Consider the following 576,716-nt stretch of genomic DNA (forward strand, 5'->3'; position numbering starts at 1 on the left):
CAATGAATCATCATTTGTACTATACAGTCCAAAGAAAAGCAATCAAAATTCACAGCAAGACAATGAAATTAATTATAACTGTTGAATTCTGTGGTGGTAATTCCTCCTCATGCAGGAAGATTAATTGCATTGCACTTTCCTTGCACTCCACTAAATGATCTGATGAATGTATAATCATTTACAGATTTCTCAAATGCTGAAAATTGATTACCTTTGATTAGCTCTGATCTGCACAAAGAGCTCTGACAGAGTATCAGTGAAACATTACAACATTACAGACAAAGTAACAAATGATTTAATTACCAGTGTGCTTATTAATGTTAGATTCCCTGCAGTGATCCTGGCAAATCAGGGGCCTGTAATAGACCTGTGGGTTTCACTGAATTCCATTAGGGTTTAAATAATATTTCTCACTATTTCTCAAATCCTTCTTTTCATGGCTCCTTAATAACTCTAATTAATTTTAATTTGCACCCCCAAAAAATCCACGGCATCTTTAGAAACTTTTAATTAGCTATAAAATAAAACTCTTCTCCCATGAAGACATATATGATCAGCTTTGGAGAAGACTCACAAATAAGTTTTCATTAAGGGTAGTTATCTCTCTGTAGATTATTAAATGAAAATCTAAAACAAATGGTGAATTGCACATGTGGTCCAACTCTCCTCTTCTAGCGGCAAACAAAATGAAATTTGTTTAACAGGAACCGAGTGAAAGAACAGTATGGTAAAATGTTTAGATAGTAGTACGCTAAGCATCATCATAATACTTTTTTTTTTTTTGGTCTCAAACGCATACTTTCAACCATTTTCTTAACTATAGTATAGAAAACACACTGATTAAGAAGCTTCAGTGTATGTTGAAAGAGGATTTGAAAACGCAAGAGCAAGAGAACCCTGGCCCAGTTAGACACAGAATGTGATGAATAATGTTGGCACAAACAAATCAAGCTTATCTAGGCTTGTACGCGGGAACATTCAGATCACTTTGGATTGGCAGCTTTTAGGGTTTTCCCCAATTTGATGCCATTATATATGACATTAAATTATTGTGAAGCAATGACAATGAAAACCCAGATGATCAGAGGAGTCAAACAGAGCAGCTTAAATTAAAATATGTGCCTGCAAGTGTTTCCAGGCAAAGAAAAATTAGAGGGTAGGCAATTAAAAGGTTGTTTAGCACAGAAATGCTGATATACAGACAACTTTATAATAATATTTTTGCACAGTGGCTCTGTGGTTCTGCAGAGACGAGGCAGTGCTGCAGGTGTTTCTGGGTGGCATTTCAAAGCCACTAGCTGTAAAACTTAAGACATGGGGATATGCAGCCCCCAGTGCTAATGAATACATTTATTATGTTCAGTGCTGTCAGCAGCTGAAAAGCTATCCATCACGTGAAAACAGTGCAGAGTCAGGAGTCTCTTTTTGTGGAGAAATATTGAAGTCAGATTGTTGATGTCAAAAGTCAAAGTCTAGTTCAGCTATCTGTTTTATGAATCTGACTGAGACACATTGTGCCTGAGCACAAACTGATATCTAGCAGAGCTCATTTTAGCAAATGTGTGATTTAGAAGTCAAAAAAACACTCCTACAACCAAACTCATAGCAGGCAGAGGCTGTGGCATGCATGCAGAGTTTTTACATTTTAATATGACACCGTTTGGTAGTGTTTATCATCTGAAATCCAAACCATATCAACTTTCTAGCTACGGTATTTAAGATCTGTGTACTTTCAAAAAAAACACACAGAATAAGAGAATGCATTAAAATACCACCACAATAGCAAAGTGATTGGCCTTCTGGGCTTGGTTTTGTTTTCATTTTTTTTCCCTACAAATCAAACCACGAATAAATAGTGAATTCACTTTATTCCCAATTAAAAATAGACAAATGGGGTCGAAATGAGATGAGTATTTAATGACAGCTAAATTGCAGACACTGTTCAAAGCCCCTTTTGGACATATGAACCTCATTATATCCTGGAACCTCTATTATACTATTACTTACAGTGTCTAACTATATATTTTATACATAACACACCAAACATCTCCAACAGCTAAATGTCACTGCATTCTTAGAAAACTGGAATAAAGCAGGGGGAAAAAAGAACAAATTTACTTTGCCCGGGACCTCTTCTTTATTTTGACTCTCAGCTCACCTTGTTTCAAAAGATATCCACCTTATTTCTTTTTTCAGTGGAAAAAATTTCAAATTAATTTACAATAAAAAGTGAATGAAACGAGATTGGTTTGGGTAGTGCATATTTAATCCTAATAGAATTTTTAAACTAACTTTAAAATAGATGACATAGCTTGGAAACTATAGTTTTATTTGAACAAACCTTGGGAATCAAAATGTACATTTTGTGTGTATTTCTTTAAAGGAGGGCTTTGTGCCTCTGATGTAGCATATGCTCAGAATGCTATTACACTTGCCAGCCTTCCTACGAATTTGTGGTGTTTAACAAAAAACAAGCACTTTTTTCCATTCAAGTCAGGAAGACTCTTTTATTTTTGCTGATTTCGCCTTCTTTTTTTCTTTTCTAGCACAACCCTCAGGGCGCATGATGTAATGGTCAGCACTTGCACATGGGAGCAAGAAAGCCTTTCGTGAACTGCAAACTTTATTCAATAAAAATATCCTGCCCAGCTCTCTTTTCCTCCCAAAGTGGGGAAAACATACAAATACCATGTAGAAAGCTTTTAGGAATTCTAAAGACCTCAGTAGGTCTTAGAAACATCAATTATTATTATTTTTCTAGAAAAAGGAAAAGAAGCAACACACACACACACAAATAGCAGAGATTATTTTTACCCTAACTTGGTTCAATGACACCAGAGGTAGAATAGGGGTCGATGGCTTGAAGGGTCACGAGTTTGAGTCAAAACTCAACTTCAAGTTAATTGGCTGGGTTTGGGGGCTGTGCAAATTGCAGAGAGAGGTATTTGTTTCTGATGGGGAAAGATGGGATTGCTAACCCAGAGCCTCTGAATCCCTTACTATCTTGCCAGGAACTCACTCATAAAACAGACACATTTCCTGATAATAAACTAAAACAAACAAACAAAAACACAATAAATGCAACCATGATAGATCCTGTTAGAGAGTAAAGGGAACAATGACAATAAAACCCACATAAATGAAGGGAGGAATTTATTCCTTCCAGATTCATATTTGAAAGCAGTGTTTGTTTGTTAACTCTGAATTTTGCCTATATTACCCAGAAAATCTGCTGATACCCATATGCATTTAAATAAAACCTGATATCATATCCTAATTTTAATATTTTGTAAGGTATGAAAGGCAAACACTGTAGTTGAATGGCCAGATTTTCTTGTGTCTTTTTTTTTAATCTTTTTTCTTTTTTTTAAATCAACTTCTTTGGAATACTAGGCAGGATTATTTCATTTTAAAACTCCTTCCAGATAGATAAATCAGAAACTGTTTGGAATATCGCTATATATCTGTCAGGGAATAAAGAAAATCAACAGAAGAGAAAGAGCCACCATATGGAATTCAGTAGACACTAAAGCTCTTGTCCACCCAAATTACACCAGTCCTCACATAATAAGAAGACACTGCAGAGGCAGTGCTGTGTGCCTTCCAGGCAGAGCTCCATAGCCAGCAATTAGTCTATATAGTCAGAGGCCAAAAAACCTTATTGTCTTACTTGCTGTATAATTATCTGTTATGATGAACTGTGATTCTAAGGACTATTGTCTTTATGCTTGGATCTGTGTGTGGAGTGGTTGTCTGGCTGAGACCCAAGAATGGACCTTCTTTTTAGTATCTCTGCCTGAGTGATTTCTCTGGTCTCTTCCTGGCTGGATAAAACAGAGACTGTTTCTGCATGATTTCTTGGGTTGATGAGAAGCAATTATGCCTTAAATGAAGTCATTCATGTCTGCCATTTTGTTTGCATATTTTCCAGTGTTCACCTGTTATTAAACCTGTCTTTAAACTGTAAGCTGGTTTCAAGTAGACTTTTGTGTCTAACACAGTTTGGTAATCAGAGGAAAACAAAATAGATAAAATGTTTTCTGCACAAATCACTCAAGCAAGAAATCTAATAAAGTGATTAAAATCTAAAATAGCATTTAAGAATTTCCTGGGCATTTTTATTTCTTTGAATTTCCCTCTCATTCCCTTAAAAATGGCAATTGTCTTCACCATCTTAGCATGAAAGTTAAAGCAACTTTGTCATCTGTTGGAGGAAAAGGAAAGGGCAGGGAAAGGAGAGGATGTTAAGAAACCTTTTTCTCGTTGTCAATAGTTATTGTTGTTCATTATAATATGAAAATAATATGCTGACACATGTAACTAAAAGGATATTAGAAATATTTGTTTAAAATTGATTGTACCTTGTAGGTAATGAGCTCATTAGAAAATATGAATTAAATATTTAAAGGATGTAATGTAACCAGACATAATTTTTAATTAAAATTGTATTCTAAGAACTTTAGATAACTAAAAGAATATTTTATGTGAAATCTTGTAAAAACAGCAATCCATTGTATACCTTCTGGTATTCAAATATATGAAAAGCAAATGCCCATAGTAGCTTATAGTACAAGATTAGATGGACTACAGTTCAACATCAAAATAGTCATAAAATAAAAATTGAGCTTACTATCAATTTATCGAAGTTAATGTATGTTCTATTAAACGAAGTTTTATTAAATGACTTTTTTCCCTTTTTGGAAAATTTTACATTGAGTCAGCTATTTATTAGTTATTCTTTGTTAATGGATATATTTTATATATTTAAAAATAAGGTACAGTGGATCAGAATGATTCACTGGATATTTTTCTAATAGTAAATACAAAATTGTTAAGATTGTTAAGCAAATTGGAAATACAATTGATGCTATTATTCCTTATATTATTTCCTATCATGCACATTCATTTTGGAAAACAATCATTTTTAAAGGATGTAAACTTGGAGAGTAATTTAATTTAAAAAAATTCACTTTGTCTAAGCTTAAAAAAAATCCAGCTAACCATATGTGTTTGATTTTTTAGTTGCAATGAAATAAGAGAAGACTTGCTGATGGTTTAAAAGTACTTAATTTATCACCACTGAACAGAAAGCATTTCCCCCCTGAAGAGGTTTGTACTAAGGTGACCTCTGCTGTTTAAAAAAAAGGCTTGCAAAAAGCAGCCCCTTTCCTAAAATATTCAGTAATTCTAAATTACAAGGATGGAAGTGGGTACTGCTGTGCTTGGAAGTATTTACTAAATTCATTCCTATTTCAATTATATATGTGATTTTAGCCTTTTCCTCCTCATAGCTGGGAAATTTCCTCTGTCATTTACTTCCTTGTATTTTACGTGTAAATTCTGACTGACTGGGATCCCTGCCATTGAATTTTCTTCTCACTGAAGGGTTTTCTCTGCTCCTGGTGGGGCAAAGTCATGACCCAGAAAAAAATTGATTCATGAATTCTCAGGGTACAAGTAAAGAAGAGAGGAAATATGCCTTGGCTGAGCTCCGACTAGTGACAATTTAAAACCTGTAATTAGTCTGAATTCAAGCTGCAAAAGGAATCTGAATTGAAAATTCATTAATTCAAACTGATATATTAACTTTAACAAACTAGATCCCTTATGGTAAATAATTGGTTTTTACAAGCTGCTGTGTTCATGGCTGGAACTTAAATTTTTAATAATTTTTAAATTACTTAAAAATGGCAGAAAGATCACCAAATTGAATTGCACTGTGCCTTTTCTCTACCTTGATAAACCTAACTTATATTGGATTTGCCTGGCATTAACACCTCAGACTTGGGGTTTTGTTTTTGTTTTTATTTATTTTTTCCACCTTAGCCCTAAATTTTGTGATTGTAAATCCCCATTGTCCCGTGGAGCACACGTTCTTTAGTTGCTTTCCCCCCTGATGTTTCCAAGACCCCAAGTCCCCTTTAGCCAAGTCCCTGACATTTCCATGAACCATACTGCTGAAATGTTATACAGTAATTAATGTTGATCTTCGTACGCACTCAGCCTCCAGTACAAATTAGGATAGAAAAGGTTATCATAATATTTTGCTAGTCTATTTGGTAGAGCTGAATTGCTCCCTGTGGGGGACAAACAAAAAAGAAAGGTGTTTTAAAGTTAGGCTTCAGAAGAAAGACCGTCCAGGTAGTAATGAGCCTTTGAAAATCACTCAGATTTTAAACTTTTCGTCTGAAAATAATTAATCGTCATGTGTCGACATACAGATTCTTAAGCTATAATCCCTATGGACTGATGCACAAGACTGTCAAGTGGGTTCGTAGGCACTGTCCATGGATGGGCTCTGGAATTCACACTAAAACTCTGTTATCATTGGGTGGAGTTCAAATCCAGGTACAACCAGCAGCTGGAGCTTCTCCAACTGTCAGTAGTGTCTGAAAAACACTAAGAGACTAAATAATTTAGATTATACATTATTGACCTGTATGATTGTTTAAATGAGTAAAGCAGCCACCAACTGAAAGAGGTCAACCATCTGTAGAGGAAACACCGAATTTGGTTTCATTTCCAAACAAACTTTTGAAGAGCAAATTGTTTTTTTTCTGTGGGGAGGTAGGGGAAAGTCAGAAGACAGATTAATGGCTTCTCCTGCTAAATAAAGGTTAAAGCTTCTGTCATTTATAGAATGCAACTTCAATAGCGAAGAAGTCAGAATGCATCTGGTCAAACCGCCACATAATCAGTGTAAATGGGCATTGTTTCGGGTGGGTTCAAAAGTAAGTGGCTTTGAGAAGGTAACATTATTTCATTATATGTCATCATCATTCATGAGGTGTACATGTGAGTACGCGTGTGTGTGAAGGGAAAAGACTCTGGAAAGACAATCCTGAAGTCAGAATAACCACATTTTTACAGATAATGGCAAAGTGTTTGTTTTAAATGCAACACTACCTAAACCCTTATCTCTCAAGTATGGAACGGCTGTAAATCAGGATTTGAGAGGGATACACTGCACACCAGTTTATTTTGAGGAAAAAAAGTGCCTATTTTAACTAAATTAATATATAACAGATCCAAACTCCTGGTATTTGGGCAACTCACGGTGAATTAAAGGCTGCAATAATTAAGTGCCCCTACCAACTTCTTCAGAGCCATGCCTTCCAACGGGCTGCTTGCCAGGCAGAGTGGTTTGGTTTTTGGATTTCTTCTGTGACCCTCTATTCTCCTGCCGTTGTACTTTAACAAGCTTCTCCAACCTCTTCATGGTAAACAAATGACAAAAGAAAACAATGGCAAAGAGGAAAGAGTTTAAGCCCTGTGTGCCCATGAGCTAACTATGAATTTGATGTCATGAATTAAAGAATAAAAACCTGTATTCCCATTGGTCTTTACTTGCTACATGCACACACGCACACACATTTCTTCTTACAGTGCTTGAGGTCATGTGTAGATGAATGTTTAGTAAACACTTTCCTCAAAAGCTTTTAGACGCATTGTCCATGCAGTTAACAAAAATATTTTTCAATATTCCTTACCGCATCATTAGTCATCTGTTCAGCAATAATAAAACTTTTATCATAATAATTAGTAATATTAAGAAGATACTTGTACTGCATATGTGAAATGCTGAGCTTTTTAAATGCTCCCTGGTTGTAGTAATACTCATCCAATTAATCTCTACACATTTGGGCAATATACACTTATTACTACTAAAATATAATTTTGGTTGCCATCAGTTGATAACAAATGCTAATTGGGAAACTCTTATTTAAAAAAAACATATTGGGACAGGCTACTGAGAGCTTGGTGCTGTGAATAATGCAGAAATAAATAAAATGTAAACACTATTAAAAATTTACTTATAATATGATGAAATGGAAAAATCCATTGACTCATCTCTAAGAAGTATGGCCAGAACACACAGCCGTAATGATACAAGTCCCTGTACCATGGTTTCAGTCTCTGACTTTCATGAGCAAGCACAGGTTCCTCCCTCCCACTCTTCCTCTCTCTCTTTAATACACACACACAGACCCCATAGGAAGCTTTACACATTTCTTATCTGAGCCAACTTAAATAAAAACAAGGAGAAGAAGTAGGACTTTACATGGTCTTTCTTGGCATTTATTTGTGAGTCCTGCACACCACCAATATTTCCCATTCCCACCTCCCTCTCTGTCCAGAAGTGAAGGTTATGAAAGGTTGTGATTAGCAAAAGGTGATCCAATTGATCAGTAGAAGCCACTGTAACAGGTATCTCCTTTGTGTAAAAGAAATACCAGGAAAAAGTGAAAAACTCAGTACTGGCTAAGGAAAGACAAGGTTCAAATATTGTGTTCACTTTTCCAACAGGATGTACCAGTTACATCGATACCTTGATATTTTAATGTCTATTTATCTACCTTTTGGACCAACCATTTTCATGTTATCTATCATAATATTTATCACAGAAATTGGAAATAGAAAACAAATATAATTCCAGGGGAGTATTCCTCAAACATTGTACTGAATTTCTAAATATTTTCTGGTCTGAAAACAAAACCGTGTTCTGTTTGAATACTGTTAATAAAGTATTGGATGATGACTGCAGCCATGAATTAAGATGATTGCTTCTTGGAAGGAAAGCTATGACAAACCTAGACAGCATATTAAAATATAGAGACATGACTTTGCCGAGAAAGGTCTATATAGTCAAAGCTATGGTCTTTTCTGTAGTCATGTACAGATGTGAGTGTTGGACTGTAAAGAAGGCTGAGCACTGAAGAATTGATGCTTTCGAATTGTGGTGCTGGAGACGAGAAGATTCTTGAGAGTCCTATGGACAGCAAGGAGATCAAACCAGTCAATCCTAAAGGAAATCAACCCCAAATATTCATTGGAAGGACTGATGCTGAAGCTGAAGCTCCAAAACTTTGGCCACCTGATGTGAAGCACTGACATATTGGAAAAGACTCTGATGCTTGGAAAGATTGAAGGCAAAAGGAGAAAAGGGAGGCAGAGGATGAGATGGTTGGCTAGCATCACCAATTCAATGGACATGAACTTGGGCGAACTCTTTGAAATGGTAAGGGACAGAGAACCCTGGTGTGCAATAGTCCATGGGGTTGCAAAGACTCAGACACAACTTGGCGACTGAACAACAACAACAACTGCTAATACAATTATTGTTTATTTCAATATATGTTAAGTCCTTACTTCATGCCAGACTCTTAACTGAATTCTGGAGATATATCACAGGAGAGCAACACTGGGCATACAGGAGTGAATAAACATGCAGTCTCTGTGCTCATGGAGCTTATGTACTAGTTGAAGTTATGAAAACTACTAAACTTCTCAGAGTGAGAAAAAGGTCATTTTTTTGGAAAAATAAAGAGCTTAGGTATCTAATCATCTAGCTCAACACTGTCAAATATGATAGCCATTAGCTACTTGTGGAAATAGGAGATTGCTAGAGGTATTGAGTAGATTCTGACCTGACTTTTTTCAAAGATCACTGTGGCTTCTCTGTTGAGAATAGACTAATCTTGGTTTATGCAAATTGTCTTGGGATGATTATTAATAGTGCCCTGTTTTAGTATCAAAGGTTTGGGGGACAAACGTATGGTCACTTGAGAGTCTGAGGCTATGGAGGCCAGCTAGTGAGACACTGGTCCAGGTAGCTTGGATAGGATGAAGTATCAGTGAAGTAAAGCATATTACACATGGGAAATTGCTATTTTTATTACATAACCCTATGTCTCCTTTTTTCTTTCTTTTTATTTTTCATCATGGCAAAATATACAGTCCCTAAAAATCTTCATTTTGCCCACTTTTAGGGATGCAGTTAAGTGACAGTAGGGCTTTCTTGGTGGCTCAAAGGGTAAAGCATCTGCCTGTAATGCTAGAGACCTGGGTTCAATCCCCAGGTCAGGAAGATCCCCTGGAGAAGGAAATGACAACCTACTCCAGTACTCTTGCCTGGAAAATTGCATTGACAGAGGAGCCTGGTAGGCTACAGTCCATGAGATCACAAAGAGTCACACACAACTGAGCAACTTCACTTCTAAGTGACAGTAAGTACACTCAGATATGCAGATGACACCACCCTTATGGCAGAAAGCAAAGAAGAACTAATGAGCCCTTGATGAAACTGAAAGAGGAGAATGAAAAAATTGGCTTAAAGCTCAACATTCAGAAAACTAAGATCATGGCATCCTGTCCCATCACTTCATAGGAAATAGATGGGGAAACAGTGGAGACAGTGGCTGACTTTATTTTTTGGGGCTCCAAAATCACTCCAGATGGTGATTGCAGCCATGACATTAAAAGATGCTTATTCCTTGGAAGGAAAGTTATGACCAAACTAGACAGCATATTAAAAAGCAGAGACATTACTTTACCAACAAAGGTCCGTCTAGTCAAGGCTATGGTTTTTCTAGTAGTCATGTATGAATGTGAGAGTTGGACTATAAAGAAAGCTGAGCACAGAAGAATTAATGCTTTTGAACTGTGGTGTTGGAGAAGACTGCAAGGAGATCCAACCAGTCCATCCTAAAGGAAATCCATCCTGGGTATTCTTTGGAAGGACTGATGTTGAAGCTGAAACTCCAATTTTTTGGCCACCTGCTGCAAAGATCTGACTCATTAGAAAAGACCCTGATGTTGGGAAAGATTGAAGGCAGGAGGAGAAGGGGACGACAGAGGATGAGATGGCCGGATGGCATCACTGACTTGATGGACATGAGTTCGAGTGAACTCCGGGAGTTGGTGATGATAGGGAGGCCTGGCGTGCAGCAATTCATGGGGTCACAAAGAGTCAGACACGACTGAGCGACTGAGCTGAGCTGAAGCACACTCACATGGTTGTGCAACCATCACCATCATCCAACTGCAGAACTCTTTTCATCATCAAAACTCAAACTTTGTCTCTATTAAACAATAACCCCCCATTTTCCCTCCCCTCAAACCCCTAGTAATCACCATTCTACTTTATGTTCTATGAATTTGACCTCATATAAATAAAATCATACGGTATTTATCCTTTTTTTGTGTGACTGGCTTATTTCACTTAGCATAATATCCTCAAGGTTCATTTCTATTGTAGCATGTGTCAGAATTTCCTTCCTTTTTAAGGCTAAATAATATTCCATTGTATGTATATACCACATTTTGTTTCTCCATTCAGCCATTGATAAGTACTTGAGTGCATCCACTTTTGGCTATTGTGAATAATGCTGCTGTGAATATGGGTGTACAAATAGATCTTCAATATTCTTTTGGGTATAAACTCTGCTTTCAGTTCTTTTGGGTATATACTCAAAAATAGAATTGCCAAGTCATATAGTAATTTCATTTTTAATATTTTGAGAAAGCACCATATTGTTTTCCACAGAGTCTGTAGCATTATATATTTCCACCAACCGTGCAAAAGTGTTCTAATTTCTTCATATCATTACCACCACATGTTATTTTCTGGGGTTTTCTGATAGTTGCCATCCTGATAGATGTATGGTAGAATCCTCTGTTTCTTAAAACTCAATTTGCATTTCCAGATTCAACACGGTGTTTTTCCCCAGAATGTCAAATTATTGCAAAGTATTGGATAAAACATATTTTTGTACTAATACAAAGAGATTTTGGGGAAATTGAATATATTCTGCATAAGAAGTTCTCATATGTATCTGTAAGATAAGTTTCAGCATGATATTTCAGTTCAAGCATGGTCCCTTTCTAGGTCTCCATGGAGTGCCAGTTCTTTCTTCTCTCTTATTTGAGGTTCTTGAGGAGAAGAGTTTGTGAAGCAGTGGGAAATTTGTTTTAATCCTCATCTCAGTTAATGTCAGCTAATATTTCAGTCTATAGTTGACCAAATGTGTGATATACCTGATACAACTTTCAGTCTTTTGACTAGAGGTAGGCGATGGCTGGAGAAGGCAATGGCACCCCCACTCCAGTACTTTTGCCTGAAAAATTCCATGGACGGAGGAGCCTGGTAGGCTGCAGTCCATGGGGTAGCAAAGAGTCGGACACGACTGAGCGACTTCACTTTCACTTTACACTTCCATGCATTGGAGAAGGAAATGGCAACCCACTCCAGTGTTCTTGCTTGGAGAATCCCAGGGACGGGGAAGCCTGGTGGGCTGCCATCTATGGGGTCGCACAGAGTCGGACACGACTGAAGCGACTTAGCACCAGCAGCAGCAGCAGCCGATGGCTGGAACACTAATTGCTAAGGACCTAGAAGATCCATCAATAATCTCAGTACTACAATTTTGCTAATCCTTACAGCCTAATACCTCCCCTATTTTTATTTGCCAGAGTAACTAGTAATTATTATTATATTCTAATTTTATTATTTTTTAATTGAGATGCATCATTATGAAGTAGTTAAAAGAATGACCTCTGAAAACAAACTGCCTAGATGTTAATTTTAGTTCAGTTACTTGCTAGCTGGGTGGTATGAGTGACTTCAAGCTACTTACTTCTCTATGACTTAGTTCCTTCACCTGTAAGATGTCAATATATGTAAAACACTTAGAGTAAGACTTCAACAAATGTTTGTTATTTTTATTAGTATTTTAGTTTAAATTGCATTTAAAAATATATACTTCAACCAAAAGAATAAATGTGTTTTTTCTGACTCATGAACTTTATTGTTCACTATGGTTATGAATGTGTACTATATCTACTAAGGGATCACTGTGTAAGTAAACAAAAATAAACATAACACAAATTCACATTTAAAAATCTCCAGGTTTATCAGTCAAAGGCTTTGACTTGATTAGAAAATTCACTTCAATTGGGTTGATTTAGCATTGCTAGAAATTATCTAGGATGAGAGAACATTTCATTTGATCCACCAGTTCTAAGTTACCACTGATATAAATCAACTGAAGTCCTTATTTCATCTAGAAATGTGCTACAACAGAATGGGAAAGACAAAAGATCTCTTCAAGAAAAACAGAGATATCAAGGGGACATTTCATGCAAGAAGGGGCACGATAAAGAACAGAAATGGTAAGGACCTAACAAAAGCAAAAGCAATTAATAAGAGGTGGCAAAAATACAAATAATTATACAAAAAAGGTCTTAAAAACCTGGATAACCACGATGGTGTGGTCCTTTACCTAGTGCCAGACATCCTGAAGTGTGAATTTAAGTGGGCCTTAGGAAGCATTACTACCACCAAAGCTAGTGGAGGTGATGGAATTCCAGTTGAGCTATTTCAAATCCCAAAAGATGATGCTGTTAAGTGCTACACTAAATATTTCACCAAATATGGAAAATGCAGCAGTGACCACAGGACTGGAAAAGGTCCATTTTCATTCCAATCCCAAAGAAGGGCAATGCCAAAAAATGTTCAAACTACCACATAATTAAACTCATTTCACATGCTAGCAAGTTTATGCTCAAAATCCTTCAAGCTTGGCTTCAGCACTATGGGAACCAAGAAATTCTGGATGTACAAGCTGGGTTTTGAAGAGGTAGAGGAAACAGAGATCAAATTGCCAACATTCATAGGATCATAGAGAAAATAAGGGAGTCCCAGAAAAATATCTACTTCTTTTTCATTGATTACACTAAAACCTTTGACTGTGTGGATCACAACGAACTGTGGCAAAGTCCTTATGAGATGGGAGTATCAGACCACTTTACCTGTTTCCTGAGAAACCAGTATGCAGGTCAAGAAACAGCAGTCAGAATCAGACATGGAACAACTGACTGGTTCCAAACTTGGAAAAGAGTATAACAATGCTATATGTTGTCACTCTGCTTATTTAACTTCTATGCAGAGTACATCATGTGAAATGCCAGGCTGGATGACTCACAAGCTGGCATCAAGATTGCTGGGAGAAAAATCAACAGCCTCAGATATGCAGATTATACCACTATAATGGCAGAAAGCCAAGAGGCACTAAAGGGTCTCTTGAAGATGGTAAAAAAGGAGAGTTAAAAAACTGGCTTGAAATTCAACTTTCAAAAAACTAATACCATGGCATCTGGTCCCATCACTTCATGGCAAACAGAAGGGGAAAAAGTGGAAGCAGTGATGGATTTTTATTGTCCAGGGCTCTAAAATCTGCAGATGGTGACAGCATCCATAAAATTTAGAGATGCTTGCTCCTTGGAGGGAGAGCTATGATAATCCCAGACAGCGTATTAAAAGTAGGGACATCACTTTGCCGATATAGGTCCATATAGTCAAAGCTGTGGTTTTTTCAGTAGTCATTTACGGATGTAAGAGTTGGACCATAAAGAAGGCTGAGCCTCAAAGAACTGATGCTTTTGAACTGTGGTGCTGGGAAAGACTCTTGAGAGGAGAGATCAAACCAGTCAATCCTAAAGGAAATCAACTCTGAATATTCATTGGAAGGACAATTTCTGAAGCGCCAATACTTTAACCACCTGAATCAAAGAGTCCACTCAGAAAAATCCTGATGCTGGGAAAGATTAAGGGCAGGAGAAGAAGGGGTGGCAGAGGATGAGATGGTTGGATGGCATCACTGACTCAATGGACATGAATTTGGGCAAACTCCAGGAGATAGTGAAACACAAGGAAGCCTGGCATGTTAATGGGGTCACAAAGAGTCAGACATGACTTAGGACTGAACAACAACATCATAGATATTTTACATTGCTGTATTCCATAGTAATCTATTAAAACAATCTGCAAATGCCTACTCCACTGCACTAACATCTGATGGGCAAAAGACATTTCAACTCTAAAGATTTCATATTTCCTGATGTATATGTCCAAAAGAGTCACTTACATTGGGCAGATAAATGGCTACAATAATTCAGTTCCCTATTGAAATGAAATAGTCCACAATAGCTACCTATCCATTGCTATAAAAGGACAATGCATCATTAGTATCAAAATATGTATTTGGGCATTAGAATGACTACATCTGAATTTAACTAAGAGTTTTTTTTAATGAGGTAAATATTGTTTTATACAGAGATGTATTTATTTTTTTGTTATTGAGTCTATAGTAGCCCTGAATATGCCCTTACCTGGAAAAAAATTTCAGTAGTGAAAAATGTAATTACAATAAAATCACCTTTCTGAAATTTAAAGATAAAAATAAAAACTTTAAGCATTATGTAGTTGTCTTTATGTGATTACATAGGAGGGTGAAAACCAAACTACAAAAAATGCATTAATACTATCTTCTGAAGAAGCATAATATTTAATATTTTAGTTGTGTTTTTTATCGAATTTGCTCTTAACCCATTATTAGTCAGTCAGACTAGGCTATGCTGCAGAAATATGTAAATCTTAAAGTCTTAATGATTTTAAACATGAAGTTCATTTCTCATTCATACAAGTTGCTCTGAGCACCCAGCAGTTTTGTAGAACAACTTCCTTTCACACTGGGATCTGACAATCCAATATGCTTACACTGTGTGGATTTACCATTTCAACAGGGGGATTCAAAGCTTACCACAGGTGGGAAACAAAGAGTATGGAAAACTTATGCCCTTTTTAAGTGCTTCAGACCATAACGGACACATATGACTTCTGCTAATAGCCTATTTTTTGTTGTCCTATTTTTGCTACTCACTATGTCATGTCTGATTCTTTGTGACCCCATGGACTCTAGCCTGCCAGGCTCCTCAGTCCATGAGATTTCCTGGACCAGAATACTGGAGTGAAGTTGCCATTTATTTCTCCAGGGGCTCTTCCCAGGGACTGAACCCTAGTCTCTTAGGCCTCCTGCACTGGCAAGCGGATCCCATATCACTAGCACCACCTGGGAAGCCCCTAGGTCCAGCTGCAATTATTAATAATCCATGACTAGTAAAGAGGTAACCTTGATCCAGAGAAATAATGGCTTTTTGTTTTATTATTAATATTAGTATCGGTCATCATAGGTGTTGCAACCTGTGACTTCAGGAAGGAGATAGGATATGTAAATTAAATGAAAATATACCAAGACTGCCCTGGTGCTTCAGTAGTTATGAATCCACCTTGCAGTGCGGGGGACACAGGTTGATTCCTGGTGGTGGAAACAAGATACTATATGCTGCAGAGCAGCTAAGCACAGATGCCACAACTATTGAGTCTGTGCATTCCAGAGCCCTGGAGTGCATTCCTGTGCCACAACTAGAGAACCCACATGCCATAATAAGAAGATCCCGTGTGCAGAAAGACCCAATGCACCCAAATAAATAAAGCAAACAAATTAAACTTTATATATGTATATATGCAAACCACACTTCTCAATCAAGAAGAAGTAAGGGTGGTCTACTACTTTTCATAATCATCTTCCACTGGACCTCAGGTAACCTTCAACCACACAGTTGGAGATGTGAGTGTTGCAGGGAAGCAGATCCAATGACAGAACTACACTAGAAATGCCTCACCACTCACTCTGATGTTGTGGAGACTGTCCCTATCCCATGAATTAAATTAAGAAGGGGAGGCCATGACTCATCTCAGAAAATGGTAATTTATAGATCTCTTTGTGAATGTATTTTTTGTTGTTCAGTCATTCAGCTGTGTCTAACTCTTTGCAATCCAATGGACTGCAGCATGCCAGGCTTCCCTGTCCTTCACTCTCTCTCAGAGTTTGCTAAAACTCATGTCCGTTGAATCGGTGATGCCATCCAATCATCCCATCCTCTGCTGTCCCCTCCTCCTCCTGCCTTCAATCTTTCCCAGCATCAGGGTCTTTTCCAATGAGTCAGCTCTTTGCATCAGAGGACCAAAGTATTGGAGCTTCAGATTCAGCATCAGTCCTTCCAATGTATATTCAGAGTCGATTTTCCTTTAGGATTGACTGGTTTGATCTCCCTGCTGTTCAAGGGACTCTCAAGAGTCTTCTACAGCACAACAGTTTGAAAGCATCATTCTTGAGCTATCAGTCTTCTTTATGGTCCAACTCTCACATCTGTATATGACTGCTGGAAAAACCATAGCTTTGACTAGATGGATCTTTGTTGGCAAAGCAAAGTCTCTGCTTTTTAATATGCTGTCTGGCTTTTCTTCCCTGAGAAGGCAATGGCACCCCACTCCAGTACTTTTGCCTAGAAAATCCTATGGACGGAGGAGCCTGGTAGGCTGCAGTCCATGGGGTCACTAGAGTCGGACATGACTGAGCGACTTCACTTTCACTTTTCACTTTCATACATTGGAGAAGGAAATGGCAACCCACTCCAGTGTTCTCGCCTGGAGAATCCCAGGGACGGGGAAGCCTGGTGGGCTGCCGGCTATGGGGTCGCACAGAGTCAGACACGACTGAAGCGACTTAGCAGCAGCTTTTCTTCCAAGAAGGGTCTTTTAATTTCATGGCTGCAGTCATTGTTCACAGTGATTTTGGAGCTCAAGAAAATAAAGGCTGTCAGTTTCCATTTTTTTTTTCCCTCATCGACTTGTAATGAAGTGATGGGACCAGATGCCATAATCGTAGTTTTGCAAATGTTGAGTTTTAAGCCAGCTTTATCACTATCTTCTTTCACCACCACTAAGAGGCTCTTTAGTTCTTTTTCACTTTCTGTCTTTAGGGTGGTGTCATCAGCATATCTGAGGTTATTGATATTTCTCCCAGCAATACTGAGCTTCATCCAGCCCAGCATTTCACATGACCTACTCTGCATATAAGTTAATAAGCAGGGTGACAGTATACAGCCTTGTCATATTATTTTCCCAATTTTGAACCAGTCCATTATTTCAAGTTTGGTTCTAACTGTTGCTTCTTGACCTGCATACAGGTTCCTCAGGAGGCAGGTGAGGTGGTCTGGTGTTCCCAGCTCTTTAAATATTTTCCACAGTTTGCTGTGATCCACACTGTCAGAGAATTCCGCATAGTCAGTGAAGGAGAAGTAGATGTTTTTCTGGAGTTTTCTAGCTTTTTCTATGATCCAACAGATGTTGGCAAATGGATCTCTGGTTCCTCTGCCTTTTCTAAATCCAGATTGTACATCCATAAGTTTTCCGTTCAGGTACTGTTGAAGTCTGTCTTAAAAGATTTTGAGCATTACCTTCCTAGCATTGGAATGAACACAATTGTGAGGCAGTTTGACTTTCTTTGGCATTGCCTTTCTTTGGGATTGGAATGAAAACTGACCTTTTCCATTCCAACACCCACTGCTGAGTTTCCCAAATTTACTGACATATTGATGCAGTGCTTTAACAACAACTATTTTAGGATTTGAAATAGCTCCACTGGAATTTCATCACTCCCCTAGCTTTGTTTGTAGTAATGCTTCCTAAGGCCCACTTGATTTCAAACCCCAGGATGTCTGGCTCTAGTTGAATGATCATTCTATCATGGTTATCCAGGTCATTAAGACCTTTTTTGTACAGTTCTTCTGTGTATTCTTGCCAGCTCTTCTTAATATCTTCTGCTTCTGTTAGGTCCATACTGTTTCTTTCCTTTATTGTGCCCATCTTTGCATGAAATGTTTCCTTGGTACCTCTAATTTTCTTGAAGAGATCTCTAGTCTTCTTCATTCCATTGCTTTTCTCTATGTCTTTGCATTGTTCACTTAAGTTCACTTATCTCTCCTTGCTAGATGCATGTATCTTTCCTTCTCTTCTTTGCCTTTCACTTCTCTTCTTTTCTCAGCTATTTGTAAGGCCTCCTCAGGCAACCATTTTACCTTTTTGCATTTCTTTTTTTGGGGGATGGTTTTGATCACTGCTTCCTGTACAATGTTATAAACATCCATCTCTAGTTCTTTAGGCACTCTGTCCCTCAGATCTAATTGAATCTATTTGTCACTTCCACTGTATAATCATAAGGGATTTGATTTGGGTCATACCTGAATGGCCTAGTGGTGTTTCCTACTTTCTTCAATTTAAGTCTGAATTTTGCAATAAGGAGTTCATGATCTGAGTTACAGTCAGTTCCTGGTCTTGTTTTTGCTGACTGTATAGAACTTCTCCATCTTCAGCTACAAAGACTATAATCAATCTGATTTTAGTATTGATCATCTGGTGATGTCTGCATATAGAGTTGTCTCTTGCATTGTTTTTAAAAGATTTAAAGATTTTAAAAATTTTATTTATTTCAACTGTTTTTTTCATAAACTAGTAAATTTTGTATTATAATATCTAATTCATGACTAATCTTAGAAAATGAAGCTAGATCTTGAACTGTGTCTGTCTAAATATGTCTTGGTATGTCTTTGTCTCTGGGTAATATTTTTGAGGTTAATTTGTAAATAAGCTCTATTTATTTGGCTTAAAAAAAGGTAAGCGCTTACAAATCAAATAATTCTAAATTAAACAATAAATTCCAGGTTCATGTGAACTGGGAAATATTCAGTATTAAATACCTGATATTAATGTTGACCTATCTAATATAGACATGTCTTAGAGTAATTAGACTGCGCTCATGACTTCCCTGGTGGCTCAGATGGTAAAGCATCTGTCTACAATGTGGGAGACCTTGGTTCGATCCCTGGTTGGGAAGTTCCCTGGAGAAGGAAATGGCAACCCACTCCAGTACTCTTGCCTAGAAAATCCCATGGATGGAGGAGCCTGGTGTCCATGGGGTCGCAAAGAGTTGGACACGACTGAGAGACTTCACTTCACTTGCATTGTTGGAAGAGGGTGTTTGTTATGGCCAATGTATTCTCTTGGCAAAACTATTAGCCTTTGCCCTGCTTCATTTTGTACTCCAAGGCCACACTTGTCTGTTTTCCAGATATCTCTTGACTTCCTACTTTTCCATTTCAGTTCCCTGTGATGAAAAGGACATCTTTTTTTTGGTGTTAGTTCTAGAAGGTCTTTTAGGCCTTCAGAGAACCGTTCAGCTTCCTGGGCATTAGTGGTTGGGGCATAGACTTGGATTACTGTGATGTTGAATGGTTTGCCTTGGAAATAAATCAAGATCATTCTACCGTTTTTGAGATTGCATCCAAGTACTGCATTTTAGACTCTTTTGTTGACTGTGAGGGCTACTCCATTTCTTCTAAGGGATTCTTACCCGCAGTAACAGATCTAATGGTCAACTGAATTAAATTTGCCCACTCCAGTCCATTTTAGTTCACTGATTCCTAAAATGTCAATGTTCATTCTTGCCACCTTCTATTTGACTACTTGCAATTTACCTTGATTTGTGGACCTAATATTCCAGGCTGTTATGCAATATTATTCTTTATGGCCTCACACTTTACTTTCACCACCAGACACAGCCACAGCTGGGCACTGTTTCTGCTTTGGCTCAGCTTCTTCATTCCTTCTGGAGCTATTTCTCCTCTCTTCTCCAGTAGCATGTTGGACACCTACCAACCTGGGGGGTGGGGGTTGGGGGGGTGTTCATCTTTCAGTGTCACATCCTTTTGCCTTTTCATACTGTTCATACTGTGTGCTTATATGAGTGTATTAAAGGACAAGCATAGATACTATCTTCAGATTAATGGTCCCTTTGGAAAAACAATTGAGAATTTAAATTCTTTGTACTTCTTGTACTTGCTTAAGAAACTATATTGATTGCTGTCAAATACTGTATGTTATCAATTTCTATGCAGGTCTTCTTAATAGTGATTGCTCTCTTTCCTTCCTCATTCCCTTCAGCCACCTCAGATTGGAATTTTCATGATTTTCTCTATACTATCACAATCTTTTGCTTGTGTCTCTATTTGTGAACACATCCATTTTTCCATCTAGGTTTCTCTAAGACCAAAATGTGTACCTTTGTATTTTCCCAGAATCTGAGTCTAAGCCTTTTACACAGTAATTCTGCAGTAAATGCAGATAACTGTTACTAGATTAGGAATACTGACAGAGGGATTTCATGGAGTGGATTACCCAATATAATTTTCCCCTACTTAATGTAAATGGTAAGGCTGGTATCATCCTTAAACTAGGAAATAAAGTACCAGCAGTCATTAAGAGCATTAGTTCTAGAGCTGGACTGTGTGTGTCTATAATCCTGGCTATTCACTTCCTCTCAAAATCCACATCTATAAAAGGTGATAAAGTTGGACATCCCTCACAGAGTGTCAAGACTATATAAATTAGCTAGTACATGCAGAGTCATTAGGGCTTACAAATTAAATTTCAGCAATGAAGATAAACAGGAAACAGAACTTTTCACTGGGAAATCAAGAAAGACATGGTTGTTAGAGTAATTTTTAAGTTAGAATTTGATACCTAGAATTTCATTAGTACTTTATAGGTCAATGAGCTATTATAATACATCATCATGGATTTTATAACTTCTCAGAAGCACTTCTATTATATGCAATATCACTAATATTGGAAAAAATCTTGTCTAATAATTTTATCAAAATAATTACTCTTATTTCACTAAGTATACAATTTTTGAAAATACTGTGTTATAAAAAATGAAAGTGTTAGTCACAGCCATGTCCAATTCTTTGCTGCCCCATGGACTGTAGCCTGCCAGGCTCCTCTGTCAAAGGACTTCTCCAGGCAAGAATACAGGAGTGAATAACCATTCCCTTCTCCAGGAGATCTTCCCAACCCAGAGATCAAACCTGGGTCTCCTGCACTTCAGGCAGATTCTTTGCTGTCTGAGCCTAGAAAAAAAAACAAAAAAACTTTTGTATCAGTTTTGTCTGTCCCATGAGATTTGTCCTAGAACACTTCTTAAAAAACTTTCATCCCCCAAATTTGGGCAAAAACAAGATTCTAGGGGTAATGAACTATCTTTATAACAGATCACAGAGCCTTTAGTGTCTCAGGTTGAATAACATATTTGTCTCATTTTTGTAAATCAAAATAAAACACACAGTTAATGAAATGAAACTGCTAATGAGTTGTTGCACAAATAAAAAGCACTCACTTAACCATCTGTCTAGTACATATTCTGATAATGCATTTAGAAGTTGTAATCAATAAAGTTTTACTCTACTGTCAAGAGCAGTCATAACTTAAATAAACTTGAAGCATCTAACCCTCTGTCTTTATGTTTGTATTTTGATCTTTGTACTTTCAAGTTTAAAGTAAACCTAAATAAAATTTTAAAAATTGAGGGAGAGGGTGGGATGATTTGGGAGAATGGCATTGAAATATGTATAATATCATATATGAAACGAGTCACCAGTCCAGGTTCGATGCACGATACTGGATGCTTGGGGCTGGTGCATTGGGACGACCCAGAGGGATGGTATGGGGAGGGAGGAGGGAGGAGGGTTCAGGATGGGGAACACATGTATACCTGTGGTGGATTCATTTTGATATATGGCAAAACCAATACAATATTGTAAAGTTAAATAAAATAAAATTTTAAAAGATAAAATAAAATATTAAAAATAAAAATAAAAAAATAAATAAAAATTGAGAACAAGTAAGAAAATATTTCCAAGATTCATTCTCCAAAATATTCCTTTGATTCTTCTTTATAAACTCTGTGCTTTATTAATCACCCAAACTTTTTTTATTAACTAAATATTAGTCATTTTTGAATCTTAGATTTTTTTAATATAGCCTTTGTAAAGTAAAAATAATTGTCCACTGATTATGAAAAAAAGAATTTCTAAGTTTGCTCTCTCACTGATCTGATCTAATAATCAAAGTCAATATAAATCTTGACTTAGAAACATGGAAATGAAACTTGAGTTATTGCTTTATGATCCTTTATATTTTTGTGTATCATAAAAATATTCAAGATATGCCAAAATATGGAAGCAGCCACTAGTTCAATAGCTAAAGAAGATGTGGTATATATACACACAATGGGATATTACTCAGCAATTTCACTTTTCACTTTCATGCATTGGAGAAGAAAATGGCAACCCACTTCAGTGTTCTTGCCTGGAGAATCCAGAGACAGAGGAGCCTGGTAGGCTGCTGTTTATGGGGTCGCACAGAGTTGGACACAACTGAAGTGACTTAGCAGCAGCAGCATAAATACCAGGCTCCTCTGTCCATGGAATTCTCCAGGGAAGAACACTGAGATGGGCTGCTATTTCCTTCTCCAGGGGCTCTTCCTGACCCAGGGATCGAACCTGAGTCTCCTGCACTGCAAGCAGATTCTTTTACCATCTGAATCACCAGGTAATTCTATAAAAAAGAATGAAATCGTGCCATTTGAGATACTGTGTATGGACTGAGGGGGTATTATGCTAAATGAAATGTCAGTCAGAAAAAGAGGAATATTGAATAATTTCATTTATAGGTGGAATCTAAAAACAAAACAAATTAGCAAACATAGCAAAACAGAAATCATTATAGATATGGAGACAAACAGGTGGAAGCCAGAAGGGGAGATGAGAGGAAAGAAATAGATGAGGGGGACTAAGAGGTACAGAATTACACTTGCAAAGAAAATGAATCACAGGTGTGGGATGTACAGGGTAGGGAATATAGTCAATAACAATGTAATATCATTGTGTGCTGACATATTGTATGTGGAAAGTCAAATCTACATTTGAAATTTCGGCTGTACATTACATATTGGCAACAGATGTTCCTGTATTTAAAATAATAGCAATAGAGCTGTGATTTCATTTAGTTTTTCTTAGTGATTGCGGAAGACACTACTTTGTGAGTTGGTATGAAATTAATGGGGCTTCCCAGGTGGTGCTAGTCATAAAGAACCTGCCTGCCAGTGCAGGAGATGTAAGAGACATGGGCTCAATCCCTGGGTCGGGAAGGCCCCTGTAGGAGGAAATGGCACCTCCCTCCAGTATTCTTGCCTGGAGAATCACACGGACAGAGAAGCATGGAGGGCTATAGTCCATAGAGTCACAAAGAGTTGGACATGGCTGAAGCAATTTAGCATGCACACATGGAATTAATGATAAGCTACCTTCATGTGTAATGTTTAACTAATGACTTAAAAGAACTAAAAAATTATTAGATATCAAGAGAATTTAAGAGATTGATTTTGAAACTCATTTAAATTAACAACAAATAGAAAGACTTTAAATAGACAAAGCAATCCTAAGATAGAAAAATGGAACTGGAGGAATCAGACAACCTGGCTTCAGACTATACTACAAAGCTACAGTAATCAAAACAGTACGGTATTGGGACAAAAATAGAAATATAAATCAATGGGACAGGATAGAAAGCCCAGAAATACACTCTCATACCTATGGTCAATTGATCTATAACAAAGGAGGCAAGAATATGCAATGGAGAAAAACAGTCTCTTCAATAAGTGGGGCTAGGAAACTGGATCAGCTACATGTAAAAAAATGAAATTGAACACTCTCTAGCACCATACACAACAATAAACTCAAAACAGATTAAAGACCTAAGTATAATACTGTACACTATAAAACTCTTAGAGGAAAACAGAGAGAGAAAATTATTTGACATAAATCACAGCAATATTTTTTATTCATCTCCTAGAGCAATGAAAATAAAAACAAAAACAAATAAATGGAACCTAATTAAATTTAAAATCTTCTACACAGCAAAGGAAATCATCAACAAAATGAAAAGACAACCACAGAATGGGAGAAAATATTTGCAAATGAAGCAACTGACAAGGGATTAATCTCCAAAATATACAGCAGCTCACGAAGTTCAATATCAGAAAAACAAATCAAAAATTGATCAGAGATCTAAACAGACATTTCTCCAAAGAAGATATACAGATGGCTAAGAGGCACATGAAAAGGTACTCAAGATAACTAATTATCAGAGAAATGCAAATCAAAACTACATACTAGTCAAAACTACATCACTTCACACTAGTCAGAATGACCATCATGATAGTGTACAAACAAATAATTGCTGGAGAGATTTCTCAGGTGTCCAGTGGCTAAGACTCCATGCTACCAATTTAGGGGGCCCAGGTTCGGCACCTCACTCCAGTACTCTTGCCTGGAAAATCCCATGGATGGAGGAGCCTGGAAGGCTGCAGTCCATGGGGTCGCTGAGGGTCGGACATGACTGAGTGACTTCACTTTCACTTTTCACTTTCCTGCATTGGAGAAGGAAATGGCAACCCACTCCAGTGTTCTTGCCTGGAGAATCCCAGGGATGGGGGAGCCTGGTGGGCTGCCATCACTGGGGTCGCACAGAGTCGGACACAACTGAAGTGACTTAGCAGCAGCAGGTTCGATCCCGGGTCAAGGAACGAGATCCCATATGTCAGAATTAAATAACCTGCATGCCACAAAGGAGACTGAAGATCCCATATGCTGCAACTAAGATCAGGACAGAAAAAATAAATTAATTAAATAGATAATATAAAAAATAATAATAAATGCTAGAGAGGGTGTGGAGAAAAGGGAACCCTCCTATACTGTTGGTAAGAATGTAAATTCCTAAATGTAAATGTATAACCACTATGGCAAACAGTATGAAGGTCCCTTAAAAAATGAAAAACAGAACTACCCAATGATACAACAATCCCATTCCTGGGCATATATTCAGAGAAAACCATAATTTCAAAAGATAACATGCATCCCAATGTTATTTGCAGCACTGTGTACAATAACCAAGACATGAAAACAACCTAAATGTCTATCGAGAAATGGATAAAGATGTGGTACATATGTACAATGGAATATTACTCAACCACATAAAAGAATGAAATAATGTCACTTGCAACAACAAGGGTGGACCTAGAGACTATCATGCTAAGTGAAGTCAGAGAAAGACAAATATATGATATCATTCATATATGGAATCTAATTTTTAAAGTAATTCAAATGAATTTATTCACAAAACAGAAACAGATTTCCAAATACAGGGGAAAAAAAAAAAAAAAATAGGTTTCCAAAGGGGAAATGTGAAGGGGAGGGATAAATCAAGAACTTAGAATAAACATACATGTACTACTATGTATAAGATAACCAACAAGAACCTACTGTATAGCACAGGGAACTCTACTCAATATTCTGTGATAACCTATATGAGAAAAAAATCTTAAAAAGATTTAATATATGCATTCAGTTCAGTTCAGTCGCTCAGTTGTGTCCGATGCTTTGCAACCCCATGAATCGCAGCACACCAGGCCTCCCTGTCCATCACCAACTCCTGGAGTTCACTCAGACTCACGTCCATCAAGTCAGTGATGCCATCCAGCCATCTCATCCTCTGTCGTCCCCTTCTCCTCCTGCCCCCCAATCCCTCTCAGTATCTGAGTCTTTTCCAATGAGTCAACTCTTCGCATGAGGTGGCCAAAGTACTGGAGTTTTAGCTTTAGCATCATTCCTTCCAAAGAAATCCCAGGGCTCATCTCCTTCAGAATGGACTGGTTGGATCTCCAAGGGACTCTCAGGAGTCTTCTCCAACACCACAGTTCAAAAGCATCAATTCTTCGGCTCTCAGCTTTCTTCACAGTCCAACTCTCACATCCATACATGACCACAGGAAAAACCATAGCCTTGACTAGACGGACCTTTGTTGGCAAAGCAATGTCTCTGCTTTTTAATAAGCTGTCTAGGTTGGTCAGAACTTTCCTTCCAAGGAGTAAGCATCTTTTGATTTCATGGCTGCAGTCACCATCTGCAATGATTTTGGAGCCCAGAAAAATAAAGTCTGATACTGTTTCCACTGTTTCCCCATCTATTTCTCATGAAGTGGTGGGACCGGATGCCATAATCTTCGTTTTCTGAATGTTGAGCTTTAAGCCAACTTTTTCACTCTCCACTATCACTTTCATCAAGAGGCTTTTGAGTTCCTCTTCACTTTCTGCCATAAGGGCGGTGTCATCTGCATATCTGAGGTGATTGATATTTCTCCCGGCAATCTTAATTCCAGCTTGTGTTTCCTCCAGTCCAGCGTTTCTCATGATGTACTCTGCATATATGTTAAATAAGCAGGGTGACAATACACAGCCTTGACGTACTCCTTTTCCTATTTGGAACAAGTATGTTGTTCCATGTCCAGTTCTAACTGTTGCTTCTTGACCTGCATACAAATTTCTCAGGAGGCAGGTCAGGTGGTCTGGTATTCCCATTTCTTTCAGAATTTTCCACAGTTTGTTGTGATCCGCACAGTCAAAGGCTTTGGCATAGTCAATAAAGCAGAAATAGATGTTTTTCTGGAACTCTCTTGCTTTTTCCATGATCCAGCGGATGTTGGCAATTTGATCTCTGGTTCCTCTGGTTCCTGAAACCAGCTTGAATGCATACATATAACTAAATCACTTTGCTGTACATGTGAAACTAACACAACACTGTAAATCAACCATAGTCCAATAATGTCAAAATTAAAACAACAATAAATATAAAGTTTTATTTTAAAATCTTTTTAATAGCAGACTGCTACTGAATGAACAGTAACAAACACAAAAAGAAGTTCATTTTTCATACTACTGTTAGAGATTAAAAACAGATGATACAGGAGTTCTAAAGCAGTGTGCTAATTTAGCTTTATAAAACATGAAGTGGACAAGCTTGATTATTGAATTGATTGGTTAATGCTTTAAATTCTTATTTCCTTCTCACAAATATGGTAAAGTTGTAAAAGAAGGCTAGAGACAATAAACTAGACATGTTTGAAGAGAGTGGCAATTTAAATGTGAATGAAGGTCCATCATTCAGTAACAAGGCAAATGACAATAACAAATACAATTAAAAATGCCAGTACTTCAGATATCCTGAGAATCTACTGTAGAGATATGTATTATTATGAAAATATACACCTGAGGAGACAATATGCCTATTTTTGAAAATAGTAAACATATTAAATACCTCCATATCAATTTGTAAAACCTTAAACACAATATTCAGTTCAGTTCAGTCACTCAGTTGTGTCCGACTCTTTGTGACCCCATGAATCACAGCACTCCAGGCCTCCCTGTCCATCGCCAACTCCCGGAATTTACTCAAACTCACATCCATCGAGTCGGTGATGCCATCCAGCCATCTCATCCTCTGTCGTCCCCTTCTCCTCCTGCCCCCAATCCCTCCCAGCATCAGAGTCTTTTCCAATGAGTCAACCCTTCACATGAGGTGGCCAAAGTACTGAAGTTTCAGTTTCAACATCAGTCCTTCCAATGAACACCCAGGACTGATCTCCTTTAGAATGGACTGGTTGGATCTCCTTGCAGCCAAGGGACTCTTGAGAGTCTCCTCCAACACCACAGTTCAAAAGCATCAATTCTTTGGTGCTCAGCTTTCTTCACAGTCCAACTCTCACATCCATACACGACCACAGGAAAAACCATAGCCTTGACTAGACGGACTTTTGTTGGCAAAGGAATGTCTCTGCTTTTGAATATGCTATCTAGGTTGGTCATAACTTTCCTTCCAAGGGGTAAGCGTCTTTTAACACAATATTAGATATCTTAAAAGTTTATCAAGAGTGAAAAAAATGAAAATCATATATTCTGAACTTATTTTTGTCTAGTGTGCTTCTACATTAAAATAGAGTTTTCATTTCCATGGGTAAGCAAATAGAACCACAGTGTTCAGATTGTGTTTATGCATACATCCAATATTCACAATCATAAAAGTACATGTAATACCATGTGTGATAACTTTGAAAAACTTCTGTACAATAAGAAATGCTATTCCCCAAATTGTAGGTAAATAACAACAGCCTGTGGTCATTTCTGATGTTGCAGTATTCCTATTTACTTAAGTATAAATACAATATTTACTTTAAACATTTGCCTTAAGCACTGCTTACAGTATTGTAGTATTCATTTACAATAAATATTCTTTTACTACCTGTCCTAATAGCTGTGAAATGTTCTGTATTCATATCCTCCTCTCCACAGAGCACCAGCTTTTAGGAAATAAAGCCTGGAACTTAAAAATCTGATTAGCTAGTCTAGGCTATTGTGGAGGTGAGGCTTTTGCTACCTTCCACCTGAAAACACAGCAAACTTCTAAATCTTGCAGACATTGACATACTCTATAATCCAGTGCACATTCTGAGTTGATGCTATGGATGATTATCTCTTTGGTCTTAGTAAGGAGTTAGATTGTATAATCAAGGCAGTGAAAAGCCATTAGATAGTACTAAGCAGGAGACAGTGAAATAACATTTTTGAAACACGCTGTCAGGGTTCTATATGGATTAGTGTGGAGAGATAAATATGAGGATGCGGCGTGAGGAAGTGGGGTTGGCAGTCCATAGGAGAGGTGATGGTGGGTTCACCAGAGGAGGTGGCAGCAAAGATGGTGCAGGATGGACAGATCTAGGATACACTGGAAACAGTTCTAAAGGACCTTTTGATGGATTACAAGTGGGGCTGGGGAATCAAGAATGAATACTAGGTTTTTTCACGTAATACTGCTGTGAGATAAGGAAGACTGAGGATGACAGGTGGATTTTTTCAAGAGCTGGGATTCAGACGTAACAAGTCGGAAGTATTTGTGACCCATTCCTGTGGAGATACAGGAGGGGACCAGAATCATGGATCTGGAGTTCACAAGGTGGGGAAGCCCAGCAGAAGGTTATCAACTAGTGCTTTGAGCTCAGAGTCATTCTGCAATTCATCTATCCAACAAATATCTACTGAGCATTTCTGATGAACAAGGTACTGTTTTATGTGGTAGGAAAACAACACTGGAAAAAAATCACATAAAAATTCTTGTCCTTGTGGGGCTAATATTCTATGAAGAGATCCTCTAGAAAGAAATGTAGAAGGCAAGAAGAGGATCCAGGACTGACCTCTGGGGCATCTTACCCTGATTGGATGACAGGACAAGTAGAAGCCCATAGAGAATAGAGTGAAAAACCTACCCAGAGAAGAAAATAAACCAGAAGACTGTGATGTCACAGAAGCCGTGAGAAAAAAGTGACTCACTCATTTAAATTCTTTTTTCAACAACAGTTCAATTTTGTAAATGTCTGCTGAGGTGTGGAGAAAGATTAGAAACAGAAAATGATTTTTAAATTAGGTGACAAGGACATTGTATCCTTAAGACTCAGTGAAATGGAAGATGGAATCTGTATTTAAGTGGACTGAGGCAAAAATTGAGGGGAAACTTACAAACTGGAAGCAGTAAGTGTGGACTTTTGTTAAGTTTTACTGTCCAGGAAAGTTGAGAAGTTGGCAAGTGACTGGAAGACAAAGAATTAGACTTAGATGTGGTGTCTGAAAGCCCTAACCAGAGTGTATGGTACATAGCTAATGCTCAGTAAACATGATACATTATTTTTGATGATAGGTGAGATTTAAATTTAATAGTTTGGATTAAAAAAATAATTTACTGACAAGGGCTGTCACAGAACCTGAGAGTTATCGATTTTCCACCAGAAGTCTTTTTTTTTTTTAATTGGAGGCTAATTGCTTTACAATATTGTAGTGGTTTTTGCCATACATTGACATGAATCAGCCATGGGTGTACATGTGTTCCCCATCCTGAACCCCCCTCTCCCCTCCCTCCCAATCCCATCCCTCTTGGTCATCCCAGTGCCTCCGCCCTGAGCACCCTGTCTCATGCATTGAACCTGGACTGGTGATCTGTTTTACACAGGATAATATACATGTTTCAACGCTATTATCTCAAATCATCCCACCCTCACCTTCTCCCACAGAGTCCAAAAGTTTGTTCTTTATATCTGTGTCTCTTTTGCTGTCTCACATATAGGGTCATGATTACCATCTTTCTAAATTCCATATATATGCGTTAATATACTATATTGGTGTTTTTCTTTCTGACTTACTTCACTCTGTATAACAGGCTCCAGTTTCATCTACCTCATTAGAACTGATTCAAATACATACTTTTTAATAGCTGTGCAATATTCCATTGTGTATATGTACCACGGCTTTCTTATCCATTTGCCTGTCGATGGGTATCTAGGTTGTTTCCATGTCCAAGCTATTGTAAACATCCACCAAAAGTCTTAAAATTAGTTTAGATAACATAAAGTCTGAATTCACAAATGAAAAAAAAAATAGCAATAAAGATACGTAGCATTTTTCATCTATTAAATTGGCCATTTTTTAAGTATAACATTCAGTGTTGATAAAGGTGCAAGGAAATGAATCTTCAACTGAATTTATAGGAATATAACCTTTCTGAAAAGTAAATTCATATATATTAAAAACCTTAAAATGTGCTTGCTTTTAGTTTTATTTTTTCCATGAATCTCATTTAGTGTATTTAACAGAAGAGAAATTATAAAATTTAAAAAACACAGAAGTCAGATATTTGTTTAAAACCTAGAAATACACATTTCCTTTAAGTAGCATCTGATGTGGGGCTGTTTGCATAAATGTGGTGAAATACCCATCCATTCAGTCTTTTTTTTTTTTTTCAAACCTCCAGGCTAATTGTTATAAAACTCTATACTTAATGCCAGCCTTCGAGACCACCCGGAGTTTTCTGCATGGATGCAGAATGTTCACCTTCTTAGTTGGATGAGCTTCTGGGAGCACAAATACCCAAGAGTCAGTCTCTGGGTTGGTTTTCCTTGTTTTTCTCTATTTTCGGAAATATCTGATGAATATGAACATTACTGTTCATATTCATCAGAGCCTTCAATGGTTAGGAATCTGTTTTTCCCAACAGTCCCTGTCTCTCTTTTAGAGCAACCCTGCTTTAAACTGAGCCCATGTGCCGCAACCACCAAAGCCAGAGTGCTCTAGAGCCAGTGCTCCGCAACAACAGAAACCTCCGCAACAGAGAAGCCTCCAAAACGAGAAGCCCCAGCACCGGAACTAGAGAAAGCCTGAAGCCGTAAGCCATAGTGAACCCCCGGCACAGCCAAAAACAAAAACAAAACAACAACGACAAAACAGTACAGTTCAAATCTGGGCTGCTTGTGTGGGGCTCAAATAGCCTTACCAAATAATTTTGATTTGTGTAAAATTTGGTGGCCCTGGAATACAGCTGGCACACTCAAAGGGAGAATTCCTTGAAGGACCACAAAACCAGTCCAGTGTCTTGGAATGAGTTGATTCTGACATGATGGGGATCACTGCTGATCTTATAAAACTAGAATCTTCAGACTTTTGCTGGCTAGAGACAGGGCGCATTTCACAATGCAGTGCTGTTATATTTTCTTCTTGAAACTGAGTTTTTTACACCAGCCCATAATATCTTATTTTTAGCACCTGACAAGGTTTGAAATGTTTTTATTATTTCATTTGCATTTTAGAGTAATGTGATCCCCCATTTGAGGTATTGAGAAACTCAGATTCAGAGACTGCATCCCCTATGCAATAATAAAACTGCTTCATAAGATTTCCTTAACCATTCTGAGCAAAAACCCCAATGCGGCACAATACGTGGCAGAAAGGCTACAAAGCATGAGTGGGTATGAGGGTGTTACACCAACTTACCTCTGCCCTTTAAAGGCCGCTGGGAATACTTGGGCAAGGCTATCTTTGCACTAGCTGCTTCTTACATATGGCCCAAAGCATGCTTCCGGCACCAGTGTCTTTGGAAGAGGTGTGAAAAAACTTCTCTCTGAGTCCAGGAGAGTGGGCTGTTCAAATCCTCCTGGAGACAAAAGAAAGAATTGGTTCCAGTGCCTTTTTCAATCCTAACAGCTTTCAGATGACACATCGGGAGTCATTTATACAGACTTGAATATACCCAAAAGCATTCCTCGCCAAGCCTTCCCACAGTCTACATGAGCCAATGCAGATCACTTTATTTAAAAAGGTTATATGTTATGTAAAACCCACACAACTAGCTGTCTTAGATTTTTCTCTACCCCTGCTTGGACTTCTGCGGGGTTTCCTCCATATTTTTCATCTTTAACTATAGACTGACTGATTTATAGTCACCCATAAAACAATGTTCATTTTAATAGCCCACCTTACAAAGGTCCTAACCATTGGAAGTTCAGCTCAGTTCATCAATAAACCTACTACTCAGTAGTCATTTCCCTGGCCAGTCAATAAGCAAATTGTAATTTAAAAGTGACACTCCTGGGGATCTTTTTTTATAGACTAGTAAATCAAACCAATATACAGTGCGGTTTATTCCTTAAAATGTTGCCTTTTTTTTTTTTTTTCTGATAGGAAACCCTCAGGGTCATCTTTGAATCCCTGCCTTGACCTGTGAGTCAACTGTATTTAACCTCCTGCTACAGGTGGATGCTTCAGCAAGATGTCTTTCCTACTAGTTCTTCTCAGCAACTAGAAATTCTGTCTTATATCTTTTTTAAAGGTAACGGCTCTAAGGAGTATATTCTAGCACCAAAAGGTACTATTTGAAGTGACATATTGGACTGGGGACACACTGCTGGCCATGTCTAGAGCAAACAGCCTACCTCGCTTAAAGGCCTTGGAGGGCACTCTTTCTTCCAACATATAAGTTGGAAAATAAAGTCTTATTCCTAAGTATCTGTTATTATAGCTACTGTTTTAAGAGTGATACCTATCATTCTGTTGTGGTAACGAATGGCTATTTTGTTTTTTGTTCATATTTACAACAAGCCATTAGATAGGTAGCTTTAAAAGAGATTTACATGGTTAATATTTTAGAGATGATAGGTATTATAATTCCCTACCATGCTACAGACCTGACCCATCTCATGAACAAATTTCACTGAAATAGCAACAAGGGGACACATGACAAAATATTTGCCAGTGGGCACTGGTCACCCATGATGTTTAGCTTCCTTTATTTTATCTGCCGTATGATATCATTTTTATTCTACCTTAATTAAGCCTATATGATTTTCATTAACATAAATTCTGGTTCAAATAATTCCAGGTTCAATTACTGTTATGTAATTTCTGGCTCTGCTTCTTGGTTGACCAGCAATTGAATGTTTCATATGAAAATACAGTTAAAATGCAATTTCCCTATTTTGAGAACATATAGCAAAACTAGGTCTTTATAAATATAAATATTTTAAAACTATTAAACAGAAATATAGATTCATAATTTTATTCATAGCTTGAGTATAAATTTATATTTTAAGGAGTATAATTTAAATTTTATGAATATAAACTAAATTTTATTTATAAATTAAGAGTTCAAGTTCATATATATGTGTGTGCATATTTTTTCTTAGATTTTTTAAATGCACACTTATGAAAATATGTATACATACTCAATTTCTAGATTTCATGTTGGAGTCTGCTGGTTAGTGCAATAAGCAATTTTTTCAAATCAGTTTTTTATTATTTATTTGCTAGAAATGAAAACAACATGAAATTATACTTTAATAGTGGATTGCCAATGCAATTATAAGTTATTTTCCCCAACCATCTCTATTTTTGGTAGATGATTAGTGCCCCGTGGGATCCAGAGACTTCTCTGATCGAGAGCTGTTTGTTTTCTGCATGCTGCAATTATATATTACACATACACCAATGATGAGTAGCCTCATGTGTTGGGATAAATATGTTATTATAAGTTCAAATGCTTAGATACTTTTTCGATGTTTATTTGAGCTGAGCAAAACATAGTGGTTTGAGTTCACAGGGGGCTTACATAAACCTTTTGGGGGAGAATTTCAGCTCACTGGGGTTTGTAAGCAGATGGCATATGCAAGCAATCACACTTCTCCTTGGTGGGAGGAATGGCATTCTCAGGGTAACAAAATAAGGGAGGGAGGTGCCATGACAAGTCTGTTCTCAGAGTCTCCACCTGGGCTTTCCCCACAAGGCAAAGGCACTAAGCAGAAGTTTGAGGGATAACATCGAATGAGAACGCAGTGAAGTGCTCCTCTCTCCACCTCCAGGCCGGCCCACCCCCACTCTCCCTCTGGGAGCCTCGGTAGCAAGTTGAACCATCCCACTGTTCAGAACTGAGGTGAAATTTTGCAGGAATTTGATGAGATTATGTTTAGGAAGGTTAGACCCCAGAACTACCTGTTACTTGCTCTCGCAGTGTGCCACGTGCGGTGCTACAAGCAAGAAATAGTTGCAAAATGGGAATCAAAGGACATTTAAAACAGTTGGACCAGCACTCAGTTCTCCAGTGAACAGAACTCTGGAAAACTTGGGTGGTAACACATGTAAGAAAAGCTCCCCCACCACTTCCAACCAGCTCTATCCATTCTCCATCTAGATCTTGGAAGGATCATGCTGTCCTTGGTTTCTACATCTGTAAACACAAAGCAGTGACTAATAAACTAAGGTAAAGAAAGAGGAGAAAAATCTGGCCCCAAGGAAAGCCCTAAACCAGTTTATTGAATGCATAAAATTGGGTTCACCCTGTTCACCCTGTTCTGGGGAGCAGAACAGGGGAAAGGGAAAGGAAAAAAGAGAAATAAGGGAAATAAAGGCAAGGGGGAAATTTTAACCCCCAGTGACCATACTCACTGGCAAATGCATCTCACTCAAAATCCTGCAACCTGGAAGAAACCATAGCATTGCTCCCTCTTAGAGGGGAAATGAAGAAAGAAATGGACACAGAAGATGTTTTTGTCCTCTCTTTCTCACCAAACCATTGTGCTTTAAAATAACCAGGGATATCTGACCAGACCTCAGCTCATTGTGGGACAGAACCTGGGAATCAGGTGCACTCTAACCAGGTCTACAACTTGACCACTGAACTCACACAAACACACCAAAGCTGACTCCTTAAATTTTGGTTAAACTGGAAAACACTTGTTTATTAAAGGTTAGGAAAGCAGAGAGTTGACTGACAAGACTTCATACTCTTACCTGCATGTCTACTCATAATAAATGCATATTTCAAAGGAATTCTTTTCCATCTAGATTAATATGGATCTACTCAGAATGACACAGAAGCCATATTGCTCCAAAGCAAAAACAAAAAGCACTACTATGTTCAAAGAATTTTACTCCAAGCTCACTTTATATATACTGAAACAATCCTGAAATACAACACCTAAATAGAAAGATCATTTCTCTGTGTCATACCATCTTCCTAGTGGCTGTTACTCTTGAATTATGACCTTAAACTTGTTCTAGTCTTTTGTATCGATTTCCTTCAAATCCACAAGTGTAACAACTGGCAATGCTGCTCATAGTTGAAGTTCCATCATTTCACTAGTATCTAGCTTATCTTATGATAATAAACAGTGTAAATGTGTACAAGTCATTCTATAAATGAAAATTCTATGCCAAATCCTGAAACTCTGGGAGGGGTCCTCGGTAAGTCAGTAGATTATATCTTGGAGGCTGCTAAAACAAACAACAACAAAAAGAAATACCAGTTCCAGTCATTCATGCCTACTGCTTATAACTTGCCTAAATTGTAATGCTGCTTAATAGGGAGCACTGTTGTTGTTCAGTCACTAAGACATGTCTGACTGTGACCCCGTGGACTGCAGCACACCAGACTCCTGTGTCCTTCACTATCTCCTGGAATTGGCTCAAACTCATGTCCACTGACTCAGTGACACCATCCAACCATCTCATTCTCTGTCACCTCCTTCTCCTCCTGCCTTCAGTCTGTCCCAACATTAGGGTCTTTTCCAGAGTCAGTTCTTCGTATCAGGTGGCCAAAGTATTGGAACTTCAGCATCAGTCCTTCCTATAAGTACTTGGGGTTGATTTCCTTTAGGACTGACTGCTTTGACCTTCAAACAAGTCAATCCTATAGAAAATCAATCCTGAATAGTGAGCATGAAGTGAAGTGAAGTCATTCAGTTATGTCTGACTCTTTGTGACCCCATGGACTGTAGCACACCTCTAAATGTGAAAGTTGTATCTGATTAGAACACAAAACACTATTCAGATATATACAGACTCATAGTGAGTTCTTCACACAGCAGAAACACACCAAGCTTCAAAAGAAAGAAGTTTGGTCTATTGTTACAATAGGATGGAAAAAGAAAAAAAACAAGGATAGGTAATTCCAAAGATGTTGCAAATGAAGAATGAAAAAGATCTGGTGATCTGGAAAGTGGGCAGGTAAAAATACGAATATCTTGAAAGTGTATTGAAGATCTGAAAATCATTTAATGTTAAAGTTTTATTATATTAAGAGTTGTTTAACTCTTCATGGACACTAGGAAAAACAAGCCATTTACAAGGAGAAGTTTTTAGGATTCTATTATTAGAAAGTAGGGCAGATGAGCTGGCTTCTACAATGAAAGGTAAACCAGAACCTACAAGGCTACTGTGGAAGTCCTGGTCTGTGCTTTCAGAAGATAATGGGTCAACTAGAAAAGGGCTCATGATGAAGTGGTTCAGTGAAGGCAGATGTGACAAGACAATAAATGTGTAGTATTTAAATTCCCCTGGGATAACAAAAATATTAGATGGGGAAATTGAATTTTAAAAATTGGGTTTCTAACAGTACATGTGTAGGTTATTGGACATTAGAGGAAAATATATTTTCCACATTTATGTTTTCCATATGGAACATCTAGAACTGAAAAGGGGGCTTTAGAGCAAAACTAATGAATGCCAGTGGAGTTTAGTCAATAGTAGTAGTAATAATAATAAAATATGATATTTAGATCGTAATAATGTATCAAAGTTGGCTCATGTAGTTGTGACAAATCTATCACAGTAATATAAGGTGTTAGCAACAGAGTAATATATTGGAATTCTCTGTACTCCCATTGAAAACTTTCTGTAAATCTAAAACTATTCTAAAATAAAATGTTTCCTTAAAATAAAAAAAAAAGTAAAAACCACTTGCTGGTACATGCAAGTTTAATCTAAACACATGCAACTTTGGCCCATGTGTTTAGATTAGTTCTTACATGTAGTAAATCCTCAATAAATTATAATTATTTTATGAGTAAATATAAGTAAATATACAATGTACAAACATTTAAGAGTTTAAGACTTTTACATAATTAAAAAGAAAGTTTTAGAAAACACTGATTTAGTGCCTTTTTGGTAGTTGGCTTGGATAAGGCAGTGAAAGTTATAGATATTGGGTGATTAATAAGAAAATTTTTACCTCTCTGTACCTTAGTTTCTACATCTGTAAAATGCTGAACTCAAGTTTGCCTTCCTCATAGGCTTTTTGTTAAGAGTGGGTTATTAATGTAAAGTTCTTAGAACAGTGTTTGACATTTAGAAAGAGTCCAATAAGTATTATTTATTACTACCATCATTTTTATTATCATTGTGTTATTATTATATTGAGAGTTGATGAAGAAAAGAATAATGATGGTACTGACAAAATGGGGGCGGCAGAGGTGGGGGGACAGTAATTTTTAAGACCAAAAATAATCAGCAAAGAAAAAAATATCTAGCAGAAATTGGGCAACATGAGATTAGAAAACTTTTTGCAGATGCAATGATTTAAATATGAAAATAAATAAAATCTCTGGGACCGTGGAGAAAGGAATGGGTCAAGATCTCAGATTTAGAAAAGTAATCACAGCTAAAGGGTAGAAAAAGGTAGAGAACCTCATGAAGGAAAAGAAGAAGAAGAAATAGAAATGAAGAATTGATCAGGCTATTGTAGTCTCAGAATGGAAGAGAAAAAAAAAAAAAAGAGGAGGTCAGCCATATGGAAGACCTCAGTTCAGTTCACTTCAGTTCAGTCGCTCAGTCGTGTCCGACTCTTTGCAACCCCATGAATTGCAGCACACCAGGCCTCCCTGTCCATCACAAACTCCCGGAGTTCACTCAGACTCACGTCCATCGAGTCAGTGATGCCATCCAGACATCTCATCCTCTGTCGTCCTCTTCTCCTCCTGCCCCCAATCCCTCCCAGCATCAGAGTCTTTTCCAATGAGTCAACTCTTCGCATGAGGTGGCCAAAGTACTGGAGTTTCAGCTTCAGCATCATTCTCTCCAAGGAAATCCCAGGGCTGATCTCCTTCAGAATGGACTGGTTGGATCTCCTTGCAGTCCAAGGAACTCTCAAGAGTCTTCTCCAACACCACACTTCAAAAGCATCAATTCTTCGGCACTCAGCTTTCTTCACAGTCCAACTCTCACATCCATACATGACCACTGGAAAAACCATAGCCTTGACTAGACGGACCTTTGTTGGCAAAGTAATGTCTCTGCTTTTTAATATGCTGTCTAGGTTGGTCATAACTTTTCTTCCAAGGAGTAAGCGTCTTTTAATTTCATGGCTGCAGTCATCATCTGCAGTGATTTTGGAGCCCCCCAAAAATGAAGTCTGACACTGTTTCCACTGTTTCCCCATCTATTTCCCATGAAGTGATGGGACCTGATACCATGATCTTAGTTTTCTGAATGTTGAGCTTTAAGCCAACTTTTTCACTCTCCACTATCACTTTCATCAAGAGGCTTTTTAGTTCCTCTTCACTTTCTGCCATAAGGGTGGTGTCATCTGCATATCTGAGGTTAGTGATATTTCTCCCGGCAATCTTAATTCCAGCTTGTGTTTCTTCCAGTCCAGCGTTTCTCATGATGTACTCTGCATATAAGTTAGATAAGCAGGGTGACAATATACAGCCTTGACGTACTCCTTTTCCTATTTGGAACCAGTCTGTTGTTCCATGTCCAGTTCTAACTGTTGCTTCCTGACCTGCATACAGATTTCTCAAGAGGCAGATCAGGTGGTCTGGTATTCCCATCTCTTTCAGAATTTTCCACAGTTTATTGTGATCCACACAGTCAAAGGCTTTGGCATAGTCAATAAGGCAGAAATAGATGTTTTTCTGGAACTCTCTTGCTTTTTCCATGATCCAGTGGATGTTGGCAATTTGATCTCTGGTTCCTCTGCCTTTTCTAAAACCAGCTTGAACATCAGGAAGTTCACGGTTCACATACTGCTGAAGCCTGGCTTGGAGAATTTTGAGCATTACTTTACTAGCATGTGAGATGAGTCAATTTTGCGGTAGTTTGAGCATTCTTTGGCATTGCCTTTCTTTGGGATTGGAATGAAAACTGACCTTTTCCAGTCCTGTGGCCACTGTTGAGTTTTCCAAATTTGCTGGCATAAGAAGTGCAGCACTTTCACAGCATCATCTTTCAGGATTTGGAATAGCTCAACTGGAATTCCATCACCTCCACTAGCTTTGTTCATAGTGATGCTTTCTAAGGCCCACTTGACTTCACATTCCAGGATGTCTGGCTCTAGGTGAGTGAGCACACCATTGTGATTATCTGGATCATGAAGATCTTTTTTGTACAGTTCTTCTGTGTATTCTTGCCACCTCTTCTTAATATCTTCTGCTTCTGTTAGGTCCATACCATTTCTGTCCTTTATCAAGCTCATCTTTGCATGATGTGTTCCCTTGGTACCTCTAATTTTCTTGAAGAGATCTCTGGTCTTTCCCATTCTGTTGTTTTCCTCTATTTCTTTGCATTGATCACTGAGGAAGGCTTCTTATCTCTTCTTGCTATTCTTTGGAACTCTGCATTCAGATGTTTATATTTTTCCTTTTCTCCTTTGCTTTTTGCTTCTCTTCTTTTCACAACTATTTGTAAGGCCTCCCCAGACAGCCATTTTGCTTTTCTGCATTTCTTTTCCATGGGGATGGTCTTGATCCCTGTCTCCTGTACAGTGTCACGAACCTCATTCCATAGTTCATCAGGCACTCCATCTATCAGATCTAGGCCCTTAAATCTATTTCTCACTTCCACTGTATAATCATAAGGGATTTGATTTAGGTCTTACCTGAATGGTCTAGTGGTTTTCTCTACTTTCTTCAATTTAAGTCTGAATTTGGTAGTAAGGAGTTCATGATCTGAGCCACAGTCAGCTCCCGGTCTTGTTTTTGTTGACTGTATAGAGCTTCTCCATCTTTGGCTGCAAAGAACATAATCAATCTGATTTCGGTGTTGACCATCTGGTGATGTCCATGTGTAGAGTCTTCTCCTGTGTTGTTTAAAGAGGGTGTTTTTTCTATGACCAGTGCATTTTCTTGGCAAAACTCTATTAGTCTTTGCCCTGCTTCATTCCATATTCCAAGGCCAAATTTGCCTTTTACTCCAGGTGTTCCTTGACTTCCTACTTTTGCATTCCAGTCCCCTATAATGAAAAGGACATCTTTTTTGGGTGTTAGTTCTAAAAGGTCTTGTAGGTCTTCATAGAACCATTCAACTTCAGCTTTTTCGGTGTTACTGGTTGGGGCATAGACTTGGATTACTGTGATATTGAATGGTTTGCCTTGGAAATGAACAGAGATCATTCTGTTGTTTTTGAGATTGCACCCAAGTACTGCATTTCGGACTCTTTTGTTGACCATGATGGCTACTCCATTTCTTCTGAAGGATTCCTGCCTGCAGTAGTAGATATAATGGTCATCTGAGTTAAATTCACCCATTCCAGTCCATTTGAGTTCGCCGATTCCTAGAATGTCGACATTCACTCTTGCCATCTCCTGTTTGACCACTTCCAAATTTGCCTTAATTCATGGACCTGACATTCCAGGTTCCTATGCAATATTGCTCTTTACAGCATCGGACCTTGCTTCTATCACCAGTCACATCCACAGCTGGGTATTCTTTTTGCTTTTGCTCTGTTAGGTAGGTAGAATAGGGAAAAGGAGTCTAAAATGGCGGTGGCTAAAAGACAAGGAAGGTCCGAGGACCAGAGTGAAGACTTCAGGCAGAACAAACAGCACTCCTGGCTAAGCCCAATTTGCATAGAGCAGGCCCAGGTGGAGGAAAAACATATAAAAGGAGGAGCCAAAGCGCTTTCTCATGGACTCTCTCCTGTGTGTGTGCGCTCTATCTCTGTCTTTCTGTCTCTCTCTCTCTCTCTCTCCTGCTATCTTCTAAATAAAATAGAGCTGTAAAACTGATTTGCCTAAGAGCAATAACACGGTTTGTCCAAGACCCAAGAGCTGTGACGTGCGGAGGGCTTTAATGTCTGTCGCTCCAAATCTTTGTTGTGACGAAACAAAGAACCGAGGAACATACACTCGTGTGACTGCTCCATCCCTTCATTCTTTCTGGAGTTATTTCTCCACTGATCTCCAGTAGCATATTGGGTACTTACTGACCTGGGGAGTTCCTCTTTCAGTATCCTATCATTTTGCCTTTTCATACTGTTCATGGGGTTCTCAAGGCAAGAATACTGAAGTGGTATGCCATTCCCTTCTCCAGTGGACCACATTCTGTCAGATCGCTGCACCATGACCCGCCCTTCTTGGGTTGCCCCACGGGCATGGCTTCATTTCATTGAGTTAGACAAGGCTGTGGTCCTAGTGTGATTAGATTGACTAGTTTTCTGTGAGTATGGTTTCAGTGTGTCTGCCCTCTGATGCCCTCTTGCAACACCTACCATCTTACCTAGGTTTCTCTTACCTTGGACGAGGGGTATCTCCTCACTGCCGCCCTTCCTGACCTTCAACATGGCATAGCGCCTCTAGGCTCTCCTGCGCCCGTGCAGCCACCACTTCTTGGACCTGGGGTTGGTTCTCCCGGCCTCCACCCCTGGCCTCCCACGTGGGGGCGTGGGGTGGCTCCTCCCGGCCGCCACCCCTGACCTCAGACACAGGGTAGCTCTTCTCTGCCGTTCCTGCACCATTGCAGCCTGGCACTCTTGGCCGCTGCCCCTGACCTCAGACGTGGGGTAACTCCTCTTGGCCACCGCCCTTCGGGCATGGGGTCCTCCAGGCTTCTGCCCTTGACCTCGGACGTGGGGTAGCTCCTCTCGGCCGTGCTTAGTGTGCCGGTCGCAGCTGCTATCACGCTTCTGAGGTCTGGAAGACCTCAGAAGACATCAAAGATTTAAGAAAAGCAGGAAGATTCACTCAGAACCTGAAGCAAATAGTTCAAGCCAATGAATGGTCTTATTCATTTGTAATCTATTTTTTCTTTCACCCCATGAATATTTTGTTTAATTTATTCATTGATGTTTGCCACACAGTAGGCATTCAATTGGAGAAGGCAATGGCACCCCACTCCAGTACTCTTGCCTGGAAAATCCCATGGACAGAGGAGCCTGGTAGGCTGCAGACCATGGGGTCGCAAAGAGTTGGACATGACTGAGCAACTTCACTTTCACTTTTCCCTTTCATGCATTGGAGAAGGAAATGGCAACCCACTCCAGTGTTCTTGCCTGGAGAATCCCAGGGACGGGGGGGCCTGGTGGGCTGCCGTCGATGGGGTCGCACAGAGTCAGACATGACTGAAGCGACTTAGCAGCAGCAGCAGGCATTCAATACTATGTGGTGGATTAAGGAATAAATAATTCACAAATCAGGTCAATAAATTTTAAAATAGTCTGTATTGTAATACAATTGGTGCATCAATGAGAAAGTATCTACTGTCAAAAATTACTTGACAGTACTATCTTTTACTGGGCTTCCCAGGTGGTGCTGGTGGTAAAGAATCCATAGACATAAGAGATGCATGCTTGATCCCTGGGTCGGGAAGATCCCCCTGAGGAGGGCATGGCAACCCACTCCAGTATTCTTGCCTGGAGAATCCCATGGACAGAGGAACCTGGCAGTCTACAGGCAACAATACTGGAGTGAGTTGCCATGCCCGTCTCCATAGCGTGGCACAGAGTCAGACACAATTGAAGCAACTTAGCATCACATATGCACTAAATTTTACTAAGAAAAAAATGGAACTTGGACTGTAGAATTTCAAATTGGCAATAACAGTGTTATTATTGCCAGGAAAAAAATTCCAATAATAAATAACAGCAAGTAAGTCTAGCATTAATTACATTTAGCTTTTTATATAGAGAAATGGATATCTTTTCTAACACCTCCAAGACTATAATTATCCTGGACAATCTTCTCACCTTTGGTGCTCATTGTAAAATAAACTTTTATGGCAATTTGGAAGTAAAATTTCTGATTTTTAGATAAATTTGGAGTCTGGAGTGGTAGACAACAAAAGAATGCCAAAGTCAGATCTTGTTTGAGGATTAGATTATCAATATTCTTTATGATAATAATTAAATATGAGGTCAAATATCTTACAGAAATAGAGGGGAAAAAGAAATAGGATGTAAAAATTTCCAAACCACTAGAGAAAGTCTAGTTTAAGTCTATTTTAAGGCAAAGTCAACATGATCATATAAGTCAAAAATTAAATGGATGCAAATAGCATAAAGAGAAAGCAAAACATAAGATGTTAGGAAAGATACATAAGAGGTCATAATAAATATGAATGGACTATAAAAAGTCCCTTTTAAAAGACCAAACATTCAGTCTGAATAAACAAAAAGGAAAATCTATAAATGCTATTTTTAGAGACATACTTAAAATAACACAGAAAGATTAAAACAAGAAAAGTAAAAAGATATCAGAAATGAAAATAAAGCAAGTTTGAAAATTAATAATATATCAGTAAGTGTCCTGGCAAAAATTATTTAGTACAGTCAGTTTGGAGTTTAAATAAAATAAAATTTGAGAAGAGAGCTTAATAAAAAGAAAGGATGGGCAGAGTTTAGGAAGACCAGAGCTATTTATAGCAAGAAATTCTTACACCCTCTATGTCTGCATGGGTAAAGGGAAGGAGCTATTATGGGAACACACAGGCTATAAGGAGAGGGCAGTCTGACAGGAGTGGTGACCCTTGGTCAATACTTTGAGTCACATGGCAACTCCATGAGGAAGGAGTCTGTGGAAGAGGCATCCCAACTTCCCTCACCTCCCTGCCTGAGATGTCTTGCCAGCAGTCCTTGTCAGCCTAACCCAACCAGAAACCAGGGGGCAGGGTCACTTCTTGATGCGAGTGGTCCATACAAGAGGCAGAGAAGAACAGAAAAGGGTGGCGTGTGGATCTGGGAGGAAAGTATACGATTTCCAGGAGAGATAGTCATAAAAAATGAGTAGAAATCAACTTAAAATCATTAAATGAAGAGAAATGGGGGTGGATATTTTATTAGTTTAAAATTTTCAAAAATACGTGGCCAGGAGCTTCTATGTACCAGTAAATGTATCACTGAAATATATAAGGCAAAAAGACATCAACAGTGTAAGAATAATCTGATGAAACTTTGATTGTGGAGAGACGTAGCTCAAAATTTGACATGACCAGAACTCAATGAATGATTGACAAATGTGCTTGGTAAACATATACAAAGAGCTTTGTACCTAACTGAGAAACATTTTTTTTTTCTAAAGACACATAAACAAATTAATCAACCACTAAGAAACAAAATAAGCCTCAGTAATTTCCAAAAGAATACATTTATAGAACACATTCTCTTACCACAATTCAATAATGACTGGAATTCACTAAGCACTAATTTTGCATTCTAATTTAATTCACATACTACTATAAGAGAGATGTTATTATCTTCATTTCAAAAATGAAGAAATTCTAAAACTGAAGGAAAAACCGTACTAAATTTCAAAGTGCTGTGGAGATAGTAAATGCATTTAAATATCAGCTATATATATTCTTACAGCAGAATGAAGTGACAAAGATAATGAGAAGAAGACAGCACCAGAAGATAATATATATAATATACACAGATTATATATGTATATGTGTGAAGATATATATATATATATATATATATATATATATATATATCTTTCAAGAAAAATAAAATGGAACAGAAGGAAGAGTCAAATAAAGAAAATTCTCTAAAGACTCAATTGTTCAAGATCAAAAAGCCCACTTAGTACCAAGCAAAATGAAAGGAGAAGCATGACTAAACATATCTTGCGAACTTTGTTTCTATTTCAAAGGCTGCTAACCTTACTAATCACAAGCCTGAAACTTTGAAAACCTAATAATCATAAATATGTTGAATATTTAAACATATGAGAAAGATCTTACCTGAAAAGAACACTTAAAAGTTCCCTTCTACTTATTCTCTGGGTACTTTCTCTTCTGGGCAAACTCACCCATGAGCTGAGATCATGGTTTGTTTTGAGGTCCCCTTTCAAACACTGCAGCTATTCACTTGAGGTCTATTACAATCCTCCTCGGCATCTTTATTAGGTATCTTTCAAAATGCATTGAAATATGCAATTCATGACTTGAATATTATTTTGAAATTTTTTTGTTTGGAAGCAAATTACAGAACAATGATTCTGTTTATGTTGAAAAGAAACTTATGCGTGTGTGTTTGTGTGTGTGTGTGTGTGTGTAAAGAAACAGAATGAAACCGAAAGGACACAAACATAAAGAGTGGTTACATGAAGGATATTCAAAACTTTGTGAGACCTAAACTACTGAGCTCAAGAATAGTCCCCATCTCATCCAGGATAGCAGGTATGGATCCCCCATCCTCAGCAATTAGCCAACATAATTAGGCTAAGTGAAAAAAATTCAAATATACAAGAACCTGTATTCAAGTCAGGGTAACTTTGTCTGAAGCTATTTCAATGCACAGACTAATTAAGTGGAAAATATTATTTAGAAAATCGCCATGACCTCTAGCCAAATTTCTTAGCTAAAGTTCACTGTAGTAGCTTCCGTGATACATAAATGCCTCTTTAAAAATTGAAAACTTTTGTTGCAACATTTTTGTCATGTCCATACATTTGTGGTTCAGTCAGCAGTAGCAATTGTGATTTCCTGTGGTTTCTTAAGATAGCCCACTGAGTTGAGAGAGTTGTTATTTCTGAGTTCCTGCAGGTCACATAGCTACCTAGAAAATGATACATGTAAACACTCACAAACACTCACATCTTATTCACTTCCAACCCATTCATTAAAACAAACAGCATTTGCCTGCTACATAGCCTACTTTTACAATCTTGTTTTTCAGTTTTGCTATCAATGAATTTACTGCTTTTGAATGTCTCAGTCACTGTTCATTAAATTCCTTGAGGATAAAGATCAAAATTTTTTCATTGTTCTGTCCTTCAGATCAGATCAGATCAGTTGCTCAGTCACGTCCGACTCTTTGCGACCCCATGAATTGCAGCATGCCAGGCCTCCCTGTCCATCACCAACTCCCGGAGTTCACTCAGACTCACGTCCATTGAGTCAGTGATGCCATCCAGCCATCTCATTCTCTGTCGTCCCCTTCTCTCCTTGCCCCCAATCCCTCCCAGCATCAGAGTCTTTTCCAATGAGTCAACTCTTCACATGAGGTGGCCAAAGTACTGGAGTTTCAGCTTTAGCATCATTCCTTCCAAAGAAATCCCAGGGCTGATCTCCTTCAGAATGGACTGGTTGGATCTCCTTGCAGTCCAAGGGACTCTCAAGAGTCTTCTCCAACACCATACTTCAAAAGCATCAATTTATCTATCTATGACTGGCATAGAAAATAGAAATAGAAAATAAATATTCTATTGGTGGATTAAATGATGGGTAGGTGAAATGAAGTATTGATGAATAGATAGATGGATGGATGGCTATATTCACTTACAACTTTCAGTTCTATTTCATCAGAGAGAACTTAATGTAAAGGATTTCTAGTCCTCTGGAGAAGAGCATGGCAACCCACTCCAGTATTCTTGCCTGGAGAATCCCACTGATAGAAGTGCCTGGCAGGCTACAGTCCATAGAGTCACAAAGAGTTGGACATGACTAAAGCAACTTAGCACAAACAAATGAATGAATTAGTAAACAGCCTTTGCTAACATTTAGGCATTGTCCTGACTTTACTGTGTTGATATGTTATAATAAGAATACAGTTTTTAAATTTCACCCTCCAAAAAGGTTAATCCAAGTGATTAACAAGTAACCTCATTTATAAGAAATTGAGTATATTTCCATCTTCTGGTCAATTATTTTCATTGGTTCTTTCAATTCCCCTTTTCTCATTTCTCTAAAAAATTATTTCTCAATTTCTAACAAGGGTCATCAAATAATGCTAAGATTTTATTTCCAAAGGTGTCCTAAAATATGTTTTTGAACTCCTCTAACCAACATTTCCATTAAGCCTGCCATAATGTGTCTGAATTCAAGATTGACAGTCTCCGTAAAGTGATAGAGAAAATCCTCCTCTTGAGCCTGTCACTCTCAAGAAGCCTTTGCCAAAAACCGAAAATCATTTTTACTTTATTTCTGTATTATCAGCCCAGCTGTAGGTTAATCATCCTATGACAGCTGTTGCTCACTGAATTAAACCAAAATGACACTAGTGAACAAAACTGAACAAGCTAACCATATATATCCCAGAATGGGAGAGAGTATTTTCATTGTGTTCTCAGTCTTAGCAGAAGAGGTGAGAGAAGAGCAGTTATATTAATACTTTGACATTAAAAAAAAAATCCACTTCTGGCTGTACTCCTGTTTTGTTAGAAATCACCATTAAAAATCAGTAAAGGAACAATAAGAAGGAAAATCAGAGTCTAAACTCAGATCTATGAAATTAGGCTCACTGTCTATTGAATACACCCTACACCTGTTACATTTTGCCACTGGAACAGGATAAGAATTGTAACTAAATGGATTATGGTGCATTTTACTAGAAACAAATTACCCAGTACTACTATTTATGAGTTAAGATTTCCTGTAAGAAAATAGTGCAGGAAAAAAAGAGGGATTATTTCATATCTTTGAAGGGTGTTTTATCACACTGTGCAATTGCATGCAATTTAACACCTAAACTGCTTAAAGTGCAAATGATATCAACTAGTCCACCCTAAGGGCCTGGTAATAGTCCTGCGTTTGTGCAGCTAGAGCTGGTTTTTGTCAGCACTTCCATTATAAGTCCGGTCTTTCAGGATTTTTTTCCATTCAACCATGAAAATTTGCTGTAGTTTACAACTTGGCATAGCAGTTTCAGCTTAACAGCTCCTATTTTTCTTCCAGCTATTTTGTCGCTAAAGAAGTCAGCTGGCCATCTCTTTGGTTTGTAAAAGAAAGAAGAAAAAGAAGAATTTGTGCTATAAATTATAGGAAATAAATTTCAAACTAGTAGTTAATTCATCAAAAATTTTATCTAATCTCATTGGTGCTAAGAGAGTTTTACCCTTACAGTCCCATATCTATGACAGCCTCCTAAAATATTCTAGGGAAAATAATTTCTCCTTTCCAAAGTAACCACTTGGCTGGCAAGTCTTCCTCAGTTCATATATTGGGCCAGAAAGTTCATTTGGATGTTTTCATAAGATGTTACAGAAAACCCCAAAACTTATTAGCCAACCCAGTACACAAGTGGGTAGCACCCAGTATTGGTGCTACAATAGAGAAATAAGGAATGTTTCATAAATGGTCAGAGAAATCTCAAAAGGATGATTCCAGAGAAATAGAAGCAGAAAACATTATAACTGCACTTGGTTAATTGCTTCCTAGAACCACACCCCACCACAGAAGAAACAGCTTAGAGCATTAGGTCATTGAAACCAGAGTGTCCAGTGTTCACACTTTTCTGATGTCTTTCTCTTCTCTTCTAGATAAAGACCATTCTCTTAAGTGCTTTTCTGGAAGATTCTTCCTGTTTTTTCAAAAGAAATAATTTTTCATCCCTATCTTTAATTTTCATGGTGGAAAACACACATTTAGCTCCTCTGTGTCTTATAGACAACCGAAAACACAACTTTACATACGGTAGTTCAACACTGGCTGCAAATGCAGAATCACCCTTCCTCACATACACATCAACGGTGTGATCGGTGTCACCATCCTTCGTGCCTTCTCAGCGACTTTATTCCTTTTAGCATTCTCTTACACGCCCGTGGTCCAAACCTCCTTTTTTCTGACTTCTTCCTATAAATTTATTAAATAAACTCCACCTTGAAAAAATGTAAAATTTCCCCTTATGCCTCTGTAATCTTAACAAAAAAGTTAATTATTTCAAATACTATAAGCAAACATATTTACACATTAATCCATCCAGAATTTTTAGTCAACTACGCAGTGAGACAGGGATCTATTTTAATTTTATTCTCAATGGTTGTTAATTTTTCCCAAACCATTCACTGAAAAGCCTTATTTTCCCTATATAACTGAAGTCCTACTGACCTATTTATTTAAGTAGACAGATTCATACATCTTTCAGTAAAGTTTTTGAGGTACACACATACACATGAATGTATTATGTGTATGCACACATACAAATCATTTTTACAAAACTAATTCCTATGCATTTTATAGTTATTAATGCAAATGTGATTGAAATCTTTCCTGACACCATATTTTCTAGCCAGTTTTCACTGGTATAAATAAAAAACTTATTGAGTTTTGCATATTTATTTTGTATCCTTCAACTTTATAAAATTGTTTTTGTAAAGTCTGTCACATTCTTTAAGTAAATTTTGTAACTATCAACTGAGGAAATTAGTATATTTTATTTTCTATTGTTAATTATTTCTGTTGGTAACTTTTTCCATTTTACTCACATTGCATTAGTTGGAACTCCCAGTAATGTTAAATAATAGTGAATATCCTATTTTGATACAGATTTAAGATGGAAAGTATTTAATATTCCAGCATTTAATATGATTCCATGTTTGATGTTTTGATATTTTTTTAAAAAATTATGTATTAAGTTGCTTCAGTCATGTCTGACTCTTTGCAACCCTATGGACTGTAGGCCGCCAGGCTCCTCTGTCGATGGGATTCTCCAGAAAAGAATACTGGAGTGGGTTGCCATTTCCTCCTCCAGGGGATCTTCCCAGGGATCAAACCCACGTCTCGTTGTCTCCTGTGTTAGCAAGTGGGTTCTTGATGTTTTTTATAATTTTTTTTTAAATGATTACTGTGTATCTATTATTCCTACTTTACCTATATGGAATTTATCAGAAATGACTGAATTTTGTCATGTACTCTTCAGGACCGTTATATATAATCATTTTTTTTGGCCATCATTTTATTAATAGCTACTGCTTTTGTAGTTCCATTATATGCCAGACATGAACATTTTATATTTATGAACTCATTGAGGTATGTCACCCCAACTTTAAAATGAAGAAGCTGATACATAAAGCGGTCACACAGCTTCAAGTGGAACAATCAGGATTCATACTCGGCAGTCTGGATTCATACCCAGAATGCACACTCATAACCTCTATAAATTATTCTTTTCTAATGTTGATCTATTTCCCAGAATTTTGCAGTCTTTGCATTCCTGGAATAAATGATATTTTATCGCTATGTATTGTTAACAAAAAAACCTTTTAATGTAACATAGACTACAACTGTGTAATTTATATTGTTAATTGTACATGAAAAAATGAGATTGGTCTGTAGAGTTTTGTATGGAAAGTAAATGTATGACATTTTATTATTACTAATATCTTACTTTTTCTAAAATGAACTGGGAAGATCTCTTTTTCTGTGCACAGAAATAGTTAAAACACCGTGGGATTACTGCTTCCTTAGAGATTAAATATAGTGTACACACAAAATTATTTTGAACTGTAACTTTACCTAGTGTTACATCTTTGACCATATTTTTTATATATTCCACAGTTACTGTTATAATTTATTGACATGTGCGTATATTTTCATATAATACTGGTAATATCGTATTTACATAATTATATCTATTTTCATTTATAATATAAATTTAAAATTATAAAATTATACATTTTTAGGCATGTGAGGCATTGTATACTTTATTCAACAGTTTGAAGTGAAAACTTGGGTTGACATTTTTTTCTATTTTACTGTTTAGCTGTTTTCTGTATAGAGGTGAGAGCACTTAACATGAGATTAACCCTTCTGATATACTTTTAACTGAAAATACAGTATTGCTAGCTATAGGTACACTGCTGTACAGCAGATCTCTCAAAACTTATTCATCTTTATCTACACTCATGTGCCTTGCTTTTTGTTGTTTTTCATCTTTTACTTTTTGTTCAATGCTCATTTAACAACAAACCATATAAGGCCATAGAGGCTAACTACAGCCTGCATTGTGTCATATGTTTTAATACATTCATATTTATTTTACTCAACTTCAAATCATTTGCTTCACTTTTGATTGGTTTTTAAGTCCATATGTTATTTAGAATAACTCTTTTTCTCTAAATTTTCTAATTTTTTGGTATATTTTTATTTTTAATTTCTTAATCATGTAGAGAAAATATTTCATAAAATGAACATTTTAAGAATGATAATTCAGGCTTTATTTGTAACCTTTTTTCCTAAGGAAAGTTTCTTTTACTTTCACAAATATTTTGTGAAAATTAAACCTCTGTATCCTCTGAAGGACACATACTCTCCCTTTTCCTCAGTATGTGTGCATGTGTGTACATGTGTGTATTTAGGGGTATAATTAATATTTTTATGTTTGTTACTCAAATCTTTTATTAGTATATTTTGTCTAGTTCATCTGTTAAATTGTTCTAAGGTAATATATTAAAATCTTAGACTGTGAATATATTACTATACACTCTTTTATTTCTAAGAAATTATAGATATTCTATTGTAAGATTGTTTGGAAGATGACGGTTAATGTTATTCTATTCTTCATTTAGTTTAATTTGTCCTTATGCATGTAAATTAGGTAAGTAATAAGCAAGGTATCTAAATGCATTTGTTAAAAATGTATGAAGGTAACCACTAGAAAACTAGATGGCATAGTAGAACTTCCAAATATCCATAAAAAAGAAAGAATTCCAAACACATCCTTATCAACTTAGCAAAAGCAAGAAACTGGATGAGAGGAAAGTAGAAAGTGAATTAAAAGAGTAGCAGAGAATATCATAAAATAGCAACAAAATAGAAAAGAAAAAGATGGTAGGACTAAAAGAAATTTAATTACCCAGAATAATATGAACTGATTCAATTCCTATATTCAAAACCAAATATTGCTGAATTAACTCAACATTCAAAAAACTAAGATCAAGTCATCCAGGCCCATCACTTCATGGCAAAGAGACAGGGAAAAGATGGAAACAATGATAGATTTTATTTTCTTGGCTTCAAAATCACTGCAGACAGTGACTGCAGCCATGAAATTAAAAGATGCTTGCTCCTTAGAAGAAAAGCTATGACCAAACTAGACAGCATATTAAAAAGCAGAGATATCACTTTGCCCACAAAGGTCTGTCTAGTCAAAGCTATCGTTTTTCCTGTGGTCATGTATGGATGTGAGAGTTGGACCATAAAGAAGACTGAGAGCTGAGAATTGATGCTTTTGAAGTATGGTGCAGACTCTTGAAAGTCCCTTGGACTGCAAGTAGATCAAACCAATCAATCCTAAAGGAAATCAACCCTGAATGCTGAAGCTAAAACTCCAATACTTTGGCCACCGATGCTAAAAGACAACTCACTGGAAAAGACCCTGATGCTGGGAAAGATTGAGGGCAAGAGAAGAGGGTGGCAGAGGATTACAGGGTTAGATAACATCACTGACTCAATGGACATGAGTTTGAGCAAACTCTGGGAGATAGTGAAGGACAGGGAAGCCTGACATGCTGCAGTTCATGAGGCTACAAAGAGTCAGCCAAGGCTTAGGGACCAAACAACAACAATTTAAACAACGTGGAGAGTTTTCTATACAAGAGCCACATCTGGAACAAAATGGCAAAAGGGTGTCTAATTAGGCTGCTTATCAACCTTTCCATTTGCAGTGGTCACCCTGTTCAGTCTTCCCCACTGAAATAGTCCACAATAGTCTTCCTCCATTCTGACTCTGACAAATATAATAGCTCCTTAAGTGGGCTCCATACCTCTAAATTTACTATCTCTAATCAATCCCTCCACATTATAGCTTGAATAATCCTTTTAAAGTTAGCTCTGAGTTTCTCCTATTTTTTCCAAGTTTCTCCTTAACTCTCCAAATTCATCCCCCAGTGCCGCCCTGAGAATCTCTTCCCTTAGTCACACCAAACCATGCTCCTCAAAGTTCTCTAAACGAACTGTACTATATCAAGCCTCTGAGTTTCAGTACTCAGTTAAAGCTCATAAGAGCAGAGTCTGTGTCTGTGTAGACTCTCAATGGATAGCAAGATGAAACCAGTCAATCTTAAAGGAAATCAACCCTGAATGCTCATTGGAAGGACTGCAGCTGAAGCTCCAGTGTTTTGGTCACCGATGCAAACAGCTGACTCATTGCAAAAGTCCCTGATTCTAGGAAAGATTGAGGGCAGAAGGAGAAGAGGGCATGAGAGGATGAGAGGGCTGGATGGCATCACCAATGCAATGGACATGAACTTGGGCAAACTCCAGGAGATGATGAGGGACAGGGAGGCCAGGCATGCTACAGTCCATGGGGTTGCAAAGAGTCAGACAGGACTGGGCAAATGGACGACAAAGGCTCTTGATAAATTTTTGTTCAGTGAGTGAATGAGTGTGTGGGTAAGTGAATGAATAAAAAATAAGGGAACTGGTAAATGGATGAATAAATTCCATTCCCTGTTTTTGGAGTTCCATCTTCATCAGATGGCCCAACTTCTATACTCATTTATCAAGGCTTCTCTGAGAAGTTTATGACAGTCTGATATAATGACCTATTTTGTGTGATTGTGCAGATATAATAACTTCTAAAGAATTCCACAGAAACTGGAAGTAACACTTGACATATTACCTAAAAATAGTGTCCTTCTATTAAATGACCTGGAATTCATGTTCATTTTTTTTTCCTTGCCTTTATTCCCTTGCTATTATTCATCTAATCATCCCAGTCCTTTTCTTATTTTTCCATTCAATTTAGGAGTTTTCTTTTCCTCAGTGACTAGTATTCTTCCCATCCTCTAATAAAGAAGTCATGAGTTCATCTTTCCAAGGCTCTGGATAATGAGTTAGAATCCCAGGAGATGTATCACAAAGAAAAAAGAGATCATCCTACTCATCTTCACCTACATTTTCTTTGAACTGACTCATAACTAAGAGAGAATGGCACACACAAAAAGATGGGCAGGGACAAACTCTCGTGGTCTATTTCTTCACATGTAAAATGAGGGTCTCTGATACAATAATCCTCACAATGCTGATACATGACCCAACCACTGCTCTGTACCAGTTCATCCCAGGTCTGCACTAGATAGAGAAAATTGAACAGTTCTTCCCCCTGCATAACTCTTTATTTGCAAGTCCTCCTAAATCTCAAGAAAGGAAGAGTCTAGTTTTAAAGGAAACTGGCCATGGCAATTAGGGTAATGAAGGAAGCTTTCAGTCTCATTCTAAATCCATTGACACCAAGACCTAATCCCTCTGTATGCACTTTCCCGGACAAAATAATTTTATGTTTCTCAGGCTGAAGGACTCTAATCTGGAGTCTAAAATCTGATCAGTTTCCATACATGTTAATTTGTTGTTCTCAGTCTTGAAATAGCTCAGTAATGTGGTATGCCTTGATGAATTGTGATAGACCTCAAGTAATTTGTTGCTAATAATAAACCACCACATTTTCCAAATAATTACTTTTTAAAACAAATTAGAGCAGACTCAAAGTTACTTCTATCTACATCATCACTCTTAGTCACAAAGAATCGGGCATGACTGGGCAACTGAACAATGATACCGCTGATACCGCTCCTCTGTGAACTGCTGTTTTGAGAAGTGCTCTTCACCATGCCACAAAAAGCACCAGATGATCATAACACATTAGAAACCCATTAATAACACAGTTTCTAAGACTAGTCTCCTGAAGATTTTGATTCAGGATATTTGGCATGGGATTGGGGAATTTTTCCTCTAACAGTTATCCTCCATGATTTCTCACCAGGCAAGCTTGAGGATCCCCGCCAAGAAGAGACCTCCGGCAGAAAGCAGAGAAGGACAAGATGGTGATGCCCCAGGTGATAGCACAGGACCGCTTCATGGTCGGAGCCAGTGGCAAGTTACCACGCGGCATCAGGCTGTTTCCATACGGCAGGTGTCAGGACGGATCTTAATCATCTGTGCACCATAATCTGCTCATGTTCCAGGCATAATCTGCTCTTCCTGAACTCTGCACGACTTTCTAACCATATTGGCCTCCCTTCTCTGTCTTGGCCCAGCCTGCTTAGCTCAGCTGATTTCTCTACCATTTATTCGACTTTTCTTATTCCTTTTCCCATCACATCTCTCTAATGGATGTATTATATCATCATAACCACTGTTTTCTTACCATAAACTCTCCATAGATGAAAGGAATCTAGCTTTCACCTACATTACTGTATGAAGCAAACTTTTGTACTGCTGCTGCTAAGTCGCTTCAGTCGTGTCTGACTCTGTGCGACCCCACAGATGGCAGCCCACCAGGCTCCGCTGTCCCTGGGATTCTCCAGGCAAGAACACTGGAGTGGGTTGCCATTTCCTTCTCCAATGCATGAAAGTGAAAAGTGAAAGTGAAGTCACTCAGTAAGTGTCCGACTCTTCATGACCCCATGGACTACAGCCTACCAGGCTCCTCCGTCCATGGGATTTTCTAAGCAAGAGTAACTGGAGTGGGTTGCCATTGCCTTCTCCAAACTTTTGTACAGTTTTTCTTATATTTGAGATATGTACCTCTTATAACAGAACCCTCTTCTAACATACTGGTGGTATTATTTGTATTTTTGTGCCACCTAAATGTGCACAAATGCGAATTCTATTTAAGCTCTAACTGTCATCAGTTATGATAATGTAACCATAAAAATGCAAATTAGATACAAACTGAAAAATCAATAAATTATAAATTTAAAATATAAATATAGTACATAGATGACATATTTCATTTAGAACTTAAAAGTACTTTAAAGTCATATTTAATTTTTTTTCAAAGTCAGTCAATGATTAGTCAGAGAAAAACATCTGGGTGAAGAACTTCTGGTTCCAAATATGTCTTAATGAATAGGATTTGAAATCTGGACCATAACATAAAACACAAAATAACGATGATATTTGGAAAGAGATGAAGACCAAAATGAACAGAAAGCTTTTTCCCCAGAAGACTATTTGATTTGATCAGAAGGACTTTATATTGAATATGGGTGGAAACAAACAAAAGATTTAAAAACCTTGAGATGTCAGTTTCAGTAGAGGAATTTATATCAAGTATATTTATACACAGGACCTTATTAAGGTGTTTTGTGATTCATAATATATAACTTAAGAAAGGACACATGACAGCTATGTATTCACTTGCAGTCTAGTCTTCTTGGCTGTGAAAAAAACTGACTTCATTGGACTTTAATATCCTTATTAATAAAATGAAGTGTTTGTATTAAATCAGATTATTAATTATGCTGCAGTTGATAATTTAACCCTAAATATCAGTGGTCTAACACACAAATGTAAAATCTTTCTCAATGTCCAACATTGGTCTGCAAAGATTCTGCTGCATTTAGTCACTCAGCAACCCAGCTGGCAGAGGTCTTTTTATGTTGAGACACCACCTGAATCGCAGGACCAGACTTCACAGGGCACCATGGTAAGGAAGGATGTTGGTGGAGGGGGCACATAGCTTTGAATTATCTCAGCCAGAAAGTGATGCACACAATTCCCATCACAGCCAATTGCCCAGAACTATTCTTATGGTCTAAAGATGTTGGAGAAATACAAAGGATCACATGGGATATTTTGTAATCATTTCTATATCTGCCATTTCAAATTTTTCAACAGAGGTTCTAAAATCTTTGACCATAAAGGCTGGCATTTACTGACTACCTTCCATTTATTAGGCAATTAAAACTTACTACCTGCAGAACTAAAATTTATAACTATATACCTTAGGCAATATTATCCAGTATTGTAGGCAATATTATCCAATCGTTATAGGTGAAAAAGTAGGCAATATTATCCAATCTTATAGATAAAAAACAGATTCAAGGTAAATAATTTTTCTGATAACTACTGGAGTTGAGCTCTAAATCCAGGACTATTAACTCAAATAAACAGTAAGACTGTTTCTCTGTACCTCACTGTCCTCCCTGAGTATGGAATAATAAAAATGGCTTTTGAAAACTTGTGCTTTGGCATAAGTAGAAAAACAAATCTGAAATTAGTTTTAATTATGTCAAAAATGCCTAAAGGAAATTGTATGTTTATCTGTAATATGACTGCAGGTTATCTAAAATGTCACATTTCTTTACTTTTGATTGAAACTATATAAAATCATACGATAACAAGGATTATATAATGCTTATTAAACATTCTTATAGCCCATTACAGGTCTTTGATGAATAAAAAGAAAACATTACAAAATATTTGATCAATTGGGTAAAAATTATAGTGATTCTTCAGGATATAAACTGGGTAATATTGGGATATGTTAGATGATCATGAAGATATTTATAGCTCTAGGATTCCCAGAGCTTATTATATACATTGTTGTTCCTGTATTTGCAACTTCTTTGTTCTTCCCAATTGAATATACACCAATCATCACATTAGCTCTCCTGATGTTTTGTTTATATGGCACCAACTCTGCAGTTATTTGGAAACCCCAGGTGATTGGATGAAGTTTTCCCTTTGTATTTGAAGGTTTGACATCAATTAATGCAACAAGAAAGTCATTAATTTAATTAATAATCACTGAAAATTCTCCCTAGCCCTGCCACTTCTAAATTTATCCTCAATTAAAGACATTCTTTTATTTATTCATTTAGCTCTATTCATTGAGTACCTACTGTATGCTCAGCACGATGCTGGGCTGGGATTACAAAGATGAAGATGTCAAAGAACTTGCTTTTAAAGAGCTTAAGATATCATGAGTAAAAATATTTTAACATTAGTTTCAAGTTTTTTTTCCTTAACTGGGGCCCCAAACACTCTTTCTAGCAATTCAGTTACGTATTTCCTAATGAAACCAAGCTTTTCATTATTTTATTAAGGCATTTGTGCTTGTACTGTCTAAATGGCACCTGTTTTCAAAATACTTGGGAATATTAATTAGCTTGTTTTTCAGCACAAAAGATAAAATCATGTTTTAAAAACATAATTACCTTTTATCAGTTGCAGTAATAGGATTTATTTTACATATTTGTTTTGTAATAGTATACAAACAAATGCTAGAAACAAAACATGCGTGGACTTTTTTTCTTTTAGTTAATACAAGGTTTTTAGGATCTCAATACTTTGGAGAAATGAATAGCATCTAACACTTTGAAAGTATATATTACATTTCATTTGATAGACACCTGAAAAAGAACAGCCAATTTCCTAGACTGGAATTAATATAAAATAAAAATTTTAGAGCCTTTATTTTGCTTTATTAATTAATTATTCTTAGTTTGCTTTTGGGATTTAGAAATGCATCTCAGTGTTTTCAAATATAGAAAAATGTACTGAGTTAATCCATAAATGCCCTCTTGTGACAGTCTCCAAAAATGCAACTGCCTTTTTCCCTATTTACTTTATTTTGTTTTTTTCTAAAGTAATTTAATACATCCAAGCTATAACTGTTATGACAAAAAGTAGTTTTGCATTTTATCTGATCAGATTAACATATCTCTTTTTCAATAAGCTATGATTATGTGATGTTTTGAAATTGAGGCAGAAAACTTGTGACTATACTATTCCCTGTATAAGGTAATTATTGGAAACACTTAGGAAAAATCTAATTCTACCATTATTGTATTCTGCTTTGATGTGCATAGTAAGAGAACTCTAGATATTATGAAAAGATCCTTTTTCAACCTTTTCTTGAGAATTTTTAGGGTCATAGCACCTTTCCCAATGTGATAGCTAAAAGATAATTAATATATCAAATTAGTTAGAACCATTCTTTCATAAATTATTTTTCATTTTTAACCAATTGTCTTTTATATTCATTGGTCAGCCTGAATATTCTAAAAGAAAATTTTACTATTCGTATTTGGAAATGAAACAATTCATGATCAAAGCAGTTAAATGACTTGCTCAGAGACAAAAGTGAGTGCATCGCTGTACGCCCAGTGGGTCAACACGTGACTTCCATTGGCTTCACTTATACATATATTTGAAAGTCACATATCAGCAAAAGCTTTTCAAATAGCAAGCTATGGGTACTTCTTAAAATTTATTTCTAAAACTTTGTTTTGGACCAAGAATACTTAACATAATTTAAAAACACAAAAAGAATGTTGAAAAGTGTTTTCTAAGATTCATTCTACAAAGGTTTTCAATAAAGATATAAACATGAAATTTCTTAAGAATATGACCTGACATAAAACCTTGAAATAAGACAGTCCTGTGTCTGGGGAAATTACTTGATTTAAAAAAAATTCAGTTTCTTATTCTGAAATATGGGACTAAGAATAACCTACTTCATAGGGTTTTAGTAAGATTTACATGAGATTAATTTCCTTGCCCTTAGCTGAAGCTTAAAAATTATAGAGACTCTTGAGAATCCCTTGGACAGCAAGGAGATCAAATCAGTCAATCCTAAAGGAAATCAACCCTGAATATTCCCTAGAAGGACTGAAACTCCAATACTTTGGCCACCTGATGTGAAGAACTGACTCATTGGAAAAGATCCTGATGCTAGGAAAGATTGAGGGTTGGGGAGAAGGGGACAAAAGAAGATAAGATGGTTGGTTGGCATCACTGACTCGATGGACATGAGTTGGAACAACCTCCAGGAAATAGTGAAGGACAGGGAATACTGGCTTGCTGTAGCCCATGGAGTCACAAAGAGTCAGACTTGACTTAGTGAGTGAACAATAATTATTAGATAAAAAGCTTAAATGTGTGTTGTGGACTCAAAAGAAATCACATTTACCATTATTGAGTGGCTTTATTTCGATGGCCACATTTCAATACCTGCTAATTCCTTATCCTTTAAATTTAAAAATTGTATAATTTTATATGGCATGCTTAATGTTCATAACAAATGAGAATAAGAAAATTCAATAATGTGAATTCTATTTATACTTTTTTCAACTTAAATACTTTAAATTATATTATCTTGACAGTAAAATTGGATAATAAGTAGCCAAGAGCCTTTTTTTTTTTCCTTGAAGCTGATACAACCCTGAACTTATATAGTCTTACCATAACCAAATGGGGACCACTTGTAAAGAATAAAAGTCAATAATCTATGATGGAATTTAGGGGCATCCTGAACAATGGAATGTAAGAGGAATAAGCAGGGAACAGGGATGCTTGTAATTCTCACCTTTAGGAAAGGAACCTTAGGAGCAATAGAACACCCAGTCACTCAGAGTTCGGAGAAGGACATGATTGCAGAGCTACCAATACAGTGTGATTTTCTATTTAGGGATGTCTTGCAAATAATCACATTTTTAAATTTTACAATCATGTATGAATTCCATACCAGACTGCAAGATAATGTGAAAAAATAATTGTTAGTTATGGTATCTGAAAAGGTCCCTCATCCCCAAAGTAGCTTTTGACATTCCTTTTCCTCCTCACTTCCCATACCCAATGTAATGCCATTCTTGTAAATTTTACCTTCTAAGTATATCTTGAATCTTGCCTTTCTTCTCCACCTTTACCATTATCACCCTACTTGAAGACACCATCATCTTTCTTCTCAGTTACTCCAAGAGCCTCCAAAGTAGTTTTCCTAATTACACTCTGTTCCCCCATTACCACCCCTTGTACCTCTCACCAAATGCAGGCTCCAAATTCTTTCTCCAGATCACAGGGTGATTTTTTGAAACCACCAATATGATAAAGCAATGCATTAGTTTGGAACTTTCAACCATTTTTCCATGATACATAAAACCCTAAAATTGCATAAAACCTCTACTGATCCTCCTTGTCCACTTCTCCAATCTCATGTTTAATCATTCCTCTCAGCAAATTCTAGACCACACTGGCCTCTGTCTAGTACCCCAAATACATTAATTTCTTTCCTGTTTTAGGGTTCTCCTGAAATTTTTTATTCTACCATCTTTTGCCTAATTTTGTTCATGTCTCTTCTGCTTCCAGTTCAGCTTGAACATTCTTTCCATGGAGAAGTAACACCACCGCCAGGACAAGTATAGTATTTGTATTATAAACACACTCCTAAGTCACTTCCTCCAAACAACTTACCACTCATTATACTTAAATGCTTACTTGGTGATGTGTTGATAAGTACTGGTTATTGACCTCAACAGACTATAAACTCCCATGAGGCCATGTCTATCTGCTCACCAGTAAATTCCAAAGCCTGTAGCAATAGTTGGCATCTAGTTGGTGGTTCAATGATTATTTGTTAAATAAATTACATTGCCTGCTTTTCTTTCAACTGGAGAAACCATTTTGTGTTTAATCTGTCTTCAGGACAAATATGTGTCTCTGCAATAGTTTCAGTCTTTTCCTCTTCTTTCCAGTTCCAACCTGATCAGCTACACTTGCCAAAACACACAACTGTCTCAATCCATTGGTGCCACCTGTTGGCCCTTATCTGCCTCATGCATTTCTGTCCATCTCCTTCCTCCTTTAAGGGGAATGAGACCCTTAGAGTGTTCTTGCCTCTCATCCTTCTCTCTGATTTTAAACTCATAACGTAACTTACCTTTAGTTAATCTCTTTCTCTCTCTCACACACACACATCTTTTTAAATTTTCTTTTTTCTATTCCCACTTTTGTTTAGTAATTTAGAAAAATTTCCTCTAAGAATGTTTCCCCACATCTACTCTTTTTTCTCATTCTCCCTTTTCCTTCCTCCTTCACCCCTCTTTCTCCTTCCTCCTCTATAGGCTTCTTCCTCTTCCTTTTTAGTTATTATAATATTATACATGTAGAAAAAGATATTGAAATTCCAGAGATCCGCTTTCTAAATTTTAGCTTGTAACTATTTGTAAGATAGGACTCTCTAAAATACCTTTGACTTATAAAATCAAGATGGGAAGTATTTGACCCATTAGCATCCTGATAAAGCCTAAAATTCTAAAAATTTTTATAGCAATACTGTGTTTTAAGGGCAAACATATAAATACCTTTAGAAAATATATAATCTCAATGAATTACTGTGTTAGTAAGTCATGATTGACTTGTACCTATGTGGTGCTATATTCAGTGAAAATTTATTGTGGTCTTAATAACCAGAAGGGGCTTCTCTGATAGCTCAGTTGGTAAAGAATCTGCCTGCAACACAGGAGACCCTGGTTCAAGTTCTGGCTTGGAAAGATCTGTTGGAGAAGGGAAGAGCTACCCACTCTAGTATTCTGGCCTTAAACATTAAGCAGAGTGAGAGGGAAATAAGTCTGTTTTAAAATTTTCTGTGTAGATTTATTTACTTCTTAACCCCAACCACATTGTACTTAATGCTACCAGTTTACAATTATAAATTTCTAATTAGCTGTATCTAGAAACAATCTAAACTAGCAAAAGTTTTGTATTTCCAGTAGTATTTAAGTTCTAATCATGAATAAATAATGCAATCTTTCTGTAATTACATATGAAACTCAACAACTAGATGTTAAATTGAGTGGAAACTTCCCTATGTAATTGGATAGGTTATAAGTATATATTGAGCAACATTGATAACAAATATATATATATAAGAATTCTTGATTGGCAAAGTTAATTTCATGAAAAATATTTGATATGAGCATTGATTGCTTACCTACTCTAGCATGAGGTATTATGACATCTGTATTTCTTTAAACTTTTCACATACAATCAACTGGATATTATTTACACTTTTACAGAGGCTGACAATTCACTAAAACAATTATGGCCAAAATTACTCATATATTTAGGACATGACAACCAAGAAGGGGAATTACACTTTGTCTAGGTCTAGCTTATGAAGTAGCTGGACTTCAAATTTCCCCAAGCCAGGCTTCAGCAATACGTGAACCGTGAACTTCGAGATGTTCAAGCTGGTTTTAGAAAAGGCAGAGGAACCAAAGATCAAATTGCCAACATCCACTGGATCATGGAAAAAGCAAGAGAGTTCCAGAAAAACATCTATTTCTGCTTTATTGACTATACCAAAGCCTTTGACTGTGTGGATCACAATAAACTGTGGAAAATTCTGAAAGAGATGGAAATACTAGAACACCTGACCTGCCTCTTGAGAAACCTATATGCAGGTCAGGAAGCAACAGTTAGAACTGGACATGAAACAACAGACTGGTTCCAAATAGGACAAGGAGTACGTCAAGGCTGTATATTGTCACCCTGCTTATTTAACTTATATGCAGAGTACATCTTGAGAAACACTGGGCTGGAAGAGCACAAGCTGGAATCAAGATTGCCGGGAGAAATATCAATCACCTCAGATATGCAGATGACACCACCCTTATGGCAGAAAGTGAAGAGGAACTCAAAAGCCTCTTGATGAAAGTGAAAGAGGAGAGTGAAAAAGTTGGCTTAAAGCTTAACATTCAGAAAACAAAGATCATGGCATCTGGTCCCATCACTTCATGGGAAATAGATGGGGAAATAGTGGAAACAGTGTCAGACTTTATTTTCTGGGACTCCAAAATCACTGCAGATGGCGATTGCAGCCATGAAATTAAAAGATGCTTACTCCTTGGAAGAAAATTTATGACCAACCTAGATAGCATATTGAAAAGCAGAGACATTACTTTGCCAACAAAAGTCCATCTAGTCAAGGCTATGGTTTTTCCAGTGGTCATATATGGATGTGCGAGTTGGACTGTGAAGAAAGCTGAGCACTGAAGAATTGATGCTTTTGAACTGTGGTGTTGGAGAAGACTCTTGAGAGTCCCTTGGACTGCAAGAAGTTACAACCAGTCCATCCTAAAGGAGATCAGTCCTGCATGTTCATTGGAAGTACTGATGCTAAAGCTGAAACTCTAGTACTTTGGCCACTTCATAGGAAGAGCTGACTCATTGGAAAGACCCTGATGCTGGGAGGGATTGGGGGCAGGAGGAGAAGGGGACAACAGAGGATGAGATGGCTGGATGCCATCACCGACTCGATGAACATGAATTTGAGTAAACTCTGGGAGTTGGTGATGGACAGGGAGGCCTGGTGTGCTGAGATTCATGGGGTTGCAAAGAGTTGGACACGACTGAGCAACTGAACCGAACTGAGCTTATGAAGTTAATTATTTCTCTAAATTTAGTAAATATTTTACTACAAGGTGCAACATCATCTCTTTTAAGTAGACAAACTCACCTATCACAGGGTTTCAGTTCATGTTGTCAAACGTTTAGTGAGCAGTGACTTAGTGCTATGAAGAATACAGAGATGAAGACAAAATTCCCACCCTCTTGGAGCATGAGTGAACTGAGCAAAAGAACTGGAGATCTGCTTTTCAAGCAAAAAGAAAATGAAGAAAAAGTTATTTACTTTATGAATAGTAATCTTTCACAAATCAGAGAACCCACCTTTCAAGTCTTTATGATTAACTCTTCAGTGAGGTCATGGGTCTAGCATTCTTCATACACCAAATCTAAAATAACTACATATTGGTTTGGGTGGCATCATATTTGCAAAAAAGAAAAAAAAATCAGCATGAGTGTTATAACCAAAGGTTTGTATATGACCAATAAAGTAGCCTTCAGAGGACTTAGACTGGGATTTATAAAAAAATTTATATTGCCCTTTATTAACATAAGAGAGTCCTGAATATTCATTGGAAGGACTGATGATAATGCTGAAACTCCAGTACTTTGGCCACCTGATGCGAAAAACTGACTCATTTGAAAAGACCCTGATGCTGGGAAAGATTGACTGCAAGAGGAGGACAACAACATCCTCTGTTGTCCCCTTCTCCTCCTGCATGGTATCACCTCCTTGGATGGTATCACTGACTCAATGGACATGAGTTTGAGTGAACTCTGGGAGTTGGTGATGGACACGGAGGCCTGGCGTGCTGCAGTCCATGGGGTCACGAAGAGTCAGACATGACTGAGCACCTGAACTGAACATAAGAGAAAAGTTTATCATGGTGAAAGTTCTGAAGTAGCATTTGTCTAATAAAGATGAAAAGGTCCAGTTCTGACATGAGTGTTTCAGTATACACTCTTTGTTTATGACAATATTCTTTGATTTTATTCTTTGATTTTATAAAATAAGGTGAAGTTTATGAGCACATAGGTTTGATTAGTGGTTTTATGTATAAATGCCTAAATTTTATTTTCTAGAAAATAGTTCAAATTTGAATTGTATATTTTTCTTTGCTACAATTTTTCCTATAAGAATCTTCTTTAGACATATGATTCTTTTATCTAGATAAAAGAGGAAAAAACAAAACAATCAAGCAAAAGAAAATATTTTACTGGACTGGCTAGAACTTAAGATTCTAAGAGTCAAAAGTCCTATCTTCAGAGATGATTATGCTTCCATATTACACTGCTATGAAGCTGGGCGGCTTATCAATTTGACCAAGAGTTAAATAGGAGACAAAACAAAAAAATGTCAATGTTTAAACTGTCTTTACATCAACTTTGAAAAATTTCTATCTACAACATGTTCTTTTAAAGTCAACTTAACTAAATATATGAGATAACTATCTAGCATGCCAAAATTCTAAATCAAGCCTTTGGAAAGCCTTTCTATATGTTTTATCGTAAACATATAGCACATGTGACATGTGGGTCGCATGTGCTATAATGTATCCTCCTATACCATATACCTTAGAAAACAATATCTCAGGACTAGATTCTTTAAAATGGCCTAATCACTGGAAGCTAATAGCCAGTAATTATTAGTGTATTAATTAATGGAACAATGCTACATATATCTACTAAAATATTACAGTGTATATATTAATTTTAATTTCTCACTTGATTAGGAAATATTATTTATATAAGTAGATAATAAACCAGCCAAAACAGGGGTCTTGATTTTCTCAGAAAACAACAAAACCCAAATCTTGTCATTATCATTATGTTGACATATTTCTGTCTTTATTCCCATAATGCATCAGACCAATTTTTTTCTATATTCAACTATTCAAAGCTTAATATTTGTATCATATTACATATTTTGTGTTAAGTTATGACAATAACAAATTATAACTCAGATTAAAATTCTTTGCTATTAAACTTTACATTATTATTCCATTTTAATTTTACAATAATTTGTAACGTGTACATTTTCCACACTTTGTATAAAATATCATATAAATGTGCTAATCTACTTAACTCAGGAATAATACATATTCTGACATGTATTTTAAATGATTTGTCTCTTGGGAAAATTGAGTTTTTACTACATTGTTAATCTGAGTTCATCTGAAACTACTGACCAACTAGTTTGTTGAACTATATGTCAAACAAAAGTAAAGATATTGTAAAGGCATAAATGTGCAGCTGATATTATTTAATCCTTCTCCAAATAATGGCAAGGTTATCTGTTCAAACCTTAAAATTCTTAAGAATTTGCGAGGTCATTAATTATTTCCCCTTCTTCACTACTTAGCAAATTCACATTGAATGAAACTAGACTGAAACATTATTCTGTAAAAGATTAGATCCAAAGGCTAAGCCTGATTAGTTACTGCTCAGTTTTAAATACTTTCAGCACTCTTATAATCAAAATGGTCCACCAATAAAGTTATATGATAAATGTATCATATATGTGACTAAGAAGGTTTATATAAATGCAAGTATATTTATATTTTTTATGTTCATTCATTTATTGAATAAATATTAATGAAGCATTTATTATTTGACATGAGTTTTTAAATATTTTAATGTTGGGATTTTTATATATATTTACTATTTCATTTCCTGCTGCAGTCCATGGGATCGGAAAGAGTCAGACACGACTGAGCGACTGAACAGTTTTTAAAGTACTCCAAAAAGCTGAAAAAAATCTACTTTTATTTGATACGTATTGATTGTATTTCATGTATATTTTAAAGTAGTGATTATAATACATATTATTTATAGATCAAATATTATATCATTTCATAATATTGTAAGCAGTTATGAAGCAACATAATAATTTAATATTACCCGAATTGAACTCCTTAGAGTCAGATATATTAACAAAAGTATACATAAAACTGACCTTGAGCAAAATTGACTTTAACAGTTGTCGTTCTGTATTATTCATATTTCTGTGTGGAAACAAAGTGAACAAAACTGATAGTTCCAGTGAGGAAAGGATAGTTAACGTGATTACAGGTTATAATATATGTAAACATAATAATTTTTTGCTGCATTTTTATCTTTGTTATGGTCAGGCAGATACAACAATAGCTTTACTTGCTCTTAATATTGTATGTGGATGTTGGAAATAATCATGAGAAAAATGATAAGAGAATTCACTAGGGTCATACAGATATAAAATATGTGATTTATCAAAAGAACATAATATAAGGAATAGTATAAAAGTATGTGTATAAATATAAATACACTTATATATGTATATTTTCTAGTTCATAACCTTAATCTCTATCTTTACATTAGTTATCAAATTAAAGAGGGGGATAAGCAACAAACTTAAAAAAAAATTAAAGGAATTTAAAACTTGAGGTGTTATCAACCACAAGATAATTTTTTTATTTAACCAAAATCATAGTAATATCTATCACATTATTTATAGTAAGTCTAATCAGTGAATCTTATTATAAAGCTACCCATAATTTAGTGTACTTAGAGCATAAATGTGGTGCCATTTAACTGCTGACAATCCAGTTTTATTGATAGAAATAGCTTGAGTTGAAAGAAGGATCTTGAAAAGTTTTCAGCTTCATTTTTTCAAGCACCACAAACTAATAAGTAAAAACATATGAATTAGATAAAATACTTCATTAAGTTACTTTTATTGGGTGAGTCAATGTGATATGATTACATTTCAGAGATATTTAATTCCCCATCATATAAAATCACATTGATGTTTGGTTATATTTTCTCTTCTCATGATGTAGCCATTCAAAGTATTTTACTCATATCAAAGCAGAGATTATTATGAAGTTAAAGCTAAAGTCATTTTCATCAAAGCTAATCATAAATTTTATTTTCTAAAGTGTTTCCCAGAGTAATCACATTGCAGGTCTGTAAGGGAGACTCTCAAAAGTCCTCTTGGGTCTTGGGTTCTAATTAGAAAGAATCCCATCAAGCTTGGAGAATTGCTGTGAATATAGTTGAGAGAACAAAAACAGAAACACCCACGTATGGTTCATGAAGCTTTGGATGAACCCAAACTGAACACTGATATTTTAGGAAGGTATTTCTTAATGTTGAAAGTATAATTGGCCATTCATTATGTAGATGCCCAGCTCTGCGGTGCTTTGCACCCATTTGTATGAGTTATGTAAATGTATAAATGCTTCCTTTGAAATGAGATAAAACTTGATCATTACATAAACTAGTAAATGATAGTTGCTCACTATATTGTATACAGGTCCCTTTTTATTGGTTAAAGAAGGTAGGTGAACATCACAGATGCAAACTGTTTGTTGTTAAGAATGTGTGTTTACAGGTGTGGAATACCCTAAGGATGGATAGAACTGATATCCTGCTGCAGGTGCAGACTTTAATAAATAGGAACTTGTCTTTCCTCTAATCACTTCTCTCCTTTATCATGCTTTTGGATTATTTCAATTCACATTAAGTATCACTTGTGCATAAAGCATATACAGTGTACTATATTTATTTAGATATACATGTGACTAGATTTTCTGTGAATAAAACCCAAAATGCATTCACATGAGAAAATGGAGTGGCTTAATTTAAATATTTTAGGAGTGCTAGAATACTAATAAACATCTGGAAGAACAGATAAAACTAGATAAATGTTTAGCCTTGTTATGAGTAACACACTAGCATACGATTAGGTTTATAATGGTTGTAATTTAACAAAACTGTTGTATGAAATATTTTGTTTAGCATTCATTAAAAACTGTTAATGCACTTGTGTTTTTCATGGACTAAATTTTTTTGCAGCAGACGCACATTATTAGTATAATACAAATATGCTAAAAAGCAAACAGTTTGGTGTTAAAATGCTTTAAGTAGAATTGTGAAAGGAAATTTTACACCAATCTTTATTTTTTTTTCATTTTTACAGGGAAAATTTTACCACAAATTCCGTATTTTAATGATATTATACCAACTCTATTTTTTAAACTCATTTTGTCACTGTTTTGTAACAGAAACACTGTAAATATTATAGATGTGGTAAACTATTATACTTGTTTTCTTATAAATGAAATGATCTGTGCCAACACTGACAAAATGAATTAATGTGTTACTAAGGCAACAGCCACATTACATGCTTCTCTTTCACAGTAGGCAGCAGAGCATATGGTTTTCTCTTAATGGAACGCTAGCTTCTCATTAACATACCAGTAGCAGTGTCAGAACTTACAAACCAGCATAACAGGGAGATGGAAAAACTTATAAATTAGACCCTTTCAGTACTATTGAGAAGGAAATGACTGATGTTCTAAGGTACAATATTTAGCTAATACTGTGCCCTTTTCTGCACCTTCTTTCCACCGAAAAAAAAAAAAAAAAACAACAAAAACTTTTTTCTTATCATAAATAAAAATATAAATATTGAAGTGTAAGTAATTTTTACCCTGCTTCTAAGAGTGATTGGCACCCTGATTATGATAACTCTTCTTAAAAATAATATTTCCTTTTTCCACACAGTATGTTTCAAACAGCTGTATTTTCACCAGCCTGTTTCAATACAGTAAAGCAGTTGAAATGTAAAGCTAATTTTCATGTCTCCCTAAAAGACTAAAGCCATCAGATAAACAAAAAATGAGGATGAGAAGGAAACCCTTTATTTTTCTGGAGGCAAAAGATGACCATTCCAGTAATAGAAGCAAAGCCACCAAGAGGTTATAATTGGTAGTGAAGGAAAAGAATTATTTTATAAGTCCCATCATAGGCTTATACTACGTATGTAGTATAAACCATATGTAGCAGGCTCATAGTAATTATGGTGATTCGAATTTTTCATCCATTTTTTTAAATTTCAAAATTCTTCTCACAGAGAATTCAGCTATATTTGTAGATGAAATTTATCAATGCTGTGTCTTAAGAGACATTTCAAAATTTAAACCTATAAATATGGCATGGCAATTATACTTATATATGGATAACTATGATATGACCTCATATTGCAGGAATCCCATAAACTGAAGTTATTTTTGTCATTTATGCTTCAAAAATGTTGATAGCATTTACCTATAATTAAAAGGTTGAGAACAATTAAAAAGTAAAATATTAATATAAAGCCCTGTGGAAATAGCCTACATGTTCTGAGTTGCTGTCGAGTAAAGTCCAGAAAGAAAGCAAATATACTAATCTTCTGATAACTAAAACTCTAGAGAGAGAACAGTGAACTGATGGTTCTTTTCAAGACTTTAATATCTACACTAGTTCAATTCGCTGAAAGGAAAATTTTACTCCTCAGAGTCTACCCATTTACTAGGCTCTTTCTGTATGTTTGTATTAATAGCTGCATCCCTTAAATCTGCAGGTCATCATAAATGACAAGAACCTCTTTTAAGGGATTTCCCTGATGGTCCAGTGGTTAAGAATCTGCCTGCCAATTTAGGGGACATGGGTTTTATCCCTGGTCTGGGAACTAAGATTTCACATTCTGCAGGGCAACTAAGTCTGGGAACTACAACCACTGAGCCCACACACTCTAGAGCCCCAGCCACAAGGAAAAGCCCACCCACTGCAACTAAGAGAAGCACCTGCTCACAGCAACAAGAGATAGTCCAGGCGCAGCAGCAAATACCCAGCATAGCCGAAAATAATAAACAAATAAAATTATAAAAAAGAACTTTGTTTAAAAGAATGTCAGGAATACATTGATAATACCAAAATTATTTGAATCTTAACCATAAAAATAACAAGCTTTCTAAACATCATTATTCTGAATAAGTAATCCATTGATATTTGTAGCTTTTTAAACTGATTGTTTTCTCTTTGGTGAAGTTCAAAATTTTACCAAATTTTTAGAACTACCTAAAGTTAGAATATATGTGACTTCAGTCATTTTCTACCAATATCTGAAGAATTGTCCAAAGGGCTAGAAATCAATAATATAGTTATCTGTAATGAGAAGGTAGCCAAGTAACTTTGTTCCCAGATGTTATCATAAGCCTGGTCATACAGAGTTAACTTCAGTATTTAAAACTTTAGAACTTATGTCTTTTCCTTTTGCAAAATGAAATATACTAATTCTATTCACAGAAAGACCTTTCTGTCTCCCATCTATACTATAGGACGTGACTGGATGGGTAGTCATTCTCTTCTTCCCCCCTGCCTCAAAGTTTGCCGTTATCCCCAAACAAGATCCCAATGCTTTGAAAACTAAATTAATAATTATTAATGATTCAAACTCAGTGTTATTAATGAAAACTATTAATTTAAGGGTGTTTGCATACTGTCTGAATAGGAAGCAACCAGATAACCATGGCCCATGTTGCAAATTTACTTTGTGAGTCAACGCATCTAGATTTTTCCATTCGGTGAGCAAACTTTTTTCATTTTACCAGTATCCAAGGGAGCCACAGGGAATAACTGGCTGCTTGGCATAAACCCTGTCCTATCCTATAGACCATTTCCTTGTAACTCTAGAAAAGGCGTGTGAAAAGTTGCTCCCTCTCAGTGTGTTTTTCAACACCACGGAATCAGGAACATCTCTGCATACAGGTGTTAAAAGAAGCTTCCACCTCATGTCTAGCATTAAAACTTAACCTGACGGTTGTTATTCAGCTGAAGACAGTATCAGTGTAAAGTGTCACTGATCTGGTCACTATCTCTGGGAGGCTGCCAGCGCTTCTGCATTGGCATCACGGTGTCGTCTGTGAAGGAAGCCAATTAAGATCACATGATAGTGGCTGGTAATAATAAACTTCTAATGATGTTCCTAACTAAAAAGAGGTAATTAAAATGTGTATATGGATGACCCCAGCTTCTGTCAGCTCAGTGTAGCTGTTACGCCTACAATGTCCATGTTTTGTTTGGGAAGAGGAGTTCGTGTTGTCGAACAACAATAAGAGAAGCAATTTAATAATATGGAAAGGATTGCCTTGGAAATGCACACCGGTTCCAATGTTGTTGCATCCCTGATAGAATTCAGTTGACTGCTGTCTCCTGACTGGTCAATAGTTTTGTTGTTCTGCTTATTGACTAAGTTTAAGTCTCTCTCCTTCCCTCTTCATCCTTCCATCACCTGCCTCAAATTTCAATATGAGTTTTGGGTTTGCTTGTAGTATTTCACTAGGACTAGGTCTTATCTCTTTCAGATGCTTCTCAAAATCAAAGACTGTGTTTTGAAAAGAAAGACAATTAATTAGATAGCAAAGGAAGCCTGTGCTCTTATCACTCGATCTGGTCATGGACATAAGTGTTTCACACTTTTCCAATCCCCTAACCCTGCAGCCCAAAGCTTTCTTGTACACCTGCTCAGCTCAGCTCATCAATTTTCTGTGAGCCAGTTAAGTTCCTTTAAGCCTGTCCACTGAGAGGTGGTGATAGCTCTCTGAGAAAAAGAAGAAAAGGAGAAACAGAATGCTGCTGCAGGCCCTTATCTTGATCACACTGTTTGTTTTCGCATTGATGTCTGTAATGAAACAAAGAGGATTTAATCGTGTTAAACAAAAGCCTGTTGGTACCCAGAGGAAACTCATTTAACTCTACTCTCAAGTCTCAGAGTTTCAGGTTTCCCGTCTTCCTTTTTGCCCATCCACCAGGCTGAGTTTCTTACCTGGGGCTTAAAATTGTGAGGTGTGAAACTCTTCTTTTGTTTTGACAGGTGCTCTTTGCTAAACATCAGCCTAGCCTTGATGGTGATAATACACAGAAGGAGAAAAAAAAAAAAAAACTTCAGAGACGCTAATGACTGTAGTTACCCAACTTCTGCCTTTCATGGTTTTTATTCGCTTCCCTCAGTGGAGTACTTGAGGATAAAGTGGGAAACAAGTTGGGCTGATGGGAGGTGAGTTGTGAAAGATAGTCGCTAAGAAGAAGACCCAGAAACCATCCCCATCTTGGCATCCCAAGAAGGAAAGAAAAGTGAAGAAAATAGGCCTAAGATTGCTCTTTATTGATCCAGGAGTTACCTGCCAGGACTGGAAGCGTTGTGTTATTTGGTGGAGGAATTGACTCACAAGTGACGCCGGTAACTCGATATTTGGCCAAGGAGTCCCCAGACATGATTTTCACTTTAGAATGCTAGAAGAGTTGTCAAGAGACTTGACTGATAGTCCTTTTCTCTTATGCAGAGAAAACAGCCTCTCCGTGTGGAGGGTGAAATCCTGACTTCACTGACTTGTGACCATCCTGATACGTTTCCTGACTGACCCTTCCTTTCCAGTGACTCTAAAATGGCGTTCCTGCGTTTGTCTAAAGCACCAGTTTCCTTTACTCAGTTTCCCACCTGCTGTCACATTCCTCTCTGTGCCTCCCACCGTCTCTCAGAGCACGCTTACCTTGACATTACTCTTGAGGAGCAGAAACTCTCCCCTTCGGCAGACGCTGACGGTGGATCTGCTCTGCTGACCAGGCACCCTGGGGCAGGTCCAGCTAAACCACACTTCCCAATAGTGAAAACACCTAGACGTGTTGAGCTTTGTTATCAAACCAGAATGTTCCACCATCCCCAAATTAAGAAGAAGCACCTTCTCTTTTGGCTGTATAAAACCCCCATCTTTTCCATCTTTATTTAGACAGTGGTGATAGGAGTAGGAGATAGACTTCTTCCAGAATAAATTCAGTACTCACAAAAGATTCATAGACAGTTATTGGCAAGGTGGTAGGTATTAGTAGTTAAAAGTAGACTCAGATCACCTGGGTGATTTTGGGTAAAACTGTTTGTGCTGCAGATTCATTGGCTTTAAAATATAAGTACAATAGCACCAAGAACATAGATTATTTAATTAATTATTTAATTTAATTAATTTATTTATTTAATTTAAACAATTATTTAATTAATCCATCAATTAATCTAAAATATTTACTGAAAAGAATCCTGAGGTCATAGTTTGCATTCAATAAATGTTAACAATTATTATCTGCTGCTGAATGATCTTCTCAAGTCAGGTTGTTAATTCACTGAGCTTCATTTTCTTCAAAGTGTATTTTGTCTTCCAAGTGCTGGCTTCAGGTGTTTGCCAAGGTTTTGGTAGAAGTGAGCTGCTTCTTTCACTTAGGAGGGTTTTGCCTCCAGTAACCATTCCTTCTTCTCAATAAGCAAATCCTGATTTCTTCCCACACACTCCTATCCCAAAAATAATTAATTGGGCTATCTAGCCTTTCTGTCTTCTCAGTCAAGATCTTAAAGAGGATGGAATTAAGTATTTAATTTCAGTCCTTCTCTTGAGCAAGACCTTGAGGCAGAGAAGCAGTGAAGAATCTTCCGTTCTTCTTTCAGCTCCTTGCTGATCTTCACAAACTGATCACATCTTCTTGTGTCAGCTCAGAAGTCAGCCCTACACAACCCTCCATGTCCTTCTTCCTTCTTTGCAGCAGTGCTCAAGGGAGGTGGATGGATCCTGTTTGTAGAATGCGGCCGCCTCAGACCTGGTGTTTTCATCTTAGAGAGAGAGCTGCTCTTAGATCCGGTGAATCTTTTTATGCCAAAGTTTGCTTCCTTTGTTACCTTGCAAATTAATTATCAACTGATATCTTTATAGAGGAAAGAATTATTTGGTGGGAAACTGAGGCATGTGAGAAGGCTTAGTAAAAAGGCTAGTAGCATATGTCATTACTCTTCTCAGAGACAAGTAAATGATAGGCAAATTATAAATGTGGTTGATTTCTTAGCTCAAATACCTGGAATTAAGCAAAAGGATAAGTAGAGGAATAAGAAAGGAAGAGTAGTAAGCCTGATGCCTTTCAAAACAAGAAGATACTCATCACTGATACATGTTTTTATTGTGATCTTTACACAATATCATGATAAAGGCATCTTTACATAATATCCCTGCATTTGCTTTCAAAATAACAGTTAACACATGAAGAGCAGAGAGGGCTTTCAGACACCAGTTACCTAACTGGAACAATTCAACTAAATAGGCCTGATGTTGAAATGGATATTGTGGTGAAATGTTTCTGTGTAGACTTCTCTTTAAATTATTCTCATTTAAACTGCAAAGCCGGAGAAGGCAATGGCACCCCACTCCAGTACTCTTGCCTGGAAAATCCTATGGACAGAGGAGCCTGGTAGGCTGCAGTCCATGTTAAGGGTCGGACATGACTGAGCGACTTCACTTTCACTTTTCACTTTCATGCATTGGAGAAGGCAATGGCACCCCACTCCAGTGTTCTTGCCTGGAGAATCCCAGGGACAGGGGAGCCTGGTGGGTTGCCGTCTATGGGATCGCACAGAGTCGGACACAACTGAAGCGACTTAGCAGCAGCAGCAAGCTGCAAAGCCAAACAAAATTCTAGTGTCACCTTTGACAGTAAGAGACAGTGATGTATAGAACAGTCTTTTGGACTCTGTGGGAGAGGGAGAGGTGGGATGATTTGGGAGAATGGCATTGAAACATGTATAATATCATGTATGAAACAAGTCGCCAGTCCAGGTTCAATGCACAACACTGGATGCCTGGGGCTGGTGCACTGGGATGACCTGGAGGGATGGTATGAGGCGGGAGGAGGGAGGAGGGTTCAGGATGGGGAACACATGTATACCTGTGGCAGATTCATTTTGATGTATGGCAAAACCAATACAATATTGTAAAGATAAAAAATAAAATAAAAAAAGAAAAGAAAAAAAGATTAAAAAAAACAATATTTGGTTCTGCAAATTTTGGGGGCGATGGGGCTGGAAAATAAATATATCAGTCCATTTTATTCCTTTCAGTGTAATCACAGTACCTATGATAGTAAGGTTTTTAATACAAATTTATAGAGGGTTTCCTACAATAATGATTCAAACTACCTAAGTAGTCAGAAAATAAAGAATGATAAGAAAAATGTTCTTTCTGCCATTTTCCTCTCAAAATAAGAGTTGTCTGACTTTAAAAGATCAAGTTTTATCTTTGGTTTTTCTTTCTTACCCTCATGTCCAGATCCAGTGAACCTAGGATTTGTGTATAAGACTAAAAAGTTCACCTATGGCACACAAATTATTTTGTTAGGGTGCCATCTGCTGGTGTCAAACAATCAAAGACTTTTTTTAAAAGATAAATGTTATGCATGAATTAAAACTAAAGGCTTAGAAGTTATTCAATTCAAATTATATATAGATATAATATAGACTATTTTCAAATGGTTGTCTAGTGCATAATTTTTAAACACTTTTAATATGGCAAGATAAAAAGTGACTTTATTCTAAAATGAAGAAAGTGGAGGCATCAGACATTGCCTTGACTCCCTGGTTCCTGATCTGCTTGGATTCAACCTTCATTTTTCAGTTTCCATGGCTCCCCTGACTTTAAAAAATTCTGTTAAATTTTCCCTTAGAAAAGCAATTTAATTGCTGTGTTTGCGATTACATCGGTTTCAACAGATAAAATCTTAATTTACCCATTCACTGGGCTTGTTCTCTAAGCCATGGTATAAGACGCATGCAAAATGTGTTGCCTCTCTCTAAAGCAAGCTTATCAGTGTAGCCCTTATTATGCATGTACAATATCGATGCCCAGCCTACCTTCATAAGACGTAAGGAAAAGCAACTGCTTTACTCCCTCCCTTCTTAAAAATCTTTACCACTTATCTATGTGACATTGAGCAAAACATTTAACTTCCCTTTACTTCTTCCTTATCTGTAAATTTCAGATATAATTAGTAATTATCTAGTTATTTTGATTGCTAAAAAATATCACATCTATAAGTTTCTTAAAATACTGCCTGTATCATAGTAAAAACACAATAATATTAGCGGCTTTACCATAGTTGTTATTTAAATAAAGAATACGGGTTAGGATCAACTAGAAAACCATTGCTTTACATAATTTGGGGGACCCTTAACGTCCTTCCAATCAGGAGATATAAAATGTCTATTTGTGTTCATACTTTGGAGAATATGGAAAGAATAATCATTTCCTTACCTTTTTTTTTCCTCCCTTTTCTATGAGCACGTAACTGATTTGAAGCCTCAGCTTCCTTAAATCTTATATAAAGCCTTTCAAGGTCTGACCTATGTACTTCTCCGTCCCCATTTCTCACTCTGTTCCAGCCATAATGAACCTCTTCCAGTTGCCTGAGTGAGCCATGTTTTCACTCTCCACAGGTTTGTGCAGACTCCCTGTGCCTGGAACATCTTCGCCCCCTGCCCTGCCCCCATCATCTTATCTCTTAGCTCTCCTGTTAAGAAGCCTTTAAGGCATGACTAAGCAACTTGCCTGGAAAATCCCATGGACAGAGGAGCCTGGTAGGCTGCAGTCCATGGGGTCGCTAAGAGTTAGACACGATTGAGTGTCTTCACTTTGACTTTTCACTTTCATGCATTGGAGAAGGAAATGGCATTCCAGTGTTCTTGCCTGGAGAATCCCAGGGACGGGGGAGCCTGGTGGGCTGCCGTCTATGGGGTCGCACAGAGTCGTACACGACTGAAGCAACGCAGAAGCAGCAGCAGCAAGCAACTAACCTACATACACACAAGGCAAGGATCAGATAATCCTTTCCTAGACTCCCATAATGCTCAGTACTCATCTATACCACCATTCAGTTCAGTTCAGTTCAGTTGCTCAGTCCTGTCCGACTCTTTGCAACCCCATGAATTGCAGCATGCCAGGTCTCCCTGTCTCTCACCAACACCCGGAGTTCACTCAGACTCACATCCAGTGATGCCATCCAGCCATCTCATCCTCTGTCGTCCCCTTCTCCTCCTGCCCCCAATCCCTCCCAGCATCAGAGTCTTTTCCAATGAGTCAGCTCTTCGCATGAAGTGGCCAAAGTACTGGAGTTTCAGCTTCAGCATCATTCCTTCCAAAGAACACCCAGGGCTGATCTCCTTTAGAATGGACTGGTTGGATCTCCTTGCAGTCCAAGGGACTCTCAGGAATCTTCTCCAACATCACAACTCAAAAGCATCAATTCTTCGGTGCTCAGCTTTCTTCACAGTCCAACTCTCACATCCATACACGACCACTGGAAAAACCATAGACTTGACTAGACGGACCTTTGTTGGCAAAGTAATGTCTCTGCTCTTCAATACGCTATCTTAGGTAAGTTTATTCCTATATATTTAATTCTTTTTGTTGCAATGGTGAATGGGATTGATTCTTTAATTTCTCTTTCTGATTTTTCATTGTTAGTATATAGAAATGCAAGTGATTTCTATGTATTGATTTTGTATCCTGCAACTTTGCTAATTTCATTGATTAGCTGTAGTAATTTTCTGATACTATCTTTAGGGTTTTCTATGTACAAAATTATGTCATCTGCAAACAGTGAGAGCTTTACTTCTTCTTTAATGATCTGGATTCCTTTTATTTCTTTTTCTTCTCATTGCTGTAGCTAGGACTTCCAGAACTATGTTGAATAATAGTGGTGAAAGTGGACACCCTTCTCTTGTTTCTGATCTTAGGGGGAATTCTTTCATTTTTTTACTACTGAGAATAATGTTTGCTGTAGGCTTATCATATATGGCCTTTACTATGTTGAGGTAGGTTCATTCCATGCCCATTTTTTGAAGAGTTTTAATCATAAATGGGTGCTGAATTTTGTCAAAGGATTTTTTTGCATCTATTGAGATGATCATATGGTTTATCTTTCAATTTGTTAATATTATGTATCACATTGATTATTTGCATATATTGAGTAATAGTTACATTCCTGGAATAAACCCAACTTGATGGTGTATGAGCTTTTTGATGTGTTGCTGAATTCTCTTTGCTAAAATTTTGTTGAGGATTTTTGCATCTATGTTCATCAGTAATATTGGCTTATAGTTTTCTTTTTGTGTGTTGTCTTTGTCTGGTTTTGGTATCAGGGTGATGGTGGCCTCATAGAATGAGTTTGGAAGTGTTCCTTCCTCTGCAATTTTTGAGAGTTTTAGAAGGGCATTAGGTCATCTCTAAATGTTTGCTAGAATTCTCCTGTGAAGCCATCTAGTCCTGGGCTTTTGTTTTCTGGGAGATTTTTGATCACAGCCTCAATTTCTTTTAATTGGGTTGTTGATAATTTCTATTTCTTCCTGGTTCGATCTTAGAAGCCTGAACTTTTCTAAGAATATCCATTTCTTCCAGGTTATCCATTTTATTGTCATATAGTCGTTCATAATAGTCTCTTAATGATCATTTGTATTTCTGCATTGTCTGTCGTAACCTCTCCTTTTTCATTTCAAATTTTGTTGCTTTGATTCTTGTTCTTGATGAGTCTGGCTAAAGGTTTGTCACTTTTGTTTATCTTCTCAAAGAACCAGCTTTTAGCTTTATTAATCTTTACTACTGTTTCTTTCATATCTTTTTCATTTATTTCTGCTTGGATCTTCAGGATTTGTTTCCTTCTACTAATTTTGGGGTTTTTTGTTTTTCTTTTTCCAGTTGTTTTAGGTGTAAAGTTAGTTTGTCTATTCGATGTTTTTCTTCTTTCTTGATGTAGGACTGTTTTGCTATAAACTTCCCACTTAGAACTGTTTTTACTGTATCCCATAGGTTTTGAGTTGTCATGTTTTCACTGTCATTTGTTTCCAGAAATTTTTTGATTTCCCTTTTGATTTCTTCAGTAACCTGTTGGCTATTTAGAAATATGTTGTTTAATCTCCATGTGTTTGTGTTTCCTACAGGTTTTTTTTGTTGTTGTTTGTAATTGATATCTAGTTTCATAGTGTTGTGGTCAGAGAAGATGCTTGATATGGTTTCAGTTTTCTTAAATTTACTGAGGTTTGATTTGTGACCCAAGATGTGGTCTATCCTGGAGAATGTTCTACGTGCACTTGAGAAGAAGACTCTTTGTGACCCCATGGATTGCAGCATGCCAGGCCTCTCTGTCCATCACCAACTCCCGGAGTTTACTCAAACTCATGTCCACTGATTCAGTGATACCATCCAACCTTTTCAGCCTCTGTTGTTCCCTTCTCCTCCAGTACTCAATCTTTCCCAGTATCAGGGTCTTATCAAATGAGTCAGTTCTTCGCATCAGGTGGCCAAAGTATTGGAGCTTCAGCTTCAACATTAGTCCTTCCAATGAATATTCAGGACTGATCTCCCTTAGGATGGACTGGTTGAATCTCCTTGCAGTCCAAGGGACTCTCAAGAGTCTTCTCCAACCCCATAGTTCAAAAGCATCAATTCTTCGGCGCTCAGCTTTCTTTATAGTCCAACTCTCACATCCATACATGACTACTGGAAAAACCATAGCTTTGACTAGATGGACCTTTGTTGGAAAGGTAATATCTCTGCTTTTTAATATGCTGTCTAGGTTGGTCATAGCTTTTCTTCCAAGGAGCAAGTGTCTTTTAGTTTCATGGCTGCAGTCACCATCTGCAGTGATTTTGGAGCCCTCCAAAATAAAGTCTGTCACAGTTTCCACTGTTTCCCTATTTGCCAAGAAGTGATGGGACCAGATGCTATGATCTTAGTTTTCTGAATGTTGAGTTTTAAACCAACGTTTTGATTCTCCTCTTTCACTTTCATCAATTGGCCCTTTAGTTCTTCTTCTTTGCTTTCTGCCGTAAGTGTGGTGTCATCTGCATATCTGAGGATATTGATATTTCTCCTGGCAATCTTGATTCCAGCTTGTGCTTTATCCAGTCTGGCATTTCTCATGATACACTCTGCATATAAGTTAAATAGGCAGGGTGACAATATACAGCCTTGACGTACTCCTTTCCCGATTTGGAACTAGTCTGTAGTTCCATGTCCAGTTCTAACTGTTGCTTCTTGACCTGCATACAGATTTCTCAGGAGGCAGGTCAGCTGGTCTGATATTCCCATCTCGTTCAGAATTTTCCACAGTTTGTTGTGATCCACACAGTCAAAGGCTTTGGCATAGTCAATAAAGTAGAAACAGATGTTTTTCTGCAACTCTCTTGCTTTTTTGATGATCCAATGAATGTGGGCAATTTGATCTCTGTTTCCTCTCCCTTTTCTAAATCCAGCTTGGAAATCTGGAAGTTCATGGTTCACATATTGGCTTGGAGAATTGAAGCCTGGCTTGGAGAGTTCTGAGCATTACTTTGCTAGTGTTTGAGATGACTGTAATTTTGTGGTAGTTTGAGCATTCTTTGGCATTGCCTTGGTGCATATATATTTACAATTTTTATGTCTTCCTGTTGGATTGATCCCTTGATCATTATGTAGTAGCCTTCCTTATCTCTTGCAATATTCTTTATTTTAAGGTATATTTTGCCTGATATGAGGATTGCTACTCCAGCTTTCTTTTGCTTCCCATTTGCATTAAAAATATTTTTCCATCCTCTCACTTTCAGTCTATATGTGTCTTTAGGTCTGTAGTGGGTTTCTTATAGACAGAATATATATGGCTCTTGTTTTTATATACATTCAGCCAGTCTGTGTCTTTTGGTTGGAGCATTTAACCCATTTATATATAAACTAATTATTGATATATATGTTCTTGTTTTCATTTTGTTAATTGTTTGGGGTTGATTTTGTAGATCTTTTTTTCTTCTCTTGTATTATATAAGTCCCTTTAACATTTGTTGTAAACCTGGTTTGGTGGTACTGAATTCTCTGAACTTTTGCTTGTCTGAAAAGCTTTTTACTTCTCCATCAATTTTGAATGAGATCCTTGCCAGGTACAGTAAATTTGGTTGTAGATTTTTCCCTTTCAGTATCCTGCCATTCCCTTCTGGCCTGCAGAGTTTCTGCTGAAAGATCAGCTGTTAAGTAACATACAAGGGAAACCCCATACAAGCATTCCGTTATATGCTTCGCCCTTGCTGCTTTTAATGTTCTTTCTTTGTTTTTAGTCTTTTTTAGTTTGATTAGTATGTGTCTTGGTGTATTTATCCTGTATGGCACTCTTGGTGCCTCTTGGACTTGATTGACCATTTCCTTTCCCATGTTGGGGAAATTTCCAACTGTAATCTCTTAAAAAATTTGATACTCCCTAGGGTTTGTTCTCTGGTAGTCTAGGGTATTGGAGTCATTGCTCCCACTGCAAAGGCTCAGGGCTTGATCTCTGGTCAGGAACTAAGATTCCACAAGTGGTTTTTTATGGCATTAAGTGAGATTAAAACAAATATCTGAAAACAAAAAAAAAACAAAGATGAACCCCAGACAAATGGCAGTTACAAAATCAGGCAAATAATTAAAATAATGGACTATACACATATACACCCATGAGCAAATTCAAAACAGCCCAACAAAAATACAGTAGATTGACCTGGCAAACAAAGGAAATAAAAAATTATAGTTACCAGTTAAGAACAAAACTAACTAAAGCATAAACTGGAAAACAAAACTAAAGCAAAGTGCCAAGTGGGGAATAAAGCAATGAAAATAAAGCTAACAAAATGTTGAGACGAAAGGAAAGAAAGAAAAGAAAAGAAAGAATAGATATGCAAATTAGAGGTAGATGAAGATTTATATAAAGATTAACTGAAAGGGGATTTATATACATATAAATACATTATATGTATATGTATATTATATACATTATGTATATTATATAATGTATTTATATGTATGTAAATCCCCTTTCAGTTAACCTTTAATGTACATAAATATATACACATATATTTAATATATACACATATATATGTGTGTATATATATTTACACATATAGGAAACTAAAGCACAAACTGGAAAGCAAAACTAAAGCAAGGTACCAAGTGGGGAAGAAAGCAATGAAAATAAAACTAACATATGTTGAGAGGAAAGGAAAGAAAGTAAAGAAAGATAGATTAGATATGCAAAGTTAAATAGAGGTAGATAAAGAAGATTTTGGATGGCATCACGACTCAGTGGACATGAGTTTGAGTAAACTCCAGGAATTGGTGATGGACAGGGAGGTCTGGCATCCTGCAGTCCATGGGGTCGCAGAGTCAGACATGACTGAGTGACTGAACTGAACTGAAAGAAGATTTATATATATTAAAGATTAACCACAAGGGGAAAAGAACAGTAGGAAAAGCAAACAAAGGAATAAATGTAGAAAAAGTAATAATACGTTTAAAAAATTAAAATTAGAAGGAAAAAAAAAAGAGGAAAACTCCACAGAACTGCAAAAGCCCAACGTAGAGACAGAGGTTTATAACAACAATTTAAAAATGTGACTGAGGGGAAAAAAAAAGCTCAAAAGCTTAATTAGATTTAAGAGTGTCAAAGGCGGGGAGGGGGTGGGGAGGAAAAAGGAAAAATAAAAAATCCAAAAGAATCTACAGAACAAGTCAAAAGAGAAGAATAATAAATGTTTTTCTTCAGTCACTGCTGTCAGAGTCCTTTCCTCATTGGGAGTCACAGTCCACCTCACCTCCCTAGGATGCCCTCCAACACCGTGCTGATCTTTGGACCTGATGCGGGGGCATCTCAGCTTCTAATCTGGTTCTACTCTTATGTGTTCTTGCCTCCAATGTCCACAGTTATCGGAACTAGTAAGGTTTTTTTTTGTGGACACTCTCAATGACCTTTTATGTATTCCATTAACACAGAGTCTGCCTAGTTGATCATGTGGGTTTAATATGCAGTTTGTACAACTGGTGGGAAGGTTTGGGGTCTTCTTCCTTAGCCACACTGCCCCTGGGTTTCGATTGTGGTTTTATTTCCACCTCTGCATGTGGGTTGCCCACTGGGATTTCCTCCTGAGGCTGCCCTGGAGGGCTTGGGTTTGCCCCTGTGAGGGCCAGTTGTGGAGGTAATGCAGCTGCTTGGGTCACAGGGGTTCTGGCAGCACCAGGTACTCAGGGGAGTTGGCAGCTAGGGCAGCAGGAAATACAGTGCTGTAGAAGGCTATGTACTCTTGCCTGGAAAATCCCATGGACAGAGGGGCCTGGTAGGCTGCAGTCCATGGGGTCGCTAAGAGTCAGACACGACTGAGTGACTTCACTTTTCACTTTCATGCATTGGAGAAGGAAATGGCAACCCACTCCAGTGTTCTTGCCTGGAGAATCCCAGGGACAGGGGAGCCTGATGGGCTGCCGTCTCTGGGGTCACACAGAGTTGGACACAACTGAAGCGACTTAGCAGCAGCAGCAGCAGAAGGCTATGGCAACCTGTATTGGCCAATACGCACCAGTATTCTTGCCTAGAGAACCCCCCTCCCTGACACAGAAGCCTGGCAGACCACAGTCTACAGGTTGCAAAGATTTGGATACTACTGAAGTGACCCTGCACGCATAGACTCAAGACATTTTTTACCTGAGGCAGCTCTGCCCCGGTGAGAGTTGAGTATGAAGGTGGCACAGCTGCTTGGCTTGTGGGGACCTTGGCGGCGCCAAGTGTGCAGGGACATGGACTGCTTCTGCTACAGGAGTTATGGCCCCATCAGTCTTTCTTTGAGCCTCTTGTAGCTGGTGATCAGAAGGCTTCTTTGGCCAGTCTTTCTCTGTAGCTCCGCCCATTCAGGCACTCAGAGGGTTCCCTTGCCTGGGGTCCTTCTCTGTTGTTTGGGTTCGGCGCTTCAGGCATATAGAGGGGCCCCCCTGGCTGGGTTCCTACTCTGTAGATTGGCGCATCAGGCACTTAAAGGGGCACCCTGGGTGGAATCCTACTCTGCAGTTCAGTGCATCAGGCATTTGATGGGCCAGCCTCTCTATTGTTCAGCTGCTAATGCTGGTGGGGGGAGAGAGGCTATGGTGATGGCCCCACCCACTACACGTGACTCAGCAGTATCGCCTTGCTTCCATGGCTGCCTGGCTTTCCTCCACAGGCATTTCACCTCCCCTTGATCTCTCTCTCTACAGTCAACAGCAGCCCTCGTCCTGGGATTGCCCCACAATCCCTAAACTCCAACCCCCATGCTGTGCCTTCCAGGGGACCTGTATCCAGGGTATGTATGGCTGTGGCAAGGACTGTCTGATTCTCATTCCATTTAGGCTGCCACAGATCAGCTGTTTCACTGTCAGCCTTTAATGTTTCTCCTCTTATTCAGACAATTACCCCGCTGTGGGGATCAGAGCCCTGCTTCAGTTCCCCCACCCACCAAGGGCAGGTCCAGTCCTACTTACACTCCTGTTTTCCCCCTAGTTCCTTCGTCCTACCGAGTTTTGCGTGGTTCTATATATTCTTTTCCTCTAGTCTGGTACTCCTTTCTGCTTTCAGCTGGTGTTCTGCATGCACTCCTGTGTCTGAAGGTGCATTCCTGATGTATCCATAGGGAGAGATGTATTCCACGTCCACCGACTCCTCCACTATCTTGTTCTCAGTACTTAATTATTTTTTACAAAAAATAAGCTGCTTTGACTGTTTAACCATTATTTTCACCGTCCTGGTGGCAGAAATATATGCCATGTCTTGTTTGTCTATACATCTCTATAGCCATGCTTAATCTACAGTGAAACATCTACCTTAGCATTAAAAATTGGCAAAGATGATTTTTAAAAAATCAGTCTTATTTCTCCTGAGTCCTTTGGGTATTTATTCATAAGAGTTTTGATTTAGGGTTTCCAAATAGCCACAGATTTCTGTAACATAATAAGAGGTGATGCTATTTTCTATAATTTTCTAAAATAAAGTGTTTGTTTTGTACTATTTATAATAGCTACCTGATTTGAAGTGAGATCAGAGAAAGAAAACAAATGTGTGCAGTGTAATTTGTTTTGAACTGGAACATAGAATTTATTGAATGCTACAGTTTGATTTACTGCATATACAAACATCATTAGGAAACAATGATAAGCTGTATACACTACTTTGTCACAGAAAATTAAGGTATAACATGGGAAGCCATGGAGATATGTTCCAGATTGAATGACTCTTTCCATCACCACCCAACTCTTCTGGCAAGTTCTACAAGCAGGGGTTTTCACCCTCTGAATCAGAACACATTGTTTCATGGTCTTGGGGTAAAGTTGGATCACAAGTAATCTTTTGCCAATAATTAGGTATGCATGCATGCATGCAAAATCACTTCAGTTGTGTTCAACTCTCTGCAATGCTATGGACTACAGCAGGCTCCTTTGTCCATGGCATTTCCCAACCAAGTATACTGGAGTGGGTTGCCATGCCCTCCTCCATGGGATCTTCCTGACCCAGGAATCAAACCTGCATCTCTTATGTCTCCTGCATTGGCAGGCAGGTTCTTTACCACTAGTGCCATTTGGGAAGCCCCGTCAGTAATTATAGAAATGTGTAATTGCTGTGCATTTTAAGGAAATTAGAGCAGATTTAAGTATATACCTATAGTGTCATTCTTGTGCCCAATTTGCATGCTTTTCTTGCATAGAAGGGAAATGGGTGGAGTCTTCAAAGGAGAAGGAAACTGTATTTATTGAAAACCTGTGCTCATTAAAAATTATATGAAAATGCATTTGTAGAAAAGTTCAACAAGATAATGAAATATTGAAAGGACAATGGCATTATGTTTAATGTATATTTTTTCTTTATGTGCATCTGTACTCTCTAATTTTCCAATAAAAATACCATATTTATGGTAGAGCTTGTCAGGTTTTGCAATATATCCACGTTTATATGCAATTCTTAGCTCCCACGCATTTACATAAGATCACGTGACTATCTCTCAGCAATCAAATAGGAGAAGTGCTATGTCACTTTCCATCTTGGACAGCAAAAATTGGTTGAGTTTCTATTATGTGCTCTGTCCCGTTTGTGCTGCTAGAAACTGCTTGAAAAGGAATCTCACCAGATTTGCATCAGACTGTAACATGAGTAAGAAATAAACATTCTTTTTTTGTTAAGTTATGGAGACTTGGGGGTTTATTTCTTACCACAGCATAGTCTATGCTATCCTGACTCATATATTTGTGCAATTTTCAATATTTTTTCTATTTAATGTTTATGAGTTCACTTGAGGCAAATATAATCATTTTTATATTACACAGGAGAAAGCTGAGACTTGGAGACATCTAAGAAAGTGAAGTCACTCAGTCATGTCCGACTCTTTGGGACCTTGTGGACTGTAGCCCACCAGGCTCCTCTGTCCATGGGATTCTCCAGGCAAGAATACTGGAGTGGGTTGCCATTTCCTTCTCCAGGGGGATCTTCCCAACCCAGGGATCAAACCCAGGTCTCCTGCATTGCAGGCAGACGCTTTAACCTCTGAACCACCAGGGAAGCCGGAGACATTTAAGTACTTGCCTAAAAAGGAAATGGCTGAGCTGGAATATGAATCGAGCTTTCCTTTGAACTGAATTTTTTTTCACTTAACCTATTCTTTATTATATTACATATAATGTGACTTACATGTGAATTGAGCTACTATTTTTGCATCCAATCTTCTTGGTATGTGAACAAAAGCAATTCCTTTCATCCCTTATTATTCTTATGTTTTTCAGTGTATTCCTGCTTTGACCATCCTCACAGCAGAAGCCTCCTACTCTGTGAGACAAGACCCAACCTCTTTAACTGAGTTGAAGAAGATACAATTTGTTTCCAATTAACAGAGAATAACAACCCACAAGCATATAATAGTCTATCAGAAATCTCCCTCCTCATTCCAGTTAAAGCTGATGAGTAACTGAGGAAAACACATGTGGCAGAAGCCTGTGTGCCCTGGCTGCTTGCTGGAGGGCCTTGTCCCTGTTGGACACACAAGCCAAAATGATTCTTGAGAGCCCATGATGGAGGAGAGCCATTGTGGACCTAACATCAAGAGCATCTATAATTTGGGTTGGTTTTCTAGTAACAGAATGATAGTCATTTCTCTCCATACTTTCTCTTGTAGTCAAGGCTATGTGTTTTGTACAGGGATCCCTACACGTATAATTTTGAAAAAGTCCCTTTTGTTAAATAACATGGTTAGATATGCAGCCTATCAACTCTTATCACCAAAGCTTAAATGAGTCAAAAGTGTATAGATTTAAGGGAAAAACATTTTTTTTAATTTAGCCAAACCATTCAGCTTACTATATTTAAACAATACCTCCAGTATTCTGAAATAAAATACAGCTTAAGAATGACTATGCCTATGAAACTTGTTTAACAGTCAGTTTATTGCCTCAAGATACAGAGAACTAGTGACTTGAAATACAAAAAATGTCTGTTTATGCCAAGGCAATGGCACCCCACTCCAGTACTCTTGCCTGGAAAATCCCATGGACGGAGGAGCCTGGTAGGCTGCAGTCCATGGGATTGCTAAGAGTCGGACACGACTGAGCGACTTCACTTTCACTTTTCACTTTCATGCATTGGAGAAGGAAATGGCAACCCACTCCAGTGTTCTTGCCTGGAGAATCCCAGGGACAGGGGAGCCTGGTGGGCTGCCGTCTATGGGGTCGCGCAGAGTTGGACACGACTGAAGCGACGCAGCAGCATGCTAAAGAAAGAACAGTAAAACTACGATGATTCTCTGAGTTGCTTTGAAAACAAATGTTTGAATACTTTGTAGATTTACAAACATAGGAAAATCAAATCTCATATTAAAAGCAATCAGAAAGTTAAACAATATAATGAAATATACAGTCATTATTATCTTGCAGGTAACCCAAACCTCTTAAAAATGTATCTGTACCACATTAGTTATCTGGCAATAGCTACTGAACCTTTAGAAACATCTTAAAATTTCATTTCATCAGCACATTTATTTCTTATACATTAAACTAGAGTTTGGCCTCAAGGTTCATGGATGCTTTGGTTTGAGTTTCATAGAAGGCTGTCATTTATTCACATGCTGGCTCTATATACGATGTCTTGAGTTTTCTGTTTAAAACTTCAGTGAAATACAAAAAAGAGAGATTATGCCAATATTCACACTGTCAAGGGTAATAACCCTTTTCTTATTTTTATTAATATTTGTTGTTTCAAAATAACTACTGTAGCAACATGCAGAAAAATACATTGAAGAAAGGCCCAGAAAAGTTTATTAAGCAGCCATATCAGCCCATAATAAATTCATCTCATAGGTATTCATTTTGGACATGGTCCTTTTTTTAAATCAAGGTCATTTAAGTTCATTCTAATAAATTTTTGCTGGTATTGTTATTAAATATATAAGAACATCTAGCCATTTTAACAGGAAAATCTTCAAGCCACAGTAGAGATGGAGTCATGTAAATAACTACAACGACCACAAGGTGGCAAAGTACACAAATCTACATCACTTAGATGGGGTCTTCCTGTAGGAAAAATGTCTTTCAGCATGGGGGAGGGGTGAGTAGGGGAAAGCTTCTCTTAGGATTGTCTGCTGGCTAAAGAATAGCAAAATTATACTAATTTCTCAAAATTTGGTAATTACTCCAAATTCCTGGTTCTTGAGATGAGTGTTGGTATCATGTTACTATTCTAATTTATTATAAATTTTTCCTTTTTAGAGCAAAGTTGAATTTCTTAAATCTTAAATGTGTATTTTAAAGGGAAAACAATTGGGTCTTTGTCAACACTTTAAACCCATTTGATATGTATAGACGAGTTAGTCAGAAAGTGGGTGCTATTGCTACACAAATTCAGAACCATGATGTGATTATACGATTAGTGCTAGTTATCACAAAATTATAGTTATTTATAGTTCAAAAATTTGGGGTTTAGAAAAGCTAGATTATAAGACTTCTTAATAGTGTTGTTTCCAAAACACCATGCTCTGGCTTATCTTTTCGCTGTAACGTACTTCGAGTGATCAACCAATTTTCAGTGACCTAATACATAATACAGACTCTCAAATCTACAGCTGAAGCTCTGGCTTCCCTGAGTCCTAAACCAGAAAATCTCAGATAGCCATTGAATAAGCCATACACAATTTATATTTACTATATTTAAACTGATCTTATTTTTTTCTTCCCAAAATACCTACTACTTTTATCTGATTTCACTTCTGATAATCCAATGGATAGTGACATCCAAGTCAGAAACCCGGGATGGCTTAATATTTATTCTTTGGTTTCCTTGTACCCTTCATAGTCTGGATCCTGCCCACTTCTTTGGTTTCAGCCTCTGCCACTATTCCATGCCCTTATCCTAAACTTGCCACATTTCCTCACCCTTATTTGCCTTTGCTTACGCTATTTTGTTGTCATCTAGTTAGTACTCCTGAGGTTATATAGATCCAGATAAGCTTTCAGGAAGCTTCTGGCATAATGTATTAAGTGCTTTAAAAAAATTCACAGTCTTATATTTTGTCAAATTCACTATTTTAAAAAGTAAATCATCTAAAAGCTGGTCTGACATTTGTATAAATATTATTTGCAACAGCAAAAACAATCCCTAGAACACTAAGAATATATGGAAATTGCAAAATAAGTTACAGTAAAACTCTAAGAATGTTGTATAGCTATGTAAATAACATTTTCAAATAACATTTCATTTTAGAAACATACTTGATGTATAATGTAAATACAAAGGTTGGGGGCCTGTATTGGGAGGACTCTGGAGCTGGACTACCTGGTTCATATCTTCATTCTGTTACTTTCTCACTACAAAGTATTTATTATCTCTGCTCCTCAGTTTCCTCACTACAAAATAGAAATGACAATAATAGAGCTGTTACAAGGATTACATGAACTAATGCATATAAAGTGCTGACAGTGGATGACACAAAGTAAGTGCTAAAGTCTGTTCAGGTTTGGAGTTCTGAGATTTTGCTGGTGGCTATGGAACCGCTGACATCCTATGATGATAAGTTGTTTTGATCCATACCCTTTGATTAACTCCCCATGCTTATGTGTCTCAGGAAAACGTTGAGGCAAATTATTAAACCAAGTTAAAATTATTTACCTTTGGTCTAAATAGGGTACTCCCTAGAAAAATTGTTTATAATTCAAAAGAACAAATTTGGTACATTTCAGTAACTGAACAGTTAAACCACAATAATCTCTTCAGAGAAAGATCTTGAAAAGATAACTCTCAAACTCAATGTTCCAGACAAAAGAAGGGTTTAATATTCTAGCTTTTGTTCTTGAAATAGAAACTGATAAGCTTTTCCCAAATGAATATTAATGAACATAATTAAAGTCACATTATGATAGTCTACTGATTTACTCTGAAGGTGACTGAGAATTTTTTAGAACAAAATCTAACTTAGACAAGTAGATATGAAAGGCCTCATGTTTCTGTTAATTATCTTCTTATGTAAAAAGTCAGGAATTTTAGTTTGCTCAGCCAGTTGGTTTACTGATACTCAAATATACCTGTGATATTGTAGGTCAAGATTTAAGACTTTCATATTCTCTTATCCCCTTTTAAGCTCATCAAACTTGGACTTATTCCACAACATGGAATAAGATTAACCAAGAGAAATATGTATTGACATAAGCAAAATTTCCAAGTGAATTTAGATAATTTTTAATTATTCAACTATGGAATTCTTCATTCAACTTTAAAAAATTATTAGTTGTATTTTATAAATTAAAATTTAACTAGTTTTTCTCATTCAAAAGAGCTCAAATTCATTTTACCTTTGATGACATTATCTGATAATAATATAAAAATTATACATAATAATACAAAGAATAATCTCAAGGGAAAAAAAGTACTTGCTTTGCAGGATACCATTTTAATTTCACTAGTACCATAATTTATTTAATATGTTAATAGCTTTGCTAAAATTGTTATATATACTAAAATATAATCAGGTGTTCAAGTATTTTTTATTATTTCATACTTACCTTGCTGCTGCTGCTGCTAAGTCGCTTTAGTGTCCGACTCTGTGCGACCCCATAGATGGCAGCCCACCAGGCTCCCCTGTTCCTGGGATTCTCCAGGCAAGAACACTGGAGTGGCTTGCCTTTTCCTCCTCCAATGCATGAAAGTAAAAAGTGAAAGTGAAGTCGCTCAGTCATGTCTGACTCTTAGCGACCCCATGGACTGTAGCCCACCAGGCTCCTCCATCCATGGGGTTTTCCAGGCAAGAGTACTGGAGTGGGGTGCCATTGCCTTCTCCAATACTTACCTTAATTCTACCCAATTAATGAACTTTTGCTAGAAAAAAATTTTTCCCAACTCAGTGCATTATCCATCTTCTGAGCTGTAACTGGTTGACTTACAGTCTCAAAAAGATGTGTCTATATTCTAACTCCTCAAATTTGTGGATGGCAACTTATTTGGAGAAACGTTCTTTGCAGATGTAATAAAGCTAGAGGTATAAAGATGAGACCATTCTGGATTAAAATGTGCACTAAACTCAATGAAATATATCCTCATAAGAGATATATTAGACACTTATTAGAAGATTAAATGTGGAATGGTATTTGACATTACTTTTCTAAGAATAATTTTCCATAGTATCAAACTCTCCTTGTTTCAATGATGAATTCATTACTGGAAACAGTTTTGGGTAAAATCAAATAATAATTTGAGAGCTAGTTTCACTAATCACATAACTAATTGGCTTGGTTTTAGCTGTTGATGCGGTGGAACAATTCCTCCTTGAAAGGTCACTTGAGTTTGGAAGATGAAAGGGTCTATCAAAAGATTCACGGTCCCATATCTGACCCAATCCTGTCTCCTCTCCACCACACCACAGGACAGGGATGCTATGAGACAAGTGAGAGCAAGAGAATGAGAACACTAAGTTCTTCCACCTAAAGAAAGTAGCTGGAGTTGATACATGGACAGCTAGACTGAAATAGTAATAAGCATGTTATGGAAGCAAGTTCAAACTAGTGAGAAATCCCCGTGGTTGAGCAGGCTATGTCAAAGAGAACAGGGATGTCTAATATTTCACTTCATTCTATCTGCTGTGATGTAACTCCACACCATTATCCGTCAACAAATAATAACAGCCAACATTCTTGAGACGCTTACTGTAAACCAGGCAGTTTACTTTCATAACTCCACGGTTTACAGTTCTATGAAGTAGGAACTACTGTGAACCCGTCTTCAGGGAAGGTTAACAACATGCAGCTGCCTCACGAGAGTGACAATCTGGAGAAATTAAAGGCTGTGTTCCGTCCACATTTGGGTAAATGCAGACCAGAGAAAACACAGGAAGATCCAAAATACTTACTGCAAGCAGGAAGAGATGTCACAGTGAGAGAAATATCTGACTAACCCAAGAATTTCCAGGAAACACTGTACTTTCTACCTTACAAAGAACATTAAATTTTTACAAACTAGAGGGGCTCAAGTCAATTGAAATACTTGAATATACTGAGACAACTGATACCTGAAGGCTATAAACCAACATGGATGGACTAGTTCATAGAACATGGTGTATATATATATATATGCACATACAACTAATGACATTTTTCTTTTCTGTATTTTTGGTTAATTCTGATTAGTACTTTGGTTAGAACAAATTGAGACATTTATACATCCCAATTTTCCATTTCTGCAAATACTTATTTTTAGAATACTAAGATTTGGATCAATTACAGTGAAAAAAGAAAAGAAGTCTTGCACAAATTTAGATAGAATTTGCATGGACAGAGAAGTCTGGTGGGCTACAGTCCATGGGAATGCGCGGAGTTAGACATGACTGAGCAACTAACACACACAGTTTCTGACTAAATGCTGTTGTACAGCTTTATCACAAGGAACACAACTGCCAAACCCTAACATTCTTCTAAGAACATATTTAGTGTGTGTCACATTATTTCACATGTGTGCATGCTCAGTTGCTCAATCTGTTTGCAAATCTATGGACTGTAGCCTATCAGGCTCCTCTGTCCATGGGATTTCCCAGGTAAGAATACTGGAGTGGGTTGCCATTTTCTTCCCCGGGAGAATCTTCTCAACCCAGAAATTGAACCCACACCTCCCGAGTCCTCTGTATTGCAAGCAGATTCTTTACCCCTGCAGCATCAGACAAGCCCACATTATCTTACATTAAGATCTAATTCTATTACTTGTAGACTTTTGGATCGCAGCCATTCTGACTGGTGTGAAATGGTACCTCATAGTGGTTTTGATTTGCATTTCTCTGATAATGAGTGATGTTGAGCATCTTTTCATGTGTTTGTTAGCCATCTGTATGTCTTCTTTGGAGAAATGTCTTTTTAGTTCTTTGGCCCATTTTTTGATTGGGTCATTTATTTTTCTGGAGTTGAGCTGTAGGAGTTGCTTGTATATTCTGGAGATAAGTTGTTTGTCAGTTGCTTCATTTGCTATTATCTCCTCCCATTCTGAAGGCTGTCTTTTCACCTTGCTAATAGTTTCCTTTGATGTGCACTGGGACGACCCAGAGGGATGGAATGGGGAGGGAGGAGGGAGGAGGGTTCAGGATGGGGAACACATGTATACCTGTGGCGGATTCATTTTGATATTTGGCAAAACTAATACAGTTATGTAAAGTTTAAAAAAAAAAAAAAAAAAAAAAAGATCTAATTCTAGATACTTAAGGGAACTTCCAGAGAAGTTGACTGATTGCCATTTTTAACTAGACATGGATGTTTATGTAGCACACTTGTCAAAAAGTATTAGTAGGCTGTTAGTTGAGCAGATTAGATTCAAGGAGTAAGAGCTGTTTGCCTCTCACTGAGCTAATAAGAAAAATGGCGAATATGTGCTAGGATGCACTTGCTTCCACTACCCACACTTTTGTCTTCATCCCCTTTTATCTTGCAAGGGTTGAGACTACAGGGGTCCAAAGGGTCCTCCAACCACCTGAGAAGCACCAGGCTGGTACCTCTCCTGACTTCAGTGATCTTTCCTGATACATTTTTTCAGCTCTTCATTATGGGACTGTAGGGGCTTACCTTCCAATTCTAAAATTTGAAGGAAAAGAAATATATAAAACACCAGCTTGCAGTCAGATTCAAAATCAACTCCTGGGATCTTTCTCTAGGTCTTTGTCTCTTAAAAACAAACATAACTTTATTTAAAATGCCAGACATACATTTTAGAAATGGCAAGAATCACTGAAAAAAAGAAAATTATGTCAGCAACCCTGTGTTTGAATTAATTTTGCCATTGTTTCATTTAAAATTAGAAGGCAGTCACTGTGCTTTAGTGCAGCATTTCTCAAAATGGTTATGGTAAAGAGTCAGCTTTTCATTGCTTTTAATTTTCAATCCACAGATGCACTTTTGAAAAGTGTAAATATGAATTACTATGATAAAATAAAAGACAATAAAATTTTAGTCTACTTTTTAATTATGTTCAACATAAAGTTGCTTTATCAAATTGCCATAAATATTCCTAAACTCTAATCTCTGTACTCATCTTGCAGTGGCCCAAGATCAGCCTTAATTCACTTTTTACAGCACTACATTATATATATACAGTGTTTTGGTTGGGGCTTCCCAGGTAGTGCAGTGGTAAAGAATCCACCTGCCAAAGCAGGAGATGAAGGTATGATCCCTGGGTTGGAAAGGTCTCCTGGAGGAAGAAATGGCAACCCACTCCAGTATTCTTGCCTGGAAAATTCCATGAACAGAGAAGCCTAGGGGGCTATAGTCCACTGGGTTGCAAAAGTTGGACACAACTGAGCATATATTCATATAGTTCTTTGGTTGGAGTTTTAGTTTTATGGATGATTGAAAGCTATTGATTGTTTTAATTTAAAAATGGTGTTTTGTTTTTTTGTTTTTTTCCAGTAGAAGCTGATTCTTGTAGAACTCTCCTACCCTTCGTATATTCTTCCATTTAAGATTAGAGTTTAAAAATGTGAAAGGAAAGGAAGGACTATGTGAATAAATCTAGCTGATACACACTCATCAACTGGGACTTTAAAACTACTTTGATCCCCCAAATTTTCCCTTAGTCTCTCTGAGAAGTAGTAATATCACTTGTTTGTCCACTAATCTTCACTCTTTTCTAAACTTAGAGTAAAATAAGCTATGCTTGTAGTCATAGCAATCACACTTAATATTCTCCCCAAAATGTACAAAATCTTATGCACTAAAGCAAAACAAAAAAGAGAAAACATAAATAGTGAACAAAGCACACATGTATATCATTAGGAACTTCCTGTCTGGAGCCAGATGACCAGGATCCAAATCCTGACTCCCATCAGTTACTGTGTAACCTTGGGGAAGTTACTCAATATCCTTGTACCTCGGTCCCCTATTTGTCAAGTAAAAATAGATAAAACACCTATCATCGAACCCTCATACAGGTATTAAATGAAATGCTTGAGTTTTTGGCACCTTCGTTGTTTAAATCTTACATGCTATTATTGTTTGGACATTTGTTTCAGCCTCCAGACTAAAGCATACTTTCAAGATTCATTTGATTACTAGGATTCAAGAAATCTAAACCTTGGTTTCTGGTTCTAATCATGCAGGAGTAAACACATACCAGCCTACTTCTTCCTTCAAATGCAACTAAAAACCCTGGATATAATACATAGAGAGCAGCTCTCTGAGGACTCTAAAAAGTAAACAGTAGCAGACCGATTGGGGAAGGTAATCAAAACTTGAAGTACTGTCATAATCAGTGATGACCCCCACCAGCCCCCACTTTTTCAATTCTTTTCCAGTATTTGTTGGTAATGAAAACTCAAAGGCAGCCCCAAACCTGGGACTCTGCATTGAATGTTAATAGAAACAGTACCAAGAGAAGCTATTTTCAGGCTCCTAAGCAGGAAAGGCATTCCGTAGAGTCAGAGAAAGCGAAGAATACCCAATGTTGTGGTTTTTCTTTCTGTTGTCTTTTACCCTAGCCCTAGACAATCCCAAAGCAGCAGTGACAACAAAAGCAGTGACTGTCAGGCAGGCACCTAAAACTCAAATGAGGTGACATTGAGTTTTGACCATAGGGACACTGGTCCCAAGACTGTAGCCCCATTGGCTCTTTTTCTTTGTATATCCTCTTGCTGTTTGGCCCTGCAGACAGACACAGTAACAGCAATTAGGCAGCAATGGGGACGTCTAGAGTCCTGGCTTACTAGCCCAAGGACCATGAAAGGTGTTCCTGTGGTATAGAGGTGTCAAGGAGACCACAGAGAGAAGGTAGCTCAGGAAAATAATTCCAGAAAGTTGTATTTGTACTCTTAGGTTCAGTCACAAGTTGTACATGCTTAAATCTGACTCTTACCAGCATAGGAAAGACTTTGAGAACTAAATTATGGGGTAGAACCACTTTCCAGATGCTAGAATGTTCCTGAGTAGAGGACAGAGAAGACAGGTTCAGACAGCATATTTTGTAAAGGCTTTAAAAACTGCACTGACTTTGAAATTATAGCCCAAGGATAACAAGTAGAAATTTATAGCCTGAATCTATAGGATCAATAGCTACTAAAATCAAAAAGGAATAATACAATCAATGTTCTTAATAGACTTAAACAAAACAAAATCATAATATTAAAAATGTTCACTATAAAATCTTAAAATAACTTAAAATAGAAAAATAAAATCTCAGTATCACACAAGAAAAATGACAATCAACAGATGTCAAACCTGAGATGGCACAGATGTAAAAATTAATGGAGAAAGACTTCAGGTATTATTTTAAGTGTATTCCCAAAAGTAATGCCAAATATTCTTGAAATGAAGGGAAAGATAGAAAGTCTCAGCAAGATAATCAGATCAGATCAGATCAGATCATTCGCTCAGTCGTGTCCCACTCTTTGCGACCCTATGAATAGCAGCACGCCAGGCCTCCCTGTCCATCACCAACTCCCGGAGTTCACTCAGACTCACGTCCATCGAGTCAGTGATGCCATCCAGCCATCTCATCCTCTGTCGTCCCCTTCTCCTCTTGCCCCCAATCCCTCCCAGCATCAGGGTCTTTTCCAATGACTCAACTCTTCGCATGAGGTGGCCAAAGTACTGGAGTTTCAGCTTTAGCATCATTCCTTCCAAAGAAATCCCAGGGCTGATCTCCTTCAGAATGGCCTGGTTGGATCTCCTTGCAGTCCAAGGGACTCTCAAGAGTCTTCTCCAACACCACACTTCAAAAGCATCAATTCTTTGGTGCTCAGCCTTCTTCACAGTCCAACTCTCACATCCATACATGACCATAGGAAAAACCATAGCCTTGACTAGATGGACCTTTGTTGGCAAAGTAATGTCTCTGCTTTTCAATATGCTATCTAGGTTGGTCACAACTTTCCTTCCAAAGAGTAAGCGTCTTAATTTCATGGCTGCAGTCACCATCTGTAGTGATTTTGGAGCCCAGAAAAATAAAGTCTGACACTGTTTCCACTGTTTCCCCATCTATTTGCCATGAAGTGATGGGACCAGATGCCATGATCTTTGTTTTCTGAATGCTGAGCTTTAAGCCAACTTTTTCACTCTCCACTTTCACTTTCATCAAGAGGCTTTTTAGTTCCTTTTCACTTTCTGCCATAAGGGTGGTGTCATCTGCCTATCTGAGGTTATTGATATTTCTCCCACCAAAAAAGATGTCCTTTTCATTACAGGGGACTGGAATGCAAAAGTAGGAAGTCAAGAAACACCTGGAGTAACAGGCAAATTTGGCCTTGGAATACGGAATGAAGCAGGGCAAAGACTAATAGAGTTTTGCCAAGAAAATGCACTGGTCATAGCAAACACCCTCTTCCAACAACACAAGAGAAGACTCTATACATGGACATCACTAGATAGTCAACACCGAAATCAGATTGATTATATCCTTTGCAGCCAAAGATGGAGAAGCTCTATACAGTCAGCAAAAACAAGACCAGGAGCTGACTGTGGCTCAGACCATGAACTCCTTATTACCAAATTCAAACTTAAATTGAAGAAAGTAGAGAAAACCACTAGACCATTCAGGTATGACCTAAATCAAATCCCTTATGATTATACAGTGGAAGTGAGAAATAGATTCAAGGGCCTAGATCTGATAGATAGAGTGCCTGATGAACTATGGAATGAGGTTCGTGACATTGTACAAGAGACAGGGATCAAGACCATCCCCATGGAAAAGAAATGCAAAAAAGCAAAATGGCTGTCTGGGGAGGCCTTACAAATAGCTGTGAAAAGAAGAGAAGCAAAAAGCAAAGGAGAAAAGGAAAGATATAAATATCTGAATGCAGCAGGATAATAGAAGACATAAAAGCAGAACCAAAGGCAAGCTTTAGATGTGAAAAACACAACAACAAAAACTGAAAACTCACTGGATGGATTAAAGAAAAAAATGGAGATGACAGAGGAGTCAATAAATTTGAACATAGACTGATAGAAAGGAAAAAAAAAGATTTTTAAAAAATGAATAGAGTACTGGGGATCTGTGATATAATACCAAAAGGTTGAGCATTCACATGACTTGAGTCTCAGAAGGATAATAGAAACAGTGTACTTTAAGAAAAACTGCTTTAAGAAATGACTGAATACTTTACAAATTTGACCAAAGACATAAACCTAGAGAATTATGAAACTCAGTGAAGTCTAAAGAGGGTAAATACAAAAATATCCACACCAGAAACACCCTAATCAAAATCCTGAAAACAAACGATGAGCAAAAAGTCATGAAAGCTTCCCCCCCAAATATGAAACATTACACACATGAAAGTGAAAGTGAAGTCGCTCAGTCGTGTCCGACTCTTTGTGACCCCATGGACTGTAGCCTATCAGGCTCCTCTGTCCATGGGATTTTCCAGGCAAGAGTTCTGGAGTGGATTGCCATTTCCTTCTCCAGATTATGGAGACAATTTGAATGACAGCAGATTTCTTATTACAATCCAGAAAACAGTTGTCTACTTTCAGACTTTTTTTTTTTTTTATAATCTATGAAAAATTTTTTTTTAATTTATTTGTTTTAGTTGGAGGCTAATTACTTTACAATATTGTAGTGGTTTCTGACATACATTGATATGAATGCCATGGATTTACATGTTTAAGTACTGAAACAAAAGAACTGCCAACTGAGAATTCTATATCCAGTAAAACTATCCATCAGTGAGGCAAAATAAAGATATTCTCAGATGAAGGAAAACTAGAGAGTTTGTACCAGCAGTAGTCCTCTTAAAGAAATGCAAAAGGGAGTTCTCCAGATTAAATACAAATGGCACTGCAGGCCAACTTGGAATGTCAGCAATGAAGGACAAGGAACAGAAAGTAAACATCAGTGGAAATATAAGAATATCCACTTTCAGCTTTTAAAAATATGTTTGATGATTAAAAGCAGCAATTAGTAGCAGTCTGATAGGGTTTTCAATATATGTAGATATAATACATATTACAACTACAACATAAAAAGTGAAAGCTAAAGGGACCTCTAAGGTGGTAAAATTTTTATATTCCACTTGAAGTGGTAAAATATTAATTCTAAGTGCAGTGTAAAAAGTTAAGTATGTATATTTTAATACTTAGATCAATCACTAATGAAGGTTACAAAGAGATATACTACAATTCCTGGGCTTCTCTGGTGGCTCTGTGGTAAAGAATCCATATGCAATGCCAGAGACACAGGAGATACAGGTTGGATCCCTGTATCCAACAGAGACACAGGAGATACAGGTTGGGTAGGGAAGATCCTCTGAAGAAGGACATGACAAATCACTCCAGTGTTCTTGCCTGGAAAGTCTCATGGACAGAGGAGCCTGGAGGGCTACAGTCCATAGGGTTGCAAAGAATCAGACACAACAGAATAGACCGAGCATAAACACATAGCAAAATACTCAATATACAAACCAAAAACTAATACTAAAACATAAATATTCTAATAATTCAACAGAAGGCGGGAAAGGGGAAAGAACAAAAAAACAGGAGGAATGAATAGGAAAACATGATGTCATAGTAAACCTAAATGCAAAAATGCCAGTAATTTAAGTTCTCTGAACATACCAATGAGAAGCCAAAGGTTTTCACAATGAATTTTTAAAATCCAAGACCCAACTACATGGTATACATAAGGAACTCTATGTATATCCTTTCCACAGGACAGAAAAACATGTACCATTAACCAGAAGGATATAAAAATACTAAACAAAATCATCAATTAATTGGATTCAGTTGCCATTTGTAGGACACTCTACCCGACAACAGCAGAATACATATTCTGTTCAAGTACACATGGAACACTCTCAAGACTGGCTATCATGTGGTCATAAAAAAATTAACAAATTCAAGAGAATTGAAATCATACAAAGGATATTTCTTTATCATTATGGAATTAAACTAAGGATAACAGAAAGAACTGAAAAACTCCAAACATTTGGAAATTTAAAAACATACTTTTTTATTGGAGTATAGTTGATTAACAATATTATATTAGTTTCAGATGAACAGCATAATGGTTCAGTATTTTTACAGATCATCTTCTTTATCCATTCTCGTTGATAGACACTTGGGTCACTTCCATCCCTTAGCTATTGTAAACAGTACTGCTGTTACTATTAGAGTGCATACATCTTCAAATTAGTTTTTTTTTTTTTTTTTTCTTTTCTGGATATACTCCCAAGAATGGAGCCATTGGATCATATGGTAGTTCTATTTCTAGTTTTACTTCCATAATAGCAGCACCAATTTACATTCATACCAATGATGTACAGGGTTCTTTTTCCACATTCTCGCCAGTATTTGTTATCTGTAGGCTTTTTGACGAAAGCCATTCTGACAGCTGTGAGGTGGTATCTGTTTGTTGCATTAATATCACATTTGCATTTTTCTAATAAATTAGTGATGTTGAGCATCTTTTCATGTGCCTGTTAGCCATCTGAATGTTTATTCAGGTCTTCTAGCCATTTTTTGAGGAGAAAGCAATGGCACCCCACTCCAGTACTCTTGCCTGGAAAATCCCATGGATGGAGGAGCCTGGAAGGCTGCAGTCCATGGGGTTGCTGAGGGTTGGACATGACTGAGTGACTTCAGTTTCACTTTTCACTTTCATGCATTGGAGAAGGAAATGGCAACCCACTCCAGTGTTCTTACCTGGAGAATCCCAGGGACGGGGCATCCTGGTGGGCTGCCGTCTATGGGGTCGCACAGAGTCGGACACAACTGAAGTGACTCAGCAGCAGCTCAGCAGCAGCCATTTTTTGATTGGATTGTTTGCATTTTTTAACAGAGTTGTATGAGCTATTTATATAGTTTGTATATTAACCCTTTGTTGATCACATTATTTGCAAATATTCTCTGACATTCTATGTGTAGGTTGTCTGTTTATTGATGGTATCTTTTTCTGTACAAAAGCTTTTAAGTTTAATTAGGTCCTATTTGTTTATCTTTGCTTTTATTTTGCCTTAGGTGACATATACACGATTATTGCTACAATTTATGTCAAAGGGTGTTCTGATTATGTCTTCTGAGGGTTCTATGGTTTCAGGTCTTCCATTTAGGTCTTTGCTCATTTTCCACTTATTTTTGTACATGGTGTGAGGAAATGTCCTGATCTCATTATTTTACATGGAGCTGTCCAGTTTTCCTAGCACCACTTCTTGAGAGATTGTCTTTTCTCCGTTGTATATTCTTACCTTCTTTGTCATTAATCGACCATAGATGTGTGGCTTTATTTCTTGGTCTCTACTTGGTTCCACTGATCTGTGTCTGTTTTTTGTGCAAGTCATTTACAGATGTGACAGTTGGACCATAAAGAGGGCTGAGCACTAAAGAATTGATGATTTCAAACTGTGGTGCTGGAGAAGAGTCTTGAGAGGTCCTTGGACAGCTAAGAGATGAAACCAGTTGATCCTAAAGGAAATCAAACCTGAATATTCATTGGAAGGACTGATGCTGAAGCGCCAATATTTTGCCTGATGCTCCAAGTCTTTGCCTGATGTGACAAAGACTCACTGGCAAAGACTCTGAGCTGGGAAAGGAGGGCAGGAAGAGAACGGGGTGACAGAAGATGAGATGGTTGGATGGCATCACCAACTCAATGGACATGAGTTTGAGCAAACTCCAGGAGACAGTGAAGGGCAGGAAAGCCTGGCGTGCTGCAGTCCATGGGGTCTCAAAGAGTCGGACATGACTGAGCCACTGAACAACTACCACCACCACCAGGCTGTTTTGATTACTGTAGTTTAGAAGAATAGTCTGAGTCTGGGAGGATGATATCTCCTATTTTATTCTTTTTTCTCAAGACTGCTTTGGCAATTTGAGGTCTTTGTGTTTCCATATAAATTTTAGTATTATTTGTTCTAGTTCTGTGAAAAATGTCATGGATACTTGAAAGGGATTGCATTAAATCTTTAGATTTCTTTGGTAGTGTGGCCATGATAAAAATATTAACTTTTTCAATCCAATAGTACAAGATATCTTTCCATGTCTTGGTTCAGTTCAGTTCAATTGCTCAGTGGTGTCTGACTCTTAGCGACCCCATGGACTACAGCATGCCAGGTCTCCTTGTTCATTACCAATTCTCAGGGCCTGCTCAAACTCATGTTCATCAAGTCAGTGATGCCATCAAACAGCTCATCCTCTGTCATCTCCTTTTCCTGCCTTCAATCTTTCCCAGCATTAGGGTCTTTCTTTTCTAATGAGTCAGTTCTTCACATCAGATAGCCAAAGTATTTGGAGCTTCAGCATCAGTACTTCCAATGAATATTCAGGACTGATTTCCTTTAGACTTGACTGGTTTGATCTCCTTGCAGTCCACGAGACTCTCAAGAGTCCTCTCCAACACCACAGTACTCTGCATGGAAGTTAATATGCAGGGTGACAATATACAGCCTTGACATATTTTCCCAATTTTGAACCAGTCCATCTTTCCATTTCTTTGTAGAATTTCCAATTTCATTCATCAATGTTTTATAGTTTTCAGAGTCTAGGTATTTTACCTCTATGGTTAAATTTATTCCTAGGCATTTTGTTTTGTCAGTTTTATTATAAAGTTAACAGGTACTCACCAGCAATCCCATTCAAAGATGTTTAACCTTACGGAAGGAACATTAAAAAAAAATGTATTACAAATATATATAGCAGCTCTATGAAAAATTAACTCACAGTAGAAATAATGTAAATATCTTGCAATAGGTGAATGTATAAACAAACTGGATATATCCATGCAATGGAATACTACTCAGCAATAAATAATGAATTATTGATTCACATAACAACACAGATGGTGAGGGAAAGGAACTAGGGCTCAGAAGGTTACATATAATTCTGAAAAAGGCAAGTCAGTAGAGATGGAGAACAGATTAGTGTTTACCAGAAGTAAATGTGGAAGATAGTGTGACTATAGAAGAATATCACAAAGTAATTTTTTGGGGCAATAGAACTGTTTTATATTCTGATGGTAATAGTAGCTACATTAATCTGTATGTGTTAAAACTGACAGAAACCTAGACCAAAAAACACCTATTTTAGTCTATGTAAATTTTAAAATAATAATAAATGAATCTGAACATCTTACTTTATTTGTTCATAATTCAATGTACAACACTGGAAACAAACTGTAGCTATTTTAAGGAATCAATTTCCCCAGCTTGGAGTTTAAAAAATTATTTTGTATTGCTGTACTCATAGGATTAATGAGATAATATTTGTGAAATGTTTTGAGCTCCTTAAAAGGAAGTTGCTATGCAAATATAAAGTGTTGCTATCATTACTCAGGCAGTATTTTTTTCTTTTGCTTATATGATGAAGTTTAGGATCATCTTCATTTTTCACATTATTTTTAATGAATTGTAACAATAAAATGTGGTAGCCAACATATAAAATGAAACACATGTGTTAATGAGGCTAAAACTTTGCAATTAGAATTGGAAACATCAGTCTGTCTAAAGATAATTGGATCTAATATTATTTCTCTATGTACACAAGCTACAATTTTATGATGTCCAAGTTAAGCTTATTCTGCAGTTTTGCCTACAGAGCATACTTCAAGTCACTATCTCCTCTGAGACATTCCTAGTTTATCTGGATGCCTGAATAAAGGGAATCAAAAATGAGGAAAAAATTCACATCAGATAGTAAGAGTACTCTGTCTTTAAAAGGGAGTAATCAAAGTGTAGTCAGTTTTATTTTAGACTATTATTTTTAAAAAGCCTTTTAACCTCATTATGAACATAAGCATGATTTGATATTTAAATCATTGGACTCCAAACAAACTTTTTATTACCCCTTTCTTAAGTGTAAAACAAGGAATTTCAGTTCCTCTTGACAAAATGACCTACAGCTTCCTACATATTTTGGGACAAAGTGTGAATTCTTCCTGGTTTTTGAGGCCTTTGTTAATCTAGCTCTAGTTAACCTGGACCATGTTATTTCCTGAGTCTACCTCCATAATAACCCTCTGCTTCGTCAAGAGCTTTTCCCTTGTTCAAGTTCAAACTCACTTTTTTCTCTTTACTCAAATGATTCCTCCTACTCCTCTGCATATAGAAGGATGAAAGTATCTGCAAAGAATCCAGTTTTTTGGAGATTTTGGAGGAGACCTATATATAGATCAAACTCTTGTCTCTATGGGGGGCTTCCCTGGTGGCTCAGACAGTAAAGAATCTGCCTGCAATGCGGGAGACCTGGGTTCAATCTCTGGTCCAGGAAGATGCCCTGGAAAAGGGAATGGCTACCCTCCCCAGTATTCTTGTCTAGAAAATTTCATGTACAGAGGAGCCTGAGGGGCTTCAGCCATGGGGTTTCAAAGAGTCGGACAGGACTGAGCAACTAACACCATGTCTCCAGGGAGGGAAGCAGAATCCAGCCGTCAATCAATATTAGACAGTTAACTACCTTCAAGAGTGGAGATAACATTATGAGAGAAAAGAAAAGAATCTATTGAGAGAAAAGAAAAACAATCTATTTGAATCTCCTTGAAAACTGACATCACTAAGTGTCCAACACTCAACTAAAGTATAACCTCAGTTCTCAGACCAAGTCAGACTAAATACTTAAAAAGGAGAAGATCCAAGGGGTTTGGATATATAAAAGAAATATCAATAGCATACAACATGAAGAAAAAATAAATCTTAATTCAAAATCTTACCATTTCATTCAAGGTACAGAAAGAAGTTTTGAGGCAAATGTTCACATTTTGCAGCAGAAATTAGCTGGTAGCCCAGAATCACTTAAAGAAACCATCACTGAAAAGTTCCTAGACACAATCTATGACACAAAAGAGGTCCAGGGAAGAAGGTGACTTTTCCTTTTTCAAAACAGAATTTGCCTCAGAGAATTAGAAAATGTATGCATCATTGACACCTTGTTGACATTCAACTTAAACCATTCTTTCATGAAATCTATGAATAAGAAAGTAAGTTAGAAGTCAGCTTGTCCAGTTTCTTGTCTTAATAAGAAATAAGAAATGAACTTCAAAGACATGAAAATTGTTTCTAAGCCCTGATGTTCATATGACTCAGAAATCTGTGGAATACATGGAATTCTTTGAATATCACTTTATTAATTTTTAGATCACACAGCTTTTGTAACACTAAGTAATTCGAATTCATCTTGTAGATAACTGGCAGTAGAGTCCTTGAAGATTTCTGAACATGTGAGTACAACGATGAAAGCAATTTGGGGGAATGTAAATCTGGCAGAGGTGTGTAGAGCAATGACACAGAAAGGAAATGCCTACAGTGCGGTTGATTTGAAAGTAAATGGATAACAGTGATTTTAGACATGTGGAATTTAAGTCATCGTGGACCTCTAGATAGATTATAGATTATTGAGCTTATCTATAGATAGATGGAGAGACGTAACTGGAATGTTGAGAGTTGGAAGCAGTCAATATAGATTTGGGAATATTAGCTAATGTAACGGTTGAATTCATGCAAATAAATCATATCAGAAGAAAATATTAGAAAAGTGAGAAAACCTTGGGAAATGCACATACAGGTAGGAGAGAGGAACAAGCTCACATGTGTTGAGCTGCAACACATGCAAGCAATTTGGCTAAGAAATTGAAATATTTACCTTAGTTATCCCTGCTGCTAAGTCACTTCAGTCGTGTCCAACTCTGTGCAACCCCATAGACGGCAGCCCACCAGGCTCCCCAGTCCCTGGGATTCTCCAGGCAAGAACACTGGAGTGGGTTGCCTTTTCCTTCTCCAATGCATGAAAGTGAAAAGTGAAAGTGAAGTCGCTCAGTCACGTCTGACCCTCAGCGACCCCATGGACTGCAGCCTTCCAGGCTCCTCCATCCATGGGATTTTCCAGGCAAGAGTACTGGAGTGGGGTGCCATTGCCTTCTCCGTTAGTTATCCCAATTGCACTCTAAAACATATATGCCACTCTACTCCTGAGTAGATTCAGAGGTTGTGGGAATAACTTGTCTAAATTCACTCAATAAGGCATGGAGTTGGGATCTGGACCTATGTTTAAGCTCAGAATTCAGGCCTTTCAGGTAGTCCATCAAAACAAATGTAGGCAGGACATCAGAGAAGGAAGTTACAGGGAATATGGGCAGTACTCATACCTGTTTTTTCATTTGCTATATTCCTAGCACATAGAAAGTGGTCAAAAATAGTTGTTGAATGACTAAAGAATAATACATATTACTTACTAATGGCTTTATTGATGTCTTAGGCCAAGGATACACTTAAGAGTTTTATAGGCATTATTCTACTTAACCTCTTACAATGCCCCTGGATACATGAGAGATTAAAATGCTTTAATGGTTACCAAGAATTCAAGACAAAGCTGGTCTGTCTCTTCATTTCTAACTTCTATGCTATCTTGAGGAAGTCCATCAGTTTTGAGTAAAAAGCCAATGATGACTCATTGAGAAGAGATTCGATGATAATAAAAATAAAGACACAAAAGAGATAGTAATTAGATGTTGGCTAGAATGAAAATGGTCTAAGTTGATTTGTTTAGGTTTTGCTGAGGGTGGGAAGGTGAACTTTTTTAAATACAAAGATACTTTGTGGTTATCAAAGCAAGTTTAATTGGGGGCAGCATTCTGTCTGAAAATAGGCAAACAAATCAGAAGAGTCAGATATAAGGGTTACTCAGCTTTTGGGCAGATTTAAAAAAAAAATTCTTTCTTTGAACCTGCAAGAAAAGTTCAGAGTTGGGAGAAAGAGAAACAAACAAGCCAAAGGAACAAAGGAGCAAATAAGCTCAAGATCCTGAAGAAAACCTGCAGAACAGCTGTCACGAGTGCCAAGTCTTTGTCTTTGGAAAAATAACATGGAACATTGTCCTCAAGCAGCATGCTGCTGTTAGCCAAAGTTAGTATTAAGGGTTTGAAGGATCATACAGAGGACACCCCCACCTACTTATCCCTTATTGGGGAGATAGGGAATGTTTTTATCCACTTGAGTACAGGGAGTCATGTTGTTCAGACACTCAGAGCCCAAACGAGGCAGAAATGGATTAAGTGAAAAATTTAAATGAGATGCTTCAATTTCACATATAATTGAAATTTAATTATGTGATGGTTTAGAAGTTCATCACACCCATCACTGACTACTAACCTATGCTGTCCTAGATGTGGCATCTAGGAGGCCAGTCTTCAAAAAACAAAAGCAAAAAACAAACAAACAAAAAAAGGAGCAGACAGAAGCAGCCGTGTACTTCAGAGAAGACAGTTTCCAGAGTATTAATCCTGGAAAGTTACTGAACAAACAAAAGCAACAACTCTAACTATGACTGAGGGGGAAGGGAGAGATGAATCATGATACCAAGTTGCTATGTTAGTTATACTAATTTTGACATGTAAAGGAACAGGAAACTGTGATGCATAGAGAGGATAAAAAAGCACTTGATGGAAACTGTCTCCAGTAGGGTAGAAGATGGGGGAGAGAGCCCAGAAATTAGACTGAACAATGGCTTCAAAGTAGCTATTACAAACATGTTCAAAGAACTTAGGGAAACCACATTTACAGAATTGAAAGAAAGTATAACAATGACCCACCTGATGGAAAATACTTTTTAGAAACATAAGCATAATAAAAATCAAAGAGAAAATTTACATTTGGAAAAAATGAAATAAAAAATTCATTGGAGACACCCAACATTACATCTGATTTGGGAAAAAAAAAAAAAAGAATAAGTTAACTTGAAGATAAATCGAAACAGATTACACAATCTGAAGAACAAGAAGAAAATGAAGAAAACAAAACCAAAACAGAGTTTGAGAGACCGGTAGACTCACTAAGCATACCAAATTACATGTAAAAGGATACCCAGAGAAGAGAGAGATGAAAGGCAGAAAAGTATTTGAAGAAACAATGGTCTGACTTTTTCCAACTGTAGGAAAAAAAATTATCTACAGATCTAAGCTTAAACTCAAATAGGATAGAAACAAAGAAATCCATACCTAGTACATCATCTGAAAGTGCTGAAAGACAAAGACAAAACAACAAAAGCAGCAGACAAAACGCATCACATACAAGGGAACCACAATATGATTAAAGGTGAGTTTTCATCAGAAACAATCAAGGCTAAAAAGCAGTGGGATGAAAACAAAACAAACCAAAAAAAAACCCTGTGAACCAAGAATTCTATATCCACCAAACCTTTCCTTCAAAAATAAAGGTGAAATAAAGGCATTCCAAGATATGCAAAGACTGGAGACTTGTTGCTAGCAGACATGCCATAAAAAACTCAAGAGAGTCATTCAGGCAGAAAGGAAATGGCACTAGATGGTACTCTGAATTCATATGAAGAAATAAAGAGCGATGGAAAAGGTAGTTAAATATAAAAAACTTTTTTTTAAAACCTTTCTTCTCTCAACTGATTTAAAGGATAATTGTATGAAATGATTATAAAACAGTATTATTGAGTTGTAACATATACGTATATAACATATAGGATAGTGACGTCACAAATAAGGGTGGAGGGAATGGAGGTGTATGGGAGCGCAGTTTGTATATTTCACCAGAATTAAGTTAGTATTGATGTTAATAGACTGTGGTAAGTACAGATGCAAATTAGCTCTAGAGTAATCACTAAAAGATAAAATAAGAAAAACACAATGAAGGAATTATGATTCTATACTAATAATATCTTGCTGACAAAAAATAAGGTAATTAAAGAGGAGAAGAGGAACACAAAAAGACATGAAATACAAGTCAAATGCATGGTGAAAGGTTAAACAGGGGTTAACAAGGCAAGGGGATGGGGTGGAGAGAACAGTGTTTCAAACAGAGTGAAAAGACTGAAATAAAAGAGCTTGTTCCCTTTTGGCCACAAAAAGCAGTCAACCTTTCTCCATGGGCTTCAGTGTGACTTCAGATGAACCAGTATTTGGTTCTTTAAAGTCAGTCTAAATAGACAGTATGTAAAATGCAATCATGTCAGAGGTAGTCAAACAACATTAACTGAAAAAAGCTGTGAGGATACAGATAACTCTTATTCTCATTGCTATACTTATTCTACACATGCAATACAATGGCTGACCATGTTTTGTTTTTTTTAATTTAAAGTCGCCATGAAAGTGAGTATTCACTAAACTCAAAGATCCCTCAGGGCTAACAGACAAATCAACAGCATCTCTGATCAAAACATTTTTCTAGGCACAGTCCTTTTGCTCAGACCAAAAGCAGAAAGAGTGGGTGGTGGGGGTTGTTCTAATGGTTCAGGATATATAGAGAAGGGCAATTTTTATGGCATCCTGAGTGGACTGATAATGTCATATTGCCTATGTAACGACAGAGGACACATCCTCCCTGAATCACACTTCGGTTATTTCTCTTATTTTTGTCAGAATCAGAAGATATTTCTGTACTAAAAACGTTGCTCTGCCTCTTATATTAAACACAGTCTACTGCCCATATGTCATTGAACACTATGATGTACCACTGATGTGAAGTCTGGACAACCACACTGATGATATTTAGCATAAAATGTGGTTGCTACTTCAGTGAAATTGGATTGTTTGCAGCATCAGCTGATGGAAGAAAGTGGTGTGACTTTTAGTGGCCCACTCTTTTCCTGAGCATTAGCAGTTACTTACTCTTTCCTGTGCTTGATGTCACTGAAGAATAAGTTGTCTCGATAGCATGGCCACACAGATATCCTTTTGACATGCTACTCTGAATGTAACAGAAACAGTCATGTTTGTTACAAACTGCTGGAACACTTGGTAAGGCTGCCCCCGCAAAAGGCTGAAACCATTATTCCTCCATAAATATTTTCTACTGTTATCTACTTCACTCCTGAACTTACTTCTTTCCTCAAGTTGCATAATATTCCATATCATTCTATTTTTAAACATTCCTTTTATTCTGACTGAACCAGTCTACTGATATTTCTCAGGTTTATGTCCCTAAGACCATTCTTTCTCATCCTATCCTGAAGGACTTGAGTCATTCCAATCAGCTTGTGGCTTTTGAATTTCAGATATATACCTTCAACTCCAGAATTCTTCCCTAAACTCTACACACATATTTAAATATCTTCAGGATATCTCAAAGTTGATGCTTAACATCAAGGAACTTTATATTCAACATATTCAAATGTGATCTTACCCTTCCTAAGGGTGTAAGTCCTTCTGATTAATAGTCCCATCAATCACCCAAGCCAAAAACTAGGATTCACTCTGCTGCTGCTGCTGCTGCTGCTAAGTCGCTTCAGTCGTGTCCGACTCTGTGCGACCCCATAGACGGCAGCCCACCAGGCTTCCCTGTCCCTGGGATTCTCCAGGCAAGAATACTGGATTCACTCTGGACTCCCCTAAATTTTACATTCAACCAGTAACTAAGTTTCATTGATTCCATCTATCAACATCTTTATACATACCTCTCCACCTAGCTCCCTATTTATCACTGCATTTCTTCATGGCCCTCATCATCCCCTGTGAGTTATTACAATGGTTTACCTGGTCTTTTGGCTCATCCCTACCCTGGCTTCAATCCACTCTCTTGCTGGCAGAGTGAGCTTGCTGATGTTGCTTATCCTTCTGCTTAAGAAGTTTGGTGTCCTCTGACTTACACAGAATAAATTCCAAATTCCGTAAAATAATAACAAAACATATAGTGATTAACCATTGGAAAGATCAACTATTCTCCCATTCCTCCAAGTATAAATAAAGCTTGTGTCTTAACATACTTTTTAAATACATTCAGCTGGCTCACTACACATAAAATTATTCCAAACATTACAATTTTTTTCTGGGATATAGTTAACAGTAATACATGCTAATTCACTGTCATCCTGCTACAAAGAAAAACAGTCCACAAGTATTGACTTTACACACTTGAAGCCTGATAAAGTCCAATACTAGTTTTATTTTCCCCAGGCTATAGAACATTACTTAAGTTGGCTTTCACGTGAGGAATTTTCCAGTGTTGATGTGTTACTGCAGTTCACCTCCAAACCTACCTGTTTAAAAAGAAATTAGAGCCATTTTTCTAATCAATCAGGAAGTTACACCAAGATTGCTGTTTGTAATACTCTTATGTCTCCAAGTATACTGTTTGGTTTTGGTAATTTTTCACTTTTCTATAGGAAACTAGATGATATGCAAGGCAGAAAGGTTTCAGTACCTTTGGAATCATACTTTTGTGGCTGCAGAGTGGATAAAGCTACGTTCTAGGCCATAAGATAACCGTGACTCCTACTTGGCCTGAAAACACTAGCGTCAATTACACATGAAAATAATTCAGTCAGATGGACACAGATTTTCACAAGAATATTTATTTGTTATTGTTGAAAAATACACAAAGGCAAAAGGTTGCTTAGCTGCTGATTTCCTAAAATACAGCAGGGTATTGTAAGAAAGGGGGAAATACACCTGTTCTATAAATGGCAGTTACATTTCTAAGGCATTTGGGCTTAAGAGTAGTAGGCACACGTAGGCCCATTTACTTGAGTTTAAATATACTGAGGCACACCAGGCAGGCAAAGGATTTGAAAATATACAGTAAAACTTTTCCATGCACTCGCGTCTTAGGATTGCATAATCACCCCCGATCCCCCTAGCCTCCATCACTCGTTTTTCCACATGAGTTTTGGAGTTGTTCATAGAACACTGGTAATCATCTACTCTTCAAGAGTTTGCTTGTAGTGACAACAATGGGGTGCACAGAACTGTTTCATGGGCAGGTTCTGTGGACTCTGACCAAATTGAGGCTCCAGTAAGAAAAACACCAATTTGCAAAGGCACAGTGGAGACAGGTTTAATGCATTAAATACAACATGAATCCTTCACAATAACAAGTTTAGTGTTTCAGGGAAGTTTTGTTAATACAACACAGTTGGTCACACAAAATACAAATGCTTCTGTTGATTTGTCTTGGCAACTCAGATACATCAACAGTGCTAACAGTTTAACAGCTTTGTTCTCATCTGACAGAAAATAATGGCAGTTCTGCAAGGCAAATGTTAAACCTGACCGTATGTATTTATTAATTCCACAGTGTTTTGACAGATTATAGGGGATGGAACTCAGAGGATGCTGACACGCTCACTGAGGGCTTTCATTTCTGTTTCTTCGGCCTCAGGACTGTCACTGTGGCCCGCGCTTGGGTCGATCAGGTGTGTGGGGTACTGCAGCCCCTGCTCGCCTGCGAACTGCTCCCACCTCGAGTCATCGCTCTCATGGGTGATGTAGCGCTCCCCGATTTTGCATTCCAGCTCTCGTAAATCTAACCAGGTCTGATAATCCTGAGGAAGACATTGCAAAGTGTTACCCCAGAGATGACTGTAACTCATTAAAGCATTCTTTCTTATTAGTTCCCACAACATACATGTTACCCTTTTCTCTTCCACTCCAACCATGCTGTGCCTTTCCTCAGGCACCCTGAAGTAACAGCATCAGCACCGAAGCCATCTTATTTGCCTAAACTTTGCAAATGCATATTGTTTATAGGATATCATGCATCAGAAGGTGTGCAGTTGATATTTGCAGTTAAGCAATGCAGAATGTTGCTGTTCTTTGGAATTCAATGCCCACAAATAATCCTTCAGTATTTCAGAGGGTTGTTTTTCTAAACTTTAATTTTCAATGTGAAAATATTTTAAAAAATTGAAGAGAACAAACAGACGCATATGCTTTATATCTACTATAAATTTGTTTTACAAGTATTAACTAGGATTTAAATATACAGCTCCCAAACGAGTACAGTGCATGACCAGATGGGCATCTACTTGGATATTTATCAGGATTACACGTACAGATGCTTCTGAAATCTGGTTCTTGAAGTTATGTTATGACCCTTCCTTCTTGTTTTTTGTTTTGGGGGTGTGTGTGCTGTGGTGTGTGTGTGGTATGTTTCTCTTTTATTCAATTTTTCCTGATACAGTTAGAAAGTATTAAATCCTAAGAAGCTGCATGCATTTTGGCAAACACACTGATATAATTATACTTCAAAAATATGATACAAGATTTTTTAACACATAGTATCCAGATCTTTAAAGATTTAGAAGCCTATTCAACTAAGAAAATATCCAATGATTACTTTTTACCTGTAGCCAAGGGTGACTTAAGGTCTTATCCACACTATAGCGCTTTCTCATTTTCACTTGCAGCAAATTATTGATAAGATCAATGGCTGAAAAAAAATTATTGGTAAAAATAGATGATATATCTGAAACATATGCATAATTTATTTATAGTTTATTTCACATCTGCTCTTTCACACAGTTAAATGCAACACAGTGATAACAGACACTAGAACCTGAAGAAAAATCCTCTTGAGAATTCTAAAACCTTGGCCTTAACTTTATTTTGGATCCTAAAAAAATGAAACTGAAAATAACTGTAGAGGAAGGCATATGAGTCTTTGTGAGTATGATGTGAATTCTTTTGGTTTAGTTTTCAATACACTTTTCTGAAGTTGGAATTTTGTTTAAATATATACCATTTAAAGATGTTGCACTAATGGCAGGATATAACTAATATTCAAGAGACAGCATTTACTAATTTTTGTATAAAATGTGTTTAAAGTTTGAATACACATAATTGGCTTTGTAGTGTTTGAATTAAGTGACAGATATCTGCACATCGCATTTAAAAGAAAATAAAGCACAACATAGACATGACTCATGATTAACTTAAAAACCCAATGATCCGGTGGTGAAACACTTGTCTCTTTCAATTTGCTTTTAAAATTAACCACTGAATTACAATTTTATCAGTCTTCATTGTTTCACAGGGAACAGGAAGCAACCTAACAGCAATTCTTCCAAGAAGTTACAATCACAAACCATCCAGCCTTGTACTCAGCCTCTGATGGGGACTTTAACACAGTGTAATTTAGGAAAAAGGTGATTCTTCTAGTTATCTAGTCTACAGAGCATTTTACCTAGAGTATCATGTGTCAATCGCCTTTCCAAAAACTATATTTTCAGCCTATACCACTAACTATAGGGAATATGCAATGCACAGGCCTGTACTATGATTAACAGGGCCTCTCTGAAAAATAAGAGTAACTTTCTCATCACTCCCAGGCAAAGGGCTGGGAGCAGTAAAAAGTACATCCTGGAAAGACACCTTGAAAACAAGATCTTGAAGTACTGATGTGACTGACAGAAAACCATTAGTGACTGTTCCCCTAACCAGAGCCTTGAGGGAGTTGCTGAGAAAGGGAGTCACTAGCTGAAGGGCTAAACAAAGTCATGAAAGGCCTGAAGGTTTGACATTGAGGACTGTGCATTGTATATCTTTATCCCTGATCTGAGATGGTAAAGAACAGATACCTCTACAGCACGAATAAGAAAGCAGAAGTTAACAATAAAGGCATGCAAGGATTAGGATCTGGGCTTTTGCCTGTGAATGGCATCAGCCCCCTGATCCCCAGTTTATTTCTGAGACTTCTTTTTCTTTATTCTGCTATGACACGGCTCCATTGGGGCGGTTCATTGTTGGGCTGGTCCTGACATTAACAGTTCACTCTTTATTAAGTTCATTAGCTTATGATTCCCATTCATTCCGATAATAACTTCCCATTTCTTTCTTTCCACTAGCATTTTCCTCCCCAAAAGAATTTAGTGAAATCTGCCAAACTAATGGAAACATTCACATTTTGCCAAAGAAGACATTCCCTCCCTTAATCTATCCTGGTCATTAAGTTTCTTAAGAGATGGATCTTCCTACCAAATACCTTAAATAGGTATCTGACAAAGATGCAAATTCACTCCCCAACTTGCTCAAGTACCAAGTCCTGAATGAGGGGGCTCTGACCCAATTGCTTGGTCTACATCACTCACTCTGAATGGATCTGAAAACACTTCATTTACAGAAGTCCCTGTAAAATAAAAGTAACTTTATTCTATCAGAATGAATCAGAATTCTGTTATCTGGCAAAGAGAAATGATTCCTACAGGCTTTTGGTAATTCAGAATTGTAGCTCTTGATACTAATATTCAAAGTATTTGCTTGCATGGAAGGACTGCAGAATGAAACTGCTAAGAACTTTTTCACTGGAGAAAGTAAATGTAACAACACACATTTAAATGCTGTCTATGCCCTTACACCCTTGCCTTAGCTAGGATACCTTAGAAACACAGTATTTAGTACAATTTCAAATTCCAAGCATGTGTTCTCAGAGAGCTTTTGAAAGTATAGTTCTCTCAGTGAACTGTGTATCGGGCCTGGGCTTTAAAACATTCATTCACATGATTTACTCACTGGTGAGTAAAGTGCACCTTCCATTCTGGCTGCTGTGAAGTCACACAGCAAAAAATGGAGAATAAGGGGAGAAAGGAGAGTGCGTGTGCTCCGGCAAGCATGTCGAAACATTACACTGCCCCGGACGCCACAGGGGATAAGGACATGTTATTAATTCACTCCTTCTGCTTTGAATTCTATAATTAGGAAGGTAGGAGTACAGTAACTTGACAAAAAGTCTGGTTTGTGCCCAAATGGGCCCCAACAGTGAACCACACTGCCTAATGGGGAGGGAAGTACTGCCAGAGGAGAAACTCGATGTGTGTGAAGGGAATGAAATATATGAAGATGAAAAAATTGCTCTGCTGAGTGAAGCATGTAATCACAAGTCCGACTACAGCCGCAGTACCCAGCTGACCTGAATTTGCACAGCAAGCCAGTGACAAACACGTCCAAGAGAAAAGACTTTAGGACATAAGGAGAGAATTAGACAGGACATGTGTGTCTATACACGTGTGTGTGTGTCTGTGCATTTACAACTACATTTTGTGGCTCTTGGCAGCAGAAATAACTATTAAATGTCGGACATTAGTTAAATATTGTGAACTTGATGTTGCTGAGAAAACAGGCCCATCACTAGTGTTTGAGAGCTCCATTCCACTGGCCATTATTTCTAGAACTCTTAAATCCTTTCCTTTTCATTAATCAAGTTTCATGTAACCCAACATTAAATGCACCCTCCAAAATACTTTCACTGAACTCATTTTTTAAAAAGACTCTAAAGTGTGTGTGTGTTTTAAACATATTCTCTTTATTGACCACATCCATCACATGTATGTGTCATTTGTTTATCTGTTTATTCACCAAATCTTCCTTAAGGGATTACTGTTGGCAACGACACTGGCAATAAAAAAGTTCATGATAAAGCTCTGAAAAGCTCCCAAGTGCAAAGGCAATTCCAAAGGCAAAATATGCATACATATAAAATGACAAAATGCACCATTCTAAATCTTTGACCTTTATTAATACCCTCCTCAAAGAAAAAGTGCTTTCTTCAGCATTTCTGAAATGTAACTAGCTAGAGTCCTAGTGACTAACTCCAGTGCTCCAAAGTATTTCACATGTCAATAATATTTCATGATACTAGTGACAAGAATTATTTTCTCCTATGTTGTGCCCAAAGCCATCATTTTTACAACTTACCCACATTAATCCTATTTATGTTTTAGATGCAATGGAGAACTTGACTATCCCACGTGACAGCTCTTCAAGTCCTGGGGACTGTGATTCACTTTACCCTTGCTCTCAGCAGTTCTTTCAGCTGCCCTTCAGCCTCCCCAGTTTCTCTGTGCACCCTAACTTGTATGTCTACCAGCTGTTCTTGTTCACAATAGGCCAGAATTTTTCTCACAATTAGCTACCAACTTGATATGAACACATAGGTATTATTTATAAGGCTTAGGATGAAATTTTTCCTTTTTTAAAAAATTTCACATTCATAGTCTTAGGTAGTCCTCATAACAAGCATATAAAAGTAGTTATGATTTTACCTCTATTTTATATAAAAGGAAAAACTGGAACTTCAAAAGGTCACAAAATTTGGTCAGACAGTTTCCAGGTAACAGCTGAAGATGAAACCCAGGGGAACGGATTCCAAACCCATGCTCTTAAATACTGTGGCATCCAGCATCCACGTCATACCATTAACTCGTCATTATTAACTGATGATAATAATGTAAAAATCTAATTAAATTAAAAAATTTTCCAACAATAAACATTAAATTCTTCTATGTTTCTATCACACTCCTGTGTACACAAATGCGCAGATATAGACAGATCTATCTATCTCTCTAACCTATCTTTCTGACTTTAGTTCAACATTTTGGCTTTCAAAGACTATTCTGAATGTGATGTGATCCTCTGCCATTGAAAGGACTAATCCTCTACCTTTCTACCATTTCCAAACTGAATAAGCCTGTCTGCTACGTATTAATCAAATTACGAAGAATCTTTTTTCAGGATAAAGCTTAAACACAGAACCTGATGACTCTATGACAGATTAAACTCACAACTGCCATGCCTATAAATTATCTGAACACACTGATAAATGAGTAACGTTTCCTCCCAAGAGTATCTCATTCAGTCCATATGCAATCGTCTTCTTGAAAGGCTACCATGGCAGATTTTTTTCCGAATGCTTTCTTATAGTTAAGAAACATCAGTCCTTGGTATTATTCACTCTACTAATCTGTCAATACTACTTAAAAAGAATGTAATTACTCTAAGGTAATAGATTCTAAGTAAACTACTATTGACTAGTACTGGTTTTTAGTCATTTCCTTCTTAATACCAGAGTTTTCTAAATGTTTGCAAACTTTTCATCACTCATTCTAGGATTTAGACAAGAACAACTATTAAGCTTCTTCCTGAATGATTACAGAATCCATTCTTTCCCTCTTTTAGAAATTCAGAAAACTCTGGTCTGTTCTAAGTATCCTGGTATCTCTCCCAATTTATTCAAGATTTACTAATATAATTATCCACCATGGCTCTAAGAACACCTCTGTCAGCTTCTTCATCATATAGTATGTCCTGCTCTGAACATCATAGTTTACAGTTGCTATTGAGTGTTCTCTTGTGCCACCACTATCCCCCACCCTCTCCCCAAGTACTAGCTCCCAACAGAGACTGTTAAGTGCAAGCCTCAAATGTAAAGATCTGAGCTAAGAGGAGAAGGAAGCCAATAGTAATGGAGTAAAAAGACTAGTAAAACTGGAGTAGCTATGGCAGTCCCCCAAAAGAGCCGACATCAGGGAAATAATTCCAAATGGGACCTCAACTCCAGTTCCAAAATTCAAGTCAAGACTGGGAATTCTGATCCAGAGGGAATTTGATAGGACTTGCCTCTGAAACTGAAGGATGTGCAAGGTGGGAGAAAGGAGACAATGGGAAAGACAGATACAAAATTGAGCCATTCTGAGAACTTCTTTCAAAAACAAAGCAAAGGAGGAAGGGACCATGGTTTGGCAGTGGGAAATAAGAAGTCACAAAGAGGACTGCAGCAGGATAGGAAGTCAGAAGGAAAAGTGACAGGCTGGCATGTCAGAACAGGATACTAGGGCCCAAGGCGGAAGGTTAGAAGGAAGCAGAAAACTCCAGGTGTCCTGGAGCTCCAGGAAGATATAGAGCCCCATGATAAAGAGATATTTGGGGAAGCAGAGAAAATCTCAAATTCCTGATACCTATTACTTCCTTCCATAGATATAGCAAAAAGTACCTATTCCAATGCGCTTCCCAGGTGGCTCAGTGGTAAAGAATCTGCCTCCTAAATGGAGGAGATGTGAGTTTGAACCTCTCGAGTAGGAAATGGTAAACCACTCCAGTCTTCTTGCTGGTGAATCCCATGGACAGAGAGCCTGGCAGGCTACAGTCCATAGGGCTGCAGAGTCAGATGCAACTGAGCGCACACACCACCACATACTGAAGTATCTGCTTTTCATGAGGTAAAGTTGATTGCTACACAGGGCTGGATTCTCCAGTTTGGGGCAATAAGCAGATGTACTTTGGAATAACTGTTGTGTCTGGGGCCAAATATGTGCAGGAAAATCCTCCATTCTCTTGAGTTATATTTTTTTCCTTTTACACCCTCTTTCCCTTATTTTCTCAATTTGAGGCCCTCCTCCCTATCAGTGGCTGGTTCCTCCCTCTCTTGCAGTAAATACGTCATCAACTTTTTCAGACAGTAGTAGAATTACTTTCTGATTGTACCTGCCCATTTACTCTGAGAGTTAGCCTTTCTACTCTTATTCTGAGAGTTCTGTTCTCTGATTCACCCTTGAACTCAATCTCTTCCTTCCATATTACTAATAAATAGTCTTAAAAGCAAGCTCTCTGAGCACCTCAAATAGCGACATTGGGACAATGTGAGAAGTCTTTTCCTTTTTCACAGGAAAATTTTAAACAATTGCATGGTTCATATTTTTATTTTAAAGAATCTCCTCTCAAAAGTATAGCATTTTGTGTTTTCTAAAATGTCTCTAGCCATGGATTTATATTAATGTTTCCCATAAATTAAAATAAAAGCAAAGAAAATCTGTTTTATGGTGCCTAATGTTTCTTTTTTGCTACAACAAATTCTTGGCTAACCAGTTATTTTTCTCCTAATGTCCTGTAAAATAATTTGAAAAATTTATCAAACATTCCTTTTTTTTTTTTTTTTTTTTTAACCAGAATGGACTTTCAGCAGATGTGGGGATAGCTGAAGTTCTGTGCAGCCTGTTTGGCAGGTGTACAAGTGTATCTGAGCAAGAATAAAATTAAAAGGTATACACAGGTGCTGAAGGGCTTTATACCTTAATATGAAAAGAAATGTTCCATCAGACTCTTAATTGTATGGATTCTATTTTCTTCAGGTGTCAAAATTCAGAATCATCTCTGAAATTGTGGAATCTATATTGCAGTCATTCTCCATTTCAAAGTAAATACCACGTATATGGACACACAGGCTCTGAGTGCGTAGAAGGCACAGTGGCACGTGTTACAGCTAAACCGAAAGGACTCCAAAACTTGGAGAACAGGCCAGAAAAAGAATGGAACTGAATATTTTTTAAGACATATTAGGTCCCTCAGGTCACCCCTCTCAGTCACCTTACATTTTACAAAAAACAAAATTTTTTGAATGTGCTGTTTGGCCTGTGGGATTTCAGTCCCTGACCTGGGATGAAACCTGGGCCTCTGAGGTGAAAGGGCCAGGTCTGAACAGAACTGCCCTCTGAGGTGAAAGGGCCAGCCAGGACTGCCACAGAAGTCCACCAATTCCCATCTTTTATCATTTTGGTACCTGCCTGTCTCCCCATTTTCCCTACTAGATTTTAGCTTCTTTAAGCTTGCCCAGATTGTATATTCATTTTTTCACAATTTCATAAATATTTAAAATAAAACGCATCATTTAATGTATTAGGAAAATGCTTGCTAAATAGCATTTGGTAGATTGAATACATTAATTAGAAATTTAAATATGCATTTTCTCAGCTCTAAGTTTTAATATCCGCATTATGTGCATATGGTTTGTATATTTTGGCTAAAAATACTCCTGGATGGCAGGACATCACATCTCTACAAACAGATCACAGGATCAGTGGCTTCCATCAGAAAATCAGAATAACGCTGAGAGTATCTGCAATACAGATCATGTTTATTTTACAACGTTTATCTGACACAAGAGAAATTATCTGTGAAACTCTGGGGCTGACCTGTTTTGTACAGACAAGGCAGTTTAAAGAATTGCTTTTCCATACTGTCTTCTGTGCAGCTGCAGATTAGCGAGGTGCAGCTTTTCAAATTAGAAGCCAGATCACAACTCACTCCTGTGTTGGAGTCATCATTGGTCGCCACTGAGCGCCTTGTTTTCTTCTCCCCCTTTCCATTCTGCTTCACTGCCTGTCATCCTGTAGGCTCAGTACTTCTCCCTTTGGCTTGCTTCATGCTGATGGTAAGTTGTGTGTTTATTTAAAAAATCGTTTTGCAACCCTTCACATTCCAGCTCTCAACCCAGCAAGCTGTTGCCCAGCAACACTAACTGGGACTCTCCTCTCAGGGGCTGAAACCAGAGGCTGCCAGCAGCAAACAAGGCCGCTGGAAATCATCATCTCATTCGTTCCTGAGTCAATTATTGCAATCCAATGAAGTGCAAGACCTTTAGAGACTCAAGCCGGGTCTTTCCCAGTTCTCTCCTCTGTAGAAAGTTACTCCATCCTTGGGTACTCCTTTGCTTCACATTCAATTTAATTTCCTTCTAAAGACTAGAAAAACAATACTGGAAATCATGAATTGTTTAAATGCAGCATACAGCAGCCCCCAAACTGATACCAAATTGATACCAAATTTAAAAATCTCAATTAAAATATATTATTCTAATGAAGTTTTAGGTGGTTTTTTTTCTTTCTTTCATTTTCACTTCAAAGAGATTTTTGGCTTTTGGGTGTTTTTTTAAATGCAGATACTCAAGTCACAGGCAAACTAAAAAATCTTCAGAGGAGCAACTTCCAGGTATCAGTAGTTTTGGAAGAACCTCATTCAGTTGCTCAGTCGTATCCAACTCTTGCGACTCTATGGACTGCAGCATGCCAGGCTTCCCTGTCCTTCACTATCTCCTGGAGTTTGTTCAAACTCATGTCCATTGAGTTGATGATCCCATCCAAACATCTCATCCTCTGTCACCCCCTTCTCTTGCTCTCAATCTTTCCCAGCACCAAGATTTTCACATCACTTGTACAAAGTATCAGAGCTTCAGCATCAGTACTTACAATGGATATTCAGGGTTGATTTCCTTTAAGATTGACTGGTTCAATCTCCTTGCTGTCCAAGGAACTCTCAAGAGTGTTCTCCAGCACAACAGTTCAAAAGCATAGATTCTTCGGCACTCAGCCTTCTTTATGGTCCAACTCTCACATCCATACATGACCACTGGAACAACTGTAGCTGTGACTGTACAGACCTTTGTTGGCAAAGTGATATCTCTGCTTTTTAACTTGTTGTCTATGTTTGTCATAGCTTTTTCCCCAAAGAGCAAGCCTCTTTTAATTTCATGGCTGCAGTCACCATCTGCAGTGATTTGGGAGCCCAAGAAAAAAAAGTCGCTCACTGTTTTCATTGCTTCTCCATTGATTTGCCAGGAAGTGATGGGATCAAATGCCATGATCTTAGTTTTCTGAATGTTGGGGTCTTAAGCCAGCTTTTTCACTCTTTTCTTTCACCCTCATCAAGAGGCTCTTTAGTTTCTCTTTGCTTTCTGCCATAAGGGTAGTATCATCTGCATTTCTGAGGTTACTGATATTTCTCCCCGCAATTTTGACTCCAGTTTTAGCTTCATCCAGCCCAGCATTTTGCATGATGTACTCTGCATATGAGTTAAATAAACAGAATGACAATATATAGCCTTGACATACTCCTTTCCAGTTTGAACCAGTTTGTTGTTCCATGTCTGAATCTAATTGTTGCTTCTTGATCTGCATACAGGTTTCTCACCAGGCAGCTAAGGTTTCTAATATGTGGTTCAGATGGTAAAGAATCTGTCTGCAATGCAGAAGACCTGGGCTTGATCCCTAGGTCAGGAAGATTCCATGGAGAAGGGGATGCCTGCCCACTCCAGCATTCTTGCCTGGAGAAGTCCATGGACAAAGGAGTCTGGCGGGCTACAGTTATGGGGTTGCGGAAGAGTCAGACACAACTTAGTGACTAACACTTTCACTTTTCTTTCTGGCTGAGAAAGACGGTGCTAAAGCAGTGCTTCCTGGACTTTTACATGCATATGAACAATCCAGGGATCTTAAACTGAAAATTCTGATTAGATAAGTCTGGGTTGGAACCTAAGAGTCCCAGGTGGATCCTCAGACTGCATTTTGAATAACAAAAACACTAGTGTTTTGAATAACACTAAAAGTAGCCAGTTAACAGTTTAATATTGCCCAAAGTGCCCTGGAATAGATGGCTATAAACACAAACAAAAGTATCTGTCCTCAATCCCATCTTGTTCAGAATTCTGGAATGAAGACATACTGAAGGTAACGGAAAGGTTTTAGGATAGCTTCTACTCAGAGGATGCCGACAGGAAGAGTAAACAAGTTGGATTACACAAATAAGTTCTAAAATAACTATATACATATACAGCTGTACTGTCAAGATAAAGTTTAACAGAGACAAACGAAACAGAGTCCTCTATTTAGCTTCCTGCCCCCACAAAAGAGGGCTTCCCAGGTGGCGCTAGTGGTAAAGAATCAACCTGCCAATGCAGGAGATGCCAGAGACATAGGTTTGATCCCTGTGTCAGCAAGACCCTTTGGAGAAGGCAATGGCAACCTACCCCAGTATTCTTACCTGGAGAATCCCATGGACAGAGGAGCCTGGTGGGCTACAGTCCATGGGGTCACAAAGAGTCAGACATAACTGAGCACACATGCACCCCACAAAAGAAATTTAAAAACAACCCAGGCTATGTACAGAATTGAAGAATGTGGCTTATCAATATTTACAAGAAAAAATCCAGAATTCTAAAGGCACAGTAAACTCAACATGAGTCTACATTTCATCCATAAATCAAGTGTTATTTTAAGCCCTGCTAAAAGAAATGAGTTCTTTATAATAAAGGAATGGTGAATTCATGTTACTTCAGGCTCATTAAACCTTGAGTCAGATCAGTTTTGAGTTTTGATTTAAAAAGAACACAAAGAGGGGAGTGTTTGGACAGATGTAAAACAGGTGGTTCAAGGAAAAACTGACTGCCCAGGAGAAGAGAAGATTGGAGTGACATGATGGCTGTTTTCAAACCTCTGAGAAGAGCTTTTATTTGGAAAAAGGATTGGGCTTGTTTCTACCAGTGGATGAAAACCCAGAGACATTTTGTTCACTGTGCTAGGTTCAAACTGAAAAAAAAATAGGGCTCCTCATAAAACTGTATATTTTCTATTACTGTAGCGACTTAGGAGTATTCTGGATAACTGCTCAGTGTATTGGTACTGTGGAGTATAGGGTTAAGGTAAGATTTTTAACATTCTATATTTTGAAATATTATTGTTATGGTGAAAGAAAGCAAACTTACAGAATATTTAACATTTCTTGTTCCTATATCCTGATAGCTCCACACATATTTAGATGTCACATTTCAATTCAACCAGGATGTATTATACATTCAGAACTGACATTTTTATGATTGGGATATATAGAAAACATTTCAATTGGATCATAATAAACAGTCAATTTTGAGCATTTATAAAGCCAATGTTCTTGCTAAAACTTCTTCAGATCAGTTTCTCTCTACAAATTATCATTTGTTAGAGAAAAACCTCATTAATTATATTTTATTTGTTATCAAATGGTTCCTTTCCTGGTAGGACACCTTTTAAGATATTAATTTGGAATTTGACATATGTTTATAAACAATATATATATACACTATGTAAAATTATATTATATAAACATACATGTATTTAAAAATGCAGTCTACTAAGCAGATATTATTTAAACCATTGTATACCTTTGGCTCAAAATTTTTAAGTTTCTTATTAGTGAACAAAAAGCAGACTGTTTTTAAAGAAAATTAAACACAAGTAATTCTAGAATATCTAATAGAGGTTGTTTAAAGTGTTAAAACCCAGCGGAAGTCCTGACCCACATCCTTTACTTTAGTTGATCAGTCATGATAGAATCTCGTTGTACCCAGTCAAGCATTTTTAAGTAGTTCACTGCCTTGTCCCCTTGTATCTCCTCCATGCTGTTACGTCTGACAGTGGTGCTAATATGTTGACAAATCAATCTATTCATTAATATTCAGCAGGCTTGCTGGATCTGCAAGCCTCATAAACTGTTACAAACACAGTTTAATTTTTAAATGACAATTGTCTTTCTTTTGTTTCTCATACCATTGGATTTCTCGGTCTCATCTACCCGAGGCTTATTTTCAATGGGGTTATTTTTTGTTTTGAACAATATGTAGTGAAAGAGGGACCTACAGCTGGTTCCTTTTCATGGCAAAGTGCTACTTCCAACTTAAGTGCTTAGCGTTCTGGAACGCTGTTGGATTTTGAAAACATACCATGTGGTAATGGGGCTAGGCTTTTATTTAGCTTTGCTTTGTGTTTGTACTGGCTGTATTTTTCATTTCCAATTTCTGGGGGAAAAACACACTTGTGAACAATTTTATTTGAATTTACCACACTGAATGGCAAAAAAAAAATGCTTTTAAAATAAAATTTAGATGCTTGGATAAATTTAGTGGTATATTATTATAGCCATTCTATGCCTTGGGATGCCATATATTCTGGACTGAACATAAATGTCAGCAGAGGACTGAGACCAAATGGAAGAATAAACTACAGCTGTGCTTATCAGGGGGAAGATGCAGAAGAAATATTACCATTGAGACTGTCAGATCACACAGTGGAAAAAACCTGTGTCACGGGTGCACCATCACAGGTTGATAATTTTGAACTAAAGACAAGTTATAGGATTAATGCAAGGACATTTTCTTTCTTTTCTTCCTTATCACATATGTCAAGGCTTTATGTCTGATCTTAATTCTTGATTACACCAACTAACCATGTGACTCTGAAGCTGAGCAGTGACAACACAGCAGGTGAGTTGAGAATAGGTGCTTCTTCAGGCTTCACCTGCAAGCACAGAAAATGATCCCTGTCTGCAGGGGTCGTGAGCTCGTTGTGAGACAATTTCCGAGGTTGCCTCTGTGTTGATTACTGCCTGCTTGCCTCCCTAATGGCATATAAAGGAATATCAAAACTCAGAAGGAAAAAAATAGTAATTTATCTGGTGATTGTCATGGTCTATTACTAACCTTCCTCAAATTTCCCGTGTGTCTCTAATTGAACACATCAATTCAATCTGATGATGGAAATGCATTTTTACTCTAACAGAGGCTTTCCTACCATTGCAGGTTTGTCATCATTCTCCTGGTAAGATGACTTGCACTGAGGCAAATTATATTTCACCTCATTAGCTATATAATCCACTTCACATGGTTACCAGTGTCACCTCGCTTCTTATTCTAAGCATATACTCAAGGGTAAACAAAGCTGTATAATAAAGTCATTTATAAAACAGAATAACTTAAATTGCATGTGTTAGGATCTTGACCAGCTGAAGGAATGCAGAAAGGAGTATTCATTTGACCTTCACACTTGCCTGATAGCCCAGGTGGTAAAGAATCCTCCTGCAATGCAGCAGACCCTGGTTCGATTCCTGGGTTGGGAAGATCCGCCGGCGAAGGGATAGGCTACCCTAGTATTCTTGGGCTTTTCTTGTGGCTCAGCTGGTAAAGAATCTGACTGCAATGTGGGAGACCTAGGTTTGATCCCTGAGTTGGGAAAATCTCCTGGAGAAGGGAAAGGCTACCCACTCCAGTACTCTGGCCTGGAGAATTCTATGGACTATATAGTCCATGGGGTAGCAAGGAGTCAGACACAAGTGACTGAGCACACACATACACATAAGTACCATGAAGTTAGACATGCATGGTCTAAAGGTTTTCTAAAATTTAAAACTAATAAACAATATATGGAACAATTTATATATAACTATTATGAATTATATGATTACATCTCATGCCCCCTATAGCCTATAACTTATAAACCTACATTCTGTAGCATCAAATTTCTACACCTATGTCCACTCAAAAGAAAATTTTCAAGTGTTAAAAGGATTCTCTTTCCCTATATTTCTTTCATTGCTCAAAATCTTGACACACGTTAGTTTCTTCTTCATCACACATAACTATTGTACAACTTTTTGCATTTCCTGGGGTGTTTTTTCTCCTTTAGTCTTGACAGTGGAAGTTTATCAAGAAGCTTTTCCTTACTAATTTTTCTTACTATTATCATGGAAGTTTATGTTGAAATACATTCAACATTTGGAACAAATTATATATCCTGATATTAAATATCGGATAAAGAAAATGACGTGAATACAAAAAGTTACAAATGAGAGAAACTTTTAATTTATCTAAATTTGAACATTAGAAACCTACTAAACATTTTTTAGAGTGCTGTCAGCCGTTATGTCTTTTAGGAGATCTGAGCAGTGTTTTAGAAAGTGTGTTTCATGGGCTTCTTTCATTCTCAGAGCAAGATGGCAGTTTATGGGGGTGCAGTCTGGGAATCTTCATTATTAGCCAGCTCCTCTTGACATGCCAAACTTAAAATATGTCTGCTATAGACTCAGAACTAGACAGTTACAGGTAGTTTAAAATGAGCCATCATCAAGGAGGTTCTTTGGCAAAATTATTAGTAAACCCCTACCTTGCCTACTTGCGAATATTCCTATTTTTCTGACTATTAGCTAGTTTTTCCATTTCCTGATTCTAAGCTCTATATCCTTGGTCCCTATTTCTTATTGCAAGTGTTGCTTATAATTTTCTGGGTTTCTTTTCGGCAGTATCCACCCAAGTCACTCTTATTATGCACCAGATATGACAAACAGGGAGGATAGCCCGGCCTAACTCTTGCTCCTGTGGCAATGCTAAAAATGCAATGAAAGAATGGCATATGGGTACATGATCAAGTAAGGTGCTGCTGCTGCTAAGTTGCTTCAGTTGTGTCCGACTCTGCACGACCCCATAGTAAGGTGCAATCCTTTTTAAATTCATCTGATTACTGATGCTGAAGCTCAGGCGCCAATATTTTGGTCACCTGATGTGAATAGCCAACTCATTGACAAAGACCCTGATGCTGGGAATGACTGAAGGCAAAAGGAGAAGAGGGAGGCAAAGGATGGCTAGCATCATCAATTCAACAGACATGAACTAGGGCGAACTCCAGGAGACAGTGAAGGACAGGGAGGCCTGGTGTGTTGCAGTCCATGGGGTCGCAAAGATTTGGACATGACAACGATTGGACAACAAAAACAATTTTAAAAATGTGTAAGTGATAATGGGCTGCCCTTTCCATAAGACAAAGTAAATTTGCTAACCAAGCAACTACTTTAAAATAGGTGCAGAGTCCTTTCAAGGAACTGAGAAAGGTCATAGCCTCTATGTGCTGAGGACTAAGCTTAACCTAGTACAAGATTAAAGCTGGAGGTGAGAATGAGGCTATGTCTACTTACTGACAAGTGGTATTGGATAAGCTTCCCAACTGGTGCAGTGATAAAGAATCTGCATGCCTATACAGGAGGTGCAAGAAACATGGGTTCTGTCCCTGGGTTGGGAAAATTCCCTGAGTAGGAAACGGCAACCCAGTCCAGTATTCTTGCCTGGAAAATCCCATGGACAGAGGAGCCTGGCGCGCTACCGTCCATGGGGCTGCAAAGAGTTGGACACAACTGAGCGTACAGTAAAGGTCAAATGCTCACAACGATGAAAGTGCAGCTCACAACACCGCCCTAAAAGGAACAGAAATGTTCTTGAACTCTGCTCTTTCCATGATTACCTGAAGTCTCCTCCTGTGCAATAATCTGTAATCATATGATTCATTCTGGAGTGTTTTATTGTATACATGCATTCTTTTGTGTGTAAATTTATTTATTTATTTCAATTGGAGGCTAATTACTTTACAATATTGTAGTGGTTTTTGCCATACATTGACATGAATCAGCCATGGGTGCTCATGTGTCCCCCATCCTGAACCCCCCTCCCACCTTCCTCCCCATCCCATCCCTCAGGGTCATCCCAGTGCACTGGCCCTGAGCACCCTGTCTCAGGCATTGAACCTGGACTGGCGATCTATTTCACATACAGTAGTATACATGTTTCAATGCTATTCTCTCAAATCATCCCACCCTCGCCTTCTCCCAAGAGTCCAGAAGTCTGTTCTTTACATCTGTGTCTCTTTTGCTGTCTCGCATATAGGGTCATCGTTACCATCTTTCTAAATTCCATATATATACATTCTTATTTAGTTATATTTATATGGAAGTGAAAGTGTTACGTCATTCAGTTGTGCCTGACTCTTTGCATCCCTGTGGACTGTAACCCACCAGGCTCCTCTGTCATGAAATTCTCCAGCCAAGAATACTAGAGTGGGTTGCCCTTTCCTTTTCCAGGGGATCTTCCTGACCCAGAGATGGAACCCAGGTCTCTCACCTTGCAGACAGATTCTTTACCATATGAGCCACAAGTAGTTGACTACATTTGTTTAGCTATATATAATTTTTATAAGTATTTGGTTATATATATAACTGTAATTAAATATATGTGTTTAGTTACATGTGTAATTATATATGTATGTGCATAAACAAATAAATACATATATATGTGCATATACACAGATCGATTGATCATGTAAAGTGATTGAAATAGACAGTGTTCGATACATTTAAGGTAATCTAGTTATGTCAATCACTCTGCTAACTACTTGCCAGTGCAATTTCATTTAATAATTAACCTAGTGAATTAGGAACTTGTATCACCATATTTCAAACAAGAAAACTGAGACCTGAGAGAGTAAGTAACTTAGATGAGGTCACCAAGATGCTGAGTGGGAGAGTTCTCAATTCAGATCTTTGTCACTACAGGATCGCTTTTCCCTGTCTTTTTAGACATTAGTAAAAATTATGTTGCTATATTAGCTCTAAGCTAGGGAAAGCATACTAAGATTTTAATGTGACAGCATGGCTACATCTATTAGAAGGATAATCAAGTAGCTATAAATGCAGTGGGCAAGAGCATCTAGCTTGGAGCAGGCTGATAGGATCTGCAACCTAGCCCACTAAGGGAAGCCACTTAACCCTCTATGTCCACACTGCCTCATCTTTAAAATGAAAACAATTATAGTATCTACTCAAAGGTTTGGGACAACTGAGTTCATATATGTAAAGTGTGTTAAGCAGTGCTTGGCTACAAGGCAAATGTTACAGAAGATCAGTGATCTTTTTCTTTCAAAATTTAATTAATTTTACTATCACCAATTTATCTGTAATATTTGCTGTGTTAGGTTTTCCTCAAAAAATTGTTTTTCTTAGTTTTCAAAGCACACTTTAATTTGCACAAAAAATCTATTTTTATAGTGGACGCCTGTTAATGCTTTTGTGTTTGTTTTCAGCCTAGTATCTTTTCACTGCAGGAACTACCTCTCTCCAACCTGGAGGGGCTCTCCATCATCCACAGGGCCAATCAGAGCCTGGCTCCTGCGGTGACAATGCGATTGTTCCCAGGGTATTACGGGATTAAGCACAGCCAATCAGTGCCCCTTTCAGAGAATCTACAGCTACTGAGATAATTATGCTTCCATTCTGAGTCATATACAATGGGTAGCATGTTAGCCTGGAGCTGCTGGGAGATCACTGTGCACCACATGAAAAGTCTACCTGAGAAGGAAGACACCGTAAGGTAAAGCAGAGTGAGAGATGGAGAAATGTGTCACTTGAACCACAGGTTCCAGATGAATGGGGCTCACCTTCTGGACCTACCCAGTGTGTGAGTCAATAAATTATCTAAGTTAGTGAGAGATAAGTTTATACTATTTGCACACAAATCCTGATTAATTCACTGATATGTTATTGGTAAGAATATCTCTATAATGCTGGTACTCAGCTTATTATAATAGCATAAATAATTAATGAGTTTAAAATATTCCTTGAAATTGAAAGTGTTAGTCGCTCAGTTGCATCTGGCTCTTTACAACTCCATGTACTGTATCCTGCTAAGCTCTTCTGTCCAAGGAATTCTCCAGACAGAATGCTGGAGTGAGTTGCCATTCTCTTCTCCAGGGGATCCTCCTGACCCAGGGATCGAACCTAGGTCTCTTGCACTGCAGGCAGATTCTTTACTGTCTGAGCCACAAGGGAATGCCTATAGGTTCTTAAATATCAAGACATTAGAAATAAGCACCCTTTGCTGTGCAAAACTGTGAGCTATAAAGAATGGAAATAGGGACTTCCCTAGCAGTACAGCGGTTAAGAATCCGCCTTCCAATACAGGGAACGCAGTTCAATCCCTGGTCGGAGAACTAAAACATCACATGCCGCAGGTAACTAAGCCCGCCAGTGTCACAGAGACCCAGTGCAGCCAAAATAAAAGTAAATAAATAGAAACCAATTGTCTAAGAAAAAAAAAAAAAAAGACAACAACCAATGACTTCAAGTCCAAGCCCGACCACTCTGTGACCTTAGGCAAGTCATTTAACCTTTTTAGTTTCTCATAAATACAGAGACTAAAACAAAATGCTTATTAGAGGGCTGCTGTGAGGATCAAATAGCACAATGAGAGCTCAAACACACCAATATATAGTACTATATTGTATTGAGTCCATGTCTATATCAACAGAGAAAAAAGCATGATAAAGGAATTTTCTCATTCTGACACATCTATGTATGCTGCAAAGACCTTACAACTTTCTTCTATCTTTTGCTTTTTCATGCCAAGAAATAAAAAGTACAACTAACAGTATGACTGAAGAACACTTGGGAATTGCACACAGAAGTCTGCATATAATTTCTAAAATTATACAATCAATTCTTGGTTACCCGCCAGAGCAACTGCGTAGCTTACTGTTCTGCTATCCTTTTCCTAGATCCAAGTCCTTGGCTCACCCCACACCTGCATTCTATAAATGCCTTTCACATCCTTTATCTCTTTCAGTCTCTATTACAACTTCATTACATGGGCAGGAATCATTACTCTGTTTTACAGATGAGAAACTGAAACTCAAAGAGGTAAGTGATAGCTAATTAGAATGGCAGGAAGTACAACATCTCAAACTACTTCACTGCTGATCCTTACCTCTGATTTATTAGAGTCACTGAGGTGCCTAGATTTTTACTTCCTTGATTTTGGATTTTTGCTGGTTCTGGTGTGGTTTACAGTATATTGTAATATCAGCTGTGACCACTCTTTGCCAGATCCTAGTTTGCTTGTGTACTCATCAGATCCTACATGCTTAATATTATTTGGTACTGGCCCTGTGATAATACCTAATCTGGAAAGTATTTGTTCCCAACAAGATAATGGAATAGAATCTAAGCCAATAATTACTTTTGTAACACTTCAGTTAATATTATGACATAATTTGGCCAGCTTTTCTTTATATTCAATATTACTTCTGGTTGTATACCAGCAGGTAGATAACTCATTTGCTGTCAGGGCTTCTGTTAGCAAACAGTACAACTCCTGTGCCTCAAATGCGGAAATGAGCTGGAAAAAGACGCTGAGAAGAAAGGACAATAAATGTGCAAACTGATACTTGAGTCATTTACAAGAACAAGATTCTACATGAGCTGCTTACCATATCATTTTGAGTGGCAGGAAATTTTTAGTGCTTAGACATTTCTATAGCCAAGTAAAATGTATTCTTTCTGGTCAAATATAAATGCTTCTTGAATTAGCCCATGTAATTCTCTTTTGTGCAATGCTGTATCTCTTCATTCTTTACTGACTGGCCTAAGTTCCATCTCCTCTGAAAATTCAATTCTGACTAGTCAAGTCCATAGTGATTCCTTCTCCTCTGAACTTGGAGACCCTGATTTTATACCAAGCTAACAATTCAAGAAAATATATTATCATTTTCCCAAGTTCATATAACTCATCTCCCCTACAAACTTTCACGTTGTTTGAAAGATATTTTATGTTTTGTCTTTTACTTTCACATTACTTACACATGTATATTGTAGTTTCCCAGCAAAAGTTCCTTGAGCTGTTGATATCCATTCTTTTGCTTTCTAATACAAGTGATAATTGAACATTTACAGCCTATAGCTAAGACGATTACATCCACATAGAAGGCCAGCATATTTACATGATACCAGAGACCAGGCATGATTTGTTCCACTTCTTCAAGCAAAGTACTCTACTACTCCAAGGAAAAAAAACATTTTAATGTGAAGGCTATTTTCCTAATTTTCCAAATGTTCCTGCAGAACAGGAAAATGTCCGATTGGCTGTAGAGATATTTCACATTTGCGCTGCGGTTAACAACATCGAGTTATTTTTACTGGATTTCTAGATTACAGGTATCAAACATAATGCTAACTGCATTTAAAGGTGATGTTCCCCGGCAAGTTCAGGTCACAAGGTTATTTGACAATTCCCTCTTTTCTGCCTCCTGGACAGGAAAAAGAATTACACTTCCCTTTTTGCCTCGGTTGACTTATCCTAAATATACTTCATTAGTCTTTCAGCTACGTGGTAGTTCTTTTGAAGGTCAAAGATTCCATTAAGATATATCCACCTAGCTATAATTTCAGCTAATTAGACAATGTTAGTCAAAGTCAAAACTACAGTGAGGTACCAGTCGGAATGGTCATCATCAAAAAGTCTATAAATAATAAATGCTGGAGACGATATGGAGAAAGGGGAACCCTCCTACACTGTGGTGGGAATGTAAATTGGTGTGGCCACTGTGGAGAGCATTATGGAGGTTCCTCAAAAAACTAAAAACAGAGTTGCCATATGATCCAGCAACCTACTCCTGTGTATATACCCAGACAAAACTATTATTCAAGAAGATATATGCACCCCTATGTTAAGAGCAGCACTATTTACAATAGCCAAGACGTGGAAGCAACCTAAATGTCCATCAACAGATAAATGGATAAAGAAGATAAGTATATATACAATGGAATATTACTCAGCCATCAAAAAGAATGCAATAATGCCTCTTATAGAAACATGGACAGACACAGAAATTATCACACTAAGTGAAGTAAGTCAGAGAAAGACAAATACCATATGATGATCACTTATATGTGGAATCTAAAACATGATAGAAATCAACATATCTGTGAAACAATAACAGACTCACAGATATAGAGAACAGAACTGTGGTTGCCAAGGTGGAGGGAAAGTAGGGGAAGGAAGGAATGGGAGTTTGGCACTATGAGAGGCAAACTATTATATATACAATGGATAAACAGGGTCCTACTGTGTAGCTCAGAGAGCTATATTCAATATCCTGTGACAATTATAATGGAAAATAATATGAAAAAATATATATATGAAAGTGAGTCACTCTACTACATAGAAGAAATTAACATAACATTGTAAATCAACTATCTTTCAATAAAATTTAAAGAAAGTTGCAGCCAATAGTAACTCAAAGCTTTGATAATGGATGGACTGTGCCATTTACAATGAACAATAGCCTAAGAACTAATTATCCAGGCAGTTTATACATGCTCCTTTACAATTTCTATACCACCATGTGTAATAACAGGTATCAAGCAGATATTTATCTATGAATGTATTTGCCTTTTCAAGTGGTTAAAAAGTCTCAACAAACGTAGAACTAGATGTTGCCTGAAAACTAAAAAGGAAGCACGACTAAGGGTTAAAGAATGGATGCTCAGACCATCTGAGCATAAATCCTGGCTCTGCCATTTACCAGCTTTGTGATTTTGGTGGGGGTTCACTCCTTTTGCCTCAATGTCCTTGCCTGAAATCTAGATATACTAGTAAAATCTATCTTAAGGATTTTCTGGGGTGAGAATTAGATAAACTCCAAAGCATGTTAATGAGGAACTCCTTTGTGAAGCATGCAGTGAGCCATTTTCTCTAGCCTGACTGGCCCCACCACTTCTTTTTAAACTATCTATCACTCTCCTCTTAAGAAGTAAATATTTATTAAGGAGAACTTAATTTTAAATAATGCAACACTGCCAAGGTAATCTACCCTAAAAAATCATCAGGATATATATAAGAAATTATACATGAAAGTTATCTAACATTGAATAAACAGAAATAATCTAAAGTATAACACTAGGGAAATGACTAAATAAAATATTATATACATGCTCTAAAGTCACATACAGGAAAATGGTATACAAAGAACTCGGTATACTAATATATGTAATGTGATAACTAAAATATCAGTATCATAAGGTTCTTGTGTCCACTGTAAGTTAAAAGTGCTTAAAACATAAATAGGCATATAGTAAATCAAAGATTACTGTTAGTAAAGATCAAGTATTTCCATTGTATCTATGTATAAATATTCATAAGTTCTTAGGAATTAACCAATGATGAACAGTTTCTCTTTATTTCATTTACCTCTTAATTTGTATTTCTTAATTTCTCTATATGTAAGTTTCACCAGTAGATATTTTTGTCTCCATTTCCTTTACTTCTCAACCCACCTCAATCAATTTGTGCCCCTACTCTGGTGGGCAATTTGCCATGAGCATTTATCAATTTAAATTTCATGACTGAATTAATAATGTAACACTTAATGAGGAAATCATTATCACTTCTGAATAGGAGATATTACCTTCGTGAGAGATTTCCTTCCAAGGATTCGGTGGATACATGAAAGCTGCATTCTGGATTTGGTCGTGAATGTCCTCATCTTCATTAAATGGGAACGTGCCACTTAAGCTTACATATATGATGACCCCAACAGACCACATGTCTAGAGAGCGATTATAGCCCTTGTTCCTTAGAACTTCAGGAGCCAGGTAAGCTGGGGTACCCACCACTGACCTCCGGAAAGACTTCTCTCCAATGATCCGGGCAAAACCAAAATCACAAAGTTTCACCTGTTGATAATAATGGTTTGAAGATACAGTCAGGTCACTAATTTGTGTATCAGTCTGTGTCTTGGTCCACAACAGCTACAAAACAACTATAATACTTTATATATATTGTTTGGATTTCTCATGGTAGAACTAACAGCTATTTTCCATTTTATGTACTTGAGGATAGCAATTTATGAAAAGACACAAAAGTACATTTTTATTCATAAAAATATCATCTAAACATTTTCCCTTTCTCCTCCTAGAACTGAGACGAATGTGAAAATATGTATACATAAAAGTAGGTTATTCTGTTTTACAAGGCAGGAAAACATCATGCAAAGTGATGGATTTAACTTAAGGACTTATTATAAGTAAAGGCTGAAGGATAAGCACATGCCATCATCCACAATATCCTCAAAATTAGCTCTGCATGGAAAGGTAGCCAGGATCTGAGGGCATCATGGAAGCAACACAGAACAGCCACCTTGGTCAGGTCACTTCAGACACGAGGGTATCTGGAAAGAGATCAGTTGTTTTGCATTCTCTGAGTTGAGGAAAAGAAGAAACTTCTGTCTTCATCCCTGGGAACAACACTGAACTGCAATACCCTGCCTAACATTAGAGAGCTGGCAGCATCCCTGGGACTCTGAAGTTGTCTCCCTCTCAGGCCAGTGCTCCCAGCACTGACCTAGAGTTGCCGGTTCCCCGGATGTCCACACCACGGCAGCGGAAGCAGGATGAGAGGCCTGGTGTGCATTGTATTATAAAGGCAGGCTGAACCGAGATGCAGAGTGACAGAGGCGGTCCCCATAGTACAAGAAGGCAACAAATGGATGAAGACAGACAGGCAAGGTTCTGAGGAGAAAGGGTGACAGAATGCAGCAAGGGAGCCAGTGAGGCTCTCGGCTGCCTTTTTGCTGACAGAGGCTTTCATACTCGCCTGAGGGAAAGGATCAGCGGATGCTAGCAACACGTTTTCTGGTTTGAGGTCACAATGAACAATATTTTTAAAGTGTAGATGTCGCAAAGCCACAAGTATCTATAAAGGAGAAAATCATCAACATCAGCTTATTTTAATCTAAAAGGTTGGTTCAAAATGTTCTCTACTAGGACATAAATTTAGAGGGTCAAGAGAAAACTCAAAATGAACAGTGACATTTCTTTATGCTTCAGACCCTGAAATAAGCTAGCATGTTTCTAAGGAAACTTTATTGGAAAAAGTACTACATTATGGTAACCAGATGGCAACCGAAACAGGTAAAGATAAAAGAATTCAATAATATCTAACAGGCTACACATTCTTGAATATTTTCAAAGATTCAGGACTCAGCCACTGTGCATTTTAAAATTTCATGAGCAGTTTTAATACCTGGGCCTGCATATACATTATTCATTTGGTACTATCCTAAACCCTGACTACTACAGATATAAATTAGATAATAAAATAAGCCATTCCAACTTTTTTTTTTTTTTAGTGTAGTTCAGACTCTGGAGGTAGGGTCTAAACAACAGGCCTAGAAAGCTCTAGTTAAACAGTGATAACATCTGATATTAAATATTACCTTTTTTATTTCCTGACTCTAATTGATTTCTTACCTGAGTAATTAAAAACTTCGTTATGTGCTCTGGCAACCTGCCCTTTTCACTTGACAAGATCATCTCCAGCATGTCTCCATGGAGTTTTTCCATAACAACAAACACTCTTTCAGGCGTCTCAAACATACACTCCAAATTTACAACACCAGGGTGATGAAGGTTCTATTAAAGATAAATAAAGCACTTGAAGAAAATGAGTTTTTGATACTGTTTGGCAAGCTCACTGATTATACAAAACTGTTCAAGCTTAAAGCTATGGAGAAACCCAGACTTTAGATTTTTAACACCTCTAAATTCCACATGTGCTGCCTTATATTTTTGAAATTCTAATGTCTCCAAAAAATACATCTTGACTTTCTGTGCACAGTATTTTTTTTCTATGCTATAAATCAAAATTCCAGCACAGTGAATTGCTAATTAGGTTTTAATTAGAATATCATATTGAAAAATCTGTAGTTTCTTAGGATCATCTCCAATATTAAGCATACTGTCCTAAATAAGTTTACTAGGCCATCCGTACACACTTAGTAGAAATTTAATGTAGACAAGATGAAATACGTTCATGGAGTGCACCTGACTGCACTGATGAAGCACATTTAATCAAAACCTTTTGGAGCTGCTGCCGTGCTCTCGGAGGCTGCTCTCGTTTGCTACAAAAGCTCTTACACAAGAGTAAAGACCCCCATGAAAACAGCAAATATTATTGAGCCTCTGTTTTGTTCAGGACATCATGCTATGTGGTAGTGCTTCATGGTTCTCAAGCACTCAATAAATATTTCCACAATAAACTAATGGCCAATAATGATAGGCTGCATTTGGCTTGACATGTTAATTGTCACACATGTCAAGTAAAATTACTCTTAACATTAGATGGGCCCTTGTAATGATGCTTAACTCTGAATGTTGGTCTGGGGCCGTCAACAATAGCCTTTGATCATTTGACCTTTATTTTTTTTTTCCTGCACACAACAAAAAAATCCCAAAATTAAAAGAACTATTATATATTCCACTAATATTTCAATGAAAAATGGGGAAAAAACATTCATCTTGAATAAAAATTACTGAAAGAAAAAACATGGACTGACTTAAATGTGTTAACAGCTGAACACAGGGAAGAAAATAAATTCTTTATTCCAAGGGAAAAAATCTTAGTCAGCCATAAAATTAAATGCAAAATGAAACGTTCACGAATTATTGGAAACCTGAAATGGCTCGGTGTTCAGACCTCACGGACAGATGCTGGGTGGTGAGCAGAAGAGGGGACGTGAGTGAATCTGGAACTGTCACTGGCCTCCACGCTACTCCTCAGCGCAGAGAGCCTGGCACTGACTCAACACGGACATACGCTATGGTTAGCAGTAGCTCCCGTGATGAGAACCTGCCTCGCTGGGTGAGAACCCCATCCACTACTCTGCAATTCTGCTCTCTGCCTTAGACATCAGATGGGACTTTATTTTGTGCTTATTTAGTTTGCATTTTTCCAGAATGTTCTAGACCAAAAGTATAAAATGAATTAATGAGATTGTTTTCTGTCAACGATTTCCCCGTGGACTCTGAAGGACTGTATAAATGTCCTCTGATAGCTTCTTTATGTAAAGGTAAAGGAAAATTTGGCTATTTCTTGGTAAAGGACTTTGAATATACTTAGGTATATATTTTAGGAAATAAAATATATTCAATGAATTCATTGAATTAAAGGTCACCTGAACGCAACTGGTAAAAGAAATATGTCTTGGAAAAGTTTCAGCTCCTACATTCATTGCACTTGGTCCTTGATCTTTCACCAAAACCTTTACATTTTACAGGTCTGTTAAAGAATATATTGAATGGTAGCTGAAAAACCTTTCCAATAGCAAAATGACTTTATTTTTTCTGCATAGCTGATATGTAATAAGTTGATACTTCTTGAGTTCATTATGTATGGTTGAGACAAAGCCATCACAGATGCCTACTCAAAAGCTGTATGCTTTTGGACTCAATCAAATGACATAACTTGCTTTTACATTCAACAATAACAAAAGTAAGCAGAATATACAGAATCATGTCTTCATTAATAAAAATCTCTATCCTGATGAGAAGTTAATTTACTTAGACTAGAGAAGATATCTGAAGACTAAAGAGAGGGAAAAAAAATTGACGTTACTATTTTGTATCATGTATCATTCATATTGCCTTTTTAACACCTTAAGATCAACTCTAAGATGAGCTTTAACCAAAGTAGCTGATGTGACTTGTTCACAATTTTAACTTTTTATAGAAACTATAAAATAGCTTTTCAAAATTTTCCTTTAAAAGTCTAAAGTAAATTAATTAACTTAAAATGGTTTGATGATTATAACATTAACTATGGCACAGTTGTGTTCAGAAAGAACTTTTGTTAACTTCTCAGGCCTAGCTCATAGATTTGGATAACAAATTTCATGGCAGAGTAAGCTATTACAGGACTTTGTGGCCATCTGTTTGTTGCATTTAAGTAATCTAATTTTCAGGAAATGAAACATTTGGTCAAATATAGGAAAGAATAGTGTCCATTCACACATTACAGATTGATGACATATCCATGGGATGAATATGAGTTATTTTGAAGTCTGGGAGGAAATGCCATTTGGAGATCAAGACAAAAATTTTCTGACTCAAACTGCCTAGAGAGTTCTTATATAATTAATGGAAGCTAGTCATTAAAAGCAAAAGATTTTATAAAAGCAGTAATGCTTTATAAATAATATTTAAATTAAAAATTTTAGTTTATACATGTATTCTATTTTATATTACACATTTTAGATTTGCATTGAGGGTTATTTTACTTTACTCATAATCTTTAATTCTAATAGTGTTGCTTTATAGTAAACCCAACATTGTGAATTCATTCCAAACATCTAGCTGTGATAAATTAATGTCATGTTTTCCCCTTCTTCTACCTTCAGGATTATTATACTCAAACATATGAGAGGTAGGAAAGAGAAAAATTAGATTCAATGTATCTATTCAACAGATTCTTTAGGAGTCAGCCTTAATGTGGGAACTTCTGACTACTTTCCTATCAAACAACTAAGTGATTTAGGTCATACTGAGACCAAAAGGAAGAAAATTAAAAGTGAAGAATCCAGGATCTAAGTTCTAAATAAATAGCACACAGAGCAGACAGAATACACCAGCACGGTGTGGACAGTGGCAAGAATGGGGAACTGAGCAACAGCAACATGGCAATGACTGTTGATAGTCACTCCTGAACTGAAAGAACACACCATCTTATACATTTTCTAATTACAGTCTTTTAAAATGTATGCTTCACTTACTAACCCTAGAATTCACAATCACTTAATACCTTATGAAGGGGATACCTTGATAGTTGCTAAAAAGTCAGTGTAGAGAGGAGATAATTATAAGAAGACGTGTGAAAGATAATACCCAAATTAATCTGGTAAACTCAGCTATCTTGCCTAAATTTTCTCTTTAGTTTGATAACCAGAAATTTAAAGTGGAAGAAAAGAAAATTTCCTTTTGTCTTTCACCTAAAGGAAGTTATATTAAGTATGAAGCCCACACTTAACGCCTTCTACTTTGTCCTCTCCTATCTTCCTAGGTTGCTCTAATGATAAAGAACCCGCTTGCCAATGCAGCAGACTGAAGAAATGCAGGTTCAATCCCTGGGTCAGGAAGATCCCCTGGAGGAGGACATGGCAACTCACTCTAGTATTCTTGCCTGGAGAATCCCATGGACAGAGGAGCCTGGTGGGTTACAGTCCACAGGGTCACAGACAGTCGGACATGACTGAAGCAACTTAGCATGCAGAATGTACACATCTTCCCTCATGGGCTTCCCTGATGGCTCAATGGTAAAGAATCTGCCTGCCAATTTAGGAGACACGGGTTAGATCCCTGGTTCAGGAAGCTCCCCTGGAGAAGGAATGGCAACTCACTCCAGTATTCTTGCCTGAAGAAACACAAGGACGGAGGAGCCTGTGGGCTACAGTCCATGGAGTTGCAAAAGAGCTGGGCATGACTTAGTGACTAAACAACAACAACATCTTCCCTCATGCTGTATTTTTAAACTTCAATGATGACAGAGGTGCTTCTACTCGGATGTCAACAGGTGAGGGCTGTGTTACTCCACATGACAGCCCTCCTGATTTAACATGGGGTGGGGATCATTTGGTTGTTGCATGCAAATGTGTCCTTATTTCATGATTGGTTGACTAAAGCCTACAATTTATGAACAGTTTCATACTCTAGAACTTATTTTTTAGGAGGTAACATTTTGGGAATGCACATTGATAATAACTCAGAACCAATAAAGCTAACATATAATGTCAGAGGAATAAATGCACCAATATTACTTCAGTAAGACCAGATGTAACAATCCACCCTCCTGTGAATCACTGGGTGACATTTACATCAATGGAGTCACAATCAAATTTAACCTATTAGACTCTGTGAACTCAGAAATGATCTGATCATTCCCGGTAAAACTGTTTGCATATACCATCCATCAGAATTTGCAATGTAATATTATATTTTTGTGTGGCATTAATTAGCTCAGATTGACCCTGGTTTAAATAGTTCAAAATTTTGTGGAAGAAATAAGCTGAAGCATCTCCACTGTCTGTTAACACAATATATATATATATTGTGTCCAGATATCAAGAAGGGGAGTCAGCTTTTAGATGGCTAGCTTAACAATACACAATTTACCATTATTTTTTCCATCTTAAGTTAGCTACAAGTTCTGTGCATCCTATTAAGTAACACTGGCCTGAGAAAAAATTTTTAAAGAATCAGTTCAATATTTGCATAGAAGAAAAAAAAATCAGGTCAGGCCTGATATATAATTCCTGTATTCACATATATCCATAAACCTATCTACAACCCTCTCTATCATTCTGAACTTAATCTTTTCTGGAACAGATTTAATCTAGCTTTAGATTTCAAGGCCATGCAGACACATGATAAATAGAATGAGTTCTCTCCTTTCCTTATAAAAGGAGAAGAGACTGAATGCAGAGAGAGAGGAGTATGCAAAAAACACACTTACAAAACCCTCCCATCACCTCTCATGTTTCTAGCCTTTTCACCAGGTAGAATTAACATAAAAAATATGTGCTATTTTCTACTCATCACCAGGAATCGTTTAGGGCGTACGAATGGGAAATCTAAAAAGTGAAATCTAGATTCCTAAACCCACCACGTGGACTCATACACTGAGGTTCCACTGGCACTGTCCGTATATGACTGAAGTTGTTACTATAATTTTGGAGAGTTGAGGGAGTGACTTCTACCAAATGAAAGGCCCTTACACAGCAAGAATACTGTACACATCCAGGCATCTACCCCCAAACCCCTGACCAAGGCCAGAGTTTCAAGCTGAATTTAGGCAAAAGGATCCAATATTTGAGAATAAGGCTTAAAAGACAAAAAAAATCAGTAACTGGTTGTTACTTTAAAGAAAAAAAAAAAATCAGTGTTAGTAAACATTCCACCCATAAAGTGTGACCCTCTTTCCTCCATGCCATTACTCAGCTTGTGTTTAGTGAAAAGGCATGAATTAAAAGAATGGCATGTTAAAACAAGGAAGTTGAAATTTGTAGATCAAGATGTGTTTACTGAACATAAAGGTTAAAAATTGGATCAAATAGCTCGAATTTTTTTTTTTTTCTATTTGCTACAAATGCATGGCAATAGACACACATTGGAACACTTTTTTATTTTCTGCTAACCTACCTGGAAACATGAACACATGAATCCAATCTCATCCCAATGTTAGATTTAAAGTATAACTTTTAACAAAGTGTATCACTGTAACCCAATTACTCTACTTAAGAGGTCACCACTCCAGAAAGCATAACATTCTATTATGAGGTTAAATGACCTGTACAGACACAGAATCTGTCTGAAGTCTTAACTACTGGATACTGGGAACTGGAGTGAGCATACCAGGTGTACTGGAGAGGGTCAGAGGACAGAACGTCATGTGCAAAAAAGTCAGATTGTGTTATCTTACATTGTATAAGGATTTTGTGGCCCTTAGATGGCATACTATCAAAATTGAACAGGTTTTTAATTATGGGGCATCTCAGAATCTTTAAGCGAAAGACTATTCACTTCCAAGATGTAGATGACCTGGATGTAGTATGCAGTATTTTCTAAGCTTTCTTTTTGAGCACATCTTAATCCTCACCTTCTTCCATGAAGGAACTCAGAAGACATGATCTTCCAAAAATAGGTTGGGGAACATTGATTTAAAAAAAACACTTTAGGGACTTCCCTGGTGGTCCAGAAGCTGACTCTGCATTCTCAATGCAGGGGAACTAGATCCCATATGCCCAACTAAGAGAACGCATGCGGCAACTAAAGATCCTGCATGCCATGATGAAGACCTAAGATCCTGTGTGCCAAAAATAAACCAAATAAGCAATAAATAAAATAGACCTGGTTCAGCCAAATAAATAAACAAAAATAAATATTAAAACATTAAAAACACTTTACATATTATTTAATTCAACCCCCATAAAACATTCCTGTGAAGCAAGCACAATGAGTCAGATGAATTCTAATCCATAATTAAGGAAACCAAGATTAAAAGAAACTTATGAAAAAACTGAAAAGCTCTGACTGGATCCTGGCTATCTGACACTAAGTTCTCATTATGACTAAATTGTTATGGAACACAATATCTAGTCAGAAAATTTTTCAAGTTTGTTTTCTTTTTATTATAATAGATTTTTAAAAGTTTTTTCTTCTATTTTAGACACATATATACATAATTTACAGACTTAATTGGAGCATTTAGAAGATAACAAGATTACTTTAGAGTTGTAAAACATGTCTTCAAAAGAAACAATTTCATGAAAATTGTTCACGTGGTAATATAAAAAAGAAAAAATATTGGAAGAAATATGAACATATAAGGTGAAACAACAGAAGTATAAACTTTTTATTAAACATAAAAGATAAAGTACTCACTTTTTGAATATTTTTCTCCTGAGAAAGAAAAGTTGACTCCTTCATGCTTTAAATAATATCACCAGTTTCTGCAAATTTTCATTTTCCCACTCATACTTAGCAATATTATTCTCTGGTTTCCTGTTATGATTATCTCTTTCCACCTACTCTTGATCATCTTTTTAGACTAAGAGAACAAAGCCAGGTATTTACAAGATATATATTTAATCTTGTTCTGTGAAGATAAATTACCATGTTTTGTAGTCAAACAGGAATGAAGGTAAAGTATACTTTATTATCTTACTGGCATGCCCTGCAATTCTATACCACTCTGTTTCCTTCAGCTGTGGCAATATAATTTGCTCAACAAATATTTACTGAGTGTTTACTAGGGGCCAGGCATATGTTAATATATTTTCAGCTGTACCCCAGGTTTTGAGTCAACCGTGCTCTTTGTTAACACTAAATTATATGTCTCTATGTTCTGTATTTAAGAAATTCAATATCAAGTTATTTGAAATCATTCCTAGGAGCTAGACAAGTGGTTTCAATACTATTAATAGTAAGATAAGTATGGAATCTTTACTATATGCCAGGCACTAAGAATTTCAACAAATTATCATACTCAATTCTTATAACATCTATACAAAGTTTTATGGATAAGGAAATTGAGAATCAGAGAACCTAAGTAACTTATCCAAGCTCCTGAGACTCTCAAGCCTGATGTGAGAACCCTGGCAGTCTAAGCCCAGAACCTATGCTCTTTAAACATTATGTTATTACCTTAGTATTTTCCTTGGACTCAAGCCCATTTAGAACCAGTGCTGCCCGTTCTAACTAGTACGCATCAGGGGCTATGCTACTTAAGCCCCCTCATCTTACTCTCACAACCCATCTGAGCATGTTCTCTGGATTTCTGAACGCTGCCTCATCAGTCTTCTCACCACAGTGTCCCCTAAACCTGTTATGACATCCACATTGACAATTTGGATTCCTTACCTTCCTGACTGATAAAATGTCTTCCCTATAGCTTAATCTGTTTTTAAGCTGGTGTACCACCCCACCCCCACCCCAGTGTTGTTCTCTGTTACCGATTCCACTCCTGATCTTGAAGATTCATTGCCTTTAAAGGCATCACTCTGACTTACTGTCTGGTTTCTTTCACACCCAATGCCCAACCTTCCTCCCAGGGCTAAGCTTTAGAGGTAGCTGTAACATCTGGAACAATGGGCAGCCCATCTACACTCTTCCTTTTCATAAAATATCATAGTTTTCTAAATGGAGCCTAAAATTTAATTACTTATTTATACAGAATGGGGGCGTTCTGACTGTTAAAACTAGCTTTGATTATTATAACTAGTAGAGCCTCCAAAAAAGTTTTCTTGTTTTTTAAACTTTTTTCTCTATATCATCCCTCAATATTGATCTGATTGTAATAATTTTTTGAAAATATTTCAATAATTCACAATCACCCAAGCATAATAAAATCCAGTTGACTTGGCACGATATCTATGGTTCTTCATGAACTCTCACAAAAACCATTTCCTAGCCTTACCTAAGTGTACTCTGTCCTTTCACAGAAGTCTCTAAACTAAGGGAGGCAAACCCTTGGGGAAATGGAAAATTAAGAGATATGTGAGCAGAGGGATAGTGTTAAGGAAAATCTGCTTTGTTTATATTTGTACCCCTATGACCTGGCATATGGGAAGTGCTCAGTAATTACACTTTGAATGAATGAATCTTAATCCATAAATAATTTTCTAATACAGATCTATTTGAGAAAATCTCCATGCTCTTCAAATTCTCAATTCCCAAGTTGCCTTTCACAATATTTTTCCCCCATTTTTCAAAAGGAAGGTATGTTTCTTATACATTCCAAACACTACTAAGGTACCTCGCCATGGGGAAGAAAATTGTCTAGGAAAAAAATAAAGGGAAATTATGAAATATTGTGTTGGTATGAACGGAATAACTCTAATAACTTGGAACTCAATTCTTTGGCAACTTAGCTTCTTATGCATGCTTTCACCAAAACCAGAGAAGGATTTAATGGATCTATTAACAGAATTAAAAGAGGATGAATTTCTGAAGATAAATCACTTGGACTGTTTCTATCTTATCTGGGGGGGTTGGCACTTACAACTTGGCTTCTACAATTTAACAAAAGGAATAAAACTGCTGAACTGTTTAATTTAAACAAAAAATAAAAATCACTTAAAAATTTATTAACTATATTAAAAAAATAAACCTCATTAAATAATGTGCTTTCAGTAACACTGCATTTTTTATGTTAACAAGCATAGATCAAACTTTACAGAATATTTATCTTGCTAGACAAAGGTTTTCCTAATAACTGTAATGATAAATGAATTCAGGAGAATGCTTTACACATTCAGTGTTATAATCAAGCAATTTAAAAACATACAATGATTTTTATTGTAAATAAATATGAAAGGGGAACCAATAAAAGACTTTAAAGTAAAAAAATATATAACATTGGAATATATTTCTGTGGTAAAAGTATAATGTAGTCAAAGAAAACAAAAATACTGTAAAATATGCTATTGCTTAAAAAGCCTATGCATGTATTTTTAAATGACTGTTTAAAGATATAAAATGTTTTTGATATTTAGATTGTAATGCATATATTTAAATGAGTTATACAACAGCTTTATTTTCAAATACCGGGATTTTCACTACAGTACAAAATTAAAATTCTTTGGACTTCTGACAAAATAGTTCTAGCTGTCAACTTAAAAATATACAAGCAGATACAAAGATTTTTAGAATTCTTTCTGAGAATTCTAAAAGTGTTTAGAATTTGAAGAATTTTTAGTATTATTTTTTCAAACCACATGAAGTGAATTGAAGCCACCCTTTTTAAATGATCTAATTTTCTACTTATATTTCATAGTGTATTTATTTTATTAAGGTGGTCCCTCAGCCTAATAACCCTTTCTAACATTTCTTTGGTCATCAAGAATCATGACCCTTTCAAGATTTCACCAATGCTATATTTTCCTTTGAAAATCTCCCTCATTCCAGTACCCTGACCTCTGCCATAACTCATGACTTCTTTCACTATGTTCTGTTTCCACAGCTATCCTGACTTGCAGTTACTTGTATCTGTCTGTCCAAATATATGATAAATATTCTAAAAGGTTTCATTCACTGTTATACAACCTAATAAATTGCTTTGTATCAAAAAAGGAAGGGCTTCAAGAGTACTGTTGAATGACTTAATATTTTTATTAATTGAAGGAAATTAATTGAAGTTCCTTCGAAACTGGAGAAATGATGGCAAAATGGACAAAATTAGAGAATAACTTGCGGGGAAAGATGTTAGGAATAATCATTCGGTTTTTGGTTAGTTGGTTTGGGTAAGACTGGCACAGCAAAATGGAGATGTCCTAACGTCAGAAATAGGAGACTGAAGTGTCTGTGAAAGAACAGAGCTCACAAGATAAATTAAGGAAATAACCTGAGAAACAATGACAGGTGTGTCTCTTAAAGTGGATGAGCTCACTCTGGAATGAGTCCCAGATTGGCATAAACCATTTAGATGAAGGGAAGAAGGTCAGTAAGAAGAACAGAGCTAGCAGGGAAGGTGAAGTGGGGCCTGATGAGGGCAGGGATGAAGTGAGAAGCGAGACTTAGAAAGGAGCAAATGATCAATGCTGTTGAAGCACTGAGGCTAGTCAAGTAGGGTAAAGACTAAAAAATAGCTAAAGAGTGATAGTTGGGCAGAGGTAGAAGACAGGAGTATGGCAAAAGTTCCTTACACTGTAAAAAGGCGTGGAAACCAAAGACAGATATTTATGAATAAGAATGGAAAGCAGCATAGAGCACAAATTTAAAGTATGTCAATATAAAATGTGCTGCAGCCATGAGAGATGGCCTAGACAAATCAAGAACACAGTTTGTTGTTGCTGTTCTTTTGTTTTAAAGTTATGAGATACTTTGATGGAAAGAAGAGTGCCTCGCAACAGAGAAATAAGAATGATGGTGGAATTTTAGGAGATAAGCAAAAGGCGATATACTTAATCTATGGCCTGTAAAATTCTTATATATCTTTTCCTACATTCTGTATTCAGCACCTTTAGTATTCCAAAATGCTTTAATATAATGTATCATAAACAGAAGCTCTAGTATTGTTCCTTAGAAAAATATAAGCTGATATTTAAGATAAGGACAAAATAGTATATCGATTAGAATTATATACATTCATTAGCATTGTCCTAAAGCTTTTGTGCATTGTGACATTATGTGAGAAAATAAAAATGAATTTAGACTGAACAAGCCTATGCTGATAACTTAAATTGTATTAAATATATCATGCCAGTATCACTTACTTTAGATTGTAAGTTTCTAAGCCTTCTAAGATTAATTGCATCTTCTTACAAAAGTCAGTTTTCTGTAATATCCCCAATAATCATAAACTATCTTTTTATCCCTATCTTGTTAACATGAATAGAAAAAAAAACAAAAATTTTACATTTACCTTTTTTAAAAATCAAGACACAACTTATAAAATCATACTATAAATAAGATTTCTTGGTAATTTTTGAATGAAGTTTAACATCTACATTAATTTATCATCCTTCTAAAATATAATAATAATAACAAAGCATTTAGAGATAATGAAAACAGCTATTTGAAATGATGTAAATCAGGGATAACTATGCCAAAAGATTCATACTTGCCTTAATTTTTCAACTGTTCAAAGATATCTAAAGAGTGTAGCACTCTAATGACTAAATCAGTCTCTTGAAAGCCTTCGCCCAGTAAAGAAGATGAATGAGAAAAAGAAAGGAGAAGCCTACTTTTTCACACATTCATTTTTACAACTTTGAAGTCCTCCACAAGCTAAGAAGGTTTTTTAATTAAAAAAAAAAAAAAAAACAAAAACAGAAAGAAATCAGAGTTCAACAACAACAAAAAAACTAACAGAACTACATTAGGAGAATATTCTCCCATCAGCCATTTCCAGCCCACTTGGTCCTCTCCGGACAATCTCAGAAGGAAGAACAAGATGGGGCAGAACTAGTCAGACTCCAGGTATAAGCATAAATGAGGAAACTAGCTTTCATAAGAGAGAGACCGTGGGCAGAGGATACCAAATGCTTCTGCGTATCACTCCAGAGGGAGAGGATTCTGCTCCTCAAGATTAGGAAAAGAAAACCTTCTGCACCATTCAGCTGATTTCAATCACGGTACTTTCTCCAAACATATCAGTTAGTGAGTCAGAATCCTCCCTGCATCTCTCTACTTATTACCATATTTTCTTTTCAGGTTTAATAGATGAATTACTTATTTTTATAAGAAATATAAACCAGGGCAGTGAGGGCTTTCAAAGAACTAACAATCCTTCTTAACTAACCAATTAACCATTACTGGCAAACAGAGTCCAGACATTTGCTTCCTGGTTGGATACTATGACTTCTTATGTGACAGGATGATGTCTCTGTACAGTTTTAATTCAACAAGCATTCATCCAACAAATATTTGCTAAACATCTAATGTTTGTCAGAACAATCTTTGGTGTTTGGGATATATCAGTATATATTTTGGGATATATATCAGTTATTTGATAATGTTGGCAAATAACAGCATCTGCCCTTCTGAAACATACATATTCTAGAGCAGGGATTGGGATTGGGGATGGGGAAAGAAACCCACAGCAAATATAATAAATAAAATTCTGTAATAGGCTAGAAAATGGTAAGTGCTATGGAAAAAGAGAATATAGATCAGACTAATTTCTGGTGAACAAGTTTGAAACGAATGCCAACTTCTGGTAAACTATGAACTCTCAAACCTCATATACATAAACCAAGCTTTAATAAGACTCCTTGTACAGGTTTTGTAATTAAAAATTCAACATTTGAGTATGTTGTAAACATCAGACTAAAAGTAAACCTGAAAATACAATTTAAAGACTCATGACAGGAAGGACTTGAGTGTCTTTGTCCCCACTGTATCCACTGAGCCAAGAACAGAGCTTAGCTCATGATATGTACTCAATAAATATGAGTTTGATGAAGGAAGTGAAGAATGATTGGGGACAATGGGGATGATTGATAACTGATGAGGATTCTTGAGATTTCAGGCCATAATATGTGAACTGTTCAGACTCTTTGTATGCTCAAGAGACAAAATCTGACTTTCAACCCAACCAAAGTCTTTATAGAAAATCACATTATAATGAAATTTTTGCCAAATGCATGTTTACTGCATCTGAGTTGTTGATTGTAGCTCCTCTTTTGCAAAGGAGATGGAGTCAGTTTATGGTATATTTTATTTTTCTACCTTACTACAGAGTCAGCAGCTGATAATGTGTTGTCATGCTCAGGAAAGCTAATTAAAAGGCTATACAGAGAGAATTTGATGTTCCTCTGCAGTTCAAATAAAAAGTAGAAAGGTACAACCATGTTAAATGAAACTCTTCTTATGTCCTGTAAAGAAGGAGAAATGTCTTATACTCATGCCAATTGTGGCAAGGCCCCAGAGGAGTCGGCCTTCTGGACATCAGGTGAGGTGGAGACTGAAGAGGGGGGTCCAAGTATGGAAAGGTGTCACTAAGTTGTCAGATGTGACAACTCAATGTTGTCAAGAATTTTTTGCAAAAGAATTTGAGTAGCAAGCACTAAACTATGCATGAATTGTCAGCTTAAGATCTGTGGTTATCTTCTTCCAAGAAGGCAGAGAACACTGTGGTAGTTCTTTGTGTTACATTAGTTGTCCAAAAGCACAAAAACACCATGTTTAGAACGTATAAGTCTCAGAAAAGTCTGTCATTTTTTAATATACAGCAACAATTATTTTGGTTGTCTGTACGCAAGAGATCCTTTAGGGCAGAAAATCATATCTTTTTCAACTTTTTTATTGTATAAACTCAATAAATGGCATTTATATGAAACAATAAATGAAGAAATGCAGTCTGTTTTGTTTTGCTAGCAATGCTCAGATGAAAATTATTTAATAAAACTATAAATCAGAAATTATGATCAGCTTGCATGACAAGTAGATAATTATGGGAGTTATATAAAAATGGGCATGTATCAAGGATCTAAACTGTCCAGACTGGACAGCTAGGTTGGCCACATTTAGTAAACAACTGCTCCATTTCCTTTTGATCTGCATAAAAAGTTTTAATGACTTAAAAAATTATGTATATCACATAATACTTATCATTAGCAAATTCTGGCTTTAAAAAGGGACTGGCTTAAAAAATGAGAAGAGTTAAGGAAGTCTCAATATTAAATAAAAGGCTTACAGTGAGACACAAAGAGGACATTAAGAAGATCAAGATCATCTGATTCTCAGGTATGTGTTACTCTTTTCCTTGATATGCTGACAGCTACATACTGACATATACTCGATTCATACAATTATCACAGCATAAAGGAGGAATGTTTATGAAGGCAAGGTCATTGATAATGTAAAACAAAATGGTCGCAGCATGTCCACTATGGGCAAATGCTGAAACATTATTCACTTAACAAGAATTAATAACACATTAAAACCTAGAATTAAGCACATAGAAAGGAAAAGCTGCTGCCTCGTCTCAGGGAAGATACCAGGCAGGCAGTGGTTTGATGCTTGATCTGCCTTTTCACTTATTTAAACATGTTCCTAAATATCTATGCCACAGATAATGGGTAACTTTTCTTTGTTTTGCAGAAGTTAATGGGATATATTATAGCCCCCACATAAAAAACAAAAAGTACCTGAAGAATTGCAACCTCATTACGAAGCTGGCTTTCTTGTTTTGTTGGAAACCTTAACTTGTCAATGATCTTAATAGCTACATCTCTTCCTGTTTTACGATGTTTTCCTTTAAAATAAAACAGAAATAGTAGCATAATCTTATTAAATATCATCTCTACTGAAGAATACCAGAATTTATAAGGACATTTTAGAATTATAAAAATGTTTTACTGAAAAAATTAACATTTCTGGTGAGCACTGACTTTTGCCCATCAAGATTTCATTTCTTAGCTGCATTATTATAGATGAAATATACACTATAAACTTAGCCAAATTCAAAACACAAAAGAATTAGGACATTAAAAGCTATTCATATGAACAATCTGATATTTTCTTACAAAACATATGTTTTAGAAATAGAATATTGAGCTACTTAATATGGAAAATATTCATACCACTGGCAAAAGTACTCTCCTTAAGAAAGGATGAAGTCCTGATAAACTAATGTATGTTATAACAGAAAGAATAAAAATCTTGGCACTAATAGCTTCATGGTCTTGAGCAAACCACTAAAGCTTTCTGAGTTCCTCATCTTAATTGGTAGCACTGTTGTGAGAATTAGATGTAACAAGATATGTATAGTACACAGAGTGCCCAGATAACTATACACACTCAAAAAACATGTTATCATCATTATTATCACCATCGTCAATATCTGACAGGCCCTTTACATATATCATATCCAATTTAATTTTCACAATAAACCTTCTAGGGAATCAAAGGGTCCCCTCAAGCTGTTCACTTCTACACTACTAGATTATAGAAGATACAGAAAATAGTAATGCTAATTGAATTTGGAAGTGAAACTAATTACTCACTATTTTTGGTCACATATAAACTAATTCACGGAGAAGGCAATGGCACCCCACTCCAGTACTCTTGCCTGGAAAATCCCATGGATGGAGAAGCCTGGTAGGCTGCAGTCCATGGGGTCACTAAGAGTCGGGCAGGACTGAGCGACTTCATTTTCACTTTTCGCTTTCATGCATTGGAGAAGGAAATGGCAACCCACTCCAGTGTTCTTGCCTGGAGAATCCCAGGGACGGGGGAGCCTAGTGGGCTTCCGTCTATGGGGTCGCACAGAGTCGGACATGACTGAAGCGACTTAGCAGCAGTAGCAGAAATTAATTCAAAACTCTATTATTTTTACATTTGGTGTAATTCTAGAGCCCCTTCTCCCTAAAACCACCTTCACCATTCCTTCCAACTCCTCCAAGAGTGCTTCCCTTCACAACTGACAAAACTATTGTCTTGTTTTCATGTTCTTTTCTTTGACTGGCTGCAATCTCTATTCCAACTCAGACTTTTACTGCAACTACTGTCTCCAAGACTGTGTGTGTTTTAGTCTCCGTGTTTCTGTCTCTATGGCACTTGCCTGTCTTCCATGACTGTTCTTATCTGCTTCATCCGTGTGTGTCCAGGTATTTCTAGTCTTCCTTGCACAGGGCTCCTTCTAAACCCGCTCCTCCACTGCTGGATGTTACCAACTATCTGGCACATGCTGGTTTCTCTAATCTCGTTTCTTACCAATTTCACCCCCACACTATATTCAGTTATGTATATTTACAATACTTCATGGGCTTCCCTGGTAGCTCAGTTGGTAAATAATCCACCTGCAATGCAGGAGACCCTGGTTCAATTCCTGGGTCAGGAAGATGCCCTGCAGAAGGGATTGGCTACCCACTCCAGTATTCTTGTCTGGAGAATTCCCATGGACAGAGGAGCCTGGTGGGCTACAGTCCACGGGGTCTCAAAGAGTTGGACATGACTGAGCAACTAAGCACAGCACCATGCTCTATACACCATGATTTTTTTTTTTTTTTGCATGCATGCAATTATTACACTGCAGAACAATTCCTTGGGTTGTACTTAGTCTCCCCGATCGCACTGTTGGGCCTTGACAGAAAATACAGTGGTTGCTGACTCACTGACAGGTTTTCTGTCAAAAAAAATGATTTGCACATTTTATAAGCATCAAAATTACTTTGTAAAACAGAGTAGAATTTATTTAGTTTTTAAATAAAAAAGCACAATATTATACTATGATAATAGAATCAAACATTGTGATTATTTCAGAGCACCCCATCTCACAAAAAAGATAATCTGTTACTGATTATATTAAGTAATTGAAAGTTATGAGGCCATTTTACAGGGCAGATAAAAAAATTGATATCTTTCCTAAGGATCTGAAAAATGCGATTGAACTGACTAGAATCTAAGACAGAAGTTTTAACTAAATTCACCAAATAACCTGAGAATAAGAAAAATGTAAAAATTTAATATTTTACTTCATACATGTAAAAAATGCAAACCTTAACAAATTACATTACATTGCTAAAGATGTTAGAATAGAAGGTGTTAGATTCTAACATCTAATAAAGATGTTAGAATAGACTAGTTTTTGCCTAGTTACATGAATGAATTTCTTAGCATTCTGACAAAATATGCTAAGAGGAAAAAGAATGTTTCCAAATTATAGTTTCCTTGTTTCTCAATATTTTGCCTGTACAAACCAATATTTAACCATTATTGTATATAGACTTTAATCAATATTTAAGCAAAACAAATTTTTTAGGAGTAGAAAAATTTCTCATTCAAAACAGACATGTGCTAATTTTCCAGTTAGCAATCACCGCAAGAGAAATTTCTAAGAAGGTAAGTCACAGAAAGACCTAACATACAAAACACATCTACATATAGGTTTTTATATATTTCTTGGAGATATTAATTTTCTTAACACAAGTAGGCAAAACTTTAAATTAATAAAAGTACTTGGTGAATCAACATACCTCCATACACAATTCCAAACTGTCCAGAACCCAGTACTTCATCAGGAAAAATCTGATAAACTGTGCTGATGTCCTATAGGTGCAAGTCCAGAGAAAAACAAACATGAAGTGGGACAACGTATTAGTCCTAATAAATTCTATAATTTTATTAAATATATCATTAATACTTGATGAATTTAAACATAATCTAAATGCCAGATGAAATCTACAATATAATGATAATATTAAAAACTCACCCTTCAATTTAATGTTGTAATGTTTGAAAACTATTCTGCTCTTAAGCAGCAGAAATTTTTCAGTTTTCAAGTAAATAGGTTTCATTAGGGATAAAAAAAGACTTAAAACTATATAATGTCATTTATATATATATATATATGTCATAAACATATATAATGCCAATATTTAAAAATGGATTTGCTTATTGAGATGGTTATTTAGAAATTTCACATTAAATAACCATGATTCCCAATCATGTCTGAGTCCTGATTCCAACCAATTTCATTCTTTATGGCTAAAATGGTAAAGCTGCTTCTTATTCAATCATCTACATCAGATGAATTTAAACTGGAAGGAAAATGGGCTGAATCACTGTGAATGAGCCAGAGACACAACAAATGGATAATGAAATTCTCATTTATAAGGTGACCAAACTGTTTCACTTTTTCCACTTATAGAGGTTACAAGTTTCCAAGCGTCTACTCTTTCCTCTTTGAAGTAATAATTGCTAAGTAAAATATTCTGTTTTAAATGACTGTGTTTACAACCTGTGATTTGATGATGACAATCATGAAAGTATAATGTAATACTTTTTCACTTTCAGTATTGCTATGACATACCATGGAATTTTCTGCCTATCCTCTACCTTTTTACAGTTGTCCTTTCAAAACCAAAAGTCCTTTTACATTACATCTTACCCTTTGCATATTCTATATATTCCTATCCTTTTCCTTTGTCCCTCCTCCAGGAAAAAACTGCAAGTCCTCTCTATACTCTGATCCCTTCAGAGTATCTATAGTTCAGAGTTCAAGATTGTCTGAAGACAAGAAAAGAAATTAATACTACTCTAGTAGTCTGAGTCCAAGTGCTACTTCATTTTTTTTTCTGATAGCTCAATGGCCACCTAGAATTTGTGGGTGGAAGAACCACAAAGGAATCTAGAATTTCCCAAGAGATTTATAGGTAGATAAGTATTTCTCAAAGTCTTCTCTGGCTAAGTAAGAGCAACAGAAATCTTTATCTATCTTGTGACTAATAAAAAAGAGGTCTTTATCTATCTTGTGACTGACAGAATAAGAATACAGCTAATTTTTGTCACGAACTTTTCCTAATATTCTCAATCATATTGGTTTTCAGTTTACTTTATGCCAATTTAGTAAAGGTTGCAAAGTTATGCTGGTGGTAAATTAAGTTTCACGGAGTTTACTTTTTGAAAAGTAAACTCAGATCAGTGTAAGGCTACAAATGTTTTCCTTTTGGTCACAGGCATAGCAGTCAAAATTGAGGGAAAAATCTGAGTCACAGGATGAGGTAGGAAAGGCCTCATTACTTTTGGGCTTCTTGCCACAGTGACAAAGTATAATAAAAAAAGCAAACATGACAGAGTGTAAATTACTTCATAATATGTATATGATCTACACAGAATTTTCAAAAACTGAGCTGATGGAATTAGGTGGTACAGTTGACTAGGGTGCTAGAATGTGGACCCATAAAATCTCATTTGTGCAGTTTATCAGGTCTCCTTGATAAGTACAAGTGATTGTAAGTGTATTTGCAACTCCCTGTCATATGATAGCATGCGTGGGTAGCAATCAAGGAAAGAGAATAAGGGCACATTTAAGCTACTCATGAAATTCAAATAATTTATCTATTTTATCTGATATTACATAACATCAACCATTTAAAATTCCAGTATCAAGATGGGTCAAATACATAAAAAATCAGGCACTGCATTCTAATTGCTTACCTGAAATGAAAAATAGTTATTTAACACTCCACACTACAGAACAGATTACAGAAAATCACTAGAGAATTGATACAATGTAATGTTTCTAAAATTTTATAGAAGAAAAACATCCAAGGGGACCCTATTTTATTTTCTAGAAAATACTAAAAAATTAAAATATCAGATCAATAAAAATGCTTTTTATGATGCTCTTACTTTCTAATAAAGGATCATAGTACCAAGTTTTATATTAGTAGGTACATACTCACCACATTTTCTTGAATCTGGCAGTTTGATACTGAAATACTCACAGAAATATCTCCTAGAAATACACATTAAAAAATACACAAAAGAAGTAAGAGAGGTAATCGCAAAATAGGTAAACACATGCTTATTAATCAAGCTGCAGGGGTGTTTTTAAATCGTAGCAATTAGATTTTTCTAAGAAAATGCCTATTAGAATATTTGTTTGCTTTTACAGTTACAGATTTACTCTGTACTTGGCTTTGAAAAATAATAGTATTTTGTCAGTTTAGAGTTGGAAGTCATAAAGATTTGGGTTCAAATTCTGGTTTGCCATTTTTTAACTCTGATACAAGCAGAAACAACTTAATGCTACTAGGGTTTGATTCCCTTACCTGTAAAGCAGGCAAAACATTAACATCCACCTATTGGGGTTATTTTAAAAATAGAGATCTCACATAAAATGGTTAGCATTCAAATAGGTATATATATCCCATTGACATGTACTGAGCTTCCCAGGTGGTGCTAGTGGTAAAGAACCCACCTGGTGAATCCCATGGATGGAGGAGCCTGGCAGGCTATAGTCCATAGGGTGGCACAGAGTTGAACATGACTGAAGCTACTTATGGAGAAGGCAATGGCACCCCACTCCAGTACTCTTGCCTGGAAAATCCCATGGGTGGAAGAGCCTGGTAGGCTGCAGTGCATGGGGTCGCTAAGAGTCGGACATGACCGAGCGACTTCACTTTCACTTTTCACTTTCTTGCATTGGAGAAGGAAATGGCAATCCACTCCAGTGTTCTTGCCTAGAGAATCCCAGGGATGGGGGAGCCTGGTGGGCTGCTGTCTATGGGGTCGCACAGAGTCGGACACGACTGAAGTGACTTAGCCGTAGCCGAAGCTACTTAGCATGCATGCATGCAATATGTACACTGGTTGTAGAGATCAACTAAAAAGTTGTGACAAATCAAATGTATCACAGATCATCAGATCACCGTGATGTGAAAACAGAGGGTTCTTTGCCACAGGCTTCATTATTAACCATTATGAGACTGTAAAGTTACATTTGTATACAGATACTCCTCTAAAATATCTTTCAAAAATGCATCCTCCATTTTTGATCTTGATTGAATTCTGGTAAAATTTATCTCATGCTACAATGAACAGAGAGATCTACCTGGGAAAAAATGATTTAAGAGTTTCCAAGTACTCTGAGCACAGAGAAGGCACTGGCACCCCACTCCAGTACTCTTGCCTGGAGAATCCCATGGCCGGAGGAGCCTGGTAGGCTGCAGTCCATGGGGTTGCTAAGAGTCAAAGACAAAACTGAGCGACTTCACTTTCACTTTTCACTTTCATGCATTGGAGAAGGAAATGGCAACCCACTCCAGTGTTCTTGCCTGGAGAATCCCAGGGACGGAGGAGCCTGGTGGCTGCCACCTACAGGGTCGCACAGAGTCAGACACGACTGAAGCAACTTAGCAGCAGCAGCAGCAAGTACTCTGAACACTAAGTCACCTGCAGAGAGTAGCACATTTTGTGGTTTTGGAGGACTTGTGTTAACTCAGATTTGCAGATGGCAAAACTGGCATTCCAGTCAAGCTCGAGATGACAAGATTACTTCTTCTTTTATCACCAACGAGATTACTTCTTTTATCACCAATAGCCCAAGTTTCTGCTATTATTGGATATACTGGGTTGACATGCATCTGTTCAAATTTTTAATATAAAATAAAACACCTTAGTATATGTAGAAGCTTTTATTTGGAGACCAACCCCCCTTTTTGTTTGTTCAGTCACTAAGTCATGTCCAACTCTTTGTGAATCCATGGACTGTAGTACACCAGGCTTCCCTGTCCTTTACTATCTCCCAGAGTTTTCTCAAACACACGTCCACTGAGTTGGTGATGCTATCCAACCACCCGCTTCTCCTCCTGCCATCGATTTTTCCCACTATCAGGGTCTTCCAATAAACTAAACGTCCCTAAAGGGGTTCTCTTCACCTGTTCCGAAGACAGACAGAAACCAGCTGACTCACTGTGCACGCTGGTTCCTGAGCCCACAGAGGAGCCCTTGGGTATGACGGGCATGAGAGCGTGCTGGATTGCCATCTCCCACATCCTGGCCACGTCGGCGCCGACGCCACTGGTGAGGACACTGCTGTTTGGCGGCGGGCTGGAGGGGTGGACCACATTTTCTCCCACATAATACACGATGTTTGCTGTAGTGATCTCAAAGCAGTGAGGGTTGGCCCCACTGGGAATTAAAGCTGATGGTTTTGCTGGTTCCAGAGATAAAATTTCTGATAAAGGTATTTCCTATGGAAAGAAAGTGTGTACTAAATGGAGTTTATCAAAAGGATAAAACTTTCAAATAAAACTCATGCCAGGGACATATAAGAAATGACATTACAATCAGCTATCATTTCCATAAAACACAGACTATAACTAAGAAAAACACAAAAATAAAATTATCATTTCCTTTTTCCAGAAAAATTCAAGTGGCTTTTTAGTATGTTCATGCAATAAGAATAAATATGAATAATTTTGAACCTGCATCAAAATCTAAGTCCTAGACTATAAATGATAATTTTAATAACTGTGAGGTAAAATCATAACCCTTTTGAAATGCATTTGGGTATGCACAGCTGTTTTTAAACTTCAACTATTCTTTAAAGCACTGAAAATGAATCATGTAATTTGACTTGATAGATGTTAATATAATAATATAGCCACATGAACAGTTTTAGCGAGGAACACCACAGAGAGTGGTTTTAAAAGCAGTTGCTTTTACAACAGTTTTGATATTTAAAAAATTAATCACCATATTGTCTTTTAGGATGGAGAAGAAATAATAACTTTTAAATAACTTTTAAGAAATGATAACTTTTAAAACAAATTTTTAATTTAAAAGTTAATGAGGTTTCCTTTTTCTGTTAGGTCTGTGTAAAGGGGCCATGGAGAACGACACCTACTATTGCTGAGCATTCATTATTCTTGATGGAGCAAATATATACTTTTTCACTCTAAATTTCTTTTGGAACTGTGTTTCACTGGGTGATATGTTATGTGACATCTGTATTATTTCATGTAGAGAGACAGAATGAAAACAGCTGCCAAATTATTTTTCTAGCGGAAAGTGCTCCTTATGATATTGGCAATATATGGAGGAGTCATACAATGTTTCTTAACCCCTGGTGACATATTTGCAGGACTACCAGTGCAAAACAAAACAAAGAAAGTTGGATAGAACAGACTTCAGGAATTCACTTTTCACTAATCTACTGTGACCCTGAACTTGCTAGTTAAATCATACATCCCTGCTAAAATAGATGGTTAAGCTTCTTCTCCCCCTCCCCCTACCCCACCATCCCATGGGGCCAGAAGCATTCCACAGTGAAATTTGAAATTCACAGATGACTAATCAGCTCACAACCTGATTTCCCCCAAATCTAAAAACTACAGAGAAGAAAAAAAAATATCTCTGGGAGCAAGCTTCAGAAGAGTCACGTTTGTTGGGTGTAATTTTGTATTTCTGATACTCTACATTCCCACAAGAAAGCAAGAGAGGGCATGAGACCTCAGTCAAGGAAAGAGTCGCCCTTACCTTGTAGTACCTGCTTCCTGTGTCATTTTGAAAGAGGGTGATACATTTGCTATCCAGTCTCCAATAGTGCCTCTTCCGCTGAAACAGAAGTTTGATACAATATCTTTTAAAAACTTAAAAAAAAAAAAAATCCAAGACAGATATAATCAAAACATTTTCCCACTGGGGCATAAGATTTGATGGGGGAAAGTGTGCGGCCTTTGGAAGAGGAAGACTAACAATTTCAAGACTCTAGAGGGTGTCTATTCAGCAAATGTATATAGTGAGTTTCTGCACCTACATTTGAGTTATAATATTAAAAGAGATGATGTATTAGCACCCAGAGCAGTGCCTGGCACTTAGTGCAAGTAGAATAAATAGAAAACACCATTTTAAAATGTATTTGATGGCTTGAAGAGCTAAAGGTGGATTAATAGCTGTAATAAAAGGGCTTAATGGGCAACATAATATTTATATTCTATTGTTTTAGAACATAAGGCATGCCATGCTGATCCAGCCAGGCATTCTGGCTTCCATTAGAGATGGCACAGTAGAACTAAAGAATGCTGAGTAGGATGGCAAGGCTGACTCCATGGCATCAACCTAACATTAGAGGAATGCACCAATAGCCTGACTTTCTCTTAAGCTTCCTGCAGATCTAAACATCCATGATTTGGTGATCAGGTCCTTGTGTATCTGTATGAATGCATGTATTTCTTCTTTTCAGACTAAAATGTCCTAATACTATTCTTGGTCTCCTCTACAACCTGTCTTACACCAGTCAAATATACTAAATACGCTTCAAATATTTTACCACATCTAGGAAAGACTGGATGGAATTCAGTTGAGTCCTACAGTAAGTCATGTAAAGCTCTCTCTGGAAGAGAAGGTTGAGATTAGACACAGCTGTTAGGTTATAGGTGTCCATTTACCTAAAGAAATGATAGGAATTCTATGGCTAGGAGGTGATGAGGAAAACACTACCAATAGCTGAGAAAGAAGCTTATTACTAAAGGTCAGTTAGTTTAATTGAAACATATGTCAATACATGCACAACCTCATGCATCAACTATTAGGAAAATAAGAAGTAGTGAGAAACTCAGAGTATAATAAAACTTTTAAATGTGCTGTCTTTTATCTAATAAAATATAAGATTACTATGTTTCTGAATAGGTCAATTTTTAAGTGAACACTTAAGGATTTAAGAAGTATATAACAGTTATCATTTTTTCTCTCCCTAAAATGCAGTGCTCAAAATTTTTTTGAATCACAGATGAGCATTCTGAAAGTTTTCAAGGCTGCTATAAAAAGATAGGTAGACACTCAAGTTGTTTGGGTTCATCTCAAGTAATACAGGGAAATGACTTTGTTTCCCTGAGATTGCTGTCTACAGCCTTTTCTAACTCAGTTGTTTGCTCAACTACATGGAATACCCAGAGACTGTGAATATTCTCCCCTGATCCTGTACCCTGCCTGCACTAAGGTTTGCTCCTGCTAACCCAGATACTCCACAGTCTTGACAGAGCACCAGAAGCTCCTCTGATTAAAGCTCACAAGACAAGACAAGAGCTTTATGTGGGTCTTACCAGCGTATCCTTGCTGGTGTAGTGGACCATCCATCCTTCCTTCATCACCGTGCTGCTTTTCCTCTTCGTGTGTTTGACAGACTGTACTACTCTCATGAGTGGGATGTTGTTGCTTGTTGATGGACTTGAAAAGTGAAAATAAGAAAGAAATGTTTTTAGATTCAGATCTTCTTTTCCTGCCTAAAGCCTAATTTCAGCTATTTCAAAGTGAAAGGCAAAAGAAAATTTCAAACCCCATTTTTAGTGAAAGGTATTCTTCCCTGGTGGTTCAGATGGTAAAGCGTCTGTCTACAATGCAGGAGACCTGGGTTCGATCCCTGGGTTGGGAAGATCCCCTGGAGAAGGAAATGGCAATCCACTCCAGTACTATTGCCTGGAAAATCCCATGGACAGAGGAGCCTGGTAGGCTACAGTCCATGGGGTCGCAAAGAGTCGGACACGACTGAGCGACTTCACATACATACATACAGTGTCAGAGTACCATGGTTCAGACTCTGCTCTGAAGAGTGAGAGGTGCTTTATATGTACATCTTAATAATCCCTGAGCAGAATAGTAAGCACCTAGGTCTTCAGGTGAACTAAACACTTGGTGCTCAGTATTGGGGTAAACATTGGGTAGATTACTATCATAGTGTACAGAGGCCACAGTTCAGAGTCACACGTGAATGATCATTTGCTTAATAAATATTATAGCCACAATATTAATCATTTAGATGTAATATGTTAATGTGAATTTCAGTCTCTCTCTAAATAATTTCACAAAAATTAGAATCTGCTGTTCAAACTGTCTTTTAAATAACTGTCGCTCATGGAATTATGCCCCTCCTTCATCTCCTTCTTTTCTATCTCTGTGTCTCCACTGACCCACCAATTACACGCCACCAATATTTTGATACTAAAGAAATGTTCATTTTCAAAAGAAAGTGGGGGCATAGGCATTTTCCAGTATTTGAAAAATATTTCTCATGTTATTAAATGAAATAAAATCCAATTATTTTATTGCTCTCCTCTCATGAACAATTTTAGTTATGAATTTTAGTTATGAAGTGCCAATGAATATGGCACTTATAAAATGGACATAAAAGTTTGAATATACTTTATAAATCAGAGATTTGGGAGCTATTTTTGTAGAGTCAGGTAATACACATTTCAGGCTCCGCAGAATACTTAACTCTGTCATTGTAGTGCAAAAGCAGCCACAGCCATAGCTATGGATGGGCACGGCATGTTCCAATAAAACTTTATAACGCAACAGGCAACAGACTGATTTGGCTACAGTGTGCTGATCACTAATATAAAAAATGGGGATCATCTACAAATCAAAAGTACAGACAATCAAATCACAAATATGAAACTCCACACACTTCTGCAACAAAATCAAGAACAGTAAGGTCCAGACATAATGTGATTCTTGTAATAAAGTGTTAGTGGCTCAGTCGTGTCCGACTCTTACTGACCCATGGGCTGTGGCCCACCAGGCTCCTCTGTCCATGGAATTCTCCAGGCAAGAATACTGGAGTGGGTTGCCATTTCCTCCTCCAGGGGATCTTCCCTACCCAGGGATCAAACCTATGTTATCTACATTGCAGGCCAACTATAAAGTAGATGGTGTCTGCTAAGGTTGATCCCTGATCTATGTATTTGCACACAACAAGCTTTGAATAAATATTAACTTAGTAGTAAATTTTCTGTTTGCAAGTATGTGTAACCCTCACATGCAAAAGAAAATGGGTCAAAAAATGAGGCAATACCAGGAAAGGATGCAAGCTACACTTCTCCAAGGGAATGCCAACCGCCTAGCTCCAAACTTAGGAGCTTCTTCTACAGTACACAGCTCATTTATAAACAAATTACAGGAAAAGTTTGGACATGGTTCAGCTTGGTTCCAGACCACAGAGATAAAACAAACATGGCAAAAAAGCAAGTCACATGAATTTTTTGGTTTCCCAGTGTATATGTGTTACGTTTACACTATACTGTGGTCTATTAAATGTACTATATAGCACTATGCCTAAAAAAATCATATATATTCTTTAATTAAAGATTAGCTTATTGCTAAAAATGGCTAACCATCATCTCAGCCTTTGGGCAAGATGCAGTCTTTTTGCTGGTGCAAAGTCTTGCCTTATTGTTGATGGCTGCTGACCCATGAGGATGGTGTTTGTTGAAAGCTGGTGTGACTATGGCAATTTTTAAAAACAGGACAACAGCAAAGCCTGCCACATCAACTGATGCTTCCTTTCACAAATGATTTCCCTGTAGCACACAATGCTGTTTTATAGTGTTTTACCCACAGAACTTCTTTCAAAATTGGACTCAAACTCTGTACTGCATTATAAATTAAATGCATGTACTAGTATTACTCTAAATCCTTTGTTGTCATGTCAACAATCTTCACAGCATCTTCATCAGGAGTAGACTCCATCTCAAGAAACCACTTCCTCTGCTCAACTCTTAAAGTTTTATCATGACACTGCACTCACAGTCTCAGGCTCCATTTCTAATTCCAGTTCTCATGTTATTTGCACCACATCAGCAGCTACTTCCTCCACTCAAAGTCATCCATGAGGTTTGGAAACAACTTCTTCCAAACTCCTGTTAATGTTGATATTCTGACCTCTTCTCATTAATCATGAATATTCTTAATGGTATCTGAAGAGTAAATCCTTTTCAGGTTTTCAGTTGACTTTGTCTAGATCTATCAGAAGAATCACTATCTATATGGCAATCTTGCAAAATGTATCTCTAAAAATAATAAAAGTTAAAATTAGCCCTTGATCCACGGGCTGTAGAACAGATTCTGTGTCAGAAGGCATGAAAACAACGAGAATTGTACCATCCATCTCCATCAGAGGTCTTGGGTGACCAGGTGCATCGTAAATGAGCAGCAGCATTTTGAAAGGAATTTTTTTTTTCCTGAGCAATAAGTTTCAACGGTGGACTTAAAATATTCAGTAAACTATGCTATAAACAGATGCAATGTCATCCAGGCTTTGTTGTTCCACTTACAGAACATAAGCAGAGTGGATGTGGTATAATCATTAAGGGTTGTAAGATTCTTCAGAATGGTAAATGAGCATTGGCTTCAACTTAAAGTTACCAGCTTCAGAGTCAGCCTGTCCTTTGAAGCTTTGATGCCAGCCTGTCCTTTGAAGCGTTCATCTTCTAGCTGTGAAAGTCTTAGATGACACTGGCTTCAAATACAAGGCTGCTTTGTCTGTACTGAAAATGCTATGTGTAGCTATCTTCATTAACTTAGCTAGAGTTTTTGGTAACTTGCTGCAGTTTGTACATTAGCACTTGATGCTTCACTTCATACTTTGATGTTATGGCGATGGCTTATCCAATCTTTAATAGCTTCAAACTCTTCTTCTGCATCTTCCACATTGCTCAGTGTTCATAGAATTGAAGAGTTAGGACCTTGATCTGGATTAGGTTTTGCTGTAAGGGAATGTTGCTGTTGGTCTGAACTTCTATCAAGGTTAAACTATCTCCATCAGCAACGGTGCTGTTTTGCTGTCTTATCATTCATGTGTTTACTGGAGTAGCACTTTTAATTCTATCAAGAACTTTTACTTTGCATCGACAACCTGGCTGATGGTTTTACTTCAAGAGGCTGAGCTTCTGACCCATCTCAGCTTACAACATGCCTTCCTCACTAAGCTTAATCATTTCCAGCTTTTGATTTAAAGTGAGAGACACATGAATGTTTCATTTGAACACTTAAAAGCAACTGAAGGGTTATTAACTAGCTTAATTTCAATACTGTTGTGTCTCAGGAAATGGGGAGGCCTGAGGAGATGGAGAGAGACAGGAAAATGGCTGGCTTGTAGAGATGTCATAACACATAATGTTTATTGATTAAGCTTACTGTCTTATATAGGCATGGTTTGTGGTGCCCCCAAACAATTACAACAGTAACCTCAAAGTTTACTAAACATAGATCACCCTAACAAACATAATAATAGTGAACATGTGTGAAATATTGAGAGAATTACCAAAATGTGACACAGAGATGCAAAGTGAGTAAAAGCTGTTGGGAAAATGGTACTGATAGGTGTGCCCTATCCAAGGTGGCTACAGAGGTTCAATTTGTTAAAAAAAAAAAAAAAAAAGGAATACCTGTGATGTGCAATAAAATAATAAAACCAGGTGTGCCTGTAAACACAACTTTAAGTTTTGTCTATAATAGATTAAAATATCAAAGAGCTTTAAAAAGTAAATACCACGTGGGGCTCGCCTGTTTGACCAAGCCGGGGAGAGCACCCTCACCTGATGGTTCTGTTGGAGTCCTCGTGGTCCGGGTCTGGATCCTGCATTTCCCCACTGTCATTCTGGCACTCGGCCATCGCCATCTCAGCATCCTGGACCATTGCCTCTTCCATGTCATCCATGAGCCCACTGTTTCTTTCACTGTCATTGTCATCGCTCCCTTCTTCCATGACTATGTCAGACTCTGCCCCAGGGCTAAGCAAATCTACAAAATTGTTTTGCACCCATGAAGATAAGCCTAGTATCCTAGAGCCAAGACTTAAGAGAAAGTTAGGCAATCCTAAAACAAATCAATTGGAAGCCCTAAAAATATAGTCATGTGAATACTTCTTCTTTTCTTTCACTTTCCTTTTAAACTTTAGCTCATAAGTATCTGAATTTATGAGAGGATAAATATATAATTTTACAAGTAGATGCTCATTTTTTAGGCCCCTAAGCCTAGAAGCATAAATACGTCATGGGGAGCCTTGGAAGGACGCCAAGGGTGATACAGAAACAAAGTGCTAGGAAGCAAAGTGATACCAGGGAAGAGGAAACTAATCTTTATTTCAGCAGCACAGCACCCTGGTGGGAAAGAGAAATATGTGGGAGGATGTGGGAAACTTTCACATGCAAGAACGCGGAATGTCACTGACTCCTGATACTCCACTCAGTAACTTTTAAAATCATGAATTTCAATATATTAAGTTGGTCACATAAGCAGCAGTGTTTAAATAACTATCAAACAAATATTTGATGTTTGAAATAATACTGAATCCTGCCATTATACAGTTGATGCTGCTGCTGTTGATGCTAATGTAGCATAATTACTTACTAATATAAAGTTCTTACTTTAAAATTAGAAAAAAGACTGATTAGAGCCTATTTAAGGCTGATGGTTTAAATAGCCTGCCAAGTTTGGAAAACGCACATTTTCCCAGATTTTTCAGACTGTATGGAAAAACGCAATTTCAAATTAATCAATATAACAAAAACTATACTGTTTCCCCTTGGTTCCAGTTATCTAGTACAGGTTGACATTTCCTGGGCCTGAATAAAATCAATACCACATGCCACTTAAACTGGGAAGACTGCCAAGTTTTTATCTTTGGCAGCACTGCAAAGCCAGAAACTACTACGGGAATGTTTTCCTAGAGAGCTTTCTCTTCTTCTAGAGAAGAAAGTGGAGAAGACAGATAATCACTTGTTCTTCAGGATTTTAGTAACACAGAAATACTCAACCAGTTTCTCCCATCTGTTACCACCAGTTTTCTTCTCAGAGGAATCAACAATCTGATAACAGGCTGAAAGTCTAATGCAGTCTACTATCTATGGGTAAAGTCAGTCTGGGACTCTCTGTCAAATGTTTTGTTCAGAATCCATAAGGAATTCTACCAGGGAAGAAAATGAGAGCTGTTCCTTTAGAACACAGCATTTTTCTTAGGATTCCTTCAAACTTAATCTATGCAATTAAAGTCTTCCCAAAGGAATATTCCTCAATATAGAAAAGGATATGGAGCTTTTAACTGGCTGAATTAAATTTCCTTTTTTTATTATTAAAGATGCATATTAACAAGTACACACACAATGAAAATAGTAACTGGATGGATGAAGAAAGTAGGTAACTGTTTCCGGTCAGTCAATTTCTGTGATTCTTCCCTTGACCAACAGGGAATAAAAGTTAACTTCTGTTTCAATGCTTGGAATAAAAAGGATGGAGGAAAAGACCGATAGGTATAACTTGCAGACATTACAACAATTTCTACATTTCTGAATGAACTAGGATAGGTATAGAAAATAAGGGAGTTGGGGAAGAAATCCTGGATATCCAGGTTTTCAGTATGAGGTGGTTCACCATGTAAAAATCCAGATAATCTCTGGTCTTTATCATAATACAATGACGGGTACTTTTCTACAGTACAGTAGGACAGAGGCTGTAATTTACTGGGTCACAAGTATCTGAATGGAAACAAAAGTAAAGAAAATCTCACCAAGTCCTATATGACACATGCCTTAAGAGGAGAGAAGGCTGACCTTCTACCTACCTCCGTTAATGGTCACTTCGCCAAGGCAGTTGTTGGGCACTTTTGGTGCGCAGCGTTTATGACAGTTGAATCTGCAATCTAATCACAATGATTTTATTTTTGGTGGCTTAAACAACAAATGCAGGAGACCTGGGTTGGATCCCTGGGTCTGGAATATCCCCTGGAGAAGGGAACTGCTACCCACTCCAGGATTCTTGCCTGGAGAATTCCATGGACAAAGGAGTCTGGTGGGCTACAGTCCATGGGGTTGCAGAGAGTCAGATACAACTGAGAGACTAACACTTTCACTTTCAAAACAACAGAAATTTATTCTCACACAGGTCTGGAAGATAGAAATCCAAAATCTTCCTCCAGAAGCTCCAGGGGAGAATCCTGATGACTGGATTATGATGGTGGCTGGCATTCCTTGGCTTGTGGCCACATCACTCTAATCTTTGCTTCTGTGGTCATGTCACCTTGTCTTCCTCTGTGTCAAATATCCCTGTCTCTGTCTGGTAAAGACGCTGTGATTACATTGAACTCTCCTGGATAATCCAGGCTAAACTTCCCATCTCAAAAGCCTTAAGTTAATCACATCCACAGAGACCCACTTTCTATATAAGGTACCATTTACAGGTTCTGGGGATTAGTACTAGGACACCTTTAAAGGCCATTATCAGCCACCACAAGTATGGACACAGGGGAAAGGTTAGATGATGATCAGAAGGGAGGCTAGGATCAAAGCCAGAGGAACAAGGTGGAGAGCTATGTGTACCTAGTGAGGGGAGGAGGGACTGTTCACAGGAATCAACCTGGGATCAGCATCAAAGGAACAAGGGCGGTCAGGAAGCCTGCCTGAGATGAGGCTAACCATCCAAGTTCCGGCTGGTCCCTCCAGGCCAGAGTAGCAAACAGCAGACAAATGACAGAATCCTGCCATTAGGGGAGTGTGAGGTTGAGCCAGGGAAGGCCACTGAGGCAGTGGGGGAAGGAAGGGTAAGCCATTCATCTATACTGACCTGTGAGTGAATCAGAAAACACACCCCTTTCTCTAGACGCTTCACTATCAGCCTTGGAAAAGTATTATTAGCATACTGGTATTGTAAGAGCAAGCACACTTTCAGGGAGAGTACTGTAGTGAACACAAATCTAATGAGGCCCCTTAGGTCTACACAGAGCTTGCACCACCACAGATGTTGGAATAAGCATGTCCAGTAGCGTGCAAGAAGCAGAGCGAGTGAGGTTGAGGAGCTCCCCGGTTCAAATGGGAGGCTGAAGGAGGCTTAGGTAAGATCCAGCATGGGCTTCACTGCTCCCCGGGGGTAGGTTTTTATAGCCATCCATCCGTCATGTATTATCTCAGTGGGCTAGCTCCAACGAAACGGTCAGGAGGAGGTGGAAGAGGAGCAGGAGGTGAAGGCCTTGAAGGCTGTTTTATTTGGTGCTGATGTTGTAATCACAATGATTTTAGAAGAAAATATTAAAACCAAGCATTCATCCAGAAAGAAAAGTGATGAGGAAAACAGTAATTTCAAATGGATGAGGATCAAGTGTTGGCTGGTGGCAAAGTCATCCTTACCTTTGCACTGCAGGCCCTGCCTGAAGAGCCCCTTGAGAAGCTTCTTGCAGTACTGGCACACGGTGGGCCGGGTATACGAGTGGATGACGAATGTGTGCGGCACTTTAACTTTGGACAGCAAGATCTTGTCGAGCTGGATGGGTCGCCCAATGTACGACTGGGAATTTGACCTCTTCTCTCGACCAATGAAGGACTCAGAAGGTGACTTTTGCTATACGTTTGAAAGACAACAGAGGACAATAAGTTGTAAAAGACTGATTTATATGTTTATGTATTTTTATTTTCATTTTGATTTAATTTTTCAACAAAAGGGTTCACATTATTACTGAGCCAAGGCTCTAGTGCAGTAAAACTGACACAGAGAGAAAAATCATTTTCCCAATAAAACACATCCAGCTGTTCAGGTGGTAGAGATGTTCCCAGAGTGATATGGTAAGATGCAAGTGACCCTGACGCAGCATAATATAGTTATGTATTTTCAAATTGCTTTTTGTTTTACTACTGTATTTAGTGGACTGATTGTTAAGAATGTCAGAGAAATAAACCAAAACTATGTTTCTGTTTATTAATGTAATTTATTTCCCCTTTACGTCTTACTTGAGTACTTTGCTTTTACATCTGAAAACAGAACTGGAGATCAGAATATTTGAACCTGATTTCTGGGACTTTAATTTTCAGCTTTTTAGTTTCATTAGTTTTAATGGAGAAATATAAAGTTGAAAGCAAGCCAAAATATGGTTCTAAATCTCACTGCATATACTACTTCACTGACATTTACTAAAGATTCATAGGTACAAAATGTAAGAAATTCAGGAGGCTAATAAATGAAAAGCAAATCCCCCCAGTCTGTCCCATACAGTACCTCATCTGAAAAGGGCCGATAGTTTCTTTGGATTTTCTCCAATAAAAAAATATACAGAATTTAACATTATTCCTCAACCATATAAAAGTAGAGTTAAACTTATACTATCATTTATAAAATGAGAAACAGTGACTACTAGATTATATAAGATTATTAATGTTTTGGTTACAATTATACCTCTGTACACTCCTGTTTCTCATTTTGTAATTACATCATCAGCTCAGTATATAGATTTAAAAAAATAAATGAATTAAAATGAACTGTGTTTCCAGTGTTTTTGAACAATTTCATGGTATCGCTTGATATCATGGAAATATACTTGGGAATCATCAGAAATAATAATCATTGGAATAAAAGAACTGAATTACTTTTTAATAGTCATTATAATTATATAATTCATTTATTAAGCTTTTAACTTAGTATTAACTCTGAATAATCACTGTTTTAGGTACCTTATAAGACAGGCCTTGTTATCTATAGTTGAGGCATCTAATTTTGGGGTCAAATGCTAGTACATAGTACAGTCAAAACACGAATCTACGTTTGTCTGCTTCTAGAGCCCTCGTGTTATCACCTTACTTAGTTAATGTCTAATTCGGGTAATTACTGAAAAGATGAGAAACAAATCACATACACATATAATTTCTATTCCTTTCAATGTCTATCTGCATCAAATGGGAAAATTTTGATTTACAGATTCACTAGCTGCAATAAAAAGAAATTTGAAATGAGGTTCTACTTAGGGATATTATGTCTACAGTTACATTTATACCTTCAATTCCATAAAAAACTATGAAGCAGAATTATTCTGGAAGGGCTCAACTCTTACAGAGACATCATGGGAGCTTTTAAAACTGAGTCTAAGGTTTGCCAAATCAGAATCATAAATATATTGAATAAATACCTTCAGTGGAATTTAATTTTACTGGAAAATAATTAAGTTCATTGGGTTGGGTCCTGTTTTAACAATCCAATGGGCCAGTTTTAAGTGTACTAAAATGAAAAGTGGTATTTTTCCACAGTTGGAAAGTTTCACCACTCAAAATAAAAGCTGATCTGTTGTCACACTTTCTTAGCAGACTTACAATGTTCTCAAATTTGGAAAATCGTATGAAAAGTTGACCAAATGACTTTTCAGTTATTTTTCTTAACTTAAGAGACTTAATTCTAAGATGTGTAGACAAAGCCAGTTTGATGTTGGATTATTCAGTATACCATGGGGCAAATTCACTTAGATGAGCAAGAGGCAATCAGATAAAGCTGAATGTTCTCACCCAACATGTTAACATTCACATAAACACTACCACAAACTACAAGAACCAAAATTATTCCTGAGAAGTCATTTATTACCTTTAAGGCAGGATTACCTAAGAAATGTTAAAACCTTACATGATTTTAGGGAAAAGAAACTGGCTGTTATTTTGTGGCCGAGTCTGTACTACACATTCAGGCAAAGATGAGATTCACACAGCCACATGTGTTCTTGGCACTGAGTAACAATAAACTGCAGATTTATAGTGTCAAAATGAAGATTAATAGCATTTAAGATACAACAGCAATTTAAGATTTTAAAAACATTATCAAAGCGTCCTCTGGTCATTTATGACATCTTAAAATCAACTGGAGAAGGCAATGGTACCCCACTCCAGTACTCTTGCCTGGAAAATCCCATGGATGGAGGAGCCTGGAAGGCTGCAGTCCATGGGGTCACTGAGGATCAGACACGACTGAGCGACTTCACTTTCACTTTTCACTTTCATGCATTGGAGAAGGAAATGGCAACCCACTCCAGTGTTCTTGCCTGGAGAATCCCAGGGACGGGAGAGCCTGGTGGGCTGCCGTCTATGGGGTCACACAGAGTCGGACACGACTGAAGCGACTTAGCAGCAGCAGCAGCAAAATCAACTAGCAACACAACCAGACATTCTCATGATTCCCTTTTCTTACAGTTCCAAATATAATCAGTCATTTTCAACGTGGCCTCTATTTCTAAATGAAAAAGTGAAGTTTTCAGATTCATTTTGATATTTGGCAAAACTAATACAGTTATGTAAAGTTTAAAAATAAAATTTAAAATAAAAATAATAAATGTAAGGAAATGATTGAAAAAAAAAATAAAAATAAAATCATGAGACAGGGTGCATGCATGTGGTAACTGATGTAATGGAGACTGAACTGTATTCTATGTTTCTGAGAGTTTACACATATACATTTATACCTGCTTTTCCCTGTTATGCAGCAAAATTAAGAGCTAAGACAAAAAAAGAAGGCTGGGTTACTATCTTATGACTTTGTAAATGCTTATTGAAATATTTATCCATTCTTCAAAGTGTGAAAAAAGCTTTACTGATATATAAGAGATTGTAAAACAAACATAAAAATAAGATCCTATAAGGCCATTGACCTGTAATATAAATTTATATTTATAATATTTATCTATATATCATTGGTTACATAAATGTTTAACAACCATCATTTCTGGAATCCTGCCAATCATCCTTTCTAATAATATAAAAGCAAATAAAATGCTCCTAAGGGTTTTCAGAATCAGTGATACACTTTGATTAATAATTCACATTCAGTTACCATTTTAAGAAAGTTACTAGTTGTAATTTCCATTTTTATGTGAAATTTTATTTGAAGGTATATATGCCAAAAATCCACATCACCATATTTTTTTTGTTTGATGCATCAAGCTACAGAGTAGGCAAAACTTCAGAAGTTAGTAATTTTATTTATTTTTTTTTAATTTTATTTTATTTTTAAACTTTACATAACTGTATTAGTTTTGCCAAATATCAAAATGAATCCGCCACAGGTAAAAGAAATAGAGGATGGTTTTTAAAATCTCATTGATCTAAATTAAACTAGCTTGGACTTTAAGATAATTTCAATAGGAAAGCAGACTTAACAATTCAAAGGGTAATGCTGACTTAAATAACTAGTTTTTATGGAAGAATCTGCCTGCAATGCAGAAGCCCTGGGTTTGATCCCTGGGTTGGGAAGATCTCCTGGAAGAGGGCATGGCAACCCACTCCAGTATTCTTACCTGGAGAAGCCCATGGACAGAGGAGCCTGGTGGGCTACAGTCCATGCGGTTGCAACGAGTGAGACACGACGGAGCGACTAAGCACAGTACATGGATGTTGTGCATTATTATACAAAGTAAAGAGATATGGTATCATTGTACTTCTTCATTAACTTACTTTATTTTAATATTTTTTATGTACTTGTATATTTGTATTAAGTGAAGTGAAAGTGTTAGTTGCTCAACACTGTCTGACTCTTTGTAACCCCATGGACTGTAGCCCGCCAGGCTCCTCCATCCATGGAATTCTCCAGACAAGAATATGGGAGTGAGTAGACATTCCCTTCTTCTGGGGATCTTCCCGACTCAGGGATCGAACCTGGAACTCCTGCATTACGGGCAGATTTTTTACTGTCTGAGCCACCAAGGAAGTAAATTTGTAAACTTAATCATTTTAAGTACATTACTTTACACTTTTAAGTAAGATCTTTAATTATGGTAAAGGAAATTCTCGCTTACCTATCAACACTAGTGAAGTTTTGACTAGGTTTACTAGTTTAACTAAATGGTGTTTAAATTAAGCTCCACTGTTACTTGCTGTTCCAGTATTTGGGGAACCTGGGCAATGTGCAGAATGAGTGTTGTATTTTTTTTCTCCCTGGGAATAGAGAGGAAAGTTGAAATGTTTTGGAAAGGAAGAAGCAAACAGCAACATTTTGTTTCATTCTGCTTCATTATTATGTGTAGAGCAATGACTGGCTCAAAACTCTGAACAGATAGAGCATTCTCTTCTCTATAATTATGGTAAGCACATACAAGAGGATGCACTTCTAAAAATTTACATGTTTACATTAGCCATTGGTCTTATGTATTGTTCTTTTCCTGAGCGGAGGAGTTCGGATCAAATTGTAGGTGTGAAACTTTTTTGAGAGCTGACATCACTGTGTGACATGGTATTTGTATGGACTGACGTCAATGATCTGATCTGGCAAATCACAGATGATGAAAAGCATAAAGGTCTCTCTTATTCTCATTGTAAGAAGGATCACAGTCATGAATGGGAGAGAATATGAGAACAGAAAAATGATGAAAGCTGAATTTTAAAGCCAAGATTAGATATTAAAGATTCAAGAGATTAAAATGTTTTTAAAGACTGTGGTTTCCTGACGTGTCTGTAACATCCACATGTTAACAGTGTTTCGTGTGAAATGACTGCCAAAGTTAAAAGTGTATGCACTGAACACCTACTTATAGAGACAATGCATCTTGCTTTTCTAGACACAGAATCTGTTTTTTAACCTGGTATATTAAATAATGACTCAGCAAGTTTGGAACCCTCCCAGGAAATGACTGCTTAGATTACATTATGGAAACTCCAACTGCCAGCACATCTTTAAACATTCAACAGGACTCTGAAACAATTTCCCAACAAGGTATATTCCACTTTGCAGTTCAAAATGAATTCTCTTTATTAATAAATCTAAAAAACAGAGGGGGAAAACTGCCTTTACTTGTGGTTTCTTGTCATTTACGTAAAAATTAAAAATAAGATTTCCTGAGAGATAAAAGCCACTTTATAAAAAACAGCATTCAAATGAAACTTTATCCAGTATTAAAATATAGACCCATAATGGCAACTGAATTTGGAGTGACATAAATTCCTATTGAGTTAAAGAGAAATGGAAAAGTTAATACTTTTGTGTACACTTTGAAGTCTCTTTCTGGATTTATCATTTTCAGGACTCCTTTTGGTCTTAATCATTAACACAATGGGGCTTCCCTGTTGGCTCAGACAGTAATAAATTCACCTGCAATGCAGGAGACCCAGGTTCAACTACAGGGTCAGGAAGATCCCTTGGAGAAGGGAATGACTACCCACTCTAGTATTCTTGCCTGGAAAATTCCATGGACAGAGGAGCCTGGTGGGCTACAGTCCATGGGGTCGCAAAGAGTCAGACACAACTGAGTGAGTAACACTTTCACATTTGCACTTTTCACTACACAGTAAGCTCCTAAGGGAAGGATAGGTCTTCATTACATTTGTCTTCTGCTAGTAGAAAGAAGAGCCTGGTACAATGTAAGCAGTAAGCAATGCTTGAGCAATACTGAATGTTTTCAAGAAATAAACGTATGCAAATAATGGATGAGACATTTCAATAGAGATGTTCAAAATATAGACTGTTAATACAGGCATTTAAAAAAAATTAGGATTACATGCACTGTAACACTGACATAGTACTACATGCTCTGTTAACACCAACACACTTGCTCTACAGAATTTCAATTCTGAGAAAGTACAATTGACTAAGCAATGTTTTTCACTGGAACTGTTCTCTGTACTTGTCTGCCTGCTCCTCATCCCTGCTTAGCATATACAACATGTATACAATATCTATCACAACTCTTCTGCTCTAAAAAGAGGACAGGTAGAAAGCTCAAATATGCACCTGTAGGCTGTTAATATTAATGGGTGTCAGGAATGCAACAGAGAATGTTGGAGCTTATGGAAAACTGGAGGGGACAGGTTCAGTTTAAAAGGGATGGCTGTGGCTCAAATACTTCTAATGGCTGCCATGTGACTGAAAAAGCCTTATGTTTTCAGCTTTTTTAGTTTTACAAAAGCAGCAGAAAATCTAGGTGCTTTATGAAATAACTCTATTTCTAAATATCAGTGACTCTGAAAACAATTCTGAAACATTCAGTCAACAGAATTGGGGAATAAATCTGGTCATGGGGAGGAGTTTGAGACCTCAGGATTAGATAAAGACATAAAACACTTTCTATAACTTTTGTATGTACCAGATTCTTTTCATGGCACTTTATTTCAACTCATTTCAATCTCATGATCACCAGGTTTTTTAAAGATAAGGAATCTGAACCATAGAAAGATTACATCATCTGCCCAAGATCATACAGCCTGTAAAATACAGAACCATGAACTCAGGTAGTCTTGTTCCGGGCTTGCTTCCTCTTTTCTTAGTCTCTCCCAGCTCTCATATCCCCTGATTTTATACTAATATAAAAATAGAAAATATTTTCTGCCCTTCATTTAAGTCATGAAATAAGAGTTCATAGAAATGAGAATAACAAAGCAATAGTATGTTCTACATGTCAAGTGCACTGTGAAAATATTTTGAACCATTTAACCTTAAACCACAGAAGAGATTTTCAAGCAGTCTGCCTGTGCTCAGAGGATAGCATCAGAGTCAAACATGTGTTCCAGAACATTATATATATATAGCTTCTGTTGTTTAAGGATCCCTCAGTTGCCTGCCTACTTTCCTATCCAGCTGCTGTTATGCTTAAAAGATACAAGCACCACTGTGTGACACCAAGCCAAGCAAACATTAACCTTTTATTACTGAAGTGTTAAGACCTAGCCTTTCTGATTATCAAAGAACTGGGCAGATTAGTGCCTTATAACAATTTGCCCCTACTGCTATCAAGATGGATCTACCTAATTTAACAAGTGTTTCCTAGGACAAATTCTACCCAAAGGCTCAAGTCAGATGCTATAGGACATATAAAGATTAGTCAGTAACAGTCTCTGTGCCCAATAAGCTTACTACCCAACAGAATTCTGGACACAACATAACTGTTGTTATTGACTTGTGCCCTTTCCTTCTTTAGGTTCTGCCTTACTCTTCAGATTCCAGGTCATATATCACCTTCTCCAAAAGGCCTCCAGACTACCTCATTTCCTGCCCACATCCCTTCCACACTCTTTTACTCTCTGGCACATCATACTTTCTCATCCAGGGCAATTACTGCAGCCTACAACTTGTCTTACTTACCTGTTTATTAGGTAAACAAAACCATCTCCCTTCAGTAGAATATAAGTTCCATGAGAATGGGAACTTGACAATTTTGTTCATCACTGTATCATCAACTTCTGGAAAACTGCCTCACACAGAGTAAGTGCCCATATGCATCCAGGTTCAAAGAAAAAATAAACCATTTCCATGGTGGAGATGAAGGGGTCATTCAGAAAAGGAGTTTCCTGAGGAAGAGGTACTGGGTATGGACCCTGAAGTGAGTCTTGCCATGCAATGGCTATGTTAACTATTATTAGCAGCCAAAATTCTGTTTAGGACAATTCAGTCCTCCCAGTGTTTGGACTGACTGGAGATTTCTTTTATATACTCTGAAGCCTGTTTATCCCACTTGGAAATGATTATCTGACCTCACCCATCATCACTACTAGTGAAACAGGACAGTGAATGCTTAGTCTCAGGCTATTTTATGAAGGGAAAAGAAACGATTGACGTCTTTCCACAACACTTAGATGAGTATTTCATCTCAAAAATGGGGAATCTGGGATTTTCCAGAGCAGTTCCTGGGCAACAGGCAAGTCTCAACACCCCTGTGAAATGGAGTTCACATATGAACACTCCGGTGCGATGCCCTGTAATTCCCTGAGTGGAGGGTATGGTGTTTGGTGAATTTTAAATTGTTTGGTGCTATTCTGTTACTATTTTGACTCTATAGGCCTGGAACTGCCTGCCAAGTGTGCAGATAAATGAGTTTGGCTACTCAGTTGGACACCCTAAATATACAGCATAAATAAAATCTAATCAACACCTTTTCAAAACATTGAAAAGGACTGCTACAGGGCAGGAAAAAAGTGTACCCCCTGCTCAGAGGTGATGGATGCTGTTTCACAGTAGAGAATCCACTTTTAATGTTTGAAGCAATTTGTGAAAGCTTTCACACTAATAAAATATATAATCTCTTAAAAATACAAGGTGATCTGGATTTGCTGAGTGCTAAAGCAGTCTTGGAAGTTACATTAACTTTTATATTGCCTCACTCTTTTTAAGTAAACAGAAATGAAGGATAAAGGAATCTAACTATTTTCTTAAGCAATCCACCCTTTCCAGGGAAAGCACTAGACCTGTTGGCGAGTTGTTACAAATTGCATGCACTGTTCTTCCAAAATGTCAGTTACTTACAGCCTGTAAATCTGTGGGTTCTTGGAGGAAAGGGGAAACATAAGACCACCTCTCCATAAGGATAAACTTGAGGGCAGTGTAACCTTAACGTCACATGCTATTCATTCACAAAATAAAAAAGGAGCATTTCCACGGAGGAAGAAAATAACTTTGCATGTCAACAAGTGGAGGGCTTTGACTGTCAGATTTCATCTACATATAGAATGTGAACTGGAAGGTAAGCAGATCATTTGGAAAATTCAAGAATAGCGATTTTAGGGATACATATTCTCATAGTGGGCTTCCGTGGTGGCTCAGAATGTCAAGAATCTGCCTGCAATGCAGGAGAAAGTGAAAGTGAAGTCGCTCAGTTGTGTCTAATTCTTTTCAACCCCATGGACTGTAGCCTACGAGGCTCCTCCATCCATGGAATTTTCCAGGCAAGAATACTGGAGTGGGTTGTCATTTGCTTCTCCAGGGGATCTTCCCCACCCAGGGATGGAACCCAGGTCTCCCGCATTGCGTTGCAAGCAAATGCTTTTACCATCTGAGCCACCAGGGAAGTGCAGGAGACTCGGGTTCAATCCCTGGGTAGGAAAGATCCCCTAGAGAAGGGTATTTGACCCTGATTGAATTGACAGTGGGCCTGGCCTCAGCTTATGAGTTCATGGGAAAGCTGAATGAAACAATCTGGAAAGATGCTTTCCTATCGATTACTGCCTTGGACACACCAAGGAGAAGCTGGAAAAAGCATGACGTAAAAAGTGCAAAGCTGCAAAGTTGCCTCTCCCTTCAAAAACGGCTCACAAGGATAACTCTACAGTAGTTTATAGAATCTTAGCCTGTAACAATCAATGATGAAAATATAGCATGTGTGTATATGTACGTGCATATGTGCTTTTGCAAGAATCAAAGAGTAGATTTTAATGCAACTTAAAACACAGAAAGAAAAGTATGAGACTTTTTTCTTTACCTACCAAAAGAAGAAGAAAAAAAAGAAGAAGCTGACTTTTAAAAGTACAGGAAAGAATTAACTCAGTGAAATTATGTCAGTGTACATAGCTACAGAGAAACAGACACTTCCAAAAACTGGGCTATTTGGTGAAAAGTCCATTTGTTCATAACTTCTGGACTCTGTTGCATCTTGTATCTCACTATATTTATTACCAAAATTGCAATACTCTTATTACTCTTCTTGAGAAGGGAGTGATGACTTCATCTCACCGGACAGAACCAATCTAATGGTTAGAACCAGGTCTTGTGGATCAAGTAAAATGATGTATCTAAATATTTGTGAACACACTGATAAAACATTTTAGAAACTGAATTATTTCTAAAGTTTCTAGAAGTTTAATTTATAGTACCAATTTCAATCATCCACTCTCTTCACTCCTCCTTATTTCTTCTACACAAACCTTTATTTTTTTCCTGGGTCAGAACATTTATGAGGATACAGAAACTCGCCAAGTAAAAACGAGCAACCTTCTTTCATAGTACTCCGCTAGGAGCACTGTGGTCACAACGATGACTATGGCAGGCTGGATGTGACACTAGACGGGCACAGCCAGCCACTGAGCAAACGCCTGTCCCTGGTAACAGGGTGGGTGTATCTTAAAGCAGAGAACAATGCTTTGTGTATTAAGGCACGGCTGTGGAGGAGCGTTAAAGAGGCCAAAGTATCTTTGCAATATGACTGCACAAGTCTTCACTAAAGATTCATTCGTTTAAAAGATCAGTCGGTAAATGTGGACAAGTGGCATATGATGTCCCCTTCCTCAGTGGAGTTCATGAAGGACTCTCCAGCTGTGTTCACATTTAGAATTACACATCTGGAAGTCTATGTATAGAGTACGAAATAATAATGTGCATATGATAAGCTAGACACATTGGATGAAATCAGGCAACAGCTGATTAACAGCACAGCAAAGTAGGCCTCACACTCTTAATTTTACTGACCAGCTCCTTCCTGACAAACCTATCACTACACATACTCTTCTGACTCTCAGGAGAAGGGCTGCTTGAAGAATTCTTGGATGTCTTTTCCTCACTGGAAGTATACACTGGAGAACTAGTTTACACAATCATCAAAAGAAATCTCGAAATATCTGGCTAATGTACTAACGTAGACGTCATGAAACATATTGAAATGGAAAAACGACTTATTCATTCAGATTAATCACCAGGATTCCTGGAACTCCAGAACACAAGCGTAACAAAGTAAAGTCTCTACCTCTAGATAGACTTTTGCTACTTTGGAAAATATCCTGGAAAGTATTTGGCCAGAAATTTCACCATAGTTACATTCAGGATTAGAAATAACTTTCCCCCCATTATTTGCTCATTTGAAAGGAATCTATCTTGACTATTATAAAGCATATCAGGATCATATCCAATTACAGGTAGATAATGTAATACTGGTATGCTTTTTTTTTTTAATTTATTAATGAACAGAAACAGTAACTGAATGAGTCATTTTGTGGGGAGAGTTTCTAGGAAGTATGCAGCTAAGAGTTCCTTGGTACAATGCTTGTCTTAATTAAATGGGAGTCAGTAAACTTTATAAAAAATAATAGCAGTTTACAGCAAATTATTATTTAGAAAATATGTACCCTCTCATAAAAAGTTAAACTGAATATTTTCCAAATTTTATAAAAAAAAGTGAAATGTAAACAGTCAGACACAGGAAAAGCTTCTTAAATAAGCAATTTATATTCTAACAATATCTGTGCAGTCTGAATGTTAAGAATTACCAAAAAGACTTGTCTAAAAGCATTTAATTTCACACACACATACACAATTCTAGAGCCTCTTAACTTCAAAGCTGTAATAGTAAATGTTTCCTTAAAGACATTTTAAAACATTTAAAATAACTTCAGCAAAGTTCTTAAATTTTTAAAAAATTCCATAAGGCCTACTTAACTTTAAAACAATCAAGCCATGACTGTATCCTGTCATTACAAAGGACACCGGTGCTTTAAATTCTGTTCCATTTTCTAACTTGACTTCAGCTCACTCATGTAAAGAGAAAACTACTCTTCTGAATCATTTGAAAAGAATATAATATTTAATCTGCCTACAATGATTTATTTTCAATAGTACTCCACTTACAGTTAGATAAGGAGTGAAAATATGTTTTCTCTGTTTTAAAATATCAGTATGGGAAAAAGCCATCAAAAACACATGTAAAATTGAAGATATACTTCCACCATTGATTAACAGACAGAACAGTACGTATTCTAAACAACAACCAACAAGCAACTCAACAGAGAAAGAGACAGGGAATTCACCATGGGTAAAATACAAATGGCCAATAAATATATGAAAAGCTGTTTCTCTTCTCTAGTAAAGAAATGATATTTATTAATAGAAATTATTTTACCTATCCAATTAGTGGATAATTGGATAATTTAAAAATACTGATAAAATTGTTGGGAAGAGTATGAGGAAACAGACTCTCATACACTGTAGTCAGTGAAGTTATAAATTTAAACTTTTACAATGTTTTGAAGAACTAGTTGGCCACAAAATGCATATATTCTTTAACCTACTTGGATTCTAAGGATATAACCTTCTGGAGTCATTCAACAAATACTTACTGATAAACCTATAATTAAATCTATAATAAGTTTACAAATGTGCAAAAAATACAGACAAGGACACCTATTTCAGTATTGTTTTTTAAAGAGGAACCAATCTAATTGATAGAGATTAATTAATATGCATCATTGCAATGTAATACCAGGAGCTTCTACAAAAACTTTTTGTTTGCATTTTGTTTCCCTCGGGAGCTAATCTAGGAAGGCCTAGCTGCCTGTAAGCTATACAACTTGCATAGAAAAGCCAACTACTCTTCAGTCCTCTTTTACACAATCTGCTCTGAGTTCAGTGCAGGAGGGTGAAGTGGAAAATGCTTCCTATCCTTGTTTGGCTTTATTCCCGAAGGATAATTTGAAGGGAAAAATACTACTCCACATTTAAAATTATGTCTGGAAGGCACTGTAAATTACAAAATTTAAATTTATAAGAATATCATTGACCTAGCATTTACTCTGGGCTTTTCTAAGTAGGGCACATTTTGAACTAGGTTGATTTTTCAAACATGGGAATTTACTATTATTGAAGAAGATCTCTTCATTTTACATCTTATGAATCAAGGTATCTTGACTTCTCAATTTTATTTAACCCAGAACATGTTCTGGTTGTGTTTTCATTAGCGTCCTTTGTTAGAGTTACCTTAACAAGACCATTTTAGAAGGGACACTGATAACAGTATTGGACATTTATAGTCTCATGAAGGAAAATAATAATATGTCAACCCTCAATTCACCAGAAGTACAGAAAAGAAAAATGAAACATTAACAAGTCAACTGGTCAAAACAGGTTATCACAATAAGAGCACTGCTGTGTATCCTGCTTTAACACTTGACTTCTCCCCAGTGTTTAGGTCGTTAATTGCCTAAGATGGATAAAAAGTCAATTTTTGAGGGGATATTTCTTAAATCCTTTATGAAAGAAACTGAGCTTCTTTTCCATATATAATTTCTTCTTGGATTGAGACCTTAATACATACAGTTGCATACGATCCTTTTTAAATAGACTGTGATTAGACTATAAATTAAATAGACTGTGATGATACATTAAGAAAAAGCTCCTTTCCTAAAAAATTATAGTCATTTTCAGACAGCGGCTGCTCTGTGCCTTACTGTGCCAACCAAAACTGGTGGATATCAGGACCATGACCTCACTTGGCGTGGTTCTGTGGCCCCAGCACCAGCATACAGCTCTAACGTGTGCATTTCAGTAAATGCGCTACCAGTGCTCGGTTCTCTTCTGTGTTCTACTCTTCTCAGCTGGTCTGCTCAGTTTCGTAGAAAAGACACCAATGTTATGGAATCAAGGAATCTAAGGGCAAAATTTAATCTAACGAACCATCTATTGGTCTAAAGCCTGCATTGCTCTTTGTCTTACCGAAGACTGTGAAAACTTGAACAATAACATCAGGAAAAGAAAACCACCACCAACACCACCCATGGGCTTTCTGCAGTTCAACAGGTTGGATTCTGAGCTAAAATTCCAACCTGAGTACCACAGAATCAAAACAGATAACTGTTTGATGTTAATTTAGTACTATAATGCTGGTTTACAAAAAGATAGTGAAGCACATTTCTAAGTAGAGACAGTACCTACCTCAAAGCCAGGACTCACAGGAGACTGAAACATGAAGTTGTAAAAAGCAAAAAGCAGACAACGGTGCAGAATAAAGGAAGGAAAAAGATAAGAGAACCATGTTATTAGAATAAAGCAATGCATGTTGTGCAACAATATTATTAGCAAATAATAGATCTGTTTTCAACAAAAAGCAAAATGTGATACTAATCAGTCTTTGTGGAACAGAAACATCTGGGTTAGAAATTACTTTTTAATATTTAAATGGGAGTGGAGACTTTAAGATGGCAAAAACAGAGTTTATAGATTTGAGCTGGTAGAGGTGAAAAAAATATCTACATATCAGTGTCAGTGATGAGAGGCAGTTCATTCACTTTGTTGAAAATGAATCAGAGACAGAACGAAGCATTTTGACCTTTAAGTGAAAGATGAGATTTTCTTCACCATAATTCATCCTCTCAATGGGAAAAGAAAGGAAAAGGTCATCAAAGTAATCAAACGTGACACAGTTGTTATCTGCCTTCAGGCAGGAATAAGCTGATGAATAATTAGTATCAGTCAGTGCTGTACAAACCTGGCAAGTCCAATATAGGCTTAGAGTTTTAATGAGAGAAATGTCTGTGGTGTATTCTTTGCTCATTTTAGAGTCTCTGATGCATAGCATTGCTTTCCTGTCTGATTTCATCCAAGTTTGAAATATAATTCAAAAGTTGAAAGGTTATTAAAAATTTTTTAAGAGGAGGAATATCAATGAAAAAAACATTTTAGTTAAGTAAACAAGTATCTGTTAATTTATGCTGAATACGCTTTTTTTCATTTCTGTTTCCTCAAGCTTTGGGGGTCACCTCTATTTGATAACTAGAAATCAAATCTAAACTAAAAATAGTTGACTTTCTTAAAAAATGCATGACTGTGTTTTGAAATCAGTAATATTTCCAGTATGGAATAAATCATTACACTTTGAGAAAAATCCCAGTATTTCTTCTCTCAATCCCTAAGTATTCTAAGTTGCAATCTACTGATAAACCATTTTGTTAGAGACTTTGGAAAGTGATGTACATTCACACTTAGGTTCTGCTAAGATTAACTGTTACTCAGTAATACCTGTGTTAGATGACTGGATTAACATGAAACATGAGCAGAACTCAGGGACAACAACGGCTCATTTGGCCAGATCCAAACATGATTTTCGGAGAAGGCAATGGCACCCCACTCCAGTACTCTTGCCTGGAAAATCCCTTTGACGGAGGAGCCTGGTAGGCTGCAGTCCATGGGGTCGCGAAGAGTCAGACACGACTGAGCGACTTCACTTTCACTTTTCACTTTCATGAACTGGTGAAGGAAATGGCAACCCACTCCAGTGTTCTTGTCTGGAGAATCCCAGGGACAGCAGAGCCTGATGGGCTGCCATCTATGGGGTCACACAGAGTCAGACACAACTGAAGGGACTTAGCAGCAGCAAACGTGATTTTGGAGAAATTATATAACTGTTTGAATATACTTTTATGGAACATTTTCACACAGAGGCAAAACTTTCTGTTTGGGAGAAGTCAATCAAATTTCCTCAATTTCTAAAATAAGATATGATCCTTGTCATCAACATATCTCATATCCAAAGCACAGGATTTTCTTCCAGTATAGCTCTGAATGTCTTTATGCTGGGCTATCATCAGGATTCAACTCTAGCTTAGTGCTGGTTCAGTGTGCTCAGTACTTGAAGATGGCCTAGGCAACATGCATTGACTTACTCTTTTAAGTTGCCATTTCTAGAAGAGTATTTTTTCCCATCAGGTATTTCCGGGTTTTGTGAGAAAAGGGGATTCCATATTTGAGTAAGTTTAGAAGCACTGATTTCATTATTGTAAGACTTCTGTGAACCATAACTATGCTCAATGAATACTGTGAATGCCAGTACTTGGATGGACAAAGAAGCATTTCCTAATCTTATCTGACTAGGAGAATGAGTTTTTAGATAATATTTTATAGCACCATTATCTTAAAGAAAAAATTTTGGGAATCACACACCTCTGTATTTCTCCCTTGCTATCAAATTAGAATCACCAGAAATGTCCATAGGTCACCAAGAAAAAGAGAACCACCTGTTCTTTCGGGAGGTGGTTGGAATATTTTACTAGAGCTTTGCTTTTATTTTCGTTTCCTCCTTGAAGGCAGATCATATGAAACAGTTTTATATCTGTGGTGAAGACTACTATAGAAAATGTTTACTATGTAAATGAATACTATATATATTAGGATGTTGTGGCATATTACTTTCATTTAGCCCTCAGAGAATTTATGATTCCTGTGACTGAATAATGCAATTTCTATAACTTTAACTTTATTGACAGGAGTCTCAGAGTTAAATATAATTATTAATTATTCTGATTCAATATTCCATTCTTTTCTCACATGACTTGGGATGAAGAATTGTAATGACTTTGTAACTTTCTATTAGGATACATACTTGCTGTTGTCATTTAAAAAAATCTTTACTGAGGTACAATTTTTATGGCATAAAGTAGAGAAAATTCTAGGTGTACCTCCTGATGAACATAAAAGCATGGACCTCTCCCCAGATCAAGATACAGAATATTTCCAGCATCAGAATGGTTCTCTCCTGCTCCCTCTTAGTTTTTATTGATCAGAACTTCAGACAGTGGATTCATAAGCATATAGACTTTGTGTCCATTTTTTCCCCGAAATATTATTTTGTGAGATTCATTTATGGTGCTGAAGGAATCAAGAGTTCCTCAATTCTATTGCTATATTGCTATATACTACTATCCCATTGTATGACTCTATCATTATTCATGTGTTTCTAGCTTTTAGCTCGGAGAAGGCAATGGCACCCCACTCCAGTACTCTTGCCTGGAAAATCCCATGGATGGAGGAGCCTGGTGGGCCGCAGTCCATGGGGTCACTGAGGGTCGGACACGACTCAGCGACTTCACGTTCACTTTTCACTTTCATGCATCGGAGAAGGAAATGGCAACCCACTCCAGTGTTCTTGCCTGGAGAATCCCAGGGATGGGGGAGCCTGGTGGGCTGCCATCTGTGGGGTCACACAGAGTCGGATACGACTGAAGTGACTTAGCAGCAGCAGCAGCAACTTTTAGCTATGATCAATAAAATTGCTAAAAACATGCTTTGTAACAATAGGATTCACATTGACACCACTCCCCCACCCCACAAGATGAAATCGTTAGGTATCCATGTAAAAAATATGAATAAGATTTATAAGAGGAAAAATACAAAACTTTGATGAGTGACATCACAGAGATAAATAATAGAGATATCCCACATTCACATTTAGGAAAACTCAATACTGTCAATTTCTCAGTTATTCTCAACTTCACCAATAAATTCAATGCAATCCCAATAAAAATTGCAGCAAATTATTTTATGGATATTAAGAAAGTGATTCTACATTTTATCTGGAGAGGCAAAAGACAGAGTATAGCCAACGCCATACTGAAGAGAAGAACAAAGTTAAAGGACCGATACTATTCAACTTCAAGAGTTACTATAAAGTTATAATAATCAAAACAGTGTGGTGTACGAATGACAAGTAGATCAATGAATCAGAATAGTGAGTCCCCAAACAGGCCCCCATAAATACAGTCAATTCACCTCTGACAAAGGATCAAAGGCAATAAAATGGAGAAAAGATGGTCTCCTCAATAAATGGTACTGGTGACTCACATATAAACAAACGAATTTAGACACAAACATTACATGAATTAAATTAACTAACTTAAATTAAGAAGTGAATGAATCTATGCCCATAACCACCTGGACTGTGTCCAGCCTTGTCTGATCTCGCAAGCTAAGCAGGGTTGGGCCTGGTTAGTACTTGGATGTGAGAAGTGAATTAATTTAAGTCATTCTATTTCTACATGAATCATAGACCTCAATGTAAAACACAACACTATAAAAATCACAGAAGATAGCAAGATAGTATAAAAGAAAACCTAGGTGACCCTGGATATGGTGATGCCTTCTAAAATACATAACCAAAGAGACAATCCATGAAAGATAAGCCTGACTTCATTAAAATGAAAAACTTCTGCTCTGCAAAAGACAATGTCAAGAGAATCAGAAGACAAGTCACAGAGTAGGATAAAACATTTGTGCAATATTAGCAAAAACCACATCTAATAAAGACTGTTATCCAAAATATACAAAGGACTCTTAAAATTCTACAATAAGAAAACAACCCAATTTAAAAATGGGCCAAAGACCTTAATAAACACTTTACCAAAGAAGATATACAGATGGCAAGTAAGCATATGAAAAGAAGTTTCATATTATAATATGTCATCAAGAAAATGCCAGTTAAAACAACGAGAAACCACTACAACACACCTCTCAGAATATGAAATCCAGAACAACGACACCAAATGCCGGCAAAGATATACAGCAATAGGATTCTCATTCATTGCTGGTGGGAATGCAAAATGGTGCAACTACCTAGAAGACTGGCAGCTTCTGAGAAAACTTACCATATGATCCGACAAATACGCTCTGTGATATTTACCTAGAAGAGCTGAAAAGTTATGTTTACACAAAAACCTATACACGATGCTTATAGTATCCTTACTCATAACTGCCAAAATGCCAAAGCAACCAAGATGTCCATTGTTAGGTGAATGGATAAACAGGGACAACTGTGGACAGCACAACAATGGAATAATAACTTATTCCACATTAAAATTAAATGAGCTGTCAAGACATGAAAAGACACAGAAGATACTTAAATTGTCTTACTAAGTGAAAGAAGCCAAAGTGGAAAGGGTACATACTGTATGATTTCAACTATATGACGTTTTGAAAAAGCCAAAACCACAAAGACAGTGAAAAAAAAATCATTAATTGTAGGGGTTAGGTGGAGGGGATGAAGAAGTATAGATAGAGCTAAGAGGACTTTTTAGGGCAGTGAAAATATTCTGTATGATACCATGATGATGAGTAAATGTCATTAAACATTTGTCCAGATCCACAGAATGTATAACACCATGAATGAACTAAAGCAAACCATGGACTTTGTGTGATTATGATGTATCAATGTATGTTCATCAGTATTAGCAAAAGTACCACTCTGTTGAGTGATGGTGATAATGTGTGGGAGCTTTGCATGTGTGGGGGCTATGATAAAATGTGGGGGTATATGGGAACTCTCTATGCCTTCCTTTTGATTTTGCCATGAACCTAAAGCTGCTTTAAAAAGTGAAGTCTAAAAAAATTTGTAAATGCTTGCATATATCTTTCCATGTATGTCTATACACATTTCTGGTAAATATATACCTGGGAGTAAAACTGCTGAGTCACATGATATGTATAATATTCAGCCTTAGAAGATAATTGCCAACCAGAATGCCAAAGTTGTTAAATGAAATTATATCTCCACTAGTAGTGTATGTGAGTTCCAGTTGTTCAATATCTTCAACAATGCTTGTTACTATCAGTTGTTTTCTCCCAATGTTAGGTACTCCGTGCTGTGCTTAGTCAGTTGTGTCTGACTCTTTGCAATCCCTTGGATTGTAGATCGCCAGGTTCCTCTGTTCATGGGGATTCTCCAGGCAAGAATACTGGAGAGGGCTGCTGTACCCTCCTTCAGGGGATCTTTTCAACCAAGGGACTGAGCCCAGGTCTCCCGCATTGCAGGCAGATTCTTTACAGATTCTTTACCATCTGAGCCACCACGGAAGCCCATGAATACTGGAGTGGGTAGCCTATCCCTTCTCCAGGGGATCTTCCCAATTCAGGAATCAAACCAGTGTCTCCTGCATTGCAGGTAGATTCTTTACCAGCTGAGCTACCAGAGAACCCCTGGTGTAGAGATATTTCACTGTAGATTAACTTTAGACTGATAACGAATGATGCAAAATATATTTTCAATGCTTATCAGCTGTCTTCTTTTGTAAAGTGCTGTTCAAGTACTTTGCTTATATCTTAAATAAGGTTGTCTGCCTTTTGAAGTTTCACAGATGGTCTTCATACATTTGGATATGAGTCTTTTATAAGATATATATATACACACATATATTATATATATTGAAAATGTCTTCTTTTATGATTTGCTTTTCCACGTTTTTAATGGTATATTTCACTGAAAACAATTTGTTACTTTTAATGGTGCCTTTATCAGTTTTTTCCCTTTGTCTGTGTTTGAGTCCTATTTTTAAAAGTTTCTCATGACTCAAATTATTGTAGATATTCTTCTATGTTATTTCCTAGAAGCTTCTAATCATCTGCCTAGAAGTTATTTTATGTGGTATAAGGTAAGGTCATGATTCATATTTTCCACATACATATATACAGAAATACTTGTTGGAAAAAATCTTTTTCTCACAGCAGTGGTATAATTGTCAAAAATTAGTTGGTCTGTACATGCACATAGTTTCTGGATTCTTCCTGTTCTGGTTCATTGGTTTATTAATATTTTTCTGCTCCTGTGTAATACCACATTGTCTTTATACTTAATCTTGTGTAACACCACATTGCTTTAACTATGACTTAATGCTGGTATGTCTGGGAATTCTCCAGCTTTGTTCTACATCAGGGGTTCTCAAACTCCACACTACTGCCATTCTGAGCCAGGTACTTCTTAGCTTGGGGGGCTGTCTGGTGCACTGGTCCCTCAAATCCTGTCTTGGTTGTTCTTGGGTACCTTTAAATATTGTTTTGTTATGTTCTGTTATACTTTATTCAGCTTTTATAATTGTCCCTTATAGGAGAGTTGATTGATACAAGCTTCTTCATAGCTAGGAGCAAAACTTCTGGAGTAAATTATTAACTTTTTGCCTAAGTCTAAGCCTTGCATAACATGATTTCAAATAAATGACTTTAACTTTTCCGTAATACCACACAAACATCTGTAACTTTTTAAAAAAATGATGTGTAAGTCACTAATAAACTAATTGGATCATTTAAGCTGGAATCAAGATTGCTAGGAGAAATATCAATAACCTCAGATATGCAAATGACACCACCCTTATGGCAGAAAGCAAAGAAGAACTAAAGAGCCTCTTGATGAAAGTGAAAGAGGAAAGTGAAAAAGTTGGCTTAAAACTCAACATTCAGAAAACTAAGATCATGGCATCTGGTCCCATCACTTCATGGCAAATAGATGGGGAAACAATAGAAACAGTGAGAGACTATTTTGGGGGGCTCCAAAATCACTGCAGATGGTGACTGAGCCATAAAATTCAAAGACTCTTTCTCCTCGGAAGAAAAGCTATGACCAACCTAGACAGCATATTAAAAAGCACATTAGTTTGTCAACAAAGGTCTGTCTAGTCAAAAGCTATGTTTTTTCCAGTAGTCATGTACGGATGTGAGAGCTGGACTATAAAGAAAGCTGAGTACCGAAAAACTTTGATGCTTTTGAACTATGGTGTTGGAGAAGACTCTTGAGAATCCCTTGGATTGCAAGGAGATCCAATGAGTCCATCCTAAAGGAAATCAGTCCTGAATATTCATTGGAAGGACTGATGCTCAAGCTGAAACTCCAATACTTTGGCCACCTGATGCGAAGAGCTGACTCATCTGAAAAGACCCTGATGCTGGGAAAGATTGAAGGCAGGAGGAAAAGGGGACAACAGAGGATGAGATGGTTAGATGGCATCACCAACGCAATGCACATGAGTGTGAGTAGGCTCCAGGAGTTGGTGATGGACAGGGAAGCCTGGCATGCTGCAGTCCATGGGGTTGCAAAGAGTCAGACATGACTCAGTTACTGAACTGACTGAATCTTGACTTCCCTTCTGCAACTGTCTAAAAGTTTATAAAACTGATTTAGTCTTAATAAGTTTACTTATACATAATGAAAAACATATTAGTGTGCCCTCCTTAAGTACCTACTGAGTTTTTCTTGATTCCTTCTAACACAAGTGATGATGTACAAAAAGATATATACTCTTGCAGAGATATTAAGCCATTAATTATCTACATTTTGGATTTTCTTAAAAATGGACTACATCATGGCTGGAATAAGGGATACAGTTTACTGTCAAAGTTGATGACAGATAAAGCTTGTCATCAGATCTATGTTGTTATACTTTTCTTTCTATTTTAGCAGCACTATAGAAATCCAAGTTCAACATAATTGCCAGAAATGGGTAAATTAATAGGATTAGCAATATTTTAATTTGTATGTGAAGTGATGTTTTTAAGGTAAAAACAAGGAATCTAGTGTGGAAGAGAAAGTCATTTTCTTACATTTGGGAGAAAATCCATACTGATGGTAGACATGCAACATGGGTGGTCTAGTGGCATTAGTTAGCAACGCCACCTTTATACAGGCCATTATTCTTTTCCGAAGTGGAAAATATTCTTTACTGTATATGGGATTAAGATATTCTAAATCATTACCATAATATTATCTTTGTCTAGGCATTCACTATAACTTTTAAACTGTAGTTACTGGTCTTAGGTGCTCTGTCCAGGGATGAAAAGAGACATATTTGCTGTACTCCGAGTAGGCAGAGAGAGACACACAGGCATCCGCCCGGGACACAAAGGGCTATGATGAATGCAGAACACACATCTGAGAGCCGGTGTGTCACGAACACTATTCCCAAGGGCTTTTTTCATTTAAAGATTACCTGAAAAGCATTTTACACGAGGTTATGAAAGTTTATGTAATACTTTTCAAAGTATCTTGTGGCCCCAAATTTTCCCACCTCGTAAATATCTTATTAGATCAAACTTTTATAAGCATTCTTGGCAAATATTGAAAATCTCATTTTTAAAACACATTTTTCAAACATATTTTTAAGCATTTATGATAAAATTTTCATTCAGTAATAAATCACTAATGAATTTGACACCTGGTGTACAATATAGTTTATAATCAAGTAATTTGAACAATTAAATAATTAAGTAATTTGATTAAATAAAGCAATTAAAGCAATTAAATGATCTGGGTGAAAAACACAAAAACCCGCTTAAAGACTTTGGTAATCTAAATTAAATTTGTATATAAATTATACATATGCAAGCATGTAATAATTTAATTCATATTTATAAACTCTAAATGATATATATATGATCTTTGGATGTATATATACACATATATATGTGTGCATATATGTATATATTATTAAAAACTGAGATAGCTTTAAAAGAAAAATATTTAGCATTAATTATCTAGATTCTAGTCTATTCTAATGATGAATAACTTTAGAGTTTAACCTTATGAAATGTTAACTAATTTTTAAAAATCTTTTCCTGGTAAAACTCAAAACAATACAAACTGATTTACAATTCTGTTTCTTAAACTTGTTTAAAAGCGTCTATCCTGAAGCAAGAATAACCGCTAACTTATAAAATCAATACTTACAAAAATTCAAATGAAATCAAGAAACTTCAGAGTTTGAAAGATAATATGAGAATTATTTGAAAAAGTAAATAGAATTTGACTTAAGCACCTTTCAGTAAGAGTATCACTAGTTCTAATACAACTTTCTAGAATAATATATAACCACACGCATGTATTCTGAATAGTCACCATAATATAATATATTCTACTAGCTACTGATGGGATTTACTGCCTGCCTTACCCTAACAGGTTCACTTCATGAAAATACAAGAAACTCCCCCCCAAAAAGTCATAGTAACAGAGTATGGACTTTTCCTATTTATTGAAATAAGCATCCATTTGACTTAGATATCTAGTTTATGCTGTAACAAAATTTAAGTGATATAAAGATCATAATAAAATAGTTTCCAAACAATAAATTAATTAATATGACCTTTATAGAGATGGTTTCAAAATGTATTACCCCTGTCCACTCCATGGATTATATTTAACCTAAATGTTTCATAATTTTTAGTTTTTCTCTTTAACTGATACAATAATTAGATTATAAAATGTTTTTTTGTAATATCTACCATCAGAGCAAGTAAACGTAGGATTTTTAAGCTCACACCGTTAGCTTATTTCAGAAAAAAAAGTTATTATTTTAAACATTGCACATAATTATCACAATTTTTGCCTTGCTTTGAGTGTCTGGAAAATCAAAATTTAACTTTCTTAAAGAAAATATTTAAGTCATATCCACAGATATTTATGGGAATATTTAAAGTACTACGTGCTGTTTTTCTCATGACATTTGTCAATCAGTGTCACTGTGACAATACATCGGCACATATGCCATTAATGCCGAACAAGTAAATACCTTCATCTTCTCAGAGAAAATTGCAAATTTTCTCCCACAATAAACAGTCAGCTATACCACAAAGTACTCTAATAATCTTCAGAGAAGAACATCTTTTATCTCTGGTTTCCAAATTTTGACAAACTATGTTTTGCAACATTCACACATTAGCTTGTGCTGCTCTGGCTCCATGACCATGATAAAACCTCACAGATTTTAAAACTGCTCTAAGCTCACAGATACGAGCAAACTTAAAGCTGGTGGATGTTTGCTGAGGCACTGACCAATCTACAGCACAGGCCCTGAAGAAATGTCATCATCAACACCCTGGCTGTGTTCTTCGTCCCAGGACACTGTCTTGGATTGACACTGTTACCACATCATCCTTCAGATTTCTCATGTAAACTAGGAAACAGATAAACAAAGAGGCCATACCAGAAGGGGCTCATCAGGGGCACTGGTGGAGAGCTCGGCAGATGCTGTGCGGACAGTGCTGAGCCCAGTAAGGGAGACATTCGAGAGTCTTCTCCGCCTCACGCCACTGCAGTTGTTGGGGATTTTAAATGCACATCTCTTGTGGTAATTCAGCCCACATCCTAGAAGGAGAAAGCAAAAATGACTTTTGTTCAATGATAAATTAAAAGCTACTCTAGTATATGGTATAAATTATGAATTTTGAGAAATAGTACTGCTTCCATTTTTCTTCAGGCTGTTTGAAAATTTAAATTTTCTCTTAAAGCTTTTTCTGAGCTTTATTGTCCCAATATGTCAAGAAGCAGGGTTTTGAAATCTGATGTTATAGGATGAGCTCAAGCAACCAGTCTGGTTATCAGTTTTAAAAATGTTTCCTAACATAAAGGACTTGGTCTTTGAGGGGTCCAGAAACAAAACTCCAAAGAGATGACCTATTTTTAGCTGCTATAAGTTCTATTGTGAGGGAAAGTTAATCATAATGTTTCATAACTTCTAAACTATATTGATTTGAGTCAAGACTCCACAAAACTTGTTTGTCTACCTGGCCTTGGACAATTTACTTCACCTCAGTCTTTCTGTTGGTAAAATGGGGATAACTACCACCTTGTAAAATCATTAAGAAAATATGTAAAATATTTCACATGCTAGTTTCCACAGGTGAATAATTAGGAAAGCACAGTTTTTTTCTCAACATTTCTACTGTTCATAGTTCTCGCATTATAGTCTTACCTCAAAATTTTCCCATGTGTCACATAGTAGACAAATTTTCATACAACTATCCTTTACCTTTAGGTAGACTTTCTTCTACCTTTTTACAAACAAAAATTCAGAAATTATGGTTACCTTATTTATAGGATTCATCATGAAAGCTTGGGTTTTTTGGTCAACATTCAAACAGCTCTATCCCTCCCTACTCCAACTCTTAAATAGTAAGATCAGGGTATAATCTGGTTTGTTTTTAAGAATACATAATGGTGTTCTAGAAATCAGATTGAGCAGTTCAAGGAGTTCTGTCCATAGAAGACGATACAACTATGACCTTGGTGTGGAAAGCTTGGTACATGTTCCAGTAGGTCACTTGACAGCTGAGAGATCTTGGATGGTTTGATTAAACTTCTGAATCTTAGCTCATTTCAACATTTATTGAACGCTTATTATTCCAAGTTCTAGCTTAATATATAAATTGTAATGTTTAGTCTGTTAGCAAAATAATCAACACCTTATAAGAGAGAAACATATCCATACAATACAGGGGAAAAGATAGGAGAATCTGGTTTCCCAGATCAGAGCTAATATGTTGAAGACAGGAAATGAACAGAACAGAATCCACGCACTCCCCAGATCCATGGAAGATATCTGAGGGAAAGAAGAAATTGCAGAAAAGGTCACAACACAAGCAGGTAACCCCAGCATGTATTCCATTGGGCCAGGAAGGGAAATAACTTTACCTTCACATTTAAGGCCTTGACGCACCAGCCCCCACAGCATTTCTCCACAGTGATCACAGAAAGCTGGAGCTCTGTATGAATGAACAAAGAGAGTGTGGGGGCGAATTTGAAAGTCTTCAAAGGTGGCAGAAGCTGTAAAAATAAAAAACATTGAAAAATAAGTTGAACGAACACCCTGATCTGTAGATAATTTGTATGCATGATAACTACTATGCAAGTATGCATATAACTCTCGGAAAAGTTAGGAAAGATGCAACACTGCTTGACTTTTAGCCATTCCACTGCATTCTTCCCAACCACAGCTTTACAAGTGGTGGCACAGGAACCTCTTTCTTGTCTTCCTGTTTCTTAAGGTCTCAGACCACTTCAAAAATAGCCAAATGGATACTTGTATATGTATGGCTGAGTCTGCTTTTCACCTGAAACTATCACAACGTTGTTAATCAGCTATACTCCAACATAAAATAAAAAGTTTAAAAAAATAGCCAAAACACTAGAAGAATGAATGAAAGGGTACGTCAACTTGATTTATAGAAAGGGGATGTTACTTGAAAATACTTTGCTTCTTCTCTTACTTGAAATGAACCCGAGGTATTCAGAAATATTAAAGGAAAAGAAACTCTTCATGAATTTTATTTAGACAGATCAGAAGAACGTATACTTGAATATGACCTTGAAGAGAGGTAGAGTAGAAGGGTGGGGTCCAACTGGAACACAAGAAATCTAAGCGGCCTCTTTTGGAGAGATAAAGTTGTTTGAACTCTTATGCAATATAACCAAGCATTAAAATCCTGACCTAAAAATAACAAGCACCCTCTTCACCAATATGCCAGAGGGATTTAATATACTTACTGCTGAACTTCAGTTCACTTTGAAAAATATACTTTAGTAAATCACATTCATGCTATAGGGTATTTTTATTATTGCTTATTGTTATTTATTCTATATGATATTCATACAGAGTGTTGACATTCATTATTTTTAATTATACTTTTCCATAGGATTTTTTAATTATATTATTTTTTTTTTTATGACTGTATATTTTTTTTTTAATTTTATTTTATTTTTAAACTTAACATAACTGTATTAGATTTGCCAAATATCAAAATGAATCCGCCACAGGTATACATGTGTTCCCCATCCTGAACCCTCCTCCCTCCTCCCTCCCCATTCCATCCCTCTGGGTCGTCCCAGTGCACCAGCCCCAAGCATCCAGTATCGTGCATCGAACCTGGACTGGCAACTCATTTCATACATGATATTTTACATGTTTCAATGCCATTCTCCCAAATCTTCCCACCCTCTCCCTCTCCCACAGAGTCCATAAGACTGTTCTATACATCGGTGTCTCTTTTGCTGTCTCGTACACAGGGTTATTGTTACCATCTTTCTGAATTCCATATATATGCGTTAGTATACTGTATTGGTGTTTTTCTTTCTGGCTTACTTCACTCTGGATAATAGGCTCCAGTTTCATCCACCTCATTAGAACTGATTCAAATGTATTCTTTTTAATGGCTGAATAATACTCCATTGTGTATATGTACCAAAGCTTTCTTATCCATTCATCTGCTGATGGACATCTAGGTTGCTTCCATGTCCTGGCTATTATAAACAGTGCTGCGATGAACATTGGGGTACTCGTGTCTCTTTCCCTTCTGGTTTTCTCAGTGTGTATGCCCAGCAGTGGGATTGCTGGATCATAAGGCATGTCTATTTCCAGTTTTTTAAGGAATCTCCACACTGTTCTCCATAGTGGCTGTATTAGTTTGCATTCCCACCAACAGTGTAAGAGGGTTCCCTTTTCTCCACACCCTCTCCAGCATTTATTACTTGTAGACTTTTGGATCGCAGCCATTCTGACTGGTGTGAAATGGTATCTCATAGTGGTTTTGATTTGCATTTCTCTGATAATGAGTGATGTTGAGCATCTTTTCATGTGTTTGTTAGCCATCTGTATGTCTTCTTTGGAGAAATGTCTATTTAGTTCTTTGGCCCATTTTTTGATTGGGTCATTTATTTTTCTGGAGTTGAGCTGTAGGAGTTGCTTGTATATTCTCGAGATTAGTTGTTTGTCAGTTGCTTCATTTGCTATTATCTTCTCCCATTCTGAAGGCTGTCTTTTCACCTTGCTAATAGTTTCCTTTGATGTGCAGAAGCTTTTAAGTTTAATTAGGTCCCATTTGTTTATTTTTGCTTTTATTTCCAATATTCTGGGAGGTGGGTCATAGAGGATCCTGCTGTGATGTATGTCAGAGAGTGTTTTGCCTATGTTCTCCTCTAGGAGTTTTATAGTTTCTGGTCTTACATTTAGATCTTTAATCCATTTTGAGTTTATTTTTGTGTATGGTGTTAGAAAGTGTTCTAGTTTCATTCTTTTACAAGTGGTTGACCAGAGTTCCCAGCACCACTTGTTAAAGAGATTGTCTTTAATCCATTGTATATTCTTGCCTCCTTTGTCGAAGATAAGGTGTCCATATGTGCGTGGATTTATCTCTGGGCTTTCTATTTTGTTCCATTGATCTATATTTCTGTCTTTGTGCCAGTACCATACTGTCTTGATAACTGTGGCTTTGTAGTAGAGCCTGAAGTCAGGTAGGTTGATTCCTCCAGTTCCATTCTTCTTTCTCAAGATCGCTTTGGCTATTCGAGGTTTTTTGTTTTTCCATACAAATTGTGAAATTATTTGTTCTAGCTCTGTGAAGAATGCTGTTGGTAGCTTGATAGGGATTGCATTGAATCTATAGATTGCTTTGGGTAATATACTCATTTTCACTACATTGATTCTTCCAATCCATGAACATGGTATATTTCTCCATCTGTTAGTGTCCTCTTTGATTTCTTTCACCAGTGTTTTATAGTTTTCTATATATAGGTCTTTAGATTCTTTAGGTAGATATATTCCTAAGTATTTTATTCTTTCCGTTGCAATGGTGAATGGAATTGTTTCCTTAATTTCTCTTTCTGTTTTCTCATTATTAGTGTATAGGAATGCAAGGGATTTCTGGGTGTTGATTTTATATCCTGCAACTTTACTATAGTCATTGATTAGTTCTAGTAATTTTCTGGTGGAGTCTTTAGGGTTTTCTATGTAGAGGATCATGTCATCTGCAAACAGTGAGAGCTTTACTTCTTCTTTTCCAATTTGTATTCCTTTTATTTCTTTTTCTCTTCTGATTGCTGTGGCCAAAACTTCCAAAACTATGTTGAATAGTAATGGTGAAAGTGGGCACCCTTGTCTTGTTCCTGACTTTAGAGGAAATGCTTTCAATTTTTCACCGTTGAGGATAATGTTTGCTGTGGGTTTGTCATATATAGCTTTGATTATGTTGAGGTATGTTCCTTCTATTCCTGCTTTCTGGAGAGTTTTGATCATAAATGGATGTTGAATTTTGTCAAAGGCTTTCTCTGCATCTATTGAGATAATCATATGGTTTTTATTTTTCAATTTGTTAATGTGGTGTATTACATTGATTGATTTGCGGATATTGAAGAATCCTTGCATCCCTGGGATAAAGCCCACTTGGTCATGGTGTATGATCTTTTTAATGTGTTGTTGGATTCTGATTGCTAGAATTTTGTTAAGGATTTTTGCATCTATGTTCATCAGTGATATTGGCCTGTAGTTTTCTTTTTTTGTGGCATCTTTGTCAGGTTTTGGTATTAGGGTGATGGTGGCCTCATAGAATGAGTTGGGAAGTTTACCATCCTCTGCAATTTTCTGGAAGAGTTTGAGCAGGATAGGTGTTAGCTCTTCTCTAAATTTTTGGTAGAATTCAGCTGTGAAGCCGTCTGGACCTGGGCTTTTGTTTGCTGGAAGATTTTTGATTACAGTTTCAATTTCCGTGCTTGTGATGGGTCTGTTAAGATTTTCTATTTCTTCCTGATCGAGTTTTGGAAAGTTGTACTTTTCTAAGAATTTGTCCATTTCTTCCTCGTTGTCCATTTTATTGGCATATAATTGTTGATAGTAGTCTCTTATGATCCTTTGTATTTCTGTGTTGTCTGTTGTGATCTCTCCATTTTCATTTCTAATTTTATTGATTTGATTTTTCTCCCTTTGTTTCTTGATGAGTCTGGCTAATGGTTTGTCAATTTTATTTATCCTTTCAAAGAACCAGCTTTTGGTTTTGTTGATTTTTGCTATGGTCTCTTTTGTTTCTTTTGCATTTATTTCTGCTCTAATTTTTAAGATTTCTTTCCTTCTACTAACCCTGGGGTTCTTCATTTCTTCCTTTTCTAGTTGCTTTAGGTGTAGAGTTAGGTTATTTATTTGACTTTTTTCTTGTTTCTTGAGGTGTGCCTGTATTGCTATGAACTTTCCCCTTAGGACTGCTTTTACCGTGTCCCACAGGTTTTGGGTTGTTGTGTTTTCATTTTCATTCGTTTCTATGCAAATTTTGATTTCTTTTTTGATTTCTTCTGTGATTTGTTGGTTATTCAGCAGCGTGTTGTTCAGCCTCCATATGTTGGATTTTTTAATAGTTTTTCTCCTGTAATTGAGATCTAATCTTACTGCATTGTGGTCAGAAAAGATGCTTGGAATGATTTCAATTTTTTTGAATTTACCAAGGCTAGCTTTATGGCCGAGGATGTGATCTATCCTGGAGAAGGTTCCATGTGCGCTTGAGAAGAAGGTGAAATTCATTGTTTTGGGATGAAATGTCCTATAGATATCAATTAGGTCTAACTGGTCTATTGTATCGTTTAAAGTTTGTGTTTCCTTGTTAATTTTCTGTTTAGTTGATCTATCCATAGGTGTGAGTGGGGTATTAAAGTCTCCCACTATTATTGTGTTATTGGTAATTTCTCCTTTCATACTTGTTAGCATTTGTCTTACATACTGCGGTGCTCCCGTGTTGGGTGCATATATATTTATAATTGTTATATCTTCTTCTTGGATTGATCCTTTGATCATTATGTAGTGACCATCTTTGTCTCTTTTCACAGTCTTTGTTTTAAAGTCTATTTTATCTGATATGAGTATTGCTACTCCTGCTTTCTTTTGGTCCCTATTCGCATGGAAAATCTTTTTCCAGCCCTTCACTTTCAGTCTGTATGTGTCCCCTGTTTTGAGGTGGGTCTCTTGTAGACAACATATGCAGGGGTCTTGTTTTTGTATCCATTCAGCCAGTCTTTGTCTTTTGGTTGGGGCATTCAACCCATTTACGTTTAAGGTAATTACTGATAAGTATGACCCCGTTGCCATTTACTTTATTGTTTTGGGTTCGAATTTATACACCATTTTTGTGTTTCCTGTCTAGAGAATATCCTTTAGTATTTGTTGGAGAGCTGGTTTGGTGGTGCAGAATTCTCTCAGCTTTTGCTTGTCTGAAAAGCTTTTGATTTCTCCTTCATACTTGAATGAGATCCTTGCTGGGTACAATAATCTGGGCTGTAGGTTATTTTCTTTCATCATTTTAAGTATGTCTTGCCATTCCCTCCTGGCTTGAAGAGTTTCTATTGAAAGATCAGCTGTTATCCTTATGGGAATTCCCTTGTGTGTTATTTGTTGTTTTTCCCTTGCTGCTTTTAATATTTGTTCTTTGTGTTTGATCTTTGTTAATTTGATTACTATGTGTCTTGGGGTGTTTCGCCTTGGGTTTATCCTGTTTGGGACTCTCTGGGTTTCTTGGACTTGGGTGATTATTTCCTTCCCCATTTTAGGGAAGTTTTCAACTATTATCTCCTCAAGTATTTTCTCATGGTCTTTCTTTTTGTCTTCTTCTTCTGGGATCCCTATGATTCGAATGTTGTAGCGTTTAATATTGTCCTGGAGGTCTCTGAGATTGTCCTCATTTCTTTTAATTCGTTTTTCTTTTATCCTCTCTGATTCATTTATTTCTACCATTCTATCTTCTAATTCACTAATCCTATCTTCTGCCTCTGTTATTCTACTATTTGTTGCCTCCAGAGTGTTTTTGATTTCACTTATTGCATTATTCATTATATATTGACTCTTTTTTATTTCTTCTAAGTCCTTGTTAAACCTTTCTTGCATCTTCTCAATCCTTGCCTCCAGGCTATTTATCTGTGATTCCATTTTAATTTCAAGATTTTGGATCAATTTCACTATCATTATTCGGAATTCTTTATCAGGTAGATTCCCTATCTCTTCCTCTTTTGTTTGGTTTGGTGGGCATTTATCCTGTTCCTTTATCTGCTGGGTATTCCTCTGTCTCTTCATCTTGTTTAAGTTGCTGAGTTTGGGGTGTCCTTTCTGTATTCTGGCAGTTTGTGGAGTTCTCTTTATTGTGGCATTTCCTCGCTGTGTGTGGGTTTGTACAGGTGGCTTGTCAAGGTTTCCTGGTTAGGGAAGCTTGTGTCGATGTTCTGGTGGATGGAGCTGTATTTCTTCTCTCTTGAGGTGGTGACATCATAGGCAGGATTCCCAAATTTAACTGGTCATGGAACCTTCCTGGGTGGAAGTGACTTACAGGCCTATAAGTTGCATGGAACCTGGTGGAATGCCAGATCTGTGCTCTCGAAGGCAGCGTGCCTCTCTAATTATATTATAAAAATGTGTTTCTTTTGGTGTTGCTTAAATCAAGAAAATAGAAAGGTACAGAGAATACAAAGTGAAAGGCCACCCCTTTCTCCCAAATTCTAATGAGTGGGGCTGTATTTTCTAGACCTATTTGCACACACAGCCTGATCTTGAGGCTGTCGAGTATAGCCCAGGAAGAGCTGACCATAGACTGAGAAGAGTTAGGGGAGGCTTTGCCATTACCCGAGTGACACCTCACTTAATCATCATGAGCCTCAGTTTCCCACACATAAAAAGAAAGGTCTGACTGATGGTGACTTCTCTTAACCCCTGAAGTGTAAACTTCCATTAATCTTAGAAGAGGACCAGGTGCACTTAATTTCTTAAGGTTTTATGCAAAGAGAATTTTGTGGGAAACAGGTCTTACGTAGATGATTCTATTCTGCCTTCCCTTCTCTGCCTCCTGTTTGTCTTCTTGCCTCACTTTTTCAACACTTATTAAATGCCTTTTCCATGTTATCTGTCAATGGCGCCAATCCAGTTTAAAAATGTAAAGATAAGTAAGACATATTTACAGAGCCTACCAGATAAGCAGGAGACAGATAAAAACAAAATTTTAAAACTCCATAATAACTTTTAAATAACTTAAAATAACTTTTTAAGGTTCAAAGAAGCTACAAAGTTTGGCCTAAGTTACTAAATAGGATTAAGACTACAATCCGTAAGTGTTTTGTCTCCAATCCAGGCTCCTTTTCATCATTCTTGTGTTACATCTTATCTTTCCTAACTCTGCCCCAAGAGTTATATCCAACAGCCCCACTGTGCGAGAAATAAATATCTGCAGTTTTCCTGCTGGTGACTTGGATAGCAGGTACAGGCCAACGAATCGCCTGTGGAGAATACTTATGAAGTGCTTACCTTGCTAAGCATGCAAAGTGTGGCAGAGTGAATGCTGAAGCTGTAGGCAATTCACCCCTGCTAGATAGGTGTCCAAAACTAGGAGGACAACTTTGAGAGTATCATATCCCTCAGGGCAAATGAAAATAGAACATGCAGGAAAGTGAAACACTTCAATCAGAAAGAATATGACTGACGGTTCACAGAACATATAATTGAACCATGAAAGGAGATGAAAAATTTTAATGGGTTGGTTTCCCCTTGAATCTTGAATAAAAGTACTTTATTCCAAATTAATGTGCTTTATTACTGGAAATAAACTATCAACTTATTAAATGTACAATTTTTACTCAATGGAAAGATAACGAGAATGATAATACGGTTAAGGTTTATTGTACTCTTACTATATACTGGACTCTACACTAAGAGATTAACGTGTGGGAAGAAGGAGCTAATCAAAGAACTGTAGCCAAGTAACCTGCTCTAGCATTACCTACAAGGAGTTCTGATTAATGTTAATATTTCTTATAAAAAGAATTTCAATTGAAATAAGATTGAGAAATTGTATTATTATGTTTCTCACTTCAAGTTTCACAATATTACAGTCAGTGCTTATTCTAAGCAAATCAGTAAAAGGTATGGTTTGAGTACCAATCAATTTGCTTTTATAATCTGGTCAAAATGTGTCTAATTTTGTAAATGCTAAATCCTCCTTAAAATTGGTCTCTCACCATCATGGACAAAAATTGTTTTTAAAACATCAAAGAAAATAGCTAAAGAAAATATTTTGTGCCAACCATTAACTCCTCACTTCTCCCTTGCCTCTCCCTCCACCCTCTACTCCCACTGAATGACACCCAAACAACTGTGGCAATACCATGATAGCAATTAGTTAAATAATTACGGTAGTTTTCAAAATAAGGAATCTTTGTACCTGACAATACTAATACCTAGCTGCATTCAGATTTTTTGAATTAATCAGAATGAATATAAATGATTAAAAAGATTTTCAAAGACACCCCCAACCCAATTTATGTCAGGTACATTTGTTTTTTTCACTTTTTGAAGGGGATTAACATTCATAAGCAGTTAGCACCCTTGACTTATGTTTAAATGCCATTTTCTAAAGTTCAATTTTAATTTTAGAATAATTAAATACATTTTTAAAATAAAACTACTAAGTATAGTGAGGTTTCACATGCATTTGAAATCAAAGCACAACATCAATTCATTATGAATTTACCTGTTTCTGCACCCTGGGGGAAATCAGCATTAGCTGAGTGTATGCATGCCATCTTGCCTAATCACAAAATTGCACTGCAGAGATAATCACTTAGCACAGGAAAACAAAGTGCATGCTGTAATTCCATTTCACTTAAGGTTTGGAAGCAAAATGGACAGAGAAGAACAGGAATATTAAAGTGTTTAGAGATTCCAAGAGAGGACAATGTGCTATCTGTCTGGATGTCACAATCAATCAGGTGACCTAAATTAAAACCATATGACCAGGCTACACACTAAACACAATGGGCCCCTTATACTGGTATTTGTATCTCTGATTTGCTCTATTCACAGTCTATTGTTATACTCCATGGTACAGGAGAGGAGAAAATGACATGCTTTCCTTAGTCATTGAGCATTTGAAACAGGTAATTGAGCCAAAAACTCTAAGATAATCAGTACTTCTTTTAAGGCTCATTATAAATTGTTGCACAAAAATGGAATAAACTGTTTGGTTAGCAGTACAGAAGAAATTAGGCTTCTGAAGCAAAATAAATAATCTCTGGAGGTCAAATTTATTTGCATAATAAAATAAAATAATGTCCCATCTTGCAAGATTTTCAGTTAATTTCTCTTACTGGTAATTTTGGCAACGGGGGAGAAGCATTAACTCTTTCTGGCACTGACAGGTTGGAACAGGTATAAGAAGAAAAGCTTAACACATTTCAAGTATCATCTCATTCAATTTTCACAAGGACTTTATGAAGTAGATATTATTATCCCCAATTTACAGATGAGAAAATTGAGTCCCAGAAAAATTAAGGAGCTGTCCTAGGTGACACAGGATCTTGATTCAGACAATCTGACATCTGAACCATATGAACTCTGAATAAAATAATCATATTCTCTGACCATTAAAATTCTGTGGATTATAAATTACCTGCATATTTAATGAATCAATAGGAAAAGATTCAAAAAAAAAAAAAAAAGAAAGAAAGAAACACTGCAAGAAAATATAACACACCACTAAAGGCTTCCCTGGTGGCTCAAGTGGTAAAGAATTTGCCTGCAATGGAAGGGACCTGGGTAGTTTCTAGTTTGGAAGATCTGCTGGAAAAGGGCATGACAACCCACTCTAGTATTCTTGGGGATTCCTGGAAAATCCCCATAGACAGAGGAGCCTGGCGGGTGCTACAGTCCATGGGGTCGCAAAACTTGGACACAACTGAGCGATAAGCACATTGTAAGATGCATCCTTACCTCAGAGTTGCAAAACAAAACAAACAAAAACAACAAAAAAAAACTGAGTAAAAAAGTCCATGAAATAACATATAGAATGAAATTAATTCAGCTTATGATCAACATTCAGAAAACTAAGATCATGGCATCCGGTCCCATCACTTCATGGCAAAGAGATGGGAAACAGTGGAAACAGTGGCTGACTTTATTTTTGGGGGCTCCAAAATCACTGCAGATGGTGATTGCAGCCATGAAATTAAAAGACGCTTGCTCCTTGGAAGGAAAGTTATGACCAACCTAGACAGCATATTAAAAAGCAGAGACATTACTTTGTCAACAAAGGTCCATCTAGTCAAGGCTATGGTTTTTCCTATAGTCATGTACAGATGTGAGAGTTGGACTATAAAGAAAGCTGAGCACCGAAGAATTGATGCTTTTGAACTGTGGTGTTGGAGAAGACTCTTGAGAGTCCCTTGGACTGCAAGGAGATCCAACCAGTCCATCCTAAAGGAGATCAGTCCTGGGTCTGGACGGACTGATGGAAGGACTGATGTTGAAGCTGAAACTCCAATACTTTGGCCACCTGATGTGAAGAGCTGACTCATTTGAAAAAATCCTGATGCTGGGAAAGATTGAGGGCAGGAGGAGAAAGGGAAGACAGAGGATGAGATGGCTGGATGGCATCGCCGACTCAATGGACATGAGTCTGTGTAACCTCCGGAAGTTGGTGATGACCAGGGAGGCCTGGTATGCTGCAGTTCATGGGGTCACAAAGAGTCAGATACAACTGAGCAACTGAACTGAACTGATGATCAAAAATTCTTTTAATATGCTTTCTGTATATTCTTCATTTTTTGAAATCCTCCTCCCTCTAAACAAACTGGAGTTAGTAACAACAACTGATCTAAAATTTTTACAAAATCAAAGGTGATGCATAATTAACAGCCAACTGGAGTTTTGTTTCTACGTGATAACCAGTGTTATTCAATTGCTAAGTCTGACCCAAAGCAAAACGTTATAAAGCTTTAAAAGCTGTTAAGATTTGTTGTAAATAAATTTGTTTTTTTCTTAACTTCTAGAATATTGAAAATAGCTTCTAAATACCACACCCCCAAGTTAAATATACATACTCATCAGTTTTAACGCATCCAAAGGATAAGAAACCATATCCACTTTAACATCCTATCATTCATCCATCAGATCAGATCAGATCAGATCAGATCAGTCTCTCAGTTGTGTCCGACTCTTTGCGACCCCATGAATCGCAGCACGCCAGGCCTCCCTGTCCGTCACCAACTCCCGGAGTTCATTCAGACTCACATCCATCGAGTCAGTGATGCCATCCAGCCATCTCATCCTCTGTCATCCCCTTCTCCTCCTGCCCCCAATCTCTCCCAGCATCAGAGTCTTTTCCAATGAGTCAACTCTTCACATGAGGTGGCCAAAGTACTGGAGTTTCAGCTTTAGCATCATTCCATCCAAAGAAATCCCAGGGCTGATCTCCTTCAGAATGGACTGGTTGGATCTCCTTGCAGTCCAAGGGACTCTCAAGAGTCTTCTCCAACACCACAGTTCAAAAGCATCAATTCTTCGGCGCTCAGCCTTCTTCACAGTCCAACTCTCACATCCATACATGACCACAGGAAAAACCATAGCCTTGACTAGATGAACCTTTGTTGGCAAAGTAATGTCTCTGCTTTTCAATATGCTATCTACACACACATAATAGATATACAAAAGTAATCCTCTGCCAGTCATGGACAAAATCCTCTGCCATCTGAGAGTGTTCATTCATGTGAGAACTATTGACAAATAAGTTTATTGCATTGTAAACATCTCAAATCTTCAGAAAAAAATTTTTTTAATATTGAGCCCAAATACAACTTTGTAACTTCTATTTGGTGGTGACAGTTTAAAAGCAACCACTTAAAATTAAGACATTTTTGTGTCTTAATTCATGTAGGTCAAGCAGGCCGAATACCTTTAAGCATATAATTGATTAACATTATGATTTACTAATGTATCTAGAAACTACTATATAATAACGTGTGTATATATATACACATATATTGTCACACAGTATATACTGGAAATAGAAAAATAACAAGGAATGGTATCTGCTGTTGAGGGTTCAAAGTCAAAATGAGGATGAGAGACCCATAAATAATCATAATACAAGATGCAGAGGTGAAAACACAAAAGAGGGCAGCTGAGACCGCCTGGGTCTATCAGGTAAAGCTCCATCATGAGGGAATCACTGAAGAGAAATCTCAAGGGTGAGGAGTATTTTGAAAAGCAGAAAAGAGGATAAAGGAAAAGAGGAAACACTTTATATAGCTTGATTTTATTTAAAATTATCTACATATTTCTCCATAAATATAATTTTGTGGGTTCTTGACACTTCATCATCCTTGGTGTAGTATCAAGACAGTTAGCAAGGGTGACTGCAACATTGTCCAGGGTACAGGTCACTGAGAGCTTGCAACAGACCATTTGCATGCTGTTGTGGCCCGGATATCTGACGACACTGGTAAAATTCAGCCTGGGCATGAGCACTTCCCCTCCCCTCCCCTACTCCACTTACCTAATACACACACACTAACACCCTGAGATTGGTAATTTCTCTGTGCTTCTCCACTGGTCCCAGTCTCTCCAAGATACTGCTGTACTAGATATTCTTTTCCTCCATCCACTGTTCAAGTTAATCTCATGGTTCATGTTTTTGTTATACCTGGAGACATCTAGAGTTGGGAAAGTCCCTTACCTCTCCAGAAACAAGAGCATTCAACAAATTCTTGTTGAGACACTGCAATAGTATCTTTTAGATGACTGGAGGGGAAAAAAAAAATGAACATTTCAAATTTTCACTCACATATGACCAGAAAAATTATTAGTGAGGAGCAACGATGGGAACTTGGGAGGCTGGGACTATATCATTCCAAAGATTATAGCAGCCAAGGGAAGAATCATAAAATTTATTTAGCTATGCTGATCAGGCAGTTCAGAGAGTTCTGGGAAAATATTTTATAAGTCTGTGGCCAGAGACTCTTAAAAAACATATATGCCTCCAAGAGGAATAAAAGGGTCTCACAAGCTAGAGCGACAGCACAATAACAAGTTACCCTAATTAGGGAGAAGAGGGGGGTGGTACCTAGAGAAACTGATGTAACTTCCCAGGGAACTCTGATGGGCTCAAACTAAGCAAGAGAGGGCATTAACTACAGAAGGAGCAGCAGCCTCAGGGTGACAGCAAACAGTGGCCAGGCCAGTGAGAACCACTCTAAGAACGCCAACAGCAGGAGAGAGTGGAATCTTTTAAAAAGCTGGAACAGAAGAAAAGGTCTTTTAGTTGTGTGTTGTGTGTGGAAAGAATGAAGCAGAGACAGGCCTGAACTATGGAAAAATAGTTTAATGCTAATAAAGTAGGAAAAGCCAAATTATTCAACTATAGTTTTCTAGAAGTGGACTATCTATATTCAAACTAAACAAAGGGAAGAAGAAACATCAAATATACTCAAGAAGGAAACAAGTCTAGGGTAGAGAACAAAGATTATCTAAAGGCTTTAGATGGACTGTTTTCAATTGACCCTGGCAAGTTATATAAATTTATAATCTTGTGAAAACATCTACCATAATATTCTTAGAGAATCTTGTTGGGCTTGTGGAATTATGCTAAGAAAAACAGAAGATGCCCTGATAAGAATGGAGAAGTTTTAAAGGAGAGTTAATGCAGAAATTTAGCCCTAGTTCATATCAAAAAACTTTATAAAACTATGACCTTTAAAATAAGTGGTGGTTGTATAAGAAAAACAAGATAAATATGATAGAGCTGATCATCCAGAAATCTATTCTGTATGAGTGAGTGAGCGAAGTTGCTCAGTCGTATCCGACTCTTTGCAACCCCACGGGCTGTAGCCTACCAGGCTCCTCTGTCCACAGGATTTTCCAGGCAAGAGTACTGGAGTGGGGTGCCATTTCCTTCTCCATTCCGTGTATGAACTTAAAATATGATAGAAGAGTTATCATAAATCAATACAGCAGGGAAACGTAATTTAACAAATGATTTAACAATTACTTGGGGGAAAACAATGTAGATACTTATTTCCTATGTTATATAAATAGATAAATATACATATATATATATATATATATATATAAAAAATACTTGATGAGTAAAAAGTTAAAATAACAAACCATGGAAAAACTAGAAGGAAATAAAAGTGTTTATCAATCTCTTGAAGGAAAAAAGACTTTGGAAAGTAAGAGACATTTATAAATCTTCAAAGTAATGGAAAAAATCAAATGGAAAGGTTTATTATTAGCAGGATAATGTAGCTGGCACTACTGACTGACTTGGCCTAAGAGTTATGTAATAGTCTCTTTTATTTAGCATAGGTTTATTTATAATAATTATATAGGCTAGGTTACAGAATTACGTTTAACACTTCTAAGTATCTAGACTATAATCGTCAACATTCAAGGAAAGATCTCTACACTTCTTAGATGTCAGGCAGGGAGGTGACAAGGCCTATGTTCTAGCATGAAAATTAGGAAAATTCCCAATATTCATTCATTCCTGCTCAGAAAGAAACAGATCCTTCTTCTTCGTCTTCTTTCTTTTTTTTTTTTTTTTCATTCTCTGCATTTTATTTATTTATTTTTTTTAATTTTATTTTATTTTTAAACTTTACATAACTGTATTAGTTTTGCCAAATATCAAAATGAATCCGCCACAGGTATACATGTGTTCCCCAAGCAGCAGGACAGTAGGAGTTTTAAGGGCTAAAATTCTGCTCACAAAACAAGATGTATTCGTGAACTTGGAGAGTTACAGTTAACGTTTGAGCAATCCATCCTTTGTTTCCCTCCCAGGCAACTGAGCTCTGTGGCTGATGGGGAGCATCTGCCACAGAACTAGCAATGTCTCCTGCCAGGAAAATGCTACCAGAATAAAAGAGATACAAAAGGGTGCTCTGTGTAACTTAAGCAAGAGAGTTATAAGAACAAGTTACTATGTTCATCCCCCTCCACATTAAGAAGACACCAAAGACACTCACATTAACACTCCCTCCAGCACACTTTTTGATCCAGTCATTACTGATGCATGCCTCCCTGCCTTTCACACAAACCTTCCCTTCTGCTTCCCATCCCACAACTCAGCTTGTATCACCTGCTCTGGAATGCCTTCAGTGATAAGCCCACCCCGTGGTAAAGAATTTGCCTGCCAAGGCCAAAGACGTGGGAGATGTGGGCTCAATCCCTGGGTTGGGAAGATCCCCTGGAGAAGGAAATGGCAACCCACTCTAGCATTCTTGCCTGGAGAATCCCATGGACAGAGGAGTCTGGAGGGCTACAGTCCATAGGGGTCTCAAAGAATCAAACATGGGTGAGTGACTGAGCACGCACGCACACACCTGGCATAAACTGCCCTCTTCTTTGTTTGGATAAGTTCCTGAGTACACTTGTATCATAAAATGTATCAGGCTCTATGGAAATCTCCTATCCCTTTATCCATTCACACCTTAAGATGAGCAGATTGATGAAGGATAGATAATTTACCTTATGAGTCTATATGCATATATTAAATGATCAAAGCCCATGTTTGAATAAATGGAGCAATGCCTTTAAAACTCATAGTGCTAGCCTACAGTTCTAAGGTTCTACATTTTATTAAGTTCTAATAACCTGTAAATAGAGTATCCCAAGTCCAGAAACAAAGTCCATCAGAATCATAGCATGGATCACAATTTACACATTTTTAAAAGTGTCTAACAACGTCCTTCACACTTCGATGGATGTCTTTGTTAGTGCCTTATTATTCTACAGGCAGTGTGGGGCAGGCAGTGGTGAGAACCATGGACTGAGTGTCAGAGCATACTGGAGCTCTGGTCCTTGTCATGGCAAAGGGGCGACCTTGAGCAAGTTACTTCCTCTCTCTGAATCTGTGTCCCTCTCCCTTCAAATTGGCTTACTGAAGCTCACCTAGTTAGGCTCTGAGGACACAAGGTGGTCAGCACAGTTTTTGAGAGATTGATGGTAGATATCACAGTAATTTCTTAGCATAGTGATCTACAGTATGGACTTTGTAATAAAAAAAGATCTGAGTTTGAATTACAATTATTACTTATGCTTTTTGAATTACAATTATTACTTATGCTTTTTACAATTATTGTCATCATCATCAACACCAATAGAGGGAAATAATGCCTTTCAACTTATCATCCACAGCACTTAAAACATTAGAACCTTTAAAAAATATTATTTGTTTCCTCTACTACCTTACAAAGAATATGTTTCCACTCCAGAGGAAATTGCTTTTCTTTCCACTGTTCTGGCTAATGCAAATTAAATGGTGCTAAGTCCATAGGACTGTGTCTAGTTCCTTCTCTAAAATGAATCAATTAACAGTTGGGAATTGCAGTGGGGAAAGAAGGGTCACCACATCCTGATGTGACTGAATGACAAATGCCACAGCTGGAAACAGATTAGAGAGCATCTCAGGTCAAGAAAGAACATAAATGGTTGCCCCATGTGTCCAGCATAGAGGGAAAAGAAAATTAAGTAAAAATGTCATGGAGTCAAATTCTAGCTAATGAGTACAGGCTCTGCAGGCATCCGGAATAGGGGAAAGAAAGGTCAAATCTGTTTCTCAGAAAGCTCCATCACATACAGGAGACTTCATACCTTTAAAAGGATAATGACCTCATTTACATGAGGAACACCAGCGTACAAACTGCCCATTAAGACTACTTACAAAAGGCTGGTAGACAAAAGCTAGGTATGGTAATATACTGAAATGTTCTAATAGGCAGCAGGGTTTCTGGCAACAAAGAGCATCACTGTTGTCAAATATCTCTGCACGTAGAGACACCAGGCCGAGATCCTATATGCTTTGCTTCAAGTTTCTTTAAGTCTTACTGAACTTTTCTTATAAACAGATGCTTGCTTTTGATTCATTAACAAAACAAAACTTAAAAGCTGTGAAATTTCCTGGGTATTCCCACTCCCAAAGAAGCAACAGCTGAATCCTGGCTGAAGTCAAATCAATGCCCATTGACCAGGCACTTGCTGTGAGCAGGAATAGATCTGCCTGCTGCTCAGGGGCGCCCAGAGAAGGATTTTCATTGCTTAGGGACTCCTCATATTCTTTTAGAATAATCAGGCTGATTAACTCAGTTGGTCCATTCTGGTTTTTCAGAATAAAAGAGTTTTATTAATTGAAAATCTGCATTTATGCCTTTTAGTCATGTCTATTGAATAAATTTTTTACATAAAGTAAAATCTAAACTTTATTGAGAACAGTTCCGACTCTTTGCGACCCCATAGACTGTAGCCACCAGGCTCCTCAGTCCATGGGGATTCTCAAGGCAAGAATACTGGGGTGGGTTGCCATGCCCTCCTTCAGGGGATCTTCCCAACCTATGGAAGATCCTGCATTGTAGGCCACCAGGGAAACCCTACAATTGTCTAGACAACACCCTAATGGAAACATGAAACAATTTTTTTTCAACTATTTCCAAATTCCCTTGGGCTCCTTTGGAGACAATCTCTTCCGCACCTCCATTTCCTGGCAACCACTGATTTATTTTCTGTGCCTTTTCTAAGGCCTTTCCTGGTAGCTCAGCTGGTAAAGAATCTGCCTGCAATGCAGAAGACCCAGGTTTGATCCTGTGTTGGGAAGATATCCTGGAGAAGGGGTAGGCTTCCTACTCCAGTATTCATGGGCTTCCCTGGTGCTCAGATAGTGAAGAATTCACCTGCAATTTGGGAGACCTGGTTTCAACCCCTGAATTGGGAAGATCCCCTCTCCCTTTGGAGAAGGGAAAGGCTACCTACTCCAGTATTCTGGCCTGGAGAATTCCATGGACAAAGCAGCCTGGCAGGCTACAGTCCATGGGGTCGCACAGAGTTGGACACAACTGAGTGACTTTCAAAAATGTCATATAAATATAGCCTTTTGACTGTAGCTTCTATCAGCATAATGCATTTGAAATTCATCTCTGTTGTGTGCTAAGTCAAATTCCATTTGGCTGATATGCTACAGTTTGTTTATCCATATACCAGTTGAATCCTTTCAACAGGGCATCAGTTTATCCATTCACCGGGCATTAGGGCCAAGGGTCAAGCTGGGTTTGAGGGCAATAGGGATCGAGGGTTTAGAATCCAGGATGTCCAGGCTCCAGTGGGGAGGCAGAGGTGGAAAGGAATGTTTATTTGTGATCTGTACAGGTTATTCACAGCATGGGAAATTTATTGCTGAAAACAATTTTCTTTTTACAACTCTGGAAAGTGTATGACTTTCAGAGTGAGGTAAGGTGGTTTCATTGCTGTTTACACCCACCTCTTCTAAGCTGCATGATCTCTCTGTATCTCATTTCCCTCATCTTTGAAATAGGTATAACTATTAAAGAATAGCTGCATAATTATTTCATTGAGAAAACATTGTGAAATAATAGCATTGCACTTGTCACTATACTGTGGTAGTCCCTGAAATACGGTAAAACACAGAACACATTTTCTCAATGATGCATACGCAGATTTATGATAATCTTACGTTTTTGCATTATTTGCAAAAAATAACTCAAAATAGACTACAGACCTAAATATAAAGCCTGAAAGCCTCAGAGAAAATGTTTATAAGTTTGGTTTAAGCAAAGATTGCTTAAATACAATGCCAAAAATATGACTCATTTTAAAAAAATGATAGGCTATTGCTTTATTTTTTTCAAAGGATTAGTCTCCAAAATTTAAAAACAGCTCATGTGATTTTCTGGAAAAGTTTGAGTAGGATAGGTGTTAGCTCTTCTCTAAATTTTTGGTAGAATTCAGCTGTGAAGCCGTCTGGTCTGGTCCTGGGCTTTTGTTTCTTAGAAGATTTCTGATTACAGTTTCAATTTCTGTGCTTGTGATGGGTCTGTTAAGATTTTCTATTTCTTCCTGGTCCAGTTTTGGAAAGATGTACTTTTCTAAGAATTTGTCCATTTCTTCAAAGTTGTCCATTTCATTGGCATATAGTTGCTGATAGTAGTCTCTTATGATCCTTTGTATTTCTGTGTTGTTTGTTGTGATCTCTCCATTTACATTTCTAATTTTGTTGATTTGATTTTTCTCCCTTTGTTTCTTGATGAGTCTGGCTAATGGTTTGTCAATTTTATTTATCTTCTCAAAGAACCAGCTTTTGGCTTTGTTGATTTTTGCTATGGTCTCTTGTTTCTTTTGCATTTATTTCTGCCCTAATTTTTAAGATTTCTTTCCTTCTACTAACCCTGAGGTTCTTCATTTCTTCCTTTTCTAGTTGCTTTAGGTGTAGAGTCAGGTTATTTATTTCACTTTTGTCTTGTTTCTTGAGGTAAGCCTGTATTGCTATGAACCTTCCCCTCAGCACTGCTTTTACAGTGTCCCATAGGTTTTGGGTTGTTATCATTTTCATTCGTTTCTATGCATATTTTAATTTCTATTTTAATTTCTTTTTTGATTTCTTCTGTGATTTGTTGGTTATTCAGCAGCGTGTTGTTCACCCTCCATATGTTGGAATTTTTACTAGTTTTTCTCCTGCAATTGAGATCTAATCCTACTGCATTGTGGTCAGAAAAGATGCTTGGAATGATTTCAGGTTTTTTGAATTTATCAAGGCTAGATTTATGGCCCAGGATGTGATCTGTCACATAGAAGAAGATTCTTCTTATGGCCCAGGAGAAGGTTCCGTGCACGCTTGAGAAAAAGGTGAAATTCATTGTTTTGGGGTGAAATGTCCTATAGATATCAATTAGGTCTTACTGGTCTACTGTATCATTTAAAGTTTGTATTTCGTTGTTAATTTTCTGTTCAGTTGATCTGTCCATAGGTGTGAGTGGGGTATTAAAGTCTCCCACTATTATTGTGTTATTGTTAATTTCCCCTTTCATACTTGTTAGCATTTGTCTTACATGTTGTGGTGCTCCTATACTGGGTGCATATATATTTATAATTGTTATATCTTCTTGGATTGATCTTTTGATCATTATGTAGTGTCCTTCTTTGTCTCTTTTCACAGCCTTTGTTTTAAAGTCTATTTTATCTGATATGAGTATTGCTACTCCTGCTTTCAGAGGAAGGTAAACTTCCAAACTCATTCTATGAGGCCACCATCACCCTAATACCAAAACCTGTCAAAGATGTCACAAGAAAAGAAAACTACAGGCCAATATCACTGATGAACATAGATGCAAAAATCCTTAACAAAATTCTAGTAAACAGAATCCACCAACATATTAAAAAGATCATACATCAAGACAAAGTGGGCTTTATCCCAGGGATGCAAGGATTCTTCAATATCTGCAAATCAATCAACATAATACACCAAATTAACAAATTGAAAGATAAAAAGCATATGATTATCTCAATAGATGTAGAGAAAGCCTTTGACAAAATTCAACATCCATTTATGATAAAAACCCTCCAGAAAGCAGGAATAGAAGGAACATACCTCAACATAATAAAAGCTATATAAGACAAACCCTCAGCAAACATTATCCTCAATGGTGAAAAATTGAAAGCATTTCACTAAAGTCAGGAACAAGACAAGGGTGCCCACTTTCACCACTATTATTCAACACAGTTTTGGAAGTTTTGGCCATAGCAATCAGAGCAGAAAAAGAAATAAAAGGAATCCAGATTGGAAAAGAAGAAGTAAAACTCTTACTGTTTGCCGATGACATGATCCTCTACATAGAAAACACTAAAGACACCACCAGAAAATTACTAGAGCTAATCAATGAATATAGTAAAGTTGTAGGATATAAAATATCAACACACAGAAATCCCTTGCATTCCTATACACTAACAATGAGAAAACAGAAAGAGAAATTAAGGAAACAATTCCAGTCACCATTGCAAAGAAAAGAATAAAATACTTAGGAATATATCTACCTAAAGAAACTAAAGACCTATATATAGAAAACTATAAAACACTGGTGAAAGAAATCAAAGAGGATACAAATAGATGGAGAAATATATCATGTTCATGGATCAGAAGAATCAATATAGTGAAAATGTGTATACTATCTAAAGCAATCTATAGATTCAATGCAATCCCTATCAAGCTACCAACAGTATTTTTCCCAGAAGTAGAACAAATAATTTCACAATTTGTATGGAAATACAAAAAACCTCGAATAGCCAAAGCAATCTTGAGAAAGAAGAATGGAACTGGAGGAATCAACCTCCCTGACTTCAGTCTCTACTACAAAGCCACAGTCATCAAGACAGTATGATACTGGCGGAAAGACAGAAATATAGATCAATGGAACAAAATAGAAAGCCCAGAGATAAATCCATGCATCTATGGACACCTTATCTTTGACAAAGGAGGCAAGAATATACAATGGAGAAAAGACAATCTCTTTAACAAGTGGTGCTGGGAAAACTGGTCAACCACTTGTAAAAGAATGAAACTAGATCACTTTCTAACACCATACACAAAAAGAAACTCAAATGGACTAAAGATCTAAATGTAAGACCAGAAACTATAAAACTCCTAGACGAAAACATAGGCAAAACACTCTCTGACATAAACCACAGCAGGATCCTCTACGACCCACCTCCCAGAATATTGGAAATAAAAGCAAAAATAAACAAATGGGACCTAATTAAACTTAAAAGCTTCTGCACAACAAAGGAAACTATAAGCAAGGTGAAAAGACAGCCTTCAGAATGGGAGAAAATAACAGCAAATGAAGCAACCGACAAACAACTAATCTTAAAAATATACAAGCAACTCTTGCAGGTCAATTCCAGAAAAATAAATGAACAAATCAAAAAGTGGGCCAAAGAACTAAACAGACATTTCTTCAAGGAAGACATACAGATGGCTAACAAACACATGAAAAGATGCTCAACATCACTCATTATCAGAGAAATGCAAATCAAAACCACTATGAGGTACTATTTCCTGCCAGTCAGAATGGCTGCTATCCAAAAGTCTACAAGCAATAAATGCTGGAGAGGGTGTGGAGAAAAGGGAACCCTCTTACATTGTTGGTGGGAATGCAAACTAGTACAGCCTCTGTGGAGAACAGTGTGGAGATTCCTTAAAAAACTGGAAATAGAACTGCCCTATGACCCAGCAATCCCACTGCTGGGCATACACACTGAGGAAACCAGAAGGGAAAGAGACACGTGTACCCCAGTGTTCATCACAGCACTGTTTATAATAGCCAGGACATGGAAGCAACCTAGATGTCCATCAGCAGACGAATGGATAAGAAAGCTGTGGTACATATACACAATGGAATATCACTCAGCCATTAAAAAGAATACATTTGAATCGGTTGTAATGAGGTGGATGAAACTGGAGCCTATTATACAGAGTGAAGTAAGCCAGAAAGAAAAGCACCAATGCAGTATACTAACGTATATCTATATGGAATTTAGAAAGATGGTAACGATAACCCTGTATGCGAGACAGCAAAAGAGACACAGATGTATAGAATAGTCTTTTGGACTCTGTGGGAGAGGCTGAAGGTGGGATGATATGGGAGAATGGCATTGAAACATGTAAATTATCACATGTGAAATGTATCACCAGTCCAGATTCAATGCATGATACAGGATGTTCGGGGCTGGTGCACTGGGATGACCCAGAGGGATGGTATGGGGAGGGAGGTGGGAGGGGGTTTCAGGATGGGGAACACATGTACACCCATGGCGGATTCATGTCAATGTATGGCAAAACCAATACAATATTGTAAAGTAAAAAAATAAATAAATAAACTGAAAAAAATAAAAACAGCTCATGTAGCTCAATATCATAAAAGCAAAGAACCCAATCAAAAAATGGGCAGAAGACCTAAATAGACACTCCTCTAAAGAAGAAATACAGATGGCTGTGTGGTACGTGAAAGATGCTTAACATCACTAATTATTAGAGAAATGCAAATGGAAACTAAAAGTAGATATTACCTCACACAAGTCAGAATGGCCATCATCAAAAAATCTACAAACAATAAACATTGGAGAAGGGGTAGAGAAAAGAGAAGCCTCCTACACTGTTTGTGGGACTGTAAACTGGTACAGTCACCATGAAGAACAGTATGGAGGTTCCTCAAAAAACTAAAAATAGAGCTACCACATGATCCAGTAATTCCACTTTTTGGCACATGTCTGGAGAAAAACGTGGTTTGGATGGATACATGCACACCACTGTTGACTGCAGCCTTGTTTATAAAAGCCTAGACATGGAAGCAACCTAGATGTCTATCAACAGAGGAATGGATCAATAAGATGTGATACACACACACACACACACACACACTGGAATATTGTTTAGTTGCTAAGTTACGTCCAACTCTTTTGTGACCCCATGGACTGTAGCCTACCAGGATTCTCTGTCCATGGGATTTCCCAGACAAGAATACTGGAGTGGGTTACCATTTCCTTCTCCAGAGGATCCTCCCTACACAAGGATCAAACCTGTGTCTTAGAAAGTAGATTCTTTTATCACTGAGCCACCTGGGAAGCCCACACGTAGCCATTAAAAAGAATGAAATAATGCCATTTGCAGCAACATGGAGGGACCTAGAGATTATCATACTCAGTGAAGTAATTCAGACAGAGAAAGACAATTATACGATATTGCTTAGACGTGGAATCTTTAAAAAATGATACAAATGAACTTATTTCCAAAACAGAAACAGCTTCACAGACTTAGAGTAGGAATATATGATTATTGGAGAGAAGAGGGGAAAGGGTAGGTTGGGAGTTTGGGACTGACATGCATACACTGCTATATTTAAAACAGAAAATTAACAGGGACCTACTATACAGCACAGGGAATTCTCTCAATATTCTGTAATAACTTAAATTGGAAAAAAAAAAAGTGAAAAAGAACAGAAACACGTATTTGTACAACTGAATCACTCTGCTGTATACCTAAACATTGCTAATTATCACTGCTAATCAAGTATGACACACACCAAAATTTTAAAGTAAAAACAAAGGAGAAAATAAAATAAAAATTGATAGACTTTAGCAAGGTTAAAAACTTCTTGTCCTTGAAAACCCTGATTAAAAAATGAAGAGAAAAGCTACAATCTGGGAAAAAATATTTGCAAAATACATTTCTGAGAAAGGACTTGTTAAAAACTGTCAGCAATGTTAAGAAAAGAACATATTCAAAAATCAGTAAAAGGTCTAAAAAGACAAGTTGACCAGAGAAGTTACATGGATGACAAGCACAGGAAACCTGGCTCACTGCAGTACACTGGGGTCAGGCGGTCTTTAGTCAACTAGTCTGGGATCACTATTACCATTTATGATACTCTTCAATCACAAAAGCATTCATGTTCTACACATTTACCTTGCAAATTAATACATTTGGGGATATAACTCACAAATACACAGGGCTGTATATATCTATCTTAGAATATTACATTACTTCTTTGTAACTGAAATCACAACCTATGATCCTACTTAAGAGAATATTTTGGAAGATTAGGGGCTTCCCAAGTAGCTCAATTGGTAAAGAATCTGCCTGCAATACTGGAGACGTGGGTTCATTCCTTGTTTCAGGAAGATCCCCTGGAGAAGGGCATGGCAACCCACTCCAATACTCTTACCTGGAGAATCCCATTGACAGAGGAGCCTGGAGGGTAACAGTCCATGGGGTCGCAAAGAGTTGGACACGACTGAGAGACTAACACTTGAAAGATAAAGTCATCATTGCCAAACAATTTTTTAGAAAACATCATAAAGAATTGGAGACTATATGATTTTTTAATCTAAAATTTTAACTATGTTTGGACAGCCCTTAATTAATTTTGTATGACAACATTCATTTTTGATTATCAAAATGCTCTGCATGTGTACGGTAAATGAATTATTTCAACTTTGTTCATTTACTCACTTAATGTACATTTTATTCTCAGGTTATTCTCTATTACAATTATACCTGATTTTAGTCTTTTATTTAATACCACCCCCTCTCCCTTTTAAAGTCACAAATCACAATGTCATTATTATTGTAGGCAACAAGGGGATAATTTCACTGTCAAATTCTCTACCAGAGTTCTGAATCTAGTGGTTTCTGGACAATACAAGATAAATAGTGTACGATTAAAGTTTTAAAGGAGATAGATATAAATTTTAATCTAAATTTGAAGTTTCCTGTTATGGTTTGCTCAGGTTAAGTGATGCTCACACAGTAGTACTATTTTCCTAGTGATAATCTAGAATTGGAAGGGAAGGGAACAAAGTAATCTTCAAATTATATATAAATCCTTGACATTATGGTAATAGGTCCTTTCCTCGTCTAGAGGAACATTCTCCTGTGACTGGCTATTATTTCATGTAATGGCAGAGTTTATTTTGTGCTGAGCAGGTAGATAACATAGAAGCAGAAGGGAGTGGGTTGTTTGATTTTATGTAATGGGTTAGGAATGCCAGTTCTGGAGCATGAATGCCTGGGTTTTGAAACCCAGCTTCATCACTTAGTCAGTGTCAGCCTGACCATATTCCTTAACTCTGTAGGTCTTAGCTACCACATCTGTAAAATGAGAGTGATAAATACAAAAGGAATTCCCTTAGGAATGCTTTAATATTAAATATGTATATAAGCATTTATACCAGTACCTGGCATACAATAACCATAACAATAAGAAGTTTGCTAATAATTCGGAAAATTTTTTGTTTCTCTAAGCTCACCGTATTGTTAATAAACTACGATATTTGCAAAGGGAGCTTGTCCTGTCTGGCTCTGTCCATATTATTTCATAATTCATTTTTAAGTTATGTGAAAATTGCAGAAGTGGAACAGTGTAAAAGTTTTTCATTCAGCTTTCATAAATAATTTTTAAAATGACATTTCTACATTGTAAGTCTATCAGAGATAACACTCTGGTCAACATTTTCAAATCATCAATGAAAAGAACTATACTTAGGTACTGGATCTTAATTTCCTGGTTTTTTTTTTGTTTGCCTTTTTTTTGTTTGTTTTGTGTTTATTCTTAATACACATATTGCCTGGCATTTCAGCTACTCAGTACATATATGTTGAATGAATGCAGTATCTCTTTCTTAAAGGAACATTCATTCATTCAACAGCCATTTATTGTTCTGACATAAACAAAAATTTATTTAGCACTTACTGTATTTTCAGGTTAGATGTCAATCAAACATTAATATGATGATCATTATTAATGTCGTTTTGTACGACTTTCCATTTATTCAATTTTTAAAGTCCTTAATGTTTTCATAATGGTGGCTCTGTACTTGTCCTAGGTTGGGATTAGGTTCACTGTTGATTTCAAAGAAACCTGAAATAACAGTGGCATAAACAACATGGGAATAAGTTACATGCTCACACAAAGAGGAAGGAAGCTCCATGCTGCTGTGGCTATCTGGGAACCTGTGCTCCTTTCAGCTCACCACCTGGGTATCTCCTCAGTCTGTTCTTTCTGTAGCTCTAACATGGCCACTAGTTCTAGACAGAGGGTTACAGAAACAGGACAGCATACCTGCCTTCACTCACATTTGCTGGAAGCCATTAACTGCAGGAAATCCTACAGAAAATGTGCCCCAAAATTTAAAAAATAGGGGTTCATATGAAGGAGAGGATGGATTCTCAAGAGACAACTCGTCTCTTTCACAGTGGATTTTTAAAAAAATTATTTTAAGACGACGAGAAGGGGACAACAGAGGACGAGATGGTTGGATGGCATCACCGACTCAGTGGACATGAGTTTGAGTAAGCTCCGGGAGTTGGTGATGGACAGGGAAGCCTGGCGTGCTGTAGTCCATGGGGTTGCAGTCGGACATGACTGGGCGGCTGAACTGAACTGAACCATGTTAAGCCTCATCTTAAATCAGAAGATATTATTTGAAATGATAATAAGTAAGTAATAAAATAAACATTAAAAAGGGCAATTTGTACATCAACTTTCAGCTTTAGGTAAGTTAAAAGCTTCAGCCATTATTAAAAGCTGCCTGTTAATCAGAAGACCACTTGTCAGGAGAGAATGCAATCATTTTCCTGGACACTTTTTAGTAATTTTGCTAGATTAAAATGATAAAAGAAAAAAATTGCAAAATTCTGAAACCAAGTCATGTGCCATGTTTATCAAAGAAGCTGATGAAAATGAACCTAAAAATGGAAATTTAAAATGGAATAAAACTGATTTGATGATAAGCAGAAAATAGATTAAACATGTACCATATGGCAATTTTAGTCCATCTTCCTAAAGTGTGCTATAAACATAACATTAGCACAAGTGATTCTGAGCAAAACGTTCCAAAAGGTGATTTTGCCTGCAGGATTATTACATTTGGTAGAGCTTTGAAGTCATTTTTCAAAGGTCACTGTTCTCAACACTCAAAGATTGTATCTGGCCTTCAACATTTCTGGCTCACTCCACATTTACTGTAACATTCTCCAAATTACTTCGACATACATGATGAAACCAAACAAAAAACAGTAATCTCCAGCATATACAAAACAAAGTAGATAAGATTTACAGTTAATCTAGTATTTTATATCCTAACTGAAGCAAAATGATAAACTAAAATAAACAAACTAGGTCAAGTAGACCATGACACAGCATGTGACCAAACGTGGATCTGGAGATTTGAAGATAAACAAGAGTTCCAGGCAAGGAGACGGAAGAGTGTGCAGAAAGATTTGCTATAAAAGATGAAGGAAAATATAAATCTTAGAAAGAAGAAGCAACAGAATTTCTCAGATAGAAACACATAGGAATACAGTTCAGAAGAGGAAACAAACATGGAAAACGAGGGTCACTGAAGGAATTAATGTGACTAGGAGCTTCGCAGGTGGCTCAGTGGTAAAGAATCTGCCTGTTGGTGCAGTCCCTAGGTCAGGAAGATCCCCTGGAGAAGGAAATGGCAACCCACTCCAGTATTCTCACTTGGAAAATTCCATGGGCAGAGGAACCTGGCTGGCTACAGTCCATGGGGTCACAGAGTCAGACACGACTTAGCGACTAAACAGCAGCAACAGCAACAATGTGAGTAGGAGGGAAGATTTCTATTGTCAAGCAGTGGGAAAGACAGGGAATAGTTTATTTGACAGTAGCTGATGGCCAACTTTGGTGTATCAAGCTTAGGCTCAAGAACACAATTATACATAGTTTTGAACTGTCAAAAAATTACTTTAATTCAGTTAAAGTATCACATATACAAAAGAACATATGTAACATATGTGTAGTTTAAAGAATAATAATAAACAGCCATTGTACTTTCCATTGAACTGAAGAGAAAGAAAAATCATCATTACTTCTGAAGTTGCCTTATGATTCCCTTCCCAGCTGGGTAATTAAACGAGAAGTGTCCATGTTTTGGTTAAAGTAGTCAAGTATGTTCAGGGGCATTTCCAGAGAGATACAAAAAAATAAACTTCAGACGGCAACATGAATCCTACCTTTTTTATACTGGTCATGTGGTTCTTGCAGCAAGAATATTTAGAGTTCACGGGGTCACAAAGAGTCTGACACAACTTAGCGACTGAACAACAACGACGACGACGACGACATGATTCCTGTGGGCCTTAGACTAAGAAAGAAGCAGTGGGAATACAGAAGAGAGGAAAAACCTTCAGTACACTGTGATGAAACAATCAGAAGGCAAGTATGACTCAAGCTGTTGTTTATTTTGCTTGTTTATTTTTGAAGCTGTTTTAATTTGACTTGTTCTGGCATGAATGAAACAAAATATTGGTACTCCTAATAAAAACAGGAAAAGAAAGGAAGGTTTGAAGGGAAAGCCCATGTTTTAGATCCAGCATTGAGGCATTTAAGTGTGAAAATTACATCAGTAGAAGAAAATGCACAATGAAGCCAAGGTGAAGGGTAAGGATTCAAGAAATAATTTTCCAAAAATGCCTGTGGAAGAATTTGAGACTACATGAGTCCTCTGAGGAGTAAGAAGTAAAGAGTTCAGATTTGAGGCCGGAGAGCTAAGGAAGAGCCAGACAGAGGGACTGTCAGAAGTAGAAATACAGGGCAGAGTGGAACCAGAACCTCTCTGTGCCACTAGCAAGGAAAGAAAAGAGCCGTGGGAGAAGGACGAGCTGTGTGGCCTGAGAACACACCCACATACTTTTTCATGTGAGGTCAGTTAGAGACGTTCGTGAGACAGAGTGAAGGGGCAGAGTCCAGCCTGATGGACACTGACAAAGAAAAGGATGAAAAAAGAGAAAGTGATTGTGCAGGGACTTCCCTCACTTAGAATGCCACAGGATTCTCATAGGTTTAAGCATCTCTTATCCACAGCAATTGGCATTAAAGGGCAACAGAAGTCCACAGTGATTCCTTGGACTGCAAGGAGATCAAACCAGTCAATCTGAAAGGAAATCAGTCCTGAATGTTCATTGCAAGGACTGATGCTGAGATTGAAACTCCTAATACTTTGGCCATCTGATGCTAAGAACTGACTCCTTGGAAAAGACCCTGATGCTGTGAAAGACTGAAGGCAAGAGAAGAAAGGGACGACAGAGGATGAGATGGTTGGATGGCATCACCAACTTGATGGACATGAGTTTGAGCAAGTTCTGGGAGTTGGTGATGAACAGAGAAGCCTGGTGTGCTATAGTCCATGAGGTTGCAAAGAGCGATTGAACTGAACTAAGTACAACTAAGTTCCCTCTCTGGATTCTAACAAACATATGTGAGTAATTCTTTGCTCTTAGCCAGAACATCACTCAGAGGAATAAAGTCTGTGTGGGTAAGGGTGTGGTCTCTCCTCTCCAGTCTTCCTTGTAGCCTACCTTGCATGTGAGAGGTGAAGACAGCCTTCTATAGTATTCTCTCTAGTCTCCTGTGGCAGCCTATGGCTTAAACTACCACCCTCATCAATTTGACCTTATTTTAAGCTAGTACATTCACTGCAGTATAGCAAAGATGGGCATAGAGTAAATATGATAGTTTAAGACACAACCAAAGAGTGCACGCTCTGGGGTTGGAACCTTGGGCACAACCCTTTGGTCCCTCCATCACTCATCTGCTACATGACTTTAGGTGAGTTCTCTGTGCATCAGTTTCCTCATGTGACAAAGGAATTGAAATAAAAATAAGGCCTAGTAGGTTTTGAGGTTTGAATGAGCTCTTAGAATAGTGCCTGGCAAATGGTAAACATGCAAAAAGTATAAACTATTTTTTGTTGTTGTTTATAAAAATTTTTTTCTTTACTTTTGTCCTTCCTCTCTCCCTTCCTGACTTTGAGTGTGTGTGTGTGTTGGAGGACAACACAGCATTAATGTTTGTCAAAGATTTGCTCTATGTATTCAATCTAAAAGTCTAAATCCAAATTTCAGGAACAGTTTTCTAAAAATACCCATCAAAGATTTTGGAAAAGAAGTTAAATTCTTGTTATTTTAAAAGTGGTCCATGGAGTCTATAGCATCAATATAACATCACCTAGAAGCTTATCAGAGATGCAGAACCATAGTCATCCATACCCTTCACGCCTCTCCCTGCCCTACCAGACATACTGAATCAGTACCTATGTTTTAACAAGATAAGCACAAGATTCAAGTGCATATAATTAGATTTGGGGCTTTTGAGGGAGCTGATGAGGCTTTGGAATTTGAGTTGCTTCTATAATGACTTTTGTGGATCCTAGGATATGGGATAGAGAAGGCAATGGCACCCCACTCCAGTGCTCTTGCCTGGAAAATCCCATGGATGGAGGAGCCGGGAAGGCTGGAGTCCATGGGGTCGCTGAAGGTCGGACACGACTGAGCGACTTCCCTTTCACTTTTCACTTTCATGCATTGGAGGAGGAAATGGCAACCCACTCCAGTGTTCTTGACTGGAGAATCCCAGGGACGGGGGAGCCTGGTGGGCTACCGTCTATGGGGTCGCACAGAGTCGGACATGACTGAAGCGACTTAGCAGCAGCAGCAGCAGGATATGGGATGGATGTGACTGATTCATTCTGAGTCAGAGGGAAGACTGTGATAAGCGAAATTATCACCACTTCCCCAAAGATGTTCACATCTAAATCTCTTAAATGTGTGAAGTGTGAATGGCACAGAGAAGTTAAGGTAGTAGATGGAATTAATTTTACTAATCAGCAGATCTTAGCAAGATTATTTTAGATTACCTAATCAACAATGTAATTCCAATTGTCCTTATATATGGAGAAGCAAGAGTCAAAAGACAGTGATGCAAAATGAGAAGGATCCAATTGTCCGTTGCTGGCTTTAAACATGGTGGGTGGCTGTGGGACAAGTGCTGCAGGCCGGAAGCCTCTAGAAAATGGAAAAGGCAAGGACGCATGCATGTGCATGCTAGCTAAGTTGCTTCAGTTGTGTCTGACTCTTTGCAACCCTATGGACTGTAGCCTGCCAGGCTCCTCTGTCCATGGGATTCTCCAGGCAAGAGCACTGGAGTGGGTTGTCATGCTCTCCTCCAGGGGATTTTCCTGACCCAAGGATTGAACCCACATCTTTTATGCCTCCTGCATTGGAAGACAGGTTCTTTACCATTAGTGCCACGTGGGAAGCCCAAAGAAGCGTATTCTCCCCTAAAGCCCCCAGAAAGAAATGCAGTCTTGCCAACATCTTGATTTTAGCCCGGTGAGACCCACTTGGACTATCTATGATCTCCAGAACTACAAGATAAATTTGTGCTGTTTTCAGCCAATAATTTCATGGTAATTTGTTAGGAAATCCCATGGACCTAGGAGCCTGGAGGGCAACAGGATATGTGTTTGCAAAGAGTCAGACACAACTTAGCAACTAAACAACAACAACAATTTGATAGAGCAGAGAAAGAAAATTAATACAGAGAAGCACTGTTTCATGTATTTCAGTTTAGCTCTATAGGGTCCTATGCTGGTATGTTGGGACAAATTTCCTGCTGCAAATAAAGTATTACCTCTTACCTGCTCGCTCATTTTCATATTAGATTGGCCAAAAAGTTCATTCTGGTGGGAAAACACAAATGAACTTTCTGCCTACCCAGTGTTTTCTTGCTTTCAAAAATGGGAGACTAACGCATTAAAAAAAAAAAAAAGATCTTAATTAGATACTACCCTCAATTTTTTCCCAGAGTAAAAGTTAAAGAGCCTTCTGTGTCACTTTTAAGTCTCTGAGCCTTCATTTTTTCACGAAAATGAGTACATGTTATGAATTTTAAAAGTCCAAGAATAAAAAGAAAAAATAGAGGAGAACCTAGTATCCTGGAAAATGTATTATGTTTCTGAGTAATTATAAATTATGTTTAAATGTGTCCATAACAGAGATGGTAATACTGACACATTGGGGGAAAGACAAGATAAATAAGCATCTGTATCACTGTTATAAGTTTCACAAGGACCAACCCTACCCTATGTCTCCAGTCAATGTGCATTTGAAAAGTCATTCAGTTCAGTTCAGTTCAGTTCAGCCGCTCAGTCGTGTCCGACTCTTTGCGACCCCATGAATCACAGCACGCCAGGCCTCCCTGTCCATCACCAACTCCTGGAGTTCACTCAGACTCATGTCCATCGAGTCGGTGATGCCATCCAGCCATCTCATCCTCTGTTGTCCCCTTCTCCTCCTGCCCCCAATCCCTCCCAGCATTAGGGTCTTTTCCAATGAGTCAACTCTTCGCACGAGGTGGCCAAAGTACTGGAGTTTCAGCTTTAGCATCATTCCTTCCAAAGAAATCCCAGGGCTGATCTCCTTCAGAATGGACTGGTTGGATCTCCTTGCAGTCCAAGGGACTCTCAAGAGTCTTCTCCAACACCACAGTTCAAAAGCACCACTTCTTCGGTGCTCAGCTTTCTTCACAGTCCAACTCTCCCATCCATACATGACCACAGGAAAAACCATAGCCTTGACTAGATGGATCTTTGTTGGCAAAGTAATGGGCATTATTCTCCACCACACTGAGTAAGGCGAACCAAGTATAGAAGGATCTGAACTATGCTTTCAGAGTATTTGAAACTTAAAAAGGGAAATAAACTTATTTTATTGAGACCCTGAACCAAATTTACCCTTTCAGACATAGGAAGAATCTAAGAAAAGCATTTGAGATAGCTGTTAGAGGAAATTTCTCTAATTTGTACCTTTTATCCTACCAATATATATAATTCAGCATCCCCACTTTAACAGTGCTAAACAAATTAAGTGCATAGTATCTGCCAAACCTTGCTGATATTCTCAGATATAACATTCACATTAGATAACCTGGTATGATACAGAAATTACTGGGAGGGCACTTAGACATGTCAAGTAATCATATACTTGACTATCTTTAACTAAAATGAGAAAAAAAAATAGTATTTCTGAGCGACACTTCCCTTTTGTCACAGTTCCAGTGTCCTTTGTGTAAAACCAAAACCTGCCCTCATGGATCATAGTATTGATTCTGTGATTTTGATTATAAGCCTGCAATGTGGCACAGACTGTACTCACAAAGTCACATACTTAATGTCGAAATGCTTTCAGAAGGATTAGAACAAGCCAATAACACTAACAGGATGCTGAGAAAATGAGCAGTTAAGCTTTCAAAATTGCTGAGTATAGATGTAATTCTCAATTACACCACCAATGACATTTTCCATGGTAAACACTACACTGAACCTAAAGATAATCAACAAATGGAAAGTGAAAACCAGCAAAATGGTCATGGATCATTGTGCGTAACTTGATATCCACTGATCATAAGGTGTGTATGTCTGTGTGTGAGTATTCATGTAATTAAGTATTTAGGAATGCAGTGTGACTTATGGTTCTCTATCATACTAGGTCATCTAAAATGTGAAAGTTATATCTGAGAGTATCAACGAGGTTTGGCAAACATTATGCACTGATCTATTTAGCACTAGCTCAAGTGAGGATGCTGAATTATGTACATCGATAGAAGAAAAGTACAGATTAGAGAAATTTCCTTTCACCTCTATCTCAAAGGCTTTTTCTAGATGTTCCCTATGCCTAAAAGGATAAATTGGGTTCAGGGTGCCAATAAAACAATTTTACTTCCCTTTTTAACTTTCAAATCTTCTGAAAACATAGCTCAGATCTGTCATGTAATTAGTATCAGACTAATCTTTCTGCAAAACCATTTTCATCAATACTCCTCCCCTGCTTAAAATTCAATGGCTCTGTGCTTTGCACTTCATTATTGATTCAAGAAACATCTGCTGAACAGCAACTATACAGAATACTAGGAAGTGGGCAGGGAAGGGGTGGTGGGGATATTAAGAGGGAGAAGTAAAACATGGTTCAGGTGCTTAGGGTCCAGTAGAAGGCATAACATGTGCATACACCCGACCATAAATAGACTGTGACAAATACTGTAGAAGAGGAGGGAGAACTTCATGCAGAGTCTGGGATCGCAGGCGTGTCTTGAAGGGTAAATATGAAATGTGAGAGGCAAAGTTAGGATGGGACAGGTATTCCAGGCAGAGAGAAATGCCCAGAATCAGAAAAGCCAAGGGCAGTTCAGAGTACAGCCAGTTTGATTGGATGATGGATTACCCAAACGGGATCTAAAGAAGTGTGCCAGGGAAAAGGTGGGAGGTTAGTCAGGGCTTGTGTGGATTGGATACTTGCTTAGGGAAGCTATATTCAGCAGACAGTGAACAGGGAGGAACCAGAGGCCTGGGAGGAGAGGTGATGCCAGATTGTGGCCAGGCTTCGGAAGCTAAGTATGTCGATGGTCTGCAGAGGAAATGGACTGCAGAGGCACCAGCTAGAAAGAGTTACAAGGGGTCTAACAGTGGAAACAAAGGAGAGAAAAACAAATGTCCACATATAGATATAAATGCTGTAAGTGTTAGATATATATATGATTTAAATGCTACAGACTTGACAACTTATGTGATGAGGAGTCACTGAGAAAACAGTCAATGGTGACACTGAGCCCTGACATCTGACTGGTAACCTGTTGGTACCATCGAGGACAGCTATGACCAGCAGCTGTGAGCTGACTTAGAGGAAGAGTAGATTCTTCTGTTCTGGATATATTGCACCAAGAGTGCCAGTGGGATATCGAAGCATAAATACCAGCAAGTGGTTAGAAATGTTTTTCAGGACTGGAGAAGTCACCCACCATGCAGGCGGTTCTTAAAGGCATGGGAGTGAAAAGGTCCCCAACAGAGACAGTAAAGAGGCCAACTGGAGGTCTTCTGAGGGATGGAAGAGTCATGGTCAAAGAGGAGGCAGCAGTTCAGTGGAAGCTAAGGAGAAAGTGACGTCCAAATGGAGCAACTTTTAAACCACTATCAGATACTGCAAAGATGACTATGAAGTAGGACATGGACTGAGAAATAAGTAACGTTTATCACACACATAGCACAACATCTGATACTACGTCAATTTATGTGTACAATCTCTTTTATTCCCGACACCAAACCACAAGTAGATTCTACTGTCATTGTACACATGAAAAAACCTAAGGCTTTCAGAATTTAAAGGAACTGTCCAAGGACATAGTGCCAGTTGTTACTGGCAAATCAGGGCGGCTGGACACCAATGATCATTTTCTCATAGTTAACCAATTCTTTGGGCTCATATGCTCAATTGCTGTGAGATTTCTTTGGCTAAAATGTCCTTCACATCCCTCAAAACCAGCCCTCAGAGCTCAGTTCCAGAACCATCACTCCCAGAAAGTCTTCTCTAATATTCTTTATAACATTCATAGCATCTACTCTTCAAGATGCAGAAGACCAGTAAGTTTTAGGTAATGTCCCATGTTATGCACCAACAATTTAAGTGCATTGTCCTCCCCTCAACTAAGTAACTGATGCCTCCAGACAGAGATTTATCACTTTGTATACTTTCACTGTATCCTACAAAGCAACTTGTGACAGATGTGGTAATTTCAGTGAGGAAATATTTGTTGTGAACTAACCCATGACTCCAGACTCTAAAAGAAATCAGAATTGGGTTGAAAGTCAAGGGAGCAGAAACATTTTCAGTTACATGGATTTACTAGTGTGGTTCTAAGAGAGCACTAAGATATTCTCAGCCCACCAAAAAGCCAGAATGGACAGTGACTAAGATGGAAAGACCCTGCTCATTGGGTAGCGCTGAAGAGGACTTCTCTGAGCTAGAAGTTCTGAAAATATACCTGGCTTCTCAGTTATCACACCACTGAGACTGTTAGCAAATTAAGGCAGACAATCTTTCCAACTGATGAGACATTTAAGCTTACTTTAGAAGATTTTCTTGCCTTTCGTCCTTTGATTTCTGAAATATGAAATAATTTTTTCCCCTTTCTATAGAGTATTCTACAAAAAAAGTCTCTAAAACAAAAGCATTATTTGTTCATTTATTTTTTGTTAAAAAAAGAAAGATGGAGTCCTTTTATAAGGAAGCTTTAGGCCAACTCCAAAATGTAAAGCCCTCCCATTCCTTGGCTCATACCCACCTGGCAGCACTTCTCAAGCGCAGATTCAACGTGACTCCTTTCTCACTCAAAGTGCAAGGGAGCAGTCCGCTAGGCAGAAGCCTGACTGCTACCTTGGGACTGCATGTGTCCTCAGTCACTCGGTCATGTCTGACTCTTGGTGACCCTATGGACTGTAGCCCACCAGGCTCCTCTGCCCATGCGATTTTCCAGGCAGGAATACTGGATGGGTTGCCATGCCCTCCTCCAGGGACTCTTCCCAAGCCAGGGACTGAACCCACGTCTCCAGTGTCTCCTGTACTGGCAGGCAATTCTTTACCACTGAGCCACCTGAAGCCCCTTGGGATGCCTTATCTGTATCCAGAATATCCAACTTGATGACTGCTAAAAGTATATCTTTTTCCTGCTTTGAAAGCTTGTTTTCAGCTTGTCTAAATATGCTCCATCTACGATGTTATTCCAAACGTACGTCAGAAAGCAAATGCCAAAGTAAATGCATTTAAAAACACTGTTCCTTTCATCATCTGCAATGGAACTTCAGCTTGATAGAATTGACAGGATACCACACAGAAATATTGAAAAGTTTTATTTGGTTAAGAAAAAAAAAGACTATAGCAATGAAGCTTTTTACCACTGAACTTTCCTTATACACCGTTAAGTTTTTATCTTAATTTTTTTCTGTAAATCATCAGTATTTATCTCTCTGAAATATTAAACAGAACAATGTTCTTACAAAAACACAGTTTATATCCTCTTCAAGGGAAAAAGTCAGGTGTTCCTTTAATTGCATGGAAATGAATCTGGTATTACAAACTATTATGACAAAGGGCCCACCTTACTTAGCTTTAGCTCCATTTTGTTCAAATGAACAAAAATGTGGGTGGTTAGAATTTCTAATTCTGTGGTCAACATTCTGACATATTTTTCAAGAAAGGTGACAAAGCTTTGGAAACAAACAGCATTCTTTGTGGATCTTTAATTTAATACTTTAGAAAGATAGATAGCTATAATTCAGAGAATGAACAAAGATGTATCTTTATGCTCACTCTGTGTGTGTGCTAACAGTCTTTTCTATGCAATACTGGACCAGCTAACTATAACTCAAACTTCAGATGTTTATTCTTAGGGGAAAAATGTTTCTATTTTGGACTGTATAGCTCTCATCAGCATTTAGTTTTAGAAATAGAAACTTTTTAAACTCAGAATTTCTAACAGTAAGACAGATTCTCATTTTGATGATGACAGCTGATTTGGGGAAAATTTTTATTTCCATTTTAAAGTCTTCAAAGACACACATATAATAACTTTCCACAGTAACAATATTAACAGCGGGAAGACATGATGCAGTTTTAGAGATGATTTGTACAATTATTCAAGGGGCTTCCTACTTTCTTTATCAATTTTGTGAAATGGGATAGAGCTCCTGTCCAACTGGTGGCTTGAAACTTCTTTTAGTTTAATTTGAATCCTTTGGGATTCTTTCTTGAGTAGAGAGTTGCTTCCCAATTTAACTGGTGACATTTTTGCTTGATGTGCCTGACTCTGATTAAGTGGACGGGCAAACACCAGGATTCTCACAAGGTTTCTTGATGAGGCACTTAGGGGAATGACTATAGGAAGTATGGTCAGCTGGGAGAGGGTTGGGGGCACTTTAAGCTGGTACTTCACAATCCAACATGATATCCAGCTATCTTCATTAGTCAACTGTGACAAACATGCTTTTGCAGCTTCTTACACTCAGGGTGTTCTAAGCATCCAGTTCTCATGGCTGGATCTTTTTCCCATTTTCTGTACTAGGATACAGACAATCCCCTCTAAATATGTTGCCTAATGTTGTTTGTACCAGGTTTCCCTTCATTGCTTAAACCATGAACTCTAATCAGGGGCTGGGGCCCTGCTATTATCTGACAAGATGGTCTGGATTCCCAGTCAAGAGCTTTGTCTATACACTATGTTACTCTACTAGCCAATTACCAGCTGTGTGACCTTGGTTGGATTCATAAACATCTCTGTGCCTTCGTCTTTTCATCTGTAAAAATGGGAATGATCATCACTTACCTAACAGAGTATTTTGAGGATTCTTAGGTGATTAAGCCAATAGTTAGTACTCAAGTAAACACTCAAGAAGCAAATCCATTATCATTAGTATTCTTTCTACCTGAGGTTCAACAGGGCTGATGTTGACCACGACACAGAACTTACCACCAGTGGATTGTTAAGAATATGCCACAGTATTGGCTTCCCTGGTAGCTAACCGGTAAAGAATCTGCCTGTAATGTAGGAGACCTGGGTTCGATCTCTAGCTTGGAAAGATCCCCTGGAGAAGGGAATGGCAACCACTTTAGTATTCTTGCCTGGAGAATTCCATGGACAGAGAAGCTTGGCAGGCTACAATCCATGGGGTCACAAAGAGTAGGACATGACTGAGCGACTTTCACTTTCACTCTCATTGTTGTCAGAGCCTTTTCCCCAGTTCCTAAAGCTCAGACTCTTTTACTTCATTCTCCATAGCGTGACCTTCACCACTCCCTGCCTGCCCCTGCTAGCCTGAGCCCTGCTGAGGCTTTCAGCCACTCATACTCTTTGGGCATTTCATCATCTACAACATATTTCTTTTCATAATATGGGCTTAAAATTTTTTATCAGAATAGAAAACTTCTTGTGTTTTCTTAGAAAATGCACCTTAGTCTCTCATGATGTATGAGAAATAAAGTACTCAAATCTATTTAACCAGCTGTGTTAAAAATCCAGTTAAAACTAGGTGTCTTCATATTTTTGGTGGGAAGAAAAACTGTTTGAGATTAGTAGTGAAGAGGAGAGACAAAGGGAATAGGCGTTAAGTATATACTTATCTCTTCACAACAGAGTCACAGGCCAATAAACACCAGAGGCTCAAAATATTTTGCTAATTTCTTTAAGGTCAACAGTGTGAGGTCCAAGTTCACCTAAGACTCCAGCACAATTTGCTGCAGGAGGAAAGGGGGTCCTGACAGTGGACACTCCTGGCTTGGGGAGGAGAAGCCGTCTTCGGTTCTTACAACCACCAGGACACACTACTCGCCACTGTGTGCTGTTGTGCTTAGCTGCTTCAGTCGTGTCTGACTCAGCAACCCCATGGACTGCAGCCCACCAGGCTCCTCTGTCCATGGGAATTCTCCAGGCAAGAATACTGTAATGGGTTGCCATGCCCTCCTCCAGGGGATCTTCCCCACCCATGGATCAAACAGGAGTCTCTTGCATCTCCTGCATTACAGATGGATTCTGTACTGCTGAGCCAGCAGGGAAGCCCACTTGCCACTTTACAGATACCTTAATACCAGAATTATCATCACTGATTGTATATTCATGTGACATTTGTCTCCTGATCATTTTCCCGGTTACTTACTAACTACTTAAGAGTCTAATGTTAAAACCAATCACATTAACACAATTCACCCCAAACTAGTGCTCAATATCTATCACTGAAATCAGCAGAGGAAAACATAAACATGCCTTCATAAGCACATCCATTTATATATCCATTTGCTGTCCTTAAAACTATATCATATCCATAATTTCATTTCATCTGCCCAACATTTACATTAGTTCCCGATTGCTGTTGTACCACAAACTTAGTGGCTTAGAACAACACACATTTATTATCTTATAGTTTAATAAATCAGAAATCCAAAATAAGTCTCAGTGGGCAAAATCAAGATGTCAGCAAATAGTTTTCCTCCTTGAGTCCTCAGAGGAGAATCTGTTTTCTTGCCTTTCCAGCCTCTAGTTGGTGGCAGGCATTCCTCAGCTCATGGTCTCAACTTCCTCCAATTCAGGACACCCTGAATGCTACTTCACAAGCACTAACTTCTAGAATGTAATTAGATCATCTAGCTGCTATACTGTGAGCTGACTGTACAGGATCAAGGGCAGAAGCAGGTAAGAGAGACAATGTTGGCTTGCACCAGTGAAAACAGGAGAGAAAGGGAAATGTGATCAGCACCTGGATATATGCTGAAAGCAGAACAGACATGACGGACGAGCAGATGGAAGGTATGAAAGAGAGGAAGCAAGCATGACTCCAAATTCATAGGCTGAGCACAGAGTTGCCATTCACCTAGAAGAGGAGGGTATGAGCCGCAGGTCTACAGAAAGCTAAGAGGAGTCCAGTTGTAGACGTGTTACCTTTGCAAAGCTTATTAGACATTCCAGATGGACATGATGAGGAGGCAGCTGGCTAACAGAGTCTGGAGTTCATGGGGGACATCTTCTAACTGGAAAAAGTTTAGAGCAAATCTTTAGGGAAATATCAGAGAAGAGGGAGACTGCCAGGCCAGGAAAACTGGCACATATTATCCCAGATATTAAAAGGGGGTAACAAAGTGGAGAAAATGGTAGACCATAAACTTACAATATAAATTTCTTACTGGATTATTAAACAAGCTAAGAGCACTGAGGAAAACAAAAACAGGGGTCAGTTCATGGATTTAGCCAGATATATTCACTTTGTCTTAAGAGTAAGTCTTCTGTAAATGTTCTTTTCAGTATATACAGGAACATGAGGGCATAAAGCATCTTGTTTTCTGCAAAGCATAGAAAAACGTGGCTTGGGTTAGCCAAATAAAAAAAAACAAAAGAAAACCCCAAGGGTTGAACATTAAGCTTATATAAACTGCTGACTAATACCTAAAGTAATGAATTCGTATGTATCACCAGTAAAGCATTCAGTCATACTCCATAAAACCATGTACTTGTCTGTATTTGCACATATGTACATAGTTTTTTGGTTTTGCTTTATTTTCAAATCATTATTTTGGATGGAGAGATGAAATCTGAAGTATATACAAAGTTAGGAAATGCCAGGTGTTTATGAGACATGAAAATTAAGTTTCCTAAATTATGAAATAAAACTCAGATTACAGACTAAAGCTGATTCCTTTGTTTCACACCTTCTATCAGGTTCATACTTTTAATTTTTTTTATATTTTTTTAAATTTTATTTTATTTTTAAACTTTACATAATTGTATTAGTTTTGCCAAACATCAAAATGAATCAGCCACAGGTATACATGTGTTCCCCATCCTGAACCCTCCTCCCCCCTCCCTCCCCATACCATCCCTCTGGGTTGTCCCAGTGCACCAGCCCCAAGCATCCAGTATCGTGCATCGAACCTGGACTGGCAACTCGTTTCATACCTGATATTTTACATGTTTCAATGACATTCTCAGATGTTTATAAAGCTGCTAACAGTTACATGGTTTGGAGGTGATGAAAATTTCTAAAATTAGATGGTGATGGCCACAAAATTTTGTGGCTATACCATTGAGTTATACATTTTAAATGACTGAAATTTATGGTATATAAATTGTAAGTCAATAAAGGTATTTTACATGTCTCTAAGACCTATTGGAAAATAAAAATAAATGAGGTGAACCACTTATATTATCCTAACAGATTCTGCTTGAAACATTCAGTTGTTTCAGTTTTTTTGTTTTCTGTCATTTGTCACAGACATAGTTGCCACTAAGTATTTCTGAATTATGAGACATGACTTGCAGTTGCAAAGATGAGTGTTAACTGACACTCAGCCTCAGTGTAGGGAAGACGATAGAGAGTGGCGGAGACAGCACAGGGGAAGATGCATCTGGAGAGTGGCTATCTGCTCTGGGTGGCGGCTGCTTGGGATGCTGGGTCCGAGCTCCAGGACCTCTGGATTTTCAGAAAACCCTGAAATCCAGATTTTACGGGAAATCTCTACATTTTGAAATATTCGCTCTAATTTTCTGGAAAGGACACTTTGCTGGATTAATAACGCATGTCTACAGGCTGCATCCAGCCCATGCACTGCCAGTTTGTTGCCGCATTTTGATATATAGTCAATGAACATAAAAATCATGCACCCATATTTAAGGTGACTCCTACTCTGAACAGATAATTTAAAACCTCAGTGTCAGGAGCTAAAATATGGGAGGCTGCATCTTTTGAAAACTATTCTTACATTGTGCTCCTAGGGAGACAGCCACTTCTACTCGGATGACACCAGCACATTCCCAGTGTTACTACTGCATAAGTGAATATATGTACACAAGATTAAACATTTAATAAAAAGTTAAAATGTCATCTGAATTACTATTTTCTAAAAGAAGGATGGTCTGTATCATGTATGCAGATATGCTGTTAGTAACATTTTAAATTTCATGAAGCAAAATGTTTTCGGGTAGCCCCTGATTAACAGTATTTTCTCCTACTGCAAACATCGAATCTATTAAAATCTATGTGCAAAATGACTTTGGGGAGAAGGCAATAAGGCTGTAATACAAAATTCTGTTTCATGAATTGGACTAAAGAAATTTTAGGTAATCAGACTTCAGTTCTTTTCCACTTTTTTTTATTTTTTTTTGACATGATGTGCTTGAATTTCTCCAGAAATTTCAGCAAATGTATTTTTAACTTTAACAAACAGTAAGCCTTAATGTATTCCTGTTTGACATAATGTAATTGTAGAACTCCTACAGCTTTCTACTTTTTTGATATTATATAAGAACCCTGTAATTTTATATGCCAGAGAAGACAGAGCACCTGAGAATAAATGCCTATTCAAACTTGTAGAGCAATATGTGAAGATGTACTATGCATTTCTACTTTAGAAATGTCTACTTTAACCTGAGGTCAAAATTCACAAGAAAACAAGAGATGCTCAAAAAATTTTACTGAAATATGCCCTTCTGATTATACCTTATATCTAAAAATTTACTAAAACCTATCATCATTAGTGACATGGGATCTGTCAAGCATTGATATCTGGAGCAATAACCTAGTGTTTCCTCACATCAAAGATTTGGATATTTGAAGCTAAATTTTAGAAAAATTGAAAAAATGACATTCAAAACATAAATAAATGTTTCTAATTACTATTATCTGGATCATGAGATACTACGTAAAACCTTTTAAATTACTAAAAGTAAGTAGATATGGTTCCCTAGGATGTAATTTTTTAATGAAGAGAGCAAAGTAACAAGCTTAACAGTTTTATTTACAAGGAAAGCTTTTTACAGTTTTGAAATTTCATAAAACAAGCTTTAATCAAGCTCTATCAAGTATGACAGGGAAGAAACAAAATAATAAAAAATGATCTATTAAAAGAAATTCTAGACCGCAGATAGTTTGGCCTTCTGAATCAATTTTTGCCTTTCTCGGGTGTCAATAAAGTTTCAATGCCAGGAAATCTTGGCTTTTCCAATTCCTTTCTAGCTTTATAACCATGAAAGACTACTGTTAAAACTGGGAGAGGGTCTGCCCTGCTTATTTGAGGAACTTCTTCCTAACCCTCTGCATAAAAGTACGTAGAGCCACCTGACAATGCAAAAGACTTCCAGACACAACTCCACCCAGTATCTTTAACTGCTGACTAGTTTGTGAGCCGACTGCTGGTTTGTGAGTCCTGACAGTTGATTTAATCATGATCCACTTGCCCTAAAGTCAAAGACAAAATCAACAGCAGCTAGGACTCTATAAATAAATCACAAAACACAAAGTCCAGCCTGCAACATCCTCATGAAGTAAAAGAAATTTTGTATGGGACAAGTGAGGAAGATCTTTTCCTGTTAGATGCTCAAGTTCAACCATAGATTTATGTGGTCAAGTACAGCCTTTGACAAAGTGCATAACCAAGGGTTTGCTTACTTTTTTCAGTTAATTTAATGTTAATACTTCCATGTCCCTAAAAACAGACCTCTTCCATTCTACCTTCTATTAAATAATATTTCCTGGTAATGAAGTACAAAAATTTATTTGGTTACTGAGCACTTATTATAGTGGATTTCTAATTGGTTGCGAAAAACCCTGAAAGAGTATTTCTACATCCAAAAGTATTACTAAAGGATGTATTGATAGAAGCAGAATACTTTGGACAGTGAGTTTACTTTGTAAGGATGTTAAAAGGAACTACCAAGTTACCACCAAAATAGTTTATCATTTTGTTTTCCAACCAATAATACATGAGGTTATCTATTTCTCTCAAGCATTACCGGTACTGGACATTGTGGAGCTTCTAAGTTTTGAGAATCTGCTAGGTGAAGACTATATTATATTAATCCACATTTCTTTGACTAAAAATGCAAAAGAAATCTGTTGCACTTCTACACTTGTTACGCTAACAACAAAAGGTCAGAAAGAGAAATTCAAGAAGCAATTTCCTTTACCATTGCATCAAAAAGCATAAAATACCTAGGAATAAACCTACCTAAGGAGACAAAAGACCTATACTCCAAAAACTGTAAGACACTGATGAAAGAAATTGAAGAAGATATAAATAGATGAAAAGATATGCCATGTTCATGGGCTAGAGGAATTAATATTGTCAAAATGGCTATACTACCGAAGGAAACCTACAGATACAATGCAACCCCTATCAAATTATCAATGGCATTTTTCATTGAACTAGAACAAAAAAAAAGAAATCTCAAAATTTGTATGGAGACAGAAAAGACCCTGAAGAGCCAAAGCAATCTTGAAAAAGAAAAACAGAGTTGGAGGAATCAGGCTCCCTGACTTCAGACTATACTGCAAAGCTACAGCCATCAAAACAGTATGGTACTGGCACAAAAATAGAAATACCGATCAATGGAACAGGATAGAAAACCCAGACATTAGCCCATGTACCTATGATCAATTAATCTATGACAAAAGAGACAAGAATACACAATGTTGGAAAGACAGCCTGTTCAACAAATGGTGCTGGGAAAACTGGACAGACACATGTAAAAACTGAAATTAGATCATTCTTTAACTCCATACACAAAAATAAGCTCAAACTGAATTAAAGACCTAAATGTGAGACTGGATACAATAAAATTCCTAGAGGAAAACATAGACAGAACACTCTCTGACATGAATTACAGCAATATCTTTTATCGGTTCATTTCCCAGAAAAATGGAAATAAGAACAAAAGTAAACAAATATGACCTACTTAAACTCAAAAGCTTTTGCACAGCAAAGAAAACAATAAATAAAATGAAAGACAACCCACAGACTGGGAGAAAATAATTATAAATGATGTGAACAGTAAGGGATTAGTCTCCAAAATTCACAAACAGCTTATGATGCTCAACAGTATCAAAACAAGTAGCCCACTCAAAAAATGGGCAGAAGACCTGAATAGAAATTTCTCCAAAGAGGACATACAGATGTCCAATAGGCACATGAAAAGATGTTCAACATCACTAGTTATTAGAGAAATGCAAATCAAAACTACAATGTCAACTCACATCAGACAGAATAGCTATCATCAAAAAATCCACAAACAACAAATCCTGGAGAGGGTGTGGAGAGAAAGGAATCCTCCTACACTGTTTGTGGGAATGTAAATTGGTACAGCCACTATGGAGAACAGTATGGAAATTCCTTTGAAAATTAAAAATAGAGCTAATCCCACTCCTGGGCATATATCTGGAGAAAAGCAGATCTGAAAAGATACATGCACCCCAATGTTCACTACAGCACTGTTTACAATAGTCAAGACATGGAAGCAACTTTATCCAATCAACAGATGAATGCTGCTGCTAAGCCACTTCAGTCTTGTCCCACTCTGCGCGACCCCAGAGACGGCAGCCCACCAGGCTCCCTCGTCCCTGGGATACTCCAGGCAAGAACACTGGAGTGGGTTGCCATTTCCTCCTCCAATGCATAAAAGGGAAAAGTGAAAGTGAAGTCGCTCAGTCGTGTCTGACTCTTAGCGACCCCATGGACTGCAGCCTACCAGGCTCCTCCGCCCATGGGATTTTCCAGGTAAGAGTACTGGAGTGGGTTGCCATTGCCTTCTCCGAACAGATGAATAGATAAAGAATATGTGATGCATATATACAATGGAATATTACCCAACCAGTAAAAAAGAATGAAATAAGGCCATTTGCAGCAACAGAGATGGACCCAGAGAGTGTCATACTCTGTGAAGTAAATCAGACATAGGATGAGAAATATCATATGACATCCTTTATGGATGGAATCTAAAAAGAAATGATACAAATGAACTTACTTGCAAAATAGAAAGAAACTCACAGACTTGGAAAACAAACTTATGGTTGTAGGGCGGGACAGAGGGTGGTGAAAGGGATAGGTTAGGGAATTTGGAACTTTCACATATACTCTGCTGTACTCAAAATGGATGACCAGTAAAGGACCTATTGTAGAGCACATGGAACTCTACACAACGCTATGTGGCAGCCTGGATGGGAGGGGCATTTCGGGGAGAACAGATACATGTATGTGTGGCTGAGTCCCTTCACTGCTCACCTGAAATTACCATAACACTGTAAATCGGCTATGCTCCAATATAAAATAAAATGTTTAAAGTCTGAAAAAAAAATGAGCTTGGTCATCATTTCAAATGTTTATTAAGTTTCCCACTTGTATTCATGTTCTTTCAGTTCTTCTTTTGTGACTTGTCTAGGTCTTTTCCAACTTTTCCCTTGATTAATTTCACTTGTGATTTCTGAAGGAGCTCTACAAAAATACAAACTCTCAATCCTTTGTCTATTATGGCAGAACATTTGCTGATTCTTGTATTAGTGTTTTATATTTATGGCTTTTTAAATTGTTCAGAAGTTAAATATTTTAGTAAGTTTGAATTTGATAACAATTTCCCTTATGGATTTAGAGTGCCATGTCACACTTTAGAAGGCTTTACCTACAATTTATAGATTTGCTTCTTTGCTTTTGACTAGTTTAGAATTTATTTTCTAAGTGGATATCCAATTGTTCGAACATCACCTATTGTATAATCCACTTTTTTCTATTTAATCAAAATTATATTAATTTTTTCTATACAAATATGTTTCTTCTTGATTATATTTTTCTACTTATTTGCCTATCTACAAGTTAAAATCACACCATTTTAATTATTTAATGTATAGAATGTTTTGATACCTGGAAGAGTAAGTGCCCTGCCCCTCTATTATAATTTTCTTTTACAAGGCATTTTATAATTTTATTATGAAAACTTTTAAGCCTGAAGAAAGAACAATATAGGAAACTTCCATTCCCAAAACCAGACTCAAAAAGTATCAGGATTTTGTGACATTTGCTTCACAACTACTCCTTTCAATTCTTTTTTTTAAACCTCTGCTGCAGTATTTTATCATGGAGAAGGCAATGGCACCCCACTGCAGTACTCTTGCCTGGAAAATCCCATGGACAGAGGATCCTAGTAGGCTGCAGCCCATGGGGTCGCGACGAGTCGGACACGACTGACCAACTTGCAGATTCCACACATTTCATAATTACAGTTGAAGTATTCTTGAGCATATTTCTTAAAATAAAAAATGACATTTTCATACATAAAGGGAGAAGGAAACGGCAACCCACTCCAGTATTCTTGCCTAGAGAATCCTGTGGACAGAGGAGCCTGATGGGCTGCTGTCTATGGGGTCGCACAGAGTCAGACACGACTGAAGAGACTTAGCAGCAGCAGCAGCATACATAAGAACAAATGCTATAATAACATCTAAATGAAACTAACACAGCTACATTTCTTCATTATTTTCATTCCACAAACAAACATCTTCAATAGTTTCAAAACTGCTTTTTAAAATTGATTAATCTGAAGAGGTCCAAACAAGTTCAATACATCACACGTGGTTGAAAAATTCTCTTTTTGAGGGCAGATCCCCCTCCTCTTCCTTTCCTTCCTTCTTCTCTTTCTCCCTTTTTTCACACCACTGATAGGCTGAAGAAGCCTAAGTGCTTCTACATCTTATTTCCTCATTTAACTTACTCTTCTTTATCACATGTTGCTTATTAAAGAAAAGTTAGCTCTGGAGGCTTGGTTGGAGTCAGGTTCAACTTTGTTGGCAAGAATAGTTTATGCTCATGTCATAGTTAATTTTTATTATTTTTTAATTGAAGGATAATTGCTTTACAGAATTTCTTGTTTTCTGTCAAATCAGCAATCCCACTCCTAGGCATACACCCTGAGGAAACCATGTCATACTTAATTTTTATATGACAACTTGGCTAGGCCATAGTACCCAGATAGTTGAGCAAACATTTATTTTAGATGTTTCTATAAAGGCATTTTAAAGGTGAAACTAACATTAACATCAGTAGACTTTGAGTAGAACAGATTACTCTTCATAATGTAAGTGGGCCTCATCCAATCAGCTGAAGGCCTTAAAGGAAAATAAAGACCTCCTCTGAGGAAGAGAATTCTGCCCGCAGACTGCCTTCAGACTTAAGTTGAAACATCTACTCTTCTGTGGGTCTCCAGCCTGCTGGCCTAGCCTGAAGATTTTAGACTTTTAGACTTGCCAGTCTCAATCACATGAACCAATTCCTTAAAATAAATCAATCTCTTTCCATCTCTCTTTTTATCTCTATTGGTTATGTTTCCCTAGAGAACCCTGTCTGTATAGTTCAGTACCATGTATTTCAGTTTGCGTAACATCTGGAGACTCACAATATCTGGTTGCCTTACTTGAGTTTTGCTGATTGATGAATAGATTCAAGCGATGACAGCCTGGTTTTTCCATGTTTTGGTTCCCCACAAAAATTTCATTAATGCAGAGGCTCTCAACAATGTGGTCCTCAGACCAGCAGCAGCAGTATCACTTGGAAACTTGTTAGAACTGTATGTTCTTGGCCATACCTTAAACGTACCAAATCAGAGATACTGGGGGTGAAGCCCAGCAATCTTTTTTTTCACAAGTCCCCTGGGAGATTTTGAAGCACACTAAAATTTTTAGAACCAATACTGTAATGGTTTCATCCATTGGTGAACACTGCCTGAATCAATTATCTCATTAGAGGCTGCAAAATAGTGATTTTAATTCTATCATCCATTCTATCCTGTTAGTTGGAAAATTTATATAAAGAATATCTTTTTCTCATAAAGTGGTGCTATTTGGCTATTTTGCAATGCAGTTTGTATAGGGAAGGCAAAATAAATTCTTAATTTTTTCCTTTTACTTGCTATTATTTTCAATAATTAATTAGTACTCTATTTTCAGTAGTGTTCAATAAGTATCTGCTTTTCTTTTTCACTCTTTGTTTTAAATATCATGAGCTCAACAATTTGCATTTATTCAATGTTTCCATCAATTTGACTTATTTCTTTTTGATGCTTAAACTGTGCCACCTTTACTCAGTGGGAGACTTCATGTTGGCTCCTGTATCTTTTTGACAAGACTCACTAGGTTTTGATGACTTCTTAGCCTTTGACTGTGTGGATCACAATAAACTGTGGAAAATTCTTCAAGAGATGGGAATACCAGACCACCTGATCTGCCTCTTGAGAAATTTGTATGCAGGTCAGGAAGCAACAGTTAGAACTGGACATGGAACAACAGACTGGTTCCAAATAGGAAAAGGAGTACGTCAAGGCTATATATTGTCACCCTGTTTATTTAACTTCTATGCAGAGTACATCATGAGAAAGGCTGGACTGAAAGAAACACAAGCTGGAATCAAGATTGCCGGGAGAAATATCAATAACCTGAGATATGCAGATGACACCACCCTTATGGCAGAAAGTGAAGAGGAACTCAAAAGTCTCTTGACGAAGGTGAAAGTGGAGAGTGAAAAAGTTGGATTAAAGCTCAACATTCAGAAAACGAAGATCATGGCATCCGGTCCCATCATTTCATGGGAAATAGATGGGGAAACAGTGGAAACAGTGTCAGACTTTATTTTTTGGGGCTCCAAAATCACTGCAGATGGTGACTGCAGCCATGAAATTAAAAGACGCTTACTCCTTGGAAGGAAAGTTATGACCAACCTAGATAGCATATTCAAAAGCAGAGACATTACTTTGCCAACAAAGGTTCATCTAGTCAAGGCTATGGTTTTTCCTGTGGTCATGTATGGATGTGAGAGTTGGACTGTGAAGAAGGCTGAGCGCCAAAGAATTGAGACTTTTGAACTGTGGTGTTGGAAAAGACTCTTGAGAGTCCCTTGGACTGCAAGGAGATCCAACCAGTCCATTCTGAAGGAGATCAGCCCTGGGATTTCTTTGGATGGAATGATGCTAAAGCTGCAACTCCAGTACTTTGGCCACCTCATGTGAAGAGTTGACTCATTGGAAAAGACCCTGATGCTGGGAGGGATTGGGGGCAAGAGGAGAAGGGGACGACAGGATGAGATGGCTGGATGGCATCACTGACTCGATGGACGTGAGTCTGGGTGAACTCCGGGAGTTGGTGATGGACAGGGAGGCCTGGCGTGCTGCAATTCATGGGGTTGCAAAGAGTCGGACACGACTGAGCGACTGATCTGATCTGATCTTACTTTCTGGCACAACAAAATATCACAGGCTCATCTTGTATATTTCCTGTCTTAAACATAAATTCTGCAACCTTCCGAGAATCACATACCAACCTTCTGAGAATCACATAAGAAGGCCATAATCTGAATAGGCTTATTCCTGTACATTTTCCCTTCCAATTCAGCTTTTTCAGATTAAATAAGTCTTTTAAACATTACAAATAATTAGACTGCAATGAACACATGGTTACTGTAGGAAGAATGGAAATATTTATTTTATTGATACTTCCTATCTAGGAATATGAAACTATCTCTTTTGCTATTCTTTTAATGTATTCTAGCAAGGTATAGTAGTTTTCTTTTACAGGCATTAACATTTCTAAGGTGCAATTCTATGTACTTTATGCATTTTTCTCATGATTTATGATTTATTATCTCACCTTATTTTAAACATTAATCACTCAAAGAATTTTTCAGCTAAATTCCTTAGACTTAACTACTAGAGAGTGAATTGTTTTAAAGATTACTAATTTTGTTTTTAATATTTAGTTACAAATTGTTTTACATATGTCATTAGCTAAGACCTCTTATGCAATACTTAATAATGATGCATTCGATTAGCCTACTGTGTTTCATTCCAGACTTTTATGAAAATGATTCCTTTTTATTCCACTGTTACATGGGATGCTTGATACAGGTTCCTTAAAAAATGGTTTATAAAGTTAAGGAGTTTATCTTTATTTCTAACTTGCTAGATTTATTGCAAAAAAAGGATGCAAAGCTTTTCTAGTACCTGTTGAGCTGATCATATCCTTTTTCTCTTTCACACTATTAACATAAGAAATTACATTAATAAATCTTTAGAAAGCATATATAATCCTTCACTCCTAAAATAAAAATGATGCAGAGTATCCTCTTTAATCTTTGGCAATTCCTTTATTTTACTGTGCCTTTTATATGCTTTTGAGTGGAATTATGAACTCACTATTTCTAAACATTCTTGTATTCTAATAAATGAATTTAAAAATATATATTTTCTTCTTGAGACTGCACTGGCAATACCCTGAAAGTACATGATATACAGTGCTCTCTATCCTTCATTTTCAAATAGTCTATCATTTCGTTGCTTTTTGTCTTTAACTTTAATTTCTAGTGTAATATTCTAAAACTTCCAAGTTGATAAATATTGTTTGTCCTTTAGATTTTTATTTTCCCTTACTGCACTGAGGTTATATTGGAACATAGCCTGGCTGGTTTCTACTTGGAGAAATTTATTAAGATTTTCTTTGCTATGTGGTCAATCCCTGATTTTTTTCCCCATAGGTTTTTGATCATCCTTTGCCTGTGCTTTCTCTTAAGCTACTTCATCTCCATTTACTGATTCTCAGCTCATAAAGCTATCATTTAAATCCAGAAGTCTGCCATCACCTTCCATGCAAAAATGATGATAATATTTATGACTGCATCTTCAAGACTGTGGACTAAAGTGAATGTCTCCTTTTTATTTTCTGCCTTTCATCTGTCAAGAAATCTACTTCATCTCTGTGAAGCCCCCACTACATCAAGTAGCTAATTAAGTTTTGTCGCCACTGCTTTGGTATGCAGATCATGCAGAGTGCTACGTGTGAATCATCATACTCCACCGGATTTGAGGGAGTTTCCAGTGCTCTTAACTGAAATTAGTATATAAATATCTATGAGCTCTAGTACATAAAACAAAGATAGAGTGAAAAACAAAAAATAAATACCTTTTAAACACCACTGGAAATAATTAAAGCACCAACTAATTATTGTACACACACACGTACATAAACGTGCAGGCACAGACTCACACACAATTCAGTCCATTCAATTTTTGTCCTGTCGAAGCTAAAGATGCAATATTATTCCATCAAGAATATCATATCACTGCATAAACATGTATAAGTTAAGAAGAAAACAAGGCTTTGCATTGGCAAGAATGGCAAATCCCTGCTGCAGAAGGATCAAAGCACACTGTACTTCAGAACTACAAGGCGCTACAGCCAAATCCTCCGAATTTTATTAACAGGTTGTCCTCAGAAGAGGATAATTTCAATAATGCAATTTCAATACAATACTTAAGTATTTCCCAGAATAAGGCTTATTTTCAACTTCTTGCCTCTTTAATCCTTATATTCTAAAGATCATAAGAAATTAAAAGTTCTTAGAGCAACTGAAATTGTTTATGAAAGACCCCCAAGGTATTTCCTTATACACTAATACTTTCCACTATATTTCCTTATACACTAATCCTCTCTTCACCAAACCTTTATCCTCTAGGTGAACACAAAAGTCAACTCTCTTATCTGTATTTCTTCTTTTATATTTCATCTACTTTCTGTCTCTAAAACTGTGCCTATTCTGGACATATAAATGAAATTTCATATAAATCATGCAATATGCCACACTCATGTCTAGTTTCTTTCATTTAGGATAATGGCTTCAAAGTTCATTTAAGATATAGCATGTATAGCAAGCACTTCATTCATTTTTATGACTAGGTATAGTATCCTATGAATGGATATACCACTTTTTGTTTATCTATTCATCATTTAGTGAAATTTTTGTTTTCAATTTTTTGGCTTCAGTGAATAATGCTGCTATGAACAATTGTGTACAGGACTCTGCAGGAACTAGTTTTCTCTTGGGTTTATGCCTAGGAGCAGAATTGCTGGGAAATTCTGAGGAACTGCTAAATTCTTTTCCAATGCAGCTGCACCATTTTACATTTCATTAGCAAAACATGAAGGTTCCAGTTTTTCTACATCTTTGTAGAAAATGTGTTACTGCCTGTTGGGTATGAAGTGTTACCTCACATGGTTTGGTTTGCATTTTCCTAAAGACAGATGATGTTGAGCATCTTTTCATGTGCTTATTGGTCATTTATGTAACCTCTTTGAAGAAACTTCTATTCAAATTTTTGCCCATTTTTAAAATTTGGTTCCCCCATGTCCTTTTAAGCCTTTTAACTTCCATTGAGGCTCATTTGAGCCTATTAACATTAATGAAAACTTATTCTACTTGTTCACTAACAAGTGCTTTTTAGGAACACTGTTGTTAGACGCTATTCAAGTTATGAATTTAAAAAACTCACACAAACACTCATTTGAAAAGTTTCATTTTGGGTTGACAAGTAATAATGCTAATGTCCTAAACTGATTATCATCTGTATCATATTTAAATCCAAATCTGACCCAAGTGCCTATGATGATAATCAGTGCAGAAGTTTAATATATTCAACAATTTAGTGAACACTTATTGCCATATGGTACACAAGGCTCCCGAAGATAATAAAACAAAAGAAACAAGTTAAAACATGTTAAGAAGTTGACAGCAGTCTCCTATAATCTTTACCAACAGTTCTATAAACTGTTTTATAAACTACATTTAAAATTAGATAACCATGGCCCCCTTACTCACAGAGTATCATTTACTTTAAACCAATAAACGTGTTCTAAACAGAACACGTTAGTGTTAGTGAAGGGAGCACCTGAGAGGAAGAGTTGCTTGACCCAAATCTGGTGTTTCAGGTATGATTTCCAGGAGGAAGATACATATACAAGTCATAAAAGATGAACAGAAGTTGGCCAGGCAAGTCAAAAGAGAATGGAGATGCATATGAAAAGCACAGGTTGTAAGGCTATTAGCTATGATGGGGCACTGGAAGTAAGACAGGATATTATAAACATGGAAAGAAATGAAAGAAGTTCCATATATCTATACTCTAGAGCGGGTAGGGAGTGCAATAGGGGGCTATGTGGCTGGAGAAATAAGCAGAAGGCAAATCACAGTTTTTCTAAGACATGTAGGAGGATTTATCCTTGTACTACTGAAGGGCATTATAGAGAAGAATGGCATGATCCAGTTTAGGCTTTAGAATTTATGAGGGTTGTGTGATGGAAGAGAATGGATGAAGAATGGATGAGAGGGGACAAGACCAGAGGCAAGGAAACCAATTAGGAAACTATTCTGCTGATACAGGTGGGCAACTATTGTGACCTGAACTAGAAAATAGTAAGAGATGCAGATACTTAGCAAAAGGTAATATCCACAGAACCTGACAATTTATTATATTCATTCATTCATTCATTCATTCAACTTACATGTATTGTGCTTACTAGATGTCAGGCTCTGCTATAGGCAGTGGGGATAAACAAAGAAATAAATTGTACCTGTAAAGTGAAAAAATAAAACAAACCTAGAACAGAGGAGACTTTAGGGGATCAAATATTTAAAGGATAACATTAAAAAGCGTAATTAGGATTGTTTTGCATGTTTTCAGTAGGAAAATTTAAATAATTTAGAGAGTTGAGGTAACTACTAGGGTTTGATCCAGCAAGTCTTTGTTTTGGTGACTATTGCTATGTGAAAGTCAAAGTGTTAGGCACTCAAGTCATGTCTGACTCTTTGAGACCTCATAGGCCTTAGCCCCTCAAGCTCTTCTGTCCATGGAGTTCTCCAGGCAATAATACTGGAGTGAGTAGCCATTCCCTCCTCCAGGGGATCTTCCAGATCCAGGGGTCGAACCCAGGTCTCTTGCACTGCAGGCAGATTCTTTACTGTCTGAGCCACCAGAGAAGCCAGACTATTGTTGTAAATACATAAATACTTGAATTTTTTAAAAAAGTATTTCAAAATTTATATGGTGGTCATGATGTCAAACATATTTTAGCTTTCTGTCTTTAACTATTAGTTTCAGTAAGATAAAGACATAAAGTATATTTATATGTTATTATCTTTATTTTACAAAAACTACACATCTTTAAACTGAGGTAAAGCTACAATAACTTCTTTTACAGCAAGATAATAAACACTATGTATTTATTCCAAGATATATATTTACACAACTTAACCTTTCCTGTAGTATTAATGTGTCAAGTTTCTTCAATTTGCACTACAATACTTGAAAAAATGCTATTAAGCCAAGTTTCTTTTTATGGTAAATTCAGATCTAAAGATGACAGGATCCTTACCCACTGATTAGCACCTGCTACAGAAGCAGACTGTTATAGAATAAAGAAACTCCATGAAAGTTAGTTTATTCAGTATACACTGTTTGATTTATCATTTTTACTACTAAGGAATTTAATGAAGAGATGTATTTTATTTTCCCAAGTTAAGGGGGAAAAAAATCTCAAAAGTATAAAAAAATACTTTACAGTTTTCCCTGGCTAAGAACCATACCTACTTAACCATCCCAGAAGAATTCCAATTTAAAAGTTATAAAATATGACCAAATAAAACAATAAAATAAAACAATAAATGCAAGGAGATGATTAACTTAAATTCAGGACCAAAGAAAGGGACCCAGTCAAGGAAGAGGCACCCAAAGGTTTTCATGTTTATGGTATTTCTCTAACTCTTCGGTGAGATGGTTGGTATCTCTTCAGAGACAAAGAACCAACAGAATATAGATAATCTATATCTGTCTTTATAACTGTTACCATATCCATGTGTGCGTGCTCAGTCATGTCCGACTCTTTGCGATCCTGTGGACTGCAGCCTGCTAGGCTCCTCTGTCTGTGAGATTATCCCAGCAAGAATACTGGAGTGGGTTGCCATTTCCTCCTCAGGGGATCTTCTTGATTCAAGGATCGAACCCATATCTCCTGCACTGCAGGCGGATTCTTCACAACTGAGCCACCAGGGAAGCCCCATCTATATCCATCTATATTATCTATAAATACAAAGAGAGTACTGGCTCACACAATTATAGGGGCTAACAAGTTCCAAGATTAGCAATAAGCAAACTGGAGAGCCAATGATGTAGTTCCAGTCCAGTCTAAAGGCAGGAGAAGACCAATGTCCCAGCTCAAACATGACTGTCCTCTCCTGCCCTGCATTTTTACTGTAATCAGGACTACAGGGATTAGATGAGGCCAACTCATCCCAGGGATAGCAATAAACTTTACTCAGTCTATTGACTTAAAATTTTAATCTCATCCAGAATAATCTCACCCTCATAGACACACCCACTATGATGTTTAACCAAATATATGGGCACCCATGGCCCATTCAAATCGACATATAAAATTAATCATCATGGTTCACTATACTGGTATTCAGAATTACCTTTTTAAAGTATAAATATTTATGTGTATGTGTATGCTCTTTATATGTTTAATAGGAAAAGCTGAACTCAAAGATCCTACTATGACAGGTGACATTAGAACGTGCTATCTAATGTATTAATAGTAAAACAAAAATAGATAAAAACCTAAAACTGGGTTTTGAATAAAAGGAAGAAGAAATAAATCTCACAATCACCAAAGTCATAAAAAACAAGGGACGTCTGAGACACTGGAGCAGACCATATGAGACTGGAAGAAATGTACCAACTGATGCTGTGTGATGCTATGGATTCAGCCCTGTAGCAGAAACAGGACATTACTGGGAAAATGCTGCTAAGTTCAAACCACTGACCAATGCTATTTCTCAGTTTTGATAAATGTACCAGGACAAAGATGACAACATTAGAGGAAAGTAAATATGGGTGAGGTGAACTTTCTGTACTGTCTTTGCAACTTTTCTGTATTTCTATTCAAAAAATAAAAAATTTAGGTAAAAACCTATCCAGCTTGACAACTGAGTCAGTTGCTAGGGTGGTATCATTTAAGGAGGTCAGTCTGATTTCCAAGCAGGAATGAGGCACTGATGCTTGTCTCACTAGTTCTGAGTGTTAAGTACTCCAGGAGACCAAAAATAGATTTCAGACATTAGCAACAGCAACCCAAGACCTCTGCTCAGCACTAAATATCTTAAAAGCATAAAATCAGCAAGAGTGGAGATTTACACAGGAGATAATCCGGAGGTTGCCGTTAAGCTTGTAGGACAACAAGATGAATCTATTTGGCTGGATATGTAAACATTACACGTTTGTTCTCAGGGAAAAGGTTGTACATTAAGGATAGAGAATTAAACAAACATTTTTCATTAAAATTGTCACAATAATTGTTATAACAACATGTCATATGGTCTAGTGTGTCTTTCAATTTTGGAATTTTCCAAGCATTTTAAGTCCTTAAAACCAAAATTAAATTTTTCCTTTCAAATTGAGATCCATGGTGGCTCAGATGGTAAAGCATCTGTCTACAATACGGGAGACCCGGGTTCGAGCCCTGGGTTGGGAAGATCCCCTGGAGAAGGAAATGGCAATCCACTCCAATACTGTTGCCTGGAAAATCCCATGGACAGAGGAGCCTGGTAGGCTACAGTCCATGGGGTCGCAAAGAGTCGGACACAACTGAGCGACTTCGCTTTCACTATGAAGGCTTAAGTTGCCAAGCAAAGTATATCAATCATGAACAAGTAGTTGCAGAGTGAATACTATATGTCTGGAACTGAGCTTACTGTTATATGTATTTCTGAAGAACTATAACATATTGTCCCTGTTCTTTAATATCACTAATCTTGTTTGATACATAAGATAAATGCTTATCAAGTACACTCACGTTAGCAAACTTATGACTTGCTCTATCATTGCTTTTCATGCCCCAATCCACAGGAAGTAATTTTTTATAGGTTAATTCTCAGAAATGTAAGTGATTTTTTTAACTGCTCAAAATTCACATGGTGAGAGGTCTCACATGAGGGTAACACAACATATAACCAAATGAATTCAACTTATACCTTTACTGATATGAATGTCAAAGTGCAAAGGCTGGGGCAAATCAATTTCAAACTATCCAACTTGAGTTTCGTAATGATTACATCTAGTCACTGTGAAGAAAGGTGCTTTTGGATGGAGTGCTCCATACCAGAGCTTTTTTATTTCCTCATGTACACCATTCCTAAATAATCTGACTGTGGATAAATAGAGATACAGGGGTAGTTTTTTCTTTACATTTTTTCAGCATCACAGGATTACTATGTGAAGAAAAATCTTTTTTCTCATCTTTATTTTTTAACAGAGGACCAACTGCTTGTTCTCATCAAGAATTCTCCACACAGCTCTACGTTATCACATTCTAAGGATTAACAAGTTATAATGATCAGAACCTCAAAAAAATTCCTGGGGAAAATAAAATTAGAATAAGATGAGACCCAGAGTTAGCCAGAAATTCTTCATTTTCTAGGAACCAAAATGCTGAAATTGCTTCATAAAATGAAAAAACAGGAATTTAGAGTTTGACTCAAATCCCAATTCTTGTATTAAAGTATATGTAGGAAAAGTGATACTTGGTATATTTGTGTGTTGACTTCTTCTTGAAATCAACACTGGTAAGAGGCTATAGACGTCTTTAAAATACTTAGAAAAGTGGAGGTACAAATACATTCTGGTGTAGTACTGCTCTTTTCTTTCTATTTTATTCCTCCATACTGGCATAATGAATAGTCTATTGCTGTTTAAGACTTAAAACAGCTGCATTTCTAATTCTGGCAGATTATGAGGGATTTTTATATGGGTTGCATGTTAAAAGCAAATAAATGACATGCCAACCAGCAAAATGAGAGTGCTGGGCAGATGGTGGCACGGCTGAGTTACTGAATTGAAGTGCTATGTGCTACCAATCATGGAACATCAAAAAGAGATATTTGGCAGCTTTTCAAATGAAGCCCAATCCTTTACCTCAAGCAAAAATAATTTATGTGTCCACAAGATCTTCAGATAGCCCATATGAACCAAAGATCTTCAGTAGCCATTCTCCAATTGGCCTTTGTTAACACAGGCAGCCTTCAATGACTTTATTTCACAGATTTTGATGGTATATACAATTCTGTCCTTCCTTCCTTTCCTCTTCTAGGTTCTCCTGTGACTGTGCATGTGTGTGTGTGTTGAGAGACAGAGAGAGAAGGAATATGGAAACAGTGTATATTACAATTTCTCCTACTTCTAAGGGGATTATCTTAGAAGAAGTCAAGAAGGCTTTTCAATATATTATCATAGTGAAAAATAAAATACCCATATAAGATAATGAGATAATACTGGTCAATATTAATCTTCATAGGTCCATCTTGATCAATACATTTTAAAACTGCATTTAGAATGTTACCATGTAAATTCTTGCAAATCCAGAGATGACTTTCCAGAGAATAAACAGATGGGCACTATATCAAAGAACGGTTTGGCCTTCAAAATCAGGACTTTCTCTATTCAAGGCATCTTATGAAGTATGAGATCAAAGCTATATAACTTTTTAAATAAATATTTTAGAATTTACATTCTTAATTAAATGCTGTCCTTTATAACTTGGATAAGATCCATTGTTAACCCCTGATATTTTACTATACTTTGTATGTTTTTATAAACCACTATAAATAAACACTGAGAAAATGTGAAATAAAGAAATGAAGTTATTAAAATACTGTACAAATAGTCTATATACTATACCATGATGCTTCCTTCCTGATCTATTTCTTTTCTACTATCTACTTTTCGCATGTCCTTCCTTACTAAGATGACTTTATAAGATCTGGATGTCTTAGATAATGTGTTAGTTACTGTACATTATTATCATTGTCAAGCCTTAGTCTGAAGGCACACAAACTCTAAATAGATTTTCCAGTGCCACAGCTATTAAATGGGCTGATGGGGACTGGATTCAGGCAGTTTGGTGCCATAATCTGTGCCTTTAACCAGAGTTAATACTAGGATACTCTGTGTAGCACAAAATGAAATAAGATAAACAGATCAAGATGCCCTGAGGAAAGTGAATATTGTGCCAAATAAAAGAATTCATATAGTGGAAGTGATGTAGTACTGACTTGTACCATAAAGGTGGCCCATGAACTCAGATTTGAGAGGCCAACGCTAAAGCAAGAAGGAGGACAGGGAGGCCTGGCGTGATGCGATTTATGGGGTCACAAAGAGCTGGACACGACTGAGCGACTGAACTGAACTGAAGAGCAATATTATTCACAAAATTGAGCTGCTTTCAATATTGAAGTCTGAGGAATTTGTCCAATAAGGAAGTCACAGGATGATACAGTAGAAAGTTTCTCTCATGACATTTTGGTAAAAATATGCTACCAGAATTTTCAGTTGTCTTATTTATAACATCTCTCAATTTGCCATATCAAATAACATTTCAGTTGAAAGTGTTTTTGCATTGTGTGTGTGTGTGTGTGTGTGTGTATAAAGTGTTTAAGAGTCTTAGTAAAACTTATCTATCTAGCTGCTCTGTCCAAGAGAACTTTTTTTGATTATCAAAATCTTCTATATCAATATGGCAGTTATTAGCCAACATGCCTATTAAACACTTAAAATAGTCAGTGTGACCAAGGAATTAAATTTTAACTGCCTACAATGTGGGAGACCCGGGTTCAATCCCTGGGTCGGGGAGAACTCCTGGAGAAGGGAATGGCAACCCACTCCATTATTCTTGCCGCCACCCCTCCCCCCCTACACAAAAAAAGTTTAGTTTAGTTGTATTCAACTGAAATTAGCCACACATAGTCAGTGGCTACAACACTGGACAGGGCACAGTCAGAGCCCTGGTGGGATACATATCCCTCAGCCGATTCTCACGACTACAATTTCATATTTTTATAACAGATGGACAAAATAAAAACTCAAATGCTTCTATTTTCTAGTTTGAGCCCAAGCACAAGAGTTTTGTGTTATTTACCTCAGCAGAAAACTAACCATTTTTTCAAAGTTTCTGACTCAAAAAGAATCCGTACCATCTCTGTTCAGAACAGATCCAAGAACATATATGGGCTTTGCTGGTAGCTCAGCTGGTAAAGAATCTGCCTGCAATGAAGGAGACCCCAGTTTGATTCCTGGCTCAGGAAGATCCCCTGAAGAAGGGATAAGCTACCCACTCCAGTATTCCTGGGCTTCCCCAGTGGCTCATATGGTAAAGAATCGGCCTGCAATACAGGAGACTTGGGTTTGATCCCTGGTTTGGGAAGATCCCCTGAAGAGGGGCATGGAAACCCACTCTAGTATTCTTGCCTGGAGAATCCCCATGGATAGAGGAGCCTGGCAGGCTACAGTCCGTGGGGTCGCAAAGAGTTGGACACGACTGAGTGACTAAGCACACATATGCACAAGAACATACTTATTTACAAGATATTATTATTGCCTAAAATGTTTTTTATATTATGGTCAGATCCTGTAACTCATCTATTTTAGTATCTTTGATGCGTCAAAGTTTTTGTTTTTGGGTTGGAATGTGATTTTTGGAGATAAGCTCCAAATAATTCTAAGTTAAATCTGGTAAATAAGAAATTAATAAGATATTTTATATGCTTTATAAACCAATTGTAAAGACAAAATTAACGTAAAAAGACAAAAAGAACAAGAACATTTCATTATGTCTTCTACAACAGAAGGATTCTAAATACGCAAGTCTTCTGAAACCCTGTTATATCATTGAGGTGCTAACATGGTAAGATTTATATACAGTGATCAATCTCCACCCCAAGAAGCAACTATAAGGAATTTTTGGTTACACAGAGGCCAGGAAATATAGAGTTTAAAAAACTCCTTTGTGTGGTTTTCACTATCCATGTGTTCTTTTCCTGTTGATCTGGATGACTTACAATACTGTCCTCAGTTACAGACGTAGTAGACGAGAAGAGAAGGAAAAAGCATGATTTCTGGCTGGATATTCACTTGCCAAATGGTAAAGAACTACGCCTTAGGCTAATTCTGTGTAAACAGAGGGGCTTGATATGTCGTCCTCTGAAAACCACAGTATGTACAGGGATAGAGATCTCTATAGAGATTGAGACTCCAGTTTTGGAGTGCATGACTCAGGTGTTCTATAGATCTCGCCAGCTGACCCTTAGGCACAGACAGCTGTTCTCTGGATGGATAAAACCATAGAGCTTCAGTGTGAGGAGAGGAAGGAGGAGGGGGAGCAGCAGGCAAGGTCAGCCAGCACCTCAGGATATCACTCTTTATCCCTTCCACACACTGCAACAGAAAGCAGAGCCCAAGGCCAGCTCCAGGGTCACCTCTCTGAGCTCTAATGCCAGGTATGGAGCACTGAGGCATCAGATGAAGCAATGACAGTAAATTGATGAAGGAAAGTGAGATTAATATGGAGGGGGAGCGCATTAAAAAGAAGTGACTACGAAACAGGTTTTAGATAGGAAGCAAGGATATCTGTAAGAAAAGAGCAATGTGTAGGAAAGCTGATTCAAGCAAGAATGAATGGCCTTTGATAGTAAATGAGCTTACTTGGTCACAGAGATGAGCATAATCCAGGATTTGCAAAAACTAGATAAGAAAACAATTTGTATTTTATGAATTAGGTCTCATTTTACATGAGAAATGTTGTGAAAGACATTGCAATGCTTGGAAGGAAGAACTGAATTTCTAAAATAATTTCCAAAACATAATTAGCTTTTAAGAATATATAGATGATAGCAAGAAATCAGAAAAAAAAGGATTAGTCATATGATAATATAGATCTTACTAACAGATTAGGTCAAGAAGTGTCAACAGTAAGCACTGTAATTCAATTCCAACAGAACAACAGCAATTTTGGATATCTTACATGGAGCAACTATTTAAGTATTCATTTGTTTCTTGGTCTGTTCATTTTATTTTAAGTATGTATTTACTTACTAAACAAATAGACATTGATTGAATGTCATATGTTGGATCATGAGGATTCAATATCAAAATAAACAGTTCCTGTTTCAAACAATGTGCAGCCAGGTGGGGTCAAGAGGGGCACGAAGAAAGAAAACTTCACATGTGCCAGGCATCTTATGAATGTTTTCTATTTATTCTCATGAAATCTAGAACCCAACCCTATACTGCAGACACTGCTATTGCTATTTGACAGGTGATAAAACCTGGGTTCAATCCCAGATTGGGAAGATCCCCTGGAGGAGGGCATGGCAACCCATTCCAGTTCTCTTGCCTGGAGAATCCCCATGGAAAGAGAAGCCTGGCAGGCGACAGTCCATGGGGTCGCAAAGAGTCAGACATGACCAAGCGACTAAGCACAGCACACAAAAGACTCAGAGGAATGAGGTGACTTGCCCAACACTATGTAAGAAATAAATGGCAGCTCTAGGGCTTAAACTACAATCTTTGATTAGAAGTCCACTATTTATCAAATTGAAGTTACGTGGATGCTACAAAAGAAATATCCATATTTTTGAAAGAATATATGTAAAGCACTTAGAACAGCGCCAAACACATCATAAATGCTGTATGTCCTTATATCACTATCACTAATCTATTTCTTAAAGAACAACATGGGGAAGAAACATTATTTATTCAAAACTGTGTTAGCCTGAGAGTTTGGGATTAATGTATACACATTACTATATATAAAATAGAAAACTGACAAGGACCTACTATATAGCTATGGAACTATACTCAATATTGATAGCATATTCAAAAGCAGAGACATTACTTTGCCAACAAAGGTCCGTCTAGTCAAGGCTATGGTTTTTCCAGTGGTCATGTATGGATGGGAGAGTTGGACTGTGAAGAAGGCTGAGCGCCGAAGAATTGATGCTTTTGAACTATGGTGTTGGAGAAGACTCTTGAGAGTCCCTTGGACTGCAAGGAGATCCAACCAGTCCATTCTGAAGGAGATCAGCCCTGGGATTTCTTTGGAAGGAATGATGCTAAAGCTGAAACTCCAGTACTTTGGCCACCTCGTGCGAAGAGTTGACTCATTGGAAAAGACTCTGATGCTGGGAGGGATTGGGGGCAGGAGGAGAAGGGGACGACAGAGGATGAGATGGCTGGATGGCATCACTGACTCGATGGACGTGAGTCTGAGTGAACCCCAGGAGTTGGTGAGGGACAGGGAGGTCTGGCGTGCTGTGAATCATGGGGTCACAAAGAGTCGGACACGACTGAGCGACTGATCTGATCTGATCTGATAAGGGAAAAGGGGCTTCCTTGGTGGCTCAGAGGTTAAAGCGTCTGCCTGCAATGCGGGAGACCTGGGTTCGATCTCTGGGTCAGGAAGATCCCCTGGAGAAGGAAATGGCAACACACTCGAGTATTCTTGCCTGGAGAATCCCATGTACCGAGGAGCCTGGTGGGCTTCAGTCCATGGGGTCACAAAGAGTCGGACACGACTGAGTGACTTCACTTTCATAAGGGAAAAGAATCTGAAAAAAAATGTATGTATGTGTAACTGAGTCACTTTGCTGTATACTTGAAGCATAACATTGTAAGTCAACAATACTTCATTAAAAAATTAAAGAGAAATATAATGTAGGAAAAATGCAACTTATGTATGAAACTTTCAAATGATTCTTCAAAAAACATTTCTTTAGGGTTTGTCTTATGCCCCATGTGACCTGGGGAGAATGTCTTCTCTTTGACTTGAAATTAAGGATAGTTAGGTTAAAAAAAGATAGAGAAGCAACGCACTCTTATACTGTATCTCCTTGGAGAACCCACCACAGTAAAGGACAAATAATCAAGAAAACTACCAAAGTACGGGAGGAGTGCTCTGAGGCCTCACCTCCCCACAAGGTCACAAGTAAGAAAGGGTGGGAAATCCGACAGTCTGCTCTTTGCATTCACTTTTCAGTGAAAATGGTTAAGGGTGTCACAATGAGACCCAAACCAGGTTTATTTGAAAGGTAAGAATGGAAGAGAATTAATAACACTAATAAATAGAAATGCTGAAGACACAGTTAACATAAACCATACTTAGAAGAAAAGAGTAATGACCTATAATCTTATTTTTCAGGGTTTCCATTGTTACAAAACCACCTACACAGATAACTGCAACTAAACTTGGACAGGAACTGAGACCACTTAGCCTGGCAGAGCTAGATACTCCAGAACAACTACAAAGAAATAGAAACTGAGCAGTAAAGGCCAGGACTTTTACAATCTAGTTACCGAAGCAGTATTAGGGTTGAGGAGGTGCTTCCTATGACTAATTCCGCTTTATTAAAAGCAAACAAACAAGCTTATGTCTATATAATGTACTCCTGGATAAATAATAATGCAGCGACCTAATATATCACTCTCAAGGATTATTCCTTCCATCCATATTTCAGAGAGGGAACATACTACTAAGGAATGTACTATATCTGAGAGAAATAGATATTACTTGCACAGCACCATTAAATCAATAATTTACACTTACTATAAAATAAAGAACTAGTTAGAATTTTGTTACATTTTTTTTTTTCTGGCTTATGGTTTAGGCAATGAATCTTACTAACAGAAAAACAGTTATAAGGATACCTTAAATATATTGATCCTAAGACACTATTTCAATTTTGATTAGAACCAAGAAATTATATGAATGGATCCTATTTAACAAGGGCACAGTTACTTTTTATTTCATATTTTGTATCATAACTCTACAGAGAAAAGCCTCCAGAATTTTCTTAACCTGATCACTATTTGTACATTTATTAAGTATCTATTTTTATGAGGAAGAGGGAAAATACTGGCCCTGTGATAAAGATCACGTCAATAAAACTTGTAGCTAGTTCGTTGCTGGTTTTGTTGTTAAACTATCATCAGTGTTTCCCTGAAATATAAACTGTCTTACTATAGTAGGAATTCTCTGAACAGATTCTCAAGAAATCCTATTTACTGGTCCAAGTTCAAAGGGCTAACTTGAAGCAGTATGAAGAGTTTAGTCACTTAGATTCAAGCTCTGGTTGATACTACCCCTACTCACTGCAGGATATGGGCAAGTTAAAATTTATATTCCATAGCTTTTAAGGTATCTGATTTCACTGTGTCACAAAGTCATTGCAAAGGAAACATCAGTGCTTATGCAAACTGCTTCAAAAGCCTATGCTACTATGTAAACAAAAGTTTATTGCTTCTTAACTCCTGCTTTCCCATGGTTCAAACATTACTCTCTGTGAGAGAGCAGTGGCCTGTATAGAGAGAATGAATATACCCTCTCACATCACCGGTCCATGGGCATGACCCATGTGAACCGCTGAACCCAAGACTCACCAGATAGAGTGGGCGGGGTGGGGTAGGGGGTAGTATTCTGTGATACAATGAAATTGAGAAGTCATCTTGGAGAATTATCTTTCCTATTAGCATTCACCAAAGTTGTGAAGAGTCCTGCAGTAAATAATTCTTTAAACGTTGCTTAAAACAACATTTCTCAAAGTAATGAAAGAACAGGATCTCCTTCTGTGGTATGTTTAACAACCATGAACATCATGGGAAAAGGCCACTTAAGAGTCTGAGGAGAGCAATCAAAACAGCTAACATCAACTCTGCTGCTGCTAAGCACAGAAATTCTCTACAGTGCTTTACGCACATTAATTTATCTTAATTTTTATAATAACCGTACAATGTAGGTACTATTGTTTTCCCCACTTTATAGATGAGGAAACTGGACCACAGAATTATTTAATGTCTTAGCAAAGATGTTAAGAGGTGAGTACCATACATACACACTATAAACCCAGATAATCTGGCCCTGGAAACTGTACTCAATGCTTAGGCATACTGCTTTACTTGAAAACTGAATAAAACATGGAATCTATGTTTTATCATCACTGTATGATACTTTCCTCCAGTATAAGCTCCTTTTTGCTGCTGCTAAGTCGCTTCAGTCATGTCCGACTCTGTGCAACCCCACAGACGGCAGCCCACCAGGCCCCGCCGTCCCTGGGATTCTCCAGGCAAGAACACTGGAGTGGGTTGCCATTTCCTCCTCCAATGCATGAAAGTGAAAAGTGAAAGTGAAGTCGCTCAGTCGTGTCCGACTCTTAGCGACCCCATGGACTGCAGCCTACCAGGCTCCTCAGTCCATGGGATTTTCCAGGCAAGAGTACTGGAGTGGGTTGCCATTGCCTTCTCCAAAGCTCCTTTTTAGATAAAAACAAAAACAAACAGAATCTCTGAATCCCAGAGGTTGACTTCTCTGGTGGTGCAGATGGTAAAGAATCTGCCTGCCATGCAGGAGAACCAGGTTCAATCCTTTGGTTGGAGAGACTCTCAGAAGAAAGGAATGGCTACCCACTCCAGTATTCTTGGGCTTCCCTGGTGGCTCAGACGGTAGAGTCTGCAGTGTGGAAGACCCAGATTTGATCCCTAGGTCAGGAAGATCCCCTGGTGAAGGAAATGGCAACCCACTCCAGTATTCTTGCCTGTAAAATCACATGGATGGAGGAGCCTGGCAGGCCACAGTCCATGGGGTTGCAAAGAGTCAGACATGACTGAGCGCCTTCACCTTGCCTGGAGAATTCCATGGACAGAGGATCCTGGAGGGCCCCAGTTCACGGGGTTGCAAAGAGTCGGGACAGGACTGAGCCACTAACATACACACACATACAACTTGTACAAAATCACGAAGGATGTCAATGGTACTATATGGCCATAAAATCAGTTCTTCAGCCCCTCAGGGGAATCCCCAAACCATTTGGCAGATGCGCTGAACAATGTACGAGGACAAGACTTTGGAAGATGAAAAGGAAATGAGATCGTGCTAAGACAGTTATAGCTCTCCTTGGTGTCCCTTTCTTTTTCTCATCTCCTTCATGAACTATACCCATATGGTTACTATATCTATTTTACTTTTAAACTATATCTTGATCTCTACCTCATTTCCAGCTCTTTTGTCACTGCCCAAGAACAGGTCCAAATCCTTCTAAATGGGCTATAGCACTAGCTTTCCAAAAAAGCTCCCATCCCTCAACAGCTGGGAACAAATAACCACATGTATAAACAACACTTTGCAAAGGTATAAATAATACAGGACAATCTACTGTGAAGGGTAATGAAAATTTCCCAGAAAAAATATGGTTTTTTACTGTTAATAAAAGAAAGAAAGACTTAATATTTAGCTCTAAGACTTTAAATTGTGATTTTATTTGGTAAGTTCTTATAGTTCCTGTCTATTTTCTATTTAATCACCTACAAGATAGATACATACACACAAATACACAATTATTAGAGATCAAGTCCAAACAAAACAAAGCAAAAAGAGTTGAGTCATATGAACTCAGTCCTGTTAATATGCTTGACTATGGCTGAATTACCAGGCTTCAGTAGAGATTCATCATGAAGAAGACTTCAGATAAATTCCATTAACTTTCACAGCTCAGTACCATATACTTGAACTTGACTTTGCCTTTAGTAAAAGAAATTTCCATTTGCAGTGTTTTCTTACTTTATAACAATAACAACAGACAAAGTTTGCCAGCTGTGGGAGTGTATATGGTGGGGCACTTCCATGGAGTTGTTTTTTTTTTTTCCCCCTCTATAACCTACTCCCATCCACCCATGAGCAATCTTTTCCTGGCTTACTGGGTATAAAAGCACTAGCTCAACCAAGCCATGTTTTCCAAAATTAAAAAAAAAAAAAAAAAAGAGAGGGGGGAGCCAGTGAATTAGCCAGGAGCAGTCCAGTTAGTACTTACAGATGAGGAAAGGTCTCAGCAGAAAATGACATAAGCACAAGAAAATTTTTGATGTCGTCTGAAGAGACGAGAGGATTTAACCTTACTGAAAATTAATACTTTCCATATTTTCTGACATTTTATTACCATACTATGTCAGAAAATGTTCCTGTTAGTGGAATGTTGATCAAACATGAAAAGAATCAGATTATGTTTATGTCACTACAGAGTAAAATTTAATTTTTCATGAGGAAAAACAGAAAGCTTAGATAAATGAATTTTAACAGTAAAATTATAGTCTCCAGGAGGGAAATTTCCACAGCAAGTTTATGTTCTGGAACTGGTCAAAAGGCCATAGCGGGGATGTCCAGTGTTTGGCTCCTCTGCTCCGCTTACCCATTACATTTTGAATGAAGCTGATCCTTAACCACACCTCCAGGAAATGGCATATTTCTCTGGCCAATCATAGCATCCATTCTCTTCAAGGACTGGTTCAGGAATGAGTATGTTTATGAGCTTCCTTGCACCATGACCTGCAGTGTCTTAGTAGCTATCATTTGTCTTGCCTCAAATTATAATGTAATACAATCCTGCCCACATCACAGGCACTAATTCCATGTCAGGGCTGGGTAAATGCATAGCAAGGAGACTTGAAGTTCAGTTTACTTTTGCGGATATATCTAGAAATAATATTTTTACAACAAATAAGTATTTTTACAAAATTGTGTATATGTGATAACTTCTAATGTGATAGCCAATAGCCAATCAAGCAACCCATATATGTTTACTGAGAACCTCATGTCTATGGTAACAAAAGGATAGGGAGAGAAGCCTGCACCACAACAGTAAAGCCAGGTGAAGGACAGATCTGCCCTGAGCCGTGCTGGCAAGGGATGTGTGTCTGGCAGTCATGTGTGGTTCAGGAACAGGGATGGTAAAAAAGATTGTTAAAGCAATTCAGATTGCAGACAGGTATAGCAGGAACTGCTATGATGTAACAGAATATCAGGTAGTCAATATTGCATCAGAGTGATGTAAGACATGAATACAGAGGGCCATGAGCTGTGGGGAAAGAAGAATACAGGAGGAAATCTAGTCCGAAAATGGTAGAGGGTTAATGATTAAAAACTACAGTGAAAAAGACAGGAATTGTGTATTTGGTGGCAACTGACAAGTTGGAAGAGGAGTGCTGCCAAGTGGAGATCTCCGAGTTGGGGCTGCGCCTTATCGGCGAGGTCAGAGTTGAGGCTATGCTGTGGGTGATTGACAACAATGAGCAAAGGTAAGCAGTGTGGGGGAAAACAGGGGTATAAAATGGAGGGGTGGAAGGTTTTAAGTAAAAACTATTCTTAATATGTACTGAGAAAAGCAAAATACTGAGCATTAGAGAGGGAGAAGAGGGAGAAGAATATAGCTGCCAAAGATGTTTACAGGCAAATGCTGGAGATCCAAACATAATTGAATGTGTAGGCACATACTGTATATATGCACTATATGTACAAATGTGTGTAACATATACATATGTATGTGAATAATATAAGGGTTAAATGTGTCAGGGAAGTGGAACTACATGAAATGTGAAAAGGGTTCAAAGGTTACGGTTCAGGAGAAGAATCAGAGCAGGCTGTTATAAAATGGCTTCTTTTAAATACCAACCAGACAACCACTGAGAGACTGGAAGAGGCTTTCCTGAGCCAGGTGATCGGGCAGCAAGTGAGGAAAAGGGACACCTTTAAACACCCCTCAGCACCGTGGCCAGGGAGATAGGAGAGGCGGGACAGAGAACATCCAGGGTGGACGACAAAAAAGGTGGAGTGTAGGCATAGCGAGGTTCTGGGTTTGCATAGATGGAGAGGAAAAGCAGAACGCTGTTATGTCAGGTCAGCATGGGGCACAGCAAGTCTGGCTCACGGAAGGCATGGGGCTAACAGGCAAATGGGCAGCAGCTCTCCCCGTAAGAACACACACATATAGCTTGCATTCAATCTGTAGGGTGTTACTCTGAGGACTTGACCACGAATGTAAAATGGGAAGACAAAGAAATAATTTAGAAATCCAGTTCTGAAAATCTTCATATATTTCTGGGCACAGCCACAGGAAAAGGGCTCATAAAACATATTCTTTGCAAAGCCGACTGGCTTTGAGTCTAACGTGAATTATGGTGACGACAGATCCGGTGCATGCTGTCTCTGAATAATTTATTTCAGGCTGCTTCCAGTGTTCAGAAACAGGAAACTTAGAGGACAACATGGCGAGGCACTTGTGCTGTGAGGCCAGGCGCAGTGAGCCAATGTCCAAAGACTCAAAGAAAAGGAAAAGGGAGGACACAAGCAAGTGATTCCCCCTCAAATTAAAAAAAGGGAAAACCTTTCCTTTTTTGGTTTGTTTAGCAACTGGCAAAACTATAAGCAACAGGAAAATTATTATTTTTATCTAGTGAAACCAGCTGTTTTACAGGCTCTGTCTACCCAATGAAAATGTGGCAATCCCAAGACCTCTCAGGGTCTCCTATCAAGGAGAATCAATACAGACAATGCAAACTGGACTTCATCAAACCAAAGGCCAGGTGAATTATAATCAGTGCATCCAAGTACAGGGCTCTGGAACTTGAGAAAATGAAGCCTAGAAACATTTTTAAAGTGAACAGATTTCCTTTAAGAAGGCCAGAAGGGAAAAAGGAGCAGTACAATCTGAATTTCTCAATAATGACTCAATTTTAACAAAGATAAACAATAAAAATCTAGACCTCTTTAGAATATTGGACTGATTACTGTTGTTAGGATCCCTGCTACATGAGTTCTCTGGCATTTTTTTAAAAAGTTAAATTTTTGTGACAGGCACAGTCCAATCCTAAACAAAAAATATAAATCCTAAACAAGAAATAACAATCTGGGCAGAGGAAATGCAGCTGTTTCTCAGGGAGTGAGTTAGCTAAAGTCGCACAACATGGCCTGACCTGCTGTAACTCCTGAGCTCTGGTTTCCAATTTGATCTTGGCTAGTAGCAACTGGAGTTTCGACTGGACTAAAGCAACAGTTTCCAGGCCTTGGCTTTCAGACACTCAGTACATTTGGGGCCCTGACATCTGTCTTAACTTCAATGCTGGTGAGTGTGTTTTCATTTGCTTTTGCTGTTTTAAGTGATTTAAATAATGAATCAAAGTATTCATGTGTGTTTTGGGGGGACTGGGGAGAGTGCAAAGTTGGGAAAAGTGACCGGGACAGAACTGGGTGGGGAAACAGCCAATTCAAGAGAAACCTTTTGCTCTTTTTCCAAATAATGTTGAAAGTTCATATAGATAAAGCCCTAAAATTTCCTCTTGAGTTTGGGTTTGATGTAATTTTTTTTTTTTTTTTAATGCTGCCTTAAAAATTTATGGCCAAGCCTGGATGGCAGGGAAGTTTGGGGGAATAGGATACATGTATATGTATGGCTCAGTTCCTTTACTGTTCATCTGAAACTAACCCAACATTGTTTATTGACTATACCCAATACAAAATCAAGTGTTTAATATAAATTAATGAAATCAAAACCAAAAAAAAAAAAGTAAAACTTATGGCCAAGAATTCTCCAGATGCAAAGTATTAATCTATGAATAAGGAAAAAGTATACTACCTGACAAGACAACTTCAATGAGATCGCCTTCTTGGATATCGCTAGCTGTTTTCACCAGCTGAAGGATGTTTTCAGAGGTAGGGTCATGGCGAAAAAGCAGGATCTTATCATACATTCCATAGAAACCACATTCAGGAAACTGTAAATACAAATACCACAACAGGTTAAGCGTCAAAATCTTCCTAAATTTAAAATAAAAATCAAATAAATAAATGTCAGCGCACAAATACAAGCTAATGACAAAAGTTCAAAATATCTAGAACATTAACAAATAAAAATGAATGGCCAAGTAGATACTGAAATGACTCCAAAGCAGGAGGAAAGAAATCACAGTTCATAAAAGCAATAACAACAAAATGCTCTTCTAATTACAGAGCAAAAAAAAACAGGAGAATCTGAGATAAGATTCAAAGAAATTTGTGGCAGTAAAGTGGTTAAGAATTACAGTAAGTTCTAAGAACTGAGTCTTTTCACATGACTTATAGCAATTCAATAACATTAAAATGGGACTATGTTACAATTCCATTACAAATGTTGTTGCAATTTGTCTGCAAAAAAAAGAGGCCAGTCCATTCTGGTATATTCAAAAATAAGAGATGACTCAATAAATCTAAATATGTTCTGTGTGTGGGCAAAGGTGTTATCTAGATCCTTTGATTCAGGGAAGCACCAGAGGAAATAATCCAACTCTCCCTGTTGCTGCTGCTCATACAGTGCATCTAGTTTCCATGCAATCTAGGTGAAATAGGTAAGTATTAACACAACAGCTAAAAGTCAATTCAAGTATACATAGTTAATATTCTCCTCACAAGGATAAATCCAAGTTTATTACCCAAGATTATCTCCCAGTAGCAGGCATATAATGAAAGCTAACTGAATGACATTTTATACTGAGCAAGTCTATAAAAATTTTGATATTAACAATTACTATCAGAATATTAACAATCAATATTATCCCTTACATTTCCTCTCTTCCTTCTAATGCAAGAAAGAGTATTAAATTCATACCACAGTCCTGACTGATCAATTTTGTTTTAAAAGTAGAATTATTTGATCAAAAGATAGAAACGTCCTTAAGAATCTCCCCAGAGTTTACTGCAGCACTGTTTAAAACATCCAAGACATGGAAGCAACTTAAATGTCCATGGACAGAGGAAAGGATAAAGAAGATGTAGTACATATATACCATGGAACATTCCTCAGCCATTAAAAAGGACGTAATAATGCCAATGGCAGCAACATGGATGGACCTAGAGACTGTCATACTTACTGAAATAAGCCAGAGAGAGAAGAAAAAATATCGTATGATATCCCTTACATGTGTTATCTAAAAAGAAATGATACAAGTGAACTTACTTACAAAACAGAAAGAGGCTCACAGACTTAGAAAATAAACTTATAGCTGCTGGAGGAGGGGGGAGAATGTGAGGAAGAGATAGTTAAGGAGTTGGGGTGGACATGTACACACTGCTATATTTAAAATGGATAACCAACAAGGACCTACTGTATAGCATGTGGAATGCTGCCCAACGTTATGTACAGCCTATATGGGAGGGGAGTTTGGGGGACAATGGATACATTTACGGCTGAGTCCTTTTGCTGTTCACCCGAAATTATATCATAACATTGTTAACTTGCTCTACTGAAATATGAAATAATTTTTTTTAATAAAAATCAATATAAAGATATTAAAAAGAGAAAAATCTTAAAGTCAATTTTAAGTTTATCACAAAGAGCATTCTGTATTAGTATTGGAAGATTTTTACTAAAACAAACAACCTAAGCTAATTTTGATTGTGAAAATGGCTCTTTTCTTGTATGTGATATTTTCACATAATCAGCAACTGCTATTTGCTTTATAAATCTATATTTGTCTTGTGTGGAAAAGGTCATAAGTCAAAGAGAGAAAATTGTCTTGTTCCTGAAACTTGTGATGTGTCTGACACGTATGTCAATAAAGGCTGATTCTAAGGAGGTACTATCATGAAGAAATGTCCAGAATATGGTATCTTCTAAAAATAAATTTATTATGCATTCTTCTTTCTTTTTCCATGTTAATAAAATTAGGGGCTACAATCATTTTAAGACATTTTGTGCGAACTGAAAATAAGTATATACAGAACATCCTCTTGCTCTTAAGAGTTTGCTGACAAGCATGATTTATCTGTATACCTGTATACACTTAGTATATATATATATATGTATATATATATATACACACACTTATTATATATAAAGATATATATCTGTATATCACTTAGTAAAGTTGGCTTCCTTAAAATAAACTCAAGAGCTGAAATGATGTCACTGCTCCCACTGTGCTATTTAAAACTAATACTTCCTTTTTTGGTAATTTCTCCAACAATATTAAGAGAGTGAAAAGAAAGAAAGAAAGAACTAAAACACCATTTTCGAAACTAAAACAATGAACAGTTCATGTATTATTTGAAAAATCAACTTCACTTGATGGGCAATTTACAGTAAATGAAATGGATATAAGTGTAAAAGTCTTAAGTTCTGAGTCTTCATCAACACCAATGCAACAAAATTTATAACAACAGGAAACATATTCATCAACCTCTTAAGCTTTATAGTACTCCCTTGTAGTTGATGCTACACACCATTTTGACTCAACATAGGTTTACCCTATCACCAAAGATTAGCTCACCAGCTACAGAATTTCATACAAATGAAATCATACAACATGTACTGTGTGCTCTTTCTTTAAGTGGCTTATTTTGTTCATTATAATCTTTTTGAGATTTGTCTACACATTCTATATTTGAGATTCATCTCTTTTTACTCTTAGTTATTAGCATTTCATTACATGGCTCAAGGATATTTGCTTCTCTGTGCTCCCACAGACAGACATTAGTGTTTTTCCCCTCGGTTTGTGGATACTATAAATAATAATGCTATGAAAACTTATGTACAAATGTTTCAGTGGGTATATATTTTCATTTTCTATGATAAAAATCTAGGAAGAGAATTTCTGGGTCACATAAGTGTATGTTTGACTATATAAATATCATTATGTCAATAACACATTATACTTATTACTGAAACTTTATATTAGACTGGATATAGTTAGTGTTAAGTGCTTCATGTTCATCCTTTTTGAGACTGCTTTGAATATTATACGTTTTCTGAATTTCCATATTCATTTTATTTTTTTTTGTTTTTGTTTTTGTTTTCTCCCACTACTTTTATTTTTTTTTTAACTTGTGTGAGATTTTATTTTTTTTTAATTTAATTTTATTTTTAAACTTTACATAACTGTATTAGTTTTGCCAAGCCATATTCATTTTAGAACCACTTTGTCAATTTGTACAAAATAGATCTGCGCTGATTTTTCAATGATATTACACTGAAACATAGATCAACCAACTTCAGTAGATGTATATTCTAAGAATGCGGAGACATTTGTTTTGTTATGAATAAGGTGGTATACTGCTTAATATATTAGTTTCTTTAAAATTTCTCTCAAAATTTTTTTGTAGTTTTCCATATATATGTCTTAGATATATTTGCTAAATTTATCTCTAAGTTTTCATATTTTATGCTATCATAAATGCCTAAATAGGAAAAGGAGTACATCAAGGCTGTATATTGTCACCCTGCTTATTCAACTTATATGCAGAGTAAATCATGAGAAATCCTGGGCTGGAAGAAGCACAAGCTGAAATCAAGACTGCCAGGAGAAATATTAATAGCCTGATATGCAGATGGCACCACCCTTATGGCAGAAGGTGAAGAAGAACTAAAAAGTCTCTTGATGAAAGTGAAAGAGGAGAGTGAAAAAGCTGGCTTCAAGCTCAACATTCAGAAAACTAAGATCATGGCATCTGGTCCCATCACTTCATGGCAAATAGATGGGGAAACAGTGGAAACAGTGTCAGACTTTATTATTGGGGGCTCCAAAATCACTGCGGATGGTGACTGCAGCCATGAAATTAAAAGACGCTTACTCCTTGGAAGGAAAGTTATAACCAACCTACATAGAATATTAAAAAGCAGAGATATTACTTTGCCAACAAAGGTCCGTCTACTCAAGGCTATGGTTTTCCCAGTAGTCATGTATGGATATGAGAGTTGGATTGTGAAGAAAGCTGAGTGCCAAAGAATTGATGCTTTTGAACTGTGGTATTGGAGAAGACTCTTGAGAGTCCCTTGGACTGCAAGGAGATCCAACCAGTCCATCCTAAGGAGATCGGTCCTGGGTGTTCATTGGAAGGACTGATGCTGAGGCTTAAACTCCAATACTTTGGCCACCTCATGTGAAGAGCTGACTCAATGGAAAAGACCCTGATGCTGGGAGGGATTGGGGGCAAGAGGAGAAGAGAATGACAGAGGATGAGATGGCTGGGTGGCATCACTGACTTGATGCACATGAGTTTGGGTGAACTCTGGGAGTTGGTGATGGACAGGGAGACCTGGCGTCCTGCAATTCATGGGGTCGCAAAGAGTCGGACACGACTAAGCAACTGAACTGAACTGAACATAAAGTAAAATCTCTCCTTTTTGGTGTGAAGTTCTGGAAGTTTTGAAAACTGTATACCATAACCACATGACATATATGTACTATACACATTACAACCAAAATAGAAAACAGTTCCTTTTACTATAATTTAGTCTTCTTAAGAATGTCATATAAATGGTATCATACAATAAATAACTTTTAATCTGACTTTATTTAGTGCAACGAAGTTAAAATGCCTTTAATGTCTGCAGGGTCTGAAGTGATTTCTCTCTACTATTTTCTCATATCTGTTATTTGTGTCCTCTTTCTTTTTGGATTAGTCTAGCCATTGGTTTATATATCTTTTTTATGTCATATTGTTTTGATTACTACAATATATTTTGAGTCAGGAAGTGTCATGTCTCCAAGTTTATTCTTCTGGCTCATAATTGCTTCTCATTGAAGAAGGCAATGGCACCCCACTCCAGTACTCTTGCCTGGAAAATCCCATGGATGGAGGAGCCTAGTGGGCTGCAGTCCATGGGGTCGCTAACAGTTGGACACGACTGAGAGACTTCATTTTCACTTTTCACTTTCATGCACTGGAGAAGGAAATGGCAACTCACTCCAGTATTCTTGCCTGGAGAATCCCAGGGACGGGGGGAGCCTGGTGGGCTGCCATCTATGGGGTCACATAGAGTCGGACACGATTGAAGCAACTTAGCAGCAGCAGCAGCAGCAGCCTAATTGCTTGGGCTTTTCAGGGGTCTTCTGTGATTCCATATGAATTTTAAAGTTGTTTTTCTACCTCTGTAAAAAAAACTCCTTGGAATTTTGATAGGGATTGCGTTGAATCTGTAGATTGCTTATCGTAGTTTGACATGTTAACAATGTTAATTCTCCCAATGCATGATTATGCAATGCTTTTCTATTTATTTGCCTTTGCTTTTGTTCAGAGGTATTTGTTTTCAGCATACAAGTATTTCACTTCATATTTCTCGTGTAACCATGAAAGTTCTTTTCATCGAAGTCCATCACCTCTACCATTTCTGATCTGTTTCAATTAGCTCTTTTAATCCCAGTTATGGGTCACATTTTCCTGCTTTTTTATATGTCTACTTTTTAAATTCAAGCTAGGTTTCAGCAGTATGTGAACTGTGAAATTCCAGACGTACAAGCTGGGTTTTGAAGTGGCAGAGGAACCAGAGATCAAATTGCCAAAATTCGTTGTATTATGGAAAAAGCAAGGGAGTTCCACAAGTACACACCTACTTCTGCCACTGACTACACTAAACTTTTAACTGGGCGGATCACAGCAAACTGGAAAATTCTGAAAGAGATGGGAGTACCAGACCACTTTACCTGTCTCCTGAGAAACCTGTATGCACATCAAGAACCAACAGTTAGAATCAGACATGGAACAAATGACTGGTTCAACACTGTGCAAGGAGTATAACAAAGCTATATATTGTCACCCAGCTTATTTAACTTATATGCAGAGTACATCATACAAAATGCTGGGCTGGATGAACCACAAGCTGGAATCAAGATTTCCAGGAGAAATACCAACAACTTCAGATATGTAGATGATACCACTCAAATGGCAGAAAGTGAAGAGGAACTAAAGTGTTTTTGTTGAAGGTGAAAGAGGAGAGTGAAAAAGCTGGCTTGAAACTCAACATTAAAAAATTTAAGATCACTGCATCTGGTCCCATCACTTCAAGGCAAGCAGAAGAGGAAAAAGTAGAAGCAGACAGATTTTATTTTCTTGGGTTCCAAAATAACTATGGATGGTGACTGCACCCATGAAATCAAAAGATGCTTGCTCCTTGGACGGAAAGCTATGACAAACCTAGATAGTGTATTCAAAAGCAGAGACATCACTTTGCTGACAAAGATCTGTCTAGTCAGAGCTATAGTTTTGCCACTAGTCAAAGCTATGGTTTTGCCAGTAGTCATGTACAGATGTGAAAGCTGGATCATAAAGAAGGCTGAGCACCAAAGAATTGATGCTTTCTACTCGTGGTGCTGGAGAATACTCCTCAGAATCCCCTGGACTGCAAGGATATCAAACTGGTCAATCTTAAAGGAAATCAACCTTGAATATTCACTGTAAGGACTGATGCTGAAGCTGAAGCTCCAATACTTTGGCCACCTGATGAAAAGAGCCAACTCACTGGAAAATACCCTGATGTTGGAAATGAATAAGGCAAAAGAAGAGGGTGGCAAAGGATGGTTAGATAGCATCATGGACTCAGTGGACATGAGTTTGAGCAAACTCCAGGAGACAGGAGAGGACAGAGGAGCTGGCATGCCACACTCCATGAGATCACAAAGAGTCGGACACAACTTAGCAACTGAACAGTAACTTTTAAAATCTGATACCAGGTTTTATGAATTAATGTGAACAGCTGGCCTTTGTCTTCCTTTAAAAAACACTGATATTTGTTTTGGCAAAACATTAAAGTACTTGCAGACTGGTTTTATCTTTTTAAGGTGTACTTTTAAGATTTGTTATGTGAGCTTTAGAACAGTACTTGGTATAGGGATAATTCAGTCCTACGAAACTCCAATACTTTGGCCATCTGATTTGAAAAGACCCTGATGCTGGGAAAGATTGAAGGCGAGGGGAGAAGGGGATGACAGAAGGTGAGATGGTTGGATGGCATCACTGACTCAATGGACATGAGTTTGAGTAAACTCCAGGAGTTGGTGATGGACAGGGAGGCCTGGTGTGCTGCAGTCCACAGGGTCGCAAAGAGTCGGACACGACTGAGCGACTGAACTGAACTGAGCTACTAATAATGCATGTCGACATCAGTTTGCCAACAAAGGTCCGTCTAGTCAAAGGTATGGTTTTGCCAGTAGTCACACACAGATGTGAAAGTTGGATCATAAAGAAGGCTGAGAGCTGAACAACTGATGGTTTCGAACTGTGATGCTGGCAAAGATGGACATCAAACCAGTCAATCTTAAAGGATATCAACCCTGAACATTCATTGGAAAGACTGATGCTGAAGCTCCAATCCATTGGGCACCAGATGCAAAGAGCCAACTCATTGGAAAAAACCCTGATGCTAGGAAAGTTTGAGGGCAGGAGAAGAAGGAGGCAACAGAGGATGAGATGGTTGGATGGCATCATCAACTCAATAGACATGAATTTGAGCAAACTCAGGGAGATAGTGAAAGAGAGGGAAGCCTAGTGTGCTGCAGTCCATGGGGTCACAAAGAGTGACACACGACAGAGCAACTGAACAGCAACTAATGCATGACTCTATCTCTACAGAACACCTGAAATGTTCAGTGAAATTTCCATCTGTCTGGAGAAACTTGACTGTCTCTCAGTCTTACATGGGCTCTGGAGAGTTCATTTTACAGGTTCCCACTGTTGCTCTTTCTTCTGCCTTATAGACTTTTATTCTATGGACTTGTATTCACTTTACTATTCAACTGGACCCTTAAGCAGTTTTCTGGAGCTCTTCCTTTGTATAGGTCCTACCTTGCCAGTATTCTTCCCATAAAAATTCTTTTGACGTGGTCACCTTGAGCTCTATTACCTGTTTCCTCCATGCAACCAGATAACTAGGCTCTTGGGTTCTTTCTCCCTATACTACACTCTGGATCAGGGTTCCAGGTAGAAGCCTCACGTGACTGTACTTGTTTCAACTACCTTGTTTGTTCCCTTTTCTCAGGGATCACCATGCATTGCCTATTGGCCAGTGTCTGTAACAGGCATTTTACATTTTCTGCATTATTTTCTATTTGTTTGCGGCAGGTAAGCAGGCCCCATACCAGATATTCCTTGTGAATGAAAGCCAAACTCTCATGTGCTTTTTAAAAACAGAATATCGATATTTTCTACCCAAACTTTTTGCTATTTAATTCTATGTAAATAGCATTTGTAACAAAAGTAAATTTAAGAAAAATAAAATACCTACAGGTAGGAAGAATACAAATTTAATATTACATTGAAATAAATATGCAAAGTATATTTAATAAAATAAGAATAAATAAATTTAGTAATTATCACATAACCCTCAAAACACAGTTTGACCTCTTCTGAGTTAAACTGTAACTGTTAAAGGATTGCCCTTGATTAGAATATAAATGTTTCCCAAATATAATACATTAATTAATTCACAGTTCCTCTTACCACATTCTTTGAAAAACTATGGGTGGCTGATTCTGACTCAAGAGAGAAGAGGAAATTCAAGGGATTCAGTGCTTGAGCTGGGGTGAATAGAAAGTAACAGCTGGAAAGGAAGAAATGAAACAGCAACTGTTTCCCCTAAGAAAATCTAAACTTTACCATCTTCTAAGCAAATGCATTGTCAATGTGCTCGTGTGGTGGAAAGATAGGTAGGAACACTAAAGAGGGGCTTAGGAGACAAGGATTCTACTGGCTCATCACAATTTTGGTGCAGCCTGACCTTATCCACACGCCTCTTGCTGCTGCTGCTGCTGCTGAGTCGCTTCAGTCGTGTCCGACTCTGTGCGACCCCATAGAGGGCAGCCCACCAGGCTCCAAGATCCCTGGGATTCTCCAGGCAAGAACACTGGAGTGGGTTGCCATTGCCTTCTCCAGTGCATGAAAGTGAAAAGTGAAAGGGAAGTCGCTCAGTCATGTCCAACTCTGTGCGACCCCGTGGACTACAGCCTACCAGGCTCCTCCATCCATGGGATTTTCCAGGCAACACGCCTCTTAGTCACCTCTATTTACCACCCTTGTGGCTCAGTACTGCTGACATATGGACCTCACACTCGGCGACATGCCTCCTTGTAAAATCATGGGTGTAATGTAATGTAATCAAAGATTTGGTATTCAAGTAAGGCTTGAATCGGAGAAGGCAATGGCACCCCACTCCAGTACTCTTGCCTGGAAAATCCCATGGATGGAAGAGCCTGGTAGGCTGCAGTCCATGGGGTCGCAAAGAGTCGGACACGACTGAGCGACTTCACTTTCACTTTTCACTTTCATGCATTGGAGAAGGAAATGGTAACCCAGTGTTTTGGCCTGGAGAATCCCAGGGATGGGGGAGCCTGGTGGGCTGCCGTCTATGGGGTCGCACAGAGTCGGACATGACTGAAGCAACTTAGCAGCAGCAGCAGCAAGGCTTAAATGCCTCATATCCTAATTATTATAGGTCTTTCCAAGGGTGACTCAGAAAACATTTGGAAAAGTCAGAATAAGTAGAAAAATACCAATATATGCCACACAATAAAACCATTATTTTAAAAGACTAAATTTAAAAAATGAAGGTAGAGTTCTAAATGTTTTTGAAGGTGGTTTCTCCAATATATAAATGACTGAGGTGGGGAGATCCACTTTCCCATTTTCCTTCTTACTGGGTCACAGACATGGCTTTTCTCTCTTCACTAACAAGACATTCAGAAACAAGTTGCAGAGCCTTGTGAAACAGGGCACAGGGGTGAACATCGAGATCTAGTCTCTTGGGACAGTTGTCATGGCAGCAGGAGCTAAGGGTTTGTTTTTTTTTTTTAGATTGTACCTTCTTTTTTTATTGGCCAGAATAAAACAGATGCATATTTGTCTGTTCCTATTATGAGAAAACCTTTTCTTTTTTGTAATGTACTGTTCTGCTTGAATAGAAACTATATACAATAAGACTTTCAAAAATTATATTTAAAAATGATGTCTGCAAGGTGAAAAGTGTAATGGAACAATGCCTGACAACTGAGAAGAGAACATATTGGGGAAAACACTCAGGGAACAACATTCCCTAATTTGGTCATAATCATCTGTTTTTATGTGAAGGTGTATGAGCTTTGAAATCTGAAAACCCTCATTAAACTAAACAGGCTTTCAGAAAGGCTCAGAGGCTTGTAAACTCAGCTGGAGCTTATTACAAGATCAGTTCTATGTTTCTCAGGGGCTTTGTGGTTGTGAGCGCAAACATCTGAGATAAGTGATTTCAAGCTCTCTCCAAGTTCGACTCTAACAACACTGGCCACTGTGAAAATATGGCCAACAATCCCGGCGTTGGTCGTAAGCTCTTTAATTCTACCCTATGCTGGAAACCTCTGTGCTGCTGTGTGTATCATTTGGCATTTTTTGACCACAGAGCACAATTTACTGTTACATTTCACTATAAATTCAAGGCTGGCCAGACAATGTGCTCCAGAGTAGAATAAATACATGTTTTAATGAGTAGCTGAAATGTGACCTGGCCAACGGGAACTCTAAGGAACAAAGGGTGCTTTTCCATAGTTGAGGCCAATCACAAAGGGCGAGGAACAAGCAATACCAGAAACAAATTAATCCATGACTCAGTCAAGCAGAAAAAAAAAAAAAAATTGAAGAGAAAGAGAGAGAAATGGCCTGATTAGGAAATGAAAATACACTGCAGTTCACTTTCGCTAAAAGGTGATGAATAAAGGCCTGGAATTAAGTTTTTCTGCTCAATAAGAGAACACATCAGGCAGCTGAAGATGGCACTCTCCTCATCAAAGATGATTCTTAAATCATTTTCTAAGAACTCTCTTGTTTACAACAAGCAGTGCCATGACTGGTCACCCTTAATCAGCAAAGAAATTAAAAAGGTACTACCACTTCCTAGCCAAACTCCTCCCTAAGTTTTGTTCCAAGAGTACAGGGACAATGACACGTTGCAAGCAACTATTTTAACGAGAACTAGGACCTCTCTCAAAGGAGTTGCACCGGAATGAGGCTGCTGCGGAACTATAAGCAGCAGAAAGGTCAGGCATGTAGATAGTTCTGAAAGCTTTAGACACTTAGGCCAGTAGGATCTTTCCAAGAGGTATCTTCAGCGAGAACCAAGACATCAGCTCACGAAAGAGAAAGTGTTAGTTGCTCAGTCGTATCTGACTCTTTGCAACCCCATGGACTGTAGTCTTCCAGGCTCCTCTGTCCATGGAATTCTCCAGGCAAAAGTACTGGAGTGGGTTGCCATTCCCTTCTCCAGGGGATGTTCTCAACGCAGGGATCAAACACGGGTTTCCTGCATTGCAGGCAGATTCTTTACCATATGAGACACCAGGGAAGCCCCCATCATTCATAAACTTGTCTTATTAACTTTGCCTAGGGAATTAAACAATCCCCCTTTAAAAAAAAATCACCTAATAACAGATTGAAAAATGAAGTATAAAAAAAGATTAAGTCAATGAAAAAAACAACAAACACTTAGTGAATAACCACTGGGTGATTATCACATACATAGCACTACAGGTATAATGACAAAAAATTACGAGATGGCTGAAGCCTACTAAAGCATGAGCACTAAATTTTCACTTAGAAACACAAGTTTATGTAAGTCAATTAAAGCAAAAAAGAAAAAGTGAATAATCTATATTATTTGCAGGCATCGTTCTGAAATGTGTTCAGATTTGGGCATAGGCTCTTTTATTTGGTGATTTCATATCCTCAAAAGAAGGCACTTGAAAAGAATTCCACACTATGACCACATAACTATGTGACTAGTTTCTGAATGTAATCTTAGGAAACAGAAAGCAGAAAAAAATTTTTAACTTTTCTTTTTTCTTCACTCCCTCCCACCTCCACCCAATGCTACTCTGATCCAAGTTAGGCAGAAAAGAATACTGTTCCATCAAAATAACTAAGAACTACTCTTAAAGGTAGGCTTCCCAGGTGGCTTAGCGGTAAAGAATCTGTCTGCCAAGCAGGAGACGTAGGTTCGATCCCTGGGTCAAGATGATTCCCTGGGGAAGGAAATGGCAATCCACTCCAGTATTCTTGCCTGGGAAATCTTATAGACAGAGGAATCTGGCACGCTATGGTCCATGGGGTGGCAAAAGAGTCAGATGCGACTTGGTGACTAAAACAAACAAACCCTTAAAGATAGTACTTTACTATCTCTCCTAGTGGCAACCTATTTTCCTAGAGATTCTTGGTCCAATCAATCATGTCTTAGTCTTAGAGATGTGATTCATGTAAATAAATTTGCAATGCCTATTTTCATACAATATTTTTTAAAAGTATATGAAAACTTTCAGTTTCCAAAACAATAAAGACTAAACGATAATTACAGTGCTGATTCTAAGAAGATTCATTATACATTTTCCAACTATGAAAAAAGCACCACTGTCCAATGCAGAGCCAGTGACATATCGCTCTCCATATGATTTTGCTATTTTTCTGGGCCACTGGCATGCTGTCCAAATGCAGATCACCATGGCCAAAAATCACAATCCTTGCCTTGCTCCCTTGGTATTTTCTTCTCTCACATGAGCAACTATTCCACAAACTTAATGCTTCCTTTGGAAAGGGATGCTATCAATGTCAGAAATCTTCCTGGTCCAAACTCAGAAACAAGTCACTTCAGTTAGTCCTCCTTTCTCCACTCTACTGCCAAAAATTTCCTTTTCTCATTCTAGAAAGAACTTTAATTTATCCATTCTTACTTTCCTACAGGCAGATTAGAATCTGACCCATGGACTGTCTTCTGCTTAGATTTTTTTTTTAAAGCCTCTCTCCTTTTCATTAAAGTCAAAACCCATCGTTTAAACAATCATTTTCATTAATAATTTAAAATCTGGACTTAGCCTTACCCTCTATATGTTGTACAGTATAAAAGAAAAAAAGATACCTGAGAAAAGAAAGAATATACTTTATCAACGAAAGGTACTTGAAATCTTTTGAAATTAAAGTTTAGATTAAAAGTGAAATGGTAGATTTTGATGATGAACTTTGAAATTCAGCCATACTACAAGACACAGAAACATGCATAGAACCTGAACTTGTAATACCTTTAGAGAATAAAGCTAGACTTTAATTCTTCTTCCCTGGGCATTTAAATATACTGATGTTCAGTATCAGATATTGCTCAAGAAGTCTGTCTAATAAATTATATGCTTATCTTTAAGGCAGCAGGTGTGACTCAGTGTGATGCTTAATTGTTGGCAGAGACTTTTCTTCTATTTTAATTTGAATAATATGCCACCTATTAAAAAGACAAAAGCAATAAGAAATGACTTAATACATCATTAACTCTAATGCAGCAACTTCTGCGTATAGACTTCCTAGAAGTATTTTAAATCATTATTTTGTTGTATATAATTTTTAAGTTTTAGAATAAATGTTCATATCAAGCAATTATAGGTGGTAATAATTAATGAGATCCTCACCATTGTTGTGTAAAAACATATTATCCTACATTATACCGTGACAGATTACTAGTCAGTGATAGCTATTAGAAGACTTAGTAGGTACTCTGAAATTATTCACACAACAGTAATTATGTGTGTGGATGTGCAGCTTGGAAATGGAAAAAATATATATACTTCACACTTTTTGTCTCACTCTGAATAAAACTGTCATTATAGCATACTGTGGATTTTTTACATTGTATAATAAAGCTACATTTTGTTTATTAATGAACTAATGACAATTGATACATATATTGGATAAAATGAAAAATGTGACAGCAACTAAAAAGGTTTAAGAATCAGAAACTTTGGGAAAGATAAACCCCAGAGATCATTTATCTTCTCATTTAGAGATAAGTAGATTGATGTCCAGAACATATTACCAAGGTGGCAATACCAGGTGATGTCAGAACAAGGATGAGTAGCCAAGTCTCTTAAAATATATTCCCTGATCTTTTCTCTCAGTTCTGCTTCTCTTAGGAAAAACAAACAAACAAACAAACAGTAAGAGTAGTCAAATGTCCAGCAAACAGTGAGTCAGAGTAAAAAACCCTGAGCACTTTTCTTAGCCAGAAAGTACAAATCTAGGCCTACAGATTATAGATTTTGAACAAACCAAGGTAAAGGGCTTAATGAGCTTTATAGCAGCTATTCCCTGGCAATCTCCAGTTCTTACTAGATAGACACGTCATTCAAACAGTAGAGTGAAGTAGCCCGGGGAAGACTGGCTGACAGCGGAGTGGTCAGCTTACAGCAGTGGAAAAACTGGTTGGGATCATTGAGACAAGGGGCTGTCAGCCTTTCCACATCCCACCCTCAAAGGAATATTGCATTACATGGAATTGCAACTAATATTTACAGAGCAATGGATCTTTTAGATAAAAAGAAACACATACATAGTACTGATCAATATATTGGAAAAGATTTCTATTAAATTTTGTAAAATAAAATTGAAAAATAAAATGTACTTGGAAAATCTGTACATCTGACTACTGTCTTCATTAATGATAATAAACAAAGGTTAACTCTATTAGTATATACAAAGGTTAACTCTATTAGTATTTACTTTAGATGCATGAAGTATAATTTTCCACTATATTAAAACTAAATTTTAACAATAAACATGCATAGACCATTCACCAGGTTTAACAGCAGGTTTAATTTAATAGCACACACTTGCACCAAGTATTTATGTAATCCTTAAAGATGATACTAACGCTCAAATAATTAAAGGACCTCATACACAGTTTGTCAATTTATGAAACTCAATTAAAAAAAATCAATCTTCAGTAAAATAACTAAGTAAACCATCTCCTTTTTAACTGTTTACTCTCATGTTCTAAAATGTTTAAATTTTGCTAAATTAATTTTATTCTAGGTAATTTTCATTAAAAAGAATAATGGTATAGATCTAAGTATGCAGAATAATCAGGGATTATAACAACACCGGAGATAGGTATGAGAGAGAGGACATCTGCCTGAGTTACACCCTAGATCACAAATTCAGAAAAGAAGTTTGGAGATACAATATTGGGTTGGTCAAAAAGATGCTATGGAAAAGACCCGAACGAACTTTCTGACCAACTCAATACTTTTCTTACTAAGGCTATCTAAATGATATACCACAGAGGAAGGAGGAATGAGTATAGACACTGACTTTCTAAATGAAGTTGAAAAGCTTAATGTTGTGAGTTCAATGATCATGATGAGTGCTCACCTAGATCACCACACACACACAGAACACCTCTCACAAAAGGTAGGTACAGACAGGGGCACCCCACAAGGGCTCATGGTCCCTCAAAAAATACTAAGCACACACGCTCAGGCACTGTATCTCTAACCAGAGGCATGATGATAAATCAAACCAGAGATGGTCCCTGTTGTCATGAGATGACTCAAGAGAGGATGTATCATCAGGAGAGCACAGGTAGGGGAGACCGACAAGGCAATATCACACTAATGTAACAGCACAGTAAAATCAATGTTATAAAGAAATGGAGCGCCATCCTAAGAAAGCATTATAATCAAGGACTATGACAAAGGACTAGACAGGGAACTAGGAAAGACCTCCCTGAAGAGATAGTATTTTAGCTCAGATCCAATGCTCAAAAGCAGTAACTTCAGATGCAGGGAAGCAGGAGGCTGGAGTTCCAAGCAGAGCAAGCCTTTGTGTAGAAATCTGTCACGTTCTTTATTATTTTAAAAAATAATGGTTCTAAGTCTCCTTTGATTAAGGGTAGAAGAACTATCGTTGGTTCCCACATCAACACATCTGCAGATACATCATACACACTGGGCCCAATGCCTGCAACTTTGTAGCTCTGATACTGTGTAAGACCCAACAAAACACTCATTCATTCAAGAATCCCCTGGACTTAGACACAGACCTGAGTTCAACAACTAAATTAGTATATCTTAAATCATATACACTTACTCTATGAGAAGCTCTATGACAATACGGTTTGAAATCAATTTAGAAAATGTGGCATCCACTATGCCCTTCTTGAAAACCCATCATGCATATTATCATAATTAATGTTTATAAAGAAACTTGTTTCCCAATCATATTTGTATATATGTGTGTACCTACGTGATATATATCATATATGTGTGTTTGTGATATATGTGTGTACATATGTGATATATACCATATTTGTATATGCAGATTTTAATATATACACACAGAAATATACTTGTTTATTGATTGATTGATTGCCTCCAGGAGCCACTGTAGAGATTAAATTAACACATGTAATGGAGAAGGAAATGGCAACCCACTCCAGTATTCTTGCTTAGACAATTCTGTGGACAGAGGAGCCCGGTGGGCTGCCGTCTATGGGGTCGCACAGAGTTGGACACGACTGAAGCGATTTAGCATGCATGCATTGGAGAAGAAAATGGCAACCCACTCCAGTATTCTTGCCTGGAGAATCCCAGGGACAGAGGGGCCTGGTGGGCTGCCGTCTATGGGGGTCGCACAGAGTCGGACACGACTGAAGTGACTTAGCAGCAGTAGCAGCACATGTAAAGTATTTCTAATAGGGCCAGACACACGGTAAATGGTAAGTGTTTATTGGTGTTATCAGAGATGATACTTCCAGCACTTGGTTAAAAGTTAGTTATAAGGAAGCAACTAAGAAAACCAACACTTCCAAGCCACTCCAGAGGAGGGCCAATTCAGCCACATCTGTTAGGCATGCTCAGAATTCTGCTATTTCTGCTTGGTTTCTATAGCTCCAATGCAGCTCACGTGATTTCCAATTGACTCTAGCCAGATCCTGAAACTAACCTATTTTTGGTGAAAATAATTTAATTAGATGATTTTTAATCAACTCCCTTCCTTGAATTTATTTATACTCTAACGTTACTGCACTAATTTCAAGTACTGTACTAGAACCAAGCAAGGGCGATAGATTTGAATGTTGGCATCAATACTGTGGAATTCCATTGTTATGATTGTGCTAATGATCTTTTGGCTCCATGGATAAAATGCTCATTTCCTGAAAACCAAATCCCCAAGGAGCTGGTGTATTTTTTTTTTTTCCATTCTTTGTACTAAGCAGGCAGTGCATCTGATTTATAGGATCAAAATGAAAACAATTTCTCTCATTTACTTTGATGTTCTCCAAGATAGGCAAGAATTTTTTTCTCCTCTTGTAAAATGCTATACAGCTTCTGGAAAGAATGCTGTAACTTGGGGAAGGGTCAGGAGTGGCCAAAGATAATAAAATCACCTGCCACTCTACCAAAAGTAACCATTTAGTAAACTGGCCTTTCAGTTCATTTCAAAGTGGCCAGATGTCCTCAGCTGAGCTCTTTGTCAGGTAGAGGTTTTGGCCCCACCCACTAAGCCTGTATTACAAGGATACCTGCAGAGGCTCTTACAGATACCTGTGATGCCTTGGATCATGGTTCAGGTTACTGAGTCATAGAGAAATGTATTATATTTCCAGCAAAACTAACTGGTCTTCTGTTGCTGTCACTCATAAAGGCAAATATAGATAATCTGAAAAGACTAAATATCAAATATGGTGAGAGAGAACAAGCACAGTTGATCCCAAGAGAGGTGGAATTAAAGGATGAACCATTGAGAAAAAAAAAATTTTATATGTCTGTGTTCTTTGATTTAGAGTACCATACAGATGAATATAAAGGTTAAACAGTATGAGTTAGCATTACGTTAATTTTTTTTTTATTTTTCATACATATCAAAATGTTAGTATTAGTTGCTCAAATGTTAGTGTTAGTCATGTCCTATTCTTTGCGACCCCCTGAACTGCAGCCTTCAAGGCTCCTCTGTCCATGGAATTCTCCAGACAAAAACACTGGAATGGGTTGCCATTTCCTTCTCCAGGGGAGCATCCCAATCCAGGGATCGAACCCAGGTCTTCTGCATTGCAGGAAGTTTCTTTACTGTCTGAGCCACCAGGGTACTCATGTATAACAAAGGTTGCCTATAAATATATATGTATGCTAATATTATAAGATAGCTTGAATTTTTTAATAAGAAAAACAGTGATAGCTAACCTACCAATAATTACACTAACACATCACGGCATGTTTTTCCAGTACAAGCCTCTATTTTTATTTTATTAGGTGTCTGGAGACACAGCGGTAAACAGCAGACGAACAGTCCCCACCTTCATGAAAATCTAAGATACTCATTTTCCCTGCCTAAAATTCATGAGTTCATCATAGACAATCCTCCAAAAGCTAATTTCTTGACATTCTTCATCTTGTTCTCTTGGCATTTTATAATCTTATTTGCTTATACTAATCACAGAACAGGAAAAATGGTAGTCAGTGTGGGTAATGTTTTAAGTGAGACATTTTGAGGGAAGTTTCTATTTACCTTTAAGAGAGGGCAGAACAAAATCTTCCTGAAAGGAGTCTGGTTTACAGTGTGACAGCAGAAAAATCCAGGCCATCTGAAAAGCCCAGTCACCGTGAGCCATCAAAACTCTACTGTATTCTCAAAACAACCGGAAGTCGTGAGTGCAGAAAGTGATACACCGTTTGCTCTAGATCCAGCCATTGCACTAGTTCATATTCCTTTTCACTGATAAATGCATATAAAAATTAAAACAACATCTGAATCAAACAGGATATTTTAAAGTTCACCACAATATGTGTGCTATACCGATTATATTAGCACTGAAAATAAACTGTGATTTGTGGAACACAGAGAACCAAGAAAATCAGAAGTAAAAGAAATTTGATATCTCACTTCAAACTCATTGAAAGGAAAATTCTTTAGCTGAGACTAGAACATGTGTAAAATCAGACCACCATGTTTTATGAAACTCCAAACTCAACAATCAAATTTAGATTGCCCACAAAACACTCAAGATATATTGTACTCCAAAGTCCATCCCATTTCCCTCATCCCATTTATAGACATCTTCCTCACAAGAAAAGACCCTGATGCTGGGAAAGAGCGAAGGCAGGAAGAGAAGGGGACGACAGAGGACAGATGGTTGGATGGCATCACTGACTCAATGGACATGGGTTTGAGCAAGCTCCAGGAGATGGTGAAGGGCAGAGAAGCCCGGGATGGGGCAGTCCATGTGTTCGCAAAAGTCAGACACAACTGAGCGACTGAACAACAACAATCTCACAAGAAGTACTGGTGCTCAGTACATACACTCTCACAAGAATTGACTGCAGGTGAGCTGTCTGCCCAACCTCTGCTCTCAAGCCAGTCTCGTAAGACTGGCCATGACCTTCACGTTGCCAGATTCTTTGTTTGACTTTCAGTCCCCAGAAGCACTATCTCAGCAGCATTTGACTCAGTGGGTCATTCCCTCCTCTCAGCAAAACACCTTGCCTTGATTCTGCAATAGCACATTCTCTTGCTTTTCCAATTACTTGCTATGCTATAACTTTCCAGCCATTTTTACTGAAACCTTGTCTTCTTTCCAACCTCTTAGATGCTGGAATGCTCAGGGCTCATTTTTCAGAAAGTTTACTTTCTCTGTTTATAATCATTTCCCTAGAGGACCTCATCCAGTCTTTTCACTTTGATGATGATGGACATTGGTATCATCTCTATCAATTCGTTTATCTTTATCAACGAGCTCTTCCCTGAAACACAGATTCACCTATCTAATGATACACAATATCACTGCATTGATACATCTATGAGGTATTCACATTAGCATGTTCAGAACAGAACTTTTGATTATTCTCCCCACTGCTCACCACCTGAAGAAATGGCACCAACATCCAGTTGTCAAGTCAAAAACTTCAGAATGATTAAATTTCCTCTCTCTCTCTCTCACTTCAGATGCACTCCATTAACAAATTCTGTTAGCTCTACAAAAAAGTACACCATACTCCAAATTAAAAACGTTTCACCGTCTCCATTGCCATCTTCCTAGTCAAAGCCACCATCTCTCACAGAAACCCCAATAACTGCTCAAGCCACCTGCTCTTCCTCTTGATCCCACAACCTACTCTACACATAGGACATGGAATCATCCTTTTACAATCTGCATCAGATCAAAGCCCTGCAAAGGCTTCCCTTCATACTTACAGTCACCTCACAGTGGTAATCAGAGCCTACAACACTCTTACCCCAGCTATTACCTCTCTGATCTCATCTGCTGCTCTTTGCCCCATTATTATCCTTCAAATAAACCATAAACAGTTCTACCTCTGAGCTCTTGCACCCGTTCTTCTCCTCCTGCTTGAAATACTACCCTTCCTGATGTTCGTTCAAGTGACCCATTCCTTTATGTTGCGCAAGAGTCCCCTCCTCAGCAAAGCTTTCCCTAAGTAACATAACAGTTCCTCTAATACATCTTTTATCCTGCCTTCTGCTGCTTCAGAGAAGTCATCACTATATGAATTTATATAATGTATCTGTCTTCATTTTTTAAAAATTATGTTTCCCAACTAGAACAAAAGTTCCATTAAATCAGGGACTTTGCCCATCCTATTCATTATTATAACTCAAGAACCTAGAATGGTGTCAATAGTGTCTAATGCATAGTCTGTGTTCAATATGTAATACTGAATGCGTAAATAAATAAGTCACCAAAAAGTGAGATATTTTACCTCACAAAAGTATGACAGGAATGTGTTAACCATTCTTACATTTTTATTTAATATTATAGCCTATCAGTATTGAAAACCAATTTATGACTTCTCAATGGAGGTTATAAAATCTATCCGGAGACATTTTAAGAACTCGTATTAGTGATCCATGGATTTAAAGTTATGATCTCTCTTTATATACTAATTCCACAATTAAGACTTGTCAATGACCTGTATTTACTGGGACAGTCTGTTCCCCTTTGACTCTTAAAATAAAACGGAATTTATTTTTAGAAATCAGGATTTCCTTTCCCTGCAGAGGTTACAGCCCAGACACATCTGAATTCTCAAATGTTTACAATGACTTTGGCAGACAGCTCACCCTGGAGAAGCATGCTTCCCCAATATAGAAACTCCAGACCTCCAGAGCCTAATTCTTAGATTTTGTGCCACTCAGTATTTCGTCCATTGATTTATCAGAGAATTTTGACTTTATCATCCCTATAAAACTTTAGATTAAGCAACGAGTACTGACTATGCTGCTTTACAAAATCAACAGCTAACTACACGATCTTGGCTCAGTTCACCTCTGTCTCTTATCAACTACCACACTCCCCACAGTCTCTCTTCTCAGGAAGCTTCAACCATCAGGCACGGCTGCAGTCATGGTCTTCATTCTTGCTGCTCCCTTTGCCTGGAACACTCTTCCACCTAACAGTCCACTGGTGCATACCATCTGATTCTGGTAAATATCACATGAATATCTTTATATTATCTACATCACTGCGTGCCTGTATTCTCTCTCTCCAATCGCTGAAATGTGACCTCATTTGAGCACAAACTATGTGTTTGGTTGACTGCTCTATTCCAGCACCCAGGGCAAGGCCAGGCTAAGAGCAAATAGTCAATAAAGGGTTGTTAAATTAATGCTCCATAAACAGCATATATTCACACCAATCCCTCTCATTATTCACTGAGAACATGTTTCATTTATTTCAAAACTATTAAGAACAGGCTATACTGAAACCTACTTGAGAATCTAATTTTCTTTCTCAGTTACAAAATGACTCACTTTATTGATCTGGAGAACATTACTGAAATGTAAATAAATATGACTCATAGCTAACAATTATTAATATATTTCATTAATCTGTGAATTGATGTGATTTTTATCTATGATTCTTTTTCACTATTTCTCTGAAATAATTTCTCAACTCTATTAAGTTCCTACAGTCAATATACTTTAAATAATTTCAATGTAAGTAAGCTTTAAAGAATTGTACTTTAAAAATACATTTCTTCTTAAACATATGTATCAAAACCACTTCAAATACTTCACAGAACATGTCTATGGGCACTGCGTAATCTGGCGACAGATTACTATTTGAACTATTTCCCAACAGAAAATATCACAGAAAATATTCTGATTCTAATAACAATCAGAGCCACATCTATAATTAATGAATACATAAAACATGCTCTGACTTTGGATTACAAAATACTGGGGGAAAATGAAATCTATACAACCAGCCAAAACACATGCTAAAGGAATTAAATATAAAATAAATAGTTAAAAAATAAATCAGAAAGAACTCTAAGAATATATTTATCTGATTATGAAATACCTTCCTAATCATTTATGACAAGCAGACTTCTGGTTCAAGATGACAGATGAAACATAAACATTAATGTTTGTTTCCATGAATCCCACTGAAAGAACAGTAAAATAGAAAGTGAATTTAAGTCATATCACGACTCAACATGGAAGTGGAAAGAGCCATCAATGAACCAAAACTGTTGACAAGTATCAAAGAGATAGAAATCTGATGGAAACAAATCTCATATAGGCCCTTGCATTTCCGGTGCATTTATTTACAGAGACTGACTACTGTTCCCCTCAGGGTAAGCTTCCAAGGAGCAAGGATCTTATCTCCATCATCCATCACTCTATCCTCAGCATCCAGCACAGGGCAGGTAGATAATAGGTGCTCAATATATATGTGTCTCCTCAATGAATTAATAGCCATTTAACAGAAAACTAAAGAAATACAATGAGTCATTTTAACATATCACTGAGGCTTCCCAGGTGGTGCTGGTGGTAAAGAACCCACCTGCCAATGCAGGAGACTTAAAGACACGTGGGTTTGATCCCTGGGTCTGGAGATCCCCTGGAGGAAGAAATGGCAACCCACACCAGTATTCTTCCTGAAGAATCCCATGGACAGGGCTGGTGGGCTATAGTCCACAGGGTCACAAAGCGGCAGACATGACTGAAGTGACTGCATGCAGGCACCATGTACCACAATGCCACCTCTAAAATCGAATGTCCATCATATACAAAGTTCTCAATAAATATGTCCTGAATGAATGAATAAATGAATGGATAGTGGGAAAAGAAATCTTTAATGCTGTACATCTGTCATGATGCTCTGGTAAGCAAAAAAGAAGATTATAAAACAGTATAGACAATGAAGCCCCTATTTTGTTAAAAAAAAAAAAAAAAGGAATGGGTTCATAGAAAAAGGATTTGAAGAGAACAAACAAACAAAAAAACCCATTAACCGTAGATATATCTAGGAATGGGATTGTGAAAGGCTGCATTATCTTTTATGCTTTTGTTCTTGCATTTTTTTAAACTTTACACTATGAATATGTAATCTCTTCATAATCAAGGAGAGGAAAAAGCTATTGTACAACAGAAGGACTTAGTTCTGCTATTCTCCAAAAAGTACTTTGCTTGCTATCTCTTCACCCACTCTCTAGCCAGCCAACTCATACTACATTATGTGCCAGACTGTAGCCCCATTCTTCAAACACACAGGAATGGAGGAGAGAAAAACAGAGGCATGACGAGCAGGCTGTTATTACAGAGACAGGCAAGGGCCAGGCTACACACTGTAGCCTGCCTTCCAGCATAGAATTTTACAGCCTCTTCAGGTTGGAACATGTACCAGATATATCTGTATGTGTGTATACATGTCCATGTTGGAACAGTATATACAGGTCACTCCTCCAGGGACTTCTTTACCACAGTACAGTCCCCAGCACCAAGCTAGAACCACAGGTCACAAGTATAGCTGAGGTCAGGAAGAACAGGTCAGGCCCACTTAACTCAATTATTCAACGGTCATTACCAACCCATGCTTGGTATCAGCTTCCTTACCTATACAAATAAATCATGTGGCTGTCTTTAAAGTTCTGAAACAGGGCCTGGAATGTAGTTAAAGTGTAATCAATACTTGACATTATAATAATTACTTATTAATAAATAAGATAAGAAGATGCTATAAAAAAGTGACTGAAAGATGAAACCCTGTAGCTCTAAACTCTTATTTAATCACAAATCCAATACTTATTTTCCTCCTGCATCTACAAGACTGCTTTAGGGAAAATATAACAGCTGGCAGAATTTGTTGGGGGCTGTATACCATACAAATATGAAAAATGACACAGCAAAAATATTAGAAAAATGTATTCCAGAAAATAATAGAAAATGTATTCCAGATCACATAAAAGAGGTATTATAAGGCACAGGTCTGAAGAACTGCCAAGAGAATTATTACCTGTCCTTGCACTGTCTGGAACAAGGGCCACTGAATCACAGTTTATTACAGGTCTCCCTCAGAGGTGTGATCAACATTCTAACAAATGTGAACAAAGGGATGCCCGGAAGAGAATCAGTTCATTCTAGCAAACAAAATCTGTGAACAATCAGCTATGGATTTCAACATTTATTTAGCTTCATAAGTTCATATCATCTACATTTGTGCCAGGAGAGTATGTGAGCAGAGAAAATATTTGTAGTTAGTCAGTCAGAAAAGTGTATCTTCCCACTCTAAGATCTATATCCGCCATCATGGAGAATATGTGCTGTGGTGGTGGTATAATGGTTTTTGTCATTCTTTATCCATTCCTCTCTTGGAGAAATAGCATTTCATTTTTTGGTAGAGGGAATTACTATTACATCTTTGGTCTATTGGATGAACAAAATAAAGAACATTTCATTCCTCCTCTGGTAAAAGGGTAATGACATTACCCAAGTTGTGCAGACTGAAGTCTGCTGTGTGTCTAATATTTAAACTAAGTGATACAAGGACATGAGAGCAGACACTGACGTAGCTCTTAATCAAGGCATCCTAGGCTATTAGTGGATCCTGCTCAGTCACAGTTGCCTATCATGGGTATTCCCATCCCTTTATGACAAAAGTCTGAAAATCAGTATTTCCCTCATCGTCAAGCTAAGGGAGATCATGTGACCTAATTCTGGCCTGTGACACAGGGGCAATCTACTGGCTGCTTCTGGGAACACTTTTCCCTTCCTCATGAAAGAATGAGGCATGCAAAGTAAGCTCTCTCACTGACATGATCTCTCTGATACCTTATGGTTTTATTCAGAATTTTATAAGTCCAGGATGTCTAGAATATAGGCAGCTCTCTTTCTTTTTTTCTTTTTAAATTATGAAAGTATGATAACATTCAAAGGACACTTGGAAAACAATATATTATATGATTATTTTAAGTAGACAAATTAAGATTTGTAGTTGCAGTTTCAATATCAAATTATTAAAAATTAATAGAATGAATAGACAGAAAAGGATAAAGATATAATAGGCCTGAAAAGCACTATGAACCAATTCAACATTAGTAATATTTATACAATTTTCACACAACATCAGAATACAAAACCAACTCAAGTTCCCATAGACTATAAACCAGGAGACACAGGAAAATATTCAGTGACATAAAACAAGGTGCAAAAATTTCATGGTCTAAAGGGTATTGAAATCACTCAGAGTCTGTCTCTTATCACTATGGAATTATGTTAGAAATCAATATCAAAAGATATTTGAAAATAGCCCACATATTTTTCAAGTGCAATGTGACATTTACCAAGAGAGATATTTGACTTAAGACTTTGAAAGCCTTAATAAAGTTAGAGTGAAAAAACACAGAGGGTGATTGCAGAGAAGAAAACATTTAAATGAAAAATTGATATCAAACTGAGAAATTAGTATCAAGGATACTTTAAAAACCCCATGTATTTGGAAATCCAATGTCCACTTTTAAATGATGGGTGTATCTAAGAAGCCATAACAAGGAAAATTAAAAAAAACATTTGTAACAATAAAAATGGAAAGAGAATTTATCAGAATTTGTTGCACACAACTTAAGCTGCTCAGTGCAACTAAATACAATATGGAATCTTGAATAAGACTGAATGAAAACAAATAATGGATGCTAGCATAGAATTTTGTGAAATTTTAACAAAATCTACGGTTTAGTTAATAACACTGCATCACATGTTAATTTATTGATTTTTTTTTACAATACAGAATGTCTTTATAGTCTCACAATTGGATTAGACATAAAGCCTCATTTAAAAAATTTTTAAATCACTAACATAATTAGCTTTCTAGACTTTTGGCAATAATACTAGATGCCAGAATAAACTGAACTATATCAAAGTTCTGAGTGAATACAAATTAGAAATATAGCATTCTCTTCACACTTAGTCAAACAAGTAGAACCAAATGTCATAAATTTTTAGCTAAGCAAAAATTCACAAGTTTTCTAAAATATATTACATTGTACATACTATATACATACTATACACAGACACACACACACACACAAGCTTTTCTACTACACTTGATAAAGACTTGAGAAAGAACAACAAAGAAGAGACAGAGAATTGGAAAACATAAACTAAATGAATGGGAGCACTGAATATATGAAGTAGAAAAAGTGACACAAACTAGATAAAAGTAGAAGACCGTCATACCGCCCAGGTGTTTTTAAATGTGGCTGCTCATTAGAATCACATCAGGAGCTTTGGAGAAAAAAAGACAATACCTGGGCATTTGTATTTTTCAAAAAATTCCAAAATAAATCTAATGTGCATTTGGATTTAAACAACTGATTACATGCTTTTCAATTAAATGGTAGTTTCAGTGTTATAGAATTCCATTATTTTCTGTTGACCAATCATGATACAATGTTATTAAAATGAATAAACAGGTACATAATCATAATAGTAAAAGATGTTTGTCAGTTTTCATAATCAATAGCCAGGCAAAAAATAAAAGATAATTGCAACTGCAAGCCATAATAGAAACATGATTAACCTAACAATATAAAATAATTACATACAACAGAAGCAGGGGGATGTTGAATAGTGGAAATGCATACATACACATGTTTTCATCCACCCAGTCAATGTTTTTTGCTTGGTGCATTTAAATCATTTACATTTAAGGTAATTATTGGTATGCATGATCCTATTACCATCTTCTTAATTGTTTGGGGTTCTTTTTTGTAGGTCTTTTCCTTCTCTTGTGTTTGCTGCCTAGAGAAGTTCCTTAGTGTTGTAAAGCTGTTTTGGTGGTGCTGAACTCTCTTAACTTTTGCTTCTATGTAAAGCTTTTGGTTTCTCCATCAAATCTGAATGAACAGTCTTTCTGGGTAGAGTGTTCTTGGTTGCAGGTTCTTCCCTTTCATCACTTAAAACATATATATCATGCCATTCCCTTCTGACTTGGAAATTTTCTGTTGAGAAATCAGCCAATTGCCTTATGGGAATTTCCTTGTATTTGTCATTCTCCCTTATAGCTTTTAATATTTCATCTTTGTCTTAAATTTTTGTCAGTTTGATTATTATGTGCTTCGGTATGTTCCTCCTTGGGTTTATCTTGCCTGGGACTCTCTGCACTTCCTGAACTTGGTTGACTATTTCCTTTCCCATGTTAGGGACGTTTTCAGTTATTATCTCTCTGAATATTTTCTTGGGTCCTTTCTCTCTCCCTTCTCCTTCTGGGAACCCTATAATGCAAATGTTGGTGTGTTTAACCTTGTCCCCAATGTTTCTTAGGCTGTATTCTTTTTTTTTTTCCATTGTTTTTTCTATATTCTGCTTTACAACAGTAATTTACATCATTCTTGTCTTTCAGGTCACTTATCTGTTCTTCTGCCTCAGTTATTCTGCTATTGGTTCCTTCTAGTGTATTGTTCATTTCTTGTTTGTTTGGTTTTAGTTCTTTTAGGTCTTCAGTAAATATTTATTGCATTTTCTCCATTCTTTTTCCAAGATTGTGGATCATCTTCACTCTCATTATTCAGAATTCTTTTTTCTGGAAGGTTGCCTACCTCCACTTCATTCAGTTGTTTTTCCAGAAGTTTATCTTGTCTCTTCATCTGGGACATAATCACCGCCTTTTCACTTTGATTAATTTTCTGTGATGTGGTTTTCAGTCTGGCAGCCTCAGGATTATAGCTCTTGTTTCTTTTGTCTGCCCACCAGCAGATCAGGCTAAGAGGTTTGTGTAAACTTCAGGATAAGAGAAAATGCTACAGGGAAAACTGGGTCTTGCTCTGGTGGGCAGGGCTATGGTCAGTAAAACTTTAATCTGATTGTCTGCTGATGGGTGGGGCTGTGGTCCCTCCCTGTTAGCTGTTTCACCTGAAGCAACATAGCCCAGGAGTCTACAGGCTCCCCATGGTAGGGTTAATAGCAACCTCCCTCCAAAGGGCTCACACCAAGGGGCACCTCCCAAGACTGCTGTTGCCAGTGCCCCCATCTGTGCAGTGAGCCACTGCAGATCCACACCTCCATAAGAAAGCCTCCAGTATTAGCAGGTAGTGTTGGTTCAGTCTCCTGTGGGGTCACTAATCTTTTTCCCTGGGTCTTGGTGCACACAAGATTTTGTTTGTGGGCAGCTATCTTAGGACCAAGAGGATAAAGAGAATCAGAGAGATACCAGCCCTCAACCTGATATTGTGGAGCAGTAGGAGAAACCTTAGAAACTGCTACTTACAAACTCCATACTAAATACATTTCCATGTCATTATAGTTTAATGGGGCTTCCCTGGTGGCTCAAATGGTAAAGAATCTGCCTGCAACATCAGAAAGCTGAGTTTGATCCCTGCGTCGGGAAGATTCCCTGGAGAAGGGAATGGCAACCCACTCCAGCATTCTTGCCTGGAGAATTCCATGGACAGAGGAGCCTGGTGGGTCGTAAAGAGTCGGACATGACTGAGCAACTAACACTCCCACTTTTCACTTTCATAGTTTATTACTGTTCTGTGGATTTTTCATGATGGAGCTGAGTACACCTATAAAATGAGTACATAAAAATGACTAGCAACTACTGCCCTTCTTATATCCATGTCCATTCAGTTACCCAGTAATTTTTAGGCCTTCTTCCTCTGACTCTGAGATTGACCATGTAACTTGCTTTGGTCAACAGGATGTAAGCAAACATGATTCAAGATCTGGAGGTAAGAATTTGTCCTCTTTTGCTACACCTGTCACTGCCATGTGAACATCACATACATGCATATACACACACATCTACAAAGAGGAAATTTTTTTCCACTATTCAAAACCACTATTCAACTCAGCAAAAACTTCATTCAAGTCACTGCTGCTGCTGCTGCTGCTGCTAAGTCACTTCAGTCGTGTCCGACTCTGTGTGACCCCACTGACGGCAGCCCACCAGGCTCCCCCGTCCCTGGGATTCTCCAGGCAGGAACACTGGAGTGGGTTGCCATTTCCTTCTCCAATGCAGGAAAGTGAAAAGTGAAAGTGAAGTCGCTCAAGTCACTGATGAACATGCAAAGTTCTGACCTCCTTCTTTGTTGTTTCATTTTCACTTACTTGTTCATATAAAAAATTATAAACCAACAGTCATGTCACAACTATACTTATTCATCATTTGCAACCATAGTTGCACTTCGGTATGTAAGAGTTTAAGGGGAAAAAAAGACAAAATTATTCTCTGAGATATAACTGGCTATGTGAATTTATAATAAAAGGTATTTTACATTTTATTATTTGTAAATTATATGCTACACCTTTTATATCATAAAATTGACAATACTTTTTTTCCAAAGAGTGGGGTGTTAAACATTTACCAATATATTACTGAGTATGATATAACATGCCTTGTCCTCTGAACTCCCAAAGGCTGAGACAGATAAGAGACTTTTCTATTTTTCCATCAAAAAAAAAGATAATAAATTATTTTCCCCAAGAGAATGCTGTTCAGCTCTATAGGAAAAGCATGACATCATCAGTGAAAGTAGGTTTCAACTTCCTTAGAAACATGCAGGTAAAGCTAGAATAATGGTGGGAGGTGGGGTAAGGAGGGGGATTTACAAACACAAGGACTTTTTATTTTCCTTCATCCCAGGACTGGGTAATTTTTAAAATTTATTATTATAACCACATTTATTGAAATGTTTGCATCAATTAGAAATAGGAATCAGTTAACTATTTCTTACATGAGCCTCATTTCTGAAGATCCATGAGGGTGTCAACAACTTATGTCGACAGCTAAAAAATGATATTAGTTGATACTGTGATTAAATTCTTTTCATTTCTATGAAATCATCAAAGAACAACCTACAGTACTAAAAAAAAGTTAAAGATAAATATACAGAGAAACAAATGTTTCTGATTTCCTGAGTTTTTGCATAACCTTTACTTTCTATTGCTAAAATATGTGCATGAAAATAAGATTAAGGAACCTGGCAGTTTATTCCCTCCTACCATTTTCCTCTCAAAGTCATGTTAGGAACAGAGTGTGGGAGGTGTGCAGGATAGATCTGCAGGCTGAGGAAAAACCATCTTCTATTAGAAAAAAATGGGGACAGAGGAACAACTGTTAGGAAGAGGTAAAAACATAGAAAAAGAAACAACAAGACAGTCGTTTCTTAACACAGAGATAAAGGGGAAAAGCAGAAAAAGCAAACGGATGTTGTGAAGAAAGATTGTGAAAGGACAGAGCCAAGGAATGTGAATGACAATATACAAAAAACTAGGAGGCATATAAAAGAAGCAGGAAGAGCAGAAAGAAAAAGAAAGAAGGAAACAATCACAATGAAACCAATTTTAACAGAGCTAGGGAGAAACTTCTACATATGACATCATTCATTTCTAGCTTACTGTGCCATGATATTTCAGAATCCATTCTGCAAATGCTTGCCAAACCTTCTTCTTCAATTTAAATAGCCAGCCATTTTCTCCACGTCTGGGGGACTCAGGTCTTTGGGTGGCTAATTTGATAGTATCTATAAATGAAGTCAACACTCTGTGTCTTAGGTTGGTGTTCACATGGTACTCTCTTATATTAGAGTCTACTTTTGGTGTCCTGATCTCTTGAACATTCTTGAGCCAGTAGACACTTGCCTTTTTTGGCCAGACAGGATTCATTTTTTGGTTTTTCAGTATACCTACATTTCCTGCTTCCCTTGGGATATGTCTTTTTTCCCCTTCTCTTTTATACCAACAACTTCCTTTTCTCTCTTCACCCCAGGTAAAGCCACCATACCATACTGTGGTTCATGGGTATCTTTAGTTTGTATGTATATGTACATGATTTGATTTACATACATAGGACTATACAAAATACTTTATTATTTTTTTGCTTTTGAGATGTATCCACGTTGCACATCAAATCCACAATTTCCACTTGCTGAAAATGTTCCCCTATGTCCACTAAAATCTATTTATCCACTTTTCTGGTGATGATGCTTGTACATCTACAAACTCATTGCTTCTACAAACAACGCAGTAATAAATATGCTGATTCAGGCCTCCTCATTTACCAGTGCAAGAATTTTTTTGAGGATGTCTGTACCCAAAAATGCTGAGTTATGATACTTGTTATTTTGACTGAATAGTAGCAGACTGCTCTCTAGGATGGAGAAGGCAATGGCACCCCACTCCAGTACTCTTGCCTGGAAAATCCCGTGGATGGAGGAGCCTGGTAGGCTGCAGTCCATGGGGATGCTGAGAGTCAGAGATGACTGAGGGACTTCACTTTCACTTTTCACTTTCATGCATTGGAGAAGGAAATGGCAACCCACACTAGTGTTCTTGCCTGGAGAATCCCAGGGACAGGGGAGCCTGGTGGGCTGCCGTCTATGGGGTCGCACAGAGTCAGACACGACTGGAGCGACTTAGCAGCAGCAGCAGCAGCTCTCTAGGATAGTTGTACCAGTCTACATTTTCACCAGCAGTATCTGAGGCTTCCTCACTATACAAATCTTCAATACCTGGCATTATCCAACTTCAATATTTCTGCACTTTAGTAGTGAAAGATGATATCTCATAGTTCCTTTAATTTGCATTTATCTAATTAAAAAATAATTTGAAGTTGTGGGCATTAGGCATATCTTCCTCTATAGATTAGCTGTTCGTGTATTCTTTGCCTATTTTTCTATCAGTGTTGCTTTCCCTCTTTAGTTGATTTTTTGAAACTCCTTGTATTCTATACATTGGTCCCTTGTTGGGTTTTAGATATTTTAAATAACTTCACCCATTTATTTACACATTTTTTAATGCCATCTGTGGTAACCTTTGATGAGCAGAAATCCTATAACTGATGATAAAAATTCATCAGTTTATAATTTTATGGTTTTGTTTTTGAAATTTTGTTTAAGAAGGCCTTCTTCCCTTTTTCTAAAATCTCTTAAATTGTAATCAATTGATAATTTTAGCTTTCATACTTAGGTCTTTCACCTCCTTGGAAAAGGTACATCTTTTGTATGTGGTATTAAAAAGCATTAGGTTTCTTTTTATAATGTTGTGAGCCAATTTTTCCAAGGTCATCTATTAAATAATCCATCTGTTACCCAATGATTTGAAATGTTTTACCACATAAAAAACTTACCCATATATATCAGTTTATTTCTGAGCACTTCATTTAATCCCTTCAGTCTATTTGTCTATTCTTGTATCAAAAAAAAAAAAAAAAAACCTTCAAAAAATTCAACTATGACTTTCTACTATGTCTTAATATTTGATGACCAGATCTATCCTCTTCTTAAGGTTAATTCAGTTATTTCTGGAATTCTATTCTCCCTAAATATTTTTAATAAAATTAATATTTTTAATCCAATTGAAATTGAGATCAAGATTAATTTTGGCAGATTTGACATGTTTATAGTATTAAATTATATCATCCCAAGAGTATGGACAATCTCTTTTCATACACATCACCTACTATGCTTTCTATTTAACATTTCCCATGAAAGTCTTGTATAAACTCAGTTGTTAATCCCCAGATATTTACTACTTTGTATTGCTGTTTTTACACTGTAATTTTTAGTGATTACTCTTCATAGCATAGTAGTGATTTCTAAAAGTTAATCTTGCATCTAGGACCTTGGTTAACTCTTTTAATACTTCTAATAGTTTGCCTGTTAATTTTTTTTTTAAGGTAGATGGCTATCTCATCTGCAAATAATGTGTCTTTACTCTTGTTTCAATATTTCCATTTCTTTAAGTGTTGTTCTTTACCATTAACCTTTACACAATCCAAAATATATACTAAATTTTTCCATGAAATATAATCATTTCTGTAGTTTTTGATATATAACCTTTACCAAACTAAGAAAGTACCCTTCTAAGCCTTTAGTCCCAAGATACATTTTTCATAAACAGATAGTGAACCTTATCAAATGCTTTCTTGGGATCAATAAAGATGATCATTTGATTTTATTTCTTCTTTGATTAACAGTATGATGAATTGTTCTCACATTTTTAAATATCAATATAAAGTCTTACTTGATCATGATGGATTATTTGTATTATACCACAGGATATGCTTAGCCAAAGTTTTACTTTGTGTGGATTGTGGTATCTATAGTCATACGAGAAACAGGCCTATAGTGATTTTTTTTTCCTGTTATGCTCATCAGGCTTTAGGTTTAAAATTATATTAGAGTTACTTAAATTAGCTGGTAACTTTTCCTCATTTTCAATTTCTAGAGCAACTTTCAAGAATAGGAACTAGTGTTCTTTAAAAGTTGGGTCCACTTAACATAATCTCATCCATCCTAGATTATGCATTCTTAATAGTTAACTGATCAATTTCAACCCTTTACTGTATCTTGTACTAATTTGAGCATTTTATACCTTTCCAGACAGAGGATGAGATGGTTGGATGGCATTATCAACTCAATGGACATGAGTTTGCGCAAACTCTGGGCGATAGTAAAGGACAGAGAAGCCTGATGTGCTTCAGTCCACGGGGTTGCAAAGAGTCAGACACGACTGAGCAACTGAACAACAACTCGATCTTTCTAGAAATAGATTAACTTCATCTTAGTTTACAAATCAGACATTGTTCCTTGGAGAATTAACTCTTCCCCTGCTCTAAAGGCAGACCATGTATTTTAAAGCTACCAATCAGCAAAAATGTTACCTTTGCTCGAGTGAGTAGTCGGGATTAGCTGTATTACCTTAACTGGCCCAGACAGAAAACTCAGAACTTTTCTGTGAAGAGGAATAAACAAAGCTCTTCATTGCCTGGCTTCACAGCATAATATGAGTATGGAATCATAATGGGAGAGGATGGATTTTAGAGACTCACCGCATAGGCTGGACCCAAATGTGAACAAACAAAGACAAGAGATAAGCCCTGGTGAGGCTGAGTTCTGGATAAAAGCAAATCTATCCCCAGTCAGTGTAGTTTAGTGTGTCAAGAGACCCTCAAGAAAACATTTCTTAGTTTCTGACATTTGCAGTCATACAATTCCTAAACTTTTGGTCTTAATACTTTGGCCTGTAAACTCCTGCCCCTGAAAATGCTGCCTGAGGGCAACCGTTGACTCCGTGGCCTCCAGCATGATATTCTGAGGCCGCAGTCTCGGCTTGCTCTCGGCTGTGCCCATTAGAGCCCTCTGAAGTAGAAGCCTTGATCTCACTTTCAGAACTCAGCTTTCTTTTACACTCTGAACAACCAAGCTCTCTTTCTAGCTCTCCACCCGACCACCACAGCCCCAGTGCCCAGGTCACAGCATCAGATAAAATAGAGATTTACCAATTATCACACACATTTATCACTCAGTTTTCCTAGATAGTCCCCAGTTGTGACTTTGCAGTTTCATAAACCTAATGAGAAAGAAAGAAAAATATATTCATATATAGTCATATCTATATCTATAGTGGTTATACATATGTATTTTTTTCCTTTAGTAAGTTCTGGCACTCTCAATATCCCTATTGAGTTTCCAGAACATATGATATCATTTCAAAGACATATGACAGAGAAACAATGTTTAGATTTCTAAAAGTGACACAAACTGAATTTTAACTGTAACAAACTGTTGTACCAAGCTATGTTTAAAAACTTTACATTTAGAAACAATGACACATGCTGCCAAAGTCTGTTTGAAGTGTTCTTTCCCTGTAATATGTATAAAGACTTTCTGTTTTTAAATCAAAATTTACTCAGTAATAAAGGTATACCCAATATTTTGATGATTTGGGGAGGGGGGTAAAAAAGAATTTGAAAATATGCACACAGCAGTTCATCTCTTACCAATCATGCTTTCAAGAATAAAAAGCAAGGTTAAATTTTTAAAAAGCCCTCTAATACTAATAGTATAGATAGTTCTTTAGAACATTACTTTAAAGCAAGACAAAATTTCCACCAAAACTGCCTACTGTTTGTCCTTTATTCTGACCCTGATGGAAATGAATATTCATTTCAGGAACTACACTATTGGTCCCTCCTTCACTGCAGACTGAAGTCACCACCATGTCATCAGGAAGTCTGAGGTCCTGCAGACAAAGCTGTGAGCCTGCGCAGTGGCAAAACCACAATAGAGGAGACAAGGTATTTCAGAAACTACCTGAAAGACTCAGGAGTCATCATCAGGAACTGCCCTTTGAGTCAGCTGTTCGTGAGTTTCACAAAAAGGGTAGAGTGGCTAAACCCAACTTCAATGCTTCTTTTAACTTGAATGCTCTCTGGTAAAACAGATGATTTGATTTTAAAGTCCTTTTGTCCTAGTCTATTAAGGTCATGTGGTTTAAGAACAATAGAAATTTATTTCATACAGTTCTAAAGGCTGACAGTTCGAGATCAGGATGCCAGCATGATGGGAGGCAGGTGACAGCTCTCTTCTATGTCACAGACTTCTCACAGTTTCCTCACATGATAGAAGAGGTTAGGGAGCTCTGGGAGATCTCTTTTATAAGAGCTACTACTCTAACTCATGAGAGTTCCACCCTTATGACTTAGGCACCTCCCAAAGGCCTTGTCTCCTAACACTGTCATATTGGGCATTAGGATTTTAGCATATGGATTTTGGAGGGACACAAACATTCAGGCCATACCATCCTTATGTCATATAAACTTTGTGATTTTAATTTTAGATTTGTTTATCTTAGTAGTTAAAAGACTGTAAGTAATTATAACTCCAAGTTTAAATAGCAAAAAATAATAAAAAGATAGAGGCTAAATTAACATATAAAGAAAGCTGAGCACCAAAGAATTGATGCTTTTGAACTGTGGTGTTGAAGACTCTTGAGAGTCCCTTGGACTGCAAGGAGATCCAACCAGTCCATCCTAAAGGAGATCAGTCCTGATAGTTCATTGGAAGGACTGATGTTGAAGCTGAAACTCCAGTACTATGGCCACCTGATGCGAAGAACTGACTCATTTGAAAAGACCCTGATGCTGGGAAAGACTGAGGGCAGGAGGAAAACAGGACGACAGAGGATAAGATGGTTGGATGGCATCACTGACTCAATGGACATGAGTTTGGGTAAACTCCGGGAGTTGGTGATGGAGACGGAGGCCTGGCATGCTGCGGTTCATGGGGTCACAAAGAGTTGGACACGACTGAGTGACTGAACTGAACTGAAATTAACCTATTGTACATGAGTCTTAATAAAGATCATCAGAGCTAACATGTCCAATTGCTAGCAAACTGCAACAGCTCCATACCCTTAGAGACTGAATAGCTGAAGTCTGTTAGCTGTTTCACCGTTCTTAAGTTCTAATGCAGTGCCTGGGCATACAGACAAGCATCACACTAGAACCTAAGCATTCTGGGCTGAAAGATATTTCCTGCTTCCAAGGAGCTCACAGTCTAGTGAGAGAGTTGGCAAACCAAGCAGTAGTTACACAATGATAAAGCCAAATGCAGAGATGCAGAGCCAGCCCACCTAAAGGCTACAAAACACAAGTGTCATCTCAGCTCAGTTTTGAGGTATGAGGCATCACTGGGCAAAGAGAGAGGGGCATGTGAAAATACATAGAGTTTCTGGAGAATGACGTATGGCTGTAAGAAATCATATTTCAGGAAAATGGCAGGAAAGGTAAGCAGGGAGAAGTCCTTGATTATTACAATAAGCACATTTTGTTTCAGTGTGAGTGCAAAAGAGTTTAGTTTTTTCCAACAGAAACATATGTCATCCTAAGTAAGGTATTTCATGGACTGCTATAGAAGAGTGAGTGCTGCAGCGGCTGTGATCGAAACTGCAATTGCTCACAGCCATCCAAGGGCAGAGCAATGAGAACACAGTGAAGGGCGGCAGCTCTGATCAGGAGGGTGTAGTGTGCCTAGGGAAAAGGCAGGGACAGGACAACTGCCACATCTGAGGGTTGACCCACCAGGTAGATCACGTTGATCGTCTCCGAAACTGTAAACACAGGAGGACTGTCACATTTGAAGGTTAACCCACCAGGTAGATCATGTTGATCGTCTCCGAAATTGTGAACACAGGAGGAGGAATTAAGGGAGAAGACGAATAACTGTTCTTGGAAGTACGAAAAGCCAGGATGCAAGCTTTGCTTCCTGGGTGTGCCTCTCTTTCTGACTGCACTGCTCAGAAGCTAGTAATTTTCGGCCAAAATTATAGTTTCCTGCGGGATAAATAAAAATCTCTTCTTACCAACGTGGGGGTGGGGGTGGGGAAGAAAGCATGAAAAGGATAAAGAGAAAAAAGAAGATACTTCGATGAGCAGAATGAAAAATGTGGAAGAAGAGGGAAATGATATCCACAGAAAGTGGAAAGAGAATCATTAGCATCAGCAAGAGTGAACCAAACCTTTGCAGCTGTGCAAGGCTGGACTTCAGGGTGGCTCCAGTGAGACCAGCAAGGGGACTTCCCAAGCAGTCCAGTGGTTAAGACACCGTGCTTCCACTGCAGGGGGCACAGGATCGATCCCTGGTTGCGGATACTAAGATCCTACAGCCCTTGTAGAGGTGGCAAAAACATAAACTAATAATAATAAAAAATACAATGAGACCAGCAAGGGGGCTTCCTGGTGGTGCAGCGGTTAAGACAAAGAGTATCCACTTCAGGGGGCAGGGGATCAATCCCTGGTTGGGGATTCTAAGATCCTGTAGTACACGCAAAAGTGGCCAAAATATAAAATAGTAATAAAATACAGTGAGACCAGAAAGCCATGGAAGTAAAACTTTCAAAGAAAGCTGGCAGTTCAGCAGGAGGTCACAGACCTCAGGCTTGTCTTGTTAACAAAAGCCTGTTCTCTCCCTGAGGGAACCGAGGCAACCAAGGGTCAGCAGGGCTTACTTTACTCCTTTTTCCACAGATGGCTGATAGTTAGCAAATACTGATACATAACTGGAGAAGTTTAATTGCAATATCAGTACTCACTTATATCATATCTGCAAAGAAATTCCTCAACTGAACTTTAGAGCACAAGAGGTCAATTCCACCAAGGTGTTGGGTGTAGTCCACACGTTTTTTTGACCAATATTTAAAAATTGGGAGGTTTGCATTATTTCTGATTTCAAAAATTGGAAGATCTTGATATGAGGCCCACCGTCCCCTATGACATCCAGAGTCTGGACTAAGTAAAAGCCTCCCTCTTCAGATGGAAAACTTTCCAATTTTGGAAACTTGGGTCTATTGCTCTTGAAGAAAAGGATCTTCTTGTCACACAATTATTTTCCATACTGTAATCATATTCCTTTGATAAAAGCACATTCACTTTCAGTAGAAATACATTTTAAATACTACTCTTACAGACTGTCAACTTATAAACTTTCAAAAATAAGAATAAAGCTGGGTTCCAGAGAAAAAACATCTCAAAATTTTACAGATGGTGTTCATTAGTATTATGTGGTCTTTTGGTCTTAACCATCACAGGGGTCTCTAGTCTAAGGAGACTGATGTAAACGTGCTGGGTTCTGTGGGCTCCATGGGCTGGGTTTTGTGAGCATCCAATATCGAGATTATATGCAAAGGCAGTGAGTGTGGAAGATGCTAGTGAGATGATTCCATGCTATCAGGAAGCAAGCAAAAGAAGGGGAAAAAAAATGAAAAAGGAGAGTAGCAGCTGGGACTACGCAAGTGCACACGGGATTCATCGGAAAGAACACGTGAGTCACTTGGTGTGTGAGAAGTACAGGCCCGGAAAGCACGCGAATCACAAAACAGCTAACTTTCTATTATTATAAAGGCAAGCTCAATCATTAGACAGGTCACACTGCTAAAATGTGTTAAGCATTGTCACACTTTAGGTAACTTTAAACACTGGCCTAACACAAATTTAAAAATATAAACATTCCAGAAGCCACTTCACACGAGGAAGAAACTGCAATCCTAGCCCTCTGCATTTTGGCAGCAGTCTGAAGGTTGCGCAATTTAGTGATACTCAGAATAAGCACAAAAGAGAGGGCTTCTATTAAAATGTATAACATTGTACTTTGATACAAGAAATATGAGAACCCACCAAGGACACAGAAAACATCATAAGAGCCACAGGCACAGTGTTAGAAACTGGTATTGTCTGCAGTTAGGTGCCAACCTTGTGTAAATGAAAAGCTGAAACATTATGGCAAAATTCACTAGGTGAAAACTCTCACAGAGGCACTCATGCAGACAAGTTCTGTACATATATTTTCTCTGTGACGAAGACACTACATATTAATCACTGGCAAAATATTTTCTATTTATAAAAATTAATTTCAGCTTTTTCAAATTCAGGGTAATGGTCAAAAGTTAAAATAATCTGGCTGAACAGACCCTTGACTAAACACATGCAAAGGCTTTAGAAATATAGACCTCCCCAATGTTATTCAATAAGAGACTACTGTGTCCAGTTAATGGTCAAGAATCATTGTTTACTATTTTTGTACGATAGCGGTTTTCAATAGCTCTCTTATTTTCCTTTTAATAGGCAGCATTCCACTCAGACAACCCCCAATGCCCTCTTTCTTCATCGTGGAGAAACTGTTCTGTATTCCAGTTTGCAGAGTTGCCGAGTTGCCAATTAGAGACCACACACCATTGACTCCTATTCACAACAGTGGTGATTAGAACAGCTTCTGGATCCCCAAATCACTATAAAGGTGCACTTAAGCCTCAGGATCTGGAATCTTCTCACCTTAACCAACACTAAGCATGCTAGTTAATATGCATACAAGTGAATTATTTGTTGATGACTACCTTGTAGCTCCATTCTACCGGCCTTACAGTGTAAGTCATTCCACTTTGTTCTTCAGCCTTTCTAGATTCTTTGTAACACAGATATCTACCCTAACAACTGGTAGCTTGTATTTATCCAGTTACACAATGAAAGTTCATCCTAACAAAGTGCATGTAGACTTGGTGGTCCTAGGCATACCTTGGTTGGCTAGATTTCCTAAGGTTCTACTTTTAATTTCAAGCAACCAGTACTGAAATATTTCTAACATACAGAACATGCTTCCTCACCTCCAAAGGATATTTTGTTGAATGTAACTTAAGTTTTGAACATTACTTGAAGCCATCATAATAAACATCAGTCATTACTGGAAGCGACACAGTTCAGTTCAGTTACTCAGGTGTGTCCGACTCTTTGTGACCCCAATGACTGCAAAATGGACTGCAGCATGCCAGGCTTCCGGTCCATCACCAACTCCCGGAGCTTACTCAAACTCGTGTCCATCAAGTCAGTGATGACATCCAACCATCTCGTCCTCTGTCATCCCCTTCTTCTCCCACCATCAATCTTTCCCAGCATCAGGGTCTTTTCCAAAGAGTCAGTTCTTCTCATCAGGTGGCAAAAGTACTAGAGCTTCAACTTCAGCATCAGTCCTTCCAATGAATATTCAGGACTGATTTCCTTTACGATGGACTGGTTGGATCTCCTTCCTGTCCAAGGGACACTCAAGAGGCTTCCAAACACCACAGTTCAAAACCATCAATTCTTCAGTGCTCAGCTTTTGTTATACTCCAACTCTACATCCATGCATGCTGCTGCTGCTGCTAAGTCGCTTCAGTCGTGTCCAACTCTGTGCGAACCCATAGATGGCAGCCCACCAGGCTCCCCTGTCCCTGGGATTCTCCCGGCAAGAAAACTAGAGTGGGTTGCCATTTCCTTCTCAAAAGAATGAAAGTGAAAAGGGAAAGTGAAGTCACTCAGTCATGTCCAACTCTTAGCGACCCCGTGGAATGCAGGCTACCAGGCTCCTCCATCCATGAGATTTTCCAGGCAAGAGTACTGGAGTGGGTTGCCATTGCCTTCTCTGCATCCATACACGACTACTGGAAAAACCATAGTTTTGACTAGATGAGCCTTTGTTGGCATAGGAATGCCTCTGCTTTACAATATGCTGTCAAGGTTGGTCATAGCTTTTCTTCCAAGAAGCAAGCATCTTTTAATTTCACAGCTGCAGTCACCTTCTGCAGTGATTTTGGAGCCCCCCAAAATAAAGTTTCTCACTATTTCCATTGTTTCCCCATCTATTTGCCATGAAGTGATGGGACTAGATGCCATGATCTTAGTTTTCTGAATGTTGAGTTTTCACCCAACTTTTTCACTCTCCTCTTTCACTTTCATCAAGAGGCTCTTTAGTTCTTCACTTTCTGTCATAAAGGTGCTGTCATCTGCATACCTGAGGTTATTGATATTTCTCCCTGCAATCTTGATTCCAGCTTGTGCTTCATCCTGCCCAACATTTCCCATGATGTACTCTGCAAATAAGTTAAATAAACAGAGTGACAATATACAGCTTTGACACACTCCTTTCGCAATCTAAAACCAGTCTGCTGTTCCATGTCCAGTTCTTATTGTTGCTTCTTGACCTGCATACAGATTTCTCAGGAGATAGCTAAGGTGGTCTGGTATTACCAGCTCTTTAAGAATTTTCCAGTTTGTTGTGATCCACACAGTCAAAGACTTTGGTGTAGTCAATAAAGCAGAAGTAGATGTTTTTCTGGAAGTCTTTTGCTTTTTTGATAATCCAACGGATGTTGCCAATTTGATCTCTGGTTCTTCTGCCTTTTCTAAAACCAGCTTGAACATCTGGAAGTTCACAGTTCATGTACTGCTGAAGCCTGGCTCGGAGAATTTTGAGCATTACTTTGCTAGCATTTGAGATGAGTGCAATTGCATAATAGTTTGAGCATTCTTTGGCAATGCCATTCTTTAGGTTTGAAATGAAAACTGACCTTCTTTTCCAGTCCTGTGGCCACTGCTGAGTTCCCCCAAATTGCTGGCATATTGAGTGCAGCACTTTCACAGCATCATCTTTTAGGATTTGAAATAGTTCAACTGGAATTTCATCACCTCCACTAGATTTTTTTTCCAGTAACACTGCCTAAGGCCACTTGACTTTGCATTCCAGGGTGTCTGGCTCTAGGTGAGTGATCCCACTCACACCATCGTGGTTATCTGGGTCATGAGGATCTTTTTTGTACAGTTCTTCTGTGTATTCTTGCCACCTCTTCTTAATATCTTCTGCTTCTGTTAGGTCCATATTGTTTCTGTCCTTTCTCGTGCCCATCTTTGCATGAAATGTTCCCTTGGTGTCTCTAATTTTCTTGGAGAAATCTCTAGTCTTTCCCATTGTATGTTTTCCTCTATTTCTTTGCATTGATCACTGAAAAAGGCTTTCTTACCTCTCCTTGCTATTCTTTGGAACTCTGCATTCAAATGGGTATATATTTCCTTTTCTCCTTTGCCTTTAGCTTCTCTTCTTTTCTCAGCGTTTTGTAAGGCCTCCTCAGACAGCCATTTTGCCTTTTTGCATTTCTTTTTCTTGGGGATGATCTTGATCACTGCCTCCTGTACAACGTCACAAACCTCCATCCATAGTTCTTCAGGCACTCTGTCTATTAGATCTAATCTCTTGAATCTATTTGTCACTTCCACTGTATAACTGTAAGGGATTTGATATAGGTCATACCTGAATGGTCTAGTGGTTTTCCCTACTTTCTTCAATTTAAGTCTGAATTTGGCAATAAGGAGTTCATGATCTGAACCACAGTCAGCTCCCAGTCTTGTTTTTGTTGACTGTATATAGCTTCTCTGTCTATGGCTGCAAAGAATATAATCAGTCTAACTTTGGTATTGATTATCTGGTGATCTCCATGTGTAGAGTCTTCTCTTGTGTTGTTGGAAGAGAGTGTTTGCTATGACCAGTGCATTCTCTAGGCAAAACTCTGTTAGCCTTTGCCCTGCTTCCTTCTGTGCTCCAAGGCCAAATTTGCCTGTTACTCCAGGTATCTCTGGACTTCCTACTTTTGCATTCCAGTCCCCTATAATGAAAAAGACATCTTTTTTGGGTGTTAGTTCTAGAAGGTCTTGTAGATCTTCATAGAACCATTCAACTTCAGCTTCTTCAGCATCATTGGTTGGGGCATAAGACTTAGAGTACTGTGATACAGAATGGTTTGCCTTGGAAACGAACAGAGATCATTCTGTCGTTTTTGAGATTGTACCCAAGTACTGCATTTTGGACTCTTTTGTTGACTATGAGGGTTACTCCATTTCTTCTAAGGGATTCTTGCCCACAGTAGTAGATATAATGGTCATCTGAGTTAAATTCACCCATTCCAGTCCATTTTAGTTCACTGATTCCTAAAATGTTGATGTTCACTCTTTCCATCTCTGTTGGACCACTTCCAATTTACCTTGATTCATGGACCTAACTGGAAAAGGAAATCGCAACCCACTCCAGTATCCTTGCCTAGAGAATACTGTGGACAGAGGAGCCTGGTGGGCTGCTGCCCATAGGGTTGCACAGAGTTGGACATGACTGAACCGACTTAGCATGCATGCATGCATTGGAGAGGGAAAAGGCAACCCACTCCATTATTCTTGCCTGGAGATTCCTGGGGACAGAAGAGCCTGATGGGCTGCCGTCTATGGGGTCACACAGAGTCAGACATGACTGAAGAGACTTAGCAGCAGCAGCATGGACTTAACATTCCAGGTTCCTATGCAATACTGTTCTTCACAGCATTGGACTTTACTTCCATCAACAGTCACATCCACAACTGGGTGCTGTTTTTGCTTTGGCTCCATCTCTTCATTCTTTCTGGAGTTATTTCTCCACTGATCTCCTGTAGTGTATTGAGCACCTACTGACCTGGGAGTTCCTCTTTCAGTGTCCTATCCTTTTGCCTTTTCATAGTGTTCATGGGGTTCTCAAGGCAAGAACGCAGAAGTGGTTTGGCATTCCCTTCTCCAGTGGACCACATTTTGTCAGAACTCTCCATCATGACTGATGACATTTAAGATGGCGGAGTAAAAGGACATGCCCTCATCTTCTCCCGTGGGAACTCCAAAATTACAACTCGCTGCTGAACAACTGTCAACAGGAGAATGTTGGAACCCACCAAAAAAATATACCCCACGTCGAAGGGCAAAGGAGAAGCCACAGCAAGATGGTAGGAGGGACAAAATCACAATTAGAATCAAACCCCATACCCAGCTGAGACACTCAGAGGGCTCAAACAAAACCTTGTGCACACCAGGAGACTCCACAGAGACTGAGCCAGACCTGGCTTTCAGTGTGGAAGCAACACAACAGAGCATCAAAGTCAGAAGCATTTTAAAGTCCTGGGCTCACTGCTCAAATTTATCAGGTTACTGAGGACTGCCTGACCATTGGACTCCTTATGCACAAAATGGGAATAAGAACACATTTCTCATACTGTTGTGGGGATGACTGAATAGATAATTAAGACCACTCATAAAACACACGTCTGCATCATTCCTCTAGAAATGGGAATGCTTCCAAAATCTGCTGAGATAGGTGAAACTTCTGCCTCTAGTCTCATAGTTCAGACCAGGACAGGGAGTTCTCATGCTTGACTTGATCATTATTGTCTATTTGCCTGTGCTATGTAGGCTGATTAGTTTTCTGTGATTGTGGTTTTCATTCTGTCCGCCCTCTGATGGATAAGGATAAGAGGCTTATGGAAGCTTCCTGATGGGAGAGACTAACTGAAGGGGAAACTGGGTCTTGTTCTGATGGGCAGGGCCATGCTCAGTAAATCTTTAATCCAATTTTCTGTTGATGCGCCTGCTGTGTTCTCTCCCTGTTGTCTAACCTGAGGATAAAGGTCCCTCTAGTCAAAGCTATGGTTTTTCCAGTGGTCATGTATGGATGTGAGAGTTGGACTGTGAAGAAAGCTGAACGCCAAAAAATTGATGCTTTTGAACTGTGGTGTTGTGGAAGAGTTTTGAGAGTCCCTTGGATTGCAAGGAGATCCAACCAGTCCATCCTAAAGGAAATCAGTCCTAAATATTCATTGGAAGGACTGATGTTGAAGCTGAAACTCCAATACTTTGGCCACCTGATGCAAAGAGCTGACTCGCTGGAAAAGACCCTGATGCTGGGAAAGACTGAAGGCAGGAGGAGGAGACAACACAGGATGAGATGGCTGGATGGCATCACCAACTCAATGGACATGAGTTTGAGGAAGCTCCAGGAGTTGGTGATGGAGAGGGAAGGTTGGCGTGCTGCAGTCCATGGGGTTGTAGAGAGTTGGACACAACTGAGCGACTGAACTGATGTAGGCTGAAGCTATCACTGCTATCATTATGTTAGCCAGTGATCTAACAAATGAAAAAAATGGGATACAGGATACAAAAAATAAAAGGAACCTTCCAATATAAAACAGAAAGGAGTTCTGCTCCTTCTCTTGTAAGCAGAGAAATGGGTTTCCCAAAATAAAGAGCTTCCTACATGGAGATGGAGGGAAGAACCAGCGCTACAAACTGATTTATACCACTGGGCCCATCACAACAGTCTAGTTCTTTTGATAAACGTTAGGTGTATCCTAGAATAATCAGCAAGACCCTTTTGCAATGAACCTGGCTGCAAGTTCAAACAAGCATTAGCAGACAGACATGACACCACCATGTCACCTGTTGCTTTGACTCTTAAACTCCCCTGTTTGACTTTTTAGGCACTCCAATCACCACTCTGCATGAAAGACTCACCATTCCCAGAGGATCAGCTAATCTAGTCAAATCAGGAGGCAGAATGCTCCTCTGAGTGAAAACACTGAATTCTCAATTCAGGGGTTTATTCTGCAGACGTTAGCTGTTTCACTTGCAAGATTCTTATACTCTCTCGATGCAAAGGATGGAGATATCTATATAACTCCTAACAGACCACATTCATCTCACTAATGGAGATTTACTTCTAAAATTCATTTCATTCATTAATTTTGTGGCTCATACTTATCAAGCAGTATCTCAAGTGTTCTTAGTGACCACTTTAGATGGCAGACTCCCCTTAGGGTTCATCTTACATAACAAACCATGTGTACAGGGGAAGATAACTTGAGCACACACATGTATTACTGACTATACTGAAATATATCAAAAGTAAATTATGATCAGTAACAAGCAGAATGGAGGGGTTTGATTGTTGTTATGTTTCTGTTTTTGGTGGAAGAAGGATTGGAGAATAAAAGGCAGAAGCTTCAAAGACAGGAAACATAGATCCTGTAGCTGTGGGTGGTGCACCAGGAGCTTCTATAGATGTTTAAGGGACTGGTGATTTGGTTTGTACCTCATGGGAGGAGCCACAAAAAAAAAAAAAATCAATAATGGGAACCCAGCAGCCAAAACTTCCCTTCTCCCTGCTATTCTTTCTGCTTAAGAGTATGTACAGAGTAGAGAACTGGCTGCAGCAGCTCCTGCTCTAGTTAGAACATACTGTCTGCTGAGTTTGGCTCATTCTGGATCCCAAAGCAATCCAGGAAACCTGAATTACCCCTGCCCTCCAATAATATTGTTGATTTCAATCTCCTTTAAATGTATAAATTAGGATAGCCTGTATAGTTTCTTTGTCAACAGGTAGACAGATAGACTGATTTTGTTTTACAATGATACTTTAATCATTCTACAGAAAAGAATCACCCAGGAAGACTTTCAAAATTAGACATGCCATCCCACAGACATACTGAATCGGAATCTCTGTGGTGGGACCCAAGCATGGGTATGTTGGGGGTTAAAGAAAGTTACTATTTGGATCAGGGCTTCCCTGGTGGTTCAGTGGTAAAGAACCTGCCTGCAATGTTGAAGATGCAGGAGACACAGGTTCAACTGTTGAGTCAGGAAGATGGTCTGGAGGAGGAAATGGCAACACACTTCAGGATTTTTGCCTGGAAAGAGTCCCATGGGCAGCGGAGCCTGGTGGGCTACACTCCAGGCTTGCAAAGAGTCAGACACAACTGAATGACTAAGAATGCATGCTATTTGAGGCAGGTATACACCCTTGATAAAGAACCACTAGAGAAGTGCCAGTGCGCAATAATGATGAAGTAGGTTTTCAAACCAATCTCCCTCCACAAGCACAAAAAAAAAAAAAAAAAAAAAAAATCTTAAAAATGCTGGTCATTTTTGTTTAATAAATTATTTTAAAATCATCAAACAGGTGACAAGATAATAAGGAATTATCAGAACAATCTGATAATTATTGAAGGAAAAACAAGAACCCAGAGAGATAAGCTAGCATGGGAACACAACTTTCCTTGAATGCAAATTTCAAAATTCCTATACATCTGAATTTTCTTTTAATGTGTTCACTAGCAGGTGTTTGAAGTCCCAAGCTGACACAGGGTGAGACTTCTAATAGGAGACCACACTAGAAGAAGAAAAAATAGATTCCCTATGGAACCCCAACTTAAGAGTATAGGTGAAATAGAATAGATTTGCAGCTGTGACCAGCATTATGATAGTCATCCAAAGAAGCTCAAGCCTTGAACTTGGTGGTACCAGACTCAAAGTGCCTCCAGAAGGTAGAAGCAAATACAGATTCTCTCTGGAGGAAGATGTCACAAGTAAACGTGACCATATTCAAATAAGTACTTCTGCTGATCAAACTACTAACTGCTGCTAAGTCATTTCAGTCATGTCCAACTCTGTGCGACCCCAGAGATGGCAGCCCAATAGGCTCCCCTGTCCCTGGGATCCTCCAGGCAAGAACACTGGAGTGGTTGCCATTTCCTTCTCCAATGCATGAAAGTGAAAAATCAAAGTGAAGTCACTCAGTCATGTCCGACTCTTCACGACCCCATGGACTGCAGTCTACCAGGCTCCTCCATTCATGGGATTTTCCAGGCAAGAGTAATGGAGTGGGGTGCCATTGCCTTCTCCGTCTGCTGATCAACAGATGTCAAGAAACACAAAGACAAGTCACTGAATGGAAGAAAAAATTGTAATATACATAATAGATAAAGGACTAGAATCTAGAATATACATAGCCCTATATAAGAAGAGATGGCAAGAATATACAGAAGAACTGTACAAAAAAGATATTCACGACCCAGATAATCACGATGGTGTGATCACTGACCTAGAGCCAGACATCCTGGAATGTGAAGTCAAGTGGGCCTTAGAAAGCATCACTACAAACAAAGCTAGTGGAGGTGATGGAATTCCAGTGGAGCTATTTCAAATCCTGAAAGATGATGCTGTGAAAGTGCTGCACTCAATATGCCAGCAAATTTGGAAAACTCAGCAGTGGCCACAGGACTGGAAAAGGTCAGTTTTCATTCCAATCCCAAAGAAAGGCAATGCCAAAGAATGCTCAAACTACCGCACAATTGCACTCATCTCACACGCTAGTAAAGTAATGCTCAAAATTCTCCAAGCCAGGCTTCAGCAATATGTGAACCGTGAACTTCCTGATGTTCAAGCTGGTTTTAGAAAAGGCAGAGGAACCAGAGATCAAATTGCCAACATCCGCTGGATCATGGAAAAAGCAAGAGAGTTCCAGAAAAACATCTATTTCTGCTTTATTGACTATGCCAAAGCCTTTGACTGTGTGGATCACAACAAACTGTGGAAAATTCTGAAGGAGATGGGAATACCAAACCACCTGACCTGCCTCTTGAGAAATCTGTATGCAGGTCAGGAAGCAACAGTTAGAACTGGACATGAAACAACAGACTGGTTCCAAACAGGAAAAGGAGTTCGTCAAGGCTGTATATTGTCACCCTGTTTATTTAACTTCTATGCAGAGTACATCATGAGAAACGCTGGACTGGAAGAAACACAAACTGGAATCAAGATTGCCAGGAGAAATATCAATAACCTCAGATATGCAGATGATACCACCCTTATGGCAGAAAGTGAAGAGGAACTCAAAAGCCTCTTGATGAAAGTGAAAGAGGAGAGTGAAAAAGTTGGCTTCAAGCTCAACATTCAGAAAACGAAGATCATGGCATCCGGTCCCACCGCTTCATGGGAAATAGATGGGGAAACAGTGGAAACAGTGTCAGACTTTATTTTTCTGGGCTCCAAAATCACTACAGATGGTGACTGCAGCCATGAAATTAAAAGACGCTTACTCCTTGGAAGGAAAGTTATGACCAACCTAGATAGCATATTGAAAAGCAGAGACATTACTTTGCCAACAAAGGTCCGTCTAGTCAAGGCTATGGTTTTTCCTGTGGTCATGTATGGATGTGAGAGTTGGACTGTGAAGAAGGCTGAGCGCCGAAGAATTGATGCTTTTGAACCGTGGTGTTGGAGAAGACTCTTGAGAGTCCCTTGGACTGCAAGGAGATCCAACCAGTCCATTCTGAAGGAGATCAGTCCTGGGTGTTCTTTGGAAGGCATGATGCTAAAGCTGAAACTCCAGTACTTTGGCCACCTCATGCGAAGAGTTGACTCATTGGAAAAGACTCTGATGCTGGGAGAGATTGGGGGCAGGAGGAGAATGGGACAACAGAGGATGAGATGGCTGGATGGCATCACTGGCTCGATGGACGTGAGTCTGAGTGAACTCCGGGAGTTTGTGATGGACAGGGAGGCCTGGCATGCTGCGATTCATGGGGTCGCAAAGAGTCAGACACGACTGAGCAACTGATCTCATCTCATCTCATCTAAGATCTATACAGATACTTCACAAAAGAGGAAATCCAAATAGTAAATAAATACATGAAAAGGTGCTCAATCTCATCAATAACCATAGATTATTATAGTAAATAAAAAAAGTACAAATCACTAAAGTTCCTATAGTATGATTATACTTACATAAAAGTCAAAACCAAGTATGATCAAATAATATTGTTTAGATATGCACACATGCTGCTGCTGCTGCTAAGTCGCTTCAGTCGTGTCCAACTCTGTGCGACCCCAGAGACGGCAGCCCGCCAGGCTCTCCCATCCCTGGGATTCTCCAGGCAAGAACACTGGAGTGGGTTGCCATTTCATTCTCCAATATGCACACATAGTGAGTGGCAAAATTCTAAAGAGAAAGGAAAAGAACTGGGGAGCTGGAGGGGATTATAATTGGGATGGGGCACACAGGAAAGCTGGCAATGTTCTTTTTCCTGACCTGGTGATGACTGCCAGGATTTATGTTTACAATAATCCTTTAAACCATACTTCCAGCCTTATATACTCTCCTGATCACATGTCATATTTCATAATGAAGCTATTAAAAAGAAGAGGAAAGAGGAGTAATAACAAGAGGGAAGAAGAGAAGCACAAACAAGGAGGAGGAGGAGGCAGAGACGCAGAGGGAGAAGGAGGTGAAGAGGAAGAAGGTTTAACACCAACTTAAATCCCAGGTTCGGTAAAACCAGTGACCATGTATTTTCCTTTGAGTGCACAAGTGTCAGATCAGTTCTTACCATATAGCCCCTTTCTGCAAACACTCTCTGCTGCCCCACTGTTCACTGTGCTCTGAATTCAGCTATTGTCCTGATTTTTGGTTCTCTTTGATAGCCTTCTCAATCAGCCAAAAACTATGACACAATAACATCCTACAAGGAGTATTCAAGGAGCAGAAATATGGGCAGGATACCACAGGATGAGACTTACTCAATATAATTTCAGCTTCATTTAATCTTATAGATATCATTCTTACAGGTATGATAAATACCTCCTCAGCTGTGGCTTTGCTTTCATGGATATTGTCCATGAGTTTCACCGATGCTGAACAGTCCTGATAGAATATATGATCATCAGTGCCATGTTCTCCAGATAAACTACGACAGCAGGTCTGAATTTTCTCTCCTCAACCTCAGCAGGAATATTCCCAGAGTTTTTTTGTTTGTTTTTTTTTTTAAATAACTTTAAAAAATGCAGTTGGGGTAAATGTAGTCAGTAAACATAACTCATGGCTTCTCACAGATTTTTAGATAACATTTTAGGGGCCAAACAATGTGATTCTTTTAAATGAGGAATTCAGATCATAGATTTTGGGGGAAAGGAAGAAATATGTCTAAGTATTTATTCAACATACTCCTTATTCTTAGGAGATACTTTGGTATCACTCAATGCACTGGACTTAAAAATTAACTAATCATTCTCTGGCTGTTTTGAGGAAGAAATTCTACTTAAGGTTAGGAATTTGTTCCTTCTTCCAACTGAATCGGGTTTTATTTAAAATACACTGTCCAAAAAGGAATGGTTTGTATTCCATGTCATGATTAAGTTTTTAAAAGTTACTTGTAGACAATTTTATATTATTCCTAATTATAGTCCCCAACCCTTACCCCTAAATCCTGATTTTCATGTTATAAGACTCTCCTCAATCATTTCTGCCTTGAACAGAAAACCTGCCCAGATTTCCCACGCAACCTGTTCACTTTCTCCAACTCCAAGAGCATCCTTAAACCTATACAATAATACTACCAAATTCATCTCTGTGGAATGCTCATCCAGCTTGAAAACCTCAGCAACACTGAACCCAAACTTCAATGAGAGAAAATCCATAATCTGAGTAATAGTAAGGATATTGTAATTATTTTTTGTAAGTATCCCACCACCTGGCCCATGTGCATTTTTGAGCCATGCAAAATATCTTCAAGCTCTCAACCTCATGCAGATTGAGACAGACATACATATATATACACACACACACGTATGTGTATATATATATACACACATACATATATATATATATACATACACACACATACACATACATACATATATATATATATAGAGAGAGAGAGGGAGAGAGAGGATTCTATCTTCTAATCTTCAGGTTAAACACACTCCATTTTTTCAGCTGTTTTTCAACCAACGTGGTTTCAAGAACCATCACTGGACTGAAATCATTTTGTCAATGTTATTTCCAAAATAAAGTGAGCAAGTTCAACATGGTACGTCATACCTCCACCATGTTACTATTAATGCAGACTGGAATCAACCCTATTTTTGTCAGCATTATTATACTGTTATCTGAAGCTAAGCAAACCTTCAGAATTACTCTTTTTCTCTTTCATACACATATTTATATTTGTATAAGTGATCAATTTCAATAAAGTTATATCTATTTTATATTTATACATAATACAACCCTATAGTTATTATTATATAATTAATTATTAATAATAGTTATTATTAAACAACTTTTGAGTAGCTTTTAATAGGTACCTTTAGTATTTGATGAGTGCCTACTGTCTGTAACACAGAAAACTGTTATTTTAAAGATAGGAAACAGACGTACAAAATCACAAAAGTAACATGCCTTGGAATCAGCATTCAAACTTCATCTGACTTCTGACTGTGCTCTTACCTCCCTCTCTTTACTACTCATTCCAGGACTTGAGATAAACTGAATTGACAAACAGGCCTTGAGTCTACCCAAGTCACTGATAACCTTGTGAACAGGGCAAAACCAAGAAGGAATCTTGCAACAAACGAGGAACCTCCCACAGGAAGACACACTGATCCATTCAACAACAGTCCTTGATGGGTTAATTTCACAATTAAAAACTAAGCTAACCATTTCCAGGAAGTCCACACTTTTCCACCTACTTTGTAAGAATATCAAAAGAAATTTTGTAAAAACAATCCAGACTCACCACATACACAAAATTCCCTGCATCCCCAATCAAATAACTGTTTGAAAAGAGGTGTCAACCGTTGAAAGATAAAGAAACTGAAGCAAAAATCCATTGAAACAGGACAATGTAAATCAAGAAGTGGTGAGGAGATGTTCACTGACAGGAGCTAGGGGCAAGATTTTTATAGGGAAGACAAGACTTTTATAGTGGAATTACGCCATTGGCTATAAACTGCTGCCTTATTTGGGAAAGTCCTGTTTGCGCTTTACGATTGGTTGTCCTCAGGTTTTGATTTCTTAACCTTGAGGCATTACAGGCTTAAGTTTGGGTTTGTTTATGTAGGCGACTAAGGCACTTGAACCACTTCAGTCTAATGGACTCCCTGTCTAATTAATTTGGTATGGTATGATTTCCTCTTGGATTCTGGACAGTGTACCACCTTCTATGAATCACTGCTACTTTTCTAAGTGCTCACAGGTTCACAAGTTGTTTTTGAAATTCTGCTAAAAATTGAGACTACAATAATTAATTGGTAATTTATAAATTCTTCTATTACCCCTCTGGAAAATTATCTTTAATCACTTAGAACTCTTCAATTTTTTGTAAAGATGATTAGTGATTTTCCAAAATCCCTTGCGTGGTAAATCTTGGACTCAAGACAAAACATCTTTTGTTACCAAAGGGCTAACTATTTCCACATCATTTAAGACATCAAATTCCTGTTAGCCAGTTTTGTTCTACCTCTAGAACTTGAAGCTCTTTCTTCTTGATTAAAAAAAAAAAAATCCAAGTAAAATAATTATTAAGTACCTCTGCTTTCTCTTTATCATCAAGGAACACCATACAACAGTTATTCAAACAGTCTACTTCTTCTATGATTTCATTATGAAACTAGTTTCAAATACATTGTTTCTTGGCAGGATGTCCTGTATTTTGGATTATGCTTAAACCTTCTGAAACCAGTTTTTAAAAGATGCTCTCCCTGTATTATAAACATCCTTAATTTACCTATATCTCAAGGCCAGCATGATATGCACCATTCTGAATCTGGGCGACCAAGCTACTTGTAATCCCTGACCTGTACATTTCCTTCTGCCCCTCCACACTTCAAAATGCTGAACCTGGGCCAAATGTTAGCTGATAAGAAGGAAACTAAAAGCATTACAGTAACTTGTACAAATACCAGGAAATAACAGAAGCAGCAAACAGATAAGAGTCGTGAAAAAAAAAAAAAGACAGAAATGCAGGTTATGGGAGCTCTCACACATCACCAACTGGGGAAACCAAGCCCCACTGCAGGGTCTATCCTGCAGGGATATATCCAGAGGGACTCCATATGGTGCTCTTTTTTTCTCATATTTTTAAAAATATGGAACATCTAAGGTCCCTTGGAATTTATGTAAACATTTTTTGAGGAAGAGTCCATATTTTACTTAATGAGGAAAAAAGCAGCAGTTTACCATCTCAACCCCCAACACACTGGTTTATTAAGGAAACTAACAAAGAAGCTATATACCATATACACATACCTACATACAAGTATACAGGAAGACAGTGGTATGGACTATTATACAAGGAAATTTCATCACCTATATGAACATAAACAAAAAGTCCTATTAATACAGTTTTAAATACTATGTATATTATAGAAAATAATTCTCAATAAATGATATATATTATGTGTTATATATCACATTATAAATCATATTTCATTTATTATACCTTATATATTATACATTTCATAATTATGTGTTTGAGTATACATTTTTCTTCCATTATCATCTGAAATGTTCCTGACATCTACTTAATACCAATCCTGTCTTAACTGACATTTCATAATTGCCCACAGGCTGCAAAGCTCTGCCCAAGATAAAACATTATGTGATTATATGCATTGCTGCTGCTGCTAAGTTGCTTCAGTTGTGTCCGACCCTGTGTGACCCCATAGACAGCAGCCCACGAGGCTCCCCCGTCCCTGGGATTCTCCAGGCAAGAACACTGGAGTGGGTTGCCATTTCCTTCTCCAATGCAGGAAAGTGAAAAGTGAAAGGGGAAGTCGCTCAGTTGTGTCTGACTCTTCGCGACCCCATGGACTGCAGCCCACCAGGCTCCTCTGTCCATGGGATTTTCCAGGCAAGAGTGCTGTAGTGGGGCGCCATTGCCTTATCAACAAAAAAATTAAAGAATACTTCTCTGCATTCAAAGACCACAGGATTTGCTTTCTCAAAAATCTTAGCTTCTTTCACCTTTTCTGCAAAAAGTGTCCATTTCTCTGTTAGCCCTTGCCTGTTACCCACACACTTTTCAATCCTCTACAATTCCTTAGTAAGTACAACTGATAAGAATATTCTTCATAAGATTTTATCCTAGAGAAACCTTAGTGATTGCATTCTTTTTAAAAAAATGTAATTGGAGCACAGTTGCTTTACAATGTTGTGTTAGTATCAGGGGCATAACAAAGAGAATCAGTTATACATATACATATATCCACTCTTTTTTAGATTCTTTTCTCATATAGGTCACTGAGTAGAGTTCCTCATACTACATCAGTTCAGTTCAGTTCAGTCCCTCAGTCGTGTCCGACTCTTTGCAACCCCATGAAACCCAGCACGCCAGGCCTCCCTGTCCATCACCAACTCCCGAAGTTCACTCAGACTCAAGTCCATCGAGTCAGTGATGCCATCCAGTCATCTCATCCTCTGTCGTCCCCTTCTCCTCCTGCCCCCAATCCCTCCCAGCATCAGAGTCTTTTCCAATGAGTCAGCTCTCCGCATAAGGTGGCCAAAGTACTGGAGTTTCAGCTTTAGCATCATTCCCTCCAAAGAAATCCCATGGCTGATCTCCTTCAGAATGGACTGGTTGGATCTCCTTGCAGTCCAAGGGACTCTCAAGAGTCTTCTCCAATACCACAGTTCAAAAGCATTAATTCTTTGGCACTCAGCCTTCTTCACAGAGCCTTTGACTGTGTGGATCACAATAAACTATGGAAAATTCTGAAAGAGACGGGAATACCAGACCACCTGATCTGCCTCTTGAGAAATCTGTATGCAGGTCAGGAAGCAACAGTTAGAACTGGACATGGAACAACAGACTGGTTCCAAACAGGAAAAGGTACATCAAAGTTGTATATTGTCACCCTGCTTATTTAACTTACATGCAGAGTACATCATGAGAAACGCTGGACCGGAAGAAACACAAGCTGGAATCAAGATTGCTGGGAGAAATATCAATAACCTCCCATCATACTACATCAGATCAGATCAGTCGCTCAGTCGTGTCCGACTCTTTGCAACCCCATGAATTGCAGCATGCCAGTAGGTCCTTATTAGTTATCTATTTTATATATTATGTAATGATGGCCTATTCTTTACCTTCACTTGATATGACTTCTTGTTTAGGGTCATCTTTTGTTTTAATTCAATTTTTTGGTAAAATCTTAATTTTTTGGACTGCTTAAAATAGTTTTAAAATAAAGGTTGGAAAACTGATTAAAATACTTTTTGACAAATCTTTCTGCCAATGCTTTAGATAGTCCTTTTAGAAATAATTAATTTAAAAAAAAAAGAGACAACTCTTTGAGTGGTAAAGACAACTCAAGAACATTATATTACACAGGTATATACATGTGTTTCTATGTGATACATAAATTATGATCAGATCTATTTTTCTGATGAGTAGTTGTACTCATCACAGCCATTTGTGTTACTTCTTTTAAAAATATAAATATACACTTCTATAATTCAACCACGTTTGATATGTTATTTCTACAGAGAGAAACATAATAAATTACTCCAAGTTTTCACTAGTTTCAAACACTGATTTTTCCTATTTTGAGAAAAGTAAATTGATAAGGGACCACAAGCTAGCCATGAGATGATGAGACAGATTCCTACAATCCAGAAATTATTCCAAACTGACTAATTGAAGACTATATGCTTAATGAAAACTAACCATTATGACTAAGGAGCCACTAAGGCCTCCACCCACAAGACCTCATACTTCAAGCCAGAAATCCACAAACTAATATACATTCATAAGGAACAGCAGAGAACTGAAGTATTAAGTTTTAAGTACCATAAATATTACATCAGAGAAAGAAAAGATCAGTTGAGCTGGATTATGTGAAAAAGGCTTCCTAGAAAAGGTAAAATATGAACAAAGTCTAAAAAAAATTATGATGTGAATAATAAGCTCATGGGAGAACCAATTACAAAACCAGAAACCTTCTCTATTTGTACTGAAAGTAGGATTGAGCATGAGAATGACAAGGGGATGGTAATGACTGCGGCACATGCTGGAGAACAGGCCGAGAACGCGCAGGGAGAACGGGCACTTCATAGCGGGAGACGGAATAAGGTCATGATGGGCTTAAAGTGCTTGACTAAATTTGGGTTTTTTTTTAAGGCTCACTGTATATGTTGTACATTCAGAGATTTTAGTTTATAGGAACACTTCCATAACATAATCTTAGAACACACTTTTACTGAATAACCTGACAAAGGAAAGAAGAGCAGTCAGCATATTCTTTCTGAAAAGCACTGAAATGGAGACCATTGTATCATCTGTGAATATTCTTGGAAAATGCACTGAGGTATCTGATTCACTTTTGCAGCCACTTCTATAAAGTGACCATTTTATATTCCTCATTTTTTACTTGCCATTTTCTTTTGTCTTATCAAGAATACCCATAGGGTTTATGTATCCAGAAATATACCTACTATGCATTCTTAATGCCCTTATATTTCTTGAATACCTAAAAACATTTGCTTTTCTAAGACTGTTATCATGAGGCTCGGTTCTGTTGAAGAATAAAAAAAAAAAAAATGAAAAGCTGCTTGTTTAGAGAAGGTTCTAGACAATGGAGAAGAGATGTTATCAAAGATGCTCTGAAGTACAAGTGAACATTTCTGACCACTATCAATGCTTCTCTGTGTCTTAGCCAAGTGTTCTGCTTTCAAGAGCTCTTGCATTAGTATGTTCCGGTCTGATTCATAAATGCATTTTGGGTCATCTGCTTTATCTTAAAGACTATTTTACTTTAATGATTTCCTCCTGAGTTTTGAGTATTACTAACAACAAAGAAAACAGTCCTGAAGCACAATACAAAATTTTATTTTATATCATGTAAAGTATACATTATACATTTTAGATGAATTATAACTATGAACCTCTCCTTTGAACAATTTTAATATTTAAATTATCTTCTGCTGTATTTGGTTTGGGAACTCTTCACTATTTAATAGTCAGGATAAAAACTGGTTAGAAGCATCATCAAGTATTGTTGTACCCAAAAATTCTGTTGTTGTTGTTTAGTGACAAAGTCATGTTTGACTCTTTTGAGACCCCACTGACTGTAGCCCACCAGGTTCCTCTGTCCATGGGATCTCCCAGGCAAGAATACTGAAGTGAGTTGCTATTTCCTACTCCAGGAGATCTTCCTGACCCGGGGATGAAACCTTAGTTTCCTGCATTGTAGCTTTAGATACATATCATTAGATACAAAACATCTACTTGATAATGATGTATGCTTGGCTGAAAGAGCATATTATAACAAAAAGAAAGATGTATATTGTGTGTACAGTATAATTATTATTTACTTTGCCAGTTGTAATTTAACAGAAGACTTGTAATTTATTCAAACAATATGCAGATCATACGCCATAATACCATCAGGTTTTTACTTCTGCTTTTTGAACAAAATACTTGATGCCTCTCAGTGATAAAGGTATTCATCAACTGACTTGAGTTTAACAATCCCGGGACCTAGTGAGACCCAGAGGATTTCTCTGATTTAACCTATTTACAACATACCAATTTCTCAATCTCTATTCTTGTTTTCCAACTCACAGCTCATATCTCTGTTTGGTTATTTCATTGTTTAAAATTATCTCTAGATTAAACATCTTTAAACAGAACAAGGAATCACTGTATCACAGGGTCTTTATTCCCATATTATAAAACTTAACAATATGATATTTTATTCATTCACTCACTCAACAAAGAATCTTAAGCTTTAAGTGTGTACAAGGTGCTGTGGACAAGATATATCTAGCTCCACATTCTATAGGAGATATAGATATTAATGAAGTAATCCATTTTATGACTGCAATAGTCATAAGTATTACAGAGGTGTACATGATGCTATGAAACCATATAAAACAAAGTTCCAACTTAATTTGGGGAAGAGGGACCGGAGAAAAGGACTTTCCCGGAAGTCTTCTCTGAGGGCTACTGTGAAAATTAAACATTTGAGAAGCATCGGGCCTGGGTCCCAGAACATAGCAGCATGCAGTGAAGTGATGGTGATAATGATGACGGTATAACACAATTAAAGTCATTCAGCTCTGTATCGTTCTAGTCCTCCAGACCAGGCAAGTTTAGAATATATTAAGAATAGAACCAGATGTGCTAGTATGTCGCCTATTGCATGAAGAATAACAACAAAGGGCCTTAGAGTCTGTAACTGTCCATTCATTGTCTTTATCATTATTATAGATTCTCCTCATCAGAGGCTTAACAGTGTGTGTCTTCCCAGAATAGGTCTAGTTCTCCTATTCTAAAATGTTGTTCGAGATTCACATGGAATCTACTACTATGCTACTCAGTCAAGAGAAGAGCTTGGGCTGTGGTCAAAAAGGGCCAGTCATAGTAGGTCCCTCATTCCTTCAGTTTGCATCAAGCCATTGAGAAGCTCAGCATCCTTGACCTGTTCACTTCTGCCCTCGCATGCCTCCATCATGCAGCTCCCCTTTCAAGGGCCGTTTCAGTGAACTCATCTTCAGCAGTACAGCCCAGGGTCTGCTAGTGTATGCATTCACGTGTGTGGACAACCAAATGACTAAAATAGGCTGAGTGTGGCTTCAATGAATGCAAACACAGAAATAAATATGAATCAGCGTACACAACAAGCCTGAAATGCACACAGCAACCTTCTCACTGCAAGAGAAACTACTGTTTGACCGTTTTCTTCTTGTAGTAAAAGTGAAACTGATTTTTGCTCACTTCATCATTTTATCCTTTTCATTTAATGCCATGCATTATGAGATTGCCATCTCTCAGGCAACATGGTAGCTGCTTTCATATGTGTTACTTTTTTAATTTTTTTAACAGCTTAACTAAGGAGTAGTTGACATAATACTCATGTATTATAATACTCATTATTATCGTAGAAAGTTCACAGCTTGATAAGTTTTGGCATATGAATACCTCACTGGAATCACCACCAAAAATCAAGATAATGAACATATGCTTTATCCCAAAGGAACTGCTGTAGACTAAACGTTTGTGCCACCCTCCAGTTCACATATTTAAGCCCTAATCCCCAGTGTAACAGTACAAGAAGGTAAGAAGTAGTTAGGCTATGAGGATGAAGTCCTCTTGAATGGGCTTAGTGACCCTGATAAGAAGACACATGAAAGAGATAATCTTTCACTCCACCATTTGAGGACGCAGCAAGGAATACTGTGTGCAAGCCAGGGAGAGAGGCCTCACCAGAACCTGGCCATGCTAGCACCATGATTTCAGACTTCCCAGCCTCCAGAACTGTGAGAAACTAATTTCTATTGTTCAAGCCACTTGGTTTGCCGTATTGCATTACAGAAGCCCACACCAGCCAAGACAAGAACATATGCATCACATCTCATGCTCCTTCCCAATTCCTCCCTTAGCTCCTCCCCATCCTCTCATTCCAAGCAACCAGTGATCTACAGTTCTGCACTATGGATTAGCTTGCACTGTCTGAGATTTTCTACAAACAGAATCATTCATCATGTACTTTATGTGTGGGGCATCTTTCACTTAGTATAATTATTTGGGGCTTCATCCACGTTGTTCAGTGGCTAAATCCATATTATACCATATTGTCAATACTCCATTCCTTCTCACTGCCAAGTATTATTCCATTGTGTGGGTATACCATAGTTTGTTTATACATTCACCTACTGAAATCTAAGGCTACTGCAAACAAACTTTTGTAGGTATTTGTATATAATAATTTGTATGGTCATACCATACCAAAATGTAACAGATTTGTCATGGGTAAATACGCAGGAATGGAGTAGCTGGTATATATGACTTTTAAAGAAACTGCCAAACTGTTTTCCAAAGTGAATGCACCATTTTATATTCTCAACCAGCAGCATATGAGTTTTACTTCCTTTATGTTCTCACCAACACTAAGTATGGTAAATTATTTTAATTTTAGCCATTCTAAACGTAAACCTTGTTTAATTCCCCCATGAAAAAGAATCTCCATGTCATAGATCATAACAATGAAGCTCTGCTCATGTTTTCCTCCCAAGGAGATAAATCACAAAAAGTTCCTTCAGAGTACCCCAAATTCTATTCTAACACAAAAACATAAAAAAATGTCAAAATTCTTATGCAATTTGATTTTATAACTGAACTTTCATACTGTAGACTTGAATCATAGTAAAACTGGTAACCAAATAAGTTTTAATCCCAAACATAGACCACATCATGAAATATTAAAACAAAATACCTTCTACAAACTCAGAAGGTCCAAATTTTATACTGTAACCCTACAGAGTTGGGTAGGATGAGATCCTTTGTTAGTACAATTATCAAATATTAGTAATATTTCAAATGTTTCACATATCAATTTATCTCAAATGTTATTATCAGTAATTCTTTTGTAGAAAAAAAATGTATTCAATATTTAAAGTTTCCAAGGCCAATACTTGGCACAGTATGAGCTTGTGAAATTTTGACCAGGATGCTGAAATTTGATGACCATGATAACTAGAGAAAAAAAAATGTGAGGAAATAATTTGCCATCTTAGTAATAGCAGCAGCCAGGAAAATTGCTAAAACATTGTAAGTGCCAGAACATGACATTGTTGAAGAACTCAGGAAAAAGAAAAGTTTATTATCTTATATGGAAACTTTCAACCAACTCCCAAATACCTGGACACAGCAATACTTGCAAAAAAGCAATGACATGATGGAAAGCAGACAGGAAAACTAATTCAAAATCACTTTGCAAAGTTTTAGTAAAACAGCCAACATTAAAGTGCTGCCAATTTGAAGCCACTGCTTTAAAAAAGGCAAACATCCTTCTAACATTCACTGGATCAAAAGTGACCTAATCACAAAATAAAATGCCTTCAAAAACAAAAGAGAATGGAATGGCAAAAAAGAGACAGCTACAAATCAGTCTTTTTTAACTTCCCACTAGCATCATGAAAAACATGACAATCTGCAGATTATTAGTGCTGCCAAAATTGGAGAAAGTTCTTGTGGTTAATATAAAAACAAAATATGCATAAATATACAAGGATAACAAAAGACTGTTTTTTGCTTGTAGGAGCACTGTAATTTTATTTAAATGGTAGGTGTTTCTGCAGAATAGGAAATGGGACTGCACTTAAAAAAATATCAAATTCTATACCCATTATACAGTAGTCACCTTTAAATTTTGGCAAGAAAAAAAAACTGTCCACATGAAAAATAAAAGAAGCAAACTATTTAAAAATCTTCCAAACTACAATAACCAAAGAAACTGCTTATTTCCCGCTTTCAGGTAAATTTGAGATTTGCTCTCCTTAAAGAAAACAAAAGCCACTATCAAGAATCTGGTTTGTTCTAAGATACTTGAGTACCTAAATCTCACATCCCATCCTGTTAAAAAAAAAAAAAAATCACAGCTACCTTTAAAATGTGTGTTCTGTGGAAAGTTGGGAAAGTAAAAACACTATTTTATTTGAACAATTAAGTTTCTTACACTTAAATAGGTACAATGTTTAAAATAATCATATCCATAAACAGTGGATATTTCTGATTCAAACAGAGAAGAGTACAAGTTTGGTCTTTTGGTTTGTTTTTGGTTGGGGTAGCGGGTATTCCATTTGTTTTCAGTTGCTTAAGCTATGAAAAATGAACCTGGTCTCCAGCACTCTGTGTAAGTCACCTGAAGGAGCTGAAAGGAAGGAGTTGAAGGAGAATGAAAAAGTTGGCTTAAAACTCAACATTCAGAAAACCAAGATCATGGCATCCGGTCCCATCACTTTATGGCAAATAGATGGGGAAACGGTGGAAACAGTGACAGACTTTCTATTTTGGGGCTCCAAAATCACTGCAGATGGTGATTGCAGCCATGAAATTAAAAGATGCTTACTCCTTGGAAGAAAAGCTATGAAAAACCTAGATAGCATATTAAAAAGCAGAGACATTACTTTACCAACAAAGGTCTATCTAGTCAAAGCTATGGTTTTTCCAGTGGTCATGTATGGATGTGAGAGTTGGACTATAAAGAAAGCTGAGCACCAAAGAATTGATGCTTTGGAACTGTGGTGTTTGGAGAAGAGACTCTTGAGAGTCCCTTGGACTGCAAGGAGATCCAACCAGTCCATCCTAAAGGAAATCAGTCCTGAATATTCATTGGAAGTACTGATGCTGAAGCTGAAACTCCAATACTTTGGCCACCTGATGCAGAGAAATGACTCATGTGAAAAGACCCTGATGCTGGGAAAGATTGAAGACAGGAGAAGGAGATGACAGAGGATGTGTTGTTTGGATGGCATCACCGACTCTATGGACATGAATTTGAGTAGACTCTGGGAGTTGGTGATGGACAGGGAAGCCTAGCGTGCTGCAGTCCATGGGGTCGCAGAGTAGGACATGACCAAGAGACTGAACTGAACTGAACAGAACAGACCATGGATTATTTATAAGGTTTTTTTTTTTCTTAAATACATAATATTATTTTTATTCCTCGAATGGGTTTATTTTGCATTCATGGGAATGCTAGAGACAAGAAACAAGCAATCTAGAGGAGTACCTTCTCTAATCATGGCAATTCACAGGTCATGCTGTGAGTTTACTATCAAATGTTCCTTCCAATACAGATTTTTGCTGTGGCCATTATAAGTCAGGCTGTTAGCAGTTTGCAAATTTCTGCTGTGCAAAAGTGGTTAAGCTTCTTCTGTTGCCATAAAAGGCAGATATATTAACAGATATTTGGGGTTCAAATCAAACTTGCAATTTACGATTAACAAGGTGACTTTGAATTTTAAAAAATTACTTTAAATTATTTTCAAATTTTAATTTTATTCATACAAAACAGGGCCATAGTTCATATCATATATTACAGTATATGGTAGAATATACTTAAGTATATAAAAGTAAGTGTATTTCTTTTGAATATATGAATTCTTTTTAATGTATGCAACAATTATTATAGGCACAATCTTAAATTAATGAAGAAATAAACAAAGCTAAATTATACTAAATACCCCTGTGGCTCAGCTGGTAAAGAATCCGCCTGCAATGTGGGAGACCTGGGTTTGATCCCTGGGTTGGGAAGATCCCCTGGAGAAGGGAAAGGCAACCCACTCCAGTATTCTGGCCTGGAAGATTCCATGGACAGTCTATGGGATCACACAGAGTCAGACACGACTGAGCAACTTTCATACTCACACCATCTGTAAATTATAGGGCTGTTTTTTTTTTCCTTAGCCTATTCCTTTCACTACCCTTCTACATAGAGACTCTTAGATATTTATAATTACTGTGCAGACAAAATGCTGCATGCTGAAAAATTTATTTGAAATATGGCTGTTTATCAATTTTTACTACATCTTCATAATAAATATAAAAAATTTATACACATTGCTATATTTAAAACAGATATTCAAGAAGAACCTACTGTGTATAACACAGGATACTCTGCTAAATATTCTATAATAACCTAAGCAGGAAAATGACTTGAAAGAGAATATATATGTATATGTGTAACTGAATTATTTTCTGTACACCTGAAACTAAAATAATATTGTTAATCAACTATACTCCATTATAAAGAAAAAATTTTAATTTACTGAAATAAAAGCAGTATAAATATAAGAAAAAATTAGGTACTCTCCCTCTCCTCCTCTCTTTCTGCAACTATATTTAATTTGGGGGTTAGTTTCTTGACTAAAAGTCTTAGAATCAGAAGTTAAATGGTAATCAAAGGTATGATCACAGTTGCAACCTTCCCAATATACTGATAAACTCTTCCAATTTATAATACTAGCAGCAATGTGTGAGTTCACATATATCCCTACAGCTTCATCTAAAATGGACTTATAATTTTTAGTTATTTAATAATTTCAGACTGTAGCACACACCCCACACTTATTTTAATTTTGTAATATTACTAAGACGAATATTTTTCTTTTCAATTTTGATATCTCTGTTCTCACCTACATGAAAATTTATTTTCATCTATGTTTCCTCTGAATATCATTCACAATTTGCATGAATTCTCAAAAATGACATCAATATCAATTTCCTAGTTATCAACTCCATCAATAGTTCTTCATGTTATGAAATTGACTACAATTTTGAATACAGAGAAAGCAGAAAATTTCACCCCAAATCATTTTGCTTTTATCAATTTTTATATTTTTAAATATAACATATCTATATATATGTAACTTTTAATGTTTTTTAAATTATATATGTCTTTTTTGAATCACATGAGATATACGGAAAATGTATTTACTTCTATATTCTTATCTCAGTTTTGTAAATGGTGCATTAAATAACTCATGTTCTCATTATATTCTCACCTAATTTTCATCTTAAATTCAACAAACATTTTCTGAAATCTTCCATTTAACTTGTCTTTTCTTCAAAATAAGTAGTACATGTGTAACTTACTGAATGAGTAACGTTTTGGTGACTAACATTGAAATGATGTTATCTGGAATTGCTTTCAAATTAGAGCTATTTTCCAGTGAGAAATTATAACAAAACTGACCAAGTAGTTAACAGTGATAAACAAAATATTTTGGAATACTCCCAAATTCTAGGTATTAAAATAATCATTTAAGACATGTGACACAAAATGTTCTAGGATGCTCATCTTTATAACTGAAAATAAAAGTATACTGTTGACTGTATCTCAACTTGGTTAAAACAGTAAGCTACTTTTGTATTGGTAGGTAAGCAAAAGTGAACAATGCTTACAACGGAGGCAAAAAAAGAAAAACCAAATAAGGTACTAAGATCATTTTAAATGTGTTAGCTGTTCATAATTAGTACATATGTTTCTTCTTTAATTATAAATGTTATATTCCTTAATTTATCTATTGATATATAAGTAACAGTGCTATGCATATTTGTAACACTCTTTTACATGAGCAAATGATTTCTCTGGCTAAATGATATCTCCCAATGGGATTACATGGTGTATTATGTCGGTATGAATTAGTTTGTTAGATAAATAACTTTAAACATGAAATAGCAATCAACAAGTATGCATAAAAATCATTTAAATGTGTATGATGTTTTCCTGAATTGAGTGATTCCAGTTTGTCTATCTGAAATTAAATTTTCCAATTCCTGAATACTGAAATTAGAATGAATGTTTAATTATAATGATACCAATGTTTTAGAATTTTGTTCTTTATTTATCATCTTATAGATGGCTTTTCCTTTTTGAGGGAAGATGCAAAACTGGTCTGTTGAAATTTTAGGGTGCAGAACCAGAAATTCCAATGACTTCTGAAATAGGAAAATTGAATGTCTGGGAAAGAGTTCTGCATTAATGACACATATTTGGCAGTCATCAGTCTATAAATTATATTTAATGTCATGAGACTGAGTGATGTCCCCAGTGATAAGCGCAAATAAAAGAGAGAAGAGGACCAAGTACTGATCCTTCGGGCACTCCCATGTGAAGAGGTCTGGCAAAAGAAAAAGGAGGGAGAAATGAGTCACAGACATCCATGATAACACACTGGCTCTGAGGCTCTGGGGCAGATCAAGGAAGACGACCAAAACACTGGCCAATGCAAGGGTAGGGCCTGGGAGGGCACGATGAACCTGATCCGACTTCTGGTGGAGCAGTGGGAACCTTAGTCTGATTAAAGAATGTTTAGGAGACAATTAAAGGAAAACTAGAGACAAGAAGTATAGACTTGTTGTGAGTTTCACTGCCAAGAGAAACAAAAAACAGCTAGTGGGGCAGAGAGAGCAAGATGGTTTTGTGTGGGGTTTTTTTGTTTTGTTTTCAACACAATGGAAATTTTTTAACAATTATAAAGTCCCCAGACAACATATTTTTCTAATCCATTGTAAAGTTCTAATGAGGAAGGGCATTACAAAATGATGACCTGGGCTAATAAGAAGAAAATGATTTTGTCCAGAAAACTTTTATTAATAACTCTCAATTAGGCCAGCCCTATTTTCAAAGTAGTTAGAATTTACAGGAATCTAACTATATACCAAAAGCAACAGTCAAGTGCTCGTCCCCCTTTCATAAATGATATGGGAGTAATGGGAAATCTCCTGAGGGACACTTATCCCAGAACAGGTAAAAAAGCAAAGCTGTATCAGGTGGGCTTTTAGGGAGAATATTAGTATGCCATGTATATCGACTATCTGTATGTAAATGATAAATTAAAATCTTGATTGATTGGTCAAACATAATAAGCTTAATTCAATAAAATACAGCTCTAGGATGATGTTATTAACACGAGTTCAATTTGATATTTAAAACGTCTTCTGGAAGGAATGGTTATTTAAATGTCTGTCTGAAGTATCAGAATTATACCAATAGAACATATAAAACATGTAACTATGATGTGATTATATGGTTAGCCACACCCTTACACCAATTTGGGGCTTCCCTGGGAGCTCAGATGGCAAAAATCTGCCTGCAATGCAGGAAACCTGGGTTCAATCCCTGGGTCGGGAAGATCCCCAGAAGAAGGGAGTGGCAAACCACTCCAGTCTTCCTGCCTGGAGAATTCCATGGACAGCCCATGGGGTCACAAATAGTCAGACATGACTGAGTGCCTAACACACACTTTCACTTTATACCAACTTGTCACTAAGTAACAAGGTTTCTCAGAACATCTAAAACTTGTATCAAAGAGGCTACTTTGCACTGACTGTAATGGATAATTAATTCAAACTACACATGGGGGCCTCAATCAACTGGTGGAGATCCTGTGTCCCACTGAACTCAGGAAATCTCACGGCACATCCACCACTGAAGAAATACACATCACTAGAGGGCCAGCTATTCATTCCAGCTCTCCTGTCCTTTCTCCCTTTCTCCTCTCTCCTGTCCTGATCTGTCCAGGGATCAGGGTCAGGGTGGGGGACTGTAAAACAGACAGATTATAACTGCACTACATTTACTTTCCTTTTCTTTCCCCAAAACAAAGAATTCTGAGATTATCACCAGTTAATACCAAAACCCAGATGACATACAGAAACAAACCTTCACGCTAAAATTTAAACTGAACCCAACTCATGAATTCCAGTAATGGAGACATTCAATCAGGTACAAGTGTACCTACAGAACTAAATATCATCCAAATTTCACTGCATATTAATACTTAAGGCATTCTAGAAACCATCATGAAGACGTATGCACACTTAAATACAAAGAATTGTCCTCAGATCATTTCCAAGTTGTTATGAAACTGTCAACAGAAATTTTAACAATTAAAATGGACAAATATCAGCTTTCCTCTTTTGGAAAATTTGATGTCTTTCAAGACATGTCTGAAATGAAATTTTGCCCCTATAATTTTTTTTTTCTTTGAGAATTGCACTTTTCTGACAGCAATATGCAGTTCCACGCAGATCCACCCACTTCCCACTGCTTTTCAGACTTATGTAGCAGAAGCGCCACCAATACACATACATATTCATAAGCTGTCTGAAGCATTAATTCCACACATGGCAATGTATACTTGCATCTGTGGTTGGAGCTTCTAATTTGCAAAAGCAAATATAATGTGTCTAAAAATCTTGATGAGTGAGTCTTTCAAATTCAAGCCCAGAACATTAGGGATCCACGTATACATAATTTCAAGCAGCAATAGATTTAAGTTTTCTGACTACCTAATATAATTCTCTCCAAGTCAGAGTGTCACTATATGAATCTGATTATTGTCAATGTTAATTTCTCTAATTTACTTCATATATGTATTTCAGGTTATAAATATTCATAACCAAAGTCCTCTGATAGTATCCCCTTCCATTAGTCTAAACTAAATTCTACTTTCTATAACACAAATCTATTTTCTCCCATTCTAATTTATCAAACGGCTAAGAAAAGTAGTTGGCAGTATGTATTCCAAACAAAGAAACAACCTAACCTTTCATTTCAGTGTATAATGGGCTAGTTGAAATACAGACAATTCAAAGCATCTTACGTATCACTGATTCATCATTTTTCTTTTTCCCCCCCCCTTTTTTTTTTTTTTTTTTGGTAATAATCTCACCAGTGGTTGAGCTGATCTACTTCTGTCCTTGAGTTCTAATTCTACTCTAGTAACTATAAATGTTCATGGGGTTCTCAAGGCAAGAATATTGAAGTGGTTTGCCATTCCCTTCTCCAGTCTTGATGAAAGTCTTCTCTTGATGAGAGTGAGAGAGTGAAAAGGCTGGCTTAAAACTCAACATTCAGAAAACTAAGATCATGGCATCTGGTCCCATCACTTCATGGCAAATAGATGGGGAAACAATGGAAACAGTGACAGATTTTATTTTGGGGGGGTCCAAAATCATTGCAGATGGTGACTGTAGCCATGAAATTAAAAGACGCTTGCTCCTTGGAAGAAAAGCTATGACCAACCTAGACAGCATTTTAAAAAGCAGAGACATTACTTTGCCAACAAAGGTCCATCTAATCAAAGCTATGGTTTTCCAGTAGTCATGTATGGATGTGAGAGTTTGGACCATAAAGAAAGCTGGGCACCAAAGAATTGATGCTTCTGAACTGTGGTGTTGTGGAAGACCCTTGAGAGTCCCTTGGACTGTAAGGAGATCCAACCAGTCCATCCTAAAGGAAATCGGTCCTGAATATTCATTGGAAGGACTGATGCTGAAGCTGAAACTCTAATTCTTTGGCCACCTGATGCGAAGAACCAATTTATTTGAAAAGACCCTGATGCTGGGAAAGATTAAAGGCAGGAGGAGAAGGGGACGACAGATGAAGAGATGGTTGGATGGCATCACCGACAATATGGACATGAGTTTGAGTAAACTCTGGGAATTGATGATAGACAGGGAGGCCTGGTGTGCTGCAGTCCATGGGGTTGCAAAGAGTTGGACACAACTGAGCAACTGAACTGAACTCTAAATGAGCAGATTTCCCTTTTACTCCTGTTTCCTGGGTGCGCAGCGGGGTAGGGGGTGGTTACTTAAGCCAAGAATAGCCCTAGTTTGCTAACTCAGGACTTTAAAGCACAGAAATTTGTACATAAGTGCTTGAAAAATAAATAATTAAAGGACTGGCATCAATCTAAAAGCACATAAACAGTTTGCAAGCGTCAAAATTGTAGACTTGCTAATTTCTTGGCAAATTTCAATATGACAAAAATCATTAAAAGGTGAAAACCTCAATTAAACAAGTAAATTGTCTTAACGTAGTCAAACACGCGACATGTAAATGAATTAACTTTGTAAATCAGTGGGGAAAAAAAATTGCTTCTCTGCTAATATTTCAGAAAAGATAAGATTCCTTTGCTCAGATTTTGATTGTTGATTTTTGTTGATTTTATTAACCATGCCAGTGGTTCAAAACAGACACCTGAAATTGCTAGGATTTCCTGAGGAAAGCCTATTGCTATATTTGGAGTTGTGTTATTTATAACACTTATTTCCTCTTTCTAAAAGGTTGCAGGAGCAAGGTTTAAAAATGTTTACTATTAAAAAAATGTTTATTAAAGTATCTTGCAAATGAACATAGAATGTTTAGAAGTTCAACAACCTGCTTGGGCAGCACTGCACTCTCTTACAGAGTGGCTCTGCAACAAATATATGGATCCTCCAGAAAATCCCAAAGGATTTACAGATAGTAGTAGTAGATCCTCATCGTTTGCAGAGTCTGTATTTGTAAATTCACTTATTGGCTAAAATGTATTTGTAATCCCCAAGCCAGTATTCACGATGCTTCTGGGGTCATTCGCAGATACTTCTCGGTGTTTCATAGAGCAGCAAATTTCTGAGTCACCCGACATGCACATCCCCAGGTGAAGCTCTGCCTTCACATCCTGTGTTTCTTTCAATGATTTCACTGTTTAAAATGTCCCCCAAGCATATTGCAGAAGTGCTCTCCAGTGTGCCTGAGTGTAAGAAAGGAAGTTGCAATGGGCCTTAAGGAGAAAAATATGTGAGTCAGATTAGCTTCATTCAGGCATGAGTTAGAGTGGTGGCCAACGAGTATATTAAGCCCCATTAAACAAGGTATCTTTAAACAAAAACACACATAAACAAGATTATGTATTGATTCATTAACAAATGTGGCCAGAGGCTTACAGGACCCAATTCGGCATTTCCCGTATGAACAGTGGTTCAGGATTTGCTAAGTCAGTGTTCAAAGTAACTTTGTAGAATATAACTACTACCAACTGTGTTATTTCTATCAATTGACTGTGATATACCACCCTGGGCTTCCCAGGTGGCGCCAGTGGTAAAGAGCCCACATGCCAATGCAGATAGATTGTTAAGAGGTGCGAGTTTGGATCCCCAGTTCAGGAAGATCCCTTGGAGGAGGGCATGACAACCCATTCTAGTATTTCTGCCTGGAGAATCCCATGGACTGAGAAGCCTGGTGGGCTGCAGTCAAAAGGTTGCACAGAGTTGGACACAACTGAAGTGACTTTGCACACACACACCCATACCATCCCAAGGATAGGCAGCACTGGGAATAAAGCAGAATGTTTACATTTGCTGACTTCTTAAGAGTGTTATCTCTAATCTACAGTAACCAAACAAACAAAAAACTTGACTTCTATGGATTGACCATGGTAATTTTGGGTCTAGTAATGATATTACTTTTCTAGTGAAATCCGGATCCCTAAACTCATCACTCTTCTTCCTTTCCAATGTCTTCTTATTTGCAAAGACCATGTTTCAGGAAAATAGTTAACATGTTCTACCTTATAAAACCCACGAGCAAAACTGTGAACACTGTAAATTCTGTATATGGCTAGATGCCAACATCAGAAAGGAGGGGAAAAATACCTGTTTCTGAAAAAAATACTGTGTTTCTGTTGTTGCTGGATTTCCTTGAAAGAAAAAGACTTTAGCAATTTTATACATCTGTCCCTGGAAGGCTATCACATGAATATCATTAGACTGTTTCAGCCTCTATTTCATTCATCCTTCCTACCCTTTTCCTTCTCTCTCCACATTTGCTCCCTATCCGATAAGAACACTGGCTCCAATTCTTATTTAAAAAATTACTATATGCCATATTAATTAAATTTAGAATATTTTTTTTAATTGGGAATTTAAGATAAGGCAATAAACACTTCTGTGTAATACCTCTGCCTACTTAATTGTCAGGACCTGTATGAGGTTAAGCAACCAATCTTTGTCTCCAGAGAAACAGAGCCCAATAGAGTTGTGTGTGGCGTGTGTGTGTATATATATTCTCTCTGTATTATGTGGTTGCCAAGGCTGGCAAATCCAAAAATTATCAATCAGACAGGAAAGCTGGAAACTCAGGCAGGAGCTGATGCTATAATCTTGAGGCAAAATTTCTTCTCAGTATTTGCTCTTTAGGCCTTCAACTGAATTGATGAGGTTCATCCACAGTATTATTTAAGTCAACTGACTGTGGATGTAAACCACAACTACAAAATACCTCTTCACACCAAGACTCATATTAATGTTTAACCAACTGGACACCATTGGAAAAGACTCTGATGCTGGGAGGGATTGGGCTCAGGAGGAAAAGGGGACGACAGAGGATTAGACGGCTGAATGGCATCACCGACTTGATGGACATGAGTTTGAGTGAACTCCAGGAGATGGTGATGGACAGGGAGGCCTGGTGTGCAGGATTCATGGGGTTGCAAAGAGTCAGACACGACTGAGCGACTGAACCGAACTGAACTGGACACCACAGTTACATCAAGGTAACACACATAAATAACCATCACAGTACTCTACCCCATAAAGTTGCCTCCAGTAAATACCAATAAGCAACAGGGAAACAAAATGAACTGAGGCAAGAGTCCTGGGATGAAATCTCAGCTCTTTCACTAACTGTACGGTTTTAAGAAAATCACTTTATTTTCCTGAACCTTGGTATGCTTATTTGCAAAACAAAAACCAAACACTGGTGTGGTGGTATTTTACAGATTTGATAAAGAGCTTAAGGCAATCAAGGAGTGGCAGTACAGTGTTATTAGTGTCTATGTCTTTTATAACTGTATTAAATATATATCACTAGTATATTCCTAACACACAATAAATGCTTCATAAATGTGTGTGTAAGAAAGAAAGGAAGAAACAAGGCGGAAAAGAAGGGAGGGAGGGAAGAAAGAAGGAAGAAAGAAAAGATGAATGAAGAAATAAACATCAAAGTTCACTTCTGGAAAAAACCTAAAATCACAGTTCTTGAGACTACAGGAAAAACACACACATACACACACAAAAAAACAACCAGTCCCGTATTTCCAAAAATTTAGACCTGGAGTGGTAAAAAGGCCAGTTCGCAAATACAAACATTTATAAACATAATGCAAACATTAAGAAAGAGATACAGAAGTGAATGAATTTAATGCATAAAGAATTCTGGTTTAAGACAAATAAAAGGCACATTCTGAGCCTATGAAGGGTCAAAAATCAAACACAATGTATTAGATAGTCACCTAAAGACATCACAGTAGAGGGATCTAATTGTGGCTTTGTAAACCTGGCTTACCTTACAAATTAATTGATAAGGATAGAGTGTTGCTAAATTTAAAACAAGGTTAAAAAGCAACATCTTGAGAATGATACTGCTGGAATGGAAAGTGTAAAGGAGAACTGTAATCCAGTCAGTTGGAGTGACAGATAAGAGATTAGAACCTGAAGATCCATTAATGTTTATATCAAATTATCCAAGGAAAAGAACCTTATCAGGTGACCCAGTAAGGCAGTGAGGTTTTCCCATAGCCTAGATGGAACATCCTTCAAGACTAATCAATTCCTTATGTTTCAATTCTGAGCCAGTTTAGCAACTATCTGGCTACTGATTCTGCTTCACAGTTATCTTGCTATGGAGAAGCAATGCCATGGAAAGCATTATCATTCATCATAAACTGGTAAACAGGCATTCTGGTTCATAAAAATAATTTTTGAGGAGTTTTATCAGCACGGGGTTTGTTTTTTAGGAGATATAGTAACTCTGGCTAAAAGGGAAACAAAATTTCTGGAGTTTAAAATTTGAGAACCAGAAACTGCATCTCATTGAGCCAGTCTTGGGGTAGGCCAGCCTGACAGGCCATGCATGGAAGCCCTTTCTGTATTCTTCCCTAATATAGATCTTTGAATCATTCCTGTATGTTGAAGGCTGAAAAGACCCAGAGACTTCAGGAAAAAAAAAAAAAAGAGGGTAAGAAGCATTTCAATGGGCAGAAATTTTGAGTAGACCATTCCAGATGGAAAGAAAAGCATAGCTAAGGTTCAAAGATGGGGAAACAAAATGTACATACTGATTAGAACAAACAGTCCAACTTTGATGTCCATACACAGGAAGACTGAACAAGAAAATTGTACAGGTTGACTGGTCATTTAGACCATTGTAAGTGACCAGATTAGATAATGGTTTTTATTTTATTGGCAATGGGAAGCCTCCAAGTTTTCCTTTGAGGTGAATATCAAAATTTTAAGTACAATTACATAATTAAGAGGATAATCGATTTCTTGGAGGAGAGAGTGGCTGATCCATGAAGCTTATTGCAACAGTCTACATGCTGCTGCTGCTGCTAAGTCGCTTCAGTCGTGTCCGACTCTGTGCGACCCCATAGACAGCAGTCCACCAGGCTCCCCCGTCCCTGGGATTCTCCAGGCAAGAACACTGGAGTGGGTTACCATTTCCTTCCCCAGTGCATAAAAGTGAAAAGTGAAAGTGAAGTCGCTCAGTCGTGTCCGACTCTTAGCGATCCCATGGACTGCAGCCCACCAGGGTCCTCCATCCATGGGATTTTCCAGGCAAGAGTACTAGAGTGGGGTGCCATTGCCTTCTCCGAACAGTCTACATAGTAGGTAGTAAGAATACTAGTTGGAAAGATGGTTGCCAAAACCAAAGAAAGTAAAGGTCAGACCCTGAAGAAAGGATAATCATTGGCATTCACTGAGCATCTGATTGAATGTGAAAGATGAGGGACCCCGTAAGGTTGATACGTACTCCAAGGTTAGGAGTAACAGTATACCAGTGCCACTGAGGGAAACGCACATGCCAGGGGGGAAAAGCAGGCATACGGTAGCAGGAAAGACAAAAAGGTTGCGTTTAGACAATCCAGTATTTGGTCTTAAGTAATGAACCCAGTTGCACATGCTATGCTAAATACTGATATTAAGAGATTCAAACTATTAATGTAAAATGATGTTTGAAATGTATCAAATAGCATATCAATGATTTAAAAAAAAACCGATATACATGTACTAAGGAGAAGAAAGGAAAATTAAAATATACCAATTAATCCTGGAAGTTTTCACAAGAGAAAGGTGTTTTGAGCTATAGTTTCAAAATTTACATTACAAAGATAGGATGAAAATACAGGGATTGCCTTTTCAACGCTGACATACACGGTAAAAAGCTGACAATAAATATTTATTAAACAATGGTACTTATCAATGAAAATAAAGGTAGCATATATTGATAAGTAAGATGATACAGATTTAAATTTTAAAACAAGCTGAATCTTAAATTTACACAGATCTTTTTCTTTCACTTTTATACCCATATAGTGCAAGTTTAATAATTTAATAAAGTATGTCTATGTATGTGTGTCTAAAATATTGTTAATAAATATACTGTTTCTGTTGTTCCCCTTCAATTAAAAATATTAGCGAGGTATTAATGGATAACTTTATTATAAATCATGGGCAAACTGACTCAAGTTTTCAAGGATTATACATTTAAATGGTAGAACTATCCTGCTTTTTATTTCACAATTTGAACCATTTATAAAATAATATTTTAATTATTTAAAGGTATTTTTGTTTATGACTGAGAAAACTCATAACCCTAAGGTGAAAACACAGGTACATAATTATAAGATGACACATGTGGTGGATATTTTTACATGTCACCCTGGCCAGGCTATAGTACCCAGTTATTTAATCAAACAAGAATACAAATGTTGCTGTAAAGGTGTTCTGTAGATATGATTCATATCTACAGTCCTTTGACTTTCAGTAAGAAAATCACCCTCAATCATCTGGATGAACTTTATCCAAAGAGTCTAAAAGCCTAAGAGCAAAATGGAGGATTCCCTGCCTGATAGATTATATATTTCAGACTTGCCAGACTTACTCCTACAATCAAGTAAGCCAATTCTTTGAGATACTTCTTCTCACATACACACACACACACACACACACACACACACACACCTTATTGATCTGTTTCTCTAGAGAACCCTGACTAATACAACATGACAAATGCCTTAGCAGAGGTATGAGCACCATAGCTGAACAATCTGCGAGGGTAGTGAAGGTTCCCCTGAGGTGGTTTCATTTGGCTGAATCTTGAAGCTATGGCACCAGGCAGGGAAGGAAGGTAGCCAGGTTAGGGGGTGTAGTGTAATCTACGTAGAAGGACCCAGATAGTCAGAGGTCCAGAGGTTTGAGAGTATCACTATATGCAGGCAAAGGCTAACTATGTATCCAAAGCAGAAACTGCAGGCACAAGAGGGGCACAAGATCTGTCTGAATGAGTCATGCTCTGCCCAGGGGCAACTGGAGGCACAGGTGAATTTTAAGTAAGGATGAGACATGATCTGAATTATATTTTAGAAAGACCGCTTTTGTGAGGCAAAGTATAGGAGACAGGTGATATTACTGTTATACTTCTGCTGTCTCTCTTTACAGTAAATGATATTAAAAACCTGAGTAAATTTCTTTGTTAATAATCATGGTTGCAATTACAAAGAATGCATGGTAGCTGAGGAAGTTGAGTTAATATACCCTTTAGTGGTACATATGTCAAAATTCAATCTAGCAAGCTGAGTCTTTACTCTTTACAGCCACAGCAAGCTGGAGATTTTCCAAATGTTCCACCCACCCATAAAGACAGGCATATGTAAAGGGCAAGGCAACAATCTAACAACACCACTCTGCATGGCTGACAAGACTAAACTGTTTAAAAGCGCTTTTCCAGCTAACAGTCCAGTACTTTCGGTCCTTTCTTGACAGCTGACAGAGAAACCAAGAATCGTAATACTTGCCTGACTCTTCTGTATGCTGTCTACCCCATAAATGTGTCCACTGTCTTCCCTTTTTAGAAACTTGTTTCAAGGAAGCACTAACTAGAAAACATCAAGAAGCACTGAACTCTCTGCGAGTGCCAAACGCCCAGATGCGCTGCTTTGTGCACCCAGCCCTGTGCATCAGCCTAACTAAGAACACACAGCCTAATTTTTAAAACCGAGTTACCAGAGCAACAAAGTGAACAGTTAAAAAGCTATGAACTTAATCAATGCAAGTCATTGTTGAAAAGATTATCCCCTGAGACAAATCTCTCACTGCTAAGATTATTGCTATTTATCTGAAGTGTTTTCTGAAAAGGTAAGAATCACAGACTGAGGACTTCAGATCAATGAGGTGTTCCCCCCCTCCACCCCCCGCAATGAGCTAAAGCTCACAGTAGACCTAAGCTACACTTTTAATCATGACATTAATCAATAACAATTGCACCCAAGAGAATGACAGCATAGGTTCTTCAGGGAGTCTAGTAGGGCTTAAACTGCTATACTTGTGGAAATAGTCAATATTTCATGTTGTAAAATATAATTCAGGTTGATTTTCTTCCTATTTCCCCAGAGCAGAATTTGGGTGCTAAAAACCCAGAACATTAGCCTGGTGCATTATGAACATTAATGTGTTTAAGATTCACCTGTGGATCTTGTTAAAACGCAGATTTTGAGTCAGTTGATTTGGGTGAGGCCTGATATCTGCATCTTTGCAAGTTCTCGGGTGATGTCAGCAGACCATCCCTGAAGTGGCAAGATGACAGAATCCATTACTGACTGGTCAACAGAAAACAGCCAAAGGCAGCACACAGGCAGAGCGATGCTTACAAAAGAAGAACTTGACTGCAAAAGAGATTCTACTTCTAGATTTTCTACCCCATACTACCCTCTATGAAAATGAGAAAATGGCAATACTCAACTTACCTTGAAGAGTAGCATTTTCCAAATGTATCCAAAGGAGCCCTAGTTATTTGGGATATTAATAGGTGTTGTCAGAAAAATAAGATGCTAATAAGAGGCTCAGTGATCATTTTGTTTAACTAAACAATATTGCTAGCATTCGTTAAACACTGTATGTCAGGCATTGTTCTAAATGCTTAATATGGAATAAGTTATTTAATCTTCACAGCAACGCTTATGAGGTAGAAAGTATATTATCATCCCCATTTTACAGACATGGAAAAAAAGCAAGGAGAGGTTAAGTAAGTAGCCCAAAGTCACAACTCTGGTGAGTTGCAGAGCCAGGATGCCACCTCTGGCAGGCTGCCTCCAGAACAGAGATTCTGATCTCTGGAACATAAATAAGCACATTTCAGTGCTGCTGGGAAGTGTGATCACTACAAGATGACAGAAGTACTTGTAAGCTGCCAATGAAGGGGAACAGAGGATGGAGAGGAAAGAGGAAAACTGCAAAGTTAGGGTAAGACAGGAAAAGAGAACAAGCTAGAGAAGCAAAAATTTAGAAAATGGAAGTAATATTTGGAGAAAAATAGATTGAGAAAAATGCAGTGTCATCCATCCGGACACTGACGCATGGAATAAAGACCGATCTGCTTGGCAAATAACGTCCAACAGAGGAAAGCAAGTCAAGTTGCAGATCTCACCAACCACAGGAGGACAGAACACTTTACTTCCACCAAGTATACTGAGAAGCCCTCACAGATAAGAGTCATGCTTATCCTTACACTAATTACCTAATTTACAGATTCTCTGGGCCCCCTGCTAGGCCTCTTTCTTCTTCCTACAAGATTGTTTGGATATTTTGCTTCTAATTAGCAACTTTGTGAGAGTGAGTGGGGAGAAGATTAAATCAGGGTTTGGGGTTTTTTGGTTTGTTTTTGCTTTTTTTGTTCTCATCTAAGGATCCAGCAATAGGTTAGGAGTTGGGAGATTAGGATGTGAAACTAATGATGAAAATACACTCTCATTAAGCCTAGTTTTCAATGCACCCGGCTTTGCTTGGCCTTCACATTGCTGGAGAAGAAATGCACTGAATGTACCCAGCCTGAAGTACGTGGTCAGCCCACAGCCAGCACATTATGCAGAGTATATTCCAGGTCAGGCAGAACCATAAACAAAGCAGTTGTTTGGTTAGATGAGTCCTAGGAAACAGTTCAGATTGTTCAGACAAGCATTAAAACAAAAACTGACCTCGGAAACTTCTGACATTCACTGATCCCTAATGCAATATATATGCAGAGATACTCAGGAAAACGCTAGCACTAACTTAAGGAAAAGCAAAACCTTAACTGGAGATGACGAACTGCCTTTCAGAGTCCTGAAAAGATCTGATATGTAAGTGTATTTACAAGTGCTAAAATGAAGGGTTTTTTTGTTTTTGTTTTTTTCAAATGGAACAAGAGAGGGCCTTTGCTTCTGTACTGAGATGTATCCTAACAATTGCACTTACTCTTCATCATCGCCTCCCCCAGGAGCACTGATGGCCTGGCATTTATGAGGGACCTCTATTAGTAGGGCTCTGAGATGAAGCAGTATAATTCTGTTATGCTAGGACTTCAACCCACATTTACAAACTTCTCACATATTTTAATTATATCTGAGTGTTTGCCATCAGCACGTTTCTTTTTTAAAAAAATAAGAATCCTTCATTGTTCCAAGACACAAATCGTATCCCTTTGAATTCCAGATGAAAACATGTTAGGCCTATTTATGATTGTATTTCAATAGACAAGTATACACATGTAAAGTAGTTTCAGTGTTATTTAAAAATACACTTCAATAGGTCTCATTGTGTTGATATTAGCAGAGCTCTCAAGAAAATGCTTCCAGGTGGCAGGCACCTGCTCTGGCTTTGAAACACCAACCTCAAAACCTATAGTCAAGCACTGAAACGGGGAAGAGCAACAAACTATGTATTTCAGCACCTAGCCATGTTGGCAGCTCATTTGGAACTGGTTATTGCCAGCTGGGCATTTTGCCATTTCCTTGAGGCAAAATTAAAGTGGAAGATGCAAGGGTTTTATTGTAATTTTCCACCACATATTTATATCATTATGGGTTTTGTGCTGCTCTAGTCCCCCATACAGTCTCACTGAATATCTTCTTATTATGTCAACAGAATCTGAAGCAAATATAGGAGGATGCAGTAGAAACAAGTGGGCACTGTGTACACTACATGACTGCTGAAGTTAACACTATGCCTATCCATGTGGGCTCCATAATTTGCAGGGCCCCATGCAAGATGAAAAAGTGAGGCCCTCCCCTGTTCAAATGACAGAAGAAAAGTTCCAGTAAAGGTACTACAGAATGAAGGTTTTCCCTTTCTCCTGCAGTTTCTCTCTCAACATGCCACAGTGTTGTTTATTTGCTATTCAATGTTACAATCCTTCCGGCACAGGAATACCTGCAGAGTGAGCCCTCTGTACAGCAACTGGGGAGGGCCAGTCAGTCAGGCATCTCCCCTCCCACAGGCGCAGCAAGCTCCACACAGACCCCAGGAGCACTGCAATCTCCACACAAGGAGGGACCTGGACTGGGTTCTTAGACTGGGCTGGGTGAGAGGTGTCACCCCACTGAGGTACCACAGTGACACTCCAGGATGCAGACAACTGTATCAGTGTCCTGTCCTGAGACATAGAAGGCTCTTGTTCCAGACCCCGAGCCTCCCCTTCCAGGGGCTAAAGGCAGCAGCCATTGCGGGGGCAGGAGCACAGAGAAAGAGCACAGGTCTCTGGGGTCCTACGAGGTGGGGGTGTGAGCAGTGGAAAACAGAAGAGAACCCATCCCAAGGAGGCAGTCACCCAAACCAAGGCTTCCAGTTCCGGGACGCAGCTCCATTGTCTTGTCAGACTGCACTTACAAAACACAAATTCAAACAAAAAGATAAGGACTTCAAGTCAGGAAAGTCAGGATATTGAACCCCAACTGAAAGCTCTGGTCACAAGCCCATGAAGCCGGCACTGATTCATGTAAAAACCCAAGGTCTGTGCTCACGTCTGCAGGATGCGCACTAAAACTGGCCAAAAGAGACATCAGCATGCCTCCTGCACAAGGACGACACACAAATTCATCATGTGCTCCTTAAATACACACACACATGAACACATGCACACAAATCAGTACACATAAAACTAAGACAATCTGAGTAACCCCAGGTAAAGGTGGACATTACCAATGTCAGTATCTCACTTGTGATACTATAATACAACCCTGCAAAATGTTACCTTTGGGAGAAACCATGTAAACTGTACAAGAGATTCTCTGCATTATTTCTTACAACTGAATACTGCAATTATCTCAAATTTGAAAAAAGATCCAAGGCCTATTAAATGGACAAAATATAGCATACAGGCAATCATCACTACACCTACCTATACCTGGATATATTCAGAACATTAAATTGTATATAATTTGACTTGACATGATGTAAAAGAGCGATCCTTGAAATAACTAGCTCAAATACAAATCTGCAATCAGCATGTTAGTGTACTATCAGGACGAACGTGTTCAGCTTTACCTCTTATTGAAACTTCTCTTATCTACTTGAGATAAAATGAAAACATAAATTGAGAAACTACAGAAATACTCTGAAAACTGAAGTGGCCTACTCAAAGGCATGCCTTTATGCACAAAAGGGGGAGAAGTGTGTGTGGAAAAACACAAATTCAACTTTAAGTTCAAAAGCAAATTTAACTTCTTGCATCCAGAGGTAGGCCGGTCTACCATTTCCAACTGAAAGGACGTATTTGCTGCTGGTACAGTAACTTAATTTTTACACTAAAAGATAAAACATCTTGCCTGTTAGATGCAGAAACATCACAAATATAATGAGAAACCTTTGAATTCTCCAGGCTGAGCTTCCATGGGACTGAGCCAGGTGAGAATTCCATGCTGCTCTTTAGGACTGGGTATGTGAGCAAATGGGCTTCTCAGGTGGCTCTAGCGGTAACGAATCTGCCTGCCTATGCAGGAGACAAAAGAGACACAGTTCAATCCCTGGGTCAGGAAGATGCCCTGGAGGAGGGCATGGCCACCCACTCCAGTATTCTTGCCTGGAGAATCCCACGGGCAGAGGAATCTGGCGGGCTCTGGTCCATGGGGTCACAAAGAGTCGGACAGGACTGAAGCGACTTAGCGTGCATGTACATGCGTGCAAATAACCAAAGGGGAGTGTTGCAGCGAGGATGCCAATTCTGTCACCGTGTTGGAACTGTTTCTTTGACTTGCCTTTTGTTGCTTTTGTTATTATAATAGTACAGAATTGTTTGCCTCAGAGAATCCTGCCCCTCTGCCTGACTGTTAAACTAGAGTGCCTTTGTTCAGAACCCTGTCCACCTGTGGATGGCAGGAAGGAAGAAATTAACACATCCCCTGCCTGAGGCTTGCCATTCTAGGAAACATTTGGAAGATTAACGGTCTTATTTTGCTTGCTCACCTCCCTTCACCTCATCTACAAAAGAACCTGGCATCCAGACCCGATAAGATGGCTATTTTGAGGCGCTAGCCTGCCATCTTCTCGGTCTGCCGGCTCCCCGATTAAAGTCTCTTCCTTGCCTCAACACCACTCTCTCAGCTTCACTGGCCTATTGCGCAGCGAGCAGAGGGAGCTTGGACTCGGAAACAAGAGGGGAAGGGCAAGGCCACTTCTGTAGGGCCTCAGAGACAGATACTGCCCACTGGGCATCTAATTCTACCCTGACTTCCATAAATAAGGTAACAGAAGAGATGTTATATCTCTTAATATAGATCTTAATATCACAGAGCCCAACACATTGGAAATACCAGACTCTAACAGTTTGTATCAATCTTTGCAGCCTGTTCCCGCTGTGACCTCTCAAATGCCCAGCACCAACTCCGTATGAATTATGCATCTAATTACTATTTCGTGCTCTGCCAGACAGTGCTCAGGGTCAAGATAAACCCACTTTTGGTTCAAGCCAGAATTTTGCAGAGACATGAAGAACTGATTAAGCAACGAAAGAAGTTTGAGATTCAAATTCATTTTGCCACTGCTAACTCTGCACCTCTGGGTAAAACACTGGGCTGTTCATTAGTTAAATGGAATTTGAATTTCAAAGATAGATGAATATTCATTCACTTTGGCTAATTACATACTAAGGCATTCAAAAAGTATTTGTTGAATGAAAGGCTGAATTAATGAATGGATCTGTACAGACATTTCTCCAACCTGGTTTTTTTTTTTTCTCTTTACTTGCTAAATTCCCTTTCAGCTTCATTTTGGAGTTAACATATCAAAGTAGAGGGGGAAGAACCACAAATAAAACAGCACTTTGCTCACGACCTCACTTGACTGTATCGTGCGGGCTCAGCTACATAATTAATCATTGTCAGCGCCAGTCGGACGTGGATCTGCCAACAACTCCCTGTCAGGCTTTGCCAGGTGTGGCAAATTACTGAGGCTTCGTCTAGCCAAGCTTTGAGCCTGGGAGTCTTTAACAAAAAGCACTTAAGAACCTTCCCAGGCAGAGAGCAGCGCTGGCTGGCTATCAATGTCTCCTTCTCGTGGTGCCCTAGTTTGTTCTGGCAGTCTCCAAGTCCTATGGATCCCTCGGCTTCTTACTGTGCCAGGGCACTAAAGAACCAGGCTTTCTCTGTCTCATCTAGGGTCTTCAAATTCAGGAAAGCTCACCTCTTACGTCTGCCTGTACCCTGGCCACAGCCCGCACACCTGACCTCCATACCCTTTTGCAAAGGTATATTAAAAACCGTCTCCACTTGGCATTAGGCTCGGATCCCAGGCTGGCAGGGTGCCCGTCTTAGTGATTCCCTGCTGCCTCCAGGGCTGGCACGGACACAAATGCAGCTCTGTATCTGCTTACCACAAAAACCTTGACTCTGTTCTATTCTATCACTGGTTCCCCAGCACTTGAAATGAAGCTAATTTTATTTCATGAAATTTAATTAACTACATGCAGAAGTTTTAATGACTATCAAAACAGAGGTAAGCACCGACTTGAATTGTTTCACTATATAAACAGTGTAAAGAATGGTTTAATATTAAATAAATATCAGTCTAAAAGATGACAGAACGTGTGGCTTAACATAGATAAACAATGCAAAGTACTCTGCGTTGATTCTTAAAAAATAGTTTTCTAAAATTTCCCATTGAAATAATTTGCTGCTCCAACCTTCTTGCTTTTCTTCCAAGCTCTATTTCAGAGGTATCCCTCTGTCTTGAAAACTTAAAAAGCTACTACTTTAAAAAGTGCAACAAATGACCTTTTAGTCATCAAAGAAAAATTACCAGTTGAGTGAACATTACTAAACCATTAAATAATTAATCGTGACATGGCAAAACTCCCATTATAAATACTTAAATTATTTAAGATAAATCAAACATATGGTAATTCTCTGTTTCTTTCTGACCCATTAGTACATCATAGCTGACATGAATGCCATGAAGAGTCTCATGATTTATGTGTTCCCAGCATATTATCACCTCTCCATTTCAGAAATTCAGTTTCAAAATGTCGTTGGAGGGTAACTGTTGAGAGCAAGATGTTAAACACGACAACGAGAAGAAACGTGAAGAACAAAATACAAGCCTTTGGCACACACTGAGGTCCGAATACAAACGTACAAAATGAGGAGACATTTACTGATAACATTCTAGCCATTAATCTAAGTGGTACTTAATTAGAGAGGCTGGAACAATTTACAGACTCTGCAATGGCACGGTCACTGAGAACTCGGCCTGATACATCTTGTAGCAGCCATGTCTCTGGAGAGTGGGACATGCCTACTCATCACAGGGCACTTCCTAGACCATAAACAATATATGTCTTTCCAAGTCTATATACTCACAATCCACTAATACTTCCAACTATGAGTCAGAATAGCACAAGTTCAGACTCCCTTTTTCTCCCAGGTAAACCACAGAAATTATAATAGCTCCTATGCCTATCAGTTTAAATGTAGTGCCAGTTTTCTACATATTAATAATATTCACGTCTTCGTTAAGTTAAAAAAATTAATTCTGCCCTCAGTGGAGGTATTTGAAAAAAAGGGAACACTTTAATGAATGAAACATAGCCATGTCAGTAATTAATCAATACTCCTCTTAGAAGCCTTTTATCAGTGATTTATGGAAATCAGCACAGAGAGAAAGCCATGCTCCCTAAGGTACTACCATCACCACCTAACAAAAGAAACAGCCAAGCTCCACAAACTCCAGAATGACAACAGAACCAAGTAGTATGGAGCTGATTTTCATTCTGTTTTAAAAGATATTTTATTGTTACTTAAATTTATTGCTATGAAACCTATATAGTAACATAATAGAAAAAGTATTACCCATGAATACAACGTTTACATAATCTGGAAAGTAACTTCCTTTTTAAATTCTCATTATTTACTGCCCAACATTTGAACATCTTTTCATTAACTATTACTTAATGAAAAAGTTTATTAGTCCTTATTTACTCAGGTAATTTCTTTTTCTAATAGTATATATATATATATATATATATATATACACACACACACACACACATGCACACACACACACACACACTCAGCCACATAATTAGTAATCTTCAGAAGTTTAATTTATTCTGACTCTGCCCTTTATGAAGATGTTGGTTTAGGCTTCTTTAGTTTTGCTGACAGTCTTATATTTCAATGGAGTGTAAAAGTCCTTGCTTTGGACTGAATGTGTGTTTGTGTCCCCTCACAAAAATTTGTATCTTCAAACTCTAAATCCCCAATGTGATGGTACTAGGAGATAGAGCCTTTGGAAGGTAACTGGTCATGAGGGTGGTGCCCTCATGATAGGATTAGCGTTCTTACATGAAGAGACACAAGAGAGCTTGTTCTTCCTTACTCTTTCCCTGCAACTAAGGACACAGCAAAGAGATGGCCATTTGCAAACCAAGAAATGGGCTCTCATAAGACAACAGATGGGGAAACAGTGGAAACAGTGTCAGACTTTATTTTTCTGGGCTCCAAAATCACTACAGATGGTGACTGCAGCCATGAAATTAAAAGACGCTTACTCCTTGGAAGGAAAGTTATGACCAACCTAGATAGCATATTCAAAAGCAGAGACATTACTTTGCCAACAAAGGTTCGTCTAGTCAAGGCTATGGTTTTTCCTGTGGTCATGTATGGATGTGAGAGTTGGACTGTGAAGAAAGCTGAGCGCTGAAGAATTGATGCTTTTGAACTGTGGTGTTGGAGAAGACTCTTGAGAGTCCCTCGGACTGCAAGGAGACCCAACCAGTCCATTCTGAAGGAGATCAGCCCTGGGATTTCTTTGGAAGGAATGATGCTAAAGCTGAAACTCCAGTACTTTGGCCACCTCATGCGAAGAGTTGACTCATTGGAAAAGACCCTGATGCTGGGAGGGATTGGGGGCAAGAGGAGAAGGGGACGACAGAGGATGAGATGGCTGGATGGCATCACTGACTCAATGGATGTGAGTCTCAGTGAACTCCAGGAGTTGGTGATGGACAGGGAGGCCTGGCGTGCTGCAATTCATGGGGTCACAAAGAGTCGGACATGACTGAGCGACTGATGTGAAGACAACAGACGTATTGGCACTTTGATCATCCACTTCCCAGTCTCCAAAACTGTGAGAAATAAATGTTTCTTGTTTAAGCCACTCAGTCTATGGTCATTTGGCAACCAGAACTAAGACAGTTGCCATGGATATTAGGTCCTCAATAAGGTAATTAACCTATTCCATGTAACCCTGTGACTACTCAAAGTGGTTTCCACACATTGAAATGCCCCAACATTCCATGCTTTCTCTGTTGCTACCTTCAGTATAAAACAAACTACTGTTGATCCACTAGGTTTCAAAAATGACTCATTTAAACTACATTCCCTGGTGGTTCAGACAGTAAAGAATCTGCCTGCAATGCAGGAGACCTGGGTTTGATCCCTGGGTCAGGAAGATCCCCTGGAGAAGGGGATGGCAAACCACTCCAGTACTCTTGCTCGGAAAATTCCATGGACAGAGGAGCCTGGGGAATGGTGGGGGTGGGGAGGTGGCGCTAAAAGTCCATGGTTCACAAAGAGTCAGGTACGACTGAGGGACTTTCAATCACTCACTTCAAACAAAAGAGACATCTTAAGGCCTGAGGGTTAATACACATTTATATACTCTCATGCTAGCTGGGTTTCTTATTTTGTTTTTTCAAAGAATGAAGTTATATCTCTGAAGTGTTAGTGGCTCAGTCGTGTCAGACTCTTTGCCACCCCATGGACCATAGCCCGCCAGGCTCCTCTGTCCATGGAATTCTCCAGGCAAGAATACTGGAGTGGGTAGCCATTTCCTTCTTCAGGGGATCTTCCCAACCCAGGGATCAAACTTCTATCTCCTATATTGCAGGCAGATTCTTTACCATCTGAGCCACCAGGAAAGCTAGGATCATCTTCAAAAATGTGTGTGTGTGTGTGTTTTTCTTTCAAGCTTACATACCTAACATCTGTGAAATTTTAAACTAAATGTTCTTCACAAGAATACAGAGTGTGACTTCTTCTAAATAAAAATGAAGACACATATGAGCAAGTACAAGTGAATGGGTAAATAAATATGGTTAACCTTGTAATAATGCCTTCTGTCAACCAAAGCACAGGTAGGAAAGGCAAACTGACACATTTCAACTTTTAAGAAGGCTAAACTTCAAAAATAGCTACAGTTCTTTAATTTAGGGGGACATATGCAAGTCCCCCTACTTCTCTGAGGGGGACTGTCTATAGAGCTGTGCATTCTGGTTTTTACTAAGTCAAACCACGAAAAAAGAATAAGTGTAATAAAACTGGGAGAGGAGGAGACATTTGTTTTTATTTAACAAATTCATATCATTCACTATATTCTAGGCACTATTTTTAAGTATTTTACAAATATTAACTCAATAAATCTTCACAACAACTTTATGAGTTGGTACTGTTACATAATTCCCATTTTACAGATGAGAATGTAGAAGAACAGAGAGAGGTAGTAACTTGGCCAAGGTCACTTGGCTAGTAAGCTGCTTGGGCCAATATCTGAACCCAAGTACTAAGACCTCAGAGGCTGTGCTCTTCATAATTGCCTTCTTCTAGCCATTGCTTCCCTTATTCTTCTCATAAACTCCACCAAAAAATCCAATCCACTAGGAAACCAGGACAACATCTTTATTACAGAATAAAATGAAAGCGTATAGAGGTTTGGAGTTTCCCTTCTCACTTAAAGGCAATGTAACAATTTTTCACTTAAATAAAAAAAAAAATGACTTCCAAACACAAATGACAAAAACAGCAGGGAAGGAAAAGCTATTTTCAAGCTTCTAGGAGGTTATCATAAACAATGAAGAGAGAAAAACAAATTAAAGTTTTTTAAGAAATGGCATTTGACACTATCCTTTCTACCTTGCTGCCCATGACCGTTTGAAAGCCCTGTACCTAGAGGCTGTGCAGGGCGCTCTATGGTGTGAAAACAAGAGATGACCATGCTTGGAAAGAAAAGAGAAGCATATTGTAAGAAAATGTAAAAGCACCGTAAGGTCTGAATGTTGTGGAAATAAGCCCAGGCTGCTTCTCAATTCATGAGTTTAGCGGAAATGGCAGAACAGATGACAAACAGCAACAAACAGAAATGTAACCGCACGATTCTCTCCGATCGTGGGAACAAATGCCCAGAGCCGCTTACTTAATCTGATGCCAATTTACTTTCTTGTTTAAACATTCTAAATATTTGTTATCTACGAAATATTCATGTATTGTGTTTTAATACCTTGAGGGTTTTATTTTTCAAGGAATTTAGAAGTACCTATAGTTAAAAATAGCAGAACTTCCTCAAAATAACAGCAAAAGTTTTTATTTAAAGAGTTAATATTAATTAATTAGACATCATATGGAACTGGAGGTGAATTCAATCCTCCTGACAGGTAAAATTTCAAATTTCGTAATGAACGGTACTCTTGAAATACATACTTCATTTTATTTTAAAATAAAACAAAAATTTTACCTCTTTTTCAATATAATTATTTTCATTCCATTTTGCAATACTTTTGTTTCATTTTAAGGAAACCCAATAGATGGCACTTTTTTTTCTTTGCAGTACTACAAAGAACATTATTTAAACACCAAAAATTGGTTTCTTCAATCTACATCTTTTAGGTATAATTTTTTTTTACTTTTTAATTTAACTTTTTATTTTATATTGGAGTATAGCCAATTAACAGGGCTTCCCAGGTGGTCCTAGTGGCAAAGAACCTGCCTGCCAATGCAGGAAACCTAAGAGACATGAGTTCGATTCCTGGGTCAGGAAGATCCCTGGAGGAGGGCATGGAAACCATTCCAGGACTCCTGTCCATGGAGAATCCCACGGACAGAGGAGCCTCACTGGCTATAGTCCACAGGGTCACAAAGAGTTGGACACAACTGAAGTGACTTAGCATGCACTGCTGCTGCTGCTAAGTCGCTTCAGTCGTGTCCGACTCTGTGCGACCCCATAGACGGCAGCCCACCAGGCTCCCCCGTCCCTGGGGTTCTCCAGGCAAGAACACTGGAGTGGGTTCCCATTTCCTTCTCCAATGCATGAAGTGAAAAGTGAAAGTGAAGTCACTCAGTCGTGTCCAACTCTTAGCAACCCCGTGGACTGCAGCCTACCAGGCTCCTCCGTTCATGGGGTTCTCCAGGCAAGAATACTGGAGTGAGGTGCCACTGCCTTCTCCGTTAGCTTGCACACACACAGCCAATTAACAATGTTGTGATAGTTTCAGGTGGACAGCAAAGGGACTCAGCCTTACATATGCAAGTATCCATTCTCCCCCAGCCACCTGGATTGTATGTATGTGCGCTCAGTAGCTCAGTCATGTCTGAATCTTTTGTAACCCCATGGACTGTAGCCCACCAGGCTCCTCTGTCCATGGGATTTTCCTGGCAAGAATACTGGAGTGGATTGCCATTTCCTCCTTCAGGCGATCTTCCTGACCCAGGGATCAAACTGATATTTTCTGTGTCTCCTGTTCTTTACTACAGAGCTACCTGGAACCCCAACTACCTCAATGGGTTAAGTATACATATTTTTAAAAGAGACATGTGTACCCCAATGTTCATTGCAGCACTGTTTATAATAGCCAGGACATGGAAACAGCCTAGATGTCCATCAGCAGATGAATGGATAAGAAAGCTATGGTACATATACACAATGGAGTATTACTCAGCCATTAAAAAGAATACATTTGAATCAGTTCTAATGAGGTGGATGAAACTGGAGCCTATTATGCAGAGTGAAGTAAGCCAGAAAGAAAAACACCAATACAGTATACTAACGCATATATATGGAATTTAGAAAGATGGTAACAATAACCCTGTGTATGCGACAGCAAAAGAGACACTGATGTATAGAACAGTCTTATGGACTCTGTGGGAGAGGGAGAGGGTGGGAAGATTTGGGAGAATGGCATTGAAACATGTAAAATATCATGTATGAAACGAGTTGCCAGTCCAGGTTCGATGCACGATACTGGATGCTTGGGGCTGGTGCACTGGGACGACCCAGAGGGAGGGTATGGGGAGGGAGGAGGGAGGAGGGTTCAGGATGGGGAACACATGTATACTGTGGCAGATTCATTTTGATATTTGGCAAAACTAATACAATTTTGTAAAGTTTAAAAATAAAATAAAATTTTAAAAAAAAGGTAATACAGAAAAAAAATAAAATAAAAGATCTGCTTTAATTTTGTGTAAAGTTTAACAAATATTATCAACTTAATCAAAGAAAATTAATTATAAATAGTTTTAATGTAGTTATTACTTATATTAGATGTGATAATAACTTAGCTCAAATCACTCACTGTTAGGTTAAGGAAAAAAAAAAATGATTACACAAAATCTACAGATATATCAAAGCTCCAAATAAGAAATGTTCTACTAAAAAAAGAGGCTGAAACAGCGTATTCTTCAGAAGTCAATGTTGTAACATACAAAAGAAGGTTGTGGAAATATCCACATTGAAGGAGGTAAAGGGCTTCCCGAGTGGCACTAATGGTAAAAGAACTCGCCTGCCAATTCAGGAGGCCTAAAAGACACAGGTTTTGATCCCTGGGTCAGGAAGATCCCCTTGAGGAGGGCATGGCAACCCACTCCGGTTTTCTTGCCTGGAGAATTCCTTGGACAGAAGAGCCTGGCAGGCTACCATTCCTAGAGTCACAAAGAGTCAGACACAACCGAAGCAACTTGGCGTGCACACACACATACACAAAAAGGAGGTAGACAATCACTAAACACAATCCCTGACCCCAGGCAGGATCCTGTACAGGAAGGAAACATGCTCTAAAGAAAGTTATTGACTCAGTGGATAAAACGGCAATATGAAAGACAGAATATAGTTTTTCTTGGTAATAAATTTATTGAAGTTGATAATTATACTCTGGTTGTATAAAAGAATACCCTATCCTTAGGAAATGCAACCTGCATAAGATGGGAAGACCCATCTCCTGAAGATGTCTGCAACATCCTCAGATGGTTCAGAGGGGAAAAAAAGTGTGAGACTTTATGAGAAAAAATGTTTAGGTCAATCTGGGTAAAAGGTAGAGAAGTGTTCTTTGTATTACTTTTATCGTTTGCAAATTTTATATGAGGCTGAAATTATTTCCAAGTTAAAAAACCAAACAAAACCAACAATGAGAAACTATTGACCTGAACCAGAAGCATGAATTAAATCCCACAGATTGAGCTCACTCTTTACAGGACACAGAAGTGGAGTCCTTGAAGCCTGCCCTCAAGGTACTGATTTTATGTCATAGACTAACAGAGACATTTGAGTCTCAGAAGACGATGGTCCATATGGAGTGCCAGTTTTTTCTAACCATGAAGGTCTCTCCAAAAAATTACTCCTGGATACATTTCAGTTCCTTGGCCACTATAAGCCTACAGTTTCCATGATGAGATGGCGAGGACCATCTACCTTAAACACAATGGTTGCAGGATCACAAATCCATACCTTATCAGACCTGGAAATATTCACCCACATCACCAGTCCAGAGGCCACACCTTAGGGCGACAACGCCAGCGGTCTGACTAAGTGAGTGTCTACTTAATGCCTGCCGCGTGTTGGCACTGGGCTACACGCTAGGAATAAAAAGATGAATAAGCTTTGCTACTAATCTTAAGGAACTCATAACCCAAGGTGAAGAGGACCTAATTCTGTAATTTTAGTATAATATGTAAAATACTCCTGTAATACAAGTGTGTATCAAGTGTCCTGAGAAGGACTCAGCGAACATGTGAGACAGCTTCATTCAAACATTTAGTTTGTGTCAGAGAAAGGAACCTTAAAGTTGGGATGACGACCTTCAGCTGACAGAAAAAAAAAGTGAAAAGGGAATTCCTGGCAAGAGCAACTAATAAAATGAGACAATGGCATAGAGGCATGAAAATGTAAGCTGTTTTCAATGACTATAGGAAGGGAATCACCATGGCTGGGGCACAGCATCTCCTGTGACTGTGGTTAATGAGGGAGATAAAGCCAGTTAGAAACAGTTCCTGAATGACCTTGCATAGCATGCTAAAGAACTACAAGATAACATTTACACAAATGGAATGGCAGAATTTTTAAAATATTATTTATCTATTTATTTGTTTTACATTTTGGCTGTGCAGTATGTGGGATCTTATTTCCCTGACCAGGGACTTAACCTGTGCCCTCTGCACAGTCTTAACCACTGGACCATCAGGGAAGTCCCCCAGATATTTTAGAAAGACATTTCTGATGGAAATGTTATCATTTATTGCCAAAAAATGATGGAGTCAGGGAGAAGAGTTCACATGCAATTGCCTCAGCCTTCAAGAGTTAGGTATGACCAGGGCTGGAACTGAGACAATGGCAAGGGAAGAGATATTAAAGGAAGCAGAATTAGTAGAGCTCAGCAACCAACTGATTGTGTGCGGTGGGTGAGATATGACAAGGATGAGAGTGAAGATGCAACTTGCTTCCTTAAACTTTGAGAATTACTAACAGTGACTGAGTCTGAAATTTCAGTGTAGTAAGCTTCAAGACATTCATTATAGAATACAGGATTCTGAGAAGCGCACTGAAATTCAGGAGAGAAGTTAGGGTAAATGTAAAGATGCTGGAATCATATTGACAATGATAGCCTTCTTGTATTCTTTAAGGAGGATTGTGCAGATCGAGAAGATAAAGATATATATTCATCCAAAGATGATCAGGAGAAAAACAAGCCAAGAGAGGGAAAAGGACTGAGAGGACAGAATTATATGGTAACTGGTATTACATGGTAGAATCAGATGCTCAGTCAACAGAGTTTAAATAGCACTCAACACACAATCACTGCGGCCAATTAGGCACCAGATGCTTGCTACATCCTGATTGTGAAAGTTGAAAAAAGTTGAAAGTAAAAGTCACTCAAGTCCTGTCTTACTCTTTGCGATGACACCATGGACTGTAGCCCCCCAGGCTCCTCTGTCCATGGGGATTCTCCAGGCAAGAATACTAGAGCAGAATACTACTCTAGTATTCTAGCCTCCAGTGGATCTTCCCAACCCAGGGATCAAACCCAGGTCTCCCGCATTGCTGGCAGATTCTTTACCATCTGAGCCATGAAGGAAGCCCAAAAATACTGGAGTGGGTAGCCTATCCCTTCTCCAGCGGATCTTTCTGACCCAGGATTCGAACCAGGGAAGTCCACATCCTGATTATTACACTATCTTAATTTCCTACTACATCTGAATAGGACAGTCACTTTCAAATTCAGATACAGTTCAAGTGACATTCTTGTACATTCACTCTCTCCTTACACACTGAGCTACAAAATTAAACAAAAGACTTTATATTATTATATTAAAAGGAACTATAACCAGGGACACACTAGAGCCTTTGTGGACATTCGAGACTATACAGATAAAAAAGCTCACAAACTTATTCTTGAAAACATTCACCCTTCTTTTAAGAATTATTATATTTATGGGGAAAATATAATAAACCATGATTAAAATAATGTAAACTTCTGATTTCAACAGAGCATCGCCAGGTGACTGGGTTAAACGACAAGCATCCTCCACAGGGGACGCTTGCAGATGCACATGTGACAGCATACGTGTGCACACACCCACACACAACCTCCTCATTCACACAGACTTCATCGTCAGAGTGACCTTTTTAGCACTCTGCCTTTGTCACCCACAGTGACCACCAGTCTGGTGCAATCACCAATCCTCTCACAGAAACAGTGGTATCTGTAATCAGTAACTCAGCATAGCAACCAGGTTTTACAACTACCTCCCTGAGCCAATTTGGTTTCTGTACAATTTTTTTCTTCCTAAATTTCATGACTAATGTACTGCCTGAATCTGCAATGTTCTTAGCCTCCCAGGTCACTACAGAAAGCAATCTGTTTTTCTTGTACAATCATTTGAATAAGTAATACCCAGTCATCTGACTACAAGTATTCATTACACATGAGCTATAGAAAATAATCAGTCATGGATCTAGTAGCTTCAAAACAAATGATGTAGGTAGGATTTATACAGAAGCCTTCCAGGAGTTTCTTTTGTCCAGAAATGATCTGAAATTTATCCTATGTGCATTATACAACCTTCTTTTGCATTCTGTGAATATTTCTCTTGGGTCAGTATTCACTTCATGCCTTTCTAACTCAGCAAATAAAGGCTCAGATTCAAAATGGCTTTGCTGTTGGTCTAGCATGTTAATAGAGCAATGATTATTTCAGTGCTTCAATATGGACAGTCAAAAAGACGACTTTATTATGAACCTCCTGTAAGATAAACAGTATTGTTTATAAATAAAATCTCATGCTAAGAAGTCCTTAGCTTCCAAAGGAAGAAAGCAATCACTATGTTTGCAGGCAGTTAATGTTCTGCCCTTTACTTTAGGTACATAATATCTAGATTTTCATCAACATTTTTCAAATGTTGCTCTAAGTACAGAATCCTGGGTTTTGTTCATGCATATCTGGAAACTATTCTGTTCAGGGAATATCCCACGAGCAATGAGGATGCAAAACATTCTTTACTGTGTATTGCTACTAAGAAAATACTCCCACAGTTCTTGGTTCAGTACTGCCACATTCTTAAAGGTTATTCTGATTAAAGTAGAGCTGGGCATTTCTGTGAAGAATCAAGATACCAAAAAATTTTTTCCATAGAAATGTTAAAGTTATGCCAATAATAAATTATACCAAAGACTAATTCAAGATAGGAAACAGTGCAGGCAGGTTTGAAAGTCACATTTGAATTCAAACTGACCTGAATTCCCAGGTTTACAGGCTAGACGGCTCTAGACAAGTTATTTGAGTATGCTGAGCATCCAGATGGAAATAACTGAATATAATGTGTGAGTAAACTAAATCTAGCATAGGCTCTCAATAAATATTACCTTCCATCTTGACTCTCCATTTTGATACTGTAAATAACAAAATGTTAGGGAATTCTATAATTTTTTCATTATACATGTGTGTGGCTTATGTTTCTGTAGAAAGAGAACATCACAAATATCCCATTGTGATACATGATAAATAACTATCACAAGTGGATTCATAAGTTATGTTTAATGTTAGTTACTTCCATTGCCTATGTATTCACAGAATAATAACAAAGGAAAACTATTCAAATATACACATATTAAAGTATGTATGTGATTAATAAATGAAAAAAGACTCATAATTTTAAAAATATCTGGGCTCCCAGTGCCATCAGATTAATTGGCACATATGTCAAAAATGATTAAGTGAAAACCACATTATTACCTCCTTTGTACTATCTAGTAAACTGGATCAAATATAAAACACTATTTAATGGGACACAGTCTCCATTACTTAACCCAAGAGCTGACATGAAAAGGAAGAAGGTCAAGTCTACTTTTTCAAAGCTCTTAGGTAATCAGAGGACAGAAACATCAGGATGAGATCTTTACAAGTTGTTGATGGAAGAGGAAAAACATGGTTTTGAGTCTTTGATTCTCAATTGTAACCATTTCAAAATATATCATATTAATAAACATTTTTCCATTTAATGATGAATAGCCACCTGCTGAAGTCAAAGAAACAGAAGCCCACTTTTAATTGGAAACAGCAAGACTGTGTGTATTTTCCATCGTGTATTTTGGCTTTCCAAATGTTCCATTTGAGAACCCTGAGGGTGAGCCTTAGGAACCCCCCAGTTTTCCATAAGCCAGCACATTCTTGGACACACTGCACGCGTTCAGTTTAATCAGAAGATACACAGTTGGAAAACACTGCTGGAGGTTCATGCATATTTTAATCAGTTTGTGTAAATTTTAAATGAGTTATCAGTTATGGTCAGGGCACGCAATTCTGTATTTGGAAAGTTCTTAAATGGAAGGAATGGGATCCGAATGTCCTAATGCTCCTTTTAGAGAAACAGCCTCTGTCACACTTGCTACCTTCTGCCAAAGGCTACAAAGATCAAACTTAGTGGTAGCAGACTAAGCTAAATAACATTTTGTCCAAGTTTCCAAAACAAGCATTCACAATTTCCACTCAGAAAAAATAAAGGTGGGAACTATATCTTAGCATTCTGAACAACCAACATGATGTCATAAGTAAACTTGATTCTCCCACCCCCACTTCAAAAACCACAATTTTTTTAAGAGGCAGCAACACTTTGTGGCGCCTTCTTTTCCCTACTAAATGAGATCTATCCATAGGAACTCAATTTAGAGTATCATTTTCTGTTTAGGGCCATATACCAATAATTGGGCACAACATTAAGTCTCTCTGATTATAACTGATGTATCAAATGACCTGTCAAAATGTTACTTGAAAAACAAACAACTTGACTGACATCAATGGAGTATATTAATATGCAAGAAATATATTCATCACACCAATGAAATTCTAGCAGGAACTCTGTTAAGTATATTCTTTAACTGGTTGTCATTCTAAATGACTTGGAGATAGTTTACATAATTGGCCATAAGAAATCCCTATGTAGATAACTGAGGATGTGTTTGGTTCAGGTTTGTTTTTAATTAAGAGAAACTTGTGGTTACAAATAGCCCAGTATTTGTCAGTAATGATGACAACATATTTTTTACTTCAACTGGACATAAACTCAGTAGTCATCCACTTGTCAGAACATACTGAAAAAGCCAAAGAATTAATCACTTCGACAGGAGATCCTATGGGAGGACCAGAACATCCATATTTTAAAATTTCACTGTATATAAGACTTTTCCAAATAGAGATAATACTTTTGGTTCCAAAATCTAGTGGGTCTCTAGTTTTCCTCAGTGAGGAATCCAAAGGTAAAGTGTTTTTTTCTGAGTTTCAGAAAAGAGATTTTCTCAGATATGTCAGGAAATGGATGCTTCCTGATGAAATAAGAATAAAGACTTATTTAGAAAAATATGGAAAAATAGTGTATAAAAACACTGTTTCTTTGTAATGCCATGATTACTACAACAAAAGTATGTATAGAAAGCAGGATGTATGGCAGGTATAAGGTCTGAAAAAGTGATACTGTAACTGATACTTGACAAACAATAAGGAGCAACTGGTTAGGCTAAGAGCCATATCTTTGAATGTGTGTGAGTGTGCATGTATGATTTGTATGAATGTATATGTGTGAAAGAAAGGTCACTGCCACAAGGCAGTGAAAATACCCTCTAGTAAAAGTGGCATCAATTTCAATGGGATAAAGAATGAGAAAAACATATTTTCCAGATCATAAAGACTTTTAAAGAAACTTTATACAATGGTATGGACCTAATTTCTAAACGGGACATTATATAAAGACTATAAAAGGAATCATGACATGGCTTGATTTATATTTCAGTTGTATTGTATCAAGTGGGGTTTTAAAGACTGGACTGTGGATCAACAGTGACTTTCTGAAAAGGACCACCAATATTTTGGCAACACTCCCATCAAGAAGTGGAGTCTCCTAGATGTCCATTGGCAGACAAAAGGATAAGGAAGTTTTGGTACATATATACAATGGAATATTACTCAGCTATAAAAAAGAATACATTTGAGTAAGTTCTAATGAGGTGCATGAAACTGGATACTGTTATACAGAGTGAAGTAACTCAGAAGGAGAAACACCAATACAGTATATTAATGCATAAATATGGAATTTAGAAAGATGATAATGATGATCCTATATACAAGGCAGCAAAAGAGACACGGATGTAAAGAACAGACTTTTGGATTATGTGGGAGAAGGCAAGGGTGGGATAATTTGAGAGAACAGCTCTGAAATATGTATATTACCCTATGTAAAATAGAAGACCACTGCAAGTTTGGTGGATGAAGCAGGGCACTCAAAGCTGGTGATCTGGGACGACCCAGAGGGATAGGGTGGGGAGGGAGGTGGGAGGGGATCAGGATGCAGAGACACATGTACAGACATGGGTGATTCATGTCAAGGTATGGCAAAAACCACCACAACACTGTAAAGAAATTATCCTCCGATTAAAATACATCAATTAAAAAAAAAAAAAGACAAAGAAGTGTAGTCTGCAACTCTTTCCCTGAAATCTAGACAGGCCTGTTATTGCTTCAATCAATAGAGTGCAGTTAAGTAATGATAGGTAATTTTCTATGCTTCTCATCAAGAGACAAAGGACCTCCCTTTCCTTTGGGCATCACAGTTCTTAGGAGACCTCTCTTGGAAGCCAGCTGCCATGTTGTGAGAAGCCTAAACCACACAGCATAGACACAGACAGTCTACAGTCATCTTGCCAGGGAGCCAGTTCAGTTCAGTTCAGTTGCTCAGTCGTGTCCAACTCTTTGCAACCCCATGAATCGCAGCATGCCAGGCCTCCCTGTCCATCACCAACTCCCAGAGTTCACTCAAACTCACATCCATCGAGTCGGTGATGCCATCCAGCATCTCATCCCCCTTCTCCTCCTGCCCCCAATCCCTCCCAGCATCAGAGTCTTTTCCAATGAGTCAACTCTTCGCATGAGGTGGCCAAAGTACTGGAGTTTCAGCTTTAGCATCATTCCTTCCAAAGAACACCCAGGACCGATCTCCTTTAGAATGGAATGGTTGGACCTCCTTGCAATCCAAGGGACTCTCAAGAGTCTTCTCCAACACCACAGTTCAAAAGCATCAATTCTTCGGCGCTCAGCTTTCTTCACAGTCCAACTCTCACATCCATATATGACCACTGACATAATACTAAAAAAGCCTCTAAGTGCCTCTGACCCCAGCCACGTGATTTTTCCTAGCTGTCACCACAAACATCATGGAACAGAGACCAAAAAGACTCCCTGTGCCCTTTCTTAATCCTGAGCTACAGAATTTATTAAAATAATTTTTTAAAACCTGTTTAATGTCATTAAATTAGGTGATGATTGTTACATGGAAATAGATAAGTAGAATAAGGTCCACATTTAAAACAAGATCCATTACATTATTTTTCAGGTAGCTCACTCTCAGATCTTCCTTAAGTAGAATCCAAAATACACTGCCTTATACAAATGCAATAGGGAAGAGTGTCATGTATGCTTTTAGATTTCACTTTTGTTAAAGATAAAGACTTTACTTTTTTAAGATCACTTCCTCAGCAGAAGTGAGGAAGGTACAGAGAGATTTACACAAACTCCCTGCCCCATACCTGCACAATCTCCTCTATTAGCAAAATCCCCCACCAAAGTGTACATGGATCGCAACTGAAAAACCTACACTAACAAATCATTATCACCTAAAGTCCACAGTTTACCTTAGGATACATTCTTGGTGGTACATTCTATGGGTTATATTCATGGGCAATGACAGGTATCAATCATTTCAATATCATTCAGAGTCTTTTTTACTCCCTTCTTAAAAAACAAAACAAAAAAAAAAAACAAAAAAACAAAAAACGGTTCTATTATGTAGATTTTAAACCTAAGTATTTTAAAATTTCTAATCTGGAGAGAGAGGGAAGATGGTTTGTTTGTTGTATGTTTGTTTCTATCCATTCTTGATATAACAGGGAATCTTCTTTTACAGAATTACCCTTAGGCACAAAGCCCATCATAGTATAATATTTCTGCACTAACACAGAACCCTCACATTTAAGAAAAATAGAACCTCGTTTAAGTTCAGACAACTTCCCCACTTGAATTCTAGCATTATGCATACTTTGAAACAGATGTTGTTCTAGTCACGTGTACTCTTTCTTTATTTTACTAAGTTCATATTTACTGCTAAAATGTTTCTTTTAAACTTGCCTTTGTGTATCAGGGAAAATAAACAAAACACAAAAATGAAAGACAACTGATTCACTTATTTCCTTTAGGCTGACAGATTTCATAGAAAGTGCTTTTGTAATAAAAAAATATTAATGAAGTAGCAATGTTTTGTGCAGACATTTGCTCCTCTGACTACTTCAATTATAAATACATTTTAATGAGGTAATAGAGACTACACAGCTCTGCAAGTGTTCTTTTTTTTAACATTTGTTCTGAATTCAAAGATTAGAAACAGCTAATCTGCTGCATTTTGGGGGCTGGTTTATGAATACAGCATTTAAAGCACATTGTTCGAGCATCTGGAAAGCTAACATCTCATAAATAGCCCATCCTCCCAAACATATGATTAGACAATAAGGGTAATCTGAAATTTGTTTAAAATCAGTAGCCATAAAGTAGATACAGTGTACTACAAATTGTCCCTCCCCCCTCCCTACCCTCCACCCCGGCGTGTGTATTGAAACATGCCTTAATGGGCCTTCATTTGCCAAGAAGACACTCAGAGTAGAGTTTGTCTTTGTACAATTAAATTATGCACATTGTCAAATCCTCTCATTTAAAAAATCTATATTTTACTGAATCATATCTAAGAATTAAGTCAGGTCTGCCCTGGAGGTACTCCATGTGTCTCCATTCTCCTGTTAAGAGGATTAAAGGCCAACTCTCAATTTTTTTTCTCAATAGATTTTTTTTTTCCATTATTACTCAAGCCTGTGAATATTTAAACATAACAATCAGCAGATTTTAATAAAGGACATTGTTCAAGTAGACAGTCAACCTTCTAATCAACACACAGAAAAAAAAAATCACATGTAACACAATGTTCAAAATTTTTCCTTATTTCAGATATATAATATATATTCCTTTCTAAATTAAAAACTATGATGTAATCAAAATTTAGACAAAAATATGATCAGCTTACATGATGTAAGATGCAAGTCCCTGGCGGTCATATATATCAAGTTTATTGTAATAGCCTAGAAAACCTTATTACCTAAAAGTACTTTCCAAAGAGGAAAATATTTATGACTGAAGTATCCCATAGTCAGTTTATTTCATAAATTTATGACTGAAGTAGCTAACATTTATAGAGTTCAGTCTTACTCAAGTATGTATATATTTAAGCATACATGCTAGGCATAGCGAGAAGTACTCCACATGGACTATTTCATGTACTCTTCAGAACAATCCTGTTAAGTAGGTACTAATAGTTTCCATTTTTCAGATAAGGAAACTGAGACAAAGTTTACAAAACAGACCTAGAGTCATACAATTACAAAGCTCATAAAATTTTCAAGTTTATAAAAAGTATTTATCATTGTCTTGCTTTGTAGGCATGGAAAGCGAGGCCAGACAGTTTAAGGTCACAAATACATTAGTAACAGAACATGATCCAACCATGCTCTTCTCAATCACAGTCAATAAAATGCTTTTTATTTCACATTCTGTGTAGGGGTCTTTAATTTTTAAGTCCCGTTTGTTCTCATTTGTAGCCATCTCTTCCTAAATATGCTGTGTTCTTCCAGCCAGTGTATTAATCATCCAATGATTATTCAATCATCACTTGTTATAGGTGTTCACAGCTGACATTCATAGAATTACCTTTTATTTATGTACATGTTATGCTCTGTAAGTATGTTGCTTTGCCACTCAAAAATTATGCTTAGGGGATTTCTGCATGTAACATATGTATGTATATGGGCCGTTATTTTTCGTTTCTAGCTATATCTATCCTATAAACATAATGTATTCTTTTAGTTGTTTCTCTTTTTCATCATAAAAAAACAATGCTATATCAACATACTTGTACATGTCTCTTTGGGCTTATTTATAGAAGTTTCTGGTTCAATGCACATGTGTATTTTTCAACCTCACTATATATATGGCCAGATGCTTTTCCAAAGCAGATGTATACAAATTCACACTTTCACCCACTACACAGTTATCCCTACCAGATACCTCATCAAATTTTCCCTAATGCATATTGTCCAAACCTTCAAATTTTGTTTGAGGCTGTGTCTGTGTGAAAGTGACTCAGTCATGTCCAACTCTTTGCAACCCCATGACAGTAGCCTGCCAGGCTCCTCTGTCCATGGGATTCTCCAGGAAAGAATACTGGAGTGGGTAGCCATTCTCTCCTCCAGGAGATCTTCCTGACCCAGGGATCAGACCTGGGTCTGCTGCACTGCAGGCAGATTCTTTACCACCTGAGCCACCAGGGAAGACCTTGTTCAAGGCTATGAAGTTGTATTCTTACTCTTTTTATGCATTTCCTTGATTACTAGTTTCTTAATTGCTTTGATTTCTTCTTCCTTAATTCATTTATCATTCGCCAATTCCTCCACTGGCTAGTTTATATTCTTACTGATCTAAAAAACTTTTTCTATTTGTTTGTCATATATGTCATACATGTTGTTCTTTCTCAGACAAAGTTGGCTTTAGCTTTATTCACAGTATCCTTTATTACAGAAGGACTCTAATTTAAAGATAGTAAAGCTTATCTATTTTTTTCTTATTGACTAGCACAATAAATTCAAATTCTTATAAATGGATGTATTTTTCACCCAAGATTTTTTGAAATGGCCCCCTTATTTGTAACTATCTCAAAGAAAATTAAGAGAAAAATAAGAACTGGACTAACTCCTTCTTTGCACTGAGCCAAGTGCTCCTCAAAGTGACTGTTTACATCCTTGATTATTATCAATAAAATTCAGAATTCATCACTTCATTTTCAGTGGCATTTTTTTTTATTTTGTACTGTTTTAAGTAAAAATATTTATCATTTTTATTAAGGTAACATTTTCCATCATCATAAGGACCACCATAACTTATATGATTATATATTTTAGCAACTGACCCATCTGTAGTACTTTATTTTATCCTATTTGTACCTGGGTATCACAGTTAGGTATATATATATAGCACATATATATGCCTCCTTCAGTCAGTTTTTCTTATTACTGAGGTATCTTACATTTTTAAGCTTTCAGAGAAGGTGGAAATACAAATTCCATGTACAACTGAAAAATGTTATATAAATAAAGATATTATAAGGACAAAAATATATTTCCCTCTAATTCATGATCTATAAAATATTTTTTAAATATAATGTATCTCAAAAATATAGAAGTTGGAAACAATCCAATTTTGAAAGGTAGCACCTAATGAGTACTTTCTCTAGACTATATTATTCTTTTGGAAATTCTGTGGAATACTTAATAGTTCCTTATATAGTTCTACACATCAAACATCCTGCCATTACCTATGTAACTACAGTAAGTCACTAAACCTCATTTTCCATTTATGTGTGATAAAATAGTACATTAGGCAAAATAATCTTCAAAATTCTATTCTTTTATAAGTTTGTTAACCTACACACACACACACACACACACACAAATTCTAAAGGGTTTCAACAGCAGTAATGAAACTAAAATTTCATTTTGACATTCAGCTGCCCAGAATGGGATAGGCAACTTCCTTTCTTCAATATATCTACTGAAATAAAAGCCATTACTCACAACCCAAAGGCAGAGTGCCTCAGAAGAAATGGATTCTGATGATGTCAGATATTTATTGTTGCTTCCAGAACAGAAAGAATTGAAGAGTCTTTCCTTCCCCATAAAGTAGGAAACATTTCAGTATAAGAATATGTATAACACAGGACTGTACAAGTGACCCTATTTATCCATTTTCTGTGTTATCTCTGAAAAAACTTTAGTTGATTTATTTCCTATACATTGAAATTGCTATTTGTGGAATTCAACCAATTTCAATTTCATATATAAAAATCTATGCCTTTTACTCTTCCATTTTCTATCCATCAGACCCATTACTGAATAGATAGTAGTGAGTTTGAGAAAAAAAAGAAAATGAAAAACCCTCAGGAGAGTAGCTATTCAAACCTCTCAAGATAAAATACAGAGCAAGGAAGACAGCTCTCTTCTGAACGAGCAGGTCCTCTATCTTCCCAATGGAGATCCTCTCTACAGATTTCCTACTGCAATAGAACTATTCTTCCTTTTAAAAGTAATTATATTGGCTTTAATATTAAATTATGTGGATTCCTAAACCTTTAATTTGGTTTAAACTACTCAAATCTTTTAAAGCAGGTTTTCTCAGGGAAAAAAATTATTAATAAGTTTCATGAAAATGGCTCTAATGGAGACAGAAGGTGTCAGCCATTCATTGTTTTGGCTGGGAAAACTCATAAATCCAAGTTGTGATTTGGGCAAAATATAACTGTAACCATTTATTTAGTTTGCTTGTGTTAACATACTATTGTCTCACTTTTCTTGTTTTGTTTGAAATAGAGGCTTGATTCTTTTCATTGATTTTTTTCACTGTAAGATAATTCTGTCTAGCTTTTCATCCAATGCAAACATCACTAATATTACAATAAGATCTTCATTAGTCCTCACATGTAACTAAGTTCCAGGTTTAGCTTGCCCTAAATCTTAGGACAAAGCAATATAAGCAAAGCACATTCTTAATAATTTAATCTTTGGTCTTCTAGTTTACAGACAATTTACATATAAATGATTCTTCTCCCAACACTACTGTTTTCTATTTAACTAAATATTAGTGGCACTATTGTATAAAATATTTATTCAACAAACAATTAACAGGGTTTCCCTGGTGTCTCAGTCATAAAGAATCTGTCTGCTAATACAGGAGACATGGGTTTGATCCCTGATCCAGGAAGATCCCACATGCTCCACAGCAACTAAGCCTGAGCACCATAACTATTGAGCCTATGCTCTAGAGCCCAGGAACCTCGACTAAAAGAAGCCACCACAATGAGAAACTCATGCACCGCAACTAGAGAAGCCCCTGCTCCCAGGAACTAGAGACAAGCCCATGCAGCAATGAAAACCCAGCAAAGCCAAAAATAAATAAATTAAAATAAATTTTAAAAAAACATAAAAAGCAGTAACAGTAAGTTACTAACATTACATGTCAATCATTATGTGTCCTACCTAGCACTTCACTAAACATTTTACAAAGGATTATTTCATCAATCCTGCTACATCCTAAGAAGTAAATATTATCCCCATTGTAGGAAGAAGGAAACTGACTCATATCTGCTAAGTAATTAGCCAAAGGTCATACAGCTAAAGATGGTACAGCCAAGAGTCACAGCCAGGCAGTGGGTTCCAGAGTCAATGCTTTTAAATGCTATGAATTACTACCTTCTAGTCCATAATGCTATAGAGAGACCTACTTTTCTTGAACTTATCCTTTTCCACTGGTGACTTTACAATTTGATTAATATTAACACACAAAAATACAAACAAATGTATGAATATGAACTAACAACTACACTTAATTAAAAATGTACTCATGCTGTGAATGCTGTTCGAATGCAATAAAAAATAAATTTATTTTGTAGACTACTGGAGCAGTTAAAAAATGAAAAGATCAAAACTCTTAATTGCTTTTACCTAGCAACTTGTGCTGATGAACACTAATAACATTTTCCAGCTCACATTTTATTTCTTGCCTTTACTGGCTTAAATAATTGAAAACTGGATGACAGATTTGGCTTTTGCCTTTTTATTGGGTAAAAACTCTTATAAATACATAGTACAGTTTACCTCAACAGGCATAACAGCACAGATTTAAAGCAACTGATTGTTATTTCAGACCAACTTAATTAAAAATCTGTTATTTCTTGTTCAAAGACTCCTTTCCTCAATCTGTGCTGACTGACCAGACTCTCAAAGTTTGTCACCTCTGGGCTTGCCTTTTGGAGAAAGTATTTTAAAATTCAGGCATAACCAATAATATATTCTTCCTGAGGTCCAAGACATCTTTTCATATTTCATGCCATCACAAAACCCAATAAAACACTCTAGAAATAAAAAGGTATAATAAATATCACTTTTTTGTTGATGTTGTTCAGTTGCTAAGTTATGTCCAACTCTTTGCAATCCCACAAACTGCAGCACTCCAGGCTCCTCTGTCCTCCACTGACTCCTAGTATTTGCTCAAATTCATGTCCACTGAGTCACTTATCCAGCCATCTCATCCTCTGTCGTCCCCTTCTTCTCCCGCCCTCAATCTTTCCCAGCATCAGGGTCTTTTCCAATGAGTCAGCTCTTCACATCAGGTGGCCAAAGTATTAGAGATTCAGCATCAGTCCTTCCAATGAATATTCAGGGCTGATTTCCTTTAAGAATTGATAGGTTTGATCTCCTTGCTGCCCAAGGGACTCTCAAGGGTGTTCTCTAGCACAATAGTTCAAAAGCATCAATTCTTTGGTGCTCAGCCTTCTTTATGGTCCAACTCTCACGTCCATACATGACTACTGGAAAAAAAACATAGCTTTGACCATATAGACCTTTGTCGACAATGTGACGCCTCTGCTTTTTAACACACTAAGCTTGTCATCAGAGAAGGCAATGGCACCCCACTCCAGTACTCTTGCCTGGAAAATCCCATGGATGGAGGAGCCTGGAAGGCTGCAGTCCATGGGGTCGCTGAGGGTCGGACACGACTGAGCGACTTCACTTTCACTCTTCACTTTCATGCATTGGAGAAGGAAATGGCAACCCACTCCAGTGTTCTTCCCTGGAGAATCCCAGGGACGGGGGAGCCTGGTGGGCTGCCGTCTATGGGGTCGCACAGAGTGGGACACGACTGAAGTGACTTAGCAAGCTTGTCATAGCTTTCCTTCCAGGGAGCGTCTTTTAATTTTGTGGCTGCAATCACTGCCCTCGGTGATTTTGGAGCCCAAGAAAAGAAAATCTGTCACTGTTTCCACTTTTTCCCCTTCTATTTGCCATGAAGTGATGGGACCGTATGCCATGATCTTGGTTTTGAATGCTGAGCTGTAAGCTAGCTTTTTCACTCTCTTCTTTCACCCTCATCAAGAATGCTTTAGCTCCTCTTCACTCTGTGCCATTAGAGTGGTATCATCGCATATTTGAGGTTGTTGATATTTCTCCTAGCACTTAAAAGATATGAACTAAATACCACAGGGCTTCCCCCATAGCTCAGCTGGTAAATCATCCACCTGCAACGCAGGAGACCTGGGTTTGACTCCTGGGTCGGGAAGATCCTCTGGAGAAGGAAATGGCAACCCACTCCAGTATTCTTGCCTGGAGAATCCCATGGACAGAGGAGCCTGGCAGGCTACAATCCACAGGATGGCAAGAGTCAGACACGACTTAGTGACTAAACCACCACCACCAAATGCCATAGGAGACTGGAAGAGAGGACTCTCCAGATGAGGCAATCAAGAGAGGCTTCACTGAGAAGCTGGTGTTTATGCCAGGTTTTCACTGGAGCATGACTAAATTCAAACAGACTGGAGGGAAGGGGATATTTCAAACAAAATGGACTATGCCTGGAAACATACTCCAGCCAGCTGGAAAGTAAAGGTGTTTACAAAGTAAATCTGAGATGAATGGGGGAGAGGGCATGCTGAACCTGGACTGTCGAACTGAGGTTTTGATATTCTATTTGGTAAATCTTAAGGAGTCACAGAATATTCTGAACCATTCAGTCTTAAACCAGAGCAGTGAACTTGAAAAATTAATACAGTAATCAAGAGTAGAATGGAATCCAGGGATGTTTACTACAAAATTAGTGGCTAAAAAAGTGGTCACTAGTATTGAGGATCTTGAAGAACAATAAAGAGACGCTGTAGACATACAGCTCATGTCCTTACAGCCTTGGGAGTTAGAACAACGCCTTAAGAGGGCACCAGACTGCACTAATGAAGATGAACAGCAGCAGCTGGCATCAGTAAACAGAATGCAGAGAGGAACTACTGAAAAATCACACATCCAGGACTCAGCCCTTGGGAGCAAACGTTTGTCAACATCTCCCCATCTTAAGTCAGGGGCAGCAAGGAAACCAGCCTCCTTGAAGAGGGCTCAGGGAGGAAGACCAGCGTCATCAGAGGGTTCACTTTCAATTAAGGGGAGCAAGTGGGACTAATGATGCCCAGATGTGGTAAGCAATGAAACAAGCATTTCTTGGGACAATGAAAAGACCAGTAGGTGGGAAGGCCATATATGAGTGAGCTAGACAGGGTTAGGATGAAGTTTAGTGGCAAGTAAGTTAGAGGAAGAAATGACAGGCCATATGATTCCACAAAATACTCCTAAAAAATATAATAAAGTCACAGTTCAGTTCAGTCACTCAGTCGTGTCCGACTCTTTGTGACCCCATGGACTGCAGCATGCCATTCCCCATCCTTCACCAACTCCCGGAGCTTGCTAAAACTCATGTCCATCGAGTGGGTGATGCCATCCAACCATCTCATCCTCTGTTGTCCCCTTCTCCTCCCACCTTCAATCTTTCCTAGTATCAGGGTCTTTCCCAAGGAATCAGTTCTTCACATCGGGTGGCCAAAGTATTGCAGTTTCAGCTTCAACATCACTACTTCCAATGAATATTCAGGACTGATTTCCTTCAGGATGGACTGGTTGGATCTCCTTGCACTCCAAGGGACTCTCAAGAGTCTTCTCCAACACCACAGTGCCAAAGCATCGATTCTTTGGTGCTCAGCTTTCTTTATAGTCCAACTCTCACATCCATACATGACTACTGGAAAAACCATAGCCTTGACTAGACAGACCTTTGTTGGCAAGGTAATGTCTCTGCTTTTTAATATGCTGTCTAGGTTGGTCATAGCTTTTCTTCCAAGGAGCAATCGTCTTTTAATTTCATGGCTGCAGTCACCATTTGCAGTGATTTTGGAGCTCAGAAAAATAAAGGCCAAAAAAATAATGTCACAATCAGCCCTAGCACCAGGATGGTTGGCTGCTTCTGGCTGTGAGTATAGACAAAATGATTCCATCTAGTTCCTTGCACAGTAAAAGATCTTTGGTTGAATTTAGACTTTAAATGGTCCTAAAAACTGAATAAAGAAATCATGCACCTCCACACCCTAAGTAATTCCAATAAACACATTGACTATATAGAAAAGAAGAAAAGAAAGGCAATTAAGTACCCTTTTTTCTCATGATGACTGAAGTCATCAAAATCATACTATTTCCAAAACTAAAAGAAAAATAACAAGCAAACAAATAAAAACACTACTTTTAGGTCAGGTTGTTTTGCTGCAGCCTGAAGTACACGGTTGGTCTGCTTTTAAAAAATGAAATTTTGTTCATAATGCATAAACCTTGCACTTTCAATCAACTGTTTTCTGATAAATATTAGTCATTAGTGCTAAGAAATTTTATTCACCTTTCTTCTTTGTATTCAGAGAAGCTTAATATTTAATGCTGTAAAAGTAGAAACTTAATCAAATTCATTTGTATAAACCCTTGGATAACTAAAACCTATTTTCACGGAAGACAATTTATGATGAAATATAGTAGCATTAAAGATTTTTTTTAAGGATTTCTTTTAAATGGGCACTTATAATCTAGGATATACATTTAATATAAGGCTACATTTTGTACCTAAGGCTTATATAAGTAAAATCAAATGTAAAGTATTATCATTAATTAGTTATCATTAATTACAGTAATAGTGTAATAGTATTTTATATGAATAAAATATTGATTCTCAATCAATAAAATGATTCATTTAGCTTTGTTCACAGTACTTGCTGTGACACACGTACAAAATACTGTAGACCTGTATTTTTATAGAATTTCAAGCATTGCAATAAAAAGCTTACTGACTACTTTTGGGAATACCAGATTTACTTTATCAGTATACCTATTTTTCAAGCAGTAGTCAATGTTGTACTCCACTAGCTGTTACTCCATGGCGGCTGCCTTTTGTTCTCAGCAGATCACAAAAGTGCAGGGCACAAAACTCCCTGCTTGCATTCACATTCTAGTTTTCATAGGTGAAGATCTAAGGATATTTAGTGACGTGAAAAGGATTCTGAGTTTTCTGATTTTATAATTCTTTCAAACAGGTTCCTTTTGTGGTGAATGTTCTGGGCCCATAAGTCTAGGAAAATGTCTGTTTGGCCCTCCCACAGAGAGTTCATGTATATAGGTATAGGCTTATAAACCACTTATTTTTAAAATTAGAAACACTTAAACAAAAACTGCAGAGTAACATAACACAAACCTTAATGAAACCACCATCCCAGTTTGTCCATTCTTAACACTGTGCCATATGTGCTTCAGATCTCTTGTTCATTAAGTTATAGACAGAATTCAGGCCCTCTACATAAAGCTACCAAGAAATTACTTAGAGAATTCTGTAAAAATACTTTTCAGATACATGAGGGTTTTAAGTTATATATCAATGTTTTTTTTTTTCCTTTTTTTTTTTTTCAAACTCTTGTGTGGAGGGTTGGCTTTCAATAGATTCCTGCAAGGAAGCTGCTCTGCTATGTATAAAACTCTGACCTAGAAGCAGGTTGTCGGCAAAAAGCTTGGCACCTTCTGTTGCACCAGGTTGCCCACGAATGTGTAGTGTGAGACAGGCGAGGAAGTAGCTGCATTTCCAGCCATGCCCTGTGTCTCAGGATGACGGGTTCTCCGCCATCACAGGTTTTTAACTATACAGTGATCAAAAATGTCTGTATTACATCAATATTTGGTGCTTACAGAGTTGGCTTGATGCCACAATATATGATCCACTTTGTAAATAGTCACTGTATGACTGAAAATATGGTTTATTTTCCAATTGCTGGGTTCAGGACTCTAATATGTCCATTAGATCAGGTCTGTTAACCGTTGTCAAGGTCTTCTATATTTTTATTAATTTTTCATTTTTAATTGTTTGATCCAGTGATTCTAAAAGTGTGATCCCCAGTCCAGCAGCATCAGTTTCCTGGGATTGTTGGAAAGGTAAATGCTCAGGTCACCCCAGATCTACTGAACCAGAAACCCAGTGGGGACAGGGAGTAAGGCAAAGCAATCTGTTTTAACCTGCAAGTTATCCTGGTGTATGATACAGCAGAAAAAGTACTGGCTTGAACTACATACCTCTGAATAAAAATGATGTAGTATTTGCATATAAACTATATATGTCCTCCCATACATTTTAAATCATCTTTACATTATCTATAATACCTAATACAATGCAAATGATATGTAGACAGTTGTAAATACAAATGTAAATGCTAAGTTTTGCTTTTTAGAACTCTCTTTAAATTTCCTTTCCCCAATATTTTTGAGTCACAAATGGCTGAATTTGAGGATGTGGAACTCATGGATACAGGCTAACTATATATTTATATGCATCAATTCTGACTGTGGATTTATCATTTTTTTCCCTGTAAATCTGTTTTTCTTTAGCTATTTAATGGCTATGTTATTTGGGAGTATATAATATCCAAGTCAGTCTACTGTCCTGGCAAACTGTTCCTTTAACATGTAACAGGATAATCCTTTCTGTATACTAACTGTCCATCTTTGACCCATGACCCTCCAAAACTAAACCAAACTGTTATGTCCACAGGACTGTGAGTAAATCAGGCATGAACACTATCTTTCCTTTGAACCTCATTTTCTGAAAGACTTCAAGAAATACAGACTGGGCCCCGGGTTGGATATTAGGAGAAAACTGGCCAACTAAAGGCTTTGAGGAAAAGGTCATCAAAAAGACAAGAGTCCAAAAGTGAAATGAAACAAGAAAATTCAGATAGATTGTCCCATCATGAAACTTACAGAAAGGGCTAGTCCTAGAACGAGAAGATGTTGTGAACTGAATTGTCCTGGCTCCATGCCCAAATGTCAAAATTCCTATGTTTAAGTCCTAATCTCCTAATACAAAATGTGATTATATTTGGAGATAAGGGCTTTAAAGAGGCAACTAAAGAAAAAAAGAAGTCATGTGGGTGATCCCTAATTCAGTTATGGCTGGTGTCCTTATTGGAAGAGGAGATTAGGACGGAGGACATGAAGACATACAGGGAAGATGGCTATCTACACGCCAAGGAGAAGCCCTCAGAAGATTATCAACCCTGCTGACACCTTGATCTTGGACTTCTAGCCTCCAGAATCCTCAGAAAATAGACTTCTGTTGTTTAACCTACCAAGTCTATGGTACTTCGTAATGGCATCCTTAGAAAACTAATAAAGATAAGCTCAGGATGGAAAACAAAGACTCCATACCAAAACAATAGCAGATATTGAGCAAGGACAGGATACTGACCCTGAAAAATAGCCTCTGGAGCCTGGAAAAGTTATAAATGCTTTTTACAGAGTCTCTGAAACCACAAATAAACAGAACATCACAAAATGCTCTTCAAACACGTTCATTCAAAACATCTTAAATGTACTAATATCACTACTTTTCAACAAATATTTATTGAGCACCTACTGTGTGCCAGGCACTGTTGGATTTGGAATTCTGCAGTAAACAAAAAGGTTAACATTCCAGCCTTCTCTGAAACATCCACTCTGGTGGCAAGTAACAACAGTGACCAACAGAGCTATTAAATACATGAATGATCATACAGTGTATTGGAAATGATAAATGCTATAGAGCAAACACAGTAAGGGAGATTAAGGGTTGTTTACAATTTAAATATAGCTCCAGGATAGGCTTCATTGAAGAGAAGAAATCTGAGCAAAGACTTAAAGGCATTATTGACCTTGGGTCTGGTACTGTATTAAGCCATATACAGGGATTATCTAACTTATTCTCAAGATGCTTAGAGTGGAAAAATATACTATACCTATTTAACAGGTAAAGAAACTCAAGCTTAGGAAAATAAGGAATTATTGTCTGGAGGGACCAGGATAACTGAGTAAACTAAATATTTAGTGAGTAACCAAACCCAACTCCAGATGTTCCTCAAGGGCAAATGAGGGAAACATAGAAGAAAATAAGTAAATATAGTAGGAATGCCAAGTGCAAAATGAGAGAGAAGTGTAAGAGATTACAGGAGAAGGAAGGTGTAGCAAAGCTAGGGCATCTTTTTCAAAGGGAAGAACCCTTAGAGAAGTGAAAGTGAATTTCATGTGCTGTGTTTAAATAGTGTTTTTAACACAACATATACTCAGCAAGTTAAAATGCAGATCAAAATACTCCTAAGATAGATCAAGAGACTGCTAAACAGTTAAAGAAAATAACTGTCAAAGATAATGGGCCCATTAAACACACTATAGTATATAGTCATGTTAAGTAGATATTAAAATGTCTAAAAATAATTTTGATATGAGAAAATGAGGATATGCTATTGAGACGAAAACATATAAATACACTATCAACAGTTTTGCTTTAGCTCTGTATAAGTTTGTACATGTGGTATATGCATGGGTGTGCATCAGATACACAGACACAGGGAAAGACTAGAAGAAGGGAAGCACTTTTTATATCAGCATAGCAGAAAATAAGAACACTGGTTTAAACAAAAGTTTTTTTTTTTTTATTATTCTTATACACTTAAAAGACGTCTAGAGGCTGGCAGCCCAGAGTTGGTATGAAGATTTCATGAAGCTATCAACGACCCAGACTCCTTCTAGTTTATCACTCTGCCATCCTTACAGTATGACCCTCATCCTCAAGTCCAGTGAGACTGAGAAGCGCTAGCCAACAGGTATCTATTCTAGTCAGCAACATGGAGGAAAAGGGTGAAGAGGAAGGGTACTCTCCTGCTTTAAGATGATTTCTCATCAAGACCACACAACACTTCTACCCAGAACACAGCCAGCCATCTATGGCAAAGCAGGATACATTAACTTTACTTGGGTGGCAGAATTCCAATCTAACTGTTGCTGTTGCTCTTTTTCCTAAGAAAAACAGGGGCAAGAAAGCACCTAGTAGTTCCTGTCATAGACTTTTCTATATTCTCTAAAGTTCATAGAAACCATGGGTAATATTTATAATTTTGAAAGTTTTCAAAGGTTTTTGAACTTGGATACTCAGGTTGTTAAGTGATACCAAAACATAAGCAATCTGTAAAGAAAGGGCTTAAAGTTAAAGAGAAAAAACTAAATTATTGACAGGCTAATGTCTACTCATCATAAATATTAAGGAACTATATACTACCTTAGATACAAAATCCAGGCATGTTTAATGTGTTTTCTGTCTATAAGCATACTACAAAAATAATTATTCCAAGAAAGGCCTATTAGGTTATAAAATATACTTTTAAAAGAGTTGCAAAATTACATACTTTAGGATGAAGTTCATTAGCACTTTTAGAACATTTGGAAACAGCTGGTGGTGGTTTAGTCTCTAAGTCGTGTCCAACTCTTGCAACCCCATGGACTGTAGCCCGCCAGGCTCCTCTGTCCACAGGATTTTCCAGGCAATAATACTGGCAAGAGTACCAGTATTCTTGCCTGGAAAGCTCAGTCGGTAAAGAATCTGCCCTCAGTGCAGGAGACTCGGGTTTGATACCTAGGTTGGGAAGAGTCCCCTGCAGAAGGGAATGGCTACCCACTCCAGTATTCTTGGAAACATTTAGATAAATTCTGAACACAAGACAATGGGATCAAGATTAATGTATTAATAAAATTCCGAAAATAAGAGCAAATTTAAGACAGCATAAGATTTTAACAGTACATGACTTAGAAAATAAGTCACACTTTGCATAGCAGCATATTTTGCTAAAATGATAAAGCTAGTACAATGGTAAAACAAAAAGATTAAAAACAAAAAGAATCAAAATCACTGTCTACATGGTATTTGTAGTATGATCTACAGTATACAGTACAATGGAAATAATTACAGAATAACAAAGAATAATTAGCAAAAAAAAACCCTCTACCCAGTTGAGAAAAAAAATATTTCCCAACAACAAACGATGCATTTACTGTTATTAAATATTTGAAGAGGACCAGAAGTATATTGTTTACCCTCACCAACCACAGACCCAATATAGTGCTTAAAATTTATAATCTAGGGTGAGAAGTTGATGAATTAATTTAATATCAGCTCAGGATGTTACAACTACTATATTAAATACACATATCAATTATAAGATGCAACTTGATTTCAAATAATAAAATATGAAAAAAAACTCTTAAATTTAAGGAAATATACTATCAGTATTTTGCATCTAACCAAGTAAGTTGCATTTCTTTCAACATCTAACAAGTGATAGTTGCTGGTATTATTTATTCATTCATTATCAAACTAAAATAAAAAATTATCAATGTCAGGCATTCTCCCAAGCCCTGAGGATACAGCTATAAACAAGACAAATCCCTGGCTTGTGGAGCTTACATTTTACTGTGGAGACAATTAACAAATAAAGTACAACTGCAGGCAGCAATAAGTGCTACAAGGAAAAATAAAACTGAAGAAGAAAATAATCAAGCATGAGGAGAAGGAAGGGTTATTTTGAATTTGGGCAAGGCAAATCTCTCCAGGGAAAAAACGCTTAGGTAAAGTTTCAACTGAAAGGAGCTTGGGTGCCACATTAATACCCAAGGGAAGGACAGTCCAGACAGAGGACTCTACAAGTACAAATGCCCTGAGGCATACATGCTCAAACAGTAAGGAGAGGGGCTGGGAGGAGAGGGGAGGGAAGACAGAAGCCATGAGTCAGAATGGCAGCCAGTAGCCAGATCAAGCAAGGCCCCATAAGCCATGCTAAGGGTGTTCAGGTATTTACCTACTCAGTGTGCAAGCAGAAGGCTCTGGGCAAGTTTACAGTAGAGCAGTGACGTGACAGGACACACTACAAGTATCCTTCTGGTCACTAAGAAGAAAAGGGACCACAGACAGACAAGGGCACCAGCAGAGAAACCAACAAGTGGCAGACAGGCAACTGAGAGCAGCAGTGGCAAAGACAAGGAGGCAGCAGAGAAGGGCAGGCAGAGCTGGAGGACAGGAGAGATCTCACGGCACTCCCTGGACTGGAGATGGGATGACAGTCAAAGTGGAGAGTCAAGCATGACACCAGTGTGTCAGCCCAAGCAACCGGATAAACACTGATGCCATTTATGACGATCAAGAAGACACTGGAAGAAATCAAGAGTTCAGTTCTGGACACATGAAGTTGAGATGCCTAACAGGTATTCAAGAGGACATACTGATTACACAGTTGGATATACAGGTCTGGAGCTCAGGAAGGAGGCTGAGGCAAAAATTAAAATTGGGTATCATCACTATATAGATAATAATTAATTAGACAGCACTTGATACCATCAAACTAGATGAAATAACTAGGAAAAAGTGTAGATAAAGAGAAGGCCAACTGAGTCCTGTAGGAGCTCAACATTTAGAGTTTGGTAAGAGAAAGTGAATCCAGTAAGAGACAGAAAAAGAATCAGCACTGTGGTAGGAAGAAAATCAGAGAGTGCAATGTAATGGACACCCAGTGAGAATTTATCTTAAGAAAGACAAGGACAATTAAAACCACATCAAATGCCACTGACAGCATTGAAAAAGATGCGAGTAGCTCAAGTGGCGACCTTGAAAATAGCTTTATTTCTTTTGATTATGAAAGCCTGATGTGCTGCAGTTCATGGGGTTGCAAAGAGTCTGACACGGCTTGGTTACTGAACACCACCACCACCACCACAGTAGAAACTAATGTGAGCAAATGTAAACAAAATCTTTTATGTATTTTATGGTGTTCATTAGGCAGGCACAAAAGTCCCTCCTGCAGCTGAGGCAGAAATGGAGAAAGAAGGCCATCCCATGGCTACCAAATTTCAACATGCTCTACACTTCCAGCTGCGCATAAAGACCAACTGCAGTTTCTGTGACTCCTGCAGTGGGGGCATGTCTAACATCACTGGCTTCGTCCAGGACCTGATCAAGCAAGAATGTGTTGGGCAAATCCTAACGGTAACGAATGCCTGCTGGCATTCTGACCATTGTTCCGAGAGCTGTTCTAAGGACGGTGCATATATTATCCCAGTAATGACAACCACCAGTTAAGGTAATATATAGATGAGACTCATAAGCACTAAATAACTCGTTTCACAGCTGATTAAGTGGCAAAGCTGAGATTTTCAGAATCTTGTATGAAAACTGACCCAAGACAATTTGGCCATGCACAATATGAAGCTCTTTTTGACTGTTACTACCAATAGTTAGAAGTAACTGAAAGGTTTGGATTTTTGTCTCTGGACATCACAAGTAGGTATGAAAGCAAGCCTTAAAATAAATTGTGACCCACTTAGAACATTAAGTAGCTATAAGAGATATAAAAACAAGCAAACAAAATAAGTTCTTTAAGCCTGTTTATGAGTTCAATGAGGTCCCAGGTTTCTATTTTTTTTTTTAATTTTATTTTATTTTTAAATTTTACATAACTGTATTAGTTTTGCCAAATATCAAAATGAATCCGCCACAGGTATACATGTGTTCCCCATCCTGAACCCTCCTCCCTCCTCCCTCCCCATACCATCCCTCTGGGTCGTCCCAGTGCACCAGCCCCAAGCATCCAGTATCGTGCATCGAACCTGGACTGGCAACTCATTTCATACATGATATTTTACATGTTTCAATGCCATTCTCCCAAATCTTCCCACCCTCTCCCTCTCCCACAGAGTCCATAAGACTGTTCTATACATCAGTGTCTCTTTTGCTGTCTCGTACACAGGGTTATTGTTACCATCTTTCTAAATTCCATATATATGCATTAGTATACTGTATTGGTGTTTTTCTTTCTGGCTTACTTCACTCTGTATAATAGGCTCCAGTTTCATCCACCTCATTAGAACTGATTCAAATGTATTCTTTTTAATGGCTGAATAATACTCCATTGTGTATATGTACCACAGCTTTCTTATCCATTCATCTGTTGATGGACATCTAGGTTTCTAAATTTATAGGATCATAGATCATACATCCCATGCAGCAATCTAGACAAAGGATTTTGTTATCCTTACATAAGCAGTAAGCAACTACATCTGATTATCTGCGGTCCAAGTTAGGGATTCATGCTTCCATCTCTCCTGAAAGCCACCCTGATTCCTATGCCATGATATGGCATGGGCAGGATGTATGTCTAAGAATATTGCAGCCAATCCACGAATCTTGAATACCACTAATTATGTAGGAAATAAACTAATTCTAAAATCTATTATGCTAACTAACAAGCTAAGAATTTCACCAATAAAAATACAATTCGGGCACTTGTTACTGAAATGCAAGTTCGTGTGCCCAGCGCACAAAGAGGGCAAACAAAACCAAGATATCAAGAGTTTGGAACAGAGAAACGTTTATTGAGAGCCCTGCAGGGAGATGGTGGCTCATGCCTGAAAAACTCCAAACTCTCCGAAAGCTTTCAGCAAACCCCTTTTCTACAAAAACGGAGGCAGAGGCATGGTCAGTTGTTGCAAAATTCTCATTGTCAAAGCCTTTGTTCTTGAGGTCAGGTCATGGTCAGGAAAGGATGTTCCTGTAAATCTCTACCAGTTCAGTCCAATTGGGTCACTCAGTCATATCTACTCTTTGTGACCCCATGGACTGCAGCACGCCAGGCTTTCCTGTCCTTTACCAACCACCGAAGCTTGCTCAAACCCATGTCTATTGTGTCGGTGATGCCATCCAACCAACTAGTCCACTGTTGTTCCCTTCTCCTCCTGCCTTTAATCTTTCCCAGCATCACAGCCTTTTCCAATGAGTCAGTTCTCATCACATGGCCAAAGTATTGGAGTTTCAGTTTCAACATTAGTCCTTCCAATGAGTATTCAGGACTGATTTCCTTTAGGATGGACTGGTTTGATCTCCTCGCAGTCCAAGGGACTCTCAAGAGTCTTCTCCAACACCACAGTTCAAAACCATCAATTCCTCAGCACTCAGCTTTCTTTATAGTCTAACTCACACATGACTGCTGGAAAAACCATAGCTTTGATTAGATGGACTTTGTTGGCCAAGTAATGTGTCTGCTTTTTAATATGCTGTCTAGGTTGGTCATAGCTTCTCTTCCACGGTGCAAGCATCTTCTAACTTGATGGCTACAGTCACCATCTGCAGTGATTTTAGAGCCCCACAAATGAAGTTTCTCACTGTTTCAACTGTTTGCCCATCTATTTGCCATGAAGCGATGAGACCAGATGCCATGATCTTAGTTTTCTGAATGTTGAGTTTTAAGCCAACCTTTTTCACTCCCCTCTTTCACTGTCAAAAGGCCTTTAGCTCTTCTTCACTTTCTGCCATAGGGGTGGTGTCATCTGTGTATCTGAGGTTATTGGTATTTCTCCCAGCAATCTTGATTCCAGCTTCAGCTTCATCCAGCCCAGCATTTTGCATGATGTACTCTGAATGTAAGTTAAATAAGCAGGGCAACAATATACAGCCTTGATGTACTCCTTTCCCGATTTGGAACCAGTCTGTTGTTCCACGTCAAGTTCTAACTGTTGCTTCTTGACTTGTATACAGACTTCTCAGGAGGCAGGTAGGGTGGTTTGGTATTCCCATCTCTTGAAGAATTTTCCAGAGTTTGTTGTGCTGCACACAGTTAAAGGCTTTGGCATAATCAATAAAGCAAAAGTAGATGTTTTCCTGGAACTCTCTTGCATTTTCTATGATCCAACGCATGTTGGCAATTTGATCTCTGGTTCCTCTGCCTTTTCTAGATCCAGTTTGAACATCTGGAAGTTCTCAGTTCACATACTGTTGAAGCCTGGCTTGGAGAATTTTGAGCATTACTTTGCTAGCGTGTAAGATGAGTGCAATTGTGTGGTAGTTTGAACATTCCTTGGCATTGCCTTTCTTTGGGATTGGAATGAAAACTGACCTTTTCCAGTCCTGTGGCCACTGCTGACTTTTCCAAATTTGCTGGCATATTGAGTGTAGCACTTTCACAGCATCATCTTTTAGGATTTGAAATAGCTCAACTGGAATTCCATCACCTCCACTAGCATTGCTCGTGGTAATGCTTCCTAAGGCCCACTTGACTTCACATTCCAGGATGTCTGGCTCTAGGTGAGTGATCACACCATCATGGTTATGTGGGTTGTGAAGATCTTTTTTGTACAGCTCTTCTGTGTATTGTTGTCACCTCTTCTTAATCTCTTCTGCTTCTGTTAGGTCCATACCATTTCTGTCCTTTACTGTGCCCATCTTTGCATGGAAAGTTTCCTTGGCATCTCTGATTTTCTTGAGGAGATCTCTAGTCTTTCCCATTCTATTGTTTTCCTCTATTTCTTTGCATTGATCACTGAGGAAGGCTTTCTCATCTCTCCTTGCTATTCTCTGGAACTCTACATTCCAGTGGGTATATCTTTCCTTTTCTCCTTTGCCTTTAGTTTCTCTTCTTTTCTACATAGGAGGCCTCTATTTGTAAGGCCTCCTCAGACAACCATTTTGCCTTTTCGCATTTCTTTTTCTTAGGGATGGTCTTGATCCCTGTCTGCTGTACAATGTCATGAACCTCTGTCCATAGTTCTTCAGGCACTCTTATCAGATCTAGTCCCTTGAATATATTTGTCACTTCCACTGTATAATCAAAAGGGATTCGATTTAGGTCAAACCTGAATGGTCTAGTGGTTTTCCCTACTTTCTTCAATTTAAGTCTGAATTTTGCAATAAGGAGTTCATCATCTGAGCCACAGTCAGCTCCCAGGCTTGATTTTGCTAACTGTACAGAGCTTCTCCATCTCTGGCTGCAAAAAATATAATCAATCTGATTTTGGTATTGACCATCTGGTAATATCCATGTGTACAATCTTCTCTTATGTCGTGGAAGAGGGTATTTGTTATGACCAGTGTGTTCTCTTGGCAAAACGTTAGCCTTTGCCCTGCTTCGTTTTGTACTCCAAGGCCAAATTTGCCTGCTACTCCAGGCATCTCTTTTCTTTCCTACTTTTGCATTCCAGCCCCTATGATGAAAAGGACATCTTTTTTGGGTGTTAGTTCTAGAAGGTCTTGTAGGTCTTCATAGAACCGTTCAACTTCAGCTTCTTCAGCATTACTGGTTGGGGCACAGACTTGGATTACTGTGATATTGAATGGTTTGCCTTGGAAACAAACAGTGATCATTTTGTTGTTTTTGAGATTGCATCCATGTACTGCATTTCAGATTCTTTTGTTCACTATGAGGGCTACTCCATTTCTTCTGAGGGATTCTTGCCCACAGTAGTTGATATAATGGTCATCTGAGTTAAATTCACCCATCCAGTCCATTTTAGTTCCCTGATCCTAAAATGTTGATATTCACTCTTGCCATCTCCTGTTTGAACACTTTCAATTTACCTTGATTCATGGACCTAACATTCCAGGTTCCTATGCAGTATTTTCTTTACAGCATGAGATTTTACTTCCATCACCAGTCACATTCACAACTGGGTGTTGTTTTTGCTTTGGTTCCGTCTCTTCATTCTTTCTGGAGTTATTCCTCCACTCTTCTCCAGTAACATACTGGGCAGCTACTGACCTGGGGAGATCATCTTTTAGTGTCCGACGTTTTTGCCTTTTCACACTGTTCACGGAGGTTCTTTAAGCCTCCATACCTAAACAGTATGATAACTTTCACTTATCTCTTCTTTAATTTGTGGTGTAAACAGAAGAGCTATTTTAATGATTGGACTGCAAGGATACCATTGCAGTGGCTGATTTGTTGTTTTGCCAGCATCTTCATCTAAAGTAGACATGGTAAACATTGCTTGACATGAAACATGAAACAACAGACTGGTTCCAAATAGAAAAAGGAGTACGTCAAGGCTGTATATTGTCACCCTGCTTATTTCACTTATATGCAGAGTACATCATGAGAAACGCTGGGCTGGAAGAAGCACAAGCAGGAATCAAGATTGCCGGGAGAAATAACAATAACCTCAGATATGCAGATGACACCACCCTTATGGCAGAAAGTGAAGAGGAACTCAAAAGCCTCTTGATGAAAGTGCGAAGAGTTGACTCACTGGAAAAGATTCTGATGCTGGGAGGGATTGGGGGCAGGAGGAGAAGGGGATGACAGAGGATGAGATGGCTGGATGGCATCACTGACTCGATGGATGTGAGTCTGGGTGAACTCTGGGAGTTTGTGATGGACAGGGAGGCCTGGCGTGCTGCGATTCACGGGGTTGCAAAGAGTCAGACATGACTGAACTGAACTGACCCATCTTAATGGAATTGTTCTACTCCTTCAGCTGTGGGCATCACTAAAACATGTGTATCTGGATGAAGAGTCACATACTGTGAAGAATGCTGCATCCTAAACCTCACACCACAGAGGGAATAAAAGGAAGTTGAAATTGGCCAACTGGGGAAAAAAAAAAAAATAGAAAACCAAAAAGCACCTGCCGGCCTATACAGTAAAAGAAAAATCCTTCTGCCAAGTCTACAAGAAGACATTTTTTCATTTGATCCAAGCAGATAACTTTACATCCCAAATATAGAAACTTAAGCATCACTGCCCACCCCCAACCCCCTCAAAAACAAAACAAAAAAATTAATTCAGCCAATTGCTGAAATACTTGAATAACTGGTAGCACAACCACAACCAAAGATCTATCAGGTGCTCCAAGCACAACAACAAAGACACTAAAAGCAGAGTTCCCATTAGGTGTTTTGGGGGAATAAAAGTGAACAATCAGCAAAAGTGTCCCCCGGGAATAAGGAATACAAACAGCTAAAGGGCGTGAATAATAGACAGAACTGTATCTAAAGTCTGCAGCAGGAGGGCCTATCAACAGTGAGCATGAGATGGAACAACAGGGTTGTCAGCCCCATACTCTCGTCACAGTGCCATTTTAGTGCTGTTTCTATTTTAATACTTAAAAGAGGGAAGATGCGAGCTCGGGTCAGAGTGCAAGCTCAGGGGCCCAGAGCAGATGGGAGTCTGGCTAAGGTGGGAATGACCCCCCTGCACACAGCCCTGAGCCTCTGGTCAGCTGACAGGAGACTAAGCAGTCAAACGGAACCCAAGCCGCCAGGCTTTCCTTTCCCCATCCTAGCCCATCTGCCTTCATAAGCAGGGCACAAGAAGCCCCTTATTAATCCTCGGTTAACAGAGCCTGTGTCTAACTAGCAGGGACTAGTTTCCCTGGAATCATCACTTGCTTATTTCTGGGATAACAGGGATGAGGAGAAAAGAGGCTTGAAGATCACCTGTACTACTAAATATGTGACCTTGGGCAGGTTACTGCACCTCTTAGTCATCTTTATGTGTAAACTGTTTCATTATACACTCTTCAGGACTGTGGTAAAGACCGAATGGAATCATGAATGCATGTGAAATACCCAGTGTATCAGTCAGGAAACAGTCTCTAAAATAAACACTGCCATCGCTGTTACCGGCTCCCTACCCACATGTGGTGGTGGCAGGCTAGACAACTTACCTTGATAGAACCAACTCTCCCCACATCCCCTGACCCTTGATTTACAAATGTCCAACTTACAAAAGGCAGGAGATGAAAGGCAGGGACTTCCCTGGTGGTCCAGTGTCTAAGACTCCACACTCCCCAAGGCAAGGGGCCAGGGTTCAATCCCTAGTCAGAGAACTAGATTCCACATGCTACAACTAAGAATTTGCATGTGACAACTGAGACTCTGTACAGCAAAGCAAATAAATAAATATATTTACAAAGTAGCTTACTAAAAAATATACCTTCTGTCCCTCCTCTGTCTCTCTGTTGTCACCAGAAAAGAAAACTCCAGTCTTTTCATAGAAGGAAGAGAAAAAGGTGAAAAGTAAGGCTCCATCCAGACCTTACCCTGTGGTGGAAGAAGTGTTGACCTTTGAAACCCAGTGGCCCCTGGCCCAGAGTAGCTCCTCTAATGCTCCCCGAGTATTTTCATTTAGGTTTGAAACCATAAAGCTCCAGCAATTAGTGATTCAAGTATCCTCAGAAAATCACAAATTCCTGAATTCAGTTTATGGTTATGTTCGTATTATGCCTCATCTATACACTTATGAGAAGTCATTCAGTTAAACTGCTCTCCTCACAGGGTACCTGAGGGAGAACCAAAGCCAAAATGCTGGAATGCAGAGCAGGCTGAGTCCAGCAGAAAAGGGCAGTGTGGGAAGTGAGGGTAACCTAGGGTGCTGCAAGTCTGGTAGAAGCACAGAAAACCACAACTAGCCAAGTTAAAAATGCCCCCACAAGGCAGCTGCCAGGGATCTGGGGCAGAAGAGGAAGTCCTCTTCTTTTCCCTCCTATGACTTGGTTTCTTCCTTCTCTCAAGAATTAGAAGGCATTCTTCTATCATTAGTACCACAGTGAAGCTTTAGTAACAGGTTACAGGGGATTTCTGTGAGACAGCTAAGAATCTTAACTTCATTTAACTTTTTTTCATGTAAGTAAATTGAGTTCTAAGTTCCACAGAACTCACTCACATGACTCCCTGACAATAGAACCTACAGTCTGTCTTATTTCCTTAAGCTGGGCTTCCCATGTGGCACTAGTGATAAAGAATCCACTTGTCAATGCAGGAGATGGAAGAGACAGTTCAATCTCTGGATTGGGAAGATCCTCAGGAGAAGGAAATGGCAACCCACTTCAGTATTCTTGCCTGGAAAGTTCCATGGACAAAGGAGTCTGGCAGGTTATAGTCCATGGGCCACCAAGAGTTGGACATGACTGAGTGACTGAGCACACACACATATTTCACTAAACTCATAGATGAGCAAATGTAGGGAAGAATGAATACATGAAGGGAAAGCCTTCATGACAAGCCAGCATGAGGAGCAGTTTGACCAATCTCTTTCTCTTCCTGATCTCAGTCTGGTATTCTTCTAGGTATGTATCATTATCTGACCTTATAATACATATTTGTCAGTTGATTGTCTTGTCTTCTCTACTATAGCATAAACTCTTATGAGGGTACACACTGTTTTTTGGTTTGCTAAAGTCCCCACCTAAAATGAAGTCTGGCAACTGTAGATGCTCAGTAAATATTTGCTGAATGAGTGGATGGCTGATCTGAAAAGGCAATGTCTTCATAAGACACTGTAAGATTGAACACTAGGGCTCGAGGAGCAGCACTCTGGGCCCCTCGCTCACTCAGTCTCCACTTCTTGTTTCACACAAGTACCTGACTGCTATATGGTGTGATCGCTTCCTTTTAAATAATGTTCCCCTGACCACTTGGAAGCACTGGAGAACCCCTGTCATGATATGAGTGATTGTCCTTGGCACCAAATCTCCCCCAGACTTTTTTTTAGAAAAATAGCAAGCCTTCAAAAAGAGATTCCACCTGCACCAAAAGTAGACAATTCCACATATATAATAAATCTCTCTGGTTTTTTGTTTTTTTCTTTTCCAGTGTTATAAACCCCCTACCTTCTCTCTTTGAAAAGACTTCCAAAGCCAAATCCCATAAACGGAACTTGTAAGATCGTCCCATTACTTTTTCTGTAGAAAAAAGCTACTGATACCTAGAAAAATGAGGGAGGGGACACCTATTTCACACGGAGTGTCTGAAATCACTGCTAACCATCTCCTTCTGAATATTAGAGAAGTCTCTTCTATCCAAATAATGGCACAGTACCAATTATTTCTAATTAGTTATTGTCTTTTTGGTTTCAAAAAGGCCATGACTATTAAACCAAAGCAAAAGTCTGGTCAAATCTATATTTCCAGACCAATGTATTCATTGCTTATACTGACAGCTATGAAGTAGTAAATCATTTCCCTACTTGAAGACTCTCACATGAAGCACATGGTAATTCTCAAAATAAATCAGGCTACCAATAGTCAAAGCCCAGCTTCTTCATAAACCATATTTATAAGCCTGGCACTAATGACTTCCTTATATTCAGTCACCCAGCTTCCTCATGTAGATAAGTGGGTAAAATAAAATAAGCTCATTTTATAACCTTGATCTCATTATAAAAATTCAAAGATGGAAAGAGGAATTTAGTAAGTAATCAATTACTAATACTCAAAAAGTTACATCATTTGGTAGAAAACATTCAAGGCCTAGAAAGAGATCTGTAATTCTTCTTCAGTTGGAGATGAGACTTAGGAAATAAATTGTTTTTTAAAAAATAATTAACTCTAATAACTTAGTCTAAGATATTTCTTTAAAACAATATATAATTAATATTTTTCATAATCTGGATGAATAAGGTATTCTTGTGGGTTTTTAAACTATTTTATGAGTTCTATGTAATTCAGTCCTAGTCAATTAGCTCTATTCCTAGAAAATTAAATGCAAGATAGGAGGAGTAAGAAGTGGCTTTGGAAAATAAACACTTCACTCAAAATATACATAAATTGATATACCATGTCTACAATCTCCAAAATAAGTACACTTCTTTCTCCTCAGTGTTATTCCTGAAAAAAAAAAAAAAATTACATGACAGGGAATTTTGTTTTCAACATGATTAGCTGCATTGCACTGAAAGCCTGGAAGAGCACAGGTCTACTGAAGAAAATATGCAGCTACACTTTTCCGGAAGAATGAAATCCAAAGTAAACTGCATAGGCAATGTATCGCTCAGAAGGGGACATGCAGACACTCTTCTTAACATAAGGCAAGACAGACGACAACAGCATTGCTAACAGTGGACACTGCAAGACAGAAGTCAAACCAGATGTCTCAGACTAGCTGCAACCAAGCCAAGGAGCAGTGCATGGAGATTTCAGGGGAGTTCAAACTTGTGTCTTTAACTCGAATCTCATCTGAGATATTGCCCAAAGTTGGCAGAGAGATACTTCTATACCTGTAACTCTAGAAAGAAGACCATACTCTAGCTACTGCTTCTGCTTGGATCTTGCCAGGTGAGACCGTGGTAAAGAATCTGCCTGCCAATGCAGGAAACTCAAGAGACACGGGTTCGATCCCTGGGTCAGGAAGATCCCCTGGAGGAAGAAATGGCAACCCACTCCAGTATTATTGCCTGGAGAATTCCATGGACAGAAGAGCCTGCAGTCCATGGGGTCGCAAAGAGTCGAAAGCGACCAAGCACGAGCACAAGCCATACCTTACATACCTTACAGACAGTGTTTTAACTATCCGTAATTTAGAGAGTAAGCTTATAAATATTTACCTTCTATGCTCTTTAAAAACAAGGCAACTGAGGCTTAAATAACTTAAATGTCATTCCTGAGGTCACTTAATAAAACTTAAACTTAAATTTCTGTCGTTTGACTCCAGGGCCAACAAACTTTCCACCAAATCAACATCTCACTTTTCCAAGATCTTTATCTCACCCAGTTATATGTTAACTCCGTAATCAGACAGGTTACATTTTCCACATTCACTAAAAAAACAGGCCAGCCTGATTTCAAGCCTACACGAAACAGACCCTCCCTTTACTTTTTAATATAGCGATAATACACTAAGCAAGCCAAATTAAACTCATTTTTCAGCCAGAATAAATTATAAAAGTTGTCCAAATAAACTATAACTGGTACCACCCAAACCAACTATAACTTTTACTGAGTGATAGCTGTGGGGGGAAAATGGCGGCAGGGAAGAGAGTTCTCAGTTTGATTGGTGCCACTTCTCAGGCAATGAGTTGTTTTTAGCTTGTTTTCCTCTATTAAGATGTGCCGTGACTCACAATCCTGGCACACCATTTCTAGAAGTTTTTATACCATACATAATTTCTATCTTACCTGTTCACCAAGAGTTTTCTTCTTTGGCAGCTTCATAGAGCAAAATCAACTTTGGCTTTGATAAAGACAGCAACATCTTACTAGCTGGATTAAGCTGCCACTCTCCATTGAGAATCTGAAGAGCAGTCACTCAGGTTCAAGGGTTTCCTTTCACTGACCTCTCAAGTGGAAAGACACACATAATGAGTAAATGTGGCAGAAAAGCGTTCCTTTAGGAGTCAAAAATCAAAAGTATTTTATTTCCAACTCTGGATATGTAGTATCTTTTCAATACTGTTCTTTTTGTGTTTTAATCCATAAAGTGAGCATAAATTTCTACTCATACCTTCTTACGGTAGAATAAGGTAAAAACAAGATCTCAGACAGGAAAGTATTTTGAAAACAAAGGACTCAAAAACAAAGTGTTCTTAACTGAATGCTTCATCTGTATGAAGAAAATACACCACTCCCCTGGAGAGCTGAAAACAAGCCATCTTAGTTTTCAGTTCAATTGTTACTGGTTGTCCATTCGGGAACCATAACAGAAGCTGTTATTCTTCCGTTCTCATATGATAATGTGTATATAATTTACTTTCCACTGTACTAATTTTCTCTGTCCAACTTTTAAATTTTGTTTTATTTTTAATTCACTGATCCCATACGCCACACTCCATGGTGCTTACTGGAATACCCGTGAAAAAAAGGATAATGGGGAGAGACAGTCATTAAACAGTTTACATTTACTAATGCAATAGCTGCCATGAAGGAAAAGGTACGTAGTACTATGGGCAAGTAGAAGAGTCATGCTTGACCAAGTCTAAGAGGATGGGGAAGGTTTCCATAAGGAAAAAATATTTAAACATACGAATTCCTTTTTTCAGTTTTTTGCTTGCAAGTATAAGATCCATAGTTTCTATTCATTAGTGTTCTAGAAATGCTCTTGCTTTTCTCTTTTCCAATCCTAACTTGATACTATTGAAATAAATTTCATTTTTTAAAAATTTTCGATTCATATTTTGCCTCTTTCTCTAAATTTCTCACTCTATTTCCTTTAAAACAAACAAACAAACAAAAAAAGAACATAAAGACTTTAGGTTACAGGAATGAGGAGCTTTTAGAACTAACTGTTCAAAGCTGTGTGCTGTGCTGTGCTTAGTCCCGCAGTCTGTCCGACTCTTTATGACCCCATGAGCTGTAGCTCTCCAGGCTCCTCTGCCCATCGGGATTCTCCAGGCAAAAAGACTAGAGTGGGTTGCCGTGCCCTCCTCCAGGGGATCTTCCCAACCAAGGGATCATACCCAGTTCTGCTACATTGCAGGCTATTCTTTACCATCTGAGCCACCAAGAAAGCCCAAGAATACAGGAGTGGGTACCCTATCCCTTCTCCAGGGAATCTTCCTGACCCAGGAATCGAACCAGGGTCTCATGCATTGCAGGCAGATTCTTTACCACCTGAGCTACCAGGGAAGCTCACTGAAAACTAAATAAGCTTAAGACTATTCCTATCTGCTCTGGTCACAAAGTGACTTCTTACAACTGAGAGAAAAAGAAGAAATATACAATACGTTAATATACAGTGAAACATCAAGCAAAATATACGACAAAGAAAATCTGACCAGCATTCTCTTGTTCTTTGTTTTCAAGGCTCCTTGGAGCATTCTACATTCTTATTCTTCATATTCGGATAATATGTCCATTACCCTAGAGAACTATATCCTCAAATGTACTTTTTCCCCAACAAAAATCAGTAAAGCATACAGAGTTTTTCACAGACTCTAAGGTAAAATCATATAATCTCAAACCCCAGAAAAGAACAGCAGTTTTAGCTATTTCTAGGAAACAGAGGGGATGCAAGAACAGCCAAAATAATTTTAAGGTAATAATCCTAAAATGGTATAATACTGTTTTGAAACTTAAAAAAAAAGTTTGCTTTTAAAATACAGATGTATGGTATTAAGTTAAAGCAATGACTCTAACTCTAAAGCAAAATACTAGAGAGAATATATATTTCATTAAATATATATTTAATTAAAAAGCAGAACTAGGGCTTCCCTGGTGGCGAGACAAGGCAGGAGACATAGATTCCATCCCTGGTCCCAGAGATCCCACATGCCTGAGGGCAACTGGGCCCTGTTCCACAACTACTGCGCCCACGCTGCAGAGCCCGCTAGCTGCGATTACTGAAGTCCACGCGTCTGGGGTCTGTGCTCCATGACAAGAGAAGCCACCGCACGAGAAGCCCACACACCACAGCTACAGAGTAGCCTGTGCAAGCAACAGTGAAGACCCAGGGACACCATACATAGATAAATAAATCTTTAAAAACAATACAGAACTAAATCATATTATTTGGGACATTTTTGTCACTACTAGGCAATGACTAGATGTGAATTCAACTGGTCACATATTAATATTCCTGCCATTGTAACTCAGTCAGAAAACATCCCTGTAACTCTACAGAAGGAACCAAAGAAAACACGTGTGGGAAGTTTCACTCTACACTCAATGAGTAGAGCTTGAATTTAAAAGTCTCTAAGGGTTCCTCAATACGGCATCTCAGTTGTTCTTGTTATGTCACTTAGTCGCATCCCACTCTGCAACCCCACAGACTGCAACATGCCAGGCTTCCCTGTCCTTCACCAGCTCTCAGAGTTTGCTCAAACTCATGTCCAGTGAGTCGGTGATGCCATCCAATCATCTCATCCTGTCACCCCTTCTCCTCCTGCTCTTCATCTTTTCCAGCATCAGGGTCTTTTCCAATGAGTAAGATCTTCACATCAGGTGGCCAAAATAATGAATCTGCAGCATAAATCCTTCCAATGAATATCCAGAGTTGACTTCCTTTAGGATTCACTGGTTTGATCTCCCTGCTGACAAGAGACTCAAAAGTCTTCTCCAGCACCACAATTCAAAAGCATCAATTCTTAACTCTTAGCCTTCTTTATGGTCCACCTCTCATATTCGTTTATGATTACTGGAAAAATCACAGCTTTGACTATATGGATCTTTGTCGGCAAGTGATGTCTCTGCTTTTTAATATGTTGTCTAGGTTTGTAAAAGTGGAAACAGTGGCAGATTTTATTTTCTTGGTCTCCAAAATCACTGTGGACGGTGACTAGGGCCATGAAATTAAAAGATGCCTGCTCCTTAGAAGAAAAGCTATGACAATTTAGCTACCAATTAATCCAATTCTCTTTTTTCAAATGTAGACTCTGATCTTAAAAAGACACATTCTATCTGACTTTGAAGTATATCCACAGTACACCTTATAGCCCAAAGTTCAGAGTTCAATGCTTATTCTTTCCCATAGATCCTCAGTACTGACAGCATGAAGAAAAGAAAAAATTAAGCATAGCTACTTTTTCTCTAACAATGTCACTTCTTCTTATCAACAATTATTGTTACTTTTGCATTTCAAAGGCTTAGAACACACATTTAGAATGTCCCCTATTACACAGGCAAGCCAAAAGGAGTAGGGTTATGAGTATGGGTGTATAGATAAGTTGCGTGACAGTTTGGCACCCAAAACGAATCATTTTGAAGATGACGCTGCTGCTGCTGCTAAGTCACTTCAGTCATATCCGACTCTGTGCGACCCCACAGACGGCAGCCCACTAGGCTCCTCTGTCCCTGGGATTCTCCAGGCAAGAATACTGGAGTGGGCTGCCATTTCCTTCTCCAATGCATGAAAGTGAAAAGTGAAAGTGAAATCGTTCAGTCATGCCCCACTCTTAGAGACCCCATGGACTGCAGCCTACCAGGCTCCTCTGTCCATGGGATTTTCCAGGCAAGAGTACTGGAGTGGGTTGCCGTTGCCTTCTCCAGAAGATGACTCTAAAAAGGTGCGATTTAGTTAATATCCCAAGAGCCAAGGATATTAAGGTATTAATAAGGACAAGGGAAATAAAGGAAACAGAGAAGAGTTAGCCCATGTGAATAAACAGCACAGATCTATTGGATTTCTCTCTCTGAAGCCTGTTTGCAGGTAGATGCTCTTGAATTCTCTCTAGGTTTGATCTTTAAGTCACACACTCAAATTAGTTCATCAGGTTTTCCTCAAATAGCTGCATCTTTATTGAACTGGATATTGAGGTTAGACTTTTCAGATCTTCAACTATTTTCTGTATTTTCCTGGGGCATAAGTCACATGTGCAAGCAACATCTAATTTTTAAAAATATACAAAAAACTGCCACCAATGTATATTTATGATAGTATCAATCAGTCAGGAAGTACTCACTGATCATATGAAATTAATACGCAAAATGCAACGGAGGTATAGATGCCAAAAAATGTCATGCTCAAGATAATGCACACTGAAGATAATGTAAACATTATGAGGGTAAAGGACTGTGCTTGTCTTATTCCCTTCGTCATTATCTCTAGCCTCCAGCACAACAGAACAGGCACTGAATAAACATGTGCTGAGTAAATAAGTCTTAAAAAGTGCTGCAAACAAGGAAATTAAAATGGGCATGATTGTTTCACTCATCTCTGTATCTTTCATTTGCCGTATCTCTCTGCTGCTTTCTGGTAAGGGCAGGAAATCTCAAATCCCACTCACCTGGCTTACTCTTCAGATTACTTATTACAACAAACCTTCTATTAATCCTGTGTTTGACTGGGCAGAATAATCCATTAACTCCCATATGTCTGGGATACAATAATAATTATTAGCTTGCTAGACCTTAAATTACTTTTTAAACAACAAAGGTTACCTTGTGCTTTGAATGGATTTAATTTTCTTTGAGTTCACAACTTTATATTACCCCAAACTAAAATGGGAGAAGGCAATGGCACCCCACTCCAGTACTCTTGCCCGGAAAAACCCATGGACGGAGGAGCCTGGTAGGCTGCAGTCCGTGGGGTCGCTAAGATTCGGACACGGCTGAGCGACTTCACTTTCACTTTTCACTTTCATGCATTGGAGAAGGAAATGGCAACCCACTCGTGTTCTTGCCTGGAGAATCCCAGGGACGGGGGAGCCTGGAGGGCTGCCCTCTATGGGGTCGCACAGAGTCGGACACGACTGAAGTGACTTAGCAGTAGCAGCAGCAGCAAACTAAAATGAACAAAAAGTACCATTATTCAACCATGTTGAATGATAATGTAAATTATACGTTAGTCAACGTGAAAATTCACATGGTAAGATAAAGTAATGGACAGAAAATAAGACATGGAAATTTAGAAAGTATACTGGTATTATTTCAGACCAAAAAAAAAAAGGATTAGCCTTGAATATAGCAACTATGTCATTTAGGGGTCTAGCATATCTCTCCAACATTTTCTTACTGAAACAACAGACAGTACACCTGGGTGCTTCCCAGGTGGCACAGTGGTAAAGAACCTGCCTGCCAATCCGGGAGACACAAGAGAGGCAGGTTCAATCCCTGAGTCAGGAAGATCCCCTGCAGTAGGAAAAGGAAACCCACTCCAGTATTCTTGCCTGAAAAATTCCATGGACAAAGACGCCTGGCGGGCCTCTGAGCGCACCCGCGAGAGCGTGCAGGCACATGGCAACGGTGTCGTAAGAGGTCTAGCATATCTCTCTCTCCATCGGTTTCTTACTGAAATAGCAGACCATACAAGGATTTTACAAACAATGCAGTCAAGTAGCTAATTTCTTAGTCAGCTATGTACCAGCACCATATAACACTTTGGCACTTACATACATGAGAAAAAATTCTCACTTAATTTATCATTATCAAAAGCTTTCCCTATGTCTTCTCTAGCATGCTTCATTGAGGCACATTACAAAGATACAGGAGAAACTTATGCATTCTAGATGCTTATGTCTACTTGCAAAAATGAATCTGTTAGAGAAAGGATAAAACACAATGGCAGCACAAAGAGAGGTACAATTCTCTACATGCCTAGGGAAAAAATAGATGATGTATGCTAGCACGGGGATGGGGCAGCTGGGAAAGAGATCATTGGAAAGGGCATTTAAGAGTTGAGGCCTACAGGCTGGACTAAATTAAGAAAGGACATAGGAAAAGAATGTGGCAGAGGAAAGGCATTAACAAATACCATTGGGGAGAGAAGTTAGAAACAGTAAGAAAAATACTGTAGCAGACTTGAGCTTCAGAGTTTGTTTCAAGGCTTATGTACCCAGTGAAGCCCGGCTCATAGCAGACTCTCATCTCTAGCAGCCGTCACTTCCTCTCCATCTGACACTAGATTCCTACATACCTACCCTAAAAGTTGTCCTGAGAACCACTACACATTTAAAATCTTAGAAGCCAATCTGGCCACAATCTTCCATCTTTCTGGATCTCTAAAACCTCCATTCCCACTTCACCTTTATTCGATAGGAATCTTATTTTCACAGTCTGCAAACTCCCATTTTCCTACTGGAGGAGGAAGAAAATAATAAAGCAAACAAATATAAACTCAGAACTTTGAATGTGCTATAACGAAAACAGAGTGTAACCAGAAGAGAGTTATAGGGAGACCAATTCACATAGTTTGGTCAGAGGAAAACGTTCTGAGGAGTGACATTTAAGATGAGACATGAAGGAAGAGAAGAAGCTGACTCTGGGAAGGACAGAGAATAGGATGTTCTAGCCAGAGGGAACAGTACATACAAAGGTTTCTAAATGAGAAAGATCATGGCTTCATCTAGGTACAGAAAGGCAGCCAGTGTGACTGGAACACAGTGGTCAAAGGGTGGAACAGACAGAAAAGGAGGTCAGAAAAGGTGACAGGGACCATGTGACACAGACTGTAAGCTGCGATACGGAGTTTGGAACTTAAGATTTCATCTAATTTGAAGCAGGAGGATAACATGGTCAAATTTGTTGGTAAAAGATGACCATGACTGTGGCATGCAGAAGTGGTGTTAGATGCAGGGTGGGCATGCAAGGAAGTTTTTGACACTCCAGCTAATATAAAACCTGGCATATGATGAATGTCCCAAAAACTGATGACAGAATTAACAAATAAATGAGCCAACAACTTTGAAGCAGGGAAGTGGTAGTCACGAATTAGTTTTAGAATGATTAGTCCAGCACTGTGTTTTAGACTACAGAGAACCTGTGCTGGGACAGTGTTAGTCATACACCCTGAATATCTGGAATTTTACAGAATATTTTGCAGTTGACCATGCCTTCTGAAAATTCAGTCAAGCTTTATATGATTTCCAAAATCAATGGAACAGAACAGGGGCCTTATTTATCCAGAAAGGATTAAATCATTCCATGTAAACCATTCCTCAAGTTTAACAGAAGTCTTATTTATTTTGTGTCTGGCCAACTGTGTGTGTGTATATAATATAATGTGTTTAGAGATGCTGATGACTGATGGGCAATCAAGAAAAACTCAAGTTGAAATTATTAAGGGCTGGGACAAAAAGCAGTTTGCAATCATCACAGGACCTGCTTGAACTGAGTGCCCTGTAGCCATTCTGGCCAGAAGCATCCCTCAAAGGGCACCACCACTTTGCACAGTTTAGTCCTCTCTGATGCAAGAGCTATCACTTCTGAAATCAGGCTCAGTTGTGTTAAAAAGGAATGTCAATAAAATTAAGCTCAACCTATTTGACTGATTAAAAGATAAAATAAATAGGAAAAGAAGTATGTCAAGGCTGTATACTGTCACCCTGCTTATTTAACTTCTATGCAGAGTACATCATGAGAAATGCTGGGCTGGAGGAAGCACAAGCTGGAAAACTGCCAGGAGAAATATCAATAGCCTCAGATATGCAGATGACACCACCCTTGTGGCAGAAAGTGAAGAAGAACTACAGAGCCTCTTGATGAAAGTGGAAGAGGAGAGTGAAAAAGTTGGCTTTAAGCTCAGCATTCAGAAAACTAAGACCATGGTAACCAGTACCATCACTTCATGGCAAATAGATGGAGAAACAGTGGAAACGGTGGCTGATTTTAGTTTTGGGGGCTCCAAAATCACTGCAGATGGTGATTGCAACCATGAAATTAAAAGACGTTTACTCCTTGGAAGAAAAGTTATGACCAACCTAGACAGCATATTAAAAACCAGAGATATTACTTTGTCAACAAAGGTCCATCTAGTCAAGGCTACGGTTTTTCCAATAGTCACGTATGGACGTGAGAGTTGGACTATAAAGAAAACTGAGCACCAAAGAATTGATGTTTGGCACTGTGGTGTTGGAGAAGACTCTTGAGAGTCCCTTGGAGTGCAAGGAGATCCAACCAGTCCATCCTGAAGGAAATCAGTCCTGAATATTCATTGGAAGGACTGAGGCTGAAACTGAAACTCCAATACTCTGGCCACCGGATGTGAAGAGCTGACTCATTGGAAAAGACCCTGATGCTGGGAAAGATTGAGGGCAGGAGGAGAAGGGGACGACAGAGGATGAGATGGTTGGATGGTATCACCGACTCAATGGACATGGGTTTCGGTGAACTCCAGGAGTTAGTGATGGACAGGGAGGCCTGGTGTGTTGCAAAGAGCCAGACACAACTGAGCGACTGAACTGAACTGAACTGAAGAACAATAAAAACTATGGTGGCCATTATTCTGTAAAACAAGTCTATCAGAAATATTAATACATGCAGGTACACTTTGAGAGATCTAGCTCTGAATCTGATCTTCACTGCATTTTTTTCTTTTGTTTTTTTCATGGAATCATAGAAGAGGGGGAAAAGGAGATGAAACATCATCAGTTCTTAGTACAATTTTTTTCCTCAGAAGTAATAAAGAAAAAGACATTTTCTTGGAGTACAGTTGAGCTTTTCAAAAGTGTGCATTATTTTTAAAAGTAAAACAGATAGCTTACTTAGCACATAGATTCACATTCTCTTGTTTTGCAAAGGTTTTCATGGAACAATGAAACTCAGCATAGTAATACCAATTTATTATTTCTAGTTCCTATGGAAACATGCACTCATCTTATGGAAGCCAATTGATATGGACACAAGTGCAAAGCAAATACATTAACAAAGAATCATATAATTTATTACTCTTGTAAAATGAGTTGAGATATCAGATAAAATAGCCAAAAAGGACCCACAAGTCACCCACAAGCTCTCCGAAGTTATTAGCCATCAGTACCAATATGAAAACAAAAGCAAAAACATAATCCTATATTTCAGAATCCCACATTTGGAATTTGCCATGTGCAAATAAACATCACACATAGAAGGATTAAGGCCAAACTCAAAGGAAGGAAGAAAGGAAAGAAAGAAGGAAATATCTAAAAAGGAATGTGCGTGCGTGCTCAGTCGTGTCTGACTCTTTGTAACCCCAACTACTATAGCCTGCCAAGCTCCTCTGTCCATGGCATTTTCCAGCAAGAATACTGGAATGGGTTCCCATTTCCTTCTCCAGGGGATCTTCCTGACCCAGGGATCTAACCTGTGTCTCCTACATTTCCTGCATTATTTACCATGGAGTCACCTGGAAGCCTCTAAAAAGGAATATGAATCTCTTAAATAAGGTCACATAAATAAGAGTACATACTTTTATTATAAATCTGTTATTCAGGACTTGTAACCTCAAGACAGAGAATTAGATAAAAGCACAAATATGTTAAAATCAATCAGCAAATATTTGTTGGTGTTCTACTATGCGCTAAGCAATATGCTAAGATCTGTAAGGGAACAAAACTAAATTTTAATTCATTTTGACAAGAATGTATTGTGCACTTCTGTTGTGCCATGTACTAAGATAATCATCAGAGGATACAAAATAGATAAGATACCAAGATACCACTGTAGCAAAATAAGACATTGTTTTCAATATAATTTATGGGCAACACATGCTACTAAACAGGCATTATTGGCTAAGATGAAAAAATGGGCCAAATAAACAGTACAGATATGTGTGCCAAGAGCTTTCATAAGAGAGAGACGATTTAATAAGCTTAGTTGATCAGAGAAGTTTCACAAAGGAGATGACAACTGACTTGGGCTTGAAAAAAATGAAGAGAAATGGAAAAGTGAATGCAGTTAACAACGGTGATAGGGCAGGAATTTACAACTCTGGTTTGGGTCCTGATAAGACCTGAGTTTAGTTTTGAGGGAACTGGGAACAATGATGGGAAGGTAGGCTGGGGCTGAAAGAAAAATACCTTTTACTGGCTAAGGGGTCTTACTTTGAAGTGAGGACAATACTTTGAAACTAGAGAGAGGTAACAGATGCCAAAACCAAGTATTATGTTATGTGATTTTTATATTGTGTTAATGTTGATGATGACAAAAATTATCATCATTAATTACAAAAACACTGGAAACATCTAAACACCCAACCCCTTAGAGACTAGATGTTCCATATGATAATGTTGGAAAGTCCATATGATTAAAAAAACTATATGGGCTTCCCAGGTGGCACTCTCTATCTAACAAAATTCAATGTAGTTCATGGTGTCCCTCCTTTTCTTTTGGCCTGATACCTGTTTTTCTTTGAAGGTATTACCAACCAAGAGGGCTCTTCTTCCCAAAATATGAAGTTCATCATTGTTGCTCACTTCATTTCCTCACTCTTAACTTTCTTTGAATATGAGGAACTCCTGTCATTACAGTCATCAACAGTGAAATATTTTAACTTTTCATTATTTCCAAGGTGAAACAAAATAAAGGCAATCAGGTAAAACCCTTTAGATTTCCTCCATATTTCATAAAATCCATTAAACAACTGCCCAGATTATATTTCACAGTAAGATGAGCAAAAAGCACACCTCCTCTTCAGCTGCAGCCCCTTTCCTCGTGCATTCATTGCTGCCAAAATCAGAACCTACAGTTCGGGAGCTGTACACAGTTGCATCTTGTTTTGAGTTTTTGTTTGCAAACTGTCAGTAAGATCAGAATAAATTGCATGATATGCAGTCCAATATGTATATTCCTGAGTACATCTCAATGCATCCACCAAAAAATATTCATAGCTGCAGGTGTACAAAAAAAAAAGGCAGAATTATGGCTTGATTTGCCTTGATAAGCATGGCAATTTTCTGTACACTTTTCATAAAGTGCTAATCAATTTCAGCTCAAAATAGATTGAAACACCCAACAGATTGCTGCCATAGTCCACAAATGTTTGTCTTTCATAGACTGTGGCAATAATGTGAATTCTGAAGAGGAAAACTGCATTTGAACTATATACCTTATAAAAAAAAATCCCTTTCATTTGCCTTAATATTCCCTGAAGAAATGATAAAAATTATTTTGAAATCAGTTACATTGGAAATTTCCAATTTTTCTTATTACATCTAAGTCATTGCTTTCCACATAGTAATATCTGTTGTTTAAATATGGTTATAGATGGATTATATTTAGAATTCAGTGTACTGATGAAATTTAAGAATCAGATATCACATCCATATTACTTAATATTCCTCTAAAATATAATTACAGACATCACATACAACTTGGAATTGAATCATCACAGACTTCTGCAATATATTACTCTTTGTCTATATCTTTAACCAGTAAATGAAGTGTAATTTTTAAAAAATGTTTTGTCAATATTCTAGTCCTTCCATTAAGGTTATTTCACAAACACTTCAAGGTGCTAATATTCATATTAATGCACCTTTTCGAGTAGCAGTACTAATGCCATATGATTCACTCATCTGCCCAGGATGTTTTGCCAAACACAAGTGCCAAAACTTTGCTGAGGACTGTCACACTCCTACAAGGGAGCCTCTGCTCAAAACTGAGCATATACTTTCCCTTCCGTTAAGTGTGAGAAACAATCGGTAATGACATTTAGATCTGAGTATGGTATGCTCTCTGTGCAAAGTAAGAAATTATATGAGAATAGATAACATTTTGAATTTTCACACCTTCCTCTTCAAAGCTACAAAAGTGATAATATAATTTGGGGGGAATAAAAGCTACAAAATTTGGCTTTAGAAAAAAAAAAAAAGAGTACTTTAAAGTTGTGACTTTAAGCAACTTCTGTGATTACCATCTGCCAAAAAATGTTGCCAGAATCATAGGAAACAAAGTGTAGTTGACTCAGGCTCTGCAGTCAGAAAGCCCAAGTTCTCATGTTGATTCTGCCACTAAATAGGTGACCTTGAACAAGTGACTTGTCCTCACCATGTCTCAGCTTCCTCATCTATAAAAGAAGGTTACGAGAGTATGTAGCTCAGGGTGTAGTGAGATCATTAACATATGCAAAATTCTAAGGACTAAATGAGATAATACATGCAAAGTTCTTAGCAAAGCAAGGTCCAGTCAATCCTTAAGAAATGTTAGCTACTCTTATCAGCATCATCGGTATCATCATTTCAAAGAGTCATGAACACTCTCACCTGACTTGTTTGCCAAATGTTTGTTTCTAGGTTTGAGTCCTTACGTATAACATAAATTAACCTATTTTCCAAAAGAGATGATAACAATCAAAGCAGTATGCATGAGACAGTAAAGCTCTTGGTCCAAATTACCATCTACTAATCATGGTAAAATAAGGTTGAATAAGGTACATAAAATATAGGAAACACACTTAGAAAGTGTGATCTTCACTCTTCTGCACAAATAGAAAACTGTCATCTTTTGCTTATCCCAGACCTAATAAAACAGTAGTTTTATTCACTGATGGGCTTCCCTGGGCTTACTGATGAAGAATTCACCTGCCAATGCAGGAAATGTGGGTTCGATCCCTGAGTCAGAAAGATCTTCTGGAGAAGGAAATGGTAACCCACTCCAGTATTCTTGCCTGGGAAATCCCAGGGCCGGAGGAGCCTGGCGGGCTACAGTTGATGGTGTCGCCGAGCGTAGGACATGACTTAGCTTCTAAATAATACCAATATTCACCGATAAACTGTTCCCATGATGTTTTTATTCTCACTCATCAGTCTCAGGAATTTAGCTATTCAGTCACCTCTACTTAGCTATTAGATTTTCAGGAGCCACTGAGGGAAAAAGTTTACACATTCTGACACTGAAAATTTGATTCTGACACTGTTTCAGGTGAGGAAATTCAAACAAAGAAACAAAAACACACTATTCAGGAAAAACTTTAAAATATACTTAAAATGTAAACACAAAAATACATTTCAAATCTTCTTAAATAATTACTATAACCATAAGGAAAACATCCGACTGACCTAACTCAAAAAATACTGTCTCCACACCAAGTATCTTCCTTTTATTTCCTTCCTTTTGGAATATTTCTATTTGATAGCTGCCTTGGAGCAAATCAATATATAAAAGCAATCAAAACAAAAACACAGTCAAGTAAATTTAGGCTATGAAAAACAATATATGTATTTAGATGTTGTTTTCCAGAGATAACAAAGAGTCGTTTGCTAGTTCCCCTTAGCATTTTATTAGATTTTCTGTATTTGTGTTTTTCTTCAAAATGTCAAAGCATCAGCACAAATGACTTCATGACTTAAATTATCACTTGTTCACGTTTTCAAAAATAATTTACATACAAGTTAAAATGAAGGCAAAATATTGCTTCACAAGTAAATTTGATGTTGCTTATACTATTTTTCTCTTATAATTAGAGGCATTTCCTCAAGGACAAGCTTTTGAAACTTTAGCTATGTATTAAGTTAAAATTAGATTTTATAAGAGGTTACTGATTCAGAAAAACAGCCTTCATTGCTGTACTGAATATTTTGAGGATAGCAAAGCAGATCATGACATTTTCAAAAATATTTTGTACATAATACATAACCAAGATGCATTTGTGAATTGATGTAAGTAATATCCTTCCCATACAAGAGACTTTTAAATGTTTGTTTTTAAAAGTGCCTGAACATATCATACAAAATGGCTGTTAGCCACTTTTTAATCAGTAATGCACACATGTAAGGGAGAACCTTATGTATAACCCAGAAATATGCAAGAAAAACCACTGTAGAGAATGTAGTACAGAATATGTTCTTATTAAATAATTTCATATTAACTTTATTCCTATCTTTATAAAATATGTATAGTTTTTAATTTATAATATATGCATTTATTAATATAGCTATGTAGAATATGTGATTCAATTTGTTTTCACCAATGGTATGTTGTTCAAGAGAGTTTGAAGACCACACAAAGTGGAAGCTCTTCATTCACCAACTGAATTCGTGAAGTTATTTTACATATTATTAAGATTTATTTGCTACAGGTCTAATAGTTTCATCAAACTTGGCTGCCATGTATATTAATATATATTTCATTGCTTGGTAATATATACAATAAAAGCTTCATGTATCTTGCACAGACTAACTGCTTTGTAATCACACACATTTCAGCTTCAAGTTATAGCTGATGTTCATGGAGAGGAAAAATAAAAAACAATGATGAATATGATATGTATATTGTCCTTATAGCTGTAAAGATTTTTACTCTGATAGAAGTAATGCAAATATCTTAGGCAAACTTCTGAACTTTCTGAAATCTAAGTTTTCATGTGTATAACATGGAGATAATGCTTCACAGAATTTTTTTTTTTTTTTTTTTGCAGAGGAAGGTTCACAAAGCCAGGTTGATAGGATGAATTATCATTATTAATTTCCAGGAGTCATATGCAAAATAGAAAGTAACAAGTGCTTGCAATACTGCGGAAAAACTGGGACCTTGACACACTGCTGGTGAAAATGTAAAATGCTGCAGTCACTGTGGAAAACTGTTGGGCAGCTCTTCATAAAGTTAAACACAGAATTACCGTATGACCCAGAATTCCACTCCTAGGCATATACCCAAAAGAACAGGAACTCAGATACCTGTACATCATGTTCACAGCAGTGTTACTCACAATACCACAAGGGAGAAACAACCCAAGTATCCATGGACAAGTGTATAACCAAACTGTGGCATATATATATATATATATATATATATATATATATTATAATGGGGTATCATTCAACTATAAACTGGAATGAAGTTCTGATACATGGGGCAACCTAGATAAGCCTTTAAAACATATATGCTAAGTGAAATAAACCAGACACTCAAGAACATCTTATGCTTCCACTTTTATGAAATACCTAGAATAGGTAAATTCACAGAGACAAAAAAAATTAGAAATAGGGAGGCAGGAACAGAGAGTTACTGCTTAATTAATGGGTGGAGATTCTGTTTAGGGTGATGAAAAAGTTCTGGAATTAGTGGTACATTCAACATCATGAATGTACTTAATAACACTAAATTCTACACTTGAAAATGATTTGAGTGGTAAATTTATGTTCATTTTACCACAATAAAGCATTTAATAAATATAAAATTGCATTATTACATCCTCTCCAGTATAATTCTTCCTATGCTATTCTCCTCCTCTTTTAGTGAAAATTACTAAAACGGTTGTCTTCACTCACAGCCTCAATTTCTTCTTTTTTTTTTTTTAGCCTCCACTTCTGATCTATCTCCGCAACTCCTTTCAGTCTGGCCTGGGCCCCACAGGACTCCTGAAATGCCTTCACAAAGAACTCCATCCAGAACCTTCACCCCCTGCCAAATCCTTCCCTGACATGCCCACTGACCTGGCCTCATTCGAAAAACACCTTGCTCCCGGGTATCTTCAAATGATATACTAGGTTTTTCTCCTTGCTCTCTGACCCACTCCTGACAGTTCAGCCATTTGTTTGTTTCGGGGGGTTTCATTATTGCTGTTGTTGTTTGTTTGGTTAGGTTTGGTTCTGGGCTGTTCATCCTTCGTTAATTTTTTAATTTTGTCCTCTAGTTCCACATTTTAGACTTCTCTAGGCCAATCCACGGACTCTCACTAGGCTTATTTATCCCCTTCACGACCACGGTGAAATGCACGTGGTTTCCCAAAACTTCCCCTTCCTTTTATGTCCTTACCATGGTGAACTGTTCCATCACTCAGTACTCCAAGACATTACGCCATTTTTGCTTTTCCCTCCCCACCCTGCCATACAGCACATCCACACATACACACAAGCACACAAAATCACATGCAGTGTTCTTAGCTCTTGCGGAAGCCAGCTTTTGAATAGCTCTGGAATTCATTCACTCTTTTCTACGCCCATGCCCACCACCAGTGTCAGTTACTACCCCATGGTACTGTACTTAATAAGGGATGGCAGTGCCTCTTGTTCCATTCTGATGTCTTCTCATCAATGCAGCCAGACTTAAGTTTCTAAAGTAAATACATCTCTTTTTATACTCTTCTCCTCTATGAAAATCTTGTGTGGTTCCTCAATGCCATGAGAATCATGTAAAAGGTGACATATATCTTCACTACATAACTTCTAAGGTGTCTCTTCTATCCCCACCACCAAACTTAATGTTCCAAGCAAAGTAAACTCCTCCCAGTTAGGAAGCCAGGTTCCCTAAGACCTGCAGGCAGACCACTGAAACTGGACTTGGGAGAGTGAAAAGGAACAATCCAAAGAGGACTCCAGTACTAAAAGACTATCCCAGGAAAACAGGAAGATGCTTTCTCAGCCCACAAGGCCTCTGCCCTTACTGTGCACTCCAATTTCTCCTCCAGCCATTTCACCTAATTAACTTCCAGTTCTCACTGAACTGAACTATTGCTTCTTCCATAAAGTTTCCCCTGAAGCCCCAGAACAGAAACTCTGGAATCCTAAAACTTCCTACCTTTTCCCACTTCACTCTTTATTTACTCCTTTCATAATCTTCATGGTACTTTACTGTAATTTTCTGTTTATTTGTAAACTCTCTCTCTACTCCACTGCAACTGACTTCACACTCCTTGAAGACCAGACTTACTAACACTGTGTATCTGAGTCCAGCTTAGTCTCTGGCATTATAATAAACACTCAATAAATATTTGAATAAATACGTTTCAAAATTATGAATTGATAACTATAAAACCAAGGAATCTCTTTTAAATACATATTTGGACATAGTGATTTCAGTACTTTAGTCAGCTTTAAATTATTCTACAAATAATAATTTACTATATCTATTGTATACTTCTATTTGATCTGTAATCATGGAGCGTATCATAATCCTGTTAGGGGCTCAAAGACCAATCCCAGGCGTTTATTCTGTAGAAACAATTAGGATTAAAAATAAATAAGCTTTGGTATAAAATTGTATTTTCTATATAGTTTCTCTGCTTTTATTATGGTAATATACATAATATAAAATTTATCATCCCATTTTTAAGATAGTACCATTAACTATTTTACTGTACATCAGTAGGGTTAGGTATATTCAACTGCCTAAACTTCTTCATCATGCAAATCTGAAACTCTGTATCCATTACACAATTCCCTATTTCCCATTTCCCCAGCCTCTGGAAACCAATGAGCTTAACAAATCTCAATATCTCATATAATGCAGTATTTATTTTTCTGTGACTCACATATTTAAACCTAGCATAACAGTTCATTCATTTTATAATACATGTCATAATTTCCTTATGCTTGAATAATATATTACTGTATGTATATTTCATGTTTTATTTATTCATTAATCCATTAATGGACAATTGTGTTGCTTCCACCTCTTGGCTATTGTGAGAAACACTATTATGAACATGGTCACCAGTTTCTTTTAATAGCAGGAAATAAACAATATTACAATCATTAAAAACAAAGATGGAAAGGCTTTCATAAAAGAGAAGTATTTTAAAGTGTGTATATTTATTGCTTTTTTCTAGATATTATTTTTAGACAAAATTTTATCTTTGTGACTTACACTTTCACTAACAGACATATGTTTAACATGATCCAAACATAATGTCTGTTCTAAAAATGAATATTCATTCACTTTAATGACAAAGTAGCTCTTTTTTGTTACATTTAGAAGGAACTTACTTTGGGGAAAACACTGGTTTTCTGATTTGGTAGTATATTCAATTGACATATCATAGAATACTTTATTTCATGCATGAATATGTAACAAACTACTGGCTTTTGGGGCTGCATCTGAGATTTGCACAGTTCAGAGAAACCAAGACTGGGAACAAATATAAGCAGAATTAAATAGATTGAGAACACAATTCACAATTATGAAACTTCTGCAATCTGTCTTTACTCACTGCTCTCAGATGCATCATTGTCAGCATCTGACCCCGTTAGGTGGCTGATAAGAGGATTTTGAAGGCCAGCAGATTTTATTTTTAACCTCTCCATATGGTTGACCTTCTAGTTCCAATGTGAGCATCATCTGCAGAGATGATCATCAAATGGCAACTTCTACCCTAAAATGTTTTGGGTAATTTGGTCAACTCAAAAGTGATGCTCAGTTAAAGAACAATATGTGATCTTCTTTGTACTTTAAAGTCTGTACACAAATACACTGTAAAAGGTCTCTCTGCCACAAATACATTTTTTAAGTTTTGCAGGGCTATAGACAAAAATGTCAAAAATAATTGACTGACTTTAGGATTAAAAGTAGTTTTTCAAACTATATGCAATGCTCTGCTTGTATAATGTATAAAAGTTTAGCAGTAGCTTTTGCTGCTAAGATTTTTCAATCAGCAAAGTTCTTTTTTAATATGAAGCAATATATCAAGTTTAAAATAACTAAAAAACAAAGTTAATAAGGTTTTATAAAAAATTTTCAAATGTGTACCAATGTATTAATATTTCAGGTCTAATATTAGCAATATCAATGAACAACACATTAGGCTATAACATTTTTCAAAATTAAAAGAGATAATAATTTTATTGCAATTCATGGTCCACAGTTTTATACTCTCTTGAACTCTGAAGATACAGATGGCAAATATGGTTTTCCATATATGAAAGTTTTGCATATAAGAATAATATAACATTCTTAAGGCCAAAGGGCACATTAAAAGATGATCAATATTGCTAATTTGCTAGAGAAAGGCACATCAAAACTACAAAGAGAGATCACCTCATACCAGTCAGAATGGCTATCACCAAAAACTGTACAAATAATAAATACTGAAAAGGGTGTGGAGAAAAAGGAACCCTTCTACACTGTTGGTGGGAATGTAAATTGGTAGAGCCACTATGGAGAACAGTGTGATGCTCCTTAAAAAACTAAAAATAGAGTAACCACATGATCTGGCAATCCCACTTTAGGACATATATCTGGAGAAAACTATAATTCAAAAAGATCCATGCACCCAAATGTTCATTACAGCTCTATTTACAATAGCCAAGACACAGAAGCAACCTAAATATACATGGAGAGATGAATGGATAAAGAAGGTGTAGTATATTTATACATTGGAATATTACTCAGCCATAAAAAAAGAATCAAAAACTGCCATTTGCAGCCATATGGATGGACTTAGAGATTATCATACTAAGTCAAGTAAGCCAGATAAATAAAGAAAAATATCACATGCTATCACTTATATATGAAATCTAAAAATATATATATATATATATATATATATATAAATGAACTTAAACACAAACTAGGAGTAAACTCACAGACATAGAAAACAAACTTATGGTGTAAGTTTGTTTTCTTACAAAGGAGAAAGAGGGGGGGTTCAATTAGAAGTTTGGTATTAACATATACACACTACTATATATAAAACGGGCTTCCTTAGCAGCTCAGCTGATAAAGAATCCACCTGCAATGCAGGAGACCCTTGTTCAATTACTGGGTCAGGAAGATCCACTGGGTAAGGGAGAGGCTACCCACTCCAGTATTCTTAGGCTTCCCTGGTGGTTCAGATGGTAAAGAATCCACCTGCAGTGCTGAAGACCTGGGTTCAATCCCTGGGTTGCGAAGATCCCCTGGAGAAGTGAACATCCCCTGGAGAAGGGAACGCCTACCCATAACCAAACAAGGACCTACGACATAGCATAGAGAACCATACCCAATATTTTTCAATAACCTGTAAGGGAAAATAATCTGAAAAAGAACAGATATATATATATATATATATATATATATATGTGTGTGTGTATACATAACTGAATCACTTTGCCATACAACTAATATATAGTTATTAACCAACTATATTTCAATAAATACATTATAAAATTATTCATCCATCCATTTATTCAACAAACATAGATATCCATTATGTGCCAAAGACAGATCCAAAGAAACACGTAACAAAAAAACAAAACAAAAAAAAACAGAAGAGAAGAAATTCTCAACACATCAAGGACTTTAGTCAGGTGGTAAAGACAAAAGTTAGGATATTATTAGAGCATGTACGCGGTTCACTGAGAGAGGAAGAGAAGGAAGGAGACTGGGAGTACAGAATAGAACAAGCACAGAATTCTTTCCTGAGAAGTCAACAAAGAGCATTCTACAAAGACTAGTACATAATTCACTGGTAAACTCACCAGGGTTGAGCCCAGGGTGTGGTGGGTAAAGCGACAAGTCTCTCAGCAGAAGAAACAAGAGAAGACAGACACAAAATCCAGTCAAAATGCTTAAAACATGTTTTTTTGTAGGCTCTATTCATCATTGCTGAGACAATAAAATGTAGAATTCATCTGAGATGAGATTTCAATGGGCACTATTAATCAAAAAAGCAAAACAGTGTAAAACTTTTAACACTCATGGTCTCCTACTCATCCCCAGGGACCTCATATTTTTGAATTCAGTTGGCTCTTCTTTCCTTTTCTAAATTCACATTTGCTCAACACATGGGAACAACATCATATACCAATTACAGGACCAAAGAGTGACTAGATATTTATTCAAGACAGTTTGTAGAAATAATTATAACTTAAAAAACTGTTTCAGTACTTACTGTTAGTCGCTCAGTCATGTCTGACTCAGTGAGACCCCATGGACTGTAGCCCGCCAGAGTCCTCTGTCCATGGAATTCTCCAGGCAAGAATACTGGAGTGGATTGTCATTTCCTTCTCCAGGGGATCTTCCCAACTCAGGGATAGAACCCAGATCTCCCGCGTTGCAGGCAGAGTCTTTACCATCTGAGCCACCAGGGAAGACTTAAAAATACGTCTCCTTTCCTGGCAAAACCTGAATAAGAACAGCACTGAGGCGGGCTTCGGAGAAGGCAATGGCACCCCACTCCAGTACTCTTGCCTGGAAAACCCCATGGACGGAGGTGCCTGGTAGGCTGCAGTCCATGGGGTCGCTATGAGTCAGACACGACTGAGCGACTTCACTTTGACTTTCCACTTTCAGGCACTGGAGAAGGAAATGGCAACCCACTCCAGTGTTCTTGCCTGGAGAATCCCAGGGACGGGGGAGCCTGGTAGGCTGCCGTCTATGGGGTCACAGAGAGTCAGACACGACTGAAGCGACTTAGGAGGAGGAGGAGGAAGGGGGAATTTCCCTAAGGAAGAAAATTTAAATCTAAGTATACTTTTTTTCTGATACAATGGCTGGAACATGTTTATAAAATACCTGAACTATGAGGAACACTATCTGATGTGCAGACAAAATCCCTACAAAGTTCCTTCAGGCGACAGTGCAGTGTGGCTGCAGGAACTTTAAAACAAGGACAAGAGAAAGGAGAGAATGAGACTTGCTCCCACACAATCTCTACACAAGGAAAAGTGAAAGTTGAAAGTGAAAGTCACTCAGTCGTGTCCGACTCTGCGACCCCATGGACTATACAGTCCATGGAATTCTCCAGGCCAGAATACTGGAGTGGGTAGCCATTCCCTTCTTTAGGGAATCTTCCCAACCTAGGGATCGAACCGAGGTCTCCTGCATGGCAGGCAAAGTCTTTACCAGCTGAGCCACCAGGGAAGCCCCTACACAAAGAAAGCTTACAGTAAGTTCTAGCTGCTGGCAAACATTGTTACTCATTAATATCCTAGAAATAAAAGGAATTTTAGTGTACCTGACATGTTCAAGAGTTCAAACCAAACTGTACCCTGACATGCTTTTAATATTTAGCAGTAGCTGCCAAAAATTGAAAAGATATGAAAAGGGAACATAAATAATTTTATTACCGCTAAATGAAGATATATCCAGACCCAGGCGATTGTTACTGCTTCTTACTCTCTCTGCCTCTTTCCCGAAAACAAAAGACACAAAATCATAGTTTCACTAAATTGATGGCAACATCTTTTAAGACACAATATTATGAATGAAGAACCTATTACTGTTTTTATTTTTTTTAATTTTATTTTGTTTTTAAACTTTACATAATTGTATTAGTTCTGCCAAATATCAAACTGAATCCGCCACAGGTATACATGTGTTCCCCATCCTGAACCCTCCTCCCTCCTCCCTCCCCATACCATCCCTCTGGGTCGTCCCAGTGCACCAGCCCCAAGCATCCAGTATCGTGCATCGAACCTGGTCTGGCAACTCATTTCATTCATGATATTTTACATGTTTCAATGCCATTCTCCCAAATCTTTCCACTCTCTCCCTCTCCCACAGAGTCCATAAGACTGTTCTATACATCAGTGTCTCTTTTGCTGTCTCGTACACAGGGTTATTGTTACCATCTTTCTAAATTCCATATATATGCGTTAGTATACTGTATTGGTGTTTTTCTTTCTGGCTTACTTCACTCTGCATAATAGGCTCCAGTTTCATCCACCTCATTAGAACTGATTCAAATGTATTCTTTTTAATGGCTGAGTAATACTCCATTGTGTATATGTACCATGGCTTTCTTATCCATTCATCTGCTGATGGACATCTAGGTTGCTTCCATGTCCTGGCTATTATAAACAGTGCTGCGATGAACATTGGGATACACGTGTCTCTTTCCCTTCTGGTGTCCTCAGTGTGTATGCCCAGCAGTGGGATTGCTGGATCATAAGGCGGTTCTATTTCCAGTTTTTTAAGCAATCTCCACACTGTTCTCCATAGTGGCTGTACTAGTTTGCATTCCAACCAACAGTGTAAGAGGGTTCCCTTTTCTCCACACCCTCTCCAGCATTTATTACTTGTAGACTTTTGGATCGCAGCCATTCTGACTGGTATGAAATGGTACCTCATAGTGGTTTTGATTTGCATTTCTCTGATAATGAGTGATGTTGAGCATCTTTTCATGTGTTTGTTAGCCATCTGTATGTCTTCTTTGGAGAAATGTCTATTTAGTTCTTTGGCCCATTTTTTGATTGGGTCATTTATTTTTCTGGAGTTGAGCTGCAGGAACTGTTTTTAAATGAACAAGCTTCTTTCAAGAATCATATTTGGGAGAGGATTCCAGAAGCATACGCAACTATGCAATGACAAAACTTACTCTGTGCCTCGTACCATCTGATACCCTTCCAGGCAATTCTTTTAATACAATAAACCCCATAAGCTAAGAAATGTAAGGCAGTGAGCAACATGTAACCACACCCACTGTACGTGTGTGCTCAATGAGACAGTCTTCAACAGATTCTGTAGCTATTTTGCAAAGGAACAAAAGATGGACTGAGCAATTGCATTTGTTACATTTCCCCTGTTGGCCACACTGAATTTATCATAGCATTAAACATCATCCAGACTGGTATGTGATGGTAAAGAAAAAAACACGAATTGTAGTGATTCTCCCTCCTTTGATGATAGGTGCCGTCATTTTAACACGAATGATTGACATTCGACATCAAGCAGCTTTCTGGAAAGGAACTTGTGCACCTCTCAATGGCACATCTGGTATCTGCAGATGGTGTGGATTAGCATAACTTTTCCAGCAATGATGCACCAAAAGCATAACGCAAAATAAGACTTATGCCTGATGTCAATTGTTTGTTTCTTGCCAGTGTTAATATAAAATCTTCTCGAGATGGTTCTAATGCTTACTATCAGCTTAAACTAGAGGGAAAACACTCAGGAAGCAATCTTGACTGTCTGCGGGGTGGGGTGGGCAGTGGACGTGAATTAATTAATTTTTATGACAGCCCACTGCTACTACTGCTCTTCCTTCCTGCACAAAGGTGGCCAAGTCCCCCACTAGGGGTACGACAGGTACACAGTGGGGAGTTAACATGAGGCACGCCTCTCCTATAATGAAGATTTGATCTGTGTCATGTACGTGTCAAGTGTGTCAAGTACGTGTGTGTACTTAATATGTCCATGCTGCAGTAGGAGCAAATATTTCTTTCAAATAAGCATTAAATAAGCTATATGTTCTGTGAGGATAATACTAAGGAAAAACTTGGCATCCAATTAATTACAGGAGCAACATTAGGATCCTTGAGAGATATAAAAGAATACAAGAGCCTTTCCTCAAAGCTTTTAAAATCAAGAAGAAAAGCTCAATTTATTAATATATGGTGTCATACGTCATAAGTGACATGAGTTCTATTCCATATGACTTGAGGCAATGTATAAATGCCTCATAAAACATTAACAATGAAGAAGGTCTATAAAAAGATTTATCAGTTTTCTCTTTGAAAAGGCCTCATGAAGGGAGACACCATACTCAAGACCTGGAAATTAGGCTGTATTTTAGCAAGCATTATACTCAAGAGAAGAAGAAAAAATTCAGACCTAAATGGCTTAATGCAAGGTTAACAGGACAGCAAAACTCAAGTGTCATTTGAGGAAATTTGCTGCATTCACAGCAACCAACAGGGTTGACACAGGTGAGTAATAGGAATAAAACTCCACATAGCCATGAAATAGAAAAAGACAAGAGGAGTGATGAAAATAACGGGTACACCATATGAATCAGAAATGCAGTTCCTAGGTAATGCATAATTTATACAACATTAAGTTATTTATAGCTCATCTAGTTCCAAAATCCCCAGTATTAACTGATACCTACTGAACCCTTTTTCTAAAATGATCTTAAAAGAATTCACACACAAAAAAGCATACAATGTATAAGGTGAAAATAATTTGGTGAGCAAAGTGGAGCAAAATCAGCCCTTGATTACGTAAATAGTGACAGTGACTTAAACTTTGAAACATCTGTCTTCCCCCATCCCCCGAGCTGCTGTGTTCCTAACGTGTACAAACACCACCCCCACTGCAAGCCTTCCGACTTTGAGTTCTCCTCAGAGGAAGATTACTACAGAATTAGCAGCATTAACCCCCTAGCCTGTGAACTCTGATACTATTTCTTAAACTCATTTTAACTTTAATGCAATTTAAAATTATAAATTCTGTTGGCCTCATATGATCAAAATTATGATTTTTAAAGGCAATTATGTCTCATATCTATATCAGAAAGACTATTCTCAAACCCAGATTCTGATTAAGATTTGTAGTTCCATCTGGATATATATTCAGTATCTAATTCAATAAGATATATTCAATATCTTATAATAAATTATAATGAAAAAGTGTGAAAAAGAATACATATATATCTATTATGTACATATACATATGAAAGCTGAATACACATATATACACAAATATAACTGAATCATTTGCCATATATCAGAAACTAATGCAACATTGTAAATCAACTATACTTTAATAAAAAATAAATTTAAAAAATAATTTATAGTTGCAATGAGTTCTACCAATGCTTCTTCAAGTAATATACTAACATCTATTGTATATGGGATAAAAAGAAGTTTCTATTTATCAATAGATGAAAATATATAGAAAACCACTACATCATTACTTAATAACGACACACTAGGAGTTTTCGTCTGTAAAACTGTTATTCACATTTTAAACTTTTCTCCTGAAATTTTGACTAACGTCCTGCACATTTGAAAAAACAAATAAAAGAGCTTATGTATTAAAAATGAAATGACAGTATAACTATTTGAGTATACTGCACATCTGCATAGAGAACCAATGAAAAAACTATGACATGAGTGGTTATTTTCTTCTTTGCAACAGCAACAACAACAAAGTAGAAGAATATAATTGTAATGTCCTATTAATTATTAGCAAGTGATCATAAAAAATCACTTCACCTCAATTTCTTCATCTGCGAATACAGATGCAAGTGTCTAATGTGTTCTTTTCTTCAGGGAAAACAAGCCATTGGGAAATCAGACAAGAAGTCAACATATCTAAGTGGTGGTAATTATAAGTAAATTCAAGTAAATCAAAGATTTTCAAAACACAAGTTTCAAAATTTAAAAACTATCCTTATGGTGTTCTAATAGTCCATTAAAAACTAGAGATGTCTGGAACAATATCTCCAGACAAAGGTAAATTTTCGGAATTTCATAACAGCATATCAATTTATATGCTATATATAATGCATATGATTAAATGGCTCATGTAGTCCAAGTATCATTTTAAAATAATATGAATCTGAAGTAGACTTACAGATGTAGAAAACAAACTTATGGTGACCAAAGGTACCAAGGGGAAGGATAAATAGGAACCCTGGGGTTTACATATGCACTGTACTATAAAGAAAATGTATGGCAAAACCAATACAATATTGTAAGGTAATTAGCCTCCAATTTAAATAAATTTACATTAAAAATAAATAAAATAGATAACTAGCAAGTTCCTACTTTATAACACAGGGAACTCTACTCAATACTCTGTAATGGTCTATATGTAAAAGCAATCTAAAAAAAAAGAGTGGATATATGTATTTGTATAATTGACTTACTTTGTTATACACCTGAAACTAACACAACTTTGTATATCAAGTATATGTCAAAGTTTTTAAAAATAATATAAATCTCTATGCATGTGTGCTCAAGTCATGTCTGACTCTTTTCGACTCCATGGAGTGCAGGCTCTTCTGTCCATGTTAAGTTCCAGGCAAGAAGACCGGAGTGGGTTGCCATTTCCTACTTGAGGGAGTCTTTCTGACCCAAGGATTGAACGCACATCGCTTGTGTCTCCTGCACTGGCAGGCAGATTCTTTAACACTGAGCCGCTTGGGAAGCCCCATAAATCTCTACACTTTCAGTTTAACTTTTTGTGAACCTAAAACTTTTCTAAAAAATAAAGTCTATTAAAAATAAAATATGGTATTTTTGATGAGAAATGTAACCATTTTGAATATAAGAAATTACTTTGTACAAAGAGTTATAATTTTAAAAGATAAAAAAATAAATAAAAGCTACAGACTGTTAAATTAAAACTCCATTCCTTACAAATGCTTTTTGAGCATTTACAAAATAACGCAGTCAGTAATGCTGAAAAATGGATTATTATCTAGCCTACTCTAAAAAAATACTTCAAACGTCCTTCCATGCATCCAATAAGAATTTACAGAGCATATATTGTATGCAGACACTCATCTAAGCTCTGTAGATACAGAAAGAAGCAGAAAAGTATCCTTGAGTACAGAGTCCAATAGAAAAGACAGACATCAATGAAAGAATCATACAATTCAGTGTGAAATTACATTGTGGTAAGACAATAATGTGATAAATGCTACATTAAAAAGGAGACACACAGAAAAAGTAAAAAAAAAAAGTCTACACTCTTCTACCATAAAATAACCAAGATCATTTTACTATTATAACTTTTCTCTTTGCAGATGCATAATATGACACAGTCATACCCTCTCCCCCAAGTTTCCAGAAGCACAAAGTGTACCTCAGATGGCAAACAGAAAATTGCAATAATGGCTGGCAATAGTTCAGATATTCAGGGAATTCTAATCTGAAGACGTCAACCACTAAGGTGCTCATAGATACACTTCAATCCTGCCCATCCTCCTCTTCAATCCTGCCCATTCTCCCCAACTCTTCAAAGGGAAACTTTTGGAAAACTTTTAGCCCTGAAAAATATAGGAAATCACTTAAACTAAAAACCCTTTCTTGGTAATTCTCTAACAAGGTTCTCAAATAATTTGTGTCACTTTTACTATATGTCTGAAATTTAAAAATCTCTAATTATACTATTTATCCTACCATAGTAAGTATTTTACAATTTTTGCCAATTTTTATCAAATGTTGTTCTCTCCTGACACCATTCTGTTCTCCAAAGAGCTGCTAGTTTCTGATATGCTCAGATATTTCTATGTTTTTTTTTTCCTTACTATTGAGAACTTTTATTAATTCTCCCAATCTGTTATAAGTAGAAGAATAAATCACTTAAAGCAACTGTGAACGTGAGAAAACCTCATCAAATAATCTCAGAGTCAATCCCTGCCCATAACTCACTGTTTTATATTTGTACAAGAAAGCCAAGCCTATTAATTCTCAGTTCTTGATTTCTAAGGCTCATAGGCTGGGAGGAATAACAAATGCAGCCCAGCACCTGACATGATAAATGTTGTCCTAAAATAAATACATGTGGGTCAGAGTGTGTGTGTGTGTGTGTGTGTGTGTGTGTCTGTGTGTGTGTGTCTGTGTGTGGGTAGGTATATGATAATAAACTCATGACAATGTGAAGAATGAGAGTGAGTTTGACAATAACCTTAGAAAATTCAGATATACTTTAAGGACTATCAAAGGACTGAAACAAGCCCCTTGACTTGTCTTTTTTTCTTAAATAAAATGGTTAAAGATAACATATTCTAAGTATCTTCCAAGGAAAGGCAATATTCTAATATAATAACTCTTCCAAGAAAAGACATTGCCTAAATAGCATATGGATGGATGAGAATGCAAACCTGAAACCAATTATCAAAGAAACCTGACAGCTATTTGACACTACATTCTCTGACAATAAAAGATGCGTAATTTTTTATGAAGTTCATCCACTGCTATAAAGCTTCCTGTTAGATGCCTCACAAGATTAAAAACTGTATCTATTACCAAGGTCACAGGTCATAGCTTCTTCTGATGAGCTTAACCTACATTTCAGTAATAAAAAAAATGAAAGTAGCTCAGTCATATCTGACTTTTTGTGATCCCATGGACTGTAGCTCACCAGGTTCCTCTGTCCATGGGATTCTCCAGGCAAGAATACTGGAGTGTGTTGCCATTTCCTTCTCCAGGGGATCTTCCCCATCCAGGGATCAAACCCGAGTCTCCTGCACTGCAGGCAGATTCTTTACTGTCTGACCAATACCTGATACTAAAAGTAAAAGAGAATATCAAGAACATTAGCCAAATATTTAACAAGTGCCTGTATGAAGCATAAGCTAGAATCAAGATTGCTGGGAGAAATATCAATAACCTCAGATATACAGAGGACACCACCCTTATGGCAGAAAGCAAACAAGAACTAAAGAGCCTCTTGAAGAAAGTGAAAGAGGAGAGTCAAAAAGTTGGCTTAAAACTCAACATTCAGAAAACTAAGATCACGGCATCCAGTCCCATCACTTCATGACAAAAAGATGGGGAAACAATGGAAACAGTGAGAGACTTTATTTTCCTGGGCTCCAAAATCACTGCAAATGGTGACTGCAGCCATGAAATTAAAAGACGCTTACTCCTTGGAAGAAAAGCTATGACCAACCTAGACAGCATTTTAAAAAGCAGAGACATTACTTTGCCAACAAAGGTCCGTCTAGTCAAAGCTATGATTTTTCCAGTAGTCATGTATGGATGTGGGGGGTGGACCATAAAGAAAGCTGAGCACCAAAGAATTGACGCTTTTGAACTGTGGTGCTGGAGAAGACTCTTGAGAGTCCCTTGGACTGCAAGGAGATCCAACTAGTCCATCTTAAAGGAAATCAGTCCTGAATATTCATTGGAATGATTGATGCTGAAGTTGAATCTCTAATACTTCGGTCACCTGATGGGAATTGCTGACTTATATGAAAAGACCTTCATGCTGGGAAAGATTGAAGGCAGGAGAAGGGGACAACAGAGGATGAGTTGGTTGGATGGCATCACCGACTTGATGGACAAGAATTTGAACAAACTCTGGGAGTTGGTGATGGATAGGGAAGCCTGGCATGCTGCAGTCCATGGGGTTTCAGAGTCAGACATGACCTAATGACTGAACTGAACTGTTCTATCCCGGGAACTGTGTTCTAGACACTGGAGACTTACCAAGGAAGAAGCACCAGTGCACACCTCCCACACATATGGTCAAGGGATGCTGGCAGGATGCCCAACCCACAGCTATGTATTAAGAAGCAAAAGCAAAATGAGTGGACAAAAAAACGCCTTTGAAAGGGATAAATATCATTGCTGTGGCAAAGGTACTGGTTGCTCAGAAATGGAGCAACCTTTCCCCATATAAAACAGAGCCACCATGGATGGCAACATTCTCTAACCAATTCAGCAGCAAAAGCAGAAGCCACAAGTGAAATATTTGGTTAGATACCAATTTCCCTTCTTCCTCCCTCCCGTGCACTATTATAGTCCATTATCTAAAGTCACCATGTCTCTTCCTCCTCCATCTTCATATATACAAAGAAGGCTCTTTCTTCAAGGTCTATGCCAGTGCTTACCTATTCCAAGAGGTAAGCTTTCCTGATCCCTCTAATTAGTAGGATCTTGTCCTTGTTTGTCTCTGCCAAGGCATAGTCTCTCCCAAACTGCCTTTACTACTAGATGGTACATTTTTAGTGTTTTTTTTTTGTTTTTTTTTTTTTTTTTTACAAATCTCCTTCTAGATTATTCTGTTTGCCACATATGCAGTAAATTTCTAAAAAAAAAAAAAAAAAAAAAAAGTGTACCTTACCTCTATTTAGTCCTTACAGAAAATATACACTGTCTGAAAAATAGAAGGTACTTGAGAGATAGCTGCAGAATTAGATTCAGAAACAGAGTTTACATATAGCTGCTGCTGCCCCTGCTACTGCTGCTAAGTCGCTTCAGTCGTGTCCAACTCTATGAGACCCCATAGATGGCAGCCCACCAGGCTCCCCCATCCCTGGGATTCTCCAGGCAAGAACACTGGAGTGGGTTGCCATTTCCTTCTCCATTACATATAGCTAGCTATTTATAGATATACACATGTATATATAATACCAAAATAATCTAAATTTATTTTTTATAAAACCTTCTAAAGGATTTCCCTAGCTACTTCTCAAAATTTCTAAAATGTTTTTATCAAAAGTTTTAAGGCCCACTGATGTTGACAAATTAATCACTTAAATTATCACATTGGTATTAATAGTAATGACTTAATTTGGCATAAATTAGGAATTATTTAAGTTCACAAATCCACCTCTCCTCTTAATATATGGGGGATGTAACACCACACACTTCTTACAGATCCTACATTCTCCAGATGTTTTTTTTACACACAGCTCTTCAGCACCTTTTTTTCATCTCATCATCCATGTCTATACATACAACCAATCTTTCTTTCATTTAAAACATACCATTGTACTCAGTATAGCACCCTTGATAAGTATATGGTAGATACTAGATAAATAATTAACTGGGCTTTCTCTTTTCATTTCAAGATTCAAATTTCCCAAATACCTTTGCCAAATTATTGAAGAAATTTATCTATGTATCAAAATCAAATTTCTGTGCCTTTTCCACTAAATTTGGAATATTACTGGCAACCAATACCAAAATAAACAAACAAATAAAGGACAGAAGAGTACTGACATTGGACATCATCTCTTTCAGAAGTCTGTTTTGTAGTTTCTGCCTTACAATAAAAGTTTTAATCAAATTAACTTTCTTTGCAGGGCTAAAAATGACTTAATGCTGTGAGATCTATTACATATACGTCCTGACCTCCCATTACATATTAACTCGAAGCTCCTGGTGTGCACTGGCTTTAGTGTGCTGAACTGTGGAACTTTAGAAGGGGACCCATTAGACTGAGAGCACATCAAATGCTATACAGTGCCCAGCTGGCACTTCAAAATGTTAGAGCTGATAATAATAAATATGAATAGCCATTCACTAAAAGGGAGGTCACTAAAATTCTAGGTGGCTTCATTCATTACTTACAAATAAGAATCTGTCAACATTTCCATCAAACACATCTATTTATAGAATGTTACAGCCACAAAAGTTATTTTGGAATAGAGGCACCATTAAGAATGTCCATCAAAGACTATTTCTTCATAATGTTAAAAATAAGTTCCATTCAGCTCTATGAATCTGAAATACATAGAATACCATGTTTTGTTTTGTCACTAAGTTGCATCCAACTCTTTCATGACCCCATGGACTGCAGCCCACCAAGCTCCTCTGTGGAGGAGTTTGGAATTTCCCAGGCAACAATACTGGAGTGGGTTGCCATTTCCTTCTGCAGGAGATCTTCCCCACCCAAGGACTGAACCCAGGTCTTCAGCATTGCAGGCAGATTCTTTTACCGCTGAGCCACTGGGGAAATCCTTAAAATAGCATATATATTTCAATAATGTATCTGTTTTTACTTCCGGAATGGCGACTGATGCAATATCTCAGCATACAATTCAAACTTTTAAAAATGCATCAATGATATAAAACTAAGTTACAATAATTATATTAGTAGATTTTCATTTCCTAGTAGAAAATACATTTCATAATAACAAAAATGTAAAAGATAAAATTTCAAAATTGACACAACAGAGCAATTCATTATCGGCAAAACCAAATTTTATTGTTTAAAGGTTATATTTTATTGTGGGTGTTAATGACCAAAGTTAATGGTTTTAAAAATAACTGGAATTTAAATTTAAAAAATTATAGTATAGCTTTATAGGTTTGTTTTTCAAATATTAATGTCATACTTTTCGTCTTCACCCACATATATGGTGCCAAAGTTTTCCCTCCCTCATTTAATTTGTTAAATATAACTTCTCTTAAAGTTAGAAAAAAATGTCAATAATTCTAGTCACAAAATGTATACGCACATGTGATGAAAAAATATCTTATAATCTTTCAAAACTGAAAAGAGGAGAAATGTCTATTGCCATTATTTTCTTCTGCATATGGTTCTTAGTGTCTTACCTATTACCACTGGATTCATGGCTATCGATTACAGTGCAGGAAAGAGTGCATGTACTTGGATTCTAGTCCAAGGTCACCTTGTAATTCTGAATCCTAGACCTGCCCTTAGGTCTCACCCTACACTAACAAAATTTCTTTGATAATTACTAGGAACTACCTGTGAAGCTATCTTCACTTCCTGAATGCATCCACCAGGCAGTCAGTGAGTGCTCTTTATTTACCAAATACACCATCTGAGGCCGAGATTCAAAAGATAAACAAAAACTTTTGTATCTCGGACCTCATGAAGCCTGGAATCCAGCAGAGAAAAGAAATATTATACAAATAATGACATGAATATTTATATACAGTCATGCCACCTGCTTCAAAGGGAAAATTTAGTGAGAAATGGAATTGTATAACCAGGGAGGCTTTTTCTGAGGAAGAGACATTAAAAACTGAGACATTCGGGATGAGCAAGGGTGAGACGAGTGAAGGGGAAGGGAGGTCCAGTCAGAAGGGATGAGATGTATGAATGCAAGGAGGTAGGAGGGGCTTGGGGTCTTTAAGGAACTAAAGAAAACCATCAGAGCCAAAAACAAGGAAAGAGGCAAGAAGGATGTCCTGGGTGGATCAGTCGATGGTGCAGGGCCTTCCTGGCAGATTACTGTCAGTGTCATGGATTGTGGACTTCATCCTAGGCGCGAGGAGAAGCAGACCATCTTCACTGGGAAGTCAGAGCCAGAGGAGTTCCAGTGATGTAGTCTGTGCCTTCTGAGAAACAGAAGAAGGCAAAAATGGGACAGGGTCTGTGGAGAATGAGCTACAGAAGACGTCACTGGAGGGTTTACAAAGAGCTATGCTTTAATGAGACTTGTGTTTGTACAAAAGTCTCTTCTTGCTCGGAGAAGAGATGAGAATACCTGCAGTACAAGCAAAACTGATGATGTGCAGGACTGCGCAGCTAACAGTGGAGATGGACAGAAGTGAACAGATGAGGAACTAACATTTGGAAACACAATAAATCAGACATGGTGATTATAAAGTAGAGAGGGAAGAGAGAGAGGGTGGTATTGAGAACGACTTCTCAATTTTTGAAATAAGCATGGGCAACACTGAATCACCCTGAATCAAGTGCTATCTCTACTGTCAAAGGAAGAACAAAGACAATCTTTATTGAGCTTGAAATGTTATTTCTTCCCCAGGGCTTTAGTAAAGTCAGTCTAAAACGAAGATAATACAATTATGTAAAGTTTAAAAATAAAATAAAATTTAAAAAAATAAAAAAATAAAACGAAGATGTCCTACTTAATTTCTAGCCATATGACATTAAGATGTGAACATTCAAATAACAGTACATATTTAAATTCAAAGCCCTGAAGAAAAGCTTTGAAAAGTGGATACCCTCTGGCTCAATACCACGTTTATAAGAATAAATACACCTTTATGTGTATTATGCTTCTCAGATTACTCTCAACTACCTGGATGCTCACTCTCCTCCAAGCCACTGTCATCTCTCATTGGAATTCATATAATTCACTATGTATTATGCTTATTTTTCATTCCATTTCTACCCACTAGAAGATAAGTTCAAAGGGAGCAGGGATTCTATCCATTTTGTTCACTAAAAGATCCATGTCCTAGATTAGTGCTTCATCTAAGGTAGGTGCTCAATATACATTTATAGAACAAATGAATGGAGGAAGGACAAAGCATTATCTCACTGAATCATGTCCCAAGTGGTACACTAAGTGTCCTTAGTGGTAATAAGGGAACAAGGATCTCCATTTTGTTTATGAGAAAACAAAGGTTATGAGAATTTAAATGATTTACCTATGTAGCAAATATACGAGGCCAGAACTTAAATCCAGACCTCCTGACTCTTAAGTCAGATAGATCAATTTTTATGCTTCCTAGTCATCATGTTTTAACATGGGCACCCAAACACATACTCTCAGATATTCCCCATCAAAACTGTTAGCCTACAGAGAGATATGTTCTTCCCTTCTCTAATATTCACTTAGGTGACAGGAACAGAAGTGGATCCAGTGGTTTTCTCTCCCTGACAATTAGTAAGCCATCAGGAAAATAAAAAAAGAGAACGTATTTCTCCATCAGCAAAACCTTTCGATACGATTATAATGCTGGGCCAACACAATACAAAAATAAACAAGACGTGTGACCACAAAGTTAAAGTATATTACATCATGGTGGCTAAGCCTTAGTTACATAACATGATACAAAAATGCTGATGCTTCAATTTATTGTGAGAATTAAATTTAAAAAATAAGAGAAAGAGGCAGGAAAGACATTGGCTTCTGCAACTACAACCAGCACAAAAATGAGTCTTCTTGTAAGAGCCTAAGAAGAAAACAAATCCAGCAACTATCATGCTTAGCAAAAAAATGGGCAGTGGAAGGGACTATAGATACAAAGTACAAGATAAAATAATGATATTAATATGTAAGTCTCCTAAATGTTTTTTTTTCCTTTTAAAAGCATGCTTTCTTTTAGCTCTGACTATAATTTTTTTTTAATTTGTCATATACTGTTAAAAATTAAATACAGTAAAAATAAAAACACAATCTCATCAGCCAAGAAAGGCCATTTATTTATATTTTAGATGATCAGATTATCTTTTCAGACTTCTATGTATATATACAAATTTTAATTGGCTCACTTCATACCTGTTTTATAAACCTTTTTTCACTTTACCATGTGATACAGATTCCTTTTTATAAATAAAAACATAGTTCTACATCCACATTTTAATGCCTACATAATTCTTGATAGTGTGAATATAACACAATTCATTTACCTATCCTTATTATGACATATTTCAGTTGTCTAGTGTATATATCCTCGGATAAACAACTATGCTGGATATCGCTGCACATATGGTTGGATATTCCTGCACATATGATTGTATATATGTGAGATTTTCATCTTAAAAAAATCTAAGAAATGGAATTGCTAGATCAAAGAGCAAGAATAATTTCTATGTATTTTAATTTATATCCTCTAGACAGGTGATTCCAAGTTTATATTCGCATCAGTGAAACACAAGAGCAGTTCTTTTCCATCACCAAGTATGACTGTTTGCATCTTTACCCAGGTAAAAGGTGAAAACCAGTCTCTTAAAGATGTTTCATGTGCATTTTTGTTACAAAATTTCCCAAGCTACTGGCAAGACCTTTTTTTCCAAATGACCTATTTTTATTCTTCAAATCCACAGTAGAATCACTGGGAGTGGGCCCCAAGACTGCATTTTTAACACACTTGAAAGATAATCCTCATGAACACTCAAATCTGAGAATCACTAGCCTGTAAGTTAGTGCTGAAGAGTTTACAAAATGTTTGGCTTACTTTGTCTCAATAGATATACCCAACGAGCAGGAAGAAGAGGAAGATCAGGAGATACTTTCAAAAACTAAAAATAAATAAATAAATAATAATAAGGCTCAGAGAGGCTTAATAACTTGTCCAAAGTCCCACAGCTAATAAAAGAAAGAAGTCTTCATAATGCTACACAACAGAGATAAGAAATCTTCCAATTTCACAAATCTTAAAATGATGCATCTTAAGTTGGAGAATATTTGGAAATAAAATTATGTTACTCAGCCAACTCAGATTTAACCTTAAGCTAAAAGTCACTATGTAGGGAGGAAGTATTATATAATGTTTTTTATGTTTCAAACTGATATTTTTAGACAGGAATTAAAAAGAAACACTCTAATAGAGAAAGCAAAGATGAAGCATGTGTTAGGGAGGAAGGTGTGGGCCAAAACCCTCACTAACTTTCTACGCTGCTGTAACCCCATGAGAGGCTACAATAGATTCGATTCATTTTGAAAAGGGGGTCTTTTCTATAACGAGAGGACGAATGCCACATGAAAGTAATCCTGTGCATTCCAGTCCAATGATCTTTGCTGTGGAATCACAATCCAGTGGGAAAACAAGTGTTCTGAAGCAAAAAGACCTTTGCCATTTATTAATAATTCAGACTTGTTATCAAATTCTTTTTGTCACAACTTCCTAATTTATCAGGTAAGAATAGTTTCAATCTCGGAGCATTTTTATGGAGATAAAAAGAAAAAAAGGAAAGAAAATAAGAAAGATGACCTGTATCTGGTAAGTGCCTAGTTATTCTAAATTTTTCTAAATATATGATTAAAAATTAGAGTTGCATTATTGAAAGATTGACTTACTAACCTGGCAGAAACTGACTGCTTCCATATGATCTCTTAGTATTTTGACAGCTTAACTAACTGTTCAGTGCACAATAGCTGTAGTAGGCAATCAAGCAAAACAGGAACCACTAATAAATCTATTAAACCTTCAAAGAAAAGTTCAGTTATTGCTGAAGAGAGTGCCATGTCTAGTTATTTGAAGAAAATACTTTTGCAGTTTTCAAAATATCATCTGCATATGAAGTTTAATTTGGATGGCGTGTGTTAGTCGCTCAGTCGTGTCTGACTCTTTGCAACTCCATGGCGGGTAGCCCTCCAGGCTCCTCTGTCCATGGGATTTTCCAGGCAAGGATACTGGAGTGGGTTGCCACTCCCTTCTCCAGAGGATCTTTCCAACACAGGAATAGAACCTGGGTCTCCCACATTGCAGGCAGATTCTTTACCATCTGAGCCACCAGGAGTCTTTTTCACACACACACACAAAATACCCCAGAAAACTAAAAACACTTTACTTTCATGAAGATATGAATGAGCTTAAGTGTAAAGTATGGAACAGATATTAGTCATGTATGCTGTATCACTAAAAACAGACATATAATACTTTAATGTGTGAGGGAAAATAGAGTTTAAAAAAATAGTTTGGTAAGTCCTTTCTCCAGGATAAATTATTTTTCTCAGTAATTTTTGAGAAAATACAAATTATGAGTACTAATATTCAAGAAATAGTAGTTAGCATTTTCTTATATATTGAGGTACTTTCTCAAAAACAATCTAGTATACTAATATAGAGCTACTTATGTTCACTGAAATGTAAAGGAATATACGATATACCTGATACATTATGTGCCCCTTTAAATTTAAAACAGGTTACAACTGAAATAGATCTATCCTAAAAAAACTACTGTTTATTTCACAAATCAAAAAAATTAAGTTTTTATTATTCATCATGGTTCCAAAACAGTATATCTAACTTTTCAACTCTGGATTTTGCAGTTCTACATTTATTTGTATTTTTCTACATTAAGACAAGAATGTCAGAGACTCACTGTATAATGTTTATTCAGATCATTAAATGTAATAATCATCTCAGTTTGAAACAGCCACAGAGGCTACTTCATTTTTAAAAGGATTCAAAAATTTAACTACATTTTAGCTAATGTGCCTAAGGAAGCTATGATGTGGTCTGTGAACTCCTTTAGGCAAGGCATGGTCTTTTTCTGTTTTTACATCTTTTTGCCGAGGGCAATAAAGATTCACTACAAAATCTTTACTGAATAAATGAACCCAACATTACTCAAATACTGACGCTTTTGATGGATAAGATATACTATATATCACTTGATTATTAGACTTCTTAAAACACTCATCATTATATCTTCAAACATAATTAGATTGATAATTCAAGATACTGTTATCACTACTCATGTTGCTTTTGTTTTTAATTGAGCTGGCTTAAAACCGGACTAAATAGGCTACTACAATTCACTCCAAATGATTGGGTGTGTCCACAGGACAAATTGCTTGAGCCTTCCTTTGCTACACTTACTATATTTTAAGATATTCCTTTTAAAATAAAGTGAGATATATTTTAAAGAATGAATCAACATTAAGGCTCTTATCTGTTTTAGAGGAGAGAAGGCAGAGAATATCTCAGTGGGCTGAAAAATTTGAAGACTCATCCAGAAGGTTGATTTACAATATCTTGATCACTGGAGTGTTCTGAAGTTTAATTGATTAATATTTATGAAATGCTCAAAGTGCAAATTCTCATACTTATGATGCAAATATGAAAATATTTATATCAAGGTTAGCACTTGCTATTTTGAATTCAAACCACAATTCACTAAGAATCAATACAAGCACACACCAGTAGAAGGCAGTTTACATCAAACAAACACAGTGTTTTCATAACACTGAATTTAGATACATTTGTAAATAAAAATCAAACATCTCCTTATGAGAGTTTCTATGATATAAATCAATTTACCAATTCTCAAATCTTGCCAAAAAATTTTAGGATCACGGAACAGGGTCCCAAGATGGCAGCATAGGAAGACCTCTGAATTCATGTCCTTCCACAGATACGCAGAACATCACCTACATAGAGAACAATTCAACCTGAAGACCTGAGGGTTGATTCATTTTTTACATACAGTTTCTGCAAATAAAAGAACCAGATATAAATGGGTAGGAAAGACAGAGACACAGTATCCCCTGGAACCCAAATCCTGATGCTATGAACTATAATAGGGAGGGATATTGCTAAGGGGCCTGAGTGCAGACTCACCTGCCCTGGGACACAGTGATAAAATAACATTTAAAAAAAAATAATATGTTAAAAAGCTGGACTATACAGGAAGGAAATCCATTTACTAGTACTAGAAGTTCTGCCAAACAGCTAGGAAATTACCAGAGTCAGCTCCGAGGTTGGAAGTACCAGCAAGAACCACAGTTTGAGGCCCCTTAGGACTCCCCCTAGCCCCAGCCTTCCTGTCAAGGTGGACACAGGCACAGTACTCCTCAGGGACTGCCCCCAGCCCAGGCTGCTCCATCTCCAGCTGCCCTGGGGTGCATTCACCCAAGGACTACACCTGGCCAGGACCTGTTCCAGCTCCAGCCGGCCAGTCAAGCCACCAAGCACAAGTAATCTGCATAGGGGACATTCCCATATAAGGCCGATTCTTCAAGACCAGGAGAGGCAGCTGTTTTGCCTAATTCATAGAAACAAAAATCTAAAGTCAAACAAAATAAGGAGACCAAGGAGTATGTTTCATACAAAAGGAAAAATAAAACTCCCAGAAAACACCCTAATGAAATACAGATAAGTAATTTATCTGATCAAGAGTTCAGAAAAGTAGTCCTAAGAATGCTCATGCTTTCTGAGGAGAATGGAGAAACTCAATGAGAACTTTAAAAAAAAAAAATTAGAAAATATAAGAAAGACCAGATTAGAACTGAAAAATACAGTAACTGTAATTTTAAAAATGCACAGAAGGGCTCAACAGCATACTAGATGATACACAAGAAGTATAAGCAATGTGGAAGAAAGAATGGTGCAGACAACCCAATCAGAACAGCAAAAGAAAAAAAAAAAAGAATATTTAGAAATGAGGAGAGTTTAAGGGACAACATCAAGTACACTAACATTTGCATTACAGAGTTCCCAGAAGACAAGAGAGAGAAAGGGGCAGAAACCGTTTTTGACAAAATATAATGACTGAAAACTTCTTTAGCGTGGGGAAGGAAACAGACATCCAGGTCCAGAAAGCACCAAAACTCCCAAGCAAGATGCGTCTAAAGAGATCTACACCAAGACATATTCTAATTCAAACAGGAAAAGCTTAAAATATTGGGTTAGCCAAAACGTTCCTTCAGATAATATGAGAAAACCTGAATGAACTTTTTGACCAACCCAATAAAAATAGAATTTAAAAGCAGAAGAAGAAAAACAACTAACTAAATATAACAGAAATCTCATAAGACTATCAGCTGATTTTTCAGCAATAATTTACAGGCCAGCCAGAGGAAGTGGCAAGATGTATCTGAAATACTGAAAGAAAAAAACTATAACCTAGAATACTCCATCTGGTAAAGCTGTCATTCAGAAATGAAGGAGAAACAGTTTCTCAGATATAAAAACTAAAAGAGCCAACACAACCAAAACAGATTTACAAGAAATAGTAAGGGTCTTCTTTAAGTAGAAAGGAAAAGGCCACAACGATAAACAAGAAAATATAGGAAAAACCTCACTTATATATAGTAAAGTCAGTGAATCAGCCACTTAAAAAGCTAACATGAAGGTGAAAAGAAAAAAGTACTATCATTAACTGTAACTTCAATAACTAGTTAGACCAAGTGAAGTCACTCAGTCGTGTCCGACTCTTTGCGACCCCATGGACTGTAGCCTACCACGCTCCTCCATCCATGGGATTTTCCAGGCAAGAGTGCTGGAGTGGATTGCCATTACCTTCAACAGAGGACGTTCCCAACTCAGGGATCAAACCCAGGTCTCCTGCATTGTAGGCAGACGCTTTACCGTCTGAGCCACAAGGAAGTCCAATAAGTAGTTAAGGGATACCCAAGATAAAAAGGTGTAAAATATGAAATCAAAAACAGAAAATGTAGAGGAAAAGGGTACTAAAAAGGTGATGCTTTTGGAATGCCTTCAAATTGAGCCTACAAAACAAAGACTATTAAAAAAAGGTAAGGATATTACCTAATGAAAAAGGGGTCAATATAATAAGATATAATATTTGTAAATATTTACTCACTCAACATAGGAGTACCTAAATGTATAAAACAAACACTAAATAAATAAAGGAAGAAATAGACAGTAATACAATAATAATATGGGACTTGGATATCTCACTTAGGTCAAAGGACACATCACTGAGACAGAAAATCAATAAGGAAACACTGGCCTAAAATAACACATTAGATGAAATAAACGATATAGAGAGAACCACACAGCCAAAAGAAGCAAAATACACATCCTTTTCAAGTGCACATGGAACATTCTTCAGGATAGATTATATTTTAGGCCACAAAACAAATCTCAATATATTTAAGAAGACTAAAATCATATCAAGAATCTTTTAGACCACAATGGTATGAATTGAAGTCAACCACAAGAAAACTAGAAAAGGAAATAATAATATGGAGAATAAACAGCATGCTACTCTACAACCAATGGGTCACCACAGAAAACAAAAAGAAAATTTTAAAAACCCTTGAGACAAATGAAAATGGAAACACAATTGCCCAATATATATGGGATGAAGCAAAAGCAGTTCTAAGGGGAAAATTCACAGTGAGATAGATCTACCTGCAGAAACAAGAAAAATCTGAAATAAGTAACTTTAAATATACATTTAAAGGAACTAGAAGAAGAACAAGCAAAGCCCAAAGTTAGTAGAAGTAAGAAAATAATATTAGAGCGGAATTAAATGAAATAGTCTTAAAAAGCCATAGGAGAACTCAATGAAACTAAGTTTGTTCTTGGAAAAGATAAATGAAATCAACAAATCTTTAGCCAGACTCATCAAGAAAAAAGAGAGAACCTAAATAAATCAAATAAAATATGAGAGAGAAGAAATTAAGCCAACACCACAGAAATACAAAAGATGGTTAAGAGAATACTATGAACAGTGATATGCCCACAAATTAGATAACATAGAAGAAATGGATAGACTCCTAAAAGCTTAACAATCTTCCAAGATTAAATAATGAAGAAATAGAAACTCTGAATAAATCAATTACTATAAATGAAATAATTATATCAGTAATCAAAAAACTCCTGCAAAACCAAACTCCAGGTCCAGATGGTTTCACAGGTAAATTCTATCAAACACTTTAAGAAGAATTCACACCTATCGTTCTCAAATTATTCCAAAAACTGAAGAGGAAGGATCACTGTTAAACTCAATTTATGTAGCTAGCATTTCTCTGATACCAAAACGAAACAAAGACAGTACACGAAGAAGAAAATTATGGGCCAATATCCCTGATAAACACAGATGCAAAAATCTTTTGACAAAATATTAGCAAACCAACTAAAATAATAGGTTAAAAGGATCATACACTGTAATTGTGGGACAGAGTTCAAAAATACAAGGATGATTTGCTATCTTTAAGTCAATCAACAATATATATCCTATTAGTAAAATGAAGGATATAAATAATTTAATCATTTCAACAGAAGCAAAAAAAAAAAAAAGGCAACTGACAAAACTCATCTTCCACTTATGCTAAAAACTCTCAATAACAAAAAGCTCTCAGTGAAGTGACTTGATTGCTTGGCTGAAATTTCATTACTATATATACATTTTTGTTGTTGTTGTTGTTTAGTCACTAAGTTTGGTCCAACTCTTCTGTGACCCTATGGACTGTAGCCCACCAGGCTTCTCATGGCATTTCCCAGGCAAGGCTACTAGAATGGGTTGCCATTTTCTTCTCCAGCGGATCTCCCAGACTCAGGTATCATACCTGTATCTCTTGCATTGGTAGGTGGGTTCTCTACCACTACAGCCACCTGAGAAGTCCATATATAGATATAGATAAATGTATGTGTGCGTGTGTGTATGTGTATCCATTCAGTTCAGTTTAGTTGCTCGATCATGTCCAACTCTTTGCTACCCCATGGACTGCAGCATGCCAGGCTTCCCTGTCCATCACCAACTTCCAGAGCTTGCTCAAAATTCATGTTCATCGAGTTGGTGATGCTACTCAACCATCTCATCCCCTATCATCCCCTTCTCCTCTTGCCTTCATCTTTCCCAACAACAGGGTCTTTTTTAATGAGCCAGTTCTTCATATCAGGTGGCCAAAGTACTGGAGGTTCAGCTTCAACATCAGTCCTTCCAATGAATATTCAGGACTGATTTCCTTTAAGATTGACTGGTTTGACAATCAGCTCAGTTCAGTCACTCAGTCATGTCCAACTCTTTGCGACCCTATGAAACACAGCACTCCAGGTCTCCCTGTCCACCACCAACTCCCAGAGTTCACCCAAACTCATATTCATTGAGTCCGTGATGCCATCCAATCATCTCATCCTCTGTTGTCCCCTTCTCCCGCCTTCAATCTTTTCCAGCATCATGGGCTTTTCCAATGAGTCAGTGTTTTGCATCAGGTGGCCAAACTATTGGGGTTTCAGCTTCAGCATCAGTCCTTCCAATGAATATTCAGGACTGATTTCCTTTAGGATGGACTAGCTGGATCTCCTTGTTGTCCAAGGGACTATCAAGAGTCTTCTCCAACACCACAGTTCAAAAGCGTCAATTCTTTGGCATTCAGCTTTCTTTACAGTCCAACTCACATCCATACACGACTACTGGAAAAACCATAGCTTTGACTAGACGGACCTTTGTTGGCAAAGTGACGTCTCTGCTTTTCAATATGCTGTCTACGTTGGCCATAACTTTCCTTCCAAGGAGTAAGCGTCTTTTACTTCATGGCTGTAATCACCATCTGTAGTGATTTAAGTTCAGTTCAGTTCAGTTGCTCAGTTGTGTCTGACTCTTTGCAACCCCATGAATCCCAGCACGCCAGGCCTCCCTGTCCATCACCAACTCCTGGAGTTCACTCAAACATACGTCCATCGAGTCTGTGATGCCATCCAGACATCTCATCCTCTGTCGTCCCCTTTTCTTCCTGCCCCCAATCCCTCCCAACATCAGAGTCTCTTCCAATGAGTCAACTCTTCGCATGAGGTGGCCAAAGTACTGGAGTTTCAGCTTTAGCATCAGTCCTTCCAAAGAACACCCAGGGCTGATCTCCTTTAGAATGGACTGGTTGGATCTCCTTGCAGTCCAAGGGACTCTCAAGAGTGTTCTCCAAGGCCACAGTTCAAAATCATAAATTCTTCGACGCCCAGCTTTCTTCACAGTCCAACTCTCACATCCATGCATGACCACTGGAAAAACCATAGCCTTGACTAGACAGACCTTTGTTGGCAACGTAATGTCTCTGCTTTTCAATATGCTATCTAGGCTGGTCATAACTTTCCTTCCAAAGAGTAAGCGTCTTTTAATTTCATGGCTGCAGTCACCATCTGCAGTGATTTTGGAGCCCAGAAAAATAAAGTCTGACACTGTTTCCACTGTTTCCCCATCTATTTCCCATGAAGTGATGGGACCAGATGCCATGATCTTCGTTTTCTGAATGTTGAGCTTTAAGTCAATCTTTTCACTCTCCACTTTCACATTCATCAAGAGGCTTTTGAATTCCTCTTCACTTTCTGCCATAAGGGTGGTGTCATCTGCATATCTGAGGTTATTGATATTTCTCCCAGCAATCCTGATTCCAGCTTGTGCTTCTTCCAGCCCAGCGTTTCTCATGATGTACTCTGCATAGAAGTTAAATAAGCAGGGTGACAGTATACAGCCTTGACGTACTCCTTTTCCTATTTGGAACCAGTCTGTTGTTCCAAGTCCAGTTCTAACTGTTGCTTCCTGACCTGCGTTTAGGAGCCCCCCAAAATAAAATCTGTCACTGTTTCCATTGTTTCCTCATCTATTTGCCATGAAGTGATGAGACCAGATGCCATGATCTTAGTTTTCTGAATGTTGAGCTTTAAGCAAACTTTTTCACTCTCCTCTTTCACTTTCATCATGAGACTCTTTAGTTCTTACTTTGCTTTCTGCCATAAGTGTGGTGTCATCTGCGTATCTGAGGTTATTGATATTTCTCCCAGCAATCTTGATTCCAGCTTATGCTTCATCCAGTCCAGCATTTCTCATGATGTACTCTGCATATAAGTTAAATAAGCAGGGTGACAATATACAGCCTTGACGTATTCCTTTCCCAATTTGGAACTTGTTCTCTTGTTCCATGTACAGTTCTAACTGTTGCTTCTTGACCTGCACACAGATTTCTTAGGAAACAGATCAGGTGGTCTGGTATTCCCATCTCTTTAATTTTATATATAATTTTATCTTTTTAACAAATACATATGTTTTACAGGTACAAATACACATGCACATATATAACTGTTTAAGTCAATTATAAGCTTGGAAACATGATAAGTCTAATTTAGAAAAGTTTTTGTGCACCTGTCTTTGTGGTAATAATTAATTAAAAGGATCAATCCCTAGTCTGGGTTCCTCATAATTTCAAATAGTTAATCTTATTTAGAAAAAATATTTTCTTTGTATTTTTTGTAACAGGCATCTAACTAATTCAAAAGTATTATCAAATGATTATGAAACAACCATAAAGAGATGAGGTGTAACTCACTGCTTTTCCTGGCCTGGAAATGTTAAAGATGTTCTATACATATAGTCTGGGTGTTAAAAGGACATGAACTTTGGAGCCTAGATGCCTAAATTTAAATCCCAACTCTGTCAGTGCCTATGTAATGCTGGATAATTCTTCCAGTAACAGTTTCCTCACCTAAAAAAATGAGGGTAAATGTTGTTATCTATTTCTAGGGTAAACAAATAAGCTAATCTTTTAAAAGAGTGGTATAGTAATGGCTGACAAATGTCAGCTGTATCAGTGATAAAATTCACAATAATAGTAACAATTGCTAATATTAACTGTTCTATCAGAAGTTGATTCCTAATGATGTTTATACCAGTAGTGCCTTACTGAGCAGGTTTTGACAGAGCTTAAATGATCAGGGGTACAAGCTGAGTTCAAAAAATCAAATCATAACTGATTTTTATTCATGAATTCAAACCTTAAGTTAAGATTAATAAAAACTAAAAATAATTTGATATCATTCCCAGTTAAAAGAGGGGGTATGAAAATAGGATCTAACTCCTGACTGCCCCTAGTATAAAATCAATAGCCTAAAATAATCAGAATTAGATTTTTTATTAAATTTATTTTAATTAGAGGTTAATTACTTTACAATATTGTGGTTGTTTCTGCCACACATCAACATGAATCAGCCATGGGTGTACATGTTCCAGGGTGTTCAGGTTCCATCCTGAACCTCCCTCCCACCTCCCTCCCTACCCCATCCGTCTGCGTGGTCCCAGAGCCCTGGCTTTGAGCACCCTGCTTCATGCATCAAACTTGCACTGGTCATCTATTTTACATATGGTAATATACATGTTTCAATGCTATTCTCTCAAATCATCCCATCCTTGCCTTCTCTCACAGAGTCCAAAAGTCTGTTCTTTACATCTGTGTCTCTTTTGCTGTCTTGCATGTAGGGTCATCATTACCGTCTTTCTAAATTCCATATATATGCATTAAGATACTGTATTGGTGTCTCTCTTTCTGACTTACTTCACTCTGTATAATAGGCTCCAGTTTTATTCACCTCATTAGAACTGACTCAAATGCGTTCTTTTTATAGCTGAGTAACATTCCATGTGTATATGTACCACAACTTTCTTATCCATTCATCTGCCAATGTACACTGGCTGCTTCCATGTCCCAGCTATTGTAAATAGTGCTGCAGTGAACACTAGGGTGCATGTGTCTCTTTCAATTCTGGTTTCCTCGGTGTGGATGCCCAGTAGTGGGATTGCTGGGTCATACGGCAGTTCTAGTTCCTGTTTTTTAGGGAATCTCCACACTGTTCTCCAAAGTGGCTGTACAAGTTTGCATTCCCACCAACAGTATATGAGGGTTCCCTTTTCCCCATACCCTCTCCAGCATTTATTATTTGTAGACTTTTTGATGGCAGCCATTCTGACCGGCATGAGATGGTACCTCATTGTGGTTCTGATTTGCATTTCTCTGATAATGAGTGGCGTTGAGCATTTTTTCATGTGTTTGTTAGCCATCTGTATGTCTTCTTTGGAGGAATGCTGTTTAGTTTTTTGGCCCAGTTTTTGACTGGGTCATTTATTTTTCTGGTATTGAGCTGCATGAGCTGCTTGTATATTTTGGAGATTAATTCTTTGCCAGTTGCTTCAGTTGCTATTATTTTCTCCCATTCTGAAGGCAGAATTAGATTTTTAAATGGAAACCAGTTTAGACAAAAGGGAAATAAATCAATAGTTTGTGGAGAAAACAAGATACTTTTTATGAAGACAGTTTAATCATACTCCAGGACTGCCAGATGAGTGATGTCGCCTCTTAAGTTGATTTTCAATTGCACAACACACTGGCTGTGTGAGATACACCCTATCAAGGTGAAAGAGCACACCTTCAAGGGAGTCAGAAAGAAAATTCTTGGAGGAGAAAAGCAGGAAGATCACACCACACTATCAAGAGTGTTGAAACTTGGCCTAATTTATGAAATTTAACCAAGTTTCCCTCCAGCAACTCTAGTCTTCCATATTCTTGAACCACAAGGAATGAGGGGTGGGAGAGGAGGGTGACTTGGGTCACTAATCCAAAAGTAAATAGGAAGGAAGGGTTTTTTGTATATCGAGAGCTCGACACTTAAAATTCTGGATAAAAGATATACTTGATGACTTTAAATAGCTATTTGCCAGTGGAAGAAAATTTCACTGTGAAAAATCCAAGTTCAGATAACTCCTGTACTCAACCAATTATTTTGTTCTCTGTAAAATCTTGTCAGTAAAGGTGGGAACCATCTTTGCATAAGTAACCTAGAAGCATGATCATTTTAAACAGAAACACAGGTACACAATCGCTACTGTTTTGTCATTAATGATAGATACAGGGATATCATCTCCCCCAGCTTGGCACCAAGGGCTGAGAGAAGCCCTCCCCAGGAGTGATTGTTGAGGTTATACAAACTTTTAGCTCACAGCATGCAACTCTTTTGCCCAAACATGGTTGTTACATATAATACTTGGGTGATCACACATCCCACATCCAAAGACTGGATGTTATGTTAAAAAGCAACAGGATTCCAGAAAATCAAATATGATATCCACAGAGAGGTGTTTAAGACTCTGGGGAAAATCAACTCAGATATTTAAGAATGTCCAAGAAGGCTTAAAACTGCATGAAAAAGTAAATTATGAAGGAAAAAGGATACAAACAGCAGGGCAGAAAATTTAAAACATTAAATCTGGGTTGTCAAGAGCTAAAATTATGAAGAGAAAATAAAAAGAACTTAGAAAAGACAACCCCCCATGAGATAAGAAGCAAACATACACACATACAGATGGATAGATATAGATATATAATTTAACACCAGCCTCTGCTGCTGCTGCTGCTGCGAAGTCGCTTCAGTCGTGTCCGACTCTGTGCGACCCCATAGACGGCAGTCCACCAGGCTCCACCGTCCCTGGGATTCTCCAGGCAAGAACACTGGAGTGGGTTGCCATTTCCTTCTCCAGTATACAATAAATAAGTAACAAAGTATGAATAAAAATCATTTTCAAAAACAAGCATAACTTTAAATCATTTTAAAAGCCTAAAATCTGACTTAAGAAATCTAAAACATAATTGTCACACAAATGTGACATAAAAATATTTTTAAAAAAATGAAAGTAGCTAAGGTTAAGAATTGACAGGAAACAAAGAAAAGCTAAATATTTTTCAACTGTAATTCTACTGACAAACTAGTGACTATTAACTATCTAAAAAGTTCCCTGCTGGAGACCACTCTTGAGTGTTCCCTGTCAGCCCATCTGAGTTTCTCAAGTTCACTCCATAAACCAGTGAGAAGCAAAAAAAAAAGCAAAGGAACATTCAGCTAACATTCGTTGAATTTGTGTTATTTTTTGATTCACACCCACCCCCTACCCACCACCCTACACTCCCCATCCTGGGCAAACACATTATACTTTCCTCTCCATCACCATCTCACCTACAGCTATCTTTTGTATGTCAGGCTTTTTATTATTTCCACAATTATGTTCTTAAAATATACAGGTAAATGAGGCTGAGATATGACAAGTAAAACACTAAGTGTCTTTCATAACACTTCAACTAGGCATCCAGTAACAACCACAAAAGACTCCTTTCTGTTCTCCATTCAATTCAACAAACATTTATTCAGGCCCTATCATAAAATGTTTTCAGGAAGGAAGGCTTTCACTGGCTTCAAATCCTTGGCCCAGTCAGTCAGATGAGAGGAATACCAACTCCTCAGAAAAGATTCAGATCCCAGAGTGTCGTGTGTGTGTGCTTGTCTCCTCAAATAACAGTCCAACTTTCTTCTGAAGTACATCTTATATTCCAAAACACTTCTAATTCAGTTAAAAAAAACAATTATTTGAATAATAATTATGGAACAAAGAAAGAAATAAGGATTTCCTAGAAAGCAAATAGCCCAGATATAACTAAAGACTTAATTTGCATAAAGCCTGACCACACAGGGTTCTGCTTCTAGAAACTTTACCATAATGGGATAAATCATTGGTGTGAATCATTCAGTGTCACACACTGTTCTAGATTTCTGGGATATAACAGAAGAAAAACAGGCAAAGATGCCTGTTACACTCTCATGTGATTTTCTTAATCTTATTCAATTTACTAAATAAAGATTTCCCTGAGCCTTTGTGTGTAAATCAAAGTTTTATCAATCAAAAGATATTATAAATTATCAAAGACAGGTCTACAGTATTGAATAAACAATGCAAATGTTTCCTTTGCAAAAGAAAGGACTTTTGGAGAAAATGGACATGTCTAAGATGACTTCACATTTATGTCTTTAAGAATCTCTTTTTGTATTTGGGTATCTAATGAACATTACAGAGAACGGTAATAACAAGCAAGGGTGAAATTTTAAGAAATTATCCTATGGAATTTTCCTAAATATTTATAGGAATGTATATTTTTCAAACTACTTTTTTAAAGATTAAAATGAATTTAGATATAGAGAAAATAACAGGCCAGTTGTTATAAAAGAAAGCTGGAAAATGGAAAGTGTTGTTTCCTTTTCAATTTTATGATTTGCTCATTGTGAATTTGCTAGATATATTCCATACACAGTCTACCCACTGATGGATTTAAGCACTCGCTATTAAATTTAACAGTTTATTCTGAAACTTTCTCTTTTAAAACAGAGCAAAAGCCCCAAACCATATGTGTTTGTAATTTTCAAACTGAAGAAAGCAAAGAACCACTATAATTCTAAAATAAAAACTATAAATATTAATGTTAGCAATATTAACAGACAATACTAAAATATTAAAGACAGTATTAATCTTAAGAATTTTAACAGACAAGTTCAAATATAAATCTTATATATGTAACTGGGGAAAAGTCTGCCGTACTATATACATAAAGACATTAAAAAAATTGATAGAATCTTAAATACCCAAGAACAATTAACAAGTTAAACATATTGTATTAAATCCATATACAAATTGTATTCAGATATTCAGATATTAAATATTGGTGCCCTAGAGTGTTTTTTTATTTATAAGGAAAGATACCAAGTTAGAAGAATCATCTTATGAGTCATGACTAGGTGGTCAGGAAAAGCCCTGAGAGAGGGCCAACGTTCAATCACACATTTAATATCCCTAAGAAGTTATTTTCTTAAGAGCCTTAAAAATGTTTAAGTATGAAAAAGCAGTTATCCTATCCGGTTCAAAATTCTTTAGTGTAGATAGAAAAGGGTTTCATTTATCTTAGGAGCTGAAGTAATTAAAAATCCAATCAAATGATCGATCTGGGTAGGAACTAGAGAATTTTCAGCGCACAGAAGTAATATATAAATTAGATTCAGGGATGTGAGGGACACGATTACCTCCTGAAGTAATGGAATTGAAACAAGATTCCATGGGACTGACCTAAACTTCCAACAAGAATCCACTTTCTGTCCCAGCTAAAAGCGCCGGCGTTTGTTTATGCAAACTTAACTAAGAGGAGAAGACAACTGTAGAATTTACATGGAGAGGGAACTCCACAAACTATGTGAAATCACATAATTATTTCACAGGTAGAAAAAGATCTTTCAAAATGGGGATATTTGTAATTAAATAGGGGAAAGTTTAAGAGAGTCAAAAACATCATATTAATGCTTTTATTAATACTTTTTCTTATATATTATGTAAATATAATTAGGCAATTAATTTTAATTTTGGCTTATGTATATGGCAATGGAATACTTAAGAACTTAAATTTTACCATATTTGTGTATCTATAAGTTTCATTTATCAAATGTATAAAAATTACTTAAGAAGATATAAAGGTTTATCAAGCAGGTGATTGCAGTATTTAAAGGAAATCAAATACATTAAAATGTTTGAAAGTATCCAAATAATTGGATTTGCAAAGGATATTAATTCTTCAAAGATTCTTATATGTGATTGTCTCCTAGAGTAAAAATTTAAAATATAAGTTGCACTAGAAAGATTAAGACTAACATCTGAATCTGTAACTTTAAAAACTTGAAAACTAAATTCTAAAATCAATGTAAATATCTGAATAGCCTTCACACAAAAATTATCCCCAAGGCCCTGAACACTTTATATTTAAAACTTGACATAGAAAGTACCGTATGAAAAAAGAAAAGAACAATATATGAGTTATGATGAGCATATTCATTTATAGAATGAGAACTCTCATTTTGTAATTTATCTGAATTTCTCACCTTTTCGGCCATTAACGTGGTATATTAGTATCCTGTTACTTCTGTAATAAACTACCACAAACTTAGCAACTTTGAAAAACACAAATTTATCCTCTCAGAGTTCTGGAGTCCAAAGTCAATTTCACAGAGTTAAAGTCAATGTGTGGTTCTTCTAAAGGTTCTAGGGGAGAATCATTTTTCCTGTCTTTTTCAGCTTCTAGCTTCAACTGTATGGCTTGGCTCAAGACCTGTTTTTCAAATACCACCCCCCACCCCAGTTTCTTCTGTCACATCTCTTCCTATTATTATGCTCGGTCTCCTCCTGTTTTCCCCTCATAACGACCCCAGCATTCCTTGGTTCCCAGCCCGTTTCCTCCTTCAAAGTCAGCTACAGGAATACAGTCCTTCTTATGCTTGTAATCTTTCCTGCTTCTCAGTCACATCCTTCTGACCTATCCTAGAAGATTCACCACTTTTAGGGGTTTACATGATGGGACTGGCCACCCATGTAAAATTCTTAATATTACTTTAGAGAATCCAGGATACTCTCCTGACCTCAAAATCCTCAGCCAACATCTGTAAAGTCCCTTCTGCCGTATCATTTGCAGGTTCCAGGAATTAAGATGTGGACTCAGCCATTAAAAAGAATACATTTGAATCAGTTCTAATGAGGTGGATGAAACTGGAGCCTATTATACAGAGTGAAGTAAGCCAGAAAGAAAAACACCAATACAGTATACTAACGCATATATATGGAATTTAGAAAGATGGTAACAATAACCCTGTGTACGAGACAGCAAAAGAGACACTGATGTATAGAACAGTCTTATGGACTCTGTGGGAGAGGGAGAGGGTGGGAAGATTTGGGAGAATGGCATTGAAACATGTATAATATCATGTATGAAACTAGCTGCCAGTCCAGGTTCGATGCACGATACTGGATGCTTGGGGCTAGTGCACTGGGACGACCCAGAGGGATGGTATGGGGAGGGAGGAGGGAGGAGGGTTCAGGATGGGGAACACATGTATACCTGTGGCAGATTCATTTTGATATTTGGCAAAACTAATACAATTTTGTAAAGTTTAAAAAAAAAAAAAAAGATGTGAACATCTTTGAGGATCACTATTCAGCCATTATATGTGGCAATTCTATAATTTTCAAAATAAAAGAAAAACATAGGTTTAAAAAAAAAACAGAAAAACAATTATTTAATTGAAATATAAAATTATAATAGTTCATGCATGGAAAATTCTAAACAAATGATCATACAAAATCAAATTTCTTTTCAAATGGCTTTAGACCCCATTTACTTGCATTATTTTCAACACTGTAATTTCTGAACCTAAAATTCTTACTATTACTTCAACAGTATAATCATCAATAGAAGTCAAGCATAGAGGACTAGGTATAACTCATATATTTGCTTCTTCCAGGCTCAACCTGTAAATATCTTAAGAAAATATGAGCTATAACCTACACATTATTATCATGGGACAACACAATTTCCAAAAAATTATCTCCCTTATTTGCCTACTTGTTTTTTAAATATAAGACAAGTTTTCTAAGTAATCAAGGATATTGATTTGCAATTTTTCTTTCTGCTAACCACATTATACTTTCTGCAGACCAGAGAATAAAAGATAGTACAACGTGAAACTATGATAATGTTATCCCTCTGCATGTAAGTCAGAGTATTCTGCCTTTGTGATGGTTGCCAAGGGTACAAGAGCTTCAAGGCAGGCCTTTCTGTTTACTTACTTGAATTAATAAGGGTAGCATGAATCATCAAAATAAGTAAAATTATTTGCTGTTTGAAACAAAAACACATACATAAGTATCATGGCACCTTGATTTACACTGACTGGTTGGAAAAATAGAGTGCAAATTATTTTAGATACTATATTCAAAGTCAGATCTAATTAACTGGTTTATGAAATCAATTCTAAACATTGGCTATATCTTAAAGTTATACAGAAACTTTTGATCAAAGGGGATAGTAATCTAATCAAAGTAAGGTTTTTGTTTTTAGCCCATGAATCCACTTAAAATAGTTATTCAAAGTGACATAGTTAATATATATAATCTGAAGACTCCATGAAATAGATTTGACATGTAAGTTTTGCTTTTATCTTTAAATATACAAGGACATTTGGCCAAAAGGCAACACAATGTCTGCCCTAAGTAAGGTTTTCTTTCTGTTTTTGTCTGTTGCTTGTTTTTAACTTAAAAGTCCACCATTTTTATCAGTAAACATATAATTTAAAGGATTTCCAGGACAACAGACACAACTGGGACTGTCCCAGGTAAGTGTGCATCCGGTCACTCTATGTAACTCCACTCAATTAAATTAGTCCATTCTTATTGTATGTTCACTTTTGCTCCATCTTCTTCCCAGAGAATTGAATAAAAGCCAAGATCATGCAAGATCTAGTCTTTCATTCTTTGCAAATCTATGCAAGCTGTTGGATTTCTTTAAATACTCTAAAAATCTACATCCCAGGTGACAATAGGTGCCACAGTGAGTGAAGTCACTCAGTTGTGTCCCACTCTTTGCGACCCCATGGACTATAGCCCACCAGGCTCCTCCATCCATGGGATTCTCGAGGCAAGAGTACTGGAGTGGGTTGCCATTTCCTTCTCCAGAGGACCTTCGTGACCCAGGGAGCGAACCCAGGTCTGCAGCATTGCGGGCAGATGCTTTAGCCCCTGAGCCACCACTGCCTGCTAATAGGTGCCACAGTGGCAGATGGAATTACCATGTATCAAAGGGAAGGGCATAGAACCTTCCTGTCAAGAAACTACTCTAAACCTAAGTAATTTTTTCTCAGCACTGATCACTGATAGAGAAGAGCTGCTGCTGCTGCTGCTAAGTCGCTTCAGTCGTGTTCGACTCTGTGCGACGCCATAGACAGCAGCCCCCCAGGCTCCCCCGTCCCTGGGACTCTCCAGGCAAGAACACTGGAGTGGGTTGCCATTTCCTTCTCCAATGCATGAAAGTGAAAAGTGAAAGTGAAGTCGCTCAGTCGTGTCCACTCCTAGCGACCCCATGGACTGCAGTCTACCAGGCCCCTCCGTCCATGGGATTTTCCAGGCAAGAGTACTGGAGTTGGTTGCCATTGCCTTCTCCGAGAGAAGAGCTAGGCATGAGCAATTCACTTAACTACTCCTTGAACAGCAACTGATGCTATGTTCTCCTAATTCAAGATGGGTTATCTCAAAATAAGGCTTACAGGCATAGTACTTACACTAGGAAACATCTAGTAAATTCAGATTTCTACTACAGCCAGATAGGTCTTTGCCTTCTTGTCACCCAAGAGATCACCAGTGAGAAATGTCAAAAGAGAATTCCCTAGGAACTTGTCCATTACACTAAAGCTGCAAAGTCCAAAATATATCAAAGACAGGCAATATTTCAGGTACATTTCCAATCCATCAGGGCTGAATATAACTACGTTCCTATATGCTTCCCAACAGTCATTCAGGGCAGGAACCCTTGGTATAAAACTGAGTTATGTCATACTTTAAATCAAATCATGTCCACTTATACAAGCAATTACATTTCTGTAAAGCCTAAAGACAGTACAATTAGTCTACACAGGAAGTGCTGGCCTTAGCCCTGTACACAGACAATGCAAAGGAGAAATTCACAATCCAGACTGAACTAAAGTGGAAAGGAAAACTTCCATGTGGCCTGCAATTGATTATGTATAAGTGCAAGTTTACCTTATGGTAGGCTAATTCATAAGTGACCAAAAATAGACAAATACATTAAATTTATAGAAAAGAGGAATCATACATGCAAACCACAATCCTTAGCATATGCACACAGTCAATCCACATACTTCTCAAATGAAAAGCAACCACTGACAGGCAGTTTTCTTAAGACCCTTAACTATTTTCTCAGAATTCTCACAATCAGTGTCCTATTTAAGAAGAAATGATTCATTGATTTTCACAGGTAGCTAAGATACTTTACATCCACTAGTCTTGAGCCACACTTGACCAATACATATTCTTACCATAATCGCTTCTTCCAAAACACCTCCATGTCCACATTTCCTAGGAAGGAAGTGCTGTGAACCAACCCAGGAAATTTAATCACACAGGATAATTAACTTCTCTGGATAAACAACAGTGGTGTCTGGAAATTTATAAAGATGGGTGAGGATTGGCTATCCTTACATCTTCTTACCGGAGTACAATGAAAGCAAACACCAAACCAGATTCTACTACGTAGATATTTATTTAAATAAATAAATATATAAATAACAAGTAGATACACTGCAGTTTATATGACTCCTCAAGGGTAATCCATGTTTCTAACATATCACTACTTCAGGCAATCACATATCTCTAAAGGCCCTAATATCCCCAAAGAGAGTCCATATTTCATGTCCCTTATGCGTATCTTGCCACTGATAAGATGGGGGACATGCAGTCGTATCCCCCAAAGTGGTTAGAATCTCAGCTGACCTGACCACTAACTGGGATGTGAACCAAAATAAGGCAAGTCTTCTAGACTAAGAAATAATTTAAACTAACAGAACTAATATCACACTGTCAAAGCTGAAGTGTTTTTAAGTAGGGAGTTTAATGTAAGGGAGTTTAACATTCCCCTCCCTCTCAATTTGGTCATTTCAGACTCTGTATAGACCTATGGCCATTCCAGCTCTCCCTGTTCTTAGGATTACCTACAGTGATGGGAAAAAAGAATTGAGTGGTTTTGCTTTTTACTTAATAGTTACATGATTGGAGTAGTAAATGATTTAACCTCTCTGACCCTTATTCAGCTCCTTCAACCTTAAAATGGAGAGAAAATGACTATCACAAAGAGCTACTGTGAAAATCAGACACGACAAATGCCAAGAAGCTAAGATACAGACAGGCACACAGAGTCCGTGCCAGGAAGGTGTGGCTCCTGGAGGCTCCCTTTTGTGGGCGTCTGTTACCACGAGCAGAACCTTCCTGAAACTCTCACAGTCAAGTCCTCACGGAGTTGCTATTGGAACCCCTCATCTGTGACATTCTGAAAACTTCTCAAAAGGACTACCTGCATGTAAAAAGCCACTTCCAGACCCCTCCCAACCGCTTCCCCTGATGGGACCAATCCTGCTGACAGAATCCGTAAGGGGTCAGGGCTGTGCTGCCACCCGTCCTCAGGTGCCACTAGTCTCTCACTGTTGGTAACCTACTCGAATCTTCTCAGTCACCCTGGATTCAAGGCCATCACCACAGCTTAGCTGCCACCCTTTTTGTACCCAACCATTCCCTCAATTCCTTCCTGCTTTTAACAATGCTGAAAACCATAGTGGCTTGTGGCTCATTTTTTCATGATCATATTCGTATTTTTCCTTCATTTCATGACATGTATGCAAAAAAAAAAAATGACTGCTGACAATTATGAAGCAAGGAATTCAGACATTTTTGAAACTGTGCCTAAATACAAGCAGTAAATTCAACAAATTCCTCAACAATCAGTGACCTAGAGAGAATAAAAGCCAATGAACCAGTGCAGCAATGAAAAGTACATAACTTTTTTTCCTTTTCACTAAAATAAGTTGAACAAAATCTGTGTGTGATTGCATATTTAAAAATCTAATCTTCATATTTGCCAACATTGCTTAGCTGCTGTATCAACTGTCTAGCTTTTGTCTAATACACCCTTTGTGAAACTCTGGAAGAAATCTCTATATAGGAAATTATAAATTTGGACAGGCATAACTGTGTCTCAATATGTAGTATTCTTATACCAATTTTCACCTTTTTAAGTATATAAATTGTAAGAAATTCCAAAATGGCCACAGTGGCCATGTAATTAAAGGCCTTATTTACTTAATTATCTGTTTTCTGTGAGGCTAGAAAGACAAAGTAAGAAACAGCATAATGTGGGTTTCTCTGCTGCCAAATAACTTCAAGTGGTGCTGTCATTATTGGTTTTTAATGGGAAAAAAATATTTGGTTGACAGTATCAGAGGAATTCCTGGGGGAAATTTCACATATTCTTGTAGATGGAAAAGAACTTTTAATATCTGTGAGCAAGACAACCATTTTCTCTGTATCTAAGTTCTATCAAAAGAAAGAAAAAGTCGATGCACTTTTTCTTTTTGTTTTATGTTGTTCTAACATATTTCAGCCTCAAGGAAAGACTTAAGAAACTTAAATCTTATTTTCAAAACATCTCTAGAATAATATTGGGGACATTAAAAGATGAGCACTATCTTTAAAAGCATCCTATATTTTTAACCTGTATTTCCACATTTGGGCTTAGATCTTACAGATGAACTGAGGTGACTATCCAAAGTCAAAAACATTAGCTATTTTCAACACACAAAAACAATGCAAACAAGTATATTTTTAAAAAGAACCTCTATGTTATGATCAACTCCAATGGAACTGAATTTTACTCATTTCTACTCCAATCTGAGTCCAGCCCTGCTACCTTGATGATTATACTAGTCTTTCACTATAGCTTGAGAACTTATCAGGAAAAGGAGCATTGTCAAGGCTATATATTGTCACCCTGCTTATTTAACTTCTATGCAGAGTACATTATGAGAAACGCTGGGCTGGAAGAAGCACAAGCTGGAATCAAGATTGCCGGGAGAAATATCAATAATCTCAGATACACAGATGACACCACCCTTATGGCAGAAAGTGAAGAGGAACTAAAGAGCCTCTTGATGAAAGTGAAAGAGGAGAGTGAAAAAGTTGGCTTAAAGCTCAATATTCAGAAAACTAAGATAATGCCATCGGGTCCCATCACTTCATGGCAAAGAGATGGGGAAACAGTGGAAACAGTGGCTGACTTTTTGGGGGGCTCCAAAATCACTGCAGATGGTGATTGCAGCCATAAAATTAAAGATGTTTACTCCTTGGAAGGAAAGTTATGACCAACCTAGACAGCATATTAAAAAGCAGAGACCTTTGTCAACAAAGGTCCATTGAGTCAAGGCTATGGTTTTTCCAGTAGTCATGTATGGATGTGAGAGTTGGACTGTGAAGAAAGCTGAGTGCAGAAGAATTGATGCTTTTGAACTGTGATGTTGGAGAAGATTCTTGAGAGTCCCTTGGACTGCAAGGAGATCCAACCAGTCCATCCTAAAGGAGATCAGTCCTGGGTTTTCACTGGAAGGACTGATGTTGAAGCTGAAACTCCAATACTTTGGCCACCTGATGCAAAGAGCTGACTCATTTGAAAAGACCCTGATGCTGGGAAAGATTGAGGGCAGGAGGAGAAGGGGACGACAGAGAATAAGATGGCTGGATGGCATCACCAACTCAATGGACATGAGTTTGGGTGAACTCGGGGAGTTGGTGATGGACAGGGAGGCCTGACGTGCTGCAGTTCATGGGGTCACAGTCAGACACGACTGAACAACTGAACTGAACTGAGAACTTATTCAATGATTCTTGTGTAATACACATCAATATATAGGTTTCATATAATTATGCATTCCACTTTTTTTCTTCAAAGGCTGGATGAATAACTACTGATCATTGTTGTCTGAAGGTTTTATAATGGAGCATGAACTTCCATGAGTGTTAAGTAGTAGCTGGTGAAAAGATCTGGAGAAAGACTTGTGACTGGCTTAGCCAAACTTCTATCTTAACTGTTCCCCAGTAAAATCGCCTCTAGCCCCAGTCTAACACTTCTGCATGTGCACAACTATGTTACTATCAGCTATTCATCAGATGTAACAGTTTAGCAAACTAGCTCTAGATGCTAGCAAGACAGCAAAATGTGATCTCTATAAGCCATTTCCAAGTGTGTTCCTCCTCACATCAATGATTAATTTGCAAAATAACTTTTTATTTGTCTTGAGGACCAGATCTGAGAATTATTATACTGTCAAATGGGGTACCATCACCTGTTTTATTTTGCTTTTTATCAAACGAGATATCATTGGAATTCCACTTGCAATTGAAAAGGAATTAAATCAACTTGTCAAAAATAATAAAAAGCAATATAATGATCTTTATCAACATTTGTGTTTTTCATTTGATAATAATCAAATGGCTCCTTGACAAATTTTGAGAGGTTGAAAATTGAGAGGCAGTATCAAAAAGCAACTACTCATAACATTTGCCCTATTGTAGAGGGCAAGGGAAAAAAATGTTACCTTGGCCTTAGGGCCATATTGCTTTTTAATACAACTTTAATTTTATATTGAGATAAGAACAAGACAACAGAGTTTACATTTCTTTTGTTAATAAAACAGTATGCTAGTCTATAAAGCCTCACATATCAGATCAGATCAGATCAGATCAGTCGCTCAGTCGTGTCCGACTCTTTGCGACCCCGTGAATCGCAGCACGCCAGGCCTCCCTGTCCATCACCAACTCCCAGAGTTCACTCAGACTCACGTCCATCGAGTCAGTGATGCCATCCAGCCATCTCATCCTCTGTCGTCCCCTTCTCCTGCCCCCAATCCCTCCCAGCATCAGAGTCTTTTCCAATGAGTCAACTCTTTGCATGAGGTGGCCAAAGTACTGGAGTTTCAGCTTTAGCATCATTCCTTCCAAAGAAATCCCAGGGCTGTAATACTATTTATTAGTCACCTATATACCGACAGTATATTTAATCGTTTACACATATTATCTTTACTCTTCAAAGTAATCTTAGATAAGTGACAACCATACATTTATAGGATTTTGATTTGTCTAGTAAGGTCATTAAAAGGCATCCATGAATAAATAGTGAAGACCTACATACAATCATCTCACAAATAGAGTAAAAGTAATTGGCAAAATAAAGTTTCAAATCTCCCTTAACGGTTATGACAGGAGATTGGTGATACAGAGCAACACATTCATAAAGTACTAATAGTTTCCAGCTCCGCCTCTAACCTCCTCTCTCACATACACACAGACTATAGCTGGCACAGAAAAGTCTTTCCAATTTATTTTAATCCTGGAGCTAAAGATTTAAAGTAATTCATATATTTGTCAAAACAGCCAATTGTCCAATTCTCCCAGCCCAAAGTTTGGAAGGCTTACTCAAATATTTCCTTGGGAAAAGTGTTCAACAGCATACACTGATATGAAAAGGTTTTTAGTTCTGTGTATTGATAGAAAAAACATAAAGCAGAGTTTCTCTTTTGCATTATAAGATATATAATGAGGCCTCAATTTTGCAGCCTATAATGCAAATTATAAAACAATACTTTAACATATGGTGGCTATACACAGATAATTAGGCTTTCAAAATTATGTTTCAAAACACCCTTAGATACTTAGACAATATACTACATATGTATATAGTAGACATGTATTAACAGGCATTACATATATATCAAAATATAATCTTATTGTAAACTAAACTTGAAAATTTTAAATACACCGTATTAAAGCATTATATTACTTTAAGAATCACGTAATGAACTGACACATTCTATACTTCATCATTAAATTAGAAATAACAGAAATGATGACAATTGTAAATTGACAATGATGACAGTATAAATGATGACAATACAGTGATGATAAATGTAAATTCTGAATAAAAATATACAAACCTACAACCCAAACATCTATTTGCTTAAAAGGATTTTGTTGGTCTATGTGTGCTGACCTGGTCAAACAGCTAGTCACTCCCAGTTTCTTCAATCTGTGTAGAAGTAGCATAGCTAAAATTAACAATAAAAATTAAAGTGACACTACAAGTGTTAAGAAAACAGTTTATAATTAAGAAAGCAAAACAACTATAAACAGAGCACAGCTGCTTTCAAACTAAGACACTATCCTTTATTATACCTTTAATGAGCTCTCTTCCCTAAAATTTCACTTCTTAGTTCCCTTGGTCAGAAAAATGACTATGCAAAGTGAAAATATGCCAGGAGCCTTAGAGATGCTATTACTTCATTTAAGTAAGTTCAAAAGGGAAATAGGACTTGTCTATCTAGTAAGATAACAGGCAAAATGAATGGATAGTCCTATTAATTGCATTCCACATCCCTAAATTAATACTGCTTGTTTTTAAAAAGTGTGTGTGTGTGCACATAGATGCACATATTCAAGGTTCTTTTGATAGTAGACAGTAACAATGTTTCAAAATGAAGTCAATTACTGTAACCATTTTTTTACCCTCCAGAAAACAATAGTCATGAATACTATCTAACATGATATATATATCTTCATATACAACCAGCCTTCAAGGTTACATGCTTACAAAGTAAAGAAATAAGCGTAATATAGAGAAAACATGAAACTAATATTTCCCCAAAGATACTGTCTCTATATTCATAAAGTGTTACATACCAAGATGTATGTGACACTTTAGATTTTTCACCTAAACTATTTTAAAAAAATCAACTGAATCACTTTGCTGTATACCTGAAACACACTGTAAATGAACTATGCTCCAATATAATATAAAAACTATATTAAATATTAAAAAATATTTTTTAAAATTCTTTAGCTATATAATTCAGTACATACTTAGGGTACATTTATCTTAAAATCAGAATATTTTTGCTCAATTACCATCAAAAATTTTTAAGCATAATCATGTATCTGCCACTTAGCAAACCTACATGATTAACGAAAAACCATAAGTTCTAAGTAATAGCAACAATAACTTAAAATACTATTTCTCAGAGACGGACCTCTCTTATTTAGCTCATTCCACAGTTGTCCATCCCACGGAAATTGTCCCATGAATGTTGCTGATAGAAACTGAACTGTCAGCTAATACTTCCAAAGATTTAAGATACTCTGATCTCTGTTAGTATTTAGGAAACTCTCAAAGCTATCACGTGAAAACCTTCTTAACATGTTACAACGCAATGAATATGGAGGGCTCGGAAAATCTAGAGAAATCTGCTGAGAACTCTACAGGGCTCCATTCTACATAGTAAACTGTAAATGACTTCTAAATCCCAGCACTGTCCTAAAACATTCATTTCTCTCCCTTCCTCCATTTCTTTTTCTCTCCTGTCATCCTATCTCTGAGTTAGTATCTTGAGAGAGTAATTCAAGAGAATCTGAAATAAGGGACAAAGAAATTCTTCCCATTTCCTTGACTCCACACTGACCCCCTTCTCCATTTCTGTCTCTGCTATCCTGTGATGGATACTCAGCCCTCTTAATCTTGAGGAATAATTGTATCTCAAGATAGATGACAGAAAACAGATAGATGAAAATTTTTCCTACTGAGTACTTAATTACAGTATCCTGTATATAAATAACTCTCAAATCCACACACATCTCTAAATCTCTCTCTTTACCACAACATTCCCCCCCCCTGCAAAAAAAAAAAAAAAATAGTGTAAGTGAGATCTTTATTCGGCTATCCCAAACAAACTCTCAAACTCTTAGAGACAGAACTAGAATAAATAGAAAAGGAAGGGGTTCCCCTTGTAAATCAGTCACCAGGACTGGTGATTTCCCTTTGCCAGTGTTTCTCCAGGTCTCTCCTCCAGAGCTTTGGCTCAGGATTCTACTAGCTCATGAACTCCAGTTTTCCTTCTGCCATAACATTTTTGGCCTTCTAAAACATATTCCACAAAGCAAATCCATCTTTCAGCTGTCCTTGATTTGATGTCTCTGTGTAGAAGATACAGAGACTCCTAGTAATTTGAGTTCATCTTAATTGAAAAGCCTTTTCATAATTTTACTTTCTCTAAATATTCTAGTCACTATCCTCAGGTCCTCTGTATTCCATAGGTACTTTCTGCTGCTCTCCAGAACACATATCATCCCCTCCACAAAGCATTCCTCTTGGTAGTTACAGAGATAAGAATTCACTCTTCATTCAATTTCTAGTCTCAAACCTCTTGAAACATGCATATTTCTCCTCATTCTAAATTCCATCAAGGTGTGGCTATACGCATGTGTGTATGTGTGTGTGTGCAGGTGTGTGCACAGGCACGCCCTTTAAAAACTGTTCAAAGATAGTCTGTCCATATTAATTTGACCCAATGAATATTATCTGTAACTCACTTGCTTTCAGCTAAAATTCTATACAATCACATTAGCTCTTTAAGAAACTTTATCTTAGGTTCTTTATGTGCTTATTCAGTATTGTCCTTTAATTAACTGGCTTGCACTCCAATGGAAATTGTTGTAGACTGCAACTTCCATTAAGGGAAGGCTTTCAGTGCCCAGGAGCAGGCTCCTGTTAACCTGCAACGGACACTTCACAGTATTGATGCTGCTGCTGCTGCTGCCAAGTCGCTTTCAGTCGTGTCCGACTCTGTGCGACCCCATAGACGGCAGCCCACCAGGCTCCGCAGTCCCTGGGATTCTCCAGGCAAGAGTACTGGAGGGGTTGCCATTGCCTTCTCCAACAGTATTGATGAGGAGAAGGCATATGATAGGACTTAAAACAGAATTAGGCAGTATCTGCCATTTACGTGGAAGATGCAAAAAACTAAGAGTCACACGTATTATAAAATGTCACTCCGTTCAATAAACAAAAACTCCTGACACTCCCTGTTAACTTAGTCTGGCCTCCAGAACTTTTACAACTTTTAGACTAGTGATTTCTCCCTAGGGATTTTTCCTAATATTTCTGTGCTCAGTGCTACAATTCACAACACATAGGTTTAGCAAATTCTGTTCCAAACAGTTTAAAGAAAGTTTTCATGATTATTCAAGGGACCTTTATAAGGCAAGTACCAGTCAGTCCTTCAGGGTTGAAATTCAGCACCTTTAGAGACCTCTGTCTCCACCCAGAAACCCTTGCTGTTTACACTAAGAAGACTGGCGCCATGGCCCCCTTTCCTTTACACTCTTATCACCCCCTTCCATGCGACTCCCCTGTGGACCGCCACAGAAACAACCTGAAATTCAGAATCGCACTATAAACAGCGATAGGCGGGCCAGGTCTCCTCCCTGGGCGGCATGGTCCAGGATAATGGCTCTTTTTCCACCCTGCCTTTGGTGGCCGCTGTCCAAAGTCCCACAGCCTCAAACTTAGGGGCACAGCCAGCCTGGGGTGCTCCTGGACAGAACCCCTCCCATTCACATGCCTGTGTCCTGGCTCCAAAGCTCCACTATCAGTGCCCTGGGAATCAAAATCCAGAAGGCTGCAACTTTCAGATTTATCATTGAAAAAATTGCACCCATGTTCAGAGTTGTGAATAGAAGACCACAAGGAGGTGGGGAGCTGTGGTCTGGTCATTTGTTTTCACAGCTGGCCGAGTCAATCATTCTCTCTTAAAAGCTTATTTGACAGGTGAGAAATTCCTCCTCTCTAGATCATTCCAGGAACTCCTCAGCATCAATCTGAGCTGGGAGAGGGGCCTGAAGGGGAAGGGAGTGGTGCTGAAATAGTGCTGAGCACGTCCCCGGGGAAACTCTAGTGCAGGAAGGAGATTTCGGCGCCAGGAATGTGCTGGTCCAGGGTCCAGAGCGAAGAGAGGGGAGAGCCGGGAAGTCTTTAGTGAGAGGGAGAGGTGAGACCAGAAAATAGAAGACACCTGGAAATGTCCTGAAAGGGATGGAATTGGGGAAGAAGGATGCAGACTGGAGAGAAATCGGGAATAGAAAGAGGTTGGGGCAAGGGGAGAACTGGACAACACGAAGTGCAGAGCCTCGGATGCGGGCATCCAACCTCGGCCGGTGTGGGACCCTTCCAGAGCGCCGGCTAGGCTGGCTGCCGGCCGAGCCCCCGGAGCCGGAAAGTTGGCGCGGCGAGGGGCGGCCGGAGGGCAGTGCCCCCAGCGCGGCGGGGAGGCGCCGGGCTCAGAGTCGCGCGGCGCCTTACCTTCTGGTCGACGATAGAGCAAGCCATCTCGCGGACGTGCGCCAGGCTGTAGTCCCCGGACGAGTCCTGCAGCAGCAGCACCGGCTCGCGGCTCAAGCCGATCTGCAGATGGAAGGAGATGCCCCCGGCCGGGGCCGCGACGGGACTTAGGAACGGCGCGGGCCCCGGCCCGGACCCCGGGACCAGCGCGGCCGCCGCCGCCGCCGCTGCTGCCGCCACGGGCAGCAGCGGGCTGGGCGGCCGCAGGACCGGAGGGGCGCTCATCGCTCGGCCAGGCGCGCCGAGGGCCGCGGGGCCCGGCGGCTGAAAAGTTTTGCTGCCGCCGAGCTGCGAGCTTCTTTCTTCAAGAGTCGAGGCGGAAAATAAAAACTTTCCGGAAAAGTCCCCGCGCGGGGGGAAGGGCGAGGGATGAGGATCGGGAGGGGAGGGGGTGGAGAGAAAATGGCCGAGGCGGGAGGGCTGCGCCGCCGGCAGCGCGGGCGGCGCCGCCGCGCGGAGGAGCAGCAGCTGCGGCGCGCGCGGAGGGACGGGGCGACGGGTCTGCGAGGCCGGGGCGCCGGGCGGGGGCGGGGAAGGGGGCGCGAGGGGCGGGGTAGGGGAGCGAGGGGCGGGCACTGCGGAGCCACCACCCGGCGGGCGCCGGAGCCGCAAGAGCCGCGGCCGCGCGGCCGCACTGGCCACAGTGTGCCCGGTGGCCGCCCCGTGCGCCCGAGGTTCCCTGGGCCTGAGCCTCCCCTGGCTCGGGCAGGACTGAGCGGCAGGGAATGGGGCCGCCTCCGCGAGCATGGTTCGACCCTTTCCTCCCTCCCTCCGGGACCGCGCTCTCTTCGCTGTCCCGGCTGCCCGACTGCGGACGGGACGGGGCGCCCTTCCTACAGCCCGCTGCCCGGGACCAGGAGCTTCACGGTCCCCACAGTCCTCGCCACATCATCCAAATGTCCGAGGACGACGCACTTCTGCCCGTGAGGTGGCCTGTGCTAAACTCAAGAATGCCAAGCCCTGCGGTTCTCCGTGGGTCTTACCTTCGGAGGGAGGATGAAAATAGAGGGTCCTCGGAAACCCACTTACATCCCGGGTCCTTCCAGGAACCCTTGGGTTCGTTGCCAAAGAGGGTGGGAAGCCAATCCACGGAAATATATTTAACCTGTCTTTACTTTTTTTGACACTGACACACCCTGATACCAAAGCCCACGCATTCCACCGCAGCTCCCAAGGCACCAGACATAAGTTGCTAAACTCAGACTAAGTTCTCTTTTGAAAGAGAAGGCATTCATTGTCTACATTTTAAAAAAAGAGGAAGGTCTGATGCAGTCTCTGTCCCTTACCCTTATTCTTTGTGTCTGAAGCTTCTACCCCGCAAAGTCCTCAGAATCCGTTCCTTCATTGTAAAGTCAGCTTTATATATACCAGTGATGTTCCCAGCGCCGCTACCATCTAGGTTGGGCACCATCGGCTTTAGTTTTGATAGTTGTTCCCTGTTGTTGCCTTTCTTGTAGTTTTGGCGGGGGTGGGGAGGTGGGAAGGGTGCTTGGAGACGAATGCTACTCTTCTCCCACCAGGGCATGCTTCGCACACTGCACAGGGCGGGTGACAGTGCAGATGCACAGGGCCTCGACCTTTGAAAGGCCCTGCCACAGTGATGTGCCGACTGTCACCGTCTTGGAATACTTAATGGTTTTTTGTTTGTTTGTTTGTTTGTTTCATTTTGCAGTGTGTTAGTTGCTCAGTCGTGTCAGAATCTTTGCAACCCCATGGACTGTAGCCTGCCAGTCTCCTCTATCCTTGGCATTCTCTAGGCAAGAATACTGGAGTGGGTAGTCATTTCCTTCTCCAGGGTATCTTCCCCACTCAGAGATCAAACCCATGTCTCCTGCATTGCAGGCAGATTCTTTACCACTGCGCCACCAGGGAAGCCTGGGAGACAGACAAATTATGTAGCCCGCTTTTCCACTTCCCTAGTCCTTCCCCTTATACGGCACAAGCACCCACGCATGTGCAAACACACACAGGCAAACTAATAATGTGTGTTTTATTTTGTACTGTTACATTGTTTATGTCTTGACCTCTGTTTCTGACCCAAGACATGACATTTCAAGGTGATTTTCTCTTCAAGCCTCTTCCCCAGGGTCAGTAATGGAGACCTGAATGTCCTCAAAGGCATTGTCACTCACTGCTCTAGAAGAGACCTGAATTGTTTTGTCTCTGGATTTGATGGTGTGAGAAGATCTACATATGTGTTGGCAGTTTCTGTTTACTTACTTAAAAAGTGGTTCACTTCATCTATCCATCCATCCCTCCATCCATCCATCACATGCTCCTGTGGGGTCCGACTCTTTGCGACCCCAAGGACTTAGCCTGCCAGGCTCCTCTGTCCGCTGGTTCTCCAGGCAAGAATACTGGAGTGAGTATCCATTTCCTCATCCAGGGGATCTTCCTGATCCAGGGATTAAACTCATGTCTCCTGCATTGCAGATGGATTCTTTACCACTTGAGCCACTGCGGAAGCAATTTCCCTAATATACCAGATTCAGCTAAGCTAGAAGAAGCATGGCCTTTCCCAGTGGCTCAGCAGTAAAGAATCTGCCTGTCAATGCAGGAGATTCACCTTCTGTCCCCAGGTCAGGAAGATCCCCTGCAGACGGAAATGGCAATTCACTCCAGTATTCTTGCCTGGGAAATCCAATGGACAGAAGAGCCTGGTGGGCAACAGTCCATGTGGTCTCAAACGTGTTGGACATAATTTAGTGAAGGAACAACAAGAAGAAGAGTGGAATTATTCTTAATGCTATGCCTTTTGGTTCTCTGTTGTTTTTTAATGTCAGAAAATGTATTTCATTTTCTTTTAAAGTCTGAATAAAGTCAATATTCCCACAATTTCCTATTACCAGACAAAAAAGTCTGCTGGTCAGTTTACAAGGCCTTACAAAAAGCTAGTTTTGCTTGACCTTGAGCCAAAACCTGAATGACAGAAAAGGCCCTTAAGAAGATCAGGGGGAATTACGAACTAGGCATAGGAAACAGCTGGTGTAAAGGAACTAACACAAGAATGTACTTAGCATTTTCAAGGCACAGGAAAAGAGGGGCAAGTACCTGAGATGAGGTCAGAGATGTGGTTGAAGCCAGATCACAAAATGTCTTGAAAGCCCATTGTAAAAGAGTTTTCATTCTATTCTCAGTGTACTGTCCAACCACTGGAAGATTTTAAAGCAGGGAATAATAAGATTTAATTAGCATTTTAAAAAAATCACTCTCTGGCTCTGTGTATAGGAGAAAAGAGTCAAAGCAGAGACACCAGGTTGGATATTAGCAGTTGTCCAGTCTAAAGACATATATGGCTTGGATGACTCTGGTCGTTAAATTCAGATACTAAAAAATGTAAAGTTGCAGGATCTAATTTGGAGTCAGAACTGAAGGTCTTAATGATGAATCAGAGGTTTATGAGAAGTAAGAGAACAGCAGAGTTGTGAAAGACTCCTAGATTTCTGAGCAATTAGCCTAATGGTGGTGCTGATAACTGATACAGAGAAGACAGAGAGGAAGCAAGTTTGGGGAGAAATAAGATTTCTGCTTTGTGTTGAATTTGAGATGCCACTAGGTATTCAACTTAGAAATAACAGCTGCTGCTGCTAAGTCACTTCAGTCGTGTCCGACTCTGTGCGACCCCATAGACGGCAGCCCACCAGGCCCCGCCGTCCATGGGATTCTCCAGGCAAGAACACTAGAGTGGGTTGCCATTTCCTCCTCCAATGCATGAAAGTGAAAAGTGAAAGTGAAGTCGCTCAGTCATGTCCGACTCTTAGCAACCCCATGGACTGCAGCCTACCAGGCTCCTCCGTCAAAGGGATTTTCCAGGCAAGAGTACTGGAGTGCGGTGCCATTGCCTTCTCCCAGAAATAACAGCTACAGTTGAGTATTTGAGTCTAGAGTTCAGAAAAGAGAGGAGGGTCAGAAATACACTTGAAAATCATTAAGTGTGGAGATGTTTCAAAGTGAGATTAGATGAGATCACTAGAAAGGGAGGGGTTGAGGCAGACATCAGTTATATAAGACAGGAACTTAGATGTCCTACATAGGAAGAAAGCTGTGGAACAATAACTTGTTTCCTATACTCTGATTTCTCAATAGTTTGAAGGATGTTGGAAGTAATTGAGAAGAAAACCAGGGGCAGGAGAGAGAATTCTAAGGAATTGTAATTCTGGAGAATTAGAATCACTTTTAAGAAGCTGGTAAATTACTGGATGCAAGAGAGTTAATAAAGAGAAACAAGAAGAAAAAGAGTCTCAGAACCATTGGAGGTCCCACATAACAGGCAGAAAATTCCCATGGAGTTGGTCATTGCAATTTCTATAGTGGGCACCTGAGATCTGACAGTTTGCCAGCTGCTCCCCACTTTTGCTGAATGACGAGAGGATGAACAATAGCTAATATCTGAAAGAAACCTGATGTGCATCTCTGGTGACCATGAAATTACATACAGGCATCTCTGGTGATTGTGAAATTATATACAGAAAACTTCAAGAGTTTGAAAACATTCAGTGGCTTTAATCTCTTCTGGGTACTTGAACTTTGGGAAAGTAAAAAAGTATGTAGAGAGTGAATAACTATTTTATATAAAATATATTCACGAATTTTAGATTTTATTTTTTGAATCATGGCTAAGATTCCTGGAATAACAGACTTCTGGCAATGACAGGGAATACCATTTTAGAAAGTAGGTTCACTACCTATCGTAGAAAGCAGGTTCAAGACTCGTAAACTGACTTAAGTGTGCAGAAGTATGTGGAGGTACTTACAAGGATTTCCAAAAATGAATGTTTTTCCTTTACAGCGGTCTTCAAAAGAGGGCTGGATGTTGAAATAATTTGAGAAATAAGTACATAGATTTTATTTTTCTTTAGAGCTTATAAATTAACTTAGCGTTTAAATTCTCAATATAAATTAGCCTTTGAAGGCACTGGGAAGTCCTACAAAAGTCTTTTTTTTTTTTTTTACTACACTAAGCTACTTTATTGTCATGTGAAAACTTCATATCACCAGCTATCACACCAGTTATTCCAGAATCCTACTTTCCCACAACAGTTCTGCTGTCAATAAGGCATGACTACTCTTCCATTGCTAAACCATGGTCAGAAGCACTGGAAAGAAGCCGTGAGAGGCACACTGTCTTTCCTTAAAAGTAACTATGATTCTCACTAAAGTTTTATTTCATTTAATGCACTACTTTCTCAACGATTTTTATCTCAGAACCCTAATCATGTATTGTTGTTGATGATGATGCTGTTTTTATCACACTATATATCTTAACATTTCACATAGTGAGGGTCCCACAGAACACACTTTGGGAAATGGAGTACTATTCAACAAATGTCAAAGAATTTCAGTTAAATTTTGAAGATAAAGAAAATTGCTCAGAATTAAAAGCAGATACTTTTATGAACACCACAAATGGCAAAAACAGATGCATACTGAGTGTCCAGCAGTTCACAATCCGTAATCAGAAGGAGAATTCAGAATAACCTGATTCACATAGTTGTCAGTTTGGAAGCATAATATACCTTGTCCAGATGAAACAGACAGTGGAGAAAGAAAAATGAGTAAGAAACATAATGTAATTCTATGGCTGAAAGGATCCTATCTATCCCCAAGTACAATCATTTTACAGCCTAAAAAACTGAAGAGCAGAGAAATTATATACTAATGTGGAAAACTGAAATTTGAAAGAGAGTATGGTCCCAGAACGGCCTCCTTTTTACACAACTGATCATTGGAAGCTATAAGCCTGAAGATAAGGATGAATAATGGATGGTAGATGATTAATGTATATGACAACTATTTTATATTGTTTGTCTCCTTACAAGAGTTCATAAATGGTAGTGTACAAGATCAGGTTAAATAAAGTTAATGATACAAAGCTGGCACAACAGAAAAATAATGTCCTAATGAAGATATCAACCATACAATTATCTGCCAAAGTACTGTTCTGCTAAAGCCTGAGCTTGTGACAAAATGTTACCTTGTCTTATAGATAATTTTGGGCAAATAAAACAGAAAAGAAGTGAAGTTCATTTTTACCAAGAAGTAAAACTAAATTATTATTTAAGAAAGCAAATTTCAAAACTTCAAAGAAAAAACAAATATGATCCTAGAGTCAGAGACCCTCGAAAGGACGGGAGGCCTTCAAAGACAAGCACTTAACTATAAAATCACAAATGATCCAGGTGAGGAATAAATTCACAGCAGTATGACTACACTTTAAGTTTTGAATGAGTACATATCTGCAAAGGGAATGAATGAGTAGACATAAGCTGTATTAGAAAGAGTAAATGAAAATAAAGGTTATTCGTGAACCATGAACTTCCCCATGAACTTCCAGATGTTCAAGCTGGTTTTAGAAAAGGGAGAGGAACCAGAGATCAAATTGCCAACATCCGCTGGATCATCAAAAAAGCAAGAGAGTTCCAGAAGAACATCTATTTCTGCTTTATTGACTATGCCAAAGCCTTTGACTGTGTGGATCACAATAAACTGGAAAATTCTGAAAGAGATGGGCATACCAGACCACCTGACCTGCCTCTTGAGAAACCTGTATGCAGATCAGGAAGCAACAGTTAGAACTGGACACGGAACAACAGACTGGTTCCAAATAGGAAAAAGAGTACGTCAAGGCTATATATTGTCACCCTGCTTATTTAACTTATATGCAGAGTACATCATGAGAAACACTGGGCTGGAGGAAGCACAAGCTGGAATCAAGATTGCTGGGAGAAATATCAATAACCTCAGATATGCGGATGACACCACCCTTATGGCAGAAAGTGAAGAGGAACTAAAGAGCCTCTTGATAAAAGTGAAAGAGAGTGAAAAAGTTGGCTTAAAGCTCAACATTTAGAAAACGAAGATCATGGCATCCGGTCCCATCACTTCATGGGAGACAGATGGGGAAACAGTGGAAACAGTGTCAGGCTTTATTTTTCTGGGCTCCAAAATCACTGCAGATGGTGATTGCAGCCATGAAATTAAAAGACGCTTACTCCTTGGAAGGAAAGTTATGACCAACCTAGACAGCATATCAAAAGCAGAGACATTACTTTGCCAACAAAGGTCCATCTAGTCAAGGCTATGGTTTTTCCAGTAGTCATGTATGGATGTGAGAGTTGAAAAGCATCAATTAAATGCTTTTGAACTGTGGTGCTGGAGAGGACTCTTGAGAGTCCCTTGGACTGCAAGGAGATCCAATCAGTGCATCCTAAAGGAGATCAGTCATGGGTGTTCATTGGAAGGACTGATGTTGAAGCTGAAACTCCAATACTTTGGCCACCTGATTGCAGAGAGCTGACTCATTTGAAAAGACCCTGATGCTGGGAAAGATTGATAGCAGGAAGAGAAGGGAACGACAGAGGATGAGATGGTTGGATGGCATCATCGACTCGATGGAGATGGGTTTGGGTGAACTTGGGGAGTTGGTGATGGACAGGGAGGCCTGGCGTGCTGCGGTTCATGGGGTCGCAAAGAGGCACGACTGAGCGAATGAACTGAACTAAGCTAAAAACAACATGTACTAGCAATACGAGATTGCCGAGTTTTTTAAACATTCCTTCCCCCAAAGAATTAACTTGTAGGCAATAACTGAATTTTTCTATTTAATTTTTGCTTATGTGTGAGGTTACACATTTTAATGTGTTCATAGATCACATGTATATCTTCTTTTTAAATATTATATTCTAAGTTCCTCATACATTTTTATATTGGAATATTTCCTGCTATTAATGAATAAGAGATTGTCATATATAAGGAATGCCATTCTTTGTTATGCATGCTAAGTCGATTTAGTCGTGTCTGACTCTTTGCAACCCTATGGGTTGTAGCCCACGAGGCTCTTCTGTCCATGGGATTCTCCAGGCAAGAGTACTGGAGTGGATTGCCATGCCCTCCTCCTGGGCAGCTTCCCGACCCAGGGATCAGATCGGATCAAACCCATATCACTTTCATCTCCTGCACTGGCAGGCTTGTTTTTTACCACTAGTGCCACCCTGGCAGATAGCTTGCTGGGCAGATACACAGAGGCAAATGCTTTTTGTCACTCATCTTTTAATTTTTTATGGGGTTGTATCTTTCACGCTGCTTTATATATGTTTTTTTCTTTTTCTGCCTTTGTGTATATTGCTTAGAAAGGCTCTGCCTAATCTGAGATCAGGAGAAGGCAATGGCACCCCACTCCAGTATTCTTGCCTGGAAAATCCCATGGACGGAGGAGCCTGGTGCGCTGCAGTCCATGGGGTCGCTAGGAGTCAGACACGACTGATGCGACTTAGCAGCAGCAGCAGCAGCAATCTGAGATCAGAAAAATTATTCATCTGTAGTTTTTATTTTCCATTATTACTCTATAATTTTGCTTTATAAGAAATGTAATCAATCTGGGGGCTATCTGAGTACATGTACTGATTTCTAGACCTATTTTTTCTAAAATATCAATTGTGTCAGCTATTGGAGGACATTTTTATTTTTTTTTTATATTCATCAGTGGGCTAGAAAAAATAGATCCAGCTTCCAGGATTTAGCTTGAAGTTTTTTGTTTTTTTTTTTACCTATATCTCTCTGTTTAAAGTCATGAGTGAACTTTAAAATTTTTTTGTCCAAAATGTTGAATGTTTAATATCTTGCACACATGCAAAATACCTGCATTTACAAATATTTCTATTTATTTATTTTTTTTAATTTTATTTTATTTTTAAACTTTACATAATTGTATTAGTTTTGCCTAATATCAAAATGAATCCGCCACAGGTATACATGTGTTCCCCACCCTGAACCTTCCTCCCTCCTCCCTCCCCATACCATCCCTCTGGGTCATCCCAGTGCCTGTGTTCTTTTGCTAGACTTTTCCCCCTAAACATCATTCCTTCCTGGACAGTAATAACTGTGACTCTGCTGTTCTAATGAGAACTAAAATCTACTGGCTCCAAGGTATTACAAAATTTGCTCAAGTCTCCTGTAGAAAACAGAATGAAACACTTTTTCCTTGGACTTCAGTATACTCAGAAGGCTATTGCTTACAGTTGCCAACTCTAATTGTGCACATCAGCTTTCATCATGTCGATCCAACATTCAAATTCAGAAACCATTAGTAGCAGCATTGTTTTAAAAATATATAAAGATGCAATTCTTCTAATCTTATTTTTCAAGACCCACTGGTTCTAGGGATACAAACTGTTCCTCCATTCTTACTGGATCTTACAAGTTTTCATAGCCAAATATTTTATAACTATGAATATCAAATACATCCCATCAGTTGATACTATTCCATAACTTACTCTGTTTAGTACATGTTATTTTGTGACACTTTACATGCTGTTTACTCAGTATTTTTTATAAAGCACTGACTAAATCCTGAAAAACTAATAGGGAAGAGTAAAGGAGGTACAATTAATACAAAGTTGCTGTTTGGGTTCCTTCCTGGAAAAAAATATTTTTTGAGCTGAAATTTCTTGTGTGTGGTTTCTAATGCTTTATTTGGAAAATAAACTTTTTAAGAGAAAGAATTTGGCAGATTTTTTTTCTTCGTGACATAACCAGGAAAAATAGTTTTAATAGTTTGAGAAAAAAAATAATTTGCTCTTCTTGGCTTAAAAAAATTTTAAATGACTTTATTTCTAAAACTCACTTATTACTATAAAATTCATATTCCACTAGGATAAAAGGCTGCATAATTTAAATTAAGTCATTTATATGAAATTAAAGCTATATTTTATTATTTCTTATCCTCAAACATAACATCATAAAAAATCATATTATTGCAACCACAGTAAACTTCTTACCCATATTCTACTATATTAAACTGAATTTACACATTTGATCTCACATATAATCGAAGTAAACATCTCTACCTCATACAGCTCAAATTAGAATATTCACTTCTTGAATTATATATTTTGTATTTATTTTAAATATATAAATTCTTTATATGATTTTATATATTTTTATAAGTATATTTTGTTTTGTTCAATAAGTTTGTCATCCAGACTAAAGAAAATTGAAGTCCTCATAAACTGAAAAAAATCATTATGTTTTTGACTTGTTTCAGAATGTATTCAAGAAAAGAATTATGTACTTACTCTTTTAGATAAATGAAGAGCATTCCAGAATGTCTTAACTTTTACACTTTGCTGCCCTGCTTGAATGTCAAAGTCAACAAGTATAGACAATGAGATGTGAATGCTTGTTGTTTTGACCATATCACAGCAGTCCTATCACTGCCCAGCATATCTTTCTGTTCTCTTTATTAGTACATATTCAACTATATCTAACCTTGCAAGTTGAATTTTTTAAAAAATTAGTTACTGAAATAAATTTTACTTGCTTAGTAGCTTCCCTGGTGGTTCAGGCAGTAAAGAATCCGCTTGCAGTGCAGGAGACCCCTGGAGGAGGAGATGGCAATACACTCCAGTATTCTTGCCTGGAGAATTCCATGGACAGAGGAGCCTGGTGGGCTACAGTCCATGGGGTCGCAAAGAGTCAGAAACAACTGAGTGACTAACACTTTCACTTTCTTTGGAGAAATAGAATGATTTAAGTCACCTATGAGGAAGATTCATTTTAACATTTATTTCTTTGACCAATATTTTCTTTGTTTTTATATACAATTTTAAATACCTCATAATGGAATGATAAATGGATTTACATGGTGTTAACTTGTGACATATCCCCTGCATCTTTTCAAAAAAAAAAAACAAGCCATTTTAATCATTAGAAACATTTATATTAAAATAAAGCAGTGCAAAAATGGGGTTTCCCCAGCTAGCTCACCAGTAAAGAATCTGCTTGCAATGCAGGAGACACAAGAGACACAGGTTCTCTCTCTGGATAGGGAAGATCCCCTGGAGAAGAAAATGGCAACCCACTATAGTATTCTTGCCAGGAAAATCTCATGGACAGAGGAGCCTTGTGGGCTACAGTCCATGGAATCACAAAGAGTTGGACACAACTGAGCAACTGAGCACTCAGTGCAAAAATCTCAACTAATATCCATGATTTCTGCTGAAGCATTTAGCCCTTACCCTCCTCACAGTCACTACAAAAGAAGGAAAGTAATGTATTTTCTAATTCTTACTGTCTGATTTTAAACAAAAATTTTATCACGTGTTAATATTACATAGGACAGAAAAACACTTGGTTTAGAATCTGAACTTTAAGGGCAAGACTCTTGTTTTACCTACCCTTCTATCCCTTAGCACCCAAACATGGCAAATGTTTGTTATTGTGCTTTTTTTTGAATAAAACTGTTCAACTACAATCAGAAGATTATAAATACAGCAAATTTTTTTCAAGATAATAGTCTTTTATATCCATTCTGCTCAAAAGCTCAAGTCACAGAAACCAACTCTACTTCAGACATTTCCTCACGGCACTCAGTTAATGAGATTCAGATAAATTCTATTCTTGTGACCTAGTCTGACATAGTTAGCTCCCCTGGCCTGATATGTTCATAGCATTTTCTCAGTGCTATTTCTCTAGCATCTATCACATTATAAGGATTTTAACTTGCATCTTATACCTGTGGGTATTTCCAGAACCAATTATTAAAACTGATACAGAATAAATGCTGATACTTGGTAACAGTTTAATAATTGTTTATTGAAGGAATCAGTAACTTGAGTTTGAAATGGCTCAAAATAAATAAAATGAATTGCATAATCTAATGGCCTAGCTTCTCCCAAAATCAACTACTTCAGCTGTGCTTCTAACATGGAATAACATGCATTGTTTTTTGGAGATTACAAAAGTGGTATTTGCTAATTTAGAATGTTTGGAAAGAAGAAAAATCAAAATAAAAATAATCTATCAGCTACTAACTCAGTTAATGTTAATCTTCTATTTCTCCTATGTGAGTATGTATATAAAGTAATATTAAAAGTAGTTGTTTGCTAATATGATTTCAAATTTAATATACCAAAATATTTTTCTGAAGTCATTAAATATTCTTCAGAAACATCATATGGGATAGCTGCAGAGTATTCTAGAATAAATTTTGTGACTTGCTATTGTGACATTTACCTTATTTTTGTTTTCCCTAGGACACTTTTAAAAATGTGAATAATACCACTATTACTTGGGCAATAAAGATATTCACAAATTGAATATCTGCAGGAAAAAATGTATAAATAAGATTAATAAATTGTGGGCGGTATTGGCTCTGCTAACAAGGATTATATCTAGAGGCTTTTAAAATAGAATCATTTAAAAATGCACAAAATTTCAAAGAATTCATAATGGTGACATATATTAAGCTGACATAAAATCTGAAAAACCATTTCTTTAAAATTAGCAAGACACTTGGTAGCTTTTTAAATTGAATATTCAAATCAAATTTGACACCTCAAGAGAACATCAGTTCTGCTGTCAGAAATCAAAACAGTGATGTATGCTATATTTAGAAAGTAAGTGATAGAATATATATTTTTTACTGTATTTTATTATGACAGAATTTAATTAACTTCATGAAATATCATTGACAAGTGAAATTGTAAAGTATTTGCTTTGCTACTTTCTAACCATACTTTTTGTTAATTGGCTAGAAATATAAGTGCCAATCTAATTTTCTTAATGCTAAAGTATAGTGCTTTTAAAATTATAAGCACATGATTCAAAAGCTGATGGAATAAAGGATGTTTAAAATTGATTTTTTAAACCTAGTAAAACTGTGTTTTTTTTTAATTTCTATTTTAACAAACCAATCCCATTTTCAAGATAACAAAATCATGGATTATTGGGTAATGATAAAATTGGTTAAATAATCTAGTTTTTAGATAAAACAATAATTAAGCAACATTATTCTATTGGACCTATAAAATTTGCTTCCTCATTCCAAAATTATGTCAGTACAGCATCTCTAAGTGACCTATGTTCTTCAGTTCAGTTCAGTCGCTCAGTCATGTCCGACTCTTCCGACCCCATGAATTGTAGCATGCCAGCCTCCCTGTCCATCACCAACTCCCAGAGATCACCCAAACTCATGTCCATCAAGTCGGTGATGCCATCCAGCCATCTCATCCTCTGTCGTCCCCTTCTCCTCCTGCCCTCAATCCCTCCCAGCATCAGAGTCCTTTCCAATGAGTCAATTCTTCACATGAGGTGGCCAAAGTATTGGAGTTTCAGCTTTAGCATCAGTCCTTCCAAAGAACACCCAGGACTGATCTCCTTTAGAACGGACTGGTTGGATCTCCTTACAGTCCAAGGGACTCTCAAGAGTCTTCTCCAACACCACAGTTCAAAAGCATGAATTCTTCGGCACTCAGCTTTCTTCACAGTCCAACTCTCACATCCATACATAACAACTGGAAAAACCATAGCCTTGATTAGACGGACTTTTGTTGGCAAAGTAATGTCTCTGCTTTTGAATATGCTGTCTAGGTTGGTCATAACTTTCCTTCCAAGGAGTAAGCATCTTTTAATTTCATGGCTGCAATCACCATCTGCAGTGATTTTGGAGCCCCCAAAAATAAAGTCTGACACTGTTTCCACTGTTTCCCCATCTATTTCCCATGAAATGATGGGACCAGATGCCATGATCTTAGTTTTCTGAATGTTGACATATGTTCTTGCTGCTGCTGCTGCTAAGTCGCTTCAGTCGTGTCCGACTCCGTGCGACCCCAGAGACGGCAGCCCACCAGTAGTCACGGTTAAACTGCATGTTTGTGGAGCACTTTGACAGTCCATAGCCTTGAAACAATCTGAGGAAAGCTAGCTTCTTTGGAATAAATATGTCACATACACAGACACATACACATACATTCCACTGTATTGTATTAGCAAAACTAAAACTATGGTCATTACAAAATAGTCCTTTTGGGCATAATCTCAAAATTTTAAGAATTTACTTTTTAATGGCAGAATGGTGAATGTAGTTGTTATGGGATGAATTGTTTCCCATTAAAATCCCTATATTGAAGCCCTAACCCCCAGGACCTCAGGATGTGGTTGCATTTAGAGGTACGGCCTTACAGTTAAAAATTAAGCTTTTAGGGAAGCCTCTAATCCAATCAGACTGGAGTCCTAACAAGAAGAGTCCTAAATAGAAAGATCTACAGAGCATTCATGCCCAGAGGTACCACCATGTGAAGTGGTAGCAAGAGAACAGCCATCTAGCTCCGTAAGTGTGAGAAAATAAATTTATATTGCTTAAGAGATCCAGTCTACAGTATTATGCTATGCTAGACCTAGCAAACTAACACAATCACATATAATTCGTTAGGATAGAATGAATATATTTCATGTATACATACAGAGCCAAAAAACAAAGGTCTCTTCTTGGACCACTAGACATACAATACAATAGCCTCTCTTTCTGATGTTTGACCTTTTTAATTTCATCAGAAAAGTGTGGGAGGGGACCATGTTACTGAAAAATGTCAAGGAAAAATATGAAATTACTTAATAAGATAATATAACCCTGAACTTAACAATTCACAGATAATTAGGATAATAGACTCTTTAATTTTTCTCTTTTTTTAGTTGAATGAGAGACTCTTTAAATTCTACAGTGCTTAACAATTTTCAAAGGTTTCACACACATGATTTAATGTAATCCCGTAATAACTCTGTTTTCCCCTACCTCCATATTGCCTGTCTTCCATTTCTCTCCCCATTGGTAATTCCAGTTTGTTCTCTGTATCTGTGAGTCTGCTTCTTTTTTTTTTTTCCTTATTCACTAGCTTGTTGTATTTTTTAGAAACCACATATAAGTGACATCATACAGTAGCTCTCTTCCTCCAAGTCCATCCATGGTGCTGCAGACGGCAGAATTTCATTCTTTTTATCACTGAGTAGAATTCCTTTATATATATTCCACTCCATACCACATCTTCTTTATCCGTTCATCTGTCCATGAATGCTTAGGTTGATTTCACACCAAGGCAATTGAAAATAATGCTGCTAGGAGCTCTGGGGTGCATGGATCCTTTCGAATTAGTGGGGTTTTCCTCCCCTACATACACACCAAGGAGTGGAATTACTGGGTCATATGGTGGTTCCATTTTTAGGTTTTTTGAGAACTCTCCATACTGCTTTCTACAGTGGCTGCACCAATTTATATTTCCACCAATAGTGTATGGGACTTCCCAGGTGGCGCTCCTTGTGAATAACCCGTCTGCCAATGCAGAAGACATAAGAGATCCCTGGCTTGGGAAGATCCCCTGGAGGAGGGCATGGCAACCCACTCCAGTATTCTCGCCTGGAGAATCCCATGGACAGAGGAGCCTGGCAGGCTACAGTTCATGGGGCTGTGAAGAGTTGGATACAACTGCTGCTACTGAGCACACACGCACAACAGTGTGCCAGAGGGTTCCCTTTGCTTTACATCCTTGCCAACGTTTGTTATTTGTGTTTTTTTCGTGATTGCCATTTTGACCAGGGTGAGGGTTTGATTTGCACTTCCCTGATGATTAGCGATGCTGAGTTCTTGATCTGTTCATGTGGCTGTTGGCTACCAGCATTTCCTCTTTGGGAAAATGTCTATTGAGTTCTTCTATCCACTGTAAATCAGCTTGTTTAGTTTTCTGATGTTGAGTTGTATGAGCTATTTATATATGTTGGATATTAATCCCTTATCAATCATATCATTTGCAAATATCAGAAGCTGGAGGAATCATGCTCCCTGTTGTCAAATTGTACTGCAAAGCTAGGGTCACCAAACAGTGTGATACTTGTGGTTAATTTATCTATAATAAAGGAGGCAAGAATATAGAATGGAGAAAAGATAGTCCCTTCAATAAGCGGTGCTGGGAAAACTGGACAGCTATATACAAAAGAATGAAATTAGAACATGATCTAATAAAAATATACAAAAATAAACTCAAAATGGATTAAAGATCTAAAGGTAAGACTGGATACTATAAAATTAGGGGGAAAAAAAAGCAGGACAATCCTTGACCTAAATTAAAGCAATTTTTTTTTTTTTTTGGATCTCTTCTCCAAAAGCAAAGGAAATAAAAGCAAAAATAAACAAATGGGACCTAATTAAACTTAAAAGCTTTCACATAGCAAAGTTAACCATCGATGAAACAAGACAACCTACTGAATAGAATAATAGACTCTTTTTAAGAAAATTAATTTTGCTGGGTTTGATATCAATCTTAATTATTACTGTAATTATAAATTGGATAAAAGCTTATCCCTGAGGGAATCAATACTTTTCAGGATTTAAAAAGTGCTTTAAATAAAATATGAAAAAGGGAAACAGCTCTTTTAGTGCCATCTGCTCACGGTGCCGCCTGCTGCTCCTCCCGCCGCAGCTCTGAGTCACTGCCTGCGCAGCTCCGCCGCTCGGCTCCCCGCCCTCGCCACCGATATTTGGCATTTGTACAATATGGCGCACATCGACAACTTGCCTAGGGTAGTTAAAAGACGAGTGAATGCTCTCAAAAACCTTCAAGTTAAATGTGCACAGATAGAAACCAAATTCTATGAGGAAGTTCATGATCTTGAAAGAAAGTATGCTGTTCTTTATCAGCCTCTGTTTGATAAACGATTTGAGATCATTAATGCCATTTATGAACCTACAGAAGAAGAGTGTGAATGGAAACCAGATGAGGAAGATGAAATTTCGGAGGAGCTAAAAGAAAAGGCCAAGATTGAAGATGAGAAAAAGGATGAAGAAAAAGAAGATCCCAAGGGAATTCCTGAGTTTTGGTTGACCGTTTTTAAGAATGTTGACTTGCTCAGTGATATGGTTCAGGAACATGATGAGCCTATTCTGAAGCACTTGAAAGATATTAAAGTGAAGTTCTCAGATGCTGGTCAACCTATGAGTTTTGTCTTAGAATTTAACTTTGAACCCAATGAATATATCACAAATGAAGTGTTGACAAAGACATATAGGATGAGGTCAGAACCAGATGATTCTGATGCCTTTTCTTTTGATGGACCAGAAATTATGGGTTGTACAGGGTGCCAGATAGATTGGAAAAAAGGGAAGAATGTCACTTTGAAAATGATTAAGAAGAAGCAGAAACACAAGGGACATGGGACAGTTCGTACTGTGGCCAAAACAGTTTCTAATGACTCTTTCTTTAATTTTTTTGCCCCTCCCAAAGTTCCTGAGAGTGGAGATCTGGATGATGATTCTGAAGCTATCCTCACTGCAGACTTTGAAATTGGTCACTTTTTACATGCGCATATAATCCCAAGATCAGTGTTATGCTTTACTGGAGAAGCTATTGAAGATGATGACGATGATTATGATGAAGAAGGTGAAGAAGCGGATGAGGAAGGGGAAAAAGAAGGAGATGAGGAAAATGATCCAGACTATGACCCAAAGAAGGATCAAAACCCAGCAGAGTGCAAGCAGTAGTGAAGCAGGATGTATGAGGCCTGAGGATAACCTGCACTGATCTACCTTCTGCTTCCATGGAAAGGATGAATTTACATCATTTGACAAGCCTATTAAAAGTTTTTTGTTGTTTGTTTTCTCATTTTTGTTTTTGCATCCTAAAATAAAAATGTCATATAATTAAAAAAAAAAAAGAAAAAGGGAAATGATTTTCATGTGGTATTTTACATCTTTTAGAATTGATACTGCTGCTGCTTGCTGCTAAGCTGCTTCAGTCGTGTCCGACTCTGTGCGACCCCATAGACGGCAGCCCACCAGGGTCCCCCATCCCTGGGATTCTCCAGGCAAGAACACTGGAGTGGGTTGCCATTTCCTTCTCCAATGCATGAAAGTGAAGAGTGAAAGTGAAGTCGCTCAGTCCTGTGCAACTCTTAGCAACCCCATGAACTGCAGCCTACCAGGCTCCTCTGTCCATGGGATTTTCCAGGCAAGAATTGATACTAGCTGGTCTTATTTGAAGAGTTTTAGAGGTAGAAGTGGTATTAGAGACCATCCTACCTAATTGGGCTTCCCTTGTGGCTCAACTGGTAAAGAATCTGCTTGCAATGTGGGAGACCTGGGTTCAGTCCCTAGGTTGGGAAGATCCCCTGGAGAAGGGAATGGCTACCCACTCCAGTATTCTGGCCTGGGGAATTCCATGGATTGTATAGTCCATGGGTTCGCAAAGAGTCAGACACAACTGAGCAACTTCAACTTTACCCAATTGCTTCATTTCAGAGGTTAAAAAAGGAATACTCTAGGTCATATAATTAGTAGAAGGGCCAAGGAAAGAGTGCCTTCATGCCATAGCGCTTTCATCCCACCAGTGGTCTGCAATCTGAATTCGGCTATGTACTCCATTAATACATAGTAGAAGGGCATGTACCTTCTATACATGTGGTTGCATACTTACTTGTAACAATATATGCATACTTATATTAATGTTATACGATTAGTGTAAAATGTATACAAAAATAGAAATTCAAAAGAGCATTTACAAATAGGACTTCCAGGTCTGGATAACACTTATTCTATAGTTTTCTTGTTACAACTAAAACCCCTGAACATCATATGTTAATGAAACAAAGGGGGACTCTGTAAAGTAGGGAGAAGAAAACAGGCCAACCAGGTATTTTGACAGCCAAGAAGTAACACAAAATTCAGTTCACTGTCGTTTTATTGCCTCATACATCTGGACTGGGTGCTAGAGAGGCCTTCAGCCTGGAAATACCAATAAATATAAACATAACAGCCCAAAGGAAAGCCTGCTTTCTGTCGCCAAAAGACCAGGAAAGTAGAAGCCCAATGAGACAGCAAATTCTGAGATAATAACTGCCTTATTCTAGTCTAACACCATGGGAAAACCTGTGATCCACACCCATCATTAAAGGCTGAGCAGAAAGCCTAGATTTCAACTCTCATCACCCCACTGTAACAAGAAACACTCCCAGGACACATAAAATATCCACCATTCTACCCCTGGAATGATATCAGAGGAAGCCAATGCAGAGCTTGGATTTTCACTTCTTCCAGCTCTCCACAATCTCCTATCAGTAGAGAGCACATGGTGAGCCTAGACTTCCACACCATCTGAATGGTGAGGAGGCATCCCTTTCCCTACTGCTACAGGGGCGCTAGCAGAAGCCTAGTGAAGAGCAATTCCACAGCCACCCAGCAATGAGGTAAGCCTCCTCACCGCAGTAACAGTGAAGACTGACCAGGGAAGTGAACGTCCACCTCTACCTAGCAGTAATTACACCGCCTCTCCCTCTTCTCACACAGTGTCAGAGGAGGTCTGCTAAAATAGAAGATTTAAATAAGATCCAGAGTATCCTAACATAATACTCAAAATGTCCAGGATACAACTAAAAATCACTGTCATAGCTAGGATCAGGAAATCCTAACATAAACGAGAAAAGAAAATAAACAGATAATGCCACCCAGATGTCAAAGATACTGAAATTATCTGGCAATGATTTTTAAATGAGACACTATAAAAAGGCTTCAATGAACAATTAAAAATATGCTTGAAACAAAAGAAAAAAATAGAAAGACTCAAAAAGAAACAGAAAGCTTTAACAGTAAAAGAAGAACAATGAGGAGGAAGAAGAGGAGAAAGAAAAATCAAATGAAAATTTTACAACTGAAAGAAACATTAACTGAATATCCAGTAAACTTTCACTGAATGAACTTAGCAGAATTAAAAAGGTCAGGGCAAAGAACTGGTGTGCTTGAAGATAGAACAGAAATTACCCAGTCTAAACCAGAGGAAATACAGACTGAAACAAAGAAATGAACAGAGACTAAGTTATCCATGAAAAGAGAGGAAGATCTAACGTTTATGTCACTGGAGTCACATATGGAGAGAAGAAGGTAGATCTTGAGAAGTATTCAAAGAAATAATGGCTGAATGTTTCCCAAATTTGGCAAAAGACATAAGCTTACAAATTTAAGAAACTAAGCAAATTCCTAAAAGTTTAAGCCCAAGGAATTTCATACCAAGACACATTATAATCAAACCTCTGAAAACTAAAGACAAAATGTCTTGAAAGCAGAGAAAAATGATACCTCACCTCTAGAAGAAAAACGATTCAATTGACAGTGGGTTCTCCTTAGGAGCCATGGAAGCTAGAAGAAAGAAACACAACATTGTTTAAGTACTAAAGGAAGGGCTTCCCAGGTGACTCAAAGGTAAAGAACCCACCTGCCAATGCAGGAGACACAAGTTCAATCCCTGGGTTGGGATGATCCCATGGAGGAAGAAATGTCAAGCCACTCGAGAGTATCCCATGGACAGAGGAGCCTGGCAGTCTACAGGCCATGGGGTCGCAAAGAGTTGGACATGACTGAGAAACTGAGTGTGTGCATGCACGCGCACACACACACACACACGCACACACACACTGAAGGAAGAGATCTGTTAACCTAGGATTCTTTGTCCAGTGAAAATATCCTTTAGGAAAAGAAGGGAAATCAAGACATTCTAAGTTGAAGGGAAACTAAAGAATTTTTTTTTTGCCAGCAGACCTACCCAAAAACAATGACTAAGGGAAGTTGTTGCAATAAAAATGAAATGATAAAAGAAGAAAGCCTGGGACATAGCAAGGAAGAAAGAACAATGGAAAAATAAATACAAAGGCAAATTCAATAGACTTTTCTTCTTCCCTTGAGTTTTTAAAATTAGATTTGATAGTTCAAATTAAAATTATAATTGCATGATGTGGTTCTCCTTCTGTATAGAGGAAATAGTTATGGCAATTATAAGTGGTGGAAGGCAAGGGGAGTTAAAGGAAGATAAGGTTACTTCCCTGGTGACTCAGACGCTAAAAAAATCTGCCTGCAATGCAGGTGACCTGGGTTTGATCCCTGGGTTGGGAAGATCCCCTAGAGAACGGAGTGGCTACCCACTCATGCCTGGAGAACTCCATGGGCAGAGGAGCCTGGTGGGCTACAGTCCGTGGGGTTGCAAAAAGTTGGACACAACTGAGCAACTAACACTTCGCTTCACTTCAAGATTACTACACTTCACTCAAATGAAGTGAAGTGCTTCATGTGAGTATCAATGGTATCATTTGGTATTTGGTATCATTTGAGTATCAATGGTATCATTTGGTATTTGGTATCAAAATGCTGATACCATTATACTATATAAGTTATGCATGTATAGTATAAAACATAATGCAACCACTAAAATTACAAATATATACACTTAAAAACACTTTATTCAGATAAATCAAAATAAAGTTATTTTTTAAAGTTTAGCTAACACACAGGACAGCAGAAATAAAATGGAAAAGAAAAATGGAAAACAAGAAATAAAATGGAAAATGTAAACCCTAATGTATTAATAATTACATTAAATGTAGTTTGTCTAAATATACTAATTAAAAGACAAGAGATTGGCAGGGTGAATTAAAAATCATGACTCAATATAGGCTATCTACAAAACTGACTTAATTATAATACTATAGAAAAATATAAAGTAAAAGGATGGAAAAGATATCTTATTCAAACATTAATGAAAAGAAAGAGTGACTATATTGATATCAGATCACTTAGACTTGAAAGTGAAAAAAATTTCCAGGGACAGAGAGGGACATTACATAATAATAAAAAGGTCAGTCCACTAAGAAGACATAACAGTCCTAAAGGTGGAGGCGCCAAATGTCAGAACTGCAAAATGAGTAGGGTAAGAGGACTGATAAAAGTGAAAGGAGAAATAGACAAATTCACACTTAGAGGGCTGGAGATGTCAATATCCCACTCTTAAGAAATGATAGAACATCTAGGCAGAAAATCAGCAAGTATATAAAAGAAATAAACAATACTATCAACCAACAACAATGAATTCACAATTGTAAAACACTCTACCCAACAAGAACAGAGTACACATTCTTTTAAAATATTCAGTTCAGTTCAGTTCAGTCGCTCAGTCATGTCCAACTCTTTGCGACCCCATGAATCGCAGCACGCCAGGCCTCCCTGTCCATCATCAACTGCCAGAGTTCACTCATACTCATGTCCATTGAGTCGGTGATGCCATCCAGCCATCTCATCCTCTGTCGTCCCCTTTTCCTCTTGCCCCTAATCCCTCCCAGCATCAGAGTCTTTTCCAATGAGTCAGCTCTTCGCATGAGGTGGCCAAAGTACTGGAGTTGCAGCTTTAGCGTCATTCCTTCCAAAGAAATCCCAGGGCTGATCTCCTTCAGAATGGACTGGTTGGATCTCCTTGCAGTCCAAGGGACTCTCAAGGGTCTTCTCCAACACCACACTTCAAAAGCATCAATTCTTCATTGCTCAGCCTTCTTCACAGTCCAACTCTCACATCCATATATGACCACAGGGAAAACCATAGCCTTGACTAGACGGACCTTTGTTGGCAAAGTAATGTCTCTGCTTTTGAATATGCTATCTAGGTTGGTCATAACTTTCCTTCCAAGGAGTAAGCGTCTTTTAATTTCATGGCTGCAGTCACCATCTGCAGTGATTTTGGAGCCCAGAAAAATAAAGTCTGACACTGTTTCCACTATTTCCCCATCTATTTCCCATGAAGAGATGGGACCAGATGCCATGATCTTAGTTTTCTGAAATATTTAAAATATTAATAGGGCATTTATCAAGATCCACCATGTCTTAGGCCATAGACACAGCTCAACAAACTTAAAAGAATCAAAATCACACAGATGGCATTCTCTGATATAATGGAATCAAACTAGAAATCAATTACAGAACAATACCATGAAAAGTTCACAACACTTGGAAACCAAACAACAAGTGAGGGAGATCAAGAAGCATACTGATCTAAGTTTTTTAAAAATTTCTATATCTAACAGTTTGTTGGATACAGCTTAAGCATTGCTGAGAGAGAGATTTATAGCACTAGAGGTATACATTAGAAAAGAGGAAAATCTCAAAGAAATAATCTAAACTCCAAGCTCAGGAACCTAGAAAAACAAGAAAATAAATCCAAGGCAAGCAGAAGAAAGGAAATAATAAAAAGCAGAAAACAGAAAACTAGAAAAAAACCTACAAAATCAGCTTCTTAAAGAGCTGAATTTTCTTTCTCAATAAAATTTATATATATTAAACAGTGATAAATGGATGTGTTTGTCACATTTTGCCAACTTCATCGAAGATGTAAAAGTTTATCTCAGCTCTGGAGATCTCAGGAAGTTCTGCATAAGTTTTTATGTGCCTTTAATGGAGGTTTAAACATTTATGGAAAAGAACTTACGTGCCTCTAATGGAGGTTTCCGCTTCCCTTGTGGCTCAGATGGTAAAGAATCTGCCTGCAATGCTGGAGACCCAGGTTTGATCCCTGGGTCAGGAAAATCCCCTGGAGAAGGAAATGGCAATCCACTCCAGTATTCTTGCCTAGAGAATTCCACGGACAGAGAAGCCTCATGGGCTACAGTCCATTGGGTCGCAAAGAGTTGGACACGACTGAGCGACTACACTACACTAATGGAGGTTTCCTCCCAAGGGATTTCATAAAGCTCACTGTTAGTCATGTTTTCTTTTGTCCTAGAAGGTACTCTATTCAATTTTTTAAAAATTTATGACTGTGAGCTCATGGATTTTCTTATTTCTTTATGGTACTGAAACCTTTTCTTTATTATTATTTATTCTGATGCTCAAATTTTCTTGTACTCGGCCAGTGAATCCTTTCCAGTCGATGCCTGAGTCCTTCTGGTGTATCCTGCTCACTGACTAGTCTTCTGGCACAAGAAGATAATCCAGGCTCACTTTCTCTTCCAGCTTCAGCCCTGGAATTAGTTATTTCTCCGAGAAGTTCTGGTTCCGTTAGTGGAGAATAAGTTGCTAGAAATCAAGATTAGGGCCCTGTCTGGTAGTGTCCATTGGGTCATTCCCTCTAGTCTTTCTTAGCAGACAGAGCTAGGAAATACATTATGTATATATTTATATATACATTATATATATATATATATATACACACATGAGTATAAATACATTCTGGAGAAGGAAATGGCAACCCACTCCAGTGTTCTTGCCTGGAGAATCCCATGGACAGAGAAGCCTGGTAGGCTGCAGTCCATGGGGTGGCACAGAGTCGGACACAACTGAAGCGACGTAGCAGCATCAGCAGCATAAATACATTCATACTTCTATAACTATTTATACTCATTTGTATCGGAGAAGGCAATGGCACCCCACTCCAATACTCTTGCCTGGAAAATCCCATGAACGGAGGAGCCTGGTAGGCTGCAGTCCATGGGGTCACTGAGGGTCAGACACGACTGAGCGACTTCACTTTCAGTTTTCACTTTCATGCATTGGAGAAGGAAATGGCAACCCACTCCAGTGTTCTTGCCTGGAGAATCCCAGGGACGGGGGAGCCTGGTGGGCTGCCGCCTATGGCGTCGCACAGAGTCGGACATGACTGAAGCAACTTAGCAGTAGCAGTAGCAGTATATATTATAAAACAATGAATTCACATTAATCAGTTCAGTTCAGTCACTCAGTCGTGTCCAACTCTTTGCAACCCCATGAACCGCAGCATGCCAGGCCTCCCTGGCCATCATCAACTCCCGGAGTTCACCCAAACCCGTGTCCATTGAGTCAGTGATGCCATCCAACCATCTCATCCTCTGTCGTCCCCTTCTCCTCCTGCCCTCAATCTTTCCCAGCATCAGAGTCTTTTCCAATGAGTCAGTTCTTCGCATCAGGTGGCCAAAGTATTGGAGTTTCAGCTTCAGCATCAGTCCTTCCAATGAATATTCAGGACTGATTTCCTTTAGGATGGACTGGTTGGATCTCCGTGCAGTCCAAGGGACTCTCAAAAGTCTTCTCCAACACCACAATTCAAAAGCATCAATTCTTTGGTGCTCAGCTTTCTTTATAGTCCATCTCACATCCATACATGACCACAGGAAAAACCATAGCCTTGACTAGATGGACCTTTGTTGACAAAGTAATGTCTCTGCTTTTCAATATGCTGTCTAGGTTGGTCATAACTTTCCTTCCAAGGAGGAAGCATCTTTTAATTTCACGGCTGCAGTCACCATCTGCAGTGATTTTGGAGCCCAGGAAAATAAAGTCAGCCACTGTTTTCACCGTTTCCCCGTCTCTTTCCCATGAAGTGATGGGACCAGATGCCATGATCTTAGTTTTCTGAATGTTGAGTTTTAAGCCAAATTTTCACTCTCCTCTTTCACTTTCATCAAGAGGCTCTTTAGTTCTTCTTCACTTTCTGCCATAAGGGTGGTGTCATCTGCATATCTGAGGTTATTGGTATTTCTCCCGGCAATCTTGATTCCAGCCTGTGCTTCCTCTAACCCAGCGTTTCTCATGATGTACTCTGCATATAAGTTAAATAAGCAGGGTGACAGCCTTAATTATACAGCCTTAATGTACTCCTTTTCCTATTTGGAACCATTCTGTTGTTCCATGTCCAGTTCTAACTGTTGCTTCCTGACCTGCATATAGGTTTCTCAAGAGGCAGGTCAGATGGTCTGGTATTCCCACCTCTTTTAGAATTTTCCACAGTTTGTTGTGATACCTTCAACTATAATCCACTTTTCTGGCTTTCATGGTTTTCTAATTTTCTCCTTTTCTGAGTTTGTTAATATAGGCTTCAACATGAGAAACTTGGTTCCCATCATTCTCAATATCTTTATTAATTTGCTCAAGTAAATTACTTATTTTTCCCAATGTAACCAGTCTGTCTACTATGTTGGCTCACCCTCCACCTCCACACAGTGCCACCAACACCACTGTGTCCTTGGCCAGAAAGCCTGCTGGTCCTTATCTCTGTGTACCCTCCCAACCTTCTTCATTACCTGCCTTTTCACCTGCAGAGCCTGCTGGCTCAGGCCCTCACCCTGTCTCCCTAAGTTGCACATTCTTATCACTGGCCTGCACTTCGTGTGGCTCCTCTGTCTCTTATTGCCCCCACAACCCCAGCTTCTGTGTAACTTCCTCCATGGATTTAATTGCTCTTCCTTCTCTCCAAGTGTTTAACATTTCCTTCTGGAATCATTTCCTTTCTGTCTGAAGAGCTTCCTTTAGCAATTCTTTTCGAACAAGTCCATTGACTACTCCCATTTTCTCTTAGTCTTCCTTCACTGGAGACTATTTTTATTCACCTTAATTCCTAAAAGACATTTTCACTAGATACAGAATTCTGGCGTGACAGATGAGGCAGTGTGAGTCAGTGCTCCTCTTTTTGTCTGGGTGGTGTCAGTGAAGCCCAGCAGGAAGGTGAATGTACACATTCAGCCAACTCCTGGGCTATATCTCACCAGGAGATTAGTTTCTAATAGAAGATTAACTAGTACCCAGCATAGCCTGGATACGATAGAAAATCACTCATTGTACCAGGAAAATCACATGAATGAGAAACAATGATCAACAGATTCCAATACTAAAAATAATCAGATATTGGAATTATCTGACAAGAATTTTAAAGCAACCATTATAAAATGCTTCAACAAGCTATTACAAATTTTGTTGGAACAAATGAAAAGACAGACAATCTCAGCAAAAAAAATAAATTACTTTAAAAAAGCAAATGAAAAGTATAGAACTGAAGAATGTAATATCAAAAATAAAAATTTATTTAACGGGCTCAGTTACAGAGTGGAGATCAAAGAGGCTAGAATCATTGTACCCGAGGGTAGATCAAGACAATTTATGTTGAACAACAAATAAAAGAAAGACTAAACAAAAAAATAAATTTTCAGACTGCTGGGACAATTCAAAAGAGCTACTACTTGGATCACACAATTTTTAGAAAGAGAAAATGAAACTTAAGTATTCAAAGAAATAATGGCTGAAAACCTTTAAAACTTGGTGAAATACACAAATGGATAGATTCAAGAAGTTGAATGAGCCCCAGGTAAAATAAAACCAAAGAATTTCATACCAAAACATATCATAATTCAATTTCTGCGAAGTAAATACAAAGAAAGTATTTTGAAAGCATCCAGAGAGAAATGACACTTTACCTTTGGAGAAAAGCAATTCAAATGACAGTAGAGTTTTCATCAAAAACCATGGAGGCCAGAGGAAGCAGTACAACATTTTTAAAGCACTGAAAGGTTTTTTCCAATTGAGAATTGCAACTCAATTGTGGGAATTTTTCACAACGTATATATCTATCAAATCATGCATTGTTCGCTTTAAATATTTTATAATTTTATCATTATACTTCACTAAAGCTGAAAAAAGGCTAGCAACAAAAAGGTGAATGAAGAGGGTATGGGGACCCTAATAAATTAAAAAAAAAAAACAACAGATTTTGTTTCCAAGAAACCCACCTGTAAAAAAATGGCTATAAGGAGTTCTCTGAAAAGAAACGACGTGTAACTGAAGACTCGAAATTTCAGAACAGAAAGAACACTGGAATGGGTAAGAGGAAGGATTGATATAATAGATGATATTACTTGAGTCCTGAGTCATGAGTTTTTAAAATCTTACTTGATTGAAGTCAAAACTATAACAGTATATGATATGGTGCTCAATGAACATAGAGGAAATACTTGAGACAATTATATTTTAAAAGTTGGGAGAATGTAGGGACCTATGTGGAAGTAAGTCTCATACACTCCCCTCAGAGGAGTAACCTGAGTAATAGTAGGTTATTATGTGTGTACACACTACCAAGAGAAATAACTTAAAAAATTATACAAATCATATATTAATAAACACTAAAGTAAATCCAGATGGAGTCCTCAAAAATCTTCAGGTAATTCACAAGAAGATAATGAAAGAAAAGAAGAAGGATAAAAAAAGACAGCAAATAATAAAACTTGAAAAAAAATCCCTAACATATCAAAAGTTATGTTAAATATAAACAGTCTAAGTACAGGATACCAATTAAAAACCAGACACCGGCAATCATTTGCATCCACATGAGTCTCCAGTTTGGAAGTAATTAAGTAAGGACAGGCTCTGAAGAGCAGCATTTTTTTTTTTCTTTCTTTTTTTCTAGTGATTGTGGAATTGGCAGTGCCATAAGCAGTTTTTCCCTTGGGCCTGTTTTTAAAGAAGTTCAGAAGTTAGTAATAGACTATGGGTAACATTCTGGTGAGGTTAGCCCGTTTCTTCTTCTAGCCCTCTTAATGAATGTAAAAGCTATCTAGTATCCTTAATAAATAAATAAAGCTTTTCTGCTTAAATTAAGCAGAATGAATGTTGTTGCTTGAAACTTAGATTCTTAACAATAGAATACTTTGTATTAGAAGTGCAAGGACCCCACAAGGAAGTGGATATTTGGGATTCATTATCTGGCAGACTGAGTGTAAAGGTTTGGAGGATCCAGTTAATCTTAGCGAGAAAAGCACTGGTACCTGGTGCATACTGTAATGAAACAATTCCTTATTTTATCATCTGTGCCACTGAGCACCTGGAATACAGTGACTATTAAAGGCCAGGAATGGGAAGAATGAATGGCTGCTGCTTTAGAACAGTAAAATGGGCCTGAAGAATGCAAGAGTTTTAACATGAGTCAACTACTTCTAAAAGTGCTGAGCTTTGAAAGAAAGGAAATGACAGATTTATGCTTTTAAGTGTTTAGGCTTAGAGAGTCAAAAAGTCAGGGTGACAAAATGATTACCCTAAAATTAGCTCTCATCTCTACGGAGCTGATGAAACTGAAAATTAGATAAACAGTCTAATCCTGTGGCTTTTGAATTACATCCGTTGAATTCAGTCAGTACCACGTCGCTTGTTGGAAGTTAAGACACTGAAATTCCAGTTGTAATTGGGACAAATGGGAAAACCCTGAAAACTCAGAGCATCTTGAATACTTCAAGTCACTAAACATCCCTTACTGGAAGAAAAAGCTTTCCCACCAGTGCTTAATGAGCTTTTCCTGCCCTCCTAGAATTGTGTAAGCATGTTGCCTGGGGGCAGTTACCTTGCAAGGTAGTATAAGTTTTCTCACAACCTATTCCTGATACCATTAATGCCTTAGGCTCATAACCAGTGTCAGAGGAGCAAGCTCCAAGATACTATTGTGAAATTAAACCCATGAATAAAAAGCTTATACACCAAAAAAAATGCAGTATATTGCCAAATTATATTGCCAAAGACCCGCAGAAGTATATGTGAGGATGGATTCTGAGGTTCTGAATCAGAAAAAAAAATGGAATATAATCATTTTTTGAGACAGAATTTTAGATATGTGTTTAGAAAAAAGAAAACTCGTGATTTTTTTTAAAAAAGCAGAAAAATAGACAAAGCCATCTTTGAAAGTAAGTGGTGTCTATTCTCTGCAAGCTGAAAACAATAGTGAGAGATGCTGCCATCAGTATGAACCCCGTTAACAGCACTTAACCCACACAGTGATAATCAGTCATTTGATGCCCGTCACTTTGCCTTGCTGATTGATTAGGACGTGCTTGGCTCTGAAAAAAGTTATTTCTCACTAAAGTACCCCATTATCTGTATAAGCAAAAGAAACAAACACCACCACCTCCATATAGAAAACAGAGTCCAGAATTGAGCCTCCATGCCATGGCTCCATCAGTCAATCCACAGCACAGAATTTCTTGAATGCAGAGGAGGATCGGAATTCTTGAGAAGGAACTCGATGATGGCATTGTCTGAGACTGATTTCCTTCAGAGGCACACTCGAAGTGAAGATTCCTACACAAGTGGTATATTTTAAAAGTGCTTCCAAGAGAAGCCAAAAAGGGGGTGGGGAGGCTGGACCTGGAAGAAGAACAGCCTCAGTTTCACCCTGAAGGATCTCTGGAACATAAACTGAACCTCAGAGTTTTCCCACCTCAGGGAAAGGGAGCGAGAGAGATGGCATCAGTATTTTTATATCCACAGACACTGGCTAAAGCCCACCCTGGGATTCAGCTGGATACTTTCAGATATTTTGGTTCTTTGCATCTGCAGGCTAAGTAGCTCCATTAGCTGAAAAGGAATTATAATTCCTCTAGAAGAGGAATTATAGAGGCAGGCCATTCACAGAAATGGTAATAGATCTGAGTAGACCTGTGTGAAGCACTGACAATGCCCATTACAAACATATTGTTGTTGTTCAGTCGCTCAGTAATGTCTGGTTCTTTGTGACCCCACGGACTGCAGCATGCCAGGCTTCCCTGTCCTTTACTATCTCCCAGAGCTTGCTCAAACTCATGTGCATTGAGTCGGTGATGCCATCCAATCATCTCAACCTCTGTTGTCCCCTTCTCCTCCTGCCTTTAATATTTCTCAGCATCAGGCGATTTTCTAATGAGTCAGCTCTTCGCATCAGGTGGCCAAAATATTGGAGGTTCAGCTTTAGCATCAGTCCTTCCAATGAATATTTAGGACTGATTTCCTTTAGGATGGACTGATTGGATCTCCTTGTAGCTCAAGGGACTCTCAAGAGTCTTCTCCAACACTACAGTTCAAAAGCATCAATTCTTTGGTGCTCAGCTTTCTTTATAGTCCAACTCTCTCATCCATACATGAATACTGGAAAAACCATAGCTTTGCTAGACAGACCCTTGTCAGCAAAGTAATGTCTCTGCTTTTTAATACGCTATCTAGGTTGGTCATAGCTTTTCTTCCAAGGAGCAAGCATCTTTTAATTTCATGACTGCAGCTACCATCTGCAGTGATTTTGGAGCCCCCCAAAATAGTCTGTCACTGTTTCCATTGTTTTCCCATCTATTTACCATGAAGTGATGGGACCAGATGCTATGATCTTAGTTTTCTGAATGTTGAGTTTTAAGCCAGCTTTTTCACTCTCCTCTTTCACTTTCATCTAGAGGCTCCTTAGTTCTTTGCTTTCTGCCATAAGGGTGGTGTCATCTGCATATCTGAGGTTATTGATATTTCTCCTGGCAACCTTGATTCCAGCCTGTGCTTCATCCAGCCTGGCATTTCACATGATGTCCTCTGCATATAAGTTAAATAAGCAAGGTAACAATATATAGCCCTGACATACTCCTTTCGCAGTTTGGAACCAGTTCACTGTTCCATGTCCAGTTCTAACTGTTGCTTCTTGACCTGCATACAGATTTCGCAGGAGTAGGTAAGGTGATCTGGTATTCCCATCTCTTGAAGAGTTTTCCACAGTTTGTTGTGATCCACACAGTCAAAGGCTTTAGTGTAGTCAATAAAGCAGAAGTAGATGGTTTCCTGGAACTCTCTTACTTTTTCTATGATCCATCGGATGTTGGCAATTTGATCTCTAGTTCCTTTGCCTTTTTTAAATCCAGCTTGAATATCTGGAAATTCTCAGTTCATGTACTGTTGAAGTCTAGCTTGGAGAATTTTGAGCATTACTTTGCTAGCATGTGAAATGAGTGCAACTGTGTGGAAGTTTGAACATTCTTTGGCATTGCCTCTCTTTAACACTGGAATGAAAACTGACCTTTTCCAGTCCTGTGGGCACTGCTGAGTTCCCCAAATTTGCTGGCATATTGAGTGCAGCACTTTAATAACATATCTTTTAGGATTTAAAATAGCTCAGCTGGAATTTCATCACCTCCACTAGCTTTGTTCATAGTGATGTTTCCTAAGGCCCACTTGACTTTACATTCCAGGATGTTCTGGCTCTGGGTGAGTGACCACACCATCAGGGCTATTTAGGTCATTAACATCTTTTTTGCATAGTTCTGTGTATTCTTGCCACCTCTTCTTAATATATTCTGTTTCTGTTAGATCCATACCATTTCTGTCCTTTATTGTGCCCATATTTGCATGAAATATTCACTTGGAATCTCTAATTTTCTTGAAGAGATCTCCAGTTTTTCCCATTCTATTCTTTTTTTTTTTTTCCCATTCTATTCTTTTCATCTCTTTCTTTGCATTGTTCACTTTAGGAAGGATTTCTTTTCTCTCCTTGCTATTCTTTGGAACTCTGCATTCAGATGAGTATATCTTTCCTTTTCTCCTTTGCCTTTAGCTTCTCTTCTTTTCTCGGCTATTTGTAAGCCCTCCTTAGCAACCATTTTGCCTTTATGCATTTCTTTTTCTTGGGGATAGTTTAGATCACTGCCTCCTCTACAATGTTATGATATATATATAGACAGAGGCTCATAACATTGTATTATATATATATATTTTTTTATATATATATAAATAATATATATATAATGCTATGAGCCTCTGTCTATATATATATCAATATATATATCTATATTTTATATATATATAAATAATATATATATAATGCTATGAGCCTCTGTCTATATATATATATCAATATATATATCTATATTTTATATATATATTACATAGCTTCTTTTGCAATATTCATTTTTGATTTTTTTTATTTCATTTATTTTATTCCTTTTTGGCTGTTCTGGGCCTTTGCTGCTGTGCAGGCTTCTCTGTGGTTGCAGTGAGCAGGGCCTACTTCCTAGCTGTGAGGCAGGGGCTTCTCATTGCATGGCTTCTCTTGTGGGGCTCAGGTTCTAGGGCACGGGCTTCAGTAGTTCCTGCTCTGAGATTCCAGAGCACAGGCTCAATAGTTGTGGCACATGGACTTAGTTGCTCCTTGGTATGTGGGGTCTTAGTTCCCTGACCAGGGATTGAACCCATGTCTCCTTCACTGGCAGGTGGATTCTTTACCACTGAGCCACCAGGGAAGCCTTTGATGTTAGTTTTGCAATGAAATTTTAAATCTTTAGACTTAGTTCTATTTTTCCCTTGTTTCATTATTTGTCATTTTATATAAATTATTACAAATTCCTTATTCTTAAGAGCTGTTATTAATTTCCTTCATTTCTCAGTTGAAATTATGTACCTTTGGGATAATATTTTTTTCCTTAAAATATGTGAAATTTCTATCTTCAGAGTTCTTATTTATTTCAAATTGTTTCTCTGCCGCCTTAACTTGACTGGGTAACACTCTTGAAATTTAACCTCTCTTTGAGTCAGAGGACATAACATTTCAGAAAGTTAAAAGTGCCTCCTTAACTTTGTGGGGTGTGGGCGGTACAGATTGTTTCATGACTTCTAGACAAGCCCCAGTGAAAAGCTAGGTTGTCTTTCTTTAAATTGCCCCATTTGCGGTCTGAATTCAATTACCATCCTATTTGAGGTTTCAAGAGTAACCCCTCCTAACCTCTTGAAGAATCTTCTTGGTGACCCTAAGGAGAGCAGTTTTCAGTAAAGTGGTAGAAGCAGAGCCAAGATTGAAAGGGGATAAAGAGAATAAATTCTGAGGCAATGAAGCAACCAATATAGACATTCTTTCAAGAAGGCTGGTTAATGAAGGGAACAGGAGAGCAGCAGAAGTATCTAGAGAGAAGACTGGTTGAGGAAAGATATTTTCGAGATGAGGAAGACTTATATAGCACATTCCTGAAGGAAAAGAGAAGAGAGCTTCTGGGGCAGAACAGGTTTAAGATGCCCACAACAGGGACTGATGTGTGAGGCAATATTCCGGAGAGAATCAAAGGGGTTAAGGTCAGTATACAATTACCAAATGTATGCTTTGAGATCCCAAGGATGTGATTTTTCGCAAGTCTTTTTTTTTTTTTTTTTTTTAAGTAAATCTCTAAATTGGCAAGCCCCAGTCCTCAGAATTTCTAAATTTGAAACAGGGTTTACTTTTTTTAGTCAGACTTTCCCAAAGGAATTTAAAAAAAAGCACCTAAAATTTTGTGATGAGAATAAATAATGCCAAATTAGTTTTGGTCAGCTATTGATTTCTGGTGTATTTCGACAACTTCATTCTCATCTCTGATTTTTAACCATGAGCATGAGAGACTTGACTCCAGAAATGATCATGGTATATGCCATTTAGCTTGCTAACTATTATATTGACAGAAACTAAAAAAATTTGTTTTTATTTATAGTTGTCCATTGCATTCTATTTAAAAAATTTCATTGAACAACAGTGCAATTGGTAATCAGTAGAACACTCTTCTATTAATGCATCCTCTTTATCTCAAATGCTGTTACTAAAGGATTTTTGGGTCTCTATTTTAGTTGGTTTAAAATCATTTTCCTTAACTGCTAGTGAATGTGCATGTGTTTATGTAGACAGACACAACTCTTCTATGATGAGAGTAATGGTGTAATGAAAAAAACATTTATTGGATGTGTATTGGCATAGCACCTGTTGTTTATACACATCAACACTGAAAATGGAAATGCCTAGACTGATGAGCTAGATATTAATCAAGTTAGAATTAGCACTAGACTTTACATGCATTACTCCCCAAATGCTGGAGTAAATGGCTTATTCCATACACCACATATTCAAATTTGCATATGCTAATATTTGAACAATTATGCATGCTTTAATAATTGATTGGAAAGCTAAGTTAAAAGAAACCATTTCAAAAATTCTTTTAAATAAATATTAATATTCTAGTGTGTTTGGAAAAAAATGGAATCGAAGGCATATGATCTTCTGGGGAATTGTTCTTAATTACTTTCAGACATATGAATATTACAGGGTTTTCAATCTAAGCAGACATACTGTCATTAGAAACAAATTTTCTGACTATATCAGGTGGACGTTTTCATTTGTCCTTAAGAGGCTATCCGGCATGAAGTAGTAACCAAGAGAGTCTTTCTGGAAATCTGGAAACTGATTTGTATTGCTTATGCTAAGTCTAATAATGTGATTTAATTAATTCATTTAATATATGTACTTTAAATCAGGATTGACAAAGAGATTTATTTAAAAGTATACATAATTCAGTTTATATTGCTCAAATGGACATAATCAATAACTTGCTGCTGCTGCTGGTAAGTTGCTTCAGTTGTGTCCGACTCTGTGCAACCCCAGAGATGGCAGCCCACCAGGCTCCCCTGTCCCTGGGATTCTCCAGGCAAGAATGCTGGAGTGGGTTGCCATTTCCTTCTCCAATGCATAAAAAGTGAAAAGTGAAAGTGAAGTCGCTCAGTCATGTCCGACTCCTCATGACCCCATGGACTGCAGCCTACCAGGCTCCTCCATCCATGGGATTTTCCAGGCAAGAGTACTGGAGTGGGTTGCCATTGCCTTCTCCGAATCAATAACTTAAACTATTCTAATTATTTGACATGGACACAGGGAAATAAAAAATATTTGATCTGTCAACAAATATTTTGTCAACAAATTCAAGAATGAAAATTACATTCCCATTTAATATTTAGTTTTTAGCCCCTATATATCCCAAAAGATCCTTTGCAAGCTAAATGAGATGAGCATAGACTATAATGGAGATAAAATAATCACAAGCTTATTATAAAAAAATTTAGACTAGAAATCATAGGCTTTACTCCATCAGAAAAATAAACAAAGACAAAGACAATGAACAAAACAAAAGCATGAATCGGGTGCAGTTTTCCAACAACTAGAGCAGATTAAACAAAGCATGTTTATTTTTGTAAGCATTTTCACAGCTCAAACAACCTAAATTTAAAAAGAATCATAGGACCTTCTCACAAAGTAAAAATGCAGACTCTAAATGATGACTAGCTTGTGGAAACCTAAATAAGGAGACTGAAACTGAAGATGCTATGGGACCAATAAATAAAGGCTCAAGGAGAGGAAACTGGCCTGAAGTTTCTGATGCTGAATTTTAAAAATACATATATAAATGGATAAAAATTTTTCTTCTGCTTTTGCTAGCTTATAAGACTTTGAATTTTAACAAAAAGATTAAAGATAAAGTTATGCAAGACTAGCATCACTATATCGGAGAACGCAATGGCAACCCACTGCAGTACTCTTGCCTGGAAAATCCCATGGGTGGAGGAGTCTGGTAGGCTGCAGTCCATGAAGTCACGAAGAGTCGGACATGACTGAGTGACTTCACTTTCACTTTTCACTTTCATGCATTGGAGAAGGAAATGGCAACCCACTCCAGTGTTCTTGCCTGGAGAATCCCAGGGACGGCGGAACCTGGTGGGCTGCCGTCTGTGGGGTCGCACAGAGTTGGACACGACTGAAGCGACTTAGCAGCAGCAGCAGCAGCATCACTATATATCTTGAACTCAATAGACAAAAGTGACAGTGAGTGCTTAACACCCCCCGCACCTGCTGTCAAACTCTAATTTTCTAACTTCCTGGCAAACAAATGAATGCACTGTACCCATCTATCAGTGGATTTCATGGACAGTTCTGTTCATGTGAGAAGCACTGAATTCTGAAGGGGCAGAGCTGCTAGCGGGCAATACATCAGACATTAACATTCACAGGCATTTACGCTCAGAGAAAGGAAAAAGTTACACTGATGTGTTCAGTGACTATGTGAAACTGGATTCTCACGTCACTAATAAAGACCTGGCACTTTCTCTTCATTATTAATTTTTTGTTGACTAGTTGGATTTGTTGGTTTGTTCATAAAAATTGTGGAGTATGCTCCAGAGAAGCCAACCAAACATCCCTGCCTGTGTTATCCTGAGTAGCCTGGAGACAGAAGAGTGGGGCTAAATCCTAATTCTCAAATCCATATGACCTTCATCAAACCAGTGGTATCTGACTGAGATCCAGGTTCTTTAGTTGTAAATGAAGCCCATCATCTAGATTACTTCCACAGCAGTGTTTCCCAATCTCAAGTTTTCTTTGGAATACGATACAGGCATTCCAATTGACACAAAGGCAGAGTCAGAGCAGGGGCTTCAGAATGCTAAGTGGGATATTTGAAGCACCTTCAGGGTTCATATCAGCAGAAAGATTTATTCTTCAACTTGCTGAATTTTTCAGATATTTATAGCAGTACGTTAAATAATTTTTAAAAATGATGACTCACCAAACAGTTGTCACTTTCACTAAAACAGCTTTCTTCTAAAAAGACTTGAATTCTTATCTTCTATGAATGAAATGAGTAGAACTGAGTAGAAAACCAATCCCCTATCATTATAAAATAACACTTTAAGGACCTGGCAGGGAGCAGGATATGATTCTGGGCACACTTTAAAGTGGGTAGCATCTGTCTTTCAAACACCAGTCTTTCTGTTGCTTCAAATTTTCCTATCTGCCGTGGGAGGGAGGCCTTTCTCCCAGGGATGCGATGAGATTCAGGGATGAAATGAGAGACTGTGTGGGGTGTACAGGATTAGATTAGAGTATCTGGTGTTCAGCATAAGTGAAGGAACATCCACATTGAGAATTCCAGGTAAGGCCTCTATCCCTGCCCCCTTGGCACTTTGTTCATGGGCTCATTCAACAAGCATTAAGAGTGGCTCGGATTAAAAACTGATATTCATGAATCAGGTCATCTTACTCATTGATTTATTAAAAGCTTTACTTACCAACTTGTGAAGAGCTCATCCACATGTCTCTCCCCATTCCTCTTTGTTACCATTCTTCCAGTGTTGTTCTTTCCAGGTCCCTTGCCAACTGATATGATAAACTTGCGAGCTATTCTTATGACTCAACATAGATCTGCATCTCAGGCCATCACTCCTTCCCTGCCAACTAGACAACTAGATGTTCTATTCTTTTGAAGGATTTTCCTCAGCCACTGTCTTTCAGGGCCACCTGAGTGGAACCATAATGCAGTGCCTGTCAATTTTCAGACATTTGTTAACACACAGTGCTGAGCCAGACATGCAAGTTAACAAAGAAGTGACAAGGTGGTAGAAATAGATACCATGGGATTCTGAGCTGCCCACTCATTCATTTTTGCAGAGCCTTCTGGATCTGCTGAAACTCTATCTCATTCAGACCATTTTGATTTAACATTGGAATGTGTCTGTACATATACCCGTTTATGATTCAGTGGACTTTAACATGGGCAATTACGAGTCCATAATTGCTCAGTGTCCCATGCTCAGATCTTCAGTCTCTACTAAAGCCAGTCAGGAACTTATTTTCAAATGGAAAATGGTCAATGGCAGAAGAGGACATGACCTTACTGCAAAATCCTAGAGCTCTCCCATCAGGGCTAACCAAATACTCCATAGATCCTCTCCATCTGCCACAAACTCTCTGAATACAAATTGGTCTGCTGAGTCCTAAGGCTTAGGTGGCAAAACTGTTTACACCATACTTGTAACTAGAATATTACAAGTATTAGAATATTTTTAGGCTCTAATTATAATATCATTCAACATTGCCTGATAGGTTATTCAGTAATTAAACTGGAGCGACATGCCCAAATGTGTTATAGGTAGCCCCTGATAATCCAAAGAGACTCACTAAATTGTGCCTTTTTCTTTGTGGTGGGCGATGCGCCTCTCATTTTAGAAAGGTTCTCACCACATGCTTAAGATAACACAAAGGCCTAGAAACTTCACTTATGTGAAGAAACCAGCACTTTCATGGGGTTTACCTCCTATCCTATGGCATATCTATGTTTCAGTAAAGTACTTAGGGTGCTTGCCAGTTCCTACTCACCAGATCAAATGGGCCTAAAAGACCTAATAAGACTGCATATTTAATTGGCACCACGACTTGGCAACTTAGAGTCAGGCCATGGGCTTTATCCTCTGCCATATCTGCTCTGCAGCAATAGGTGATAGACATTCCTATAACCATACAGGCTTTGTGATTTTCCTTTTTGCAATGACTCCAGCATTCAAGCCTTTCAATTTGTCCTCTGCACTTTACACACTGGGCTTCCCAAGTGGCGCCAGTGGTAAAGAACCCACCAGCCAAAGCAGGAGAAATAAGAGACGTGGGTTTGATCCCTGGGTCAGGAAGATCCCCTGGAGGAGGAAATGGCAACCCACTCCAGTACTCTTGCCTGGGAAATCCCATGGACAGAGGAGCCTGGCAGGCTACAGTCCAAAGGGTGGCAAAGAGTCGGACACGACTGAAGCAACTTAGTACATATGTACATACTTTAAACACCAGAGAACAGTGAGAAATAACCAGCTCAAGCCACAATTTTGTAATCACCATTGTCCCCAAAGTGATCAAGTGTCAAAGTCACCTGATCTTCAAATATTTTGTCTTTGACATACTCTCTCTTCTGTGCCACCAAGGGTGATAATTTGAGTAATAGTGATGTCACGACATGCCACAATTACTTGTCACATTTCTCTATGGTAGGGAGGTTATCTGCACCCTTCACAAACGTGTTAGCAACTCAGTTACAGAATCCCATTTTAAAGATTTATTTCCTGTGATCACTCCTGATGCCAATCATTTTTTTAGAATCTTAGAAGGAAAAAAAAATGTCAAATTCAAATCAAGAGACTAGGGACTTCCCTGGTGGTCCAGTGGTTTCAATCGGGTGTGGGTTTGATCCCTGGTTTTGGGAGCTAAGATTCCACATGCCTCAGGACCGAAAAACCAAAACATATAAAAAACAGAAATAATAAGGTAATAAATTCAATAATGACATTAAAATGGTCCCCATCAAAAAAATCTTTTAAAAGCATGAGAGACTAAAGAGAAATTACTGCAGGGACTATTTAAAATTTGTGGGCAAGGTTAAAGGAAACCAACAAGAGATGGTAATGTTTCCTTGGGTTACAAACAGCAGGAAGCTGATAACACTCATTGATAGATGGATAGACAGATAGATAGATATCTGTATAACTGTATATATATAGCTTTTAGACAGATAACTGACTTGTCTTTGGAAAGTATATGAATAAAACACATGCTTACTTTGAGAGACAAGATTATATTTAAAAGTCTGTAATAGAATCACTTATTTGCATTTTAGTGATACCATAGAATGGCCCTAACTTTACCATCAATAAAAATCCTTTAATGCCAATGTCAACACTAGCCTGAGATTTAAGCAGCATGAGTATGTATTAGTATTATTCAAACTGTGCAGTCTTTTTGTATGCGGTCACTTTAAGATCTACCTTTACATTTTATTGATTTCACACCCTTAAAACTATTTGTGGGGACAGTGTATATGCTAGAAAGTAATTTAATGGGTTGAATGGTGGCCCTCAAAAAGACACATCCACATTCCAGAACCTGTGAATGTAATCTTATTTGGAAAAGGGATTTTTGTAGATGTAATTAAACTAAGAACTTCAAAATGAAATTATCTCAAAAAGAGATACTTAGAGGAGAGATACCAAAAAAAGACAAGATGGCCAATGAAGATGGAGCCTAAGAAACATCTGGAGCCACCAGGAACTCTTAAGAGAGGAAGGATTCTCCCTTAGATCCTTTGAAAGGAGCACAGCCCTGCCAACAACTTGATTTCAGATTTCTGGCGTCCAGAACTGTGAGAGAATAAATTTCTGTTGTTTTAAGTCACCAAATTTGTGTGATTTGTTATGGCAGCCCTAGGAAACAAATACAGACATCCATAAACATTTCACTTCAGCACATTTTTCTGGTGGAAATGATGCTAGGCATTCAGGGCATAAAAATTGACTATGGCATAATTCCTTCATTTTCTAAAAGGGCAAGCAGACACATTCAATTAACTCAGGGAAATAATGTTGAATTTGCAATATGAGGGGAGCACAGAGGCAGAAGTTATGAATTTTGGCAAGACTATTCAAGTACTGTCAAGTGGTATGATGGATGAAGTTGGAGTACAAGGATGCATGATGGAGAGAGACAAAAGATGAAACTGTAAAAAAAACAGAGGAATAGACTTTGAATGGCCTTAATTATTATTTTTAAAGAGTTTAGTATTTCATTCTGAAGGTTAGGCTTTGTTAACTTTAAGCACCAACTCCAAGAGACAGATAGCTGCTACCTGGAGTTTGGTGTTTAGATGAATTATGAAGCTTATTTGACTTATTCATTCACCAAAAATTTATTGAGATCATATTGTATGCTAGTGGTATGCTAAGGATATGGAATTTAGTGGTTGGCAAGGTAGAAACAACAGTCCTTACTGAGTATATAAACTAAAGGAGAGGGGGAAAAAAACCTTGATTGATTAGCCATGGACACTGAGGAGAATATATGCTTTCACAGAACACTCATTAACTATGCTTTAGGACACGGGGAGCTGTTGAAGGGTTGCAACCTGATGCTGGGAAAGACTGAAAGCAAAAGGAGAAGAGGGTGGCAGAGGATAAGATGGTTGGATAGCATCACTGATTCACTAGATATGAACTTGGGCAAACTCCAGGAGACAGTGAAGGACAGGGAAGCCTGGCATGCTGCAGTCCATGCGGTCACAAAGAGTTGGACACGACTTAGTGACTGAACAACAACAACAACTTGAGCAGTGACCTGAATATAACTGTATTTCACGGGGATTGCTCAGTTGTTGGGAAGGACAAACTGGGCTGGGAAGAGACCAGAGACCAAAGGATCTGTGAAACACTATTAACAATCTTGGAAGAAACTATGATCATCATAATTAGGTAAGAAACAGTGGAAATGGGGGAGGATGGCTGGATTAAAATCATATTCCACAAATAAAGTTGATAAAGCTTATAATTAATTAGGGTGAAATGGGAGTGAAAATGTTGTGGAAGCCTCTGATTGTCTTTAGCTTAGATTATTACCAGTCTATGTCCACTCTGGTTGTAGAATACACCATTATTTGATTTGTCACTAAGGAAGAAAAAAAAACCCTCATTAAACTATGACATAATGCTTTCTAATCTCTTATAATTTTTTATTTTGAAGCAACTGAAAAAGTTACTTCAGATTTATTTAGACAGAAGACTTAAAAACCATAATTTACTCTTCTGAAAAGGAAAACATAAGCAAAATAGATTGCTTAAGGCATTCCTAACTCTTATAAATCATTTTTTCTACTCAAAATTGTCAAAATTCATTTTTTTCATACAGTATTGTCTTCTGGGCCAACAAGAGTCCTCTACTATTGTTTTTGAAATTTTCTTTGAAGTTGTAAGCTTTGAAGCTGGCATTTTGTTGATCTCACAAGAGCATGTCAAAGGAAGGCTTTTAGACAATGTCTAGGATTTATATGCCTTCAAGTGATCCTTAAAATTTTTCTTGACTAAAAGGTCAGGGAATTGCCATTGTCCAGCTCTACTGAGAGGAATAATTAAGATGTTCATGCGGGGACCAGTAATGAAAATTATATTACAACTGTGTCCTGGGCCAACAATTAGAAGTCATTAATTATGAGAAGCATCCTGATTTCAGAGATGTTAAAATGAGTGGGAGTGTGCTTTAGAATTGATGAAATGTGGGGTTGATGACATTAAATAAGACAGGCATCAGAGGGATATTAAAGATTCAAATTAAATTGTTTCATTGTTATTTCACTAGAAACACTAGTATGTATAGCTCTCAGAATATTTTAGAGGAATAAGTGATAATAGATGTTTTGAACATATGCTTCCTTAAATTATGCAATATAATGTTTTAGTAAGATTCTTGGGCGGAGAAGGCAATGGCACCCCATTCCAGTACTCTTGCCTGGAAAATCCCATGGATGGAGGAGCCTGGTAGGCTGCAGTCCATGGGGTCACTAAGAGTCAGACACAACTGAGCGACTTCACTTTCACTTTTCACTTTCATGCATTGGAGAAGGAAATGGCAACCCACTCCAGTATTCTTGCCTAGAGAATCCCAGGGACGGGGGAGCCTGGTGGGCTGCTGTCTATGGGGTCGCACAGAGTCGGACACGACTGAAGCGACTTAGCAGCAGCAGCAAGATTCTTGAGGTAAATCTGCTAATAATGAAGTGTGTATACGTTTGGTTGGAAAGTGTACGGTGGCTCTCTGTAGTTCCTTCCCTAGGCACTTCTACAGGAACTGTGATGTGTACTTTCTCTGACAGATCACACTTGGGCCAGACAGTACAAGCCTGGAAGCACCCCTGGCTGCTTCTATGAAGTACTGAACCTTAAGAAAAGAGTAAACCTCAAAGAGGCATTCACCTGGCTACCCTTGACATCTAGAGGGTTTTTGTTTTTTTAAAACCATTAAGCGCACCAGAATCTATACTAAAAAGTACTTCGAAAAAGGGGATTATTTAGGCTGGGCTCTATTACTTGTCATTTGAAGAATTGCAAGTGACAGTTTTAACCACAGTCAGAGGAAACCAGGGAGTAAAGTGGAAATTTAAACTGTTCTCACTTTCTATTACATTTTAGTTAGGTTAGATAAGTTTTCCAACTATTAATTTCATTTTGAACTCATATTTCAACTATTGCTTGTTTGTTTTCCTGTTAACATTTATAGCAGTGAATGAGAAGACATTATTTTTAACTTCAAGTTGACACCTTGAAAACACAATAGAACAGATTGTCTTTCAGAAAAAACTGAAAAATAATGGCAAACTTAATGTAGGAGGAGGAACTGTGATATGCACATTTTAGGCAAAACTAAATCATCACCACTACAACCTCCTTGCTAGTGTGAATTGGCAAAATATTTAACTTCTTTGAGCTTTACTGGCAAAATGGATATGCCAATGTTTTGTAATGATTGAATATGATAAAAATGGAAAATATTAAATGTAAAGATTAAATATGATAAAAAAGAAAAGATTCCTTGCATATAGTAGCACTTGGTAAGTGATAAGTGATAGCTGGGCTTCTCCCCAGGTGGCGTAGTGGCCTGGGAATCTGCCTGCCAATGCAGGTGATACAAGAGACTCAGGTTTGATCCCTGGATGGGGAAGATCCTCTGGAGAAGGAAATGGCAACCTGTTCTAGAATTCTTGCCTGGAAAATTCCATGAACAGAGGAGCCTGGGGGGCTACAGTCATGGGGTTGCAAAGAGTCGGATGTGACTAAGCACGTGTGTGCGCACACACAGACACACACAGTGGTAGCTACCATTATCCTTGTTACCATGGTTCTGCATTACAGAGCTTTAGCAATTACAGGAAGTCCCTCAGAATTCCTTCATTTACACATGGACTCTTCATCTTTGGGATCTGGAAGGGCAGCAACAAGTTGGTTTAGACAAGGGTTGTGTGCTTTGTTATTAGAGCAAGTCATATGAAACAGACATTTTTGTGTGTTGAGTTTCTTGTGGCCATATTATTTTGTGGGACTTACTCAATGTGTCAGCTCATTACATCCCACTTTGATTTTTTTCCACTCTAAAATTGTCAATTAAAAAAATCTATCAATGCTGGGATAAGTAGTCAGTTTGGATATTAATGATCTGTTTAGTGTTTTGTCTTTCCAGTCATAGTTTATTTCTTGACTATGAAATAATTGAGTAGCTGCCATAATAAGTTATAAAAATTCACAGGCAAATCAAAGAAAAGCACAAAAAATGACAATTGATAAGTAAGATGTGTAACACCTTTCCATCTTTCCACCACTAGATTGGGCCTTGTGTATGTTTATGGTGTGACTGAGAAACAGTGGGAAGGTGGTCCCATGCCTGAAATCCTGTGCTTTCCAGTGTGTTGAATGCATCTCAGTTTATTAAGATGACTCAGACGCTGAGGCCATCTGAAGGGACTGAGGTGCTTCAAAGGAGAGATGCTGCCCTAAAATAACATGCGACACTTGCCAATCTTCTCTACACTGCACTGCACACTCTCTCATCTTATTCTCTGATATTTTCACCTGAAAATCAGAGGTGAGCATGTACAATGTGTATGTTATGGTCCATTTATCATTCTTGGCAATTGTTTGGTTCACCATTTTTCAAAGTTACATGTCACTCACTGATAAAAACTGATTGAGTACCAGAAGACTTGTCCTTCCAGCAATAACTCTTCCTTGGGAAGAGTTTTGTGTGTTTTGATGGGAACAAGAAGTAAAGTACACATGATTGAAAACTGTGCTGTACAGACAGAATTTCACCTCCACAGAATCCCAGAAGTTCGGGAAATGAGAACAAATTAATGGTTGCAGCTTGACTTCGTGTCTTTTCAACAAAGTTGTACATAACAACAGATTAAGTAGAAGGCTTTACACTGATGAACTCTTCCCTCTCAGGAATCCAATAATTAATAAGTGGTCACTTTTAATTATATGTTTGTCCAGGCGACAAACATGTTAGCGAACACAACTGATTCTTAATAGGAAAGGATTTGATGGAAAGAAATGACCTTATATAGATTTTTAGAGAGAGAGAGATAAGTGTGTGGGTATGTTTGTGTGTGTAAGTATGTTGGGGAGGGACGTCCCGGGGGGTCCAGTGATTAAGACTTTATCTTCCGATGCAGGAAGTGTGGGTTCAATCCCTGGTCGGGGAGCTAAGATCCCACATGCCTCATGACCAAAAAACAAAACACGAAACAGAAACAATCTTGTAACAAATTCAATAAAGACAAAAAATGCTTCACATTTTTAAAAAATGTTAAAAATAAAAACATGTTGGGGAATAATTGACTGCAAAATATTTTAATCTTAAAAAAAAGTGTTTCACAGTAAGGTAGAAAAGCCAATGGGAAGTAAATGTGAATACATTTGTAAAACTGAAGTTTGGAATACAATTAGACATTCTTTATAACAAATATACTTGTTTTTTAATGTGCTGACTTCTTGAAATAAAAGTTACCTTTTATCTCTGTCAATGAAACCTGTTTATCTTGTTCTACAGCACCCGAAGGCTCATAAAGAAATATTTCTCCAGAATGTTTTGTTCTTGAAAACAGGGTCATTTAAACACTTGATAACCTACGGAAGACCTAAAATATTTGTAGACTATATGCAGATGAAAGGACTTTCAACCTTTTGAAACTCAACTACCATTTCAGCTGTGAAGAGAAAAATACTTGCCTAATTACTTTTTAATCAGGTTTAGCATGAACTTGGATATTTCCCTTGTATTCTGTGAAACAACACACCTCCTCAACCCTACTGCTCACTGTCTACAAATAACATTTCTCAAAAGGTGTTTAGCAGTTCACTAGACCTTTATACCAGGCATGAAGAAAGAATTAGGTGGCTAAATGAGTCTGGTACATTGTGCAAAACATTACCTTTCTCAGGATTTCTCTCATGTGATTAATTGCTTCCAGAAGCAATGCAATAAAGAAGCTTTAGTTTGCTTAACATAATGTCTCCCAAATGTTTTTTGGGCTCTCGGTGGCTCAGTGGCAAAGAATCTGCCTGCAAATGCAGGACAATCAGGCGATGTGGGTTCGAGACCTGGGCTAGAAGATCCTCTGGAGAAGGAAATGGCAACCCACTCCAGTATTCTTTCCTGGAGTATCCCATGGACTGAGCAGCCTGGCAGGCAATAGTCCATGGAGTCATTAAGAGTTGTACATGACTGAGTGAGCATGGGTGCACCCAAATGTCTTTTACCATGAAATTATTTTTTAAGAAACACAATCTGTCTTCACACCATTTTCTACCTTCCTTCCTCAAAAAAGGAAGGTGCTTAATACATTGCCTTGGCAAGTGGTTACAACTTCTGTTCCAGCTTATTTTCATCATCTCTATTTTTCTTTCTTTTTTGGTCATACTGTGCAACATGCAGGATCTTGGTTCCTCAACCAGGAAGGGAATCCAGTCCCCCTAAAGTGGAAGCTCAGAGTCTTAATGACTAAACTGCTGGGTAAGTTTCCACTTGTTCTCGACCCCAGTTGAGGGACTCACTCCCATCAGCTTCTGGCTTTGGTGGTCCATGAGACTCAGCTATATCTTTGTGTTGATTCTTGGTTAGCAACATTATATTGTCTTCCTCTGAAGAATGTGTTTGTCTGTGCTATGTTGTGATGGTCTCCTGGGAGGCTAGAGCCCCAGTCTCATCTACATATTGTGGCCAACTCTTGAGCTTCAGTCTTCCGGGGGAACTGACAGCTTGGAGAAGGGGAAGTCCTGGCTGACTTCCTTGGGTTCCATTGAGAACCACTTCTCAGTATGCCTTTGGAGAGATGGCTGGCCCTGATAGCCAGCTTTCTCTGAATTCAGACTATGAACTTTCAGTGCCTTTGTTTGTCTGCAATGGACCTGAGCCAATTCCAGTACTAATCTTTTAACAACTACCTGCTCATGAACAACAGAAATAACCACTGAACAGTTTGAACAATATTCCACAGAACTGTTTAATCAGGGAACCCCCATTTATACCCTAAAGACACATTATAGGAAATATTAGTCTTTTTAGGTATGGTAGAATAGAACATAATAGTTAATGTGCCTCAGACCACAAACTCAGAGGTCCAAGAAATAAAACAGAACTTTCTAAACTCTGTTACACTGAGTCATGTTTAGAAATTCTAGCATCTGTCTCAATAATCCTCTCCAGGGATATGTTATGTCCCAGGGACAGGTTATGTTCCAAGTGATGCGGCAACAAGGCAGAGGGAAAGGGATACATAAGTTGGCTCTAAGAAACTCATCGATCCAGTCAAACAAGGCCTTAGAGTCCAGAAAACCCCTTTAGCTTCTGTGCCACTCTGGGAACCCTATGTGAGGCTACCTGGGGTCCTGTCTGTCTTTAGACATGCTTTCAGAAAGATGTAACCTCCTTTTCTCCTCCCATCTACTTTTTATAGTCTCTGGGCATTTTTTCTCTCATGTTTCTGTTTTAGCTATTTAATATGTGCCCTAAAACCTCTCCTATCCCTTCCCTGAGGCTATAAAGACTTTTTTTTTTTTTTCTGTCTCAATGGGGGCAATGGAGGGAGGAAATACTTGAACAGGATATATAAGTAAATATCAGAATAAAATTTCAACTTGATATATTTTTCTAGAAATTCTCTGTTTTCTGCAAATAAATTTAATCTTTCATCCAGATATCACCCCAAACCTCCATCTCTGGAGTATAGAACTTGTGTCTTTATCCCCAGCGGGTTCTGAGGACTATAACTCCCACTCTCTTAGCGCTGGCTGGCTGTGTGGCAATCTTTCCCTAATGGTGGAGTAGGGGAGCCTCATTTAGGATAGATCTCTTTTTTCCTTTGTTTGTGGGTCACTACAGTCCCTTGGAGGGTCTCAGTCTTGCCTTCCAGGAAGCTAAGCTAGAGGGGCAGATGGAATGCTCTTTGTTTGGGATAAGCCTGCAGCAGTTTTCACATAATTGGTGAGAGAGTGAAGCAGAGAACTGGAGAAGACCAATGAGTCGTTCTCCAACCTGGCATCACCCATTACTTAGTCTTTCTCATAGATCAGACATCTGGTACAAGAAGCAAACAGATTTGGTTCAGCCTGGCTGTTGTGGGGCCCCTGGGGCTCCTGGGGCTCTGTTCCAGCTCTGGTTTCTTCAGACCCCCACAACCACTGAATCAACACATCAGAAGTCGCAGCATCTACAGTCTATTCACCAACCAACAAACCCATGCTGCAGCCCTGCAGTCTTTTGAAGAGGGTTGCTGACTATAAAAATTACTCATCTTCTCCATAATCAAAGCAAAAAGAGGAGTATTTACACTTCCCTAAATCTTAGAAATATTATCCCATCAGGATGAGCAGTGTTCCCCGGAGGAATTCTCACCTTGGTCTTAGTTTCTGCATTTGTGCCCCAGGCCACCCCATGGAAAACAAATTTAGTGTTTGTACAGTGGAGAAACCCATGAGTCCCTTTGCCCTGGACCAGGCTTGAAAGCTCTGTGGTTGCTCCACCAGGCTTCCCATTAAGCCAGAAAAATGCCACCCAGGACTTTTAACTGAGTAAGAATCCATCTAAGTATTAGAGCCTGAGCTGGTACTACTGAGTTGGTACTACTCCACCTCACATTAAGAAAAAAAAAACCAACCCCTTAGAGTTGAAAATAAGGTTTTAAAAATCACCTTTAATCCTTCTTTTTTAAGCTATTTTCTTGGGAATCTGAAAATTTAATTTTGTCAGCAAATTGATAAGGCCGCATTTCCTTTTCTTCTTTTCTGTGCCTGCCATCTTACATATGCCCAGAGTTACACGGCGTTTTGTAGGACTCTCTATGGCCAGTCTCATCATAGTCCACTGGTATTTCTGAAATAAGCAATGACTGATGAGACCTTACAAGGTGGTGGTTAAGGGTATAAGCTCCACAGTCAAATTGCTTGAATTTAAATCCCAACTCCACCAATTATTAGAAGTGTGACCTTGCATAAGATAATCAACCTCCTTAATTTGTTGTTGTTTTCAGCTTTCTTTTCTTCATCTAAAGTAGCTGTACCCACCACATGGGGTAAAAATATGGGAAATATGACATTGAAAATTTAAGTGACTAATGATACATTTATAATAACATAAAAAAATTAAATACCTAACAATAAATCTAGTGATATACAAGACTTCCAGATACATGCCAGCACTACTGAGAAAAATAAGAGAAAAGCCAAATAAAATGATAAAATATGATTAAATGTAATTTCAACCCAGGTGACAGAAGCATATCTATATCTATATCTATATCTATCTATCTATCTATATATATATATATATATATATTTTTGTGTGTGTGTGTGGAAGTTGGCAAGAAAATCCAAAAATTTACATGGAAATGTAAGGGATTAAAGATAGCAAGACCATTTTTAAGAAAAAAAATAGAGACTTTGTGGAATTGTCACAGGGTAGATTAATGGACTAGTAGAACAGTATAGCAAATCCAGAAATAGACCCATGCATATAATGACAAAGGAAGCTTGAAAGGCAGTGGGAATAGAGTAGTATATACAATAAATTGTGCTGGATCAATTAGATATTAATTTGAAAAAAGATACCTCTACTTCAAACCACATACAAGAATCAAGGGAGTGCAAATTAAATAATAAAGGCAAAGTTTAAAAAAAGTCTAGAAAATAATAATGGAACATATCTTAATAACAGAAAAAAAAAATCTTAACTAGGATACAAAAAATACTGATGGTAAGGGAAATGATTATCAAACTCTTAGGTTGGCCTGAAAGTTCATTCAGGTTTTTTGTAAGATCTTACAGCAAAATTCAAATAAACTTTTTGGCCAATCCAATATACTATTAATACATCAAAATTAAGCACTTCTCTTCTACAAAAGACACCATTAAGAGAGGGATATGGCAGGTCACAGGGAAAAAATTATTTGTAACACCTTTAAATGGTAAAGAGTTGTTTCCAGAATATACAAGAAATTTCTATCAATCAGTAACCAAAGACAGACACTACAATAGAAAAATAAATATTTAAGAAGGTCCTTAAACTTTACTCTTCAAGAAAATACATATTGAGACACCAGTGAAATAAATCCTACTTGGCTATTGCGTGTAATCCTTTATATATATTGTTAGCTTTTATTTGCTAATACTACAGGAAGAAATTTTTTGTCCATATTCATGAGGGATATTGGTTTGTAGTCTTCTTCTTCCTTTTTTTTGTATTGTCTTTCTCTGGTTTCATTATGATGGTAATACTTTTCATTCAATAAATTGTAAATTGTTTCTTCCCTTTCTATTTTCTGGAAGAGAAAATGGAAAGGGAAGAATTTGTGTTAATTATTTAAGAGTTTGCAGAATTCACCATATGGGTCTGGAGATTTCTGGTAGTTTTAAAATCATTAATTCATTTTCTTTAATAGCTATGGATCTATGCAAATTACCTATTTCATATTAGGTGAGTGGTGGTAATTTCTATTTTTCATTGAAATAATCCATGTCAGTTAAGTTTCCACATTTATCTGTATAGAGTTGTTCCATAATATTGTTGTTCCTTTATTATTCTTTTGATGTCTGCAGGGTATGTACTGATTGCCTGTTTCATTCCTGATATTGGTAATTTGTGACTTCTCTCTTTTTTCTTTGTTAGTCTGTTAGTCCTTCTAGAAATTGTCACATTTACTGATATTTCAAAGAACCAGATCTTGGTTTCATTGACTCAGTCTATGTTTTAAATGTTACTGCTTTTGGTTCTAATCGTAATTATTTCCTTCTTTCTGATTACTTTGGGTTTACTTTGCTTTTCTTTTTCTAGATTCTTGAGGTGGAAGCTCTAAACTTCTCTTGACTTAGTGGTATATTTGAAAATTGCCATAATAAAATGTTGGGAGGGGAAGTCAACTAATCAGATCAGATCAGTCACTCAGTCGTGTCCGACTCTTTGCGACCCCATGAATCGCAGCACGCCAGGCCTCCCTGTCCATCACCAACTCCCGGAGTTCACTCAGACTCACGTCCATCGAGTCAGTGATGCCATCCAGCCATCTCATCCTCTGGCGTCCCCTTCTCCGCCTGCCCCCAATCCCTCCCAGCATCAGAGTCTTTCCCAATGAGTCAACTCTTCGCATGAGGTGGCCAAAGTACTGGAGTTTCAGCTTTAGCATCATTCCTTCCAAAGAAATTCCAGGGCTGATCTCCTTCAGAATGGACTGGTTGGATCCCCTTGCAGTCCAAGGGACTCTCAAGAATCCTCTCCAACACCACAGTTCAAAAGCATCAATTCTTCGGCGCTCAGCCTTCTTCACAGTCCAACTCTCACATCCATACATGACCACAGGAAAAACCATAGCCTTGACTAGACGAAACTTTGTTGGCAAAGGAATGTCTCTGCTTTGAATATGCTATCTAGGTTGGTCATAACTTTCCTTCCAAGGAGTAAGCGTCTTTTAATTTCATGGCTGCAGTCATCATCTGCAGTGATTTTGGAGCCCAGAAAAATAAAGTCTGACACTGTTTCCACTGTTTCCCCATCTATTTCCCATGAAGTGGTGGGACCGGATGCCATGATCTTCATTTTCTGAATGTTGAGCTTTAAGCCAACTTTTCACTCTCCACTTTCACTTTCATCAAGAGGCTTTTCAGTTCCTCTTCACTTTCTGCCATAAGGGTGGTGTCATCTGCATATCTGAGGTGATTGATACTTCTCCCGGTAATCTTGATTCCAGCTGTGTTTCTTACAGTCCAGTGTTTCTCATGATGTACTCTGCATATAAGTTAAACAAGCAGGGTGACAATATACAGCCTTGACGAACTCCTTTTCCTATTTGGAACCAGTCTGTTGTTCCATGTCCAGTTCTAACTCTTGCTTCCTGACCTGCATACAGATTTCTCAAGAGGCAGATCAGGTGGTCTGGTATTCCCATCTCTTTCAGAATTTTCCACAGTTTATTGTGATCCACACAGTCAAAGGCTTTGGCACAGTCAATAAAGCAGAAACAGATGTTTTTCTGGAACTCTCTTGCTTTTTCCATGATCCAGCGGATGTTGGCAATTTGATCTCTGGTTCCTCTGCCTGTTCTAAAACCAGCTTGAACATCTGGAAGTTCATGGTTCATGTATTGCTGAAGCCTGGCTTGGAGAATTTTGAGCATTACTTTACTAGCGTGTGAGATGAGTGCAATTGTGTGGTAGGTTGAGCGTTCTTTGGCATTGCCTTTCATTGGGATTGGAATGAAAACTGACCTTTTCCAGTCCTGTGGCCACTGCTGACTTTTCCAAATTTGCTGGCATATTGAGTGCAGCACTTTCACAGCATCATCTTTCAGGATTTGGAATAGCTCAACTGGAATTCCATCACCTCCATTAGCTTTGTTCGTAGTGATGATTTCTAAGGCCCACTTGACTTCACATTCCAGGATGTCTGGCTCTAGGTCAGTGATCACACCATCGTGATTATCTGGGTCGTGAAGATCTTTTTTGTACAGTTCTTCTGTGTATTCTTGCCATCTCTTCTTAATATCGTCTGCTTCTGTTAGGTCCATACCATTTCTGTCCTTTATCGAGCTCATCTTTGCATGAAATGTTCCTTTGGTATCTCTGATTTTCTTGAAGAGATCCCTAGTCTTTCCCATTCTGTTGTTTTCCTCTATTTCTTTGCATTGATCGCTGAAGAAGGCTTTCTTATCTCTTCTTGCTATTCTTTGGAACTCTGCAGTCAACTAAAGCATGGGCCTTTTCACATATCCTTCTTGACCTTCACATCTATCTCCACTCTAGTATAAACACTGCTGCTGCTGCTGCTGCTGCTGCTGCTAAGTCGCTTCAGTCGTGTCCGATTCTGTGCAACCCCATAGAGGGCAGCCCACCAGGCTCCCCCGTCCCTGGGATTCTCCAGTCAAGAACACTGGAGTGGGTTGCCATTTCCTTCTCCAATACATGAAAGTGAAAGTGAAGTCGCTCAGTCGTGTCTGACTCTTCGCATCCCCATGGACTGCAGCCTACCAGGCTCCTCCATCCATGGGATTTTCCAGGCAAGAGTACTGGAGTGGGGTGCCATTGCCTTCTCCAAGTATAAACACTACCATTTGCCATTTCCTTGAGTTCCTGTAATGCCTTACAGATTTTCATCACTGTATTTTAGTTGTCTGTTTGCATTTATTTCCTCCATTAAAATTTGAGTTTCTTGAGGATGTCAATTATGGAATTTACCTTTGTATTCTAAATAGTGGTCTAGGTACAACTTCAACTTGATAAAGAGCATCTACAAATACCATACAGAAAATGCTGTTTAATAGAGAAAGGTTGAAACACTGAATGCTTTCCTCCCATGATTGGGAATAAGAATGTATGCTTCATTACTCTTATTTAAACAGTACTAGAAGTTTTAGCCCACATATAAGACAAGGAAATAAAATGCATACAGATTAGGAAAAAAGATATAGAACTTTCCCTTTTGCAGATGACATAACTGTCTATACACAAAAAAAGTTCCAAGAAATCTACAAAAACATTACTGTGGTTAATAAGTGAGATCATCAAGGTTAGGGGATTACAAAAATCATCATACAAAAACCAGTTGTATTTCTATATAGTACAAAGGACATATGAACACTGAAATTAAAAATATAATACCATTTATAATCATTAAAATGAAATACTTAGATGTAAACATTAAAATATAGAGGGTTTATATATTAAAGTCCACACAAAACTGATGAAAGAAATCAAAGACAATCTAAATTAATGAAGAGAAGTATAATTTTCATTAGGAGACTCAACATAGTAAAGATGTTAATTTTCTCCCAATTTATATATAGGTTTAACACAATTGCTATCAAAATCCCCCAAAATATTTTATATCCAAAATTAAATATATGTAATATATTTACAAAATTATTATTAAAAAAACATAGCAGAAACAATGACGAAACCAAAAATGAAATAGAAGGAGTCAGTCTACCTAATTTCAAGACTTATTAGGACCTTCCAGGTGGTGTTATTGATAAAGAACCTGCCAAACAATGCTGAAGACACAAGAGACTCAGGTTCAATCTATGGGTTGGGAATATCCTTTGGTGGAGGGCATGGCAATCCACTCCAGCATTCTTGCCGGGAGAATCCCAAGAACAGAGGAGTCTGGTGGGCTACAGTCCATAGGGCTGCAAAGAGTCAGATATGACTGAAGCAACTTAACATGCACGCATAATATCAGAACTGTGTGCCACTAGCAGAGATAGACACATAGATTAATGGAACAAAGTGGAGAAACCAGAAATAAACCCATACCAACTTGCCCAACTGATTCTTGACAAAGGTGAAAAAAACATTCAGTGAAGGAAAGGAAACCTTTTCAACAAATGGTGCTAGAGCAGTTGCAATCCATAGACCAAAGGAGAAACCTCAACCTAAATATCGTAACTTATATAAACAAGTAATTTATAATTGAATGAATTTAAATATAAGGTGTAAAACTATAAAACTTCTACCAAGAAAAAAATAGGAGAACATCTTTGATCTAGGGCCAAGCAAACAGTTCTTAAACTTGACACCAAATGTACAGTCTGGAGAAGGGAGAGTTGATAAGTTTGACTCCATCAAATTTGAACACTTTTTCTCTGCAAAAGATCCTATTAAAGGATAAGATGACAAACTACAGACTGGGGGAAATATTTGCAAATCACATATCTAATAAAGGACTATATAAAGAACTCTCAAAATTCACCATAAAAACTAAAAATCCAATTAGAAAATGGGCGCAAGACTTGAAGAGATATTTTACTGAAGAAAATGAACAGGTGGCAAATAAGCACATAAAAATGTTCAACATCATTAATCACTAAGGTCAACACATTAAAATCACAACAATATATCATTACACACAAATAAGTATGATTGAAAAATAATAATGACAGAAACAAAGGCAAGGGAGCGAAGAAACTGGATCACTTATGGAAACAGTTCGTTTTCTTAAAAAATCTAAACAAGCAACTATCACATGAGTCAACAGTTGCTGTCCTGGGTGTTTAACCTAGAGAATTGAAAACTTAAATCCATATGAAAAATTACACATGAATGTTTACAGCAGCTTTATTTGTAAGAGCCAAAAATTGCAAACAAATGTCCTTCAATGGGTGAATGGTTAAACAAATGGTGGTACATATGTACTATGAACTATTATTCGCATGAGCATTCGAATGAGCAACAATCTGGGTAAAAACGCAAATCTCTGGAGATTATGTACTGAATGATTTTATTTATATAGCTTTCCTGAAATGACAAATTATAGAAATGGAGAATAGATTAGTAGTTGTAAGGGGTTAAAGAGGAGGTGGGGTAGAAAGGAATCAGATGTGGCTATAGAAGTGCAGAATGAGTAGTGATGGGAATTTCCTTATAGTGATGGAAATGTTCTTCATCTTGACCGCATCAGTGTTAATACCTGCACTGTGATACAATATTATAGTTTTGGAAGATGTTATCATTGGGGGAATCAGGACAAAGAGAATACAAGATCTCTCTAAGTTCTTACAACTACATATAAATCTATAATTATCTCAAAATAAAAAGTATAATAAAATGAGAGAGTAATACATAATACTAGAATGACTAAAACAAAAAAAGCTGAAAATATCAAGTGTCTCTAAGGATATAAAACAAGACTCTTGAAAGTGCCTTGGACTGCAAGGAGATCCAACCAGTCCATTCTAAAGGAGACCAGTCCTGGGTGTTCTTTGGAAGGAATGATGCTAAAGCTGAAACTCCAGTACTTTGGCCACCTCATGCAGAGAGTTAACTCACTGGAAAAGACTCTGATGCTGGGAGGGATTGGGGGCAGGAGGAGGAGGGGACGACAGAGGATGAGATGGCTGGATGGCATCAATGACTCAATGGACATGAGTTTGAGTGAACTCCGGGAGTTGGTGATGGACAGGGAGGCCTGGTGTGCTGCAGTTCATGAGGTCGCAAAGAGTCGGACACGACTGAGCGACTGAACTGAACTGAACTGAAACTTTCATTACACTGCAGGTAGGATTGTAGATTGGTGTAACTACTTTGGGAAACTACTTGGCATTATCCACTGAAGTTGAACATATGTATGCCATATGACCAGCAGTTTCACGCTAGAGATACATATCCAGCAGAAATGTTTAGAAATGTGTTCCAAAGAACAAACATTTTTGTTAATTTTCTCAATCTAGAAACAATTTAAATGCTCATCAACAGTAGAAGGAATATATTATAGCATATTCATATAAGGAAATGTTACACCATGGTGAAAATTTTTAAAAATTAAGCTCCATGTAATAGCATTTGTGAACCTCAGAAACATAAGTTTGATTTAAAAGATCAGTATATAAAACAGATTTCATTTGCATGAATCTCAAAGATGGACAGAACTTACTTGTGATATTATAAACTTGGATGGTGGTTTTAAAAAGAAGATGGGCTACTGATAAGGAGGGGCCTAAGGGGGACTTCTGAGGTTCTTAACCTGGGTGTATTCTCTTTGTCAAAGTTCATGAGATTGAACACTATGGCTTGATTTGAGTAACAGGTGCACTTTCTTCTATGTACATTATATAACTGAAAAGGCAATTTTTTAAATGATTAGAACTGAAAGAGAAACTGGCAAATCCATTCTGTATGATCTCTTCACACCACCTGGTGTGAAGAACTAACTCATTGGTAAAGACCATGATGCTGGGAAAGATTTAAGGCAGGAGGAGAAGGGGATGATAGAGGATGGTTGGATGGCATCACCGACTCTATGGGCATGAGTTTGAGTAAGCTCCAGGGGTTGGTGATGGACAGGGAAGCCTGGTGTGCTGCAGTCCATGGGGTCACAAAGAGTCGGATGTGACTGAGTGACTGAACTGAACTGATTTTCTATAATGAAGACTTTAAGACATCTCTACCAATAACTGATAAATCAAACAAAAAAAAAGCTGAGGCAACAGGAAATTTGGACAACACAATTAACAACTGTAACCAATAATTTACACATATAGAAATGTTTATAAAATTTATCCAGATAGAATATATTAACATTCGCTCTGCACTCTAAATCCTTTCCCCTCTCTGGAGCTCAAGTTTTTTGTTTACAAAAACCAGACACATGCATTTATATCTTTTTTATACCCTATAACATATTCTTTGAATCAATGAACTCAAAGTCAATTACCTGAACTGTGGAATAGAAAATGAGAACTCCAGGTAGAAAATCATTCTAAATTAACATCTCAACATATTTATTAAGCGATATCTTGTACCAAGCACTGTATTAGCTTAAAAGGTTACATAGCAACATAATACAGGCTTTCTGGATTTGAGAAATTCACAATCTGGTAGAGGAGACTGATATGTAAAACGATGATATGCACTGGTGTGCTGGAGTGGGCTGATACAGGCTCATGAGTGCCAACTGTTAAACATTTGGGAATTTTTGCCAGCCAGTTGTTAAACCATTGATAGCTTCAAATTGGCCATGGTGGGAGAACTTACACCATGGAAATCAACAAATACTACTAATCAGGGCTTCTTCACACCCTCCTGCTGCTGCTGCTGCTGCTGCTAAGTCACTTCCGTTGTGTCCGACTCTGTGCGACCCCATAGATGGCAGCCCACCAGGCTCCCCCGTCCCTGGGATTCTCCAGGCAAGAACACTGGAGTAGGTTGCCATGTCCTTCTCCAATGCATGAAAGTGAAAAGGGAGCTTATTTATAGCATACTATTGACTACACCATAAAACAACCTGAGGAGTATTTTGCAATACAAAATGAACTAGTGTTGTGGAAGCATACACAACGCTTAACCAACCAGGAAAAGAAAGTTCCAGAATATCCTCCTAGATCAGTTCAGTTTGATTTGGCCAAAAGAGAAAAAAAAGTTTGTGTCAGAATTATAAAGGTTGCCGTAGCATTCCAAGGGAGGGCGTTGCATGTGAGACTGCTGAGACAGAGTCACATGTCAGACAGGCCTGTGGCAAACACTTGTTCCGGTTGTGTACCGCACAAAAGCACCATATCAATGGGTCATAATTCATGTTTTTAATATTTCTCACTTTTTGCATGTTTTCATTATAATTATTTAATCTACAGATGGGCAATTTGTATATTTATGGCAATTTTCTGGCTTTTATCATAGTAAATAAGTGAAATGATTAGGCTGATTCCTATAGAGTTGGTCTTGATTTCTCCATTTTGACTTACAAGGGTGATGTGAAATCAAGAAAATTCCTGTTGATCTGACAACATTTTTACAATCTGTGCTTCCAAAAGAGGAGCTTCTTTTCTGACAGATGTACTAGTTAGGGGGCATACCTCTATATTTTTTTTTTCTATTTTTTTCTTTTTGGCTGCACCCAGCAGTATGTGGGAACTTCATTCCCTGGGCAGGGATTGAACCTGGGCCCTCTGCAGTGGAAACATAGAGACTTAACCACTGGGCCGCGGGGGAAGTCCTAATACCTCTATATTTTAAAAAAATTAAATTGATGGTTTAATCTAGATAATGCTAATGTTTCATTTTGCAGTTAATATCATCTACATTTAACCCACCAGAATGTACGCTAAGTCTCCACTTTAAATCTGTAAGTGCTTTCACCTTGACATGATTGACATGTAATTATCAGTTCAGTTCAGTCGCTCAGTTGTGTCTGACTCTTTGCAACCCCATGAATCGCAGCACTGGAGAAGGCAATGGCACCCCACTCCAGTACTCTTGCCTGGAAAATCCCATGGACAGAGGAGCCTGGTAGGCTGCAGTCCATGGGGTCGCTAAGAGTCAAGACACGACTGAGCAACTTCACTTTCATACATTGGAGAAGGAAATGGCAACCCACTCCCGCGTTCTTGCCTGGAGAATCCAAGGGACGGGGGAGCCTGGTTGGCTGCAGTCCATGGGGTCACTAAGAGTCGGACACAACTGAGCGACTTCTCTTTCACTTTTCACTTTCATGCACTGGAGAAGGAAATGGCAACCCACTCCAGTGTTCTTGTCTGGAGAATCCCAGGGACAGGGGAGCCTGGTGGGCTGTCATCTCTGGGGTCGCACAGAGTCGGACATGACTGAAGCGACTTAGCAGCAGCAGAATCGCAGCACGCCAGGCCTCCCTGTCCATCACCAACTCCCGGAGTTCACTCAAACTCACATCCATCGAGTCAGTGATGCCATCCACCCATCTCATCCTCCGTTGTCCCCTTCTCCTATATTTCATAACTAATACTTAATAACAACAATCTATTTGTAACAAGTCCAACTGGGTAATGATTCAATCTGTCATAAGTCTGCTATTGATAAATGAGAAACTATATGACATACCTATTTTTTCCTTGAGGAAGAAGTGTGTTTTTTCTAATTACCACAATGGTGCTGTGTGGGTGGGTAGAGCCTGGTCAAGGGGAATCACAGCATAGTGGGTGGGAATGAGGGGGCACAAATACTTTCACCTTATGCACCAGTTTCTTGACAGTTAGGATATAATGTTTTCTATTCAATAATTCATTCATCTTTTCTTAGTTGCCTACTAATTACAAGCTAAATTCTGTAGAAACTATATGAAGCACACAGTAGGGAATCAGGTAATGTATAATATAATTAATTAATAAGTAAGCAAAAATTTATCAAAGAAATATCTAATGCTTATAATCACCAGGACTCTGGAAAAAGACCTTATGATCAGGACACACTAAATCTCCAATAAACCCAGCAACACAAAATAATGTGAACTTGTGTGTCCAAGGGCCTAAATGAAATGAGGATGCTAAAATAACACTTACAAACAATTTTTGGTATGTACCTTTTTTAATTGGCATTTTTATTTATGGCAGAACCACATTGTTCCTCATTTTAACAGCAAGAAATCACAGTTTCAAAGAAATATATCCAAGGTTGCCAGCTTGTGACAGTGGAAATATAGCTAGATTCCTGTGATGACTGCTATCCCTGCAGTGATTCCTACAGACTCAGCATCTTCCTCTTCCTGATGATAGAGTGAATCTGTCTAGGGCAATCTTGGCTGCTGGGCTGTATTATAAAAGATGACTCACTAGTTAGAGGGTGAAGGGAATCTTGCCACCAGGTTGGAGGCTTAGAATCGTTGCTGCTGCTAAGTCGCTTCAGTCGTGTCCGACTCTGTGCGACCCCATAGACGGCAGCCCACCAGGCTCCGCCGTCCCTGGGATTCTCCAGGCAAGAACACTGGAGTGGGTTGCCATTTCCTTCTCCAAGGCGTGAAGGTGAAAAGTGAAAGTGAAGTCACTGAGTCGTGTCCAACTCTCAGCGACCCCATGGACTACAGCCTACCAGGCTCCTCCATCCATGGGATTTTCCAGGCAAGAGTACTGGAGTTAACCGAATGGAAAAGGAGAATTTTCCCAAATTACCTAGATATCATGCTCATGCTTTTGAACACTAAAAACAGGCAATACATTTGCAAAAAATGATAATGGGAACAAATATAACAGATTACTTATACGCTTAAAAAACAACATATATGTGATTTTTCTGTCCATATTTTACCTTTAAATTCATACAATTGAAATTAAAATTTGTTTTACAGTTACTTAGAACAACTATACAAGAGAAGACTCTACACATGGACGTCACCAGATGGCCAACACCAAAATCAGATTGATTATATTCTTTGTAGCCAAAGATGGAGAAACTCTATACAGACAGCAAAAATAAAAAAGACTGGGAGCTGACTGTGGCTCAGATCATGAACTCCTTATTGCCAAATTTAAATTGAAGAAAATAGGGAAAACCATTAGACCATTCAGGTATGACCTAAATCAAATCCCTTATGATTATATAGTGGAAGTGAGAAATAGATTTCAGGGACTAGATCTGATAGATAGAGTGCCTGATGAACTATGGATGGAGGTTCCTGACATTGTACAGGAGACAGGGATCAAGCCCATCCCCATGGAAAAGAAATGAAAAAAAGCAAAATGGCTGTCTGGGGAGGTCTTACAAATAGCTGTGAAAAGAAGAGAAGCAAAAAGCAAAGGAGAAAAGGAAAGATATAAGCATTTGAATGCAGAGTTCCAAAGAATAGCAAGGAGAGATAAGAAAGCCTTCCTCAGCAATCAGTGCAAAGAAATAGAGGAAAACAACAGAATGGGAAAGACTAGAGATCTCTTCAAGAAAATTAGACATACCAAGGGAACATTTCATGCAAAGATGGGCTCGATAAAGGACAGAAATGGTATGGACCTAACAGAAGCAGAAGATATTAAGAAGAGATGGCAAGAATACACAGAAGAACTGTACAAAAGAGATCTTCATGACCCAGATAATCATGATGGTGTGATCACTGACCTAGAGCCAGACATCCTGGAATGTGAAGTCCAGTGGGCCTTAGAAAGCATCACTACGAACAAAGCTAGTGAAGGTGATGGAATTCCAGTTGGGCTATTTCAAATCCTGAAAGATGATGCTGTGAAAGTGCTGCACTCAATATGCCAGCAAATTTGGAAAACTCAGCAGTGGCCACAGGACTGGAAAAGGTCAGTTTTCATTCCAATCCCAAAGAAAGGCAATGCCAAAGAATGCTCAACCTACCACACAATTGCACGCATCTCACATGCTAGTAAAGTAATGCTCAAAATTTTCCAAGCCAGGCTTCAGCAATACGTGAACCATGAACTTCCAGATGTTCAAGCTGGTTTTAGAAAAGGCAGAGGAACCAGAGATCAAATTGCCAACATCCGCTGGATCATGGAAAAAGCAAGACAGTTCCAGAAAAACATCTATTTCTGCTTTATTGACTGTGCCAAAGCCTTTGACTGTGTGGATCACAATAAACTGTGGAAAATTCTGAAAGAGATGGGAATACCAGAGCACCTGATCTGCCTCTTGAGAAATCTGTATGCAGGTCAGGAAGCAAGAGTTAGAACTGGACATGGAACAACAGACTGGTTCCAAATAGGAAAAGGAGTATGTCAGGCTGTATATTGTCACCCTGCTTATTTAACTTATATGCAGAGTACATCATGAGAAACGCTGGGCTGGAAGAAGCACAAGCTGGAATCAACATTGCCGGGAGAAATATTAATAACCTCAGATATGCAGATGACACCACCCTTATGGCAGAAAGTGAAGAGGAACTAAAAAGCCTCTTGATGAAGGTGAAAGAGGAGAGTGAAAAAGTTGGCTTAAAGCTCAACATTCAGAAAACGAAGATCATGGCATCCGGTCCCACCACTTCATGGGAAATAGATGGGGAAACAGTGGAAACAGTGTCAGACTTTATTTTTCTGGGCTCCAAAATCACTGCAGATGGTGACTGCAGCCATGAAATTAAAAGACGCTTACTCCTTGGAAGGAAAGTTATGACCAACCTACATAGCATATTCAAAAGCAGAGACATTACTTTGCCAACAAAGGTCCTTCTAGTCAAGGCTATGGTTTTTCCTGTGGTCATGTATGGATGTGAGAGTTGGACTGTGAAGAAGGCTGAGCGCCGAAGAATTGATGCTTTTGAACTGTGGTGTTGGAGAAGAGTCTTGAGAGTCCCTTGGACTGCAAGGAGATCCAACCAGTCCATTCTGAAGGAGATCAGCCCTGGGATTTCTTTGGAGGGAATGATACTAAAGCTGAAACTCCAGTACTTCGGCCACCTCATGTGAAGAGTTGACTCATTGGAAAAGACTCTGATGCTGGGAGGGATTGGGGGCAGGAAGAGAAGGGAACGCCAGAGGATGAGATGGCTGGATGGCATCACTGACCTGATGGACTTGAGTCTGAGTGAACTCCGGGAGTTGGTGATGGACAGGGAGGCCTGGCGTGCTGCGATTCATGGGGTCGCAAAGAGTCGGACACGACTGAGTGACTGAACTGTACTGAACTGAATCAAAGAATAAAATGCCTGATTAGCCACTTTGGATAGCTAGGAATCCTAATTTCTTTTAGCTGATTAAGGGATTTCCTCATTTAACATTTCTATTATCTGGGATTTCATACTTTTCAACTAACAGTGCTTAAAGGCAAGAAGTTTTGGTTGTGCTTTCACACCTAAAGGTATAGAAGGATATAGAGTCATGGGATTGTAACCAAGAGCATGACACATATTTTCATGTTATCTGATTGTAAATGTCTCCTCTAATTAATTGTGAACTTCTTGAGATTAGAAAGTGAAAGTGAAGTCACTTAATCCTGTCTGACTCTTTGTGACCCCGTGGACTGTAGCCTACCAGGCTTCTCCATCCGTGGGATTTTTCCAGGCAAGAGTATTGGAGTGGGTTGCCATTTCCTTCTCCAGGGATCTTCCTGACCCACGGGTTGAACCCAGGTCTCCTCCTTTGCAGGCAGATACCTCTGAACTTAGGGGTAAGTTATTTTACCTTTGTTTCCCAAGCACTGGTTTAGGCATGTAGTAAGACAGATAGCATATTATCCCTCTTATATGTGGATCTAAAACAAACCAACCAAGCTCACAGATACACAGAATGATTGGTAGATGCCCGAGGTGGCCGAGGGTTGGGGCAGAGGGGAAAGGTGGAGGTAAAAGTTGAGAGAAACAAGTGAACGGGGTCAAAGGTTTAAGAAAGGAAATTTAAATTTAATACTAAAAAGCTATCAAAAAATGGGCCAAAGAACTAAACAGATATTTCTCCAAAGAAGACATACAGATGGCTAACAAACAAATGAAAGGATGCTCAACATCACTCATTATCAGATAAAAATGCAAATCAAAACCACATTATCAGATAAAAATGCAAATCAAAACCTGTGTACCATCTCACACCGGTCAGAAGGGCTGCTATCAAAAAGTCTACAAACAATAAATGCTGGAGAGGGTGCGGAGTAAAAGGAACCCTCTTACACTGTTGGTAGGCATGCAAACTAGTACAGCCACTATGGAGAACAGTGTGGAGATTCCTTAAAAAACTGGAAATAGAACTGCCATGTGACCCAGCAATCCCACTGCTGGGTATACACACGGAAGAAAGCAGAATTGAAAGAGCCATGTGTACCTCAGTGTTCATCGCAGCACTGTTTACAATAGCCAGGACATGGAAGCAACCTAGATGTCCATTGGCAGACGAATGGATAAGAAAGCTGTGGTACATATACACAATGGAATATTACTCAGCTATTAAAAAGAATGCATTTGAATCTGTTCTAATGAGGTGGATGAAACTGGAGCCTATTATACAGAGCAAAGTAAGTCAGAAAGAAAAACACCAATATAGTATATTAATGCATATATATGGAATTTAGAAAGATGGCAACAATGACCCTATATGTGAGACAGCAAAAGAGACACAGATGTAAAGAACAGATTTTTGGATTCTGTGGGAGAAGGCGAGGGTGGGATGATTTGAGAGAATAACATTGAAACATGTATATTATCATATGTGAAATAGATTGCCAGTCCAGGTTCGATGCACAAGACAGGGTGTTCAGGGCTGGTGCACTGGGATGACTGTGAAGGATGCGATGGGGAGGGAGGTGGGAGGGAGGATCAGGAGAAAAAATAAAAAAAATAAGAAAAATAAAAAAATAAAAAGCTATCTGAAACCACATCTTTGTGGACCATCTTGATGAATATAAAATAACATTATTATTATTTGTATGAAATAATATTAAAGAGAAAGAGTGGGGGGAAAGAAATATAATACACATAAAGTACACAATATTAAGTAAAGTGTACAGCTCAATGAGTTTTACAAAGAGATACACCAGTGAAACCAATACCGACATCAAGAAATAGAATATTAAAATAACAACCCAGAAACATCCCTTATGTCTGTTTGCCCTTGTTACCCAATGGAAAAAGAGTACACCTATTTTACTTTTATCTTCATAGCTCAGTTTTGCCTCTTTTAAAACTTGATATAAATGGAATAATTATTTCACTTAATATCATGCATGTACATTTAATGATCTTGTGTGTGAAAACTATACTTTTTTTTCACTGCTGTATGGTATCCTACTGTATGACTATAACACAATTTATCTGTTTTTGTTTTTGCTCTAAACAAAAATAAAGTTTTGTTTTTGCTCTAAACAAAAATAAAGTATACAATAAAAATATTTCAGTAAGTACAGTATTTGAATAAACTTTTAGAGGGCATCACATGTTTCTCTGATCATACATGAATGTGGCTCATTTAGTCAGTGGGGGTAGAGCATTGGCTATTGAAGGAATAAATAAGAACAGAGCATGGTCCATAGACACTGATGAAGTAGACAGGTAGATACAGGCTGTGGCATGCAGGTAAATGCGGCTTGCTCTACGAAGTGATGGAAGAAGGAAGAAAAATGTAGAGGAGCCTGTTGAGAAGCAGTAGTCAATGACAATTACAGGTCATACTATCAGAAGAAACCGGAAATCACTACACCCAGGATTATCTCTGGTGAACAATGAGAAAATAGAAAATCAGTTTACAGAATTGAAGAGCATGGCATAAGAACAAGGCACCACTATACTGCAGAGTAGAAAACACTTCGTAAAATAGTGAGGGACATTTTTTTTTCTTTTACATTTGTCTGCAAGATTTTTCATTTGCCTACACTGATAACTGGAATTAAAGGTTGTATGATCTGTTTAATGATCCAGAGAGAGACCCAGTGTAACAGCCTTGTTAGAGCTTCACTCAAGCATTAAGTAAGTGCCAGTGTTAAGATCTTTTTCACTTAGTCTATGAGCACTGATTGCTGGAACAAAGTTGAGACTACGTGAGCAAAGTGAAATGAAAAACTGAATAATCAATCAACCAAATTCAAAGTAGCTGGTCATTCAGGATAATTCATACACAAAACACCTACATATAATTCTTCTTGAAGAGCTTGTTTCTATGATTAGCTCAATGTCCCCTGATATTCAACCCTTGTGTATTCAGATAGTAAGAACCTGCTGCTCCTTAACCTTATACTTAGCTTCATTCATATATCACTTTAATGAAAACTACAAGTCATCTGTTTTAGTCATCTGAAACAAGTCAATTGTTTCATTTATACCACCCATTACAATGGCACAGCTATAATTTTCCTGTATCTCTAGCCTTCATTTAATAATTCACCTTATTCAAATATTCAACAACCTAAACGCAAGTCAACAATTTTGCTTGTAATTCTACGACATTATCAAAACGATGAGTCATACATACTAAGTGACATTTCGGTGCACAAAGAGTGATCTGAACAACTTTGCACCTGCACTTTTCAGGTTTCTTTAAATTTGATTTTTAATCTTATACAATGCATTTTAATAACTTTACTGGGCTCACCCTTCAAAGCATGTAATCCAGTATCATTTGATGTATTTACAGAGATATGTAACCATCACCATAATCTAATTTTAGAACATTTTCATCATCCCAAAGTACTTCTTTTGACTACAGCTTCAAATCATAATTACATTTTTTAGTTAATAAAGAAGCCCACACGTTAGGGTTAAGCCCTGCTTTCGTTTTTTTCCCCACTCAATGACCTCAGTCTCTCTGTCTGTGTGTTTGTACGTGCATGTGTGTGTGTAAGTCACAACAGAGTTCACCTACTTCAAAGTTCTAAGTATTATAAAAATCCTCCTGCAACACTTTTTTATGAATAAAACTATTTCTGTCACCTTTGTTTTTTAAGTAGCAGAAGAGTATATTTAAGGTTTTTGGAATCGTACCATAGATTCTTAACTGAAGCTGAAAGATTTTCAACCCTAGAAAGCTTTTTAAAAATGCAGATTTTCCCGAATGAAAGCAGGATGGCATGGTAACTCCTGGAACTTTCTTATTATGGCCCTGATTAAATAGAGAATAAAACTTATATATTACTGATGAAATGACTAAACAAAAGTTATCATGGAAGATTTTGAGAAAAGAGAAGTCTACAAAATTGAATTAATTATATTTTCTATACTAACTGGGGAAAAAACAAAAAAAGCTTTCTTCTCTTCTTACCTAAATAGAAATGGGCTATGACTCTATCTTAGCAGGTTATAATGCACGTACTTGAAACAACTTCCTAAGTTATGATTCCTCTCTATCACAAAAACACTGAAGCCCTGGAAGCAACTATTTCTCTTTCTGACACTGACTGACTGGATAGGTCTAAGCTGGAACAATCAGGAATTTGAGATTGGGGTAACAGGAGCCTAACTCAATTTCTTTGAGTCTTGAAATCAGATCAGATCAGATCAGTCTCTCAGTCGTGTCCGACTCTTTGCGACCCCATGAATCGCAGCACGCCAGGCCTCCCTGTCCATCACCAACTCCTGGAGTTCACTCAGACTCACATCCATCGAGTCAGTGATGCCATCCAGCCATCTCATCCTCTGTCGTCCCCTCCTCCTCCTGCCCCAATCCCTCCCAGCATCAGAGTCTTTTCCAATGAGTCAACACTTCGCATCAGGTGGCCAAAGTACTGGAGTTGCAGCTTTAGCATCATTCCTTCCAAAGAAATCCCAGGGCTGATCTCCTTCAGAATGGACTGGTTGGATCTCCTTGCAGCCCAAGGGACTCTCAAGACTCTTCTCCAACACCACAGTTCAAAAGCATCAATTCTTCGGCGCTCAGCCTTCTTCACAGTCCAACTCTCCCATCCATACATGACCACAGGAAAAACCATAGCCTTGACTAGAAGGACCTTTGTTGGCAAAGTAATGTCTCTGCTTTTGAATATGCTATGTAGGTTGGTCATAACTTTCCTTCCAAGGAGTAAGCGTCTTTTAATTTCATGGCTGCAGTCACCATCTGCAGTGATTTTGGAGCCCAGAAAAATAAAGTCTGACACTGTTTCCACAGTTTCCCCATCTATTTCCCATGAAGTGGTGGGACCGGATGCCATGATCTTCATTTTCTGAATGTTGAGCTTTAAGCCAACTTTTTCACTCTCCACTTTCACTTTCACTTTCTTGAAATACGCAGGCTCAAAGATCGAGCTACCTGTGAGCGTGATCGGTCTTCCACATAGATCAGAGAAGCAGAGACAGCAAATACACAAGCAGAAAGAGAAAAGCGTGAAGCAAGTATATGCAAATTAACAGACCAGGCAGAAAGAAAAGGGATCTGAGCGGAGAAGGAACTCTGCACAGCTTTGCACACTGTAGTTCTTATACCTTTCAGGCTCTACTGAACTTCTGTCCTTTGGTTCTGTGAGATACTTCCTTATGCTTAAGCCGATTAACTTTGCTTTGTGTTTCTGGAAACCCAGAAAGTCCTGTAAATTGACTAGTTTAAAGTGGAACCTAAGCATTTACTTAAGTATCTAAATCATTCATGAGTGACACCAAAGAAATCAAGACACAAAATTTCTGCTTTTGGTTAACGTAAAATATTATTAGGGAAACAGATGAACAAAACTCTCTAAAACAATGCAGCTTATTCCATAATGAACATTAGGCGGTATAATTATGTGCAGTAAACAACAGAGAAATCCATGTGGGCTCCAGCAAAGAGGGAAGATCTTAGAGTTGCAGTTTTTTGTGTTAAACATTGAACGCTGAGTAGAGTTTGGTTAGATAAAAAAAATTGGTTAAATAAAAATGTGTTCTAGATTAGGATATGAAGAATGAGCCGAGAATGACAGGAGCTGTCTGGACTTCCTGTAACCAGATAAAAGGAAGGAGTTGTAGATCCTTAAGCAGAGGTGTATTGTGACCAAATGTTTGTATACAAGGTTAAATCTGGTTGTGGCGTGCTGTACAGTTCAGAGGCAAGGGAACTAACTAACTTGGAAGATGGTTTCTCTCTGACAGTGATTAGAGAGGGGGAAATCTAGGACATGTGGAAGAAGAAACACAAAGACTCAGATCAGTGCTTCTCAAACATTATTGTATGCACTAATTGCCTTAGAATCTTCTTAATTGTTAACAATTTAAGGAGAAGGACAGAAAATAAACGTAGTAAAACGTATAGTATTAAAGTTGGAAAAATCAAGTGAACAGCCCAAAGTCTATTTTGGCTAAGTTTCATTCAAACAAGTCACATTGAACATCTTCTGTGTTACACAGATATGATAAATTTATAAGGAATCAAGTTATATGGTAAAATTCAAACTACTTTTAAAGCCTTTGAAAGGACTTTACTGAGTTCATAAAAAATACTTCTGAAAGTCCTGGGAATCTTAGATGTGTCACACCTGGATATACTTTTAATGAAAGTGTGCATCTGAATTTGTAATGGAATATTTCACAGCTTTCAGTCATTCATCTCAGAACAAACATCTGTCATACTAATCAGGAGATATATGATCTGCCTGAGTACTCATTTCCCATCTATAAGGGGCCAGTTTAAGCATTCTCCGTTTTTTTATCATAGATAATAGAGAGGAATTTCTTTCCAAAGGCACTGTAAAAATTAATTTCTATAGTAAACTGAAGGAAACACTATGGGATTAGTGAGTCAAAGGAAACAAAAAACAGATTGAGCAATCTGTCTTTGTACGTATGTGTATACATACATATGCATTTACATATGTATGTATTTAACTAGCTATAGCTACACTTCTGCCATCTACGAATCTGTAAAAGAAAAAACCTGAATAAATAAAGTGTAAATGGAAGCTTATTAAACTATAATTGCTATAAAACAATAGTTTCTCATCCTCTAAAATTTATATTTAAAAATTGCTAAATGTATCTTTGTTCACTAAGCACTTTAATTAACAGCTATAACATGGTGATTATATTATTCAACATTTAAATGCTTAATTTGCAATCTGGAATTGCAGGCATTCCTTGATAAAGACATATTTTCATTTGTTGCACTTGTATTTTTAGTAGAAGACAAAAATAAAAAGATACTTATATGGTAATATGATACTAGATCCATAAACAAAAGTTTTACTCATTTTTTTCATTGCTCTTGAGATTTAAAACACAGTAACAATCTATATTTACATGTTGAGCTGTTTGGATATTTTTCATATTCTGCAAGGTTTGGAGTACTGTACCTGCCATCTACTGGAAGTCTATGGGAGGTACATTTTGCCACTAGCAACTCAAGGCCTCCAAGAAAGCAGTCTAGAAAATGCTCTCAGTGCTATTTGTGGAAATCATATCACAGGTTTTAAGATCCTTTAAAGAAAATTAAAATAACCTCATTCATCACTGGTGAAAATACAGAAGGAACCCATATAAATTTGAGTAGGCAAGCTAGAGATTCACATCTGAAATGTCAAAAGTACTAAAAAGGCCATGAGCAAAAAGATCTACAAATTTCCTTCCCAGCATTTGTATTAAAGGAAGTGTTCTGGCCATAGGAATATGTGTATACAATTCCTAACTATTACAAGTAGCTTTTAAGATCAAGGGAGTCAGGATTCTGAAGCCTTCTCTAGTGACGTTTGTCTATTTCTGGGCTTCAGCGAGTTATGTGAATCCAGATAAGGGTAATGGGGAAGAAGGCAGGATAAACTGAGTCTGCAGCTGAAATGCTGAATGACTGCAAAGAATGAAACACCACAGTCAGTTGTTTAATTACATTCTTTTTGACTATTTAATTCCTTCATCTATGCTGTGGATCAGAATGGTTAGCTCCAGCCCTATAAGGGCTTACATGTTCAGATGTCTAGACCCTTACATGTTCAGATGCCTAGATTTTCCTATTCAAATCATGGCAGTCTATTTTCTCACCCTAAATAATTTTGATATAATGTATCTAATGATCACTTTCTCCTGATTTATAGGAAAGCCCCAGACATTGAGTTACCCTTTAATTAAGTTTTTATTGAACTCCTTTAAAAATTATAATTTAAAAAACTTAAAAACATAAAACCTCCCAGCTTTTAATCACTGTACATTTCTGGTGGCTAGAAGTAATTCTTAGAAGTAATAAGCTCTAGAATTACATGATCATAGACAGAGCGGCAGGGTTTCATACAGATTAACAGTGGCACTAAGAGGTAGAATAATTTAATTCAAGGACGTACAATTTAGTGGTAGAATTTAAACTGTAATTCAGGTTGTTTCGCTCTAGTCACTATTATTTCTACTACTTTGCACTGCCTCAGATGTTAATTATAAAATAGATATTGGACTTGAAATTGAAACAGGGAGCTTGAGCTATTGTCATGTGAAAAAAGGGAAGACAAGTAAGGAAGAATAAAGATATTTGCCAGGTATGTTCTTATTACTGTGCATTAAGCATATTCACTTTTACTTTGAAATTCAAACAAGGCGATCACTAACCCATGTCAAATTTTTAGACTTACATTAACCCGCCTCTTCTTAAACATATCATTGAGAACATATAGAGACAAGGGATGTTCACAGTTAAAGAGTTTCAGAGACAAGCAGCACCCAGACATTTCTAAGCCTAACTGATGAAACAGTAGGACTTTGTGTCTAGCAACATTACAGATTAGAGACCCTGAAAATCTTCAACTGCAAACACTTATGAGATAATAACTTAACAAATGCCGTTGAAAATGCATAGTCAAATTCATAGAGAAGTTGTAAAATCCCTAGGGGCTAAAAGCAAAGAGAAAATTGGAAACCAGATTAGTGAATTGGTGCTGATAGTTTAGCAGCTTGAGGGAGTGAGGTACATTAGTCACTTATGTTATTGAAAGTAATTTAATGAACATTATGTACCAAAACATTGGAAATGCTTGAGTTGGGGAGTTGGACCAGCAAACTTTCCCCTCACAGATGTATAGATAAGTCCAGGACACATGAAGGGTTATGTTCTCAGGGCAAGGGTAGCTAGGGAAAAATTTGTGTACTGGCAAAGTGAAATGAGAGAAATTTTCTTGGTTGGCCTGGGATCTAGGTAGGAAAAAAAAGTCTATAGAAAATTTGCATCCACAGAAAAAGCAAATTGCAGAATATGACCCTGGGTGCTTTAGATAATAAGATTGAAAAACACTAAAAAAAATAAGTACATTTAAACGGATTACAATAAATAGAGGAGGGTGGGGAAGGAGGCTCAAGGGGGAGGTGATACATGTATAATTATGGCTGTTGTATGGTAGAAACCCTAGAGGAGAGCATAGGAACCCATTCCAGTATTCTTGCCTGGAGAATCCCCATGGACAGAGGAGCCTGACAGGCTACAGTTCATGGGGTCACAAAGAGTCAGAAGGACTGAGCAACTAAGCACAGCACAGCATGGTAGAAACCAACACAACATCATAAAGCAATTTCCCTTCAATTATAAAGTAAATTTTAAAAAGTAAATAAATAGGACTAAAATATCTAAGAAATTAATAAAATACTATCAATAATGCATATAATAGATTACTTTGCAGCAATAAAAAAAGATTAGGTAGATCTATATACGCTTATAAAGATCTCCAAATTTTCTTATAAAAATGCTAGTTACAAAAGCATCATGTAGTATAAATCCATTGTTGTTTTAAAGAATTAAAAAGGCACTTATTTGTTTCCTTTAAGGATATTCATTCTCTTTTTTATTTGAAAATTTTTTATTGAAATATACTTAATAAACAAAGAGACATTACTTTGCTGACAAAGGTCCATCCGGTCAAAGCTATGGTTTTTCCAGTAGTCATGTATGGATGTGGGAGTTGGACCATAAAGAAAGCTGAGCACTGAAGAATTGATGCTTTTGAACTGTGGTGCTGGAGAAGACTCTTGAGAGTCCCTGGGACTGAAAGGAGATCAAGCCAGTCAATCCTAAAGGAGATCAGTCCTGAATATTCAATTGGAAGAACTGATGCTGAAGCTGAAACTCCAATACTTTGGCCACTTGATGAGAAGAACTGATTCATTGGAAAAGACCCTGATGCTGGGAAAGATTGAAGGCAGGAGGAGAAAGGGATGACAGAGGATGAGATGGTTGGATGGCATCACCGACTGGATGGACATGAGTTTGAGCCAGCTCCAGGAGTTGGTGATGGACTTGGAAGCCTGGTGTACTGCTGACTGTGGGGTTGCAAAGAGTCAGACATGACTGAGCAACTGAACTGAACTGAACTAATTAATGAACAATATTATGTTAGTTTCAGGTATTCTACAGGATGACTTGCTATTTGCCTACATGATGAAATGATTACCACAATAAGTCTAGTAACCATCTGTCCCTATACAAAGTTATTATAATATTATTGACCATATTCCTTATGCTCTTTACTACATCTTTGTGGTTTATTATTTAATAATTGGATGTTTATACCTCTTAATTTCCTTCCCCTATTTTGCCCCAACCAACCCTTCTCCCCTCTAAACAACCCATTTTTTCTCTGTATCTATGAGTCTCTTTTCATACTGTTTTACTTGTTTAGTTTTTTAGATTTCACATAAAATTGAGATCATATTGCATTTGTCTTTCTCTGTCTAAATTATTTCACTTAGCATAATAGCCTCTGTATCCATCCATGTTGTTCCAAATGGCAAGATATCATTTTGTATGGTTAAGTAATATTATATACATATATATATATTACATCTTCTTTATCCTTTCTTCTATTGATGAACATTCAGGTTGTTTCTGCATCGTGCCTATTGTAAATAATGTTGCAATGAACATCGGTGTGCATGTTATCTTTTGAATTAGTGTTTTCATTTTATGCAGATAGATACCCGGAAGTCAAATTGCTGATTGATATAGCAGTCTTATTTTTAATTTTCTGAGGAACCTCCATACTTTTTTCCACAGTGGCTACACCAATTTACAATACCACCAAATGTTCATAAGAGTTCACTTTTCACTACAAAGGACCTTCAGTTTCCTTATATTTGGCTCCAGTCAATTGTTTTGCTCCCTACAATTTTAAAATATAATGCAAGATGATTTATAATGAAAAAAATTGGGCCAGGCAAATTTGAAAAAAATAATGGAAAATAATTTTTACAAATAAAAATTATAGGAAAAAAATAAATTAAAATTTTAGTCTCTGAAATTTTTTTAAAAAAGGGATTAGATATGGCTAAGGATTGAGCTAGTGAATAGAAAGATAAATTTGAAGAAACACAGAGAGACCAAGGAGATAGAAAAATATAAAAAAACGATTAAGAGATGTGAGGTAAAATGAGAAAGTCACAGATATATGCAAAAGAAATTTCAGGGGGAATAAAGAGAAAATGGTGAAAAACTTATCTATTAAAAGAATGGCTGAGAATTTTCCAGAAGTTATAAAACACTTCAGTCCTCAGATTTAAGAAGTAAACCCCAAGCAGTCTCTAAAGCAGCAAATGCAAATAAATGATTTTTAAACCAAGAGAATAGTCAGACCAGAAGCAACAATTAGGCACGTGTTTCTCAGTAGCAATAATGAAAAAAGGAAAGACAGTAAATTACCTCCTTCATTGAGCTGAGAAAAAATTAAATTCTCACAAAAATGGATATTTTATGCTCATATAACATCATTTAGGAATGATATCCAAATGGATTGTATTTACTATCAATAACTATCACTAAAGTGTTAGCCACTCAGTCATGTCTGACAATTTGTGACCCCATGGATTGTAGCCCACCAGGCTCCTCTGTCCATGGATATTCCAGGCAAGAATACTGGAGTGGGTAGCCATTCCCTTCACCAGGAGATCTTCCCAAGCCAGGGATCAAACCTGGGTCTCCTGCATTACAAGCAGATTCTTTACTATCTGAGCCACCAGGAAAGCTCATAACTATCACTAAAGGAACTGTTAATGACTATTCGTCATGAAGAAAAGAGTATTGAATTTATAAAGAGGGATTGAGATCAAAAAAAGGAAGGTGAACAAATAAATTGGTAAAAAGTAGTGAAAGTGAAGTTGCTTAGTCGTGTCCAACTCTTTGCAACCCCATGGACTATAACCTATCAGGCTCCTCTGACCATGGGATTTTCCACAAGAATACTGGAGAGGGTTGCCATTTTCTTCTCCAGGGGATCTTCCCAACCCAGGGATCGAACTCAGGTCTCCTGCATTGCAGCATATGCTTTACCATCTGAGCCACCAGGTAAAAAGTAGATAAATCTAAAAGAGTACTGACTTTTTTAATATAAGGATAATAATGATTAATTTGGGGAGGAGGAAAAGAACAAATGAGCTTAAATACCCAACAAACAACATATAAGTTGGAGTGGTATTAAAGAGTAAGGCCTTTTTATTTGGGGAAAGTCTGATGTGATGATTAATTTTATGTGTTAACTTGACTGGACCACAGAGTAGCCAAATATTTAGTCAACATTGTTCCAGATATTCCCATGAAAGTATTTCTGGATGAGATTAGCATTTAGTAGACTGAATGAAGCAGACTGCTGTCTCTAAAGTGAATGAGCCTTATTCAATCATTTGAAGCCTGTCTAGAACAAAAAGGCTGACCTTCCAATGAGTAAAAGAGTTCTTAAAAGTTTGAGCTCTGGGATATTGGCTTTTTTTCCTGCCTTTGTACTCAAACTGAAACATCAGTTCTTTTGGGGTCTCAAGCCCACTGGGCTTTGGACTAAAACTATACCATCAGTATTTCAGGCTCTCAGACCTTCAGATTGAGACTGAAGCTAAACAGTTGCTTTCCTGAGCCTCCATTTGTCTGATTAACCCTGCATATCTGAGATTTACCAGCCTCCATTTTCATGCGAGTTGATTCCTTATAATAAATCTCTTTCATTCTCAATCTCTCTCTCTCTTGATTTCTCTCTCTCTCTAGTTCTAGCTGAATCTCTAATTCCATCTTTATCTCCATCTGTATCTCTATCCTACCAATTCTGTTTCTCTGGGGAACTCTGACTAAAACAGATTTTACCAACAGTGGTTCTAGAGGAATAGAATTATAAATTGAATTGGTTCTGGGGTTTCTTGAATTGGCTTCCTAATCTGATTAGATTTTGGGGTTCCCTGGTAGCTCACCTTGTAAAGAATCTGCCTGTAATGCAGGAGACCCTGGTTTGATTCCTGGGTCAGAAAGAGCCTACCCACTCCAGTATTCTTAGACTTCCCTGATGGCTCAGATGATAAAGAATCTGCCTGCAATGCAGGAGACCTGGGTTTGATCCCTGGGTTGGAAAGATCCCCTGGAGGAGGGCATGGCAACCCACTCTAGTATTCTTGCCTGGAGAATCCCAATGGACAGAGGAGCCTGGCAGGCTGCAGTCTATGGGGTTGCAGAATCGAGGACACGACTGAATAGAATTATAAGTTGATTTGGTTGTGGGGTTTCTGAAATTGACTTTCTAATCTGATTAGATTTAAAGATGCTAATGATTCCATCTCCATTAGTAAAGACAGCACTGATAGTTCATGATCAGGCATGATCTGGCAACAAAGATAAGCAAAGTATCACCACTGGAGACTCCTAAACAGTCACTTACAAGAAGCAAGGATCTAAGTGTCTGTGTATATGATACTTTTGAACATTTTTGTCAAACTAACAAATATAAGGAGATGGACTCATTGCTCCTAATGTTGGTGGACAAGATGGGAGAAGAAAAGAATGAGCTCAGGGGTTCAAATTCCTAACTCAAGTGCCACGGAGATGATCTGAAAGCTCGATGTGTGCTCCTTTAGCTGTAGGGCTGAAAATCTAAAGCAGAATCTCAACCTGCAGCTGGCTGCATTACAACTCCCAGCCTGGTAGGGTGTCTACTATTAAAGGGCATTGATTGGAAGGGATCCGGATACTGAAAGGTGGAATGGGGACGCATAAAAAAATCTTGATGAAGCTAGGGACACTTAGTCCCTAATTTTGATGAATCATTTTGCCAAAGGAAGCAGTCTCTCTACTCACAATGGAAGAGGCCCTTTCAACCCCAGTAGAAGCAGCCTATCCATCCCTATTTGAGGGGATTAACCCTGCAAGGCCTGATGAAACCGTAAAGGCCTACCGTGAGGCGGCTGCACACAGGACAGTGCAGATTGTTCTCTACTCCTCCATGCTTCTAGACCTACAACTAGACTCAAGTTCAAAGGCCCCTGAAGCTGAAGTACAAAGTGTGACCCATGAGGATGTGCACTTCATTCCAAAAGCAAACAAACAGACATAGTTTTCTAATTTGTACAGACAGAAATTTGGATAACATGTGTAGGAATGGATAAGGATGTGGGGTAATGATGTCATAAATACAAAGTTGGATCAGGCCAACTTGATCAATATGGGCTGACTAAGCAGAGATTCTGCATTTAATTATACATCTTAGGGAGTTAGACAGGGATCTAAGAATTTGGTTGATTGGTTGGTTGGCTAAAACATAGATCAAAAGGTGGCCTACAGTAAGCAAGTTAGAAATGCTGGACCAACTTTGGTTTAATGTAGGTGAAGGGAACCAAAGGCTTAGGGAGACTGGACTGCTAGAGTGGATTTGTCACTTAAGAGCTATTCATTCACCGTAGAAACGTTTGGAAGACACACTTTTCAACACAGCTACAAGGAATACATCTGTGAGGTGAACCCAACAGCCCTGGGTAGCTCTGTTTGCTCATCTTTCTAAACCAGACCTTACATTGGGATCTGCTATCATTTTGAAACCTAAATGCAACAGAGTAACTGAATCCCAGTTCAGTTCAGTTCAGTCACTAGGCTCTGTGACCCCATGGACTGCAGCAGCTGCCAGGCTTCCTTGTCCATCACCAGCTCCTGGAGCTTGAGGATGAACAGAATGAATCCCAGTGGCAGGGGCCAAATGACACCACTCAGCTGCCAAAGAAAGTAACTGTGGCTACTGCAGTGAACTGCCGAGTCGAAGCAGCAATTAGAATAGTACGAATCAAGTAGCCGACCAGGGTATTCCTAGATGTGAACTAAATAGCAAGCCTACTAAATTCTTGATCTGTATAAGCAGAAAAAGTCTATGTTAAGTGACTAAAAGTTTAACTTGAATATAAAAAGAGAGAGTCACAGCCCTTCAATCAGTTCCCAGACTTGAGCCATTTTACAGACATAGAACCTTTTAAATGCAAGAGTCTTCAGAAAGACCCTGATACACTGCTAGAAATTTATACTGCTAATCTTTATCTCAGTCCTTCCCTCAAGGGATCTATAGCCTTTTACCAGGATAGCTGTGCACTGGGGGAAAAGAAATAATCAGAACTTTCCAGGCTCTGAACTGACACTCATTCCAGGAGAAAAGCATCACTGTGGTCCACCAATTAGAGTAGGGCCTTATGGAGGTCAGGTGATCAATTTTAGTTCAGGTGTGACTCACAGTGAAGCTAGATATGGATGTGGGCCCCCATGTCTATACTATGGCTATTTCTCCAGTTCCGGAACATAATAATTGAAATAAACATACTCTGCTGCTGAGAGATTGCTCAGATTGGCCCTCTGATCCATGGTAAGAAGGCTGTCCTGGTGGGAAAGGTCAATTGGAAGCCAGCAGAACTGCCTCTACCTAGGAAAATAGTCAACCAAAAGCAATTCTACATTCCTGGAGAGAATGCAGAGATTAGCACCACTATCAGTAGCTTGAAAGATGCAGATGTGGTTATTCCCACCACATTCCCATTCAACTTTCCTACTTGATCTGTGAAAAAGTCAGAAGGATCATGGGAAAGTTAGTGGATTATTGTAAGTTTAACTGAGTAATTATTCCAATTGCAGATGGGGTTTCATTGTTTTACCAATACACTCTGGTATCTGGTAATCAGGTATACAGCTTTGATTTGGCAAATGTTTTTTTCTGCATAGCTATCAATAAAGATCACCAGAAGCAGCTTGCTTTCAGTTGGCAAAGCCAGCAATACAATTTCACTTTCTTACCTTAGGGGTGCATCAACTCTCCAATCCTATGTCATAATTTAGTTTGCAAGAATCTTGGCTGCCTTTCCTTTCCACAAGAAATCACTCTGATTTACTACATTGATAACATTAAGCTGATTGGACCTAGTCAGCAAAAAATAACAACTACTCTAGACTTATGGGTAAGACACTAGTGTCAGAGGGTGAAAATAAATCCTACAGGAATTCAAGGACCTTCTACATCAGTGAAATTTCTAGGGCTTCATTACTGTAGGCCATGTTGAAATATGCCTTCTAAGAAAGCTGAATGCTGAAGAATTGATGCTTTTGAACTGCGGTGTTGAAGAAGACTCTTGAGAGTCCCTTGGACTGCAAGGAGATCAAGCCAGTCCATCCTAAAGGAAATCAGTCCTGAATATTCATTGGAAGGACTGATGCTGAAGCTGAAGCTCCAATACTTTGGCCATCTGATGGGAAGAAATGACTCATTGGAAAAGATCCTGATGCTGGGAAGGATTGAAGGTGGGAGGAGAAGGGGACAACAGAGGATGAGATGGTTGGATGGCATCACTGACTCAATGGACATGAGTTTGAATAAGCTCCAGGAGTTGGGGATGGACAGGGAAGCCTAGCATGCTGCAGTCCATGGTGTCGCAAAGAGTTGGACACGACTGAGCGACTGAACTGAATTGAACTGAAGATGAAGGGTAAGTTATGCAACAACTGAAACAGAGACATAATGCCTAGTGGACTTCTTTGGAATTTTGAAGAAACATATTCCACACTTGGGTGTGTTATTCTGGCCCATTTACTGAGTGACCTGAAAAGTTGCTAGTAATCGTGGATTAGGGAATGAAGTGCTTGAGGAATTTCATAGGTGCACTTGCCTTCAGCCTCCACAAAATAACAGGGAAGCACTGCAACTGGATAGCTCCAAATAAAACAGAGGGAATAATTTTCAAAAAAAAAATCAATGGCAGGCTTCTCTGGTAGCTCAGTGGTACAGAATCTGTCTGCCAGTGAAGAAGACACACACTCGATCCCTGATTCCAGGAAGATCCTACATATCTCAGTTCAACTAAGCGTAAGCATCACAACTATTGAGCCCGTGTTCTAGAGCCTGGGAGCTGCAATTATTGAGCCCATATGTCACAACTACTGAAGCCCGCTCACCCTAGAGCCAGTGCTCTGCAGCAAGAGTAGTACCCGTTCCCTGCAACTAGAGAAAAGTCCATGCAGCAACAAAGACCCAGCATAGTCATAAATAAACAAATAAAATTATTTTTAAAAATGAATGAATGTAATCTATCCTACGACAGATGAATGAAAGCAATCTGATACTCTTCTGTCTTCTAGTGTCCAAGCTAGAAGTTCCTTTCAGTAGCCCCTTAAAACAACAGGCACTGTGCCTGGCAGCTAAATATTATTAGGGATCCTTCATTTATTTGACTCATAACCAGAATTTTTCATGGATAACACATCTCTAAGTCAGATATAAAACACATAAACCACTAAAGAAAATAAAAATAAAGATCCATGTACTGTTTGAAAAGACTGAAAGATAAACAGAAAACTAGGCATAATTTGTAAGATATATGTAAGACGATGGATTAATAACCCTAAAATAAAACCAACTTATGAATCATTAAGATAAAACTAAACATTCCAAGGGAATAAGATCATGAACAGATTATCAATAAAATACACATATCTAATAAAGATGTGAAAAATGTTTATCCTCATGAATGATTTAAGAAAAAAATTTCTATCATTGATGCAGTTCAAACAGGTCAGACTCTTAGGTCACAGAGAAGGGTGAGAAAATGAAGAAAGAATCTGAGGGACCAAATAGAAAATATCTCACATAGTAAGCTTTGCTAAATAAAGTCTCTGAGATTTTCCAGTAAGATATCTATAACATCTGCACAAAGGAAATATGAAGAAAATTTGCAAACCTTTGTTTGGTACTGTTTGCTCCTTTTGATAGGTATGCCTAAACTATTTTGGAAGAGGCAGGAACCATTGTTTCCTTAATGCTAGTGGGATTTCCCCATTAGAAAAAGCCTAGTGGGATTTTACCATCAGCAGAAATTGTAAAAAAACAATGTACTTACCCTAGAGGATTTCCTCTATGCTGCAGGAATATGGCATAGTCCTCCCATCACAGAGGGAGCAATTTGTAGCTCCTGAGACTAGTACAATTTGATCAGTTGAATTTCGCCACCTCCAGGTATAGAGCTAAAAATGAAGAAGAAAAATGCCTTATTATTACTTGGAAATTACATCCAATTGAGAGTTACATACATTGAAACTATTGATCAGTCACAGCGAGTATTAATCTCCTGAATTTTTTTTCCAATTAAGACATAAAGATTCAAAGCATAGTCTAGCCCAGATTTGGCAAAATCCTACAACAATGATTATTTACTCACTTGTTCAGTTGTTTGTTTGGTTCATTCGATGTACTTTTATGTAGTCTATGTCAAGAATTGTTTGAGATAATAGATACCCAGAGGCAAATTCCTTCTGGAACTCATAGTAATGAAGACAAATATGAAGTATTACGCAATATGATAGGAGGCATTTGATACAAAGTGAAAGGGGCTATGAGAACACAAAAGAGAATTTCTGAGGGTGGATTTCTTAAAAGCAGAGCCTAAGAGACAAGGATTCTTGTGCAAGTGATTTATTGAGGGAGTCTGTTCAAGTGAAGCATAATGCACAGTGAGGGCAGCAAGAATCTAGGCAAAGAGGTAAGTTCAGTAGTTTCGCTTTTGCCTGATTCTTCAAGAAGTCTTGGGTCGTGAGCAGTGTGATAAAGTTATCCCGCCTTCAAATAAGGGCCCAGACCTTGTATCAGTAAGGCCCAGTTTCCAGGATGGCCCTGGGGAGAGGGCATAAGCACCCAGGCATTTTCAAATGTGGAGGCTTCTGCTGACCAGGGACAACTCAGGCATATCCCTTAGTTCATTAGCTGTCATCGCTCACAGCCGATGGGGGATGGGTGCACTGGCCCAGGAAACAGAATCTGTGTCTACTGCATTCCACTAGTCACACCATTCAGACCCACGTGGTTCTCACATTACATTCATATCATGATGGCACAACTTCTCCAGGATCTGGGTTGTTCAGAATTCCTGGAGAAACTTCCAGGAGGAGGGTTAGTGAGACAAACTACAGTCCCCACTGCCCTAGTACTGGCCAGTTGCCTTCCCTACTCACCCATTCTATTCTAGAGTCCTTTCTGCCTTGGATAATATTTTTGTTGATTCAGGTAGCTTGCCAGTAAGGTGACCAACACTGTCAGCCCTGGCAGATCTGAACCCCTGGTTACCCTGACCATTCTAGGTCATGGTTGCTGTACTAACCCACTTACCGTCACACATGCGTTATTAAAGTGGAGCATGGGAATACCAAGAGATGACTCATGGGGTCACTTGTGTACCAAAAATACTCCTCCCTACCCCACAGTACAACATGTCTTACTTCTGCTTATCAGAGTTGTTATCCCTCCCAGTATGGCAATTTTCCTTTTTTCCTGCTGGTCTCTTGGTATACAAGAAGCCCAGAATAACCAGTGGTAGCTGCAGCTTTAATTTCAGTGGAAAACTTAAAAAGCAATCCTCCTTGAGGCCTCTGGACACACAAAGCCTAAATATGCAGGATCAGAAAGCACAAATTCGTCAAGTGGGTTACTGTCAGTTATAGGTGTTGGCTGACTCCCACTTAACCTCCATGCCTTGATTACCAGATCCACATATCCCACCTGTTGGGGACACAGCACCATATCACAGGGTGTCATCTTCAAGCCTCAGCTCACCTTCAAGAGGCCATTCCAGCACTCTGTCCAGCTGGCAGCTTCTGAATGGTAGTACATAGTAGGAACAATACACCTCATTTGTCATATATGGGTCTTGGTTCACAGCAATATCATACTGGATTTCATGCTGGTAGATCAGACCTTTGAATTGTGGGTGCTAGCTGAAGCACAGTGAATAAGAGATGCAATCGTATATCCAGAACATGAATGAATCACCATCAGATTAAATGGTTTCTCTTTCTTGGGTGAAAGGGGTCCTCTTTTATCCGTTTGCTTAAATTGATTGGGGGCTCAGTGCTGGTCTTTGGGGCTGAAAGGTTAGTCAGCCATGGCAGTAGCCAGATGAACTGTACTGAGATGGAGCCTGTTTTAATGGGCCCATCCCTATCAGGGCTCTGACTCATACCACAGGCTTGCTGAGGCTATGAAATTAGCCTCCTTTAAATGTTTGCCACTCTTAACAGTTAAATCCTATGTCTGGTTGTCAGTTCAGCCTGCACTTTGACAACAAGAGGCATAGGTCTCTAGCTGGAGTCAAGGAAGTATGTTTTACTTTAAATTGGAGATGGAGTCTAAGCCTGTCATTTCTCTCTTTAAGGCATTAATGGTGCTTAGCATCCATTCCCAATACCTCAATCTTCGTAGTTATTACTGACCTGAAATTCTTAAGCCTCAGAACATTACACAAGCTATGTCCACCTGTACCCCATCCAAGATCACCAGAAGTGAAAGTCTCAGCAGTTGTATTGCTACAGAAGGTCAGACTTTGTGGCCATCTGGCTAGTGAATGATCTGACCTCAGCCTCCCATCCTTAGAGACTACTTTCTAAGATCATTCCTGGTACTGACTATCTTAGGTTGGCTTTTCTGAAAGCAGAGCCAGAGATAGGGATTCTTGTGCAAATGATTTGGTGAGGGAATTCTCTCAGAAGAAACCTTAAGTTAGTGAGGAAAGCAGAATAAGGCAGAGAATGAAGGTAGGCAGAGAGATAGCAGAGGTCTAGCCTTGGCAATAACCTGGTAAACTCTACAGCATGAGGGACACGCTGAGTAGTCCCACCTTGAGGCAAGAGGGTAGCCTTTCATCTCCCCATGTCATCAGTTCTGGGACAGAGGACATTTCAGATATTTTTGAGTGAGGAGGATCCTGTTGGTGGGATGCAGTCTCCTGGTATTAATAAAAGGGATCTGGTATGGGCACCAGCAGCTCTCCTGTAGGAGGAATGAGAAACTCTTTGCTAAGGAATTAGAAAAGATCTTGTCATGAAGATGACACTTGGCTTGTTAGGAAGAGAAAAGAGGTAATGTAATTAGGCTAAAAGTGGAGTAGCCAAAGTAGGGGGTGAAGAGTAGTTCAGGCACAAGATCACTGACTTCAAATCTGAAGGAGATTTGTGCTCAGAATCATATATACTTGATTTCAACATTCTTCTGAACTCAGTGGAAGCTCGTCTACTAGGTGTTAATTTTTATTTTTATTTAGTTACTTTTCTTTGTTTCTTTTTCTTTTCCATTTTTTCCTTTTTGGATTATTTTCTTTAAGCTATAGGCTGCCAATTCTTCCTGGCAGTAGTATTACTGAATACAGCTAGTTAATGAGGTATGCTGGGGTTAGTTTACAACATTTACACTAATTAAGGTATTTAAACATCTCACTAGAATAATAATAGACACCGTATAGAAAGGCTGTATACTTTGGCAGATGTTAAAAAGGAAAAACTGTGTATGGGAGGTAGTCTTGCCAGGGGCTCCAGAATTTCTGAAACAGTGTAGTATATAAAAGTTTATATTTAAAGTAAAACTGTAGCAAAATGGCCAAACTGGGTTAGAAAAAGAGGAGACTGTATACTTTTGGATTATCCCAATTTATTGCTTGCAAGATATAACACATAAGAAAAACCACAAAACTGACATTTGACCAATAGCATTACATTTTGAGATCTCTACATTTGGGACTGATAATTTGAGTGAAAATGCTGTCCTTCATATAGATGTTCAGGTAATCACCATCATTCAGTTGAGTTACAGCCTTCTGGGAAAAGGTGCAGGGAAGGAAAGACTCAAGGCTAGGTATTTGCAGGTGCATTTGGGTGAGTGCGCATATTTGTATGCCTGTCTGTGGAGTGAGACTTTTTGTATCGGTGCCATTTCAAAACCAAATACAAATAATCTCCATTTTGAACTGTGCATACCTGTGTATCTCTGGTGTAGTGTGTAGGTAATCAAGATTTAACACCACAATAAGGCCAGCATTTGAAATTAGAAGAGGAGAAAAGACTTTCTTTAGAATCTACCAACCTGCAACTAGTGCTATACAGTCAGAAGCTTTGGTTATTAAGTGAAATCAAAAGCATATCAGGCCTATCAACATCTTAAAAACCATTAGTGTTTCATTTAGAGAGAGTGTCTTGTTTCTGAAATATTCATAGCTGGAGTCCACCACCACTGCTGAGATTTACATCTCCTCTCTTCCCATTATGCTTGCTGAATCTCTTTACTTGCTATTGTAGGAAAAATATTCAAAGATTTATAGGCAGCAAAGAGAAGGCAGCAAATTATGACATCCATTATTGGCATCTGCTCTTGTCTGTATCCCCAGGAAATGCAAATAGAAACGAATTCCAATTTTCTGCTACAACTGAGTTGCAAAGGGAACTGTTATATGCAGATGAGGCAACTTCTATTTGGACAGAGATAAAATGGAAGAAATTTCAGTCTACTACACTTGGCATACCATTTGCATAACTCTGAGAAAACTGTCACAAAGGGATAATAAAAAATCATAAGGCTCTTAAAGAATCACATAAAATGCCTGTAGCTAGGCTGCTTATAAGAGAAACAGACACAGCTTTAAGTTGCATGGGTGGGTACAAGATCCAAAAACAAAAGGGTGATTAAATATAGATGCTTCTATATTCATTGGTAAAAGTGATCCCTCTTCTCATGTTTGGCAAAGGGATTATTACACTAGGCTTGAAAATAACATAATCCAGTATTCAGTAAAGACAGACCTGGCATAAGCCATTGTTTCTCCTGAAGGAATGACAATGACAATATTTTCCATTATGTTGGAGGCTCTTTGAAAGCCAAGAACTCTTGTATCCACGGATGTCCTATATCCTCAGTGTCTAAAGTAGTTTTGAACGTGATAGCATCTCCAAATAAAATGTTCAATGATAGGAATTGAAGGGGTCACAGTAGGACAGAAGTGGGACTCAGGAGATTAATGTTCTAAGTTATCTGTCTAGACTTTGAGAATTTGGCCAGGTTTCCCTATCTCTATGGGCCTCACTCCCACCTCTGAAAAGAAGGAGGGAATAATATCCATCTTAATTGGTTTGGGAAAGAATTAAGTGAAGTATCTGTGTTCAGTATAACATCTGGCATAGATCTGTCTCTTAAGACCCAAGTCCTTTTTTCCTACCTCCTACAACTCTGCTATATATCTCAGCTGAGGATTAAGAAGGTCAGCAGTTTCTGACAATCTTAGACCCCAGGCACATGGCTCATGTTACCTGTTATCTGTCTGCTCTTATCTTAATGCTCCATTTGCCTCAAAATTCCTTTCCAACATTTACTAAAACTTTGGCCTCTGACTCTCAATTTCCCTTCTACTCAAGTCCTGATGTAGTATCACACATGCTTTTCTTGTCTATCTGGCTTTTCCCACCAGAGTCATGATTTGCCTCAACTTTTCAGGGCTCCACTCTCTCTCCCATGCACCTGCTGACTCTTTCCTCCTCTCTGTCCATATAAACCTGACTGCTTTCATCCGTTTACCATCTCCAGGTAACACAATTAAAATGTGAATGATCATGGTGAGCTATGTAACTTTACATCTTTCAAAGTTTGATATACAAAGCTTTCTCAATTTCTGCCCCAAGATTAATCATTCCTCTGGATGACTGACAGTGGGAACATTCATTTCCTTCAGAAAAAAACACCATTTCCATTCACTGGGTATCATCTTGTCCAGGTGAACAATATAACCAACTGTTTTAATCACTTTCTATTCAGACCCTGTTGATGAGGGAGGGATTCCCACCATGGAGTTAGTTGTAAGGATGGTCCCAAAGAACATATGATGCTCCTGGTCCTCACAGTTCAGGAAAGCGGGACACTACCTGCCAGGCTGGGCCACATGGGCTTGTGCTTGGGAGCAGAGTGAACTTCCAGGGACAGGGGGAGGCAGCCATGAGAGTAGCTAGAGGGCTAGTACCCCCTGGTTCCTAGGAGAGGGTGATTGACTTGCTGGAATAATTCTATGGGATGGCAGGGAACTGAAATCTTCTACTCAGGGATAAGCAAGAACCGCATCTGGTCTTCATGATAAGAAGAGCTGTTTGGCTAGGGGCTCTTGGCTCTGAGAGCAGAGTGCGGGTGGGGGGAGTTTGTGATTAGGGTATTTGAGGCCCTTCTTATTTTACCAGATGTCAAGGCAGCACATCATATTCAGCCTTAATTTTAGGCTTTATTCCCCACAAACTCAAAATTCCTTTAACTCCTAATTCCAAGGACTTTCACTTCTGTTCTACGTTGATAGGGCTTACATTTCCAGTCTAAAGCTCAGAATAATAATTTCCACCCTCCCACTTATTTTTTTTAATTGGAGTATAATTGCTTTACAATGTTGTGTTACTTTCTGCTATACAACAAAGTGAATCAGCTTTATGTATAAAACCTCCCACTTTTTATTATCTTTAGAGTTCTATCTTATTGCTCTGCTATTTCCTCCCTGGAAAAAAAAACTCAGCTCTGAACCTACTGTACATTCTTCTGAGAACTAGGGAATAAAAACCACATGGCAGATGAGATTTCTGCTGTTATATGTTCATAGTCTTTAACTGTCAGTGGATTATTAATATTGCCTAGAATCTCACAGCCTTGTTCTCTCAATTCACAGAGAAGCTGCTCCACATTTCACTGCTATTTGCAAGGTCCTACCTAACCTTTCCCCCCATCATGCTTATCAAAGCATCTGAGATAAGAATTTTATCTACACAGTCATTCACCTTAAGCTTTAGAAGAAGGGCCCTTTCTCTTGCTGCTGCTGCTACTGCTGCTAAGTTGCTTCAGTCGTGTCGACTCTGTGCGACCCCATAGACGGAAGCCCACCAGGCTCCCCCGTCCCTGGGATTCTCCAGGCAAGAACACTGGAGTGGGTTGCCATTTCCTTCTCCAATGCATGAAAGTGAAAAGTGAAAGTGAAGTTGCTCAGTCGTGTCCGACTCTTAGCGACCTCATGGACTGCAGCCTACCAGGCTCCTCTGTCCATGGGATTTTCCAGGCAAAAGCACTGGAGTGGGTTGCCATTGCCTTTTCTTGCTACCTATGCCCAAAGGCAAAACTGTGCTCTGAATCCCTTCCTCCCTCATCTCCTTGACAATCACATTCCATCAGTTTTTCTCTTCCCTTTATCCTCAATCTTCCCCTCTTGATTTTTTTTCCTTAGCATATAAATATGCTCAAGTCTCTTCTACCAAAAAAATTCCACCTGTTAACTATACAACATCATTTCTTCCTCTTACAACCAAGCTGATTTAAAGAGCAGAATAGAATTTAAATATTCTCCAGCCCCCTAAAAGGAACCCTCCTACACCATTGTGGGAATGTAAACTGGTGCACCCACTATACAAAACAGCATGGAGGTCCTTTAAAAACTAAAAATAGAGTTACCTACCATATGATCCAGTAATCCAAGTCTGGGGCATATGCCCAGAGAAAACTATAATTTAAAAAGATACCTGTACCCTAATGTTCACTGCAGCACAACTTACAATAGCCAAGACGTGAAAGCAATGTAAATTTCCATTGACAGATGAATGGATAAAGAAGATGTGAGATATATGTGTGTGTGTGTGTGTGTGTGTGTGTGTATAATATTACTCAGCCATAAAATGAATGAAATAATGCCATTTGCAGCAACAAGGATGGCCCTAGAGATTATCATACTAAGTAAGCCAGACAAAGATAAATATCATATTATATTGCTTATATGTGGAATCTTAAAAAATAATACAAATGAACTAATTAAAAAATAGAAATAGACTCACAGACATAGAAAACAAACTTATGGTTACCAAAGGGGATAGTGAATGATGGGGGGATAAATTAGAAGTTTGTGATTAACATATACACACTGCTACTACTGCTACTAAGTTGCTTCAGTTGTGTCCGACTCTGTGCAACCCCATAGACAGCAGACTACCAGGTTCCCCTGTCCCTGGGATTCTCCAGGCAAGAACAATGGAGTGGGTTGCCATTTCCTTCTCCAATGCATGAAAGTGAAAAGTGAAAGTGAAGTTGCTCAGTCATGTCTGACTCTTAGCGACCCCATGGATTGCAGCTCAACAGGCTCCTCTGTCCATGGGATTTTCCAGGCAAGAGTACTGGAGTGGGGTGCCAGTGCCTTCTCCAATATACACACTACTATATATAAAATAGAAAATCAGCAAGGACCAATTGTTTAGCACAGGAAACTAATCTCGGTATTTTGTAATAACCTATAAGGAAAAAGAATCTGAAAAAAATAGATGCATATGTATATAAATCTGAATCACTTGCTGTACACCTGACACTAATACAATATTGTAAATCAACTATTCTTCAATAAAAATAAATAAGTTAATTTTTTAAAAAGAAAACAAACATGGCACAGGAATAGAAAATAAAAAAGGAAGTTTGGGATCAACATATACATACTACTATATATAAAATATATATAAAACAGACAATCAACAAGGCCCTACTGTGTAGCACAGAGAAATATATGAGTATTTTACAATAATCTATAAGAAAAAAGAATCTGAAAAAGAATATATATATATACATACAATATATATGTATATACGCACATATATGTGTACATATATACATATACATATCTCTATATACACATATATGTGGATTTCTCTAGTGGCTCACATGGTAAACAATCTGCCTGCAATGCAGGAGACCTGGATTCAACCCCTGGGTCAGTAAGATCCCCTGGAGAAGGGCATGGCCACCCACTCCAGTATGCTTGCCTGGAGAATTCCATGGACAGAGGAGCCTGGCTGGCTATCGTCCATAGGGTCAGAAAGAGTCAGACACAACTGAGCAACTAACATACAGATATACATAAACTGAAAAAGAACACACACACACATATATACATGGGCTTCCCAGGTGGTGCTAACAGTAAAGAACCTGCCTACCAATACAGAAGACATAAGAGGTAAAGGTTCAGTCCTTGGGTCGGGAAAATCTCCTGGAGGAGGGAATGGCAGCCCACTCCAGTATTCTTGACTGGAGAATCCCATGGACAGAGGAGCCTGGCGGGCTGCAAGTCCATAGGGTAGCAAAGAGTCGGACACAATTGAAGCAATTTAGCACGCACATGCACACAGACACAGACACAGACACAGACACACACACACACACACACACACACATATAACTCAATCACTTTGCTCTACACGTGATAAACAACATTGTAAATCAACTATACTTTAGTAAAGACAAATACATGAATAATTAAATATCCTCCAGCCCCATTCACTCTCAGTGAATTGAAGCAACAATCAGTCAACACACATCAATAAATTGGCTCTCATTTAGTGTAGGCTTTTCAGTCTATCCTGGGGCCCTCTAGAACATGGGATGTTGTCAACTCCACACCCCTACATGCAAGCTTCTAACTCTCCAACCACTTGTTTTCAGTCATGTCTTCCTCTGCTCGCTATCCTCTACCTGCCCTGAATGTTGGAGCTGCTCGGGGTTCAATTCTCAGCTATGTTCCTTAGGTCCTCTTATCCATACTCCATGAGTGCTGACTCTTAAAGCATATGTCTTACCCAGAGCTTTTCCCTGAGCTCTAGATCTCTCATTCTAATGGGCTACTAATTATCACCAATTGCTTCAGATTCTGCACATGTTAAACTCACCACTCTTCCCAAACATTTGCTTTCTACTTCATCCTTCAAAGATGTCTCTACTTCATTTTATATCCCTGCTTTGGTTTTTATTCTCCTATCCCCTAATCCAAAATCCTGAGTAATATCCACATCTCCTCCTACCTTTGTCCTCTATTTTTACATCTTTATTCTTCTACTTCTGAGTGGACTCTTATAATAGTTTCCTAGAGTCCTGCACTAAAGGGTCTTTAGTCCTCCAAAGAGTTTGGGATATTATACTGTAGTCAGTAGTTTCCAAATCTGATTTACTCAGAGAACCTGAGGAAGATTATTTAAAAATACAGGTTTGTTATTTGTACACCTATCTGTCTCCCACCTTAAACATATTGAGTCAGAAAGGGGATAGAAATATTCTGCATTTTAAAAATTTCCCAGCTGATTATCAAGTAAACTGCTGTCTGATAAATACTGGCCCTTGGTGAAGTATTAAGCAATGATGTTGCATATAACGCTGTGCTTTGGAAAGTTCAGGAAGCAGTCTGCAGGCTGGACTAGAGGCTGACTAAATGTCGCCCACATGTTTTCTTGAAGATAAAAATGTTCAAGGTACAACTACATACACAGATAGTGGTCCTTGTCAATAGTAAATCTACCTGTATTCCTATCATTATCAGCTATCAATCTCTTCTAACTATAAAATAGATTATTAACATTTGTGCTGACCGCCCACAGTGACCAAGAAACTCAGAAATATTAATTAACTTTTGTGAAATCACACAATAACTCAGTAATATAAACAAAGATCAGATTTTTATGATTTTCTGACTCCTTGTCTTGTGTAGTCTTCCCTTAGCCAGTAAACTGTCTAGAGATGGTTTATCATTATATCTTCTTTAAATAAACCTTTTCACTGGCTTTTGGAATTAACCAACACCTCATTTCCCCATTATGAAAGTGTTCAGGCAATCATACCCACTCTGAAGCCCAGGCCTTCCAAATCCTCTGAAGAAGGTTCAAATCTGAGAAGTGAATACATTTTATCTAAGCAGAGCCTATCAGAACATTTTTAATAAAAACCTGGCCCAATTTCAGAGCTTTCTTTTCATTAGAGCAGGTCTGAAAGCAAAGGCCTTGAAAGTGGTTAGAAAAACATAGTGTAATCACTATGGTACCATTATCCTGTCCCTGGGTAATCATTAGGCATCAGCTTGCCAAAGTGAAGGGCGGCAAATTACTCATTTATTGTTACCTGAGCTGTGCAGAAGATTGAAATCTGGACTACTAATGATTTTTTTTCACCTTGTTTGGGAGATTCTGTAGAAAAGTTCACATGTAGCACAGATGCAAGCTGGATGGCGAAGGTGCTTTCAGACAAATATGAAAGGGAAGCAAAGCATCACCTTTCTTCAAAAGTAAAGCTGAAAAGCTCCATATCCTTTCATAAAAGCAGCTCTAAGGGGAAAATACTAAAAAGTCATCAAGACCTAGAATGGGAGAAGAAACTAGTTAGCTGACTTTCAGTAGATTTGGATCTGCTCTGAAAGATATTAGACACTCAGAGTACAAGTTGGATTCAACGCAAATAAAGTTTAAGGTAAATATTTACCAACAGTTTGTAGGGAAAAAATTATTTAGTAAGATCATCTAATGAATTAGATTTGTGTGTGTGTGTGTGTGTGAAACTTGCTTTAGCAAGTTTCAAATTTAATAAAGGCTCCAAGTTTAGGTATGGTAAAAGAGAACCAAACCATTCCTAATCTTGTTAAAGTTGAAGCATCTACAAGATCTAGTACAGGCAAGTATGATTGGGAACATGAAAGACAGCCATTACGATATCTGTGTCCACTCCTAAAACAGACACCCCAAGTGAACTTCCAAGCAGTTCCCCATGCTGAGGATGATGGATGTAGGCAGGGAAAGAGAATTCAAGATAGTTTTAGACAGTTTTGTGAATGTGAAATGTTACATTCAAGAGTAAAGATCGATTTGCTTCTATAGGAAAAAGTCCAGTGTCTGGAATGGGGACGTGAGAATCAAAAAGCATTGATTTCTATTGCTGGCTCAGCTGGTGACTGCTTCTGTAGTCAGAGGCAATTTTCCTAGCCGATTTGTGACTAAATCTCCGCATCTACAAAATGAGGTTAGGAATCTTTTCTGTTTGAGACCCGGCTAGGATTATTAGGACTTTTGTTCATGTTATTAATGTTTATGATGCCTTCTGGGATTTTCAGATAAAAGCATTAGATAAGCCCAAAGTGCTATTAATATTACTTTTTATGTTATTCCAAAAGGGTATTGTGGAGGCTGATGAAATAACACTTGCAATATTCTACTGAAAGGGTTGGAATAAACAGTGTTGGTATTATTTAATGCATAAATTATCCCTTAAAGAACATGCAGAAAACCTACAAGTGATATCTTCCTTATCAACCTGGTATTAAGCTTATACCAGACTCTGTCACCCAAAGCATTTGCCAAAAGATTATACATATATATCTATTTTGCCATCTAAACTCATGATGCCAGTCTACCCATTCCATCTAGAAAGGTGAACTAATGTGCCATGAAGTTTCATTTGTTCAGAATTTTGAAATAATCTAATAATTTGTGAATCATAATTTCCCCTTTGTTTCACTGTTGATTTCTTAACTGTTCTTGATGCGTTGTAATTCAGTTTTCTCACAGATGGGGTTTTAGCATGATGGCATCCTTTGGGGCTTTGGATTTTTGTCAGAGGTTTGCTTCATGTTTAATGCCTTATATAGAACGCTGGGCATATTTTTATGATGCCTGGCTTTGAATGGCTATTAAAGTGTATATTACAGGCATAAGGCACCGTCAATTTACAGTATTTTACCTACTTATACCATTTCCAGGGCTCTCTATTGTAACATTATCATTAGGGTTGCTGGCCCTTTGCTGCCAACAACATGATTAAATCCTATTACAATTACTCTTGTTATAAAATCTTCTCATGCTTCTTGGCACTAAAGGTGCACAGAGCCATGCAGGTGGTCACATAAAAAGGAGCAATGTACTCTGAACCGAAATGTGAGGAGAGCTCTAGCCTAGAGAAGGCAAATAGATCCCCAAAGTAAGATATTACTGTATTACTGTACTCTCTGGGGATGGATTTTCTTTTGAAGTTTAGTTTATAATACTAAAGAGGGTTTTGCTCTTATTTTGTTTTTCTCCCTAGGGGAGTTAAAGAGGGGGGTGTAATCTGGAGGAATTCCTCCCAAAGAAAGGCTCAGAAAAAGGCCCAATGATGACTAGAAAAATGACAGGCTGTTTTAAGACAAAGAGGAGAGAATCTAGTCCAGGAAATAATGTCTCCTATTTCATACACAATAATGGTGCTTCTCACACCTGGGAATAATAAAATGTGAGTTGGGATTTCTTTCCCTTCTTGCGGTGAAGCATTCTGCAGTGCTTCTCACAACCAGAAGCAGCAGCTTGTAAGGTGGAGAGGCACTCACTTTATGGAACTGACCTGTCTTCAGAACTATTTAACCTGACCTTATTAGTATCTCTGTCTAAGCGTCCACATTCTGAGAAAACAGACAGGTCCCTGCACAGTGTGTATCTCTGCAGGACTGTGAGGCAGTGCAGGGGGCTGGTTGCGCCAACTGCCTGTGCTTACTTCCTGCCTCTGTCACGTGTTAGCATGCTTTCCAGCAAAACGCCTGTGCCTAGGTTTCAGTTTCCTCATCTGTTTCCTCATCCTCATAAGGTGGTTGGGAGGACTGAAGTAGTCGATATTGATAAAACACTTAGAAAAATGCATGGCCCGTGGAAAATGTGCTCCTCTCCAAGCAGCAGTGGTGCATGGTGGCGCTGAAGCAGCCCCTGGCGTGGGCCTGTACACACACACACACACGAGGTCTTTGGGTACAAAGGAATGCTTCCACTTTTCCTTCCTCTGCCTGATGAATAAATATGCAGTGTGAGGAGATTTGGCAAGAGAAAAATGGAGCATATAAAAACACACCCAATTCACTGTAATACAGAGCTATATAATATAATAATAATAGTTAATGATTATTGGACATGGGCTTCTGCTGGAGTGGGCGCTTCATGTGTATCATGTCACTGAGTTCTCTAATAACTCTATGAGCAGGCATGACTATTATCCGCAGTTTACCACTGAGGAAAATGAGGCACTGAGATGTGAAAATGATACAACTTATACATGAAGAGCTGGGACTAGTTTATCTGACTGCTGGCTTTCTAATTATCTCCCTCCTCTTCCTAGATAGATAGTTAAGAATAAGAATTATTAACTTTGCACTTAACTTTGAATGTGTGTATAGTTACAAATATAAGATATATATGTGTCCATACATTACATATTTTCTCAGAAGCAGAACCAGAGGTTACAATGAAAGACTTCATTTGTCGATATGTAGCTCTATTAAAACAACTGTCTTATCATGTGTAAAGCACATTCATTTGTATAAAGGGGCATATGAAGTGTCTACTCTCTTGGGACTCTATATGTGTGTCTTGTCTATTCTCCCTAATGCCAGCAGCAGAATAAGGTGAGGGTGCGATAGGAGTATGGTCTGCCCCAGGTGTAGATTGTAAGCAGGCACACTGTCTATAAGGAATTGAAAAATCATAATAAAACCAACTAAACATCTGCTTACTTTTTCTTACCACCATGCATTTCTAAATCACATAGGTGATAGAATACTGCTCCTTACCAGGGCAGGCCTCTAATCCTCTCCCAACTCCCTCCTCTTTGGTTTGCCACTGCATATCTGCCTTAGGGAAGCAAATTAAAGTGGGATGCAAAGGAAAGGGTATATTCTCAATAGTAAAAATACCTATTAGCTATCTATTAGGCATTTGTTTAGCACATAGATATTTATTGTTAATGACTGCTGTTAGGACACTTTCACAGAACAGAGAAAAAAGAAACAAAGGCAAATAATTGCCAGAAAAACATCTTTGCTCAATCCATCCCTTTTAACATCCAGAAAGGCCTGATGTCACATATCCACTTTGCTTTGTTCCTGTTGTTAGTCAGGGAGGTGTGTAGTTCTTTGATGATGAGATGAGAATAGAAGAAGTAGTTAAGGATAAACCCTTTCCTATTTAATGGCTCCATTCTTTCTTCTCCCCAAGGTGACGGATGATGTACGGAAAGGAACAAGAATTCAGAACAGTGTGACTAAATCACACTTGTTAAAGTTAGAAAAGCCCTGAATAGGTCAATTTTACTGACTTCATAGAGGGAAAAAAAGCGCAAGAACCTATTCATGAGGGGTAAAAGGTGTTGCAACTCCCTACCTGAGCTTTCAATTACTGTTTACTCACCTGCCTACTACCATTATTGTCATCAAACTTTATCGATAAGGTCGTCCCAAGGCAAAACTAGAAAATATGACGAGTTTTTCCTTGGCTATCCCTACTTTTAGAAGACTTCTACAGGTTTTGAGAGCTCCCATCTTGTTACCTGTGGCTGCTCCCCTAGGCTTCAGTGCCAATACCAGCATCACCATCTCCCACACCTCTATCACCACGCATAAGATTTTGAGGGCTTTGGCACTAACTCCCAATCTTCTCCACGTATTTTCTTCCATCAACATTTTCCCCTCCTGTGTCCCATTCCCTCAGATCCCTGCCATGAGAAGACAGCTGGTGATAAATCAGATAGTCTAGTTCCTGAAGCTGGAATCCAGTCATCCTTGGTATCTGTGTGGGATTGGTTTCAGGACTCCTGCAGATACTAAAATCTGAGAATGCTCAAGTCCCTTAAATAAAGTGGCCTAGTATTTGCATATACCTTAAGTACATCTTCCTCTATATGTCAAATCATTTCTAGATTACTTTTAATATCTAATATTAATACAATATAAATGCTATGTAAATAGTTGCAACTACAGTGTGTTATATAAATAGTTGCCAAAAATTCATCTTTTGTTTTTTGGAACTTTCTATAATTTTTTTCTGGAATATTTTCAGTTTTTGGTTGTTTGAGGATGTTGAACCCATGGATACAGAAGGCCAACCATATGAAACAATTATGTTGTTGAATTGCTAAGTCAGACTCTTTTGCAATCCCCATGGACTGTAGCCACCGGTAAAATACCTGTTAGCTATCCTAATAGGTATTTAGAAATTTAATACTGTCCATTTAAATCTCCCCTGTCCATGGGATTTCCCAGGCAAGAGTACTGGAGAAGGTTGCCATTTTGTTCTCCAGGGGATCTTCCCGACCCAGGGATTGAATCCATGTCTCCTGCGTTGCAGATGATTTTTTACCACTGAGCCACCAGGGTAGCCCCAAACAATTAAATACACATCAAATAGGTATATTCATAAACATTTATAGTATGTTTTCATTTTCTGAGTTGTCTTCTCTGAGTTAATGAGCACTTTTAAGGCAAACTATCATGTACACTCTCAGGCAGCGGGCATAGCACATCCTGATTCCACTGCTTTCAGTGAAAGCTCTATTGTGCCCTTTCAAACTGAGTGCGCTGGACATCATTCATTCTTGTTTTGCACATAATCTTATGCCTTTTAAAAAACTGAAGAAAGAAGAAAAAAAATGTTTGCACGGTCCTGTATTTACCCACATATTTACCATTTCTGACGTTATTTCTTTCTTCCTGTGGATTCAAGTTACTCTCTGGTGTCATTTCCTTTCAGCCTGAAGAACTAGCTTTAGTATTTCTTGTCAGGAAGATCTGCTAGTAATGAGTTCTTCCAGTCTTCATTGTTGAGGAAATATCTTTGCTTTGCCTTCATTTTTGAAGGATAATTTTGCTGTGTATAGAAATTTGTGTGTCTGTTTCTAACAGCTTTATTGTGATATAATTTATATATAATTCATCCATTTAAAGTATATATGTCAATGGCTTTTAGTATAATCAGAGAGTTGTGTGACTGCCACCGCAATAAATTTTAGAACATTTCTGGATGTAGAACTATATGTTGAGAGTAGCTTTCCATTTCTTTCAGTACTTTGATAATACCATTCCATTATCTTCTGGCCTCTATTGTTTCTGATGAGAAATTAGTTATTAATCATATTGTTTCCCCTGTACCTAATGAGTCATTTTTCTCTCCTTTCAAAAACACTTATTTGGTTTTTCTACTGATTGTCTTCATGTTCTCTGATTATTTCTCCTATTATCTGAAATCTGTTGTTGAATCCCTTTAGTGAATTTTCTACTTTTTCAAACAACATAATTATTTATTTTATTTATTGGCTGTGCTGGGTCTTCACTGATGTGTGCACTTTCCTCTAGTTCTGGCAAGTGGGGGCTACTCCGGCTGTGCCGCGTGGGCTCCTTACTGAGGCGGCTTCTCTCGACGCGGAGCCCAGGCTCGAGCATGCGCGGGCTTTGGTACTTGCAGTTCCCGGGCTCCAGAGGGCAGGTTCTGTAGTTGTGCACAAACTTAGTTGCTCCACGGGCACTTGGCATCTTCCCAAAGTGAAAGTCACTCAGTGGTGTTCAGTTCTTTGTGACTCCATAGATTGTAGCCCACCAGGCAATCAAACTCATGGCAGACGCTTTCTCACGGAGCCAACAGGGAAGCCTTGGTGAATTTTCTAGTTTGCTTATTTTACTTTTCATCTCTAGAACATCCACTTGTTTCTTTTTTATAGTTTCTGTTTCTTTACTGAGATTCATGGTGTGTCACTGTCATGATATTTTCTTTTAACCACTTACATTTATATTACCTGAAGATGATTTCTTTCAGTCTTTCAGCATTTATAACAGCGGCTTTGAAGTCTGTATATGGTAAATCCCAAATATTGTACAAGCCCACTCAAAGATAGTTTCTGCTTCTTGTTCACCATCACCTCTGTACATATCACATTTACCTGGTTTTTGCATGTCCTATTTATTTGTTGTTGTTGTTGTACTGGATATTATATTTTATTTTTTTAAGATTTTATCTATTTTATTTATTTCAGCTGTGCTGGATCTTCATTGTTGTGTACTGGCTTTCTCTAGTTGTGTAAAGTGAGGTCTTCTCTTATTAAAGAGCAGAAGCTTCTCTTGATATGGAGCACGGGCTGAATAGCATTGGGCTTCAGTAGTTGCGCATCCTGGGCTCTAGAATGCAGTCTCAGTAGTTGTAGCTCATGCACTTAGTTGCTCTGAAGCATGTGGGATCTTCTTGGACCAAGGATAGAAGATCAAACCTATGTTTCCTGCATTGGAAGGCAGATTCTTAGCCGTTAGACCACCAAAAAAGCCCAAACATTCTAGATAGCATATTATCAGTACAGTTCAGATCAGTTCAGTCGCTCAGTCGTGTCCGACTCTTTGCAACCCCATGAATTGCAGCATGCCAGGCCTCCCTGTCCATCACCAACTCCCAGAGTTCACCCAAACTCATGTCCATCGAGTCAGTGATGCCATCCAGCCATCTCATTCTCTGTTGTTCCCTTTTCCTCCTGCCCCCAATCCCTCCCAGCATCAGTCTTCTCCAATGAGTCAACTCTTTGCATGTGGTGTGGTGGCCAAAGTACTGGAGTTTCAGCTTTAGCATCATTCCTTCCAAATATAACCCAGGACTGATCTCCTTTAGAATGGACTGGTTGGATCTCCTTGCAGTCCAAGGGACTCTCAAGACTCTTCTCCAACACCACAGTTCAAAAGCATCAATTCTTTGGCGCTCAGCTTCCTTCACAGTCCAACTCTCACATCCATACATGTCTACTGGAAAAACCATAGCCTTGAATAGACGGATTTTTGTTGACCAAGTAATGTCTCTGCTTTTTAATATGCTGTCTAGGTTGGGCATAACTTTCCTTCCAAGGAGGAAGCGTCTTTTAATTTCATGGCTGCAGTCACCATCTGCAGTGATTTTGGAGCCCAGAAAAATAAAGTCAGCCAGTGTTTCCACTGTTTCCTCATCTATTTGCCATGAAGTGATGGGACCAGATGCCGTGATCTTAGTTTTCTGAATGTTGAGCTTTAAGCCAACTTTTTCACTCTCCACTTTCACTTTCATCAAGAGGCTATTTAGTTCCTCTTCACTTTCTGCCATCAGGGTGGTGTCATCTGCATATCTGAGGTTATTGATATTTCTCCCAGCAATCTTGATTCCAGCTTGTGCTTCTTCCAGCCCAGCATTTCTCATGATGTATTCTGCATATAAGTTAAATAAGCAGGGTGACAATATACAGCCTGGATGTACACCTTGCCTATTTGGAACCAGTCTGTTGTTCCGTGTCCAGTTCTAACTCTTGCTTCCTGACCTGCATATAGGTTTCTCAAAAGGCAGGTCAGGTGGTCTGGTATTCCCATCTCTTTCAGAATTTTCCACAGTTTGTTGTATCCACACAGTCAAAGGCTTTGGCATAGTCAATAAAGCAGAAATAGATGTTTTTCTGGAACTCTCTTGCTTTTTAAACGATCTAATGGATGTTGGCAATTTGATCTCTGGTTCCTCTGCCTTTTCTAAAACAGCTTGAACATCTGGGAGTTCATGGTTCACGTATTGCTGAAGCCTGGCTTGGAGAATTTTGAGCATTACTTTACTAGTGTTTGAGATGAATGCAATTGTGCGGTAGTTTGAGCATTCTTTGGCATTGCCTTTCTTTGGGATTGGAATGAAACTGACCTTTTCCAGTTTTGTGGCCATTGCTGAGTTTTCCAAATTTGCTGGCATATTGAGTGCAGCACTTTCACAGTATCATCTTTCAGGATTTGGAATAGCTCAACTGGAATTCCATCACCTCCATTAGCTTTGTTCGTAGTGATGCTTTCTGAGGCCCGCTTGACTTTGCATTCCAGGATGGCTGGCTCTAGGTGAGTGATCACACCATCATGATTATCTAGGTCGTGAAGATGCTTTTTGTACAGTTCTTCTGTGTATTCTTGCCACCTCTTCTTAATATCTTCTGCTTCTGTTAGGTCCATACCATTTCTGTCCTTTATTGAGCCCATCTTTGCATGAAATGTTCCCTTGGTATCTCTAATTTTCTTGAAGAGATCTCTAGTCTTTCCCATTCTGTTGTTTTCCTCTATTTCTTTACACTGATCGCTGAGGAAGGCTTTCTTATCTCTTCTTGCTATTCTTTGGAACTCTGCATTCAGATGCTTATATCTTTCCTTTTCTCCTTTGCATTTTGCTTCTCTTCTTTTCCCAGCTATTTGTAAGGCCTCCCCAAACAGCCATTTTGCTTTTTTGCATTTCTTTTTCTTGGGGATGGTCTTGATCCCTGTCTCCTGTACAATGTCATGAACCTCCGTCCATAGTTCATCAGGCACTCTATCTATCAGATCTAGTCCCTGAAATCTATTTGTCACTTCCACTGTATAATCATAAGGGATTTGATTTAGGTCTTACCTGAATGATCTAGTGGTTTTCCCTACTTTCTTCAATTTAAGTCTGAATTTGGCAATAAGGAGTTCAAGATCTGAGCCACAATCAGCTCCCAGTCTTGTTTTTGCTGACTGTATAAAGCTTCTCCATCTTTGGCTGCAAATAATATAATCAATCTGATTATTATATTATATAGCAACTCTCAATTCTTGTTTTCTGATTTTCCCCTTTGAGTTGTTCTTCTGTCTCTTTCAGCCCTCTCTCCCTTCTCTTTCTCTCTCCTTCTTTCCCTTTCGTTCTTTTTACATGTAACTTCGTTGAGTTTATTTTGTAGTAGCTATCTCTTCTGTAATGTGCCAGCACTAATGCTTCTGCTAAGATTTTTCAACTCTTATTTCTATTTGTGAGCCTGGCTTCCTAGGGGTCACCCCGAATAGCTTAGTGGCCAGTCAATAAGCTACAGGTTAGTGGTCAGATATTGTGCTCAAATACTTTAAGCCCATAAACTTTTCTTTTGCCAATGGATCTCTGTGTGATTTGAAGAAGATGGGAAATCAGTCCTGAATATTCTATGGAAGGACTGATGCTGAAGCTGAAACTTCAATACTTTGGCCACCTAATGCGAAGAATTGACTCATTAGAAAAGATCCTGATGCTGGGAAAGATTGAAGGCAGGAGAAGGGGATGACAGAGGATGAGATGGTTGGATGACATCACCGACTCTATGAACATGAGTTTGAGCAAGCTCCGAGAGTTGGTGATGGACAGGGAAGCCTGGCGTGCTGCAGCCCATGGGTCACAGAGTCGGACACAAATGAACGACTGAACTGAGCTGAACTGATTCAAAGTTCAGACAGTTTTCATATCTGTCCCAGATTTTATTTTCCTCTCAGCTCTCTGGAGTCCCTCTGCGTTTTCACACAGATGTCAGCTGGGGATGTGTGGAGAACATATATAGCCTTGCTACAGTTCTCTCAATTCGAAGATCTCCCTGTTAAATTTTTGACTGGTCTGTGGGCCTGCCACCCATCACAGTCAGGAAGGACCTCAAACTCTGGCTAGCAAAGCTAGAAGCTTGTTTCATTAATTTCTTACCAAGTTTGCTGCTTTTACCGAAAACACCTCTCAGCCGTGGGATTTTGCTCTCAGTTACAGACCAATTTCACTCCTTCTGGCAGGGAAGTTGCTGGTTTCATAGAAAATCTTATCCTTGTCTAAACAGTGTGCCAGTTGACCTGGGGTGTGAGAGAGATGCAAGCAGCCACAGGCAAGAAGGCCACTGTCTCCCATTGTTTTTACCTAAACTCCAACAGCTTTTCATAAATAAATGGATCTCTCTTTATTGTTTGCCTTTGGTTGATTTCTAAAGCCCAGAAATACTTGGGGGCTTTGACAACTTGGTACAGTTTTACAGTCGGCTTTTGAGAATAGGATTTGCTGACTTCCTCCTTCCCCCATGGTTCAGAGTTCTACCTTCAGATCGTGCATTTCCTTATTCTACAGTGGACCCCTTTTCACCATGTAGTTTCTGCCCTGGGGGCCAATTTTGACACATATGCCTGACTACAGTGGTGCAAGAGACAGGGCTGAGCCTGTCCCAAATACACAAAGCAAGAGAATCATGATGGATTTCAAAACGCAAATTTTATAGGTAAGTTCCCTTATCAGTGGTTTTGGACTCGTAAAGGATCTATCAAGGATGGTAAAGGCTAGAAAATCGGAATATTATTAATGGGGATTCACAATATCCTTGTTATTATGAAAGGCACCATGACATTATGGCACGCTAAGAGCATAGCAACCCAGAAGCACTGACCAGTAATTGTGTGAAATGGTGGCTAAAAAAAAAAAAGACATAAAATATCATGATTGCTGAGAATTTTAAGAGAAAGGATTATTGCTGCTGTTCAAGCTTGGGGTTACCTATCTCTATCCCCCAATACTCCTAATTCCGCTCCATGTCTGCTTCCAGAAACACATATTCCTCATGAAAAAGAGCATGTCAGCCTATTCTCTGCAAAAATGTGTAGGCGTTTGATTTGAAAGGGGATCAATAGAGGAGTTTGGCTTATAGATGAAAGACAGGCTCACAGGAATTCAAGAATGGGAAACAATAACATCAGGATTTATGGGATGAGATCCAAAAGCGCAGACAAGGCTGTTCACCCTGGCTTTAATGTAGGTTCATGCTAGTGGGTCTCTGCTTCTCCCCTTATCTCATTTGTCCACCTACTTCCCTCTATAAACCAGTTTTCTTTGTTGGCTTATGGTCTCTCTGCTCCCACAAAAGGCCACAGGACTTTGGCTTGGCAAGAACTGACTTTTATCCATCTTTACAGATGTTACAGCTCTTCTTCAAAAACTGACTTAGTCATTTAGTGTTCACTTTACAATTCTCAAAAGAATAAAATCTGATTCATCCACTTTGGGTCAATAATCTCTGGCCAGTGGGTAGAGGCTATTTATGTAATTATGACTTTCTATGGCCACCCTTTCACCAGGGGCCATGTGGTGGAGATCTCATTAGGAAGCTGCAGAGACCAGCAATGAAGGCAATGACTGACATCTATAATATAATGTTTCTTCCTAAGTGAGTTTCTCTATTACTCAAGTGCTAAAAACTTTGCTGGACTTTTTCTAAGGCATATACACTCAGAAATTGCTTGCAGTGAGCTCTTAGAATGACTTTGATAACAAATACTATACACTGCTTTAATTTCAACTTGCCAGAGCTTACTTTTCCATCTCATCTTTGTTGTTCTTCTGTCACTAAGTCATGTCCGACTCTTTGTGACCCCATGGACTGCACAGCACCAGACTTCCCTGTCCTCCACTATCTCCTGGAGTTTGCTCAAACACATGTCCAGTCAGTGATGCCATCCAAACATCTCATCCTCTGTCATCCCCTTCTGCACCTGCCTTCAATCTTTCCCAGCATCAGGGTCTTTTCCAATGAGTCAGCTCTTCACATCAGGTGGCCAAAGTATTGGAACTTCAGCATCAGTCCTTCCAATGAATATTCAGGGTTGATTTCCTTTAGGATTGACTGATTTGATCTCCTTGCTGTCCAAGGGACTCTCAAGAGTCTTCTCCAACACCACAGTTCAAAAGCATCAATTCTTTGGTGCTCAGCTTTCTTTATAGTCCAACTCTGACATCCATACTGGAAAAACCATAGCTTTCACTCGATGGACCTTTGTTGGCAAAGTAATGTCTCTGCTTTTTAATATGTTGTCTTGGTTAGTCATAACTTTTCTTCCAAGGAACAAGCGTCTTTTAATTTCATGGCTGTAGTCACCATCTTCAGTGATTTTGGAGCCCCCCAAAATAAAGTCTGTCACTGTTTCCATTGTCTCCCCATCTATTTGCCATGAAGTGATGGCACCAGATGCCATGATCTTGGTTTTCTGAATGTTGAGTTTTAAGCCAACTTTTTCACTCTCCTCTTTCACTTTCATCAAGAGGCTCTTTGATACCTCCTAGCTTCTGGTAAATGGCGATTCATGTTCTTTGAGTTTCAATACATCACTCCAAGTTTGCTTCTGTCTTCATATGGTTGTCTTTGTTCTACATGTCTGTGTCTGTCCAAATCTCTTTTTCTGTATAAAGATACTAATCCTTAGATTTAAGGCTCTAACTCAGTATGTTCAGCTCAGTCGCTCAGTCGTGTCCGACTCTTGGCAACTTCATAAATCGCAGAACGTCAGGCCTTCCTGTTCATCACCGACTCCCGGAGTCTACCCACACTCATGCCCAAGGAGTCGGTGATGCCATCCAGCCATCTCATCCTCTGTTGTCCCATTCTCTTGCCCCCAATCCCTCCCAGCATCAGAGTCTTTTCCAATGAGTCAACTCTTCGCATGAGGTGGGCAAAGTACTGGAGTTTCAGCTTCAACATCAGTCCTTCCAATGAACACCCAGGACTGATCTCCTTTAGGATGGACTGGTTGGATCTCCTTGCAGTCCAAGGGACTCTCAAGAGTCTTCTCCAACACCACACTTCAAAAGCATCAATTCTTCATTGCTCAGCTTTCTTCACAGTCCAACTCTCACATCCATACATGACCACTGGAAAAACCATAGCCTTGACTAGATGGACCTTTGTTGACAAAGTAATGTCTCTGCTTTTCAATATGCTGTCTAGGTTGGTCATAACTTTCCTTCCAAGGAGTAAGTGTCTTTTAATTTCAGGGCTGCAACCACCACCTGCAGGGATTTTAGAGCCCCCCAAAATAAAGTCTGACACTGTTTCCACTGTTTCCTCATCTATTTCCCATGAAGTGTTGGGACCAGATGCCATGATCTTCGTTTTCTGAATGTTGAGCTTTAAGCCAACTTTTTCACTCTCCTCTTTCACTTTCATCAAGAGGCTTTTGAGTTCCTCTTCACTTTCTGCCATAAGGGTGGTGTCATCTGCATATCTGAGGTTATTAATATTTCTCCCAGCAATCTTGACTCCAGCTTGTGCTTCCTCCAGCCCAGCATTTCTCATGATGTACTCTGCATATAAGTTAAATAAGCAGGGTGACAATATACAGCCTTGATGTACACCTTGCCTATTTGGAACCAGTCTGTTGTTCCATGTCCAGTTCTAACTGTTGCTTCCTGACCTGTATGAACAGAATGAAAAGGCAAAATGGACTGGAATGGGTGAATTTAACTCAGATGACCATTATATCTACTACTGTGGGCAGGAATCCCTTAGAAGAAATGGAGTAGCCATCATGGTAAACAAAAGAGTGAAATGCAGTACTTGGATGCAATCTCAAAAACGACAGAATGATCTCTGTTCGTTTCCAAGGCAAACCATTCAATATCACGGTAATCCAAGCCTATGCCCCAACCAATAATGCTAAAGAAGCTGAAGTTGAACGGTTCTATGAAGACCTACAAGACTGTTTAGAACTAACACCCCAAAAAAGATGTCCTTTTCATTATAGGGGACTGGAATTCAAAAGTAGGAAGTCAAGAAACACCTGGAATAACAGGCAAATTTGGCCTTGGAGTACGGAGTGAAGCAGGGCAAAGGCTAATAGAGTTTTGCCAAGAGAACTAACTCAGTATCACCTCATATAAACATCTGCAAAGATATCATTTCCACACATGATCATATTCACAGGTACCAGTGGTTAAGTGAAAGTGAAGTCGTTCAGTCGTGTCCGACTCTTTTCGACCTGATGGACTGTAGCCTACTAGGGTCCTCTGTCCACGGGATTTTTCAGGCAAGAATACTGGACTGGGTTGCCATTTCTTTCTCCAGGGGATCTCCCCAACCCAGGGATCGAACCCAGGTCTCCCACGTTGCAGGCAGATGCTTTACCATCTGATCTCCCAGGAAAGCCCCTAACCAGGAGTTAGGACTTCAACAAATCTTTCTGGGAGACACAATTCAACCCACACCAATCTAGTTAGGAAACTAGCCTGAAAGAAATGGAGGACATGTACTATGTAAAAAATGATGATAATCATGAAAATGGAAATCATGAGACCTGGGTCATAAATATTCATTGTGCAGATGCAACACCATATTAATCAATTCCAAAGGTGTCTTTCCCAAAATAGCCTACATAAATTTGAAGTATTAGAAATATTTTCTAGAACTCTTCAACAGTTTTGAGATTTGTTTGATTATTCTTTGATGCTTTTGTTTCTTCTTTCTACTTCGCTGGGCATTTCCAAAGATTTTCCTAGATTTTCCCCAATATTTCCCATTTTTGAATGTTACCACAGTTATACTGTCTAGTCTCTTTATCTAAAGCCTGTCTGTAACTCTCTACCCTAAATCCTGTAATTCAGCCAATATTCCTCCCTGATATTCCTATTTTTACTCTCAACTGGATCATTGCCATCAACACGAATAAAGATACTTTTATTTTGCACATCTCAAAAGAACTGTTGAGCCCATTTTATCTGCCAGATGCTGCACAAAAGATTTTATTCCCTTTGTAACAAAATTCCTTGAAACATATCTATATTCCCTTCACCAAGTCCTACCTACACATTCCTATTTGACTCTCACTCCACCATTCCACTCAAAATGTTCTAGTCATGGTTATCAAATAGCTTCCACATTGTTAACTCCAACGGTCAATTCTCAAGCTTCATCTTTCTTGACCATTCAACAGCATTTGACACAGTTCTTCTCAATTTCATTTCACTTCACTAGTTACTCCTTCTAGTTTTCTTTTCTGGTGATTCTTCTTTAGCTTCTTAATATTTGAGCATACGAGAGTATCCTTGAATCTCTTTTCATACATGCACGCACGCACACACACACACACACACACACACACTCACATACTTTTGGTATCTCATCCAATTTCTTGACCTTAACATCTGTATGCTAATGACTCCAAAATTTATATCATCAGTCCAGACCCCTCTCCTGTACTTTAGACTCACATATCTAACTGCCATTTCAATATGCTTGGATGTGAAATAGACACTTCAAATTCACTACGTCCAAAGCTGAAGTCATCCTGCCAGCAAACCCACTCTGCTTATAGCATCTCCATCTCTGATGATGGCAATTCCATTCTTTCAGTCATTTGTGCCCCCAATCATAGTCTATCTTGGCTTCTTCTTTTTTCTCACACCCCATATCAAATCCACACAGATTTGTTGTTCAAAATATAAAGTAGATTCATGATGTAATCAGAATCCAACCACTTCCTCTATCTCCACTGATTTATCCTCATAAACCCACTATCATCTCTCACTTAAATTAGTATTTTACTGTTCCTCTGACTGGCCCTTTTCTACCCTTTTCCTTCTACAGTTTATTAATAACATAGCAGCCAGAGTAAAGTTGTTAGAACTTAATATAACATCTCTCTTCTTAAAATCTTCCCATGCCCTCACCTCATGTAGAGTAAAATCTAATTTCTTTACAGTGGCCCAGTCACTAACTTCATACCAGCCATAATGTCCTCTTAACATTTATCAAATGTGTCAGGTTTGCCCTTGCCTTAGGGCCTTTGAAACCACTTTTCTTTCTGCCTAAAATGCCTCTCGGAGAAGGCAATGGCACCCCACTCCAGTACTCTTGCCTGGAAAATCCCATGGACGGAGGAGCCTGGTAGGCTGCAGTCCATGGGGTCGCTAAGAGTCGGACACGAGTGAGCGACTTCACTTTCACTTTTTCACTTTCATGCATTGGAGAAGGAAATGGCAACCCACTCCAGTATTCTTGCCTGGAGAATCCCAGGGACGGGGGAGCCTGGTGGGCTGCCATCTATGGGGTCGCACAGAGTCAGACACGACTGAAGTGACTTAGCAGCAGTAGCAAAATGCCTCTTCTCCAGATACTTGCAATTTCTAGCTCCTCATCCTTCAAGTCTGAGTAATTATTCACTTTTCAATGAGCCTTATCCCAACCTACATCAACACCTCCTCTAAATAGTCATTATTTTGTACTACAATCTTATTTATACAATATAATGTATTTATTTTCCTTTGTTTATTGTCTATTATCTTCTTCCTCCAGAATATAAGTTTCGTGAGGACAGGAAATTTTGTCTGGTCACTGATGCATTTCAAGCAACAAGAACAATGAATGCTTGTTGAGTGAATGAATGCTTTGTCTAACTTTTAAGGCTAGACTAATAGCTTCTGATGGAGAAGGCAATGGCACCCCACTCCAGCACTCTTGCCTGGAAAATCCCATGGACAGAGGAGCCTGGTAGACTGCAGTCCATGGGGTCGCTAAGAGTCGGACACGACTGAGCGACTTCACTTTCACTTTTCACTTTCATGCATTGGAGAAGGAAATGGCAACCCACTCCAGTATTCTTGCCTGGAGAATCCCAGGGATGGTGGAGCCTGCTGGGCTACCATCTATGGGGTCGCATAGAGTTGGATACTACTGAAGCGACTTAGCATACCATAGCATAGCAATAGCTTCTGAAGGCAAAAATAACTTTTATTTTTCCTCTAGTGATCTCACCAATTCATATATAATTATGACTAGTATGACACCAAAAATTGGCTTCAAAACTAGACCTCATCACTGATACTAGCAGAGAACAGCTTCAGAGTATGCTAAGGGGCACAACAATTTATGGGTCTCGGAAAGGTTACTGTTAAGCGGTTGTAAGCTGCAGTGATTAACGGTCCTTTGCCTTATTGTGCATTGCGCCACGGCAGGGGTGACACTGTATCCTTGGTGTACAGTTGGACTCCACTTCTCAGCCATGGCAGTCTTAAGTAGGTCATGAGAGTAGTTCTGTACAGTAGAATAGAGTAGACATTCAATAGAATAGAATTGCACTTTTCAGGCTGAGTCCTGAAACTTCCCTTTTGATTTCTCCTTCTGTACCCTGGTCAGAAGGAGAGGATGCAGTGGAGGATTCAGACGATCTAGAAGCTGATGGAATCACCGCATGAAAGGAGGCTGAGTCTCTAAATCACTGGGTAGATGTCTCACCAAACTCTTTATAGTAAAATGAAATGAATGATGGCTAAAATCTTTATATTTTTAATGTACTGATAATTGGGGTTGATTTTTAGGTCTAGTCCACATGGCCAACGGAGTCAGTTCCTCACATCATCTTGGAAAGGTAGTATGAAACTTGATTACCTAAAGCTATGAAAATGACATGTGTTAGCATGAAGGAAACTTGAAATATTTGGCAAAAATCTTTGCTTTTAACTAAAATGCTCCAATATATTAGCATTTCTTCTTGGAATAAATAGGTTGCTGCTTTCTGGACCTGAGATGCAAATCTCTGGCCTAAGTTAGGATTCCTCTTTGAATTCAATGGCAGTGTCACTAGGAGAGCAAGTTGGCTGTTTGTGCTTGGCACCACCTGGCTGCAGTTACATCGCTCAGCACTAAACACACTGGCTGTGTCAGAGTTGAGTACTGTCATTCTGATGAAGTGGGGAGTGTGTTGGCCTGGTGGGAAGCCTTTTAAATTGAATGACAAGGTTTTTCTTATTTGTTACATCCCCAGGCCATTGTCAAATCATATAATGCCAGCCCAGGAAAGTAATTACAGAACTGTTGTGAGGCTGTTAGCAGCTGCTTTTCATTTTTCCCCATTGTGACTGGGATGTGGTGGAGAAAAATTGGGATGACTAAGAACCACAACATAAACGCCACCCAATCTGTTGGCCAGTCACATGTGGCACTTACATTCAGTCAAGGGAAAAGAGCAGGTTCCTGAAATGTTATTAGATATAGATGTCAAATATAATGAAGAATCTACAGACAACTATCAGAGACCAAGCCATGAGGACAGGTGATTTTCATTTATTAAACCATTACTAAAATCATCAGGCCACAAAGTCTAATTGTTAAAAATAAAAGCATGTGTTGACCTCATAGAACTACCCCTTTCCTCTTAGCTGTTTCTTCTCTCCCTTGTTTTCTTTTTTTTTATTTTTGTAAGGACCACAATGAACCTTCAGCTCAGTTCATTTCAGTTGCTCAGTCGTGTCCAGCTCTTTGGGACCCCATGAATCGCAGCACGCCAGGCTTCCCTGTCCATCACCAACTCCTGGAGTTCACTCAGACTCACATCCATCGAGTCGGTGATGCCATCCAGCCATCTCATCCTCTGTCGTCCCCTTCTCCTCCTGCCCCCAATCCCTCCCAGCATCAGAGTCTTTTCTAATGACTCAATTCTTCACATGAGGTGGCCAAAGTACTGGAGTTTCAGCTTTAGCATCATTCCTTCCAAACAACACCCAGGACTGATCTCCTTTAGAATGGACTGGTTGGATCTCCTTGCAGTCCAAGGGACTCTCAAGAGTCTTCTCCAACACCACAGTTCAAAAGCATCAATTCTTCATCGCTCAGCTTTCTTCACAGTCCAAGTCTCACATCCATACATGACCACTGGAAAAACCATAGCCTTGACTAGACAGACCTTTGTTGGCAAAGTAATGTCTCTGCTTTTGAATACGCTATCTAGGTTGGTCATAACTTTCCTTCCAAGGAGGAAGCGTCTTTTAATTTCATGGCTGCAGTCACTATTTGCAGTGATTTTGGAGCCCCAAAAAATAAAGTCTGAGACTGTTTCCACTGTTTCCCCATCTATTTGACATGAAGTGATGGGACCAGATGCCATGATCTTAGTTTTCTGAATGTTGAGCTTTAAGCCAGCTTTTTCACTCTCCTCTTTCACTTTCATCAAGAGGCTTTTTAGTTCCTCTTCACTCTGTGCCATAAGGGTGATGTCATCTGCATATCTGAGGTTATTGATATTTTTCCCGGCAATCTTTAACCTTCAGCTAATGATATGTAATTCAAAGTTTCCAACAATAAATGCAGAGTCTCATAAAAAGCAACTACCAGGATATATGAAGGGGAAATGGGCAAAGCTCGATGTATTTTCATCTTACCACCTTATTTTAATTTGGTCCTTTTGAATAGGAACTTTATAAGCTGGCCAGTGCTTATTTCCAAGGTTAATTTATTTCCTAAATTCTACTGAGTGATGAACGGTATTGCTTTTGATAGGCTACTGATGTAAAGTAAAATATGTATTGTTTTAAAGTTATAACTAAAGTTAATGGAAACTACTTAAGATTCTTAACACAACTGAGTCTTGTGTTTCCAATCAGGTGACAATCTAATCAAGATGAACCCTAAGTGATTATTCATTATTCATTTTCTTTGAATGAAATGGTTTAAATAGCATGGAGCTATGCTAGCAAGTTATTATGTTCACATGTAACCCTTTCTTGTTCTGAAAGTCATTTCTTTCCTCTCTGAGGTTATGGAAATATAATAAATACATTTATATGTCTTCTGTAGTTTGCAGAAGGCAGTTGCTTCCCTATACTCTACACAAACTTCCTTCTGCTAACAATGTGTTACTAACTTTCATGAAATAATTTATTTCTAAATGATGAAAGTGGTCAAAGGCTTAGGATCCAACAGCATTCCGAATGAAAATAATTAGATTTGTGGTAAAGATAAGAGTGAGGTTTGAAACCTGTCGGTACATATCACTAGGTAGAAATAAATTATGGCTTGTCAAAAATGACACATTTCAACAAGGTGCTTCCTTTTCACTCTGAGTAAGACCTTTTTCCACCCAGCAATTAACTTATTCCCATTAATATTCAGTAGCATTGACAAGGCTGACAGAGTAAACCTGGGTTTTATAAAACTAAAGACAGATTGATAGAGACTCATTACGTTGTCTAATAATTTCATCATTGTATGGTAGATCTTAATAAATAAAGAACAAAGCTGTTGACTATAGCATTGATTTGTTGTGCCAGGTAAAAGACTCAAATTTTCTGTGTATATTTTCTTTTTGTGACTCATAAATTTATTTTTGAAAATAAACAGTAATTTTGCCTAAAGGGATGCAGAGGTGACACAATAATACATTTATACCGTAATATGCTTAGCACTGGCGTAGTTTTCTTTAGGTATTTCTTCACAGTCTATAAGTAATAATTATGCTACACAGTTAAATTAAATAAAATGAGTAACTGCACTCAAACGACCCTTTGATTATAGATTGAGAAAGCTTAAGCGCAAGTATACGTTTGTGGTGTGGTAGAAAAAGAGCAAAGAATTAACTAACAGCCCATGGGAACGGGAAAACCAAACATTTGCGTCTTCCTCCATTTATGACATAAAAAGTAGGAAATAAAATAAAGCAGGTTTCACAAAGCTTCAAGATGTGTCAAAGATGACGTTGCTTAGAGACATAACATCTGTTCTGTTTTTGTAGTTGTCATATTTTCTAAAAAAAAAAAAAAAAAGGAAAATTAAACACTGTGTTTTTCCAAGCTCATGGACACAGTTTTTCATTGTTGTTGTTGTTTTTCATACAGGACACTTTGGCTGGGTTCAGCTTTCTCTTCTAGAACTGTGAGAAAAAAAAAAAATTCTCACTGTTGGTGAGAAAAATGTGATCTATGCCTAACAAAATCAACTTGCATTTTTTTTCTGGAAGTTTTTAGGTTGTTCTTTCCCTCTGCCATGACAGGTGACTTCTCACAGGTGAAATCTGTCATTTTTCCTCAAGAGTTCTTTCTCCTTTAACGTTATATAGCTCAGCAAATTTTTCTGCCAGGGGCAATATTAGTGAGTTCTGGATGTATTACTGGCATGGAATTTTGCCACTTGTATTTATTTTCTGTGCTATGACAACCTACTGTTTTGTGGTAGAAATGACACGATTTTAGTTCTCATCAAATTCATAGTTTCTGCAAAAGTCTAATTTTTCATAAGTGAAAATTCATGTAGTGAAAATGGAATCATTTCACACAGTTCTTACTTTGGCCCCAAGCACATGCACTGAATAACTCCACTCTTCATTCCCCCTGTTTTGTCAGAATCAAAGTCTGCAGATGGGCAAGTCACACCTGAATACCCTAAGTAAGTAGTTTGTAATTAGGCTGTAACAATAAAAGCTTTGGATTTAATTTTCCTATGTGCTGATTTTTGTCTTTTGGATTCCTCTCTGACGTTTCACATCCCTTAGATTTTTATCTCCCATTAGCTCTTACCTCTCCTCCTTCACAGCAGTCTACTCCGATTTCAGCTTTATTCAGCTCCCTTGCTCCCTCTCAAACTCTGCCTTAAATGATCAATTCTAATGTTTTCCTTCAGTTATTGTTTTATTTCCATTTTGATTATTCTATTCTATAAACCATTCATGAACTTGCTCCTGCTCTTCATTAATGGAGACTTTTTAGAGAGGACAGCAGAAGAACAGCTGCGTTTATTCGTTAACCACAGATTTAATGAGAATTTACTATGTGCACAACATTGTGGGAGGACACAAAGTGCTGTCTACACCACCACTTCTCTTCATAGCCGCTGATGCTCAAATAGCACCAATTGTGTGCCCAACACTGATCTATATGATTTACAAACATCAACTCACTTGGCCCTCCCAATAATCCCTACATTTTAACAAGCAGGTTTTATTATTCAGGTATAGTGAGGCCAACAAATCAGCAGATGACTGCCACTGAAAGGACAGTTTGTTACTCATAGTTCCCAACAGAGGGGAACTCATCACACTGTGGAGCGAGCACCAGGATCAACCAGAAGATAAAACGAGTAGAAGGAGAATGTGGGCAAGAGCCTTTACTGTGGTTTCCATTGTGGGAAACAAGCAAGGCATGGTAAACAGGCTTAAGATTGGCTTTGATTAGTTTGAATGATTTCAGGGAGCTCTTGGGTGTAGGGGCTATCCCAAGTTGCCTGATGCCTGGCCTTGATATGACTGAGGCCTGGAAATTGGCCTGCATTGTAAGAGACTGACAGAGGAGGTAGGAGAGGGTGCAGGCTTTGGATTGGGGACACACAGACAAGTCATTTACATTACATTAATTACATTAACGCTCTGAAGGCTAGCTCTGGGATGGGCAGGTAGGTCTCCAGTGCCAATAGGGTCCCACATATCATTTCAGAATAAAAATAAGTGTGCAATATACCCTAGAGGCATAGTACTAGTATTAGCAAAGCCATGTATCTGTTAAGTGATTGAGTCCAGATTTGGGCCCAGTAGGTCTGGCTCCAGAACTCACATTCTTAATTCTATGCCATGCTGCTTCACCAAGGAACTTGGATTTTTGTAAAGGAAATAAAAAATATACATGATGTCATCTAAGTGCTGTAAAAGTTAAAAGAGGCTTCAGAACTCAGTGGACAGGGATGGCAATCAGATTGGCAATCAAATTCAAAATTTCAGGAGAAACACTAATTGAATGCACATTTGAAGGGTAGGAAAGATGCCCACCGATATGAAAAGATCATTCCAGGCAAATGGAATTACCTGAACAAAAGTGTGAAGATATGAAGCCAATGAATGGATTCAAGGAGTTGCAAACCCCCTGCATGGCAGAAGCAAAGTCTGTGCATGGGAGATTGATGGAAATGATACTGGGAAAGTTATTTGTAATCAGCATTAGGTCATAAGTGAAATAATAAGGGATATGGACTTAATTCAGGGGAAAAATGAGAAATAGAGGTGTAATATAGCATTTTTATATATGTACTTATATGTTCAGCTTAGTTCAGTTCAGTCACTCAGTCATGTCCGACTCTTTGCAACCCCATGAATTGCAGCATGCCAGGCCTCCCTGTCCATCACCAACTCCTGGAGTTCACTCAAACTCACGTCCATCGAGTCGGTGATGCCATCCAGCCATCTCATCCTCTGTCGTCCCCTTCTCCTCCTGCCCCCAATCCCTCCCAGCATCAGAGTCTTCCAATGAGTCAACTCTCTGCATGAGGTGGCCAAAGTACTGGAGTTTCAGCTTTAGCATCAGTCCTTCCAATGAACACCCAGGACTGATCTCCTTTAAAATGGACTGGTTGGATCTCCTTGCAGTCCAAGGGACTCTCAAGAGTCTTCTCCAACACCACAGTTCAAAAGCATCAATTCTTCATCGCTCAGCTTTCTTCACAGTCCAACTCTCACATCCATATATGACCACAGGAAAAACCATAGCCTTGACTAGATGGGCTTTTGTTGACCAAGTAATGCCTCTGCTTTGGAATATGCTATCTAGGTTGGTCATAACTTTCCTTCCAAGGAGTAAGCATCTTTTAATTTCATGGCTGCAGTCACCATCTGCAGTGATTTTGGAGCCCAGAAAAATAAAGTCTGAGACTGTTTCCACTGTTTCCCCATCTATTTGCCATGAAGTGATGGGACCAGATGCCATGATCTTCGTTTTCTGAATGTTGAGCTTTAAGCCAACTTTTTCACTCTCCTCTTTCACTTTCATCAAGAGGCTTTTTAGTTCCTCTTCACTTTGTGCCATAAGGGTGATGTCATCTGCATATCTGAGGTTATTGATATTTCTCCCGGCAATCTTGATTCCAGCTTGTGCTTCCTCCAGCCCAGCATTTCTCATGATGTACTCTGCATAGAAGTTAAATAAGCAGGGTGACAGTATACAGCCTTGACGTACTCCTTTTCCTATTTGGAACCAGTCTGTTGTTCCATGTCCAGTTCTAACTGTTGAATATTTGAGGGGGTGACCATTTCCTCCTCTGGGGGATCTTTCTGACCCAGGGATCAAACCTGTGTCTCCTGCATTGGCAGGCAGATTCTTTACTGTCTGAGCCACCAGGGAAGCCTACTTAGATGTTACATGCAGTATATACATTATATCTACACATATGCATATACATTCAAAAAAAATATATATATAGGAGGTCTTTAAGTAGGAAAGTTATGTGATCACACTTGTGTTTCAGAGGTAACCTAGCTTCTATGGAAGCAGAATTGAAAGTGGAGAAATAAGTGAAAACATGAATTAGGATGTTATTGAAATAACTCACATGAAACTTAAGAATAAATCAGAGAA

At 38.0% G+C, this 576,716-nt stretch overlaps 2 protein-coding genes and 1 long non-coding RNA gene across 4 annotated transcripts; 2 read left to right on the top strand and 1 right to left on the bottom strand.

Moving 5' to 3' along the window:
- Positions 1–112,819: 112,819 nt before the first annotated feature.
- Positions 112,820–461,743, bottom strand: PRKD1 (protein kinase D1). The gene is made up of 18 exons (XM_055556386.1): positions 461,241–461,743; positions 268,902–269,040; positions 196,597–196,728; positions 195,110–195,270; positions 170,528–170,738; positions 168,970–169,047; positions 166,946–167,150; positions 162,674–162,797; positions 161,109–161,186; positions 159,541–159,820; positions 157,529–157,581; positions 155,318–155,390; positions 152,489–152,595; positions 137,820–137,981; positions 137,164–137,262; positions 135,977–136,244; positions 114,134–114,219; positions 112,820–113,332 (listed from the first exon to the last, which is right to left on the bottom strand). The coding sequence occupies exons 1-18, from the start codon at positions 461,502–461,504 to the stop codon at positions 113,114–113,116; spliced, it is 2,739 nt and encodes a 912-aa protein (XP_055412361.1). The 5' UTR covers positions 461,505–461,743; the 3' UTR covers positions 112,820–113,113.
- LOC129634286 (uncharacterized) lies at positions 297,072–309,067 on the top strand. 2 transcript variants are annotated; one of them, XR_008705513.1, is made up of 4 exons: positions 297,087–297,174; positions 297,786–297,816; positions 304,042–304,166; positions 308,490–309,067. It is a non-coding gene; the product is annotated as an uncharacterized LOC129634286 (long non-coding RNA). The 2 variants fall into 2 exon arrangements; XR_008705514.1 differs by lacking the exon at positions 297,786–297,816 and having other exon boundaries at positions 297,072–297,174.
- Positions 461,744–477,539: 15,796 nt separating the features above from the next.
- On the top strand, positions 477,540–478,750 carry LOC129633695 (nucleosome assembly protein 1-like 1). The gene has a single exon (XM_055555567.1). It carries the CDS (start codon positions 477,601–477,603, stop codon positions 478,582–478,584), a length of 984 nt encoding a protein of 327 aa, XP_055411542.1. The 5' UTR covers positions 477,540–477,600; the 3' UTR covers positions 478,585–478,750.
- Positions 478,751–576,716: the final 97,966 nt, after the last annotated feature.

The sequence above is a fragment of the Bubalus kerabau genome, chromosome 19 (genome assembly GCF_029407905.1).
Source record: "Bubalus kerabau isolate K-KA32 ecotype Philippines breed swamp buffalo chromosome 19, PCC_UOA_SB_1v2, whole genome shotgun sequence".
Lineage (NCBI taxonomy): Eukaryota > Metazoa > Chordata > Mammalia > Artiodactyla > Bovidae > Bubalus > Bubalus kerabau.

Bases quoted from the DNA above. Each gene is read 5' to 3' on its own strand.
- PRKD1 (XM_055556386.1), bottom strand. From the start codon at position 461,504: ATGAGCGCCCCTCCGGTCCTGCGGCCGCCCAGCCCGCTGCTGCCCGTG. The intron at 195,271-196,596 runs GTAAAGTTATTT...TTCTCCTTCTAG, and splicing joins TCAAGGCCTTAAATGTGAAG to GATGTGGGCTGAATTACCAC. The intron at 155,391-157,528 runs GTGAGTATGTAC...TTGCACCTATAG, and splicing joins GCCAGATTCAAGAAAATGTG to GACATCAGCACAGTTTATCA.
- LOC129633695 (XM_055555567.1), top strand. From the start codon at position 477,601: ATGGCGCACATCGACAACTTGCCTAGGGTAGTTAAAAGACGAGTGAAT.